Source organism: Erinaceus europaeus, chromosome 1 (assembly GCF_950295315.1).
Source record: "Erinaceus europaeus chromosome 1, mEriEur2.1, whole genome shotgun sequence".
NCBI classification, from domain to species: domain Eukaryota; kingdom Metazoa; phylum Chordata; class Mammalia; order Eulipotyphla; family Erinaceidae; genus Erinaceus; species Erinaceus europaeus.
In genome coordinates, this window is record NC_080162.1 from 35,646,562 (window position 1) to 36,223,277 (window position 576,716).

The following is a 576,716-nucleotide window of genomic DNA, read 5'->3' on the forward strand; positions in this document are numbered from 1 at the left end:
ATGAAGCAACAATGCTCATATGTTCAGTTCTTGGGGTCAGACTCCCTCATAGGTGGTGGAGGATATTAGCTGGTTTTTTATTTTTCCTCCAGGGTTATTGCTGGGCTCTGTGCCTGTACCATAAATCCACCACTCCTGGAGGCCATTTTTCCCCCCTTTTTGTTGCCCTTGTAGTTGTAGCCTAGTGGTTATTATTATTGCCATTGTTGATGTTGTTCATTGTTGGATAGGACAGAGAGAAATGGAGAGAGGAGGGGAAGACAGAGAGGGGGAGAGAAAGATAGACACCTGCAGACCTGCTTCACCGTCTGTGAAGCGACTCCCCTGCAGGCGGGGAGCCGGGGGCTCAAACCGGGATCCCTATGCCTATCCCTGCGCTTTGTGCCATATGCGCTTAAGCCACTACACCACCGCCCGACCCCCCCCCCAGCTGGTTATTTTTTAAACAATTATCTATCTTAGTTTTATACACACACACACACACACACACACGGGGAGAGAGAGACAGACAGACCAGAGCTCTGCTCAGCTCTGACTTTTGGGGATTGAACCTGGGACCTCAGAGCCTATGGGCATGAAAGTATTTTACATAACCATTAGGCTGTCTCTCCAGCCCAGGTTATTTTGTTTTCTCAGTGTCAAAAATGATCACAGTATATTTTTCCTGACACAGACTCTATTTCTATCTATCTATCTAAAAGAAAAGGTTTTTCAAGTCTTTGACTTCCAGAATTGATTTAAAACTTATCCTGACAGTGATTTCTTTTTTAATATTAATGTTGGTAGTTTTAAATTAAAGATCTAACCAAGTATAAAATTTAAAAGCAGAGAAAATCAGGTTAAAGAGGCTAGGTGGTAGTGCACCTGGTTGAGCACACATATTACAATGCACAAGGACTCAGGTTAAAGCTTCCACCTGCAAGGGGAAAGCTTTTCGAGTGGTAAAGCAGTGCTTCAGGTATCTGTCTCTCTCCCTCTCTATTATTCCAATCCCTCTAGATTTCTGGCTGTCTCTATCCAATAAATAAAGATTTTTAAAAAATTAAAAAAAAAAAGAAAAGAAAATTGGGTTAAAGAGATAATGTGACGGTTATGCAAAACTTTTGTGCCTGAGGCTCCAAAGTCCCAGGTTCAGTCTTCAGCACCACCATAAGCCAGGGCTGAGTAGTGCTCTGGAAAAAAATATATAAAAAAATGTTTTTTAAAGAAGTGGAGAAAATGACAGTTCCTGTCAAAGGATGAAGATGTTCATTTTGTTTCTAAAACAAGTCTGTTACCAAGGTCCAGGGTCTTGTGTCAGGAACGTATTGAAATTTCATCTCTCTGGTCTCATTTTCCCCTTCAAGTTCAAGTATATGACAAGGTGTTTTTAATGGTTATTCATTTTACTATAACAGCATAGAAATGAAATGGTCTGGCTGATATCACTTGGAAGCCAGCTGGATTGCCAAGTAAAAGTTAGAAATAGTGATTGTTTAAACTCAGCCAGAGACATTGACTTTCTATCTTTGTGGGAGCCTATGACTTTTAAATTAACTTGTACTCCCCTGCCTGGGCAATGCAGGAAGATGAGAAGCTGGTATATTGCTGAAACGATTTAAAGTGCTCTAATTATATTCCCTATCCCTTCCAATTGTAGGCAATTTGTCCAAAGAGGATACCATTAAAATAATTTACATAATACTTACTATAATGTAAGGCTGAAGAAACTTTCTATAGCCTCCTGCTTCTAGCTACTGAATTGTCTTATTTTACTGAGTGCAGGTAGGAGGTAGGTGGCCAAAACAAAAGGGGGCACTTTATTTATTTTTTTTTTATTTTTTATTTTACTAGTGATTTAATATTGTTTTACAAAATGCATGGGGCATTCTTCTTCTTCTTCTAGCGTTTGCCCTTCTTCCGTAGCCAGTCAACAGCGTCAGGTTGAGCCTGATGTAAAGTTTCGAGACCTCCTTTGAATCTGGAGAGGTGGCAGTCATTGACTATGTGGGTCATAGTCTGTCTGTAGCCGCAGGGGCAGTTCGGGTCATCTCTGGCTCCCCAGCGATGGAACATAGCAGCGCACCGGCCATGGCCTATTCGATAGCAATTGAGGAGGGCCCAATCATAACGTGCTAGGTCAAAGCCGGGTTGACGCTTGCAGGGGTCTGTGATGAGGTATTTGTTCTTTACCTCAGCTGACTGCCAGCTCTGTTTCCAAGAGACTGGAACAGAGAAGTTCAGTGTAGGCGTAGGGGGCCAGATTGGGTGACGAGACGTCAAGCGTTGAACAGGGTGGGCGAAGATATCCGCGTATATTGGCAGGTCCAGTCGAGCGTAGACGTGGGAAATGAACTTAGATGATGCTGCATCCCGACGAATATCTGGCGGGGCGATGTTGCTAAGAACTGGCAGCCATGGAACCGGGGTGGAACGGATGGTTCCAGAAATTATCCTCATGGAGGAATATAATTTGGAATCGACCAAGTGGACATGGGGGCTACGGAACCATACTGGGGCACAGTATTCTGCAGTGGAATAACATAATGCCAGAGATGATGCAGGGGCATTAATCCACTCCATTACCACCACCAGGATTCTGAATCTTCAGTCTTTCCACTACAAGCCACCACAGTTCCCCTAAGGTTGCAGACAGGAGCCAACCATCATACGTAAATTATTTGCCTATAAGGTGTCACCTTAGAACAAGGACTCATTGACAAAACTTTGTTGTTGGGGACAGCATAGAAGCAGCTTTGCTCAGCTTGGTTCTCTGGAATACCCCTGGCCTCTCTGTGGAGAAAGTATCTGAGATAATGTTCTGTGTCTCTAGAGAACATCGAAAGGAGCCTTTCTGGAAATGATTCTTACTTTAAAAAGATTTCAATTTTGACTGCAAACCAGCATTCAAGGAGCATTTGTGATATTAAAAGTCATTGTTTGGATTTCCTATGAGTTCTCTCTTAAAAAAATATTATTGTGGAAATAATGATTTATAATACAGTTGCTCTCCCATAAATATAATCTTACCTCCCTGCAGTAGGTGTCAGTACAACACTCCCAGCAAAAACTCAAGCCCTTCTCCACCATTGTGCACTGGGCCCACTTCACCCTTTCAGTCCCTCCCAATTTACCTCCCTCTACCCCCAAAGTCTTGGTTTTGCTCCAACAGACCACACTTAGTCCAAGCTTCACCCTGTTTCCCTTTTTCTTTCCTTGTTTCCTAAAATCTCTCTAAATTAGATCATCTGGTATTGATCCTTCTCCTGATTTACTTCACTTAACAGGATTCCTTCAAGTTCTATCCAAGATGTGGTAAAGGACATGGTTTCATGGTTGGGGGGGGGGGATTTGTTTCCTTTTTTAAAAAAATTTTTTTATATTTATTTTATTTACTTATTCCCTTTTGTTGCCCTTGTTGTTTTATTGTTGTAGTTATTATTGTTGTTGTCGTTGTTGGATAGGACAGAGAGAAATGGAGAGAGGAGGGGAAGACAGAGAGGAGGAGAGAAAGATAGACACCTGTAGACCTGCTTCACCGCCTGTGAAGCGACTCCCCTGCAGGTGAGGAGCTGGGGTTTGAACCGGGATCCTTATGCCAGTCCTTGTGCTTTGCGCCACCTGCGCTTAACCCGCTGCGCTACAGCCCAACTCCCCTATTTTTTTTATCTCTACACTTTGTCTCTCTCTGGACTCCAGGCTCAAAACGCCATTAAAAACACTCTTCAGACTAGATAGCATAATGGTTATGCAAAGAGATTCTCATGCCTGAGGCTCCAAATTCCCAGGCTTAATCCCACACCATAAGCAGTGCTCTGGTAAAATAAACAAACAATAACAACAAAAGCAATCACTTTGTTACTGAGAAATTAGTGGCGACTGTGAGATTCAGACCCAATTTATTTTATTTTATCTTATCTTTAACTTACTCCAGTGACTAGGGGATATCCCACTGGTCAATGCAGAGTGTGGGGAAATGGTTGAGTATGTGATTTTGTGGATTTAAATATCTAACACTCATATTCTGATTTGTCCTCATGTAACATCAATCAAGTATTGCAATGTCTCTATCCTTCATTTTCCTTATCTGTGCACACAAAAGCATATATATATATATATACATACATATATATATATATGTAATATGTATTTAATCCCCACAACAGACCATCATGAAGGTATCATTCTTATTCCTCCTTTTCACATAAAAACATTCATAATGTATTCAGCACACATTATGTAAAGGCTGAGAAAGTTTTTGCTATTTTTTTAAATGTTTTTTATTATCTTTAGGTATTTATTGGATAGAGACAGCCAGAAATTGAGAGAGAAAGGGGAGATAGACAGGGAGAAAGACAGACAGAAACACCTGCAGTCCTGCTTCACCATTCGAAAAGCTTTCTGCCTGCAGGTAGGAACTGGGGGCTTGAACCAGGGTCCTTATGCACTGTAACATGTGTGCTTAACCAGGTATGCCACAACCCAGCCCCTATTTTTTTTTAAACTCAAGTCTTTATCAACATTCCCACTTGCTTCTCTTGTAGGCAACCTTAACTCAACACATTTGAGATTGATATAGCCTCTACCTTCTTCTTCCAGACCTTCCTTCCTTTGAGGCTCCTAACTCAGAAAAGACATCATCTCTCAAAACCTCATCTTGGGTCCCACCTTCTCCCCCCACACCTATGTTCTCTCTGAGAATGGTCGGCCTCCTTTCTGTGATGCTCTCAACTCTATAAGTGTCTGCATTTGCTCCTTTGGTGGTTAAATTACTCTGCCTTTTCCAAGATACCTGGATGTCCTCACAAGAGATTCACTCTGTTCTTTATCATCATTTTCTGTGGGCTGAGTTCAGTTCCCTAAGAATATATGTTGAAGTTCTTTTTTTTTTAAATTTATTTATTTATTTTTCCTTTTTTTGCCCTTGTTGTCTTTTTATTGTTGTTGTAGTTATTATTGTTGTTGTTATTGACATTGTCATTAGATAGGACAGAGAGAAATGGAGAGATGAGGGGAAGACAGAGGGGGGAGAGAAAGATAGACACCTGCAGACCTGCTTCACTGCCTGTGAAGGGACTTCCCTGCAGGTTGGGAGCCAGGAGCTTAAACCGGGATCCTTACGCCAGTCCTTGCACTTTGCACCATGTGCGCTTAACCCACTGCGCTACTGCCTTACTCCTGTATGTTGAAATTCTGACCTCATTGTGAACACAACCTTCTTTGGAAATGAGTCACAATATAATCGAGTTAAAATGAGCTCATACTGGATTAGAACCTCCCCTAATCAAACAACTGAAGCAAAAGAATACATACACACAGACATTATGTGGCAATGAAAACAAGTCGAGAGATGCAACCAAGTACCAAGGCAGGCATGTGTTTGTTGTTGACAGCTGCTGGAAAGACTTAAGCAATCATTCTCTCAGGTCATACATTAGAAAAGGTAGCAACAACAAATGCTGGAGAGGTTGTGGGGTCAAAGGAAGCCTCCTGCACTGCTGGTGGGAATGTAAATTGGTCCAGCCTCTGTGGAGAGCAGTCTGGAGAACTATCAGAAGGTTAGAAATGTACCTACCCTATGGTCCTACAATTCCTCTCCTGATGGATATATCCTAAGGAACCAAACACACACATCCAAAAATATCTATGTGTACCTATGTTCATATCAGCACAATTTGTAATAGCCAAAACCTGGAAGCAACCCAGGTGTCCAATAACAGATGAGTAGCTGAGCAAATTGTGATACAGATACAGGTACACTGAAATACTACTCAGCTATTAAAAATGATGAATTCACCTTCCTCATTTCATCTTGGATGGAGATTGAAGGATCACATTAAGTGAGTTAAGCCAAAAAGAAAAGGATGAATAGGGATAATCCCACTCATAGACAGAAGTTGACAATAAGAACAGAAAGGAAAACACAAAGCAGAAGTTGGACTGTAGATGTGTGTTGCACCAAAGTAAAAGACTCTGCGGTTTGAGGGGGAGGGTTCAGGTCCTGGAACATGATGTCAGAGGAGGGACTGGGAGGTGCCAGACTGACTTCGTGGGTGGGAGACAGAGATGACCAGGGACTCATGGCTGAGCTGAGAACACAGTATCTCTTTATTGACGAGTGGAGATGTGGTTAAACAATCTAATCCCTTTTAATCACAACACAATTCTGTCCTGCATCTCTCTCCTCAGGCGGAAGAGTCAGGAACAGAGGAAATACGTATGATAGGGGGCAGGGAGAAGGAAAAAGCGTGAACCAGCGAGGACTAAACCAAATGTCCCAGAGGCAGGGGGAGCAAGGGCCAAACCAATATCCTGGAGGCAGGGGGGGTGCCCATCCAACAGTGGACATGCCAACAGAACACATCGCAAGCAACACAAGCGAACCCAATGTGATGATAAAACAGACAAAAACAGAAGGCTTCACAAGCAGAATCCAGAAGCATACCAACAGGGAGGGTGGTAGGTTGTTATGGGGAAAAATGAGAAATGTTACACATGCACAAACTATATTTTATTGTCAACTGTAACCCCCAATAGGGAGAGTCAGGCGGTAGCACAGTGGGTTAAGTGCACATGGCATGAAGTGTAAGGACCACTGCAAGGATTCTGGTTCAAGGCCCCACCTACCCACCTGCAGGTGTCTATCTTTCTCTCCACCTCTCTGTCTTCCCCTCCTTTCTCGATTTCTCTTTTGTATTCCCCTCCTCTCTTGATTTCTCTCTGTCCTATCCAACAACGACAGCAGTAACAAATAATGACAACAACAATAAACAACAAGGGCAACAAAAAGGAAAAAATAGCCTCCAGGAGCAGTGGATTCCTAGTTCAGGCACCAAGCCCCAGTGATAACCCTGGAGGCAAGAAAAAAAACAAAAAACAATTAAGAAAAAAAAAAATTTTTCATTCTCTGTTGTTTGACAAGAAAGGAAATGTGTGAAGGGAATGAAAAATGGAAGTATTCTCTCCCTGTCTCCAAGAAAGCACAGTGAGGTCAACAACTGGATTGCAGTCTTACAGCTTCCACATTGTGGAAGAACGCATTCTGTTGTTGAGTCACCAGGTCCATGGTGCTCTGTCACAGTTGCCACAGGAACACATATACTTTGCAAACACATCTGAACACAGAAGCCTAGAAGATCTTCTAAGTTCAGGTCTCCACAGGGTCCCACTGTCTCAGCCTGCTCTTTCTCCTGCTGCATGCTCAGCCCCCATACCTTACTTTTACCCCTGCAGTTCCACTGGTACTCTTATTCTGGGACAAAGGACAAGTGAGGTCATCAGATAGAGTGTGAAAGCTAGGAGGATTTTTAAAGACAATTTGTTTCAGAATTTCCTAGCTTATAAACAACAAAACATAACATCTTGGGAGTCGGGTGGTAGCACAGCGGGTTAAGCGCACATGGCGCAAAGTGCAAGGACTGGCGTAAGGATCCCAGTTTGAGCCCCCAGCTCCCCACCTGCAGGGGAGTCACTTCACAGGTGGTGAAGCAAGCTGGTCTGCAGGTGTCTGTCTTTCTCTCCCCCTCTCTGTCTTCCCCTCCTCTCTCCATTTCTCTCTGTCCTATCCAACAACAATGACATCAACAACAACAGTAACTACAATAACAAAACAACAAGGGCAACAAAAGAGAAAATAAATATTAAAAAATAAATTAAAAAAAAAAACATAACATCTTAGTTTCCCTTCCAGTTCTGTCCTCTCATACTTGCCTCCTCTCTGACACAGCCCAAAGTGGAGAGCTCCTGTGCTGGAGTCTAGAAATGACAAAGAGGAGAGAAGACACCTCCTCTGTGGCCTGCAATGACATGCCATGCCCTTTAGCCTAAGACAAAGAAACCTGCAGAATTTAGCAGCTGTTTGGTCTTTGGCTTATTTTAGGGTGACAGAACAAAAGCAAGGGGACTTCTCAAGGAAGTTGTTGTAGATGTAACAGCCCTCCCACAAAGAAAGAGATTGGGTCTCATTTATTGACATCAAAGTTGGTGATAAAGCCAACCTGCAGAAGAAGAAAAGGAATGCAAAGTCATAAGCATTATAAGCAATTTATCAAATGATTGAGCACATAAAGTTCATTGCTGGGTTAAGGGCCCAACATGCTAAAACATCTAGTTTCTATTGAATAATGTTATTTCATCTGTCGTGACCCCCTAAAATCTACATTAAGCTATGTTTACCCACAGCCCAATCCCTGCATCCAGCAGATTTACATCCTCAGATGTAAATTCACCTGGTTTAAGCTCTGCTGATACAAAAGAAGAGAGTAAACATTTAATTTTCCTAGAGCACTCATGAGGAATAGGGACAGGAGCAAGACAGCAGGGACCAGGATTTGATCTGCAATATATTTAAATCTGGGTTAACTTGGACTATGAAAACAAGATCCATTCAGCAAAGAATTGGATGGTAAATGAGTGTGTATACAGCAACAAGTAACCAAAATTTTGCTAGACAGAGGAGATAGTATAATGGTTATGAAAAACAAAAAACAAAAACAAACTTTATGCCTGCAATAGCCCACACCACTATAAGCCAGAGCTGAGCAGTCCACTGAAGGATGAAGAGAAGAGGAGGAGGGGGCTGGGAGGTGGTACACCTAGTTAAGTGTACCACTCAAGCCCCAAGCTTCTCACCTGCAAGGGGGATGCCTCACAAGTAGTGAAGCAGGTCTGAAGGTGTCTATCTTTATCTCTCCTTCCCTATCTCCCACTCCCAACTCTCAATTTCTCTCTGTCCTGTCCAATAAAATGGAAAAAATAAGGCCCAGCAATAATGCTGGAGACAAAACAAAAAGTAAAAGAGGAGGAAGAGGAGAAATTGATAATGAAAAGAAAATTCTCTAAAAATCACAGGATCTTAGGTCAAACCAGGCACCCACTTTGAGAAATAGAGTTCACATATGTGTGCACTATCAAGACACCATTTTATTTTCTATGCAATTTATTGTTATATCCGGCCTATTAATGAACTGGACCAGAGCAAGATGTCAATACAGAGGTGCATGGTACAGAATGAGTACTGTAGGAATGTAATCAAGCAACTCACTGTAGCTAAAGAAATGGAAAGAGGGGGGTGGGCTATGGTGCACTCAGTTGACTGCACACATTAATTACCATGGTGAAGAACCCAGATACAAGTCCCCACCTGCAGGGAGGATGCTTCATGACAGGTCTGCAGGTGTCTTTCTTTCTCTCTACCTATCTTCCTCTCCCCTCTCAATTTCTCTCTGTCCTATAGAAAAAAAAAAGTAGAAACAAAAGGAAAAAAGGAATAAGTGGACACCAGGAGCAGTGATTCATAGTGCCAGCACCAAGCCCCAGTGACAACCCTGGTGGCAATAAAAATTATTAATTAATTAATTAATAGTTAATAAGAAGAGAAAGAAAGAAAATAGAAAAGACTCAGACATAGGACCAGTTAACATCACTATTCCTATTCTAGGTCCTTCTGTGCATTTCACCTCATAAACCTCAGTTTATGCAAGAATTCCCTCCACTTTCAAGTGAAGAAAATGAGACTTAACTTGTCTAGGTTAGATATGTCTCAATGCCCAGTGACCCACTCCAGACCAATTCAATCTGAGTCTCTGAAAGTGACAACCAGGCACTGAAGTTTACTCTACCTTCCTAGAAGAATCATCTTAAACCATAGTGGAAATCCAGTAAGTTCAGACTCACAGCCAGAAGTGGGGACACTTGGATTAGGACACAAAGCAGCCCAATTCAGAGTACACAGTTGCCTTTCCATTTTATTTTATCTTAATTAGTTTACTTTTACTTAATGAAGAATTGGGTATCTAAGCATTGCTCTGGCTCTCACAGTGCCTTGCAGTGAGTCTTGGTTCTCAGGCTTACAAAGCATACACTCAACCCACTGGGCAATCCACCCCAGATGGTCTTTCCTTTCTCCCATTGACTTTCTTTTTCTTTTTTTTTTTTCTCCCATTTCTAAAGGGAGAAGTCAACAGCAGTTTAATAGGCTCACCATTCTCCTTCGCCAGCTATGGAAAACAGAGTAATCAAGTCCAAAACAACAAGTATCTATACCATTAACTCTGAGGCATATGTCTCAGCCAAATTAATGCATGCTTTTCTAATTTGGACCCTCTGCTTCTATTCCTATTGAGCATCAGCAGCTAGAAGCAGGGTGGGGGTATCACTCTCCTATTTTGAGCGGTTTGTTCAAGCTGTTTAGAACATACACATTTAAGATTTTCTCATTCTTTTTTTTAAAGTTTTTTAAATTTATTTATTTTCCCTTTTGTTGCCCTTTTTTTTTATTGTTGTAGTTATTATTGTTGTTGTTGCTGATGCCATTGTTAGGACAGAGAGAAATGGAAAGAGAAGGGGAAGACAGACATGGGGAGAGAAAGATAGACACCTGCAGACCTGCTTCACCACTTGTGAAGCGACTCCCCTGCAGGTGGGGAGCCGGGGGCTCAAACTGGGATCCTTATGCTGGTCCTTACGCTTTGCACCACCTGCGCTTAACCCGCTGCACTACTGCCCTACTCCCAGATTTTCTCATTCTATGTAAAGTATAACTAGAAGTGTCTATTAAACATGTGTGCTGATATAAGCCTAAATAAGAATTATGCATGCTGAGGGCCAGGCAGTGGTGCACCTGGTTAAGTGCTCATATTACAGTGTGCGAGGACCCAGATTCAAGCCCCTGGTTCCTACCTGCAGGGGGAAAGCTTCACAAGTGGTGAAGTAGGGCTACAGGTGTCTCTTCCCTCTCTACCTCTCCCTCCCCTCTCAATTTCTCTGTCTCTATCTGATAGTAAAAATAAATATAGTTAAAATACTTAAAAATAAGAGAGAGGTGAATGCTGTTTAAAACTTTTTTATAAGAATCCCCCTTAGCCAGACCCCTCTCCCCCTTTAAACAGTTTGTGACTACCAAGCAACCCTTCCTACCTACTGCCCACTTAAGATATCCATCTCACTGCTCCAGCCTGCACATCCATCCTCCCCACCAGGCCCAGCCAGATCACACTCAATTACTTTATTCAACCCCTCTTATCTAAAGGGGGCAAAGTCCATCTGAGCTGTGCTTTTTGCCCCCTTAAGAGACTCGGAGTTCCCACAGACCTACTTGCAGTACCAGCAGCAGCAGCAGCAGAAGTGGCAGTGAGGCAAGGTCCCCAGGCCTCCTGTGGCCAGTGGCAAATCCTCCTGAACTGGAGGTCAGTGGTGCTTCCTCCTCCAGGAACTGTGGGTCACTTTGTTGCTGCCACTGGGCTCGCAACTTTATCCTCTCCTCCTGGGCTATTATTGAAGTCATCAGAGTAGGTCAGGATGACTTAAATTCAACCTTTAACCACATCAGTGACTCTGAGTTCCCAGGGAGGGAGTGGCAGAAAATAAGTGTCAGTGTCTCCCTGTGCATCCAGAGGTCTGTCTGCTGTGTCTCTGACCTCTGGGACTTAGAGCTCAATCAGGGGAAAGTGAAACCTATACCCGCATCTATGGGGAAGAACAGGTTTTAAGGTTTTTTGGTTTCTGTTTGTTTGTTTGTTTGTTTGTTTTTCTTTGTTTTTACCAGAGCACTGCTGAGCTCTCATTTATGGTAGTGCAGGGGATTGAACCTGGGGCTTTGGAGCCTTAGGCACAAGAGTCTCTTTGCATAACCATTGTGATATCTATCCTCACCCAGGAAGAACAGGTTTTATTCCTTTGCTTTTACTCTCCAAATCTATGCCCACTGATGTCTTTTTTCAGCAGGTACTTTAGTGATTCTTTCTTATGTCCTCTATTCTTTGAAGTAAAATAACTGGGAAATGACTCCAAAAAAAGAATGACTTTATTAAGAAAGAAAGAACACAGAAAAAAAAAACACTACCTTTTACTTTCCAGGGTACTAAAAATCTTTATCTCAACCATGTCTCAAGGCTCTAGGGTTTATAGACATTTTCCACCAAAATCTCTTTTAAGCTGAGATGAATCTGCCTTTTTGACTTCAGGATTAAAGTAGGAGGGAGGAAAGATTGGTGAAAGATTACCCAAAGTCAGCTCTGTACCAGCCCTGGGGGTCTTTACATTAGAATTCTGGGAGGAAAAGGAGTGTGGGGACAAGTTAGGCTTCTACTGTATTTATTCTTAGAATTACAATGTAATGAACATGCTTAAAGCAAAGTCTGAGACTCATAAACGCTGGTCATTTTAACATACAAACTCATTTAAAATAGGACAGCTTCCAGTGGAAAGGATGAGATGTAGAACTCCGGTGGTGGGAAATGTATGGGATTTTACCCCTCTTATCCTATGGTTTTGTCGATATTTTCTAAATAAATTAAATTAAAAAAGCAGTGAGCCATTCTTTAGCAATAAAATGGAAGGCAGACTTTCATGTCATATTATTTATTCCTAGCTCCATAAGATGCTACTGAAAATATTCAGTTTAGTAGTTTATTGTCTTAGTTCAATTTAAATGAAAAGCTGAATATTTAAAAGAGTAATCAGTGCAAAGGAAAAGTTTTTTTTTTTTTTTATTGTTGATGCCATCCTTGTTAGATAGGACAGAGAGAAATGGAGAGAGGAGGGGAAGACAGAGAGGGGGAGAGAAAGATAGACACCTGCAGACCTGCTTCACCACTTGTGAAGCGACTCCCCTGCAGGTGGGGAGCCAGGGGCTCAAGCCAGGATCCTTATGCTGGTCCTTGCACTCATACCAGGTGCACTTAACCCACTGCGCTACTGCCATTATAAAATGTTTTTATAAATATTTCCTGGGGATACAGAGAAACTGAATAATTTCCAAATATATAACTTTGTGCTTATTTAAAAATGCTCATTATTACTTCATGCTAGTCTATTCAAAACATGGTTAATGGGTATGAGTTTGGAGTGGTGGTACAGTGGACAAAGCCTTGGACTTTCAAGCATGAAGTCCAAAGATCAACTCCCGCATCACATGTGCCAGAGTGATGCTCTGTATCTCTCTCTTCACCACTCTCTCATTGACAAATAATCAAATCTTAAACACACACACACACACACATTAAGTTAGCACTACTGATTCAGAATGTATAGCTCAGTAACTAAACTAAGGTGAATGTTTATAGGAAAAGATACAATTTGAGCATTCCAGATGCTACCGATGATAACACTAAGAATGAAAGACAGTGCATTGACCTCAGACATCTGGGGAAACATAGGGAGTACTAATTAAATCTTTTATTCTTACATTTACTTTATTATTATTATTACTATTTTCATTAACAAGATGTTCCCACAATGCTGAATGGTACCAATGTAGCCCAGAATAAACCTAGTGGGCATGTTTTTAAGGTCATGTCCACAAAAAATGAGAAACCATATTCTAAAAGTACATTTCCTTTTATTTATTTTTTAATTCATCAAAGATTCTACATTTTCTTTTTCTTTCTTTTTCTTTTTTCTTTCTTTCTTTCTTTCTTTTTTTATTTTTTTTACCAGAGCACTGCTCAGCCCTGGTTTATGGTGATGCATATGATTGAATCTGGGACTTTGGAGCCTCATGCATGAGAGTTTCTTTGCATAACCACTATGCTATCTACCCCCACCCTTATGTCCTTTAAGTTAACTAAGATTAACATTTTAAATGTCCACATTTAAAAATAACATAGCAAGAAGTCAGTTTCCCATCAGACAACTCTCCTCAGTTAGGCTGTATCACATCACTTCACCTATCATGTCTGAGCCAAGTTTTAACTGCAATAGCTTGAGGTCCCCTTTCTGCACTGTTCCTTTCTGTTGTTTTGAGTGGGAAATTCCTAGTGTTCATGTCCTGAGGAATGCAATGATACCTTATTACCACAAGGTGGCAGCACCCTGCTCAATATAAATTTATTAATACAGAAATGGGATTGTTTATGAGAAAAAAGTTAGTGAATTGCACCAAAATAAAGGACTCGTGGGTGGAAGGCTTGGGGGTTCATAACCTGGTGCACAATGGTGGAGAAGGACTTAGGTGGGAGGTACAATGTTTTACAGAAAACAGAAATTTGTACATACACAATTACCAACAACTATAATTATTTTTGCCAATCTTCCCAGAAAAAATATATTTGATGGGAAGGAGAGTAGGAACTATAATTATCTAGACTCAATTCCTCACCTTGGATGTTGAGGAGTAAACAAATCACTTTAAGTTGTCAGTAAGTTTGTAGAGTGGTAAAGGTATCATGAGTGCTTCTAAGAAAGGAGTGATTTTGTTTGGAACTATCCATATCACTAAAGATCCCTGCAAACTTCAGGCATTTGCTGAATTCATTTTCAGGGTTGATAGTCAAGGCAACTTGTTAAATGATGAACATGTTCATCTTTTTTAGGGAAAACAAGTGGCATGGAAGGATTTTATTTGTCAAAAAAACTGATGAGTAGGGCTAACTGAGATTGAAAAACCATTAAACCCATGGCATTTTTGTTTTATTTATTTAAATATATTTTATTTGTTTTATTTTAATGAGAGGATACACAGAGAAAGATACAGAGAGAGACCATAGCACTGATTAGCTCTGGCTTATGATGATTTGGGGGTATTGAACCTGGGGATTTAGAGAGTTAGCCATGAAAATATGTTTGCATAATCATTATGTATATTCCCCACGTATTCATGATATTTTTAAAAAGAACCTCCAGGCCAGGCTGTGGCACAGAGTATACCCATTACCATGCTCAAGGACCCAGGTTCAAGCCTCTGATCCTTACCTGTATGACAGGATAAAAGGCTGGATATTTGACATCACCCTAAAATAAAAAAATAAAAGTATTGCAAAACAATTGGTAAACTGCAGAAAATCTTAATATTTCTTGAAATAAAAGTTTAGGCGAGCTTGGGAAAAAAAAAAGCAAATGTTTCTCTTTCTTTCTCCCTTTCTTCCTCTCCCCTCTCTCTCAATTTCTCTCTGTCCTATCAAATAAAATAGAAAAAATAAGTTGCCTGTGAAAGCAGTAAATTGCTAGTGCTGACACTGCACCCCAGCAGTAACCCTGATAAAAAAAAAAATACTATGTGCACTTAACCCTGTGCTCCACCGCCTGGCTACCTAGTAAAAAAGTAAACAAATAAAGCCAACATCTGTAACCAGACATCTTAGGACATCTCAAAGGGGACAGAACTGTTTCTATTACTTTAACCAGCATCTTAGCCCAGTCTGCCCCTCTCTACCACCACTGATACATGAGAGTGCCTGCTGCCTTGTATGCAGCCCATTAACAAAGAACTTATCCCACTCTTTCCAGGGTTATCGCTGGGGCTCAGTGTCTGCACTACAAATCTATTGCTCCTGTGTTGGTATGTTTCTAAATTCTGCTTCTAAGACCCCTTCTGTTTCATTGGTTTAATCCCCCCTGCTTAACACTGTATTCTATTTACATAAACCACTGTTAACTAAGCACCACCCTGCCTCCAGGGCATTGGTTTAATCCCACTGGTTCATACTCTCTTTTTGCTCCACCCCCTCTCCTTGTCACACCCTGATTTCCACCAATCTCTTTTTGCTCCACCCTCTCTACATCACATCCTGTTTCCACCCTACTTGGCTAGTATATATACAGCTGCTCTGCCACCAGAATCATCAGAAGCACGTCACCAGGACTTCTGTCTCTAACAGACTCTGGAGAGAGCCTATAAGCTGATCTACACTGGCAGCCCCAGGATATATAAGAACAAGATTGTCATTAGAGATAGCTTAGATTGCGCTGTGTTCCACATGAATAAAGACTGAACTGTGTACCACTCAGCCATGAGTCCCTGGTAGTCTCTGTCTCCCGCCCGCGAAGCTAGCCCGGCACTCCTGGAGGCCTTCCCTCCCCCCTTTAATTGGTTAGGACAGAGAGAAATTGAGAGAGGAGGGCGGGGGGGGGGGAGACACATACAGAACTGCTTCACCGCTTGTGAGGCCTGCAGATGGGGGCTCGGGGTTCGAACTGGGATCCTTGAGCAGGCCTTTGCTCTTCCTCTTATGTGTACTTATCCTGGTACACTACCACCTGACTCCCTCCCCAGTTTTTCTTATGCAGATAGCAGGGCTGCTTTCTTTCTACTCCTGGAAGCCATGCAGCAGATTTTTCAGCCAGAGTGATGGAAATATCTGGAGAGTCACTCACTGGTGGATACTGAAGGTGAACTCAGGCTGGGAACAATATCTCATGCCTTTGTTGCTTCTGCCTAAATGGTCGTCCAACTTGCTGTCTCTGTGTCCTGCTGAGAAGTACATCTTGGGTGACAGTGGGGCTTAAGAGAGTAAAGCTCTTACTGCTACTTCTGGGATGCATTGGATCGACCTTCTCGGTGGTGCATCCCGTGAGTACCCATTCATTGGGGAAACTGACGATCCTTCCTAGCCGACTGAATCCACATGGATCCCAGTCACTTTCAAAGCCAGCAACAAGCAGCTCCTGACAGCTTTCAACCTGACGCTGTTGACTGGCTACGGAAGAAGGGCAAACGCTAGAAGAAGAAGACTGCTACTTCTACTGGACATGATCAAAGGACTGATTGCTCCTATGGAATGAGATAAACCAGAAAGAGAAGAATGAGTATGGGATGATCTCACTCATAGGCAGAACTTAAGAAGCAAGAACAGAAAGGGGAAACACAAAGTAAAACTTAGACTGGTGGTATATTGCAATAAAGCAGAGAACGCTGGGAAGGCAGGCAGGTAAAGGGTTGTGGGGATTGGATTGGGGGTGGGGGGGATGCTTTCAGTCCTAGTACAGAATGATGGACCTGATTTGGGAGTGAGAATGTTTTGCAAACGCCTACCTTGGTGAGATAAGAAATCATACCTGTGTGCCAACAAGTGTACTGTAAATTATTAACCTCCCAATAAAAAAATTAAGAAATAAAAAGAAAGAGATTGGCTGGGCTTCAGTCCTTTATCCTAGCAGAGCTGCAGTTGGGAGCAGATGAGACAAAAGCCAGCACGTACACATTCTGGTGTGTCCTTCACTGTCATAGGCACACAACCTGAGTGGAAAGGCTGGAAGAAAGGTAACCTAGATTCATTCCCCTTATTCCTCCTCTCTTTGCCAGCCTCCAAGGAAACAGCACCCAGAAGTCGGTGTAGAGTTGTCCTAGTATCACGGAGAACAATGTACTATGTCGTGATATAGTGAAGGAGGGCAGGGTGGCTAAGGTCCTCACTGCTCACAGAGTCCTCAGGATCACTGAAGCGGTGAGACTGAAATTCATATCAACATTGGCATCTTAAACCGGATTGTTTCATGAAATATGAAACCCCTTCTCAACCTAGCCAAAATAAATGTATAAAGAACAATGATCATTAAAGGCTTTCTTTCCTTCTTTCCACCCTTCCTTCCTTTTCTTTTTCTTCTTTCTTTCTTTCTTTCTTTCTTTCTTTCTGTTTTCACATTAGTAGTTTAAAAAGAGTGGAACATGAATATCCAAAGAAGTCTCAACTTCTTGGGCTGGGCAGTGGCATACCCAGTTAAGTGCAAAAACCCACATAGGATCCAGGCCTGAGCCCCTGGCTCCCCACCTGTAGGGCAAACTAGATCAAGTTTTCTCTGTCCTAGCCAATAAAAAGGAAAAACTGGCAGCTAGGAGCAGTGGATTCATGATGCGGGCACTAGGCCCCAGCAATAATGCTAGAGGCAAAGAAAGAAAGAAAGAAAAAAAGGAAAAAGGAAAATTCTCAACTCCTCCTCATTTACCTGGGCCATAAATGTCTCATTGAATGACTTAATCTTGTGTCAAAACATTAATCAAGTGCTACTAAGGCCTAGAGAAAATAAGTATAGATAAGCAGAACTTTGCCAAGGTTCAAAGCACAGAGGAGTTGATCCAGACTTAGTCTAAACCGTGATGCAAACATGCAGACTTTTAAAGTCCTCCCAATAGATTTCTCAAACGGATTCAACATTAAAATGCAAACTTTGAATCCAACTTTGACCTTATCCTCAGAGTTGTTCTAAGCTGGCACTGAGAATGAACTTGACATAAGACAACCCAGTGAGATGAAAAGATACTGTTTTATTAAAATAAGTTCTATACAATATGGAGCCCTTCAGAAAGCATGAAGCTCCCACAGCGTGCTGAAGTCTCTAGCTCTGATAGCAGTCTGGACAAAGGCCATTGTGGAAAATGACTCAATGTGCAAACATTTAAGAAAAGATTATTTTTCAGCAAGAGAGGAAGCAGAAGGAGACATCCCCACAATGAAACTTCTCCTAGTGGTGTGGTGCTCCCATATGATGTTCCAGGGGCTCAAACCAGTGTCACACAGTGTGGCAAAGTAGGGACCTTCCCAAGTGAGCACTCTCCCTGCCTCCAAGTGTTTTATTATTTATTTATTTATTACTTTATTATTTTATTTTACCAAAACACTGCTCAGCTCTGGCTTATGGTGGTATGGGGGATTGAACCTAGGACCTTGGAGCCTCAGGCATGAGTCTGTTTCCATAAACTTTATGCTATCTCCCCCACCTGTGTTATTTTAACAAAGTCTATATAGAATTCCTATGTGCTCATTTCTCCACGTTGATGAGTGTAACTTTCCTTCTGACTTGAGAAGGGCCTGTCATACAGGAATTTCATCTTTCCTGCTTTTAAGGCAAAGGATAAAGGCCAGAGTATTGTTTTCTTGCATTTGGTGTTTTTAAGTGTATTTAAGTGAATATAGTCAAGATGCCAGAGTGGTCTGGGGAAAAGCTTTATGAGTGGTGTCTCTCTCTCCCTCCCTCCCTCCCTCCCCTTCTTCTCTCAATTTCTGTCTCACTACAATAATAAATATTAAAAATAAGATAAAGTTAAAAGATGCCAGAGTGTTTCATCTTGAGACTGCATATTTTAAACTCAAATTCAATAGATCTGGGGGTATGTTTCCCAATTTGAGAAGCAAGGTATATAATTACACTTGCTTAGTATAATCTAAAATTAAATGGTCAACATTAGTTGTAAATATCATTGGAGTCAGGACAATTCTATTCCTATCCCTTTTTAAATTCTACACATATTTCCCCCCACTTTAAAAAAAAATATCTACTTATTTATTCACTTTTGCATCCCTTGTTTTATTACTGTAGTTATTGTCGTCGGTGTTGGATAGGACAGAGAGAAATGCAGAGGAAGGGGAGAGAAAGATAGACACCTGCAGACCCGCTTCACCACGTGTGAAGCGACTCACCCGCAGGTGGGGAGCCATGGCTTGAACAGGGATCCTTATGCTTGTCCTTGCACTTTGCACCACGTGCGCTTGACAGGTTGCAGCTACCGCCCCACTCCCCCTGCCACCATACTTTTATAATAGCTAATTTATTCAATACAAATTATTGAATATGGGGCTATTTAAATCTTTTTATTTTTATTTACTTATTTATTTTTTGCTTCCAGGGTTATTGCTGGGGCTCAGTGCCTGTACCACAAATCCACTGCTCCTGGAGGCCACTTTTTTCCCCTTTTTGTTGCCCTTGTTGTTGTAGCCTTGTTGTGGTTAGTTATTATTGTTGATGATGTCGTCTGCTGTTGGACAGGACAGAGAGAAATGGAGAGAATGGAAAACAGAGAGGGAGGGAGAGAGAAAGACACCTGCAGACCTGCTTCACGCCTGTGAAGCGACTCCCCTGCGGGTGGGGAGCCGGGGACTCGAACTGGGATCCTTAAGCTGGTCCTTGCACCTTGCGTCACGTGTGCTTAGCCTGCTGCGCTACCGCCTGACCCCCTATTTATATTTTATCTTTTGGAAGAATCTGAAGATTTTTAGACATCAATGATTCATTACTTTGCTGAGCATTATTTTATGCTGAGTGTGCTGTTTCACAAAGTTAAAGTAACTCAAACAAGGGGGTTCTTAGACTCACTGACACTAATTTCTTGTGTAGTGTCAGTAAACAGGAACCTAGACCAGTGTCTGTCCTATAAATCCTTAGTGGCTAAGAAGAACCACCAACCACAGTTAGTTTTTCCTAACGGATCCTAAGCTGCCACCACTCCCATACTTCTGTGTCTCTTCCCCTGCACCAATTCATACAGCCCCCCACCAAACATTTCTGGATGATGGTGGTGCTGGGGATTGAACCTGGGAACCTTGGAGCCTCAGGCATGAAAGGCTTTTTGCAGAACCATTATGCTATAGCTCCAGCTCCCCCACCAAACATTTCTATTCTGTTGATGCCTAGATCATTTGAATCTTGCTTTAAAAAAAAAGACTATTAAACATTTTCATATACCTCAGTTTATCTTTTAAAAAAGAGTAGGGAGTCGGGCTGTAGCGCAGCGGGTTAAGCGCACATGGCGCAAAGCGCAAGGAAGGGCCTAAGGGTACTGGTTGGAGCCCTGGCTCGCCATCTACAGGGAAGTCGCTTCACAAGCGGTGAAGCAGGTCTGCAGGTGTCTATTTTTCTCTCCCCCTCTCTGTCTTCCCTCTCCTCTCTCCATTTCTCTCTGTCCTATCCAACAACAGTGACAACAATCATAACTACAACAATAAAACAAGAAGGACAACAAAAGGGAATAAAATATTTTATTTTAAGAATTAAAAGAGTAGCATTCAATAACAAAAATATGTCCTATAGCGTTTGACTATTCTGAACACTCGTTTCTCTGTTAGCAGATTACAGCATGCTTTGCGTTGTAATCTCTCATTCTTTTTAGGTTACAATACAGATCTTTCCATGTGATGAGAAAACACTTAACACATCTAGTAGTCTGAAGAGGTTCCAGCGCCACCTCCTGGTTGATAAAATAACAACACCCAAATTACCATTTTCAGCAAGTTTCATTTTCAAAGTATCCCCAAACTGCAGGCTCAGTAGTAGAGTGCGTGTCTTCCATGTGCGAGGCCCTAGGTTTGATTCCTGGCACCACACCAAGAACAAAGATAAAATTCCATAGCAGGTGGAAGGGAATTTAAAGAGAAAAACAGCAGACTTTGTAAATGTTTTGTATTAGTAGCCACCCACAATTGCCAACCCCTTAACCAGTTGGCTCATTGCAAAGGATAAGTCCTTTCCAATTCTGACACCGTCTTCCCAGACAATAATACCTGCAAGATAGCTATCAGGCTCAGGGAAATACTAGTAAAGTCATCAGCCCTTTGGAATATACCTAAAATAGACTTAACATGAAGACCCCCAAATCTCATCTGCTAGGTTCTTGTTTACCAAACAACTTTTTCTGCTCTGTATTTTAATGCTTTCCAGCCATCAAGTTGCAGATGCTACCATGAAGCCAACCTGACTTCCCTGGGCAGACAACTTCAGCAATGTATCCTGGTACTCCACCTCCACAGAGTCCTACCCCACTAGGGAAAGGTAGAAACAGGTATAGATCGACCTACCAACAACCATGTCCAGTGGAAAAGCAATTACAGAAGCCAGACCTTCCACCTTAAGCACCCCATAAAGATCTTTGGTCCATACTCCCAGAAGGATAAATAGGTTATGGAGGGGAGGGGATATGGAACTCTGGTGGTGGGAATTGTGTGGAATTGTACCCCTCTTATACTACAATCTTGTCAACCACTATTAAATCACTAGTAAAAATAAATAAATAAAATAAACAGAATTTCTAGCTACTTTAATTTGATTAAATTTCTGTTTCTCCTATAACCACCCAATGTCACTTGGAGTAAAAAAAAAAAAAAAGTCTCAAAAGATGGGCTGTAATGCTTCTCAGAGGCATCTGTTAATGTCACACATGTGGTTTACTACTAAGAAAGGATGTGGGTTGCCACAAAGTTAGTTAAGCAGTAAGGTACAGTATCTAATAGCTGTGAGGTACCAAATTCAATCCCAGTGCTGCCAGTGGTCTCTCTCTCATGAAGTAAATAAACCTTTTTCCTAAAAGAAATCATTTAATACATAATTTTCTCTTCTATAGTTCTTTGAAATTACCAAGGAGAAAAATGACAACCTCCAAAAGAGATCTGCATGTATAAAAAGTTAAGCAAGTCACACTAGAAAAATTCAGTTATTTTTTTCCTTTTGTTTAATTGATCACAAGATAAGAAAATTCCAAATTCACAAAAACTGACATTTCTTGTTTTATTACATATAAAACCAAGCATACATTACATCAAATAACAAACATATTCAGGCCATTTTTAATGGTGCTTTACACATATACATAAATAAATAATACTACTTCTCTGAAATATAGTACCACCAAGAGGTTTATATATATTTTTTAAATGTTAACTACTCAAGTAAATGAGAAGAGAGGAAATGGACAGTATTTATATCATATAAGGAGGGCTTTCTCCTGTCTTTCTGGAAACTAACTTAATAGGCCTAAGAGCCACTATAACTATCTTTTTTTATAGTTAGTAGTTGTAAAACCAGAGGTGGTATTCTCTCATCTTTCCTCACAGACCTTTAGCTCAACTCCATACAATAAAACCTCACTGAGTTTACTCATTAACTAGCTGAGAAGTCTAAACTTACATCATTATAGTTAATACTGGTATATTTTTTGTGTGTATTTTTTGTACTTTTTCCCAGGAATCTCTTGAGTCTGAGACTGAAGTAGTTCTTACATTCTCTTTATGTTTTGGTTACTCTCTTACATTAAATTACTTTAATTGATTTCAATAAACATGTATGTAAACAACTCCTCAGAAATGAGAGGCACTTCTTATAAATACTGACTCATAGCAACTAGCAAGACATGCAATGCTTATACTTGAGATGGATGAGCTCATGAGTCAGTTTTCTAACAGTATCTATTGAATACAACAAGACTCCTGTCTACAGCCATCAGTGCATCAAAATGTATCAGATATGTTATCATAAATTTAGATTGTGCTTATGTTGTGTAATAAACCTATGCCACTTATTAGGAGCGTTGATCCAATCATGTAACTTTGGTTAAAAGAAACCATCAACCTGAGAAGGAAAAGTCTCCATTTCAGGCATTTAAATCTAGCTAGCATATAGCATATAGCATTCTGACTAGTCCCCCAACTTAGGCAATCAATCTCCATTGAAAGAGCTAGAACAAATGAGTTGTTCCTCTTAAATAATAGCAGCATCAGATGGGTCTTCACTCAGACAGGAACCAAGCAAGGAAAGTAAACTTGATTCACCCTCACCCTTCAATGTCTGCAGAATATCCAGACAGATGCGTTCCCGGGTAAGGTAGCAACTCAGCCTAGCCCTGGATGTTAATGTCAAGAGCATATCTTTGTATACAGCATGCATACAGAGATTTGGTAGCCCCCCCAAAAAGCCATAAAGAGCTGTATAAAAAAATCAAGCAGAGAAAGAATCACAAGGTATATCAGTGTATGAAAGAGAAATTATCTACACTTACATAGCAGGCAAAGGCCAAGCGGGGTGCCAAGATCCCAGAAAGGAAAATAGCAGTTTTATTTTTCAAAATACAATACATACACTGTATACACATGCTAAGAATAAGCAAGAGCTATGAAGCAATGCACATAGTGTGTTTGTATAAAGGGTATAAATCTTAGTGTTAGAGCATGTTCTCTCCAATAGATTGATGCCAGAAAGAAATTAAGATAAACCTGTAAATATCTGGTAATTAAGTCCTGGAAGAAAAAAGGCTACCATGAAAATATTTATATGTTGTTTAATATTATTAAAATTGCATTTTAAAACTAAATATTAATATTTAATTTTGTCTCCTTTTAGCTATAAATATATATCTTGTCCTTGTGCTATTAACAAGTGTCTTGGATGACACTGAATAAAGACTGTGAGAAGTTTGCAGGTTATTCTACATTTCAAATGAAATGTGCCATTTTTTTTATTTCACCCAATGATGAAAAAATTTTACATGCCAAAATTAAATAGAGTAATTGTTTATAGGGATAAAATCAGCTATAGGCAATAAAACATAATCAATATCAAATAGTAGTCAACTTAAGGCTCTAAAGGTATTCACCAACATCAGTAGAAACCTCATGACACAACTACAGGAACAATTAGATGTTACTTGACCAATAAATAATTAAATAAGCATTTAGCAAAAGATACTAAGAATATATTTAGTAACTGTTTCACATTCTCCTCTTCACCAAATCCTAAATGTATCCTTTCCTCATCCCAGCAAGATTATCAAATCTTGCTTTTGCAATCAGAAACATCACTATTTTGACTACAGATATCAAGATTCATGTCCCAAATTCATAACTGTGACAAAGTGGCTATGTTTCTATCCTATTAGGGGGCCGTGATTTGCAAGCTATACAAGGAGACTTCCTGTGGCATCTCTTCAGAAAAGCATGCATAAAGCAGAAATTCTAGGGTAGTAAAGATTTCATTCTTGGCCCCTATCAAATAGCAACAATTACACTTACATCTACTGACATTTCTATGGGGCAGCCTGCACATTATTTTATGCTCATTTTAGAGAATACAAAAATGGATTTCATCACAACCTCTAAATTTAAGATGCCTTTTTTTCATACTTTGTCAGGAAAAATGTAAGCAAGCAAGCACTACATTTTATTATCTCTGGAGAGCAAGCTGCTCAGTAACAAATGACTATTCAAAATAAATATTTCCTAACTTGAGGGAAAAAAAAAACTGAGGCTTTTCCCCAAGGATGAGATGGACAGAACTTTTGCTTAAATAGTTTTCATTAAGGGAGGAGTGGCAGTGATGAGGTTCTAGATAGCCCTGGCTAAGTAGACACATTTAGGACTTTTTATTGTTTAAAACAATGTACTATCTTATTAGATAACTTCTATGTAGTGAAAATAGGGAGATAGCACTTCTGTTCTGCATATGCTGTTTCTGAAGTTTTACTTTGGATCAAGGGAGATGAAATTTTTCTTCTTCCTGTGGCACAGGTTCTGATTAATTTTTATCTAAAACCTCTCATTTGCTTAAGCCTATCAATACAAAGAAAGACTTATTGAAAGACTATTGTTTAAAGGTAACCTTAAATGTCAAGTGATTGTAAAATACCTCTAAACTCACCATATGGTAACTTTTAAAGAGCTCTAAAATCTAGGCATTGACAGGTATTTATGAAGCATTATCATTTCAGGTATTATTTGAATTTGTATGTGCTTTGCTTTACTCCATTTGTTTTAAGTTTCTTCTCATTGGAGAGGGTGGAATGGACACAGTTATTTGTATTTCCCTTTTTTTTCGTATTTGAATATGCTTGTGTTCTGGAGGCCTTACAGGAGTCAGTAGGGTCCAAGATCATGGCTGATGGCCTGGGAATTCGAATGTTACCGTTGCTTTCAATCTTGCTGTCACTGCTGGGCATATCCCAGTGCTGCAGCCTGGTGCTCTTACTTGATTTCTTTCTCTTATCATCTGTCCTCATCTCAAAGGGTACTTTCTGAGCACATAATTTGCTACTGCTCAGCATGTGGACAGATTTGGAAGAAGTCTCAAAGGTGTAATAGGATGGATGCAATTCCTCTTGGTGAAAGACTTTCTTTCGTGAAGACCCTGACTTTGAGAGAACTTCCTGGTGAGACTTAGACAGAGTACTAGTCAGGAGCTTGCTTCTCCCAGGACTTTTCAGAGGTGCTGAAGTCCCAGGAGCTGTAGAGGGTCTGGATTTGATCCCTTTTGCTCTCTCACCCTGTACAGTTTGTGCTTGCAGCCACTCCAGCTGCAAGAGTCTATCAACATATTTACCCACAGCCCCACCTATTCGAGATGCTCCAGGTCCAGGTCTACTCTCAGTGTTCAGAAACCCAACCATATTAGAGATGTTCCAGGAGTTTAAAGGGGGTGGGAGAAAATCAGGGTACTGGTATTCTGGTCTTGACTGGGCCTGATCTGCATGCAGGTCGAAGCACAATGGATCGATTTCTTCAGCCCGAAGAATCAGCTCTGGAGGTGTGAGGGGAGAGGGAACAATGGGCACCCTTTCAGAATCAGAGAGATCACTGGCACTGTCCTGGTCAGTATCTTCTTTAATAATTTTCATTGACTGGAATTCAAGAAATAGCTTATTTCCTGAAGTTCCCTGGCACTGGAAACTGAACAGACCCTTTCCAGGTTTTCCTTGAGGGGAAATGACTTCCTTAAGTTCACCCTCCATTGGTAGAGAGGCACCTTCCAGGCTGCTTTTCAAGTGGGAACACATCCGGGGAACTTGGGATTTATTCTGCCCTTTTCCTGAAAAATTCTTTGAATGTTGTGCTTTATTCCAAGATGGGCCTACATTCATATTTCTGTGGAAATAAAAACTACAGTTCTTAGTACAGAAAACAAAAATATGGTCTGGTTGTGATCAAACAAATAAAGGACATCATCCAACAGTACATTTAAGCTGTTACTAGATATTAGAAAACACATAGGGACCAGGAGGTGGCACACCTGGTTAAGCGCACACACTATATATAGTGTACAAGAACCTGGGTTCAAACTCCTAGTCCCCACCTGCAGGGGGAAAGCTTCAGGAGTGATGAAGTAGAGCTATAGGTGTTGCTCTGTCACTCTCCCTTTCCCTTCTTCTTCTAGCGTTTGCCCTTCTTCCGTAGCCAGCCAACAGCGTCAGGTTGAGCCTGATGTTGACCCTTTCCCTATCTCCTATCAATTCCTCTCTATCTCTATCTAATAATAAATACATAAATAAAGGAAAAACAACAAACTTAGAAAAAATGATATTTGTGATAGTAAAATAGAAGAATCTGTCAAATGAAACTCTAAGGGCAGGGGAGATAGCATAATGGGTATACAAAAGACTTTCATGCCTGAAGGTATGTATGACGTTTGAGGTTTAATCCTCCTCATGATTACCACCACAAGCCACAGCTGTACAGTGTTCTAGTTAAAAACAAATAAGCAAACAAAAATTCCATCTCAACTTAAGAAGCATTGTATGATTCAATTCAGGTGCCAAAAGAGAATGTGTGAATTTTATTTTATATCAATCATTAGTATTTAAGAAAAATATTTAAGTGCTTATATTTTTAGAACAATTCTATGTAGTTTAAAAAACTGAAGAAAAATCTGTCATAGACTTCTTGATCTGTTCTACTAATAATGTACAGTAGTTAATAACATTAAAAAGTAAAACTCACAGTGTTTTAAATATGCCTATTTAAAATAAAATGTAAATGTGATGTGGAATGCAAAGTTTCATGGAATTAAATCACTAATTGGTAGTGATTCCAAATCAATTAAAATATTTTATGTAAAAATATAGCATAGGAGCTGGGTGGTGGTGCATCTGGTTGAGCACACACATTACAGTGAGCAAGGACCAGGCCTGGGTTCAAGCCGCTAGTCCCCATCTGCAGGGGGAAAGCTTCATTAGTGGTGAAGCAGGGCTGCAGGTGTCTCTCTCTCTCTCTCCCCTTCCCTCTTGATTTCTCGCTGTTTCTATCTAATAAATAAAGATAATAAAATAGTTTTAAAAAACTTTAAAAATATAAAAATATAGCATATACAGCCTATACCTTAAACCAAAAGTATATCAAGGTGTTTTCAAATAGGAAACACACTCAGGAAAATTGTTTTAAGATGACAGATATGAAATCATATGGTATCTTTTAATACAGTATAAGTGAAAAAAGAACAGAGTAATGCTTCCTATGAATAAAAATTATAAATATGTGTATTACAGACATAGCAACTTATTCTCTTTTTTAAATTCAAATCTGATAAACCATTTTTTTAAATGTTTATTTTAATTTATTATTGGGTATAAAAAAGAATTGAGAGGGGAAAGGGAGACAGAAAGGGAGAAAGACAGAGAGATACCTTCAGCCCTGATTCATCACTTGTGAAGTTTTCCATGTACAGGTGGGGACCAGGGGCTTGAATCTGAGTCCTTGTGCATTATAATGTGAGCATTTAACCAGGTGCACCATTTCCTGGACTCCCAAACTGATTCTTTCTCCAGGACTTTATCCTGCGACAGATTCTCACAATAGAGCTAAAAATATTTTCAATTTATTTACCAATAATATAACATTTTTTATAATACACACTAATTCAAATATCTTTATTTGTTGCTCTAACTGAAATGAATAGGGTAGCCATTATTGCATCTACATTAATTACAAAGAGTAAAAATGAAAAGCTGGGCTGGGGAAATAAGCATGACTGTACAAAAAGACTTCCATACCTGAGACACTGAAGGTCCTAGGTACAACCTCCAGCCAGAGCGAAGCAATGCTCTGGTAAACATAGATAAACAAATAAATAAATAAATAAATAAGACTTTAGAAGGAAAGACTCAGTGAAATCTTAGTTACCCAATCAAAATGAAGTTATAAGGCTGATAAATATTTAACTTTTCCCCAGGATTGAATCATATACTATGTTTATTCAGTGAAGATTCAATTTATAAGTCAATTTAATTCTGATTTTTCTTTTTAATTGTTTACTTTATTATTAATTATTTCATCCGTGATTTAATATTGATTTTCAAAATTCTAAGATAATAGGGATATAAATCCAAAGCACATAAAATTTTACTAACACTAATAATATCCCTCAGTAATAGAAGTCAAGATGGAGAGTAAAATAAATGAATGACAAACATGGCTTCTGGAAATCTTAAGAGTTTTGCTTGTCCATAGGTTTTTTTTTAATTTCTTTATTGGGGGATTAATGTTTTACATTTGACAGTAAATACAATAGTTTGTACATGCATAATATTTCTCAGTTTTCCATCTAACAATACAACCCCCACTAGGTCCTCTATCATCCTTTTTTTTTGTCTAGTAGTTTTAATCACACTAATCAGTTTCTTGAAAATGTGATACTTCTTAATCAATCATAATAGAAGTTAAATCACTGCCAAAAGTATAATATTCAATACATACTGGATAAATGAAAGAAAAAAGGATGAAGGAATTGCTGTTATTTAGAATTTATAACAATGCAAAACCTTTTTTTAAAGATTTTTCTCTTATATTTATATATTTATTTATTTTCCCTTTTGTTGCCCTTGTTGTTTTTCATTGTTATTGTAGTTATTATTGATGTCATTGTTGTTGAAAAGGACAGAGAGAAATGGAGAGAGGAGGAGAAGACAGAGAGGGGATGAGAAAGACAGATACCTGCAGACCTTCTTAACCACCTGTGAAGTGACTCCCCTGCAGTTGGGGAGCCCGGGGTTTGAACCGGGATTGTTACTTGGGTCCTTGCGCTTTGTGCCACAAGTGCTTAACCCGCTGGGCTACCACCCCACGCCCTGCAAAAACTTTTATTCGCTGATAGCAGGGTGCAACGATAAAAGTTATCATCAGCATTGTTTTTATAGGAAGGGAAACAAAGACGGAAAGACAATAAAGGGAGTTATTAAGTTGCAGACTCTGCAAATAGTGCTGGAATTATTATTTCTGTAATTGGGTAGCTAGTAATATTAAAAACCACTCCGAAAAAAAAAAAACCACTCAGCTCCCATATTTTCCTCTAAATGAAAAATACACATGTAATCTCTCATTCATAGACATACTGTTTTTCAAACTGAGACAGTATGACTTGTGTAGGACAAAAACATGCAACAAAACTACTTACCTGCTTTTCTTATGAGATTCACTCACCCTACTCCCTTTCTTGAAAAACTCACATGACTGGTCATCATCTAGGGTTTGAGGGACTGTCTAAAAAAACAAGCATGAGTTATAAATAAGAGGAAGAAACAGGGAAAAAAATACAGAACACATCTAAGTAAATTTGTCTTCAAATTTTACATCACCTTTTCTATAGTGCTTGAAATATTCTTGCTCAAGCTGTAGGAAGATGATGACAGCTGAGGATGTGCCTTCTTTGTTCCTCTTATATTTGGAAAGCACTCCTTACCACCGGAACTAGAAACAACAAAACTCTATCTGTAGTACTGACTGTAAATTGTCCTATCAACAATATTGAATTTTCATTTGTTTTAAGATATTTTTATGGTGTTGAAATATTGGGGGCAATATTACCTATGTTTACAATTTAACCTATTATAGTTGATTTCATAGTACACATTAAGAGCACAGTTCCACTATAATAAATATTGTGAATGCATTCCTCATTTCTTTTCATCTCTCCCTCCCCTCCCCCACCACTGTTGCAACTCTGAATTCTATTCTGTATGTCAATGTATGTATATGAGCACCGTGCAGTAACTAAAAACACAAGTCATTCATGCTTTGATTGAGCTGCCTTTAATCAGCCGCTGGTGCCTGGGAAACATTTTTGTAGCCAGAATCTCAAATTTGGAGCTCTGTTCTGTTGCCAGCCAGAACCTCCACGCTTGTTTTCTGCATTTGGGGGACCTTACAGACATTCAGCTGTCCCTTTGCTTGGTAACTTTGCCCAGGAAACTGCTGCCTGTGGTGTAAAGCTTGTGAGCTGAAATGAAGTGAAAAAGATAGAAATGCATTTTTAAAAAAAATTTTAAGCCATGCTTTAGATTCATTCATGCTTTTGAATGATTCATGCCTCCCCCCAAAGTACACCTGACCTACACTTTCTAGGTTTTTGATCCTAGAAAATAGGAAAATTGGAAGGAAAGGATTGTTTATTTTGCAGTTAGAATAAGTGCATGAAAATATGAACATTTTTGCCATCTGGAAATAAGTAGCAACCTCTGAAATTTCTTTTTTAAATTATTTTTAACTTTTTTATTATCTATATTTATTTATTGGATAGAAACAGCCAGAAATTGAGAGGGAAGGGGTAGAGGGAAGGGTAACAGAGAGGGGTAGAGATAGAGAGACACCTACAGTCCTGCTTTACTACTCCTGAAGTTTTCCCCCTGCAGGTAGGGACCAGGGGCTCCAACCCGGGTCCTTGCACACTGTAACATGTGTACCACCACCCAGTCCCACAACCTCTGAAATTTCTGAGAATAAAAAATTATTTTTTCTTATTTTGGTGGCATCTAGAAAAAGAAAACAGACGTAAGAATATTCAACATGATCTCCTGGTAACTCTGTTCTGAGTGTTACCCTCATATTGGTTATTATACAAAACCTTGTCAGCTCTGCACTGTTATTTCCAGTCCGTGATCACTTAGTGAGTGGAGTTCGATTACTGTTGGATTTGTGTGAAGAGAAGCTTGGTATAGAAGAGTAGGAAAAATGAATAGGGTACATATCTTTAGAGGGCAAAAGATTTGATGTGAAACTGTGCTGACTTAGGCTAAAGAACTGCTGTTCACTGACTTATTACAGTGCCATGATTTGAAAGTAAATACTGTGTTCTTCCATAGTGACCCTCTACGTCCTTAACATAGTAAAAGATATGCGACTATACACGGCTTTTATAATTTTTTTCTTGAAATGTCACTGTATTATTTTTCACAGTAATTATCCTGGCCTTTTTAGTAAGTTTAAATACAATGGTAATGAAAATCACAGATGTTGTCTCACAATGATTAAACTGGAAAACACTGGCGTGGTTCATTTTACATGCAGATGTTGTTGCTTCACCAACACTCAGTTTAAACAGTAAGAAGAACCCCTCTAAAGCATGGCTTAAATTAAAAAAAAAAATGCATTTCCATCTTTTTCACTTCATTTCAGCTCACAAGCTTTACAGCACAGGCAGCAGTTTCCTGGGCAAAGTTACCAAGCAAAGGGACAGCTGAATGTCTGTAAGGTCCCCCAAATGCAGAAAACAAGCGTGGAGGTTCTGGCTGGCAACGGAACAGAGCTCCAAATTTGAGGTTCTGGCTACAAAAATGTTTCCCAGGCACCAGCGGCTGATTAAAGGCAGATGCATAATTCATCACAGGGCATTAGCTCTTGTTCCCCATCTTCCTCTTAGGCTTTGTGCCCAGACAGACAGAAGCAGCACCTCCCCCTCCCCACCCTCCAGGGAATTGGCTGCTCCTTTGGGCGGCAAAGCATTGTGGGTGACGTGTGGACATGACGCTTCTCCTCGGTGCAGTCAGGCTCCCATGGTCTGGCAGAGGGTCCAGGCTGCATTACTTATGTCCAGACAGGTGGTTAAGCACAGGGGCTTAAATTAACGTGGGGACAAGCTCCTGGGAAGGACAGCCTTGCCCTACACCCTCAGCCCTCAGCGACCCCATTTATCCCCAAACCCAGGGGGTAGTATCATGCATTTTCCTGGTACAGCGTTCCAACGGACACAGGGACGGTATTCATAGGCACATCTGCCTGGCAGACGCAGACAGAAATTGATCAGACCTGTTTCGAGATCGCTGAGGACACGTGACGAGGCCGCCAGCCTTCTTCCCCAGGGCCGGGCGCGAAGGTCTGGCTGGCGAGCTGCTGCAGGGGCTCGGGGACTGAGGCGCCGCTCGGCCAGGTTCCCCGCCAAGCTCTGCGGACGGCAGCCGCGCACCGGCGGCGTCACGAGGGGCGGGGCGCAGGCTGGCCGGGAAGTTGCATCCGAACGAGTTGCAGCCATGTAAGTAACGTTGCGGACCAGGAAGGTGGGAGGGGCCGCTCGGCGAACGCAGCCTTCCCGTCAGAAGCTCTCAGGAAGCGAATAGGAGGCGTCACCCTGCGCTTCGCGTCTTAGGGGAGCCCTCAGAGCTTCCAGGAAAGAAAGCTAGTATTTCTGCGTTGAGGGTCTTTTCTCTCCTCCCGGGTGCAAGAAGCGGGGCGAGGACTCTAGCGAGGTGGCATCCCGGGAAAGGACGCTGCAGGCCTAAGGGTTGTCTGCGGGCTGCAGTTGCAGCGGATTTACGGTGCCATCTAAGCGCCTTGTGGGGCACAGAGGCCGCCCCCAGGCTCCACTGCCCACCGCTTGTGGCCATCGGGGCCATGTCCAAAGGCTCAGGTAGGGCTACCACAGGCTCCTCTGCGGGAACCCGGAAGCCCGCCCCCCGGAGTGTCAGCTGTCTTTCGGACTTGGACCAGAGGGTGATCTCCGAGCTGAGACCCTGCAGGCCCCCCGAGAGGGCGGGGTGTGCTCCGCCACCAACACCGGCTCCATTAGGATGCGACCCCTGCTTACGTCCCATCATCCAGCGGCGCGCTCGCTCGCTGCCCAGCTCGCCGGAACGCCGCCAGAAGTCCCAGGGCGCGTCCGCTGCTGCGTGCCGGGCAGGCTGCAGCCGGCAGCATCGTGTGCGCTTCGCCGACGCGCTGGGCCTGGAGCTGGCGCAGGTCAAGGTGTTCAACGTGGGCGATGACCCATCTGTGCCGCTGCACGTGCTGTCTCGACTTTCTATCAACTCGGACCTGTGCTGCAGTACCCAGGACCTGGAATTCACCCTGCAGTGCCTGGTGCCCGACTTCGCACCGCCCATCGAGGCCGCCGACTTTGGAGAGCGCTTGGAGCGGCAGCAGGTATGCCTGGAGCGCGTCACCTGTTCAGACCTGGGCATCAGCGGCACTGTGCGCGTGCGCAATGTGGCCTTCGAGAAGCAGGTGGCTGTGCGCTACACGTTCTCTGGCTGGCGCACTGCGCAGGAAACAGTGGCACGGTGGCGTGGGCCTGCGGACGCTGGGGGGACCGAGGACGTCTTTGCCTTTGGCTTCCCGGTGCCGCCATTCCTGCTTGCTCTCGGCTCACGCGTGCAATTCGCGCTGCGCTACCGCGTGGCCGGCACCGAATTCTGGGACAACCACGATGGCAGCAACTACAGCCTCACTTGCCGCAATCACCCGCTGCATATGCCCCGTGGAGAGTGCGAAGAGAGCTGGATCCACTTCATCTGAGCCCTGGTTGGCCTGCTTGTACCTAAACCACCATGGCTGCAGCCATCACCCTGCTGGGCTCAGCCCTCTGCTCTGCTCCATGCACTCCAACACCCCAGCCTAAGTCTTGTGACCTCATTTCCCGCTGCCAGGTCCTCTGGCAGTGGCCCATCCTGTCTTCTACTTGAAATGTCTATGTCATGTGGTCTGAAAAGTAGCCTTAGAAAGTCAGTTGTGTTTTGTGCTTTGGGGTAGGGGGTAGGGTGAAGAGGTTCCTTGGGATTGTGGACCCCCTTTTGAGTCCCATATAGGACTTTCGTGGTATGTCCTGCATCCTCCTGGTTGGAAGGCCAGTGACTTTTGCATGTATCCTGAATAGGTCTGTATAAACATAGCTGTTATTTATTATCATTGTGATGTTGGGACTTTAACCCCCTTAGTGGATGCCTTCTCAGGAACCTTTAATAAGCTTAAAAAAGTCACATATCACATGTATTTGTGCCCATTGCAAACAGAATGCACATTATGACCCCAAACAAATCCCCGTGGCGGCATTCCTGCCCTGGGACAAGGAAAACCTGAGAACACATATGCTTGCCAGCAGACTTCTGCTAATGGGAAACTATTAATAGGCAAGAAATATATGCCTCATCACTCATCACATAACCATTCCTGGGAATTCAGGCTGCTTTGGCTGGGATGTGTGTCTCCTACATCAACAACTGGGAAATGAAATGGCTGAAAGTGTTTAAGCAAGCAAAACAACCCCCTTCCAGTCTCCTCACTTCAGTGTGCCTCTCTTGTATGTGCTTGGCAATTATGTATCTACATGCTACAAAGCCATTCTGTTTAGATTTGAAACTACCTGACCCTTTTCAGAAATTCTGCCTTAAGTGGTTTTAATTTTCAGGCAACTCTAAGAATTCAGGCAACAATAACCTTTGCCATTACCTTTTTGATGACTAAGGTGATTTTTGATGTCTTCTTAATTGTCAGAAGATTCCAGGAGTCATCTTCCAGAAGTCATTACCAAGTGGTGCCAGAAGATGTTTCCAGCAGTAGCAAGAGTACTAGAGGAGATATAATTCACAGATATTTATACCTTTTAATTGTTTTGTATTGTATTTGTATGTATCCAGTTTTATCAACTGTCTGCCAACTTCTATTCTCAGTGCCTTCAGATACAAGAGTTCTTAACAGTGTTTGAACTTGATTGCGAACTTTACAATGGCATGTGCTTTTTAATTATATTTTTATGTATTTATTATTTGATAGAATCATAGATAAATTAATTGGGGAGGAAGGAGTAGAGAGGGAAAGAGAGAGTTACCTGCAGCCTTGCTTCACTACTTGTGAAGCTTTCCCCTTCAGGCGAGGACCAGGGGCTTGAACCTGGATCCTTTCACAACTATAATGTGTGCACTAACCAGCTATGCCACTGCCTGGCCCCAAACATGTGCTTTGCTTTATCTCTACCCCCCAAATAAACATTTTGGGGGGAGCTGGGTGGTAAAGCAGCGGGTTAAGTGAACGTGGTGTGAAGCCCAAGGACTGGGTAAGGATCCCCCCACATCCCCTCTTTCCACCTGTAGGGGGGTTGCTTCACAAGCAGTGAAGCAGGTCTGCAGGTGTCTACCTTTCTCCCCCCCTCTTTCTTCTCATCCTCTCTCAATTTCTCTCTGTCCTGTCCAACAGCAACAACAACAATAACAATAATGGCAACATCAAGGGCAACAAAATGGGGAATAAATGGCGTTCAGGAGCAGTGGATTCCTAGTGCAGGCACTGAACCCATAATAACCCTGGAGGCATTTTTTTTCCCCTTCAGAGTGCTGCAATGACTTAGAGATCTCATCAAGTGGACAATGAATGTTTTTCAGGGGAAAGGTGGTGATGCTGAGTGGTATTCTTTCTGATGGGTGTTAGCGCTGAGTTGTGAGAACCAGGCCATCATAAAATTTAGTTTGTAATACTGGTTTAGGAATTAGCAGACCCCAATAGGCTCTAAAATTTTAATGCATATTTATATTTTTAACCAATATTTAAAAGATGTGTTTTGCTGTATAACTATTTTAAAACAATTTTAACTTATGTGTTTTTAAAATGCTACAATAGCTAGGATCATTACCTTCTGATATAGAAAGATTGAATTTCAATGTTAAATACTGTGATAAAATTGAACAGCCTCTGGCCATTAGCACTGTGCACTACATTGACATGCAAGAGAGAGAGAAGCCTGGTTGCATTTTCTGCTGTTGAACAAAGTGTCCTAATTAGGTCAGCAAGCCTGTGGGGACCTTAGCTTCTATGCCCTTGGGGCCACCCAGAGTATAAGACAATTGTTCAGAGTATTCTGTTGTAAGAATGGGAGCTACCAGATATATTGTAAAGTAAAGGCATGTAGAGAATTCAGGTGAAAGTCACTTGCCAAAAAAGTTCATGGAATTCAAAGTTAATGTTGTATCTTCTATATTAAGAGAACCTCAACGTGCCTTGTTAAAAAAGATCAGCATTTTGAAATTTAAAGCGCAAATATACCTGCCTAGCTGGTGAATAGAACTTACAAACTTTCAGTCACTTAAATATGGTTATATTGCTTAGTTACTAAGATTTTATATTAGACTGTGCAATTGTTGTTTCCTCATGTATACTGCCTGTCAATTAAATTGATTTCACTCAAGCCTGACTATTAAACTATATATGCATAAATTCATTAGCTCCAGTGTTTTTTAATTACTACATCTAGACTTTGGAAAGCTCTTCTTTAAATCATCTCACACCTAAATCTATCTAAAACACTTTCAAATTTATTACCCTGTCCCTAAAATTGTGTAATTGTAGCTCAACGTCAGGGCTACACCTATGAGATACTGAAATACCCAAGCCCCAAACTCTACTTTGACCATAACCCAAGTCCTTGCACATAATAGAAAGAAACTAACATTTATTGTGTCCTCTCCTAGTTTCTTTTTATTTTTTAAACTGATTTTTAATTTTTATCTTTATTTATTGGATAGAGACAGTAAGAAATTGGGTGTGAAAAGAGTAATAGGGAGACAGAGATACACCTGTAGCACTGCTTCACCACTTGTGAAGCTTTCCCCTTGCAGGTGGGGACTGGGGGCTCAAACCAGGGTCCTTGTGCACTGTAACGTGCGTTCAACCAGGTGCACTACCCCCTGGCCCCTCTTTCCTAGTTTCTTATCCACAGTGTTGGATGCATTAAATATTTATATATTTGATTTCATATATCATATTTGATTGAATATTTGATTTCATATATCATATTTCATTGATTTTCTTAAAAAAGAATGAAGATGAAAAATTTAAACTTTTCTAAAATTTCTTTATTCCTCTTTTTTTTTTTTTGACTCCAGGGTTATTGCTGGGGTTCTGTGCCTGCACTATGAATCTACCACTCCTGGTAGCCATTTTTTGCTTTTTATTTTGTTTGTTTTTTATCTATTGATTCAATAGGACAGAGAGAAAATGAGAGGGGAGGGAGACAGAGAGGGAGTGAGAAAGAAACCTGCATAACTGCTTCGCTGTTTGTGAAGTGTCACTGCTGCAGGTGGGAAGTGGGGGTTCAACCCTGGATCCTTGTGCAGACCCTTGTGCATAGTACTATATGCCCCTAATCTGGTGCGCTGCTGCCTAGGCCTGGTAATTTTCAAATTCAGCATTCAAATATACACTAAGTCCCACATTCTCTGTCATGTCATAGGAATGTTCTCAGTAAGTGCTTGTTAAATTTAATTGAAAACTCAATTTTGATTAAGAGTGATAAGTTTACTCATCTAGTCATTTAAAATCCTATTTTACAGCCAGCAAGATAGCTACCTGGGATGCCTGCTTTGCCATGTGTGCTTCAGGGAAGCTTGGATGCTGTGGTGTCTTTCCCTCTCTCCTGTCTATCTGAAGTCAGCTTGCAGCAGTGAAATCCAATTATGACAAAATGATATTAAAAATCACTTCAAGATTAAAATGGATGATAGGTATCTTCCTCAATGTGCTAGTTTTCTGATGTTGACTAATCATGTTTTCTGAACATATGAAAAAAAGAGGGGGCTCTAACATTTTCTTCTCTTTAGAAATCAGCAAGGCAACAATTCACTACCTTTAATGGTTGAAATGCCTATTGGCTTTGTCCACTTCTGAATTGTTCACATATTATATACCCAGAGCATTTATTGCTTTAATCCTTTAAACCAACTTTCAGTGGAATCGTGCTAAACCCATGTTAGGAAAAATTTCTGCTCATTAACAAGTCTAGATGACTTCAACCTGCTGTTCCCTGGGCACAGTCCCTCACATCACTTGCTTTTAGGAACACACTTGGCTGAACATGGTTGGGCAAATCTGGCTGAACAGATTAAAGACAGGGCAAGATAAGATGGGTGATGCGTGGCCAGCCAGGGAGGCTGGCATGGGAGGCCAGAAATTGGCAGGGCAGTAGGCCAGGGCAGGTTAAGTGTCAGAGGAAGGGCCTGAAAATAGGGGAGGTTCACAGCCAAATGTCACCTCCAAAGTGCAGGGGGATAACCAGTAGCCCTGGTAGAGATTGGGGTCATTAATGGACTTGGTGGAGAGCCTGGAGGGGGCAAGGGCTGCAGCTAGAGGTGGGGGCGTGGCTTAACAGTCAAGGGGCGTATCCAGACGCTAGTGGGCGTGGTCTCTGTGGGGCGGGGCGGGGCGAGGCTGGGGCTTGGTGGTCATTCCAGTTGGCCTGGCGTGGCTTCTCCTGGCCTCTCCGAGAAAGTGGGAATCCCGAGTCACCATAGTTTTGGCTCGTGTTGTCCCCGCATGTGTGTGCAATCCCATCCAACCCTCGCTGGCGGTAGTGGGGTACCCGGGACAGCTGCCGTCCAGCGGCCAGGCCGGTAGGTGCATCAGAAGCTTCGGCCCACGGGAGAGCGGGACCTCAGGCGCCTGTTCTCTGGGGGTTCCCATCACCAGACATCGCGCCTTGGGGTCTGGGCATTTCTGGCAGCAGGGAAGCCAAGCAGCCAGCTGTAGGACTCCTGGTCTGGCTCATGGTGGGGCCGCTGAGAATTCACTTACCTGGGGCCGGGCCTCCTGAGGAGCCCACTACTGCGACCCTGCTCGGGCTGCGTGAGACGCCGGCAGAGCAGATGGGGTGCGAGGGGCGGGGCCTAGTTCTCCTGTGGCGATGATTGGATGCGGTGGCGCCGCACGTGCTGTTGATTGGGTAAGGGCTCCCAGCCCACAGCTCGAAGCTCAGTCAGGGTAGTTGAGGCGCGGAGGAGCCAGCCCTGGAGGCTGCGGTCAGGACTTCAGAGCTCTACAGGGATCCGCCTCTGGTGGACAACGTGGAGTTGGGCAGGTTTCCTTGTCGGGAGAGGGGGCGGTGGAGGGTGCGAGGTTTGTGTTTCTGGTGGGATTCCCAGGACTCGAAGGTGTGGCGGGAGTGAGCCAGCCGCTAACGGTTGAGCGAAGCCATTAGGCCCGTAGGGGTGGGGGTGGGGCAAGCTACTGAGGTGCGGACTCCTGGCCTCGCGCGATTTCAGGGCCTGAGGCAGGTCCGAGTGCGACCAGGCCAGGCGGTGTCGGAGAAACCGCGGGTCTGGAGGGGCCTGTGACGGTCATGCGGACACAGAGTCCAGCGTAGCAACGCAACTCCAGTTGCCGCTGTCATGGCGGCCAGAGCATCTGGAACAAGTTAGGCGGCCCCAGCCTGGCCCCAGGTGTCCGTCCATCTTCGGGAACCAGGTCACCATCCACCCCTCGGCACCGCACCAGCCCAGCCGGTCCCGGTGCTCTCAGCCCCCAGCCAGCCTGGCATCCACTGGAGCCACTGCCGGCCTCCGGCCTTTCCTCAGCCCCCACCCACTTCCTGCCGCCCATTGGGTCCGCTGCTCTGACGCTGGCCTACACTCAAGAGCCCAGTATGCTGCGCGATGTCCCCCTCCCTTTTTTTTTTTTAAAAAAAAATACAAATGTGTTTATTGCATTAAATAAAGGTGTGGTATGCTTATTCTAAATATGAAGGTGGGGTTATAGGGAGGACACCTAGGTCACACCGAGTGAACTCTTTAAAGCCTATATTTCCTTTTTTTTTTTTTTGAATTAGTGATTTAATAATGATTGTCAAGATTGTGGGATAACAGGAGTACAATTCCACACAAACCCCACCACCAGAGCTCCGTACCCCACCCCCTCCATTGGAAGCGTCCCTATTTCTTACCCCCTGGGAGTATGGATGGTCATTATGGGATGCAGAAGGTGGAAGGCCTGGCTATCATAATTGCTTCTCCACTGGATATGGGCGTTGGCAGGTTGGATCCATGCTCCCAGCCTGTTTCTTCCTTTCCCTAGGGGGCGGGGCTCTGGGGAGGCGGGGTTCCAGGACACATTGGTGAAAAGCATTAGAATATAAAGCGGAACAAATTGTTTAATAATCAGGAACCTAAAGGTAAGAATAGAGCAGATGAGGTTTTGGGTCTTCGTGTTAGAAGAAGCCAAGAATTCTAATTTAGGTATATTCGGTGGGTGCGATTCCCTTTTTGAGTTTTGTTAGTTTTGGCCCTGACAGGAAATGATAGACTTTGTTGTTGTGTGTGTTGTCCCCTCCCCTCGCCCCCCTCCCCCATTTGCTTCTCATTTGATTAGAAATGTTTGGGTGCCACAGAGAACACTGCATTGACCCCTTGCCTCTTTGTTTTGCATTCAGCGTTGAGGACAAAGGAAATGTTAAGCTGTTTGCTTTTAACTTTTTTAAATTTTGCTTTAAAATTTAAAATTTTGTTTTGATTTTTTTTTTCTATAATTTTTATTTATTGGATAGAGACAGCCAGAAATCAAGAGTGAAGGGGAAATTGAGAGACAAGAGAGACACCTGCAGCCCTTGCTTCACGACTTGCAAAGCTTTCCTTCTGCAGGTGGGGACTAGGGTCTTTAACCTGGGTCCTTGTGCACTGTAATGTGTGCATTCAACCAGGAGCACCACCACTATTGTAAATCCTTAGATGGTGGAAAGAAAATTCTATCATTTTTTATTTCCTGAAGGAATTACCTTATCTTTCAGCTGTAAATGTTTTACTTGTTTTGATATTATCACTTATACTACATTTTTGGCTTTTTTGCAATCAGTATTTCATTCAGCCTTGGGAGGAAAGTGAAAGTCACTAGATTGCTAGATATTTTCTTTTCTTTTTTTTAATATTTATTTATTCCCTTTTGTTGCCCTTGTTGTTTTTTTATTGTTGTAGTTATTATTGTTGTCATCGTTGTTGGATAGGATAAAGAGAAATGGAGGGAGGAGAGGAAGACAGAGAAGAAGAGAGAAAGATAGACACCTGCAGACCTGCTTCACCACCTGTGAAGCGACTCCCCTGCAGGTGGGGAGCCGGGGACTGGAACCAGGATCCTTACACCGGTCCTTGTGCTTTGTGTCATGTGCACTTAACCTGCTGCACTACTGCCTGGCTCCCTATTGCTAGGTATTTTCTTAAAAAAACAAACAAAACAAAAAAGTACTTGTGCAGAAGGGAATTGGGAAGGAAATTATTTATCAGCTTTATGTGAATTTTGACCTTACATTTCCTCTCTCTACTTTGTAAATTATTTTAGTTGCCTTGAGAGAAAAGCATAATGTGATTAAACAGGGTACACCAATACTTGCTGGCCTTAAGTCCATATGGATGCACCTTCAGATATGATTTAAGTGTTTATACTCTTCATAATTAGGTTTTCAATTCGTTAAATAAAATATGCTATGCAAGTTTCATAGATATGCCCTTACTGCCCAAACAGAAAAATATGTGGAAAACTGTTTTATGAGTTAAAAAATATTAAATGTGACTGAATGAATAAACACACATGTACACAAAATGTTGCTTTATTTTAGTTCTTCTAAAAGGTATGCAGTGTTTTCTCACTATGATTTAATTACTTTTCCATAATAGCTAATGTTATTGGGCACACCTTTTCATGTATTTATTTGCATCCAATTATCTTTTTTCCTGGAGTTTCACAGGGGACCACCACATGATCACAGAGGCACAGGTCTAACTTAAGCTACTTCAAATCAAACAACATCCAGGAAAACTTGAACCTGGAAGTAGCAAGGACAGATCCAAGTAACAAGTGAAACTGGCTTATACACAGGGCTGGCAAACTAGTCCCCTTGATACAAACAAAAAGCACATAGTAGGATGGCTCATAAAATTGTTTGTAAAAGACAACTGTGCTGTAAGACAAACATGCAGAAACAATTTTACAGGCCAAAGGAAGACTTTTAAAAGGTAGAACAGCTATCTCTGTAGCAAACAAAATAGACTTCAAGCTAAAAATGGTGACAAGAGACAGGGCCAATCATTATATAATAACAGTGAGAGCCAGTAAATCAACAAAACCTAACTCTCACCAACATTTAAGAAGCAGCCTGTAGGTAAAACAGTTCATAAAATGTAGAACTCATGATCTTTAGTTTGATCCCCACATGTGCTAGAGTCAAGCTCTAAAGTTCTCTAACAAATTAATCTTTGTCTTTTAAGTAAAAAAAGGACTAAAATAAAACAATATTTTGTTTGTGTGTATTCATTTTTCAAATTTTAGTAAAATATGCTAATTAGTCTCTAGGTCATTTAGTCTTATATTTTCTTTAGAAAACTACTGATAATAAAGGTTGTTTATGGAGCCATGTAGTGATACATCTGTTGAGTGCATACATTACATTGTGCATGGGCACAAGTTCAAACCCCCAGTCCCTAAGGGGCTGGAGTGTGGGGGTGTGGGTTCATGAGCTGTGAGCAGTACTCCAGGTGTATGTATATGTCTTTTTTCCTCTCTCTTCCCCTCTCCTGTCTTTATTGAAAATTAAAAAAATGAAAGGGGACAGAATGACCACAGGTAGCAGTAAAGTTGCTGTGCAGTCAGTGATATAATCCAAGATATAACCCTGTTTGGGGAAATTTTTTTTTCTTTCTGTAGCTTGGCTTATCATTCTTTTTCTAATGTCTTTTGAGCAAGAGCTCTTAATTTTAATATGGTACATCTTATCTTTTCCTCTAAGGTTAGTGCTTTTTTATAATCTGTTTAGTAAATCCTTACCACCTTGGTCATCAAGATGTTCTAGGAGTTTCATGATTCAACTTCTCACATTTTGAATTGAAATTCACTTAGAAATAATAAACAGATGTCTATCTGCAGACCTGTTTCACTGCCTGTGAAGCTACTACCCTGCAGGTGGGGAGTTTAATCCCTGGCACTAAACCGCCTTTTATAGACTATTCCAAGTCTATAAGCACAAGCAAGCAAGCCAGGAAGTACAGAAGCAAAACTCAAAGCTGTTAGCTCTTGTAGTTACAACCACAGGAGATTTTGAAACCCACTACCATAAATAACAATAACATTTTCAGTTAGAGCAGGTACATTGTTCAGGGGATTGAATATTTCACTCTGTATGACAAGAGTAGTCTGTCCTAGTTCTCACCTAACTTGTCTTTATCCACTCCAATTCTCTGTCTTCTACTTATCCACTGGTCTAATAACTTCTAATCTTATTTCCACTCTATTTTTGGTTATTTTTGTCCACTACACTGGTATTTATATTCCTTTGATATGTAACTTCATTGGCACTTAAATTTTTAATTATTTTATTATTTGTAAAAAGGAAACATTGACAAAACCATAACAAGAGGGGCACAACTCCACACAATTCCCACTACCAGAACTCTGTATCCCATGCCCTCCCCTGATAGCTTTCCATATTTTTTTTAAAGGAGACATTAACAAAACCATAGGACAAGAGGGGTACAACTCCATACAGTTCCCACCACCAGATCTCCGTATCCCATCCCCTCCCCTGATAGCTTTCCTATTCTTTATCCCTCTGGGAGTATGGACCCAGGGTCATTATGGGGTACAGAAGATGAAAGATCTGGCTTCTGTAATTGCTTCCCCACTGAACATGGGCGTTGACTGGTTGATCCATACTCCCAGCCTGCCTCTCTCTTTCCCTAGTAGGGCAGGGCTCTGGGGAAGTGGAGCTCCCAGGACACATTGGTGGAGTTGTATGTCCTGGGAAGTCTGGTTGGCATTATGCTAGCATCTGGAACCTGGTGGCTGAAAAGAGAGTTAACATACAAAGCCAAACAAATTGTTGACTAATCATGAACCTAGAGGCTGGAATTGTTCATGCAGATGAAGTGTTGGGGGGGGGGTCCTCCATTTTGGAGATAGCTAGTAGGCATATTTTAGTTATATTCCAAAGGGCCTGTGGCAATACTAGTTTTTTTTTTCTTCCCTGAGCCTGAAATCTGATATGTAGGTGGATCCAAATTATTGTCTGGGGAGGTGATGTCATGGCTGGAAAAAGGACCAGAAATCTGCATCAGGGAAGAGAGTAGCTCCCTAATATGTAAAAGGGGCATAAATCTTGTTGAATGTAAACCCCATCGATTTGATTTGGTCTGGGGCCCATTTTCAGTTTTGGAGCCTATGACCACAGAATGTGAGCTCATTATCTACAAGGATGCAGAAGTCACATAGGCTCCTTCGGAGCATGGAACATTCTCAACCCTTGTTGATCCAAGTTGATGGCAAGTTCCAATGGGGGCCCCACAAAGGGACCTATTTTGTTGATCTTGATAGAGATGACATGTAAAAATGCATAGAGGGATATATTTTAGGTCTAGGCCCATCATGTCTGTTTGGGAATCTCAGGACTCCCCAACTAGGGCCCCAGCTGATGGGGTGGCCTGATAGTGACTAAAGAATCATCATTAAAGTATTTCCGTCTCTTTCCCTTATTCAGCTTTTGCAGTCCTTGCTTTGCTAAGGTTAGCTTTGGAGTGAGTGAGAGGACCGTAATAGGAAATAGATGAGGAGGGTTTCTAAGTCTAAGTAGACACAATTTCATTATGTACTTTATACTGAATCACTGCAGACTATTCTGTACTTTTGCTTTCAGGTATATATTTTGCCCTAATTTATGGGTACATGTGAACATATGCCCTATCTCATGGGACCTGGTCTATGTCTAGGTTTTGAGACTTTGTTAGGAAGTGAAACATCTGGAATGGAATTAGAAAATACTATGAAAGTAAAAGTCTCACCTGAGTAAGGATGCTGAAGGGTTGTCATTCCACACCTGAAGTCTCTGGACAGTCTGAAGGTCTGTGCATGCTGAGGTGTTACTCAATTCGTTGATTAGGTTGTGATTGGCGATGCAATATTATTTGGTATGAATTGAGAGAAGCATGCAGGAAAGTGTGCCCCACCCTAGAGGTTCCATAACTAGGGGAAATATAGGCTCTATAGTTAAAATGTGAGGTTCGAGCTGTCTTAGGGTTCAAGAAGACAATAGATAGTTATTGTTGTAATCACATTATTTAGTAATTGGTTTAACGTTGAAAAATCCCTTTGTTAGGATTTGCTGTATCATGCCCAACATCACCATAATTTATGTCCTTTGACATTATTTGTATATAACTATACCACCGATTGCTTCTGTTCTCCCTTGTCTAGGATTTTGAGAGAGTCAACATATCAAAGACTCAGCCTATGTATTAAAAAGACTCAGCCTATGCTTTAAAAAGTTTGAGACATACAATCAATGTTTCCCCTCTCATATTAGTTAAATAGGGATGTATATGACTACAGATTAATAGGAGTGTACATAAACATCATTCGCACCACCGTTAGACTGAGTCCCATCCCACCCCACCCTCCACTGCCCCACCACCTGGGACCAAATATCCACCCTCACCCCAGGGTTTTTACTTTGGTGCCCTACCCCAATTTCAGTCAAATCCTGCTTTTAGTTTCCCTTTCTGTTCTTTCTCAACTTCTGTTGATGAGTGAGATCATCCCATACTCATCTTTATCTTTGACTTAGCTCACTTAACATAATTCCTTCTACCACCATCCAAGATGAGTTAGAGATGGGTTCACTGATATTCATAGCTGCATAGTATTCCATTGTGTATATATACCACAGCTTTCTCAGCCACTCATCTGTTGTTGGACACCTGGGTTGTTTCCAGGTTTTAGCTATTACAAATTGTGCTGCTATGAACTTAGGTGTACACATAGCTTTTTGGTTGGGTGTTATGGAGTCCTTGGGGTATATCCCCAAGGGAGGAATTATTGGGTCATATGGAAGGTCCATGTCTAGCCTTGTGAGAGTTCTCCAGCCTGCTCTCCACAGAGATTGTACCAATTTACATTCCTACCAGCAGTGTAAAAGTGTTTCTCTGTCCCCACAACCTCTCCAGCATTTGTTGCTGCTGTCCTTTTTGATGTATGCCATTCTCACATGGGTGAGGTTGTATTTCAGTATTGTCTTTATTTGCATTTCTCTGACAATCAGTGACCTGGGGTAATTTTTCATGTGTTTGTTAGCCTTTTTGGTCTCTTCTGTAGTGAATGTTCTGTTCATATCCTCTGCCCATTTTCGGATGGGGTCATTTGCTTGTTTGTTGCTAAGTTTGCTGAGCTCTTTGTATATTTTGGTGATTAGCCTCTTGTCTGATATACGGGATGTGAAGATTTTCTCCCATTCTGTGAGGGGTCTCCTTGTTTGTGTGATAGTTTTTTGTCTGTGCAGAAGCATTTCAATTTGATGTAGTCCCATTGATTTGTTTCTGTTTTATTCTTCCTTGCAATTGGGTTTGTATCATCAAAGCTGTCCTTGAGGTTTAGGTGGGAAAGTGTTCCACCAATGTTTTCCTCTAAGTATTTGATACTTTGTGGTCTAACATCCATGTCCTTGATCCTTTTGGATTTGATTTTTATTTCTGGTGAGTTTCACAAGGTGGTTCAGTTTTATTCTTCTTCATGTTTTGACCCAGTTTTTCCAGCACCATTTATTGAACAGAGTCTCCTTCCTCCATTTAATACTTTGGGCCCCCTTATCAAAGATTAAATGTTCATAGGTGTGGGGGTTTAGTTCTGGGCTTTCAATTTTGTTCCACTGGTCTGTATGCCTTTATTTAATTTAAGGTGTCAGAGATGATAATGGCTGTTCCTGCCTTTTTTTGTAGTCCATTAGGCTGTGTGATAGTTTTCCATCCTTTCACTTTAAGCCTGTGTTTGTCTTGTTGGGTCAGCAAGCAGCATATGGTTGTGTTGTGTTTTCTGATCCATCCTCCCACTGTGTGCCTTTTAATGGGGTAATTTAAGCCATTGACATTATTGATATTATGGATTGAATGTATTATAGTGCCATTATTCAACAGTTTTTTATTTGCTCTGATATATGGCAAGTATTATAGTGATCTTCTTGTTTATAAGAGATCTTTTAGAACCTCTTTCCGGGCGGTATTGGTTATGGTAGCCTCTTTTAACTGTTGTCTGTCTGAGAAGGTTTTGATCCCTCCCCCTAGTTTGATAGCCCTTTCCTCCATAGTTGTCTTCATTTCTGTGATTATTAGGTTTATTATTGCTTGCATGCTTTTCTTATCTATGGTTACTTCTGACTTATTTGGAGTTTCTTCTGGGCTCCTGTCTTGATTCATTGTGGTAGCAGTTTTATTTGCTCTTGATTTAACAATTTTTTTTTATTGATGTGGTTTTTATTTTTCTGTTCTGTCATTCTTCAGTTGTTGTGTTTTGACTACAAGCCATGCTATACTAAAGACCTTTATGACAAGTGCAGTCATTAACCTCAAAAATTACAATAATAGTAACTGAAGCAAGGATTGATGCAGTTCAATCAATACTTTTCAGTCAAACATCACCTCTAGTCCAAGAAAAAATAGCAATGAAGCAAAAGAAAAAGAAAGAGACAGGAAAAAAGGGAAAGCAAAAATAGACAATTATGCAAACCTACTGTCCACTATTATTTCTAGGGATAGAAAGGGGGGAAAGGGAAGTAGAGTAGACACACACACATAGAGTCCACTTTGAGTCAGATTTCTTCCCCACAGTAATTCACAAGTGAGTATCAGTGAATTCAGAAAAAAAAAAGGAGGTAGGAAGAAAAGAAGAAAAAAGGAAGAGTAGTGAAAGGAAAGTTTTTTTTTTTTTTTAAATTTAGCTAGGAGGCAGGAAAAAGGAGAGTGGAGAAAAGAGGTAGGGAGAAACAAGTTCCTCTCACAATGGACAGGACACCTAGTCACCTAGCAATGGAAAAGACAACAAAGGTTAATTTTGGTCAACCTAAAAAAGGTGGATGGAAAAGGGACACATGTATATAATAATAGTAGTAATAAAATAAAATAGAATAGAAAACCCCTAATTTTTATTTTTTTTAAATGAAAGGCAAAGATTCTGCTTTCTCACAGTGGAAAAGTATACTTAACTGTTCTTTCTTTCCTTTCATTGTTTGTTTCTATTTTCTCATATTCCTTCTTCTTTAATACTATACTTGTACATTCTTCTCTTCTTAAATGTTATTACTGTCTTGAATGTCATTTATACATTAACTGATTATTTTTCTCCTTGTTACCAAAGTTGAAACAAGTATAGCAGTTCTATTGAAGGAGAACCATGTCTTTATTTTTTCACTAACTAGATTTGTAGTCTTTGGCCAGGACTTTTGACATTTTATGTAATGTATAAAGTGGAAGAATTTGAATACTCTTCAGAATTCCTTCCAGAAAATTCATTGGCCAGATTCAAATAAATAATAGTAATTACAAGTACAAAAAGCATCCAGCGAAAAACTTAGATTGTCATATATGTTGCCTTTGGGATAACCAGCAGTACTTACTTCTATACCAAGATTTTAAAGCTGTAAACATATTGATCAGATTGTAAGATAACAGAAAGTATGTTTTCTTTTATAGGTGTTTGTTTTGTTCTACGGGTTTAAAACTAAGTCAAAATGCCAGTAAGACCAGATCTCCAGGTATGTAGCCCTAAAGATATTAGGTGCCTTATAAGGAAAGACAAAGCTTCTTTATTATTATTATTACTATTATTTATTTTCCCTTTTGTTGCCCTTGTTGTTGTAGTTATTGTTGTTGATGTCATCATTGTTGGATAGGACAGAGAGAAAAGGAGAGAGGAGGGGAAGACAGAGAGGGGGGAGAAAAAGACAGACACCTGCAGACCTGCTTCAACACCTGTGGAGTGACTCCTTTTCAGGTGGTGAGCCGGGGACTCGAACTGGGATCCTTATGACAGTCCTTGCACTTTGCGTCATGTGTGCTTAACCTGCTGTGCTACTGACTCCCGACAAAGCTACTTCTAAGATAATACAAGTGTTAAATCCTTTTATTTTTTTCAAAAAAAAATTTCAGAGGTATTATTAACAAAGTAAAGAAGATGTGAACCATACCTTTAAAAGACAGCAATGGAACTGAATAATGTTTAATTTATTCTTGGGTATTTTTATGTTAAGTTTTAAAAATATTTCCAGATTTTTATACTTATATCTAAATTAGTTAAATAGAATGTAAATATATATTATTATAAAATAAGATTAAAATTATAAGATTTTGATTAAAATAATATCTTTTAATACATCTATTATGTTGGCAAGTCATCATTATGTTCTGGTGATCTGATTACAGTATGAAAATTACTTTGGGGGGGCTGGATGGATAGTGGCACACCTGGTTGAGCACAAATGTTACATTGCACAAGGTCCTAGATTCAAGTTCTTAGTCCCCACCTGCAGGGGGAAAATTTCAAGAGTGATGAAGCAGTGATACAGGTATATTTCTGTCTCTCTTTCCATCTCTGTCTCTGCCTTCCTCTCAATTTCTGGCTACCTCTGTCCAATAATAAATAAAAAGATAATAATTGTAAATGAAAGAAAATTACTTATGTTGTGGGATAAGATTTCATAAGGCTGTAAATACATAACATTATGAATTTATGTTTTCATACATATACATGTATGCACACACTGAAAATTCACAAAATTGTTTTCTTCACTGTCATTTTATTGTAGCGTGGATGAAAAAAGAACATCTCTGCTATTGATGAACTAGACAATGTGAATGAGAACCTGCTTTTATTACAGGTTATTTCTCTTAAAAATATAGCTTTCAAGAACCTATCCACAACACTGAGGATTTTTATGTATGTCTTTCTGTGTATAGTAGTAATGCTTAATTTTTATTAGTTAGCTACCTTTCTCTTTCCTTCCTCCCCTTCCTCCCTTGCCTAGGGCTTCACCATTCCAAATGTAAAGTAGTGCACTATCCAAGCAAGCTATTCTACCTGCCCTGCTCCCTTACCTTCTAGTGTTATCTCTGGGGCTTGGTGCCAGTACTACAAATCTATTCTTCTGGTGCCTTTTTTTCCCTTTATTTCTTCTATTTTATTCAGTTAAGAGAAAGAAATTGAGAGAGTAGGGGTAGATAAAGAGGGAGAGAAAGATACCTGCAGATCTACTTCACTGCTCATGAAGAGTCCCAGCTTCAGGTGTGGAGCAGGGGCTCCAAGCTCAGTCCTTGTGCAGGTCCTTGGCAGTAGTATATTGTGTGATTAACCAGGTATAACACTGCCTGTCCCACCTGCTCTGGTTGCTAATGAAATAAATAAACCTCTTTAAGAAGTTGAATTATAAGCATGAAACTACAACCTTGGAAACATAATTTAAAAAAATATTGTTAACATATTTTTAAATATTTCCTTTTTTTCATTTCTGTACTTATTATTGTTGTTGTTATTGATGTTATAATTGGATAGGTCAGAGAAAAATGGAGAGATGGGGAGAGAAAGACAGATACCGGCAGACCTGCTTCACCACCGGTGAAGCAACTCCCCTGCAGGTGGGGAGCCAGGGCTCAAACCAGGATCCTTACTCTGATCCTTGTGCTTTGAGCCACATGCGCTTAACCCACTGTGCTACTACCTGACTCCTGGAAACATTTAATTTTAAGTCATTATTAATTATAAAAAAGGACACAGGACTTTGGTGTTAGGTGTAATGACTTACACCATGAATTGCTGTGAAATCATCTCTGATATTTCAATTTTGTAAACAACTGTTATTTCACTCATACAAATTATAAAACGTTGTATCAAAAATGTGATAAGTGAGGGCCAGGCGGTAAGTAGTGCACCGTGTTAAGCGTACATATTGTGAAGGAACCAGCACAAGGATCCCGGTTCAAGGCCCCAGCTCCCCACCTTGCAAGAGGGGTTGTTTCACAAGTGGTGAAACAGGTCTACAGGTGTCTTTCTCTCTCCCTCTCTATCTCTCCCTCCTCTCTCAATTTCTCTCTGTCTTATCTAACAACAATAACAACAACAATGGAAAAAATATGGCAGACAGAAGCAGTGGATTTGTAGTGTAGGCACCCAGCCCTAGTGATAATACTGGAGTAAACAAACAAAAAAAAAAGTGATAAGCTAGGCTTTAATTGATATTGTCAGTTATGACAAAGTTGATTTTACTTTTTAAAATTATCTTTACTTCCTTTTATTTTGGGGTAAAGACAGACACTGAGAGGCTGAGAGGAAAGGTAAGAAATAGGGAGGTCAAGAGAGAAACTTGCAGTGTTGCTTCACTGCTTGTGAAGCTTCCTCTCTGCAGTTGGGACCATGGTCTTAAACCTACATTTTCTTTTTTTTTTTTATTTTTTATTTAAGAAAGGATTAATGAACAGAAACATAAGGTAGGAGGGGTACAACTCCACACAATTCCCACCACCCAATCTCCATAACCCACCCCCTCCCATGATAGCTTTCCCATTCTCTATCCCTCTGGGAGCATGGACCCAGGGTCGTTGAAGGTTGCAGAAGGTAGAAGGTCTGGCTTCTGTAATTGCTTCCCCGCTGAACATGGGCGTTGACTGGTCGGTCCATACTCCCAGTCTGCCTCTCTCTTTCCCTAGTAAGGTGTGTCTCTGGGGAAGCTGAGCTCCAGGACACATTGGTGGGGTCTTCAATCCAGGGAAGCCTGGCCAGCATCCTGGTGGCATCTGGAACCTGGTGATTGAAAAGAGAGTTAACATATGAAGCCAAACAATTTGTTGAGCAGTCATGGATCCCAAGCTTGGAATAGTGGAGAGGAAGTGTTAGGGAGGTACTCACTGCAAACTCTAGTGTACTACTGCTTTCAGGTATATATTTTGCAGTAGTTTATGGATACGTGTGCACATAAGCTCTCTCTCATAGAAACTGGTGTATATCTAGGTTATGGGACTTTGTTAGAAAGTGAACTACCTGAGATGAAATTAGAGTGTACTATAAAAGGAAAGGTCTCACCCGAGTAATGAAGCTGAAGGGTTGTCATTCCACATGTGAAGTCTCTGGACACAGTCTGAGGTGAAGCATGTTGAGGTGGCAATCGTTGCGTTGGTTAGGTTGTGATTGGCAGATGCAATATTATTTGGTTTGGATTGGGAGATGCATATGGGAAAGTGGGCCCTATCCAAGGTTTCCAGGACTGGGGGAAGTAGAGGCTTTATAGTGGAGATGTGAGGTTCCTGCTGTCTTAGGGTTCAAAAAGACAATCGATAGTTAATGTTATCATCACATTATTTGGTAATTGGGTTAACTTTGAAAAGTCCTTTTGTTATGGTTTGCTGTACAGTATCCAGTATCTTGTATATAGCTGTGCTATTGGATGCTTCTAATCTACTTGGTCTAGGCTTTTGAGAGAGTCCGCATATCAAATACACAGTCTATATATTACAAGGATTCAGTTTGTGTTTTGAGAAACTTTGAGACATACAATTGATTTTCCCCCTCTCATATTAATTTACTGATTTATATGTCTACATTTTGCTAGGAGTATACATAAACACCATTCCCACCACCATAGGACTGTGACCCATCCCTCCCGCCCACTCCCACCCCCCACTGGCCCAGGAAGCTGCATGTCTACCCCTCACCACAGGGTTTTTACTTTGGTGCCCTACTTACAATTTGGTCAGGTCCTGCTTTTAGTTTCCCTTTCAGATCTTCTTACTCAACTTCTGTTGATGAGTGGGATCATCCCATACTCATCTTTATCTTTCTGACTTAGTTCACTTAACATAATTCCTTCTAGCTCTGTCCAAGATGGGTCAGAGAAGGTGGGTTCATTGTTTTTGATAGCTGCATAGTATTCCATTGTGTATATATACCACAGCTTTCTCAGCCACTCATCTGTTGTTGGGCACCTGGGTTGCTTCCAGGTTTTAGCTATTATGAATTGTGCTGCTATGAACATAGGAGTACACACCTCTTTTTGGTTGGGTGTTATGGAGTCCTTGGGGTATAACCCCAGGAGAGGAATTACTGGGTCATATGGAAGGTCCATGTCTAGCCTTCTCAGAGTTTTCCAGACTGCTCTCCACAGAGGCTGTACCAATTTACATTCAAACCTACATTTTCAACCACAACATGTATACTCTATCAGATGTACCACTTCCCAATCTCTGATTTTATATTTTTAATATTTATTCATTGGATAGAGATAGCCAGAAATCGAGAGGGAAAGGGGCAAAAAGAGAAGGCAAGAGAGAACTGCAGCCCTGCTTCACCACTCACAAAGCTTTCCCCTTGCAGGTGGGGACTGGGGACTTGAACCTGGGTCCTTGTGTATTGCAGCACGTGCACTCAACCAGGTGTGCCACCGCCTGGTCCCTGATTTTATTTTTTATTTACAGGTTTCTATTGAATTCAACAAAGTGACTTACCAGTAAAATACAAGAATTGAGAATTCAGTAGTTTTATTCTATGTAGAATTTCACTATAAAAGAATGTCTTGGGACCCAGTGGTGGTGCACCTGGTTGAGCACACATGTTACAGCACTCAAGGACCCAAGTTTGAGCCCCTGGTCTCCACCTGCAGAGGGAAAGCTTTGCAAGTGGTGAAGCAGGGATGCAGGTGTCTCTCTTTCTCTCTCCCTCTCTATCTCCCCATCCTCTAGGTTTCTGGCTGTCTCTGTCCAATAAATAAAGACAATAAAATAAAAAAAGAATGTCTTACCCAATTACTGCAATTTGATAGTAGGCAAGTTTTAATAAATTAATTGTTATTTTACAACTCTTGAAAATGTTTATATGAAGACAGTTCTTAAGTTATGTGATTGTACAGAGTGGTTAACTTTTGTTTCTATTTAATATATGTACCTTTATATTCTCTAGCACTTAGAAAAATGCATTGATGATGCTTTAAGAAAAAATGATTTCAAGCCTTTGAAAACTCTTTTGCACATTGACATTTGTGAAGATGTGAACATTAAATGCAGCAAACAGTTTTTATACAAATTGGATGATCTTATATGCAGGGTAAATATTCATCATTTGCTGAATGATATTTAAAACTATTAGAGTCCTACATTTTAGGAAAAGTACATCTTTTGAGGACATGAGTAAAAGCAAGGCTTTGACACTTAGAATTATTTAGTAAGTACTGAATTGCACTATTTGCTTTTTTTTTTATTTTGAGGGGAATCCCAAATAATCTATTGAACTAATGATATATAACAATCTGTGCTCATGTAATGTTGTAGTACTAATTGTTATCCAAAATTAAGATAAAAATAGTTTACCTCTTTGAAGTTTAAATAATTTGATCTATTTTTGTTTTTGCCAGAGCACTGATCTGCTTTATGGTTTATGTTGGTACAGGGGGATTGAACCTAGGACTTTGGAGCCTCAGGCATGAGAATCTCTTTGCATGACCATTATGCTATCTATTACTGCTTAGTCTTTTTTTTAATACCTAACAGCATATTGTTTCTAATATAGATAGTATTTGCAGTTTGTAAAAATGAGCCAAATAAAAACCATTCAAAATTTTGTAGTTGCTTTATCATATACAAGTACTTTTTGTGTATGAGAAAAGGTGGCTGTTGATAGTCTCTAGTATCTGAGATTTGTTATTTATATAAAAGACTGAGTACAAATATGGAACTTTCTAGAACAGAAGATAACTGACTTATTCTTTTTTAAATATTTATTCGCTTTTGTTGCCCTTGTTTTATTGTTGTAGTTATTATCGTTGTTGATATTGATGTCGACATTGTTGGATAGGACAGAGAGAAATGGAGAGAGGAGTAGAAGACAGAGAAGGGGAGAGAAAGATAGACACTTGCAGACCTGCTTCACCGCCAGTGAAGTGACTCCACTGCAGGTGGGGAGCCGGGGGCTTGAACCGGGATCCTTACGCCGGTCCTTGCACTTTGCGCCACTGCGCTACTGCCCAGCTCCGATAACTGACTTATTCTATCGTAATGTGGAATTAGTTTATACAGAGCTACACTTATATCTTGCTATTAGCCCTTTGTTGCATGGGAAGGTTAGGGAAGTTACATTTTTCAAACTACTTTTTTATCCTTGCAATATGGAAGTTATGTCAATGGCTAATTTTGTGGATTGAAGAGAATTAGTAAAACTAGCACAATATCTACTCCATACCTTTTTAATAAAGGACTATTTGTGTCTACAGATATTAAATATACAATTTTTCTTTCAGGAGCTTATTAAGAAGGATGCTCACACTGTTTCAGCAATTTTGGTTTCTATTGGAAGATATGGCAAAAATATTACTATTTTAGGACAAGCTGGATTTCTCACTATGATAAAACAAGGTCTAGTCCAAAAGATAAGTATAAAATATATAACGTTTGTATTATGGAGATGTAATAAAAAGTGTGCTTTCTGATAAAGTGAATAATTTATCAAAAGATTTTTTTTCACATTATAAAGTAATATAAACCCTATACATTTTTTTATGGGGCATAGTGCCTTTGCTATTTCACCACTACTGGTGGACTATATGTTTTTTTGTTTGTTTTTCTTTTTACTAGATAGAGAATGAAAGATAGATAACACAGAACTGCCCCCCACCACCACTCATTTAAAATCTTCTTGGCATGGTGCTTTTCTGTATGGTGATGGGATGGAGCGGGCTGGGTGTTGAACCCTGGTTCTCACCTGGTAAAGTTTCCAATAAACAAGGTGAGCTCACTCTCACTGTCTAAAAAATATGTATATTTTTAAAGTTTTCAAAATATTTAAAGATTATTTTAGTGAGAGAATTGAAGTATAATTCTGGAATATATATTGCCAAGGATTGAGCTTAATACCTCACACATGCTAGTCCTGCACTTTATCACTGAGTTGCCTCCTCAGTCAGTTGCCAAAATACATTTTTATATTCTGTGGTAGATACTGCAAAGATATATCAGAAGGAAATTGCATACACAGCCTCCTTTATGGGAATTTAGGGACAACAGAATTCCTAAGATACTTATTTGTTCTCTCTGTAGCTCATCTTAGACACACTATGACTTTTTCTATATTTTTGATGGTCTCCCATCCAAGATAATTAATTTTTGTCAGTAAATTCATTTTGAGACTCTGCAAAATAACTCACTTTGATAGTGAATATCCTTTGACTTAGTTTTGGATCCAGTTTCACAGCATTGGTAGAGTTTCTGTGGTGTGTTGTTTTTCACTGTATCTGAAAAAAAACCAGAACAGTAGGGAAGATAACAAAACTTTTATTAATACATACCAGCCAACTAAAGCATTGCCTGGGATGTAGAGCATTTAAACATAATTGATGTTAAATATGCTTACTAACAATGTAAATGTATTGAGTTATTATTTAACATGTACTTGAGCTAGTAACTTGAAGGAGAAACTAAAGGTTTTCCTTTTTTTAATTTTAATTTATTTATCCCCTTTTGTTGCCCTTATTGTTTTATTGTTGTAGTTACTATTGTTGTTATTGATGTCATTGTCGTTGCATGGAACAGAGAAAAATGGAGAGAGAAGGGGAAGACCAAGAGGGGGAGAGAAAGATAGACACCTGCAGACCTGCTTCACTGCTTGTGAAGCAACTCCCCTGCAGGTGGGGAGCTGGGGGGGGTCAAACCGGGATCCTTATGCAGGTCCTTGCACTTTGCACCACGTGCACTTAGATTTTCTTTTTTAAAATTTCTTTATTGGGGGTTAATGGTTTTCAGTTGACAGTAAAATACAATAGTTTGTACATGTATAGCATTTCCACATAACAATACAATCCCCACTAGGTGGTCCTCTGTCATCATGTTCCAGGACCTGAAACTTTGTCCAGAAACTAAAGGTCTTCTAAGTGCAATTAGGATTAACTTCATTCATTCCCGACTAAACAATGGGAAAATTTAATAGCTACAAATGAAGATGCTTTTTTAAAAACACTTTATTATTTTAATATTTATTCCCTTTTGTTGACCTTGTTGTGTTATTGATGTCATTGTTGTTGGATAGGACAGAAACAGAGAGAGGAGGGGAAGACAGAGAGGGGGAGAGAAAGATAGACACCTGCAGACCTCCTTTACCACCTGTGAAAAGACTCCCCTACAGGTGGGGATCCGGGGGCTAGAACTGGGATCTTTAAGCTGTCCTTACACTTTGCGCCACCTGCACTACTGCCCGACTCCCATGAAGATGCTTTTTTTGTTTGTTTGTTTAAATTGCACCAGTATTATCACTGGGGCTTGATGCTAGCACTACAAATCCAGGGCTCCTGGAAGACATTTTGTTCCATTTTTTCTTTCTACTTTATTTTTTATTTAAAATTGATAGGGAAGGGAAGATAGGGAAAAAGAAAGATAGACACCTGCAGACCTCCTTCACCGCTCATGAAGCAAGCATCCTCCCTACAGGTGGAGAATGGTGGCTCAAACCCAGATCCTTGAGCATTATAATAATGTTCTTTTTTATTTTACTTCAATTTATTTATAAAAAGGAAACAGTGACAAACCTATAGGATAAGAAGGGTACAACTCCACATAATTCCCACTACCAAAACTCTGTATCCCATCCCCTCCCCAATATCTTTCCTATTCTTTAACCCTCTGGGAGTATGGACCCAAGGTCATTGTGGGATACAGAAGGTGGAAGGTCTGGCTTCTGTAATTGTTTCCTTGATGAACACAGGTATTGACAGATCGATCCATACTCCCAGCCTGTCTCTGTCTTTCCCTAGTGGGGTGGGGTTCTGGGGAATTAGAGCTCCAGGACACATTGGTGGGGTTGTCTGTCCAGGGAAGTCTGGTTGTTTTCATGGTATCATCTGGAACCTGGTGGCTGAAAAGAGAGTTAACATATAAAGTCAAACAAGTTGTTCATTAATCATAAAAATAAAAGCTGGAGTACAGCAAATGAAGAGTTGGGGGGTTCTCTGTTTTGTAGGTAGCTAGTAGGCATATTTTAGTTATATTCCAAAGGGCCTGTGGCTATACTAGATTTTTTTTTCTTTTCTTGGATCCACCTACACATCATATTTCAGGCTCAGGAAAAAAAGAAAAGATAATATTCTCTTAACCGAGTATACCACAACCCAGTCCCCTGAAGATGCTTTTAAAATCAGTAACTTATTTTGGTATAGTACTGGAATTATGTTTTTTTATCCCTAGACCTATGGTTTATACCAAGATAGGAACTAGGAATATAGCTTAATGGTAGAGTGCATGTTCTGTATATATGACACCCTGGGTTTGATGCCTGGCACCAAAATGAAAAGTATGTATAAATAAATACAATCTTAGGATTGAACTAAAATTAACTATTACATACATGTCTTTTTTTTACATGGTTTCCTGGTTTGAAAAGTCCAAGGAAATTATTCTAAGTCGAGGAAATTCAAAAGATGAAACTGTTTTAAACATGGTGGAAGACTTATTTGATCTTTTGATGGTAAAGATAACATTAACTGACTTTATAAAGCATGCATTCTATTTTCTCAGAGCCTAAAAAGTCATTAACAGACTTGTTAGTGATTTGGTTGGATTAGTCTATTCAGATAAAGTATTTATTCTCGTTACTATAACTAAGTGGTTAGTTAATAAGTTTGATAATTATGTGGTAAATTAATATGTAGTCTGCTATTTTAGTAACATAACTAATAATTCATAATAAAAGATCATAGATTATAAATATTCTTTTTCTTTTCAGATCATACATGACATCAGTGATGAAGGTATAATAAAGTTTTATTTGTCTTTTTATTAATGATTTAACAATGTTTTACAAAACTATAAGATTTCAGTGGGATTATTTCATAACTACACATAGTATGCATAAGTTACCATACCCTCCAAAGTTCTGTAACCATCATTCCATAACCACTAAACTCACACAGTCCTAGAGATAATTTGACTACTTTCTTTTTGCATGTTCATTTGCTTTTTGTCATATCTTCTCCATATGAATGAAACCATCTGTTAGCTGCCCTTCATTTTCTTATTTCATTTAGCATAATAGCCTCTAGATTAAAAAATTTATTTCTTATGGAACAATAATTTGTTATTAATGATTAAGATAAATTTTTAATTCTCATAGTAATGTCCTAGTACTAGGAATTCAGTTTAGGAAATCAACAGATTTTTGAGTTGTGTTAAATAGAAAATATTTTAGGCCTTTTTCGTCAAATACAAAATAAATGATTTTATATATGTAATTAAATACTGAGGAAGAAAACAAATTTCCAGGTCTAAGCAAGGTAGTTTTCCTGGATAGGAAACCTGTTTTGTTTCAACCTATTTTTTGTTATAAATCTGGCCTCCCACTGCATTAGAAGTTTCAGTGTTATGGTGTCTTTCCTATTCTCCTCTATCACTTTGTGTCTAGAGATCTGGAGGGAGTTAAAATTGAAGCAGTATAGCTCTGGTGAAAACAAGTTTCCAGGAATGTTTTCTCAATAAAATTCAAAATTATAAGTATTTTTTTAACTCAGGTCTGCTAAGGAGGAGAGTAGTATTCTTTATTAAGGGGGTGGTATAAGTTTTGGTGACCAGGCAGTGGTACATCTGGCTAAGCACATACACTACAGTATGCCAAGACCCAGGTTCAAGCCCCTAGTCCTCACCTGTAGGAGGAAAGCTTCACAAGTGGTGAAGCAGTGTTGCAGGTGTTTTTCTGTCCACCTTATCTCCCCTCCCCCTCTCAGTTTATAAATATTATTTTAAAAACAAGTTTCTGCAACATCTTCACTGATTCAAATCCAATTGCAAGGAAAGAAAGCAAAAGCAAAAATAGGTCAAAGGGACTAACTACATCAAACTGAAAAGCTTCTACATGGTAAAGAGAATTACCACAATAACAAAGAGACCCTCCATGGAGTGGGAGAAAATGTGTTATACATTGGACAGAGGACTGATAACCAAAATATACAAAGAACTCACAAAATTCAATAATATAAAGACAGACAACCCCATTGTAAACTAGGGGGTGAGATATGGGCAGAATTACCTCCAAAGAAAGAGAACCAAAGGGCCAAACAACATGAAAAAATGGTCAAAGTCATTGATGATCAGGGAAATGAAACAACAGTAAGATACACTGTACACCTGTGAGAATATTACACATTAGAAAAGATAGAAACACTGAGTGTTGGAGAGACTATAGATCAAAGGGACTGTCCTACATTGCTGGTGGTAATGTAAATTGATCTAACCTCTATGGTATACAGTCTGGAGATTTATCAGTACACTATAAATGGACCTACCTTATGACTTAGCAATCGTTCTCCTAGGGATTTATCCAGGGAAAACAAAAACACCTGTCTGAAAATGCCTGGACACACCAGTGTTCATAGTAGCACAGTTTGTAAAAGCTCAAACTTTTGGAAGCAACCCAGATGCCCAATGACAGATGCATGGCTAAGAAAGTTTGTGGTACATATATACAGTGGACTACTACTGTGCAGCTATTAGAAATGATGAAGCCATCTTCATTGCAATATCATGGTCAGAAAAGGCTTCATGTTGAATGACACAAGCCAGAGTGATATCACTTATAGGTGGAATGTAAGAATAAAGAGCAGTAAGGGAGGAAATAAGGTGACATTTGAACAGGGTGTGACATTGCACCAAAGGAAAAGACTATGGAGAAGGAGAAAAAGGGATAGGGTGAAGGGACATTGTGGTCATGGTATATGTCTTAGATACCAATCAAGGGGAGATGTGAGGCTGTGCCTATGTGCTAAAGACTATACTATAAACCACTAAATTAAAAAATAGACTAAAGGGGGTCATGTGATAGCACAGTGGGTTAAGCACAGGTGGTGCAAAGTGCAAGGACTGGCTTAAGGATCCAGTTCTAGCCCCCGGCTCCCCACCTGCAGGGGAGTCCCTTCACAGGCAGTGAAGCAGGTTTGCAGGTGTCTATCTTTCTCTCCCATTCTCTGTCTTCCCCTCCTCTCTCCGTTTCTCTCTGACCTATCCAACAATGACAACATCAATGACAATAACTATAACAACAATAAAAAACAAGGGAACAAAAGGGAAAAAATGAAATGAAAAATAATAACTGTCAATTGTAGCCTAAGTTGAAGCTCTTCAGCTCCACATTTAAATGGGCTTGGAATATGGGGATTTCCTTTGTACTTGCATGACGAAACATGGCCTGTAGTTGGAGCTTAGAAAAACATATCCTCTATACATTTGTGTGAGAATGGCATGCCACTTCTTACATTTTCAGTAAGATAGGAAATATGTAGAGTAATCTGATTTGACTTGTACTTCAGGTAACCTTACTTTCAACTGAATGACTTTCCTGAAGTAATGGGTTTCTCATATAAGGTCGTATTTTCTTTTTATTAGCAGCTACATTTCTAATTTTGGATTGAATTTATTAAAAAATATTACCAGGGGAGTCGGACGGTAGCACAGCGGGTTAAGCGCACATGGCACAAAGTGCAGGGACCAGCTTAAGGATCCTGGTTTGAGCCCCCGGCTCCCCACCTGCAAGGAGGTTGCTTCACAAGTGGTGAAGCAGGTCTGCAGGTCTGTCTTTCTCTCCCCCTATCTGCCTTCCCTTCCACTCTCTATTTCTCTGTCCTATCCAACAACAATGACATCAATAACAATAATAGTAACTGCAATAATAAAAAACAAGGGCAACAAAAGGGAATAAATAAATATTTAAAAAAGACTTTTAAAAATGTTGCCAGTTCACAATCTAAGCAAATTATCAATGCCATTTAGTATTTATTTTAGTAGTTGAAGGCAATTTTCAATCAGAAAATATTTCAATCTTGGTTTCAAATTTTAAAAGTAGTGATTATTTAGATTTAAATGAGATTGAGCATGTTGCTAGCCTTTAGGAAATTTTTTTAAGGTGTGGGTAAGTTAAGTGGGCCAGTTTTCACAATTAACAAAATACACCTTTCAAGTTTTGAATTATATTTAACAAAAAATAGTACTGTCTTATGTGCATGAAAGGAGAAAATAGATATGCACTTATTCATATGTTATAATTTCTAATGACATCTTTTTAAATATTTATTTTATTTATTTATTCCCTTTTGTTGCCCTTGTTGTTTTATTGTTGTAGTTATTATTGTTGTTGTCATTGTTGGATAGGACAGAGAGAAATGGAGAGAGGAGGGGAAGACAGAGGAGGAAAGATAGACACCTGCAGACCTGCTTCACCGCTTGTGAAGCGACTCCCCTGCAGGCGGGGAGCCGGGGTTCGAACCAGGATCCTTATGCCGATCCTTGTGCTTTGCGCCACCTGCGCTTAACCCACTGCGCTACAGCCCGACTCCCTCTAATGACAAATTTTAAATTAAATTATTTTCAGTGCTGCATAGCTAGTTTTAGTGGCAGAACCAGTATGAATTTTTTGTTCCTGCTACCCAGGCCAGTTGACTTTCTTACCTAGTATATCCTTTCTAGTCACTCAAAAGAATATATTACAATTTAAAAGACTCATTTATTAATAATTTAACACTTTTATTCAGGTAAAAGACAAGTGCTGGAAAAATTCATACCTCAACTATGTACCCTGGTAATTGATTCAAGAGTGAATATTTGTATTCAACAAGAGGTAAAGTGATTTATTAGATTTTTCTTCAAAATCTACAATGCAAAATTCACTAAAATTGGTGAGGAGTTTCTAACATTTTTTAATAAAATGTAAATATTGACAAGACCATAGGATGAGAGGGGTACAATTCCACACAATTCCCATCCCCAGAACTCCTATCCCTCCCTTGGTAGCTTTCCTGTTCTTTATCCCTCTGTGAGTATGGACCCAGGGTCTTTATGAGGTGCAGAAGATGGAAGGCCTGACTTCTGTAATTGCTTCCTTGCTGAACATGGGTGTTGATAGCTCGATTCATACTCCCAGCCAGTCTCTCTCTTTTCCTAGTGCAGCAGGGATCTGGGGAGGCAGGTCTCCAGGACACATTGATGGGGTCGTCTACCCAGGGAAGTCAGGTTGGCATCATGGTACATCTGGGACTTGGTGGCTGAAAAAGAGTTAGGATAAAAAGCAGAACACCTTGTTGACTAATCATGAACCTAAAGACAAGAGTATTGCAGATGAAGGTTTGGGGTCTTCGTCTTGGAAAAACCTAGTAGGTTTATTTTAGGTATATTCCAAGGGGTCCATAACTTTACTAGTTTTTGCCCAAGCCTGACATTTAATATGCAAGTGGACCCAAATTATTATCTGGGGAGATGGTGTCATAGTTGTCTTTAATAATTTTTGTTGTGGTATAGTTATATAGTATATTTTTGTTATCTCACCTCATCTGACATAATGACTTATTACCTAGATACTGAACATTCACAACCATATAGATTCATGTGTTGATAGAGCTCATATGAAATTATACCATCCAGATATTACAAGTTCTTAAATATTTAAATAGTAAGATGTTATGCATTAACATATGTAGGTGTATGCATATGTGTGACAATAAAAATCACTTGTCCGTAAAGTAAAATTACAGAATATAAGCGCTTTGAGAAGTCTAGGCATAATCTGCTTTTGATCTTTAATGGATTTCTTATTTTATATGCATTCTTCACCCATCTACATTTTCTGCATGAAGATAGAGTAAGGAAAAAATATTTCTAAGTTTCTTGGCTTAACATTATCAAATCAATGAATTTCTTTCTTTTTTTTTTTTTAGGCTCTGAAAAAAATGAATACTATATTGGATAAAATGCCTCAAGATAACAGAAAAATGTTCTCTAACCAAGAAATGTTAAATCTCATGTAATAATTTGTATTGTATTATTTTAGAGACAAGTAGAGAGAGAGTGAAAATGGTCATAGCATCAAAACTTCCTTTAGTGCAGTGGGGCCTGGGTTCAAACCCTAGTGGCATACATAGTAAAGCAATACACTATGTACTGAGTTGGATTAAGTGGTTCAAGTGAAGCATTTATAAAGTTTTTTATAAGGCAAAGATTGTTTACATTTGTAATTAAAACTGATGGACTATTTTAGATTTCTAATGTAATTATAAATGTATTTTTGCAAAAAGCCTGTTTTACTAGCCAATTATAGACTTTAATGAAGCTATTTCCCCAAACATAGGGAAATTCTGTTTAAGAAGTATTAGCCTAATGTATAATCTGCTGTTCTTATTGACAGGAGTAATATGGGCGAAAGAATTTTAGATGCTGGAGGTAATTATGTCTTTTCTAAATGTTCATATTTAAAAGTATTCAAACTCATTTATTTATGGTCCTATCAAAGAATATAAACATTGTGATTTAGCTCTTGCTTTAGCTATTATGTAGGGGAATTAAACTATTTATACTGAAGCAATTTAATAGGTGTCTGTAGGTCTGAAATAGTAATTTAGCATGATTCGAGTTTCAGATATATAAATGTTATGGATAAAAAATTTCTGATAGTTATGAATAATTTTTACTAGGAAAGTCTCAGTATTTCATAAGATCGGAAAGTGTTAATATTCTTGGGTTTGATAAAGTTTTTTTTAGATACTATTTTTATTAAAGGATTAGTTATTAAATTTCATTATTAAAAGATAAATCATTAAAATTAGTTTACTGTCAGTTTTTTCCCTACTTTCATGTGAGAAAATATTAATTAATGTGTTGATTTATACATAGAATAAATTTCTCTTTTTAAATTTCCAGTGTTGCCTCAGTAATTTTTTGATTGACATATGTTAATAAAAGAATACTAAAAATGTTTTAATAAAGAACTTTGGGTTTACTAAAAAATCATATAATACAAAAGGAAAAATATCTATAGATTATTGTATGAACTGTTTCGTTATTTCCAAATCTAATAATGAGTTGACTATCTTTTAATATTTATGATTTTCTTTTAAATGTTCTTTTCACTCCTAATTGGTAAATTTGTTATTTAGACTGTATTCATTCTTTTAATGAACTATGTATAAACCATGAGAAAATTACAAAAGAGAAAGTAAATTGAACTATAGTTTCATTTCTTTTACTTTGTTATGCCACCATATAAGATATAATTATTAGAGGCTTTCAGTTACAACAATTTCAAATAACGCATTACTTTTTTTTAAGATTATGACTTGCAAGTGGGTATTGTGGAAGCTTTATGTAGAATGACCACAGAAAAACAAAGACAAGAATTGGCATGTAATTGGTTTTCAATGGACTTTATTGCTGATGAATTTAAAAGCATTAAAGACTCTGAATTTGAAACAGTAAGTAGTCTAAAAGTAATAAATTAATCATTTTTAAAAAATGCTATGATTTTAAAAAATCTTTTTCTTTAATTAGGATTGCAGACTATTTCTCAACCTTATAAATGGCATGCTTGGACAAAAGAGAAGGTAAATTTCATGTAATACACAAACCTTTAATGATAAAGAAGTAGAAATTAAGGAAGCACATAATGTTGGACCTTTAAAAATTTAAATTTGTGGGGGTCAGGTGATAGTGCACATGGTGCAAAGCACAAGGACTGAGATAAGGATCCTGGTTCGAGCCCCTGACTCCCCACCTGCAGGGAGTTGCTTCACAAGTGGTGAAGCAGGTCTGCACGTGCCTTTTTCTCCCCCTCTCTGTCTTCACCTCCTCTCTCCATTTCTCTCTGTCCTATCCAACAACAACAATAACTACTACAACAATAAAACAAGGGCAGCAAAAGGGAAAAATTTAAATTTATTTACTATGCTGTAAACCATTATCCTCCACAATAAAAATAATAAAATAATTTAAATGTGTTTTCCTATTAAAGTATAAAATTGGTTAGGTATTTAAAATAATACTTTACTATAAAATCATTAGTAAATTTTCAGACTGGAATAATTCACTGGCAATATATTTTTTTATGCTTTATAGAGGAAGAAGGCATTTTTATTTAATACTAATTAATAGCTATACAAAATTGTATTACTACACTTCAGAATTGCATATACATCATTTTCGGGGTGTCTCTCTCCTTCTCTGGCAGGGTGGTCTCCAGGGGAAAGGTAACGGGCTGGTTCTTTCTTGCTCACGACAGGGGTGACATGAAGTAAAAGACACCAGGGGACTCTTAGCTAGCCTAGAATCTGAGTCCTAGAGTCCCAGAATCCTAGAGTCCGTTTATTAGCAAAGTGGACATGAGTTAAATAGAAAAGCAGTGAAGTTAATTATTGTTGAAATATGACAGAAATTACAGGTTTCTTAACAGTCAGCATGCCCCTAAGGTAGGGGGCTGGTATGACAGGAATTGATGAGATACAAGACAGTTATTCTCCATAACACAAGCAACTTAATTATCCAAAGGTATTTGAGAGAAGCATGTAGGGTAAGACAGAAAGAAGATGGATATCAAAAGGCCATATAGTTTGGAATTTCTTTTGTCTGGGGTCTGAGGTGTGTGATGAAGTGTGTGATAAGGTGTGTTCTTCTGTGATCAGAAGGTGACTTTGAATAAGTGAATCTGTGGCCATGTGGCCTGCAGTTAATGGAGGGAAGTATTGGAGTTACTGTGGGCCTGAGAGTCAAGAAGGAAAGAACCAAGTCTGAGTTTCCCCCCTTATGCTCACCTCGGTTGAGAGAGACTTACCAAGAGGTTATCTTCTCAGACCTCCATCCAAAGATGGGGGTGGTTCTCCCTAAGCTCTATCAGGCTTACACATGTTACCAACACATCATAATTTAGTGTTTGAGGAATAATAAAAATCTTAAATATAAATACAATTTGAGCTAATTTCAGAGACTGGGATGAAAATATAGCAAACATATAAGCTTTTATAATTAATATACTAAAAGGATTTTTTTTCTTGCTGGCTGGTGTTTTATGCCTGTGTGGTTCCACCTCTCCCAGTGGCTGTTTCTTCTTTTTTTCCTTTGAACCTTAAGATAGAAAGAGAGAGAGGGAGAGAGAGAGGAGTAATACCTTTGCACACCTACTGATTATGTATCTTACCTCCAGATGGTGCAAGGGGCTTGAACCTGGGGCAAAAGATGTGCAAAAGTTAGAAATATATGACTTGAACTATTATGTGACCCAGTAAGGATTTTTTCCTCCTGAGTGATATAAAATTTTATCACTTATAATGATAACAGAATAGTTACAGTACAGTATTTGGCAACTTACCTTTTTTAAATTTCTTTTAAAAATGTTTTCTATTTATGATGGGAAAGAGATATAAATTGAGAGGGGGAAGATAGAGAGGAGTGAGACAAGGCAAACACCTGCAGATGAGAAGCAAGGGCTTGAACCTGAGTCCTTCTGCACTGTAACATATGTGCTTAACCACCAGGTGTGCCATGCCTGGCCCCTATTAGCAACTTATCAATAGTTGTTTGGGACACTTTAAAATTGTTTCATAGTGGTTTGCAATATTATAGGATTACAGAGGTAATAGTTTCAGACCACACCCACCACCAAAGTTCTGTGCACTACCCATGCTCATCTCTTGCTCATCAAAATGTCTTAGAGACAGTTTTGTTACTTTTTTTTCCCCTTTACCAGAACACTCCTCAGCTTTAGCTTGTGTTGGGGGTGGGGGCTATTGAACCTGGGACTTTGGAGCCTTAGGCATGAGTGTCTTTGCATAACCATTATGCTATCTACCTCAGCTGGTTACTTTGTGTGTGTGCAAACTCATGAGTTTCTATGCTCTCTGTATATTCTACATAGTAGTAAAACCATCTTGTAGGTAACCATATTTTCTTAGTAGTCACTTCAGTAAGCATAATCACATCTACTTCCATCTATTTTATCCCAAGGGACACATATCACTTTTTAAATTGCAGATTAGTATTTCATTGAACACATGCCCCATACCTTTATTGAGTAGTCCAGTGATAGGCATGTAGGTTATTTTCACCCTGACTGTTGTGAATAGTGCATTCATTAACATAGGGATGCATATGTCCCGTCCCTTTGAATTAATTTTTACATGCTCTTTGGGTATATGCCAAGGAGTGGATCATAAGGTATTTCTATGTTTACTTGTTTAAGGGCTCTCAATAATGTTTTGTATAGGGCCTGCACCAATTTACATTACCATCAACAGTGTACCAGAGTTCCTTTTTCTCCACATTGTCAACAACACTTGTTATTTACTTTTATTGGGTAAATGAATTTACTTTTACTTGCAAAGGAAATGAAAGATGGAGTTGAGTTCATACTGGAGTAGGGCTCATACTAATTATATTTGTATAATGAAAGATGGAATAGGACTCATACTAATTATATGTGACTACAGAATCCATTCTGTCTCTGCTAATATTAGATTTATTATTTAATCTTATGTCTCAGTTTCTTTAGCTATAAAATAAGAATGGTACTAATATGTATCTCATATGTTTGTTGTGGAAATTAAATGTGATAATTATATACTAAGTGGTTTGTGACCACCAACAGTCAGCAAATTAAGCCAATATTTTTGACAATTTACTCTTTCCATCTAAGCTCTGTGAGACTTTTTATTGCATTGAGAATGTAAGCTAAATTAATTTCTGCTCATAGATGAAGTTAGTACATTTAGAACTAAATAGTACCCACAAAGTAATATGCCTTTCTCTACAAAAACAACTCTAGATTAAAACTCTTACTTGAAAAATAATATGATGTAGCTATAACATTACTTAAATTATAGTCAATGCCTGATTTTTTTTCATTTGTTTGTAGCATGATTTCTGTGGCTAATCAAGATTTTGCTGTAAAGACTTAATTCTTTGTTTTTATGCCAAACTTTTATTTCAGGGTGTTTACATTTCCTTGCATATCAGCATTTCTTGATAAACATGAGGTAAGCTTCAAGTTTAATTGAATAAATTTCAATGCAATAGTAAGTTACATATCATAAACTGAAATTAAAATTAGTCACAGTAAGAAACAAATAAAACTGACTTTGTGTTCATCTAAGGGACATTATATGAAAAGGACTATTTGTATTCATGGATAAATGAAATAGAAAGACTTCTTCAAATTTTCTTCCCTAATTCCATTATTAGGTTTGTTTTTTTTATCAGGTTGATTTATTATTCAGTACTATATTCAAACTATACTATGTCCCTACTACACTTTTTTATCATAAAAAATCTCTATCATGCATGTAATATGATTATAACTTAAAATTGTTGTTTTTTAAAGTATAGTAATAGACTAGATCTTTGTTTTACTAGCTGAAAATTCCATCAGATGAAAGACTTGAGGAATTTTGGATAGATTTTAATCTGGGAAGCCAGACTCTTTCATTCTACATTTCTGGAGATAATGATGTAAGTCATACTCCCTATATAACATGTTTTTATTATATTCAAATATCAAATGTTTTCTCTTTAAGAATTTATAATTTGTGTATTTATTTTTTCTTGTTCTTTATTATCTTTTTTAAAGACTTGTTTCTTTTGTGAAAGAGAGAACTACAGTCCTGTTATGGTATAATGTGAATTGAAGCCAGGACTTTATACATCTAAGTTTGTGCTCAACCTGCTGAGCACCTCCTTGACCACAGCTTGCTATTATTTTAATAGATTTAATGTTAGCTCTAGTAGTTATAATTACTGTAGTAACTTACCAAACTTAATAGAAACAAAGGTTAGTTTTGATATTTTATTACAACAGAAAAAATAATATAATTAGAAGATACTATAAATCCAGTGAATAGTCATATATTAAGTACTTGTTATATTCTAGTCATATATGTAGACACTAAGGTTTGTGTTAAAGTTTCTTCTGGTGAAGAGAGTGGATTAAAAATGGTCAAGATCAGAGATAGGAGACTTGTAATAATAATCCAAGTGAGAAAGCATGGTGGCCTGGTTATGTTAAGTGACAACGGAGATAAGTGAAAATGCCAGGAAATTTTCATAATAAGTATCAACTGAGTAACATGTGATTTATTTTTAATAAAAAGAGTAAGGCTTAGTAAAGTTTAGTTATTTGAATGCATGGAGTGATTTCACAGAAGGATAAGTACATAAGATTTGTATAGAAATGATGGTGGTGTCAGTTTTAAATGTATTGATGTGGACATGCCTTAGGTTTATTCAAATCAGATGACAGATAAGTTGTAGGTAATTGGCTTTTTTATTGATAATGATTGACAAAACTGTAGGATAGAGGGGTACAGTTCTACACAGCTCCCACCACCAGAGTTCCATATCCCATCCCTTTCATTGGAAGCTTTCCTATTCTTTATCCCTCTGGGAGCATGGCCCAGGCTCATTATGGGGTGCAGAAAGTGGAAGGTCTGGCTTCTGTAATTGCATCTCCACTGCACATCAGCATTGTCAGTGTAATCCATACTCCCAGTTTATCTCTATCTTTCCCTAGTGGAACAGGGCTCTGGAGAGGTGGGGTTCCAAGATTCTTTGGTGAGATCATCTAGGAAAGTCAGGTTGGTGTCATGGTAGCAACTGCAATTTGGTGACTGAAAAGCATTAAGATATAAATCATAACAAAATGTTTAATAATCAGGAACCGAAAGGTAAGAATAGAGCAGATGAGATTTTTGGTCTCCATTTTGGAAAAAGCTAGGAAGTCTATTTTAGGTATATTCCAAGAGGCCCATGACTTTACTAATTTTACCTGAGCTCGACTGCTAACATGCATGTGGGCTAAAGATTTTATCTGAGGAGATGGTGTTAGAGTTGGAAATCAGACTAGAAAGCTGTATCAGGGAAAAAGTAGCTCCCAAATATGGGAAGAGTATATAAATACCATCAACTGTAAAACTCTTTGATCTTATGTGGGGCCCATATTCAGTGCAGGAGCCTATATAACATCCGCATCCCTATAGGTTTGAGCTCACATTCTGTGGTCATGAATAGGAACATTCTAGGCTGCACTCATTTTAGGACTTCTTTGTCCAGTGGCAGAGTATGTTGACCCAGACTCCCTTTGGGGAGTGGGGCAATCCCTACCATTATTGTTCCACATTGAGGGCAGGGCCCTGTAGAGGCCCACAAGAGGATCCACTATGTTGTTCCTGATGGAGATGACCAGTGACAATGGAGAGAGGGATCTGTGAGAGGTCTAGGCCTATCATGTCTGTGTGGGAATCACAGGATTCCCTAACTAGGGCCCCAGATTATGGGGTGCCTGGTAGTGACCAAAGGAGCCATCATTAAAGTATGTCAGGATTTGCCCTTATCCAGCTTTTGTAGTTCATACTTTGTCTGACAAGGTTAGCCTTAATATAATTGAGGTCTCTACCTGAGGAAGATGGGTCCTGAAATTGGGGCAGCATGGAATGGTCTTACTCACGACCACAGAATGTGAGGTCAGATCTACAGGGATGCAGAGGTCACATAGGCCCCAGAGCTGAATATGGGCCCCAGATTAGATCAAATCAGTGGGGTTTATAGTCAACAGTATTTACACACCTTTCCCATATTATGGAGCTACTCTCTTCCCTGATCCAGCTTTCTGGTCATTTTTCCAGCCATGACATCATCTCCCCAGAGAATAACTAGGATCCATCTGCATATCAGATTTCAGGTTCAGGGGGAAAAAAACTAGTATACTCACAGGCCTTTTGGAATATAAGTGAAATAGGCCTACTAGCTATCTACAAAACAGAGACCAACTCTTCATCTACACTATTTCAGCCTTTAGGTTCATAATTAGTCAACAACTTGTTTGGCTTTCTATGTTAACTCTCTTTTAGCCACCAGGTTCCAGATACTACCATGATGCCAACCAGACTTCCCTGGACAGACAACCCTACCAATGTGTCCTGGGAGCTCCACTTCCCCAGAGCCCCACCCCACTAGGGAAAGACAGACAGTCTGGGAATATGGACAGACCTGTCAATGCCCATGTTCATCAGGGAAGCAATTACATAAGCCAGACCTTCCACCTTCTGCATTCCACAATGACCTTGGGTCCATAGTCCAGAGGGATAAAGAATAGGAAAGCTATTGGGGGAGGAGATGGGATACAGAGTTCTGATGGTGGGAACTGTATGGAGTTGTACCCCTCTTATCCTATGGTTTTGTCAATATTTCCTTTTTATAAATAAAAATGTGGAAAAAATAATTGAGGGAAGTGATGTAGAAAGTAGACAAGGAGGGAGAGTATCTAGGTGTAAATAGAAACTATTTGATTAAGTACTTTATGATGTCTTTTTTAGGTCTCTCTACTTGCTTGTTGCACTTGCTGAATCACTGTAAACTATTGTGGACTTTTACATTAAGATATATTTTCCCCTAACTTATGGATTGATACATGTGCACATGTGCTCTATCTCATTGGCCTTGGTCTATATCTAGGTTTTGTGGCTTTGCTAGGAAGTGCAACACCGGAAATAGAATTAAGAAGTTCTATGAGCTAAGAAAGGCCTCACTAGAGTAAGGGAGCTAAAGGGTTTACACGTGGCATCTCTGGAAACTATCCGACATGAAACATGTCTAGGTGGTACTGGTTGAATTAATTTGGTTGAGATTAGCAGACACTGTATCAAATGGTATGGACTGAGAGAAGCATGAAGAAAAAGGAGCCATGCCTCAGAGGTTCCAGGATTGGGAGAAATACGGGTTTAATAGAGAATGGGGAAGGTTTCTGCTGTGTTAGTTTTAGAAGACAGTAGATAGTGTTATAACCAAATTATTGGGGAATTTGGTTCATTTTGAGAATCCCGTTGTTAGGATTTGCTGTATTATACAAGACATCATCATGGTTTATGTTATTTAATACTATTTCCAAATAGGAGTATCTTATATACTGACAAGACCTGTTGCTTCTGGTGTCCTTGATCCAAGATTATAGGTGATTTAATATTGCAAAGAAAGTCATTATTAGAATGTGTTAACATTTTAAGCCTACCATTAAAATTCTATCAGGTTACCAATTTTATACATTAAGTGCTTGTACTGAAGGACTATATACTCCGAATTGGGATTCAGGCATCAAAAAGTTCAGATATTCAATGTATTTTCCCCCTCTCATATCGATTAAATAGTGATTTATAAGACTATTAAATTAATAGGAGTGTATATTAACATCATTCCTGCCACCAAAGGTCTGTGTCCCTCCTCCTACCCCTCCTGTAATGAAGCTGAACATATACCCTCCCCCCAGAGTTTTTTAATTTAGTGCAATACTCCAAACTCGGTCAATTTCTGCTTTGTGTTTCACTTTTCTATTTCTATTCTTTCTCTACTTCTGTTTATGAGTGGGATCATCCCATACTTGTCCTTCTCTTTCTGACTTTTCTCACTTAACATAATTCCTTCTAACTCCAACCAAGGTGGGTTAGAGAAGGTGGGTTTATTATTCTTAATAGGCGAGGAGTATTCCATTGTGTATATATGCTACAGCTTTCTCAGTTGTGGGCACCTGGGTTGTTTCCAGGTTATGGCTATTATGAATTGTGCTGCTAAGTTTGGTGAGCTCTTTATATGTTTCTTAGTCTCTTGTCTGATGTATGGCATGAAAAGATCTTTCCCATTCTGTGAGCGGTCTCTGTTTAGGCGATGGCTTCTTTTGCTGTACAGTATCTTTTCAATTTGATATAGTCCCATTGATTTGTTTTTCTTTTAGTCTTCCTTGTAATTGTGTTTGTATCATTAAAGATGCCTTTGATATTTAGATGGGAAAGTGTTCCACCAATATTTTCCTCTAACTATTTGATAGTTTCTCGTCTAACATCCAGGTCCTTGATCCATTTAGAGTTGACTTTTGTTTCTGGTGAGATAACATGGTTCAGTTTCATTCTTCTGCATGTTTTAACCCAGTTTTCCCAGCATCATTTATTGAAGAGACCCTCCTTCCTCCATATAATAGTTCGGGACCCTTATCAAAAAGTAGATATACATAGGTGTGGGGTTTTATTTCTGAGTACTGTTCACCTCTGACTTATGGTGGTGCAGGGGATTAAACCTGGGACTTCAGAGCCTCATGAGAGTCTCTTTGCATGACTATTATGATATCTCACCCGCTCTAGGCAATTGGATTTTGATCTGAAGATAACTGATATTTAGAAGCTACATGCAGACAATAGTAAATAAAACCATGGAATTTTATGAGTGCCTAGATGACTGAACTGTTGGGGGAAAAGTATACAGGATAAATAGAAGAGACTCTACCCTGAGTCAAAGAAAGATCTATTAGAGCATTATGTTATGGAAGTCAAAACAAGAAGGCGAAATTACTGAACACATGTTAAGTAAAATGAAAAGTGGTGATTCATGGAACAATTGACCTTAAATGAGGATAAATTTAGACATTTATAGAAAGTTGAAATACAGAGAAGGCAAGACATCAGGTTAAGAGTAAGACAGCATAGTAGTAGCTAAAGTGATATGTCAGTTAAGAATAATATTTTTTTAAAGTTGCTGCCAGAAGGTAATAGGTGTTTTTGACTATATATTAGTTAAAGATTAGAAAACAGGAATCCATAGGAGAATATCTACGTAATTATCTGTTCTTGAAGGAATTTAATCTGTTTCCTAAAAGGTTTTCTGGAAGTTTTTAAGGGTCTCACTTTAAAGAAATGATATATCATCTCAGTGTGACATTTTTTGTGAACATTTTGTTTGGTTTTACAAATTTTAATGGAAATGCTTAGGATAAATTTTTGATTATTCATTTGTTATGTCTTTTAATCTAAGTACAATTAATTAGTAGGAATTGTGAAACTAGTATGATTTCACAAAACATTACAAAAAACAATGCAGTATTTTGATCATCACTGAACATTATAGGATTTGAATAACAATTAAAATTGTATCCTAATAAATAATGAGTAGTTATTGCTTTACTTGGATACTATGAAATATAAAATTATTTAATATCATTTCAAGAGTAAACAAGTAGATTAAATGTGATATGTATAATATGTTATTGAGCAAGAAATATATTATAATTGTTGGCTTAATGATAGCAAAAAATCTTATTGTTTGAAAGCTTAATAAATGGTATTTAAAGACCTTTTAAATAGAACTAAACTATTTTTGTTGAAAACGTATTTTTAAATTTAAGGATCACCAGTGGGAAGCAGTCACTGTACCTGAGGAAATAGTACAACTATACAGCATTGAAGGTATCAAAACTTGTTTTTGTTAAATCTATTTTTATGTGAAGTAGATTTTGCATATTCTCTGGAAAATATGAATTAATGCAAAACACTTTTTTGTCAAGCTATTTTTTAGTTTGTGATTAATAGTGGTTTTAAAGATTGTAAAATTATAGGTATAGTTCTATGCTGCATTCACCACCAAAATTCTGTATCTCTGCACTCCCAGAAATAATCACTGTAGTTCTCCTAAAATCTTATTGACCAGCAGGCTGGTTTCTGGTGCATCTGGTTAAATATACATGTTACCATATTCAAGGACCCAGGTTGAATCTCCCCAACCCCCTCCTGCATGGGGGGCAAGCTTCATGAGTGGTGAAATAGTGCTGCAGGTGTCTTTCTCTCTTCTTCTCTCCCTCCCCCTCCTCTTTTAATTTCTATCTTATCAAATTACAAAAAAGGTCTTAAAGACCAATTTGTTTACTCCCTCACCCCCTCTTTTTTTTTTTGCAAGTTCATGTGGTTCAATTTTCTATATTCCACATGTGACTGAAATGCTCCAGTATTGTTTTCCATTTATTTGGTTATTTTGCTAAGCATAGTTACTACTAGTTCCATACATTTTTTTCCCAAAAGACACAATATAATATTTTTATTAATTTCAGGGTAGTATTTCATAGGGGTAGATATCCCATAACTTTTTTTTAATGTTTTTAACTTTATTTATTTGTTATTAGATAGAGACAGAGAGAAATTGAGATAGAAGGGGGAGATAGAGAGAAAGAGAGACAGAAAGACACCTGCAGACCTGCTTCTCCGCCTGTGAAGCGACTTCCTTGCAGGTGGGCAGCCGGGGCCTTGAACTGGGATCCTGACCAGTCCTTGCACTTTGTACCACGTGCGCTTAACCTGCTGCGCTTCCGCCTGACTCCCGTCCCATAACTTCTTTAGCTAGTCATCTGTCATTTGGCATTTGTTATTCACACTCTTTATTATTATGTATAATGTAGCTGTTAAACTAGTGCTTGCATATTCTTTGGATAAATGTCTAAGAATCATATTACTGGATCATAAAGTGTTTCCATTTTTATTTAAGGATTCTCCATACAGTTTTCTAAAGAGGCTGGACCAGTTTGTATTTCCACCAACAATGTAACAGAATCTTTACAGATCAACAAAAGAAAAAAAAAGCCCAATGAAAACATGGGCAAAAGAGCTGAATAGCCAGTTTTCTATCCAAAATAAATAATTCAGTGTTAAATGTATTTCTGTTGTTAAGAAATATATCTTTAGGATTTCTTGTCATCTTCAAAAATTAATATTACTGTTAAATAACTCACAGTAATATTACTGTTAAAGCCCCTGGTAAATGCATAAATGCTGTATTTATATTTTAGATACCTCCTATAGTAGTGTATGTTTTTAGTGACTGACATACTTCATTTAGCATGATATCCTGTTATTTCTAGCTCATCATGTATTCAAGTTGTAGTCTCCCTGCTTCCTTTTTAAAATTTGTTGTTATTTATTTATTTATTTATTGGATACTGCCATTCAGAACTCCAGAGGGAAGGGAGAAACAGAGGGAGAGAGGCAGAGAGACACCTGCAGCACTGCTTCACCACTTGTGAAATTCCCTCCTGCAGGGGCTTGAACTGGGGCCCTTGTGCATTGTAACCTGTGTGCTCAACCAAGTGCGCCACCACCTGGCCCCTTTACTGCTTTTTCTTATGTCCTTCTTGAACTATCTCATTCTTTTTATTGCCATTATTTTTGATGATGGTAAAAAAGCACCTAAGTCAGGCAGGGATGAGAATGCTTTGCATACACCTGTCATGGGAAATAAGAATTATAGCACATATTAACAATTGGACTGTAAACCATTAACACCCAAATAGTTTTTTAATGAAATCTATACTGGGGGGGTGGGTGCTGGTGCATATAGTATTGGGTTAAGCGCTTATAGTAGTACTAAGCGCAAGTACCTGCAGAAGGATGCCAGTTCTAGCCCCGGGCTCTCCATCTACAGGAGGATGGCTTCACAAGTGGTGAAGCAGGTCTGCAGGTGTCTTTCTACCCCCTTCTCTATATTCCTCTCACCTTTAAATTTCTCTCTGTCCTATCCAATAAAATAGAAAAAAGTGGTCATCAGGAGCAGTGGATTCATAATGCTAGCACCAAGCCCCAGCAATAACCCTGGAGGCAAAAAAAGAAAATAAAAAGAAATCTGTACTGACTGCTTCTTCTCCTTTCATTTCCCCTTTTCCCTATTTTTTTTTTTAGGGCTTCACCATTCTGGGTTAATCTTTTTAGATAGGTATATAGAGATATAGATAGAGTGGGGGAAAGCTCAACACCACAGAACCCACGCTTCCTCCAATACAATGATGGCCAAGCTCAAACCTGTGTTGCACATGTGACAAAAACAGATGCATTATCTAAGTGAACTATTTCACAGGCTTCTCATTTCTGTTTTCAATACTCTGTTTTCACATCCCTCTCCAGTGAAATTTCAGATATCAAGATATTGGTCTCCCAATACTAATATTGGTACTTATTTTCAGTTCTTATACTGACCCTTAACTCTCATTTGACACTAACCATACGTACAGTTTTGGAACATTTCCTGACTCCTCAACTAAACTGTACTTTTGTAATGGTATTTTTATCTTAAAATTTAAAATTAATTAATTTTATCTTAAAAATTAAGTGATATATATATTTATATATATGGAAGAAATAGTCTTGAGGGGGAATTGTGGATTGGCAAATAGCATATTTGTGTAGATGTGAATGTGAGTAATAAACTATTATACTTAAGATATTTTCAGAAATATTTAAAACTCATATCTGAGACCAGACTCTATTATACTCTCAGCAGTAACACCTTCCTATCTTGATTAATGGTATTGTAATGTTCCAGATTGATCAACTACAGAAGTAGTCTTGATTGTTTCCTCTTATTCTACAATCATTTATCTCTGCCTATTATCATATTTTATATTATCTTTTTATTTCATATAATTCCTGTTGTTGATTACTGCTATCATTTATCAGTGAAATTCTGATTTTTCACCTTGTTTAATGTAGTTACATGTAATTGGATAGAAAAGTTATTTTTCTTAGTAAGTGCATAGCTTAAAATTATCACAATGTATATTATTTAAAAATACTTATATATTTTATTTATTTACTTGATAGAGACAGAAACCCAGAGGGAAAGGGAAGATAGAGAGACCTGAAACACTACTACACTATTTGAGAAGCTTTCCCATTCAGGTTGGGAACAGGGACTTGAACCTGGGTCCTTGCCCATTGTAATGTGCACTCAACCAGATGTGCCACCAGTGATCCCCAGTAATTATTATTAATATCTGATGTTTTTAAAAATATCTAATGCTTTCTAATTTTATAAGGAAATTTTTATTTTTAAATTAAGTTTATATATCTGTATGTAATAAATAGTCTTGAGGGGAACTTGTAGATTGATAACATATCTTTGTTGTCAGGAAAGTGTGCCAACCCACAGGGACAAGAGTTCTTGTGCTTGACACACTCTTATATCTTGCACTGCATATCTCTTCATAAGGCTGTTCAATTTTATCTTTTAATATCCTTGATAATAAAGTAGTTATCTAGTCTATATGCAGCAGGCAGTATTTGGTTTTTTTCATGAATGATGCTCATTGATACTTTTAAAACATGGCTTTGGAAGTTCGAGAGATAGTTCTAATGAAATATAATTTTTACAATTGTAGACTGAAGGAATCAGGGTACAGCATTGTAGATTAGACCCTTTTACACATAATTTATATAAGTTAATAACTGTTAATAATCTTTTAAAGTTCTTTGAAAGGCTTTGAAAAGAAAATCCTTCATGTAAGGATTGTGTATCAGATTACCATAGGAATATCTAGGTCATCTCTGGCCATACTACCTTAAACACACCTGATCTCATCAAATCTCTTAAACTAAGCAGAGTCAAGCCTTGCTAGTAATTGGATGGGGGAAATATCTAAGCTAATATAAAATTCAAATATGTTTATCTATATAAGTACTTGAATTTTATGACATGCCAGAAGAGCATATTTTCCAGTATCTCAGTAATATTGCTAACTAAAAATACAAATGCTAATATATCAATAATATAAGCAGTCAGGAAATATCAGAAACTTCAACAAAATAAATTATTTTTTTATTTATTTAATTTATTTGATAGAGATAGAAAAGGAAAGGGAAGGAAGGATTAAGGAGTGAGAAAGACACTTGCAGCTCTGTTCCCTACTTCTGGTGTGACCAGTGGCTTTAACCAGGGTCCTTAGGCATGTTAATATGTGCTCTGTACTGAATGTACCACTGCCCTGATGCAAAATAAATTCTTATGTAGGCAGATGTGATACATTAGGACAGTAGTTCATACCAACATGTACAAATGTATTCATTAAAATAATAGATTTGAGATAAATCTAATATGTTACGTTGCTACAATAAGTAGAAAAAATGTAGTTAGTATAAATGTATAGAACCTAGTAGTAAAAAATGTCAAGTGCATATCAGAAGATGTAACAATCAGCAGAAATATTCATAAAGATTGTGATTATCTAATCTTCATCAAAGTCTGAAACATTATCTTCAATATTATCTCAATTTACATCTCTAAAGTCTAAAAACTTTGTTAATATTGAAACGTATTTTCTCTTTGTTCTTTCAAAAAATAAAAAATCCTTGGCAGTTAGGTACTGTTTCACCACTATTTTCAAGCTAGTAGTAATTCTTAGTACCATCAAAAAATATTACTGTGGATGTCTCAGCAGCATATACATGTAAAAATTATATATGTATACACACATATATATTCATTTTTCCTCTTTCAAATTAAGAAAATGGTTTTCTCAGACGTGTTCTAAGAATATTCATTAAGAACTTGTTAGTATCTAACAATATATTTGAGATCTTAGTCCAAGAGATTATTCTACTACCCTATGATTTATAGATCAGTAAATGAATACTGAAACATTAATTAACTTTGCATAGGTCGTTATCACCAGACCTGATTAAATGGTTAACTTTAAAAAAAAATTTAGACTTTTTAAAGTTCATTCTGATTTAATCACCTGCATTTTTTCATGTATAGTATTATAGAGTAGTATAGAAATGACTGTAAACTAATCATTTTGAATTATTTGTATGCAGTGAGAGAATCAAAGAAGCTCCTGACTATAATTCTGAAGAATGTAGTAACAATTAACAAAAGAGCGGGGAAAAAGTTGCTATTATATTTTGATGCATCATTAGAAATCACAAATGTTACTCAAAAAATTTTTGGTACAAGTAAACATAGGGTAAGTGTTTAAATTATCTAAGTTTTCAGTTACTTGTGGCTGCTGCTTTCATAGATTTTCTTTTCTAGAACTCATAACGTAGCAGATTTTTTTTTTCTTTGTCATCAGGATTATTGCTGGGACTTAGTGCTTATAAACCTTCACCTTCCAGTAACTATTTTTTAAAGAAAGTAAAAGGCAAGGGAAAGATGAAGAGAGAGAGAGAGAGAGAGAGAGAGAGAGAGAGAGAGAGAGAGGCAAAGAGAGACACCTGTGTCACTTCTCCAAAGCTTATAAAGCTTTCTCTTCTGCAGGTAGTGATCAGGGGCTTGAATCTGTGTCATTATATATATTAATGTGTGTGTTCTCTTGCATGTAGAATTTTAGGTCTTTACATTTATTCTGTGGGATAGCTACCATATTTATTAGCCATACTATTTGAGATACCTATTAGAGTGGATCTCAAGTAACAAAATTGTTAGTAACTCTCAGAACATTATGCCTGTCAGGTGTTTGGAAAAGTGAAATAAAACTTTAAGATGGTAGATAGTGTTAGAATTACAGAATGATATCTTAGATAAATAAGCACCATAAGAAAATGAGGTATATGAGTTGGTGTAAGAGTTAAATTTGAAGGAAAGGCTATAGAGATGGGGTTTGAAATGTTCTTTGAATCTAATGATTGAACTTTAGGTAAGAACACATCCCATGATTGTGGATATTTGAGATGCATATTTATATGCAAATTACAGATGAGACTGATAATATATTTAGGGGAGCTGTTATCTTGACACACTTGGGTAGTAAATATTTTAGTATATGTGCACTGCTCTAACAGAAAAGTCATAGACTAGGTGACAAGCATTTTACATTGCCTGGAGTCTAGGAAATCAAAGATAAAGGTGCTGATTGATATCTGGTGAGACCTCTGTTCAGTCTTTTTACATGGTAGATGGAGTAAGGGGGTTTCTTTTACAAGGGCACTAATCTGATCTCAAGACCTAATTACCTCTTAAAGTCATCACCTGGTAATCAGTCTCACTTAAAAATTGGAGTGGGGAGGCACATCAAGCTATAGCATGGTGAAATACTTTTAAGTTTATAGAATGGCAGTTGGTAGTAAAATTAAAGAAGACTGTGGTTACTACAGAATCATTGAATTGTTCTAAGAAGGGTATTTATACATGTAAAATAATGATTTGAGATAACCTGGTAAGATTTTAAAATTTTTTTAAATATCTATTTATTTATTGGATACAGCCAGAAATTGAGAGGGAAGGGGGTGGTAGAGATGAGAGAGTGAACCTCTCTTGAGAGTCACTTGCAACACTGTTTCACCACTTGCAAAGCTTTCCCCCTGCAGGTGGGAACTGGGGGCTCGAACCTGGGTCCTTGAGCATTGCGATGTGTGCTCAACCAGGTTTGCCACCACCCAGCCCCCTGGTAAGATTTCTGATGCTTATATTTATTCTTCTAAGAACTGTGGCAGTAATTACTACTATCACTCCTAGTTTATAGATATTGAAATGAAGCATAAGAGCAAATAACATTTCCACACTCAGAATTAAACATATAAACAATTAATTGGCATGAAAGTGCATTAAAATTATTTGCTCATTTTTTTGTTTGTTTTTAAGAGTTAACATGATATCAAGAGAGAACCACAGCATCACTTTGCCAGAAATCTAACTTAACAACCTTATACTTTCTAGTCCAACCCTTTAGCCACTGTATCACCTCCAGGACTGTTAGAGGTTTTCTTAGTAGAAAAAATAACTGGAATTTCTACTTCCAAATGTTTGGTGCACTAAATATTGTAACTTGGAAAATTTTTATTGAAACAGGTATAAAATATATTAAATGAAAATAAGTAGGATAAAATAATTTTACTTTGAATTAACTTAATTTTAGGAATTTACCAGAAAACAAGGTATTTCAGTTGCCAAAACATCTGTACATATACTTTTTGATGCAAGTGGATCACAGGTATGTCTCACTAGATTTTTATTACTAACTGAAGTTTAGCATTAAGTAATAATAGCACATTGAGGAATTGATGTTAAAGGGCAAATAATCTAAAACACATCTCAGTATAGATAATGTTCAAAAACTATATAATGTTAAACATTTTGAGTACTGCTATGCTGGAGTTAGATATTAATACTAGTTGTAGCAATTTCACAGATGAGACATTTATGTTCTTTCACCAGTGCCTCAGTTTGTTTTATTACTGATAACATTTTGAAAGGTAGACATTCTTTGTTAGGCTATTTTACAGGATTTTATATTATACACAAATAAAAGAGCTGACTTCCTAAGTGTAAGGTAAGTGAGAGTTTATTTTGAAAGCCTCATAAGTGTTGTTTACAGTTTGATTTTTTTCCCCACAATCTCCAACAGATTCTATTGCCAGAAAGCCAAATGTCACCAGTCAAAGGAGAACAGATTGGTTTAAAAGAAAAACCTAATCTTCAAAAGGAAATTGCTAAGCCTATGAAATACAGCAAAAATTGTAACCAAGAGGACAAAACAAATAGTCAACTTGAGGTAAATAAAATGTCAAAATTTTTTATTTTTGTACTATTGTTATTTTGCTATTTTTTATAAATACTGTAAAATATATATTAAATAATTGGTCTGTAAAATCTTTTTTGTTGTTGTTGTTATCATTGGGGCTAGACCATCCCAAGCAAACTTTTTCAGATAAAAGATAAACAGAGATAAAGATACTGCAGTACGGGGGTCCGGCGGTGGCGCAATGGGTTAAGCGCACGTGGCACAAAGCGCAGGGACCGGCATAAGGATCCCTGTTCGAGCCCCTGGCTCCCCACCTGCAGGGGAGTCGCTTCACGGGCGGTGAAGCAGGTCTGCAGGTGTCTATCTCTCCCCCTCGCTCTGTCTTCCCCTCCTCTCTCCATTTCTCTCTGTCCTATCCAACAACAAAACAACGTCAACAATGGCAATAATAACCGCAACGAGGCTGCAACAACTAGGGCAACAAAAAGGGGGAAAAATGGCCTCCAGGAGCGGTGGATTCATGGTGCAGGCACCGAGCCCAGCAATAACCCTGGAGGAAAAAAAAAAAAAAAAAGATACTGCAGTACTCAAGTTTTCTTTATCATAGTGGATGGCCAGGCTCAAACTTTGGTCATGCCTATGACAAAACAAGTACACTATCCAAGTGCTGACCATCAAGGACATTTCCTTATATGTTCCCCTTACCTTTACAAAGCAAATAAACAAAACAGTGCTTTAAGATATGCACAGGGTATTACTGGGATCATACAAAATATGATACACACTTACTTGCACAATCCAAAATAGAGATAAATAGGAAAATACAACTTTTATGTTAACATTTGTCCTTTATCTTTTCATTTGTCAGTAATGTAGAATACAAATTTACAAAGGAATATTCTGTTTTATTTGCCTAAGAAAGATACTAGGTTTTGCTCCCCTTCACCTCCTCTTTTTTGCTTCATTGAGGACTTTCTTCTAGGTCTCATTCCATAGAAACATACCTCAGCCTCCATCTCTTGCTGTGAGAGTTAATTATTAGAGTTAATTATTAGCAGCCCTCTCTTTATTAATGATTACCCCCCTTTTTTTTACTTACACGTTAGCACTGCCTTACTGCCATTGAAATAAAATGTATATTTGCCGTAAAATTCTAACCTTTGAGACCTTTTTATACCATTTCTCTTAACTTCCTTCATGCACAAAATTTGATCTTTTAAAATACACCATTTTTCTTTAAAGTTCTACTTCTACATCACCACTTACTATTCTAATTTTTCCTTTTATATAATTAAGTCCTTTCTTGAAGTGTGACCTCAGATTCTTTATCTTTTGCTTCAAATGTGCATCTACCTTCCTGCCTCCATAATGGTACCATTGATAACGGGGTGATGTTCTTAATTTCAGCCTCCTTCCTCTATCTGGAGCCAACGTGGCACTGATTGATCTTTCCTAGTATCTCTCAGTCATTTTCTTATTCTCCCTACCATTATTCATTTTAGCACACTAGTGTTAATATAGTAGTGTTAGTACAAGTCTCATAATTGGTTTTTTAAATGTTTTTTTATTTTTTTATATTTATTTATTCCCTTTTGTTGCCGTTGTTTTATTGTTGTAGTAATTATTACTGATGTCATTGTTGTTGGATAGGACAGAGAGAAATGGAGAGAGGAAGGGAAGACAGAGGGAGAGAGAAAGATAGACACCCGCAGACCTGCTTCACACCTTGTGAAGCGACTCCCTTGAAGGTGGGGAGTCAGGCTCTAACCAGGATCCTTAAGTGGGTCCTCGCACTTTGCGCCACCTGCGCTTAACCTGCTGTGCTATACCGCCTGACTCCCCTCTTAACTGGTTTTTGATGCTATTGCTTCATCCCATGAGTATATCCTCTGTTACCTCACTGATTTTTCTGAATACCAGTATCTTTTAGCATTCTGCTCAGAAAGCTTTGTGACCTGTATTTATCCCATTGCATCTAAATTTTGATTCAATTAGGAGATATTCTATAATTTAATCATGTTCTGTTTAAAAATATTATCAACTTGAGTAAGATTGGTTGCTTTGCTGTATCTGTGTCATGTTTATTCCTTACTCTATACATCCATTCATGTTATTTTTTTACCCTTAATTGGACCTTAATTACATTTGCAAGTCATATGTTTTTATTTCTCCATTGAATTTTTTTCTGATTATTACAGGGTTTTTTTTAGTGTTTGCTTGTTTGTTTTACTAATTTCTGATCTTCAGGCAGCTTTAACTCTCATAGGTTCCTATATAAAGTTTTTCATAATTATATTTCTCTTGATTTACCTTTATCTTTACATTCTCTATTAAATTTCACATCCTGTTTCTGTTAGACAGCTAGGTCTTAAGAGTTGTTTTCTTTGTTTCAGTGTCACAATGAAAGTTCTTATAAAAATGCAAATTCCTAGATCTCTATACTCCACCTCAAGCCAGTTGAATCATTAACTCTGGGAAGTATCTTGAGCACACTGAAGTTTAAAAAACATTGCTGTTTTTTAGTATCTATTTCATTTTTATTAAGTATTAACTATTTCAAACATAATGGAGTAAGTAACTTTTCAGGTTTCATTCATTATATCACTAGGAAATATAATTTATTTCAGAATAATCAACCAACTGCTTCAGCAACTAATTTTCTGCTTAATCTTAGAATTTCTTTTGCCCCTCTTCCTCTTTGCCTATCCTCACAGTAGTGAATATGTAACTATTCACAATTCATCAAAATATACTTTTCCTGTAAGGAGAAAGTTTTTATAAATAGCTCTCCTGTTTGTTATCATGTACTCCTTTATATGGATGCCCTCAAAAACTCTTAAACCTTACAATCCCAGTCTCTGCAAATTCGCTACTATTGTTCTTGTTGATGACTTATGAATAAAGTTTGAAAATCAGAATTTCTGTCAAATTGCAGTCACTTTGGTCTTCATAGGATAATAGTATGCTTTTTTTTAGATGTGTGAAACTTTTGAACTTCTTTGCTTTATGAAAGAATCCAATAGCCAGTTTGCATAAGCATCTAAAATCATACATGTGAACTTGGTACAGAACTGTGAGCCTAAAGTATACAACTAATCAGGTATTTTTTAGGTAGTATATAAAGGTACTGTGTTTCATCTGTCTGGAATTCTGTAAATATTCTTTTAAAAATGTTAAGTATTTATTTTTGAAAGGGATGCAGAGAGAGACACAGAGAGAAACACCAGAGCACTACTCAGCTCTGGCTTATGGTGGTATGGGGGATTGAACCTGGGACTTTGGAGCCTCAGGCATGAGAGTCTTTTTTTGCATAATGCTATCTACCCCGCCCTGTAAATATTCTTTAGTATAAAATCTTTTACTTGTTTTGGCTACCTTTTCAATAGCAAACATTAGGATAAAGTCCTTCAAGTCAGTCCATCAGGAATTTTTGAATATCATGCTCATAAAATTCCAGGTATCTTCTGTATGTGGTCTATATAAATAGTTCTGAATAATATTGTAGGATACTTAATTTTAAGAGAATGTATGTTTATTCTGGTTGTTTCTCATGGTTTAAGATAATCACTCCTAGCAAAAGAAAAATGTCTGAAGCATCAATGATTGTTCCTGGTGCAGATAGATACACTGTGAGAAGTCCAATACTTTTAGTCAACACATGTAAGTTTTATAGTCCTTATAAAATATTTCTAATAAATACTATATTTTAAAACAGACATTTTAAAACTTATGGGAATTTTGGATATAATTTACCTGGAGGATAAATTGTGGATATAGAAGCTGATAATAAGTCTTATAATTGGTAGAAAGGTATAGTGGGTACTCGTGTAAATATTATTCAAATAAAATAAAAATAATTTAAAATATTAATATCTAGCATTTATAATTTGCTGTACTTTAAGCAGAAAGCAGCATATGACAGTATTTAAAAGATGAAATATTTAGTCTGCTTGAGCTTATTTTCTCATTCTTAGGAATGTACTTTGTTGAGATAATCCTCTAAGTGTAGAGTTAATTTTCTTACTGTAGAATGGGGTAAAGTTTTACATCATCATGTTACTTAAAGGATTAAATAAAAGTCATTCACATGAAATCTTGTGAAACGATTATATGTGCTGTACACATACTAAGAACTAAGTGAAAATAAAACTTTGTACTGTATACTGGTTGCTATAGTTATCTTAAATCTTTATGATGGTTTAATAATTATTGTTCCAAAAATTTAGTTGCATAAAGGGTAATTGCCTAATGTCCCACAGGCTTCTATAACTTAAAAGTCCAAAGTGAATTCCTTTTTCTACCCTCCCTGCCAGTTTGTCCTGCATTTTGTATATGGTAAACAATATCCATATCTGCTGCTGATCTAGAGTAGAAACCTAGAACTCCTCTAAAAAAAAATAATGAAAATATGGACATTTGAAAACACAACAAATTCAGCATTCCTTTGTTCTTTTTAGCAACACCACGAAGAAGAAGAATTAAGCCACCACTGCCAATGATGAGTTCTGCAGACAAACCTGATGTTTCTAAAACATTGGAAAATGCAGTGGATAATGCCATGTCAGTCAGATCTAGACCATCTAAAGGAACAAATCAAGGCAATAATATAGACAAAGTAACTTTGCTTTGAAAACATTTTTTAAAAATTTATCTAGTTTTAGAAATGTACATTTGAGCTAACTTCTTTTGCAAGTAGTGTGAGTACCTTAAACATTTCTTATTTTAAAGCTATCATTTATTCTTGGAAGTAATTCCTTCTGGCATATGATTCACCCACTCTTCTAACAAAATCTAGGTCTTATCTAGTCACTGTAGTGTTTTTTTGTTTGTTTGTTTTTAACATTGGGGTTAATGCTCGGTTTTGGTGTCAGCATGATGAATCCACTGTTCCTGGCAGTCATTTTTTTTTTCCTTTTTTCTTTCTTTTGCTGATAGAACAGAGAGAAATTGAGAGGGGAGGGGGACTTGGGAGGGGAAGAGAGAGAGATGCCTGCCTCACTGCTTCATTGCTTGTGAAGCTCCTTCACACCTGCAGGTTGGACCAGAAGCTTGAACCCAGGTCCTCACACATGACAATGTATATGATCAACTGGGTGTGCCACCTGGCACTGTAATCCTTACTTACACATTTGGTAGAAGAAATAGAGTAGCTGTGATCCTTTACTTTATTACACAAATCATTTTCTCTTTTGGAGAAGTTTCTGGTAAAGAAATGTAAGATGACAATGGATTTTGCCTTCAAGTATCTAAAAGTTTAACATAAGATTTAAAAAATAAGACCGTGTGTCTCAAAGGTACATATAGGATGCCATAGGAATCCAGTGAAAGGAAAGATGTTCAACTCTAGAGCTGGGTGGGAGATAATAAAGGTTAGGATGTATTCTTTATAAAGAGTTGAGTTTTAAAATGCCAGTAAAGACAAGTCAGATGAACATTAAAAGGGAAAGGTATTCATTCATTACAGGTAAGTGGTGAGACAGCAGGGAATGGATAAAAGAAAATTACTTGTTTTGATTAATAGTATGTAACCAGAGTTACTTGTAAGTTTATAATGAGGAAACCCTGATAGGCTTTGCATTCTCTGAAATGTGAGGATGGTGAGTTTTTTTTTACTTTAATTAATTTATTTATAAAATGTAAACACTGACAAGACCATAGGATAAAAGGGGTACATCTCCCACCACCAGAGCTCCATATCGAGGATGGTGAGTTTCTTATAGAAATATATTGAAAGAGACTTGGGCATGGCATTACTAAGGATTTGGTATAGCTACTGAGAGGTATTAGAGAGTACAAAGAATATATACAAAGTTTTAGGCAATGTTGAAGGCCTAATTTAAACTTAAGATTGAAATCTTTCATGACATTAGCTCAGAGATGTGTATTTTCCTGAAAAATTAGTGACCTTAGTGTTATAGTAAAAATGGATGAAGGGTATATTTAAAAAAAATGGCTGTGATAGATAAGGAATACAAGAGTTATATATTTCAGAAAAATAGTCAAAATCATGGTTGAAATTATGATATTATACATTATTTCTTAATGGGGAATATTATTAACATTGGGTTCTAAGTGACCTAGTTTAAATTGTTTTACGATGATGAAAGTCCAAGGCCTGCATTTACCTGCGCTTGGGAGAAGCCTTCTATCATTGAGACAACCAAAACCACATATGCCTATTTTCATACTTTTCCTCTCCTAATGAAGAGAACCACTGACTAGATTAACAAGGGAAGGCAGCTGAAAGAGTAAACTCATCTTAGACTAGAGGGTATATTTTTTCCTGATAGTAAAGGCATATTATTTGAGCTGGTTAAATGTATGTATGACTAAATAAAGTGGAATATTTCTTGCATAGAAGTTACCTACACAGTAGCCATAACTTTCCAAAACCATATAATGTTCCTAACTTCTTTTTTAAAAATTTTTAAATATTTATTCCCTTTTGTTGTCCTTGTTTTTTATTGTTGTAGTTATTATTGATGTCGTTGTTGTTGGATAGGACTGAGAGAAATGGAGAAAGGAGGGGAAGACAGAGAGGGGAGAGAGAAAGATAGACACCTGTAGACCTGCTTCACCACTTAGAAGCGATTCCCCTACAGATGGGGAGCCGGGGGCTCAAACCGGGATCCTTACACCGGTCCTTGCGCTTTGCGCCTCCTGCACTTAACCCGCTGCACTACCAACGGACTTCCCACTATGCAACTTTTAATAGCAAAGCAAATGAGTTTTAAAAATTGAAACTGTAGTAAGTTTTAATAGTTGTCATGGGGGCCAGGTGGCTGTATGTCAGGTATAGCATATGTGTTACAGTGCTGCAGGACATGGGTTTAAGCTCTTCATCTCCACCTGCATGGGGGAAGCTTAATGAGCAGTGAAGCAGTGCTACATCTTTCTCTTTTTATCCTTCCCTCCTTCTCTGTCTCTTCCTCCCTCCTCCTCTTGATTTCTCTATATCTATGCAATAAATATTAATTTTAAGTTGCTGACATAATTCCTTAATCCAAGTTCATTTTAGTGTGTCTCTTGTATTTCTAGCATATCAGAACTGCTCATATTGTAGAAACGGCTGAAAATAAGGATTCTGAATTTTCAAAACAAAGTTTTAGTAAGTAAATCTTGGTCTTAATTTCAAAATTATTTTTAGTATTATTTTAAAGCTATTTCTTTTTACTTTCCTATATCCCGCTGATATTCATTGATCTGAAAAAAATGTTTTATAATGAATATATTGAACTTTGTAGAAGGAAATTAGAGTTTTTAAGGAAAAGAATACAGTTTCAGTTCCAATAATTTTGCATCTGAGGTGGAAGATATGACTAATCAATACTTCTATATCTAGGTGAACATTGATTGAATTCTATAACAATTTACTTTACCCTGCCAATTGTAAAAAAATGAAGATATCACAATTTTTGTTTATTTAGATGAACTCCAAAATATTGTTTCTGAGTCCCAGGCCAAAGGAAAAACATATAAACCTGAGTAAGTATGAGAACATCACTCATTTATTATTTAATTTTTGTATGAATGAACAGATTTGAAGGAAAATTTCTTTATAGGCAAGGACTTATCTCATATGAAAGAAAGACTGTCTACAGTGTCATGCTGGCCATATACAGTGCAAGGTGTTGAACCCTAGGCCTAACACATACCAGTCTTTTGATCTGCCATAAGTCACCTAGCTGGTCACAGCTTTTATATTCTTATAGAACTGATTATGGTATCAGTCTTCTCAGGTATCATAATAGCCTAATAGGAAATAGTCTGTTTTTTATATCAGCCATAATTATTTTCAGATTGATAAATTTAAAATTATATTTTTTAAATAATAAGTTTGAATTGAAAATTTAATCTAGTAGAATAATAGGGCATATAACATATGGAAGATAGGTTTAGGTACTTGAAAATTAAAGCAATGTAGTCTACTTTTAATGGAATTAGTCTAATAAATCAATATTTTATTTCATTATGGCATAGAAATATTTTGTATTTGGCTATTAGTAAATTACTATAATAAATATTGACTGAAAAAAGTCAAGATTTATTTGAAAATTATAGGCAGATGTTTTATAAGATATAAACGCATTCATTTTCCAGACTACCTGCTGTTTCAGAAGGCATCCGTGGAAGTAAAATGCACTCCAAGTGGTCATGTTGGACACCTGTAACAAATATTAATCTCTGTAATAAAGGAGCAAATACTTCAACTGGAGATACTTTTAATGATGGTGAAACATATTTCTCTCCATATACAAAAATAGCCTATGGGGCTGGTTGGGGGTGCACCTGGTTGAGTAAGTGCCCATGTTATAAAAGTAGCCCAGGGAAATCACTATTTTCTGAAATGTGTAAGAATTACATTTATTTTTAATGAAAAATATTTTCAGTTTATTAATTTAATAAGGATTAGTCATTTTTCCTTTTAGATGTTATCAACAAAAAATTTACAAGACAGAAATCATCTTCTTCAATATCTGATAATTCTGAAGAAATAGAGAAAGCACAATGTACAAAAGAAATAATGAAGCCTAACCAAACAGATAAAGCAGAAGTTGAAGTTTACAATAGAAGCATTCAGCAACAACTAGATCATCCTAAACATTTGGAGCAGAAAGATACTGGAGATACCAAACAGAGTGATTGGCATATTGAATCTGAAACTACTTTTAAGTCAGTTCTCCTAAATAATACAGTTGAAGAATCTTTGATCTATAGGAAGAAATTCATATTGTCAAAAGATGTGAATACTGCTGTTTATGATAAAAGTCCTTCTAGAAAAAATAAAAAAAATCCTAGAAAATCAAGGAAAGGATTAACATCTGAGATTCATTCCTGGAATTTGAAACAAACAAAAAAGGTGAGCTTTCAGTGTACTTTTTCCTACATACTCTTAATATAGCTACTTAATCATTTAAGTGAAAAAAATTGATCAATTGTAAACAAACTTTTGTTAAACTTTTATTTGGAATTCAAGCTTATACTTCCAGGTTTGTGCTTTCTAGGCTCCTCACTTAACCTCTTCCTAGTCCCAATCCTAACAGAACATCTATACCTGCTGACACAAGCAGACATGCTGATAGTCTATAGAGTGAAGAAATTCTGCCTTCTCTGTCTTATAAAACTGTGTTTCATGATGCTTACTTTTCTTTTTACTAAAAGGTTATGTTGTGGAGTTGTTTTTTTTTAACTAAAATGTAATATGTATTATTAAACATATGTTTATACTTCCATGACCTAGTGGGGTTTTATAAATGATAGTAACATTCCTTGGATTGTTGTGTTAAGATTTGACAAGAAAGGAGATCACATAGAGTGAAAAAGACTACCTTTTCTGCAATGCCTGTCACTCCCCACTGGAGCCTCCACTTTGCTTTTAGATGTAGAACATCACCAGGATAGTGTTAGCCAGTTTGCACCATACTTTGAGACCAACAGCTTACTTTCATAATAGTTGCCATACATTTTTTTTTGTTGTTGTTGTTACATCTCTTAAGGTGTAGATTAAGAACATTTTAAGTAAATTTTTAAATCAATTTTTAAAATTATTTTTAATGACAGATACACAAAATGAAAGATATAAATAGAGGGCAACCAGAGCACTGCTCAGCTCTGTTTTTTGGTGGTGCTGGTGCTGGGGATTGAACTTGGGAATTTGGAGCCTTAGGCATGAGAGTCTTTTTTAAATTTTTTTTTAATATTTATTTTTTTTATTTATTCCCTTTTGTTGCCCTTGTTCTTTTATTGTTGTAGTTATTATTGTTGTTGTCGTTGTTGGATAGGACAGAGAGAAATGGAGAGAGGGAGGGGAAGACAGGAGGAGAGAAAGACACCTGCAGACCTGCTTCACCGCCTGTGAAGCGACTCCCCTGCAGGTGGGGAGCTGGGGTTCGAACCGGGATCCTTATGCCAGTCCTTGTGCTTTGCGCCACCTGCGCTTAGCCCGCTGCACTACAGCCCGACTCCCTAAAAAATTTTATTTATAAAAATGAAACACTGGAGCTGGGTGTTGGTGCACCTGGTTGAACACACATGTTACAGTGGTCAAGGACCCAGGTTCAAGCCCCCGGCCCCCACTTGTAGGGGGAATGTTTTACAGGTAGTGAAGCAGAGCTGCAGGTGCCTCTCTCCTTCTCTATCACCCCCTTCCCTCTTAATTTCTGGCTGTCTACCCAATAAATAAAGATAATAAAATTTTTTTTTAATGAAACAGTGACAGAAACTATAGGAAAAGAGCAGTACAACTCCACACATTTCCCACCATCAGAACTCTGTATCCCATCCCCTCCCCTAATAGTTTTCCTATTCTTTATCCTTCTGGGAGTATGGACCAAGAGACATTATGAGGTGCAGAAGGTGGAAGGTCTGGATTCTGTAATTGCTTCCCCGCTGAACATGGATGTTGCCAGGCTGATCCATACTCCCAGCCTGTCTCTCTTTCCCTAGTGGGGTGGGGCTCTGGAGAAGCAGAGCTCCAGGAAACATTGGTGGGGTTGTCTGTCTAGGGAAGTCTGGTTGGCATCATGCTAGCATCTGGAACCTGGTGGCTGAAAAGAGAGTTAACATAGAAAGCCAAAAAAGTTGTTGACTATGAACCTAAAGGCTGAAATAGTGCAGGTGAAGAGTTGGTGGGGTCTCTGTTTTATAGATAGCTAGTAGGCCTATTTTAGCTATATTCCAAAGGGCCTGTGGCTGTACTACTGTTCTTTTTTTTATTTTCCCTGAGCCTACAATCTGATATGCAGGTGGATCCAAGTTATTTTCTGGGGAGATGATATTATGCTGGAAAAAGGACCAGAAAGCTGGAGCAGGAAAGAGAGTAGCTCCCAAATATGGGAAAGATGTATAAATACTGTTGACTATAAACCCCATTGATTTGATCTGATCTGGGGTCTATATTCAGCTTAGGAGCCTATATGACCTTTGCATCCCTGTATATCTGAGCTCATATTCTGTGGTGATGAGTAGAAACAGTCCAAGCTGCCCCAATTTCAGGACCAGTCTTCCTCACGTGGAGGATAGAGTATGTTGTCTAGACTCCCTTTGGAGGATAGGACATTGTCTACCATTGTTGATCCACATTGAGAGCAAGGTCCTATGGGGCCCACAAAACGTGTTTTTTGTTGCCCACAAAGCTTCTATTGTGTTGTTCCTGATAAAGATGACCAGTAACAATAGTGCGAGGGATTTATTAGAGGTCTAGGCCCATCATGTCTGTTTGGGAATCTCAGGACTCCCTGAGTAGGGCCCCAGCTGGAGTGGCCTGATAGTAACTAAAGTGTCATTATCATTAAAATAAGGCATGAGAGTCTTTTGCATAACAATTATGATGTCTTCACAGACCTTTGATGACAGGAATGGTACTAATATGTACTCCTATTAACTTATAGTCTTATAAATCACTCTGCAGTCAATGTGAGGGAAAATGTAGACTGAAAATAATTTAAAACAATACTTCCTAATCAGGATACACTTCCACTTCTGATAGTGCAATCTGTATTTTACTACCCCTAAAGAAGATCCAGGCTTTATAGGTTTTCATTTATAATTACTTTCTTCCACAGAAATCATTGGGTAGCTAATGACTAGGTAGCTGAAGTTCTAGAATCAGTGAGAAATATTTGAATATTGGATTATCTCATGCACAGATAAATATTTAATAAATTATTTGGAAATTATATATAACTATATAATGTCTTTTTAAAATTTTATTAATTCATTTATTAATGAGACAGACAGGAGGAGAGAAAGAACCAGATATCACATATGCTGCCAGGGATTGAATTTAGGAACTCATGCTTAAGAATCCAATGTTTTATCCACTGCACCACCTCCCAGACCACTGGTTAGATATTGTTACAAATTTGTCTTGACCACTTTTATTTTTTGCTAGGCTGTAACTCACTTTTTGTCTAACATGACTTTTTTTCCCCTTTTCTCCCATTTTTTGACACTTCACTAAATTGACGGTTAAGCAAAATTTCCTCATGAATCCAAAATAATTTATGATATCATTATACTTCATATGTTAAATATTACTTAACAAGCTAATTCACATTAAGTGACAACAACATTACTAATTCACTAAAATTCATCATTGTGCTACACATGAGACTTTCTCCTGTATTTTAAGATACTGTATACAAATAACTTTCAATCACATACACTAAATTATTTTTAAAAAACTATTTACCTCCATGGTGATTGCTAGGGCTCCGTGCCTCCATAACTACTCCACCACACCAGAAACCTTTTTTTTCTTTTGTTAAAGGGTGAGATAGATACTTGCAGCAGCATTACACTGTACATGAAGGTTCCCTCTGTAGATGGGGGTCAGAAGGTTTGACCCTGATCCTGGCACTCAGTAACATATGCATTCTAACAGGTGCACCACCACCTAATCCCTATACTTTTTCTTTAACCATATCTTTTTTTAGTCATTTTATTCTTGATTCTTAGTACATTATTCATTTCTTTTTTTTAAATTTTTTTAATATTTATTTTATTTATTTATTCCCTTTTATTGCCCTTGTTGTTTTATTGTTGTAGTTATTATTGTTGTTGTTGTTGGATAGGACAGAGAGAAATGGAGAGAGGGAGGGGAAGACAGAGAGGAGGAGAGAAAGATAGACACCTGCAGACCTGCTTCACCGCCTGTGAAGCGACTCCCCTGCAGGTGGGGAGCCGGGGTTCGAACCGGAATCCTTATGCCGGTCCTTGCGCTTTGCGCCACCTGCGCTTAACCCGCTGCGCTACAGCCCGACTCCCTACATTATTCATTTCTTCTAGCTAGTTTTTATTGCTGATTCCATTAGGACTAGGAAAGAAAAGTTCTTTTTGACTGAGTATAATTCTATCCTTTTACTCTTATTTTAAGCTCTTTCTTCCTTTCTTTGACAAATTATAAGATAATACAGGTATAATTACATTACATTCCTACCAGCAGAGTTTTATGCCCTCACCCCCCTCTAGCAGAAACTACCATAGTTCTACCAAGATCATAGGTATGGGTTGACTATATATCTGTCATATCTATCTACCATTTTTATTCACTTCTATGGCTCTGCCTTCACTTTCTAAGTCACACCACCTATTACTACTTCAAACTGTTCCTTTTTCCTCTTCCCTCTTAGATAAGGAAAAAGTTCGTGATTCCTATTGGTGTTTCCAGATTCTCTTCCCTTTCAGTGATGGTATAAAAACAAAATTCCTGGTTACAACATTCTGGGTCACAATGGAATTAGGGTTCAGATCCCTCTGGTTGTCTTTCCCCAAAAACTTCCCCCACTGGGAGTATAGACCAAGTTCTTTTTGGGGTGCAGAAGAAAGAGTTTAGCTTCTGTAATTGCTTCTTTGCTGCACATGGATAATGGCCAGTTGAGCCATACCCCCAGCCTGTCTCTGTCCCTAGTAGGATTGGGCTCTGGAGAGGTGAAATTCTGGGACATGTCGGTAATGTTGGTGATCTGCCTTAGGGAGGTGAGGATGGAATCATAGTAACATTACTATAACTACCCTGGTGGGTAGTCACCCCTTTTGCCCAATAGCACAGAAATAGCCATCTCGTCTATGCTCTTTTTTAAATCAAGTTATTTTCAGAGATTCTCTTCAGTCTTAGTATTGTCACTGCCCATATCATTACAGAGGATTCTCTGTGTTCCATATGATATTCTTGTCTTTCTGCTCATTAGATTAATCCAGGGAAAAAAGAACCTCTCTAGTTCAATAGTAGAGATTTCACAGATTGCTCCTATTGTACCATTAGCTCTTAAATCATACACTGTTTCAGAAGAAGGTTGTTTTTGCAAGTGAACCCTTTCATTATTTTGGTAATCTCAAGAAGTAATAGCAAGTAACAAATCATTATTTTTATGCTATATTTTACCATAATTTTAAAAATTCATATTTCTGATACCAAGAACAAAATAAAACTAAAATCAAGAGAGCTAATATATTCAATAGTATAACTGGAATTCTAACTATATTGCCTAAATAATTTAGGTGACATTCTTTATTCATCAAGAAAAAAATCAAGAGCTTTTTAAAACACATTATTATTTACAGTTCTCCTATATTCCTTTATTCCCACTTCTGTTTCTCTTATCCTTAAAGTCCTATAGGGGGGCACCCAGTAGAATACAAACTTCCCCATGCTATAGTAACTGGGTTCAAGCACTGCCCTTCCAGGTGGGAACATCATACAGAGGGGAAGCTTCACAAGCAGTTGGGTGGTGGTGTGGTATCTCTTTTTTGCTTCCCCTGACATCTGAAAAGGAGATATACAAAAGTTTACTGGAATCGGTAGGATTGTGCAATTTATAAGTTATAGTATATATATATATATATATATATATATATATAAACATTTGTTAAAAGTTATGCACTGATATCGATAGATCCAAAAGACAGACATAAAAAATGCTCAAAAGTCATTGATAATCAAAGAAATATAAATAAAGATGAGATATCATTTATACCTGTGAGACTGTCATACCACTAGGGATACAGAACAAATATTGGAGAAGAAAAACAATCATTCCACACTGCTGATGGGAATGAACATTGGTTTAAAAATAGTTTGGAGTTTCCTTGGAATACTAAACATAACCTATGGCCAAGCAATTTCTCTCCTGTGGATTTATCCAAAGGGGAGAAAGTTGTCCAAAGAAATCTATGTACATGTGGTCCAGGAGATGGCATAGTGGATAAAGCATTGGACTCTCAAGCATGAGGTCCTGAGTTCAATCCCTGGCAGCACATGTACCAGAGTGATGTTTGGTTCTTTCTTTCTCCTTCTATATTTCTCATTAAAAATAAATAAAATCTTTTTTTTTAAAAAAAAGAAATCTATGTAAACCTATTTTCAGTGGCATGATTTTGTTGCCCAGACTGGAAGCATTCCAGATGCCCAGTGCCATATGAGTGGCTAAGAAAGTAGTGGTTGATACAGACAATCCAGAAACTTGATAGGCATTGCCATGGAGTAGCAGCTACCATATTGTTACTCTCACAACTAGTTATGGCAATGAAAAATAAACTGAAACTTCATCAAATCATAACTGGGAATTGTGAAAAAAAACTCAGTCACAAGTGGGTGCACCTGTGAGTTGCTCATAGGTGGAAAAGGGAAGCAGGAGAGATTCTCAGGACAGAAGTCATTCCTGCTGGCATCCTGCTGGCAGCTTTTGTTGTCTTGGTAGTTATGCAGAGGAGTACTTGTTAGACTATAAGGTGGTAGAGAATTTCTGGGTTATTAACATGTGATCTTGGGGGAATCAGGCTATTGAACTGCTCTCAGGGATTTACCAATATACTGCCTAAAATTTGGCTAAGAACTAAAGTGATAAACCTCCCAGGTTGCTTCAGTGGGCTTAAAATAAATCCAGTTTATTCCTTGAACACTCAAAAGAAATGGTTCTCCAACAGTATTAACTTCCAGAAGCAGTACAAACTAAAACATGAAAGCAAGGCCCATTTTGTCATGACAAGCAATAAATCAGTCCAGGCCATGCAGTAGAATCTCTTCTCCACATCCCATCCCACTAGAAAAGGACATACCCAATGACCAAGCAATTTCTCTCCTGTGAATTTATTGAAAGGAGAAGAAAATACCTATTTAAAGAGATCTATGTATACATATATTCAGCAGCATAATTTTTAATTGTCCAATTTCCCAAAATATATAAACACTATAGACACAGTGCCACCAACTAGCTCAGTGACAGAAATCATGGTAAATGTACAAGCTCAGAAACCAAACAGTGATGACCAAACTTACAAATTATCAAAGACAAAGATCTTGGAATGATAAGACAGAATTCAGAAAACTCATGATAAAGGCAATTCAAGAAATCAAACATTCAGACACAAATTCAAGAACTGAGATCTTTTCACCAAGGAATTACAAAGCACTGGGGGGGGGGGGTAAACAATCAGATATGGGGTATGAAGAACATTTTTCTTTTTTCACTTTAAGTGTGGGGGGCGGTTATTGCTTTAAAATGGGCACATCAGTATCCCATTACCCTTTTTATTTCCAACCCCTCTCTCCTTAGAGTCTCTCTTCAGACTTTGGCACGGCACTTTCTGCCAAGTCAGTATTTGGTTGTATTTTCATTTTCAGGTTTGTTAAGTTCCATACTTTGAATGTAGTTAAGGCTTGAAAGATTGTGGGGAAATGATATAATTAATCCTTAAATGGTTGATAAAATTTACCAATGAGTTTGCTGAGCCTTGTGCTTTCCATTTTGACACTCATTATTTTATAATTTCATTAATTAGAATATTTCTCAACAAGTTTTGATAAATGTTTTTCTACTTAGGGTAGCAAATTTGTAGGTATAGAGTCTTTGTGATATTCCTTTATAATTATTCTAATTTCTTTGTGATCTATAGTAATCCCTCATTTCTGATAGTAGTTTTTGTCCTCTTTTGTTTAGTTAATCTGACTGGAGGTTTGGCATTTGATGGTTTTAAAGAGCCAGTTTTTAGTTTGCTTCAGTTTTTTGTTTTTCCATTGATAATGCTTATATCTCTGCAGAATACTCTGCACAGTTTTGTTAAGAGCTTTATCCTGAATTGTTCTAATACTCTGCACAGTTTTGTTAAGAGCTTTATCCTGAATTGTTCTAATGCCTAATATCCAAATAAAACAGTAGCCAAATTTGTTCCCTTTCTTTTTAAATTTTTATTATATTTATTTATTTATTGGATAGAGACAGCCAGAAATCGAGAGGGAAGCGGTGATAAAGAAGGGAGAGAGAGAGAGCGAGAGAGAGAGAGAGAGAAAGGGAAGACCTGCCACACTGCTTCACCACTTGGAAAGCTTTTACCCTGCAGATGGGGACAGGGGGCTTACACCTGAGTACTTGATCATTGCAACATGTGCACTCAACCAGCACACCATCACCCGGCCCTGCTCTCTTTATTTCTTTGTAGTTATACATAAAGAATTCTTTAAAGGTCCTGGGGTTAGGCCTTGGGTTAAGTGCACATAGTACCAAGCACAAGAAGCCATGCAAGGATTCTGGTTTGAGCCCTTAAGCGATGAAGCAGATCTGCAGGTGTCTTTCCCCCATCTCCCCTTCCTCTCTCAATTTGTTTATGTCCTATCCAATAATAATAATAAAAAAGACGTCTAGGAACAGTGGACTTGTAGTGCTGCCACCAAGCCACTGTGATATAACCCTGAAAGCAAAAACAAACAAAAAAAAGCATCTTTTTAGTCTTCGCTTTCAAATTATGTTTTATCACGGAAATGATTTACAATACAGTTGTAATCACATGGCTATAGTTTCTCATCCTTCTGTGATAGATGTCTCCATATCAATCCTTTGCCAACTTCATTTATCTTTGAAAGTAAACTGATAGAATTCTTAAGTAATATACAAATCATTTCAGAGGGAAGAGCCTACAGGTAAAGGACTTACTGATGCAACAGAATCCTTGATAAACCAGATTAATAAGAGATACAAACCAGTGGATGATACAAAGTCTACAAGAAAATTAAAGGAGGCTTTGATTGATGGGTATGTTCTCAAATTTTAGATGTATTTCTAACAGATACACTTTTAAAAGATCAGTTTTAACTCTGCTAAAGTACTTATTTCTATGTAAATATTAGCTTTTAAGTTATATATGAAGCAAACTAAATCTTAGTCATTGTAATATCAAATTTCATTTCATAGCTTATCTAAAATGCCACATTGGTATAGCATACCATTTCAGAAATCTTTAGAACACAACAACCCTGGGTCCGTACTCCCAGAGGGATAGAGAATGGGAAAGCTATCAGGGAATGGAATGGGATATGGAGATTGGGTGGTGGGAATTGTGTGGAGTAGTACCCCTCCTATCCTATAGTTTTGTCAATGTCTCCTTTCTTAAATAAATTAAAATAATAATAAAAAGAACACAAGACATTTTAGGATTTTATTATTGAGCATAGTGTGTGTCAGTGGTAAAACCAGTAGAGTCACCAAGAACAAGGACCCAGGTGCAAGCCCTTAGTTCCCACATGCAGCAGGGAAGCTTCAAAAGTGGGGAGGGGCAAATACAAAGGAAGAGAGACAGAGACCTGCAGCACTGCTTCAAGTAGCTGTGCTACTTGTGCAGCTTCCCCTGCTGCAGGAGGGAACCTGGGGCTTAAACCTGGGTCCATGAGCATGGTAATGTATGTGTTCACTGGTTGCTTGACTGCCTGGCCCTGCCTGTTCTTCCATCATTTCTCTCTGTCTCTTATCATAATAAAGGAAAAGGGAGGGGAAAGGCCACCAGGATTGATAAAGTCATTGTGTAGGTTCTGAGACCCAGTGATAAACCTGGTGGTAAGAAAAAAAAATTAAAATATATTGCTTAATAAAATACAAAATAGTAAGTAGATGTCTTTGTAATTTTTAAAAAAATATTTAATTATGGTAGTGAGAGAAATAGGGAAAGAGATGGAGAAGTAGGGGAGGGAGGGAGAGAGAGAGACCTGCACTCTTCAATTCTTTTGTCCCCTTGTGGGGACCTGGTGTTTGAACTGAGGTCCTTGTGCATGGCAACCTGTGTGCTTAAGGAGTTGCACCCCATCTGGCCCTCATTTTTGTAATTTTTTAAGATTAAGGTTTTTTTTGTTGTTTAAAACATCACTTTATGAGTTTCAGGTTGTTAAGTCACTTTAAAATTTATTTTGACTTTATCTGGCATGAAGATGACTTCTCTTCAAGACATTCATTTTCCATTGATCATTACCATTTGCTAGTGATCCAACTTTGAATAAATAGTTTTAACTGCTGTTTACTACCAGTGTATTTACAAAAAAAATCCTAGTGTTATGTTTCAGTATATTTATATACTGAATATTTAGTGACACAACTATATTTTAAATGACATTTATGAAAAATGTTCTGATAATTACATTAAATTTTGATCAACCTTTTTTATAGTGATTTTCCAAACAAACCTGATCTGCAACTCAGTAAGGTACGTTTCATTTATTTAACCTATAGCAGTTTCACCAAATTCTGATATTTAACTGTTAACATTAATTTAGAATAGTATTAAGATGGTGTTAGCCTTGCTGAATAAATAACTGACAGATTTAGTGTCAAAATAGCTCCATAACATCTGTTTTTGTGTATGTGTGTGCCTTGTTGTTACAACTATGAATAATACTCTTAGATTTGATAACAGTTTGGTAATCTTCATCTCCTTTTTTTTTTTCTAATCCCATGTTTCCTAATAAAAGGTCCTTATGTCTTTTATTGAAAATATTTATCATTAGTTGTTTGGTTTTTTTTTTTTTTTTTTTTTTTGCCTCCAGGGTTATCTCTGAGATTCGGTGCTTACACTACGAATCCACTGCTCCTAGAGGCCATTTTTTCCATTTTTGTTGCCCTTGTTATTTTTATTGTTGCCATTTCTGTTGTTGTTGCTGGATAGAACAGAGAGAAATCCAGAAAGGGAGAGAAAGATAAGACACTTGCAGACCTGCTTCACCACTTATGAGGTGTGGGGAGCCAAGGTTCAAACTCAAATCCTTGCCAGGTCTTTGTGCTTTGCAAAATGTACGCTTAACCCACTGTGCAACCGCCTGCCCCCTATTAGTAAGTCTTAAAATATCATTTATCATTAATTTATTCATTTTTATTATATTCTATCTTTACTTAATTACTAGTTATCATCAACATTCATTTTATTCTACAATTTTCAGTTTGGAGTTTCACCTATAATGCCAGTTTAATTTTTTCAAATCACTTTATTGGTGGTAATGGTTTACAAGACAGCCATAAGACATAAGAAAAGTTTATATTTCCCAGTGGTAGCTGTCTAGGTAACTACTCCCATCACCAAATATAGACACCCTCATCCTCTCAAGTCTTCTTTCTGCTCCTTTAGAGTTTGTAGCTCTGCTGCACTAAACTATAGCTAGTCTGTTTTACCCTGTGTTTAAAAAAAATTTATTGGGGGCCAGGCAGTGGTACACCTAGTTAAATGCTCACATTACTGTGTGCAAAGACCCATGTTCAAGTCCCTGGTCCCCACCTACAAGGGGAAAGCTTTACGAGTGGTGAAGCAGGGTTGCAGGTGTCTCTCTGTCTCTTTCCTTCTATCTTCCCCTCCCCTCTCAATTTCTCTGTCTCTATCCAATAATAAATAAATAAAAATATTTCAAAAAAATATTGCCATCAGTGTTGCTGCTGTGGCTTAGTGCCTGTACTGTGAATTCACTGTTCCCAGTGGTTTCCTCCCCCCCAAACACACTTATTTTTTCTTATTAGGTAGGATAGAAAAAAATTAAGAGGGGAGGAAGACATAAACAGAGACCAGCTGACCAGCTTCAGAGCTCTTGAAGCTGTTCCTCAGCAGGTGGGGCATGGGCACTCCAATCCAGATCCTTTCACAAGTTAACATATGCTCTTAACTGGATGTGCCTCTACCTGGACCCCTTTTCCTTTAAATTACATCTATAGTTAAATCCATTTATAATGTTCTGATGAACAGCTTTTTTAAAAAAAATATTTTTAAACCACATAGCTTCCAATTGTGTGACACCTTTTTTTGTTCAAAATCCCTTTTTGGCCCATGTTGCTTACTGAGTTAATAGAAGATTTAAGCTACCTCTTATTTCCATTAAATGTCTTATTTCTTAATATTAGATTTACAAATATACCTTGTTGAGCTGAAACATAACTTGAGATTCACTGAAGTGTATTTCCTTAGTCCTCTTTTATCTTTGCTCTTTGGAAAGAACTTAAAACCATGTCAACTTTCTCATCATGGTTTCTCTTTGTCAAAACTTCACTTCTTTTTGCAATCATGCTTAAGAGTCTACATAAAAATAAGTTTTAAGAAAATGTTTTACAAGACTATATTTACTCAGAGCTACATTTTATTGTCTCCTTTTTATTGAAGTATATATTACTACACCCCTCCGTCTAACCTTCATTTCATTTATTGGACAGAGGGGAGATAAGGAACAAGTAGCACTGCTTTACTGCTTGTGAAGCTTTCCCCTTGCATGTGGGGACTAAAGCTTGAACTTGGGTCCTTGAGCACTGTAACATGTGCACTCAACCAGGTGTGCCACCACCCAGCTCCCTCCACTATAGTTCACTGTGCCTCCTGCCCCTTATCCCTTTAGCAACTCCAGATCTGACAGTAGAGATCAAGAGGCATTCAGAATTTTCATAATTTATTTATTTTCCTGTAGTTATAGTCTCCCTTTGCCTTCTAGATTTAATTGTTTTGTTTAGAATCATTTACCATGTATTACACTATACATTTACTCTTTTTTGTAGCCCTTTAACACCTTGATATCTTCTGTATACTGATTTCCATGCAATAGATAAATTAACCAAATGTATTTAAACACTGGTAAAACATTATATTGGAAATTAAAGCATAGATAAGTTAGCAGAATATTAATTGTGGGGTAAATGTTTTAGAATAATGCCAATAATTCATATAAAATACCCAAAAGAAGTAATAAAATTTAAAACACAACAAATGGATATATTTTTTGATATTTCTAAGTTAGTGAATATTCAACTTTTCATAATGTCACTAAATAAATGCTGACTAGAAATTATCTACTTGGAACCATCTTATGTGTATTTTTCCCTAAAAAATACTCCTCATCTGATACAATTTTGACTCATGAGATTTTATATTAACCTTAACCTCTCCCACGTTTATTAAAGTTTATTTAGGTTATTGAAGCAAATGAGAAGCCATGAGAAGTAGCATGTATATTTTGTGATACTAGCATAGAAGAAATTCAGTATGGCAGTTGGTGTATTGCACCAAAGTAAAAGATTCTAGGGTGGGGAGAAGGGTTCAGGTTCTGGGACATGATGGCAGAGGACAACCTAGAAGAGATTGAATTGTTATGTGGAAAACAAATGTTTACATGTACAAACTACTGTATTTCACTGTCAACTGTAAACCATTAATCCCCCCAATAAATAAAATAATAAATACAAAAAATTAAGTCTGTAAAATACTAGTGAGGTCATTTATCTATACACAGTATTGTCAGTAAACATTAAAGTTATAAGGATCTATTTTATTTACCATGTGTTTGATTATACTAGTAATCAGTTCAATTACATTGAATTATATTTTGAAAATACTGATATTCATTACTTTTATTGAATTTACATTAGAGAAAACATTACAAATGTAACTTTATATTAGTGGAAGCAAGTTGGGTTTTATGTGATTATCTTTTGTATTTAGGGAAAGGTTCAGAAAAAAAGTTACAGGCAGCTGAAAACTACTTTGGTTAATGTTACCTCAGAATGCCCACTGTAAGTAACTTTTATAAATATTAGTTCTATCACTATTTGAAGAAATAAATTTGTAGTATAATGAGTATTTATCTTCATTTTTACAGAGATGATGTTTATAATTTTAATGTGAATGGAGCTGATGAGCCTGTTATAAAACTTGGAGTAAGTTAGTAATCAATAGTGATTTTATATTTACCATGCCGTTTTTAGTTTGTTTTATTTCCATACTTTAAAATACTGTAAAGATGGGGCCGGGTGGTGACACACCTGGTTGAGCGCATGTATTACAATGCACAAGGACCCGGGTTTGAGCCCCCGGTCCCCACATGCAGGGGGAAGCTTTACGAGTGGTGAAGCAGGGTTGCAGGTTTCTCTCTCTCTTTCTCTCTCTCTCTGTTTATCACCCACATCCCTCTTGATTTCTGGCTGTCTCTATCCAATAAATAAAGATAATAAAACATTTTTAAAATACTGTAAAATATTTGTAAAATGAAATTTTTTAAGTAGCCAATCTGCATACATTTAATTTACTTTCAAATAATTTTTATTGATATACAGAGGAATGAATAACAGAGGCATGTAAGGATCCAAGCTACTTTCTTAAAAATTACTTACTTCATTGATGAAACAAATTTAAGATAATTCCTCTATATTTTATAGTTTTAGCTTTCTTAAGTAGTAATTTTGCTGTCTAAACTTATGATTACATGGAGTGAGAGAAGCTATTTCATTTTGTTTGCCTAACATTGACACTCACTTTTTAAATGTTTATTATTCACCATATAGATTCAGGAATTTCAAGCTACAGAAGCCTCCATGGATAATTCAGTTAAATTGTAGGTATATTTATAATTAGATGGGGGAAATTAAAATACTCCCTTCGTAGCTGATTTTCTCCCTTCGTAGCTGATTTTTTTTTTAAGAATATGAATCTAAAAGCTACTGACAGGATCCTTTCTTTCTTTCTTTTTAAATAATTCTATTACTTCAGGGTTTACTTCTTAAATATGTAGATCCCGAGAACTTTTCATACTAGTTTAGTTTGTCTTAGATGAAGGGACTTAATAGTCACTTATGGGAGTCTGGTTGTAGTGCAGCAGGTTAAGCGCAGGTGGAGCAAAGCGCAAGGACCTGCGTAAGAATCCCAGTTTGAGCCCCCAGCTCTCCACCTGCAGGGGAGTCGCTTCACAGGTGGTGAAGCAGGTCTGCAGGTGTCTTTCTTTCTCTCCCCCTCTCTGTCTTCCCCTCCTTTCTCTATTTTTCTATGACAACATCATTAACAACAACAATAAAAATAAGGCCAACAAAAGGGAAAATAAACACAAATATTTAAAAAATCATTTACTTTGGTTGTGCTAATTCATAATTAACTGATATAAGAGGGACTGACAACAGAATTACAGTAAGATATAAAACTAATGTTTAAATTTTAGGTTAAGTTCAAGGAGTCAAGATGAAATTGAACCTTCTGTCAAAACAAAAGATAAAAGAGTAAGTTATATTATCCCAATGTCTATTAAAAAATTTTGATAATTTCTAATACCAAAGATTGACAGAACTGGAAAATGAATATCTGTATTTTTTCTGTGATATTGTTTGTTTTCCAGCTATGATTTTTCTTATGGTGTTTAAGTGCTTTGTAATATCTAGTAGAATGTATAGTAACTTTTATTTCTTTGAAGTTAAATTATTTACTTAAAGATACAAGCTGATTTTTTAAAAACTTAACACAAAATGCTAATAACAAAATACAAATCCCTGATCTGGAATTTGAATGACTGTCTTGAATAGTTTATTACCAGGAGATTAGTATGATTTTATAATTTTACAATAAAGTTTTATGTGTTTTTATTTTTTTGTTAAAATTACTTTGAATGACATATAGTAAGGCATACTAATAGGATTTTTTTTATAGATTATAGCAAATGATAAAAAGAAAAATCTCTTTAGTGATAATGACACAGAATATAAGTATGATGACAGCAAGACTGATGTTAGCTGGCTAAGAGAACCAAAATCAAAACCACAGCTAATAGACTATAGCAGAAATAAAAAGAAGAAACATAATACTAGGAAATCAAGTAAGAGTTTACAAAATGCTTCTTTGGCTGTTTATTGCATTTTTGTATATATATAACATTTACAACTGCATGCCTTTATGTATAGTGAATAAAAGGAAGTACAATAGAATGTTACAGTTACTGGGGTCTTTATTTTGTTTTTAATAATGCAGTCTATGTACACAAAATAAGACTGTTTATTATCTTTCATTCACTATTATTTCTCTACTCATGACCCATAATTCTTCAGGTATTTAACTAATTAGGTAATATTTCTTAATAGCTTAACATCAATACAAACAGCTGAAAATTTAGTTTAATTCATATTTATATTAAGAGCATCAGATAAAATAACTAGTCTAGTGCAAGTCTGAGGCCTTTGGCTCTTGTAAAATATGAATGGAATTTGAGGGATAGTTTTAAGCAATATAAACAAGAAAGAAAGGTATAAATACCAGATGACTTTACTTACAAAAACTCTGGCAGGAGGGGAGGGAAGAACAACTTAATTTGGTTTGGGGAGTGTTGTGCAGATACTTATGACAGGGAGATAAATTGTGCTCATGTGATAACTATCTTGTACATCATTATTATATATATATATATATATATATATATGTGTGTGTGTGTATATATATAATAACTAGTAGTGACAGGTATGTGAAAGAATAGGATGGTTTATATGGAAAGAAACTTTGCCATGGGTTTAGAAATTATCTAATTAAAATTTTAAAAACAGATGAAAGAATGGCAGTGCACTTGGTTGAGCGCACATGCATCCAGCTTCAATCCCCTAGTCCCCACCTGCATGTGGGAGGAGTGTTACAGGTGTCCACCCCCCACCCCAATCTATTTCTGTCTCTAGTCAATAAATGAAAAAAACAGACATAAATCATATTCATGAGAAAGGAAAGATTATATCTAAGAGACAAATATGAAATAACAGTGAACTCAGGTAAGATAATATTAGAATATATTTTAGACTTGTGGGAAAAGGGTGAAATATCTTACTGGATGTAGCCATAGAGTCTGCACTTTGGAGCAGTGTAAAAGCCAAATTAAAATGTACGATTCAATTGTTTTCATGGAGCTTACATGGTGAGGAGTTGTAGGAAGACAGATTCTGGAGAGGCATATAAGAGTAAAATAGTATAATCAGTAACTACTTTCAATATTGAATTCTTCTGTAAACATGAGCTGGTTTGTTAGCAGGTGTAGAGGGTTGTTCTTCCAAAACTTTATTTCTTCCTTGGCTTTGATAATCCCTTTTCTTTTTCTTTAGAGACTATCTAGAAAAGATAAAGTTGTGGAGTAACAGAAATCATATAATAGATTGTCACTTCTGACCGGACACTATTTTATAAAGCTCATTACTCTGTTTCAAGATACATATCTGAAATAAAAGACTTTGAAAGAGCAAGAGAATAAACAGATTTCAGATAGTGATTACCTTTAGACAGAAGAAATGGAGGACTGTATATAAGAGTACACATAGAGTCACTGAATGTTAAATTTATAATATTTTTAAAACATACAAATTTATCTATTTAAATATTTAATGTCTGTTTTATTGATTTTCAGAATCATACTCAGAAAAAGGACAACCAACATCTAAAATGGTAAAAGTAGGATATTGAGTATTCCTTCAAAATTAGATTTTCTCATGTAGAAGTATTAATTTGCCAAGTTAGTCCAGCCTTTTCACAATAACTTACTTTCTGCCTGTTTGAATTATGTTGACCAATTTTAAGTATAGTTTGTTCCTATACCTGATCTGTCTCCCTGCCTCTAAAATGGTAGATATCAGGTGTCTCAAAACTTTAATGAGGATAAAGGTGATATATTTAAAATATCAAAATGTAAAGATAAAATACAAATCATTTAAAAAATACTGTACCTTGAGAAGTAGCTAACCAGATAGGAAATGCTTAGGCCCAAATGCCACTGGAGGAAGCTCTGCTGCTATAGAATCTAAATGAATTAGCATCCCAGAAACAGTGAAATCTGGCATGTCTGAAATCTCTACTCTTCAAATGTATATATGAATTTTCATTCCTACATATATTTTTTTGATGGGATGGGTGGTGTCACACCTGGTTGAGCACATATGTTACAGTGCACAAGGATCCAGGTTCGAATCCCTGGTCTTCATCTCCAGGGGGGGAAACTTCACAAGTGGTGAAGCAGTGCTGCAGGTGTACTCTCCCTCTCTATCACTCCTTCCTTCTCAATTTCTGGCTGTCTCTTATCAAATAAATAAAGTTAACAAGAAGAAATCAAAAATATTTTTTGAGTGCAGTGCCAATTTTAGTTTATCAAATATTAATCTAATAATAATCTTTTTTTTTCCTAAAGACACCCAACAAAAATATCACCAAAAAGGTAGATGAGACAGTTCCAGAGTGGAGAACCAGACTTCCACGAAGAACAACAAAGACAAAAAAAAATTATAAAGATCTCTCAAATTCAGAATCAGAGGATGAACAAGAATTTCCCCATTCAGTCAAAGAGAAATTGCTAGTAAAGGCAAGTAGTTACCATTTGAGATTAATGATTCTAAAAATGTATTAAATATGTTGAATGTATCTTGTCACTTTTCAAGATTTAACTTGTGAGAAAAATAATTCAAAGAATGGATCCTTAGGCAATATAATGCTAATCATTTTAATAAGTAGCATTAGTGTTGCAAGGTAAATGTCAACTTCAATAGAATTAACTACAAAAACCTTTGAATCAGAAGTATTGGATCTTTCTCTTAAATGCAAACTAAAGGTCTGGGGTTCCTCTCATACATTGCCTCAAATGTGCCTAGTCAGAACTCTTCTGCTATCTCTAGCCACCTGTGTTTGAAAGCTTCAAGGAAAAAGAAAAATCTCTAAAGGAGGACTCAGTCAAATGATGTAAGATGAATAGCAATATGCTGGATCTGTTTATCTCTGGGACAGTGCAGTATCTTAACAAAAATGTCTCTGGAATATTTTAACTTATACATCACATTCATTATAAAAGTTATTGGAACATGGAATGTTTCAGCTTATTTTTGTATGTGTATTACTAACCCCCTAAAAATTTTATTAGATAATCATTACAGAGGTATAGTTCCACACCGTGCTTACTACCAAAATTCTGTCATCCCCAAACCTCCCCCCAGTAATAACCACCATGGTTCTCATATTTGACTTGAGTCCTCCTTTGGAGATTTTTCTTTTTATTTTGAGTTTGGATTATAATTCCAAAGCACTGTGTACTTTTCTCTGTGTGTTCACTCCAGTGTTAATGACCATTATTTATTTGACTGGCCCCCCCAAAGCTCTATAAGATATGGAACTGTTTCTAATTGCATAAGAACACTTGCATTGTTTGGCATGCCTAAATTGCTCAAATTATATTTTCTTAAGGAACAATGACATAATATTTAAAAATTAATAAAATATTTTTCATGGTCTGAAGGTGCAATTAATTTTGATGAGAGAAATACATGTCTTTGGAAAAGTATGTGGTTGACAGAAGTGAAGAAAGTCTACATTAAATACTTTTACTTTGTTAACATGGATATTGAAGCATAAAACCCCAAAATATAGATAAAAAATATTTTCAAAAAAGACTTCAAGGAAGGAAACTATAGTATTAACATAGTGCCAGGTATTAAATATTTTATCTTAGTAAAATCTGTACCAAGGAAAAGGACTCTGGGGAAGTGGGTATGTGTATTGTAGGGATGGATGTCCTGGTACATAATGATGGAAAAGGATCTAAGCTGGGAGTTGAGAGTGTTTTGCAGATACCTATCATTGGCGAGATGGGAAATTGTACCCATATGTCAACAACTGTACTGTAAACCATTAACCCCCCTATTAAAAAATTTCATAACATATGACTAAATACTAATTACTGCAATTCAAATTTACAAATGAGAAAATTGAGACAGAGATGAATTCATTTGTCCAATGTTACACAGCAAGGAAGTGGTAAGACAAAAATTTGAATCTAAAGAGTGGTACAAAAGGTCTCTAAGGAGTATGCCATGCATACTTAAAATATTTTTTTTAATTTTATTTCCCCCCTTTTGTTGCCCTTGTTATCATTGTCATTATTATTGTTGTTATTGCTACTGTTGTTGTTGGATAGGACAGAGAGAAATCGAGAGAGGAGGGGAAGACAGAGAGGGGGAAGAGAAAGATAGACACCTGCAGACCTGCTTCACTGCCTATGAAGCGAACCCCCTGCAGGTGCGGAGCCAGGGGTTCAAACCGGGATGATTATGCCAGCCTTTGTGCTTCACGCCAGCCATGTGTGCTTAACTCTCTGCACCACCGCCGGCTCCCGATAATTTAAAATCTTCAAGCTCCTTTTCCCCCTGTTTGCATGGGGAAATAATAGCTTAATAAAATCCTGGAAGACTTTATTAAAGAGAGTACCCAAACAACACTTTGGCACATACACACTGCCAGAGACCAAACTCAAGACCTCATGGTTGAGAAAGTCTGCTTTATCTACTTGGCAGCTTACAGGATCTCAATAACTTCTTATTTTAATTCACTATATGAATAATCAGTCTTCTCAAACAACCTGTCTTTTCTTGTCTAAAAAAAACAAAGGTTACTGGGGAGGTTGTTCCATGGGTACACCAAAGGCCTTGAAAGTGTCAGGCTACAAGTTTCAATTCCCTGGACTGCATGTGCAATCAAAAGAAGTGTGCACTCTCTTTCTCATGAAGCTAATAATCTTAAAATTTTTTTCAACTAAAAGTTTCCTTATAGTCATTTGAAACATAAAAATATCCTTCTAAACTTATTTCTTCATTTACCCAGTATACACTAAGAATTTTAACAGTTAAATAACTGACTTCCAAATAAGACCAAAGATTTGTATTAGCAATCTTCCTCCAGAACAGGTCAGGTGTTCAGGAAGTATAGAAACTTTTATGATTTCCCCAAACTACTTATCAACTTCTTTGAAACTTCATTTTATGACTTCTACTCATATTGAGTCCCTTGTATGTAGTAATAGAAGACTTAATATTTCAGAATGACTTAAAAGTTGTCAATATATCTAGGAGGAGAGTATCCATTCCAGGAGCAACACTATGGAGCTGCCAAAGAAACAGAATACCTTATCTATTGAAACACAAAAGGAAGTATCAAAAGAATGGAAAAACACAACATTAGTAAAAGATACTTTAAGAGATAACAGCCTTGACTTATCTCCTATATCTTTATCTGGGAGTCCATCGTCTATAGAAGTAATGAGAAGTCAGTATCAATGTTATTAAATTTCTATGATAACTATGTTAACTTGTATTTTAAAGGTAATTTTGAAAAGTACTTTTTACTCTAAGTAGTAAAAACGCTTAGTTAATTCTGGGCATGGCTACATAGCAAAATGGTTATGCAAAGAGAACCTGAGGCTCCAAAGTCCCAGGTTCAATCCTCTGCACCACCATAAACCAGAGCTAATAGTATTCTGGTAAAAGAAAAAACTAATTAATGCTAGTGACTTGACTTTTGCTAAGTAAACTTGGAAGCAATATTACTATGTCTAAAGTTTATGTTAAGAAGTTAAAGACAAAATGCTTTAATATGGGAAATATTTTTGTGTATAATTATACACTTAAAGTGAAAGTTTAAATGTTTAACCTTAGTTTATATTTTAGCTCAAAATACAAGTAATGAGAATTTTTTTTACATTTCATTAAGAAATATCTCTAAGGAATATCATAGTCATTCTGTGGACCCAGCGTTGATTGTTTTCATAAACAATTAAAAATAATTGACAAGAAATATTCATACTCTTTAGAACCCTAGTATATCCTTTTCTAGTAAAATAGTTGAGCCTATACACTTTCACTTCCTTTCAAGAATATAACAATTCTTAGTGTCCATAGTTTCAGTTAAAACCCAAATTTAAATAAATTAGCACATGCCTCTTCTAAGGTAATTATTATTTGAATGTTTTCCTAATGCTCAAGATCACTGCACTGTCATTTCAGATGAACATGTATTTAAGAGATAGGTGCACGTATCCCAATTTGATAACTGAGTTTTTATTTAGCTTTATCCTAGTCATAATATTTTCAACTCCAGGAACTGGATCAGATTTCTCAAGCTATTTCAGCCAGCTGTGACCTCAGTACATTATTCTTGTATGATTTGAATATATTAAAGATAATACTTAAGTTAATATAGTGTAGCTCATTATATTGTGTTAGAAATTTTTGAGTTAATAATGGCTGAAACAAAATTTAACTTTAATATTTTTCAAAGTCTTATAAAATAATTTATATATTAAGTAAAACTTAGATTTGAGGACTTGGTAAATCTATTAGAACTTAGAGTAATAATGCTACTTCCATAGCAGACTTGACTGATAACAATTGCCATCTTTGTTTTTCATGGAACAACATAGGTATAGAAAAAGTAACAGAAATGAATTTTACTGAGGATTATGACCATAGAACAAAATCTTTATCACCTTGTCAAAAAACATCATCATGTGAATCCTTAAATAATAAATACGGAGTTGATGATCCAATAAAGTCACCCCAAAACACTGAGAAAAATGTACTTTGTACAAGAGAAAACTCACCAATGCTACAGGCATTGTCTTTGGTAAGAATATGCATCGTTTTTTCATTATCAAATAGATCAAATAAATTATTTACCTTTGAACTTAGTCAAATCCACATTACATACAGCCAGAAAGATAGCACATGATGGAATTTACATGTAAGAAATCCCAGTTTCTGTCCCAAGTATCACCATTTGCCAGACTTTAAGCAATTGTCTGGGGGGAAAATTACTGCAAATACTTGCCTATTTAAAAATTTTGGTTAAATGGGAATCATGAGAGGAGGAGCCTACTGTAAGTGCAATAGCTTCAATGAATCTAATCGGCCAAGAAACAGCACTACAAAAGAAAGAATGTAGTGGTTATGAGTCTTAATAAGAGTGGTATTAGGAATGACAACTACTTAATTGTCCCAGCATCATCACTCTTATTCCCCCAGTATATTCATTTCAGATTTCACTAAATCCAAACATCTGTAGCCTTTAGTTATCACATAAAAAGCAGATAATGTTATTAAAAACAGTATGACTAAAGGGTTTACTTTACTTTTGTCATTTTGAAGAGAGGGAGACACCTGAAGCACCCCAAGGCATGAAAATCATACAAAGTGAAAGGTAAACAGCATAGTCATTGAACTTTAATTAAACTGAGATGGTTCTTAATTAGATTAATGCCATGCTTATATACACATATCATTTCACTGTTACAGGTCACTTTTTCATTCAAATGAAGAGATAGATACCATAGCACCTCTCATGTGGTGCTGGGTCCTAAGCCTAGGTCAAGCGTATACCACTTATATATACCATTTTCAGTGAGCTACCTCTCCATCCCATCTATTTTTGTAATATTTTAAGGTATGTAGGGGGGTTTGAGCAAAAAGTAAAATTTTTAAGTTAATAAGGGCTTAAATAGTGAAAACACAGTAAACTACTGACTTACATATCTATAATTAGACTTTGTTTAAAGTACAGTAGTTTGTACATGTGTAATATTTCTCAGTTTTCCACATAACAGTTTGACCTCCTCTGCCATCATGTTCTAGGACCTGAAACACCCCCCCCCCGTGCGCGCGCACATACACACACACACACACACACCACCCCAGAGTCTCTTACTTTGGTGCAATACCCAGTCCAAGTTCTGCTTTGTGTTTTCTTATTTTTCAACTTTTTATATTATTATTAGTGATGTAATAATAGTTGACAAGATTATGAAATAAGAGGTGTACAGTTCATACAGGTCCCACCACCAGAGTGCCATATCCCATCCCTTCCACTAAGAGGTTCCCTAGTCTTTATCCCTCTGGAAGTATGGACCAAAGATCTTTATGGGGTATAGAAGGTCGGAAATCTGGCTTCTATAATTGCTTTACTGCTGGATATGGACATTGATAGGTCGATCCATACCCCCAGCCTGTTTCTACCTTTCCCTAGTGGGGTAGGGCTGTGGGGCTCCAGGACTCATTGGTGAGATCATCTGCCCAGGGAAGGTAAGTTGGAATCATAGTAGTATTTTTCAACTTCTGTCTAGAGATCATCTAATACTTATTCTATTTTTGGCTTATCTCACTTAACATGATTCCTTTAAGTTTCATCCAAGATGAGGTGAAGAAAGTCAAAACACCATTTTAATAGCTAAGTAGTACTTCAATACACACACACACACACAACTTTCTGTCATTCATCTGTTGTTGGAAACCTGGATTGCTTCCAGGTTTTGGCTATTACAAATTATGCTCCTATGAACCTAAGTATACACAAATCTTTTTGGATGGGTGTGTGGGTTCTTTAGGCTATATCCTCAGGAAAGGGTTTTAGGGAAGGCCCATTTCTAGCGTGAGCATTCTCCAGACTGCTCTCCACAGTGGTTGGACCAATTTTCATTCCCACAAGCAGTGCAGGAGGGTTGCTTTGTCCCCACAACCTCTCCGGCATTTGTTGCTGGTACCTTCTCTGATGTACACTTCACAGGAGTGAAGTGATATCTCATTATTATCTTTATTTGCATTTCTCTGACAATCAATGACTTGAAGCATTTTTTCATGTGTTTGTTGGCTTGTCAGGTCTCTTCTGTGGTGAATATTCTGTTCATATCCTGTCCACATTCTTGGGTGGGATCATTTGTTTTCCTGTTTCTGAGTTTGGTGAGCTCTTTCTTTATTAGCCTGTCCTTAAGGAATCTCTTTGTTTGGGTGGTGGTTTCTTTTGTTTTGCAGAAGCTTTTTAATTTGGTGTAGTCCCATTGGCTTATTTTGTTTGTCTCATTTGTAATTGGATTTGTATAACTAAAGATGTCTTTAAAATTTAGATGGAAAAAGAGTTCTGCCAGTATTTTCCTCTTAAGTATTTGATAGTTTATGGCCTAACATCCAAGTCCTTAATCTGGCTCAAATTCCAGGTTCAATCCCCTAGTAAAAAATAAGAAAATAAAAAAATAAATCAAGTCCTTGGTCCATTTAGAATTTACTTTTGTGTTTGGTGAAATATAGTGGTTCAGTTTCATTCTTTCACATGCTTCAGCCCAATTTTCCCAACACCATTTGTTAAAGAGACTCTCCTTCTCCCATTCCCAACTATAACAAAAAATTCAATGATCTAAAAATACAGAATTTTACAGGTTGTAGAGAACTGGGGTTTGATTTTAATCAAATGGATAGACATATACAGACTAAGTGGAGAATAAACAGTGACCTTAGGAAGGAAGGAAACTGAAAATAAATATACATTTGCATGAATTAGGAAAAAGACAAATTTGAGTGAAATATGAGATGGAGAATATGTGACTTAAAAACAAGAGTTTAGGGGCCAGGCAGTGGCGAACCTAGTTAAAGCACACACATTGCAGTGCACAAGGACCCAGCTTCAAGCCCCTGGTCCCTATATGCAGGGGAAAACTTTCACTAGTGGTAAAGCATGGCTGCAGGTGTCTATCTCTTAGTCTACCTCCCCTATCCCTCTCAATTTCTGTCTCTATCCAATGATAAGTAAATATATTTTTGAAAACAACATTAAAAATTTTTAGACTTTGTCTTATGTCTCCTTGAGTTCTGACTCAAAATCCCAATAAAGGATTTGATAAACAGTAATAAGAAAAAAGCTTTTGCTATAATTTAAGATTGAGGTTAATATAAGAGATTAGATTAATGCATAATAATGTTAAAGCTGAGAAGACTGTAGCAACAATAATCTAACAAAAATTAACATTTTCAATTTGCTAATGAACCTAAGTAAATACAGTAATTTTTTCTACTTTCTTACTTTAGGAAAATTCCTTACAATCTTCATCATCCATGTCTAGTGAAGGAGAAGAGAGAGTATGGTGTGGTATGCTCCGTGAAACTACTCATGTGTCAGGTGTGTACGCTACAGTCTTTTTAAGGTATTGAGATACTAATGTGAAATAATCTCATCTGAGAGAATTATGTCTATTAAATAATATTGAAGTTAGTTAATGTAAAAGTAAAAAGTAAACTGGATAATTAAATGTATATCTGTGTAGTATTCTATTATGTATATACATAAATTTCTTAATTATTAACCTGTCATTGGGCATCTGTGTAGTTTCCAATTTTGAGCTGCTAAAATGCACCAAATTAAGGAATTGGAGAGAGGTGGGTGGAAGTGGTATACAGACAGCAACCACAAAGAAATGAATGACTTACTCTATGTGTCAACAACTATCCTGAAAGCCATTATTTCCCCAATAAAGTGATTCGAAAAAAATTAACGTACAGTTGGCTAAGCAGTGGAGATAACTGAAATCAACATTTTTTAGTATAAAAAGCAAGATAATACTGGGTGTTTTGCTCAATATTGTAGCACTGTTATTTTTAACTATTCCTAAGGTCCATCACATCTTAATCGTAAACGAATGTACACAGAAGACAATCAAAGTGGTTCTGAAGTAGAATTGGAAGAGGAAGAAAGAGTAAACTTGCTTCCCAAAAGATTGTCTAAAACTGAAGATGCAGGTCTTCATGCTTACAAAAGTAGGTTGATCAAATCTGTCAAAATGAATTTTTCCCATTTTTGTGACTAGTAGTGAGTTACAAGATTGTAAGATTACAGAGTATAGTTCTAAATCACATCCACCATCAAAATTCTCTTGACTTCCCAAAGATAAAAACCATTGTGTTCACAGATTTTTATGAACAGTTTGCTTCTGTTTTGTTTTTCTTTTGCAAGTTCATAACTATTCATTCTCTGGATGTCACATATGAGTGAGAGCACCTAGTAGTTGTCTTATATCTTACTTCACTAAGCATGATCAACCTCCATTTCCAACCATTTTACCCCAAAGGACACAATATCATCTTTCTTGATTACAGAGTAGTATCTCATGGAGTTTATTTCCCATAACTTCTTTATCCAGTAACCTGTCAGTGGGTATTTTGGCTATTTTCATTCTTTGAATATTGTGAATAATGAATGCATCTATGAACATTAGAGTGCATTAGTTTGAAAGTGAGGAAGGATGCTTAAAACAAACTTTACGTCAGTACTGATATATTAAGGTTATTTTATCATCATAAATCTCATCATCTGGTAACACTGAGATTACTAACATGGAAGCAAATAAAAATCTGTTTTAAAATGATCTAAAATTAACCCATTTTGACATTAACACTTTTGCCATAATGCCCATACATAATCATTTTTGTTAATAAGAATATTTTAACTAAAAAATTTAAGAAGTCTGCATTTGATTTCATAATCAGATTATACTATTAGCCTCATAACAAGTAATGATAAAGTTGTAGTAATAACTTTTAACTTGAATTTGTTTTTTTAGTGTCTGAAAATATATCTACATTATCAAAAAAAAACATATGTACTCCTGAGGAAAAACAACAAAGTCAGATTTTTCAACTAGGAGAGAGAAATGAAAACTTCAGTACTAAATTCCAGAGGAGAATTGATGTGAGTTTTCATTTGTTTAATTCTAATTTATGGGACCAGGAAGATAGCTTAATGAGTAGAGTGCATGCCTTCCCCAACACAGGGAATCTGGTTCTGCACTGTCTATCTTGTATCTGAATGAAAAATCAGCCTGTGGGAGTATGGATCGACCTGTCAACGCCCATGTTCAGTGGGGAAGCAATTACAGAAGCCAGACCTTCAACTTTCTGCATCCCACAATGATCTTGGGTCCATACTCCCAGAGGGTTAAAGAATAGAAAAGCTATCAGTTGAGGGGATGGTATATGGAGGTCTGGTGGTGGGAACTGTGTGAAGCTGTACCCTTCTTATCCTATGGTTTTGTCAATGTTTCCTTTTTATAAATAAAAAATTTAAAAAAAATCAGCCTGGATACAGGATGGATCTTTAATAAGATTTTTATTCAATAATACAATAATATGAACATTGTATTAGATTTGACAGCTATTTTAATCCATCTACAACAAAGCACCCACTCATAAACCCAACTCTCATATCCTGATATAAAATAAGTGAAAAACTTTATTACCCGTAGTCTTTCCTTTTCTGTTGGTTCTTTGTCAATTTGTTGAACAGTTTTCATGCTTCTTCCTTTACACTTATTTTTATGAGAAATAAAGACAAGAGCAATAGCACTTATAGGGCAGTGCCATTGTGCATACACAAATGCTTTGAGGCATTTCCCTGGGGTGACTGTTACTAAAAGGAGTATAATACAGTTTAAAGGATGAACATCTGTAGTCAAAGCAATCTCAATTTACTGTTTACTTTTCCTTATGCCAGTATTTAAGAGAGTACCTTTATTTTCATGCTAACTGTATAGAAAAACACTTTTTTTTAATCATCTGCTGTATTTCTTGGCTTTATATTCTATTGAAGAGGAAAACAGAAAACTTAAGATTCTTTTTTTATTTGCATTATGAGAGTTAGTCTAAACAGAGATACTTTGGCTAATTTTTAGCACTTTTTTATAATATTGCAAATTATAGTGTAATTATGAAAAATATTTTCTATGGTTAAAAATGAGTGTTTTGGGAGTCAGGCAGTAGGGTAGCGAATTAAGCACATATGGCGCAAAACGCAAGGACTGGCATAAGGATCCCAGTTCGAGCCCCCGGCTTCCCACCTGCAGGGAAGTTGCTTCACAAGCAATGAAGCAGGTCTGCAGGTGTCTATCTTTCTTTTCCCCTCTCTATCTTCCCCTCCTCTCTCCATTTCTCTCTTTCCTATCCAACAACAACGACATCAATAACAACAAGAATAATAATTACAACAGCAAAACAAGGGCAACAAAATGGAATAAATAAATAAATATTAAAAGAATCTAAAGAAAAATATGAGCTGCAATGCCTACTGTGCATGGCATCAGCCAAGTGATCAGGTCAACATCAACAGCAACCTTGATCTAAGTTTAGAATAACACAAGATGTGGTCTGGGAGGTGGCGCAGTGGGTAAAGCATTGGACTCTCAGGCATGAGGTCCTGAGTTCAATCCCCAGCAGCACATGTACCAGAGTGATGTCTGGTTCTTTCATTTTCTCCTCCTATCTTTCTCATAAATAAATAAATAAATTCTTTAAATAAAAAAAAAGAATAGCAAAAAAAAAAGAATCTAAAGAAAAATGAGTATTTTGGAAAATGAGTATTTTGGGTGTTAGTTGGTATTTCATCTGGCTGAGGGTACATATTAATATGTGCAAGGACTGGGGTCTAGGCTACTGCCCCCCACCTGTGCGGGGAGCACTTCATGAGTAGCAAAGTAGGCATCTTTTCTATCTAATAAAAAAGAAGGAAAAATGGCTCCCTGGAGCAATAGATTTGTCAGGCAGGCACTGTGCCCCAGTGATACCCTGGTGGCAGTTAAGCCCTTGGTCCACACCTAACAAGGGCAAAGCTTCCTGAGTGGTGAAGCAGATCCCCTCTTTTTATTCTATCAGATTACATAAAAAATATTTTCATAAATAAGAATGTGTATGTTTCAGGTACGTCAGAAAATATTGGACTATTTTAGTAAGCAGTCTTGGAAAACAGCTCATCAACATCTGAAAAAAATGAATCATCAGATTCAGGATTATAGGTCTGTAGTAAAATTTTTTTATGAAAACTAGAATTATACATATTCTAAGTGCTTTTTAAGTTTTTAAATCTCACTTTTTTCATTGATAGGATGAAAAGACTTGATAAATTCCAATATGTCATCCTGGAGGAACTGGAGAAACTTGAAAAAGATACACAGTCTTTAAAAGATTTAGAGAAAGAATTTGTGGTTTGTAATTTTAAAGTTTAATTTAAAAAAATTCAAAAGTGGTACACTCAGGAAAATTCCATTAATTATCTTCCTTTAGAGCTACCATACAGGAAATAAGCTAAGTTCACTTTCAGTCATTTTAAAATCTCAAAGATTGTGTGACATCTGAAATCTTAGCAGATAGTCAATAAGTTGTTTAATCACATTCTGTATAGAAAACTAAGTTTTGCATTTTAAAATTTAGGATGTTTGGGGAAGGATACTTCACAAGTTCACAGCCTATCAGAAAAGTGAACATCAGCGGTGAGTAAGACTAGAAAAAAGTTACATGTTAATTATAACTATATGTACTATAGTGATTTGGCTTGAATGGTAAAGTACAGAGGCAATTAACTCACCTTTCTTGTTAGACTTCGCGTTTTGAAAGCTTCTTTGGACCAAAATGTTTTCCCCAACACTGATTATGAAGAAACTATTTGCACATCTGAGGTATGAATTTTATATGTTTATAATCTGATATTTTCTGATCTTACTTATGTAAAAGTTTCATGGGAACATGTATTTATTTTTAGATGAATTTGCTAAAAGAAGACATGAAAATGCTGCAAGACAAACTTCTTAAGGAAATGGTCAGTCAAATACTTTAGACTTAAAATTGAAAAAAAATTGCTTTGTTATTGCTTAATGGGGAGTTTTTAGCCTAAAGAATTTTAGTTCTTAAAATGTGATAACTAAACTTTTATTCCATTGGGTATCTAAAAAGTCACGATGTGTTTTTATGTGCAAAAATGTTGCTACTTTTACAACAAGCTAGTAATTTAAAAATTAACTGGAAGAATGCATTATTTGTCCTGTATCTAAGCACTGCAGGCAGCAGTCTTCTGAAACATCTCTTTCAGGACAACTACTCAGAAATTATGTCTACAAAATTTGTTGACTTTTCAACGGTCTATCAGAACAGCAGCTATATCCTGGGGAAAAGTATGCCAGGAAGGGTTGAAAAGACACTGCTTTTGTGAACATGGCATTGGTCTTTGCTCAAATGTGATAAACTTGTGCTGGAAGATGATTTATGCATAAATAACTTAAAGATAGTAAGCATTTAATGTATACTTCAGGATTAACCATTATATATAATATAATACTCCCTAAATTTTAATAGGAACTCGATATGCTGAAATAGAGGATCAGGCTACCGTAGTTATGCTAGTATATCTTAAAGAAAATTTGCTTGACCCTTGTATCTAGATTATATATAGATTTAATATTTGAAGGAAGAAAGAAACTATAAAGTTTATTGATTTGGAATCTAAAAGACAGTAGTAAGTCGGGGCCAGGTGGTAGGTAGTGCAGTGGGTTAAGTGCACATGGCACAAGGACCCCCACTCTATTCAAGTCCCCCACCTGCAGGGGGGGTCAATTCACAAGTGGTGAAGCAGGTTTGCAGATGTCTGTCGTTCTCCCCATCTTACCAAACAACAACAAGGGCAACAAAAATGGGGGAAATGGTCTTCAGGAGCAGTTAATTCCTAGTGCAAGCATGGAGCCCAGCAATAACCCTGGAGGCAGAAAAAAAAAAAAAAGAAAGTCTTGCCTTAATTATGTAAAATAGCAGTTCTGTAGACAGCCTAAGAACTTGGGTAGAATGAACACTGATATACTTTAATTATCTTCATAAAAGTTATTACTTTAAATCTTTTTTTTCTTCACCATAGCAAGAAGAGGATCTTCTAACTGTACGAAGAGGATTGATGTCATTGTTCATGACTCAGGAAAGAAATTTGTGTGCTATATAGCTGTTAGAATGTATTTTACCCAGTTGTTTTTATATATAACTTAAATGTGGCAGTATTCGGAATCTGAGAATTAAAAATGATAAATTATGACCTAGTTTCAAGTCTCAAAGATTTCCTCTATATTACACTTTTTGTCTTCACAGAGGAAATTTTAGAAAAGCAAATAGTAAAAGGAATTGATTTACTTACATTATTACATTGTTATCTATACTCTTTTATGTATTTTAAATGAAGTTTAGTCTAAAGTATTAACTTTCACTACCAGTGCAGGTTTTTTTTTTCTTGGTTTTGAACAATAAGACATACAGGCTAAATCTGGCCTGCTCCCTGGTTTTTCAAATAAAGTTTTATTGAAACACAAGCATGGACATATGTTTATAGATTTCTTTTTTTGCTGCAGGAGAGTGAAGCAAACTGTAATAACAGTGCAGAATATATTTTAGCCATAAAAATGTAACCTTGGGAAAAAAATGTGTGATCTTAAATGTTTTTCTGTAACTGTTAGAATACATGCATGAAACGGAGAGTGAAATGCTTTGGTGTCTCTCCCTCTCTTACTGATTAGACTGGAGATAATATAGATCCCAGGATAGTGGCCCTAGTTTCAGTTCCTAGAACTGAATTTTTTTTTTTTTTTTTTTTGCTGGAGAGTATGTTTTCAGTTATGGTTTCATTGTATTAGAATAGCCTAAAATAGTTATTACATTGTATAAACATTTTAATCCTAGGTAGTAGTCTTAGGTCATTTTGTCATAATTGAAGCTTCACTGCATTGGTCATACTTTTTTTGACACAGAGAGAAAGACACTGAAGCTTCCTTTAGGCTCAAACCTGGGTTACATGAAAAGTATATTTTAATAAAATTCAAATAAATGCTATGTTACTAGGATAAATACTACTAGTTATGTTTTAGAGGTCATTATTTGAACACTGAAGGAAACAAATATTTTTCTCCAGCTAGACTTTTAAATCACCTTAAATTTGGATATAATTTGATTCTCTAGCCTTTTAAAGTATATCCAGATAAAAGAGTGAAGTTTATTAAGAGCATAGAACAGAATGCAATTAAAAGTTCTTTGAAAAGATCAAGAAAATTCATAAATTGTTATAATAAAATGATACCACAATTTATAAAATCATGTATATGGGGAGTTGGGTGGTAGCGCAGTGAGTTAGGCACAGGTGGTGCAAAGCACGAGGACCAGCCTAAGGATCCTGGTTCTAGCCCCCGGCTCCTCACCTGCAGGGGAGTTGCTTCACAGGCTGTGAATCAGGTCTGCAGGTGTCTATCTTTCTCTCTCTCTCTGTCTTCACCTCCTCTCTCCATTTCTCTGTCCTATCTAACAATGACAACATCAATAACAACAATAATAACTACAACAACAATAAAAAGACAACAAGGGCAACAAGAGAAAATAAATAAAAAAATAAAAATAAGTCATGAACATGGGGGTTGGGTGGAAATGCACATAGTACAAAATGCAAGGCCCTGTGCAAGGATCCGGCTTTGAGTCCTCAGCTCCCCACCTGACAGGTTGCTTCACAAGCAGCGAAGCAGATCATCAGGTGTCTATCTTTCTCCCTCTCTATGTTACCATCCCCTCTCAGTTTCTCTGTTTTATCAAAACATTTTTTAAAAAATTAAAAAAATGGTTGTAGGGGCAGTGGATTCATAGTGCAGACACAGCCCAAGCAATAACTCTGGAGGCATATACATATATATGTATATATATATATATATTCAAGAACATTACTACTGATCTTCCATAGATAAGAGAATTCTAGAAACAACTACATGCCAATTGTAAAGAATATATTAAATTGCTATCAAAGCCAGGTAAAGACATCATAAACATATTAAAGACTAATATTCCTTATGAATGTAAATTAAAAACAATGATTGAAATACTATGCAATTAAAATCAGTATATTAAAAGCATGCTAGGTTCTCCTCTCCCTGGTCAACTAGGAACATGTAAGGAGACCACCTGGGACGGCAACAAGACAGGACTAGAATGACCAAAAAACCACCAAATGACCAAGAAACCACCAAATCACCGGTAAGAGCAAACATGTGGCTCATGGACAAAGAGGAGTCTAAGGAGAGATAACCAGGGCAAAAGCCCTTATCTACTCTGGAGCAGCTGGTAACAGTCTGGCAGTTTACCTGTTGAGGCACCACCTCCAGTCTGTTTTACTAACAAAAAGACTGCTGAAGGGAGGAGAGGACTCCCCTAAGGCTTACCAATTACATCACTATTGCACCCTCAGAGGCTGGAACAACAGCCAGAAGGCCCTGTGCTGACATTGGGAAGAGAACTGGCCAGAAACTGAGGAGAAGATCTATATCTTGGTGATCTAGAGGTGGAGCTGTATAATGAGAATCTATCCACACTGTTCTCCTGATGAATTGGGGAGACATGGTATATAACTACCACAGAACCCACAGAGTTTAAATGGGACTTGTTTGGAAACTCGCAGGGCCAAGTACTTTCAGCTTCGCTCTGACTGCTGCAAGAGCAGCTGAATTGAGCCCAGTGCTTTGGATCCTCAGAGTGTGGAAATCTCTGCATAACCACTGTGTTATCTCTACCTCTACCCTGATTTCTTTCTTAGTCAGGAGTGAGTGATTAAGCTAAGAAGCCTACTTATAGTTAAAAAGCCCTCAGGCTCCCGTAGCCTATAGGGAAGAAAAAGAACAAAAGAGGTTTTATCAGCCACTGTGCTTCAACTCAGAGATTGAGATAATATTGAAACAACTGTTAATTTTCACAACTGTGAAGTCTTTAAGTACTTTACACTATAGGTGAGCTATCTGCTGGTCCTTTTCAATCTAGTAAATTATATTGAAATATTACATGTTTTTACTTCATTCACACTGTAACAAGCCTCCTTTTCTGGCCACTTTTAGTTCTGGAAATAATGGACAATCAAGATACCTAGCCCTATACAGGCAGTAGGACTTATACCAAAAATTAAAAATTGTTCAATATCTTCATATTGACACTAATAAATAACATTGTTGGGGAGTCTTCTTTGAGAAACTACTATTTAGAGATCTGAAAGATAAGAGTTCCCAGAAAAGGGAAATTATAAAAACAAAGACTTTAGGAATAAATTTGTCTGGCTGAGTGGTGGTGCAGATGGTAGAGTGTACGTATTGCCATGTACTAGGACCCAGATTCATGAGGGAGGGGCTTCATGAGTGGTGGGGGAATGATGAAGGTATATCTTTTTCTCCCATTTTATCATAAAAGAATAATAAGAAAGTGACCACCCAGGATGATGAAATATTTTTTTTATTTATAAAAAGGAAAAACTGACTAGATCCATAAGATAAGAAGGGGTATAACTCCACACAGTTCCCACCACCAGAACTCCATATTCCATTCCCCTTCTGATATCCTATTCTTTAACCTTCTGGGAGTATGGACCCAAGGTCACTGTGGGATGCAGAAGGTGGAAGGTCTGCCTTCTGTAATTGCTTCCCTGCTAAACATGGGCATTGACAGGTGGATCCATACTCCCAGCTTGCCTCACTCTTTCTCTAGTGGGGCAGGGTTTTGGGGAATCGGAGCTCTAGGACACATTGGTGGGTTGTCTGTCCAGGGAAGTCTGTTTGGCATCATGCCAGCATCTGGAACCTGGTGGCTGAAAAAGAGTTAACATACAAAGCCAAACAAATTTATATGGTTTGATTAATAGAACTTTAATGTATAATCTAAATATCTTCCACCATTTAATAAGATATTTTTGTTTTGATGTTTCCTTTTGCTAAATAGAAGCTTTTAGTGTGATACAGTCCCATTGATTTTTTTTTTCCTTTTTATCTTTCTTGCTGTTGAGTCTCAAGTCTCCAAAGACACTTTTGAAGCAGACATTGTGGAAAATTCTGCTATTTTTTTTTCTGTATTTCTATGTTTTCTGGTTTATTATCCAAGCTTTTGTTTTCCACTTTGAGTTTTGTGCAATACGACACGTGGTGGTCCTATGTCTTAAGTCAATATTCCCAGCAACATTTACTGAAAAAGACTCTTCTCCATTTAATATTTTGGGTTCCCTGGGCATAAAACTGTCCATAGATGTGAGGGCATACTTCTGGGCTCCCAGTTCTATTCCATTAATCTGGGTATCTGTTTTGTTTTAGTACAAGCAGCTTTGATTATTATAGCCCTGTAAAATTTTAGAAGGCAAAAAGTGTTATGCCTTTATTCTCTGCCCCTTTTTAAATTAATAAGAGTCTGGAAAAGAAGCAATACAGTTATAAGTGTTGTGCATAGTGTTCCCATGTGATGCTGAGGGCTCAAACCCAGTTATTTTAATTTTTTAATTTTCTTTTATATTTTTATATTACAGAACTACATGTCAACAGGGGTTTGAATCCACACCATTCCCACCACCAGAGTTTTGAATATTCATTTTCCCCACTGCAATTTACTACAGTTCCCCTAAAGTCAAACCCAGGTATTTGTACATGATAAAAGTGGTATAGTACATAGACTACCAATCTTTGTACCAATGAGCATTGCTACTTATACAACTCTACCACTCCTAGGTCTCTATCTCTCTCTCTCTCTGTGTGTGTGTGTGTGTGTGTGTGTGTGTTTATAGGGTGAGAGACAGAGAAAAGTAAAGGGATATAGAAAGAGGCCAGACGCAGCACCATTCTATCACCCATGAAAGCTCTCTATGATGAGTCAGCTTTCACTCCCAAATAATTTTTTTTAAGATAGGGACAGAGAGAAGAGAGATAACAAGGTAAAGAGAGTAAACGTGACCACAGCACTAAAGCTTCCTTTATTGATTGCAGTGGTGGCTGGGCTCAACTATGGGTCACACACATGGAAAGCAGCACACTATCCAATCAAGCTATTTTGCCAATCACTAAATAATTTATTTTGAATGGTTAGTCTGAGGTTCATTTTTTAAAAAAAACATACCAAGTTCCAAAATCTACTGAAATATTCTAAAACCTAGAGGAAAATAATTCACTTTTTAAAGCATAGGTATGTTAAATAAGATTTGTATGTTGTGCTAACATGAATCTCTGATATAATCTCAGATTATGCTGCGATAACAATGATTTTAAGTAAAAGGAAGTTGGAGTAGTGAGTTCTTCATACTAACGAAATACTTGCCTTTTGTATCAGTATGACCTTTTATTATACACCTAGCTAGGTATACATTTTATACAAGCCAAATGAATTTATAAGGAGTGCTGAAATCTGAAACATTTGGGGTTAAAAATTGTAAGCTTATTTAGAAAGAATTTAGTTGAGTTCTGTGTGACTCATTTTAACACTTCCTATCTGTATATGTATTTATAGATAAGGAGTTGACCAACTTTCTTTTTTTAAATTTTTAAAAAATATTTATTTTCCCTTTTGTTGCCCTTGTTTTATTGTTGTAGTTATTGTTGTTATTGATGTCATTGTAGTTGGATAGGACAGAGAGAAATGGAGAGAGGAGGGGAAGACAGAGACGAGGAGTGAAAGATAGACACCTACAGACCTGCTTCACCACCTGTGAAGCGACTTCTCTGCAGGTGGGGAGCCGGGGGCTCGAACCAGAATCCTTATGCCAGTCCTTGTGCTTTGTGCCACGTGTGCTTAACCCGCTGCGCTACCGCCCGACTCCCCTGACCAACTTTCTTAAAAGTCTTACAGTAAATGTTTTAAGTCTTATGGGCTAAAAGATAAATTTGAGGCTACCATATAAACATTTGCATACACATGCCAAATATAAACTATTAAAAATGTGATATGTGCTCTATAGGTGCTCCACTACCACCCAGGCCCTATGAAATACGAAAGAGTCATCTTTACCTTGCAGGCATCAAGAGGCAGGAAAGGATCGACTTGGTCTGTGGGCTGTAGTGTGCAGTGCCTCTAGTTCAGAAGAAAAAAAATCAAAAGATCAGATCTCTGTTTTTTATTGCAAAAATGTGTTCTTCAAGTATCTAATAGAAACTGACAAATCAAATTTACATTATCAGACTAGTGATCTTGTAATACAGCTAAATGTCCTCAATATTTTTCTATTTCAAACATGTAAAAATCATTCTAGTTAATGAACTACATTTCTTACCTGTATTGCAATTTAACACCATTATTAGGGTAGGTTTACCAAGTCAAATTGAGGTGGAAAGTGGTAACTGCTTCAGAAGACAAGGAAAAGGACATGGGGAAAGTTGCAGTATTAGTATAACCAGGCAGAAACAAATACTCAGTAGACATTACTGCAGAAAACTAATTCCACCAGATCCGGTTATCATGAATTTCAAAAGATTTTGAGTGGGTAGGAGACAGTAGTTTTCCCGTAGCACTTAATTCCACGTTGCACTGGCAGTCTAGTCACAAATTCTACCATCTCTGAACTCAGACTCAAGAATGATGCTCCACAGTTCAAATAGGTCATTCTTGAGACACTCATCACCACCATTTATAAACAACCCAGGCAGTTGTAGATAATACATGCCTATTTCTCATTTTGAACATTTTTATTCATTTTAGCTAAAGAGAGATATTAAAAGGAGAGGGAAGATAGAGGAAAAGAGAGACACTGCTTCAGCGCTTATGAAGCTTGCTCCCTGCAGGTTGGGACCAGAGTCTTGACCTGGGCCCTTACACACAATAATGTGTGTGCTTAACAGGGTGCACCACGACCTGGATCCTTCATGCTTATTTCTAAAGTCCCTTAACATATCTACATAAAATCTGAAATAAGTGGGTTGGTGAAAATGTTTATGTTGATACCATGCTACATTGCCATGTGAGTGGTATAGCTTCTAGCCAGGCCCCCATTACATTGAAGGAAGAGACAGTAAAAGAGACCACAGCATTCAATGCTTCCTTGCACACTAAGCAAATCAATGAGTGAAGAGAAAATAAAGATGTTGAAAAAAAAAAAAAAACCTGGAGTGTTAGTCCTATACCAAGTAGTTGTATAGGTGATTTGTAGAGATAGCTGGGTAGTGAGTATCAGTCCGTTAGGGCATTTACATTTACTACAATATTTCCAGAATGTGTATTTTCTAAAAAAGACAACTTACTACATTTAGAAAGTAATGTGATCTGGGAGGTGAACAGTTTACAAAGTGTTGGACTCAACCGTTAAATTCTGATTTGATCCCCAGTGTCACATATGTCAGAGTGGTGTTCTAGTTATATCTCTCTCCCTTTCTCATTAATAAATCTTTAAGGGAATGTGATTATGGTTATATAGCAGGTTTTCAACTTTTAAGATTAACATGTAAACTTCAGATTTTTCTACCAAATTGTCAAGATTGTTTTAAATTTTCTTGTTCACACTAAGATTAGCTTTTATTAAACTTAAAGTTGTCTGTTACTCTATAAACAGAAAATATAACTGGTAGCTTTCCAATTTTATGTATTTACTGCCTCCAGGCTTATTGTGGGGGTGCAGTGCCAATACTATGAACCGAACACTCCTGGTGGCCACTTTTTCATTTTTATTTTCATTTTGTGGTAGGAGAGAAATTGAGAGGGTAAGGGGGAAATAGAAAAACACCTACAGACCTGCTTCACCACTTGTGAAGCATTCCAGCTGTGGGGACTCGGGAGTTTAGAACCCGGGCCCTTGTGTGGGTCCTTGCACATGCTACCATGTATGCTTAACCAAGTACTTCACCATTTGGCCCAATAGCTTTTCAGATGTTCATACCAATATTCTTGTCCTACTATGATCCAGAGTTAGTATTTCATTTTATAAACTTAAGGAAAACATGACATTATTTTTAATGAAGTGTTTTAAAATAATTTTTTTCATTGCCACCAGGGATCATTATCACTGGGGATTGGTCAAGCACTGTGAACTACTGCTTCCACAGGCCATTTTTTCCTTTTTATTTATTACTTTATTTGACAGGACAGAGAGAAATTGAGAGGGGAGGAGGGTGATAGGGGGACAGACAGAAAGACATCTGCAGACCTGCTTCATTGTTCATGGAGCATCTCCCCTTGCAGGTGGGGACCAAAGGCTTGAACCTATGTCCTTGTGCATGGTGATATGTGTGCTTAACTGGGTGTGCCATCACCCAGCCCCCTAAAATACATTGCTTATTCAATTTTATTCTTTATTAACACGAGAGGAAAGAACCAAAGTATGGCTGGTACATTGGCACATGTGAACTCGGGACCCATCCTTTTAAATCCACTGCTCACAATCACTACTCTCCCCATCCCCAGCCACCAGTTTGATCTTAAATATGCTCAGTTACTTATTTACATCTTATATGTTTCTTTCATATGAAAAGTTTCAAAACTGGGTAAATGGGTATTTGAAACACTTAGGTCAGATTTTTTTTTTCCTGTCATAGTAGAACTTTACCACTGAGAGAACTTTTTCAGAGACACTTTCCTCAGTGTAGTGGAGACTGGCAGGTCAAACTCAGGTTGTGCATAAGCAAAGCAGTTGCCTTCCTAAGTGAGCTATCTTAATGGAAATATCCCTGAAAGTTTTATCTGCATAATTAATATTTTGAATTTCTGGGCCTGAGTTTGGCTATTGAGCTGTGGATATAGAGCTAAAAACTTTCAGTCCAGTATATACAAATGTTGTTTGGATTTGTAATTACCATTTGTTTCCACAAGGTGGACCTCTTGATGTTAGCTTTATGTTAGCTCTAATATCTGATTACTGTAAAAAATGGCGACTAATCCCTAACACTGCAAAAACGGTATCATCTGTTTTCCATCTACACCATGCCTCCTCGGCCTCGCGTGAGCTTAATGTGCAGCTTGACGATACGAGAATCCGGCATGAAGCCCAGCCGGTCTATCTTGGTGTTACTCTTGATCGCACTCTGTCATTTCACGAACATCTCATAAAAACTACAGCAAAGGTGGGCGCGAGGAATAACATCATTGCAAGACTGGCCAGCTCCTCATGGGGCGTGAGCGCTTCCATACTATGATCATCATCTCTGGCATTATGCTATTCCACTGCAGAATACTGTGCCCCAGTATGGTTCCATAGCCCCCATGTCCACTTGGTCGATTCCAAATTATATTCCTCCATGAGGATCATTTCTGGAACCATCCATTCCACCCCGGTTCCATGGCTGCCAGTTCTTAGCAATATCACCCCGCCAGATATTCATCGGGATGCGGCATCATCTAAGTTCATTTCCCACGTCTACGCTCGACCGGACCTGCCAATATACTCCGATATCTTCGCCCACCCTGTTCAACGCTTGACGTCTCGTCATCCAATCTGGTCTCCTACGCCTACACTGAACTTCTCTGTTCCAGACTCTTGGAAACAGAGCTGGCAGTCAGCTGAGGTAAAGAACAAACACCTCATCACAGACCCCTGCAAGCGTCAACCCGGCTTTGACCTAGCACGTTATGATTGGGCCCTCCTCAATCGCTACCGAACAGGCCATGGCCAGTGCGCTGCTATGTTCCATCGCTGGGGAGCCAGAGACGATCCGAACTGCCCCTGTGGCTACAGACAGACTATGACCCACATAGTCAACGACTGCCACCTCTCCAGATTCAAAGGAGGTCTCGAAACTTTACATCAGGCTCAACCTGACGCTGTTGACTGGCTACGGAAGAAGGGCAAACGCTCGAAGAAGAAGTCCATTTCAACTGCAGAAATTGCAGAATTTTCAAGTCCCTTGACAGTTTATTTTTTATATTTATTTTCTCTTTTGTTGCCCTTGTTTTTCATTGTTGTTGTAGTTATTGTTGTTGATGTCATCGTTGTTAGATAGGACAGAGAGAAGATGGAGAGAGGAGGGGAAGACAGAGTGGGGAGAGAAAGATAGACACTTGCAGACCTACTTCACTGCCTGTGAAGCGACTTCCCTGCAGGTGAGGAGCTGGGGGCTCAAACCGGGATCCTTACTCAGGTCCTTGCGCTTTGCGCCGTGTGTGCTTAACCCGCTGCGCTACCACCCAACTCCCTTCCCTTGACATCTTTAAATGTGTTTTTTGTTGTTGTTGTTGTTGTTGTTGCCACCAAGATTATTTGGGGAGAGGGAATTCAGTGCCTGCTTGTAGACTCCACTGCTCCAAGCACTTTCTTTTTAATAGGTCAGAGAAAAATAAGAGACTGAGGAAAGACATTTGCAGCACTGCACCACCACACATAAGTGTCCCCACAGCAAGTGGAGATATGGGGCTTGAGCCTCAGTCCTGGAGCATGATAATGTGTGTTTTGATATGTGTGTCACCACCTTTCCCCATAAATGTTCGTGTGTGTGTGTGTGTGTGTGTGTGTGTGTGTGTGTGTACAATGTGCTGGTTGGCTTAAAACTTACTAGGTACTTCTAGAAGTGACTTAATTTTCTCACAAAATTACCAATGAATGTTTTTGTTTGTTTGTTTGTTTTTGTTTTTTAATCTCTGAGCCTTCACCTCTCTTCACCTCTCAGAGAGGACATTTGCACTACTCTAGCCTTTAGGTTCATGATTAGCAAACAACTTGTTTGGCTTTATATGTTAACTCTCTTTTCAGCCACCAGGTTCCAGATGCTAGCTTGAAGCCAACCAGACTTCCCTGGACAGACGACCCACCAATGTGTCCTGGAACTCCACTTCCCCAGAACCCTGCCCCACTAAATAAAGACAGAGGCAGGCTGGGAGTATAAATCAACTTGTCAATGCTCATATTTAGCGTGGAAGCAATTACAGAAGGCAGACCTTCCACCTTCTGCATCCCACAATGACCTTGGTTCCATACTCCCAGAGGGTTAAAGAACAGGAAAGCTATCAATGGAGGGGATAGGTTACAGAGTTCTGGTGGTGGGAATTGTGTGGAGTTGTACCCCTCTTATCCAATGGTTTTGTCAATGTTTCCTTTTTATAAATAAATTTAAAAAATACAAAAAAAATCACTTCATATAATAATAATAATAACAGAACTTAGCTCATTTCAGAAGCACACTGAAGCTCAGGGAAGTAAAGTTATTTCTTCTATCAGGAGCGTCACCAGGGGCCTCTCCAGGATTTTACCCTCATTATAAAGGAGCAATGATATAAACTGCCTGCCCCACTTTTGGAAGGGAGGCTGGGTGGGCCTACTGTGCCACTCGAAGACTTGTTCTGAAATGTGCAGTTGCTGACAGAGACTTGGAGGTTATGCAGGCCCCTGTGCTAAATAAGGATATGGGCCCCAGGTGAAATTGATGTGGTAAACAGTTAATTGTACTTACATATTTTCTTCAAGTTTGGGACCTACTCTCCACTCTATTCCAGCTTTTTAGTACTATCCTGAACTCTGACACCATCTTCCCAAACAACGTTTCTAGTCCACCGCTATTTCAACTATCAAGCTAAAGCAATGGTTACTAAAGACATGGGCTCCTAGGGACATACCTAATAGACGTCGTAGCTTCTTTCTACCTTAAAGTCCATATTCTCATTTGATCTACTTCTACTTTTTGGATTATGATTATTAAAATTTTTGTCCTGTTTTATATCTTACCATCTTTCAGACACCAAGCTGCAGATGCTACTATGATTCCATCTTGACCTCCCTGGGCAGATGTCCTCACCATTGTGTACTGAAACCTCACCTCTCCAGAGCTCTACCCAACTAGGGAAAGATAGAAACAGGATGCCTGGTATGAATTGACCTGCCAAAGCCCAGGTCCAGCAAAAAAGCAATTATAGAAGTCAGAGCTCCCACCTTCTACATCCCATAAAGAATTTTCATACTCCCAGAGGAGTGAAGGATAGAAGAAGAAGGCAAAAGGACTCTGAATCCCAACTACACCTGAAGTATATAGCCCCTAGGAATCTTGTTGTTGTTGTTTTTTTGGTCCTTGTTGTTTTATTGTTGTAGTTATTCTTGTTTTCCTTGTCATTGTTAGATAGGACAGCGAGAAATGGAGAGAGGAGGGGAAGACAGAGGGGGGAGAGAAAGACACCTGCAGATCTGCTTCACTGCTTGTGAAGTGACGCCCCTGCAAGTGGGGAGCTGGGGGCTCGAACAGCGATCATTATGCTGGTCCTTGCACTTTGCACCACGTGCGCTTAACCCACTGTGCTACTGCCCAACTCCCATAATCTTGTTTTTATACCATCATGGGAAAGGAAGAGAATCTGGAAAATACGAGAGGGAGCCAGGCACTGTCTACTTTATCAGAGAAAAGGGGAAAAGAGACACTTGGAAAGGTGAAGGTGTGACTTAGAAAGGAAATAAAGTGCAAAGCACAAGGACCAGCAAAAGGATCCCAGTTCAAGCCCCCACTCCCCACCTGCAGGGGGTTCCCTTCACAGGTGGTAAAGCAGGTCTGCAGGTGTCTATCTTTCTCTCCCCCTCTTTGTCTTCCCCTCCTCTCTCCATTTCTCTTTGTCCTATCCAACAACAAGGACACCAAAACAATAATGACATCTATAACAACAACAATAATAACTACAACAAAAAGCATCAAGGGCAACAAAAGGGAATAAATATTTAAAAAAAAAGAAAGGAAATAAAGGCAGGAACATAGAAAAAAAGGGCATATATATATATATATATATATATATATATATATATATGTATATATAGTAACAGATAGTTAACCAGTATAAACTCTGGTGGTAGGACTATTATGAAATTATACCCCCATTATAATTTTGTAAATATTAAATCTCTAATAAAATTAAATAATAGAAAATGATGTGATTTTAATACAGCAGCAAAAAAGTGGTAGAGATGGAATTTTTATACCATAACAGGTATTTTTTTCTTTTCTCTTTTTTTTTTTAATTAGTAATTTACAAAATTACAAAATAACAGGGGCACAATTCTCCACTGTTCCTACCAGAGTTTTGTGTCCCCATTCCCTCCTTTGGACACTGCAGTGGTTATCTCAAGATCACAGATATGTTTTGATTATTATTTCTATGACTACATTTTTTTTGCCCATGTTTTTCTATGCTTCTGTCTTCTCTTCCACTTTAAGCCATACCTACACTTATTGCTTCTTTTAATGCCCTTCCATTTTTTCCTTTTCTCTCTCTGGGTTCTGATGGGAGTTGGAGTTCAGAGCCCTCTGGTCATCTTCCCCTAACATTTTTCCCCTTTGGGGAGCATGGACCAAAAATCTTTTGGCGCGCAGAAGGTGGGAGTTCTAGCTTCCATAGCAGGTATTCTTATGGTCAATTCTAATTTCATTACTCATATATTTTCAGGAGTCTAGGACAAGATCTTTTGTAAAAAGTATTAACACAAGGGTGAATAAGTTTTCATAGGTGCCTGACCCACAAACATCTCAGAAGTAGAACAGAAAGGCCATGGAAAGCAAAGTGGTTATTTGTCATGTAAGAAATTACAGGGCAGGGGTGGGGGGGTTGTCAAGATGGCAGCTTGGAAACAACAGCAGGTGTGAACGTTGCAAGCAAGTTGCTATTAACTTGGGAATCTCAAGTGAGGCCACCAGGTTCCAGATGATACCATGATGCCAACCTGACTTCCCTGGGAAGACGACCTCATCATGTGTCCTGGAGCCCTGCTTCCCCACATACCTACCCCACTAGGGAAAGAGAGATATAGGCTGAGAGTATGGATCGACCTGCCAATGTCCATGTTCAGTGGGGAAGCAATTACAGAAGCCAGAACTTCTACCTTCTACACCCCATAATGACCCTGGATCCATACTCCCCGAGGGATAAAGAATAAGGAAGCTATCAAAGCAAGGGATTGGACATGGAGTTCTGAGGGTGGGCATTTTTTGGAAATGTACCCCTCTTATCCTATACTCTTGTCAGTATTTCCACTTTATAAATAAAAATTTAAAAAAATTACAAGGGAACTCTTGGTTTTTCCAGGTCCCTTGCAGCCATTATTGGAGGCTTTGAATGTTTTGGGTAACTGGACCAGTACTGTATCTCCTTTAGAAATTACAACCATGTTATAAAAGAGAAAGATGATCTTCCTCTAGAGAAAATAAGTATAAGCATATTGACAAATAGTGCGGAGCTGGGCTTTGAGTGATGTTTCAAGTCACTGTGCTCCTGGCTTCACTGCTTAACCTAGAAGGGTGGAGGGGGCTCACTTGTTATAAGGACAGGACACTTATTCAAATGCTAAGTAAATATACATTTCAGGCAATGTCTATTTTTTGTGAGAACACTGAATCCTAAACACTAGCCCCACTAGTCTATCAGGAAATAAGGAACACCTATTTCTATTGAACATTTATCATCTTTGTGTCCAGACTGCCTTACCTTTGTGCAGAGGTAAAATTTCTTTTTAAGTTTGACTCCATCTAAGTATTTGTCTCTTATAAAAAAGCCTTTAAGATCATTTTCATGGGATAGCTCACCAGATAGCATACCTGCCTTCCCAGATCAATTCCTGGCACTATGTGAGAATAGCTATGGAACCAGTGGAAGCTTTGGTGCTGTGATGGTTCTACTTCTCCCTCTCTTTTTCTACATATGTATGAAAAAGCAGTTAGGAGTGGTGTGATCATGCATGCATGGGTTCCAGCTCTGAAAAGAGAAAAATTGCAAATATGGTCTTTATAAAACTCTTAAAGGATGTGGATAGATGGTGGCACACTTGGTTGAGCACACTCATTACAGTGCACAAAGACCCAAGTTCAAGCCCCGGGCCCCTAGCTGTAGGGGGAATACTTCACAAGAGGTGAAACTATGCTACAGGTCTCTCTCTCTTTCTCCCTCTCTCCCTCTCACTATTTCCCCTCCCCTCTCAAATTCCCTCTTTTTGTATCCAAAATAAATAAATATCTCTTTAAAAAATAAAGAAGTCTTAAAAGACCTAGCCTAGTTTCATCTTGATGGGATATTTTCAACAAGCTATTGTTTTTAGGTTAACTTCCTAATGATATTTAAATTAACTTTAACAAGGGTAATTTGACTTTCCAAGGCACAAAGCACATATAGGAACAATTTCCAAAAGACACAATAGTATGGATTCTTTCAGGTATTTGGAATCAGATGGCTCTAAAACAAAACAAAACAAAACAAAACAAAACAAAACAAAACAAAACAAAACAAAAAACATGTCTTGCTCCAGAGATCCCTGTCTCTCATCTCAATCCCCCAAAGATGCTAAAGCCAGGATGATTTCCTGCAATGAGTAGTCATTTAATTAAAGAACAAAATTAACAGGAATCAAAATGTTGCAGCTGTATTTTTTGTTAGACATTATATATAAAAAAAGAAAAAGTATAATACAGAAAATCATTTTGTGTAACACTAACTTAAAGAGTCTTCAAAGTAACTGTGATCAGAGTCAAAGTATCTTTCAGACATAATACTGAATGCCACTGCGCAGAATGTCCCTCATGTCAGAGGCCTTGGAGCAGTGGGCCTGCACATGCGTGTCATCCATCCTCCACGATGCTGCACATCTGTAAAACGAGGTCAAAAGGCAAACCACAGTTTCTTCTGGGAGAGTTTCTGCAGGCCTTCGGGGTCCCCACCATTCACAGACCACAGTGAATTGTGTCCGCTGATTTCTCCTCACAGGTTAAGTGCATCCAAGATTTCACGTGCGTGTGTGTGTGTGTGTGTGTGTGTGTGTGTGTCCCTGGCCTCTCACAAACACAGCAGGTGGTCTTGAGCTGAACTTCAGGAAAGTTCCCTGATGAATGTTCAATGTTGGTATCAAAAATTAAACACAAATTCTTCTCAGAAGAAAATCTCTATGGCCTGTGAAATCTAGAAAGGTAAAAAAGAAGGGGGAAACAATGAGCACATGTGAGATTAATAAGCAAAGGGAGCTAAATGCTTTTCCACTCCACCATCAGCAAGCACATGTGTCACCTGTATTTATAACACAGATGGGTGATCCCTTCAACTCAGTGTAAAAAGTCTCAACTAAAGGAGGCACAGCCAGTATATTCTCACTGGAATATAGCTTCAGAAAGACAGGAACCTCCTTTATATCATTCATAATCGCATTGTCAGCCCCTAGAGCTGTACCTGGGCTGTTGTAAAAGTCATGACGCACTTCTGCATAGAAAAATACTCCATCGGAGCTCCAGTGGCACAGTCAGTGAGCATGCGGTACTTAATACAGAAAAGTACTCCATAACTTTTCTGACAACCCTGTAGTAAGTACCCAAATATTTGCTCTTGGAGCTTTGGGGGATCATGAGTTCATGATATGAAAATGAGTTCAAGGGCCTGGTGGTGACTTAGCAGTAGAATGCACACATTACCATAAACAAGGGCCCGGCATCAGGTTCCCAGCTCCACTTGCAAGGAGATAGTTTCACAAACTATGGAGAAGTAATGCAGGTTTCTCTTCTCTCTCTGTTTCTCTCTCTCATATAAATAATAAATAGAAAGGTCACTGGAAACTAAGCGGTACGGTTGAGTATAATTTCACAGCAATCTTGTATATTTCAGAATATTAGAAAGAAAAAGGGAACTAAATATATAAGAAAATTACTTTCATTGAATTGAAACTAATCTCTTTAATGTGTATTGGCTGCCTAAAAAGCCCAATGACCATTTAATACTGTTCTACATCATCACCTTCCACAAAGGCCCTATCAAAAATCAGGGGAGCAAATGGCCTTTTAAATTGAGGTGCACTCTGCCTAGATAGGCAGATCTATAGATGCAGTGCCCTGTAGAAAATACTGAATGTATAGTTCTTTGTGGCATTTCTTTTTTTTTAAAGCAAATATCATACTTTAAGTATGAAATGAATACAGATGGAAATCTGACCTTGTCAAATGCTTGCTGGATGCATGTACCTCCATTTCATTACTTTTGTATTCATTTAGTTCTTTCCGAATTGCTGCCTGAAATTTCAAAACAACAGGACATTGGTCTTTAGAACATTAAAAGCTTAAAAAGGAAATCAGTACCATAGTTATAGATCAACAAAAACTTCAGACAATGTCATTTTGTATTTTTTTAATTTAATTTAATTTTTTTACATTTATTTATTTATTTTCCCTTTTGTTGCCCCTGTTGTTTATCATTGTTGTTGTTATTGCTGTCATTATTGGATAGGACAGAGAGAAATGGAGAGAGGAGGGGAAGACAGAGAATGGGAGAGAAAGATAGACACCTGCAGACCTGCTTCACCATTTGTGAAGCGACTCCCCTGCAGGTGGGGAGCCGGGGGCTCGAACCGGGATCCTTATAATGGCCCTGTGCTTTGCGCCACCTGAGGTTAACCCACTGAGCTACACTCTACTCCCGATTTTGTAACATTTTTTAAAAACAACTCTTTGTTCAACATTTAAGTATTATCCATCTTAAGTTGTTCCACCAAAGGAGAACAGAGCTGGAATTTCTTTGCTGTGCTGTATAGTAAGAAGATACTCTCTCCCCATGTTTCACTCCAAGCAGTGGTGTACGGATGGCCTCACACACATGCCAACAGCACTGGGAAGCAGGAGCACTTAACTAAAGAGTTAAACTTGGCTTCCAGTGAACTTCTTTTGCATCTGGCAATCAGGGAAGTCATTCTACATCAGCTTTAATTTATGTTTTTTTTTTTTTTTTACTTTTGCCATTTAAAAAGTGGTACTGTCATTATATGGGGAAGGTACATCTTAATTTTTTCCCACCTTGGGGACTCTCATCTGACCCATCTCCTGCCTTCTAAGGCCCACTTCCATGATTCACATCTATTTCAGATAAACTCTCAGAGACATAAAACCCTCAGACATGGGTTTAAAGGCAGGACTGGCTATTAATCAAGAATTCCAGATAACAGAGCTGGTTCAAGCTTCAACATAACACATGAGAGTGCCATGGGATGTAGGGAAGCTCCCATGCCATAGTGTCTCTCACCATCTCTGAAAAAAGTCAGCCTGGAGAGGTGAAATCACACGTGTAAGGATCTGGTGATTCTCCACCCTGCCTCCCCCCACCAAAAAAAAGTAAAGCTAAATTCCAGCAAAGTACTTTCCTCTTACTCAGCAGGTCTACTGCTAAAGATACCTTCTACACATACACCTTCTTCTCACTTCTGTCTGCATTCCTCCGAGCACAGTGACCACAGTAACCAAGGAGTTAGTTCACCCACAAATCTGCACTTCTCCAAGTTGATGTAATACCTGTGTGCACTTATTTACAAACCCAGACATGTGTGCTCAGCATATAAAGAAAAACAAGGAAAACTTCTAAACCAGTAGGCCCATTGGCCAAATGTCTTGTTTTCCACTCAAACAGTTCTGAAAAAATGACTAACGGTAGAAAGATAGAACAGGAAAAACCTAAAGAGACACTCCTAGGTCTAAATCCTGCCAGTCAATAACATTTGGTCATGGATAAGAACTACTGTTTCTTTGAACCTCTTGAAGCCATGTGTTCAGGTAAGTATAGCCTTCAGTAAGATAATGGCACAATAGCACAGGGGGCTTTTAGTGGATTAAATGCAGTATTACCTGGTAGACTGGGTTCAACAGAGGACAGAACAACTGTTTGGCAAATGTTAATGGTCCATACTTCACCCCTACACCTTTGTAGTCAACCAAGTCTCTTCTTGCCCTTCTGACCTTTCAGACTACTCAGGAGATTCCCAGAAATACTCTAAATGGAACCAGTCCACACCAAAATCCTAAACTGCTTCTGTGTCTATTACTGAGACTGAGGGAGAAGCTCATCCAGTGAAGTCCACACCTTGTCATGCAAGGACTTGGGTTTTAGTCCTAGGAACACATTATAGCACCAGGGGAAGCTCCACAAATGGTGGGGTGGTGGTGCAGTATTTCTTCTCTCTATCTCTGCCTCTCTTCCCCACTTTAGTTAATATAAAAAGAATGTACAAGTTGGCCTGGGAACAGTAGAATGACATATGTGTGAGGCTCTAGTGCAGCAAAATAAACAAGTATCAATACAATGCCTCTTGGATTTATTCCATCCCTCTTTGTCCATGCTTAAATCTATAGCACCTAGTCTCTTCTATGCTAGCTATGTCTACCTTTGACTCATCTCCCAGAGTAGATCCCCAACTTCTACATTTTTGACATTTGTGAGTGAATAATTCTGTTATGGAGACTCTTCTACACACTGTTTAGTAGCATTCCTGGTCTTCATCCACTAGACACTGTAGCATTTCCTACTTGTGACAACCAACAATGTCTCCACCTCCAGACATTACCAATGTCTAATGGGCAAAACTTTCCACTAACTGAAAACCACGGCTCCACACTAATTCTGGCTTATCTTTGTGAAAACAGCTTCTGGTCTAGTCACCACCCTAATTTAAATAGTTGATTGTACTTGATTTTTAAAAACAAACTCATTGGCATGACATGATTTACACTTTTTTTCTTTTTTACCAGAGCACTGTTCAGCTCTGGCTTATGGTGGTGCGGGGGACTGAACCTGGGACTCTGGAGCCTCAGTCTGAGAGTCTGCCTGCATAGCCATTATGCTATCTACCCTCCGCCCAATTTACACCTTTTCTTTTTATATGAGCCCATACCCCAGTTGGCAGACAGGTCTATGCTGTACCTTATCTGCTGCTGACAGTCTTGTCCAGGGTTTGTCTGCTCGTCTGTCATAGTCCTGTGCTTTTGCCACTTCCACATAATCGCTGAATCGGATCAGGATTTTTCTGTCTCTTAGTTCATCAACTGTGGGTCTCTGATTAAGCTGAAATAAAATAAAAGATCGGTGTTAAGTATCACATGCCAAACTAGCCATCTGAACTGACCAGTCCGCACAATTCTATAAATAAATATAAAACTCTATAGCTGTGAAATAGAGCTGAAGGCAAACAATCTCTGATGTGTCGAGCTCCTGTGATATTTTAATTACAATCCCTTCCCAAAATACAATTCACCAGAAGGATATGGCCTTCTGTTTATCTGAGAAGCTTAGTAATGTCCTATTCACAGTGCAACCTCAAAGAAACATTGATAATTTTACTTATAATATTCAGGCAGCAGTAACTTCTTCCCTGCTATAAGTAGATAAGAATTTTTATTTTTTATATTTGAAAATGTTAAATGCTAACTACTACTAGTACTCAAGTCAAGCACTGCTATATTAATTTCAAAAAGGCTAAGATTTTACTTACTATTATTATTCTTAAGCATAGTGGAGCAAAGTAAAGAACACTTGAATTTGAGATGAACAGGACTTTAACAGTAACCAAAGTTTATGTATTTGTCACTTACACAGGTCATAGTGACTTCAACTACTTGAGTCCTGGAATCTCAGATCTTTGAATCTAATAAAAACGCCTGCAATGAGGGGAGTCTAGGTGAATTGAAGATGACCAAAATGTGTTAAAAAAAACAAACTGAATCACTGATGCCCAGGCCTGTCTTTCTTAGGCATTGTGTAAAGATCTCACCTAGATGGAGCAAACATCCAGGCAATATCTCATTCAGAAAGACGTGAAATATGCCTAGGTTGGAGTACCACACCAAAATGATCCAATGCTGTTGAGGCATCTTTTTTTTTTTTTTTTTCCAAAGCACTGACCAGCTCTGGCTTATGGTGGTACAGGGCAGTGGACCTGAAACTTTGGAGCCTCAGGCATGAGAGTCTCCTAGCATAACCATTATGATATCTACTATAGATGCCAGAATTAGACTCTGGGGTATGGGCCAAAGACACCACTTTTCATATGTGTGCTGCAAATGCACTGTGTTTAGTAGATGATAGCCCACATCATCCCAGAGTCAACCCTCTTAGTGATACAAGAGCATTTCCCCATCCACCTCTCCCCCTTTAATATTCAGGAAATAAGCACTCAATGGTAGTACCTTTCTTGTTAACCTTTGCTTGATTTCTCTTCTTTCTTCCTGCTCTGTCTGATCATTCCTTTCTATGAAAGAGAAAAAGAAAAAAGAAAAGAAACAGATTGAGATGATCTTCTTTGTACTCAGGTTTCCACTTTTCTGGCTGAAGGTAGAGACAGAAGGATGCCCTATAGATGATCCTTGTGTTTCCACAGTTTGTCCCCACCTTGACAGTCAATGCTCATACAGAACATGGTCTCACAGTTACACAGACATGCTTGCCCTAAAGGAAGCTTGACTAGCCTTCCAGCTTAGTTTTCCTTGAGTGAGAAATAAATATTGCTGCTATGCAATTATTTGCTGACAAAAAAAAAAGGGAAAGTGGATGGCTCACATCAGACTACTTCTGTCCTCTTCTGAAGAACCACTTTTCATATTTATAACTAGGAGCATAGGTGGCAAACAGGTTTAGTAGAATATACACATGTACTGTGTGCCTGGTATCTGTATCTGTATGTGAATAAACTGCTTACTCTTTTTCCTTTTCCCTTTAGTAGGTAGACATACGTTAAAGCAACCAACATAAGGAACACACTTTCCAGACAATGTATGCTTATTTGGCATTTATCTTTTCATGTGTCTCTCAAATCAAAATATACCATGAACCCAGCTGACATACCACTGCAGAATTAAAAATACTAAGGTGACAGAAGCCTAAGTCCCTCACCAAAACTGACTCTGTTTGGTTGTGACTATTAACAGTCAAGCTTCACTTACACCTATACTTGGGAGCTAAAAATAGAACTGAATGCTGCAATGTAGTAGAAACCATATGTCTTGCTTTGGGATACAAGACAATGAATGTCCTATTTCTGGCATTCCCAGTAGCTAAATAAAGATCCAAGTTCCTGACCTGAACAGAGTTACATTTCTGGGAATGAGACTTTATGTCAGAACACCTAGAAACACCATCAGATTTAAGAAAGGGAAACCCTCCTTACTTGCAGTTAATATAATTTCACTTTATCTGCCATTTCAAACGTGTCCATTTGTGGGGTTTTATTGATGGTAGTTTTAACATACTAGTTATTGTAATTTTTAGTTTTTTTTTTCCAGGAAGATTCATCTTGCATTTGGTATTTTTGTCTGTTTAATCTTTTTATTTTAAATGGAGGGAAAAATTTAACAAGACTGTTATTGCTAGAGGGGGGATAGCCTCACTTCTCCTGAAAAGAAGGTGTCACTATACTTTACCTGCCACCAAACTGTTCTCTCCCTTTACCATAAGGTCCTGGGACATTTTAGGAAAGGAAATGGAACAATTTTATTTTCTTGGTTGATAATCCATATTATAAGTAGTTTCACGCTCTAAACAGAAAACTGATGATGCAGTTAGAAAAGAAAATGGTGAGGCTGGCAAGATAGCTCATTTGGATACTATCTCTGCTTTGTCATACACACAACTCAGGTTTGAATCCTGGAAGAAACCTTAGTGCTATCTTTCCCTCCCTCCCTCATGCCTATCTCTTTCTATCTATCTGATAAAGTTGGAGTAGAGAAATGAAGCTCCAGGGACAACAACAACATGAAAAATGTGGAATTATCACACCTAAGTCAAATCATGAGCAATGTAAGAGATGATATGAAACTAACTCTTTAGATATCTTAAAAACAGGCCAGGGAAAAATCCCAAGTGTAGTTTCCATATGAGAAAAACTGAAACAAAATCAGATTTCTTTTTAAAATCGTGACCATCAGCATCATTACAAGGTCATATTTAGTGCTATCACATATAATGGGACCAACTCTTGTACCCATGAATGGACAGTTGTTTTCTTCACATTGCAATTCGTCATGCACTCCCCACTTGAGGGAGAACAAATGTAACAGAGTGATGATATTCTGAGAACTGCTTACAAAGGAAAAATTAACATAGTGTCAAGGGCCCATGGATGTCTGGAAATTGTGAGGATGTGGTTGAGCTTGGCAGGGCTTGACCTGAGGAGTACATCTATCCTGTCAGTCTCTCTCTCTACCAAGAGGCTGAGCAAGGAGGGACAGGAGTAACCCCAAAGGTTTGCCCCTGTCTTATCAGATTCCTGATACTATGGCCATTAGATAAAAAGAAAGAGAGAGATGTCGGGAAATTGTGAGGAGTCTCACAAAGCACCCTGCATTTTTTTGCCTCCAGGAGCCTGGCATTCCTTAAAACACTAAGCCAGCTCCCCCTGCTCCACCCTGTTTTCCTGATACTATGGCCTATCTATATAATCATTTTTTTGCCTGAAAGATCCCCACCCATTCCATTCCTTCGATCTATCTTCTTTCTACCCTCAAGACCCTCCCTACCTGCAGGGAATTATTATTAATCCTACCAGTTACAAGCCTCGCAAGAGTTGCTAAGGAAGTTTCTACCTTTCCAGCCCCCTTTTTCCTTTCTCTGTCCCTTGTCCCTTTCCTAGCCATTTCCATTTCCAACTTGACACTTCTAGGTCTGCCCTTTAAAAGCCTTGGCTCTCTGATCAATAAAGGAATTGCATTGCCTCGCCGCCACGTGTTTGGTTCTTGAGTTGTCTCCCACGCATCGCTGAGTGAGTAGCAGCCTAGGCTGGCTCCGGTCGAGTTCTCTCCAACCCAGAGAATAGGCAACCCCAAGCTAGCCCTGCACATGACTATGATGTTCTACACTGAACCATATATGGGGGCCCTATTTTTTATCTCTGCAGAACAAAACCAATAGCCATGACAATGTAGCAGTGAAATCCTCAGGCCCTCCCACTCAGGACATCTAACAAGGTTCCGGGTTATGGACAAGCTGACTGTGGACCAGTGGTTAAAGCCAAGAGTTCATGGGCCTGGGGGGGGGGTATGTGCAATGGCCATGGCAGAGGAAATCTAGCTTTTCTTTTTGGCACGTGGATGGGGGAACTAGTCGATTCTGGCTATCACCTTACTTTGTCATTTCTAGTTACCAGGCACCTGTTCTGTTCAGCTTCAGCCTTGACTTGCAAAAATGAGCAGTTAAAAGCACTTTGGTGGAGGAGGACCTAGCATCACAGCAGCAGGGAAGAGGTCACCATTTCCCCTTCCTATAGTGGGGGACCACTGGTGCCCAGTGTTGGGGGCAAAACTTCTCTGCCTATTAAACAGATGATTCCAAGAGTGACTACCCCACCCACACCCCATACTCTCAAATCAAGGTCTACTATCTTCCAGGGCACCTGTGACTTAATGCTTTATAAAAAAGTGACAAGGGGGTTGGGTGGTAGTGCAGTGGATTGAGTGCATGTGGCACAAAACGCAAGGACTGGTGGAAAGATCCTGGTTTGAACCCAGCTCCCCACCTGCAGGGGAGTCGCTTCTCAGGAGATGAAGGTCTGCAGGAGTCTATCTTTCTCTCCCCCTCTGTCTTCCCCATATCTCTCTGCATTTCTCTCTGTCCTATCCGACAACAATGAGATCAACAGCAACAATAATAATAACCACAACAATGGTAAAAAAAAGTGACTTAAATTCTAAATATTAAAATAGCTGGTAGCTAAAGTGGGATGGCTTCTCTATTTACTTCCTTGGTTAAACATGTTATCCATGAAAAGCTTTTCTTTAAATCCTCAAATGTGGCTTTATTCCTTAAATACAGAATAGCAGTCACCAGATCTCAGGTTGGAAAATTAAATGAAGAAGGCTTAATCTGATGGGTATTTTTAACAGTTACACCATAGTAATGTTGCACCAGGCAGTGTAATGACGGGTGTAGAGGGGAACAACAAGAGAAAATCCACTTCTGATTTGGCCCCCAGACCATGTGCTGCATAAGGTCTTAACCCCCAACATGGGAGCCCAGGGAGTGTGGAGCAGGAGGGGAGAGTTGTAGAGCACAAGAAACATTGTACTGGTACATGCAGGGGAAATGTTGTCCTTGGAGGTGTCTGTTTAGCTGTCTGGAGGTACAACAAGCCAGGGCCATGTCCTGGGCAGGATCTGTGACACTGGCTAGACTTGTTCTGTGGTCGCTAGCAGCCTCCTCCTCTCCAAACTTGCCAGAGAACCCTTCTGAAAACCCAGAGCAAGAGAACGATACTGATGTACAGAGTGACAAATTAAATAGCCCTGAAAATAGGAACTCTTTAATTGTGCTCCAAGTTTTTTTTTTTTTTCCTGCTTTTGTTTTACAGAGGGCTATTTCCCAGTGTATCAGTTTTCCTGAAGAGGCTTGTCTGCAGTTGTTCCCTTTAAGCTGCTTAGAGTTAAGGGATAGGAGAGCTCAGCTGGGCTGGCAGAGAAGTGCCCAGGCTAGAGGGATCCATAAAGGCACCTGCCTGCAAGAGGACTTCCCACTGCATCGCACTGTAGTGCACTGCACCACACGGAAACCTCAGCACACTGCACAAACACGTGGGGAGTCTCAGGGGGACCAGCTACTCACGCTTCAAGATATTTCTTCTCTCCAGTTCCTCCACTGCAGGTCTTTGGCTCAGCCGCCTGCGGAAAAACACCAGAATTACATTTTGCACCATGGTGGCTCTCTGCAGGTTCCCAACTGAGTCTTTGAGGTCAGAGGTGCTTGGTCCCCCAGATGATTGCCTCTCAAAAAACTGGAGGCTGGCAGGAACCTCTGCTGGCTCCTTTGGCTGGTGAATCTGAGTCACGACCCCAGGCAGGAGCCAAGTGGCCTCTGTCAAGGAGCTACGTGGGCAGTCCTGGCCCCAGCTCTGCACATGGGGGGCTCCATCCCTTGTGGATCCCTTGCAAAGCCTGGCTGGACTACACTCCCAGGCAGGGTGTTCAAGCAGCACAGAGAAGTACTCTAGAGATTAGGTTTCCTGCCCGTTGGCATGTGAGAAGGGTGGGCAACAACACTCTCTTCAGGCTTCTGTCCAGAGGTCTCTAAGACCCTCTTGGTGCTGCTGACAGTCAGGAGGGACAGCTCCAGCAGTTGCCTGCTCCTGGCTCCAGCAGAGAGAATCAAGCCGCTCTGCTCAGCAGAATAGCAGAGGGAGTGCCCAGGAGCTCCCGCCTCTTCTTGTCATCACAGAGCCATAGGGGGGAGGGACTTAAACATGGGGATCTCCTCCAGGGGGAGGAGCCTCACCCCCACACTTCCCTCCCCCCATCAACAAGCAGCCCAGACCCAGCATCTGTAGAAGATGAAGAAAAAATTATTTCCTTTCAAATGCTTTCTCATTCAGACAGTATGAGGATGCAGCCAAAAGGAAAAAAAAAACAATAAATAAATAAAAAAGGCTTGTCAGGAGAGAGGCATAATAAGCCAAAATTCATGCCAAGTTCTAATTACTTTTGTAAGTCGAATAATATTCTCCTTTGGGTCCCAGCCAGAAACCTTCCCACTTCCTCATTTTTTGGCCACTGCAGGGAGGCAACAAGGGCTGAGCCTTTGAATGCATAGAATTTGGGTTCATAATACTTTGCCCCAGTGAGGATGCTACTTCCAGAAATCTACTCTTCTATTTATAATCCCTGTCCCAGCACAAAAGCAGAGGGCGGACTGGGGCTCAGCCACTCCTCCTACCATACCCTAAATGACAGTGTGCAGTTTGGTTCCCTTCCAGGGCTTTGTGTGTTCTGTGGCTCTGTGGGTGGTTGCTTCAATATCTTGTCTTGATGTCTGGCGAGACTTGAACCTGCTTCTGTTAACTCCTGGCTGGGGCCCAGGGCCAGGGGCCTCTGATCCTCCCAAGTGACAGACAAAGAGCTTCACTCTTTGTTCATCACTGGCTGGGGCTGGCGAAAACACCCCACTGCCACTAACCCCTCACACAGTACATTAGGCATTTTTCAGATCAAGCTCTGTTCTTAGTCTTGGGAATACAGGGTGAATAAGATAAGTTGTCCTTGGGAAGATCACAGTCTACAGAGGAACAAGCAGTACACAAACCAACAAGATCATTCCAGCAAGTAATTGGTGCCACCAAGGCGGGGGTGGGGTGGGGGGGAGTTGGAAGGGGAGGGAGAGTGAGAGACTATCAACACAGGGGGTGGAGGCAGGCATGGCAGGGCAGGGCTACTAGACCCATTTTTGCTGAGAGCTGCCTGGAGAGAAGGGTCAGGGTGGAAAGATCACACCTACCTCTCCTACCCACTATGTCTCTCAAGTTTCAGGCTTGAAGAGTCAGAGAGAGAGGGGGATGGAATGACACTTTTGGCAGAGTTGTGGGAAACTCACAAGTGGCAGAGGGAAGTAGTGCATGCAAGTGTCCGGAGATGGGGGCTAAGTGAAGCAAGAGAGTTCTCCATGAAGTCAGGCTTGTCTAGGTGGAGGGAGGGTTGCAGATAGTTGTAGAGCTGGAGCCCTGGAGAAGGAGGCTGGAAAAAATCCTGGAGCTAAACCTTGCAGGGTCCTGGTGGCAGATACCTCTCTTTGTATGTTTACTCCCTCTGTGCTTCTGGGAATGGGGGCCAGTGTGGTTCTGCAGTCAGCTCTGCAGTATGTGGGGTCTGTCCTAGAGGGCCCAGCTCCTTATGGTCTGTTTATAAAAGCATCCCCTCTAAGGTGCCCAGGGAGTCCGTGCCCAGGAAGGGCGTATGGCTGAGGTTAATGCAGGCTCTTATGCTAAATAGAAAGATATAGGCCCTGGGTCAGGTAGATGGAGATAAATAATTTTATTTATAGAATTTTTTTCAAGATTGGGATCTACTCTCTGTCCTAATCTGACTTTCTTTCCCTTTTCTCTACTGTGACACCATTTTCTCAGACAATATCTTTATTCAACTTCATATTAGCTATCAGACTCAAGCAAAAACTACTGTAGTCATGGGTCCTTAGAAACATGCCTAAACAGACTGGGAGTATGGACCGACCAGTCAACGCCCATGTTCAGCGGGGAAGCAATTATAGAAGCCAGACCTTCTACCTTCTGCAACCCTCAATGACCCTGGGTCCATGTTCCCAGAGGGATAGAGAATGGGAAAGCTATCAGGGGAGGGGGTGGGTGAATCATGGAGATTGGGTGGTGGGAATTGTGTGGAGTTGTACCCCTCCTACCCTATGGTTTTGTTAATTAATCCTTTCTTAAATAAAAAAAAAAAAAGAAAGAAACATGCCTAAAATGGCCTTCCTAGCTTTCTTCTATCCTAAGATCCCTAATCTCACCTGCTCTGTTCCTACTTTTTACTTCCTGTTCATTAACCAGTTTTAACTTTTTAAATAAATATTTTATTCATTTATTATTGGAGACAGAGAGAAATTGAGAGGGTCGGGAGAGAGATAGAGAGTGAGAGAGACAAAAAGACATCTGCAGCCCTGCTTTGCCACTCATGAAGCTTTCCCCCTGCAGGTGGGGTCAGAGGCTTGAACCTGGCTCCTTGCACATGGTAATGTGTGTGCTTAACCATGTGTGCCACCACCCGACCCCTAACAATTTTATCTTTTTAAAATTTTTTATTATTTTTATTTATTGGATAGAGACAGCTAGAAATTGGGAGGGTAGAGGGAGATAGAGACAGGAAGGGAAACATTTGCAGCACTGCTTCACCGCTTCCCTCCTACAGGTGCGGACCAGGGACTTGAACCCAGGTCCTAGTGCATTGTAACATGTGCACTTAACCAGGTGCACCACCACCTGGCCCCTCATTAACTATTTGTCTCACTTTATATCCTGCCACCTTCCAGACACCAAGTTGCAGATGTTTTCATGATTCCATTCTGACTTCACTGGAAAGATGACTCCACCAATGTGTCTTGGAACTTCACCTCTCTAGAATTCTGCTCGACTACGGAAAGACAGAAAAAGTCTGGGGGGCATGGATTGGCCTGCCAATGTCCACATCCAGTGGAGAAACAATTACAGAAGCCAGAGCTCAGAACTCCTACCTTCTGTACTCCCAAAACAAGTTTTATCCATTCTTCCAGTGGGGGAGAAGTGATGAGGAAAGAGGGTAAGAAATCTCTGAACTCCAGCACCATCAGGACCCAGAAAGAAAGGAAGAAAAATGGAAGGGCATTTGGATGTAGTAATAGGGTTATGTGTGGCTTGGAGGGGAAGAGAGAACTGGACCTGGAAGAAAAAGGGAACAATTATATACAGAGGTGGAAAGATAGTTGTAGAGATGACCGTTAACCCTTGTCTGCAGCCTTAGGAGAACTTCATGGCTTTCAATGGAAGGGTTGGGGATTCAGAACTCTGGTGGTAGGAATGGTGTGGAATTATTCCCCTGATGACATGTAATTTTTAAAATCAGTATTAAATCACTAATAAAATTTTTAAAATTGTGGGAGTTGGGAAGTAGCGCAGTGGGTTAAGCGCACGTGGGGTGAAGCCCAAGGATCAGCATAAGGATTCCAGTTCGAGCCCCTGGCTCCCCACCTGCAGGGGAGTCACTTCACAGGCAGTGAAGCAGGTCTGCAGGTGTCCATCTTTCTCTCCCCCCTCTGTCTTCCCCTCCTCTCGCCACTTCTCTCTGTCTTATCTAATAACAATGACATCAATAACAACAACAATAATAACTACTACAACAATAAAAAACAACAAGGGCAACAAAAGGGAAAATAAATAAATATAAAAAAATTTAAAAAACTAAAATGTTATGGTGTCGCAAGAGACTGGTGGCACCACCCACTGCAGGACTTCAGTGAGTCCCTAGCTCCCGGGTGCTCAGCTGCTGAGCTACAGGCCTTGAGCAGGAGGAGCACCCCCCCTGGGTGCACAAAGCCCTGTGGGTCATGGCGTACACACAGTCATATGAAGCTCGATGCTGTCATTTATTCCTTTTCTGGCTATCCACATTCCCATTTCTCAATCAAAAGGTAGGAAAAACTGTCATAGGAGTCATAAACTCAATCAGCATCCTCACTGCAGTGAGAATCTAACTCACTTCCAGCACCTAGCTATGTGCTGCTTTTAAGGTTTCTGAGAGGCAGGCATCATCAACATCCACTATACAGATATGGAGACTGAGGCTTTGAGAAGCCAAGTACCTAGCTCATGCAGCCTCAGTGTAACTGGAAGCTGATTCAGAATCTCAGGTCTTGAGGCTGGAGGTTGCCTCCACAGCTTTCTTGCCCCTTGCTCAACCCTTCCCATGCCGCATCCATTGCTAGGCAGACTTGCTAGAGTGACAGTGTACCCTTCCCTAGACCAAGGCTCTCATGAAAAAGCTCACGAGAAACCTGTAAAATAACCTTTGTGATGTCCATACCCCATGCTCCTCCAATTCACATGGAAAAACGAACACTTTCTTCTTTTGAGCTCAGAGCACAGGGGTTAATAGTGGTGACAGACTTTGCCCTGTCACCCTCACTGTGTGACTCTGGTGGGGATGAACCTATGGAGAAGCAGTAGTGTAGAGGCAACTCCTAACACACACATACACACACACACACACACACACACACACACACACACACACACACACACACGGAGAAGCAGTAGTGTAGAGGCAACTCCTAACACACACATACACACACACACACACACACACACACACACACACACACTGTCTGGTAGTTTATAATGGCTATATCTCCGGCTACCCAGTGCAGTGCACTGACCTGCCTTCACAAAGCCTCTCTAGTGGGAACAATCATTCATTCTATGTTAGCGACTGGCATTTGTTGCAATGGTAACATTGCATTGACCAGGCATGTTTCAGCACATCTGTGCATTTATTTATTTATTTATTATTACCTTTATTTATTTATTTATTGAATAGAGATGCCACAAATGGAAAGGAAGGGGGAAATAGAAAGGGAAAGAAACAGAGAGACACTTTCAGCACTCCTTCACCACTCATAAAACTTTCCCCCTGCAGGTGGGGACAGGGGCTTGAACCCGAGTCCTTGAGCATTATAACGTGCACTCAACCAGGTGTGCCACCGCCTGACCCTCAGAGTTATTTTTTGATCAGACAAATTTCTCTTTATTTTTAAAACTTTAAAACATTTACAAGTTAGAGTCAAATGTATTTAGAAATGTATTTAATCCTATTAGAATGACCAATATATAGAATATTTGGTTTCCTCCTAAACTCAGTGCACAGATGATATCTGTGAGTGACCCAACAAAAAAGAGCAGATCTGTATTTCGACTTGAATAGAAAACTGTTTATGAAAGTGTTTTGGTGTCTCAAAAGCACTTTGGTGGTGATATTTTACAGATTCTCATGTGCCTTGGCTCCAGTCAGGTGTAGGCCCTGTTTCTCTGTGCACCATTGCCTGAAGTAACAGGTTCTTATCTCCCCAATGGGTCTATAACACACCCATGTCACTGGATAGCTGGGATCACTCAGTGCAATGGTGGCCACTATGGGAATCATTCTCAACATATAATTACTCTTCACAGGATGACCACAGTAGCTGGGCCAAGAATGGAGACCACAGATAGGAGAGGCGGGAGGAATAACAGTAGCTTGGAGAGGATCCAAGGTCAGGAGAAGTTCCCCAAGATTTGCCCTGGCCAACCAGCTTTGACCTACCCATGCACACAGTCTATAATGAGGTTGAAATAAATTCCCTCAGTTCCCCTCTCCTTATGGTGCAAGGCTGTGATGTAAGGCTTTTTTCTAACAGTGCAGCCTGCCTTCCCAGAGAAGGCAGCTAGAGGCTGACAATTTCCCCACCCACAGGGGAACCATGCTATTTTGGGATCCCCTTCTGGGAACACCAATTCTACACCACTGCCAGCACTGAGTCACCTGGAAGGGGATTCCCCAATGGGGCGGAGACTTCAATACATTCATAGTGAGCCTGGGATCCTGTCCCTGCACTCAGGTCTGGGCTAGAAGCAGGAGAAGGGAGGTCAAGAGCTGGTCTTCAGGCATTGAAGGGTTGGGATTCTTCACTCTGAGAACAGCAACAGCAGCTCCCAACCTTTGGCCCATTGTTCTCACAGTTATGCTGTATGTACAGATAATTAGCCCATAGCAGCGCCTCCTATTAGGGCTAGTGCTATTCCTCATCCCTGAGGGAATCCTGGTTATGACATCTCATGATCCACAAAGCCTGGTCTATTATACTTGCTTATTTATCTGTGTCTGTCTCAGAGGCTTAGGCTAGCCATCATTCAATTACTCACTGTGGAATCCTGGACAATCCCTGGGCTCTTCTTGCTCCCCACTCCCAGTTTCCCAAGTTTCTAAGTCTACTGCCTACAAAGGCTGACACCTCAGACTTTCACCTGCCTATCCCCATGCCCAAATCACTTTGACCCACTTCACCAGCTGTCCCCTGGACAGTGGAAACAGCCTCACTGCCCTGGACGCCATATTGGCTGATAGCAGCAGGTGGCCTTTCTGAAAAGTAAGCCCCACCCATACCCAAAGTGAGCTTAGCCCTGGCTGCCCACCCAACTCAGAACAGAGTTCAAGTCTGGAGAAGTTGAACCCATGGAGACCCTGTTCCCAAACTCTGTGCACTGTGACCCCACATGCCTTGGGCTTGGCACCTTCCTTCTCACTCAGGGATTTCAACCCCACTGGACCTTACTCCTTCCTTTTCAAAAAAATCCTGCCCACTGACTTCAACCACAATTCTTACACATTAGTGGAAAGTCCTATCAGGGAGTCAGGCGGTAGCACAGTGGGTTAAGCGCACGTAGTGCAAAGCACCAAGGGCTGGCCTAGGGATCCCGGTTCCAGTCCCTGGCTTCTCACCTGCAGGGGAGTCGCTTCATAGGCGGTGAAGCAGGTCTGCAGGTGTCTTTCTCTCCTCCTCTCTATCTTCCCCCTCTCTCTCCATTTCTTTCTGTCCTATCTAACAATAACAACAACAATAATAACTATAACAATAAAAAACAAGGGCAACAAAAGGGAAAATAAATAAATAAATATAAAAAAATACTAAAAGGGGCGGGGTGGTGGCACACCTGGTTGAGTGCACATGGTTCAGTGCACAAGGACCCAGGTTCGAGCCCCTGGTCCTCACCTCCTTCTCCTCCTTCTCCTCCTCCTCCTCACCTTGTAAGAGGTGAAGCAATGTTGCAGGTGTCTCTTACTCTCTCCTTCTCTATCACCCTCTTCCCTCTCGATTTCTGACTATCTATACAGTAAATAAAAAATAAAGATAACAAAAAAAAATAAAAAAAAAACCCAAAAAATATTTAAAAGAAGAAAGTCCTATCTGTGATGAGAAGAAGCAAAAAGGTTTTCTGCTTGTTCGTTTTAGTACAGACAAAGATAGAACACAGCCCTGAAATTTTTTTCCTTCAGTGTGGGAGGGCTGGTATCAAACCTAGGTCAAGTTTATGGCAAAGCTGCACATGAGTAAGCTCTTCTGCTAGTCTGAGAGTGAGTTTCAATAACATCATTCACAGTCAATACATGAAGGCTCAAATACAAGTGCACCAGGCACTGGAAAGCCTTGGATGCTAATACCTGCAGAGTAATTACCCCAACAAACATCAACAACAAACAGAAGCCAGGTCCTGCTTACTTACTCACACATCCACAACGACACAGCCACTGGGGTGAGGGACAAGAAAAATGGTCACTGCTAAGTTCTGAACCAAGTAAGGTTCATTTTTTCATTTACAGGGTGTTTGCATCCTGGAACTCCCAGGACTTTTTAACACTGACTAAACCCACAGCACACCTAATTGGAGTGATCAAACACAGATCAGGGACCCTCATGAGTGTTCCAGGGACATTCATGTAAAGGGGACTTGGCAGAAGGGGGAGAGGCACAAGTTTGCTGCTCAGAAAGTGTTCTCAACAAAATACAAAGGGAAGGGAGGAGAGAAAAGCTCAAGGTCACATTTCCATGTGATGACATGAACTCACTGGTCCCTACTTCACCCCATCACAGAGCCACTGTCCCTCAGCAGAAAGTTCTGAACATGGGGGTGCAGGGTTACCTGAGCCTCCCAGCAAGTCCTTCATTTCTCTCCTGCTGGTTCTGATAATGTTCACTGGATACAACCTTGCTTCTATCATTGAGGATGACCTCACTTTCATGGTCTGATAAGATTAGCCAGCACTCAGGGGCATTCTGGAAAGCAATGATTACTGACCCTGCTCAAAGCAGCCCTGCCCTATGCACTGTTTTCCACTAAGCTGTGCACCTGCCAGGACTGAGTCCTTTATGTCCCAACCTGGAAACCAGGTATACGTGTTTCTGCAATTAGATTACACTTTGTGCATGTTGATTGAGTGATTTAATACGGAAACAAAAAGAAAACGAGATTTCTATGAACATTGAGCTGAATGCACTAGAGTTAATAAAGGCATAATGCTAAAAATACTACTACCAGGCTGGTGTGGGAGAGAAAGGATAAGAGATGGGGAATTCGAGACTCAGAGAATTCTGCACTTAGATCTCAACTAAGTGCTCTGAATTTTCCTACCTCTTTTAAAAAAAAAACCGACACCAGGACTTGCAGAATGTGCTTAATGCTATATCTATGCAAGGAAAAAAAAGATTCTAATTATAGTCCTTTTCTCAACATAATGCCCTTGATTCTGCCTCAAAAGGTGGCCAAATAAGCACACATCTGTGTCATTTTAAGCATGAAAAGTCATGTTTTCCTTCCTTTAATGACTTTCTGATTAATCAAGCTAGTGTTGTTTTGAGGAGTGAGTTCCCTACATCCCTCAGGAGCTGTTGAGTACCACTGCCTGCAGATGTGGGCTCGGCCTCACTTCATGTAGAGTGGGGCTGTGTATTCAGTCTCTCCTAGCAGCTCAGCAGACATACTTCACAGGCTGGGATGGGGCTTCACAGGCTGGGATGGGCCTTTGACCTGTCTGGGTTCAATCAGTCCATGACTCCTTCCAGGCAACCTCTAAATCCACTTGACCATCTGCTCCCCTGGGCTTGAGACTTGGGTTGTCTTGATACCAAGGCAGAGATGATATTGTGCATTTTCTTAGAGAACATGCTGTTCTTCTTTGTTATAGATTTCAGAGTAACTGAGGAAAACAAAGCAGTTCATCGTATCTTGCCACAGAAGATCCAAAGGTCACACACACACACACACACACACACACACACACACACACACACAGACACACACACACAGACACACACACAACACACACACACACACACACACACATTCGCCTTCCTTACATATCATGAGATCAAACCCTCCAGATGCAGCTTTCTTTTCTGCCATCAGGGTTATTGCTGGGGTTCAGTGCCTACACAACAAATCCAGCATTCCCGGTGCCACTTTTTCCTCCCTCCCCCCCTCTTGCCTGATAGAAACTGAGAGGAGAAAGATACATAGAGAGGGAGACATCTGCAGCAATGCTTCACTACTTATGAAGCTATCCCCTGCAGGTTGGGAACCTGGGGTTTAAATCCTGGTCCATGCACACTGTAACATGTGTACTCAGCCATATATGCCACTGCCTTGCCCCTAAAGACCCAGATTTTTATGCTCTATAACTTAGTTTGGTACAACTTTTCCTCATTTGGAAATGTTGTTTTCAGGTCTGATTAAATAGCTCACTTGGATAGTGTGCTGCTTTGACAAGTACATGGCCTAGGTTCAAGCCCAGTCCCTACCACACCAAAGTAATTCTCAGTGCTGTTTTCTGTTATCCTCTCTTTATATTTGTCTTTATCTAAGCATTAAAAGAAAAAAGTAAGAATAAAGAAAATGCTGTTTTCTGTTACTTCACCATTTAATAAGCAGAAGGTGCAAGTTCTGCTATGCTGCTGTGCTGGAACTATGCCATCCTTACCCCTGCCTCAGGGCTGGTGGGACTAAAAGCACCCTTTCTCCAGGGTCGAGGCCACACGTCTGCTCTCCATAATGTCTCACAGGACCTATCCACACTCCTACCTCATGAGTCCCTCTGGCACTTTTGTAACAAACCTGTGAAATTTTCCTAACAACTCCTGCATGCCTCTTGACCTCATATGACACTACCTAGCACCACACCATAGCGGTACAGCAGGCAGGTGATGCCAAGTCAAAGGTCTAGGATGGTCCATTTGGATTTAAAAGCCATGTCCACAGTTTACGCTAAGATGTTGAGACAAAGAGACTCTGAAGGGTTCCAAGAACATTCCAAAGACTCCCTAGAGGTTGGAAAAACAAGCTGAGTCAACTTGCTTCATTTAAGGAAGAAATCTAAGGAATTGCTAAACACACAGTTTGTATTCCAGGAATATCATAAGCCAAGGAGTGTCCTACCTAGAGTCAGGGCCTTCTCCCCTGCTAAGGGCTGTCCTGAGAACACAGGGCTAAGTTTTGTAGGCCATGCCCTTAACCCACAATATCCTGGCCCTTTCCCAGTCTTAAAACTGTCCCACTTATGCCAGGTAGGAGTTGGCATGAGGCTCCTGAACCAGTCAGAGATGTGAGCATCACTCCTTGGACATACGAACATTTGATTATTAAGGGGGGAATGGAGAAACAGTACTATCTAAGTACTTCTATGATCAGTGATTGGACACATTAGTGGTAAAGAGGATACAGATGAAGGGAGTGATGAAGATAATGGCAAAGAAGATGAAGATAGAGATGTGTGATTAAGATGTTGCTGCAGACAAAGAGATGGTGACTAAGACACTCATGAATGTAATGAAGAAGATGAAGCAGATGGTCAAAGATGATGGAGATGGTGATGAAGATAAAGATGATGGGAGGGGGTCCAGTGGTAGTGCACCTAGTTGAGGACACATTACAAAGTGCAAGGATACATGTTCAAGCCCCTAGTACCTACCTGCAGGGGTAAAGATAAAGATGATGATAGTGAGAAAGATGCTTAAAGGAATAGGAAAAAGATGTACCAGAGACATCAATGAAGCTGCTGAGGGTGAAACCAATGCTTGGAGATATTTATGACAATCTTGCACACACAGTACCTTCTCAATCCTATAGCAATGACTGAAAAATTAAGAAGTTCCCACTTGGTCAGGTGCTGTCCTAGAGGTTATGGGGAGGGGGGATCTTTTTGGTGAATAATGGGAATGGTCTAAAATTCACTGTGGTGATGGACATAGTTATTGAAATACACACAAAAAAAATACTGAGTGAGGAAAGGAGTAGATAGCATAATGGTTATGCAAAGAGACTCTCATGCCTGAAGCTCCAAAATCCCAGGTTCAGTTCCCCATAGCACCATGAGCCAGAGATGAACAGTGCTCTATTCCTGCTTGTTGGTTCCTGTTTATTAAATATTTTTCCTGCCTCCCAACCATCAAGTTGCAGATGCTTCTATGATTCCATCCTGACTTTCCTGGGCAGATAATCTCATCAATGTGCATCACCTCTCCAGAGCCCTACCCTACTAGGGAAAGATTGAAACATGCTGTGGGGGTGCGGGGATAATACACTGAACATTTCAAATTCTAAAAAAGAAAAGAAAAGAAACAGACAGGAGGTATGGATCAACCTGTCAATGTCCATGCCCGACAGAGAAGCAATTGCAAAAGCCAAAACTCCCACCTTCTGTAGCCCATAAAGAAAGTTGGTCCAGAAGCCCAGAAGGGAAATAATGTTAGGGAAGATAACCAGAGAGCTCTGAACTCCAATTCCATCAGGACCCAGATAGAGAAGAGAAAAAAAGAAAGGACATTAGGAAGTAGTAAAAAGTGCAGGTGTGACTTTGAAAGGAAGAGATGTCAGGACCTCGGGAGGGGGGGAGTTAAATATATATAAATATTTATTTATTCCCGTTTGTTGCCCTTATTGTCTTGTTGTTACTGATGTTGTTGTTGGACAGGACAGAAAGAAATGGAGAGAGGAGGGGAAGTGACTATGAAGTGACTCCCCTACAGGCGGGGAGCCGGGGGCTCGAACCAGAATCCTGATGCCAGTCCTTGCACTTTGCGGCCATATGCACTTAAACTGATGCGCTACCACCCGACTCCCAGTATAAATAATTATATGAAAATAATAACCAACTCATATCTGTGACCTTGGGAGAACTACTGCAATTTCCAATGGAGAGAATGTGGACACAGAACTCTTGTAGTGGGGATGGTGTTGAATTACACCGATTATATCATAATTTTGTAAATCAATATTAAGCCACTAATATAATAAAAAAGAAGGGAAAACTAAAAAAAAAAGCCATATAGAAGAAACTGTGGCTAACATCATAAACAATGCTAAAAATCTGAAAGATTTTCTACTAAAATATCTAAGTGGTCAATGATATCCATTCTCACTACTGCTCAGTCTAGTTCTAGAAGTCTTTTCTAGTACAATCAATGCAAGTAAAAGACATTTAAAAAATTTAGTGTGTGACTCAAGTTCATGCGTGGCCCTCCCAATTCACTGAAGTGAGTTTTGGTACTGTGGTCTTCTTCTGCCTTTCTTCTTTTTTTTTTTTTTTAATTTTTTATATTTATTTATTTATTTATTTATTCCCTTTTGTTGTCCTTGTTGTTTTATTGTTGTAGTTATTATTGATGTCATCGTTGTTGGATAGGACAGAAAGAAATTGAGAGAGGAGGGGAAGACAGAGGGGGAGTGAAAGACAGACACCTGCAGACCTGCTTCACCACCTGTGAAGCGACTCCCCTGCAGGTGGGGAGCCACAAACCGGGATCCTTCCATCCTTCCATCCTTCCTCCGGTCCTTGTGCTTTGCGCCACCTGCGCTTAACCCGCTGCGCTACCGCCCGACTCCCTTCTTCTGCCTTTCTATCTCTATCTAAAGAAGAAAAGAAAGGGAATCCACACTGTAAAGAAAGAAATTTAAGCTATCACTATATGAAGATGCTATAGTAAAACACCCAGAAAACCTTAGATTCCATCAACAACTACTAGGAACAGTAAATCCAATAGAGTGGCAAGATATAAAGTAAATATTCATCAATTGGTGACATTTCTAAACACAAACAAGTCAGAGAAGATAAAGAAAATACCAAAAAATAAAATACCTTGAAGCAAATCTAACAAAAGTGAAGGATTTTTATAGTGAAAAATTATAGGCTATTGTTAATAAGGAGATGAGAAGTTCTACATATGTGTCAGCAACTATGCCATAAGCCAAACACAATAAAAAATTTAAAAAGAAATAAGACACATGAAAATAGAAGGATGTCTTTCTTGTGTCCATAATCAGAAGAGTATTATTAAAATGGTCCATCCTACCTAAAATAATTTATAGATTCAGTGCAATCCTTATCAAAATCCCAATTACATTAAAAGAAATAAAATTCATGTGGAAACACAAAAGACCATGAATAGTCAAAGCAATTCTGAAATACAGGGGGAAAAATAAAGGTATCATTATCCTCTATTTCAAATTACAGTAGAAAGCAATAGTAATTAACAAGGTGTGGTACTGGAACAGAAATAGAGATCCTGGAAATAAACCCACACATACATGGGTGTCTAGTATATAACTAAGGAATCAAAAGCATTTGTAAACCTACACAGCTGGTGGGGATATAACTTGGTCCAACATCTGTGGAGAGCAGACTGGAGAACCCTCACAAGGCTAGAAATAGAACTCCTATATGACCCAGTAATCTCTCTCCTAAGGATATATCCTAAGGACTTCATACCCAACCAAAAAGATATGTGTACATATATTTTCATAGCAGTACAATTTATAATAGCTAAAACCTGGAAGCAACCCAGGTACCCAACAACAGATGAATGGCTGAAAAAGCTGTAGTATATATATACAATGGATTACTACACAGCTATGAAGAACAATGAACCCACCTCCTCTGACCCATCTTGGATGGAGCTAGAAAGAATTATGTTAAGTGAGATGAGATAAGTCAGAAAGATAAAGATAAGTATGGGACGAGCCCACTCATAAACAAAAGTTAAGAAAGAAGAACAGAAAGGGAAACTCAAAGCAGAATCTGACTGAGTTTGGAGTATGGCACCAAAGTAAATATTTCTAGGTGGAGGGTGAGGGTAGATGGTCAGCTTCATGGGGTGGGGGCTCTGGTGGTGGGAATGGTGTTAATATACACTTCTATTAACTTACAGTCTCACAAACCACTAATTAATATGAGGGGAAAATGGATCGAATATCTCAAACTTTTTGATGTGTAGACCATAGTTCTAAGAATATGTTCCTTTAATGTAAGCAATTAAAACTTCAAAGTGGTAATAAAATTTAATTTTAACAGTGGGCTCAAATTGTTAGTACACTTCTAATAATGACTTGTTCTTTGAAATACTAAATCTCCTAAAAACTTAGATCAGGGAGAACAGGAGCAACTGTAGGCATTATTTTATAAGAACAGATATGTGCAAATAGCATAAAAAGACATAAATTATGGTGAGATCTTGTATGCTACAGCAAATCCTAACAAAGGGATTTTCTTTTTTTTTTTTATTTAAGAAAGGAGACATTAACAAAATCATAGGACAAGAGGGGTACAACTCCACACAATTCCCACCACCCAATCTCTATATCCCGTCCCCTCCCCACTAGCTTTCCCATTCTCTATCCCTCTGGGAGCATGGACCCAGGGTCATTGTGGGTTGCAGATGGTGGAAGATCTGGCTTCTGTAATTGCTTCCCCGCTGAACATGGGTGTTGACTGGTCGATCCATACTCCTAGTCTGCCTCTCTCTTTCCCTAGTAGGGTGGGTCTCTGGGGAAGTGGAGCTCCAGGACTCACTGGTGGGGTCTTCAGTCCAGGGAAGCCTGGCCGGCATTCTGATGGCATCTGAAACCTGGGGGCTGAGGTCTCTGGACACAGTTTAAAGTGAAGCATGCTGGGGTGGCACTCGTTGTGTTGATTAGGTTGCGATCAGCGGATGCAATATTATTTGATAAGAATTGGGAGAAGCATACAGGAAAGTGGGCCCTACCCTAGGGTCCCAGGACTGGGGGAAGTTTAGGCTCTATAGTGGAAATGTGAGGTTCCTGCTGTCTTAGGGTTCAAGAAGACAATGGACAGTTATTGTTAACATCACATTATTTGGCAATTGGGTTAACTTTGAAAAGTTCCTTTGTTAGATATACAATCTATTTACAAAGGGATTTTCAACGTTAACCCAGTTGCCAAGTGATTTTGTTACAGCAGTAACTATCTATTGCCTTCTTAAACACTTAGACAGCAGTAACCTTCCCCTTTCTCTATAAATCCCATATTTCTCTTAGCCTGGAACCTATAGGGTGAGGTTCACTTTCCTGCATGCTTCTCTCAATTTATACCATCTGACACTGCATCTGTTGATCCCAACTAGGCAATGTAAACAATACCACCTCGGCATGTTTCACTTTGGTCCGTGTCTAGATGTGTCGGGTGTGGAATGTCAACCCTTCAGCTTCATTAATCTGCCACCAGGTTCCAGATGCTACCATGATGCCAACCTGACTTTCCTGAACAGACAACCCCTCCACTATGTCCTGGAGCCCCACCTCCTGAGATCCCTGCCCCACTAAGGAAAGAGAGAGACAGCTTGGGAGTATGGATCCACCTGCCAATGTCCACGTTCATCGGAGAAGCAACTACAGAAGCCAGACCTTTCACCTTCTGTACCCCATAATGATCCTAGGTCTCTACTCCCAAATGGATAAAGAACAGGGAAGTTTTCAAGGGAGGGGATGTGATATGGAGTTCTGGTGATGGGAACTGTGTGGAAACATACCCCTCTTATCCTATGATCTTGCCAATATTTCCATTTTATAAATAAAAATTTAAAAAGGCCTCTTTCATAAATGCTGTTGGAAAAACTGGACAGTCACATGTAGAAAAGTGAAACTTGTCCTTAATCTAATTCCATACACAAAAAATGCATTGAAGACTTGAATATAGACCTGAAACTATAAAGCAGGTATAAAAAACATGGGTGAAACACTTCAGGACCTTAATCAAAGATGTAACTGTAGACACAAACTCATTGGCAAAGGGAACTAAAGCAAGAGCAAACAAATAGAATTATAACAGATTTAAAAATATCAAAAGAAACATCTACAATGAGAAAATGGCAACTCAGCAACTGAGAGAAAATATGTGTACATTACACATCTGACAAGGACTGACATAAGAATGTTTAAAAATTATACAGATCAGCAACAACAAAAAAAACAAGTCACACATTAAAAAGTGAGTAAACAATTGAACAGGTAGTTCTCTAAAGAATGCATACAAATGTTCTATGGACCTATGGAAAAAATGCTCTGTATCACTTATTTGAGCAAATTAAAACCATGTATCAGCTCATACTGGTAGGAATGACATATCAAAATGTTTGGAAATGTAAATTTGGCAAGGATATGGAAAAAAATTAACTCTAGTACTGCTAGTGGGACAGAAAACTGGTATAGACCCTATGCAAAATAGTACAGAGTGTCTTTTTTATTGCCAAACATTTATACTTTTTCATTTTTAAAGATTTTTATTTGTTAATAGTATGATTAAAGATTATAAGATTACATACAATGTGTAGTTCATGCCACGCCTACCACCAAAGTTCTGTTTTCCCACCCTTCCACCTCCCAAACATAATCGTCATAGTTCTTACAAGCCTTAGAAATAGTTTGCTTGCTTCTGTTTTATTTTTTATTCAGGTTTATGTGCTTCCAATTTCTAGATTCCACATATGAATGAAACCATCTGGTAGTTGTCTTTCTTAGTATGGGGAGTTTTTTTTTTTTAACAACAAAATGGAAATACCTTCTAATTCAGCAATACCACTCTTGGGCATATATCCAAAGGGAACAAAAACACTAATTCAAAAGGACATATGAATACATGTGTTCATAGTTGCTCTATTTATAACAGCTAATATATGGAAGCAACTGAAAAGGAATGATGACTCAATAAGAAGTTATGGAATATACATTCCATAGAATAATAATCAGCAATGAAGAAAGATGATACTGTATTATTCTGACTGAAGTGTATGGAGGAGTAGGTGACTATGCTAAATGAAGTAAGCAAATAATTCAGAGACAATTTCTGACATATAGATGGCTAAAGCAAACAATCTTGCAAAAAAAAAAAAAATAGCACCTGTCTCTTGGATTCTGTGAGATCCATGGTGGTTATCAGAGAAATGGGGGGGGGGGCACTGGAACTTTGCTGGTGGATGCAGTGAGCTGTATACACTCATATATAGGAGTGAAACCATACCTGAAAATCTCTGAAATCTTATAAATAAACCTGTGTTAGACCACTAATTAAAAGTATTGAAAGAAAAAGTGCTATATGATATAGAAACTACTTCTCAGTATGCAGTAAAACTAATAAAAGATACTTTATTCCAGTGTGCTCCCCTTCTCTGGCACAGTTTGGGGCTATTTTATGCTTTTGAAGTCACACAGGCTTGCTGTTCTCTCTAAGAGATGAGTTTCATTGTTATGATCCAGTTTGCAGAGGAGGAGAAAGGGAGGCAGGTGACCAGGGTCACACCACTGGAAATGGCAGGGTTGGAGGGGGCCCAGGCAAAGTGCCCAGAGCTCAGGTTTCTAGTCCTTATTTTCTCAATGCCGCCTTAGATGGAGACTGGAGTCCAGAGTTCACATCACCTTTTCAGGTACAACCTCCTTCTCTGCCAAGGGAGAGAGGTTTTGCCAGTGCTACTCAAGATATTGGAAGTGACAGCCTTTGCCCACCAATCTAGATGCAGAGCCATCATTTCCCCTACATTAACTCAGCAGTTAAAACCAGCTTTCAAATCTCAGCATAGACTAGAACCAACATCTTATAAAACCAATCCATAACTGGTTTTCTACTGCAGTGGCAAATGAAGCTCCCCAGGCCAAATGCAGTCCACAACTTGTTTCTAAATGGGCTTGTGCATTTTTTTGTTATGTAAACAGGCTCTCAATGTTCAAACGACATACTGCACCCACAAAGTTGATGCTCTCAAACTTGACATCACAGTGGCTCAGGGGCATCCACCCTCTCTAGCTCCAACCCACACAATTCCTGCCAGTTCCAGGCACCTGGGGGAACACTCGGCATGTATTCTGATGAGCTATGGTCACCACCAGTCATCCTCACCCAAGAACAGTTGTTCACTTGCCCTCTGAAAATTTCTCCTGATGCTTGTGAGCAGCCCTGTTGTCTGGGGATCCTCCAAGGAGATTCTGGGCACCCAGACCCAGGTCCTAAAACTTTAAAATGATTCTCTGTCAAGCTGGCAGGAGTAATATCCAAATCTGGACAGCCCCCCACCTCCCAGGAAAGAATCAGGATCCAAAATTACCACTGCTCTATGTGGGCCTACAGGCTCATATTCCCCACAATAACACTTCTGAATCTGTTGGTGATACATCAAAGTGGCAAGTATCTGAAGAGATTACAAGTATCGAAGAGTCAATAACATAAAGGAAGGCATTCCTTCAATATACATTAATTCTATTGAACTAGATTTTTATAGAGGCAGAGAGAGGGGATTGGAGAGGGATAGAGACCAACCACAGTAGCAAATCTTTCTTTGATGTGGTGGGGGCTGGAATTGAACCCAGGTTATGTACATGGCAAAGTACTCCACTATTCAAATGAACAACCTTGCCAGCTCTGAACTAAATTTTGACGGAATCGTGTCTTCTCCATAGCCCCAAGTGTAGATTTGAATTTTGATCTTCACTTTCATCCATCCATTTACTTAAAATACCTATTTATCTACCCATCTACCCATATCTCTATTTTTCCATCTACCTACCCAACCACCAAATGACTCGTCTGCTCATCCATCCTTTCACCTGCCCATCTCTCCACTGAGTTACCTATCCATCTAACTTCCACCCCCATCTATCCCTCCAGTTTACCACTTATAGGATAATTAGCTAAGAATTTACACTGTACCAGACAGGGCTGCCTCATGACAAGTACGGGGTGCTGTAACTTGGGTATTACCCTGGAGGGCTCTAGTGGCATAAGTTAATATTTCTGAGCATTGAGTTTAAAAAATTATTATCTTTATTTATTTACTGGATAGAGACAGCCCAATATCAAAAAGGGGGAAGTAGAGAGGGAGAGAAACAGAGACAGCTGTAGCACTGTTTCACTACTCACAAAGCTTTCCCCCTGCAGGTGGGGAATGGGGGCATGAACTCAAGTCCTTGCACATAGTAACATGTGCACTCAACCAAATGTGCCACCACCCAGCCCCTCTGAGCACTGATTTTCTCACATGCAAACTGGAGATTGGGAGAGTGATATCTTAGAAATTAATGCTACATACTGCAAAATATATACCTGAAAGCAGAAGTACACTAGAGTTTGCAGTGAGTATCCCCCTAACACTTCCTCTCCACTATTCTAAGCTTTGGGTTCATGATTGCTCAACAATTTGTTTGGCTTTGTATGTTAACTCTCTTTTCAGTCACCAGGTTCCAGATGTCATCAGGATGCCGGCCAGGCTTCCCTGGACTGAAGACCCCACCAATGTGTCCTGGAGCTCCACTTCCCCAGAGACCCACCCTACTAGGGAAAGAGAGAGGCAGACTGGGAGTATGGATCGATCAGTCAATGCCCATGTTCAGCGGGGAAGCAATTACAGAAGCCAGACCTTCCACCTTCTACAACCCACAATGACCCTGGGTCCATGCTCCCAGAGGGATAGAGAGTGGGAAAGCTATCAGGGGAGGGGGTGGGATATGGAGACTGGGTGGTGGGAATTGTGTGGAGTTGTACCCCTCCTACCCTATGGTTTTGTTAACTTATCCTTCTTAAAAAATAAATAAATAAATAAATAAAATAAAAAGAAATTAATGCTACAATGTCACAGGATCCTAAGCAGATGCGGACTGTACTGAATCAATGGTGACCAGGGAAGACAGGACATCTAAAACTACAGGGAATGTTTGTGTATCTGTTATGCCTTCACTCCTTAAATACATGACCCTGTAGGTTAATAATCACAGACCTAATCACCTATTTTGCACATTACACTGTAAAACGGGAAGCCTGTTAGAACTTCCCCGGCACAATAGCAATCTTTTCACTGATGATGCCCAGTCATTAGTTTTTTGTCCCTGAGTCATCCTGGATATAATGAGCATTTTACTAGTCCACTCATTAGCTCATCTCCTTTAGTTTCTAAAGACCCGTTTGGGAATTATCCCACTGGAGTTTCAATGGCTGAGCATAAAAATGTACTTTCCAAAAGGAAGCCCAGTCCAACCCTCTGCGGTTACTCACTGTGCAATACAAGCAGAATATTTGGTGCTTTTTTTGTGGAACACTGTTCATGAGTAGGGTACCTTCCTTCTCTAACCTGAGACTAACTCACTACATCAGGAACCCAGGTTTCTATCTGGGTCTATGTGAGGTTCCACCTACCAAGTCAAAATCAGGATGAAGATCTGGGTCTTTTTCTGCCATCCTGTTTCATCTAAACTAACACTAAGTGTACCCAATCTAAAATCCCCAATTCTTCAGTCATGCCCAATAAGTTAAGCCCTGCAGGTTCCCAGAACAAAAAGGGTGGAACTTAAGAACCCCCTTATTTTCTTTTAGTGCCGCCCTATTTCTGGGAGGGGGACAGGACTTATTGAACATGCTCTACCCCTGGAGGTCAGTGAACAACAACCTAGAGGCTAGGCGGTGACGCACCTGCTTGAGCACACATAATACAATGTTTAAGGACCCAGGTTTGGGTTCAAACCCCTGGTTACCACCTATAAGGGGAAAGCTCCATGAGTTATCAAGCAATGATGCAGGTGTTTTCCTCCTCCACAGTTTCCTCTAGATTTCCTTCTGTCTCTACCCAACAAATTATATAGGAAATAATTTAAGAAAAAGAAAAAAATCTTTTACTCAATCTCTATAAGTTGGAGTTGGAGGGAAGATACTGGTAGGAAACAAAGCAATGACAGAAGGAAATGACACAGCCTATAAAACACCAGGATGTCCATTTCTGGCTTGCTGGTAACTGAGACTCAAATAGTTCACAGGCACCAGGGCAGGCTCCTCCCCACTTCCTACCTGTTCATCTCTGTCCAAGGACTGAACTACCACTGGATGTACCAAGGACATCAAGCAACAGCCAGTATCAGGACACCTCAGTGAGAGGGATGGAGAATTCCAGCAGAGACAAACTCTGAAGGGGTGGATGCGAGTGTCTGTTACTCAAAGGAGTTGAAGGCAGAAGGTGTTGTCAAGCAGTGAGTGATATGTAGAGAATAGGATGGGGTCACATAGAAGGAGTGAGATTATGTCATGAGGGTGGGGAGGAAGGTCCCTCTCGCAGATAACAACTGAGCTGAGCTGAGACCAGAGTGACCAGAAGATGCTGTGAGTGGCTCATGGGTGTGAGTAGTCACTCTCCCCTCACGTTAGCCTTTTCCCCAGAAGCCTTGTAGCTTTCTTGAAGCTGTTCTCTGCCCATGACATCCTTCAGCTTCTCCCCAGGGAGTCAGACATCTATCAGTGGATAGTGATCATATTCCACATCACTCACCTTGATACCTACACAATTCTGTCTTCCTCCTGAGTTCCTCTCTGCATTCCAGATCCCCACTTCTATTGCTGACCTGTGTGCCTGGTTTTCACATATTTTATGTTGTGCCATGATTAACACACCTCTGAAAATGCCTTTTCATTTTTGCACCCCAACACCTGCACACTGCAGGAAGCTAAGGTTCTGTAACTGGGGGGGTTGGGGTGAGGTGTGTGTATTTAATGCTGCAGGTAAAGCAGACTAGTTCTCTTGAGTCTCATCTTGCCCTGAAGGTCATTTAAAATTGACCTTATATACAACAGCCATCGACAAGCCATGGGACACAAGACAAGTATTGCAATAATTTTTAAGGCTAGTGGTGATAACTGTTTTCATAAGAGAACCATTTAGTGTTCCTGGGGCCTTTGGGGTTGAACTCACATGCATTCATTCTCAGGAGCCTATAAGGCAGGGGTTGGAGGGATACAGATCTGTAGATTCACAGAGCGGCATGTGTCACAGGACACAGAACAAAGGATCCAGGGTTGCCGATGCAATAGGTAAGCCTAATGGGTAAGTTTGACACAAACTTCCTAATATTTCACATACCAGGAACTGGACCATAGCATATGTGACACCAGCTTCCTACATTAGGGGCCAGCTCAGGAACCAATGACATAGCACTCACTGGTGAGGCTATGAGTTACAGGTGAGGCCGTGCCCTGACTCATTCCTCTCACAGATATCAAGAGGTGGGTGGGGGGCTGTGAGATTAAAATAGCACCCACAGCCACAATATGGCCCTGGTGGGCCCTGAACCCTAGAAGGTGCACAGGCAACGATCAGGTGGTTAGGCAGCAACCACACACTGGGGGCTTCTGGTCCACATCACCAACAAAGGTGCTCCCAGAATCCTACATGGGAGAATGGAAGGTACTGACCTCCTTTGGACACACAGTTGACCAGACGCAGGTCAGCCTGACTTGGGGGAGCCTTCCTACACAGGGCATGATCCTGAGCCCACCAGAATGGGTAAATACCACCACTTCATTAATCTCTGGCTCTATTGCTTCAATTCTAAGGGGCAGGATGGGACTCATCCCCATATCCTGGGTCTCCTAGCTATAGTGTCTGGGATTACCTGTTCCCAACATGGTTTTCTACTTCTTAAGTGGTCCATCCACCAACTCCCAGATGTCCTCCCATGGTCCCATCAAAGCTGTACCTGCTGACAGGAAAGCACTATGTACATCCCACTCACCCCCCATTTCTACCAGGACTCAAAATAAGCCACCACAGTGTTCTTTCCTATCTCAGTTCTTTAATGAAAACTCTCAGAAGTATAATGTTCTGCTAAAAGAGAAAATTGTCAGCCTGGCTTACTGCTCAATTATTTTTGAGTCACAAGGCTGGCCATCATGAGCTGAGCATAAAATCACCACTTTGGTAGGGGTGAATGTTATTATTTAGTTCACTATTACTTTCATTAATATTTGAAGAAATATTTTAAATTTATTTTATTAGTAATTTTTAAATTAGTATTTGAAAAAATGTCTAGAATTTTATTGTCATTTTTATTGGTGATGAAATGTTGTGGATTTTTTTTTAGTTTATAAACAAAAGCCATTTTTTTTGTTGTGGATTTTTGTCTATAGTTATTGGTGAGGAAAAACTCTTTTCTACTTACTTGCTTAGAAATGCTGCCTTTTGTGATTATGTTAAGTGTAATGAATAAGGGAGTGAAAACATCTCCTGGAAGGTTTCATCCACAAGTGGAATATAAAAAATTAAAATGAAATTACAAAAAAAATGTTCATAACTGTCAAGCTGATGCTTAAATTCTATAAAATAATGGTTACAGGAGAAAAAGGAGAGGGGTAGGGTTGAAGTGTTGTTTGGTGTAATGGTACTGGAACTTTGGTGGTAAGTTATATTTATTGAGAGAGAAAAAATGAGATGTGAAGCTATATTCCTAAAATATTACACTACTATAAACCAGTGATAAATCAAATTTCAAAAACAACAACAACAACCCTCCTTGCATAGGAAAACAATGTTGCTCCCTCCCTCCTGACCCAACAGACCCTCCAGTCTGTTGACATCCCACTGGAATTCTTCATTCTTCAATTCAGATACTATTTATTTCAGTGCTTTTATTTTTCCTTCTCCACCCCCTTTCTCCTTTTTTCAATTCTGAAAATGTTGGCTATTTAAATTATCTATAAAACGAAAAGGGAACATTGCCATATATGAAAGTGAAAGCTGAGTTGTAGTTTTATTTTCAAGTAGATCTAGAGGTAAATTACATGTCTGGTGGTGGGAAAGAAAAGAAAATCTGGTAACTGTCCTTTCCTTAGATCCCAGCATCTATTAAAAATATACATGTGGGGGCTGGGCAGTAGCACAGCAGATTAAGCACATATGGCACAAAGCGCAAGGGCCAGCTTAAGGATCCTGGTTAGAACTTCCAGCTCCCCACCTGCAGGGGATTCACTTCACAGGTGGTGAAGCAGGTTGACAGGTGTCTATCTTTCTCTTCCCTCTCTGTCTCCCCCTCCTCTCTTGATTTCTCTCTGTCCTACCCGACAATAACAACTACAACAAGCACAACAAGGTCAACAAAATGGGAAAGGAGGCCTCCAGGAGCAGTGGATTCACAGTGCAGGCACCAAGCCCCAGCAATAACCCTGGAGGCAAATATATATATATATATGACCCAAATCTTATATTTTAGCTCTCTATTTATTAGACATCTGTATACCTTGCTATCTTTCAGCCATCAGGTCCCAGATGCTACCATGACCACATCCTGACCTCCCTACACAGATGACCACATGGAAGTATCCAGAATCCTCATCTCTCCAGAGCCCTACCCTACGGGGAAAATATTCTGGACAGAACAGGCCTGTTTTAGGAATATGGGTCGACCAGGCAACTGCCCATATGTCAGCAGGCAGCAGTTACAGAAGCATGACACTCCATCCTTCAACATCCCAGAAGGAATTTTGGGTCCATTCTCCTAAAGGGGGAAATGTTGAGGGACAGGAGGTACCTGGAGGGTACCACCCAGAATATGGGAGTGGTGACAGGTGTGGCTTGGAAAGGTGGAGGTGGGGCTTGGGTCTTAAAAAGTTTGGCCTATGGGCTTCTCTCAGTCTCTCTGTCCAGGTTATCATGTGAGTATTAGTTTGGCTTCTCTCTCTCTGTCTAACTCTCTCTCTTTCTCTCTCTCACTCTCTTGCTCTCTCATGTCCTAATATGTGAATGTTCTCGATTTTCTGGAATAAAATTTAAAATTCCTGAAAAAAAATACATGTGGATACTGGGCAGTAGTATGGAAAAACCTCTTTCATGGGACAGATAGCAAGATCTCATATGTGCTATGAGTGTCTTCATAGAAACATGTCTTTTCTTTTTTTCCAGTTTCAGAGTTCAAATCTAGAAATGGCCTTTAAATTGTGTATAGGAAAACATACGTCATAAGGATAAAAGCAAGATTGAAGAGACTGAGGCAAAGAGCACATAACAGGTCAAACACAAATACTGATAAATACCCCAAATATACAACACAGTGGCCACAAGTAGTAGCTGCACTCTTAACTGCTCTAAACTTGTTGGTGGCCAAAGCAACAAGGAACACAATTATAAAATGTACATTCTCTTTAAGATACCAGCACATCAGCTGTTGCCTCGAAGATCCTGAAGACCCAGAAGACAGTTTCCATGGATCTCAAGGGCACCACTGGTGGTGATGACAGTTGGGAGAGATTCTAATAAATAGGTCAGGTCATACAGAACAGGCTCTAGGAATCTGTTTTTATAGAGTGTCCTGTTGATTCAGATATAGAACCAAAGAATGGATGGATAGACCAGACGATCAACCACTCTGCCCAGCTGTGTGCTCCTGCCATTTGCTGCTGTTTTCAGTATAGGCCAGGAGCATTCAGAGATCTGAGCCAGTTCTCCTCATCTGAGAAACAGCACTCACCCTCAAGTGTGTCATCTTGTACAGTCTCAAGAAATACTACCCACAAAGTATTCACAAGAAACTGCTACACAGAAGATACTGAATAGAGTATTTGCAATAACCATTAATAATAACCACTCTGCCACCCCCCCACCAAGGCAATCTTGGATGATGCCCGGTGACTGAATTTAAGTCACTCTGGATGCACTGGGCTTCCACCAGCACATACATATTAGGAGGAGAGACACTAGCAACCAGTCATCAATGGCCATGCCTAACTAGGCAATCCTAACCCCTTCCAATGAAGCCTTTACACTCTGCAAAGGAATGTTGTTGTTTTTTTTTTTCATAATTAAATGTCATCTTTTTCTGCTAAGCTCACAAATAGTATGGCTTCTGTATTTTCAGAACTCCATGTCACAGACACTGCACCAAGTCCCAGCTTCGGCAGAAAGAAGGAAATAGAGCTAATGCCAAGGGATCAGTCACCAGGTGATAAAGTTTTGTAGTCTCCATCTCTGTCCTTAAAAACATTGAGCATCCCCAGAGTCCTGTAGGACATGGGGAGAGAGCACAGGGTGCAAGCAGCAGCGTACAGTTCTTATTTTTATCTCAGAACTTGTGTTTTTGTGGAATCCTGAGTGGTAGCAGCCTGTTCTGGGCACAGTGGAACAAAGTGTGCAAATGTACAAAGGACCCACTGGAGGATCATTTAGCACTGCTGGTACTAACATGCTAAGTACCGATTCCTAATAAGTAGACAGTACTGAGCATTAATCAGACCTCCATGGGGGGTTAATAGAAGGTTTGGGCTTTGCTCAGACAGTACCTGTCCAGCTCCTAGTTATCCAGGCAAATTATACAACAGTCCCAAATCAGACCAAATAAGAACAATCTTTTCATTACCACCAAGTATGTCAACAATCCAACCCAACCTGCCAGCTCCCTTTAGGCCTCCAGGTACTGTTCATATGGCGGAATTCACTCATTCCTCACAGGAGAGCTCTGCCCCCCTGTAACAGCCTAGCCCTGCCACCACTAGCAGCAGTGGCACTGCCTCCTGCTGGGAATTTGCTTTGTGCATTTTAACAAGGAGGAAACTGGAACCTTCCACCTGACTCCAAGAGGAGGGAGGTACCATTTTGCAAATGGGAAGGAATTTCAGGGTGCCTGTTCCCTATGCTCAATGTCACAGGGCTGTAGTTTCGGTTTTATGCCTGACTACCTCTCTCCAAGCCTCAAGCTTGACTGGCCAAGAGCTGCTTCCTCAAAAGTCTCCTTCAAAACTCCTCCACATGATGGGGTCATTCTACATTACATTCCGCTGCCCCTGCCTGATATAGGCAAGGTGGACATTATACCCAGATGTCTAGTGTGGTGGGTAGAAGCCTGGAAGCACCCAGCAGAAGTTAAACCAGATTAAGAAATGGCAAATATGGGACTTAGATTAGGCAGCCCACAAAGCTTCCCCACGGTTCAGATCTGGAAGCTAAGGGAAGCCTCTATAAACTATACCTTCCCTAACCCCAGATGTGTGCCCTGGGATGACTAACTTAAATTTATGAAGGCTCAGTTGTCTCATCTGTGAAATAGGGAAGATAATACTACCGCTCTATCAGGTTCTCACAAGGGTTACATTATAAGAGGAAAAGATGGCTTCACTGCATTGAAAACTCACAGGTGCCCAGTGTACCCATTGCCTCTGTCTAAATGGAGGGACACACAGGACTGAAGCCCTCCAAGTAGGAGCTGAAGGTCTCTAACTCCCCACCAAATCACTGACCACCTGCGGCAGAGGGAATGGGCTCTCACATAGAAAGTGTCATCAGGGAGCTTTAATTCTCTAAGGGTGACCTCAGCTTGAGGGGTCCCAGAGCCAACACACAGGTGTGTATCATTGAAGTCAGGGAACAATGCTCTTTTCATTAAAAAAAAAATCCCCAAGTGTGCCCAAAAGGAAAAAAGAAAAACAGTAAAACCCCCAGCTGCACTTCAGGATACAGAGATGGCATGTTGCCATGGCAACTGAAGGCTAAATTATTCAGCAAGTGAGAGCAAAAGAAACTCCAGATGAGGCCAAACAAAGACAAAGGAGCCAATTAAACCATTTCTGTAGGGAAAATAAGCGGGCCAGCCAGAAGACTCTGTCTGACCCCTGGGATGTAATTTTTCAACTGCTGTTCTGTGTCCAATGCTGGATTTCTTTCTGTTTTTTTTTAATGTGGTGACAAATAACCAAACAGCTACTATGTTCTGGTCCAATATTTAAAATTAGTTACATATTCAGTGAGTAATGGGAGAATTCTAATCTAGGGCTATGTTTTGGTGCCTCTTAATTACGGAGCCTTTGAATTCTAGGGGTGAGCTTCTTGCTCACACCTCTCCTCTCACCGGAGCTCCCAACTTCTCTCAACCCGAGCACATGATATGTCGGTTGTAGTTTTTTTTTTTACTGTTTATTTATTTATTTATTTATTTTTCCTTTTGTTGCCTTTGTTGTTTTATTGTTGTAGTTATTATTGTTGTTGGATAGGACAGAGAGAAATGGAGAGAGGAGGGGAAGACGGAGATGGGAAGAGAAAGATAGACACCTGCAGACCTGCTTCACCGCCTGTGAAGTGACTCCCCTGCAGGTGGGGAGCCTAGGGCTCGAACCAGGACTCTTCTGTGGGTCCTTGCCCTTTGCGCCATGTGGTGTGCTTAACCTGCTGCCCTACCAACCGACTCCCTTGGTTGTAGTTTTTAACGACATACACTATATTGATTACTGCCATTTCTTTAACAAGTAAAAATTAGTTTATCAAACAGAAAATAATTACCAGTTGGCATGGTTAGGATACAACTGTGAAAATTTGATATTAAGTAAATACTCAGTAGAGAAGGATGTGTTGAGCAAGTATAAATTGTAAGAACCACGTTTCTTAAAAGTCACAGACTTTTGTCCTGGGGGTCACTGCTTGTATTTGTAAATAAAGTTTTATTTTTTTCCCTCCCCTTCCCTTTCAATTAAGTTTTATTGGTATAAGGTCACACTCATTCAGTGTGCAGATGGTAAAGTCATATAGTGACAGTTGTCCTTCTAAGTCCTCAATATCAAAACTAGCCACCACCTTGCCCTTCATAGAAAATGTCTAGCAGTGCCTGAAGTATGACTGACTATCTGAGGAACTTAATAATGTAAGATTTTTAAAGAAGATACACATATGGACAGTAGACATATGGAAAAATGCTCTATTTACCATTGGAGAAATACAAATTAAAATCACATTGAGATCCTACTTCACACCTGCAAGAATGGCCTACATTCCACCCCATCACCTGGGACCCTAGTCAGGGAGTCCTGGGATTCCCACACAGACACCATGAGCCTAGACCTCAAATAGATCCCTCTCTTCATTATCATTCGTCATCTCCATCAGAAACAACATAATGGACCCCTTTGGGGGCCCCCATAGGAACTTGCCCTTAATGTGGAACAACAGTAGTAGAGAATATTCTATCCTCTGAAGGGCGGTTGGACAACATACTCTATCTACCACCTGAAGAAGATGGGTCCTGAAATTGGTGCAACTCGGAATATTCCTACTCATGACCACAGAATACAAGTTTGGACCTACAGGGATGTAATGGTTACACAGGTTGAATATGGGGCCCAGATCAAATCGATGGGGGTTACAGTCAACAATATTTATACACTTTTCCCATATTAGGGAGCTACTCTCTTCCCTGATTGAGCTTTCTAGCCCTTTTTCCAGCCATGACATTATCTCCGCAGACAATAACTTGGGTCCACCTGCATGTCAGGCTCAGGAAAAAACTAGTAAAGTCATAGGCCCTTTGCAATATACCTAAAATAGACCTACTAGCTATTTCCAAAACAGAGACCTCAAATCTTCATCTGCAATATTCCAGCCTTTAGGTTCATGATTAGTCAACAATTTATATGGCTTTATGTGTTAATTTTTTAGCCACCAGGTCCCAGACGATACCATGATGCCAACCAGACTTCCCTGGGCAGACAACCCCACCAATGTGTCCTCAAGCTCTGCTTCTCTAGAGCTCTGCCCCACTAGGGAAAGAGAGAGAGGCTAGGAGTATGGATCAACTTGCCAATGCCCACATTCAGTGAGGAAGCAATTACAAAAGCCAGACCTCCCACCTTCTGCACCACATAATGACCCTGGGTCCAAACTCCCAGGGGGTTACAGAATAGGAAAGCTATCAAGGGAGGGAATGGGAGAGAGAGCTCTGGCGGTGGGAATTGTACCCCTCTTATCCTATGGTCTTGTTAGTGTTTCCATTTTATAAATAAATATATTATAAATAAATAAATAAAAGAATGGCCTATATCAATAGGAAATGATAAGTGCTGGTAAGAATGTGGAGAAAAAGAAACTCTTGTTACACTACTGGTGTGAATGCAAACCAGTGCAGCCCCTATTGAAAATAGTCCGAGAGTCCTTACATAAATAAAAATGAAAATACCTTATGATCCAGCAGTTATCACTTAAACATATAACAGCAGGACACAAAACATTAGTTCAGAAAAACATACACACCACTGTCTATATAACTGCATTGTTAATAATTGCCAAGAAGTGGAAGCAAGCTAAATGTCCATCGTGATAAAGAAATTCTGGGATATATATATATCCAATGAAATACCACTCTGCCATTAAAAACATGATATTGCAGTTTTGGGGGACAAATATATAAAACTAGAGGTTCGCAAATGATAGCTAGATTATGCTTAGTGAAGCAAACAAGTAGTTAAAGTACAGCCAGTGGATGTCTTCTTTAGCATAAGGAATATAGATGTGTTAAGGTATGTACGTACACACACACACACACACACACACATACAGACACACACAGTAGCCAAACTGTCTTTAAAATATTGTGAGATCTATGCAGATTATTGAAGGACACAGAACTCTGGCAGTGTGTGTGGTGTAGAAGTATATTTTTGTAATGTAATATTGTAAACAATTATTAATTTTTTTTAAGCCCAGAAGAAAAAGAGGATGACAGTAAAAGCTCCAGTAATGAGAGAAAGGAAGGAAAGAAAAAGGTAGGGAGGAGGAAGGAAGGTAACTAGGCAGGTAGAAAGAGAGGGAGGAAGTAAGGGAGGGAGGGAGAGGCTCAGGTGCCAAGGAGGTGGCTCAGTGGCACAGCATTTATGCTGAGTGTATGAGACCCTGAGCTTGATCTCTGGCACAGTATAAAAATGAGAGTATAAAAAACTGAGAGAGCAATGGCAGTAATGTAAAAAAATAAGGTGAAAATTGGACTGCTATGGTGTATTGCACCAAAGCAAAGTACTCTGGGCAAAGAGGAAGAGGAACGGGGTAGAGGGCCACTTGGGTTTTGGTGCATGATGATGGAAAAACACCTATGTGGGGGGAAAGAATGTCTTGCAGACACCTATCATGGGGAGATAAGAGGTTGTATCTGTGTCAACAACTGTCCTGTAAACCATTAACTCCGTCAATAGAGTGAAGAAAGATGAGAAAGAAAAAATGAGAATACCGGGGGCTGGGCAGTAACACACTGGGTTAAGCACAAGGACCAGTGTAAGGATACCAGTTCGAGCCCCTGGTTCCCCACCTACAGGGGGGTCACTTCACAGGAGATGAAGCATGTCTGCAGGTGTCTTCCCCCTCCTTTGTCTTTCTCTCCTCTCTCAATTTCTCTCTGTCCTAACCAACAACAGCAATAATGACAACAACATGGTAACAACAACACAACAACAACATGGAGAAAATGGCCTCTAGAAGCAGTGGATTCACAGTGCAGGCATCAAGCCCCAGGAGGCAAAAAAAAAAAAAAAGAATACCATAAACGATGGAGCTCTGTGTATTGGTCTTTCTCAGTAAAAAAGATATAGGAAAGACTTAGCACTTCAAGAGAAAGCAGGAACACAACGGGAAAGGAGCCCTGAGGAGGGAAAGTGGGCAGTCCATGAATTTGGTGGAGGATTAGAAGCCACAACTGGCACAGTGGTTCCTGCAACTATTAAGATGAAGACAGAACTGTGGCTGAGGTACACACAGAAGAAAACCAAAGGGTGGTGAACAGTGAAAATAAGGCTCATTCTCACTAGAAAGGAGACAGAAAAGCAAACCTCTTGGGGCTGCACAACCCACTAATGGGATGGTGACAGTGACCAGACAGTGGGCCCGGATAGGTGTAGGTGGGAATCAACACTGAACTGAAGCCTCACCTGGCTGGTGCTGAGAATACTAGGGCCCCAGGATGCCCACCCCCTCCAGGGAGAGACCTCTGGGAAATTCTCCAGGGGAAAACTGGGGGGTAGTGGAGAAGGAACTGTATATTTTAGTGTTGGTGCAAAAGCAACCATTTAGAATATAAAACCGAATCATCAACCACTGACAGTTGAGTACTGCACTCGAGTTATGGAATGACATCACAGAAGATGAGTTATCACAACCATTTGGAACATTGCAGGCTAGTCTCCAAAATATGGCTGAGTGATGCAAAACACAGCATACTAAAGGAGAAGGCAGGCATTATGTGTCTGTGTCTTTCATGTTTACACATGCAGAGAACTAAATTCTATGGTAGGGCAGATGGTGGTAACCTCTGGGGAGAAGTGGACGGCTGGGTCTGGGAGGTACATTGTGCATATCAATGGAGACGTTCTGTTCTCTAGGTTGGTTATTAAAATGTGGGGAGGGTTCTGTAAGTCATCACACCTAAAATATCTCAACGAATGTAAAAGCAACCAGCAAAGAGGTCACACTTTGTTAAGTGCATGATCCAGGTTCAAGCATGGGCCACCCTCACTGGAGAACTCTTTGGTCTCTGTCCCTGTCCTCCATCTGTCTCCATCTGAAAAGGTCAGTCTGGAGTGGTGAATCCCTGGCAACAACAAAGTAAGCAAATAAAAGCTTACATATGACAGAATGAGGCAAAGTCATTAAGTTCTAGCTAGAGACTTTCAAGGAGTTTTGAATTCTCTCTTTTGAAATGATATATATACTGTCCCCAGAGCTCAACTCTCTGTTGATTCAGTGCTGGGGATAGAACCCAGGTCCTCATGCAAGCAAGAACGTGCTATACGACTGAACCACCTCCATGATCCTTCTCTTAAAAAGAGGAGCAGCTTGCCTTAGTGCAATCCTACATGCACTTGCACGTGTATCTGGAACAAGTGAAAAACACTGAAAGTAACTGTGAAGATCTGGGACCGAGGTGACTTTCGCTTTTTTTTTTTTTCAACTTCAAAATGAATGTATTTGGAGATGAGTTTGAGTGTCACATTTATCTTCAGTTTTCCCATCAATAAGATATGGCAATAATCTCTACCTGACAGCTCACAAAGGAAATGAGTTCCAGTGCTGAGGTTATGAGATGTTATAAAATGGCAATCTCTGGATATCTTAACACTGAGTTTTCTCCTGAAGACCATCTTCCTATAGCCAAGTACCAAAGACCTCTTTTCTTGATTCCTAAATCAATTTCTAGTCAGCCTCTGATATTTGTGGTCTCAGATTCTGACAGTGACTCTGTTGCCTGTCTTCACAAACATCCCTTGAACAGATACTTCCCTACCCCCAGAGGTTCTGTTTCTCTGTTCTGGAGCATTCAAGGAACTTTTACCACCAATAGGTGTGTGTGTGTGTGTGTGTGTGTGTGTGTGTGTGTGTGTGTGTGTGTGTGTGTGTGTGTGTGTGCATGTGTGCGTGCGTGCGTGTGTGTGTAATGCAGCTGAGGAAGATGCTTTCTCCTGCTTGTGCTCTCACCTGTGTCTATTAACCCTGACTCTCCCTGTATCTCCCTGTATCTGTATCCCTGTATGTGTTTCCTTGTCATGGTTCAACTTTTCTCTGTAGATGCAGTGACCCTGACCCTGACTGTGGGACAAGCAGGCCTGACCACCTAGCACAGTTCTTTCCAAAGAACTGAAAGCTACTTCAGGGATGGACACTTGACTGGTTGCCTCAACCAAGGTCATTAATTTGAAGATGGCACATACTTATTCATTTGGCCCTGGTGATGGGTTCAGGAATGAATATGTGATGCAGACATGATCAATTAGTCCCTTCTATGTCCCTAAGTCAAGATGGCTGGTTCAGGAATAGGCACCTGACTCAAGGTAAACCAAAAAGGTTTGATTCTAGGGCTTTTCTCAGTTGGAAGACTTTCTCTTTCTGCTACTCCTGATATAAGTTTGCAGATTTCTGGCCAAGATGAAAAATGAGATGGCCAGCAAAAGAAATCACACCATGAAAAGCAGATCCAGGATAGTGAAAGAGATCAACTTCTGTCAGTGTTGTATGTAACCATCCCTGCAGCCCCATCTCAGTCCTAGTGCAGGGAGCATCTATATGATTCACATGGTACTCCACTGCCTTACAAACTGTCTGGGGCATTGCAGTTATGCCCCAAATAGCTGAATGAATAAGTAGACAAACCTGGTCTGTGTACTAGTGAAGAGAAAGGGGCAGATGTTTGCAGAGGAATGGAGGTGGCAGACAGAGGAGCAAGTGAGACCATCTCATCAAGTCTGCAGCAGGGGGACAGCAGGTTTTAGTAATGATATCTTTTCCCATGGCTTCTTATTTGAATTCAAGAACTCATTTAAAAAAGGAGAGGAACAAATTCTCTATTTAAAAACAAAAGCTACATAACCCACATAGAGCCTGAGTATCAGACTCCTGACTTAGTAGCTCTCATGGAGTAGGTCAAAGCAATTTTGATGGAAAAGAAAATAAATTTATCAGTCACACAGAGCTTTGACAATCTAGAAGTTTCCATCATTCTCTTCTAGGTCGGAAAGCTGATTCATTGGCAGAGTACAGAGTTTTCATATGCAAAGCCTTGCATAAAGCAGCAGATCAGCCAGTGTTTGCTATCTCTCTGAGTAAAAAGAAGAAAAATTAAATTTCTCTGAATGCTGAGATGGGAAGAAACAAGCCCACCTGACTGGAAGCTCTGATTCCCTCTCTTAAAAAAATTTTTTTTTTCTTAGTTCCTTCTCTTTCTCTGGCATGATTCTCTTGATGAGCCCAGGTTACATGCTCAGCAGACTGTGGTAAGTTTGGTGGCAGGAGATGCCAGTAACTACTGGGATGTGCAGGTGCTGGGCCCAAGGCTTAGCCACTTATGTTCTTATAAGGCAACCTAGAGAGTTGCCATTGCTTGGAAGCCACTATACTCCCACAATCCAATCCCCACTCACTGCCAAAGTGTCCTGTGTCAGGGAGCATGATCCATCCCAACAAACCATGTTGTCCTGTCTCAATACATGCTGGACCTTAGCCAGAGGATCTCAGTGATCCTCTAGGAGATCTGGTGGGAGAGGGGGTTGTCATAAAGTAATAGGTGCCAACTCACTGTTCTAGGTCACATCTGTACATAGATGGGATTGATCTGCATGCACACTATCCTTCCAACACACACAGACACACACAGCTGGCTGATGCCATGTATTGGCAGTTGCCAGGCTGGCACAACCTGTAGTAACTGAGGAACCCTGGAGGAGGAACCCTGGAGGAACCCTGGAGGAGGTGAGGTTTCAGACTGCTACAAGGACAAAACTTCTGCTGGAGTCTACATGCCACCACTTACTTGGAGAGTTTCATTTCAATCTGTTGCCGGATTTCCTGCCTCTCTTCATCTGTTCTCCTGGGGAAAATATTCCTGTCTTCCAGCTCTTGCTTGCTGGGCCGATTCCTCAGTTTCACCGCCAAGAGCTCCTTCTTGCATTTCCTTGGCAAAGTCCCTGAGAGAGCCATGGAAAAGAGAGAAGGGGTGACAAGAAAGAAGTTAATGAGGAACCCATTCAAAGAAGTCACCACCTACTAGGGGACAGAGGCAGGACCAGAGTGAGGGCAGGACTTATTAGCTGGCAGTGCCTCCAGCAGGAACCATGGGCAGCACAGGTAGAGAGATGTCACTAAGGTCCCCAATACATGGGCAATAAGCTCTTTGGGTGGGGGCCCATCACAAATCCCCAGGCCACCAGAGAAAGCTTCACTTGCAGTCCCAGGGTGATTATTAATGAACACTTACTTTCTTACCAAACTGCTTAAGTTTAGACCATGACTTACATGGTTAACATTTACAGCAATACTCCCACATTCCAGGAGTTAGGTGGGCCTTTTAGTTGCTAAAGGGCCCTCCTCAGGGTCTCCTCTGCCCCCTGCCCTCTTCTATCTGCTCTGTCTAGGGCTCTCTTCTTCCTCCAATGCTGGTTTGAACTCCCCCTTCAAAGAGCTCTAAATGAAACACCAATTTCTCATGCACACCAGCAACTGTTTCCTCTCTAAGCTCTTTCTTGCCCTGTTTTTTCTTTGCCACCAGAGTTTTTACTGGGGACTTCCTACCTGCACCACTCTATCACCCCAGAGCAGTGGACCTTGTTCATTCTTTCTCTCTCTCTCTATTTCTCTTTCTCCCTTTCTTTTTCTTAGATGTAGGGTTAGAGACAGAGAGGGACAGTGAGAGAAGAGACACCATAACACTGTTCTAGAACTTGTGAAGTTTCCCTTTTGCATAGTGCTCCCAGGTGGTGACCTGGGGCTTGAATTTGAGTCACCATGCATGCTAAGGTATGCACTCTCCTGGGATACCAGACCATATAGCTTGTTCTTTAATTATCTGCCTCATTCATGGACTTTAAATCAAGGATAGTTCTTGTCCAGGGCCCTAGAAGGGCCCACAGCTAACACAGAGGGTTATCAATAATACTATTTAGGGGAAATAGGTAGGATGATCCAGAGCCCAGCAGGATGAGAAGGAACTGGTATTCTACAAAAGCCAGTAAGGGAGGGGAACTGAGATGGGGGGGGGGGGGAGGATTTCCTGACACATACATCTCTCAAGAACACAAAATTTATGATTATTTCTGAGAAGAAATGGTCTTGACTGCCTTCAGGGCAACCAAGGGAATCATTCATCAGTACTCCAAGAAAGGGCATATCTGCTTCATCTAGCTCCCTGGGTATCAGAGCGCATACCTACCTCTGGCAACTTCACATGTTAGCTATTGGCTAATAACTGCAAAATCTGCCCCAGGTTGCAGGTTTGAAGGGTATGCTTTATACCAGGGCCTGGATTAATTCCTGGGGTGCGGGGTGAGGGGGTGGGTGCCAATTATCACCTACACTCAGCACTCCCACTACTACAGATGGAGGCAAACATTACTGAGGTAAAATAAGTCCCCAGAGAAATTTAACTCAGGAGATCTCTCACTCAGAATGTATACCTTACCAGGTATGAGGCCCCAGGTTTGAGCCCTAGCACCACCAGGGAGGACCTCAGTACTGGGGGAAGCGCTACAGCCAATGGAGTGATGTGGCCTTCTTTCCCTCTCATCTCTCTCCCTCTGTGTCTGCAATAAAAAGAAAAATTGCCCTGGGAGCAGTGCGATCATGCATAAGTGAGAACCTGGTGCCACAAAAAAAAAAAAAAAAAAATTAAAGATCATTTTAAGTGAGGGAGATGGGAACATGAATAAATCACTACATGAGCAAGTTAAGTCTCATCAACTTATTCATTCAACCTCTGTAGGAACAAATGACTACACAATAGGGACACTATCAAACATACAGGTGTAACAGGACATCTTAGCAGAACCCTGAGGTAAAGTACAGTACAAAGCACTGGATTCAGTTGAGGCATGTGTTTCTAATATGAACTAGCTTGCTGTTTTACAAATGGAATGACACCTCCAAAAATCCTTTCAGCAAGGACTCCAGCCTGAATTTGTTTTAATGGCTTTATAGATGGCTGAGGTCTTCTGTTACAAAATCACAAAAAGCCTAAAGGAGTCACATACATCTTTTAGTTGGTATTTACTGCATGTTCTTCTGGGGATTGAAAACTCAAGTTTTCAAAAAGACCTTTGGTGATGAGAGTGGTGGAGAAAAAAAAAACTATACTGTAAAGCTCTAAAGTAAAAAAAAAAAAAAAATATATATATGTATTTATATGAAAACTCAAGTAGTATTCATACATTGGAGAAGTGCCAAAGGTCTTGGGACAAATCCTATGTAAATATCCAGGGTCTAAATGTATGGCCAGAAATGGTGGTCTTTTTTTTTTTTTTTCAGAAAACTATAATATTCTGAACCATATAACTATGATAAATATGGTTTAATCTTTTTAGTTTTTGACAGTTTTTAAACTGACTTCAAATGTTTGTCATTATATACTTTTAGTATTAGTTCTTGACAGAAAGATCCTTTCATCAGAAATTCCTGGATAAAAATGAGAATTCATTCCACATGAAAACTCTATACTAAGAGCAAGGTTGTCTTTTTTTTTTTTTTTTTTTTTTTTACCAGAGCACTATTCAGCTCTCTGGCTTATGGTGTTACCAGGGATCGAGCCCAGGACATCGGAACATCAGAACATCGAAATTTAGAAAACTGGAAAACAGACAAACCAAAAAAAAAAAAAAGTTGGTTGCATAAACCTCTGTGGGCGCATATGAACACACAGTAGGTTCACTATAAAACATGGCATCAGATGTTACCAGGTTTTGCTACTAAAATGTCAATAAAGGAAACTTCCAGGTGAATGCATTAAAATACAGATTTTACATGAACTTAAGTGATATTTACACTAATGATAGACTGAATCTACACATGGGTATGTCCAAGGTAGCTGACATTCAACAGGGTGTACAATTGAGAAATGGATGCTAGGAAGCCCTTGTGTTCTGTCTGAGTGTAGGAAGCAAGCAACCCTTCCTCCCAGATGCCCCCAGGAACACTTGTTCTCCCATCCCCCAATCCAGAATCCCACTTTGAGAAGACTGTCTCCCAAAGCAATTGGGACAAGCACATTAAAATACTGTCCACAAAAAGGATATCTACTCAGCTTTATAACTGATAGTAAGAAATCAAGTAAAATCTTAATCTCCAACAAGAAGACTCTTGTAAATCTGTGGCACACCTGTGCCTGGTGAACATTGCATGCCTTGAAATCTGGTATATGTACTACCAAAAGCCAAATGCTATTTGTGATTTATCACTACGAAGCTTGTAGAAAACATATGCATATGTGACCGTCAATTTTGTAAGCACACATTCTACAAATCAGTAGAGAAATGCCAGGAATTGATCATTTTACCTATTTTTTTATTAGTTATATTTTATAGCAAATCTTCTTTTAGTAAAAATCATAATTTAAAATGTGAAAGATTCATAAATCTGAAGAGAAATCCAGACTATAATAAAAGTAAACACTGTCAGTGACAGCTAAAGCAGTGGGGAAAAGAAATTCCCCTCCATGAAAGCAACAAAATAAAGTGGACAAGAGAGAAAACCCACATCACAGAGCTCACGAGCCTTGTCATGAGTATATCCAGGTTCTAGCCCGACCCCCATATGGGAGTGCCATGTCACTGGGCAAAACTCTGGTGCTATGGTGTGCTTCTCCATCTCGCTTTGTCTCCCTCACTTTCTTTCTGAAAGAAAAAGCACTCTAGCAGCAATGCAACCACACATGTGTGTAAGGTCCTGGCTCCACAAAAAGTGAAAAAAATAAAAATAAAAAAGATAAACATGGTCATGCTTGACCTTCTCAGAACTCTTACTGAGAGGGTTATAACAACACAGGGAATCTTTATTCAAGGAAAATGATTGAATCCAGGTGATTATGTGTGACTGTCCAGTTTTCTAGAAGTCTGAGGCTGGCTGATCTCCACACTCTGAAAGCAGCAATAAATGAAATTCAGTCACAAATCACCATGCTATTTGTCTTGTCTCCTGGTTTCTTTTCCTTTTTTTTTTTTTTCCTATCTCCTGGTTTCTGAAGTCCGTACTTGGAAGCTGTCTGTTGATCTGACTCAAGGTGACACAGGATTAAATGTCTTTGTAGATATAATATTTTCTGTCTAAGTGTAAGACTTTGGTGCTGCTCACTACCCTATAAAGGTATTTATTGGCAATGCCAAGGTAAATTCAATAAACAGACTCAAAATTAAGTTACTTGAAGGTGGGACTATTGCTACCAAATCCAGTTCAACTCTGAGAAACGTTAGGGTGCTGTTTCTTTACACAGTAGACAAACTGGGTTTAAGAAGATAAGATGAGAACTCCACCTGCTCCCCAGGCACCGTAATGACCTATGGTGGCTGATCTCTGGCTCCACTGCCATGCAGAAGGCAGTCATCTATGACCTACACAGACACCTGAAGGTGCCCCTGGGCCCATCCCATATATGCCTACACCTCTCAGGTGAAGAGGTTATATGCCTTGAGAAAAGGATGCCATGGGGAATTGTAGGCCACACTCTCTTCTAATGAAAGTCACTTCACTTTCTTTTCATAGTTTCATGCAAGCCTGAGATCTTCATCCCAGGGTTCTTCCTCACAGCCAACTATGTGGTTCCTCATCATACCTTCCCTTAGAAATGTGATGCAGGGAAACAATTACAGAAGTCAGAACTTCTACCTTCTGCAACCCACAACGACCCTGGGTCCATACACCCAGAAAGATAATGGGGAAGCTATCAGGGGAGGGGATGGGATATGGAGACCGGGTTGTGGGAATTGTGTGGAGCTGTACCCCTCTTATCCTATGGTTCTGTTAATGTCTCCTTTCTTAAATAAAAAAAAAAAAAAGAAAGAAATGTGATGCATCCCAAAATTACTCATCAAAGCCAAACGTAAGTACTGCCTTATCTCCTCTGTCTCGTAATACTATGGCCACTCACAAATGGCTAGAAACTTTCTCTGTAGCCACAGCTTTTTGCAATTCCAGGTCTGTATGTACAGATTCCTGTATCATGTCTCTACGTGGTCCCTACTTGGCCATTTTCTTGTTGTCTTATAGCTAAGTTAAATGACAGAGCTGACCCATACCTTAACCCTAGCATGCTCACACTAAACCCCGACACTCATCAAATGTTCAGTTGCTTGTGGTACTATCTATAGAGCATACCTTAGTCCAAAGAACAGAACATGAGCACCTTGACCTTACTGAGCTATCCAGGGAAGGGAGGAGCATGTGAAAAGTCCACCTAAGAACAACATGGAACAGAATATATGCTTCCATTAGCACATGGTCAACATACTCAATAATTACTTATCTTCACTACACTCAGTACCTGAACTGGAAAACATATTGCCTCAATCTGGTAAGCTTACCCACTGGGAAGATACTGTCATATTCCTCTTCCCCACCATCCCACACATTACAAAGTAAGCAAGGTTCTGCTGAGTTACATAGTTCTAGACAGAATAAGTAAACCACCCAATACAGACATGTCTAGAAAGGGTTTCTGAAGCAGCATCTGAGCTGAAATATAAAAGGTGGATTCCCATCTGGAACAAATGATGCCTGAGGTTTAGATTTATTTCATAAAATCGATACACTGTGAAACCTTGTCTCAGCCTCAAAAGGAAAAAGGAAAACATCAGTCGCTGCCTCTGACCAGCATGGAGGGACATGGGTTGCATTCCCATTCCCACTCAAAAAGAAAACTATACAGAGCATTTGTTTACAGGTCAGTGGAAAGGACAGTGATTCTTGAAAGAGAGGAATCAAAGAGTGAGTGCTATGATTCCCAGCGAGATATTTTCCTTTTAAAATAAAGTGAGAATTGTGATGTCTGGAGTGATTCTAGGCGGTGGACTGCAGAGAAGAACTACGGAGAACTTGGAAAATTCTCTGCATAAAAGAGATAAAGACTGAAAAAAAAAGAGATAAAGACTGGAGGCCAAGAAGACACCAAGGGGAACAAAAAGAGTTTACTAAAAAGAAAGTTTAGAAAGAATAAACTAATAGAGAGACATGTCACATAAACATAACACAGATGTCTATGGACATTAAGTGAGATAAAGGAAGAGAGGGAGATGTACCAATAATATTAAAGTGACAAATCAGAGGAGTGACACCTGTGCCCAAGTTTACACAAACTACCAAAATTTGCCCAAGAGGAAATATATAATAAGGGTAGGTCTATAACTAGTAACAAAACAGAATTGCTATATAACATCTCATCCCTGTATTAAAAAATCCCTTACAACCAAATGAGTACATTGATAAATTCCACTGAACATGCTAAGGAATTAGAGATAACAATTCTATACAAATAATTTCAGAAAATTGAGAGGAGAGTACATAAAAACTCAAGTCAGTGAAACTAGAACATATTGTGATGTTGAAATCAGAAAAGATATTTAAAGAAGACCATAATATTCCTTTCACGAACACTCAGATAAAAAAAAAAAAGGAAAGAGGGGGGTTAAGCGCACGCAAGGACCGGCGGAAGGATCCAGGTTCGGATCCGGGTTCGAGCCTCCAGCTCCCCACCTGCAGGGGAGTCGCTTCACAGATGGTGAAGCAGGTCTGCAGGTGTCTATTTTTCTCTCCCCCTCTCTGTCTTCTCCTGCTCTCTTCATTTCTCTGTCTTATCCAACAACAACGGCAACAATAATAGTAACAACAATACCGATAACAAGGGCATCAAAGGGGAAAAATGGCCTATAGGAGCAGTGGATTCATAGTGCAGGCACTGAGCCCCAGCAATAACCCTGGAGGCAAAAAACAAACAAACAAAAAAACTGGAAAGAATACACCAGTTTCCAGTGGAGGGGATGGGACACAGAACTCTGTTGGTGGGAACTATATGGAATTATACCCTGTTATCTTAAAATCTTATTAATCATTATTAAATCACTAGTAAAAAACTAAAAAATAAAATTAACAGGGGCCAGGCAGTGGTGCACCTGGTTAAGTGCACACATTACAGTGCACAAGAACCCAGGATCAAGCCCCTGATCCCCACCTGCAGGGGGAAAGCTTCATGACTGGAGGCAGAGCTGCAGGTGTCTCTATCTCTCTCCTTCTCTATCCCTCCACTCTAAACTTATCTGTCTCTAATAAATAAATATTAAAAAATTTAGCAAACCAAAATCAACTTTCACAAAAATGCTAATTAATATACCTCGACCAACTAGAGTTTATTGCAAGAGTAGTCTACCTTTTGAAAAGCAATGGTGTAATCCACCAATTAACAACCTAAGATAAAAATAAAGCCAGGTGATGATTTCAGTAGACTGACTACCCTTTACCCTTTGGACCACTGGTCCTGACTGGCACCACTGAAAGTAATTTACTGGGCTCCACCCTGCACTCCTAGGGGTCTACCAGTGAATTAAGGAGGGGGAAATGAAACTTAAGGAGATGTGAACCACATGAGTCATAGCCTAAAGCTAGATAACAGCCTTTTTGCTCAGAGAAACACAGTCAGTTCTCAAATAACATCATTTCAGATGTCTTTCCATTATACATTGATGAAGGAAAGAGAAAAAGAAAAACATTGAGCAAAACAATACTTCTTATGTGTCATTTCACTTAAAGCTGATTTTTCCAAGAATGTACTGAACACTTTAAGCAGGGCCTTAACTGCATCCCCACCCCCACCCCACCCCAGCTAACAACACAATGCATATGGATTACAAACAACTTCATCCCAATAGCGGTCCCTACTGAGAGAAAAAGATGCCCTTTCCCAGACAGTCTTATTTCAAGGAGAAACCACTCTTAAATATCTACTTTCAGACATACTTTTATATGACTAACAACTCAAAGACTTCCACTTAAGCACTATGCATTACAAAACTGGGGTTGTACTATGTCATACTACTCACTGCATCCTGCAACATGATGATTCCAAATCAGTTAGGATGAAGTGATCTAGTTCCTTCCCTCCAGGGCATGTCCCCAGCCCTTCAGTATAGATGTCAAGGAATTTCATCCCCTACTGACCTACCCCAGCAAAAGTAAACACAGCCTGGTCACTCCTGGTTCTTTTTACCAAAGGCATTGGATCTATCCTCATTCCTGCATTTCCCTCCCCCATACAAAAGATTCCTGTCAGTTTGATTCCTGGGGAAAAAAAGGGGGAGAAATTCTGGAAGAAGCTATTGCTCATTTTAGGCTTTGAAAGCTTCCCCTTTCACTATTCCAGCCCCTACCATTGGCTCACTCCTGCTTCCAAGACTACTGTACAGTCTCAGGTAGTTGCTTAAGGAAAAAAAGAAAGAAAAAAAAAAGAAAGAGGGAAGAAAGAAAGAAAGATAAAAAGAAAGAGAGAAATGCAAATGTGTATAAATAGGAACACATGGCTGTGAAGACTGGAGTTAAAAATAAGCTCGCCTTGAGAAATCTTTTTCTCAATTAGCCAGCACACTGGAATTTATCCTAGGATGTAATTACAAAGATGCACACCGGCATGGCTATGAGATGAGGATCTTTCTGTCACTAATACTGCCATTCCCCATTACACCAGCAAACCTGGAGGCCTGGCAGACTCAGACTGCATGAGTTACTGTGCATGAGCTTTGGCATCTGAATGAAGGAGAAGCAAGAGGGGCAGGTGCCACCGAGAGAAGGATGGCAAAGATTCCCCCTCCTGCCTCAGCCTGGCCCATATCCCTGTCTGAGAAGAGACTTGGAGCCCTACTTGGCACAGAATGATGTTATGGGGGCATTTCTAATCCACTGCAAATTTTCTTTTTAAGTGTTATACTTGCTAATTCTATTTGCATTTGGTTTCCTTATATAGTCTGTTACTCTTAGATTCTCCATCTGTTCACTCATGATGATTGCCTTGTCTTTGTAAGACCCTGAACAAACTGACATTAACTACAAGTCTATTTTGGTTTGAGACACAATCCTTTTTGCCAGCAGATGGTTTTCTCTCAAGGTGTGGTGCTTCTGGAGTCTCATCATGAATGTCACTACATTCATGGTAATGCCCTTACTGTCTGGGCTGGATAGACCCTCACACCTGTTGTATCTCCTGGAATTGTACTGGCACAGATGCATCTCAGCCCTCAGTCAAATGAATCTCCACATACATTTCTGGGCACCACCATTATACAGTTCCCTTTATTTCCAATGCCCTCTTCTACATTAGCAGAGAGAATTGCAACATCCACTTCCCCACCAAAGGGAGACCACCACTCTGCTTGAAGACATCAGCCCTACATCCAGCAAAGAAGGATGCCCCAGGTGGACAGTGAAGTGTGATGTTCAGTTCTGGTGTCCCTCACTCTTTCAGGACTGAGCCCTGCACTTCATTTCAGGTCAGTGTCTTTATTGGTGGACTATGTTGTGCTCAGTTTCACAGTAGTTGTGGTGGGAGGATACTAGCCATTGCTCCATCAAGGCCAGAAAGTAATGTGACATAAACACTGACCCCACCTCTCAGCTTGGAGGGCAAGGATTCTCTCCCACCTAGTCCCTCCACTTGCTACATGCCTGACATACAGTGTTTGACTAATATTTTCTAAATGAGTACATGTGCGTGTGACAGGTGGCAGAGTGGGAAGAGGAGGATGGGAGAGGAGGGTATTGTTGTGACCGGAGCGTCTGGAGATGGTTAGGACATTAACTGAAAGCTGGTCCCAATGTATACAAGCAAGTTTTCTAGTCCAGGAGACAATGGTGACTTAGACTCTGATGTTAGGAGACAATGAAGTCTCTACGGGTCCCCAACAGTGGGCAAAGATAAGCCTAGGGCTCTAGCCTCTGACAGCTCTTGGAGCCTGTCCACATATAGGGAAAAGCTGTGAATACAGCACATGGGAATGAGCCTGGACAGCAGAGCTGGTGGAGGTGAGAGACCTTTCCTAACCACATTAGGGGCCAGAGGAGCCCAAGTTTTGGCAGTCAGTGAATAGAGGAAGCCAGGGAGGGGGAGAAGCTCCCCAGGCTGTCAGCCTCTGCTGTGGGGTGTAGTGGAAGGAAGCCACATTCCTCTCACCAAAAGGTTTGCAAATCTCTGCAGTCAGCTCACCGTGATCATAACCCGTTGCTTCCAGGAAACTATATCATGGATCTATTTGGCTTTCAAAATCATCCCAACCTACCTCAATATTTCTAACTCAGGTTCTTCTCCCAAAAGTCATCAAGCTCAGTATGTCCTAAGAAACTTCCAATCACCTGGAAGGAGAATGCCAAGGAAGGCATGTTCCAACAGCATTCTCCAGGGAAGGCTATGTCCTTGGGCCTCTATTTCACATGTGAATTTTAGTAAATAATCCTGTTGGTGTCTATATTCCTTCTTGACCAGAGTTCTATGGAAAGGAGTTGCTGTCTGTTACAAAGAGGAAAGTAAGCTTCTAGCTTTGTAGTGGAATCTGGGGGAGAAGTTGGTATGGCAGCCTGTTCCCATTTACTGGAGTCCAATTTGCAGTCCAGACCTGCCTGTATGGATGAACCATGGAGTCTAAGCAGCTATGTAAATCCCTGGGTCGGGCTTTGTCAACTGTGAAAGGGGGTCACGAAATCCACCCAGGTCACTTCTGCATCTCCTCCATGGCTTGTTAAGGGCCTGTGCTATACAGGGTGCTGTCTTGGGAATGATATGTAAAAGGGCCCCAATACCCAGTCCAAAGAAACTAGGACTCTGGAACAAAGCAAAAACTCTGAAACCTGGCCCTTTCCCAGACAATGCAGCCCGCTCAGCCAGTGCAGACAAAATAAAGATGGCTTTCAAAGTAGGACTGTGTGACAGAACATTTGTGGTCCTATCATTGCAGAGACCTTAATTCAGAGGGCCAGGAGTGCAGCTTGAGACTAGGAGCTGCTGATGCTAGAGTTCCTTCTCCTATGTGGGGCCTCTGTGATAGGCAGATGATAGACTCTAAGGATAGGTTGGGGGACTGGGAAATATTAGGAATCCAGACCCTTGCTGACTGAGAACTTGAGGATGTGTATTCTGATGGGCTAGTTGCTGAGATCCATATGCAGCAGAATAGACCCAGTACACCTGTCCCTGTATAGAAAGAACACACACACACACACACACACACACACCTACACCAATCCTTGGTAGGCAGGTCTAAATACCATATCATGTACACTGTCCCAACTAAGAAGACTTATTTTTTATTAACTTTTTAAATATTTATTTTTTCACTTATTCCGTTTTGTGGCCCTTGTTGTTTTATTGTTGTAGTTATTATTGTTTTCATCGTTGTTGGATAGGACAGAGAAAAATGGAGAGAGGAGGGGGAAGACAGAGGGGAAGAGAAAGATACACACTTGCAGACCTGCTTCACAGCTTGTGAAGCGACTCCCCTGCAGGTGGGGAGCCAGGGCTTGAACTGGGATCCTTAAGACAATCCTTGCATTTTGTGCCACCCTGCACTTAACCCGCTGAGCTACAGCCTGACTCCCAACTAAGAAGACTTTATCAGGCTCTATGAGACTGCTATCCAAACCAGTTCAGTTATTCTGCTTACAGTAAGGGCTTGAACAAGTACAGGACTCACTGCTTTCCTCAAGGGGTTGCAGGGGTAGTCAAGCCTTCAGGCTCTGAAATCATCCAGAAACAGGTTAATGACCTTTCTTAAGAAAACAGGTTTCAGAGTACTGAAGCCCTAGGCTATGCATCCAACTAAGAGTGGACCACACCAGAATGGCACTGAGAGCCTAGAATCTGACCAAAATCACACTGGAGCCAAAGATGGGCACCTGGCCTCTGGGTTTGCACTTTGACTGCTTTTAAAATCAGAGTTATTTGTCATGATAAATAACTCTCTCTCTGGCCATGCCCAGGTCCCATGGTGGGTTCCTTAACAACTCACCTAAGTGTCTTGGATTTAGCTGAGTCTCACTCTTGCTGCCATTAGGGTCATTGGTGTACTGGTTAAGGTTCTCTAGAGAAACAGTCAATAAAGGGATAGCTATCACACAAACACACAGACGCAGACACACACACACACACACACACACACACACACACACACACGAGTATCTGTGTGTGTTGAGAAGCTCACAGTAAAATCAGTTCACATGAATGTGGAGCTGGCAGGCAAGATTAGGTCGGGCAGGGCCATGGCTGCAGTAAGAAGAACTGTCTTTTGTACTAGATCTTTTAATATATGGAATGAGACACATGTTGGCTTGTGTATGTGTAGTAATCTCCTATACCAATTAGCAGCATACAACAAGCACTAACCAGATACCAGTCACATCAACTAGCCTTATGAAGAACACAAGATTAGTGCTGAGGTTACATGGCTCAGTTTGTTAGCCCAGAGGACACAGAGAGACATCCCTTTGGAAATCAAACTTCTAACTAAAACCCAAGGACCCAGGGCTTTGAAGCAATTCCTATACCATCCCACTTTTTGAGATGCCATTGACTTGAGACCTGCTGTCAAGGAAGCAGAAAGGGAAGCCTGTTCTTTTCTTATGCCTTCTAATGTTTCTTCCTCAATCCTGAATTCCCCTCACTGAAGGGTGCTGTTTTTCCCCACCAGTGCAGAGCCTGGCTCTTGTAAGAGCCCAGAAAATCTATTGATGAATAGTGGGAGACACTCCAAGTACACAAAGTTCAAGTGCATCATTTTTTTTTTGGGGGGGGAGAGAGTAATAATAGCCCAGTTAGTCCTCACTGAATGCTACGGGCAATTTCCTGGAAATTGCAACATTAATAGAGATGGCATATAGAAAGCAGGCTCCCAAATAATGTCCTTTTGTTAAACACATGACTGGGATTTCTTTTATTTTTTCCCATAACATTAAAACAACATTGAGTAAGAGCACATTATTCAAAGACCTGTGTACCTGCTCCATTGAGTTGCCAGTAATGGACACTAAGAGTTCAGCAAAGTGTGGAGTGAGAGTGTAAAGAAAAGGGAGTGATGCTGAGTGGATTACCACTGTGTTTCACTCACAGGTCTTTAGCTAAATGCTTGGCAAGAGCTACTCAGACCCTGTGAAGCTCTGGCCTATGGCCACATGGCCCAGAGGGAGGATGTCTCTCCAGAGTATCCTGAATCCCAGTGCCATCTAGTGTCTGTAAGAGAAATGACCAGTTTCCCGGAACTTTCCAGCCCCCCAAGCCCCAGAATCCCAGCTTTAGTAGAGACCATTCTGTGAAGGCACCCGTGATGAGGACAGAAATGTATCACCTCAACATAGAAAATTTATCTTCAATGAAGGACCTTTCAGCACACCCTTCACCTCACTGAAAAATGCAATTACTAGAACAGAAAACATTTTAGCTCTTGCTTTCACAAAGGTGTATATGCAGGGGGTGGAGGAGGGGGTGGGGGAGAGATTCTCCCAGAAGAACCTAGCATACTCTCTCCTATATAGATACTCCTTCCATTAACCTTATCCAATGACACACCCACCCCACATGCCTAGAATTTCACAAGTGATTCCCCAGAACCCAGCCCCACTAGGGAAAGAGAGGGGCAGGCTGGGAGTATGCATCAATCTGTCAATGCCCATGTTCAGTGGGGAAGTAATTACAGAAGCCAGACCTTCCACCTTCTCCATCTGACTTTATACTATTTTACACTGAGGATGAACTTTGAACCATGTGCATCAGAATAACCTTATCCTCCAAACCAAATGGCTACTCTATTTATAATACAAGCAAGTATTCTTGAGAGTGTAGGGAAAAGGAAACTCTTGTGGCACAGCTAGTGGGAATGTAAATTGGTGCTGTTACTATAGAAATCAGCATAGAGATTCATAAAAGGCTAACAATAGAAACATGATACAATCCGGCTATTCTAATTCTGGGTAGGCATCCAAAGGATACTGAACCTTAATTCAAAAAAAGATATATGCACCACTAAGCTCAATGCAGAAGTATTAACAGTAGCAAAGACTTAGAAACAGCATGTGTTCCCATTGACAGATGACTGGATAAAGATGTGGGGTATATTCAGAGTGAATACTACTCAGCTATAAATACTATTCAGCTACAAATGAGTAGTATTTCATTCAGATGGAGTTTTGCCACGAGACACATCCATAGATAGAACTAGAGAGATTATTCTAAGTGAAGTAGATCAGAGAAAGCCTAGTAACATGCGACGTCACTCACATATGGAAGATAAAACAAAGTGGGAATGACCTCTTAAAATTCCTGTCATTATGTGCTTATGATAAAACAGCTAAGACATGTTCATAAAACTTCAAACAGTACATACAGATAGAAATGTACATAACTGTTTTAAACTCCAATAGTCTTTTTTGTCCTAAACAGTCCGTTTAGGCATGGTCCTCTCCCCCACCCTCATGAAAGAAGAGCTGATGATAGGAAATGTGATTTGTTCCTCCAAGGGTAGTTTCTAATTAAGCAATACAGAAATGGTGTCCACACATACACCAGGCACCTGAATACTATGGGTTTCTTCTATAATTACATTCACAAAGTTGTCCATAATGGGGAAGTTTACATGGTGTCTACATGTCTGGAATTCTCTCAGACACCTCTTCCTTGTACAGGTGTGTATACCTCATACTTGGGAGAGATACTCTCAAATCATGTGTGCTGAACTCTTGCTCCACCTTCTGTGTAAAACATACCTTCTGGACCAAGTGGTGGCACACCTGGTTGAGTGCACATGTTACAATGTGCAAGGACATGGGCCCAAGCCCTGGTCCTCACCTGCATAAGGAGAGGCTTCATGAGTGGTGAAGCAGTGCTTCAGATGTCTCTCTTCCAATCTCTATCTCCCTCTTCCCTTTCAATTTGTCTCTATCCTAAATGAAATAAAATAAATAATAAAACACACCTGCCACATAGACCACAGTGGTATCTAAAGTGGCTCTGTCTTTACATGAGAATTTTCCATCACCATTTGCCCTATATGCTTGGAAAATATTGTTCCTTTCTAAATCTGTCTAGAAAATAAAAATCTTACTGTAAGAAGGTTTCTCAGTGAGCAAGTCCTGCATCCATGAGGCCTAAGGTCCAACCTCCAATGGAGCATAAACCAGAGTGATTCTCTGGTCTCTTGTACAATAAATATTTTAAAAATACAGTCTAGAGCGGGGGAGACAGCATAATAGTTATGCAAAGAGACTCATGCCTGAGGCTCCAAAGTCCCAGGTTCAGTCCCCTGCACCACCATAAGCCAGAGCTGGGCAGTGCTCTGGTTAAAAAAAAAAAAAAATCTAGTACCTGTTATCTTTTGTTAGATATGTGGAGATAAACTGAATACATGTGACAAATGTCTTCTAAGTCATTATTTCCTTCATTAAAGTGATTTAAAAGTATACAGTAAATATAATCCTTATGATTTAAAAGTATACAGTAAATAGAATCCTTAAAGTCACTCTTCTTGAAATAGGCGTAAACAGGATCATTATCAAGAAGAATTATCTGGAAGGAATGAACTTGTGTTGCTTTCAGAAGTGTCTCAATTTTCTCATCATCATCTAGAACCTGAGACAGACATTAAAGAAGTTGGGCAACAGGTATGATTTCTGCAGAGATTCTAGTTTACAAAGGGAAGGTCTCAGAGGAGACCCCAACTTATCAAGAGAGGAAAATAAGGGTGAAGGAAATAATGGTGCCTGAGACTCTGAGGTAACGAGTTTAATCTCTCACACCACCATAAGCCACAGCTTAGCAGTGCTGTAAAAAAAAAAAAAAAAAAAAAAAAAAAAGAATGTCATGGGTCTTCTGGAACATACCTACAATAGACTTCCTAGCTACTTCCCACATAAAGACCGCCTAGTTTCATTTGTTCTACTTTTGGGTTCCTGTTTAGTAAACAATTTGTTCTGCTTTGTATCTTACTGACTTTCAGCCACCAAGTTGCAGACACTACTATGATGCTATCCTGACTTCCCTGGGCAGATGATCTCACCAATATGCCCCAGCACCTCACCTCTCCAGAGCCCTATCCCACTCGGGAAACACAGAAATAGGATGGGGGAACATGGATTTACCTGCCAACATCTATGTCCAGCAGAGAAGCAATTACAGAAGCCAGACCTTCCATCTTTTGCACCTCATAAAGAATTCTGGCCCATACTCCCAGAGGGATAAAGAATAGGGAAGCTTCCAATGGAGGTGTGTGTATGGGGGGGGGGGGAACAGAACTCTGGTGTGTATAATTATACCTATGTTATCATAGAATCTTGGTAATCATTATTTAATCACTAATCAAACACATAAAGAGGAAAATACATATACACTGTTAACTTGTATTTTTACTTTTTTAAAGTGAGTTCTGAGATTTTTAAAATTATTTTACTTATTTATTTCCTTTTGTTGCCCTTGTTGTTTTATTGTTGTAGTTATTATTGTTGTCATTGTTGTTGGATAGGACAGAGAGAAATGAAGAGAGGAGGGGGAAGACAGAGAGGGGGAGAGAAAGACAGACACCTGCAGACCTGCTTCACCACTTGTGAAGTGACTCCCCTGCAGGTGGGGAGCCAGGGCTCGAACCGGGATCCTTACACTTATCCTTGTGCTTTGTTCCATGTGCACTTAACCCGCTGCGCTACAGCCCGACTCCCGTACTTTTACTTTTTGCATTTCTGTTTTAAGTTGAAATAAGATGTTTAAGCCTTGTGTGTATATAATTTTAATATATCAAATTTTAATCAGTATATTTTATTATTAATTAATGAGAGACTGAGGGGGAGAATGAAAAAAAACAGAACATCACTCTGCTGGGTATCAGAATCAGTACCTTGTCCTGGTGCTAATAAGCAATTTTTATTAAACACACACACACACACACACACACACACACACACACACACACACACACACACACACAGTTGGTCCTGATCATATGGTGCGAGAAAATTTCTATTTTCATCTATTTAGTCTTTTTTCTTATAAGTACAGGATAGAATATGGTTGTATCTGGGTGCTTCTTTTATTTTTTTATATTTATTTATTATTCCCTTTTGTTGCCCTTGTTTTATTGTTGTAGTTGTTTTTGTCATCGTTGTTGGATAGGACAGAGAGAAATGGAGAGAGGAGGGAAAGACAGAGAGGGGGAGAGAAAGATGGACACCTGCAGACCTGCTTCACTGCTTGTGAAGGGACTCCCCTTCATGTGGGGAGCCTGGGACTCGAACCGAGATCCTTAAGCCTTGCACTTTGTGCCACGTGCGCTTAACCTGCTGCACTATCGCCCTACTCCCAGGGAGCTTATTTCCAGTAAAGAACAAAAACAAGATCGTTCTCCGGCACTGTCCGTCACCTCACACATACCTTGGGTCATGTCCTGGAGTTTGCATACTCTGTTAACATGAGATGTGACCCTCACTTAAGTAAATGGTCCCTTACTGACAATCATGCAAGTATTTCCAGTTTCCCTGTCATGATCCTGTCATGTCATAGTGAACATCCATGTGTATCAAAGCTTCTAACTATAGGCAGATCCTCCTGTGGAGACACCTATCAACATTTGAGACATTTTGAGGCCATAGTCGGGATAGGTCACTGCCCACTACACACCAAATGTGTGGAGGCCTGAAGGCCACTAAATAGTTCAGTTCACAGGACCTTCTGAATTCCAACCCAGCCATACTTTTCTGTCCCAGATGCTAACAGAAATTGAAGATATCAATGAAGTCAAAAGGTGGCTCTTTGAAGAGATAAATGACAGATAAAATAATTTAAAAAGCCAAGGTGAGGGGCCGAGTGGTAGCACAGTGGGTTAAGCGCACATGGTGCAATGAGCAAGGACTGGCTTAAAGATCCCGGTTCCAGCCCCCAGCTCACCACCTGCGGGGGTTGAGGGAGTCACTTTACAAGCACTGAAGCAGGTCTTCAGGTATCCATCTTTCTCTCCCCCTCTGTCTTCCCCTCCCCTCTCAATTTTTCTCTGTCCTATCCATCAATAACAACAAGGGCAACAAAAATGGGAAAAAGCATGGCCTTCAGGAGCAGTGGATTCGTAGTGCAGGAACTAAGCCCCAGCAATAACCCTGGAGAAATAATAATAATGATAATAATAATAATAATAATAAGCCAAGGTGAAAAAAAACACTCAGAAATGAAAAAGGCAATACCAACACCAATGCTGCAGAAATCCAAAAGATCATAAGACTATGAACAACTATATGCAAACAAATTGGACTTAGAATCACACAGCTCTCCAAGACCAAACCAGGAGGAAATAGATAACTTGAACAGGTCAACAACTAATCCAAAAAACCTTCCTCACCTACTACCTATTTCACTTCCCTCAATCACACCAAGGCTAACCTTGTCAGACAAAGTAAGGACTACAAAAGCTGGATAAGGACAAGAGACTTTAATGATGGCCAGCACACTTTAATGATGGCTCTTTGGTCACTACAAGGCCACCCCATCACCTGGAGCCCTAGTCAGGGAGTCCTGGGATTCCCACACAGACATGATGGAACTACACCTCTAACAGATCCCTCTCTCCACTGTCACTGGTCATCTCCATCAGGAACAACATAATGTACACCTTTGTGGGCCCCTATAGGACCTTGCCCTCAATGTGGATCAGCAATGGTAGGGACTGTTCCATTCTCTGAAGGGAGGTTGGACAACATACTCTACCTACTACTCCAGGAAAATGGGTCCTGAAATTAGTGCAGCCTGGAATATTATTAGCCATGACCACAGAATGCCAGCTCAGACCTACAGGGATACAGAGATTACATAGGCTCCTGTGCTGACTATGGGCTCCAGATCAAATTGGTGGGGTTTACAGTTACCAATATTTACTTTTCCCATATCCAGCTTTCTAGTCCCTTTTTCACTATGACACCATCTCCCCAGGCAAGGACTTGGATCCACCTGCATATTAGCTCAGACTCAGGCAAAAACTAGTATATATACAGTGGAATACTACTTAGCTATTAAAAATGGGGATTTCGGGAGTCAGGCGATAGCACAGCAGGTTAAGTGCACATGGTACGAAGCACAAGGACCAGCAGCCTAAGGATCCCGGTTCGAGCCCCCAGTTCCCCACCTGCAGGGGAGTCGCTTCACAGGTGGTGAAGCAGGCTTGTAAGTGTCTATATTTCTCTCCTCCTCTCTATCTTCCCCTCCTCTCTCCATTTCTCTCTGTCCTATCTAACAATGACGACATCAATAACAACAACAGTAATAACTACAACAACAATAAAAAACAATAGGGCAACAAAAGGGAAAACAAATTTAAAAAAAAGAAAAGAAAAAATAGTAAAAAGTAAAAGGGAGGGATTTCATCATTTTCACTCCATCTCGGATGGAGTTTGAAGAAATCATGTTAAGTGAAATAAGTCAGAAACAGAAAGATGAATATGGGATGATCACTCACAGGCAGAAGTTGAAAAACAAGATCAGAAGATAAAACACTTAAGCAGAACCTGGACTGGAGTTGGTGTATTACACCAAAGTAAAAGATTCTGGGGTGGGTAGAGGTGAAGAGTATAGGTCCTGGAAAAGGATGAAAGAGGACCTAGTGGGGGTTGTATTGTTATGTGGAAAACTGAGAAATATCATGATGTACAAACTATTGTATTTACTGGTGACTGTAAAACATTAATCCCTCAATAAAGAAAAAAATAGTTTAAAAATTTTTCAGAAGTGCAACAGACTAGCACACTTTAATGATGGCCTCTTTGGTCACTACCAGGCCATCCCATCATTCAGGGCCCTAAGCAGGGATTCCCACATAGATATGATGGGCCTTGGTCTCTATCAGGTCCCTCTCTCCACTGTCACTGGTCATCTCCATCAGTAACAACATCATAAACTCTCTTTTGGGCCTCTACAGGACCTTGCCATCAATGTAGAATAACAATGTAGAAATTACTCCACTGTCTGAAGGGAGGCTGAGTCAATATAGGCTGCCACTCAAAGAATACTGGTCTTGAAATGAGTACATCCTAGAATGTTCCTAGCTATGATCATGAAATATGAACTCTGACAGGGATGTAGAGGTCACACAGGCTCCTGTGCTAAATACAAACAGAATGGGCCCTAAGTTAGATTGACAGGGTTTACAGTTAACAGTATTTATATAGTTTTCCATTATTTGGGAACTACTCTCTGACCTGATCCAGCTTTCTAGTCCTATTTCCAACTCTGACACCATCTCCCCAGACAATACTTTTAGCCCACGTGCATGTTAGCTGTCAAGACTCAGGCAAAAACTAGTAAAGTCATGGGCCCGTTGGAATATACTTAAAGTAGACTTCCAAGCTTCTTCCAACATGAAGACCCCAAATCTCATCTGCTATATTCTTGCCTTTAGGTTCTTCACTACTAAACAATTTGTTGTGCTTTATATCTTATTCCTTTTAGCCACCAAGTTGCAGATGCTACCATGATGCCAACCTAGCCTCCCCGGACAAATGACCTCACTAATGTGTCCTGGAACCCTATCTCTCAGAGCCCTACCCCACTAGGGAAAGATAGAAATAAGCTGGGGGTCTGGATCAACCTGTCAACACCCATGTCCAGTGGAGAAGCAATTACAGAAGCCAGACCTTCCACCTTCTACACTCCATAAAGATCCTTGGTCCACACTCCCAGACGGATAAAGAATAGAGAACCTTCCAGTGGAGGGGGTGGGATATGGAACTCTGGTGGTAAGAACTGTATGTAATTGTAACCCTCTTATCCAAAAATATTGTCAACTGTTATTAAATCACAAATAAATAACAACAACAACAACAATAACAACCTCACAATCTGATGGTGAGATCAAGCAACAGAATTAGGCATAACAGGATGATAGAAGCATAGTATCAGGAATTTAAAACAACTGTGAAAATATCCTAAGCACTCTAGTGTTTAAAGTAGACAGCATCCAAGAACAGATGGGCAATGTGAGAAGTGGAAATCCTAAGAAGAACTACAGATAGAAATGCTAGAGAGAAAAAACTAACAGAAATGAAGAAAGCCTTTAAACGAACTTATTTGTAAACTGAACACAGCTGAAGAAAAGAGTCTCTCAGCTGGAAGACAATAGAAACTTGAGTTGAAAGCAAAGAGGAAAAGCAGAAGGGAATACCCAAGAACCAAGGAACAAGTGTGATAAATGAAACAGAAAGGTAAGAGAGCTGACAGAAAAAGAGGAGAATGTGAAAGACGTAGGTGAGCCAATAATAATTGAGACTACTCCTTGTCCCTGAACAGCCACCTACAGATCTAGGAAGCTTGGAGCACTGTATATAGGAAATATCATATTTAAAAGATAGAAAACAATCAAAAGATGAAGATCCTATAAGGATGAAAATTTTTTCCACTATTCATCTACTCAGAAGGCCAATGAGAGTGTTATGTGAAAAATTTAGAGAGAAAAAGAATACCTAACAAGAATTCTGAATTTACCTTTTGAATGTAAAAGATACTTTCAGACATAAAAGTTAAATTTGTTGGGAGTCGGAGTCGGGCGGTGGCGCAGTGGGTTAAGTGCACGTGGCGCAAAGCACAAGGACCGGCATAAGAATCCCAGTTCGAGCCCCTGGCTCCCCACCTACAGGGGAGTCACTTCACAGGAGGTGAAGCAGGTCTGCAGGTGTCTATCTTTCTCTGCCCCTCTCTGTCTTCCCCTCCTCTCTCCACTTCTCTCTGTGCTATCCACCAACAACGACATCAATAACCACAACAATGTTACACAACAAGGGCAACAAAAGGGAAAATAAATAAATAAATATTAAAAAATTAAAACAAAAAGTTTAATTTGTTGTAGTCGACTTAGCTCACATGAGCTGTTGACAGAAGGAGACTGATAAATATCAGAAACTTGGTTCAACAAGAAGAAATGGAAAGCATGGAAGACGGAACATGTGAAGATAACAACAACAACAACAACAAAAATGCTTTTATTTTTCTTAACTGATTCAACAGATTAACTATTTTATATATAAACATTGTATTTATTCATTTATATGCTCATTTATTTTGGATAGAAACAGAGAGAAGTTGAAAGGAATGGGAAGAGAGAGACACCTGCAGCATGGTTTCAAAGCTTGTAAAAATGCCCCCTTTCAGGTGGGGACCAGGGGCTTGAAGCCAGGTCCTTGTGAACTATAATGTCTGTGTTCTATCAGGTACACACAGCCGGATCTCTGACAGTTTATTCAAAAATACGATAGACTCTTGAACGAAAGTGTTTAAACTACATGGGTTTACTATTTATACAGAGTTTTTCTATGGGAGTTATAGATCCAACCAGAGATGCCAATTGGCTAAATCTGTGGATTCAGAGCTGTATATGGAGGATATACTATAAACTATATTCTGATTGTTATCTGTATGTGGGTAATACATACTGTGTCCTACTATTATTCAAGGGCTAGCAGTAATACTAACAATGTAATCAGTCATATACCCTGTGTGTAGGCCTGCTTATATATTAAGTGAAATTAATGTCAGAAATGGTAAAAGGGTAGGTGGGAGAAATTAGAACGTTGTTTTAAAAAATACACTAGCAGTGACTTCAGGGAGGGAGGTGGGTGTGGCAATTGAGTAGCAGCAACAAAAAAGATCATATCCAGGAAGAACTAGATAAAGCAATAAAAAAAAAAAAAAAACAGAATCAGACATTTCCACTGGAAGGTTTAAAAAAAAATCACTGAGCTACAGGTGGGTGCAGAAGCACATGGTAAGGGACACAGGGGAAACTTACAATCTAAAAACAGTTTTAACCAGTAGCTGGCAGCTGGCAGTGGGCACACCGTGGAATATACAGGCTTTACCCTGAGAAGGTGAGAAAAACCTGGTCAGAAGTTAAAATTGTGAAGCCCGCTGCTAGAGGCCAGAGTACTGTTTTAAACAAAATAGCAAGAATTTATGCTGTCTACACAAGGTAATGTGGAAGATTTTCTACCCCTCCCCCACACACAACATATAAAAAACAAAGCCATGGGGCCACCTGTTGGCTGAACAGCAGAAACTATGCTTAATCAAGCATGGAAAAAATACAACTGTTCAAACTCAGAAAGATTTGGGAAAAATGTCTGAGTTTTATCTCAGAAAGCTTACTATGAAGGCAAGTCAGGGCTTTAATCATAACAGACAGAAATTCAGGATCTGGTTTAAGCACACAGTGCAAGGACTGGATCTCAGTTCGAACCCCCGGTTCTCCACCTGCAGGGGGTTCATTCCACAGGTAGTGAAGCAGGTCTGCCGGCATCTGTCTTTCTCTCTCCCTCTCTGCCTTCCCTCCTCTCTCAATTTCTCTCTGTCCTATCCAACAACAACAAAAGCAATGACAACAACAAGGGCAACAAAATCGGAAAAATGGCCTCCAGGAGTATCGGATTTGTAGTGCAGGCACCCAGCCCCAGCAATAACCCTGGAGGCAAACACACACACACACACACACACACACACACACACACACACACACACACACACCTGAACAGAGCTATAAGATATGAAGGACATTTTAGATAGAATCACGGCTTATGTAAAATGCCTAGTAAGTAGAATAAATTAGCTTGAGGAGATATTATCAGGGCTGGAAGATAAAACCACCACACTCTGAGTGCAAAGTTGTTGAAGAGGAAAGACTCATGAAACATGAAGCAGTTCGATGTGAAACAGAAGACTGCATCTGTAAAAAGGAATGTGAGAGTAATTGGGATATATGAGTATGGCAATAATGTAAGAGAAGCACAGGACATATAAAAATGATTCATAGCAAAAATTTCCACACCTGGGCAATCTTAAGACACCCAGAAAGCTGCATGAACAACCAAATTCTTGAATCCAAAATGGCCCACACATCATAGTAAAACTATATAAAATCAAGGATAAGGAAAAAAAAATTGCAGGCCACTAGGTAAAGAATCTGGCATACAGAGGGACTTTCATCAGATTTGTCATCAAAGACTCTAGAAGCAAGAAGGAAGTGGAATGACATATTCAAAGTATTAAAAGATTAGAATTGTGGGGCTGGATGGCAGCACACCTGGTTGAGCACCCATTAACAATGCTCAAGGACCCAGGCTCAAGCACCAGTCCCTACTGTCAGGGAGAAGCTTTAGAAATGGCGAATTAGTGTTGCAGGTGTCTGTCAGTCTCTCTCTCTCTCTCTATCTCTTTAACTCCCCCTTCCTCTCAATTTCTGGGTATCTCTATCCAATAAGTACATAAGGATAATAATTTTTTTAAAGATTAGAATTATCAGCCATGAATACTCTATCCTGACAAATAATATTTCAAGTATAAAAAATAAAACATTCCCAAACATACAGAAACTAAGGAATTCACCATCAACAACCCTTCCTTGCAAGAATTACTGAAAGGTGTCCTATATGAGAAGAAGAAAAGGAACTCCAACTCTAAATGAGATAATCAGTGATGGAATAGAACTGGGAACACAAATAACAGCAACAGAAGCAGCAAATACATAAGGAAAGGGAAAGCAAAATGGACAGTGAAAAATGGAGTGAAAGGACGAATGTTGATGAACCAAGGCCAACTATCAAAGACCTGGACTCCAGAAACTCTACAAGTCCAATCTTTGCCTCAGCTTGGATGGAGCCAGAAGGAAAAGTGTTGGGTGGGATAAGCCAGGAAGAGAGAGATGAACATTGGGTGACTCCACATGCAGGGGGGAATTCAGGAGACAGGGTCGGATAGGGAGAGACAGGCTAAAAACTTGGATTGAGGGTGGTGTACTAGAACAGATCAAGGGGCTCTGGAAAAGGAATGAAATAGGGGACTTTTGGAGGGGATAGTGGATTGGGGTCCTAGGATAGGGGTGGGAATCTTTTGTAGATACTCATCCATCACACAAAGCAGGCAAGTTGTGCCCAGGTATAGACAACTCTGCTGTAAACCATTAACTTTCTGATAAAATGGAAAAAATAGAGTATAAAAATAAAAATTCTCCAGTTGAAAAAATAAAAACTTGGATTTGATATAAATATATACTATAAAACCTAAGGCAACACCGAAAAGTAAATGTATAACCATATGCTAAGATGGAGAGAAAAACTACTAAAATATAATGGGAATATGCAAATATCATCATTCGCTATGCATTATCTAGAAGCAAGGAGTTTGAAATATAATATGCCATTTATATTAGCACACCCACATAAACTATGTATGAATTTGGCAAAATATATAAGACCTCTTTGAAGAAAAGTATAAAACTCTCTGAACAATAAGGAGACTGTTCATGAATAATAGTAAGGCTCAATATTGTGAGGATATCAGTTTTTTTAACTTACATTCCATATAAACCAATCTAAATTTTAAGAAGTTATTTTAAAGTTTACATGGAAAATCAAAAGACAAATAATAGCCAAGACAATATTTAAAAAGACAATAAAAGGTAAAAGACTTGGCCAGGTGGTGGGGCACCTGGTTGAGTGCACACATTACGATGCACAAGGACCTGGGTTTGAGCGCCAGTGCCCACTTGCAGAGGGAAAGCTTTGCAAGTGGTAAAACAGGGCTGCAGGTGTCTCTCTGTCCCTCTCCCTCTCTATAAGCCCCTTCCCTCTCAATTTCTGGCTTCCTTCATCCAAAAAAATAAATAAAGATAATTAAAAAATTAAAAATGAAATATTTGATAAAATACTTTATTTTAAAAAAAAGGTAAGTAGTTTAGGAAGAGGTACAGTGAATAAAAATTAAACTCATAAGTTGGAAAGCCCAAATTTGATTTCTGACATCACATGTGCTACAACGATACTATAGTTCTCTTTTCCATTAATAAATAATAAATCTTTATAAAGGCATTAAGGCAGACACTTACAACTACACAATTATTTTATATTGTGAAACAAAATAGATAACCCAGGAAATAGATCAAGTGATGTTTGGCAATAAGTAGATCAAAGATTTAGCAAATGTTACTAAAATAACACGTGTAACAGTGACTCTAGAAAATAAACTACCAGATTAAAAACCTCACAAAGAAGGTACACAGCCAGCAAGCAAGCATCTGAAAAGATTCTTCATGTTGTATCTTTTTAAAAAATTAATATGACTACAAATTAATAGGAGTGTACATAAAATTGTACATGTTGTATGTCTTAAGTAAAATGCCAACTAAAACAGAGAAATCATTATTAGAATGTCCAAATTTCAGAATACTGAAAACATACAATTCTGGAAAGGGTATGAAGCAACAACACTCCCATTCATTTCTGATAGAAGTAGTGCAGACACTTCGAAGACAGTTTTTACAAAATTAAACATACTATTCCCATGGGATCTATTAATTACACTCCTAGGTGGTTTGGCATAGAGATTGAAAACATGTTCAAACAAAAGCTTGCATACACGTGTGTGTGTGTGTGTGTGTGTGTGTGTGTGTGTGTGTGTGTGTGTGTGTGTGTGCGTGTGTGTGTGTGTGATGTGCATTATACAGGTGTTTTTAACAGTTTTAACTATAATTTTCAAAACTTGGAAGCAACCGAGGTGCCTTAAGCAGGCGAATGTACAAACTAATACATCCCAGAGATAGAATGCTATTCAGCAATAAAATAAGAGGAGCTCACAGAAAAGACAAAAGAAACATAAATTCATATTACTATATCACAGTGACACAAAGTAGAAAAACTGAGAATGTATAGAAGCGCTGCAAATATGCAGAGGGATTGAGTATGTACAGGAGTTTGACTGTGCAGGTGATTATGCAAAAGGTCCAGTAAGTGAATACAAAGAACTGAGATGAGGAAGGTCAGACTGAACTTCACTAAGTAAACAGTATCTAAGTAGAGCACAAGGCCAGAAAAGTAAAAATGCCCTACATGGAAAGTAGAATGTGCCCAACTACATCTATAGCGGCAAATACTGTCATATTTTGCTTTTGTATTTTTTTGCTTGCTTGCAACAGCTGCTTAGCCCAACCCTTAAGGCAAGGAGAACTGCAATCAGGAGCTGGGTTCTTTCAGAGACATCCAACCCCAGTCTCCTGGTGTTAATAAAATTTCTCTTTGTTCACTCTGTCAGCTGGGTCTGAGTCTTGAACCCACACCAACAGAAGCCAATTTGTCAAGACTACACACTGTATGATTCTAAGTTTATGGCACATTGTAAAGGCAAACAACGGAGATAGTCAAAAGATCAGGGGTAGAAGGTGAGGGATCATGATAAGCACAGAACACAGTATTGGCAGAGAAATGTCTTTTCAAGCTTCACTCAGAGTGAATGTGATGTGAAAGTGAAAGGTCTACAGTGACAGATATGTGTCACAATGCATTTGTCCAGATCCACAGAGCATAAATGTAACCATGGCAAATTAATGTGAACTGTGGACCTGAGGTCCACTGCAGCTTCTTCCAACAGATTCACCAACTGTAACAAATATACCACCTGGGGCGGGGGTGGGAGGGTGCCTATAATGAGAGAGCCTGTGTAGGTATAAGAAAAGGATAGATAGGAAATTTCAGTACCTTCTGAACTTAACTTGGCAGTGAATCCAAAACTTCTCTGAAAAAAAAAAACTTATATAAGAGACTTGCGAATGCTTCCAAAACCCTGTTCTTACCGTTGCTTGGTGTGTATAGCCGTGATGAGGGACTGAACACTCACCCTGCCAGCATGGCATCCAGCAAAACCCCTTCTGCTCCTTTCCATGCTGAACAAGATACCACATTTGCCTGGCACAGAAACCCAACCATCAGATTCAGACAAAAAGATCTTTCTTGCTACAACTTCATTAGCAGGATGACCTTCCAGCTGATTCCTGAAATGGGTCTGCTTTCGATGGACCTCAGCCATCTCCAGAAATTAATTCTAGCAGAAATACCATCTGATGTTCATTATCAGGGAAAACAGGTTTGACATGTTTGACAACAAATTTCCTTGGTGTGTTCATGTGGGACAGAGACAATGTCTGCAAAGGCTTTGTCAGCAATATCCAATGGACATATCACTAACATTTGCATTATTATGATTAATACTTGACTCAAAGTATTCTGGTAATTTAAAAAAAATTATCTTTATTTATTGGATACAGATAGTCAGCAATGGAGAAGGAAGAGGGAGGGAGACAGAGAGACACCTGCAGCTTCACCATTTGCAAAGCTTTCCCACTGCAGTTGGGGACTGGGGGCTTGAACCTGGGACCTTGTGTACTATAATGTATGTGCTTAATCAAGTGTGCCACCACCTGGCCTCCTCCTGGTACTTTTCTATTTCAACATCATCACTAAAAGTAATGTGCCAACATCACGAACCAAGTTTGAATTATAGAGAATTAAAGAATCACTGAATTTTACTGCCACTGTCTGCTAGTTGGAACAGAATAGGTCCACCAGCATTTCCCATTATGAGTATTCTCCTCCCTAAAGTTGGCATTTTACTTGTTGCCTTTTACTGCAACCAATATTGAGCCTTTATTTTTGAGTACTTTAAAAGATATTTTATTTTACTTATTTTTGATAGAGACAGAACTATCAAGAGGAGAGAGATCCCTGCAGTCCTGCTTTACCACTCAAGAAGCTTCCCTCATGCAGGTGGGGACTAGGGGCTTGAACCCAAGTCCTTGGATTATAACATGTGCACTCTACTGAATGTACTACTGCCTGACCCCACTCTTTTCAAATATTTTATCTCAAATTCCTGACTCTTGGGAAGTGATGGACACATAAGAAATTGCCCTAAGAACAAAGAACTTAAATGTGAGCTTGCTTTCAGGGACTACAGTTTTCAGACTCTGGAAATAACCTCCAAGAACTCATTTGTAGAGTCTGAAGATAAGTTTTGTGTGCAGTAGGTCAGACCTCAAATGGTTATTTTTAGGGTTGAAGCTGAGACCTTCACCAGGAGTCACAAACTAGTGACCACAAATGGCCTAGGAGGCAACTTCACAAACACAGATGGTGCAGGAGCTCCCTGGTACAGTTGATACCAAGACTTGGATGCATTATGGACAACAAAGTTTCTGAAATGAATCCTGCCATCCCTGTACCTACTAAACTATAGGAAAACACCAGGAAGATAATCAGGTGGGGGTATAGTCATGGAAGAACTAAGGTAGAGTGAGGGTGCCTAACAGGCTAGACAGAGTATCACTTGTTTATGCAGGGCATGCCTCCTGAAAGCAGCTGCATTTTAAACACAGTGCTGCCACATAGTTTTCTTAGGGAGCTTATAGTTGGTAAGTTCCAGAGAATAAAGGCAACCAGCCAGACCAGAGATGACAGGGATAGCTTTATAAATCTTTTGACAGTGTTTCACACTGAGAGTTCTCTACAGGCAGGGATAGATGATACAGAGAAGAGGAGAAATGGCTGTGACAAGAAGACTCCCACAAGGGGCCAAGTTCTAGGCAGGAGAGGACAAACTGACCCAGCAGAGAGAAGTAGCTATAGCTGGTGATAGCTCCAAGGAAAAGTCAGAGAATATATATCCCTCAAGGTTTCAGATGAAAAGTCAAGAGCAGCAAGAAGGCTACAGATGTGCCAGTTAAAGAATGAGGATTGGTGTGGCATTTAGAAGTCAAGATCAAAAGCCTGGATCTGAAATCATAGGGCCAGTGGCACCTATAAGTTCCCAAAAGAACTTTCCAAGTCAATAGAGACACACTGGAAGCTCAGGGAACACAGACTGAGAAATAAGTAGGACCCTTGTTAGCTCAGACAACATTTAGAGTAGCTGAGAGCCAGGCATTGATGGGATTCAGTGTCCACACAGGGCTGGCACTGTCCTCATGTGGACAACAGACACATCAATTAGATCATCAATAATAACCAAAAAAAAAAAAAACCCAAAAACTGGTAGACTAATGAAAGACACGTGAGTCAATGATGAGAATTATCATCAAACTGCCTCTGCTTCCAAGCCATGAATTAAAGTCACCTCCCAGCAGCCTGATGAAGTTGTGTGTGAAAGTACTATATGGAGGCCCCTTCTTAGCTTAGTTGATCCACCATTATTGGGATCTGACAAGGACAATGGTTTCTGAGGATTTGCAAAGACAGTTCCTGAGTAAGGGTGTAAATGAATTAATTCAGCTAAGCCTCAGATAGACACTTACCTACAGTCAGGTGTTGGGACTCTGGAGCCAGCAGCCAGGGTTCCAAAACCAGTCTTGTGCTTACTAGCTATGTGGTCTGGGCCCAGTCTCTTAGTCCTTTTATACCTCACTTTCCCCATCTGTACAGTGAGGATAGTAATGATGCCACTGCCTTGATGAGCTGCTGAAAGGATGCTTCCTAGAACCATACAAGACTGAAGTTCAGGATACAAGACACAGCTGATGAAAGTAGGATGGTTGAAAGTACAATCAAGGTCTATGATGAAGTAATTCCTTTTCCCTTTCAACCATTTAAGATATTATGTTCCAGGGTTGGCAGGGCAGTTAATCTGGACAGTGTGCCTGCCAAGCTATGCACATGACCCAAGTTGAACACATTGTGGGATGCTTCAGTGCTGTGGGTATCTTTTCCTCTCTCCATCTTTGTATATTTGAAAAAGTTAGCCTGGGGTGGGGGTATGGATCGACTTGCTAATGTCCATGTTCAGCAGAGAAACAATTATAGAAGCCAGACTTTTCATCTTCTGAAGCCCAAAAAGAATTTTAGTCCATACTCCCAGAGGGATAAAGAATAGGAAAACTTCTGATGGGATGGGACACCTAGCTCTAGTGGTGAGAAATGTGTGGAATTGTACCTCTGTTATCTTACAATCTTGTTAGTATTTATTAAATCACTAATAAATTAAAAACTTTTAGAAAAGTTGGCTTGAGGGGAGGCAAAAGTGTACCTGGTTAAGTAAATACATTGCAGTACATAAGGACCAGGATTCAAGACCCTGGTCTCCACTTGCAAGGGGAAACTTCATAAGTGGTGATGCAGGTCAGCAGGTATCTCTCTGTCTCTTTCCCTCTCTATCTTCTGCTCACTTCTCAATTTCTCTGTCTTTATCAAATAAAGAAAAAAAAAAGCTTGGCCTGGAGCAGTTCCATTAAAATGAGGACAAAAATAAAAACAAAAAGATTATATATTGGGAATGCATAAGATCACACAGGCATGGAACATGAGATCATATAACAATGAGGGACACACTCTAAGTTAGTGCCCTGTGTAATGACCCTGAGCAGTGGATGGAGAAGTTTTTGGCTGTAACATCTGGGGGCAAGTAATTTCTACTGGCATTGGGTCATGGAAACCAGGATACAGCTGAACACTCGACGTCCAGGACTGCCCTGCAGAGTCATCCTGTCCCAATGGCACAGGTACTAAGGTGAAGCAACTGCTGCCCACTGAATTGCTCTCAGCTGTGTTCTGTTGACACTCACAGGTTACAGGAGGTATTGGGGGACTAAAGGAAGGTGTTCAAGGCTGAGTAGGTTCAAGATACTGCATGCTTCAGCCTTCTCTGGATGGTGTTTAATGACCTGCTCTGAGTTTTTGTTACAAAGAGGAATTCAACTATCAAAATTAGTGCCTTCCAAAAAACATGGGGTAACAGCTTCCCTCCTCCACATATGTACAACCAGTACTGACTCAATGCTAGAGTTGAAAAGGCTTTGGGGCATTCAAGTGATGAAAAGAGAGTAAGAGCAATTGTCACTCTTGGCCCTTCCCTTGGCCATGGTGCCCTCTGCCTATACCCTTTAGTGGCAAACTTAGACCAGGGTCAATGCCAACCCCTTCCCCACTTTCTACATAGCACCCCAGGGAGACATGACCAGATGGGTTGGTCCCCATGCCTTATCACAGAGCTCTGCTGTAATATGTATCCAGGAAGAAAACAAATCCCCTGTCTCCACCTCCCCAGGCTAAAATCAAAACTATGTCACCCTTAATCCTCTGAGCAGCAGGGAACTATGCACAGTCTGCATGAGAGAAGCACAGAGCAATTACTACAAAAGCACACTGCAAGTACAAACGTGGAGTTGGGCTTCCAGGGCTCTGGGAATGCAGAGTCTCAAACTGTCCCCATTGTCACATAAAAGTCGTTTTTGTAGTAGCTACTGGAACCAATGCCTCTCTCTCCAGATTTCACTGTCTTTCCCTGATCCTACCAGCAGTATACATTTGCCCCAACAAGATGTTTTTACCATGTATTGACTAGTGGTGAAACATTCTGATTCTGGAATGGGCCAAATGTATGCTTTCAGCTACACATGAAAACCACTACACAATCATCAGAATAAAGGAGGTCCCCTGGGTTGTCTCTTGGACTGCAGCTCAGTCATTTAAAAAACTATGCCTGTATCATCTCCCTAAGACAGTAACTTAGGTCCACCAGCATATCAGATGTCAGGCTCAGGAAAAAACTAGTATAGTGATGGGCCCTTTGAAATATAACTAAAATAGGCCTACTAGCTATCTCCAAAACAGAGGTTCTAAATCTTCATCTGTAATATTTCAGCCTCTAGGTTCATGATTAGTCAACAATTTGTTTGGCTTTATATGTTAACTCTTTTTTTCAGCCACCAGGTTCCAGATGCTAACATGATGCCAACTGGACTTCCCTGGGCAGATGACCCCACCAATGTGTCCTGGAGCCCTGCTTCCCCAGAGCCCCGCCCTACCAGGGAAAGAGAGACAGGCTGGGAGTATGGATCAACCTGTCAGTGCCCATGTTCAGTGGGGAAGCAGTTACAGAAGCCAGACCTTCCACCTTCTGCATCCCACAATGACCTTGGGTCCATACTCCCAGAGGGATAAAGAACAGAAAAGCTATCAGGGGAAGGGATGGAATACAGAGTTCTGATGGTGGGAATTGTGTGCAGTTGTACCCCTCTTATCCTATGGTTTTTGTCAGTGTTTCATTTTTATAAATAAAATAAATAAAAAAAGAATAGAAAATCTATCAGGGGAGGGGATGGGATATGGAGTTCTGGTGGTGGGAATTGTGTTGAGTTGTACCCCTCTTATCCTATGGTTTTTGCCAGTGTTTCTTTTTTATATAAGAAATTGGTTTTTTTTTTAACTAAAAAAAATGCTTGTACTTATAGAGGTGTTCCCTTCCTATAGTCACCAGTGTACTCTCCCAGCCCAATCCCTCTCTGTTCTAGTGACAGAAGTATTTTTTTTTAATTTTATAAAAAGGAAACATTGACAAAAACCACAGGATAAGAGGTAATTTTTAAAGTTATTATTATTAAATATAGCACTGCTAAACTCTGGCTTCCAGTAGTGCCGGGGATTGAACCTGGGACCTTTTGTGCCTCAGGCATCAGCGTCTTTTTTACATAACCATGATGCTATCTTTCCATCCCAGGACATAAGTACCGATTGAGCATGGTTCCATGCCACCTTGTGACATCACCCCCCCGCCCCCCAGTGAAGAACCCTGCCTGCCACCTTCTCCTCACCAGAGATGATGGAGTCATTCAGTGCCTCTTCATCCTGATACAAAAGCAGGTCATCTTTGAGTTCAGAATTCATGATCAAGTTCTCCTTGTTCTCCTCAGACTCTTTCCGCTTGTTTTCTGAGGCTCCATCAATGCTCCAGGCCTCCTCTCTGTCCTTGCCCCGTTCCATGCTGGGGGTTCTTGACAAACGGACATCCACACGCTTCTTCGGGGACCCTTTGCTTTCCCTCCCTTGAAAACTAAATAGAAAGATAAGAGTTGGTGATACATTGTCTGCTTCACCTGGAAACCCAACACAATCAATCTAAGGCTTATCATGAATAATGCTAAGGCAGCCCCCAAGTGTGAGTGCTTTACATATAGAAAGAGAAATGCCTGAAGACATATATGCTTGACATCCAAAGCTAGTGACCATTTAGCAAGTGCAATCTGGAATAGAACAGACAGGACTGCCTGGAAGCTGATGCAGTGGAAAGTGTTTGAACTCTCAAGCTGAGGGTCCATTGCATGTGCCAGAGTGATGCTCCTATTCTCTCTCACTCACTAATAAACCTTTTAAAAAGGAATAGTACAGACATTTAAGTAATAAATCACTCAGACTCAGATTTCCAAAATTAAGAAGGGTATCTCATTTGCCTAATATCCCACCAAAATACCCACAGGCTCAATCTTTGCTTTGGACAACCCATTTCTCATCCACAATCTACAAGTCACACAGAATCAAGAATGAGAGGGGAAGTGTTAGGAACAGGCTCACATGTAATGAAATGGGAAGACTCTGGGGTCCCCGGGCAGTGGAATAGCTACTGTTCCCGTAGCTATGCTTGTTGTTTGCTGGACTCTCCCTTATGATGCTTCCCCCTGACCCCAGGCCCCAATTGTATACACTCTTCCTGTAAGGTGACAACCAAGACTATCAGCAAAGCCTATGAAAAGTGACAATGCTCAATTCTGCCTAAAAATTGAGAATTTCAAGGTGGTGACAGAGCAGCACATCCAGCTGGGGCCTTTGACCACGTGGGGATTTCAGCTCACCTGTCTTGGCGGTGCTTGGTGGCCAGTGCTCTGTGCAGCTCCTCAATGACACGACTGGGCGGCAGTGGCCGGTGGACAGTAGTGAGATGTGGGGACCCTGTGGGTGTGGCTAGCTGTCCTCGGAGTGGAGGGTCAGTGTTCTTTGTGCCAGAGCCTTGGAAAAGCGCAGTTTGGCCTGAGGGGGTGGCAGGAAGCAAGGTGAATATGAGTTTCTCAAGTAGAGAGAAGGACCTCACAGGGAGACACCCCGATAGGTGACCTATGAGCCATTGTTTGCACAGATGCACACCAGGCCCCCTGCTACAAAGCTGATATAGGAGCACTCTATCCTCTATCACCTGTGGAACTTTAACACCAGCAAGGACTCTGCAAGGTGCCAGGCTCAGAAAACCACCTTTCCTGTGTCTCTGATACACATGAATTCCTAAAATTGTGAGTTTTGGGGGGAAACCCAGAAGAATTCCCTAAGCTCTACAGCTATCACTCAATCTACATGACTTCCAAGACCCCCCTCTTCCTCCCACCACAGCCTACTCATGTCTGCCTCCATGCCTCAACCCTCTGACTCCCAAGGGTGGGCTGGGGAGAGGGGAGAGTGGTTTCCAAAAGGCAAACCTGATCACAGTTTTCCTGTGTTCCTTAAAGCACAATCTAGGTTCACAACAACCTCCTCCCCACCTCCCAGAGTTCACCTCCTCCACCACCCTTATCATACTTTCTCCTCTCCAGCATGGGAGGAACTTCGCCCTGCCTGAGGCACTGTACCTTCTCAATTCTTAGCCTTAGCACACGCTGTTACCCCCACCTGAACTGCTTGTCTCTTGTCTATCCCAGCGTCTACAAGAGATTGCCTATAAATCCCCTCACTTGCTCAGAGCTACAGCTATTCATTTAGTGTCCTGGCACTAAATGCATGGATAACCACAGCAGTTTACATACAGTGAATGTGATGATTCAAAGCAGAAATGCTCAGACCCAATGATGCAGCAAGCCCCCCTGCCCTTCCTCCTGAAAGACTTCCCAGCAAGTGCTTTGACAGAAAGTCTGGATGTCATCATTATACAAATCTGGCCTCCAGCCTTAATATTCCCTAAGCAAGACCCTGAAGTTCTCATAATCTCAGTTCTCATAATCTGTAGAATGGGTTCACTAACCATGGGGAGCCCTGAAGGAGGGGTGGGGTCTCGTACCCTCAGATTCTTTTCCCAAATGTGTCACAGAAAATGAAGGTCATGGCTACACTTGTACAAGCTAGTGAACTCCCTTTTGAACCACCACAACAAAAAGATCTACCTGCCATTCCCTAAAAGCCAGATATAATATTTCAAAAAGTTTATTAGAAATGCATTACCAATTTAAGCCCAGTGTTAGAATCTAATCAGTTTACTAATTTGAAACCTTAAGTGCTTAGATTGAAGGAATATATACTCAGAGCTGAAGACTATGCATTTAAAAGCTCGAGACATTCAATCCATGTTTCCCCTCTCATATTGATTAAATAATGATTTATAAGACTATAAGTTAATAGGAGTCTATATTAACACTGTTCCCGCCACCAAACGTCTGTGTCCCTCCCCCACACCCCTACAGTGGAACTGAAAATCTACTCTCCCCATCCCCCCAGAATTTGGACTTTGGTGCAATACTTCAAACTCAGTCAAATTTTGCATGCTGTTCTTTCTCAACTTCTGTTTATGAGTGGGATCATCCCATACTCCTTTTTCTCTTTCTGCCTTATCTCACTTAACATAATTCCTTCTAGCTCAAGCCTAGAGTTGAAGAAGACAGATTCATTATTCTTAATAGCTGAGTAATAGTCCATTGTATATATATAGACCACAGCTTTTTCAGCCCTTCATCTGTTGTTGGCACCTGGGTTGCTTCCAGGTATTGGTTATTGTGAATTGTGCTGCTATGGACACAGGACTACACATATCTTTTTGGATGGGTGTGTTTGACTCCTTAGGATATATCTCTAAGGAGAGAAATTACTGGGTCATAAGTAATGTCCATTTTTAGCCTTGTGAGGGTTCTCCAGACTGCTCTCCACAGGGGTCGGACCAATTTACATTCCCATAAGCAATGCAGGAGGGTTCCTTTGTCCCCACAATCTCTCCACCATTTGTTGTTGCTGTTGTCTACAAATAACTATATCCTATATACTGACAGGACTGCTTGTTTCTGGTCTTCCTGGTCTAAGATTATAGGTGATTTAATCTAAGTAAACTCCAAATGGATCAAGGACCTGGATGTTATTTTCCGTCCAAATCTCAAGGGCATCTTTGATGATACAGATAGCGTGAGGTAGTATCTCATTGTTGTCTTGAATTCCTTTGGCATTCAGTGATGTGGAACAATTTTTCATATGTCTGTTGGCCTTCTTTTATCTCTTTTATAGTGAATATCCTGTTTATATCCTCTCCCCATTTTTGAGTGGGTCATTTGCTTTTTTGTTGCTGAGTTTGGTGAGCTCTTTAATATGTTTTGGTTATTTGTTTCTTGTCTGATGTATGGCATGTAAAGATCTTCTCCCATTCTGTAAGGGGTCTCTTTCTTTGGGTGATGTTATCTTTTGCTGTGCAGAAGCTTTTGAATTTGATGTAGTCTGATTGGTTTATTTTTGTTTAAGTCTTCCTTGCCATTGGGTCTGTATCATCAAAGATGCCCTTGAGATTTGGATGGAAAAGAGTTCCTTCCACCAATATTTTTCTCTAAGTATTTGATAGTTTCTGGTCTAACATCCAAGTCCTTGATCAATTTGGAGTTTACTTGCATTAAATCACCTATAATCTTAGACCAGGGAGATCAGAAACAACCAGTCCTGTCAGTATATACAATATAGTTATTTGTAATAGTATTAAATGTCATAAATCATGGTAAGGTCTTATATGGTACAGGAAGTCCTAATCTTGGATTTTCAAAGTAAACTAAGTTTCCAAATAACTTGATCATGATAATACTTATCTATTGCCTTCTTAAAGTCTAACAAAGCAAGGAACCTTCCTCATTCTCAGTAAAGCCTGTATTTCTCCCAGTCCGGGAACCTCAGGGGCTTTGCTTGTTTTCCTTCATGCTTCTCTTAACCCATACCATTTGACACTGCATCCACTGATCTCTACCAAATTAATGCAACCAGTGCCACCTTAACATGTTTCACTTTGGACTGTGTCTAGAGATGCCAAGCCTGACATGTCAACCCTCCAGCTCCAATACTCTGGTGAGGCATTTCCTAGCTCATAGGACTTCTTAGTCCCATTTTGGGTGGCACACATCCTAACAAAGTTCAGCACCTAAATATAGACAAGGGCCTAAAGGGTAGGACACATGTGCACAGGTACCCATAAGTTAGGGGAAAATATATACCTTAAAGCAAAAATGCACCATAGTCTGCAGTGACTCAGTAAGTGCAGCAAGCAAGTGGAAAAATCTAAAAAAACACACCATAATGTATTTTTTTTTTTTGGTCTAAATATCCTCCTCCAGACTGTTCTCCACAGAGGTTGGACCAATTGACATTCCCACCAGCAGCGCAGGAGGGTTCCTTTGACCCTGGAGAACTCTCAGAAGGCTAGAAATGGACCTACCCTATGACCCTGCAATTCCCCTCCTGGGGATATATCCTAAGGAACCCAACACATCGATCCAAAAAGATCTGTGTACACATATGTTCTTGGCAGCACAATTTGTAATAGCCAAAACCTGGAAGCAACCCAGGTGTCCAACAACAGATGAGTGGCTGAGCAAGTTGTGGTATATATACACAATGGAATACTACTCAGCTGTAAAAAGTGGTGACTTCATCGTTTTCAGCCAATCTTGGATGGACCTTGAAAAAATCATGTTGAGTGAAATAAGTCAGAAACAGAAGGATGAATACGGGATGATCTCACTCTCAGGCCGAAGTTGAAAAACAAGATTAGAAAAGAAAACACAAGTCGAACCTGAAATGGAATTGGAGTATTACACCAAAGTAAAAGACTCTGGGATGGGTGGGTGGGTGGGGAGAATACAGGTCCATGAAAAATGATGAATGAAATAGTGGGGGTTGTATTGTTAAATGGGAATCTGGGGAATGTTATGCATGTACAAACTATTGTATTTACTGTTGAATGTAAAGCATTAATTCCCCAATAAAGAAATAAATTATTAAAAAATATATATATCCTCCTCACCTACTGCCTATTTCACCTTACTCAATCACTCTAAGTCCAACCTTCTTAGATAAAGATGGACTACAAGATGGTAAAAGCAAGACACCAGCACACTTTAATGATGGCCCTTTTGGTCACTGTCACGCCACCCCATCATCTGGGACCCTAAGCAGGAAATCCTGGGATTCCCACATAGATATGATGGGCCTAGACTTCTAATAGATCCCTCTTTCCACTGTCACTGGTCATCTCCATCAGGAACAATATCATAAACCCTTTTGTGGACCTCTATAGGACCTTGCCTTCAATGTAGAACAACAATGGGAGGGACTTCCCCACTATTTGAAGGGAGGCTGATGAATATACTCTGCCACTCAAGGAAGACTGGTCCTGAAATGAGCGCAGCTAGAATGTTCCCAGCTGTAACCATGGAATGTGAGCTCAGACTGACAGGGATTCAGAGGTTATGCAGTCCCCTGTGCTAAATATGAGTAGACATGGGTCTTAGGTCAGATCAACAGGGTTTATTATTTTTTTAAAAAAAGAAAACCAGAGAAACTTCCAGTGGAAGGGATGGGGTATGGAACTCTAGTGGTAGGAGTTGTATGGAATTGTACCCCTCTTATCCCATGATCAATCATTATTGAATTGTCAATGATTATTAAATCACTAATAAAAAAATAAAGCCAGATATAAGATCTTTCCTAGACTCACTTGGAACATAGATGGTGCCCCTGTACAACCAGTAGCCATAGTTTCACTAAACACGAATTTCCCCTGACTCCCCTGTGGGATACTTGATCAGAGTGCTGAGCAAACCTGCCCTGAGAATCTCTTAATACTTCCATTTCTCAGGTGGGGAAACTGAGGTTCAGAAATCAACTCAAAGATAAGCCTCCAGCAAATGGAATGGGACTGACACTTGACAGCCTGACCCTGGTGGAGTTGCTGAAACTGAGAAGTTTCCACAGGGCAGAGTCTACTGTCCCCCAGCTGAACAGGGTCAAGGGAAACTCTGGGCAAGTGAAATTTGAGTAAAGGAGCTTGTACATCTCACATCAAAGGGAAGAGCGGGGTTTGTAGTAAACAGAGGAATACTAAGCTATATGAGAGAAAGAAAGCAAGAGATCAATCTGGGGGTGGGGGAAAGGGGAAGGTAGGGGAATTGGAAGGAAAGGAGAATGGAGAGGGGGGAAGGGGAAGGAAAAGAGAGAGGAAAAGGGGAGAGGTCAGGAAAGGGGATGTACAGCACTGCTCCCCCACCCATGGAGCATGTCCTGGTGTTCCCATGCACTGCCGGAGCTCCAATCAGGTAGGTGTTCTCCTGGCCCCTTAAAACTATTTCAGTATGTTTCAAATGTTTAGCAAGATTTAAAAAATAAAAGCAAACATTGGGGCAGGGGAAATGATCTCATGCTTTAGGCTCTAGGCTTGAACTCTGGTGCTACATAAAAACAAGAAAGAGAAAAATAGTATATCATAAATGGCAGAGTAATGCCCTGCCCTTCTACCAACAACCTCTCTCATGTAAAAAAAAAAGTATCAAATAGTGTGCAACCCAGCAAAGCAAGTATATGGGTTGGAATAAAGTTCAGGTGGGCTTAGAAACACTACTACCTCCCACACCTTGGCAACCAGGGGTCCTGACTCAGATGAGAAGGTACTCAATGGGAGTCGGTGATAGCGCAGCAGGTTAAGTGCACATGGTGCAAAGCTCAAGGACTGGCTTAAGGATCCCCCCTCCCCACCTGCAGGGGAAGTCCCTTCACAAGCAGTGAAGCAGGTCTGCAGGTCTGCAGGTGTCTGTCTTTCTCTCCCCCTTGTCTTCCCCTACTCTCTCCATTTCTCTCTGTTCTAACAGTGACAACATCAATAACAACAATAACTACAACAACAATAAAAAACAACAAGGGCAACAAAAGGGAAAATAAATAAATATTAAACCATTTTTTTTAAAAGAAGGTACTCAATGGCCCAAGAAAGAGCTCACTTGGATAGTGTGCTGTTTTCCCATGTTCACAACCCAGGGTTGAGCCTGGGCCCCAATGCGTTGAAAGAAGCTTTGGTGTTATGGTTCTTTTCAGTCTTTCTGCATCTCTGTATCTACCTTTTAAAAAATGATAGGGCTAGGTAGTGGCACACCCAGTAGAATTCACAAGGCATTACCATGCACAAGGACCCAGGTTCTAGGTGCCCCTAACCACAGGTGGAAGCTTCACAAGTGGTGAAGCAGTGCCACAGGTGTCTCTCTTTCTTCCAATCTCTCTCTCCTTTCTCAATTTCTCAATTTCTCTGTCACTAATAAAAATAAACAAAGAAAAGGGGGGGCAGTCACTGGGAATGGTGGATTCATCTTGTAAGCACTGAGCCCCAGAGATAAACCTAGAGGCAGAAAAAAATAAATAAAAATTTAAAAAAGAAGGCACTCTGTGGAGCCCTTGCTGTGCCCCCAAAAGGGGCCTTTCTCCTCTACTACCACCTAGTGTTCATATGTGGAAGCACATCGCCCCAACTGGGGGAATAAAATAAATAGAACCTAGAAAACGGAAGGCCCCCAAAGTGGTCTCAGTTGTGAGAGATCCACCTCAAATTCAACGTTCAAAGTCACTTTCCTGAGTCATAATCCAGTCCTTACCTAATAGGTGAAGGAACAGGAGATGGTCCAAAGTTGTAGAGTTAAGTGGTAAGTCACAGGACCCAGGATTTAGGATGTGAAACTAGAAGAATCACAGTGAGATGAGATCATGTATTCCAGGTCTGATCTTTCAGAAGCACAAAGGAGCCACAAAATATTAGGGCTGAGGTAGAGAGGGCCCAGAACAAATTCCATTTTAGCAAAATGAAATGTGGTGTGTGGTGCCTAAGCAAATGAATTTCTAGTGTGTGTGTCTCTCTCTCTCTTTCTCTCTCTCTCTCTCTCTCCCTTTTGGCAGGGGGTGTAGAGGACCTCAATGGATAGAGATAGGTGTTGTACCAAAGCAGAGGACTCTGGGGAAGGAGAGCAGGTAAGGGGCTGGAGGGGGGCTTTGGGATCCTGGCATATGATGGTAGAAAAAGACCCAAATTGGGGTTGAGAATACTTTGCAGGGATTTAGCATGGTGATATGAGGATTTGTATCCATGTATCAACAACTATAATCTCTGTTTTCTTTCTCATAATAAAATAAAGGAAAATTAAAAAAATAAAATAGAAAGGCAAGACACTTGTCCAAAGTTCCTATGATGGGGTTTATCTTCGTTCCTTGCGTTAAGTTCAGGGGAAGACAACTTGGGGCCCTTGCAAACATATCATACCATTTTTTTCTCTTTTTTTTATCCCACCACCAAAAGACTGTGTCCCATCCCACCCCCCACCTCCCGGCACCCCATGAAGCTGAACATCCACCCTTACCCTCCACACAGGGTTTTTACTTTGGTGCCCTACTACAATTTAGTCAGACCATTTTCTTTTTTAACATTGTGCTATTCTTAAAAATTTTTTAAATATTTATTTATTCCCTTTTATTGCCCTTCTTGTTTTATTGTTGTAGTTATTATTGTTGTTGTTATTGATGTCATTGTTGTTGGATAGGACAGAGAGAAATAGAGAGGAGGGGAAGACAAAGAGGGGGAGAGAAAGATAGACACCTGCAGACCTGATTCACTGCCTGTGAAGGGACTCCCCTGCAGGTGGAGAGCCGGGGGCTCGATCCAGGATCCTTCCGCCGGTCCTTGTGCTTCGCACAACCTGCACTTAACCCGCTGTGCTAGCTCCCAACTCCCATCACACCATTTTCTTTAGGGTGCCAAGGGTCTACTCCTACAACCACAAGAAGAACAACACCCCTCTTGCATCCATTCTCCTCTCCCAGACCTGCCCAGAACTCCATTCACAAAGCAAATGATAAGAACCTGCCCAACATGAGAGCCCAATTAGGGGAGGTTAGAGGCCTGGATAAATGGATAGATGACAGGAAGGAGAGAAGTAGGGAAGGTGGAAAGATGAGTGAAGTCATTTGGACTCACCTGTGACATTTTTCATGATTTTGGATCCTGCCTTGGGTGGTGGGGTGGGCAACAGTGGGGGGCTGGGGAGTTGACCCATGGCTCTCTCTTGGGGTCTAGAAGGACTTTCCAGGGAGTCAGACCCAGCTAAGGCTTGAGAGGGCTTGTCCATGGTGGGAGAAAGGCTGCCAGAGTCATCATCTTCACCTCTGGATGCTGACGGCAGCTTGGCTGGTTCAAAATCAAAACAGATAGTCAAAAACCATGGTTTCACAGCCTAAGCAGTTAAGAGAGGGACAGCAGGAGTACTTTGATAGGTGGGGTTCCCATCATGGACACAGCACAGAGGGGTCACTGCACAAACAGACCCGACTTCTCATGAGTTCACCACCACCACTACCAGCAGCAGCAGAGGGAGGAGGGGAAGGGGAGAGAAGGATGAAAGGATGGAAAGAGGGAAATAACATCAGAAGCATGGGTGACTCCAGCCAGGAAAAGCCAAAGTTCCCTCCTCACTTGGGGTGGTGGCGGATGGTGGCCAATACCAGTCATACCCAGGGCCTCTGCCCTTATTCCGTGATCTTGATTACAAAACAGCTGTGCCTTGATTTGTCCATGCATGACATTGGACTGACAGAGTCCTCATAGTACTATTTCCAATTTTAAACAAGAGGAGGCAGTGAGAAAATTTTCACCAGAAAATTGGAGACCCTCAAATTCAACTGCTATTGAATGCATAGTCTGGTTTTCAGTACCCATCCCACCCTAATCTGGCCTACACCACTGGTGACAAAGAGCCAGGTGTGACTTGGAGGAAGGGTCTACACTCTTGCCACTGCTAGTTTAGGCTCCTTCCAGAGCAGTTTTCTTCCTCACTGAGCCATCTTCAACCTTTCTACCTTCTGTTTTCTCCTGATCCCTCAACCTTCTCTCCTTTCTCACTTCTGTGTAGTCAGTTCAAGATCCAGTGTCCATAATTATAATACCTATCTAATCCCTGTCCTCTCCAGGTTTTATTCCTGCTTCCCTTCCACTTAACTAGGTAAAGCCCCCATCTCTGGATGGCGTCTTCCTCTGGTAGTTCCTTGCTCTGCCATGAGAAGCAGAGGAAATCAGCAGGGGAAATCAGGATACAGAGGCTTGATCACTGCAAGAAGTTCAGGACTACCAACCTCCCGAGTCCTCTGTACCACTCTCCCTCCATCCAGTCCTTGCTCTGCCCTGAACGGTTGAAAGCTTTCCTGACTCCAGTTCTTTACCCACCTCTGCCTTGTTCCCAGGCATCCTGGCCTCCAGCTTTACAAGGAAAATGGTGGCTGACAGACACAGATTAATCTCTAATATCCAGCATGAACCCAAATCTACAGTCCCTCTCTGGGTTGTGCTCTTACAGTCACTAGAGGAGGGCAATCATAACATTCCCTTGTTTAGCTTGAAAACGTCTATCCCACTAGGGAAAGACAGAAGCAGGATGGGGGTATGGAATGACCTGCCAATGTCAATGTCCAGCAGAAAAGCAATTACAGAAGCCAGACTTTCCACCTTCTGCTCCCCATAAAGATCTTTGGTCCATACTTCTAGAGAGATAATGAATAGGGAAACTCCCAATGGAGGGGGAGGGGGTGTGGAACTCTGGTGGTGAGAACTGTATCCCTCATACCACAATTTTTTCAATCATTATTAGATGAGTAATAAAATTTTTAAAAAAAGAAAGCAGGCATAAGTCATGTTATAGGTGCTGTCCATGGTGCTGCTTACTTAAGGCAAGATGTTGCCCTTACAGTTTTCAATGAAACTTCAGAAGCAAACATTAATGTCTCTGGTCCTCACTAGCTGTCATTTCTGGAACATGGACAAGTCTTACTTTCATTCTAGGTCAGGGGTTTTCAACCTTAGCACTGCTGACATTTGGGGCAGAAATGTTTTGCTGTGAAGAGGGGTGTCCTATTGCAGGATTTCTGGCTTCTGTCCACCAGACATTAGTAACTCCCCACTTGTGACAACTCCAAGTGTTATAGAGTCTGTGTATTGATAAATTCTAAAGGCAAGAGCTGGCTCCTGTCACCATGGAAACATGGACAGAACATGGCCTTCTTACAGACCAAGGAATTTAGAACAAGTGATAGAGAACTGAGTCTGTCTTCTGCAGTAAGTGGAAAGGAAGGAAGGCATCCTCATAGAGTTTGTCAGTTGGGAGGACAGCCCTTTGAGGCAAAGACATTTCTGTGAGTTTGCATTTTGCAAGGTCAGTGTAGATAATAAGGGGCCACAGAAATGACAGTTTATCCATAAGGAAATTCTCCCTGAATGAGTGCTGTCCTTAGTGCTGCTTAAGGCAAGATGATGCTTTTAGAGCTTTCAGTGAAACTTCAGAAGCAAACATAAATGTACCCCATTAACTGTCACCCCCCCATCCACCTATTCCACAGATGTTCTTGAAAAACTATCAAGCCAAGTATTCTTCCAGGAGCTACAGGCATGGTAGCAACTAAAGCAAATCCATACCCTTAACTAGCTTCACATCCACCAACACCTAGTCATCCAGTCAGACTGGATACAATGCTCAATGCTCAGTCACTCTCTAGTTCTCCCGAATTTGTAGCTTCTGCTTGTAGCTAAGTCACACATTAAGTCCTGTGTTCTCTACTTCTAGAACACTTCTCAAAAACAGCCATGTGTCCCTGAGGGTCAGCTGCCATGCCTTCTGCCTGGACCCTAGCACAGTCTCCTGGGGGTCTCCCAAATCCTTCCCTTCCTACCTTCCAGGCCCAAATCCTTTCTCCAAACTAGGGTGGGGAAACTCTTTTAAATACTTTGGTTTTACATGTAACAGAGGTTCTGTTGTACAGAAAACTCAAAATGCCTGGCCAATTCAAACCACAAGAGCTTCCCTGGGTGTGCTCTAGAATAGACGTGCATCACCTCTCAGCCCACATGCCTCCCAGCAGAACTTTCTGAGATGGTAGAAAAGTCTCCTCTTTACCATTAGAGTAGCCACTAATGACATGTGAGCAATAATCAGATGACAAATGGCCAGTATAGTCAGGCAGCTGATGTTTGCATTTTATTTCATTTATATTAATTTATATAGCTTGGCTGTCCAAGCTATATAAATTAATTTATATTAATTTTTTAATTAATATAATTAATTAAAATTAATTATATTAATTAATTGCTTTGATTTTCTTCAAGTGAGTCACAGCCTACAGCTTCTCAGTCAGAGAAATCACATGGCTTGCCTCCAAGAATGCCACAGAGTTTTCCCTCCTATTGCTCCATGTGATAGGAGGGTCTCATACTCTCCACTGAGAACTCTAGGACCTACAGCACCAGCGACTCTCACCAGAATCTTCTCCCCATGGAGTTCTCATAGAACCCTCCCCTATTTATCACCCATGAGTCTCTGTCTCATTGTTATCAGTGTGCCTGAGGGTCCACCTGAACAGGCAAGTATCTAAGCCTCCATTATCCCCAAATCACATGCAAGTATGCAGCACCACTGTGTTTTGGAATATTTTCGAAACTGAAATTTTAACCCATAAAGTCTTGTGATATTTCGAAATGAAAAAGAAAATATATTATAGTTTTAGAATCCTGTAACCCAATATTAATCACAGATTAAAAAATGGAAAATAAATAAATAAAGGAGACAACATCAGCTTTGTGTGTTTCATACCTTTGGAATCCCTCTCTTGGGGACTTGCCTGTCTTGCCTGACCAGCAGAGGTCGCTTTTTACCAGCTGAACACCAACAAAGTATGCTAGATTTGAAAACTACAACACAGGGCTCAGGTCTGCAAGTGGGGGAACTGACTCTCAATCTCACACACACCTTCTTAATGAAGCAATGGTGTGATTTACAAAATGCTTAACATATGCCTGCCTGACTCTCACTGACTTTCTCCAGCAGGCATTGACAGTCTTTATGTCCAGGCTCAGACACTAAAGAGTTTAGGTTCTGCAAGACAAGTGGCAAAGCCAAAGCTCATATGTGGGTACTCATGTAACACAAGCTCTGCCTGCCCTTGAGCCTGGGTAGTGCCACCCTTCTGATGTGCAAGCACTGTCTCCAGAGGCACTCTGAGTGACAGAAGCCTGAACAGAGTGACAACAGCAGTCATCAGTTCCATCCCACACCCCAGTGACATAGGCATATCCTCACTCTCAGCTTGGATATCTGGTCATGGGTGAGATGGCAGGTTGATTCCTAAAATGAGGCTCCGCTGTTCACAGTTCGGCAACTGCCAACAGCCAAATGGCAGGTGTGGGTGGGACCAGGATAGGTCCCAGACAACAGTGACTAAAATTCCCCCAGCTGGGTGCAGGCAGTGGTCATCTCAGCTGGATTCCTAGACAAATAGTGTCAGTACAAAGTGACCCCTAGCATTCCCCTTACCAACACCCTTCTAGACCTCAGAAAACACTTAGAATCTTTCACAAGTAAAGGCTTATATCCTGCTTGCCTCAAATAGGAGTTGTAGATTATCATGGCCTAAGAGCTGAGGGGATGGGGTTGTTCAGAGGTATAGATACTGCATGCATGAGGTCATAAGTGTGATTCCCCAGTATCACATATATTTGAGAGATACTCTGCCCTTGGGGTCCCTTTGTATGTGTCTCTTTTATCTTTTTTAAAATCACTCCTGGAGATCAAATCCTAGTTCTGCCAACTTAAATGTTCTATGTCCTTGGGCAATTGCTTTATCCTCTCCATGCCTTTGCTTTATTATCTCAGAAAGTATGTCCACAAAGATAAAACAGTGAACATAACACACATTCACAAAATACCATTTTCCCTGCCTATTTTCACAGAGGCTCCATGCCTGCATGACTCCATCACTCTCTGTGGACTATCTTTTAAGAGGGGCAGGGATGGAGAAGTACAGAAAGGAGTAAAGACACCCCAGCACTTCATCACTCATGAACCTTTCCCTTTGCACGGTGTTCCCAAGCAGTGATTGGGAGAGTTGAACCCAGGTTCTTGTGCATGGTAAGGTGTGTGCTCTAATAGGTGACTATCACCCAGTCTCAGTGCCACTCTTTTTAATGAGCTCATTCACAGGAATGCCCGGCTCAGTCCCTGCTCAACAATAGCAACACTGAATGTCCAATTTCATTGAATGCTAAATCAATAAATCCTCCTAGGTTTGGGGAGGGGGCAGCACTATACAGATGAAAGCAGGAGAGATAAAACCACTCATAGCTCCAAAGCCCAGAGCCAAACCAAATGATCAAATCAAAACTGAGGGTCAAGGAAAATGGTCAGAACGTTGGACAGCAATCTCATCCTGAGACCTCTGTGGGCTTGGGATAACCTCCCCTTGCCACAGAAACTCTGGGTTTGTGGGCTGGTGAGATAGCATAATGGTTATGCAAACAACTTTCAGGCCTGGGGTTCCAAGGTGCTAGATTCAATCCCCCGTATCACCATAAACTAGAACTAAGCAATGTGCGAGAGAGAGAGAGGAAGAGAGAGAGAACATACAAAATAAAAGAAAAAAAGAGAAATGAAATGAAATGAAATTTGGGGCTTGTAGAAACAGCAGTATTGTTCACACTTTGTCAAAGAAGTTTATCTTCTGGGAGCCAGCAAAATGCAAGGACAGCAATGAGCACTGAATCATGAGTTCTCAGGTCTTAGGGGCAGATGACTGCCCATGTGGACAATCCATTCTGGGGCCAGGACATTTTCATGAATGTGATCAAGGTCAGGAAGAGAAGCAGGACCAGGTTCAGCACTTGAAGGACACTTGCTGCTGCCCAGAGCCCAGTGTGCTCTGGGAGGAGAAAAACTAATAGAGAACAGTTGTCTATTAGGATCTTCTCTTCCACAGAGGGCCTGGGCCCATGTATAGGCAGCTCCCTTGAGTTGAAAATATACTAGAGTGAGAGACAGCATAATGGTTACACAAAAAGACTTTTATGGCTTAAGCTCCAAAGTCCCAGGTTCAATCCCCAGCACCATCATAAGCCAGAGGTAGGCAGCTACTTGGTCTCAAGTAGCTGTCTCTGTCTTTGTCTCTCTCTCTCCCTCCCTCCCTAATTCCCCCATACATAGTCTCCCCCCTCTTCTTCATGTTCTCTGTATCTTTCTCATTAAAATGAAATGAAAAAAAATATTTAAAAAAATAAAATATCGACTTAGCATCTGGTCTCCTCCAAACTTCGCACTTGCCCAGGATTATACTGAACACAGGCATATGTACTAATTATTCACTATGTAATATGAAGTTCAAAGGAGGTCACCCAGGAGTGGTTTGGATTCAAGCCTTCACCTGCATGAGAGACAACACAAATGCACACAGCATGGGACCAGACAAGCCTGCTAAGTGAAATGCCTAAAGGGACAGTCTCTACTGGTTCCCAGTGACTCCAGCTGCATGGGAATGTTAGCTTGTGGTAGGAAGCAAACTCTGATGGTTGAAAAGAAGCTAACTTCCCTGTGGATCTCTGTGAATGCTACCAGATTTTAAATACTAGGTTGCAATGTTTGAGCTATAAACCTAGCATCTCTTCACTAAATTGTAATCTCTTCCATTACTGAAGAGGATTTGCTCAAGGCCAGACTTTTTGATAGAAACCTGGTTCCTCAGTGGTAGTCAGTTGTTCTAATGTAGAACACAGAGATTCCAGGCTATCCCAGACCAAAATTCAGGCAATCCCACATGCACTGTTAGAGGAAGGGCCAGGGAACAGCTGCAGGCAGCCCAGCACTCTGCTTCAGTGCATCATTCTCTGAGAGCTGCTTTTCCATCATCATCATCATGATAACAAAAATAAAGACAATGGTGGCAACCACAAGTAGCAAATGCATCTTCTGAACACCCAATGTGTTAGGGCAGAGCTAAATGATTTCTGGAGACTATCCCCATTTACTGTGAGCAACCTGAAGAAACCAGGGCAGTGACTTACTGTTGACAATACAGGTGCAAAGAAACTGACTGAACTGTCCATGGCCACACAACTTAGTGAGGCACTCAACATCTTAAAGCCTGCACTTGTGTGGTATCAAAGAAATCAACTTCAATTTCCTAATTGTTTACTCCTTAGGTGATTAACATCATCTGCATGCCTATGTTTCTTTCTGAAAAAAAGAGACAATGGTAATGCTATCTCCAAAGAGTGCTTCCAGGGTTCAATAAGCTAACATAGGTACAATGCTTAGCTCAACAACACAAGTGGCCACAGGTGTCAGCCGTTGTTGCCATCAGTACTGTGACGCACTGTGCTGGGTGCACCTCCTTAAGATTAAAGAATGACTGGGTCTCTCTCTCTCTCTCTCTCTCTCTCTCTCATCACCAGGGCTGTTGTTGGGGCTTGGTGCCAGCACTATGAATCCACTGCTCCTGGCAGCCATTTTTTTTTCTATTTTATTTGAGAGGATAGATAGAAACTAAGAGGAGAAAGAAAGATAGATGAGAGAGAAAGAAAGAAAGAAAGAAAGAAAGAAAGAAAGAAAGATCTTCTCTAGCATTCATTACAAGTGGCAAGAATGTTATCTCATAGGATGAGGTACATGCTTGTTATGTAGGCAGCTGGAGTTAGAGGTTCAGCACCACATGGACTGCCACTGGTCCTATGGTCTCTCCCTACACCCTACCATATATAAGAACATAGGTTTCCAGCTCAGAAGTGAGGCCTCCAGAAGACATTAATTAAAATTTGACTAATAGGTCAGCAAAGGGAGGGGGCAATTCCAAGCACCCACAGCACTGTTGCTGGGTTCACGCTTTCTTTCCTCTTTATCTGTGGGAAGTTGGAATTGGGAGTTCTCCCTTTCCTACAACTGGCACCTGCCTCTGGTCTAAACAGTTAAAAGGACCACAATAACAACAACCATGTCACCACTGCTACCAACAGTAATTATTTGATGTGACCAACTCTGTGCTCAACTCCTGCCACCTCCCAATAGCCCTAAGAGAGTGCTCATTGCTTCACTAAACAGCAAAGTGAGGCTCTGAGCAGGGCACCAAGCACACCTGATAGGGAGAGCCCTGCAGATGATGAGTAACAGTCTGCATCTTTCCCAGCCCCACCTGCTCTGGAGCTTCCTTACAGCCACTGTGACCTCCGCCTTAAATCTCCAGGAACAAAGTCCCTCTTTCTCTATCCTGCCTTCACCTTGGGGTCAGCTCAGATGCTTCCACAGGGTCAAGTTTCTAGTGGGCAGTTGGAAAATCCCAGGAGGAAAATCTATGGGCAGGCCACCTGTGTATTCCAGTCTAGGCCAGGATGGACTCAAGAAGAAATGGGAAATATCTTGGCAAACACTTAAATTTGACCGCATGGGGAGGGTAGCAGGGCTGAGATCTGGGGACAACTTTTCATAGTTGGCAACTCAGGTGTCCCCAGTCAATACCTGTATCATCCACATGGGTGTCCAAAGACAGTGGCTCCTGTGGGGAAGGCAAGTCTGTCCCAGCGGCCAAAGGGCTTCCTGGCTGATCTTCTTCTGAAGAAAGTGTCTCCTGCTGGGCAGTGGGTGGCTCACTCTGGGCTGCACTGGATCCTCCATCAGGGTTGCAAGCTTTGCTCTCTGCATCTGCAAAGAGATTAATCTGTCAGTTCAGCCTCCTCCCTTCCAACATGCTCTTACATTAGTAGAAGTGCCATTCAGGTCCAGAAGATCATTCTACCTCCTTCTACCAAAACCTTAAGAGTTCCCTACAGTTCCTGCCCTAAGCTGCACAACATGTTCCAGCCACTGTTCTGTACCCACACTGCCTATGCACATTCTCGCCAACACTAGAGGCTGAACACTTTCTTCTTAGTCCATCTTTCCCCTCTGACTTGCTTGGGCCCATAGTACATGAGCAGGTTTGATGAAGCAGAGGCTTCAAAAACCACTTGCACATTCCTATCCTGTGCATGTGGCACTATCCTGTGCATGTGTTCCTCTCCTGGAAGACATGCCCAGTCAGCCTATTGAGGTTCGAAGCAGGAGGGCAGGGCCCAGTTGCCAAGACCAACTCAGAGAGCATACAACAAGGCAGTTGGCTGTAAGCCCCTGAAGTGCCGAGCTATTTGTAATGGAACATAATGAGACTACAAGGTACCAATTCAACTCTGCAGCCATCATTCTACCAGCAGTTCCTATTGCACACCTTTACCCCTAGAACCCACCATGCCAAGCTTGGAAGGCAGGAACAACAAGCAATTCTTGTCCCTGGGGAGATACATGCTGTCATGCAGATGACCACACTTGGCATTGTGTACCCAGGAATGGGGGCAGTCAAGGATCGAGGAGGCCTGGAACACAGAGTTCAGAGGTCTAGACAGGGAACCTTCCCAGAAAAAGTAACATCAGGCTCCTCATAGAGTGCGAGGGAGGCCTGGAATTTCCCTCCTTAAGCTTCAGAGGTTGATGACTATGAGGGTCCTATCCTGTAGATAAAAGGCTAAGCTCAGGGCCATAATTGGCTCAGGTGCCACCAGCCCTAGGAGGCAGGTCCAAGCTAAAAGACTAGGTCTGTGGATAACCCTTATGAAACAGCTCACAGTTCTTGGAGTGCCCACATGGTCTCTGGATTCCCACAGCTGGGTCCCTGAGGGTAGCATGTCGTAACTTGACTAGCAATGTCCACAGAGCTGGGAGGCAGCAGGTAGCCTGGCTTGGGAGAACTGCCTCTCATTACTACATGAAGAAGAGGAAGAAAATTTTCTTTCCTAGTCAGGGCCCTAATTGCTGTTTTACTTCCCAAAGCTCTCTGCCAGATGGAATATACAGGACCTCTTGTACTTTTACACCAGTTGTCTCTGGGATTCAACTCCCTCACCTATAAAGCTAGATAGCTTCTTCTCAGCATTAGTGAGGATTAAGGCAGGGTTTGCACAGGTGCCTGGTCCACAATAAACACCGTGTGCGTGCTTGCAGGTATTGGCGAGGGGATGAGGGCTTTAATGAGGATGACTTCTGGGTCTGTGTCCATGCAATGGCAACAGGCTCAGGACAGATGGTTCTCCCTGAGCAGGGTCCTCACTGTGCCCAGGTCTCCAAACCAGAGTGTGGACTTCCAAGGGACCCAGGTTTATAATCATCATGAACTACATTTCCTCTGTTGTAATCCTATCCTCTTAGGGGAAGGGCAGTCAGTAAGCATGCCAGAAGTCTGGTGAAATGGGGCCTGGAAGGTGTCATCTATGTAAGCATGTCATCTGACTGAGGGATCCAGACTGGGGTCTAAGCCAGGAGAGGCAGCCATTTCCTATCAAAAGCAGACAGCCATTATCCTAAATTCAGGGTTCTCTGCCATTTGGCCCACACTGCAGTTTTGTATTGTCACCAGAGTCATCACTGAGACTCAGTGCCTGTGCAAGGAATCCACTTCTTCTGATGGCCATTTTCCCCTCTTCCTCTCTCTCTCTCTCTCTCTCTCTCTCTCTCTCTCTCTCTCCTAGTTGGGAATGGGAAAGAGAAAGAGGCACTTGCAGCATTGTCCTACCACTCCTGAAGCTTTCCCCTTGAATGTGGAGACCAGGGGCTTGAACCAGGACCTTGAACATAGTAACTTGTGTGTGCTCCACTGGCTGATCCCCACCACCCCAATCTTTGAATTTTGCAAAACTCGTGTTTCAAAACCAATCTTAGTTAAAGGGTCATGTAAGAGAGGTCCTGGGTTGGGATATAGTAAAAATGTTATGCAACAGACTTTCATACCTGAGACTCTGAGGTCCCAGGTTTAATCTCCCCTCCACCATAAGCCAGAGTTGAGCAGTGTTCTGGTAAAGAAAGTAGGTCCCAGTTTGATACCATGACTTATAAAGAGACCCCACAAAAGCCAAGAAAAATGTATTCATGGGACAAACTTGATAGCAAACTTTAATCTAAAGTTTGTTGGCCTCTCTCTCTCTTTGGTCTTTGGTGACAGAAAGTTACCAACTGTGCCAATAATGACAGCAAGTACAGGTGACAGCCAGCATCACATCTGCACTTCACAACACCTGGGATACTGAGACAACTGCTACCTTAGGTGCACTCATCTGTGCACTGAAATCTCCATAAACATCAGGAAAGTCAGAAAACTGGATTGGGAAAGCCTAGAGGTTTCTAGTCTTTAGCCAGTTCCACACACAGTCCTGGAACCCCCCACTGCTTTTGCAGTACTGTAGCTCTTGTAGGGCTTTTCTGGGCTGTGCTCGGAGCTCTAGCTCATAATTTTGTTCAATGAAAAGTTACAGTGCTAAAAATAGACCAGTTGCTAAGAAACGCCAGTTGGGGCGGGGGCAGCTGTGGGTGGCTGGTACCCTGCTCCTTATTATACAGACCCCCTCCCTCCTGCATGTTCTCCTGGGGTGCCTTCCCTGCCCCAGGCTGAAGAGCGGGAAACATTCTGAGTAGGGTCCATATCAAATAAAGTGCCACATGCACCCATGTGCACACAATGGAGTGTATGCACACACCAAACATGTGCAACTTACATGCAAATACACACAGTGAAAATGCACATGCTCACACCCAGCAAGCACACAGTGAAAGTATATGCACACATGAGCACGTGTACACACTGCCCCCAAGCATTCCTGCCACAAAGGACAAGACAGGATTATTTGTCACTGCCCAATTCCCCTGACAAAATAGTCCATGTCTCTCAGTTCAGTGAACACAGCACCAGGGTAACAGCTATCCAAAGATAAAATATGATATTCCATCAGTGACTTCAGGAAATGCCAAGTGGATGTGAAGCATAAAAGAAAGCAGGGCCACTCAGAAATGAACACACACACACATACACACCTGGTATCAGAAATCCCAGTAGCTCCTGTTCCTACTAATGACACTTGAGCTGGAGGACTGCTATTAGTACTAGTTTCAAATGAGAGCAGTCAAAGCATATAATGCAGAAGCCAGGTAAAGGGGGCTTTGCCTCTTTTTTAAAAAAAAAGATTTTAACTTTTCCCTTTTGTTGCCCTTGTTGTCTTTTTATTGTTGTTGTAGTTATTATTGTTGTTATTGATATCGTTGTTGTTAGATAGGACAGAGAGAAATGGAGAGAGGAGGGGAAGACAGAGAGAAGGAGAGAAAGATAGACACCTGCAGACCTGCTTCACCACCTGTGAAGCAACTCCCCTGCAGGTGGGGAGCCAGGGGCTCGAACCAGGATCCTTATGGCAGTCCTTGTGCTTTGCACCACGTGTGCCTAACCTGCTGCGCTACCGTCTAACTCCCGGGGCTTTGCCTCTTAAGGGTGAAAACATGGTCTGCCCTGCAGGTTGTCAGACTCCAGGGCATTAAGAACAGAGAGAGATAATGGGGTCAGAGTGGCCCTTATAGTGCCACTTACAGTGTCAACACCTCCTGGAGTGGGTGAACGTCACCCTGTGTCCAGACACAGGCTGTCTCCAAGATGATGCCAACCGGACTTTCCAGGGAAGATGACCCCACCACTGTGTCCTGGAACCCTGAATCCCCAGAGCCCTGCCTCACTAGGGAAAGAAAGAGAATAGGCTGGGAGTATGAATGGACCTGCCCATGCCCATGTTCAGTGGGGAAGCAATTACAGAAGCCAGACCTTCCACCTTCTGCACTCCATAATGACCTTGGGTCCATACTCCCAGAGGGATAAAAAATAGGAAAGCTATCAGGGGAGGGGATGAAATATAGAGTTCTGTTGGTGGGAATTGTGTGGAGTTGTGCTCTTCTTATCCTATGGTTTTTGTCAGTGCTACCTTTTTATAAATAAAACATTTAAAAAAAGACAGGGAAAGAAAAAGAAAACTTAAAACTTAGGTAGGGAAGATGACATAGTGCTTATGCAAAACGACTTCTAATCCTGAGGCTCCAAAGTGCTGCGTTCATAAACCAGAACTAAACAGTGGTTTTTCTCTCTTTCATTAAAATAAAAAAATATATATATATTTAAGAAAAACAAAACAAAAATAAAAGTAAATTAAAATAATTAATGAGCACCTTCTATAGTCAAAGAAAAGGCTGGGTTCTAGACCCTCTTTATTTCTTTTAATTTTTATGAGTGATTTAATAATGATTAACAGATAAAAGGGGTACAATTCCATACAGTTCCCACCACCAAAATTCTATGTCCCATCCCCTCCATTAGAAACTTCCCTACTGGGGCCAGGTGGTGGCACAGCTGGTTAAGTGCACACATTACAGTACTCAAGGACCCTGGTTCAAACCACTGGTTCCTACTTGCAGTGGGAAAGCTTCACAAGCGGTGAAGCAGGGCTGTAAGTGTCTCTCTTGTCTCTCTCCCTTTCTATCAGCCCCTATCCTCTTGATTTCTGGCTGTCCAATAAATAAATAAAGATAACTTAATTAAAATTAAAAAAGAAAGAAAAATGAAAAAAGAAACTTCCCTATTATTTATCCCTCTGGGAGTATGGACCAAAATTCCTTATGGGATGCAGAAGGTGGAAGGTCTAGACCTTTCTTCTATCTGGTCCACACTCACTAAGAGAGAAGTGAACAACAACAAGGGCAACATAAGGGGGGGGAAATGGCCTCCAGGAGAAGTGGATTCATGGTGCAGGCACTGAGCTCCAGCAATAACCCTGAAGGGAGGGAGAGAGAGAGAGAGAGAGAAGAGAAGTGATCTAATGTAGATGGCAAACTACTCACTGGGCACCAACTCCAGCCTAGTGCTTGCTCTAGAGCCCATGCTGAGAAGAAGTTTTCCATTTTTAAGTAGCTGGGGGAGTGGGGGGAGAGAAACACAGGTGGCTGGGCAGTAGTGTGTCTGGTAGAATACATACATTACCTTGCACAAGGACATAGGTTCAAGTCCCACCTGTAAGGGGAAGTTTCATGAGCAATGAGGTATAATACTGGAGGTGTCTCTCTCACTCTATCTCTTTCTCCCCCTTCCCTCACAACTTCTCTCTGTCTCTATCAAAAAGAAAAAAAAAAGGAGGGGAGGCTGATGGCCTCAGGGAGCTGTGCATTTGTCATGCAGGCACCGATTCATAATGATAATCCTGGTGGCAATAAACAAACTAAAATAAAAAAGAAATTAAAGAAAGAAAAACAAATGCACATGACACACAAAAATTAGACGAAATTTAGGTATCCATAAATAAGGTTTTAGTGGGCTATAGCCACTCCTTTTCACAATGCCTCTGGCTGCTTGTTCTTCACAGGAAAAAGGAAAATGTGTGACCTCCCATGACCCGCCCCCCAATAGTTGTTTTCTCGTTCGCAGAACAGGCAGACTGAACTCATTCTAAAGTGGATCTGCAAGCAGGCAGTAATGCCGCATCTCCACCTGACATCACAGTCACACATTCATTCTGCTGGGCTGTGAGATATTTTTCTCTGAGTCTATATTCATAGTTCACAAGACAAAACTTTACAAAGATTAAGGTGTATGAAAGGCCCAACTATGATTTTCCTAGAAGTTCCTCCTTTACTGCTTAATTTCTAAGATCCCATTAGGTTTGTTGACAGCATACTCAAAATGCCAGTTTGGGTTTATATTTTTCTTTCATCCAAACTAAAATTATTTCTGTCTCTGTGATGACACTCCTCAATCTGAGCCAGAAAAGATTGTTAAATGTAAACACCACAGGACTCGACACCCAACTTTCCTGAAGGTGCAAATTTAAGTATAAGTACTAAATAAGCATATTCTCACATACGTCTTTCAAGTCAAATATGCCATTCTTAGAGTCTAGAGAAATGACACTATGACACTAATGTGACCTCAGAGGTTATGAGGTCCTGAGTTCAAGCACCGATATCACGTGTGTCATGGTGATGCTCTGGTTCTCTATCACTAAAAAAATAGCTAAACCTTTAAAAACTAATAAAGAAATGCCACTAAAGTTTCCATTCACATGAATCTGAGTTGGCTACAGTAGCCAGTTGATGAATCTGATGTACTGACCTCATGGTAATTAGACAAGACTAGAAAGTAGTCATATCTTGCAGCTGAAAAAGGCAGTGTGGATGCCCACACATTCACATACCTGCAAGGAGTTGGTTCCTTATGGCCAAGTTCCTTCAATCAGGAGGTGAGATCTTGGCCCAGAGAGCCTTTCAAGTGGTCTGAGCACTCCCTCCCTAAGTCTTAGGGGGCCTTTCTCACTGGAGTTTAGTCTCAGAGAGTCCCTCACCCCATTCTGAGCAGTAGTCTTGGATGATCCATTCACCGTTCTAAAGTCTGTGAACTAGAAAGCAGGAAGGATCCCTGTCAGAGCCCAAGTCTTGTGCCCCATGCCTTCAGGAAAAGATGTTACGGGAACTCAAGAATTTTATCACTTAGTTTGCTACAATGGCGCTGGTGTTTCTTCAAGAGGAGGCATCAAAGGCAGATGCACCCCAGGCCAAGTTAGAACAGTAATGCTGCCATCTGACATGACATGGGGAAGTCTCTTCCTGGCTTTTCCTTTTTTCACTCACAGACTGTGGGTGACCCCAGCCCATCCCCAGACCTGTCCCAGCAAGGAGAAAGAATGAAGGTGATAGTGCACCAAAACATAACTTCTAGCAGTAGTGGGTAGGAGCAGAAAGGAAAATATCCCCAAATTAAGGAGTAAAAAATAAGTATGAAAATCCAAAAGCCATTGTCACCACCTCAGAGGACTCAGCTAGCCAGAGGATTAACCCACACCCAGTTGAGTATGAAGCACCCAGAGAAGATGAAGAGGTAACCCCACTTGTGGGGTTCTTAGAGGTTGCTGGGTTTAAGCCCAGTATCCTAGCCTGAGGAATTTCTGTATCCCTGGAGGCTTCTTTGGGTCCAGCTACTCCATATGGACACAGCTCTCCTCTGCTTTCCATCCTGCCCTTCACTAGGCTTCTAGGAGAGCACTGTGGGATATGGCACTGTGCATCCATCCCCAGGTGTAGTTCTGGGCCCTGACCAGGATGGCAGGGTTGTGGCGGGGTTGGGGGGCAGGGGGAATGGGACAAGGACACACAATGACTTACCCTGCTCGATCATCTCTAGCAGCCCCTTCTTGATGAGCTCTTCCCGGCCCTGCCTGCCAGTCATCTTCTTCTCCAGCGCTGCACAACACAAACATAGGTGGGTCATGGCAATTCCTGGCCTTCAGTTCATAGGGGATGGCAGGAGGCAGCAGGCAGCCAGGGGGTTGGGGCCTGACCAATGCAGGAATGGGTGTCTATTCAGAGACTCACTCTTTCTTACCAGATGATCTGCTGGATACATACACATAGAGTGTATCCAAAGGAAGTATATTGCATAGATTTTTTTTTAAGGCAGTAACTTCTGTGGTTTATCTGAAAAGCAAAATCTAAGATGTCAGCCAGCCTTCTCTAAACTAGCACTTGCTACCTACCCCAACTCCTTTTCACCTTGTTCCTTAACTCTCCAGCCCAGGTAAATATTAGTCAGTCACTCTCTCTGTCCCAAATGTCCTGAGTTCTTTCCTATGGCTGTCATCTCTGTCCCCCCAAAATACTCTGACTACTTTTTTTTTTTTTTGCTTCCAGGGTTATTGCTAGGCCTTGGTTCTGGCACTAGAAACCCACTGCTCCTGGTGGCCATTTTTTGTCTTATTGGATAGGACAGAGATAAACTGAGAGGGAATGGGAAGACAGAGAGGGAGAGAGAAAGACAGACACCTGCACACCTGCTTCACCACATATGAAGTGACCCCCTTGCAAGTGGGGAGCCAGAAGCTTGAACTGGGATCCTTCGCAGATCATCGTACTTCGTACTAACCCAGGGTGCCACCATCTGATCCCCACCACTCTGTATGTTGGTTCAGGGACTGGTATTTTGTGCAATATTCAACCAGCGTTTCCATCAACAACCACCTGTTCCTTGCATCCAATGGCCTCACCAGACTCTAGCTCCTTCCACCACCTCTCACCTGCCTATCCTTGTCCTTCCCTCCCCTCTCCACATCCCAGGATAAAATCCACTCCTCCAGCCGTGCTTTGTGTGATCTTTATTTTTTTCTTTTTTGTTAGATGACATTAACATTTATTTATTTATTTATTTATTTATTTATTTATTGCCTCCAGGATTATTGCTGAGGCTCAGTGCCTGCACTATGAATCTACTGCTCTTGGAAGCCATTTTTCCTATTTTGTTGTCCTCGTTGTTACTCTTGTTGTTGTTGTCACTGCTGTTTTGCCATTGCTATTGTTATTGGATAGGACAGAGAGAAATGGAGAGAGGAGGGGAAGACAGAGAGGGGGAGAGAAAGACAGACACCTGCAGATCTGCTTCACCACCTGTGAAGCAACGCCCCTGCAGGTGGGGAGCCAGGGGCTCAAACTGGGATCCTAATGCTGCTCCTAGCACTTTATGCCATGTGAGCTCAACTCGCTACACTACTGTCCAGGCCGCTGGTATGATCTTTCCATCTCTCTCCTAGGAGATTCAGGGATTCATTCTGCCTGACAATCTCCTTTCCTCTATCTGTCCAGAAAATGATTTGCATATAGCAGAACTTAATCTCCAAATGTAAAGTCACATGATCCTTGGGACCTTTTGCTTGACAGATGAAGACAAAATATCAGCTGTTATTACTGGCTCATACAAGGACCTATTCCATGTGGCTACAGCACAGACAAAACAGCTGAAACACCTCTCATAAGCTGAAATACTAGCTATTGGACTTATGAATCCACTTAAAAATATTTACTGAGAACCTAGTGACTATGTTCTAAAGGCAGGGTCATAACCATGAGCAAGACTAGCAGGGCTTTTTCCTAGGACCACCATACCTACGCAGAAACAGACACTTATCTACAAATAGGTACATGGAATAAAGCAGTTCTACATGGTGTTGGGGGCCAGGGTCTGGAGTCCCGTGCTGGCCTGGACCATCAGGGGCCTTCCTTGACCTGTTCACAATGAGAGTTGAGAAGAAATTGTAAAAGCTCAAATACATTGGGGGAGAAGACATTTTTAGGCAAAGAGAAAGTATTTTCAGTCTGTGTTGCAACCTAAAATTCAATTTCCAGGGACCAGAAGTGTGGTTAAAACTGAAAACTAGAGCTCCAGCTTTGGGAAATGTGAGTGAAAAGGGGGCTGCCCAATCTAAGAAACATGACTGAGCAGGAGGAGGGGGGAGATCTGAAGAACTGGGAGATGCATTGCCTATCTAGCAGTGGGGGAGCTCTAGGCTAGACTAGACACAGGATTTTGTCTACTGTGGCCTATGATCTAATGGAATAAAACTTTTTTTAACTAATCATTAGGGCTTTGATAGGGGTTTCTTATCCTAGCTTTTCTCCAGTTAGGTGGTAAAAAGCAGAAAGAAAGCCAAAGAGAGAAGAAAGTTGGACAACACAGTACTCGTTCACTACTCAGTCAGCTTCCCCTTTGCATGGAAGCTCTCAAATGGTGGCTGGGGTCTCAAATCTAAGAGATCATGCATTATAAAGTTTGTGTCCTACTGCATGAGCAGTCTTCTGGACTCTGGTCCAGTGACTTTAAGAGGGAACTTTTAAAAAATTATTTTTCCATACTGGATGGAGCCTCACACATGCATGATTCCACTATTCCTAATGGCTTTTTTCCATTTACTTTTACATAAAGAGCATGGGGTGTATATCATCTAATCCTTGTTTGCACAGACCACTGTCTATTTCATTTCTTTCTTAGGTCAATGTGTTTGTACTCCCCTACATTTTAGCCAGTTATGTTGTGAATCAAAGATCTGATATGTTCAAACAAATAACATCTCATCCCTGGAGAGAAGAAGGTTTTTTAGAAGAAATCAATGAAATGCACTCTTGGGCCCCAGATTCCAAGTGTTTGATAATGGGCTCATAGTTAAGTGAACCTGCTCATAGGGAAGTAACAGGAACTAAAGGTACTCACCTTGAGACCGTTAATAGTCTGCATAGTCCCTACAGAATCCTGAAAACTTATAAATCATTTTTCTGCAAGGCAGTACTAAGGGAAGAGGGGATGGAGGAGCTGACTCAAAGCAGCTAGCTCAATCTTCTAATTTCACAAGAGGAGCGTCTGAAGTAGGCAAATAAGAGCAATGGGCTTGCCAGCATGAGGGCCTAGGGTTGAATTTTAGCACCATGTATGTTGGAGTGGTGTTGTGGTATCTCTCTAAATAAATAAATATATCTTAGAAAATTAGAGAATTCCTTGCTCAGTTCTCTGCTTTTCACAGATGATAAGGTGTGCAGTCCCCTGCAGTGTCTTTGCAAGAGCTGCTCCTGCTGCTGATTTTCCCTGCCTTTCTCAAAGGGCTGTTACTATCCATATCATGTCCTAGGGTGGAACTTCTCACCCCCCAAAAAATAACTTTGTATGAAAGTTAATTCTGTAATACATATAAAAAGGTGAATGAAGCACCCAAGGCTCTTAGCATCCTTGGTGGCTTTCTGTCTGATCCTCTCCCTCTGAGCATTGGGGTCTAAGTTGGGAAGAAAATGGTGATTCCTAGGACCTCTGGAGGAACAGGCTAAGTTGAATACTCAGTAAGGGAGTCTTAGGACCCAGGACCACCACATAGAAAAGTCCCTCCTATACCAGACAGGCTTAGTGGTGAGACCCCTGGGCTAAGTGCTTCTTTCACAGAGTTTGCAGTCAAGGTACTGACCTCCTTCTTCTTTACCACAGAGTCCTGTTCCATGTGTCAAACCTCAGGGACCAATGGATCAACATAGCCCCAAGACCCAAACATCCCTAAGTGTCCCTAAGGTGGTCTGAACACTAGCAGTCTGCTGCTTCTAAGTATGCAGCTGTTAGGTGTTCTGTCACTAAGAGTTTTGTGGCTGCTGTATAATGGTCATCACATGTACCCTGTGTAGTCCATTCCTGTGGTGTTTATTCCCTACATGGATTTCAAGATAGCCAGCTTCTCATGGAACAGGACATGCTACAGAAGGCAAATGAGGGAAGCTTCCAGATCCTTTGGGATGGTATGGGGGCAAAAGGACTCAGGAAGCACTTCAGAATAGGAGCATCTGGCTCTGTCTTCAGTGAGATGAGACAGCTTAGCATGTCTAGGCTAAAGTGGGACCCTTGACATTCCCAATCAATTTAGAGGGTTCCCTATGATAGATGGACCCAGGTTGTAATCAGGCCAACTAAACCTGAGTCTAAGTAGGGTCCAGGTCCTGGGGTCTGAATGGGGTGTGTGTTACACACGTTTTACTGAGACCTTGCCCTGTCAGGCAGGAAGGATCTAGAAACATGAGAGGAGTGGTGTGACCCCAGGAATGGGAGGGCTCCTGGCCAGCAGAGGCCACTGAGCAGAGAACTCAACTCCAGAAGGAGTTGGGAAGATGTCAGACACAGGAAAACATGTTAGCAATGACACCCAGACCAACCTTCCCCTGTCCCAGATGCTCACCAGAAGTTGTCTGCTTCAACTTCTCACTTTTCTTTTTCCTCCATTTCCAGGGTTTGAAGATCCTGCCCAGAGTGGCCAGTTTGCTGTTCCGCCTCACGGGAGGAGTGCGGATCCCTGAGACCAGATAATCCGGACGCACCGGGGGAGTTTGGTCCATCTCATCTGTAAAATGAAAAACACAAGAAGTCTCAAGTGAGCACCAGGCCCACCTGACATCCTGGATGGGGCTGGGAGGTAAGGTGTATGCATGTGCGTGTGTGCATGTGTGTGTGCGTGTGTGTTTTCACGGCAATCCTTTGATGCCTGGGGCTCACTCTGACTAGGGTGTCTTCCAAGCAGCACCAGCCAGCTCTACCATTGTCTCTGGGCTCGACTACCCTCCTATAGGGCCTTTCCCAGCCTAATTACTGGAAATCCTTGCACACTCTCCTCCCCAACAGCAATTTGAAAAGTGCCCTGGGAACATTCCTCACCCCAGAACCCTTACTTATTTTATGCCCTCTCCACTGATCCTTGCCTGCCATCTTCAGCCATTCAGTTAAATCTGACTCTTCCAGAAGTCCCTACCTTCTTCTGTCCTGGGGGTCAGCCATGCCTTGGATCCTGGACTCCCTTTGCTGACAAAGAGATACTGTGATGGTCCCTGGCCATGCCCGCTCCTGCTTAGCTGTCAGCTATCTGCCTCAACCCCAGAACAGAGACAGTTATGCCTCTCAGGACAAACCATAGAGCACTAAGACCAGAATGAACTGAGGAAATAGCTCCTCTTCCCGACAGAGATTTAGGCCATTTATGTGCACTCTGTGAGATGCAGACAGATGGGAGACTGAGCAAGCTAGGGGCACTGCCACCAGTCAGCTCAGAGCCAGGGTAGCAACCCATGTGCCTTTGACAGGGCACAAGCTCCATCTTCATCCTCCCCCCTCACACCCTGTGCACACTCCGAGGGAACCAGGCTGATCTGTGTGCAGAGGGGATGCCTCCCTCTCCCTCCTGAGGTCAATCACCAAGTCAGATTCAGCATACAAACCTGGAGCACAATGGCAGCACACAGCAGGGCTGCAATGAGTAAGCATACATGCAGAGTGTGCAAGAGATCATCTGTGACCCGAAGAAACAGGGAACAAAGGCTGTCGAGGGACCCAGGAGAGTGAGAGACATGGGTTTCCTGGCAGGCTGTTCTGCAGTGCTTGATATAGGGATAAGTTAGGATAAAAAACAAAATGTAACTAACACAAAGGGGATGAGAAGCCTGTGAGAGAAGACTGAGACCTCCCACCAGCTCATACTGGGGCCCATCAGTGGCACAGTTTAGACCATATTCCACAGCCATCAGGAGGAAGGGTGAGACAAATGCCCTATTTGCTCCCAGCCCTATCCTCCCCAGCCCCCCACTCCAGTACAGGTAAGAACGTAACCTCCAGAGTGACAAGGACCTGAGTGGCTGCTTCCCAGTATTATAGGGTGGGAGAGTGGTTAGCAGCTTGGGCAACAGCTCCAGCCATGCTGCAGGCATTTGAACCCTGACATGAGCCAGAACATGGAGGCACACACACAGTCACAGTCACCCTCACACCAGAAGTAACTTGCCCAGTTGCTGCCCATGACAGGGGGTGAGTCAACTTCATGTGAGCCCCCAGAGGCTCTAGAAAAGCCTATAGGACCATCTGTCAAAGCCCAGGGCCATTAGATCTCAATTTTACCATCAATAAACAGCAGACCACAGTCATTCCTTTTGTTTTTGTCTTTTTCTTATTTTTCAATTTTTTTTCTTCATTTATTTATTGGATTGAGACAGCCAGAAATTGAGAGGAGTAGGGGAGATAGAGAGGGAGAGAGACAGAGAGACACCTGCTGACCTGCTTCACCACTTGCAAAGCTTTCCCCCTGCAGGTGGGGACCGGGGGCTTGAACCCGGGTCCTTGTGCACTGTAACATGTGCACTCAACCAGGTGCACCACCAACCGGCCCCCACCACGGTCATTCCTAATGCCCAAAGTTGAGATAAAGACTCAGTGAGAAGTTGGAAACATTGATAAACATAGCACACAGTTTACTGACAGTGACAATCATGTGAATAGACCATCTCCCTTTCTAGACTCACTGGCCACTCTGCAGACTGCACTACAGGGCTGGCTTCTAGTAGATGTTTCATGACACTAATTCATGTAACTATATGATAGACATTATGGGAAGAAAGGCAGTTACCATAGGCTCTCGGTCAGGCAAACTGGGTGTCCCCTCGTTCTTACCTGAACAGTGAAGCTCTGAGGTGGAGGCTGTCTTTGTGGCCATCTCACAGAGAAACAATTTTGGATGCCTAACTACAGAGACCCCTTCTTGCTCTAAGCTGCTTCTGGGCTTACAAATACATTTATCATTCCAGAAACAAGTGGCTGGGATACAAGAAGCAGAAACCAGGCCATCCGTAAGCCCCTGTCCCTTTTCTCTCTAACCCTCCCCTCTTTCTCTTATTTGTTGTGTATAAAGGCTAGGTCCACAGTGATCCATGCATTTACTTTACTGCAGGTGAGTCCAGAACTGTTTGTTAGTTTAAAATAGAGAACCAATGGTAGAGAGGGAGAAGGAGAAGGGGGATGAAGGGGGAGAGAGGTCAGAGAGAAAGAAAAAGACACATACACCAGAGCACTGAAGTTTCCTTCAATGCTGTGGGGGCTGGGCTCAAACCTGGGTCATGCTGGCAAAGTAGCATACTATCAAGGTGAGCTATTTTGCTAGTCCTCTTTGATAATTTCACCTTGCAAGCTCAAAGGCCCCTGAAGATCAAGGCCCTGAAATCAGTGATGCTGTGCATTGCTTGCAGCCGTCACCTCAATGCCTGGTGCCCAGAATGGCCAGGAGAAGCAGGTGAGATATGACGGATGGAACCAAGGAAGCCAGAGCATTCCATCCCAGTTCCCTCTTGTCACCATCTCCCATCTTCAAACACCAGGTTGTAAGGAGCAAGCAGGTCCTTCTTGTCCCAGAGGAAATTTATTCTGGGTTATTATCCGCTCCTTTCCTTCCTCCGCCCACAGGCACCAGATGGAAGCAGAACTGCCCGTACTGTACTTGTGGCCCAAGGAAAGCCTCATGCAGGAGGCAGTGTTAGCACCTTGGAAAAACACTTGGCGGGTCTCCCCAAGCCTCTGGGCTCCTCTGGAGATAGAGCAGAAGTTCTTAAAGGTGAGCTTAGACACAGAGGAATATGCCACAACTTTGTTTTTTTCCTGTGTAGATTGTTAGTTACAGAGAGACAAACATCAACATGATAAAAGGAGCCCCTGAGAAGTCTAGGGAAAGGAGAAGGCTGGGCAGCATCCATCCAGGGGGTAGGCCAGTGCCCACAAGAGACACCAAGCAAGGTGCCCAAGGAGGTCACACATGGGACTCTGGGCTTCCTCACATCCAGGGCACAGAGCACTTGGAATAAACTACAAATCAAACCAAAATCTCATTGCATTTGTCACCTATATCACTGACTCTGGTCCAGGCTCCCATGCCACCACCCAAGATGCATGATGGTACATTCCCATGTGGGGTAAGTCACAGGAACCACTGGGGGGAGCTGCTAGGGATGCAGATGCTGGGACCTGTCTGGGGCTGCTCTGTCACTAATGCTGACAGCTACTGTGTTGATTCCATCCTCCTTCTCATGCCTTTTTTATTCTATAGCTGCTGTGATTTTCACTCCAAATCCAGAAAGTTCAGGGGATAGCTGTGTCATCTGTGAACGAATTGTTCCTCAGGTGCCCAAGAACATAGAACAAGCATGTTGCTGTGTGTATGGGAGTCCAAATGAGCAAGAGTGTGGGTGACAGTCCTCCTGGACACCACTTGTACAGAGGGATGAGTGTGGGCTGACACACCTACATGGGTTCCACCTGAATGAAGAGGCATATATGTACTCTCCATGGAGAGTACACCTCCATGGGGGTACACTTACTTAGGGTGTACAGGGACCTGTGAATGCACATCATGAGTGAAAAGAAGCACAGTGCCTGCTTCTCTCTCCCTGAAACACTCTCAGAGCCTTCCCATGGGGTTGTGAGAAGCCTCCATTCCTCTTTGGGGAGAGTTTCAGGAGGTGCATACACCTCAGCAGGTCCCCTCTAGCCTTTGAATAGCACAGCAGTATTAGCAGTGACAAGTTCCAGGCTGCCTCTGCTGCTGTGTAAGGCATTAGCAGTTAATTAGTGAAAACATTTCCCACATCTGCATGAGGAAGTGCAAGGTGCAGCTCCAGCACACACACACATACACACACACATACACACACACACACAAACACACACACATACACACGCGAAGAAATGGCACTATTATCAGAGATTTGAAGTCTCAAACCTGGTCAGTGCCAGGGCTATCTCTTACCACTGAGCAGCTGACCCCATATTGATACTGGGCTTGACTGCCATCTCACCTTCTACCTACTGACTTGTCTCCAGTATCTTCCACTTCATGAGGTCATCTCCCCCATAGCATGAAGGAGAAAAAACCCTGTCTCCTGGTGTGTGTGTGTGTGTGGGGGGGGGAATCAGATCAGGTGCCACACGTCACATGGCTGGTCTCATAGCGAAGAGAAGCACCAGCTCTGTATATGACAATGTTGGAAAACAAACTTCTGCTTATTTCATTCATTCACTTACTCACTTGTAAACTCATTCCTCAAGCATCACTAAGGCCCACCATGTGCCAGAGCTGCTGTGAGTTTGAGATAGAGCAGTAAACACAATTGACATTCTGTCTCCCACTGCCTGGAGCTCCCCTACTATTAAGAGGCAGAAAAGGAACGAGGAAAGAATAACATATGGTCAGCTAGGAGGGAGGCAAACAATAACTTGGAATATGTTCCAATAGAATGTGACCTTTCTTGGGTGAATCCTTTCTTTTCCTGTCCAAAAGAATTCATGTGGTACTACATAGTGGCCGACTTCTATAAGCAAAACACTAGGGCCTGCAAGAGAGCTCCCTTGGGAAGATGACTGCTTTTCCATGTACATGACCTAGGTTAGAGTCCAGACCCCGAAACACTGGGGGGAAATTTGAGTTCTGTAGTATCTTCTCCTGTATCTCTGAATAAGTTGGTTTGGAACAATGAAGCCTCAGTGATAAGCAGAAGAGGATGGGGGTGTGTGAAGACAAGAAGAAAGGAAGAAGAAACCACCATGGCAGCTTGTCAGCAGAAGAAAGAGACCACCTGGCTCCCTTTTCCTCTATTCTAATGAACTTGATGACTATAGAGAAAAACAAGGTGCATGACATCAGAGGAAGAAACAAGAGGAAGAATTACTGTAGAGGAAGCAATTCATCCTGATTGGAGCTAGGGGTTATTTGAATTAAGTTTTGAAGGATGACTATGAGTAGAATAAAAGATCCAAATCCACAGAGGCATAGCAGTACATAATATTCAGGGGAGAGGGTTATGATAGAGAAACAAGATCTGGGGACCCCAGTCTCTGAGATTCAGAGCCTCGGTTAACGTCCACATATGAAATTAGGATACACACAGAGATAACAACTTTCTACTGTGCCAACTAATGGCCAGCATGCATGCATGTGCACGTGTGCACACACAGAGATGCAAAACTAATAGCTATTACCATCATTATAGTAGGAAGAACTTGGTTTATATGAATTTATAAGCAAAAAGAAAAATGCAGTTATCCTCAGCGTTGCCTATGTGCCAGCTAAAGTTTGTGTGTTTAAATCTCAGTACCCTTAGGTTGAAGCCCTTAGCTTAGGTGTTGGAGTCCATGACTTCTGGAATGAAGCACTGAAGCTGAGACTGGGTCATTCAAGAAGGACTATGTCTGGCGGTAATAGGAACTTGGATGGCATTGAATCACTGGGGGTCTTAGTGTGAGATCATCATCATCATCATCAGGAAAAGACCACACAGAATACTGATGCATGGCAGGTTATAGTGGGGCAAACTGAAAGCAGGGAGGCCCCATAGGAAGGGACAGGTAGAGAAGTATAGTGGGGCCAGCAGAGAAAGGGAGGTAGGGGGCCAAAAGCAGTGCTAAGGCAAAGCCATTATCAAAGAGGGGTGAGAAACCAGTGTGGGTATTAGCACATATGGAGGAAATAAGACAAACGAGGTTTGACTTGTCATCTGATGGCTACCAGTTACCAGTTCTGTCTTGAACAGTAGAATCAGCTCGTTTCAGTCCTATCCAGACCCTTGAAGTCAGGTCACTCTATCTCCCACATTACAGTAAAGAAAATGGAGGCACAGAGATGTGAACTAATGTATCCAGATCACATGGATAAAAAGAACACATCAGGGCATCTGCTCCTAAAGCCCCTTATGAGATCCCCCCGACACACACACACACACACACACACACACACACACACACACACACACACACACACACGAAGAAATGGCATTATTATCAGAAATGTGAAATTTGGGAGGAGAAATGGGCTATGACTGAGAGACTCACTAGTGCAATGAAAACTAAAATCATAGAGAAGTGTACAGAGTCCAAGGACCTGTGGTGATTTTCCAGGGTGCAAGACAAGTGGCTTCACAGTCACATTCCAAGAAAATGCTGGGTGTTTCAGTGGACTAGCCAGGATGAAAGTGAACCTCCAAAACAAGCAAAAAAAAAACCAAAAAGCTTAAATAGATTTTATGTCTCCCAGATGTAAAAGTGTTCTTGGTTTGAGCTTCTTTTAAGTAACAACTAAAGTGCAGAGTATTTTGGATATTCTCATCAAATGAACAGAAACCAGGCCATCCCAGAGCACTTTCCAAGGGAGACCAATGGAGAGACACTGCCTCATCACAGTTTCCTTAAAGGATGAAGGAAATTCATCCTCGGGGGAGCAGGGGTATCAAGATAAGCAAGAAAAAGGGTAGATTTCTTTTAGGGGAAAAGGACTATCAAAGGCTCATGGCTCTATTCCTAGAAATTCTGCAGGCTTTCTCCTATAGCTCTGCTTTCATGTCCATCACAACTGTGATCTGCTATAACCTCTGCAATGGGAAAACTATTGCCTTCCAGTTAAGAGGAAACAGGGATCTCAGCATTAGGCATATGGTCTAAAATGAATGATAGTGAAAGTGGATGAAATTGAGAATGACAGATGGATCATGTAAGTGAAATAAAATATAGGCCAATGGTTTGGGGGGGTGGCTTAGATAGCTTCTAACTTGAATGTGTATGAGGTCCTGGGTTTAAACTTGACCACCATATAAAAGAGAAGAAATTGTGGCCCAGGAGGTGAAACAGTAGATTAAGCATTAGAGTCTCAAACATGAGGTCCCAAGTTCAATTTCAGTCATTGCATATGCCAGAATAATGCTCTCATTTTCTCTCTCTCTCTCTTTTTCTATCCCCCTGTCTCTTTATCTCTATCTCTGCCTCCTATTTAGTAAACAAATCTTTAAAAAGAAGAAAATAAGGGGCATCATAAGTGACAGAACAATGACCTGCTCTTTCCTAAAATTTTTAAAATATAAGTTATAAACTAGTTAAATTAAAAAAAAAACCTGTAGGTCAATGGTTAATTAGCAATGACCTATAGTCACTTTTGTGCCTCCATTGCTGGAAATTTCTTAGTGACCTCCAGGTCTCCTGCTGGGAAATCACTTCTCTGCTAGCCAGCTAAGCAACCCAGAGTACACCAGCTTCTCCTTACTGTCCTTGTTCTTGAGTTCAGGTGCCAAGACAGACATGACAAGAAAACACAAGAGTCTCACTAAGCTGCAGAATGAGGAACGGGTCCCCACTGAAGCCCAAATATCAAGGATCAGTGTGGAATGTGTAATTGCAGGAAAACAGTTCTGAATGGCCAACAGGAGGCCACCAGAGTCTTGTGTGTTCCCATAGGCCACCCCCAAAAGGCAGAACTATGTTTCAGTTGTGCTTAACCTTGAAGAAGTGGATGTTTAGGATAGGGTACTGGTCCATGAAGTGGCATCAGGTGTTGGAGGCTGGGCTTTGATTTCAAGTCCCATCATCTGGATATGATCCATGTCCCATGGACCCTTATAAATGGAGATGGAGGCAGTTGAGAAAACACTGCCTTTGCAAAAAGCCTTCTCTAAAGGGTTCCATCACATATTATCAGAGCAGAGAAGTTCTGCAGTCACCAAGCCCAGTCAGCTGTTTTCCTTAACAGATGGATCAGACAATCCCTATTTACACCTTGCAGCCCAGACAGCAAGAACCACACAAAAGCTGTCAAATGGAGTTTGAGCAATAAACCTGAGGTTAAGCAATTTGAATGCATGCCTGCTAAGTAGTGTTAATTACAATTTTTTTTTGGCATATAGAAGTCTCTTCCCCATTATATGGACTCCAAAGATAATAAAATCCTTTCTGTTTTTACGGAGTTTAGAGCTCAAAATTTCTCCAGTCTATAAGCATCAACCATTTGAGACACTCCCCCACACACACATATACACAGCAATGATGCTGAAATTAAGATAGAGGTGTGCCACTTATACTTTTGACACCAATGGAAAAATCAAGACACTATTAAAGTGGTTTCTTTTTTTCACCCTATTTATTGTGGAAAAACCAGCACATCTAACTAGAAAGTACATCTGCTTCATATCAACCCCATAATTCTGCCAATGGCCATGGTGCCTGCCAGACATATGGCCAGTCCTCTAAGAGAAATCATTTCCAATCTGTAAATCAAGTTGGTCTTAGAATGCTACATGGATTCTGGAATCAGGAATTACAACATGAAGATGATAGGGCTAGAGGGAAAGGCAGAACCAGGAAAATAAACTTTTCTTTCCTCATTGTCACTGTTCATTTTTGTCTTTGGACTTAGTAGGATAGCCCTGTATGTGCACATGACCAGAGTATAAAAATGCTTTTACAATAAATCCAAAGATTTTGCAAAGACAAACAACTACTTTTAGGGAAATTCTTCTAAAGATTGTATGTTCTAGACAGGAAGAAGATGGCTGTTTCAAAAATAATAACTAGCCAAAGCAACAGGAGACCTCAGCTTTGTCACATCTGGACAAATGACACTGCCTAGCACCTCCAAAGTCAAAGTGCCAACCCTGAGTTTCTAAACCTAAAGTGTTAGATGAATTTTTGTAATTACTATTATTTATAAATGTCAAAGTTTAAAGAAAAACAAATGTCAATTTTAAAAATATGCATACTTTAACATTTTCCTGAGGAAATAAATATATTTAGAATGTTGGAAAGATTTGGAGAAAACAGATTTGTAATTTGAAAATGTGTCCCACACTCATTTCCTTAGTTTGGGCAAGGGCAAGAGTCTGCTTGCCCAAAAGGGACAGAGTAAGGATCTTAGTCTTTGTAGGCCATACAAACTCTGTGGCAAAGACTCAAATCTATGGTATATAAATTAACGGTCATGACTATATCTTATAAATTTTTATTTACAAAAACTGGTAGTAGGACTAAGAGAAAGTGCACTCAGTATAGCACTAGCCTTACCATGTTCAAAGGTCTGGGTTCAAGCTCCAGCACTACAAAGATGCCAGGGCACCCAGGTACTCCCCACAGATGGTGGAGTGGTGATAGCTATGGTGGGTCTCCTCTGCTAATCTTTCTCTTTCTTTGAAATAAAAACAATGAAAAAGCCATCCAAGGGGTAGCAGAACTGTAGATGTTAGATGTCCAGTCACCACTAAATAGATAAATAAATAAACAAACAAACAAAATTACTAAAGTGAGGGCCAGTGAAGTAGCTCACGTGGATAGTGCAGTGCTTTGCCAAGTGCATGACTCAAGTTCGAGTTTGGCCCTTAGCATATTGAAGGAAGCTTCAGTACTGTGATGTCTCTCTCTCTCAATCTCTCTCTGCCTATCTCTTTCTAGCAAGTACTTTTACTTTTATTTGCTTTGTAATTTATTAATGACTTAATACTGGTTAACAAAATTATCAGATTCTGCCTCTCTATACATATACATACATATGTAAATATTTAAAGTACTGCTGAACACTCCAAGAAGAAAGAGGGAGAGGGGCCCACAAAATAGCTGTCCAGGTAGGGCTTGTGTCTTGCCATGCATGCAGCCCTAGTCTGAAGCCTGGCACCACATAGGAGGAAGTTCTAGTGTCTCTCTTCTCCATCTCCCCATCTCTCTATTTGAATGAGGTACATTGCCCATTGTTCATGAGTGTGGCTTTGGGTCAAGCAGGAAAAGGGGAAATTTTCTGACTCCTACCCTCAAGCCCTCACATTCACTTTACCTCTGATCTCAGATCAGGCCAGGCTAGAATCTCTCTCACACACACAACCTGCTTTCCTGGCATTCACTACTCCATTGCCACCCCTCCATCCCCTTACACAAACAGGGCATCATTTTCCTGGCTAATTTCAGAGCAACTTCCAGGATGCAATGCAAAATACAAATGTGACCTCTGACTCTTAGCTTCTCTTTCCTAAGCTTTTCTCATGCCTCCTCAGACCTCCTATATTGGTGTTCTTTCTGCTTCTTGCCCATAAAGCTCTTTCTGAGACTGCCTCCTTGCCAGTCCCTACAGAGGCAATACATTCCCCCTGATAAACTCTTTCTCATTCTGTACAACCTCACCCTCCACGCACACTTACTGGTGGCCTGTACCTTTAAGTACAATTTTTTCTTACTTATTTTTAGTGATTTAATATTGATTTACAAGATTTTAAGACAACAGGGGTATTCTCACCTTTCCCACGACCAGAGTGTTGTATCCTCTTAATTGTATTCCCTTAATTGGAAACTACATTAGTTCTCCCAAGGTCACAGATAAGGGTTGACTATTATTTATATTTATTTTTGTCCTTTTTATTTTTGGTACCCATTTATTCTTTGAACTGAGGTCCTTGCTCATGGTAATGAGTTCACTCTACTGGCTGCACCACTGCTAGGCCCTATTTTAAAATTTTATTTCAGACTGTATTACATTTGTTCTGCTTAGTGAAATAAGTAGAGGGTGGTGAAGGACAATTATCACACTGTTTCTCTCATATGTGGAACATAGATAGCTAATGTGAATGAACTTGAACAAAAATGACAAAAACAAAAAGGTAACTGTCTCTCAGAATTTCTGAGAACTATGCAGGGGGAAGTAATGTCACAGGACTTTTGGTCGAAGGTGTGGTGAGTTATACCAGATATGGGGGAGATATTACAACCCTGGATTTTTATCATTTCATAAAACACCATTAAGTCAATAATAATAATGATAATAATATATTTAAGTTACATCTATTTCTTTTTTAAATTCTTTATTATCTTTATTTACTTATTGGATAGAGACTGTCAGAAATTGAGGGGGGAGGGGGAGATAGAGAGGGAGAGAGACAGAGAGACACCTGCAACGCTGCTTCACCACTTGTAAGGCTTTTCCCCTGCAGGTGGGGGGATCTGATGCTCGAACCTGAGTCCTTGTGCACTGTAACATGTGCATTCAACCAGGATGTGCCACAGCTCCAGCCCCAGGTACATCTATTTCTTCAGTTAAAGCCAATTTAAAAAACATACATATGCAAGGAAAGTCTGTCAAGTCATGAAGCTAGTGATTAAACCATAAAGTCAGCCCTAAGTGGAGGTAGTTTCTGGAAGTGAAGATATATAGAGGTTCTGGGCAAAAAACACAGTTTTCTGAGGCATTGCAAAAAGCCAACACTATGACTGAGTCCTTCATTTTTGAGAGAATGGAGATTCCTTTCTCAAAGCAAAGCACTGAATATGAATTTTTAAAAAATCAGATTCTTCTTCACTTGGTTAAACACTTTTAAGAGAAATAGTCTCTTGAGTCAAATTTTCAAGGCAGTTATAAACACAATCCTTTTCAAAGATCCGGGAAGAAATGTACAGAAACAAAACCACAGAGCTGTGCCCTCAGAGCAAAGAAGCAGAGACTGTGTACAGACCAGGCTCCAGGTGTAAAGTGGGGCTTTGACATGAGAACCAAAATGTTTTACAGCTATGGTCTTCATGGTTATGAATGTGCTCCTTCTGGCTGTCTATCTCATTAGAAACTGCTGCATTGGTCTTCACATGGTGCCTGCACAGGTAAGCAGGGGATAGTTCTCCTTCATTTTTGAAGACCACTCAGCATATGATGGTACCTGTTCTCTGAGATCATCATGTGATGATCTCATGCCTCCCAGGGAACCAGGGAACAGTGTTGCAGAAACTCTGATCAATAGGAGCACAGAGCCCTGCTTTCAAGGTATTTAAAATCTTATCTGAAAAGTTGTAGAGAATCTTGAACTTCAGAGCCTGACTCCAGGCCCTCGTGCTGGCCCCCTTGCCCTGGACATCAGACCTCAATCTATGGCCTCTCCAGATCTCTCCAGCAGCCTCAACTGTGGCCTGTGAGAACATTAACATTGATCACACCCAGGATGAAACTCAACAGGGAAACTGGTCACTAAAGCACATGCTTCCACTAATCAGACTCATTTTCCCCAAACTGAAGCTCAGTTTGACTCAATCATTTCTTGGAGATAGGGGGAGGTGGGCTATTGCTGCATTCTTATAGCTAAAACCTCACTAGCAAAAACCTAACAGAATCTGGCAAACTAGAAATACACTAGGAGAAGAAAAAATAATAAAAGGCAGGAAATTCCCTTACAAGATCAACCATAAACTAGAGAAAGTAAATTTTTCCTCTGTGGTTGCCTGTGAGCTGACAGTCCCAAGAGAAGACCCATTATTAATTGCTTTTAATTCAGTGTTTCCAGGGGCTACAAACTAATTTATTTTAAAAATCCCTCATGCAACTGTATACTTTGACACTTTAAATTTTCACTGCACCTGATGGGCTCTATCCAAACGAGAGGCTCTCATATGATTCTGGCCACAGGGGGAAGGTGAAAAGGCTTCTGGTGACAACAGGAAGCTCTGCAGTAAGCCACCCCAAAATGCCCATGAGCGGGTGCTCAACATAAACAGAAATACCACTGAAATGTGTCCACGTCCTTTTGCAAATACAAAGACATGCACAATGCTAATGTATATTTTCCTCAAGGTTTAATTGGTTGTTTTAGCTTAAGCCATTTGAAAATGTCAGTATTTGGCTGTGACCCACACTAATGTCAGTTTTCATATAGATCAATATAATACAACTGAAAACCAGACCTCATCCTATAATTACATATAAACAGGCTAGAAAAATGATTGGAACTCAGGAGGAAGAGGAGACAGACTTTATACCATCAATAGAGGTCATATCAAAATGTGAGTTGTGTGCTCTCCATCATGTTCTAGTGCTTTCTCCCACTTCCAGAGAGATGCACAGAGGGGTCACCCTGACAGATGGTTCAGGCAGGTGGACTGACTGACTAGGGTTAAGTTCCTGCTGGAGCTCCTCCACAAACCAGTACCTGCAGTCTCCTCCTCTTCAATTTTTTTCGTACCATAGATTTGAACTGCACACATTATCTACAATGATCTCAATAAAACTGACAATTCAAACAGCCATATATTTTTTTCTTCACCTAGGTTATCATTGATGTTGTTGTCTACACAACTCCATTGTCCCCAGTGGCTTTTTTGTTTTTAAACCAAAGCACTGGTCAACTCTGATATATAGTGATGCTGGGTACTGAACCTGGGACCACAGTGCCTCAAGATTAAAAAAACTTTTTGTTTAACCATTTTGCCATCATATTATCTCCCCAGTCTTATTATTATTTTTTGACAGAAAGTCAGAGATGGAGAGAGACAGAGAAGAGAGACATCAGCAGCACTGCTCCACCACTTGTGAAGCTTCACCCCTGTAAGTGGGGACTGTAGGCCTGAATACAAGTCTTCATGCATGGCATCATATATGCTGAACTGAGGCAGGAAACGCCCTTTGAGGCATGAAACGCTCCCAGAGGCAAGATAATGCCCACAGAGGCAGGAAATGCCCTTTCGCCTGATAGGCCCTGCCCTTTGAAGCAGGAAACGCCCCCTCAGATCTCCCCTTGGCTGATTCTTGCTGTTCTCCTACTTGTTCCTCCATGTCTTGTGTCAGTTCTTTTGAAAACACCTGCATGATATAGGTTTCTATTCACCCCACACTCCTGATACTATGGCCATTAGTTAAAAAGAAAGGGGGAGATGTTGGGCAGTACACCAGCTCCCCTGCTTAACACTGTGGTCTATTTACATAATCACTGTTTTACCTGAGACCCACCCTGCCTGCAGGGCACTGGTTTAATCCCTGCTGGTTCATACTCTCCTTTCGCCCTGCCCTCTCTCCTAGTCACACCCTATTTTTACACCCTACCACTTCCTTCCTAGAGAGTATAAATGCAGATGAATAAAGCCAGCATTGTATTTCACTGTTTCCCAGCTCAGCCATGAGTCCTTGGTCGTCTGTCTCCCGCCTGCAAAGCTAGCCCGGCAAGAAAATACTTAAGATATATGCAACATATTGGCTGGCTTATATAACCAACCAAACACTATATACTTTTAATTAAAAGTTCCTAGATTTTTTTTTTTAATGATGGGCACAAACATCACTCAGTTGAAGAACCTGAACTTACACTTTATATGAGGGGGTACAAATGGCCAATATGCAAACAGAAAGAACTCAACCTCATTCCTTTTCCAGGAAGTATCAATCAGCCACAATGCCTATGTTCATATATACACATCATAATAGCAAGTATTTTAATATTTTATTTTTTTTGTTTGGAATAGAATTTGAGAAGGGGGGGAGACATAGAGGGGGTGGGGAGAAAGGGAAAGAGAGATGAAGGCTGAGCTGTAGCATTGCTTCACAGCCTCTGAAGTTTACCCTTGTTGCAAGAGGGGGCCAGGAGCTTGAGCCTGAGTCCTCGTGCACTGTAATGTGTTTGTACATCACGACCTGGTCCATAGCTTAAAAAAAATCTAAAATAGCTGAGAGAATTAAAGATGAAACTCTACAGCCATGAGAATATTCTCCTAGGTGTGTAGTACTGGGTGCAGATTGGTTCCCTTATTTTGGAAAACTGTATGTTTAAAGGCTGAACATAATGCGGGCCATCGGATAGACCAGGAAAGAAAAAAGAAACAAAAATGAGTATGAGGCTAGTCTTAGGAGCACCATTCCTAACAGCTAACAAATGTTATCAACAGTAAAATGAATACATGGTGATCCAGCCTCCTGATGGATGAAACACTATGCAGCAAAGAGAATGAATGAGGTGCCAGAGCATGCAACAGGGATCATTCCCAGAAGCATGATGAACAAAAGAAGCCAGACACAAAATATGCATATCACTCAGTTCCAGTTGTTAAAGCTACAAACCAAGCACAAGGATGTTACAGTGTCTAAAGTCCTAACAGTGTTTTTAAGGATAATATTGGGAGGGTTAGGGGGCTTTTACACTGATGACAGCCATTTCCTCAACTGATGATAGAAGGCCCAGGTATGCTCACTTAGCCATTTGGCAAACTTAGAGGCTTTGCAGTTTTATGTGATTGCTACATATCAGTAAATGCTCCTGAAACTGATTTATGCCAAAGACCTATCTTGTCATCATCTATCTCAGAGAGAAAGACAGAGATATGACCAAGCAGATCTAGGAATGCATTTAAACATTAAAATGTAAACAGAAAAACCAAGCCAACAGGAATGATTGAAACTTCTCTTCCCCAGCCCCTCCATGAATGTAAGCAGATGTCCAAGATAGCAGTTAGTCCTAGAGCTGTTGAGAAGAGAATTTCATTTCCCAGCATTCATCACAATTCAAATGGGAATTCATACTCTAGAACTAAGGGTGAGAAAAGGAAAGAATATTTCTTTGTTCTCTCCCAAGCTTTCCTTTAAGCTATTTTACCATCATTTTCTATCTCAGTGGAAAGTTTTGTTTTGAAAACAGAAATAAGGAACTACAAGGATGAAAATGATAACATTTTGGTTTGAAATCCAAAGTAAATACATTTTCTAATTTAACTATAAATGATTATGGGGAAAAGTCATCATTGATATTCTATGTCTTATAATTACCAACAGCAGTAAAAGTTCAATTAGCTGGCTTGGAGCTGAGAAACAAAAGCTAATTAAATATAGCATATATTTGCTTCTTAGATTTAATCAAAGGATACACCTTGATTATGGGTTTTCACAAATATAAATAAATCAGAAAATGACCTGAAAGAAATTACATCCTTGGAGAGTAGGGTGGCAGCACAATGGGTTAACCGCAGGTGGTGCAAAGTGCAAGGACTGGCTTAAGGATCCTGGTTCAAGCCCCAGCTCCCCACCTACAGGGGAGTCACTTCACAGGTGATGAAGCAGGTCTGCAGGTGTCTATCTTTCTCTCCCCCTCTCTGTCTTCCCCTCCTCTCTCCATTTCTCTCTCTCCTATCCAACAACAACGATGACAACAATAGTAACTATAACAATAAAACAATAAGGGCAACTAAAATGAATAAATAAATATTAAAAAAAGAAATTACATCCTTGATGTGACTAATATGTACTGCAAAGATCTTATTTGATCAGAGCAATGGTAGGCTATGAATCAGTAATACAATGATGTAGCCTTCCTTTCCCCATTCTCAAGGAGTACCACATCATCTGATGAAGCAAAGAAATGCCCACAAAGCAATAGAACTCCCTGCAGTGTTCTTCAGAGAGGGACCCAAGAGGAAAAGAAGCACATTGTGGGACAATTAACAGATCTAGAAATGTATCTCAAAGCTATAGGCCCTGGTACAAGTCTTCCTGCTCAGGGCTGGGTATAATTACTTTGTAGAAGGAAGGAAGCATTTAGAAGCATTGGAGGTACTACAGGTCTCTCTCTCTCTCCATATACATCCTCTATTAAAAAGAAGTAAGAGAAGGAGAGTAAAGGGTAGGGGATAGGAAGGAAGGAAGGGAGGAGAAAGGAAAGGGAGAGAAGGGGAGGGAAGGAAAGGGGAAGGAAGAAGAGGGGAGGGGATGAGAGGGGAGGAGAAGAGAGAGAAGGGGAGGAGTGAAAAAAAATATGGTCACTAGGAACAGTGGAGTAATGGAGGTAGAGCCCCAGTGTCAGGGTCTCTGGTGGGGTGATCTCCAGGGGAAAGGTAACGGACCAGTTCTTTCTTGCTCGCACAACAGATGACATGAAGTAAAGACACCGGGGAGACTGCTGCGTGCTCAGATCTCATTTATTAGCAGGTGGACATGAGTTAAATAGAAAACCAAACAAGGGGAATTATTGAAATATGTCATAAATTACAGGTCTCTTAAAGGTCAGCTTGTCCTTATGGTAGGGGGCTGGTATGACAGGAATTGATGAGATACAAGACAGTTATTCTCCATGACGCAAGCAACTTAGTTATCCAAAGGTATTTGAGAGAAGCATAGGGGTTAAACCAGTAGGGTGAGACAGAGAGAAGATGGGTATCAAAAGGCCATATAGTTTGGAATTTCTCTTGTCTGGGGTCTGAGGTGTATGATGGAGTGTGTGATAAGGTATGTTCTCCCCTGTGATCAGAAGGTAAGGTGACTGAGTAAGTGAATCTTAAAGTAGGCGGCCATGTGGCCTGCAGTTAATGTGGAGAAGTACTGGGGTTTCTGTGGGCCTGAGAGTCAAGAAGGAAAGAACTAAGTCTGAGCCTCTCCCCTTTGCTCACCTCGGTTGAGAGAGACTAACCAAGAGGCTATCTTCTCAGACCTCCATCCAAGGATGGGGGAGTTCTCCCTAAGCTCTATCAAGCTTACACATAGTCCCAACACCCCAGAAATAGCCCTGGCTTAAAAAAAAATCAATGGGATAGCATGCAAGACTCAGCAATGAGTCTTGATATAGTAGGATCCTAATTCTTCTTCTTCTAGCGTTTGCCGTAGGATCCTAATCAGTATTAGGAAATGATCATTCTAGAGGTTACTGAACACTAACACTAAGAAAAAGGCCAGTGTGGGCGGAGGGTAGAGAGCATAATGGTTATGCAAATGACTTCTCATGCTGAGGCTCCAAAAGTCCCAGGTTCAATCCCCCCCACCCCAACACCATAAACCAGAGCTGAACAGTGCTCTGGTAACAAAACAAAACAAAAAAACAAAACAAAACAACAAAGCCAGTGTAAATAGAAAGGCATAATTGTAAAAGTCTAGAAAGAAAACAAAACTAATCCAGAAATAAAATGAACTTGTTAGACAAAAAAGAAGCAATAAAAATGGACTGTTCAAACTGCATACAAATTTTAAAGCTTTTCATTCAAAATCCATTACAAAATCAAATGTTAAACTCTAACTATGTTCATAATAAATGACAAAGGGGAAAATCCTTAACATACAAAGATCTCTTTAAAAGGGCTCTGTAGAACTAGGTGGAGATGGGGGGGTGTTTTGAGGTACCCAGTGCACAGAGGTGAAGAGGGACTTTGGTGGGTGGTAGGAGTGGTGAGCAGACAGCTATCATGAAGAGATAAGAAACTGTACCCACGTTTAAACAACTGTTCTATAAACCATTATTTCCCCCAATAAAATAAAAAGCAGAAAATAATGTAAATTACAAAACAAGTAAGAAAGAAAATTACAAGAAAAACAAAAGCCAACCCTTCCATTACTCCCAACTGAAAAGTTTACAGAACAGAGTTAGGGAGATAACTCACTATGTAGGGCATGTGCCTTGCCATATGTTCTGCCTAGGTTTGAGTCCTTTTGCTATTGTCTGTCTCTTGCAGTCCGCACACACACACACACTCACTCACTCAACAATCTGGGACAGTGAAATCAAACAGATGTAAGGATATGGCTCTGGAATGATGGATGATAGATAGATAGATGATAGATAGATAGATAGATAGATAGATAGATAGATAGATAGATAGATAGATGGATGGATATGTCTAGACAAGAGGAGAACACTGATAGATGTTAAGAGATACCACCTTCCTGAGAACTCAGCAGTTTGGCAATTTGCATTAAGAGCTTTTCATAGTGCCAATAATATAGTTCACCTGGATAGTGTGCTGCTTTACCATGTACATGACTCAGGACAGAGCCCAGCCCCCATGGCATTGAAGGAAGCTTTGGTGCTGTGGTCTCCCTCTCTCTGACTATCTGAACAGAGTAGAGTAGAAAGAACATACTTGTTTTCCTCAAGAAATAATCAGAGATATATACAAATGTTCATGTACAACAAGTCATTCTATGCAGGTCAACAGTCAGAGGAATGCTGGAAAATGTGTAGGAAACATGCAATATTGAGGAAAGGTAGGACTGAATTGTAAGCATCCATAAGTGATGTGTTTGAAAAATATTTAATGATACTAAAACTTCCTAAGACAAAATGATCTATTTAAAATCAGAATATGTAATTAAGTCTACAATATGGTATCAGTTATTATAAACTTATGTGCATATATGTGTGCATTAAAAAGAATGAGTGGGATGCAAATATTTGCAGTGATTAACTCTGGGTGATAAGACTTGCAGGTGATTTTAATTTTATTTATAAACACAGTAAGTCTTCACTTAACATTATCAATGTTAAGTAGAAATTGTGAATTTTAAGGGGGAAAAAAAGAGTGAAACCTGATCACTGAGTACCTTCTTTACATTTAATACATAACAAAACCATGAAAAAAATGCCATTACTGCAGGGCAAGCTAGATTTTTATTCAATGCCCCCCACACACACTAGTTTCCCAGGAAGGTGGAACATCTGTGTGCAGGAGCTAATGGTGGGAAGGGACAGCAGGTAATGAATGGGAAGGCTATGCTGTTGGTGGGAGGGATGTCTTGCTAAACAGGTAAACCAGTAAAGGTGAAAGCTCACCCAGTGGCACTTGAACCCTGAACCAATGAATACATGAATGGGAATTAGAAAGTCATTGTTAACCTGGTCTAAAGTCTCTCCTGAGAGGGTATTTCCAGGAGCAACAAAAGAATTGAAAAATCATAGAAAAGACAAGCTGGAGACCCATGAAGACATTAGAAGGTGAAGGTGTCTGCCTAATGTTGCAGGTCAGTAAATTCAGGCTGAACTTGATTTTAATACATCTCTTAAAAAACAACTAAAGTCCAAAAGTTATCCCGGTCACAATCTAAGGTGGATCAATACTATTTCAAGTCTCATATCCTCCTCGCTCCTGAGGGGTCCACTTAGACTCCAGGAATATTTGGTTTGAAGCAAAACAACAAATAATATAACTATTACCATTATTATTTCTATTAGTGATGTTAAAAGGTATTATCCCAGTACTTCATTTATATATTAAATGAGGAGTGAGAGAAAGAACCATAGCATCACTGTGGCGTATTTGATGCTGGGGCTTGAACTCAGGACTTATGCTCACAGGTCAGACACTATCTGCTATGTCATCTCCTGGGCTGGCCCATATTTTTAAACCATTTTATGCTGACCACAGCATTTCTTGTCCACATTGACATCCACCCAGGGAAAGGTAAACATAATAAGATCTCCAACATTAAAGGAGATCCACTTAGTGTATTTTTTGCAGACCTTGTTCCCTTATTGCCATGGAGTACCACAGAGACTTAATCACCATAGCATGCTTCCCTTTTCCTCTTGATCTTTACCCTGACCTCACCTCCCTTTCATGAAGGTAACTACCAAACAAAACATAAGCTCAGGAGTTTTGAAAAAGTTCCATGGCAATTTTGGGTCATTCTGGCCTTTGGGTGACATAGAGAATATTTGAACTAGAAAAAAAATTAGAATGTAATTTTCTAGAATGCCTCTCCTAATCAAAGCAAACAAAACTGTTAAATATATTCTGCCAAAAAGCTTTTGAAGAACTGCAACACATCAGGGGACCTGCCTAGCAATAGAAATGATTAGGTAGGGGGCCAAGTGATGGCAGATCTGGTTAACCACACACATTATAGAGCACAAGGACATGGGTTCATGCCCCTGGTCCCACCTGCAGGAGGAAAGCTTCACAAGTGGTGATGCAGGGCTACAGGTGTCTCTCTGTTGCTCTCCCTCTTTAACTCCCCCTCCCTTCTCAATTTCTCTCTGTCTCTATCCAATAACAAAAATTTAAAAGTAAATATCAAAAAAGAAGTAAAAAAGAAATGATTGGTTAGCAGACTGATAAGTGAGAGATAAAATTAGAAATAAGTTACCAAAGGTTTGGGGAAGATAATATAATGGTTATGCAAGCAGAATCTCATGCCTGAGGCTCTGAGGTCCCAGGTTCCATCCCCAGCATCACTAAAAGCTGGAGATGAGCAGTGCTCTGGTAAAGAAAGAAAGAAAGATGGATGAAGAAAGGAAGAAAAAAAGGAAGGAAGAGCTAGAAAGAGAGAGACCAAATCAAGCAAGTGTATGTCCATATAAAATTCAAAGGGGGGAAAGTAAGGTGCCTGGCACCCCTACATGGCACCTTGACTGAAGACATGTAGAACAGAGGGCATTAGAATCCCATGAACATTAATTATATTACCCCTACAATGTAGTATGGACCAAAGAATATAGACTGGAAAGCCAGGGACCGGGTCCAGGTCTTGCTTGTCACTGCCATCTGTAACATTTTAAGACATCCACTGTACATTTCTTTTTTTTATATTTATTTAATTTATTTTTCCCTTTTGTTGCCCTTGTTGTTTTATTGTTGTAGTTATTATTGTTGTTGGATAGGACAGAGAGAAATGGAGAGAGGGAGGGGAAGACAGAGAGGAGGAGAGAAAGATAGACACCTGCAGACCTGCTTCACCGCCTGTGAAGCGACTCCCCTGCAGGTGGGGAGCCGGGGTTCGAACCGGGATCCTTATGCCGGTCCTTGTGCTTTGTGCCACCTGCGCTTAGCCCGCTGCACTACAGCCCGACTCCCCCACTGTACATTTCTAAGGATGTGATTTCTATGAGTGAAACTTGATTAAACATGTTCATTGAACTGGGTTTTTCTGTGAATCACAAATAAGATAATTTGTGTAAGAAGATTTTAAACTCCAAAGTACTTAAATATTTATTTACTCAATAATACATTCATTTAACAAATACCAAAAGGTCTTTGACACACATGCTAAACACCAGGAGCTCAGCAGGGCACAGAGTAGACTCTATGCACAGGAGCTAAAGGCACCAGCAAAAAGAAAAAAAAAAAATATATATATATATATAAGCAAGCTAGGAAAGAAGCAAACAGGCATTTGAGAGAGAGAGAGAGAGAGATCAAAAAGTAGAGGGCTTTCAAGTGAGGTGACTGAGAAATGCTCTTCTCAGGAGATAAGATTTGAGACAGGAGAAAAAGAAACAGCCAGTCATAAGATGCAGAAAGGAATGGGAAAGAGTTTGACTTGGTTGGTTGCATAATAAAACTTGAAAGCCTTGTGCTTCTAGATCATTGCTAGTGTTCATCTGCTGACATGGAGTTGGGACAATATTTTTCAGCTCACTAGGGTCCAGGTCCTTGAATCAAGCCAATCCTTAAAGGCCTCCATTAACCATATAGCTCAAGATCAACTGCATACTAAGGCAAACCTGGAACCCTGCTCTCACTACAAGGGCAGATATGTGGCTGTCACCATTCATTCCTGAAACAGCCACGCACATGCCCTGGATTTGTAAAAGTAGTTTATTCTGTAGGTTACTGCCTCCAAGAAAGAAAGGACAGTGTAAGACTAGTCAGAGGGTCTCTCACCACATTAAGAATAATAGGAGGAAGAACGTGGGGGAAGAATTGTCCTTGAACCAGAATCATCCCAGGATGGACACGGAATGCTATTTCTGATAATTTTACAGAAGAGTCCTTTCATTACGGACTACTTACTCAGCCAAACAATCAAATCTGTTCTCAAGATTGCTGCAGAAATTCAACTGGGAAATTATTTTAAATACTATCAAGAGAGTTTCTAAGTTAACCCATCATAAAACAAGTGATCCAAATCAGTACTTTTCCCAATGAGCTAGCAACAGTCACTCGGATAACTTAATAGGAAAAAAAATCTCATTAACAATAACAAAGCCAAAACATTAAGCACACAGAATTAAAAGTTGTAAGAAACTACTGAACTCCACAGAATAATTTAATTCTCAAATTTTAATGGATAATTGTGTATTGATATTTTCCAAACAACAAAGAAGTGTTCCAGATTCTTAAATGAATGACTCAACTTGGTAAAGAAGTTAACTTTCCAAACAACACAGTGGGAAAAAGGAGAAGAAGGAGGAGGAGAAGAAGAAGAAGGAAAAGAAGAAGGAGAAGGAAAAGAAGAAGGAGGAGGAGAAGGAGAGGAAGGTGAAGAAGAAGGAGGAAGAGGAGGAGGAGGATAAAGAAGGAGAAGGAGGAGGAGGAGGAGGAGAAGGAGAGGAAGAGGAAGAGGAAGAGGAAGAGGAAGAAGAAGAAGAAGAAGAAGAAGAAGAAGAAGAAGAAGAAGAAGAAGAAGAAAAAGAAAAAAGCTATCAAGGGAGGGGATGGGATACTGAGTTCTGGTGGTGGGAATTGTGTTGAGTTGTACCCCTCTTATCCTATGGTTTTTGTCAGTGTTTCCTTATTCCCCCCTTTTTTGTTGCTCTTGTTTTTTATCATTGTTGTGGTTATTATTGTTGTTGTTGTTGCTGTCATTGGATAGGACAGAGAGAAATGGAGAAAGGAGGGGAAGACAGAGAGGGGGAGAGAAAGATAGACACCTGCAGACCTGCTTCACCACCTGTGAAGCGACTCCCCTGCAGGTGGGGAGCCGGGGGCTCGAACCAGGATCCCTACACCAGTCTTTGTGCTTTGCACCACGTGCGCTTAACCCGCTGTGCTACTACCCAACACCCAGTGTTTCCTTCTTATAAATAAATAAAAAGTAAAAACAAAAAAAACCTATAATCTTAAAAAAGAAGTAGAAGATGAAGGAGAAGGAGGAGGAGGAGAAGAAGAAAAAGGAGCTAACTTTCCAAAATGACTTTACCATTCTCATATTTTAGTCAAATATTATACTATAACATGATAAAAATCAGATATTTATATAATATATTCTTATAGAGTACATGCAGAATGGTCAAAAATTTTTTAAGAAAAATGTAGTGAGGGGGTCTTATATTGACATATTTAACCAGTATAATGTAACACATGTATAGTATATTAAAAATAATGGAGGTTGGGCATTAAAATATATAATAAAATGGCATTAAAAGTAGACTGAAGGGGGCTGGGTGGTGGTACACACAGTTAAGCGCACACATTATCATGTGCAAGGATTCAGGTTTGAGCCCCTGCCCTCCACCTGCAGGAGGACACTTTACAAGCAGTGAAGCAGATTCACAGGTGTCTATCTTTCTCCTTCTCTATCACCATCTCTCTTCTCAATTTCAGTCCTATAAAATAACTAAAAAAAAAAAAGATATCCTATGCTCATGGATTGGAAAAATTAATGTCACCAAAATGAATATTCAACCCAGAGCTATATACAAATTTAATGAGATACCCATCAAAGTCCCACCAGGTTTCTTCAAGAGAATAGAACAAAAATTACAGTCATTTATCTGGAACCAGAAAACACCTAGAATTGCCAAAACAATCTTGAGGAAAAGAAACAGAAATGGAGGCATATGACCACTGGTTGCTTTCATAAGGAACAGCTTCTTGTGGGCCCTCTCAGGACCTTGGCTCTACCATAAAACAATGACAGTAGGGATAACCCCAGTCTCTGAAGGGAGGCTGGGGGTATCTTACCCTGCCACTTGAAAAAAACTGGTCCTGAAATGAGTGCATCCTGCAATGTTCCTCAGATGTGACCATGAGCTACAAGCTCTGACCAGTAGGGACTTAGAGGTTACACAGGCTCTGGCATTAAATATAAATATACATTTACATATGGGCCCTAGAGTAGGTGGATGGAGGTAAATAGTTAATTTTAGCTGCAAAAATAATTTTTTTATAAATAATTTTATAAGAATGAGAACTACTCCAACTTTCTAGCCCTTTTCTCCACTCTGACACCATTCTTTCAGACAATATTCTCATCCAACCTCAGGCTAGCTATCAAACTTAAGCAAAACTACCATAGTTGTATGCCCCCAGGAACATGCCTAAAATAGTTCTTCTAGTTTTCTTCTACCCTAAAATCCCTAATCTCATCTGCTCTGATCCTACTTCTTGGTTCCTGTTCATTAACTATCTTGTCTCAACTTAGGTCATGCAACCTTCCAGACACCAGGCTGCAGATGCTACCATGACTCCACCACGACTTCTCTGGGCAAATGACCTCACCAATGTGTCCTGGACCCTCAAATCTCCAGAGCACTGGTCCACTAGAGAAAGATAGAAACAGGCTGGGGGTATGGATAGACCTGTCAATGTCCATGCTCAGTGGAGAAGCAGCTACAGAAGCCAGAACTCCTACCTTTTGCACCCCATAAACAACCTTGATCCATACACCCAGTGGGGGAGGAGTGATAGGATGAAGATAAGTGGACACTGCATTCAAGCTCCATCAGCATTTAGAGAGAAGGAAAAGAAGAGAGACATATGGAAGTAGTTATGATGTCATGAATTTCTTAGATGGAAAGAGAGGATAGAATCAGAAAAAGAAGGGACAACTATTTATAATTGTGGACAGATAGTTGTAGAGAAGATGGTTGGCCCATGTCTAAAACTTTAGGGGAACTGTGGTGATTGCAGTGGGGAGAGTGAAGATTCAGAACTCTGGTAGGGGGAATGGTGTATATTCAAACCCCTGTCGACATGCAATTCTGTAATATAAAAATATATTTAAAAAGAAAATAAATGGAGACATCACACTCCCAAACCTCAAACAATATTATAAGGCCTTCATAATCAAAACAGCCTAGTACTGGAACAAAAATAGGTACACAGACCAGTGGAACAGAATTGAAAACCCAGAACTTAACCCCCACACCTACGGACATCTAGTTTTTGATAAAGGGGCCCAAGGTACTAAATGGAGGGAAGAGGCTCTCTTCAATAAATGGTGCTGGGGACACTGGGTTGAAACATGCAGAAGAATGAAACTGAACCACTTTATCTCACCAGAGAAAAAAGTCAACTCCAAATGAGTCAAAGACCTGGATGTTAGACCAGAAACTATCAAATACTTAGAGAAAACCATTGGTGGAACATTTTACCCCCTAAACTGCAGGGACAATTTTGATGATACAAACTCAATTGCAAGGAAGACTAAAACAACAACAACAAAAAAATCATTGGTACTACATCAAATTGAAAAGCTTCTGTACAGCAAAAGAAACTATCACCCAAATAAAGAGACCCCTCACAGAATGGGAGATCTTCACATGCCAAACATCTGACAAGAAGCTAATAACCAAAATATACAAAGTGCTCAGCAAACTTAGCAACAAAAAAGCAAATGACCCTATCCAAAAATGGGCAGAGGACATGAACAGAATATTACTACAGAAGAGATCCAAAAGGCTAAAAAAACATATGAAAAACTGCTCCAGGTCACTGATTGTCAGAGAAATGCAAATAAGGCCAACATTGAAATACCACCTCACCCCTGTGAGAATGGCATACATCAAAAAAGACAGCAGCAACAAGTGCTGGAGGGGCTGTGGGTGTTGGTATGCTTCTAAAAACCCCTTCTGTTTCATTAGTTTAATCCCCCCTGCTTAACACTGTATTCTATTTACATAACCTCTGTTAACAAGCACCACCCTCCCTCCAGGGCATTGGTGGTTTAGTAGTAGAATTCTCACCTGCTCCGCCCCCTCTCCTTGTCATACCCTGATTTTCACCAGTCACTTTTCTCTCCACCCTCTCTGCGTCACATCCTGTTCCCATCCTACTGGGCTAGTATATTTATAAGGACAAGATTGTTTGTAGTTTTTAGTTTAGTTTAGCTTAGCTTGGTATAGATTGCACTGCGTCCTGCATGAATAAAGAGATACTGCGTACAACCCAGCCATGAGTCCCGGGTCGTCTGTTACCCACCTGTGAAGTCAGCCCGGCGAAAACAACTTATGGCACCTACAACGTGGGACTGGACCTGCGCAACTCCCAGATAAGTGAAGACTTTGCCTACCTATGCACTATGGTCTTCTATTCTGCTTACGAAGAGGTTTGCCAAAGCCTCTACTGTTTCATCATGAAACAGTTACTCTGTCTCTGGAACATTTTGCTCTGGGCCACACTTTGGTTCCCTGACAGGGAACTTTGGTTTCTTGTGACCCTAATCATAGAGCTTGGGAGACGCACGGAGATTTCTCCTTGGACTTTCTGGATTCCCTCTCCCATGTTTCCCTAGGAAAAGGACTACATTTTGCTACCAGCCACAATTTGGTTCTTTATGACCGTGATCGTAGACCTTGGGATATGCATGGGGATTTCCACTGGGACTTTCTGGACTTCTTCTTGCATGTTTCCCATGGAGAAGGACTACTCTAATTTGAGGAGCATTCTCCAGTACCCTGGCAGTCCCCAAGAATGGAGACACGTGTTTAGTTCTACTCTCCTGATTGGATTCTTTCTTCGATGGGAAGACGCTTTTAAAAGTAGATGCCTGAAGCAGGAACAGTCAGAAGCACCCTAAATGGAATTTTGAAGAGCTTTTTGGACTAGGACGCCCTCCGGGGACTCTTGATGCTACATGGTGAGATCTGTTTCATAAGAGAGTGATTTGAATGACTGAATTTTTGTTTGACATTGACTTAAAAAAAAATGCTGGGCGCAGCCATGATTTCTAGAGACTTCCAGAAACAATCCAAAAAAAAATTTTTTTCCCTCCTTTGATTTCTTTTTTACGTCTTGGCATAAATCTGAAACGTTTAATCCTGAAACAGTATGAGTTATGGGTGGGGCAGATAGTGCAATGATTACGTTAATTATTCTTATGCCTGAGGCTTCTCACCGTGGTTCTTCTGTTTACCTTTCCACATTTTATTGAGTTTAAACTGTTTAAACAACCTTAAAATCATACTAGAAAGGACTTCCAATTATAATGGAGTTATCAATTATAGTAAACTTCTATTCTGCTACAAGTTTTGTTTGACAAGTAAGTGAATTTCAGCTGTCAAGTCTTCACATGAAAAAGCATCTATTCAAATGGAATTCCTGGAAATCCATTTGGACCCCCGTTCTCTGACATCGCCCACAAGATGGAATTACTACAACACACCCCTGGAAACCAATGATGTGACCTGGCATGACCTGAAGAAACAAACAGATTCACAGACTCCAAAGCTCACTCTCTACAGAAAAGCAGAATTCTGGTGGCCGACATTCCCCATCGAGACAGACGTGCAGCGTTTCATTCACTGGCATTTTCTTCCACGGTCATCTACTTTGGACTGACACCTCCATCGGACTTACTGGTACACGCTGCTGTGTTTCTCAACGACTAACTTCAGCCAATTGCCTTGAGACTTTATAGACCATGTCCCCTCGCCTGCAGGCTCTGTTCCCAGAGACAGAAAACTCCCCTCCTTATTAGGTTATGCCCACAGAGGCAGGAAACGCCCTTTGAGGCAAGAGATGCCCCCAGAGGCATGAAGCGCTCCCAGAGGCAAGAAATGCCCTTTCACCTGCTAGGCCTTGCCCTTTGAGGCAAGAAACGTTCCCCTTGGCATCACACTGGTTATTGCTGCTCGCCTATTTTGTTTTCCATGTCTTATGCCAGTTCTTTTGAAAATGCCTGTACGATATAGGTTTCTGTTCACCCCACAATCCTGATACTATGGCCATTAGTTAAAAAGAAAGGGGGAATTGTTGGTATGCTTCTAAAAACCCCTTCTGTTTCATTAGTTTAATCCCCCCTGCTTAACACTGTATTCTATTTACATAACCTGTTAACAAGCACCACCCTCCCTCCAGGGCATTGGTGGTTTAGTGGTAGAATTCTCACCTGCTCCGCCCCCTCTCCTTGTCATACCCTGATTTTCACCAGTTACTTTTCTTTCCATCCTCTCTGTGTCGCATCCTGTTCCCACCCTACTGAGCTAGTATATTTATAAGGACAAGATTGTTTGTAGTTTTTAGTTTAGTTTTTTAGTTTAGCTTAGCTTGGTATAGATTGCGCTGCATCCTGCATGAATAAAGAGATACTGCATACAACCCAGCCATGAGTCCTGGGTCGTCTGTTACCCACCCGTGAAGCCAGCCCATCGAAAACAACATGTGGGGACAGAGGAACCCTTCTGTACTGCTGATGGGAATGTACATTGGTCCAACCTCTGTGGAGAGCAGTCTGGAGAACTCTCACAAAGCTAGAAATACACCTTCCATATGACCCAGTAATCTCTCTCCTAGGGATATATTGTAAGGATTCCATAAAAACCAACCAAATAAAAAAAAATATGTGTACACCCATGTTCACAGCAGCACAATTCTTAATAGCTAAAACATGGAAGCAACCCAGGTGCTCTGCAACAGATGAATGGCTGAGAAAGTTGTGGTATATATACACAATGGAATACTATGCAGCTATTAAGAACAACAAACCAACCTTCTCTAACCCATCTTGGATGGAGCTAGAAGGAATTATGTTAAGTGAGCTAAGTCAGAAAGACAAAGATGAGTATGGGATAATCCCACTCTTAAACAGAAGTTGGGAAAGAAGAACAGAAAGGGAAACTCAAAGCAGAATCTGACTGATTTTGAAGTAGGGCACCAAAGTAAAAATCTCTGGGTGGAGGGTGAGGGTAGATGTTCAGTCTCACTGGGGAGTAGGCGGATGGGGGAAATGGGACACAGATTTTTGGTGGTGGAAATGGTATTAATATACACTCCTATTAACTTAGAATATCACAAATTACTATTAAATTTATAAGAAAGGGGTAAAATGTATAGAATGTCAAACTTTTCGTTGCATAGACCATAGCTCTGAGTATATGTTCCTTCAATGTAAGCACTTTAAACTTCAAATTAGTAATCCAATTGAACTTTAATAGTGGGCTCAAATTGTTACTACATTTCTAATAATGACTTATTCTTTGAAATATTAAATCTCCTAAAAGCTTATACCAGGGAGAACAAAAGCAACTGGTGATATTCCTTTATAAGATACAGCTATAAGTAAATAGCATAAAAGGACATAAATTATGGTGAGGTCTTGTATGCTACAGCAAATCCTAACAATGGGATTTTCAAATTAACCCAATTGCCAAATGATTTGGTGACAGCTATAACTATTGCTACCTTAAACCCTAAGACAGCAAGAACCTTCCCCTTTCTCTATATAGCCCATATTTCTCCTAGTCCTGAAACCTCTAGGGTGGGGTTCACTTTCCTGCATGCTTCTCCAAATTCATACCAACTGATACTGCATCTGCTGATCCCAATCTAATAAATGCAACCAGTACCACCTTGGCATGTTTCATCTCAGACTGCATCCAGAGATCTCAGGTCTGGAATGTGAAACCACCAGCTTCATTACTCTGGTGAGACTTTTCCTAGCTCAGAGGACTCCTTAATTTCATTGGGTGGTACACTTAACAAACCTCAAAACCTAGATATAGAGTAGGGTCCATGAGATGGGGCATAAGCACATATATCCAGAAGCTGGGGAAAAAAATATACCTTAAAGCAAAAGTACACAGTAGTTTGCAGTGAGTCAATAAATGTAGCAAGCAAGCAGAAAGACCTAAAAAGTACCTAATGAAATAGTTTCTACTTATACCTAGATACCCTCCTCACCTACTTTCTATTGCATGTCCCTCAGTCACTTCAAAGCTAATATTGTCAGACAAAGTATGGACTACAAAAACTGAATAAGGGCAAGAGACTGGCATACTTTAATGATGACTGGTTAGTCACTATGAGGCCACTCCATCACCTGGGGCCCTAGTCAGGGAGTCCTGGGATTCCCACACAGACATGAGGGGCCTAGACCTCTAACAGATCCCTCTCACCATTTCTACTGGTCATCTCCATGTGGAACAACATAATGGACCCCTCTGTGGGCCCCTATCAAACTTGGCCCTCAATATGAATCAACAATGGTAGGGAATGTTCCATTCTGTGAAGGGAGGTTGGACAGCATACTCTGCCTACCACCTGAAAATGATGGGTCCTGAAACTGGCATGGCTTGGAATATTCCTAGTTGTAACCATGGAATGTGAGCTCAGACCTACACGGAACCAGAGGTTACATAGGCTCCTGGGCTGACAATGGGCCCCAGATCAGATTGATAGGGTTTACAGTTAATATTTACATACTTTTCCCATATTTGGGGGATACTCTTTTCCCTGATCCAGATTTCTGGTCCTTTTTCCAACTATGACACCATCCTCCCAGACAATAGCTTAGGCCACCTGCATATCAGATGTCAAGCTCAGGCAAAAACTAGTAAAGTCATGGGCCCCTTGGAATGTACCTCAAATAGACCTACTAGCTTTTTCCAAAATGGAGACCCCAAATCTCCATCCACAGTATTCTTGCCTTCAGGTTCATGATTAGTCAATAATTTGCTCTGCTTTCTATCTTAACTTGTTAAAAATTTATTATAACATAATGAATTATTATTTATTAATAACATATTAATAATATGCATATAAATTAATAATATATTATATGACTATATTAGTTTGGGTTGTCTGGCTGGTGAGTTTTTTAAAATTTATTTATAGAAAGGAAACACTGAGAAAACCATAGGATAAGAGTGGTACATCTCCACACAATTCCCACTACCAGAACTCCGTATCCCAGCCCCTCTCTTGATAGCTTTCCTATTCTTTAACACTCTGGGAGTATGGACCCAAGGTCAGTGTCTCTTTTTCAGCCACCAGGTTTCAGATGCTAAAGTGATGCCAACCAGACTTCCCAGGGCAGATGATCCCACCATGTCTCCAGGAGACCCACCTCCCCAGATCCCTGTGCCATTATGGAAAGAGAGAGGCAGGTTGAAAGTATGGATCTACCTGTCAATGTCCATGTTCAGCAAGGAAACAACTACAGAAGCCAGACCTTATAATTTCTTCAGTCCATAATGACCCTGGGTCCATGCTCCCAGAGGCTTAAAGAATAGGAAAGTTATCAGGAGACAGAATGGGATACAGAGTTCTGGTGGTGGGAATTGTATGGGATTGTACCCCTCTTATATTATGGTTTTGTCATTTTATAAATAAAAACTTAAAAAAAGAAGAAGAAAAATGGCCACCGGGAGTGGCTGACTTGTAGTACCAGCATTAAGCAAGCCTTAGGGATAAGCCTGGTAGAGGTAAAAATAAATTTTAAAAAAGCTAGACTGAAGTAAATGAAAGTAAGATAATAATTCATAAGTATAACTTAGTGTCAATATAAGAAGTAGATATATTATAAAGCTTATATGTTAGAGGATAGGGACATGGCTCAGAGGTCAGACTCAGCATCTACATGGGGCCCTGGGTTCAAACCTCAACATCACATATGCTAGAACTATGCCCTGGTTCTCTGTCTTGTAAAATTAAATAATTCAAGGGATCAGGTGGTGGTGCACCTGCTTAAGCTCACATGTTACAATGTGTAAGGACCCAGGTTCAATCCCCTGGTCTCTACCTGCAGGAGGAAAGATTTGTGAGTGGTGAAGGAGGAAAGATTTGTGAGTGGTGAAGCAGGGCTGCAGGTATCTCTCTGCCTATATTTCTATACTCCAACTTCTCAATTTCTGGCTATCTCTATCTAATAAATAAAGGTAATAAAAGAGATAATTAATTTTAATTCATATTAGAAACAAAAATGGACTGTTCCAGGGATAAAGCGGAATTTCTGACCTGACTCAAAAGGTCAGTACATCACAGCTCACACAAAAACGTATTTGCTGCATGTGGCACGAAGTGCAAGGACTGGCATAAAGATCCTGGTTCAAGCCCCCGGCTCCCCACCTGCAAGGGGAGTCGCTTCACAAGTGGTGAAGCAGGTCTGCAGGTGTCTATCTATCTCTCCCGCTCTCTGTCTTCCCCTCCTCTCTCCATTTCTCTCTGTCCTATCCAACAACAATGACATCAATAACTACAATAAAACAAGGGCAACAAAAGGGAATAAACAAATATTTAAAAATAGTTGAAAAAAATGTATTTGCCATGAATGGAAGTTGAATGCAAAGAAAACGAACATAGGAAAGAGCCATATCAAAATGAGCAGCTACTACTTGGATAAAACACTGGCCTCTCAGGCATGAGATCTGAGTTCAAACACTGGCATCATGTGTGCCAGAGCAATGGTCTAGTTTCCTCCCTCTCTCATTAATGAAAAATAAATATTTTAAATGAGAAATTGCTAGTGTTATGTAGGGGGAAAGAAGGGTTCAAAACTAAATATATTTATCTACATTTTATTTTAAATACATGGCATACTTGTATACATATATATATATATATATATATATATATATATATATATATATACAAACACATATATACTTAGCTTTCATTCACTCAGTAAATTGACATTGTTTATCTTCTTAGGCACAGATACTAGAGGGAATGAACAAGACAGAAAATGGATTTACTTGGCTGGAATTTATAATCTAGTGAGATTATACATATACAAATACACACATGCACTCAAGAAAATGTTAATATTTAAAGGAAGTTAGGTTAAGGATTATTTTCTTTCACACAGTTATGCAAAAATAGTTCTATTAAACACATGTATTATTGTAATAATTGGAAATAAGACTTGGGTTCAAATTATTACCATTTCCTACCCAGGTGATAATCTTTCCTGCACTCCAGAAGGTACAAGTACCTCACCTAAGTAAGGCTATCTGTCTTCTGGGCTGGCTGTGCATCATCAAACGTTTCCTCTGAACATAATTTTCTTTGTTAAAAAGCAAGAATGGGAGAGGAGGGGGAAAATGATGAGACAATGATCCACCTACTAGATTTGAAAAATGACCTTTCAAAAGACTTGATTTAAAATAAATGCATGACTCAGGAGCAAGTGATCCCCAAATGACTCAACATTCTCACAGAAATACCTTCAAACTGTCCCTGGCTTTAGATAATTCAACACACACACACACACACACACACACACACCTGAATTACAGACAAGAAAATGGAATTGTGTCAGTAAATCTCAGGACCTCTTCAAAGTGGACATATTTATGGTGCTTATCTACATGAAGAATAGCAAGATCAACACAAATACACCTCAAAATCTAAATAGATGGGGAGGGGGAAGAGACAAGAGCCAGTCAAATAAGAACCTCTCTGAAATTTATTCTTCTAACAATGACCAAACACTGAAGGCTCCCCTTCTTCTGCTTCTGAGGAGGGAGTGTAGACTGAACTGCCATGAAACCTGCAGGCAAACATGCCCAAGTCTAGTCTCATCCAAGCTGCCTGAGTCACACTGAGCTAGCCACTAGCTGGATGTGGATGAACTTTCCTTCTGTTGGATCTGTCAATTTAGGATCCTCAATGGGTCAAGCTAATCACCGTATCAACTTTTCATTCCACATCACCTTTGCTGAATCTCATAGAATAAGGCACATGCCTAGCACTATTCTATGGTTGCAGTGTGGCCAGCATGAGTCATATGCTTCCCCCCCACCCCCTTTTGCAGGGAGACAGAAAAAAGGGAGGGGGGGTTAACAGATCTCTGCTAGGGATTAAAAAAAAAAAAGCACAGTAAGTAAATCCAAAGGTTTATGAAGGAGTGAGGGGCCATCAGGGAACAGCTCAGAGAAGAAATATTTCTCACCTGGACAGTAAAACTTGGAACTAGAGTTTTCTGGACTGAGAAAAGAATAGAATGAAGGATGACTGAATGAAACATAACAACAGAAAGGAGGCATAGCTATGGAATAGGCCCCATTTCAGATCATGCTCCTGATAAGCTAGGGGAAAAAAATCACCTGAAAACTCAAAAAAATATAGCCAGTATCTCTCCAGAAAGTCATTATACCACAGGTGAGTACAGATGTGTGGGTGGAAAAGGGGTTAGGAAGAAATTCTCTTAACTCAAAAGCTATACTTGGTTCTGAACTAGATGTGAAATAGCCGAGCACATTACCTGGAGGGAAAGAATATTAAGGATAACACTCTGGTTCCTCATCAGAGATCATTTCTCCCAGACCACTGACTGTGGATCCAATGCTTGGATCTAGATTTCTCTACTGGACAATAGAGGGAGAGAATTTGGGGTCTACCCCCAATCTGTCACTTCCTATTGTGTGACCAAAATATTTTCCTTTCTGAGTCACTGTTTTCTCTCATCTCTTATCTCTTTCTTGTCTTATCTTCCTTCTTATCTCTGTCTTCTATATAACAAGTGGGTGATTAAGTGAAAAATCCGCACATAGTTAAGAAGTCCTCAAGGTCTGTGCTGAAGCCAAATTCCCCACATCATAACAAGAAGTACCAGTTGCCTTGTTCACCCAGGGACTGAGGTGAAGCTATAAAAACAAACAAACAAACAAACAAAAAAAAACTTGTTAAAATTTACAACTGGGTACTCTGAAGTAACTCACTTAGACACAAGTCAATCCAGGTAAATGTAATCAGTTTATTGAAAACAGGTGATGGGGAACCCTTCAAGACTCAAGAAATTGTTTTCAATGTACAAGGGCAACATCTTTTTGTTCCAATTAGGGAAGAGATAAATAACATCGAAAATAAGAGAATCATACAGAAGATCAATGAAACTAAATGTTGGTTCTTCAAAAGGGTAAAAAAAAAATTGTGAAACCCTTGGCCAGACTCACTTTGAGAGAGAGATTCAAATGAATAGGGCTCTAAATGAAAGAAGAGATAGCACAATAGAGGTCACAAAAATCTAAGGTATCATACAAGGCTTCTATGAATAACGATATGCCACCAAGTTAGGGAATCTGGAAGAACTGAAAGAGTTCCTAAAAATATACAAGTTTCCAAAACTGAACAAAGAAGAACTAGAAAATGTGAACAGACCAATCACAGCTAAAGAAAATGAAACAGTTGTCAACAAAAAAAGTCCTGGACCAGATGGTTTTACAAATGAATTCTACAAAAACTTCAAGGAAGAGTTAATACCTCTACTTTTGAAGCTCTTTAAAAAAAAATTGAAGACACAGGAATATTCCTTTCCACCATCTATAAAGTCAACATCACCTTGATACCAGAAGCAGACAGGGACACAATTAAAAAAAATAACTATAGACCAATATCACTGATGAACACAGATGCTAAAATATTGAACACAATTCTACCCAAGGGGCTGAGTGGCTCACCTGGCTGAGCACACACATTACAATGCACAAGGATCTGAGTTCAAGCCCCCGCTCCCCACCTGCAGGGGGAAAGATTTGCAAGTGGTGAAGCAGGGCTGCAAGTGTCTCTCTCCCCCTTTTCTTTTAAATTTATTTATTTAAAAAAGGAGACATTAGCAAAACCGTAGGATAGGAAGGGTACAACTCCATACAATTCCCACCAATAGATCTCTATATCCCATCCCCTCCCCTGACAGCTTTCCCATTCTTTATCCCTCTGGAAGTATGGAACCAAGGTCATTATGGGTTGCAGAAGGTGGAAGGTCCGGCTTCTGTAATTGCTTCCCCGCTAAACATGGGCATTGACTGGTTGATCCATATTCCCAGTTCTGTCTCTCTCTTTCCCTTGTAGGGTGGGGTTCTGGGGAAGCGGAGCTCCAGGACACATTAATGGGGTTGTCTATCCAGGGAAGTCTGGTTGGCATCATGCTGGCATCTGGAACCTGGTGGCTGTCTCTCTCCCTTTCTATCACCCCTTTCCCTCTTGATTTCTGGCCATCTCTATCCAATAAATAAACAAAGATAATAAAAAGAGTTAAAAAATTCTAGCCAATTGGATATAGCAGCATATATATACATATATATATTATGTATATCACAACCAAGTGGGCTCTATCCCAAGGATGCAAGGCTGATTTAATATACGTAAATCTATAAATGTGATTCACCACATCAATAAAAAAACAAAAACCAAATGACTTCTCAATAGATGCAGAGAAAGCCTTTGACAAAATACAACATCCCTTCAAGATCAAAACACTACAAAAAATGGGAATAGATGGAAAATCCCTTAACCTAGTGGAGTCCATATACAGCAAACTTACAGCCAACATCATACTCAATGGTGAGAAACTGGAAGCATTCCCACTTTAATCAAGTACTAAATAAGGCTGCCCACTATTGCCATTACTATTCAACACAGTGCTAGAAGTTCTTGCCATAGCAATCAGGCAAGAACCAGGAATTAAAGGGATACAAGTTAGAAGAGAAATCAAATTGTGACTATTTGCAAATGATATGATAGCATACATAGAAAAACCTAGCGAATCCACCAGGAAACTGCAATATACTAATGTGTTAGACTACAAAATTAACATAGAAAAATCAGTGGCATTCCTTTATGCGAACATTAAGAAGATGAAGAAAGCCAGAAATCAGTACCACTTACTATTCCAGCAAAAACAATAAGATATCTAGGAATAAACCTAACAAAAGAACTGAAAAACTCATATACTGAGAACTGTGAGCTTTAGTCAAGGAAACAGGAAAAAAAAATACAAAGAAGTAGAAAAATACTCCATGTTCATAGATTGGAAGAATTAACATTATATGAATGTGCTACTTGGAGCCACATACAAATTTAAAGCAATACTCATCAAGGTTCCAGACAATTTTTTAAAAGGGGATAGACGAAAGGCTAGAAAAGTTTATCTGGAACCAGAGAACACCTAGAATTGCCAAAACAATTTTGAGAAAAAAGAACAGAACTGGAGGCATCATGCTCCCAGGCTTCAAACTATATTATAGGGGCATTATAATCAAACTGCCTGGTACTGAAACAAAAACAGACACAATGAGCAGTGGAATAGAATCAATAGCCTAGATGTATACCCCCACATTTATGGTTATTTAATTTTTGACAAGGGTCCAAACTATTAAATGGAGAAATGAGAGTCTCTTCAACAAACGTTGTTGGAAAAATTGGGTTGAAATGTGCAGAAGTATGAAATTTAACCAATACACTTCACCACACACAAAAGTAAACTCCAAATAGATTGAGGACCTGGATGTTAGACCAGAAAATATCAAATCCTTAGAGAAAAATATTGGCAGGACTCTTTTCCATCTTAATTTTATAGGCATCTTCAATGATATAAATCCACTTGCAAAGAAGACAAAATTAAAAATAAACCCATGGGACTACATCAAATTAAAAATCTTCTGTACAACAGCAAAAGAAACCACCACCCAAGCAAAGAGACACCTTAGATAACGGAAGATCTTTATTTGCCATACATCAGACAAAAGACTATTACCCAAATATTTAAAGAGCTCACCAAACTCAGCAACAAAAAAACAAATGACCCCATCCAAAAATGGGGAGAGAATATAAATAGAATATTCAGCAAAGAAGAGATCCCAAAGGCCAATAAAAATATGATAAAATGTTCCAAGTCATTAACTATCAGAGATATATAAATTAAGACAACAATGAGATACCACTTCACCCCCTATGAGAATTTCATACATCAGAAACAACAGCAAGAACAAATGCTGGAGAGGTTGGCAGGGCAAAGAACCCCCTCTGTAGGGCTGGTAAAGTCAGCCTAACCCCTCTGGAGAGCAGTCTGGCAAACCCTCACAAGACTAGAAATGGACCTACCTTATGACCAAGAAATTCCCCTCCTGGGGATATGTCCTAAGGAGTCAAGCACACACATCCAAAAAGATATGTGTATAAATATGTTCACAGCAGCACAATTTGTAATAGCCAAAACTTGAAAGCAACCTAAGTGGCCAACAATAGTCAAGTGGCTAAGTATATATACACAATGGAATGCTACTCAGCTATTAAGAATGATAAGTTCACCTTCTTCACCTCATCTTGAATGGAGCTAGAAGGAATCATGTTAAGTGAGATAAGCCAGGAAGAGAGGGTGAATATGAGATGATCTCACTCATCGACAGAAGCTGAGAAATAAGAACAGAAAGGGAAAACATAATGTAGTACTTGGACTGGGTTTGGTATATTGCAAAGTAAAGGATTCCAGAGGAGAAGGGGACTTTCAGGTTCACTGTGTGTGGGACAGTCCTTGGGTGGTGGGAGCTGTATTAAGCTGTTTTTTTCCAGTCTTATATATTCAATTAATTAATTGATTGATTACAATTCAAATTCAAAAATTAATTCAGTAATTAATTAAATAAGACGGGAAAATACACTGAATATTTAAAGTTCGATCACTGCCTACATTTTAATCTGAATATATATATTTCTTTAATCTAAGTGTTTAATGTATCAAATTTGTAAACGGACTGAATTCAGAACTTTGGGCATTAACAGTTTAAGCAGTTTAACATATAAGTTCTTTTTTCTTTGTAAAAAATGATAATAATAATAGAAGAATAATTCATGATCTGGCCTGACTGTTCATTGACAAGAATGTGAGGAAACATCTCCCTTACATTATTATTATTAATTATTATTATTATATTTTAACAGAGCACTGCTCAACTCTGGTTTATGGTGGTGTGGGGGATTGAACCTGGGGCTTTAGAGTCTCAAGGATCCTTTACTTTTTAGCTATAAACTAATATAGACTGTTTTTGTTCTGAGAAGTGATTTGGCAGTATCAGGTAAAAATCAGAAATTTACACTTTAAATGATAAAATGTCTCATGTTTATTTCCAGACAATGCCTTGGGAGTAGTTAACAAGATGATGAGGAGGAAGTATATATAAAAAGAGATCAGTAATCAGTCTGATGTCATTGATAACATGATGAAGACATGATGGACACCTGGCAGTTCATTATTTCAGGCTCTATATTTTTTATAGGTATTTGATTTTTTTATACTTCTTAGGAAAAATGTCCAAGTCAGGTGAGAAATAGTTTCAATGCCTAGCTCACATAATAAAATATGGACAATAAATTGCATTGCATTTTTGTTTTCCTGACTTCATTTAGTCAAAATATGCTGCATGGCAGCCTGAAGGCTGAGTTCTCGACACAAACCCCCATGTGAGGCTGGGAGGTAATGATTTTATTTTCTATACAGATGTGAAACTGGAGGTCCTGAGAGATAAATGGGCGGCAGAACCAAGGAGAACAGACATATATCTAATAAAGTGATCATTGACGACTGGTCGTCCCTTTACCTGGCAGCTATGCCCTAAATGCTACCTGTCTGTCAGCTCTGGAGATATCTGTCACTATAAGATCCTATATGGTATACAATGGGAAAAATCAGGGCAGGCATAGATGGACTATACCTATAGTACAATGGCAACTCTTCTTTTGAATAGATTTTGTTTGAACAGTTTTAGGCTTACATTAAGCAGAACTTCTATGTACCTTTCTCCTCTTGATACTATTATTTACATATTATATGGAATCTTTGTTACAGTTGATAAACCAGCACTGATATGTTATTAATAACATTAAGCAAAGTCCATGATTTATATTCGGGTTCTACCTGGATCTTGCACATTTTATTGGTTTAGATACATAAAAATATTATGTGTTTATCATTATAGAATTCTAGAATATCTTCACAGCCCTAAATCTTCCCTTACTCCACCCGCTGGAAACCACTTATGTTACTGTCACTACAGCTTTGCCTTTTCTACGATGTCATAGTCTTGAAGTCAAGTAGTATGTATCTTCTTCAAACTGGGCTCTTGGTAATGTGCCTGAATTTTCCTCCATGTTTTCTTGTATCTTGACAGATTATTTCATTGCCTCAAATAATGGCTTTTTTTTTTTAAAATCTTCGAATGGCATTCCATTGTTTGGATATTTCAATTTGTCTACTTGTCTGCTTACTTCAGAACATCTTGGTTACTTTCTATTTTTGGCACACATTCTTTTAAAAATATATATGTTTTTAGTATGATTAGGTTTCAAATGTGAATCTCATTGATCTTAGACTAGCATGTCAATACTCCCCAGGCCCTGAGCCCAAATAGTGGGGTTTTGTTGCTCCCCCTTCTCTTACCTGGCTTCATTTTTTACCCTGCCCTGTTCAAGCCCCCAGCTCCCCACCTGCAGGGGAGTCACTTCATGGGCAGTGAAGCAGGTCTGCTGGTATCTATCTTTCTCTCTCCCTCTCTGTCTTCCCCTCCTCTCTCCATTTCTCTCTGTCCTATCTAACCACAACAACATAAATAACAACAATAATAACTGCAACAACAATAAAAAACAACAAGGGCAACCAAAGGGAAAATAAATAAAAATTTTAAAAAAACATGACCTGCTTTTCCCCCCCTTTATTCCTTTTAATAGTCTGTACTCCTTTTTAGCTCATGCATTGCCTATAACATGAGTAATAGCTATCAACTGTGTCCTTGTGAGTGACTGACAACCACAACCACTCCCAAAAATCTAGGGAAGCTGGGGGACTAACCAGTGGTCCCTGGCTAAACTGTGGTTTAGGCAGCCTAGAGTCAAGTATCTTGACTTCCAAGATCCCTCTCTACCATTTGGTATTGATTAGGGGCCCATGTACATAGTATGGAGCGAAGAAATCTTAGTCACCATAGAAATAAATGTCTTGTTTCTATTTACATATGACATGGATCTGTGAAGCATTTGAATTCAGTCTTTCAGAAGTCATTAATAAAATATGACAAGATCACAAAGAAGTAGATGAGGGGACTGCCCATCAGGATATGGTTATGGGGACATGTACATGCCTACGTTTTTATCAGAGGCTCTGGAGGAGGGCTACTGGTCTCCTGTCCAAGCCTAGGGTAGTTTATCCATCCTCTGAGTCCTGATTTCACAATATATTAAGGGGCAATATCAGCCTGATAGGTTCCTAGTGAGTATTGAAGAGATAAGCACACATAGTACTATGTGCAAGGACTGACACAAGGATCTGGGTTCAAGTCCAACACCCCACTTGCAGGCATGATGCTTCAAAAGTGGTGAAACAGGTCTGTAGATCTCTCTCTCTCTCTCTCTGTATTTATCTTCCTCTCCTCTCTCAAGTTTTCTCTATCCCTTCAAATAAAATGAAAAGGAGGAGGAGGAGGAAGAGGAGGAGGAGAAAAAAATTAACTGGCCTTCAAGAGCTCTCCAAAGCAGCTTAAGTATCCAGAAGGGACACTTTGAGTGCCTTCAACCCCAAGTGTCAAAGTCTGGATCCTCTTCAAAGGCCACTGGCTGGCATACTTCATGGGCAGCTGCCTGGGTGGCCTGGCATAGCAGAAATGATGAGGGGACCTCTTAGTATTCACCAAGCCACTTCAGGTTTCTTCTCAACACGATTGGCCAGAATACAAACACCCCACATCTGAAGGCTTAAATTCTGTTTAGGTCTGAAGAGCATCCAAAAGATGCAAGGAAGCAAAAGAATAAATTTCCCAAGGACAAACTCTATCGAGCTTGGTCATTTGGAGAGAATTAGCAGGTTCTATCCTCCAGATGAGTTAGCCATATATAATCAAAGGGATGTTGAGTTTTCACCTTCTCTCTCTCTCTCTCTCTCTCTCTCTCTTTCTCTTTCATTTCATTGTTGCTGCTCCTCAGAGGCACTTATCAAAGTCTTGAAAAAGACTGGCTGACCATTGTCTGGTGCTAATTGAGGTTATGTCTGCATTTACAGGCAGCCTCACTGGGCCATTTGTGTAATTTATATCTGACTATTGTGGTTCCAATACTTAGGGATCCACAGTGACCTCTACTTTGACCTCCATTTATTTTTGTTTTGTGTTAGAAGCAAAGCATTTCTGCCTACATATGACTTTCCAAATAATTGGGAATACTGTTTGCTCTCTTCCCAAATAAATGTTCGTCTAAGGATTTACAGTTGATGGCTATAGAATGTATGAATCTGTTAAGTGAATTTGTTCATTTAACCTTCCACACAGCAAAGCAGGAGAAACACCCCCTAGAATGTGGGAACTTAATTACTTGCTCCACTTTAAGATAGAAATTGAGTTCAAGAGGTGAAGTGAAAAATGCCTGACCCAAAAATGATCTACCAATAAGATATTCATGTGAAAATGTACACAAACTGTTAGGTTAAAAACACAGGAGACAAGATAAAAGGTATGACTCCAGCTTTGTTTACAGACTCTACATTTACACATCTATGAAAAAGGAAACTACAGTCAAGAGCTCAGCCAAGATGTTACTATGTTCACCTTTGAGTGGTGGGATTTTGTGTGATGTTATTTTAGCTTCACATACCTCTATCCTCCAGGTGAGCTGAGGGCATCAGTTGTGTGTATATGTGGCAGGGGTATGGAGTGGGGAAGGTAAGAAGAGATCACTGCTCAGTTTGCTGAGGTTTGTTGGATCTCAGCCTAGTACCTCTTGATTCTGGGCACAGCACAGATGATGCCCCACAGTGAAGGGCACTAAACTGCTTCATCCTTTGAGGACACTCTGTGTCCCCACACTGCCTTTTTGGATTCATGGTGTTTCTTATAGTCTGGGTACAGGTATGGTCAATGTAGTGAGGCAAAAAGGCATATTTTCCTGCCCCTCCCAACCATGCCCCTGAAGCATCACTCTGCCCTCTGTTTCATCAAATGTGGGCTGGTCTGGAATTTATGCTGCTCAGATCATGTGGAAAAGAATGAAGAACCTGATTAGAACATAAGACTCAGATGCTGTGTGCATCTCCGTCTGATCTGAAACCCTGCCTCTATTGTATGAATAAGTCCAGGATGCAGAACATAAAACTGAATCAACACTCATGGGCCCTTTAGAATATAACTAAAATAGGCCTACTATCTACAAAACAGAGACCCCCCCCCCCCCAATTCTTCATCTGAACTAGTCCAGCCTCTAGGTTCATGATTAGTCAACAATTTGTTTGGATTTATTTGTTTAACTCTTTTTTCAGCCACCAGGTTCCAGATGATAACATGATGCCATTCTGACTTCCCTGGGCAGAGAGGACCCCACCAATATGTCCTAGAGCCCTGCTTCCCCCACAGCCCCGCCCCACTAGGAAAAAAGGGGGGGCTGGGGGTATGGATCGACCTGTCAATGCTCATGTTCAGTGGGGAAGCAATTACAGAAGCCAGACTTTCCACCTTCTGCACCCCATAATGACCCTGGGTCCATACTCCCAGAGGGTTAAAGAATAGGAAAGCTATCAAGGGAGGGGATGGGATAGGGAGTTCTGGTGGAAGGAATTGTGTGAAGTTATACCCCTCTTATCCTATTATCCTACGGTTTTTGTCAGTGTTTCCTTTTTGTAAATAAAAATTTAAAAAAAACTGAATCAAGTCATTGCAGTTATGCCATCTGAGGCCTTAGACACATGAGGAAGACACTAAATCAGTCAGCTTAATACTCAACCTGCAGTTGAATACAGATTCATGAACAATGACAACCACCACTGGAAGAACCACCCAGCTGAGCCCAGCTTTGACTGTCAACACACAGAATCTGCTAAATAACTGATTGTTGTCTAAGGTTTTTATATCCTGGGACAATATGTTAACAAAACTAGCTAACATGAGATACCATCCCGAATCTCAGGAACAGTGATGTCACAGATAGTCACTGACACTCTAACTACTTGTTAAAATGCTGCTTGTTTTCCCTTACTGATGAGGCCAAGGGAACATCACATAGAGTTCAGCAAGTTCACCAATAGGCATAAAGTCAAACAGCACCATCTGACTGACCTAAAATCCTAAGACTTTGCTCCTTGGGTTGGAGCAGTGGCTCATTGATAGATCTCCTGTCTTATAGGCTTGAGAGCCTGAGTTCCATCCTCAATACCACATGACAAATAACAAAGCAAACTCCATGGGTGGTGAAGCAATGCTCTTCACTCATTCTCTCATTATATTTTACTCTGCCACTAATAAATCAATAAAAACAAAAGGAGAGCCAAGTAATAGCAAGCCTAATAAAGTATACATAGTACTAAGCATGAAGACCTGGGTTCAAGACCCTGGTCAGCAACTGCAAGATGAAGTTTCATGAGTGATGAAGCAGATCCCCCCCATACACACACACACACACACACACACACACACACACACACACACACACACATACACACTTCATTAGTTTCTCTCTGCCATTATAAAAGAAGAAAGGAAGAAAGAAAGAAAGAAAGAAAGAAAGAAAGAAAGAAAGGAAGGAAGAAAGAAAGAAAGAAAGGAGGGGGGGAGGATGGAGGGAGGGAGACAGACAGAAAGAAGGTGGGAGGGAGAAAATATGGCCACTGGGAGCTACAGAATCTTTATATGGCACCAAGCAAACAAAGTAAAATAAAAAATTAAAAAGAAACATTCCTAAGAGGGGGAATTTCTCAAAGCAATTCCAAGCTTAACAAACAGCAGGGTTTAGGGCTGGTCATGCGCAGGAACTAAGCATACTGGTACCCAAGAATTATAATTCTGAGGACCAAGTACTTCTTGGTCAACAATGAGCTAGATGTCATGACACATCTCATATTTGATTCTCAAAAAACCCTGAGTCAACTACTATAGAACTGGACCAAGGTCACACAGGTGGTGATGAAGCCTAATGACCCTACTCAATTCTACAACTAAATCAAATAAGAACACACCATGCCACACACATGACACATCTGCTAAACAAAAACATGTTTGCAGTAGCAAACAAGTTAATACAATACAAGTATGACTCCTTTTCCCTGAGCACGTACTCTGAATGGAAAAGTTCTGAGAGTTTTGTGAGATCTGGGAGGTGGCACAGTAGATAAAGCATTGAACTCTAAAGTGTGAGGTTCTAAATTCAATCCAGGGCATCAGATGTTCCAGAGTGGTTCTCTGGTATTTGTTCTCTCTCTCTTCTGGTATTTGTTCTCTGGTATTTGTTCTCTCTCTCTTTCTCTCTTTGGTATTTGTTCTCTCTCTCTCTCTCTCTTTCCCTCCCTCCCTCCCCCCACCCCTTTCTCCTTCTCCTCTCATTAAATACATTTTTTAAAAAAGTTTGCTGATGAATTTAACCTTCACATGCTATAAACATGACTATGTAACACATAGAGATACAGGTTTGGAGATCACTAAATTGTGCTAGATTAAAAGAATGGAGTTGAGATTAACTGGAGTCCCTTGATCCTAACAACTCTTACAAGAGAACCACATATAGATTGGAGGCTGAGACCAGGAACTAAGTAGCTAGCTCTGGGTCATTCCTCTGAAAATCATTTTCCTCACCTGGAATATGAGGTAAAATGGCAACTGCCTCAATGAGTAGTTTGGAGATTCCAGGGTTAATTTATGGAGTATGCAAAGAATGATACAGAGCATGTTGTCTCAACGCATTGGTGGTTGTTATCAGCTGCATCCATCACTGTCTGCCTTCCTCCTAGAGGTCACAAGATCCACAATGCTCACACCAAACCTCTAGTCCAGGCTTATGGCAAGGGACAGTCCAAATCATCACTGGGCAATTGGCCAGGAGCTATTTATAACTTGATGCTAACTCAGAGTGAGCACAAACAAGGACTCCTCCAGAGCTGAACCACAGGTGACCTGGGTTTTCACCCAATTCTGTTTATTGTGATTCCAGTCCACTGGCCCTATCTGGCAAATGCTCCAAGGCCTTTGTTCTTCAGAGGGACTTTCACACTGCTCCTTGCTTGCTGAGAGCTTTGCTAAGGATTTTTGTGAGATTTCTGCCTACAAGTTCAATGAAGCCGACCCCTTTAAAAGAACTTCCTTCCTTCCTTCGACAGTGCAACAAAAAAATGCTGTTGGCTACAATGCAGCTTTGCTCAGAACTCTAACAGGAAAATGAAAATCAAGTTCAATGCCTTAGTTCTCATTTCCTCTTAAAACAATACCATAGAAGGAGATGCTTTGACTAAAAGATCAAATGCAAATCACAGGGGTATGCTAGGTCAGGGGTTAACTAAGCACCCCTCACAGTAGAAAAGAATTGGTGTTTAGAGTTAGAAATTCTGACTGGCTGGGGGGCAGGAGGGGAGGGAAGGGACTTGGACTTTGGGTGAGAAGCAAGAATGTAAATTTCCAGGTTAGTGACCATCATGAATTTAGCAGCAACAGTGATCTTCTCCAGAAAACGAGAGTTAGACAGAAAGTTCTATAAGCACCTTCCCAGATTTAAATTCAGTAATCCTTAAATGACACAAATCCTGCTAAAGCAATCAGAGATTTAAAAGACACAGCAGGGCTGGAGAGACAGTATGATGGTTATGCAAAAGGCTTTCATGCCCCAGGCTCTGAGGTCCCAGGTAAGATCCTCCGCACCACCATAAGCCAAAGATAATCAATGCTATGGCCCATCTCTATCTCTATCTTTTATCAAATATAAATAAAATATTTTTTAAAAAGAAGAACATTACTTAAAAAAAAGACATAGTAGAATGCTAGGTGATAGCTCACATGTAGGTACGGTACATGCATTACCCAGAGTTTGGCTTTAGGCACAAATCATGGCACCACACAGAAACACTGGCACAGATTGAGCTTTATGGATGTTTAAGTGGCACTGTGCTATCTCTCTATCTCTTTCTTTTTCTCAATCTCTATGGTAAAGAATAAAAAAAAAAGTGCACAAGGAGATCACGGAAAAGTAGGTTCATCCCAAGATACCACAAACCAAAAAATAGTAATGAAGTCAAAATATAAATTCTTAAAAAAGAGTAACTAGAGAAAAGCCTAGAAGAAGAACAGCGATGGTAAGAGCAGGTTTTTTTCTGTTTGCTTGTTTTTTGTTTAAATATTTTCACTTATTTATTATTGGATAGATAAAGAGAGAAAATTAGAGGGTATGAAACAGAGAGACAAACAGCCCTGCTTCACCACTCGTGAAGCTTTCCCCCTGCAGGTGGGGATCAGGGGCCCGAATCTGGAGTCTTTGGAACCTTGTGCACTGTACTGTGTGTTCTTAACCAGGGTTGCCACCACCCAGCCCCCTGTTTGTGAGAACAATGTAAATAACATGGTTTAGTTACAAGAATAAGCAGATGTCAGTGAGAAAAGATAGGCAGTCCAAGCAGAGACCTCAGATGATATAAGAACTCAATATATTTGTAAAAAAAAAAAAAGACAATGGAAGTCAAATAAAAGTATGATTACTCAATGAATGGAGTTGGGATACTGGTGGCAATCTGAAATAAAAGTAAGTTACATATGTCCTTCACTTTTTATATCAAAATGATTTCCAGAATTATCAAGGACTTAAATATAAAAAAAATGAAAGCATACAAGAGTAAAAATAATTTTTGGATTAGAAAAGGCCTTCCTCTAACTATGTCACAAATCCCAGGAGTCATAAGACAGACACAGTTTTGATGAACTTACTTAGGTAGAAGTGAAAATTTTAGTATGACAAAAATCACCCCTGAGTAAAGTCAAAAGACAAGCATCAAACTATCAAACTGAGAAAAAAAATATATTTGCAGCTTATATTTCGGAGAAACAGCTAAACTTATTACTGTGTGAGGAAATAGAATGGAGAAAAAAAGCATGGAGCAAAGTGAAAGTCATCCCTCTTGGCAATGGGGGGGGGGGTCCCAACAGGAAAGACAAGTTTCTACCAGGTCACACATGGGCCATATGGAAACTGCAAATGTGACTCATGCTTCCTTCACAGGAATGAATCCTGTTGTCTTACAGTTGACATCCAATCTGATTTTTCCTCCTACCTCCTGAACACAGAACTCTGAAATATCCACAGGGAAGGCCCATATTTCCTGACAGTATCCAATCCAGAGCTGGTCTTGCCTTTTTTTATTCTAGCAACATCCACTTCATGCCCTGCACCCTATAAAAAACGATCTGACCTCCATGACTGGGGTCCCAACAAAACTCCTGGGTGGTAAACGTTACACACCAGACTTGATTTGACTCCAGAATTATTATTGGTGATATTTGGTTGCTTGGCTTTGGTGATATGACCGGCAGCAAATAACTTGGGAAACATTAATAATCAGTTATAAGAGCGTAAGTAATACTTCTAGACTACAAAAGGTAAGGGTCTCTAGGGATGACAAATTGAAGATAGTTCCCTTGCCTGGGAACCCAGAATCTAAAATTGTGTAACATGAGGCTTCAGTGACCTAGAAAAGATTTATTAACAGAGCAAGAAAGAGAGTGAAGATATTCCTGTTTGAACCTGGAATATGAAGTCATTTCTGACTGGGTATAGAGTTTCTGTATGATACCTCAGGTCTCCTCCATGTCTATGTTGTACCTTGGGGAGGGATGTGGGAAACAATGCTGAAGTCCCAAGATTCAGAAGCAGGAGGTAGGTGCATAGATATATTTTAGATAAAGTCAGTGAAAGAGCTAGACAGAAGGACAGCACAGACAGTGATAGTTGTCATTTGGGAAAAGGCCTGGATTTTTTTTTCTCCAAGCCATTTTTATTTTATTTTATTTTTTAATTTCTTTATTGGGGGATTAATGGTTTACAGTTCATAGTAAAATACAATAGTTTGCACATAGATAACATTTCCACATAGCAACAGTACCCCTACTAGGTCCTCCTCTACCATCATGTTTCAGGAACTAAACCCTCCCCCCAACCCCAGAGTCTTACTTTGGTGCAATATAACAACTACAGTCAAAGTTCTGATTAGAGTTTTCCACTCTGATCTTGTTTTTCAACTTCTCTCTATGAGTGAGATGATCCCATATTCATCCTTTTGTTTCTGACTTATCTCACTTAACATGATGTCTTTGAGCTCCATACAAGGTGGGGTAAAGAAGGTGGATTCACCATGAACCTGAGACTTTGAAGCCTTAGGAATAAGAATTTCTTTGCATAACCACTATGTCATCTAACTCTGTTCACATTTCTCAGTTTTCCATATAACAATTCAACCCCCTGTAGGTCCTCCTCTGCCATCATGTTCCAAGACCCTCTCCCCGACCCCAGAGTCATTTACTTTGCAATACACCAGACCCAGTCCAAGTTCTGCTTTGTGTTCAGCTTTTTCTTTTTTTTTTTTTGTAATTGGATTTGCTTCATTGAGGATGCCTTTAAATTTAGATGGAAAAGAGTTCTGCCAATATTTTCTTCTAAGTATTTGATAGTTTCTGGTCTAACATCCAAGGGGTGTTGAAATCCCCAACTATTACCGTGTTGCTCTTAATATATTGCTGTAGCTCTTTCAGTAGATGTTTGATGCATTTAAATGGTCTTTCATTAGGTGCATAAATGTTAATAATCATTAAAAACTCTTGATTGACTAATCCTCTGAGCCTTAAGTAATGTCCATCCCTATCTTTTAAAATTTTATTTATTTTAAGGTCTATCATGTCAGATTGAAAATAGCTATTCCTGCCCTTTTTGTGGTCCACTGGCTTGTATGGTAGTTTTTCATCCTTTCACTTTGAGCCTGTGTTTGTCTTGTTGAGTTAGGTGGGATTCCTGCAGACAACATATGGTTGGGTTGTGTTTTCTGATCCATCTTATTGCTCTGTGCCTTTTAATAGATGAATTCAGGCCACTAACATTTATTGATAGTATATATTGAAGATATTTAAATGTCATTATTCTAAAATTTTAGAGTGTTCTGCTATATGGCATATTTATGATGATGTGATTGTTTATGAGAACTTTCAGAACTTCTTTCAGGGCAGGCTTGGTGATAGTTGACTTCCTCAAAAATTGCTTGCCTGGAAAGGTTTTTATGCCTCCATATAGTTGGAATGACAGTCTAGCGGGATACAGTAGTCTTGGTGGAAAACACTTCTCATTGAGAGCTCAATATATATCTTGCCATTCTCTTCTGGCCTTTAGTGTTTGTGTGGATATATCTGCTACTAATATTATAGGTTTTCCTCTGTAAGTGACTATTTTTCTCTTGCAACCTTCAGGATCCTTTCTTTATCCTTAATCCTTTTCATTCTAAATATGATGTGTCTTGATGTCTTTAATTCTGGGTTAATTCTGTTTGGGATCCTCTGGGCTTCTTGAACCTTTATGTCTTTTATGTTGTCTAGACTGGATAAGTTCTTAGTTATTGTGTCCTGTAGGATGCTTTCTTCCCTTCCCTCTCTTTCCTTTGGCAAGCCAATAATGTGTATGTTATTTCTTTTGAAGGCATCCCACATGTCTCTGTTGTTGTTTTCAGTATCTCTTAATCTCTTTTTTGAGATTTCTTTCTTAGTTTTCTCTAATTTGTCCTCAATCTTGCTAATTCTGTTTTCTGCCTCATTTATTATATTCTCTCTCTCCTCTGTTGTTTTCTGTAGCTCAGCTATTTTGTTACCCTGTTCTGATACTGCATTAACTTGTTCAGCTAGCTGTGCTCTTAGCTCAGCTAATTCAGCTTTCACCTCTCTAAGTACCTCGAGATAGTTGGTGTTTTCTTTCAGAGTCTCATTTGCTTCACCATTTCTGATGACTTTACTTTCAAACTCTTTCCTCACCCTTATGACTAATTCCTCAATTAGTGTTTGGATGCTGACCCACTTTGTGTTTCTACCTTTGGGAAGCTTTTAGCTGGGCTTTTGCCATGGTTCACTTCTCGAATGTTTCTTCTTGCTTTAACCATTGTAAATAGGGTGTTATGAGGTCCTCTGTGTACGTTTCAATCTACTGATCACTCTTGCCTGGATTGACTTGTGTCTAAGTAAGGTACTTAAAGAGTTCACATTTGTGGAAATTAACAGTTGTTTCAATGTTATCTCAATACATGAGGTGATGTGCAGTGGCTATTAAAGCCTCATTTGTTCTTTATCTTCCCTGTAGGCTATGGCAGCCAGCAGGCTTTTTAACTAGAGGTAGATTTTTTAGCTTAATTACTCACTTCTAACCTAGAGATCAAACAGGGTGGGGAAGAGACAGCACAGCAGGTATGCAAAGAGACTGCCATGCCCCAAGGGTCCAAAGCCCTGGGCCCAATTCAGCTTCTCTGACAGCAGTCAGAACCAAGAAGGGCAGAAGTCCTTGGCCCTGTGAGTTTCTAAGCAAATCTTTGTACTCCATGGGTTCTGAGGCAAGTATTCAACATGACTCCAAATTCATTAGGAGAACAATGTGGGAAAGTTGCCATTTATACAGTCCTACTTTCAGATGACTGGGACTGTATGTCTTTACCTGAGTTGCCCAATCAGGTCTCTGCCCCAGATGTCAGCATAGGGTCTCCCTGCTGCTGCTCCAGCCTCTGAGGGACAGTAGTAATGGAGACTCAGGGTTGCATTTGGTGAGCCTTAGCAACAGATCCTCTCCTCCCATCAGCAGTTTATTTGTTAAAAAATAAATAAATAAAAACTCAGACCAGAGGTTGTGCCTAAATTGGCAAACCATGGGACTGTGACTCCTGAGTAGGTACCTACGAGATTTCAGCCCCAAGAATATCTCCTTAGGCCTCTCTCTGTCCACAAGCCACACGTGTTTGCACTCACCCATGACTTGGTAGGTTCCCAAAGTATTCTGAGTCTTGTCTTGTTGTGTTCTCAGGTGATCTTTGTTATTCTTTGTTGACCAAGGAGAGGAGAGAGGAACAGCTGCTGCTACTCTATAGCCCCACCTCCAGAAGTCTTTCAAGGCCTGGGTTATTATGTATTGCAAGGAGAAGAGCTTATCTGCTCAGGGCAGGCACCTGTCATGGTTCTGAGGTTTACTTTGTCACCATGAGTTCAGAGGAGTAGGGATAAGCATAGTGGGGGAGTTTGCTTGGTTTTTTATCTCACAAGTGGACTGTCCCCAGAGAATTTTAAGCAAGATGGGTAGATGGAGAGGAGCTGGAAATATAGTCATTATGATATGTGAGGTTTAAAACCATTATTCCAATTAACCAGCAGAAAACCAACTAGATGGTGCTACCAGAGGAATCAGGGCTGAATCAGAAAGTACCTCTATCTTTTCAGACATGAGAGAGAGTTTGTAGGACATGGGTACTGTACAGGTACAGAATGAGGAGGGAGTGATGGAAACAGGGTGACTCCCAGGTTCCTGACTTTACAGTCAAGTGGAAAGAGCTTCATACTCTGGAAACTCTGAAAGGATGAAAAACTGCACCTTTGGGATGCCTCAGTTTCCCCGTTTCAAGTAAGGTTTGACTGTTGGTTTTCCAGCTTGCTTCACAAGGCAAGCTTGGTATTCAAATCAATCTATAAAGCATCCTAGAATCCAAACTAATCAGCTGAAAGGGCACAGGAAATTGACCACTAAGTCAGGTCAAACTGCTCAAATCAAAGAGGATCTTGGGAATGCTGCCACACATCTTTGACAGGTCCTCAGACATGTGGGGACAGGGGTGAGGCAGAGGAAGGACTCAATTTCTCCAGCTCCTGTTGACTTTGGCCCACTCACCATTTGACAAACCATCCTTCTTCTATAGGGTTTGTCCTCTCCCCACATGGCCATGGAGATACTTGCCCATGTATTTGGTCTTCTGGGCACTGCAGAGTCCTTAGGAACAGACATTCTACTTGGGAGAGCAACCCTTGAGGTATCCCTGCCATAGGCAGCAAAGAGAGCAGGTCCCTGCAAGGATTTAATGCCATTGCTCTCAGTCCTTGCAAACTTATAAAACAATTCTTTTGGCACCAAGATGAGCTCACACACTGCAGAAAAGTTGGCTCTAAAGATGTGCATTTAAAAATACCCATGGGATGGTGTGGGTATATATAGAGAGAAAGAAGCCAGGCACCTCAGCCCACACAGAATGCAAATATGTGCCTTGAAGAAAGCTATGTTGTATCTTAAATAAAGGCCTGAGATATGAGCACCACCAAATAATAGACATTAGTGAACAGAACAATCATGACGTCACCCAGCCCAAGCGTCAAATAACAATGGTTCCTTTCCCAAGATGCTCTGCTTGCTTCCTGGTCCTAATCCAAGTATCTCCAATAATGGAATTTCCCCCAGTCTCACAGTTTGAGAATAGACTTTCGTCATCATTTATTTATTCATCATTTATTACCCCCACTATGTGCCAAAAATTAATAAAGTAGTTTAAAAATGCCTATAGCAGTTTATATAAAAATTAATGATAAAATTAAGTAAAAGCCAGAGAGAAAACAATGCATGATTTCAGGTTCAAACTATCACTACCCCTGGACCTCTTCTCCCCACTGCCTTGAAGTAAACTTAGGTAGTATGATTTCTCTCTTTCTCCTCCAACCACCCTCTCTTTCTCTCTCTCTCTCTAAATATATATAACAGAAAGAAAAAAAATAGAAAGTACACAATTCCATGATTTAAATACACAAAACACATACTATATAAAGGTCTGTGTATGTTGAAGGTTTTAAAAGAAGTTGAATGCTGAGCATCCTAACAACACTAATGAAGAGAGAAAGATGATTAAAGATGACAGTTTTAGAATCCAAAAATGTAAAGTAAATCAAGCTTCTCTGGTATTATGAACAAAATTTCCTGTGCTGTCTCATGAAGCAGATGTTTGGAATATGTCCTCAGTGTTGGCCAATCAGGAGCAGGCAGGAGCTCACTTGTTCCAAATAACCACAAAGCTTCCATTTCACCCATTCCCCATTTTTCACTCTTCTGCAAAGCTGAGACTCTTTGCATCACTCTGATGACTTTTGTCATTCATGCACAATCAGCTCCTTAATAAATTTTGTTTTAAAGCAACTCACTTTGGGCACTGAAATACATTTATCTGTTGAATAAACTTTACACCTCTGCTCTCAAAAGAAAGTCAGAATTAATTTCCAGAAATGTTGAGTGGTCACAAAATAAATACAATGAAAACAAGCTGATGTAATTATATTCTGGCAGACATTGTATGCTTCTCAGACTCAGTGCCTGAGGCTTTTCTTGGCTTAATAGAGAAAGAAATTAGCCAGCATTTCATGTCAAAGACATACAAGTCATAAACTAAAACTCTCTTTTTGACATACACAGTAAGGAAACTTGATGAATTCAGAGAATAGCCATCTGACCTCAGGGCTCTATGATAGTCAACCTCTCATCTGAATTATTAGGCTGTAGAAAAAGTCATGACATATTTTTGCATAAGACAATGGATTCCAATAAGATAATTTAGGAATAGAGGTACCACTTTAAGTGGGGTGTCTTTTCTGACAACCCTATCTATATAGGACTAGGGAGACAGCATAATGGTTATATAAAATGACTCCGATGTCTGAAGTTCTGTGTTCCAAGGTTCAATCCCAAGCACCACCATAAGTCAGAGATGCACAGTGCTCTGGAAAAAACAATATAAAAATAATGGTTTGGGGAGTGTTGGAAGAGGGTCTTGGGTGTCGACTCATTTAGAAAGCATTTGAGGGGCTGGGCGGTAGTGTACCAGGTTAAGCTCACATACTATGAAGCACAAGGATTGGTGCAAGGATTCTGGTTTGAGCCTCTGGCTCCCCATCTACAGGGGGGTTAGCTCTGCAAATGGTGAAGCAGATCTGCTTTCTCTTTCTCTCCCCCTCTCTATCTTTCCCTCCTCTCTCAACTTCTCTCTGTCTGATCCAACAATAGCAGCAACAGCAACAGCAATGGAAGAAATGGCCGCAAAGAGCAGTGGATTTGTATTGCAGGAATTGAGCTCCAGCGATAACCCTGGAGGAAATAAAATAAAATAAAATAAAATAAAATAAAAAAAGCATTTGTATCTGTTGGAAGTCAATTCAGAAGCTGCTCTTGATACCAGCCCACTCCTCATTTTTACCCAAAAGTTGAAGTGTTAGAATGTTTTTCTCCACATTAAAGAAAGTATTTGCTTGAACCAGAAGTGAAAATTTAAAGTAGGTCTTACTCTACTTTGTGGAATGTAAAACAAGCTGGGGAATCTTTTCTGAATCTGCAGGGGAGGCACTCACACTCTGGGAAATGAGACCTTAACATTAGCTTTGGGAAATTTTACTTTCAGTAAATTCATAGGTCTGAATTAATCTGATAATGCAAATAGGACTTACTCATACCTGGCAAATATTTTCCAGCTTTCCTCTTATTAGCTCACTAGTCTTTTCTTTAATTCTAGTCTACTCTGAATTTTAAAATCTATTACAAAACAGTGTCATCATTTTCACCACCACCACCACCACTGCAGTGGCTCACATTTACATAGCAATTATCATGTGCCAGGCACTGCCACTGTTCCAAAACATGAGTGTAACTAACACATTCAATCATCCTAGAAACTATGAGACAGGCACTATCATTACTCTCATTTAGCAGAGAAGGAGGCTGAGGTGCTGAAGATAGAATTCAGTTGACTAAATTCAACTGGTTAAAAGGAGTTCACAGGTGGTGAAGCAGGCCTGCAAGTGTCTATCTTTCCCCCTCTCTGTCTTCCCCTTCTTTCTCCATTTCTCTCTGTCCTATCCAATAATGATGATAACAATAATAATAAATACAACAATAAAACAACAAGGACAACAAAAGGGAATAAATAAAGAAATATATATAAAAAATAAAGGTAGGAATGGGGACTGCACATGAGCAGTTGGGCTGCACATCTGTGCTCCTGACCACTATTCTCATTCCTTCTCAGCTCTGCTTAGTAACCTAGCCTATGCCATGTCCTATAAATTCAGAAGGAAAATACTGACATAGGAAAAACAGGTACAGAGTACAAACTACACCCCATGCAATGTGTATAATGTTGTCCTTTATACCTCAATTCAACATCTGTTCATACCTGCTTGCTTATCTTCTTTCACCCAGCTGGGAGCTATTGATGGCCTTCTGGTCTAAACATGGCTCGACTCATGTGATGTGCAAATTCTAGCTGGAGCAAAGGACCATGGCTTAGAATAAGAGAATTTGAGTATGGTGTACCACAGTAAGCTGGGTGTCAGAAAAAGCTGGCATTTAACCTGAGATTTGAAGTATAATCACATGGCCAAGTGACATCATAGGACAATGGTTCTTGGCAAAGGAGAAGGTGGAACAACCAAGGGAAAAAACTGAACAAGTTCAAGGACATGAGAAAAGGTGGGGCGTCTTTATCTCTTGACCCAGTCACTGGCAGAATAGCCCTTTGAGGTGAGCACTTCACCATCATCAGCTCACAGAGGAAAATAAGAAGTAGTCGTGGGACAAAAAAGAGTAGGGCTGGGGTTCAAAGCCAAGTGGTCTGAGATTCTGAACCAATGGGATCCCAAACCACCACTCCTCAGGAACAGAAGGTGAGATCAGACATGCAAGTAGAGCCTAGAGATAAGGGTTGGGTTTTATCCAAGCGTGATGGGACACAGGGACAGAGATGCTCTGATTTGCACATGCGCACACGCACACACATGCCTCTGCTGGTTGTGGGAAGAGTAGGGACACAGAGGATAAGGATGGAAGAGGAAGATATCCTAACTCAGGAGATTGTGTGGGGGCACAGGAGGCAAGGGACAGTGAGTTGGAGTAGGAGAGTGGAAGAGAAGATGGAACAAAGGTGGAGGTGGTGGGTTAGATCTCAAAAAACTTGGATCCTGGACATGGGAGGGTGGGAGACTCAGAGACGGAACAAAGAGCATAAAGGACAGTCCAACAAAGACATGGGGGCCAGATATTGACCCTAAGCTGAGCTCTGTAGCCTTCACTAGAGCCATTCACCTTCAGTACAGATTTTTTCACCCTTTCCAATCCATTAATTCTCTGTTTTTAAAGCATGCCTCAAATGTCTGGGAAGGCCTGGGACTCACTTGACAAATGTCAGTAGATCCTGAATAATTAGGACTGTAACACAGGGAGGGATCAGAACTCCTATAGATATTGTACCAGCAAAAATGACCCAATAAGGACCTCAAAGGTACCAAATCCTTTTACATCAAAAGCAGCCTGATCTTACTGGCATGCTATCAGCCACTGAGCAAACTACACAAAGCATGGGGAGCTGCCATACCCAGGCACAGAACATATGCCACCTGTCCCTGTCTCCAGGCCACCCACAGACAGGAGCCTCTGCAGGGGTCTCGAAGCACAAAGGCCAGCTCAGCCAGGATACCTTGACACCAAATCTACTCTTGGACTTGACCAGTAAGTGTAAACAGCTTTCTACTAATTCCTTCAGAAGCAGACAAACATCACTTGTGGCTTAGGAAGCATTTGGGGAAGCCTGTGATGAGAGAGACAGAGACAGAGAGAGATATGTCAATAAACAGACAAAAAAGAATGAACAGAGAAAGATGAGTCAGATTAACTTAAAAATACAAACTCCAGTAAGAATTGCCTGAGAATCAAACCCAATTGCAAGGAAGACTAAAGCAGAAACAAACCAATGGGACTACATCAAACTGAAAAGCTTCTGCACATCCAAAGAAACTATTAAACAAACAAAGAGACCCCTCACAGAATGGGAGAAGATCTTCACATGCCATACATCAGACAAGAAACTAATCACCAAAATATATAAAGAGCTCAGCAAACTTAGCACCAAAAAAGGAAATGACCCCATCGAAAAATGGGCAGAGGATACGAACAAAACATTCACTACAGAGGAGATCCAAAAGGCTAACAAACATATGAAAAACTGCTCTAGGTCACTGATTGTCAGAGAAATGCAAATTAAGAAAACACTAAGATACCACCTCACTCCTGTAAGAATGGCATACATCAAAAAGGACAGCAGCAACAAATGCTGGAGAGGTTGTGGGGACAGAGGAACCCTTTTACATTGCTGGTGGGAATGTAAATTGGTACAGCCTCTGTGGAGAGCAGTCTGGAAAACTCTCAGAAGTCTAGACATGGACCTTCCATATGATCCAGTAATTCCTCTCCTGGGGTTATACCCCAAGGACTCCATAACACCCAACCAAAAAGAGGTGTGTACTCCTATGTTCATAGCAGCACAATTCATAATAGCTAAAACCTGAAAGCAACCCACGTGCCCAACAACAGATGCGTGGCTGAGAAAGCTGTGGTATATATACACAATGGAATACTATGCAGCTATCAAGAACAATGAACCCACCTTCGCTGACCCATCTTGGACAGAGCTAGAAGGAATTATGTTAAGTGAGCTAAGTCAGAAAGATAAAGATGAGTATGGGATGATCCCACTCATCAACAGAAGTTGAGAAAGAAGATCTGAAAGGGAAACTAAAAGCCGGACCTGACCAAATTGTAAGTAGGGCACCAAAGTAAAAACCTTGTGGTGAGGGGTAGACATGCAGCTTCCTGGGCCAGTGGGGGGTGGGAGTGGGTGGGAGGGATGGGTCACAGTCTTTTGGTGGTGGGAATGGTGTTTATGTACACTCCTAGTAAAATGTAGTCATATAAATCACTAGTTAATTAATATGAGAGGGGGAAAATTAATTGTATGTCTAGAAGTTTTTCAAAACACAAACTGAATGTTTTCAATATATAGGCTATGTAATTGATATGCAGACTCTCTCAAAAGCCTAGACCAAGTAGATCAGAAGCAACCAATAGCACAGCTATATACAAGATACTGGACAGCAGGAACCTCACATCTCCACTATAGAGCCCCTACTTCCCCCAGTCCTGGAACCCTTGGATAGGGCCCACTTTCCTGTATGCCTCTCCCAATCCATATCAAATAATACTGCATCTGCCGATCACAACCTAACCAACGCAACGATGGCCACCTCAACATACTTCACTTCAGACTGTGTCCAGAGACTTCACATGTGGAATGACAACCCTTCAGCTTCATTACTCCGGTGAGACTGAGACCTTTCCTTTCATAGTATACTCTAATTCCATCTCAGGTGGTTCACTTTCTAACAAAGTCCCAAAACCTAAATATACACCAGTTTCTGTGAGAGAGAGCATATATTCACACGTATCCGTAAACTATTGCAAAATATATACCTGAAACCAGAAGTACACTAGAGTTTGCAGTGAGTACCCCCCAACACTTCCTCTCCACTATTTCAAGCTTTGGGTCCATGATTGCTCAACAATTTGTTTGGCTTCATATGTTAACTCTCTTTTCAGACATCAGGTTCCAGATGTCATCAGGATGTCGGCCAGGCTTCCCTGGACTGAAAACCCCACCAATGTGTCCTGGAGCTCTGCTTCCCCAGAGACCCACCCTACTAGGGAAAGAGAGAGGCAGACTGGGAGTATGGACCGACCAGTCAATGCCCATGTTCAGCGGGGAAGCAATTACAGAAGCCAGACCTTCTACCTTCTGCAACCCACAATGACCCTGGGTCCATGCTCCCAGAGGGATAGAGAATGGAAAAGCTATCAGGGGAGGGGGTGGGATATGGAGATTGGGTTGTAGGAATTGTGTGGAGTTGTACCCCTCCTACCCTATGGTTTTGTTAATTAATCCTTTCTTAAATTAAAAAAAAATTGCCTGAGAGAAAAGGAGTGCCCAGAGGGAACTGAAAACTATGCCTGCTTCCTCTCTGCAAGTCCATGAAGGACAGATTGCACGCTTATTTCCAAGATTTTCATTCTCCACATATGTTTCATAATGACTGGTCACAGCTCTTCTCATGTTTTTATGAATCTCAGCTTGCCAAAGCCCTTTAGCAAATGTGTCTTAAAATTAACCCAACTTTAGCAGAGACAGGTTAGGCCTTAAACTCCCTTCCTCCATATACTATCTATTGTCTATCCAGCTCAGCATCTCCGAATGCCAGACAGAAAGAGTAATACATGGTTTTAGGAAGGCTTGGGAGGTAGTATAGTGGATACAACACTGGATTCTCAAGCATGGGATTCTCTCTCTCTCTCTCTCTCTCTCTCTCTCTCTCTCTTCCTCTCTTTAATTAATAACTCTTTTTAAAAGTTAAATAAGGTGACTTTAAGGATCTAAAGGCCTTGGCACCACACAAGAGGCGATGAATGAAGCTCTAGTGCTATGGTATCTCCCCATCTCCTCTGTCTCTGTCTCTATCTTAATGATAAAAAGGACCTAGAGTGGTGTGGAATAAATAAAAATAGATTTGGAGTAAAAGAAAATCTTCCATAAATTACCCTGCAGGTGGCAGATAGTCAATAGACCATGTTTGGGAAAGAACACATCAGTGCAGGTGCAACTCTGGTTCAGCTTCAGCCTCCTCTGTTCACTGAGTTTCAACTCTGACCTCTCTACAATCTCTAGCAGCCAACTAATCTCCAAGTGGAAATGTGGATATCTACGATGCCTCAAACACAGTGTAATGAGCTCAACTTCCTTCTTTTGCTCACCTGTGCACTCAGGGCTTCCCCTCCCAGTCATGAAGGGAACCTCACACTCAGAATTCTCAAGATCAAACTTTCAACCCTTGTTGCTCCCCTTTGCCTGCAGCTCCATCTTCTACCTGTACCAGTGTCTGGATCTGCCACTATGGTAGCAATCATCACCTCTTATCTTGGCTGTAGCAATGGATACTAAATGGATCTTCCTACTTCTTCATGTGTCTTTTCCACATGGCAGCCCCAGGGCTTTCTTAAAGTTCTATATGGGCTCAATCAAAGCCAACCTCAGAGTCCTGGCAGTTCTTATTCTGTTACTTCCTTGTCTCTATCCTGCTACCACTGATGCCATGTTGTTTTTGGAACCGCTAGTAGTTCAATCTTTCTATTCTTGGAAACCCCAGGGACTTACACATAGGATCTTGGCACCAGCAGCTCCTTTATTCTGAAGGCTCCCCCTAACTCTCCAAATTCCACATGGTTTATTTCTTTACTACCTTCAAAAGTCTCAACTCAAATGGCAACTTCTCCCAACATCGACCCTTGCACGTATTATATGCAGTCCTTTACTACCTGACACTTATTTTTTTAATTTATAAAATGGAAATACTGACAAGACCATAGGATAAGAAGGGTATAATTGTATCCAATTTCTACCACCAAAACTCTGTATCCCATCCCCTCCCTTGAAAGCTTTTCTATTCTTTACCCCTCTGGGAGTGTGGACCCAGGATCATTATGGGGTGCAGAAGGTGGAAGAGCTGGCTGCTATAATTGCTTCCCTGCTGAACATGGGCATTGACAGGTTAATCCATACTCCCAGCCTCTCTCCTTCTTTCTCTAGTGGGGCAGGGATCTGGGGAGGCAGAGCTCCTGGACACATGTTGGAGTCTTCCTCTGCCCAGGGAAGTCAGGCTAGCATCATACTACCTCACTTCCCCATGCACTTCCCAAGTAATTGTTTATTACCATATGCAGAATGACAAAAACTACTGTCTGTCCCCACCAGGATAAAGTTCAAGGCCAGTAACTGCCTACTTTACTTACTGCACCCCAACAGCCAGGCAGGGGTTGAAAGCTGTTAGTTCAGTTCAATTAGAGAACTGATTTCTACCCAATCTATTCCTTGTAGGATCTGGGCAGTGCATTTTATAAACCAAAACTGAATGGTAGGACTTTATCATTGTTCAGCTATTACTGTTGGTTCAGACCCCCAAGCAGCTATGCTGTAACTATGACTCTTGAGTATGCTTTCCACACTGTTAATGCTTTATCAATTTTTATTACCTGTCTAGTTGTTCTAGAAAATGCTGACTCAGCAATCAATATACCTTATACAGTTTTGGAATATGCAGGAAAAGGAACAAAACAATATAATGAACTGCATATTGTGTAGAATCACAATTCATTCCCTGCTATTTTTCTTCTCCACCTAGAAAACTACCTCATAGGATTTATGAGGAAAACTCCCTCATAAATTTCATAGGAGATATTATGGGCCAGCAGATACTCTCTACAGCAGTCCAGAGAACAAATGTTGTGCTCAACTCTACAGAAAGTAGGCATAGACGGGCAGAGGGTAGATAGCATAGTGGTTATGCAAACAGACTCTCATGCCTGAGGCTCCGAAGTCCCAGGTTCAATCACCCGCACCATCATAAGCCAGAGCTGAACGGTGCTCTGGTTAAAAATAATAATAATAATAATAATAATAATAATAAAAAGTAGGCATAGAAATATAGAATTTATATTGGAGGCTCTGATGTCCCAGCTTCAATCCCCAGGACTACCATAAGCTGAGCAGTGCTGAGGTTAAAAAAATAAAGTCTAAGTCTTGCGGCTAGGTAATGGCGCATCTTGCGTTACGAAGTTCAAGGGTCTGGGTTCAAGCCCCTAGTTCCTACCTGCAGGGAGGATTCTTCAAAAGCAGCAAATCAGAGCTATCAGTGTCCCTCTTTCTTCCTCTAGTTCCCCTTCCCTTCTCTATTTCTCTCTGTTTTATCTAATAAAAATAAATAAATAAGTGTACATTGGGTGTGGTTATGTTCCAATAATGGTTATAAAACCAGGCTGTAGTCCACAAATACTGATAAAAACAGTAACTTGCATAAGATTCAGTTTTTTTTTTTGAGCAGGTCTAAATTTGAATCATTTTGGACACTCAGCTGAGGAGAATAGCCAGGAGATACCATAGCCCACAGGATAAGAGAAAGAATGGTGAGGGGTCACTGTGTCCAGAAGCTCATATGAGTCCTAAAGCCTTTCTTATCTGTTTCCACAAAAAATTTGAGACCTAGGACTCATTCCCTAAAGAGGCTGAACAGGCAGGATCCTATCCAGCAGATGCTAAAAGACTCCCCATCTGTATGAGCACAGACTTTGAGGCAATGTGGGTGGAGACTGGGATTAAGGACAAGTCCCTGAAACTCCTAAACTTTTTTGCTGTAAAATGGTGATAAGATCTGTGTTCCAGACCCCAATGAGGAGGAAAGTGAGGTGCAGTATGTAGCCACATAGGCTTATCAACAACCCTCCCGCAGTAAAAACATAACAAAGAAATGTTTTATTGCCAAGGGCCAAGTGGAACAATTCTAAACACCTGCTGTGCTATTTTGCTGAGCAAGAAATCATGCAGGGGGAAAAAAAAAAAAAAAAAGGAAAGGGCTGTGGAGACAACATTAGTGGTTCTGCAAAAGACTTTCATGCCTGAGGCTCTAAAGTCCTAGGTTCAAACCCTAGTACCATCATAAACCCGGTCTGAGCAGAGCTTTGGTCTCTCCCTCTCACCCCCCCCCCCCCGACATTTTTCTCTTTGTAACTCTCTGATCTGTGTGTGTGTGTACATATGACATTAAAAAAAAGGATGTAAGAATCAAGGATAGGAGGAAGCAAGGACAGAGGAAAAAGAGAACTTCCAAGCTGTCCTGATGGCTATGGTTTAGAATCATGTCTTGTGGACCATGGCAAGTTGGTCAACTATACATGCATGTGATATTTATTTATTCATTCATTCATTCATTCATTCATTCATTCATTCATTCATTAATTCATTCATTCATTCATTTTACCAGAGCACTGCTCAGCCCTGGCTTATTATGGTGCAAGGGATTGAACCTGGGACTTTGGAGCCTCAGGCAAGAGAATCCTTTGCATAACCATTATGCTAGCTACTCTTGCCCTGATCTATATTTTTAAAATATGTGCCCAAAAATCTGAATTCTAGGTATACTCAGCCATTATTACTAATGAAAAGTTTTCATCTAAACTTTACTTTCTTTCCCAATCAAGCTTGTTTCAAGTCCAAATGGCAAAACCACAGAAATTGCAGCAATATGCTTCTTTGTTGTTGTCAGGGTGTTTCTTACACTGGATCTCTCTGCAGGTATCTTCCAACCCCTAAATATTCACTGGCCGTCCATTGGGATTCTATCAGTGATCTCTGGAACTCTTGCCACAGGGACAAAAATCAAAGGATAGAGTTGATTTTCCAAGTATCTTCTGAAGCTAAGCTTGTATTAATACCTTAACTTTTGCCTGAGTTAGTAGCCATGTGTTTCTGCCCCACAAAACACAGATTGCAGTACACAGTAACCTCTACAAATAGATGGGATTCATCTGTGACATGTCACATTATGTCAAGATGAAATGAAGAAAGGAGCTAAAAATAGCTACAAGAGCTGTTCTTGGAGAGCTCTGGACTCATCAGTTCCAGGACTAGAGAGAAATTGCCTCCGGCCACCTCCTCAGCTCCTTGGAGGTCTTGACAAGAGAAACTGCTCTGTCCATCTGTCCTGTGTTCTCATACCCGTACCTATGGTACAAAGTCCAAAGATCCAGGAAAGGAAAGAGTGATCAGGTTGCTCCGGAGGGTGATATTTTATAGCTTAAAAATAGCCTGTCCTATATGTACATAATATGAACAGTCACCCCACAAGACAAGCTATTATATTATGCAACAAAGTTGTGTTTTAAAATTCTGTAAGTCACAGGTTGTAGGTTGATAATAGACTCAGGTCTCAACAGCTTGACAACCAAAGAGTTAATGTCCCCTAGAAATACATAAATGAAAAAAAAAAAAAAATTTCTATCTGGTTCATGTAGACAGAGAATTTCAAACTGTCGACTTTCCACTGGTTATGGCTCAGGGAGAGAAGATAATTTATGGTAAAGAAACAGTGCATTTGCAGAAGGGCTTCTTATTTTAGCATGCCTGGTAAAAAGTTGTGAGATTCAACAGCAGCAAATTTGCAAAAAGACTTATGAACAATGTTTGTTTTTGCTTCAGCGTCGCAGTTAGGTGACAGTGAAATGATGGCTTCAGAACAGTAATCCTGCTTCTTCTCCTAATCAAGCACTATATCCTTGATGATTTCTGAATGAACTTCATGCATCTTTTTTTAATAGTCTGTTATTCTTAGATTGTGTAAGTAGTTAGCATCATCTGCATAATTTTTTAATTCATCCTGGCAGATTAAGATGCCAAGGCACTCCACAGAAAGGCTGCAAAATTGTCATCTTCCCTCCACCACCACTCTGTCTTCCCTGCCCCCACCACACACATACCCAGCAAGAAGACAGCATTTCAGGGTAGGGGGCCTGGCATTTTGACAATCTTCCTCTCCTGAAATCTTTGGGATCTAGAGTCACTTTTAGTTTAGCAACAGACAGGGCCCCACTGCGTAGTAATTTTGCTTTCCAGAACTTTACATGCCATCCATATTAACACTCAGAATTAGTTTTCCCCATCTTCCTCTTTGGCTCCAATTCCAGGCACTGAGCCTCTCTTGCAAACTGTTTTTCAGAACCCAAACTTCACAAAGGATACAAAATACAAAAATCACACAACGGCAAAGCTATCCTTCTTCCACTCCTCAACACCTAAGATAGGATTCTGTGATGAAGATTTTGCAAGAGCAAAGATTCTTGAGAGAGCAAATGTTTATTCTTGACATTAAATGCACATTGAAACCTCCCCTATGTTGACTTTACAAAACCTGGCTTTAGAATAGGACACTGTGCTGTCAAAATGCACATCAGAGGCAATCTATTCTTTCCTGGAAATTATCTTGCAAGTTGGAGATGAAAAGGCATCCAGGTGGAATTGTTATTTTTAGCCCTGAAGTAATAGGTTAAAATAACATTACTGTAGAAACAAAAGACCTCTTCCTGTGCTCCAAGGCAGAAGCCCAAGTCTGCCAGCTGATCAGACCTGACCCACCAAGCACAGAACCCTTTTGTGGGGCTCTCCCTCACCCCATACATGTCCACTTGACTCATTTTTTAAGTCATTCCCCTTTTAGTTGGCTCTGCCACTGAAGCCATTTGTAAAGACTCTGTCTTTAAGAGAATAGCCCCCCAAACACGATTGGCCCCCCTCACCTGCCCTACCCATACCAGAGTCTGAGAGAATTCTACTTACTGTATGGTCCAAGAATGATTCTGAATTAAGGTCCTCATCCTCCTGGGAAGCCCTGTATCCCCTTCAGATTCCTGAATCCTTTCTCCCCCTGAACCTCCCTGAAGGCAGTGATTGGCACAGAGCCCCCGCAACCTCGGGACTAGCTTAGTTCCTGGAGAAAACCTCCAACCCAGAGCTGCACTGCAATTGTCAGGAAGCTCCTGTCTGCCTTTGGGGCTGAACACCATTATTATCTGTAAACATTTTTAAATATAGATGTGGTAGCAGTGCAGAGTGGGGGCAGGGACTGAGGCCACCCAGGGGTAGAAGAAGAATCTCAGGGGGACAAACGACCCTTGCAGGTCTTAGCCACCCCCCCACTCTGCTTAATAACCACTGCCTGCTTCTGTACCCACAGATTTATCACCCAGAACTGTCAGAATACTGCCCAGCCTAGCGCCCTGGCAGAAACTGCCAGACCTGAAGTTTTATATGACATAGTCTAAATCCACTCTGCAGCAGCCTCTCCCTGGTTCAGGAAGGGTCTGTTCACTGCAGGGGTCTTCTCCCTTCTCTGCTCTCATAGTCACAAGATATTTGCTTCAGTCATATGGGAGATGGAGGAGGGTTCCCAGATCCATGCCCTATGGGACAAAAGGGATTCTAACCCCAAACTTGAAGCAAAAGATACCAAAGGTAGAGACTTCACTGCAATCCTATTCCACACCCAGGATATGCAGCAGAGTTGGGAAGATCAGTACTGTGGGCCTCAAGGACTACTCCAGACAGCACTCCAATCTCTCTCCAATAGACACCAGAAGCACCCTATCTGAACTGTAGCAGCCTGAGTGTTCCCAGACATTACAGATGTTGCCAGAGGTGGAGAGAACCACCCCTGGTTGAGATTCTCTATTCTGGAGAAAGTCATCCATGAATTAAGCCCCAACACTTTATAACTGGTGGAGACAAACTATGGAGTAAGGCTGACTCCCAGCTGTGTTTCAATTTATTCAGTTGTACAACATGGACGCCCCTTCCAGGCTGGCTAAGAGGAGCTAAGTCAGGTATACAGAATGCTCTTCACATAGCAAAGGCTGCAATCCAAGAGCCAAGGAGGAGGGGGGAGAAGGGGAAGAGAGAGAAGTGTGAAAGGAGAAAGCAGGGGAGGGGGGTGCTAGGGAGTAGAAAGTAATCCCAAGAACAATTCTTGGGGCAACAACATGAATTCTGAAAATTTTCAGAAGTTATTCTACACTGGTGTTTCTCTATTCCCAGTAGCCAATGAGAGGTGGCCTCTGAATTTTAGGAGAGACCCTGCCTTGTGTTGTCCCAACCTGGGGTTTGAAAGAGGGAATACCAGGTGGCTCTGAGCAGTCAGTTAGTCACTGGATCTCACAGTCACCTCTTGAAACTAGCCAGGTGAGTCCTGGTTCATGCTTCTTTCAGCATTAAATCTGGGCATATGAATTTTTTTCAGGATGTCCAAGAATTCAACTCAGTTCTGACACTACCTAGAAATATGATCAGACTCCAGAGGTTAAGGGTTCATTCTCCCAAACTCAGATATCTACTATTACTTATACTCTTAAGCAACCAATTAAAGACTGGAGATTCCCCTAACCCCCTTCTTGAATGTGACTCATATGTTAAATCAGCTCTTGAAACCTGGGGGATCCACATGCTACTGAATCAGAGGTCCAATGCTCACTGTTTGGAAGGCCAATTAACCAAGAGAAAAGCGATGGAATGAGAAAAAAAGATTTATCCAGATGCTAGCAATCCTTAGCATATGGCAGGCTCAGGTCTAGGCAAACCATATTACTCTCAGATTGGCATTCAAGGTTCAGAAAGGGCAATGAGTCATTGGGAGAAAAGGGGTCCTGCCATGTGGCCATCTGGTTAATATAGAAGGTTCTGCCCAATTGGAAGAGATGCTGTTAGATGGCTAGCCTGCTGGAAGGGGTCCTGTTGGAACAAGCTACACTAATCAGGAGAGAGTAGCCATCTCCACTACCATAATAATGCAAAACCAAGGGTACTTGCTGAACACAAGACTGACCACTTCCTTAAGGTCCCAGTGGTAAATTAGAACTAGATAAAACTAACAGAATACAAAACAGTACTTTAAATGACTGCTGTGCAACCCCAAGTCCCATTATACCATCATCATAATGAAATGTTCATACCAGTTGGGAGGGATCCCAGCATGCACTTGATACCATGATGGTTCCAAAATAGATATATGGGGCCCACCACCCTGCTTTATCTATTGGTCAGGAGTGAGTGATTAAGCTAAAAAGCCTACTTATATTTAAAAATCCCTCAGGCTACCTACAGGGAAGAAAAAGAACAAAAGAGACTTTAAAGCCACTGTACTTCTACTCACAGATTGAGATAGCATTGAAACAACTGTTAATTTCCACAACTGTGAACTCTTTAAGTACCTTACTTAGACAAGTCAATCCAGGCAAGAGTAATCAGTAGATTGAAAATTACAGAGAGGACCTCATAACATCCTGTTTACAATGGTTAAACCAAGAAAAGCACTGGAGAAATGAACCAGGACAAAAGCCCAGATAAACTAAGAAAGAAGTAAGAGATCTCAAAAAGAGATTAACAGATACTGAAAACAACAACAGAGACGTGGGATGACTTCAAAAGAAATAATATATACATTGTGGCTTACCAGAGGAGGAAAGAAATGTAGGGGAAGAAAGCATTCTTCAGGAAATAATAGATGAGAACTTCTCTAGTCTAGCTAACATAAAAGACTTAAAGGTTCAAGAAGCCCAGAGGGTACCAAACAGAATTAACCCAGACTTAAAGATACCAAGAGACATCATATTTAGAATGAAAGGGAATAAGGGTAAAGAAAGGATCCTGAAGGCTTCAAGAGAAAAATAGTCACCTACAGAGGAAAACCCAAAATATTAGCAGCACATACATCCACACAAACACTAAAGGCCAGAAGGGAATGACAAGATATCTATCGAGTGCTCAATGAGAAAGGTTTTCAACCAAGACTACTATATCCCACTAGACTATCATTCAGAATAGATGGAGGCAAAAAAAAACTTCTTAGACAAGCAACAGTTGAAAGAATCAACTATCACCAAGCCTGCCCTGAAAGAAGTTCTGAGAGGTCTCCTATAAACAATCAGATCATCATAAATATTGTATATATCAGAAGTCTCTAAAAATCTACAATAATGGAATTAAAATACCTTCAATGTGTCCTGAAGCCCCTCCTCCCCAGAGCCCCAAACCAAAGTATATAAAGAGTTCACCAAACTCAACAACAAGAAAATAAATTACTCCATCCAAAAATGAGGAGAGGACATGGACAGAATATAACCATAGAAAAAATCCAAAAGGCTGAGAAACATATGAAAAAATTCTCCAAGTCACTGATTGTCAGAGAAATGCAAATAAAGACAACAATGTGATAACACTTCATTCTTGTGAGAATGTCATACATCTGAAAAGGTAGCAGCAGCAAACGCTGCAGAGGTTGTGGGGACAAAGAAACCCTCCTGCACTGCTGGTTGGAATGTAAACTAGTATTACCTCTGTGGAAAGCAGGCTGGCAAACTCTCAGAAGGTTAGAAATGGACCGACACTATGACCCTGCAATCCTCTCCTGGGGATATATCCTAAAGAACTAAACATAATCATGCAAAAAGATTTGTATATACCTATGTTCAGAGCAGCACTATTTGTAATAGCCAAACCCTGGAAGCAACCAGGTTTCCAACAACAGATGAGTGGCTGAGCCAGTTGTGTTATACATACACAATGGACTACTACTACCTATTAAAATGGTGATTTTACTGTTTTCAGCCCTTCCTGGATGGAACTTGAAGAAATCATGTTAAGTGAAATAAGTCAGAAACAGAAGGATGAATATGGGATGATCTCACTCAAAGGCATAAGTTGAAAAACAAGATCAGAAGAGAAAACACTAAGCAGAACTTGGACTGATGTTGGTGTATTGCACTAAAGTCAAAGATTCTAGGGTGGATGGGGGGCAGAGTTCAGGTCCTAGAACATGATGGCAAAGGACCTAGTGAAGGCTGTATTGTTATGTGGAAAACTGGTAAGTGTTATGTACAAACTATTGTACTTACTGTTGACTGTAAAAAATTAATCCCCTAATAAAGAAAAAAATGTTTAAGAAAAAAGTACTTAATCAAATAGCTTCTATTTAGACCTAGATACCCTCCTCACCTACTTCCTATTTCACTTCCCTCAATCACTCCAAGGCTAAGTTTGTCAGATAAAAGTAAGGACTACAAAAACTGGATAAAGGAAAGAGACCAGCACACTTTAATGATGGCTATTTTGATTTCTAACAGGCCACTTCATCATCTGGAGCCCTAGTCAAGTAATTCTGGGATTCTCACATAGATATGATTGGCCTAGACCTCTCTTCACTACCACTGGTCATCTCCATCAGGAACAACATAATGGAACCTCTTACGGGCCTCTACAGGACCTTGCCCCAATGTGGGTCAACATTGGTAGAGTCTGCCCCATTCTCCAAATGGAGGTTGGGTCAACATACTCTGTCACTCAAGGAAGACTGGTTCTGCAATAAGTGCAGCCTAGAATGTTCCCAGCTATGACCACAGAATGTAAGCTCAGACCTACAAGGATGCAGAGGTTACACAGGCTCCTATGCTGAATATGGGTCCCAAAATCAAATCAATGGGGTTTACAGTTAACAATATTTATAAACTTTTCCCATATTTAGAAGCTACACTCTTCCTTGATAAAGTTTTCTAGTCCTAAGTCCAACTCTGACACCCAGACAATACATTCATCCCACCTGCATGTTAGCTGTGGGGAGCAGGCAAAAACTAGTAAAGTCACAGGCCCCTTAGAATATACCTAAAATAGACCTACTAGCTTTTTCCAAAATGTAGACCCCAAATCTCATCTGCAATATTCTTGCCTTTAGGTTCCTGATTATTAAACAATTTGTTCTTCTTTATATATTAATGCTTTTTCAGTCACCAAGCTGCAGATGCTACTAGGACGTCAACCTGACTTCCTTAGGCAGACAACCTCACCAATGTCCCCTGGAACCTCACCTCTCCAAAGCCCTGTCCTACTAGGGAAAGACAGAAATAATCTGGGAGTATGGTCAACCTATGAACACCTATGTCCAGCAGAGAAGCAATTACAAAAACCAGACCTTACACCTTCTGTACCCCATAATGATCCTGGGTTCACGTACCCAAAGGGATAAAGAACAGGAAAGCTTCAAATAGAAGGGATGAAATATGGAAATCTGGTGGTAAGAATCATGTAGAATTGTACCTCTCTTATCCTATGGTATTGTCAATCATTATTAAACAAAAACAATTTAAAAAAGGGGTCAGGTAGTGGTGAACCTGGTTAGGAGTTCATAGTACTATGCACATAGTACATAGTTCCTGGTAATGCTATAAGTAAAGAATAGCACACCCCACCTTGCATCACCTCCATAAAACCAAGACCTCTGCACTCAGGAAGTGGACCTATCTGACAAAACTGTAGGTTCATTTCAGTCAGTGAGTAAGCAGAAGAGGTTAACAACTTCAGAGGAAGAGCAGTATCTAAAAGACTAACACAAACCCAAACAGGTTCATCTAGTTCCTTGCTTACTAGTTCCTTCTCTGTGTGCTGGGGCCCTCATGTCCAAAGCCACAGCATAGCAGATTCAGCTTTATGATCAGCTTACCTCAAGCCCATGCCACTTGTGTTTCAAAGTCTCTTCCTTTAAGGTATAGAACCCATAGACTTGTCAGCCCTGATGTCTGTCCAATGTCACCTGGTTCTGGTCACCCTGTCCTGGGACCACTGGTGTCAGCCAGCTTTGGTCTCCTCCTCTACTGTCTAGAAGCTTCAAGACCCAGACTAATCCCTAGGACACAAGTCCTCAATGTTCTCCATAATGATTTCATCTCCAATAAATATGATCACACCAACAAGGACATAAGTAGTTCATCAAATCTGACCTCTAACTGCAAATATGACACTCCCCAGTCTCAGCTCTACCCATTCCTCCCATCATCTCACCTAAAAGGTCTTCCATTTCCTATGACTCCTCTTCAGCTCTTAGGCATCCACCAGTCCCTTCGATCCCTTCGTGGGGCCCCCTGCTCAGCATCAGAGGTCCAATAGCATCTCCTGATCACCCCCCCCCCCAATTTTGCTTCTGCCATCTCTTTTTTTCCACTTCTGCTCCTAAACAGTGAGCTGCAAAGCTGCTGGAGAAAAATTACAATGGCATGCACATGCCAAACTCATTATATTTGGTTTCAGCTGGGCATTCAGTATTTTCATGTTCTCAAATCCTCTTTCCCAACTGATTCTTTATACTATTTTTCCCATCCTCATGGGGATACAGTGGAGAAAGCACTTTTGGGTATTGCTAGTATATTATAAATCAGCACAGCTGCCAGGATGGCAATTTATTTTTCAAGAGACAAGAACATTTAACTTCTTAAATTCATGTCCATCCTATAGAAGGATTCTATGTATAGAGACTACTATACAGTGAACCTTACTGTTATTTATTATCTGCATTTATTACTATTAACTAAGAGAGATTAACTGCTCTGTTAGCAATCACACTAAAAATTCTAGAGCACTGACAATATCCAACACAAGAGGATCCATTAAGTAAATTTTCCTAAAGTATGTACTCTATTGCAAGATTGCTTATGTTGGTGATTTGGAAATGAAACTTCAATTTAGCCTACTTGAAATAAATCCTTTAATTTGATTACAAAGTAAAGCAAAGCAAACTAGGTGCAAAATAAGCATTTCATACTGTTAAGGAGAGGCAGAACAGTATACAGTGCATATTTAAGGGCTGAACATGTCAATGCAGGGAAACAGAACCCTTCATCCATATTATGTGGCTAGAGAAAGGTTATTTATTCTGATGTACTGGTGGCAAAAAGTTTCACCAAGAAGGTGGGATCCAGTTCCTGGATCAATCAGTGCCAGTTCAGTCCATCTAGATTCAACCCACTGGGTTCCAGCTAAGTTCCCTGCTGTTGGATACAGCCTTAGCCCTCACCTAGTCTGAGTCTGTGCAGGGTTCGGTTTGCTTCATGTTCAGCTTTCACCTGGCTTATCCCATGCCAGTTTCAGCTTACCAGGTCCTGGCTAGGCCCCCTGCCTTTGTGGTTGCCATGAGCTTCCAATGAGGGCCCTGCTACCTACTACCTCAACACCTTTGCAGAGAAATAGGAAGGTAATATATTTCATCTGCTATGTTTGACCAATATATCATCTTGAAGAAAACCTCAAATTCAACAGAGCTGCATAAACTTCTTCACAAAGACCTTAAACTATGGATCTGCCTGGCTAGCGTGGGGGTGCCTCTTCCTGGGTGCGTACTCTCTGGGTTGGAGAGAAGTCAACCAGAGACAGCCTGGGCTGCTACTTACTCAGCAATGCGGGAGATAGATGACTCAGGAACCAAGCTCATGGTGGGCTAGGCAATGCAATGTCTTCATTGATCAGAGAGCAACGCTTTTAAAGGCCAGACCCGGATGTGACAAGTTGGAAACAGAAATGGCTAAGAAATGGGTGGACAAATGTTGGTATGCTTCTAAAAACCCCTTCTGTTTCATTAGTTTAATCCCCCCTGCTTAACACTATTCTATTTACATAACCACTTCATTCTATTTACATAACCGCTGTTAACAAGCACCAACCTCCCTCCAGGGCATTGGTGGTTCAGTGGTAGAATTCTTGCCTGCTCCGCCCCCTCTCCTTGTCACACCCTGATTTTCACCAGTCACTTTTCTCTCCACCCTCTCTGCGTCGCATCCTGTTCCCACCCTACTGGGCTAGTATATTTATAAGGACAAGATTGTAGTTTTTAGTTTAGTTTAGCTTAGCTCGGCTTAGATTATGCTGCGTCCTGCATGAATAAAGAGAAACTGCGTACAGCTCAACAGATGAGTCCCTGGTCATCTGTTACCCGCCTGTGAAGCCAGCCCATCAAAAACAATAGACAAAGACAAAAGGGCGCTGGGAAGGTAGAAACTTCCTTAGCAACTGTTGCGAGGGTTTTAACTGGTGGGATTAATGATACACTGGAGGCAAGGAGGGTCTTGAAAGATAGATCAAAGGAATAGAATGGGTGGGGATCTTTCAGGCAAAACAATGATTATGTAGATAGGCCATAGTATCAGGAATGCAAGGTGGAGCAGGGGGAGCTGGCTTAACAATTTCCCAACATGGACCTAGATGTGCTCACCAAATTGAGAAGAATTATGGAGGAGGCCTATAACAAATTCAGAGGACTAATGAGGGAATTTCTAGATAAACATAATAATCAGAGGAATGAAGAATACAGTAACAGAATTAATACTACAGCAGAGGACACTAAAGGTCAAAGTGGAGAATGAGAAGATAAGGTAGAAGAAGTCAATGTCGGGAGTCGGGCGGTGGCACAGTGGGTTAAGTGCACGTGGCGCAAAGCGCAGGGACCGGCGTAAGGATCCCGGTTCGAGCCACCGGCTCCCCACCTGCAGGGGAGTCGCTTCACGGGCGGTGAAGCAGGTCTGCAGGTGTCTATCTTTCTCTCCCCTCTCTCTGTCTTCCCCTCCTCTCTCCATTTCTCTCTGTCCTATACAACAACAAAAGCAACGTCAACAATGGCAATAATAACCGCAACGAGGCTGCAACAACTAGGGCAACAAAAAGGGGGAAAATTGGCCTCCAGCAGCGGTGGATTCATGGTACAGGCACTGAGCCCAGCAATAACCCTGGAGGAAAAAAAAAAAAAGAAGTCAATGTCCCCAAAACAACAACAAAGAGGAAGAAAAACACTAAAACAAATGAAAATAATACATGAGAGTTAAGGGATAGCATCAAGAGGAACAACACTTGTGTCTTAGTGATACGAAAAAGAAAAAGAGAAACAGAACTCACATTTGAAGATATTTTTTCTCTCTTTTTTTTTTAACATTATTAGTGATTTATTAATAGCTTACAGAATTGTGAGATTATATGGGGATATTTCCACACTATACCCACCATCAAAGTCCTATCCTCCCCCCCACAATAATCACAGTTCTCACAAAGTCTTAAGAGATAGTTTAGTTACTAATTTTTTTCCTCGAGTTTATGTACTTCAATTCTCTGTACTCCACACATGAGTAAGAGCATCTGGTAGTCTTCCACCTTCTTACATCACTAAGCAAAATTACCTCCAGTTCCACCTATTTTAACTGAGAATGTCCCCAAGTTAAAGAAATGGATGGACCCCCAGACCAAGGAAACTCCAAAAGCTCCAAGAAAATATGAGTCCAAACCTTCAGAAAAGTAACAGCTAAAGGAATTCATCAGTATTAGACCAGACCTCCAAGAGAAACGAAAGGACTCAAATGAAATGAAAATATAGAATGATTTCACCCATAGGAAGAGAAAAAACTAAATCTGGAAAGTAAAAAGACTCTAAAAAGACTATGAGTGTAGACCACAGAACTCAGATTAACAAAGGGATGCTGGGGGTGTTTTTAGCAGAGGAGGTAGTCCAGTGGATTTTGATAGAGGGCTAGCAGTCATCTGTTGGGGGAGGGTAGTGGTAGGGAAATGCATTTTGAGGCAGTGAGGACTGTGCTTAGGAAAAATATAAATCTGGTAAGTCATGGTTCCTTCAAAAGCTATTAAAAGAAACATGGATGTGGAAAAAAAAAAAAAAAGATGAGACCCAGGGAGTTTCTTTGTGACTAATGGGATGCACTAGGTTGACAGAAGACATCAAGTGCTTCTAGTAAGGGATAGAGATAAGACCTGACTTGAACAAAGGTCAATACTGAGATATGTATAATACACGCACAGCCTTTGACCTTTTGTTTAGTCCTCAATAGAATCCAGATCGAGAGAACGAGAGAAAGAGGTTTGAAGACTGAGTCTGAAGCCTGAGATAGAAGGTCAGGCTGTGATCTAATGAGTCAGCCTTAGTGATCTAGATAAATTACTAAAGAAAGTACTGCGAAGGCTATAAACAGAAGAGAAGCTGGGGGCAGCAGAACTGTAAGCAGTAATCTGACTGTTTGAGCTAATTCTGGAGCAAGAATCATTCTGTTTGATGCAAAGATAGCTATGGGATGGGCTGCTGAAGGTAAGAATGATATTTTAAATGTCTCTCAGACTTTAAAGTTATCCTCTATCTATTCTCCTTTTGTGGATTTTACTTCCTTGCTCCCATGCTATGAGGAGACTTATTGCTTCTCTCATTCATGGGCTTTCTACTTATCTACCAACCCTTATGCTCATAGTCCACTATATAATGTATACCCTTAATAAATAAGTATCTACAACTAAGTAGGAAGCTTTTTACTGAGTGTTTAGACAAGGGAGAAGATTCACATGAAAACAAACACTTGTCAGTAATATATGCAAAAGAGCAACATTTGGAAGTTTCAGCAAACAGCCTATAATAGTGGCATTCTGCTGTTGGTATATTTACTAGAAAATAAAATAGAATCCCTATACATAATATGTCCATTAAAAGTGAGACATAACGGGGGCCAGGTGGTAGCGCAGCGGGTTAAGCGTACATGGCACAAAGTGTAAGGATCCTGGTTCAAGCCCCCGGTTCCCCACCTGCAGGGGAGGTTGCCTCACAAGCAGTGAAGCAGGTCTGCACATGTCTATCTTTCTCTTCCCCTCTCTGTCTTCCCCTCCTCTCGCCATTTCTCTCTACTCTATCCAACAACGAAGATAGCAATAACAACAATAGCAAAAATACACAACAAGGGCAACAAAAGAGAAAAAAAATGGCCTCCAGGAACAGTGTATTCATAATGCAGGCACTGAGCCCCAGCAATAACCCTGGAGGCAATATGTATATTTAAAGTGAGACATAACAAAATAAAATAGAAGGTTCTTTGTTGAGCATTCTCAAGCATAATATGGATCTTTATAGGTACCAACCCCTCAATTTCTTTCTCTGTTGCACATAGGAAGAAACTTAAGCCCAGAGATATTCAGGACCTATCTAGATAAACAGCAAGAGTGGAAGAGCTGGTCAATTATGACAGTCCAATGTCTTGGGACCCAAGGTGAGGCTCAGCCCCCCAAACACACACAGACTAAATCTGGTACTATGGTAATCATGCTATTAAAAGTATATAACTGGGGGCTGGGTGGTGGCGCAGATGGTTAAGCACACATGGCATGAAGCACAAGGACTGGCTTAAGAATCCTGGTTGGAGCCTCTGGCTCCGCACCTGCAGGGGGGGTCGCTTCACAGGCAGTGAAGCAGGTCTACAGGTGTCTATCTTTTTTCCCCCTCTTCTTCTCCCCCTCCTCTCTTGATCTCTCTGTGTCCTATCCAACAACAATGAAAGCAATAACAACAACAATAAACAACAAGGGCAACAAAAGGGGGAAAATAACCTCCAGGAGCAGTGGATTTGTAGTGCAGGCACTGAGGCAGCAATAACCTTGGAGGCAAAAAAAAAAGTATATAACCTTGCCCATATTGAGCCTATGGATTGACTGTCATTTTTACAGAACAACTTTATAAAGGGAGGATGAACTAGGGGATTTTCAGTTTCTCTGGTGTTTGAATAAATGAAGAAGTCATCTCTTTTGCCACATGTTGGCTACTTGAAGGTATAATGCTGAGTGATATAGGCTAGAAAGAGAAGGACAAATACTGGATAATCTCACTCACAAGTGGAATTTAAGAAGCAAGGACAGTAACGGATATTATAAGGTGAAACTTGGACTGGGTGTGGCATATTGCCCCAAAGCAAAGGACTCTGGAGAAAAAGGGAAGGGATGAAATGGAGGGGTGGTGAGGTCCTGATGCATGATAGTGGAAAAAGACTAGGTTGGGAGAGAGAGTCTTGCATAGGCAAGATGAGAGGCATAGGCAGATGAGAGGTTGTACCTATGTGTCAACAACTGCCCTGTAAATCATTAAAACCCCACCTCTAATTAAATGGGGGGGTTGTTCACATGAGTATAAAGGTACTTACTGACATCAATGTGTTCTTTTGTCCTGTGACCTCAAAGTCCTATACTAGTGTTCACCTTTCCCAAACACATAACAAGGTACTCAAGCATGCTTGAGCCAGGCTTAGCAAATCCCTCTCCTTCTTTGGTTAACTGAACAGTGCCTCCTCCCCAACACAATTCAGGTCTAGCTAGCACTTCAAAATGGGACCGAATTTAGAACTAGGGGCTTTGCATGTGTACTTAGTTAAGATGTGATGATCCTGGATTACAGAAGGTCCTACATCCAATCACTATGCCTTTTCTAACAGGAGAAGCACAGAGAGAGAGAGGGAGGGATGGGAGGGGTAGCCCCTAAGTCAAAGCACACCAGCCACTGAAAGGGAGGGAGGGGTCTCTTCTAGAATAGCTGGGGCAAGCACAGCTCTATGACACCTTAATTTCGGACCTCTGGTCTCCAGGACTGTGAGACTGTCAATTAATTTCGGACCTCTGGTCTCCAGGACTGTGAGACTGTCAATTGCTACTGTTTTAAATCCTCAGTTTGTGCGTATATGTCATGTCAAACTTAAAAAAAAAAAAAAGTAATCAGTTACTCCCTGTCACCCTACCCATCCATTCTAGCACTGGGTTACATGAAGTTTACTACTTGAATCAGCTTGGGTCACTCCAGATTTCTGTACTCCTCACCTCATTCTAGGACCAACTCCCAGTATCTTCTGCCTGCACATCTGCAAAAGAATGTCCTTGGCTCTCTCCATATAACCGGGGCTCTGAATGAAAAGGAGCCTCAAAAACATCTGAAGCTGTCTCCCTAAAACACAAACAAGTCTTGTAAACCAAAAATGAATGTAAAATATTCTAGTGTGGCCATAAAGCAAATGAAATATAAGTCTTGCTAAAATGGCAAAATGAGGAACCTGGGAGGTGGTGCAGTGGATAAAGCACTGGACCCTCGAGTTCAATCTCTAGCATACCTAATGCAGTCATAAGGAAGGAATCTACTTTGTCACATGCTCAGTGCAGGTTCAAGTTCAGCCTTCAGTGCTCTAGAGGAAGCTTTGTTGCTATGGGGTCTTCCCCTTTCTCACTCTGCCTCTTCCCAAAAGAAAAACTTGCCCCAGAGCAGTGAAACCCCAACAATAAAAACAACCAAGCAAACAACAACAAAAACAGAAAAATCGACAAAGCTAAGAGTTGGACCTCAGAAATATTAACAAGGTTTATAAAACTTTAGCTAAACTGGTGAAGAAAAAAAAAGAGAAATACTCAAATTATAAAAAAAAGAAATTTAATGGCAGTCGTCATTAGCAATTTCATCAACAATAATGGTAAGACAGTATTATGAACAACTGCGTGCCAATAAATCAAATAAGTGATGAATTCTAAGGAAATAACAAATTACCAATTATAATGGTAACTGCACAATTTCCTGAGGATATAAAAAAAGCATTGAAATAAGTGTAAATTTCAAATTTGTGAGTTACATGGCATTTGAGGTCCATCTTAAGCTGTTTTGTAGCAAATAAACTTTTAAAAATTATAACAAGATATCATTTTACACCTGCTTGAATGAAAAAATTAAAACGAGAGACAAAACAAACTTCAGAGAGTGTCAAGTAACTACAACTCACACCACTTAGAACTACTTGGAATTTCTTATATTGGTAACTATATATCTATTCTATATACTAGCAATTTCACTTCTTATAATTTGTTTAAGAGAAATATATATATATACATATCCACAAAAAGGCTTTCCAAATAATATCTATACACAGGTTTATATACAAAAGCTAAAACTAGAAAAGAAGATACAAAGAATATCAACAGAAAAAATAAATTCTGTGATAATCATATAATGGAGCACTGTTCAGCAATAAAAAGGAATAAGACAATTACAAAAACACACAAAGGTATCCCTAGTCTCTGCCTACAAAGGGGGAGCTTCACAATCAGTAGAGCAGTGCTGCGGTGTCTCTTCTCTTTTACCCTCTCTCCTTCTCTCTCTCTCTCTCTCTCTCTCTCTCTGGATCTCATCCTGTCTGATGGGGGAGGGGGAGAAAAAATTCTGAAGCAATGTAACTTTTGCATATTTTGTTTAAAAAGGTGATTTTAACATGTTCTTCTATCCCCCCTTGTTCCTTAAGAGTGGTACGAAGATACAGAAGCTCAATCACATTCAAGTTTAATTTGTTTTAGGCAAGAAATTCTTGTAGATGGCAATGTGTATTCCAGTTGCATATCAAGAGGCACATTATGTCGACTGTCCTACTTTTAAAGAGGTAAAATGAGATCAGTTGGTTCAAGCTTTATCTCCCTAATTCATCCACTGTAAAAGTACCCATTGATGTATACCTAATACTAAAGCTCATTTATGATAATTGCCTAGACCTGTTATTTCACTAGGGTTATCAAATAACTTTTAAATTCTAGCTTTTCTTTTGCATTTATTAATTAGAATTTTTCTATTAAGGAAAGCTTTCCACCAACTCTTTAGTCATCCCCAAAATATAAGTTTAATATGAAGGTAGAAATACTTGATTATTTACTCTTATTTAGTGACTTCCAGAATAATAAGCTGGTATCCTGACAACATATAATGGTGCCCAATTACTTTCTAAATTATCATGCTAAAGGCTTGGATGTTTATAATTTTGATGCATTTTAATCAACTCCAGTCATTCAGTTTGATATGAAAATATCTCATTTTAACCAGCAAAAAATCATTTAGTTGAATCTCTGTATATATCTGACATAACTGCATTAATTCTTGAAATATTTCTTGCTTTCTGGCATCCCAGTGCAGAAATCCACCATTTCTCCAAGAAATCCTGCTTTCTTTTAATGGGCAGTGGTATTTGACAAGCAAAATCTGACAGTAGGAGGTATTTATTGCCATGAAGTTGCTGATGCTTCCAGGTCTTTTTAAGTAGACTAATTATGGACCAGGTATTTTAAAGATAAGCAATATTAGGGATTTATAGTGCTATTTTTAAATGTAAGACTATATGATTTCAGTTTACATGCAAATGTACATGTTTCATAGTAACATTTATTCACAGCCATGTCCAAGTGTACAGTGATGCCCTTGTCTCCAACACAGCATGCTGGAATTTACAGCCAGGTGGACAAGCCATCTGTGCCCTCTCCAAGTACAGCTGCTGGTAATGGCCACCAGCAGGTGCCAGAATGGAACCTTTCTAAGCTTTGCTTTTCTTATCAACACTCCCAATCTTATAAACAATGTAGTTCATCAACTCTATCTCTACCCAAATCTAGTAAACTTGGGTATAGTGGGGCTTAATAAGGGTTCAAACACTTTTCATAGACTTTTCAGCATCACCGGACATGACTCAGGCTGTCCCCACCCACATGGTTAACAATTCAGGAAGTGATTTTAATTTTTCTTTCATTTTATTATTTTTTTTCTTGGTCTGTTTTTTCCCTTTATTGGGAAGATTAGTGGTTTACAGTCAACAGTAAATACAATAGTTTGTACAAGTGTAACATTTCTCAGTTTGCCACATAACCAACCCCCCACATAGTTCCTCCTCTGCCACCATGTTCAAGAACCTGATACCCTACCCCACAACCCTAGAGTCCTTTATTTTGGTGCAATACACAATGTTTATTATTTTTAATGCCAACAGGATTATTGCTAGGGCTCAGTGCCTGCACAACTAATTCACCACTCCTGGCAGCCATTATTTTCCTTCTTATTTTTCTCTTCCTTTCTTTTATTAAATAGGACAGAGAGAAACTGAGAAATGATGGGGAGACAAAGAGACAGAGAGAGAGAGAAAGAGAAAGAGAGAGAGAGAGAGCTACAGAATTGTTGAACCTGGGTCCTTGTACATGGTAAACTGTGTGCTCAACCAGGTGTGCCACTGTCTGACCCACAATTTTAGTAAGCCTAAAAAGTATTAAGGTACAATATCTCTTTTCTGTCATTATAAGAATCTTGATTCCTGACATTAACATATTACTGATTTATTTTCTCCAAAATATTTCTATTAATTTTTAAGTAACAATATCAATGTTAGTTAAAAATATAACTAATGAATGTAGTTTATTGTTATATATATATATGTACATATATATATCCCTTTCTCAATAGGGATGTATAGTCAAAACACTACATCTTTTTGTTTAAATGTTTCAGTTTTATAATAATAAATACAACAGAGAAACATGGCATTTTTTCCTTTATTATATTAGCAAATATATATGATATTGGATTTTGAAGTTATGTGAAGAAATTACTTTCTCCAAGATTAAACCACTGACTGTGCATATAATTCAGTTAAATTATTGCAGCTGTTTCAAATTTTCCCTTTTGGATTTACTCTTTGAATATGTAAATAGTATGTTTCAAAACTCAAATGTTATATAATGAAGTATATTTCCTCCCCTATAAGCAACTATTTTTCTTAGTTTTTTTTTCTATTCAGATTTGCAACATTTCTTTTAGACAATATAAACATACACACACACACACACACACACATACACACACACACACTCCCCTTCCTTTTGGAGGGCTGGGTAATGGCGGCCTGGTTGAGGGCATATGTTAAGATGCACAAATGCCCTTTCTTAAGGTCCCAGTACCCACCAGCAGGGGGGAAGCTTCACTAGCACTGAAGTAGTAGTACAGGAGTCGCTTTCTTTATCCCTAACTTCCCTTCCCATCTCAACTTCTATCTGCCTTATCAAATCAAAATTAATTTTAAAAATCTACAAAAAGCAGTTATCATAAACATGACTTTATATCTTGATTTCCCCCACCCCCACTTAGTGATATACCCTAGAGACTGGCCCATAGAAAACATGCACACTTCTAATATTCAGTACTGCATAATGTGCTTCCACCTCTGCTTATCCAGCCAATCCACTATCTGTGAATGTGGGTTGTCTCTCTCTGACATCTTGCTATACAGAATGATGTCTATACAAATAGCTCTAGAACATGTGCTATCTTATTTTTTGCTAAGATTATTTGGCATAGATTCCTAGAAGTGATATTATTGGTTCAAAGGGGTAACTACATATGTAATTTCACCAAATATAATCAACTTAGAGCCAATGGGTAGCTCATCAGGTATGGTGCGTACTATGCCATGATGTAGCCCAAGTTCAAAAGCCTGGAACCATTTGGAATGCCACAACAAAGACAGAGCTCTAGTGGGGTGATATCTTTCTGTTTTTTTTCTTTGTCTTTCTGAGTGAAGAGGTCACTCATGGATCCATGAAATTTCTCATGCCTTGACAATATATGGATATTCTTTTTATTTTTATTACAAAACAACATCATTGATGGACTTACTCATAGATATTTTCTTCAGAGGCCCAGCTTGGAGAGGCCCTGCTTGCAGTGGCTTAAACACAGGGAAATATTAATCTTTTTTTTTTTACCAGAACACTGCTCAGCTCTGGTTATATATATTTTAAAGACTTATTTTATGAAAGAAGCCAGAGAACTGCTTTACTCCAGCATATGCAGTGCCAGAGATCAAATTCAGAGTTGAGCATGCAACTTCTGCACTCTGCCCAGTGCATACCTCTTGAGGTCACACGGCTAGATTTTTTTTTTTTTTGGCTTTTGTGATCTCTTGGATATAAACAGTATTTCTTTTTAAGTTTTACTGAACAAGGCAACATACTAATAGCATTTTTCTTTAATGTGACAGTTACTTTCAGTTGAATTAAAAATATTAATTTTTCCCAGACACATGGAAGTAGTAATAGGTGTAGGAGTGAACTAGAAAGGAAGTAAGGTGGTCGGGCAATAGCGCAGCAGGTTAAGCGCACATGGCGCGAAGCGCAAGGATCTCTGTAAGGATCCCAATTTGAGCCCCTGGCTCCCCACCTGCAGGGGGGTTGCTTCAAAAGCGGTGAAGCAGGTCTGCGGGTGTCTATCTCTTCTCCTCTCTGTCTCCTCTCCTTTCTCGAATTCTCTCTGTCCTATCCAACGGCATCAACGGCAACAATAACAATAATGACAACAATAAGGACAACAAAACGGGAAAAAATAGTCTCCAGGAGTAGTGGACTTGTAGTGCAGGCACTGAGCCCAGGCAATAACCTTGGAGGAAAAAAAGAGATGGGAATAAAGGCAGGACCATTGGAAAAAATGGTGAAAATATATATTGCATAAACATTAATAGTTATAGATTGATAGTTACAGAATCAGCCCATATAGGTAACCTCAGAAGAACAGAATGACTGCATTTTTCAATGGAAGGGAGAGGACACAGAACTCTGGTGGTGGAAATTTTATGGAATTATGGAATTATACCCTTATTATTTCATATATATATACATATATATATATTTCTACCAGAGCACTGCTGACCTCTGGCTATGGTGGTGCAGGAGATTGGACCTGGGACTTCTGAGCCTCAGACATGAAAGTCTCTTTGTATAAACATTATGCTATCTACCCATGCCCACAATTTTTTTTTAACATGTTTTAGTCTTTATTTACTTATTAGGTAGAGAGAAATTGAGAGGGGAGGGGGAGATGCCCACAATTTTGTAAATAAATATTAAATCACTAATAAAAATGAAAATAAGTAAATAAATAAATAATATTAATCTTTCCCCAAATAGGAGCAACTGACTTAATGCAATAAGGCAGAGAACAGCTGTATAGACTTTTTTTGGAGCACTAGAATTTAGTATCTGCAACTTCCAAGACAGCACAGAAGGTAAGGCATTAGATTTTCAAGCGTAAGGTCCCAAGCTCAAGTCTTGGCATCATACATGTGAGAGTAATGCTCTGGCTCTCCCCCACCTTTTACTCTCAAAAACAAACAAACAAACAAACAAACAAAATAAGTAAGAAAATATTTTTTAAAAGAAGTCAGCATCTTGCGGCCAGGCAGTGGTACACCTAGTGAGCACACACGCTACCATGCTAAGAATCCGGATTTGGACTCCTGCTCCCTACTTTCAGTGGAGAAGCTTCACAAGTGGTGAAGCAGGTCTGTAGGTGTGTGTCTTTCTCCTTCCCTCTCTATCTCTTTCTCCACATCAAATTAAAAAAAGAAAAAAAGGAAAATGGCTTCCAGGAGTGGTGGATTCATAGTACTAGTACCGAGTCCCAGTAATAACCATGGTGACAATATAAAATTAGAATAAAAAATTAAAAAGAATTTATAATCTTTATTTCTGCAACTCTCTAAGTGTCAAATATATGCATATATATGCAAATTCTTTATTAATTTTAGATACAAATGCAAAAAAATTATGTAGATCCATTCAGAATTTCCTGATTTGGTTTTGAATTGATGGTTCTGCTGGTGGTTAATTATTTCTTGTTTTCTGTGTTTCAAAGCAAAAATACAGATTTTCTATGAATCCAGTTTTTGAAAATAAGATTAAAAAATAACTACATTTTGCATTATGATTAATTATCCTGTACCCAAAACATTAGTATTTCATTCTTTATAGCTTGATTTCTTATCTCATTTATCAAAAGAAAGCCCTTCCCTTTACACCTACTTCTATATCCATAAAAACAAGATATGTGTGTAGATTTAATTATTCATCTATATTTTGACAGATGTGCCAAAGTTACTTTTTGACCTTCAGGGAGAAGAGAAAGAAACATACAGAAAATATAACTTGACTTTCAACACTGAAAAAGCTGGAAACCTACAAATTAGCAAGTGTGCAATAATACATCTAAAATAACACAAGTGAGTCAAATAAAAGCTAATTTGTGAAAGCATTTTCTCACCACAGTCAAAGTTGGAAAACCACATGTGAGGATTTTGTTTCTTACTTTTAACATGTGCAGGTAAATATTGATGGTGCTTAGGGACAATTTGTCTTATGTGGAAGGTGGTCCAATTTCTCAGTGATTCTATCATACTACAGCTGAATATTACAGGAGTTAGTAACCAGTCTTCAAACTAATTAATTAGTACTGGCATAAGAGTTCATTATGTGTATGTGCATTTACTATAAGAGATCTAGAAAGGAGGGAGAGAGAGAAATGCACACATACACCAAAACCCTGCTTAGCTCAGTCATGAAGTATTGTTGGGGATTGAACCCATGTCCATTGGCACTCTAAAAGGGTTAATTTATCTCCCTCACACCACCTGAGTTCTTAACAGGAATAATTATTTTAAACTGTAATCCTAATAGGATAATGCTTTTCAATGGGTTGAGGTACAGAAGAAATTCTTTAAACTCAAATAAAAATGAATAGAAACTCAAAAAAACCCAAATGTCTGCTATATAACTATAATACCTATCTCATGCTACTCATATCCTAATTTATGAAATATTTAATATAGTTAGAGAATGAGCTCCTACTCTGTTAGCCCTCTACTGAATTCACTTCATTCATGAATGTGACTGTAAAAAAGAGCATACTACAGTGAATGCTTTAAAAATAGCTTCATATTGAATATTTCAATTTCTTTAACTGCCTAGATTTTAGTTCTGAGTATGTATTCCTTTAGTCCAAGCATTTAATGTTTCTTATTTGTAAACTGACTGAACTATGAAACTGGGCTTAAATTGTTAAATAATTTCTAAAAATATATTTTAAGTATTAAATTACCTGCAACCTTAGACCAGAATCATTTGACCCTGTTAATATCTAAGATATTATTATTAGTTGACATCATTAAATGAGATAAAGCATGGTGAGGTCAAGTCTAGCAAGGTAAATCCTAACCATGGAATTTTCAAAGAAAAACAAGCTCCCAACTAACTTGGGTATAATAGTAATTGTCTATTGCCTTTTTAAACTTTAAACCATAAGGAACCTTCTCCATTCTGTTTAAAATTCTTATTTCTCCCAGTCCCTTCTGGGACTTTGCTTGTATTTCTTAAAGCTTCTCTTCTTGATGTCTTACCCTGTTATACTGCCTCTACTGACCTCAGCTCAATCACCTAACCCATGAATGTCACCATACCGTGTTATGCTTTGAATTGTATCCAGAGAAAGGAAGCCTGAGAGGTCAACCTTCCAACTGCAATAATCTGATGAGACCTTTTCCTACCACTTGGGACTACCCAGTTCCATTTCAGATGTCCACTCTCCAGCAATGTTACAAATCCTAGATATAAGCATTGGATTAGAAGACTGGGTACATATATATATATATATATATATATATATATATATATATATATATATATATGTATCTCCATAATTTAGGGGAAACTATATACCTAAGAGTAAAAATGCCTAATAGTCCACTAAATACTTTAACAGCTGAGAGACTACCAAGTTCATCAGATAGCGAAGGGACTACAAAAACTGGAAAAGGGCAAGACTGGTTTATTTCAGGGTGGCCTCTTTGCTCACTACCAGGCCATCCCATTATCTGGTGTATCCTCTGGTTCTCCTTTAGACATGAAGGACCTAAATCTCTAACAGAACCCCCTCTCTCAACCATTACTGGTCACTTCCATCGGGAATGCCACAATAAACCCTTTTAAGAGCCTCACTAGGACCTTGCCCTCACTGCGAAGTTTCAATGGTAGGAACTGCCCCACTTCCCAAAAGAAGTCTGGGCCAACATATTCTGCCACTCCAGGAAGACTGGTCCTAAAATGAGTGCAGCACAGAATGTTCCCAGCTGTGACCATGGACTGTGAGCTCACGACTGACAGGGACTCGGGGGTTATACTGACTCCAGCACCGAATGTGAATATATGTGGGCCCTGAGTCAGACTGATGTGGTAAATAATTAACTATATATTTTATTCAAGTTTGGAAGCTACTCTTTGCCCTAATCCAGCTTTCTAACCCTATTATCAACTATTACTACATCTTCCCAGACAATATTTTTAGCCCACCTTCATATTAACTATCAAGTTCAGGCAAAAAAATCACTAAAATCATCAGCCCCAAGGAACACACCTAAAATGGGCTTTCTAGCTTCTTACCACCCTAAAATAACTATTCTCACCTGCTCTACTCCTACTTTCTGGTTCCTATTTATTAAACATTTTATCCTGCCTCATAACCTACTGACTTTCAGACACCAATTTGCAGATGCTACTATGGTTCCATCCTGAACTCCACAGGCAGATGAATTCACCAATGTGTCCCAGAACTTCACCTCTCTAGAGCCCAACCCCACTAGGGAGAGGTAGAAACAGGCTGTAGTTATAGATCAACCTGCCAAAGCCCATGTTCATCAGAGAATCAATTACAGAAGCCAGACCTCCTACCTTCTGCATCCCAAAGAGAATCTTGGTCAATACTCTCAGAGGGGGAGAAATGTTAGGGGAAGATGACTAAAGGGATCTGAAACCCAATTTCATCAGGACCCAAAGAGAAAAGAGGAAAAAATGAAAGACATTCAGAAGTAGTAATAGGTGTAGCCATGACTTAAACTGGCAGAGAAGGCAGGATCATATGGGAAAAAAGGTAAATACATATATATTGATAGGTATATAGTTAAAGAAATCAGTCAACCCATATCTGTGACCTTGGGAGAATCACTTCAGTTTCCAGTGGAGGGAATGGGGACACAGAACTCTGGTAATGAAAACATTGTGGAATTACACCCCTGTTATATTATAATTTTATACATCAATAATAAAAATAAAATTATCTTAATAAAAATACACTTCTACACCTTGGCTTGAATCTTCATAACCATCAAGCATGAAGTAGAATTATCTCTAATTATTACCTAATATTTAATATAATATCAATAATACCTAGTATATTTTCTTAAGAACATTTTCACAGATAATTTGCATTTCAATATGCTGACCATTAAATTTTACTCTCACTCAGTTTTACTTAGAGAATATGAAACGAGTAGCCAGGGAGGTGGTACAGAGGGTAGACAGAATTGAATGCAAGATATCCTGAGTTTGACCCCAGAGCCAGAGTGATATGCATGTTCTCTCTCCCTCCCTCTTCTTTCTCTCATAAAATGAATGATTTAAAAATATGATAGGAGTCGGGCTGTAGCGCAGCGGGTTAAGCGCAGGTGGCGCTAAGCACAAGGACTGGCATAAGGATCTCGGTTCGAACCCCGGCTCCCCACCTGCAGGGGAGTCGCTTCACAAGCGGTGAAGCAGGTCTGCAGGTGTCTGTCTTTCTCTCCTCCTCTCTGTCTTCCCCTCCTCTCTCCATTTCTCTCTGTCCTATCCAACAACGACAACAACAATAATAACTACAACAATAAAACAACAAGGGCAACAAAAAGGAATAAATAAAATATAAAAAAAATAAAAAAAAAATATGAGATCAAATCAGCATAAAAACTCAGAAATGGACAGGACTACTATACAATTATTCAGCTCAGGTGTGGCATAGGGAATCATTTCATTCTTTTATCATTCTCACATGCCTCAACATTGCTAAGATAGAGCAAGGGAAACAGGCTGCAACACCCACACTTCATTTCTCATCATTTCAACACAGCTGTTTCCAAACAGAGGAACACAAGCTCTCCCTCACACTAACAAGTTTGCTGGAGGAGGCACTTCTAACTCATCCATATACCTCCCCCAACTCTAGTGAGAGGTGCTGCCTGTGCTATTTTCAAGTGGTTTCTCCAACAGTGAGCTTCTCTCTCTTACTCATCCCCACGGTGAATCATATCAGCCAAATCCATCATTTTATAAATCCAAATGAGTCCTCTTTAATTAGTGCCAAAGGGACAAGACAGTGATGAATGTTAGTGAGTCAAGGAAAGGACAAGCCCTGAGCTTGGTACCAAGGTCAGTGTGAGCCTGTTACTAGGAAGAAAAACAAATAGTATCATCTACTCTAAAAGACCATCTTTCCACTAGTTCCTTACATACACCCCCTGCCACCAACATCCCATTTCTGGGAGAGTGAGATCAAGTCATCCTTTTCTTTATTAAGAATCACTAAGAAGGGGGGTGGTGATGGCACACCTGATTACAATGCACAAGGACCGGGCTTCACGTCCCCTGTCCCCACCTGCAGCAGGGAAGCTTCACCAGTGGTGAAGGAGTCTCTCTCCCTATCCCTCCTTCCCTCTTGATTTATGGCTGTTTCTATGCAACCAGTAAATAAAGATTTAAAAAAAAAACAATCACTAAGAAAGTAAAGTGGGCCTAACACCATACACCAAAGTCAAATCAAAATGAATCAAAGACTTGGGTATTAGACCAGAAACTCTAAAATTTTTTTAAAATATTTATTTTATTTATTTATTCCCTTTTGTTGCCCTTGTTGTTTTATTGTTGTAGTTATTATTGTTGTTGTCATTGTTGGATAGGACAGAGAGAAATGGAGAGAGGAGGGGAAGACAGAGAGGAGGAGAGAAAGATAGACACCTGCAGACCTGCTTCACCGCCTGTGAAGCGACTCCCCTGCAGGTGGGGAGCCGGGGTTCGAACCGGGATCCTTATGCCGGTCCTTGTGCTTTGCGCCACCTGCGCTTAACCCGCTGCACTACAGCCCGAATCCCGAAACTCTAAAATTTATAGAAGAAAATATCGGTGAAACTTTGCATGATCTCCACCTCAAAGATTAATTTGGAGACTGAACCCCATAGGCATGGGAAATGAAATCAAGAGTAAATAAGTAGGACTACATGAAACCAAAATGCTTCTACACAACCAAAGCAAATTACACACAGATAAACAGGCAATTCAGTAAATGGGAGAAGATGTTTTCATATCACACAACCAACAAACAACTGATATGAATCATCTATACAGAACTGGTACAGATCTGCAAAAGAAGTAAAACTAACCCAGTCAAAAGTGAACCAAAAACTAAACAGTTTTCCAAATAAGAGACACACACATAGCCCACAGACATATGAAGACATGTTCAACTTCACTTTTCATTAGAGAAATGTAAATTAAAACTACACTGAGGTTCTACCTCATACCTGTGAGCATGGCTTACATCAACAACTCAAGAAATAACAGATGTTGGCAGGGTTGTAGAGAAAAAAAGGAACTCTGCTACACTGCTGGTGGGAATATAAGCTGATGCAGCCCCTTTGGAAGACTCAATGAAAAATCCTTTAACAAACAAAAATGGAATTAATTACCTTATGATCCAGCAAAACAACTCTTCAGCATTTATCCAGTGGACATTCAAACACTCGTTAGAAGGAACATATGCACCCCTATGTACATAGCTGATTATTCACAATAGCCAAAGAGTGGAAGCAGCCTAAATGCCCATCAGCAGATGATTGGCTAAAGAAGTACAGGATATATATTCCATGGAATACTACTCTGCAATCAAAAAATATATATTGTTTCCTTTGGGAAAAAAATTGATGAAACTGTAGGTGACTATTCTTAGCAAATATGTAAAGAGATGAAAGACAACTACCAGATTCATACTTGGAATCTAGAGAATTGATACATGCGAACTATTTTTTTCACATTTTCTTTATTTTTTAAATTCTTTTTTAAAAGTTTTTATTTATAAAATGGGACCACTGACAAGACCATAGGATAAGAGGGGTTCAGTTCCACACAATTCTACCACCAGAACTCCATATCCCATTCCCTCACCTGATGGCTTCCTATTCTTTAACCCTCTGGGAGAATGTCCTTGTGCTTTGCGCCACATGAGCTTAACCCACTTCGCTACCACCCAACTCCTAGCAAACTCTTTTTAAGACTTGTCAGAACTATTGTGGTTATCTTTGGGAGATGGGAGGGTGTGGACATAGAAGTTTGGTGGTGGTGTGGTGTGCAAAATACATTGTAACATTAAAATACTACAACCCACTATTAATCACAAATTTAAAATGTGAAAAAAGTCACTAAGAAATTTTGAAGAAGAACTTCCTGGGAAACACTGAAATGGCTTTATTTCCCCTCCAACCTTATAGTCCCTGGGGTTCAAGAAGAAAAATCAGCCTGTTAGAGCTCCCACTTGCATGCCAGAGGCACCAGAATCTTCAGATCAGTCACAGGACCATATGCCAGAGCTCGCATTCTTTCTCTTGGGGTCAAGATTGGATATCTGGGACCACATGGGAACACAGTGAATTAGAGAAAGTTCCAATGAAATGAAAGTTCCAATGAATGATGTCACCACATGTCAATTTCTCCTTCTCTTTCAGTAAATAAATAAACAAACATATTGTTTGACCTCATCCAGGCCAATAAGACACTTTCCTAGAGTTTTGTTTTGTCTCATTTTTAACTAGTAGGTAGGGGAAAATCACATTGGGTGGCTGAGTCTGGAGTTGATGATTTCCACAAAGAGCCTGCCTGGTATAGGGGGTGCTCCCTCGGGTCATGAGATGAACAGGAAGCAAATACTAGTAAGACAATGAGGGCCTCAGGATCCATGGGGTTGGATGTCAATCTCCCCCTAGGCTAATTTGATTTGTCAGTTAAAATCAATATTTTTAGTGGTAAAAACTGCATGGCTAGGCTTATATTATTTTATATTTCTTTGCTTTAGTTTTTATTTTATCTTATTTTTCTTATATTTGATATGACAGAGAGAAATTGAGAGAGAAGGGGGAAATGAGAAGAGAAAAAGACAGATACCTACAGCACTGCTTCAGGGCTCATGAAGTTTACCCCTACAAACTGAACCTGGATCCCTGAGCATGGTTACATGTGTGTTCAGCCAAGTGTACTACTACCCAGCTGAGGTTGGGTTTCTTGATAACAAATAAAGCCATGTGTAATTGAAAGAACCTGATGGATAAAGTGAAGGACCTTCAGAAGAGAAGGCACCTAGTCTACTCAATTCATATATTGCTTAAAAGAATGTGTTTCAATATCAGTAGTCTATATTTCTTTTTCGAGAACTTAACTATAGTTTTTAGGACTGAGATTTTAACCACAAGTAAATCAAAAATGTCTAACTATTGTTATAAGAATTCTTTCTTGGCAGCACTTGAGGAAGAACCAGAGAGCCGCTTTCACCCCTGCACATCTGCATAATCCCCATCTCTGTACAAGGAGAAGACAGATCAAGGACGATGAACAATATAGGAGGTCCAAGACAAGAAATAAATAGGAATACCAAAGCTGACCACCTGGGACCACAACAAGACAGGTGTATAATGACTTCAGGAACCACCAAATCATCTGTGAGTGCAAACATGTGTGGCTTGTGGACATAGAGGAGCTTAGGGAGAGATTAAGTGGATGGTAACAGTCCAGCAGTTTACCAGTGGAGACACCACCTCCAGTCTGTTTCACCAACAAGGGGACAGCTGAAGGGAGGAGAGGACTCGCCTGAGATTCACCAAATGGAACTCTGAGTCCCTATTGCTATTGCCCTAAGAATCTGGAACAGCAGCAGGGAGGCCCTGGACTGACACCAGGGTGCAGAGATCTCACCAGGAAACTCAGGAGAAGACCTATACCTTGGTGGTCTAGCAGTGGGGCAGTGAAACTCTCTTTGAATAACCACTAGATTATGTCGGGCTGGTTTCACGAGTGGAGACAGATGACCAGGGACTCATGACTGGGTTGTACGCAGTATCTCTTTATTCATGCAGAACGCAGCACAATCTAAACCAAGCTAAACTAAACTAAACTAAACTAAAAACTAACCTAAACTAAAAACACAATCCTATATATACTCGCCAAGTAGGGCGGAAACAGGATGTGACGCAGAGAGGGTGGATCGAAAAGTGACTGGTGCATATCAGGGTGTACTACAAGAGGGGGCAGAGCAAATCATGAACCAGTGGGATTAAACCAATGCCATGCAGGCATGCTGGTGCTTAGTTATGTAAATAGAATACTGTTAAGCAGGGGGGATTAAACCAAATGAAACGGAAGGGGTTTTTAGAAGCAGAATTAGAAGCATACCAACAGGATTATTTCTGACAGATCCTGCTTTATCATTTGGTCAGGAGACAGTGATTAAGCTAAGAAGCCCACTTATAGTTTAAAAGCCCTCCGGCTCCATAGCCTACAGGGAAGAAAAAGAAAAAAAGAGAATTTTAAGCCACTGAGCTCCAACTCAGGGTTTAATATAATATTGAAACAACTGTTAACTTTCATAACTGTGAACCCTTTAATTACCTTACTTATATACAAGTCAATATATGCAAGAGTGATCAGTAATTTAAAAAGTACTGAGAGAGGGACCTCATAACATACTATATAAAATGGTTAAACCAACAAGAAGAAATATCAGAGAAATGGACAAGAGTCCAGCTAAAAGCCCCCCAAAGGTTGAAGCACAAAATAATGAGGTCAACATCCAAACACTAGTTAATGAAATAATCACAGGAGTGGCTAAAGAGTTTGAAAAAATTATCATCAGAAATGCAGAAACAACAAATGAGACTCTGGAAGAAAACACTGATTATCTCCAGATTATTAGAGAGCTGAAAGCTGAAATAGCTGAGCTAAGAACACAACTAGCTGAACAAGCTAAAACAGTATCAGAACATGGTAACAAAATAGACGAACTCCAGAAAACAGCAGAGAGGAGAGAGAATAGAATAAATGAGGCTGAAGACAGAATTAGCAAGATCAAGGACTAATTAGAGACAAATAAAAAAGAAGTAAGAAATCTCAAAAAGAGATTAAGAGATACTGAAAACAACAACTGAGACCTATGGTATGACTTCAAAAGAAATAATATATGCATTATTGGCTTACCAGAGGAAGAAGGAGAGGGAAGGGAAGAAAGCATTCTTCATGACATAATAGCTGAGAATTTCTCTTGTCTAGACAACATCAAAGACATAAAGGTCCAAGAAGCCCAGCCCAAACAGAATTAACCCAGACTGAAAGACACCAAGACACATCATATGTAGAGTGGAAAGAAAAAAAGTATGAAGAAAGGATTCTGAAGGCTGCAAGAGAAAAATAGTCACCTACAGAGGAAAACCCATAAGATTAGTAGCAGATTTTTCCACACAAACATTACAGGCCAGAAGAGAATGGCAAGATATCTATGGAGTGCTCAATGAGAAAGGCTTTCAACCTAAGCTACTGTATCCTGCTAGACTGTCATTCAGACTAGATGAAAACATAAAAACCTTCTCAGACAAGCAACAGCTGAAAATATCAACTATCACCAAGCCTGCCCTGAAAGAAGTTATGAAAGGTCTCCTATAAACAGTCAGACCACCATAAATAGGCCATATATCAGAACACTCTAAAACTCTACAAGAATGGCGCTAAAATATCTTCAATATTTAATATTAATAAATGCCAATGGCCTGAAATCACCTAATAAAATGCACAGAGTAGGAAGATGGATCAGAAAACACAACCCAACAATATTCTGTCTACAGGAAACCCACCTAACTTAATAAGAGAAACACAGACTCAAAGTGAAAGAATGGAAAACTATCATACAAGCCAATGGTCCACAAAAAATGGCAGGAACATCAATTCTCATATCAGAGATGATAGACTTTAAAATAAATAAAATTCAAAAAGATAGGGATGGACACTACTTAATGCTCAGTGGATCAGTCAATCAAGAGGACTTAACAATTATTAACATCTATGCACCCAATGAGAAGATATCTAAATACATCAAACATCTACTGAAAGAGCTACAGCAATATATTAATAGCAACACAGTCATAGTAGAGGACTTCAACACCCCATTCTCTCAATTTAAGAGATCATCCAGGCAGAAAACCAATAAACACATGAGGGAACTAAGTGAGTAGATAGATAAACTAGAACTATTGGACATTTTCAGAGTCATTCATCCCAAAAAACTGGAATACACATTTTACTCAAGTCCACATGGGTCATTCTCAAGGACAGACCACATGTTAGGCCACAAAGACAGCATCAGCAAATTCAGTAGCATTGAAATGATCTCAAGCATCTTCTCAGACCACAGTGGAATTAAACTAACACTTAGTAATCAACAAAAGATTAGTAATAGTCCCAAAAATGTGGAAGCTCAACAGTACACTAAACAACTACTGGGTCATAGAGGAAATAAAGGAAGAAATCAAAATGTTTTGAGAGTTCAATGAAAATGAAGACACAAGCTTATCAAAATATTTGAGACACAGCTAAGGCAGTGTCATAGCCATACAAGCACAGGTTAGGAAAAAAGAAAAAAGGACAAATAAACAGCCTGATTGACATCTTAAAGGCAAGGAAGAAGAAGGAGGAGGAGGAGGAGGAGGAGGAGGAGGAGGAGGAGGAGGAGGAGGAGGAGAAGGAGGAGAATGAGAAGGAGAAGGAGAAGGAGAAGGAGAAGGAGAAGGAGAAGGAGAAGAAGAAGAAGAAGAAGAGGAAGAGGAAGAGGAAGAGGAAGAAGAAGAGAACCCTAAAGCAATCAGAAGGACAGAAATCAGTAAAGTTAGGGCAGAAATAAATAACATTGAAAATAGGAAAACTGGGAGTCAGGCAGTAGTGAAGTGGCTTAAGCGCATGTGATGCAAAGCGCAAGGACCAGCATAAGGATCCTGCTTCGAGCCCCTGGCTCCCCACCTGCAGGGGAGTCACTTCACAGGCGGTGAAGCAGGTATACAGGTGTCTATCTTTCTCTCATCCTCTCTGTCCTCCCCTCCTCTCTCCATTTCTCTCTATCCTATCCAACAACAACAACATTAATAACAATAACTACAACAATAAAACAACAAGGGCAACAAAATGGAATAAATAATTTTTTGAAAAAACTATGTTTAAAAAAAAGAAAATAAGAAAACCATACTGTTGGTATGCTTCTAAATTCAGCTTATAAGACTTTCTGTTTTAATCATCACATTAAGTTCACTTGTATTAATTAAGATGTAGTCTATTTACATAATCACTGTTTTACCTGGGTCCCGCCCTGGCTGCAGGGTATTGGTTTAATCCCCACTGGTTAGATGGAAGCTTTCTATGTTCTGTTCATGCTCTTTTTTTTTGCTCTGCCCCCCTCTCCTAGTCATTTACTTTCCCTTACCACTTCCAGTGAAGAGATGCATAAAAGGCGATGTATCTGATTAATAAACAAGATAATGCTTCCCAGCTCAGCCATGAGTCTGGTCATCTGTCTCCTGCCTGTGAGGCTAGACCGGCCTATGGCGCCTGAACAGGGACTGGCATATGGTGCCCAACCAATGTGGGACCTAACCTGCCCATCCCCCAGATAAGTATTCTTGGCTACCTATCCACTATGGGCTGCCTTTTTACTTAAGAGGTTTCCCAAAGCCTCTACTCTTTCGTCATGAGACAGTTTCTCTGTCTCTGGAACATTTTGCTCTGGGCCACACTTTGGTTCCTGACCAGGAACTTTGGTTCCTTATGACTGTGATTGTAGAGCTTGGAAGATGCACAGAGATTTCCCCTGGGACTTTCTGGACTCCCTCTCGCATGTTTCCCATGGAGAAGGACTACTCTAACTTGAAGAGCATTCTCCAGTACCCTGGAAGTCCCCAAGAATGGAGAAACATGGTTAGTTCTACTCTCCTGATTCGATTCTTTCTTCAATGGGAAGACGTTTTTAAAACTGGTTGCCTGCAGCAATTCTGCAGGAACAGTCAAAACCATCCTAGCTGCAATTTTGATGCGCTTTTTGGGCTAGGACGCCCTCCAAGGACTCATGATGCTACATGGTGAGATCTGGATAATCTGGTTCAAGGTGAAAGAAGCAAAAACTGCCTACTGCTTTTCTCTCAATTCCCCCCTCATTGTTCTCTCTGAATATCTTAAGTTTGCTGTCTGCTTTCAGTTGCATTTCGTAAGAGAGTGATTTGAATGACTGAATTTTTGTATGACATTGACTTAAAAAAATGCTGGATGCAGCCATGATTTCTAGAGACATCCAGAAACAATCCAAAAATTGTTTGTTTTTTTTCTCTTTTGATTTTTTTACATCTTGGCATAAATGTGAAATGTTTAATCCTGAAAACTGTATGAATATGGGTGGGGTAGATAGCAATGGTTATGTTAATGATTCTCATGCTTGAGACTTCTAACCATGGTCCTTCTGTTTACCTTTCCACATTTTATTGAGTTTAAACTGTTGAAACAACCTTAAAATCATACTAGAAAGGACTTCTAATTATAATGGAGTTATCAATTATAGTAAACTTTTTTTTTATATTTATTTATTCCATTTGTTGCCCTTTTTATTATTGTAGTTATTATTATTGTTATTGATGTCATCATTGTTGGATAGGACAGAGAGAAATGGAGAGAGGAGGAGAAGACAGAAGGGGAGAGAAAGACAGAAACCTGAAGACCTGCTTCACCATTTGTGAAGCGACTCCCCTGCAGGTGGGGAGCCAGGGGCTCAAACCGGGATCCTTACATGGGTCCTTGAGCTTTGCGCCACCCGCACTTAACCCGCTATGCTACCTCCTGACTCCCATAGTAAACTTCTAATCTGCTACAAGTTTTGCTTCACAAGTAAGTGAATTACAGCTGTCAAGTCTTCACATGAAAAAGCATCTGCTCAAATGAAATCCCAGGAAATCCATTTGGACCCCTGTTCTCTGACATCGCCCACATGATGGCATGACTACAGCAACCCCCCCCCCCCCGGAAACCAATGATATGACCTGGCACGATCTGAAGAAACAGATTCACAGACTCCAAAGCTTACTCTCTACAGAAAAGTGTAATTCCGGTGGCTGACCTTCCCCATCGAGACAGACGTGCAGCATTTCATCCCCTGGCATTTCATGTGTGGTCATCTGCTTGGAACTGACACTTCTATCGAACTTACTGGCACACCTCTTGGACACTTTACAGAACTTTACAGCAGTTTCCCTTTACGCTGCTGGGTTTCTCAAAGTCCATGGACTTTGCAGCCAGCCTTGGGGACTCTATAGGCCACGCCCCCTTGACTGTAGGCTCTGTCCAGAGAGGCAGGAACCCCCCCTGCTTACTAGGTCCTGCCCACAGAGGCAAGAGATGCCCCCAGAGGAAAAAAATGCTCCCAGAGACAAGAAATGCCATTTTGCCTGATAGGCCATGTCCTTTGAGGCAGGAAATGCCCCCTCAGGCCTCCCCTTGGCATCACACTGGTTCTTGCTGCTCTCTTACTTGTTCATCCATGTATTCTGCCAGTTCTTTTGAAAATGCCTGTATGATATAGGTTTCTGTTCACCCCACACTCCTGATACTATGGCCATTAGTTAAAAAGAAAGGGGGAAGTGTTGGTATGCTTCTAAATTCTGCTTATAAGACCTTCTGTTTTGATCATCACATTAGGTTCACTTGTATTACTTAAGATGTAGTCTATTTACATAATCACTGTTTTACCTGGCTCCTGCCCTGGCTGCAGGGTACTGGTTTAATCCCCACTGGTTAGACGGAAGCTTTCTATGTTCTGTTCATGCTCTTTTTTTTTTGCTCCGTCCCCTCTCCTAGTCATTTACTTTCCCTTACCACTTGCAGTGAAGAGATGCATAAAAGGCAATGTATCTGATTAATAACGAGATACTGCTTCCCAGGTGAGTCATGAGTCCCTGATTGTCCCCCTACTGCCTGTGAAGCTAGCCCAGCCCGGAAACTGGCGCCCGAACAGGGACTGGCACCATACAAAAGATAAACGAAAGTAAATTAGATTCTTCGAAAGAGTGAGCAAAATGGACAAACCTTTAGCCAGACTCACAAAACAAAAAGGGGAGAAGTCCCAAATAAATGGAAGAGGAGATATCACAACAGACACAACAGAAATTAAACATGTCATATGAGACTTCTATGAACAACTCTATGCCACCTAGCTAGAGAACCTGGAAGAAACAGATGATTTCCTAGATAACTACCAACTTCCAAAATTAAGTAAAGTGGAACTAGATAACATGAACAGGCCCATCACAGCTAATGAAATTGAAACAGGTATCAAAAACCTTCCCAAAAACAAAAGTCCTGGACCAAATGGTTTTACAAATGAATTTTACAAAACCTTCAAAGAAGAACTAATACCTCTACTTTTAAAAGTCTTCCAGAAGACTGAAGACACAGGAATACTCCCTTGAAGCTTCTATGAAGCCAACATCACTTTGATACCAAAAGCAGACAGGGATACAACCAAAAAAGAAAACTACAGATCAATATCTCTGATGAACATAGATGCTAAAATATTGAACAAAATTCTAGCTAACCAGATACAGCAGTATATTAAAAAGATTGTTCATCATAACCAAGTGGGGTTTATCCCAGGCATGCAAGGTTGGTTTAATATATGTAAATCAATCAACATGATCCACCACATCAATAAAAGCAAGGCCAAAAAGCACATGATCATATCAATAGATGCAGAGAAAGCCTTTGACAAAATACAACATTCCTTTATGATCAAAACACTACAAAAATGGGAATAAATGGAATATTCCTCAAGATAGTGGTGTCTATATATAGCAAATCTACACCAACATCATATTCAATGGTGAAAAACTGGAAGCATTTCCCCTCAGATCAAGTACTAGAGATGGTTGCCCACTATCACCATTACTATTCAAAATAGTGAAGGAAGTTCTTGCCATAGCAATCAGGCAGGAGCAAGGAATTAAAGGGATACAAACTGGAAAAGAAGAAGTCAGACTCTCCCTATTTGCAGATGACATGAGAGTATACATAGAAAAACCTAAAGAATCCAGAAAGAAGCTTTTAGAAATTATCAGGCAATACAGTAAGGTGTCACACTACAAAATAACATTCAAAAGTCAGTGGCATTTCTCTATGCAAACACTAAGTTAGAAGAAATTGAAATCCAGAAATCAATTCCGTTTACTATAGCAACAAAAATACTAAAATATCTAGGAATAAAGCTAACCAAAGAAGTGAAAGACGTGTATACTGAAAATTATGAATCACTACTCAAGGAAATTGAAAAAGACACAAAGAAATGGAAAGATATTCCATGTTCATGGGTTGGAAGAATTAACATCATCAAAATGAATATACTACCCAGAGCCATCTACAAATTTAATGCTATCCCCATCAAGATCCCAATAACATTTTTTAGGAGAATAGAACAAATGCTACAAATGTTTATCTGGAACCAGAAAAGACCTAGAATTACCAAAACAATCTTGAGAAGAAAGAACAGAACTGGAGGCATCACACTACCCAATCTCAAATAGGGTCTCTGTCATCAAAACTGCTTGGTACTGGAACATGAATAGACATACTGTCCAGAGGAATAGAATTGAAAGCCCAGAAGTAAGCCTCCACACCTATGGACATCTAATCTTTGACAAAGGGGCCCAGACTATTAAATGGAGAAAGCAGAGTCTCTTCAACAAATGGTATTGGAAAAAAATGGGTTGAAACATGAAGAAGAATGAAACTGAACCACTATATTTCACCAAACACAAAAATAAATTCCAAGTGGATCATGAACTTGAATGTTAGACCACAAACTATCAGATACTTAGAGAAAAATATTGGCACAACTCTTTTATGCATAAATTTTAAAGACGTCTTCAATGAAATGAATCCAATTACAAAGAAGACTTAGGCAAGCATAAACCTATGGGATTACATCAAATTAAAAAGCTTCTGCACAGCAAAAGAAACCACTACCCAAACAAAGAGATCTCTCACAGAATGGGAGAAGATCTTTACATGCCATATATCAGACAAGAGGCTAATAACCAAAATATATAAAGATCTTGCCAAACTTAATAACAAGAAAACAAATAACCCCATCCAAAAATAGGGGGAGGACATAGAATATTCACCAGAAGAGTTCCAAAAGGCTGAGAAACAAATGAAAAAATGCTCCAAGTCTTTGATTGTCAGAGAAATGCAAATGAAGACAACAATGAGATACCACTTCACTTCTGTGAGAATGTCATATATCAGAAAAGGTAACAGCAGCAAATGCCGGAGAGGTTGTAGGAACAAACGAACCCTCCTGCACTGCTGGTGTGAATGTAAATTAGTCCAACCTCTTGGAGAACAGTCTGGAGAACTCTCAGAAGGCTAGAAATGGGCCTACTCTGTGATCCTGGAATTCCTTTCCTGGGGATATATCCTAAGGAACCCAACACACCCATCCAAAAGGATCTATGTAAACATATGTTCTTGGCAGCACAATTTGTAATAGCCAAAACCTGGAAGCAACCCAAGTGTACAACAACAGATGAGTGGCTGAGCAAGTTGTGGAATATATATATGTACACACACATACACACACACACACACACACACACACACACACACACACACATACACACACAATGGAATACTACTCAGCTATAAAAAAATGGTGACATCACCCGTTTTCGGCCGCTATTGGATGGACCTTGAAAAATTCATGTTAAGTGAAATAAGTCAGAAACAGAAGGATGAATATGGGATAATCTCACTCTCAGGCCAAAGTTGAAAAACAAGATCTGAAAAGAAAACACAAGTAGAACTTGAACTGGAATTGGTGTATTGCACCAAAGTAAAAGACTCTGGTTTGGGGTTGGGGAGGAGGGCGGGATACAGGTCCAAGAAGGATGACAGAGGACCTACTGGGGGTTGTATTGTTCTATGGAAAACTGAGAAATGTTATGCATGTACAAACTATTGTACTTACTGTCAAATGTAAAACATTAACTCCCCAATAAAGAAATTAAAAAAAAAGAATTTGATGGTGTTTTAACTGTAATCACCAGTGAGTGACTGGAAAGTTTGAATGCTGTAAGGAAATAGAAAAATTAAATAATCTAATTCCCACAGTTCACAAATGACAAAATGTCATGCATCTCACTGACAGTCCCAAGCACACAGTGCTGGGATGGGAACACAGCTTTGGGATTCTGATTTTTATCACATTTAGGAAACCAGGTCAGGCAGTGGAGTGTGGGGAGATAGCTTCCTACAGGGCGTGCATGCTTCTACACAGAGAATGTGGTAGTAACATCAGCCCTCATCTAAGTGTGGGACGCTACTAGGTCACTTGGACTGTGTATTGCTGTGCCATGTATGCAACCCAGGTTCACACCAGGCCCCACCACATTGAAGGAAGCTCCAGTGCTGTCCCCTCCCTACCTACCTCCTTCTGTCTGTTTCTATTTAAAATCAAAATTAAGCTTAAAGAGATTTGGATCTAACACAGCCTCTCAGCCTGGACTTCAGATATAGAAACACAGTGGGGGTTTTCTGGAAAATCAGAAGCATAAAGATTTGGAACAGCTCAACAGTAAGTTCTCAATTAAAATCATACAAAGTAGGCTGGAGAGATAACATAGTGGTTATATTAAAAGAAAAAGGGGGGAGCTTGGTGGTGGCACACCTGGTTGGGGTTCACATGTTACAATGCACAAGGACCCAGGTTCAAGTCTCCAGTCCCCACCTGTAGGGGGAAAGCTTTCCAATGATGAAGCAGTGCTGCAGGAGTCTCTTTGTCTCTCTTCCTCTCTATCATCCCTTTCCTCTCAATTTCTGTCTGTCTCTATCCAATAAATAAATAAATATTTTAAAAAAGACTTTCATGCCTGAGGCTCCAAAGATCCCAGGTTCAATTCCCAGCACTGCCATAAGCCAGAGCTGAACAGAGCTCTGATAAATAAATCCATTTATAGATTCTAGAAACTGTGGTTTTTTGGGGGCCAGGTGGTGGCATATCTGGTTGGACACACATGCTGCTATGTGTAAGGACACAGATTTGAGCCCCTGGTCCCTACCTGCAAAGGGAAAACTTTGCAAGTGGTGAAGCAGTGTTGCAGGTGTCTCTGTTTCTCTCCCTTCTCTACCACTCTCTTCCCCCTAAATTTTCTGGCTATCTCTCTATCCAATAACTAAACAAAGATTAAAATGAGAAAGAAAAAAAGAAAGGAAGAAAGAGAAGTTAAAAAGAAAGAAAAGACTGTGGCTTTGAGCAAAATGTGATATGGAACCAGCTTGACCAGGCCACTTGATAGAACAAGAGTTAAACTCCTATGGCACACTTCTGGTCACAACAACATCACCAAATTTCTAAATAAAGACCCCAACCCTTTTAATATGATAAATTATTTTCATTGACTCAACTCCAGACTATGTAATCTAGCTAACAATCACAGGAGGCCAGAGCCCACCCAAGTAGCTCAGGGCATGAAATGGGAACCAATCCTTGGCAGGTCACCATGCCTTTGCAGAACTACAGCATACACACACCCACACTCACTCAGAGTGGGACAGCTAGACATACCAAAGAATCTCTCATACATACCACTGAGGTGTAGGGGAAAACTAGAGACCCTGTGGAGAACCCACACAGACATGGAGACATTAGAACAATTCCACACAGCCAGCAGTAACTGCTAGAACTGTTTTCTTTTCCCTCAGTGTTATAACAAAATTATTAGAATGAAATATCACTATTTGAACACCCATTTACTGCTATGTGTGTGTGTGTGTGTATGTGTGTGTGTGTGTGTGTGTGTGTGTGTGTGTGATATAAGCAATAATTAATTGTGAATAAATAAAATATTTCTGGATGGTTAACTGTGCTCAGAAGAAAATATAGCAGGATGAGGAAGCCAGTGGTGGGGCAGACAGAACTGGAGCTGCTAAGACATGAATGATAAGGAGCCCATGATTCTAAGAGTTCCAAGACAAGAGAAGATTGTTTCAAGAGGAGTCTTCTCTTTTTTCTTCCCTCTCTCCTGAAACTACTATAGAACTTGTGCTGGCTCAGCAAACATTGAGCACCTGGGATCTTGGCACAGGGAGGTTACCTTAACCATACTTAAAAAGAGCCACCAGAATGACCTACTAGAGAAGCTGTGACAGGCAGGAAGGGCAAGTGATTTGAAGGAAGGTACAGACACAGTGACAGTACCAGGAATGTGGGAATGCTCAGAAAAGCTTCCCTGGGTGTATATGTGGGTGTCCTGGGCTGTGATCTGCTTTGGCAACACAGTACAAACTGCCCTACAGCCCATATAATTGCATATGCCATACTGTTGCATGGGGCAAGCTGTTACCCATTCATGCAACACCCAGCAAAGTCTACTAAATACCCTATTAAAGCCCACTAACATCTGACTGTGGGGTTTATTCCAGGTTAAATCCCAGATTTCACCTGGGGGAAAAAACAGATATAGTCCTACCCTTTTAGGGGAGAGAGAGAGAGAGAGGCAGGCAGAGAGAGAGAGGTTGGAGAAGGGCAAAGACTAGGAAAAGAGAAGATAGCATTGCAACTAGACAACTGATGTTGTAGCCATCATTCATTTCATTTCACTTCATTCTTGTCATAACAGAAATTGATTCAGTGACTCAGGATATGGCTCAGTGGCTAGAACTATCTCTTGCATCATGTGTGCCAGTGCAATGGTCTGCTTGCTTGTTTTCTCTCTCATCAATTGATGAAATAAAAATATTTTAAAAAAATAATTCAAAATCACTTTCACATCCAGACATAGCACACATATGCTTCTCCAGATTTATTGCACACTTACATCTCGTTTTAACTACAAAATAATCTGTAGTGATTGATTAACTGATAGGCAGCATTCTCTCTCCATCGGATGGCCAGCTTCATTAAGAAGGTATCGTGCCTTATTTACTTCTCAGCAGTCAAAGGCCCCAGTTTTTTCTCTGTACATAGTAGGCATTTGGTGAACTCTGACTTGCTGAAGGAATCATACCACCACCTAGACCATAAGTTCCCCACTGTGTGTAAGACTTCAGCTGTCATGAAATAAATTATTATAGGGTAGACAGGTGGATGGAAGGATTGCTATGGAATACTCTGGGAGAATGGATATCAAGGAAGAAGAGGCAATCTGTGCCCTGAGCCCTGAGTTGGATCCACTACTACTTCTCCTTCTTCTTTCTTCTTTCTTCTTTCTTCTTTTCACTATTTGTGAAGCTTTCCTCCCCCCCCCCCCCCCGCCTACCCCCAGCACATAGGACCTGGGGACTTGGTCCTTGCACATTGTATCATGTGAGCTTAACCAGGTTCACCTACCCCTAGATACACTTTTTCCTAGAGTACATTTGGAAATGTTCTCTAACAAACTTGGAGCATAACACCAGGTGGGATTCAATACCTGCCGAATGGTTGCCCTCACAGTTCTCCAAACTGTGACTATGGAAGACTTAATAGGAAAGTTTTCCACACCCCTCCTCCCGTTCATTGGAAAGCAAGTATTTTTAGACAAAAGTAGGGGAATTGCGTCAGCAGCTTCTGTGCATCTGCCCTGAACGCTCCCAGCAATCAGCCAATCAGTCACATCGCTCCCTTCTAGCTTCTTGCTGCTCCATCAGGCGTGTGCCCAAGTTGGCCAGCACTGCCAAGGAAGATGAATTCTCCCTGGGGTTTTATTTAGATGCATTTTAACATGCACTGTTTGCTTTCTAATTTGAGAATCTAATTATTCCATGAAGATCAGGGAAAAATGTTTGTTTTCTTCTTGAAGTAAGGACACAGTTTTGTGCAGAACTATTTAAAAAGGGGGGGAGAAGAGGTTAAACTGTAACAAAACTGAGAAAAAACATATTAAATCAAAAATGCTTAAAATTAGAAAAGCAGATCATTCTATGTATGTACTGAATTCCCCCCAAAGCTTCCCAGTGAAAGGTGACCCAAACTTAAACTATTGTGTAAAGTAAATAGACAACACCATCAGGGGGGAAATTTAGTTAGTTCTTACACAGAGAAAAATGGCAAGAAAGATGCCACTACTTTTTTTTTACAGAAATATATTTTATCTTTATTCTCAGACAATATCTAATATATTTTATTAGTGATTTAATAATGATCAATAAAATTATGGGCAAAGAGCGATACAGTTACATATAATTCCCACCACCAGAGTTCTGTATCACATCCCTTCCACTGGAAACTTCCCTATTCTTTATCCCTCTGGGAGTATGGACCAAAGAGAAAGCTCAGCCAGTTAATGCACAGTGTGTAGGGTACAGGATACTGTTTCTCCCCAGCCTTAACTTCCAACTTTCAGGGGTATAATTAAATTATTTAAAGCTCTTTAGTTCAATTCCATAGCTCTTTCCACAAAGACCACAACTTGTGAACCAGCTGGTGCCATGTGTCCACATGCTTCCAACCTTCATCCCCTTGACTGCAGAATCATCTTTCTATAAATTTATCCTAAAGAAAATACCAATAATGTACACAAAAGGACATGTAGCCTGAAGTGTATCACAAAAGAGTATACTATACAAGAAACTTAAAAAAAAAAGCTTCAAGCCAGCCTAAGATGTGTGAAGTCAAATGAAATTAGCCAATAGTTTAGAAAGTTCATATTCTAGAGTATTATGAAACTGCTATAGATTATAATTTCAAGTATACAGAAACATACAGAAACTTATAGTATATTAATTTAATTAAGATCTATATGCTGAATAATCCCAATGTAATAAAATATTTTACATAGAAGGCTAAAATTTAACATTAAAGAGTATCCACAGAGGTGGTGGTGCACTTGGTTGGGTGCACATGTTGCAATGCACAGGACCCGGGTTTCAGCCCCCCAGTCTCCACCTGCAGGGAGAAAGCTTTGTGAGTGGTAAAGCAGTGTTGCAGTTGTCTGTCTCCCTGTATCTGCTTTCCCTCCTGATTTCTGACTGTGTCTATCCAAGAAATTTAATAAAGATAATAAGAAATGAAAAGAGTATCCACAGACAAGCCAGATATCTCAGCCTCCTAGAACAGCAACTTGTATGCAGGAAGGGAAACCCAGAGGTGCTGGGTTTAATCGTTTATGCTACCTTATAACAGAGCTGAGAAGTTCTCTGGTAATTTCTCTCTCTCCTCTATCTATCTATCTATCTATCTATCTATCTATCTATCTACTCAACCAGGTATACAACCTCCTGGCCCCTTCTCTCCTCTCTTTCATCTTCTCTCTTTCTCATGATAACTAACTTTAAAAAAAAGCCATAAGTGTGTGGGTGTGAGTAATTTGCAGATGGTTTTATTTTCTTTATTTTCTTCTCAGTTTTTTTTGTCCAGATTTTAAATAATGAAAGTAATTTTGTTATAATCAGAAAAAAAATGGTACAAAATGAAGAAAGTACACAAACAAGTAAAATCAAGGTAATCATTTTAAAAAATAACTAAAAAGCCACCACCACCCCCCAGTCCACAAAACCAGAGAAAGAAGGAACTAGGTAGCATGACTGACCAGGTTGATATCCCCTTCTGTTTAATTTAGACACTTCATTTCCAGAGTGCAGTTGTCCATATTCCAGCCCATACCAATCACAAAAGGACAAAATCACCCAGAGGTCCAGGCAGTGTGTGACAAAGGCAGTATGTGACATTCTCCAGAAAGCTAAAACAGTCATCAATCATCTGTTCAGCTTTCTGAAGTAGCTTCTAAAGACAGGGACCCAATTTTCAGGAGAGGAATGGGGCTCCACAAAATTTAATTGACTTTAACCAGACTAACAGAAGAGTAATTAATGAAACAGGATCAGGGCATCATTGCTGCATAATTTATTGGTACTGAAAGAAACAACTGGAAACTACCAGGTCAAAATTAAATCATTCCCTCAAGGCTGTGACTCATCCTTGACAAAGATAATTACTTAATACATATATATGTATACACATTACTACATTCCTGCCATCTACATCTCTATCAATCTATACCATAGATGTGTATTTATATATAGCTAGCTCTCACCTAGTGACCTACTTGTTTAGTGACCACTGGGAGTTTAGCCCTCTGAGTCAACAGGAGAGCTTTGGTCACGGGAAAATAGCAGCAACACAGTGGCTCATATTCAAGCATCTCATCTCATACCACTTCCCTCAGTTTCAGTCTCATTCCTGTAGTCAGTAGGTGTACAGTGTACTAACATATATTATATACTATGTTATTATATATTATATATATAATAAACTGATTCATATCACCTTTTCTACTGGAAAACTTTGCCTACAGTGCAAAACAGCTCAAGATCCATTTAGCACTAACCCTAAAGGTCAGGTAACTTGATGGTCTCAAAGTCCTGATTTATTATTATTATTTATTATTATTCCAAAATTCACCTCTCCTATTTTTCAAGAAATATATGTGTCCATCCTACCCATCTACCTAAATAAATATTCTCTAAAATAAATAAATTAGTGGGTTAATTTAAACATTCCTCTGGTCTCTTCACACAAAAACTGGTGAAACAGTGTTTGGCTTTGTGCAATACTGGATAGTGGGCTGTAGTTTGGACTTAGGATGGCAGCAAAGAGAGGGAGAGGGTTCAAGTTGAGAGATTCAAGTCATCTAAAGACCAAGATATGTCTGATTCCTTCTTGGGATTTTATGTGACCAGAGAACCATCTCCTGACTATAACCAGGGCAATAGTGTGAGGAATAACAGACAGACATGCAGAACCTCCTCAAAGTACACCATTCTCTACAAACTGTCATCAATAAAACTGGAAGATTATAGGGGAAAATTCCTCCACTCCATGTGTGTCTGTTTCTTCTTTAACTATCCTTCCAGCTAGCCATTCTACTACCACTGTCCAAACACCCATCTGTCTATCCATACCCCACCCAATTACATACCCACCCATCCATCATCTGACTGATCATCCCACATCTGGCCATCCATCCATCCATCTGATCATTCATCTGTCCATCCACTCATCCAGATAAGAGTAGCCCATCGATAAAGATGTTAACTACCATAATGGAACCATCACTAACTAAATTTCTATCAATTTCTCCATTGGAAATACACTCAACAATAATATATAAGGCAGTTGTACAAAAAGAACAATTTATCATTGTCTAGGCACAAGGATGGACAAATGTGCCCAAACAATTATTTCCCCATATTATTTGTTTGAACATATTTTGTGTATTTGCTTTCATTCTTTCATGTCTATTGATATGCAGGTTTATCTGCAAGTCCCTCAAGTTGAGCACAATGATTAGAATGGGGACAAAGGAATCAATGATGCTGTGGTCCTTAAAAAGTGAACTTTGGAAGGACAGGCAGTGATATACTTAACAGAGAACATACATTATCGCACGCTAGTTCACAATCCCCACCTGCAGGAATAAACTTTGCAAATGATGGAGCAATACCACAGGTGTTTCCTCTTTCTTGCTCCCTCTCTCTCACCATTTCCTATCATTTTCTGTCAAGAGAGAAAGTAAGAAGAAAAGAAAAGAAAAGAAAAGAGAAAGAAAGAAAGGAGAGAAACAAAAGAGAGAAAGAAAGGATGGAAGAAAGAAGGAAAAGATTTACAAGAAGTGAACTTGGGCTGACTTGGCTTAATAGAAGCCTTTTAAAATACCAGATCCTGGATTCAAACCTTGGGATCACAGGAGAACCCCAAGGATAATACTGTGGGAGCTCCATCAGTGGTGGATGTAATTTCTCTTCTCTCTGTGTATCTCTCTTCTTTTATTCTTCTCTCTATAATAATGAGTAAAAAAAATTGAAAAAGGAAAAGACAAAATAATCACTTCCCAATAAAGATGAGTTTTAAGGGAAAGACTAATCCATGAACCTTTTACCAGCAGTAAACTTGGAACAAATGGGAGCAAACATCAGAGATAGTGGAAGACACCCTTTGGTGCTTAGATCAGAATAGACTTCCTAGCTTCTTCAAACATGGAGACCCCAATCTCATCTGTTATACACTTACCTTTAGGTTCCTGATTATTAAATAATTTGTTCTGCTTTATATCTTAATGCTTTTCAGCCACCAAGGTGAAGATGCTACCATGATGCCAACCTGATTTCCCTGGGCAGATGACCTCACCAATGTGTCCTGGAACCCCACCTCCCCAGAGCCCTGCACCATCAGGAAAAGACAGAAACAGGCTGGGAGTATGGATCAACCTAGCAACACCCATGTTCAGTGGAGAAGCAATTACAGAAGTCAGACCTCTCGCTTGCTGATCCCCCTAAAGACCTTTGGTCCATACTCCCAAAGGGATAAATAATGGGGAACCTTCCAATGGAGGGGATGGAATATGGAACTCTGGTGATGGGAATTGTATGGAATTATACCCCTCTTATCCCACAATATTGTCAATCATTATTAAATCATTTTTAAAAAAAAAGAAAGGAAAGAAGGAAGATCACTTCGGGGTATGACCAGAGATCTAGTCACCTGCCCACCTATGGAGTCTCTAGCCTACAACAGAAATACCAAATGATCCACAGGAAAAAGAAATCAGACAGAAATGGCCCTGAACACAGTGGGCAGAAGCTGAAGAGGACCGGGAGGTCCCAGTCCCAGCAGTCTCCTTCTCTGACATGGAGCAGACAGCCCCCTATTAGACCCAACACGTCAAACATGACCCCCACCCTGTAAGGCTAGGGAAACCAGAGAGGATGGTGAAGCCTCTGGAGGCAGGCTTAACAGGCTAATTTGAGTCATGGTGAATTCCTTACCTGGATTCATTTAAAACTGACTGTCATGTAGACTTGAGGGTTGTGCTTGTGAGAAGAGTGTCTAAGGGCCATCAAGGGCTTTCACTGATGTCCTCGGTAGTCAACATTTTTACTATGATGTAATAGAATATGGAAATACAGACATTGTGACCAACAAACTAAGTACAAGCTAACACTCAGGTATCTGCTTCCAATTAATCATCTTCACTCTCTGGTTTTCATCATCATGTTAATAATCGTCGCTCATAACACAGGTAATGGCACTGTTCATCAAGCACTGACAGGGTGTAAGGAACCGTGCCAGGGCCCCACACTACTTACTCATTTTGTAAATAGCCCCAAGTATATATCTTGGACTCCATTTGGGATTTGGGGGACCCAAGGCTCATAGAAACACATAACTCAGTCCAGAGTCACAGAGATACTGAGTGATTTTGAAGTGTCTGCCCTGCTTCACCCACTCCTCACTTGTTCTCCACCATACTACCCATGGGGTGCTGAAGACCACAAGCTAGCTATATCAATCACCACTTCAGCTCAAATCCAGATCAAGTCTGCGGGGAGTTCTCAGTTTCCTGATAAGAGTATCAGCCCTATCAGGTGACTAGGGGGAATAAATGAGTTGTAATCTGCAAGGGGCCCAGTATTAAAGGCAGATATGGAAGTCCCTATTCACACCACTAAGCAATTCAGGGACAGGTTTATGACCTTCAGACTCATAAATTAAAAGGAGCAGAAGTAATAACCAGTGATGTTCCCCTCTTCTGGGGAAGATGCTATTCAAAGTTAAAGTCATACAAAAAGAGGGATAATTTGCACCATTATACCCACAAAGGTGAGAAGAGGATTCGACATGGTCTAACAGTGACTGATGTGTAAGAAGCAGAGCACCTAACACTTTTCAAGGAAAATTAATTGAAATATCTCTTAGGAACACATGTGGAAACTGTACAACATAAAAAAAAGAGTCACTGTGATATTGTGACTTATAAGAAGGAACATACATTTAGTCTTCATCTTTTTGTGGTACAGAAGCCCTAAAGCCTTTGAATTTTCCTGAGGGGAAAGTGAGTATGGTATCTCTTACTGTGTCACTGAGGTGACTTTTGGGATGTCCACTAGGCCTTCAAAGGATGCACACTGGTAGATAGCAGAGTCAACTACAGAGGGCTGGACTTTCATTCCTATCATCTGAAACTCCAGGGAGGGGAGAGAGAATGGAGATTGAATCAAGCACCACTAGTCAGTGAGTTAATCCATCATACCTGTGTAATGTAGTCTTCATAAAGACCTCAAAGGAGGACCAGGGAGATAGCATAATGGTTATGTAAAATACTTTCATGCCTGAGGCTCTAAGGTCCCAGGTTCTCTCCCTAGCACTACCTTAAGCCAGAGTTAAGGAGTGCTACCGTAAAACAAAACAAAACAAAACAAAACAGGTAGGTGTGCTCAGTAGAGTAGTGTTCTCAGTAGAGGACATTTCTTACCATATGTGATGATCTAGGTTCAAGCATCTGAACTCCACTTAGGGAAAGGTGAGTTGGGGAGGGAAGCTTCAAGAGTACTGTACCAAATTAACATACAAAAGTCAGTGGCATTCCTCTATGCAAACACTAAGTTGGAAGAAGAATCCAGAAATCAATTCCTTTTACTTTAGCAACAAAAACAATAAAATATCTAGGAATAAACCTAACCAAAGAAGTGAAAGACTTGTATACTGAAAATTATGAGTTGCTATTCAAGGAAATAGAAAAAGACACAAAGAAGTGGAAAGTTATTCCATGTTCATGGGTTGGAAGAATTAATATCATCAAAATGAATATACTACATAGAGCCATATACAAATTTAATGCTATCCCCATGAAGGTCCCATGAATTTTTTTTTTTTTAGGAGAATAAAACAAATGTTTATCTGGAACCAGAAAAAAACAAGAATTGCCAAAACTACCTTTAGAAGAAAGAACAGAACTGGAGGCATCACACTCCCAGGTTTCAAATGGTATTATAGGGCCACTGTAATCAAAACTGCTTGGTACTGGAACATGAATAGACATACTGACCAGTGGAATAGAACTGAGAGCCCACAACACCTATGGACATCTAATCTTTGACAAAGGTGCCAAGACTATTAAATGGGGAAATAAGAGTCTCTTCAAAAAATGGTGTTAGAAAAATTGGATTGAAACATGAAGAAGAATGAAACGGAACCACTATATTTCACCAAACATAAAAATAAATTCCAAATGGATCAAGGACTTGGATGTTAGACCAGAAACTATCAGATATTTACAGGAAAATATTGGCAGAACTCTTTTCCACATAAATTTTAGAGACATCTTCAATGAGATGAATTCAATTGCAAGAAGACTAAGGCAAGTATAAACCTTGATGTCATACATCAGAAAAGATAGCAGCAACAAATGCTGGAGAGGTTGTGGGGACAAATGAACCCTGCTGCACTGCTGGTACAAATGTAAATTGGTCCAATCCTGTGGAGAGCAGTCTGGAGAACTCTCAGAAGGCTAGAAAAGTACCTACTCTATAACCCTGCAATTCTTCTCCTGGGGATATATTCTAAGGAACCAAACACACCCATCCAAAAAGATTTATGTATATCTATGTTCATAGCAGCACAATTTTTAATAGCCAAAACCTGGAAGCAACCCAAGTGTACAACAACAGATGAGTGGATGAGCAAGTTGTGGTATATATACACAATGGAATACTACTCAGCTATTAAAAGTGATAAATTTACCTTCTTTACCTTATCTTAGATGGAACTTAAATCATGTTAAGTGAGATCAGCTAGAAAGAGAAGGAAGAATATTAGATAATCTCACTCATAGAAGTTGAAAAATAAAAACAGAAGGGAAAAGATAAAAGATAACTTGGAATGAATTTGGTGTATTGCATCAAAGTAAAAGACTCTAGGATTGGGAGGAGGGTTCAGGTCTTGGAACATGATGGCAGAGGAGGACCTAGTGGGAGACTGAAATTGTTACATGGAAAACTGAGAAATGTTACACATGTACAAACAATTGTATTTTTATTGTTGACTATAAAACATTAATCTCCCAGTAAAGAAGTTAAAAAAATTACCTGAGATGTAAAAACAAATAAAAATATATAGAGTGCTGTGCCAGTGCTGCGCTCTCCCCCCACCACCACCACAGTTCTGTGTATAAAAGAAAAAGAATGGGAGAGGGAAAGGCTGCTGTGAGTGTGATACAAGAACTGAGTTCCAGAAATAACCCTGGAAAGAAAGAGAAAAAAAGAAAGAAAGAAAGAAAGAAAGAAGGAATGAAAGACAGTGAGGAAAGAGAAAGAAGAAGGAAATAAAAAAAAAGAAGAAAGAATGAAAGGAAGAAAGAGATAGGGAAAGAATGAGAGAGGAAGACATCTTGGAAAGTTTCCAGGCTGAGAGATTTTGGGGAGGCTGGTGTACCCAGACAGAGAATGGAAGATCTTTGTCCTTTTTAACAATTTTTTCTTTATGCATCTCTTCCATCCCAATGTTCGTTTCATAATAAACTATAATATAATAAGTACAATAAATTTATAATTCCATAAGCCACTTAGCAAGTGAACTGAACCCAAGGTGGGATGGAAGGAACTTCTGATTTATACTTATTGAGTCAGAAGTACAGGTGACAACCTGGCCTTAAAGTTGGTATTTGAAGTACAAGGAGAAGATGATGGGAACCCCCAGTTTGTAACCAGTCAACTTTTAATAGAAGCACATAGAATCATCTAGACTTGAGATTGACCTCTGAAGTGGTGGTAGACACTCCTGTAGCACTGAGTTCTTAACCTATGGAAACTGATGCTATCTCCAGACAGATAGTATCAAAACCGAGTTCAGGAGGACTACTGGTGTTGGACCTGGTTGAGTGCGCATGCTACAATTCACAAGGACCGGGGTTCAAGCTCCTGGCAGAGGGAAAGCTCCACAAGTGGTGAAGTAGTACTGCAGGTATCTCTCTGCCTCTGTATCTCTCCACCCCCTCTCAATTCTGTCTTTTCTGAAACAGATAAATAAATAAATAAATAAATTCAATTGTAGGCTACGCAACTGGGGTTTATGGAATTGTTGGTAGCTGGGGGGAGGGGGGAAGGGCACACACTGCTGTAGGTATCAAGACCTTGCAGATAGAATTGAGCAAGGATACTCTGCTTATCAAGTCCCCATTACAAGCAGCTGAGGCAGTCACCCAGGAGGCAGCTGTGCGGAGACTCCTACAGTCTGTCAATAACTTAGTGGAGCTCTGTGTATGCCTGCTCTGTGCATGCAGTAAGATGTTATCCATGCAGACCTCCTCACCCTTCTGCAGCATATAAATAAAACAAAGTGAACCAAATGCAGTGCAGACTAAAGTATGTATGGATCTTTTACTCAAAATGGAATTGTAGATCTTTTTTCCCAGATACTTCTCAATGATTAATGGATGTTTCACAATAACTTTAATTTTATAATTAGGATATATATAACAAAATATTTTTATTTTCATGCTCATTAAAATGAAAACTTTTTTATTTTTATGAAATAAAGAGATACAGAGGGAAATATGGGGAGAAAGAGAGAGAAGAAGGAAGGGAAAGAGGGAGGGAGTGAGGGAGGGAGGAAAGAGGGATCAGAGCACTGCTCAGCTCTTGCTTAAGGTAGTGTTGGGAACTGAACCTGGGGCATAAAAGTCCTCCTCATAACCATTAGGCTATCTCTCTGCACAATCCAGATGTTTTATTAAGCAAAAACATAACAAAAAACAAAGAAGACAGTTTTGCTGCATGCCCATTTCAGCCAAAGCCAATACCCATAATTCCAAAAAAGGGTTCTAGCATGGGAACCAAGATGCCACCTGTTACAGATTAGGGGCAAAAGAAGTCACTGTATTGCTTGCCACTAGCTACAGTTAGCTAAATTAATTTTGTTATGTTATTTGAATCAAAGCTAAATGAAATGCCTATTTTATTTTTTTTATATTTATTTACTCTCTTTTGTTGCCCTTGTTGTTTTATTGTTGTAGATATTAATTCTGTTAGTGAGGTCATCATTGTTGGATAGGACAGAGAGAAATGGAGAGAGGAGGGGAAGACAGAGAGGGGGAGAGAAAGACAGACACCTGCAGACCTTTTTCACCACCTGTGAAGCGACTCCCCTACAGGTGGGGAGCCAGGGGCTCGAACCGGGATCCTTAAGCCGGTCCTTGTGCTTTGCGCCAACTGCGCTTTAACCCGCTGCGCTACCGCCTGACTCCCGAAATGCCTATTTTAGCTCCAGGACTACATAAGCCCCATTTTAAGCAACTGATTGTTACCTGTGGCTTAGCACTAGATATCGTGAAGTGATCAGTACATGACATTTCCCACCCTTGAAGAAAGCTGTTGGAAAGAACTCCTTTGGAATGAAACTTCTGTATCATTCTCAGAGAAAAGGCACCTTATTTTCTTTACTGGGACAGAGAGCTAATGCTTTAGACTCTGTGGGCCAATCAAAGTTGAGTATCTTGTGAAAATGGCCACAGACAACACAGAGGCAAGTAAGCACAGCTATGTTCCAATAAAACTTTATTTACAAACACAGAAGACATGCTTACAGGCCTGGACTTGCTGCTACCTGATCTACTAGTACATATTACTATTAATAGCCAGCACCCTTACCTAGTACTCTGGGCTGGTATCATCTTCACTGTTCCACCTGGTTTTCTATTTCATCTGCACTACCATCCAGTCAGATTAGTACTATTACTGCTCATTGTACAAAGGAGGAAACTGGGTCAGACAGATGAAGGAAGCCACTCATTGGAGGGCCAGGCCAGCTTGATCCAGAGGTTGCAGTACTTTAGTCACACAATGAGTCCCTCGTGGGTATGAAATAAAAGCTCACTCTCAATTTCTGGACTCTAAGCATTAAAAGATTATTCTGTATTTCAAACCCTCACTGGGCTCCATAAAATTTGAATCCACTGTCTTTCACAGGCAAGACAATAAGAACAAAAAGGTTGAAATGAGTAGCAGTGGAATAATATGAACCTTATATTTAAACCAAGCAAAGAAACAATATAAAAATCACTTCCCAGTAACATTTTTAATGGAAAATCCAAAGTGATAATTAATTTATGAACCTGTTAACCTATTACAAAGTATTTGGTTATGTAAGAGCCTCCCTTCTCTACCTTATGAATAACTGACTGTATTATCCATTAACCTTGAACTCGTACATACTCCAGGAACCTGAGGCTAAAGTCTGTGGTGGTGGTGGTGGTGGTGGTGGTAGTGATGGTAATAAATTGTGAGCATGAGTGACTCATTAAATTATGTAGATTATTAGCAGCTCCCAAGAATACCTCTTAACCATGACTTCCAGAGTCTGTCTATAACATGGAAACCCAGACCATAGAAACAGGCCAACAAGGGACCAGTCAAGTGGCACACTGGGTTAATCACACACAGTACGAAGAGTAAGGATGCTGGTTTGAGCACCTGGCTCCCCATCTGCAAGGGGGTCACTTTACAAGTGGTGAAGCAGGTCTGTGGTGTCTCTTTCCTTCTTGATTCCTCCCTGCTCTCTTGATTTCTCTCTGTCCTATTCAATAAAGTGGGAAAAAAACTGGCCTCTAGGAGCATTGGATTCGTGGCACTGAACTGAGCTCCATTGATAACCCTTGAGGCAAAAAAAAAAAAAAAAAAAAGGAAAAGAAAAAGGCCTACTTTCCTGAGAGAAGTCTGAACCCATGTGTCATAAGTTCTTCCAGAAGATGCCAATAGATGTCTCCTACTCCCTCAATCATTCCCATCACCCTCAAAGGACACTTCACTTTGAAAAACCTACAGGGACTTTCAAGTAGGCAGACACTTAGGACCAATGGAGAAGAGGACAAACTCCTGGAGTAGCCCCAGATAGGCATGAGTTTGAATGGAGAGAAAGTGTAATGGAAAAAAAAGGAAATGGGCATTTCCCCTGCAGGTGGGGACTGGGGGCTAGAACCCGGGTCCTTGAGCACTGTAATAGGTGTGCTCAACCAGGTGTGCCACCACCTGGCCCCCTTTTTATGTTTTAAAGAGCTCGCACAAAATCACAAGAATGAATCTCCGACCACATCTATTCTGCTCTACTCTCTGGTATGGAAAAGCAGCAGATCTGTGAAGGGCCCCCTCCCTGTTTGACAGCAGTCTGAAGGCTCAAGGTCCATTTGGGAATCCCTTTGGAACAGACAGGTAGTTCACAGATTCATGGGACCTATCTCCAAAAAGATCAAAGAGGAGGATAAGAAGTCAAGAAGTGGGAGTCGGGCAGTGGCGCAGTGGGTTAAGCGCATGTGGCGCAAAGTGCAGGGACCGGCGTAAGGATCCCGGTTCGAGCCTCCGGCTCCCCACCTGCAGGGGAGTCGCTTCACGGGCGGTGAAGCAGGTCTGCAGGTGTCTATCTTTCTCTCCCCCTCTCTCTCTGTCTTCCCCTCCTCTCTCCATTTCTCTCTGTCCTATCCAACAACAAAGCAATGTCAACAATGGCAATAATAACTGCAACGAGGCTGCAACAACTAGGGCAGCAAAAAGGGGAAAAATGGCCTCCAGGAGTGGTGGATTCATGGTGCAGGCACCGAGCCCAGCAATAACCCTGGAGGAGAAAAAAAAAAAAAAGAAGTCAAGAAGTAAACATGGGGACTCATTAAGTCTTTTGGGGTGAATGATAATACACACAGACACACATGAGAATGGGGAAATGGGTGATGAGAAGCATCACAGCTGACTCTTTAGGGATTAATAGTAAGAACCCAATAATATGAGCTGGAGAAATGGAACGCCGATCTCAAACAGTGTGTTCATTCTTTTAGGGATCTAGTGCTAGAGCTATGACATATCTGGTATGACAGTCAAAAACACCAGTGACAACTAGACCTAGCATTTCCATAGACATCCCTGCATCAGGAATGGTAAGTGCTTTGTTCAGAAATTACTCCTACAGGATGGTAGTACTGCTACTTTTACTTCACAGAAAGGAAACTGAGACAAACATTGGTCAGTGAACTCTTCCCCAGACCACCCAGCTATTAAACAGTAAAGCTGTATTAGAACCTAGACAAGAACCCCACCACGAACACCTAACTACTGCACTGCACCGCCTTTGAGGGTTTTGGGAGCTGTAACACAGCCAGCATATGTGTAGTTACAGGACTGACTTATTCAACATTTTCTAAGAACCAATTTCTTTTTTTTTTCATAGTTTCTGTCCTGAAATTATCACAACAAAACTGTGAATTAAGAAGCATTATCAATAAAAACTGTAACAAAGAGAACTCTGGAAACATAAAGCCAGAGAAGCTAAATAACTTGTTCCAGATAACAAAGCTATTTGAAAACATATTTTGCTGCCCCAGGTGCTGGTCAGTGAAAAAATTACATTCTTCCAAGAGCTTACAGTAGAAGTGAGGGGAGAAAGAGAGGGAAACAGCAAACAAATTATCTTTGGAAGTATAGGTAAGTGCAAAAATACAACTGGAAGAAAAAGAGCGTGTTATTAGAGCAGAATACTCAAGATTTGAGAGAGCGTAAGAGAAGGGGATGTGAGGACTTACTCAGAACACAAGGCACAGATGCATTATGAAGATGGAGGAGGGAGCTGATGATATGAAAGTCACAACAAAAATGAAAGACCCTTTTCAAAACAAAGGCTGGAGCTTGCCTAGGAAGCTCACCCCTTCTCTCCCCTGCCATTGCAGCCCCTACCTTTTCTTTGGGAGTTACCCCTACCACATTAGCAGGCCCTAGATTTGGATGAAGTTGACCTAAGGAGCATTGGATAATTCAGTTTTACTCTCTATCCTCACTCTCTGTTCAGTGATTGGCCAGGATGAGACACATGACTCATGCAAAGCTGAATCAGTGTCAGTCCCATGCCGCTTATTCATTTTTCTGGGGAACCTCCTTTTTGCAAAAATTGCTAAGCTATCTGGAGCTTTTAAGTTTGGAAGTGCCATGAGTTACCATTTAAAGACAGGTGCCAGAATAGGAACCTAACACAAAAGCAGAGAAAGAATAGGAGTGAATGAGAATCTCTAGGGGTCAGGTGGTGGCACACTTGGCTGAGTGTACATGTTATTTAGGCACAAGAATCCAGCTTCTAGCTCCTGTTCTCCATCTGCATGGGGAAAGCTTTATGTGGTAAAGCAGAGCTGTCAGTGTCTCTTCTGCTCTCTATCTCCCCTTTCCCTCTCAATTTGTTTCTATCCTGTAAATGATAAAAAAAAAAAAAAAAACATTTTAAAAATTATAAAGAGAACCTCCATGGCACAGTTTGAATGCTAAGCTCCCGCCATGCTTGAAACCCAATTCTCTGCCCAGTGTAAACCAGTTTGAACTTGAGTTGTTTGCCTCAGACAACAGGGACCTGACTTAACCAGACTGGGGGTGGGGCTAAGGAAGGGAAGTGCTAGGAACCAGATTCTCAGAAGCAATTGTAGCTATAGTCATAGGTCACAGCAGCCAAAGTGAGAAATCCTTAAATCTGGGAGCTGGGAGATAGCTCAGATGGTAGACTACAGCAAGGCCCCACATTCTAGCTCTTGGCCACCATATGGGAACACCATGCAAATGAGAAACTTTACAAGCAGTGGAGTGGTGCTATGATAGCCCTCCTCTCTCTATCTCTCACTCTTTATCCAGAGAATAGAAAAAGTCCACAGAAGTGGTCAAATTGCACAGACACAGTCCCTGCAGCAAAAAGAAAGAAAGAAAGAAAGAAAGAAAGAAAGAAAGAAAGAAAGAAAGAAAGAAAGAAAAGAAAAGGAAAAGGAAAAGAAAAGAAAAGAAAAGAAGTCTGTCTACATCCAGGAGAGAAGGAGAAGGAAAGAGAGGAGACCTGAGATTCAAATGAAAGGGGTCCTAGCAAAGGTAGGAGGCATATAGCCTCTTCTGTAAGAGGGACAGGAGTTTGAGTTGAGCTGTGTCTCCCTCATTCTCAAAGTTATATGCTGAAGTTCTAACCATCAGAACCTCAGAATGTGACCTGATTCAGAGAGTAGGTCTTTACAGAAGTGGTTAAGTTAAAATGAGGCCATTCTGACAGGTCCTAACTCACCCAGCTGTACACAGAAGCGGATGTCATAGCAGGTTGATTTGTGAAGAGACCCAGGGAGACTACAGTGGCCTGCAAGCCAGCGGGAGGTCTGAGACAGCTCCTCCCTCAGGATCATCTGCAGGAATCAGCCCTGCTGGCACCTTGCCCTCAGACCTCCAGCCTCCAGAACTGTCATAGTATCTATGTTTATGTTTAGGCCACAGGGTGTGTGATGCTTTGTCACTGCAGCTTCAGAAATCCACCAAGCTCCCCAAGGGGAGGGAGACAGAGGAAAGACACCCCCTTTGGGCAGCCAAGTCTTGCTTAGACATGAGGTGTGGGTTCTGTGCTCAGTGAGGACCAGAGACACAGGACTGGGAGGCACAGGGAGTCTCCCAGCCCTGGGCTGTGGTCACATCAGAGATAGGTGGGGACATCATCACCTCCTGTTTGTTGGGCATCAGCACCAGCCACATGGTGCTAGCATCACGTTAGGAGACAAAAAAAAAAAAAATCAGAAGTCTCACCTGTCTTTCTCTTATCACACTAAATATCACAAAAAAATGAATAAAGTCTAGTAAATTTGACTCTGGCCTTGATTTAGGTCAGTCTAAGTTGTCCAACAAAAAACATGGGATGGGAGGTGTTACTCTGAGGAAAGCTGAGGGAGTGAGGTATCTCTGTGCTACATTTTACAACTTAGACTGGTGTTTCAGGTTACTTCACCTGGCTAGAGAAATGGCTTGAGCTGGCACAGTACAGGACTTGCACGCTTGAGGCTGTTTGTTTCATGCTTGGTAACCATGTAGTAGAGTGACACTCTACTTTCTCTCTCTCTCTCTCTCTCTCTCTCTCACACACACACACACACACACACACCTCTATCTCATATGAAATAGACAAATCTTTTTCCCATTTGAAGATTCTGATTTTTCTCTTCTTTATTACTGATTTAATATTGATTTTAAAAACTGTAAGATAATAGCTGTGTAATTCCATATAGTTCCTACCACCAGAGTTCTATGTCCCATGCCCACCACTGAAAATTGCAATTCTCCCAAGGTCACTGTTATGGGCTGATTCTATAGATATCTTATCTATATCTATATATATATATTTCCCCCATTTTTTAATGTTTCTGCCTTCACTTTCTTTCTAGTTCACCCCTAAACCTACTACTACATCCAAATGTCTTTCCTTCTTTCCTCTTCTCTCTCAGATAAGCGAAACTATGTCTGTCTTCCTCTGGTGTTTTCCTGATTTGTTTTCCTTTCAATAATGGTATAAAAACAAGATTTCTGTGACAAATGTTTTGAGTCCTGGTGGAATGGGGGCACAGAATCCTCTAGTTTGCTTACCCTGGGAGTGTGGACAAAAATTCCTTTTGGGATACAGAAGGTGGGAGTTCTGGAGTGGCAGGCGGTAGAGCAATGGGTTGAGCACACATAGTGTGAAGCGCAAGGACTGGCGTAAGGATCCTGGTTTGAGCCCCCGGCTCTCCACCTGCGGGGGGGGGGGGTCGCTTCAAAAGCGGTGAAGCAGGTCTGCAGGTATCTTTCTGTCTCTCCCCCCTTCTGTCTTCTCCTCTATTTCTCTCTGTCCTATCCTACAACACCAATAACAATAACAATAATAACAACAAGGGCAGGAAAAATGGCCTCTAGAAGCAGTGGATTCGTAGTACAGGCAGCAAGCCCCAGCAATAACCCTGGAGGAAAAAAAAAAAAGAAGAAGAAGGTGGGCGTTCTGGTTTCTGTAATTGCTTCTCCATTGGACATGAACATTTGCAGGTGGATCCATACATACTCCAGCCAAAAGAGATAAATCTTAAAAGTAAAATAATTTCACAATTAAAAGTTTAGAAAATATAAAACCCTTGATTTCCTCCTTCTGCTTAGAAGTCCCAATTTATTTTGTTTTCATTTATTTCTGTTTAGTTATTTATTTTAATTTATCATCATCATCACAGCACTGTTCAGCTTTGGCTTATAGTGGTACCAGGAATTAAATATGGATAAATCAAATTAATTAAAGCTATGAAAGTCTTCTGCATGACCACTATACTTTCTCCTCGGTCCCTCTTGTCTATCTTATAACATATCTTCCTAGTCCCCCCAAAAGTATGGTTCTTCTGGCCCATCTGAATATGAGTTGTGAGGAACCTTTCAGAACACTCACTACAGGTAGGTTTGGAGGCCCAGTAGGAGTAGGAGAAAAGTAATCAATCATCTTGCCTTTCTTTGTGGGTTTATTCATTTGGTCACCCTGGGAAGGAACAGGGGGTGTTTTCTCCCAGGGAAAAGGGCCTGCTCAGGGCCGAACTGCAGAGAGCACAGGGTCCCATTCACCCACATAAGCAGCCACTGCTCTGAGCAAGCCTTGCTCTCTGGGAAATGCCCAGTTTTAGCTTCCAGCCATCACCCACTCTTCAACAGAGCCCCCTGGCCTGCCTCAATGGTGGCCCTTGTACAGAGGAAGCACAAAGCTGCCTTTACTGAGGGAACCAAGGGGAGAGGGCTGCAGCTGAGCAGAGGATGTCTCAGCCTGTGACTGGGCCCATTCTTTTTAGCACCAAGGGCTTCTGCCAACCACACATGGTTCCCAACTCCTAAGAGCTTCTTTCCCTGGCAAGTGGGGAATTTAAATAAATCTGGGAGGAGGTAGGGGAAGAAAAGCAGTCTGCAGATCATAGTATTCTAAAGTGGTCACATGAACTGGAAACTTTTAAGCAGAATCCCTAAGAGGTAGGAACCTTATTGTCACCGAAGGCATTCAACTATCAACTTGTCACTGAATGGAGTAATGCTAATGAATGGACTGAGGGAAACAAGTGACAGAGGAGTAGATGCACGATAAACAGATAGAAAGATAAGTAGATAGAGGCAAAACATGAATGGATAGATGAATGGAGGGTTGTAAATAGAGAAATAGATGATAAATTATTTATAAATAAAAATGCAAATCATAAGTAAACAACAGATGCATAGGTGATATATGATAAAAATGAAAGATAGTACATAAATGATGGTATAGCATAGCTACACAAATATGAATGACAGGAAGCTCAGAGGTAGTACCAGTGGAACACACATATCACCACGTGCAAGGACTCAAGCTCAATTCCCTGTTCGCTGTAGAAAGGAAACCTCGTGAGCAGTGAAGCAGGGCTGCAGGTCTCTCTCTCTCTCTCTCTCTCTCTCTCTCTCTCTCTCTCTCTCTGCCTATCTGATCTCTGGAAAACCCAGTGGACTTATCCACTTATCCTTTCAATATATGCTCAGAACAAAGTCATTTCTCAGCACCACTGACTTGCCCACCATCTGTGTTAGATTTCCCCCCAAAAGCAGAGGGACAGAGAAGCATGCAATAAATGTGGAAGGTGACCCCACAAGTAGTCCCCAAGTTTACCATTGTGGCCAGTGGGGTTATGATATGGAAAGACTCTGAAATGGCCCATCTGCCATGTGACACTGAGGCATCCCCTTGGTCACCAGGGAAGGATCTGTCCCAAGCACAAACTCCCCTGTTGTTCTGGCTGAACTCCCACTGCAGTTAAATGTTTTAAGGTACCCGGCTCCTGTGAGGGGGCCCTGACAAGGCTGTGGTGGTAGATACTGAACAAATAACTGGGAGACCAAGAGGAAGCAGATATGTAACATTTGCCAGTTCCCACAGAATATATGCCCCTTTTGTTAGGGTTTGCTGTACAGTACCCAGTATCTTGTATATAGCTGTGCTATTGGTTGCTTCTGATCTACTTGGTCTAGGCTTTTGAGAGAGTCTGCATATCAATTACACAGCCTATATATTAAAAAGACTTAGTCTGTGTTTTAAAAAACTTCGAGACATACAATTAATTTTCCCCCTCTCATATTAATTAACTAGTGATTTATATGACTACATTTTACTAGGAGTGTACATAAACACCATTCCCACCACCAAAAGACTGTGACCCATCCCTCCCACCCACTCCCACCCCCCACTGGCCCAGGAAGCTGCATGTCTACCCCTCACCACGGGGTTTTTACTTTGGTGCCCTACTTACAATTTGGTCAGGTCCTGCTTTTAGTTTCCCTTTCAGATCTTCTTTCTCAACTTCTGTTGATGAGTGGGATCATCCCATACTCATCTTTATCTTTCTGACTTAGCTCACTTAACATAATTCCTTCTAGCTCTGTCCACGATGGGTCAGAGAAGGTGGGTTCATCGTTCTTGATAGCTGCATAGTATTCCATTGTGTATATATACCACAGCTTTCTCAGCCACACATCTGTTGTTGGGCACCTGGGTTGCTTCCAGGTTTTAGCTATTATGAATTGTGCTGCTATGAACATAGGAGTACACACCTCTTTTTGGTTGGGTGTTATGGAGTCCTTGGGGTATAACCCCAGGAGAGGAATTACTGGATCATATGGAAGGTCCATGTCTAGCCTTCTGAGAGTTTTCCAGACTGCACTCCACAGAGGCTGTACCAATTTACCTAACAAAAGGACTTTTCAAAGTTAACCCAATCACCAAATAATGTGATGATAACATTAACTATCGATTGTCTTTTTGAACCCTAAGACAGCAGGAACCTCACATCTCCACTATAGAGCCTCTACTTCCCCCAGTCCTGGAACCCTTGGATAGGGCCCACTTTCCCGTATGCCTCTCCCAATCCATATCAAATAATATTGCATCTGCAGATCACAACCTAATCAACACAACAAGTGCCACCTCAACATGCTTCACTTTAGACTGTGTCCAGACACTTCACGTGTGGAATGACAACCCTTCAGCTTCATTACTCAGGTGAGACCTTTCCTTTCATAGTATACTCTAATTCCATCTCAGGTGTTTCACTTTCTAACAAAGTCCTAAAACCTAAATATACACCAGTTTCTGTGAGAGAGAGCATATGTTCACACGTATCCATAAACTACTGCAAAATATATACCTGAAAGCAGAAGTACACTAGAGTTTGCAGTGAGTACCCCCCTAACACTTCCTCTCCACTATTCCAAGCTTTGGGTCCAAGATTGCTCAACAATTTGTTTGGCTTTGTATGTTAACTCTCTTTTCAGTCACCAGGTTCCAGATGTCATCAGGATGCCAGCCAGGCTTCCCTGGACTGAAGACCCCACCAATGTGTCCTGGAGCTCTGCTTCCCCAGAGACCCACCCTACTAGGGAAAGAGAGAGGCAGACTGGGAGTATGGACCGACCAGTCAACGCCCATGTTCAGCGGAGAAGCAATTACAGAAGCCAGACCTTCCACCTTCTACAACCCACAATGACCCTGGGTCCATGCTCCCAGAGGGATAGAGAATGGGAAAGCTATCAGGGGAGGGGGTGGGATATGGAGATTGGGTGGTGGGAATTGTGTGGAGTTGTACTCCTCCTACCCAATGGTTTTGTTAATTTATCCTTTCTTAAATAAATAATAAAAAAAATTTTAAAAAAGAATATATGCCCCAACCCTGGTCAAGCTATCAGGATATCCACCAGCTCCAACACTTTTTAAAACAAATCCCTGGGCTCTTCTGGGAGGGAACCATCTGGTTCTACACCCACTGGTCACCTGTATGGGGGTCAATCTGAAGCTATAACTAAGGATGCAGACAAAGGGCATCCAAGAAAGTGTACCAGGCACCAGAGACAAATGATGTGAAGAGTTACTAAGACACCAGGACTTGTGACTGCAGGACCTTCTGCTCCTGCCATATATACCCTCTTGCAGATCCCGCTGTCACAGACTATGTCCTCCTGCCTCATGGTCCCTGCATAAGCCCTTTCCTCTGCCTGCCAAGAGTCATGCTGTCACCACCCCACCCAGCTTCCGCTGTCTCATTCCTCTTTCTCTCGCATATCCCCTACTCTAAGATATGAGAAAAAGGGAAAGCAAGGCATAGATATAGGATAGGGGTGGAAATGGAGGACTGAGAGCCTGCTTCCTTTTCTAAAAAAGTAAATATAAAAACTTCAACTTGAATGGAAATTCAAGAAATCATGTTGATTGATCTTAGAAGAAGAAAGGACAAATTTAGGCTAACCGCACTCAGAGATGGAACTTAAGAAATAACGATGGGGGGGGGGTGCAGTGGTGTACCTGATTAAGCACAAAAACCCAGGTTCAAGCCCCTGGTTCCCCACCTGCAGGAGGAAAGCATCACAAGTGGTGAAGCAGGGCTGCAGGTGTCTCTCTGTCTCTTTCCCTCTATATCCCCTCTCCCCTTTCAATTTCTCTCTGCCCTATCCAATAATAATTGACTTAAAAAATAAAAGAAATTTTAAAAAGGAAAATACAGGGTAAACTTTAATTAGATAAGTAAGGTCTGTTGTACAAATGAAGGACTATAAAGGAGGGAGGGGGAAGGAGTGAGTGAGTGAGTGAGTGAGTGAGTGAGTGAGTGAGTGAAAAAGGGTTTGGGGATCCAGTATCCTACAGTGGAGGAATTGAATGAGCTGCTGGAGGATCTGATTTGCTGACAGCTATCATGTGGAGATGGAAAACTGCACACCCACGACAACAGTCATGTTGAGCAACATGTCCCCAATAAAGTGATTAAAATAAACAGATAAAATAAAAGGGAAGAGTAGGACTGTGGAGATATCTCACTGACTGAGCACAGAACTTGCACACTTCAGACTCCAGTACCATCCTACTCCAGAGTTGAGTAGTACTTTGGCCTCTCTCTCTCATTAAAATAAATAAATAAATTTTTTTAAAGAGCATATATCATACATAAGAATTTTCTGAAACCATATCGAAGAATTTCCTGGTGATTGTTTTGGGGAAGAAAGACTGGGGGTATAGGTAGAGATCTGGCCTGCCCTATCTATAGACAACCAAACTCTGCTGAACCCACGGACGGGTACTTTTCCCTGTGATTGTAGGCACATACTGAGACACTACTGCAGTTCCCAATTTACAGAGGAGGAGACTGAGATCAGAAGAGGAGGAACAGACATCTGGTAAGTAACAGAACAGAACACAGCCTGAGCTGGGTCCTCTGGCCCCACTCTTTCCCATCTGTCATCAAAGATTTTTCAACATGTGCATGTGCCATTTTTCCAGATTCTAAACACCTGCTTAATTAAAAAAAGAAGAAGAAGAACATGGTCCTCCACCTCCTATAAAAAGCTCTTGTTTTCCCTTCCGGGCTGGGGGTGGGAGTAAGAATTATTTTTGAAGGCTTCATCTCACATAGAACCATTGTTCTGAGAGTTTGCCAAAGATTTCTTTCTTTCTTTTTCTTTTCCTTTCTCTCTCTCTCTCTCTCTCTCTCTCTCTCTTTTTTTTTTTTTTTTTGTTGAAGCTGCTGCAAAATTAGAAACAATGCAAAGACTGTCCTCTATATAAATTTACCAGTGGGGATTACAGATCATCAGCCCAAGCACTCTCCTGAAACAGTATAAGCTCAGACTTCTCTAGGTGCTCCTACAGGGTTTGGAGAAGGGCTATACAGTGCAATCAGAACCCAAATGAGGACCCAAGATATCTTTGACCCTACTCGTCTTCCCTCTCCAGTGTGTGACTGAAGGCTCAAGAAACACCCACGGTGTCTTCATGTGCAGCGATATGGTGACATCTGAGATTTCTAAGTAAGTGGGAGAATCACCCTGTCCATCAGACTCAGGGTAGGAGCAGAGTGTGTGTGTGGTCTGGGGCTGGGGGGGGGACCTTCTCAGCTGACTGACCACCCAGCTCAGATCTGGAGAAGGGGCCTTACTTTCCACTCAGGAGAGCTAACATATCTATAGGGCATGTGCTGGCACAGTGTATAGCTAGTGACCTGGCATTTACCTATAGGTCTGGATCAGATCATCTGATTCCCCATAATTATACCAGGAGGCAGGAACATTCTTCCTCCCAGACTACAGAAAGGGAAAACCAGGCACTGCCTGGCAGGACTTTCAAAGATCAGCCAGATGCAACTGACAAGGCCAGGACTAAAGCCTAATCAGCATGAGGGCTTCCGAGCATCCAGGTAGCACCTGTAAAAGGTCTGACCAAGGCTGTTATCTGGTTCTCCTTCTGCTGCTTGTGACCTTTAACAAAGGTGGGGAAAAGTTACAGGAATGCATACACATACACATATGCACAAGAACAATGACTCATTCCCCCTATGACTTTTGGCAAAAAAAAAAAAAAAAAAAAACATGGAAAGCTAAAAGACTATCGTTGCCTGAAGGACAGACAGCAAGTTGACCTTAAAAGAGCTGCTGTGGGAGTCAGGTGGTAGCACAGTGGGTTAAGCGCATGAGGCACAAAGCGCAAGGATCAGTGTAAGTATCCTAGTTCGAGCCCCCAGCTCACTACCTGCAGAGAGGTCTCTTCACAAGTGGTGAAGCAGGTCTGCAGGTGTCTATCTTTCTCTCCCCCTCTCTGTCTTCCCCTCCTCTCTCCATTTCTCTCTGTCCTATCCAACAACAACAGCAACAATAATAACTACAACAATAAAACAACAAGAACAAGGGAATAAATAAATAAATACTTAAAAAAAAAAAAAAGAGCTGTTGTCAGTGCCAGGGGCTATGCCTTTCCAGTGAGGCCTCTTCTCTAGGGAAAGGGAGGATGGAGAGAGAGGGATGAGGAGACAATGGAGGGTAGGGGGATATGAACTTAAAACCTTCAGTAGTTCTGTAAAGGAGGACTGGCTCTGTCCTCCAAGGGCCCTTCCTGCCTCTAAGTTTAGCAGTGTAAATGTCACCCAGCTCTCTGACTCTGGGACAGAGTACAAGAACTCAGTGCCACCTGATGTTTCTCTATTTACTTGTACCAAGACCCAGATACCTGGAGGTGGTCATGAGAAATACGCCAAGGGTGTCTGGACTCTTGACAATCAATTTGGGAGTCTGTGAAGATTGCTCACAGATATCACTGGGGGAGGAAGCAAAGACCCCTCCTGGGGCCAAATAAATGTTTAAACTTGACAAGGGAGAGAAACAGGTGACACAGGATGTGTGCCCCAACCACACTCCCAAGCCCCAAGGTAGGGGTCACAGGGACTGTCCCTGAGAATGACTTGCACTGCCAAGAGGGGCCGTTGCCTACCCCTGAAATGAGGCCTGACACTTATGGGAGAAAGTAGGGGTCTGCCCCCAAGGCAGATCACATTTGTGAATGTCCAGGCCCCTCACCTACCCTCACCCGCACAGGGGCCTGCAAAGCTGAGGGGAGGCAGGCATGGAAATCTAGTGCCCTGAGAACTGAATCTCTCCACACACACATGCATACAAATAAAGCATATCCTCTTCTCCAAGCTTTCCTCTGTGACTGTAGGTACAAATAAGCACTCCCCCCCACACACACACCCCAAAAAGACCTTGCACCAGTGCTACTATCCCTAGCCCCTTCAAGTTTCCAGTCTTGTACACACAACCCTATATCCTCCCACCCCTTGGCCTTTGCAATGTGCATTCTCTCTGCCTAGCACACCCTTTCCTTCACTGAGGTTGGCTTACAGACTCACTTTCAGCTCTCAACTCAAATGGCACCTTCCCTCAGCTCTCTCCTGCTGTCAGTCCCAGAGCAGCCTCCACCAAGAGACTGGGTCATTCCCCCTTAGAAAGCTTTGTGGAGGGACAGAGTCTTTGCTCTCTGATAGCTGTCCCTGACATCATGCCTGGAGGGGACTTAGGAGAGAGACAAGAAAGAGGACGAGAAGGAAGAATCTCGCTATAGGGCATGGGTGACCCCTGACACTCATGGGCAGAAACTATTTAATAACTACCTCCAACCAGCCTGGCTACTCAATGTCACCCCCAAGAAACATCAGCTGACAGAACCAACCTCAACCTCACAGTCTCCTGGCCCAAAAGTCCACCCTGTGAGACTACCCAGGATCTACCCAGGGTCAGGAAAGGAAGCAGAAAAAAAAAACAGGCCAGGTCAGAATTCATCTTTTCCTAAGAGGGTGCAGCTGTTATCTGCTAATATCTTCCTGGAATGAATTGTTACTAGTTAATTAAAAAACTGCAAGGGAACTAATTATTAACAGATCTTTAGGCTCATTTTTAGCAAGCATATAGTTGACGAGCTATGCTCTGAGTCACTGCTTTTTAGCCTGTTCTCATTTGCTCCAGATCTCTCAACAGGATGAGACTTTCCTACCAGAAGTCATCACATTGTGTCATTCATTTGGTGAATGGGGATAAGAGAGGCAACCAGGTATCTTCATTTATCAAGATAAGCCAGTGTATATTGTGCATCTGCTATGAGCAATGCTCTGTCCTAAACAAAGTACAAAGAGAAACACAAAACTGTAAAGACAAAGGGCAAAGACTGGACAGAAAGTAGAATGAGTTAGAAAACCATTAGGGGAAAATGACACATATTAAAACACCAGTGCTGATTGTAATGGAGATATTATGGGAAAGAGAAGTTGCTTTAGATTCCCATGGGAAGTCAAGGAGGAAAGAAACCATGTCAGCAGGGTTAAGCTCATGTCAATACAATACTCAGCAACACTCTGTTAGATCCATGTCATTAAAGGACTCTGTATCTCACCCTTCACACTTCCAGAGAGAGAGAGAGAGAGAGAGATAGCAAATGATCCCTAAATCTTCTGCTACTTCCTACTTTCCATTAAAGCAAAACCAGCTACTTGCAAGGATTAGGGCAAAGAAACAAAAATGAAGTACAAGAAACCATAAACTACACCTTCACACACAGAGATGTTGGTCTGCTTCTAAATTCTGCTTCTAAGACCCCTTCTGTTGCACTGCTTAATCGCTGTGGTCTATTTACATAATTACTGTGTTACCTGGGAACTGCCCTGCCTGCAGGGCATTGGTTTAATCCCCACTGGTTCATACTCCCTTTTTGCTCAACCCCCTCTCCTAGACACACCCTGATTTCCACCAGTCTCTTTTCGCTCCACCCTCTCTATGTCACATCCTGTTTCCACCCTACTTGGCGAGTATATATACAGCTGCTCTTCTGTTTGAACACACTTGGGATTGCCTTCTGGCTCCAAGAGTCCCAGAGTCTCTCTCCTGCCCACCTGCAAAGCTAGTTCGGCAGAAATATGCACATAGACTCCATCCTGAGCACAAAGCTGACCTAAAAAACTTGGGGTCAACTTAGCTTAGTTATAGCCTTCAGTCCCAGAGGGGGTTTGTGACTTACTCAACCTTCCATCTTGGATTTGACTTGCTTCTGTCCTACAACCTTCACATCTTGGCCTCTCCAGCTCAGCTCCCTAGCCAGGAAGTCAGTCAGAGGGCTGAATAAGAGTCGGCACTACTCAACAGGATGCCAAGAATCAGTCTTAGGGTCATGCAGAGGGAAGGCGGGAGAGCCTAACAGGGATAACTGATTCTACACAGTAGTGGTGACCCTCAGGTCAGCAAGGTCTCCTCTTTCAGCACTAGTGGGGCATGTGGGCATTTGGGAGCCCCAAAGTCGCACAAAATCAAAGCTTCCCACTGACTGCCATAGACAAATATATAAGATTTCTAACACTCTTCTGTGGATGCTTGTCTGTAATGAGAGAAGGCTGATATCAACTCTAAGTTCCTGGGTTTTCCCTGTGCTCTAATCACTTTGCTAAATACTATAGGAATCAACTCATTAAATCCTCACCACCACCTTTTTAGGTGGCTTCAGTTATAAGTAGTCTTCATTTTACAGACCTTTCAAAGTCACACAGATTTAAGCTGACTCGCACCAAAGAGGCCACCCACCTGCAGTCCCCCTCCTCAACTACTAAACTCCAATGTCAAGGTCCAGCCATGTTGGAGACACAGAAAATTCAGACAAGAATATGATCATGTCCCTCATCTCCATGAGTTCACTTTCTGGGATGATAAACAAGCCAGCTGCATGGGTACCTCTGGTCCCAGTTCTCTATTCCTACAGTACTGAAAGCTTTCCAGATAAAGGGGGCAGAGGACACTTTACTCCCTCAGGCCTAAAAGAGTCCTGAATGCAAGCCAACAGAATCAGGCAGAAGTGAAGCCTTTTTTTTTTAATATTTATTTTATTTATTTATTCCCTTTTGTTGCCCTTGTTTTATTGTTATAGTTATTATTGTTGTTGTCATTGTTGGATAGGACAGAGAGAAATGGAGAGAGGAGGGGAAGACAGAGAGGAGGAGAGAAAGATAGACACCTGCAGACCTGCTTCACTGCTTGTGAAGCGACTCCCCTGCAGGTGGGGAGCCGGGGTTCGAACCGGGATCCTTATGCCGGTCCTTGTGCTTTGCGCCACCTGCGCTTAACCTGCTGCGCTACAGCCTGACTCCCAGAAGTGAAACCTTTGAACCATGTATGTTTCTATTATAGTCAGGAGACACACAAGATGGGTCCAAAGAGCATGAGTTGAACATAGAGAAGAAGCACTCCCTAGATCTACATTATATGAGGAAACCTTTCAGCCTTCTGACATGTAGGGGCAATGTTAACTCCTATAGACCACTAGGGCTGAGGAAGGGCAGCATTTGCAGCCTGAGATGTCTGGTAGAGAATGATGTGGGCAGGACACAGCAAAGAACATGCTGGAGGGGCCTGCCATTTATTATACAAGGGTATGCCCCTAGCCAGACCATGAGCTTCTAGGATGGATGATGCCTCTTTTTTTAACGTTTGTCTGTTTATTTATTTATTTGAAAGATAGGAGAAGAGAGAGAAAGAACAAGACATCAGTCTGGTACATGTGTTGCCAGGGATCGATCTCAAGACCTCATGCTAAAGAGTCTAGTGCCTTATCTACTGCACCACCTCCCGGACCACACAACAACGCCTCTTTCTATTACATGTCCATATAACAGTCATGGAAAGAAGATCACTTCATTGAAAGCTACTGCACCTTTGGGAATTTTGATACATGGGTTTCTAATGCTTAATGTAAAGACCATCACTTCATTAGTATTTTTGTCCCATCTTCTCTTTTATGTAAATGATTTAAAAGAAAGGCCATATTCTCATCTTTCACTAAAAAAGCCTGTCTCCCAACTCATGGGGGAGTTAATAGGAAAATAAAGAAGGTGAGTACAGCCCTGTAGATCACAGCAGAGGCCTGCCCCAGCCAGGCACTGGGGCAGGCCTGATGCTGGCATGTATTCAGAGCTTTACACAAAAGTCCTCACAGACAAATGTGCCAAGGTCAGCAACAACTTGGCTCAAGTGACTTAGACTTTATATTGTCTCAAACAATGTTTTCCTGCCAAAGGGAAGCAGAAAGATTGGGGGCACAGAGGATGGTAAGGGCAGAAAGTGGGAAGGACAGACAGGTGGGCAGGGTAAGTGGGTAAGTGTGGCAAACACCAGAATTGAGACCTCTCCATATTTCTGGGGCCATGGGTGTGTCTGCACCCTTCTAGACTCTGGCTATTTCAGGTTCACAGGAAGATTAAATATAAGTATAATCACCTCCTGTTGACACAGAAGTGACAACAATCACTCTTTCACTCTACTCACTGATCATTAATAAGACTGACAGCTCTGGGAAGGACAGTCTTAATTCCTGGGTAAATATTAAAGGTAGTTTGTATGAATATCGTGTCCATGCTTAGATCACACAGCTTAATTCATCCACCATTTCATTTTCCAGTAAAGAAATGTCATGAGGAGGGCCAGCAGGTAGCTCACATGGTCCAGCAATACATGTCGTTATGCACAAGGACTGAGGTTTGAGTAATGGGCCACCACATAGTCCTACCTGCAGGTGGAAGTTTCATGAGTGGTTTCATGAGTGCTGTGGTATCTCTCTCTGTCTCTTATCCTCATATCTGAGGGAAAAAAAATGGTTACCGGGAAGAATAGAGTTGCACAGGCACCACAAGCCCCACCAACAGTCCAGGTGGCCATAAGGAAAAGAAAGAGGGGAAGGAAAATAAAGAGAAAGAAATGTATGCCCTGAGTGACTAAGGAGGTAGCTCAACAGGTAGAATGCAGGACTTGCCTGTATCCCTAACACCACATATTCTGGTTGGTGCCATATTCTTTTTCTTTCTTCCTTTCTTTCTTTATTTTCCCTTTTGTTGCCCTTTTTTTTTCATTGTTTTTATAGTTATTGATGTCATCTGATAGGACAGAGGGAAATGGAGAGAGGAGGGGACAACAGAGAGGGGGAGAAAAAGATAGACACCTGCAGACCTGCTTCACTGTCTGTGAAGCGACTACCCCGCAGGTGGGGAGCATGGGGCTCAAACCCAGATCCTTATGCTGGTCCTTGTGCTTTGTGCCATGTGCGCTTAACCCACTACAATATGGCCTGACTCCCTGGTGCCTTATTCTAGACCCCCCACACCCCAAATAAATGCATGATAATCTTAAAAAAAGAAACATTCCCCAATGCCTCATGTAATAATTGTATCTATCTCTAAAGATACAGATGATATAGATAGGAATTGTTACAGGTATAGGTGTACATATAGAATGGGTTGGGGAGGGGCCGGGCAGTGGTGCACCTGGTTAAGCGCACACATTATAATGTGCAAGAACCCAGGTTCAAGCCCCTGGTCCAAACTTGCAGGGGGAAAGCTTCACAAGTGGTGAAGCAGGGCTTCAGGTGTCTCTCTGTCTCTCATCCTCTCTATCCCTCCCTTCCCTCTCAATTTCTGTCTCTAGCCAATAAATAAAATTAAAAAATAAAAGAAAAATAGAATGGGTGGGGAGATACTATAGCAATAGCATACCAAAGGTGTATGCTGAAGGTCCCAGGTTCTGGGTTCTATCCTCAGCACCACCATATGCCAGAGCTGGACAGTGCTTGGGTGTCTGTAAACTCTCGAAAGAAAGAAAGAAAGAAAGAAAGAAAGAAAGAAAGAAAGAAAGAAAGAAAGAAAGAAAGAAAGGAAGACTATGAAGCAGCTGTAGTCCCCACACTCTCATCTGGATCATGGGTTTTATGTTTAAGTTTCACGAAGACTGTGATCTCCTGTACATGGCCTTGCTAGGGAGGAGCTCAATGCACCTATCTAAAACAAATAAACAAAATCCCACATTTCCACCCATGCTGCTACTAGAGGTAGTTATGAGACAACTTTTAGGGAAAGGAGGTTTCAGTGCCATAGCAGAAGGAGACCCCTTAACCTGTTCACCACCTTCTTCCTGCATGGAATGTGCACTTATTGCTGCAGGTGCAGGCAGCAAATGACCAGACCAAGTATGTAAGTGCAGAACTTCCTATATGCATGGTCTGTACTTCTAGTGAAAGAAAATCCTCTTTTTGCATGGAGAAATTATATAATTAAACTAGTTTAAATTAATTAGTTTAAATTAATTTAATACAAGTAAAAGAAAACACTCTTTTTTAGCCAGTGCCATTTAGTGAAGTCAACCCTAAGTGACAAACATATCAATATGACAGGAAACCCACAATTTACTAGAAACTTAACTTCCCAGCATATCTTTTAAAAGTAGCTGGCCAGGGAGCTGGGCGGTAGCGCAGTGGGTTAAGCGCACATGGAGCAAAGTGCAGGGACTGGCTTAAGGATCAGGGTTTGAGCCCCAAGCTCCCCACCTTCAGGGGAGTCACTTCACAGACAGTGAAGCAGGTCTGCAGGTGTCTTTTTCTCCCCCTCTCTGTTTTCCCCTCCTCTCTTGATATCTCTCTGTCCTACCCAACAACAACAAGAGCAATAACAACAACTACAACAAAATGGAAAAAATGGCTGCCAGGAGCAGTGGATTTATAGTGCAGGCATGGAGACCCAGAAATAACCATGGAAGCAAAAAAAAAAAAAAGTAGCCGACCTACTCTCTGGGTCCCCACTCCTTCCTGCATGGTGATAACTGTGCAAACATCATACACCCCAATTCAACCCTGTAAATACTGTAGTTCATCACTGTGCCAGACAATGTGACAGTAACAAGGAGCATAATCCCCTCTCAAGTTCAATAATAAGACTCAAATCCTTAGATACACATTTGGTTATATGCAAACTTTTCCCTTTACTCTCCTTCCTGGTGGCATTTCACACTACCCATTAAATGATGCTCTGGTTTAGAACTGGTGAGGGGCCCAGAACATTCTCACCCTTCATACCTCACGGCCTGCAGTTGACACAGACGCTCTAAAGGCCCAATGATATAAGTTTATCTGTGTCCTTCAAGACAGGTGCCTGTACCAAAAGAACTCACTAAACACACTCATAAAAGTAAAACAATTTAAAACATACACACATTTAAATCCTATTTTAAGATCACTACTGCTCCACCCCATAATTATAGGACCTGCATCAAAGGGTGCCCCAGGAACCAAGCTGCTTATTCTCACTGTCTCTGTGTCCTATTAAGATGAAAAGGGGGTACGGAACAGATTTTTCCAAAGCATCTGATTACTTTTCTAGTGAATGTGCCATGCTTTCATAATCAGAAAACACTTAAGTATTTAAACTCCATGTTTTCTCAAAGCATTCAGCTTTTATTTTTAATAACCACTAAGAAGCTGACAAGGTAATTACTGCATAGTTCTGCAACTAATTAAGCCATGTAGACACTCTGTAAGGGGCCAGAGGGAGATCCCCAGAACTCAGGGTTCTGAGTAAGAGAGAGCATTCAAGGAATGAATCTAGGAAGAACCAGTAAGCCTGAAAAAGGGGCTTGCCTTTACCCCTCATCACACTCCACATAGGGCTAGGTCTGAAGCGTAGAGACTAAGAAGAGATCAGATCTACATTTTGTAAAACTTTTGTATTGGAGGGAAATAGACAAGAGGAAGAAACTACTCAGTGCAGTGTTAAGTCCATGGGGGGCGGGGAGTGATGTCGAAAGTGGTGGGTTCCAGATGCATCTCAGATGTACTTGGCTACCTCACAAGCACCACCAGTATCACCTAGTCCTTTGTTAGAAAGGCAATTGGGATTTTCTTTTAAATCAGAGAATTCCACAGCTCTTGTTTATGCTGGAAGCAGAGACTGAACTGGGATCTCCCTTGGAGCCTCAGGCATGAAATGTGCCATCTCCTCACTCCCTCAAAGCAGGCTCTTGAAACCCACCACAGACCTGCTAAGTGAGAAATTCTATAAGCACCTTTAACATGCTTTCCAGTCAGGCTGAGAATGACCATCTGTATCAGTCCTCCAGGGAAGATCTATCCCCAGGGAATATATACCTGGATTTTTTGTTTGTTTGTTTGTTTTTCATCAGTGGGCTGCTCAGTGCCTGTTTACAGTAGTGCCTGGGATTGAACCTGGGGCCCCAGAGTCTCAGGCATGAAAGTATTTTTGAATACTCATTATGCTACCCCCTGACCTTGGAGATATTTTTTGTTAGGAAAGAAAAATGGAAGGAAGGAGGGAGAAAGGGAGGGAGAGAAAGTGTGGGGAAAGGTACTCACTCTGATACATGTGGTAGCAAGGATTAAACTTGGAATCTCTTGTTTCTGAGTCCATTGCTCTATCCACCACACTACCTCCAGAGCCACCAGAAATTTTCTGATTGCCACAATTAGTGCTGGGTGGGAAGTAGTTTGTACTGTCATCTGGCATATAAATGACAGAGAAGGGGTACATCCCACAATTCCCAGGACAATAACAGTCCCTTCACAACAGAGAATGGGCCAGCCATAAATGCCCATGAGATAAGATATGTTAACCCTTCTGTCACAATTTTAAAATAGTTTTAAAGATTTATTTATTCTTATGTGAGAGAGATCAGAGCAAAATAAGTGTGTGATGCTGGGATTGAACCCAGAGCATCATACATGCAAATTCTTCATTGAACAGAATCTTTATAAAAAGCCATCCCAGGGGAGTCAGGCCAGGCGGCAGCACAGCGGGTCAAGCGCATGTGGCGCAAAGCACAGGGACCGGCATAAGGATCTAGGTTCCAGTCCCTGGGTCCCCACCTGCAGGGGCAGTGGGGCAGGTCTGCAGGTGTCTATCTTTCTCTCCCCCTTTCTGTCTTCCCCTCCTGTCTCCATTTCTCTCTGTCCTATCCAGCAACGACAACATCAATAACAACAACAATAACTACAATAGTAAAACAGAGACAACAAAAGGGAAAAGATAAATAAATAAATATATTTAAAGTCTAAAAAAAAGCCATCCCAAGTGACTCCTGGCCTAGTTTCAGGCTCTGGCGACATAAGAAAAGGGAGCTGAGGTCAAAGGAAGAAGACAGAAAAAGAAAAGAACAGCATTTCAAGAACCCCAAATGATGAGCTGGGAGTTATGTGAGCAGGGAGTCAAGAGATGTAGCAAAGCAAAACAAAAACCAGGGGAAGGGTATTTTCCTTGGAAGTGTGGTGTGCAGGGAAAAACAATGACAGGAAGAAATTCCCAGAACACTAGGGGAGGCCCCACATCTGACAGAAGCCCTTCCCTTGGCCTGAAAGTCCATGAAAGCAGAAAGCACAACTTTTCATGAGAGTAAATTCCTCAGAAGAAAAGTTTGTTATAATACTTTTATTTATTTATTTATTTATTTATTTATTTACTTATTTATGTATTGCCTCCAGGGTTATTGCTGGGGCTCAGGGACTGCACCATGAATCCACTGCTCCTGGAGGCTTTTTTTTCTCCCCTTTTTTTGCCCTTGTTGTAGCCTTGTTGTGGTTATTGTTGTTGATGTTGTTTGTTGTTGAATAGGACAGAGAGAAATCGAGAGAGGAGGGGAAGACAGAAAGGGGGAAGATAGACACCTGAAGACCTGTTTCACTGCCTGTGAAGCGACCCCCCTGCAGATGGGGAGCCAGGGGCTCGAACCAGGATCCTACGCCAGTCCTTGCGCTTTGTGCCAAGTGCGCTTAACCCACTGTGCTACTGCCTGACCCCCTACTTATTTATTTTTGATAAGATATCGAACCTTGCTGGTGGGTATGATGTTGGGATTTAGAAAGAGAAACCTTGTCAGGATACAGATGGAATCATTAATGGAGCAACGGTGTAGCAACAGTGGAAAGGGCTGGCCCCCAGAGAAAACGTATCATCTCTGCCATGGAGCTCATGGCCACAGACATAGCCACTGAGACATTTAATGCACTTATAATAAGACCACAAAAAGATACCCAAGCTCACCAGCAATCAGAGAGCCACAAATTAACACAACAAGACATTTGTCAATGTATCTGCTAAAGAAAGCCAGAGTAATGACCTCAAGTGTTACCAAGGTTGTAGATAAAGAGAACTCTTGGGGGCAGGTGGCGGTGCACCTGGTTCAGCACACACATTACAGTGGGCAAGGACCCAGGTTCAAACCCCTGGTCCCCACCTGTAGGGGGAAAGCTTTGTGATGGGGTAAAGCAGGGGTTAAGATGTCTCACTGTCTCTCTCTATATATATATATCTCCCCCTTCCTCTCAATTTCTCTTTATATATACCTAAAAAATAAATAAAAATATTTTTAAAAATGCAACTCTTACAGATTTAGTGTGAGGCAGGGAAGTGATGAGAGTCAGCTGGTACATATTCCAAGAGGATATATCATATAAGTTAAAAAGGTAGGTTGCTGTGTACCAGACATGTGATTAGCTGAGAAACCATAGAGAAAATTCACATTTTGAAGACAAGAAGACCTGCTTCACCACTTGTGAAGTGACCCCCCTGCAGATGGGGATCTGGGGGTTGGAACCGGGATCCTTATGCTGGTCCTTGTGCTTCACGCCATGTACGCTTAAACCACTGTGCCACCTATTGCCCAGCCCCCCGGAAGCCAGCCCTTTCTACTTTCTACTCATGCTACATTAATCAATTGTACTTTCTTACATGCAAATTTCCAAGAATATGAAAGATAAACATGTAGGAAAAGGTCTAGAGGTTCTCTGCTAAATTCACAACAGATAGCATCTGGAGTGCAAGAAGGGGGTGCACAGTTTACCTTTCCAATAATGCTCTGAGCTTTTGCTAAAAGATATTGCTAAAGATGTAGTTGAAGAGAAAGGTAAATGCAACCTTGGGCTGCTTTATAAAAACACAGAACCTACATGTAAGGAGGTGATTCTTAACTCTTGATTTTGTTCTCAGCTATTCCATGGCTAGAGCAGACTTCCATTTTCAGGAGTGGTTCTTTAGAGTAGGAGACACATGGAAGAATCCCAGAGGAGAGGAGAAGATGAAGAGCAGGAGTTTTTCAGTCAAATGAAGAAATGACTCACTTTGGTGCCATAATTAATGTAACACCAGGCACCCTGAAAGCTGTAAGTATAAAAAGGGTCCCAGTAGGTCTTCTGGGCAGCAGACCCTTTTGGACCACAAAGATTTTTCTAATACATCTACCAAAGATAAGCATGCACCATATCAGAAATGAGTAACAACCCCCACTCATCAGAAAATAAGATATGTGAATACATGCCAAGCACATCAAGCAGGCAAATTGTAGAAAATGCTCCCCTTTATGCATTCATCCTGCTTCAAGCTCCCAGGTTGCTTCCAACCTAAAGAACTGAATTCTTTCTGCCAGAACTCTTCTGCTTAACAAAACCCAGAGGGGGGAAAAAATGTGTGGTGCTTTTTCATAAGTTCTCCCACTCAGAAAAAAATAAAGACCAGAAACTTTTTGCCACCTGAATCTGCTCTGTGGGCTCATGTTGACCATTTGGTTGGTGTGCTTTATTTTACGATGTGTTAATTTATTTATAAGAAGTGGTGCAGGTACAGAAGTAGAGAGAACCAGAGCATCATGTGGCACATTCTGTGTGTTGAGGATCGATTGGAGACCTCAGACCTGCAAGTTTGATACTCTACCCACTCTGCCACCTCACAGACATTGTTGACAATTTAAGCTTGAGAACTCAGGCACTCACTTAACCAGAGGCACTCAGATCCTTCCACCTCTTTCCTAGTGAACCAACACCAACTCCTGCTAAGTCCTCTGCCCCAGCCCACAGAAACATCAACTCACAGACAGAAAGAAAGCTAAATCCTCCACAATTTCCTTTTTGAGTCTGCTTCCTTTTCCTGCCAGGAAGACAAAAGTAACTGGGAAGGATTCCTTCCTGAGGAACCACTTGACTTCCATAATTGGAACAATCATGGGTGTGCAGCTCCAACACAGAGAAAACCAATCCATCATCAAGTGCTAAAAGCTAAATCCTTGGATTTCTAATAAAAGGATTAATTAAAACCTTAGGGGTCTGCTTATGGCAGTTTCCACTTAAAACTCCCAGGAAATTAACTTGCCCTCCCAGACACAGAAAAGCCAGGGATTTCCCCCTTGCTGGTACCTTAGTTTGACCAAGTGACACAGTGTCAACAGTCTTAACAAAGAAATTCTACAAGACTTGCAAGGGTTTATTGTTTAAAATTATTCAATCTAGCCCCTGTTGTGCACAGAGCTGCCTTTAATGGGTCTTTCTGTGCAACTCAATAGTAAAGCTTCAGCTTAGTGAAGGAAAGCTCTCCACAAAGCAGGATTTGCCCCCAGCCTGAGGGGTGTTGTGTATGTGTGAGGGGAGGGTGATTATCTAGACTGTAATGCCCACCACTTAATGAGTGATCAAGTCTCCACTTCAGGCAGTTACATTTAGAGACTAACAGACTAAGTCCTCTATGGAAAGTAAGGACAACTTATTGTCAAAACTATGGGGGGGGGGGAGGCTGTACTCCTCCTCTAAGATATAGAATTAGGTCCTGTGGCTTGATACCAAAACACCAGCTTTGATTCTTTTTTTGAACCCTGCATTTCAGAAGCTCAGACTTCTCCCTGTGAAGTGAAAATTGCCTTCTGGTAGAGAAAGGTTTTAATGATCACTTTGCTTCCTGCGTCTCCATGGTGACACAGCCCACCCACCCACCCCCCTCCTGCTTTATTAGGCCTTTCTTCCTCTCTGGAAAGTAATCAGTTAAGCCATATAGACGCCTTTGTGGCTGGATTTATCACCTATACAACTGCCGCTCTCTTGGGGGGGGGGGGGCAAAGTCCACATCATTTAAGTGAAATCGGGCTCAGTCTTGGAGGACGCCCTCCACCCGCTGGCTCTGAGCTCCACCTTGCGCACGGACCAGGACGCAGGCGGCACCCAGGTGCTCCAGGCCCCGCCCGAGTCCAGAGCCCGGAAAGCCCCCTCTGAGAGCTGCGGGCCGGAGCACCGCCCCGCCCCGCCCCGCCCCTCAGGGACACCCCAGCCCGAGCCCCGGAGCCCTGGAACCGGGACCCCCCGGGTAGGGAGGGCTGTGCTCCCAACCGGCACCGGGCGGAGGTGGCCACAGGTCTGACTCCTCCAGCTGGTCAGAGTCCGGACAGGGGAAGCCGCTGGTCTGCAGGGAGGGCGGATGGGGAGCTCCGCCGGGGAGTCTCTTCCTCTCCGGACAAAGGGCTCCCGCCCCAGCCCTGCGCTCGGGGGGGCCCGGGGGCAACCGGGGGGAGCCGGGGCTGAGCGCCTTGCTGACCGCAGACCTCAGACCGCGCGGGGAACCTGGGACACGCGCCCGCCGCCCGCCCGGGTCGTGCACACGCCCCGCCGCCCCCGCCCCCGCCAGCCCGCGGTTACCTGGCTTCTCCCCGGCGCCCGCAGAGGCGGCGGCCGAGTCGGTGAGGACGCTGGGGTCACTCTGTGAGCGGCCCCGCGACACGAGGCAGCCGCTCTCGTCCTCGGACGCGGCCATGGGCCCGGTGGCGCGGGGCAAGTTGGAAGGAGCCGCGTGGAATCAGAGCATCCGAGGCGGCCAAGGTCACTGGCGAGGGGGCTGCAAAGGGCGCCTTTTAAAATTTAAAAAAAAAAAAAAAAAAAAAGGAAAATCCACGGCGTCAGGGTAAGGGAAGGAGCCGGAGGACCACGGAGGGTCTGCCTTCAGGGCGGCGAGACAATAGCCTCGCGGGCCGCAGCCAGATGCATCCCAGCAAGCGCGGCCTCGCTTTGTTATTTATTCGTGTTTATTCCCATTCTTCAGTCTATGTTCCAAAAAAAAAAAAAGTTGAACCAGGAAATAAAAACTTTTTTCTTGTCAGTGTTTATTGCGTGCTTGGGGTAGAGGGTGATGTCCGGCAATTTCTGGGGGTGATCCCTCCCCCCTCCCCACCCCCCACCCCCCCCGGAAAAAATAAAAGGGAAATGGAAGAATCTTTGCTCTGGCAATTGCTTTAATCTGAAAGCCGTTCTTGGAGCATCTGTTGGAAAACATTAGGATTCTCCCATCATGCCGTGCGGGAGGAGCATGACGTCACAAGAGAGGGGCGCTAGGATGAGCGAGGTGATGGGAGGGGTCTGAATACCTGGACCCACCTAGCGCAGTAGCCTGAGCTGGCGCAGAGACTGGATGCTGAGTGAGGGGCCGCACCCACACCCCTGCCCAGCTCTTAGAAACTAGAAAGGTCCCATGGCAGGCAGGCTGTGGTGCCCTCCCAAGCAGGAGGGGAGGACCCAGAAGGCAACTCCCAGGGAGGCAGGGCCCCCATCTCCCCAGCAGCTTCATGCCCTCCCCCTTTTGGGGATGTGGAGGCCAGTGGGTCTTACCGCCGGGGGGGGGGTTCCACTATGGGGGGAGCAGAGCTGGGGTATGTTATACCCACCCATCACACCCCACCACCTCCTCCAGGCTCATAGTCCCTGCTTGGGAGGAGAGCCACCTGGTGTCTTCCAGGGAGACTTTGAGGAAGTGGAGGGGGACATGCTAGAAAGGTGACACCCCTGAGGACTGCCACTTTCAGAGGTGTCCTCGAAATGTGCTAATGAGCAATTTCCACTATTCTGGGGGCCTGGAAGTGGGTGAGTATGAGTACAGCAGACAGCTCCAAATCTTCAGCTACAGCTCTGAGCACAAATGGTAGCCAATATAGAAAAGCCCAGAAACTGGGAGTGGCACTGTGTCACAAGGTGGTCTAGGAAGCTGCCCAGAGGAAAGACATTTCATCAGAGACCTAGAAGGGAGGGGCACACACAGTAGAGGGGGTGTCCAAGGGCTTCCTGTGCACAGATACCTGCAGAGCAACTCTGAGGGGTACAGTCATCCCAGGGGCATTTCCCCTGCAGACCAGAAACTCAAGTGGGAACTGTCCTGGGATCCCCAACTGGTGACAGCAGAGCAGGAGTTGGACCTCCCTGGAGATGCTCCTTCCTTCTTGTAGAGGCCAGTAAAGCAAGAGGCAAGTGGGGCATTCAGGTAGTGCCAGACGGAATCCAAATGCAGGACCAGGGGCAGAGACAGGAGTGGGAAGATGGAGGTGGGTATTCTGAATTCTTAGCAGCAGTCCTCCTGAGAAGGTTTTCACAGACTCCTTCACTCTCTCACATCCATTCATTCACTAGTTCATTCATTCACTCTGTGACTCATTCACTAACACACACACTTTCACTCAAGATTCATTCACTTCTTCATTCGCTCATATTCATTAGCTCTCTCACTTGTTTACTTATTGGTTTATTCTACTCATTCATTCACCAACTTATCATTCATTCATTCATTCATTCACTCACTCACTCATTTACTCACTCACTCACTGAGCTATTTGTTCATAGAGTGGGCCCCTTAATTGAAATAATCCAGAATCTAGATGTGCAGGCAACATGTTAAGGATTAGGGACCCAATAGTGAACAAATATAGAAACACCCCCAAAGGCCTTCCAGGTTGGGCAGACCCATAGATGCCTCCCCAAATTTAGTTACAATTGGCAATTACTGCCATATGCAAAGAAAAACATGGTAGGTTATTTTACTAGTTGCTTTCCATCCATATAAAATGCTGGATGGCGGCACTGCACTCTGGGCTGAGTGCTTTACTGGGAGCATCATTTCTTCTCCTAGGATACCATAGGAGGTGTGAGTGACTGCTATATCTACCTGAAAGATGATGCTGACCCAGGGATATGAACCTATCTAGGTAGCAAGTCAGGACATGGAAGGACTGGATACAGCCTATTCTCTAATCCAGGGTTTCATCAGGCAATAGGTCCCCTTGATACCCTACCCCCACTTATTTCTGGCATCACTGCCTGTTTTCAGAAACCAGACTCCATCAACCTATTAGTATCCTCTCACAGCTGGAAGAGAAAGTTTCAGCTGACCCAGCTAGCAACAGACACACAAAAAAGAACTGGAAAGTGGGAGTATGTGGCACTCTGTAGAGGCTTGGGGGATAGGTGGAGAAGGAAGATTACACTAGTAATGGCAAATTATCTGCCACCTAAGATTCAGTTTCAGTCAGTCCACTGCTGTCCCCTAAAGAAAGGGTCACAGTGTGGATGGGTCCTGCCATCTGAGTCCACCCTAGGCTCCCACACTTGGAAGTTCAGATGCCAGGCTCCAATCAGACATGGTGTCTTACTGTAACTAGGAGGAACAGCCTATGGAAGCCAATACAGTGGCCATTCATCCACTCCCCCTAAGTTGTATGGGCTGGGTTGAAAAGCAAAGACAAGGGCAAGCTCTGATGTTTGTTCCTGAAGCACATGTGGAGTCGGGAAGCAGGAAAGAGGAGTGACCGAGTTCCGTTTCTTAAAATAAACAGACATTAGCAGAACTCTGAGATGTGTGGGTAGGTAGGTATGTGCTGGGCATCATATTTCCATCTGACTTTGAAATATTCCATAACAAAACTGTATTTTTAAAAATCAGTCTACAGGAAATAAAGTCACCCGGAGAAGTGTCTGCAGGGGGACAGCCTTCCAACTTCATCCTGTGGCCCCCTACCAACATCAGGACCTGTGGAAGAATAAAGTTCTGGCCCACAAGGTGTGCAAAAGGAAGCTACCGCAGGAGGCCCCAGCTCAAGGGTCCTCAAGAGCTCTTTGGGAATGTCAACAATTGTCCCTCTTCATTAAGATCTCCTGTTAGGGTAGATTGTTCTGGAAACATACTCCGGAAAACCACGGGAACCAACATGACTATAACGATCCAAAATACAGAAATAGTTCAAATATCCACCAACTGGAAAATGGATAAATTAAAAATGTCAATGTAGCATTATTCCGTCCTAAAAAGGAATTATATTATGACACCTGCTACAACACAGATGAATCTTAAAAATACTACACCAAGTGAAAGAAGCCAGTTACAAAAGACCACACATTCTGTGAGTGCATTTATAGGACATACCCCTGGAAAGGGGAGGCTAACTAGTAGTTGTTAGAATTGAGGAGTGATGGCTATAGTACACAGCTTCTTTGTGCGGTCATGGAAATGTTTTATAGTCAGATTTTGGTGATTTCACAACTCTGTAACTTAAACTAAAAACCACTGATTTTTTTATACACTAAGCTGATGAGTTTTATGGTATGTAAATTACTGCAATAAAGCTAAGGGGGAATAAAAGAAACAAGGCAGACACATAATGGCACCTAGACTGAGTCTTAGATTTGCAAGATGCTAGATTCTATTTTTTGCCTCTGCTGAGCACAACCACACTAAAATCTCTCTTGGTCTCCATCTAGCTTCATTCCAGCACCTTCACGGTGATCCTATAGTTCTCAATGAGATGATAAAGCCATTTCCTGCTTCCTAGAAGCGCATTAACACCAAGAGCAGAAAAGCAACAGGAGGGTTTTCCTCTGCCCTCAACAGTCAGGAGGACATCATGGACGAGGTAACCCTGAGAACAGCAGAGCCTGCACACACATGTAGAGGTACCTGTTGCATTAGGGTGAGAAGCAATAGTCACTAATGCTCAACCTCACCTAAATGGGCCTCCAGAGTTAGCCTCCTCCTCCTCCTCACACCAGAGTACTGCTAAACTCTGGCTTATGGTGGTTCGGGGGATTGAACCTGGGACTTTGGAGCCTCAGGCTTGAGAGTCTCTTTGCAAAACCATTATGCTAACTACCCCTACCCTTAGCCATCTTCTTATACAAAATACAGATTAGTCATGTGACCATCAGATACTTATTCAAACATCTATTTTAAACAAAACATATAATTTTCCAAGAATACCAAATGAAACAAGGTATGAGACTGACATGGTCTTGATAAGCTTATGGCCTCAAAGAAGATAGGACTAACAACTAAACAATCAGTGCAATGCTACTAAAGAACCCGGGACACAAGGTGCTATATACTAGGCAGGAGACTGGTCTTGGAAAAGGATCCCCTTTCTGAAACTGAAGACCTATTGGGTATTAACCAGATAGTGCAGGAGAGATTCCTCAGGCAGATGGCAGGGTCCCTGGAACAGAATGTGTGTCTAAAGTCCCTGAAAGGGGAGGACTGGGCCAGGGCCTGAGATAGGCTGGAGGGACAGAGACCAACCAAGCAGTGTTTTAGGGTTTCATGATGAGTCTGAATTTTGTTCCAACACAGTAGAAAGGCTGCTCAAGGCAGAGTGAGTCTCCCAAGGGTCCCTGTGACTGCTGAAGGGGAAAGATCAGCAGGGAAGAGGAAGGAAGATGAGCCAGGAAGCTGGCCATCATCCAGGGGTGGGGGCACTGAGCAAGGGGATGCCTGCCTGCCTTCCAGATCTTCTACCCAGCTTGGGATGGGTGTGGTAAAGGGGAAAGGAAATAAAGTCTTGGGCAAATTCTTAGGCAGACACCTGAAGAGAAACAAGAAGGAAAAACTTCAAGGAAAGAAATTGGAGACCATGTGACTGATTTTGGAATAAAGCTTTCAGTTTTTCAACATTATGTTATCAGGGACCTTTATTTGTGGAGATAGATTTCCACTAGTGCCTATGTTAAGAGTTTTGTCAAGAATTTATGTGGCATTTTGTGAGTCTGTTGCTTTTTTCTGCATTTATTGAGATGGATATTATCTTTCATTCGGTGTATGATACTGATTTATCAAAACCGAACTGTCTTTGTATCTCTAAAAAAAAAAAAGAAGAAAGAAAACACATGGTCCTGTTGTCCTTTTACTGGATTATTGAACTCAATTTGAAAATATTTTGTTGAGGAATTTTTGCCTCTATTTTCATTGGGGATGCTGCCTTTGTTTACATTAATGTTTTCTCCTCCTTCCTCTTCTTCTTCATCTTTTTATAGTGACAAAGTGACCACCACAAAGGAATGTAAATTGGCCCAACGACTATGGAAAACAGTCTAGAGAACTCTCAGAACACTAGAAATGGACTTGCCCTATGATCTGCAATTCCTCTCCTGAGAATATATCCTAAGGAATTACACTCATCCAAAGAAATCTGCGTATACCTATATTCATAGCAGCATGATTTGTAATAATCTAAACTTGGAAGCTACCTAGGTGTTCAGTAACAGATGAGTGGCTAAAAAAGTTGTGGCATATATACAGAATAGACTACTACTCTATTAGTAGACTACTACAGCTATTAAAGATGATGAATTTACCTTCTTCACCTCATCTTGGATGAAGCTTGAAGGAACCACATTAAATGAGATAAGCCAGAAAATGAAGGATGAATATGGGATGATCTCACTCATGTACAGAAGTTAAGAAATGAGAGCAGAAGGGGAAAACACAAAGTAGAACTGGTTTTGGTGTATTGCATCAAAGTAAAAGACTCTGGTTGAGGGGTGCAGTGGGCAGGGATGCTTTCAGGTCCTGATACATGACGATAGAGAAAAGCATAGGTTGGGGGTGAAAGTGTTTTGCAGAAAACTGAGAAATTTTACACATGTATCAACAATTGTATATACTGTAAACCATTAATCCTAATTTTAAAAAACTGGAGAGAATATAATTGCTCAATAAATCACTCATAAAAAATGGGGGGGGGGGGCAAGGCAAGATGGAGGCAGCTGCTGGCTTGAGCTCCAACAAGCTGCAGCTTGTAATCTAGCATTCACTGGATAAGGTAGGAAACTGGGATGTCAGCAGGAGGGTGGATTAGGGGTCCTACCTGTGACACCAAGGAGAGGTCCTATAGCTCACTCTTGGGTTAGAAAACAGTGGAAAAAGGAAATATTTTGATTATTTCTGAAGCTCACCCCACCCCCACGCCAGAAACAGACCCCAGGGGCCGGACAGCTGCTCCTAGCAGGCTTCCTGCTGAACTATTTTCTTTACCAAGATTCCTGGCTCATCATGGGTATCATTCCAATCCTTTTCCTTTTTTGATTTCCTTCTCTCTTTTTTCTCTAAGTGGCTGGAGCTCTATTTGAGTGACAAAATATCTGACTAATCAGAGCCTCACCCTTGCCTCCTGGGAAGGGTTCCTGGAGGTTTTTTTTTTTTTTTTGGCTGTCTTTGCTCAGACTGCCTGAGCCAATATGTAGCTGTCCAAGCTACAGATTGATTGACTGCTAGGGCTTTTAATCATTTCTATTTTATCAATATATATATAATATATATATATATATATATCCCTTTTCCCCATCCTTCTTAAGGTTGACCAGAATTAACCATTATTGTTTTTTCCATTGCTAGGTGACTGAGTGACCTATCTACTGTGAGAGGAACTTGTTTCACTCTAACTCTTCCCTCCACTCACCTGTCCTTTTTCCCTAATCCTAGATAATTAAAAAAAAACAAAACCTCTTTCCTTTCACTGCACTTTTTTTTTCTTGTTCCTGACTTCTTTTCTTCCTTCCCCCTTCCTTTGCTTTCTGAATTCACTGATACTCATTTTTGAATTATTTTGGGGAAGAAATCAGATTTAGAGTGGATTCTGTGTGTGTCTCTCTTCTCTACTACCCTTTCTCCTCTTGCTATCCTTAGTTAGAATATTTAGTGGACAGTATATTTGCATAATTGTCTATTCTTTTTTTTTTTCTTTTCCTCCTGGATTATTGCTGGACTCGGTGCCTGCACCATGAATCCACCGCTCCTGGAGGCCATTTTTTGCCCCTTTTGTTTCCCTTGTTGTTGTAGCCTCGTTGTGGTCATTATTATTATTGTTGTTGGTGTTGGTGTTGTTCGTTGTTGGATAGGACAGAGAGAAATGGAGAGAGGAGGGGAAGACAGAGAGGGGGAGAGAAAGATAGACACCTGCAGACCTGCTTCACCGCCTGTGAAGCGACTCCCCTGCAGGTGGGGAGACGGGGGCTCGAACCGGGATCCTTACGCAGGTTCTTGCGCTTTGCGCCACATGCGCTTAACCCACTGCACCACCGCCCGACGCCCATAATTGTCTATTCTTGCTTTCCCTTTTCTCCTTTCTCTTTCTTTTTCATTTGGATTAGGTTGCTATTTTTTCTTGGGCTGGAGGTGTTCTTTGGATAAATGGAATTGGTTGAACTGCATCAATTCTTGCTTCATTTACTATTGTAATTTCTGAGGTTGGTGACTGCATTTGTCATAAAGGTATGTAGTATAGTGTGGTTTGTATTCAAAGCACAACGGAAGAATGACAGAACAGAAAGATAAAAAAACACATCAATAAAAAATGGTTAAATCAAGAGCAAATAAAACTGCTACCACACTGAATCAAAACAAGAGCCCAGAAGAAATGCCAAATCAGTCAGAAGTAACCATAAATTTAAAAAGTATGTAAGTAAACCTAATAGTCACAGAAATGAAGACAACTACGGTGGACAGGGCTATCAGAATTAGGGAAACAACAGATAAGACCCTCAAGGAAAATACTAGCTACTTCAAGTTAATTAGAGAAATGAAAGCTGAAGTAGCTGACCTAAAAGGTCAATTTGCAGAACAAGCTAATACTATAACAGAACTGAAGAAAGAAGGAGAGGGAAGGGAAAGTAGGCTAACAAAAGCAAAACACAGAATTAGCCAGACAAAGGATGATCCAGAGAAAACTAAGAAAGTGGTAAAAGAGCTCAAAAAGAGATTCAGAGACACTGAAAACAACAGAAACATATGGGATGATCTCAAAAGAAGTAACATTCCTATAATTGGCCTAACAGAGGAAGAAAGAGAGGAAGGGGAAGTAAATTTCCTAGAGGAAATAATAGAAGAAAGCCTCCCAGACCCAAACAACAAAAAGGACACTAAGATTCAAGAGGCCCAGAGAGTCCCAAACAGAATCAACCAAGACCTGAAGACACCAAGATACACCATAGTTACAATGAAAAGAAGTAAGGATGAAGAAAGGATCCTAAAGGCTGAAAGAGAAAGACAAAAAGTCACATACAAGGGAAAACCCATAAGATTATCAGCAGACTTCTCCACTCAAGCACTAAAAGCCAGAAGAGAATGGCAAAATATCTATCAAACCCTGAATGAAAAAGGGTTTCAACAAAGGATAATATATCCTGCTAGACTTTCATTCAAACTAGATGGAGCCATCAAAACCTTCTCAGACAGACAACAGTTGAAGCAATCACCACCAAGCCTGCCCTTTAAAAGGTTCTAAAAGACCTCTTATGAAAAAAGAACATCACTGTAATACTTGCCAGATATCAGAGCAAATAAAAAAATTGTTGAACAATGGCACTACAATACATTAAATCCATAATATTAATAAATGTCAATGGCTTAAACTTGTCCATTGAAAGGCACACAATGGGAAGATGGATCAGAAAACACAACCAAACCATATGCTGCTTGCAAGAATTCCCACCTGACCCAACAAGACTAACACAGACTTAAAGTATTTCAGACACACTAATGGACCACCAAAAAAGGCAGGAATAGCCATTCTAATCTCAGACACCATAGACTTTAAATTAAATAAAGTAATAAAAGATAGGAAAGGCCAACATAACGAATAAAGGATCAATCAACCAAGAAGATTTAACAATTAACATCTGTGCACCCAATGAGGGACCATCTAAATACATCAAACACCTACTGAACTACAAAAATACATCAATAGCAATACAATAATAGTGGGAGACTTCAACCCCACACTCACACTTAGGCAGATAAACAAAGCAGAGAAGCAACAAAGAAATAAGAGAATTAAAGAGATGGACAAACTAGACCTCTTGGACATTTTCAAAATTCTTCACCCAAAAAAACTGGAATACACATTCTTTTCAAATCCACACAGTACATACTCAAGGACAGACCACATGTTAGGCCACAAAGACAGCATCAACAAATTCAAGAGCATTGAAATCATCCCAAGTATCTTCTCAGACCAGAGTGGAGTAAAGCTAACATTTAACAACAAACAAAAAATTACTAAAAGTTACAGAATTAGGAAACTAAACAACATACTGCTTAAGAACTGCTGGGTCAGAGAGAAACTCAAGCAAGAAATTCAAATATTCCTGGAAACATGAAAATGAAGACACACTATCAAAATATTTGAGACACAGCTAAAATAGTACTGAGAGGGAAACTCATAGCCATACAATTACATACTAAAGAACAAGAAAAAGCTCAAATAAATGACCTTACTGAACACCTCAAGAACTTAGCGGAAGAGGAACTAAGGGAACCTAAAGCAACCAGAAGGATAAAAAAAATCACTAAAATTAGAGCAGAATAAACAACAACGAAAATAAGAGAACCATACAAAAGATCAATGAAGCCAAATGTTGCTCTTTGAAAAGTTAAACAAGAATGACAAACGCCTAGCCAAACTCACTAAAGAAAAAAAAGTGAGAAGACTCAAGTAAATAGAACTGTAAACAATAGAGGAGATATCACAACTGACTCCACAAAAATCATGCAAAACTTCTATTAAGAACTATATGCCAGCAAGCTAGAAAATCTGGAAAAAATGGAAGAATTCCTAGAAACATATGCCCTTCCAAAACTGAACCAAGAAGAACTCCAAAACCTAAATGCACCAATCACAGACAAAGAAATCAAAACAGTTATTAAGAATCTTCCCAAAAACAAAAGTCCTGGACCAGATGGTTTCACAAAAGAATTCTACCAAACCTTCAGGAAACAGCCAATACCTATACTTCTAAAGCTCTTCCACAAGATCAAAGAAACAGGAACACTTCCTTCCACCTTCTGTAAAGCAAAATCACCCTGACACCAAAAGCAGATAGGGACACAAAAAAAGGACAATTGCGGCCAGGTGGTGGCGCACCTGATTGAGTGCACATGATACAGTGCACAAGGACCTAGATTTGAGGCCCTAGTCCCCACCTGCAGGGGGAAAGCTTTGCAAGTGTTGAAGCAGTGTTGCAGGTGTCTCTCTGTCTCTCGCCCTCTCTATCCCTCCCATCCCTCTCGATTTCTGTCTCTATCTAATAAATAATTTAAAAAAATAATTTAAAGGACAACTACAGACAAATATCTCGACGAACATAGGTGCCAAAATATTAAACAAGATCCTGGCCAACTGGATGCAGCAGTATATCAAAAAGATTGTTCATCACCACCAAATGGGATTTATCCCAGGAATGCAAGGCTGGCTCAACATATGTAAATCAATTATTGTCATTCACCACATCAATAAAAGAAAAACAAAAACTACATGATTATCTCAATAGGTGGAGAGAAAGTCTTTGACAAAATCCAACACCCATTAATACTCAAAACACTACAAAAAATGGGATTAGTTGATAAATTCCTCAAGATACTGGAGTCCATATATAGCAAACATACAGCCAACATCATACTCAGTGGACAGAAGCTGAAAGCATTCCCCCTCAGACTGGGGACTAGACAGGGCTGTCCATTATCACCATTACTCTTCAACATAGTATTGGAAGTTCTTGCCATAGCAATCAGGCAAGAGAAAGAAATCAAAGGAATACAGATTGGAAGGGAAGAAGTCAAGCTCTCACTATTTGCAGATGATATGATAGTATACATAGAAAAACCTAAAAAATCCAGCAGAAAACTACTAGAATTTATTAGGCAATATAGCAAGGTGTCAGGATACAAAATCAATGTACAAAAATTAGTGGCATTTCTCTATGCAAACACTATATATGAAGAAGACATCCAGAAATCACTCTAATTCACTGTTGGAGCAACATAAATCAGTGGCATTTCTTTATGTAAACACTAAATATGAGGAGGAAGACATCCAGAAATCACTCCATTCACTGTTGCAGCAAAAACAATAAAATACCTAGGAATAAAGCTGACCAAAGAAGTGAAAGACTTGTATACTGAAAACTATGAGTCACTATTCAAGGAAATAGAAAATGATACCAGAAATGAAAAGACATCCAATGCTCATGGATTGGAAGAATAAATATCATCAAAATTATATTATCCCCAGAGCCATAAACAAAGGTAACACAATACCCATCAAAATTCCACCAAGCTTCTTTAAGAGAAAACAACAAAAACTACAATCATTTATCTGGAACCAGAAAACACCTAGAATTTCCAAAACCATCTTGAGGAAAAGAAACAGAAATGGAGGCATCACACTCCCAGACCTCAAACTATATTATAAAGCCATCATCATCAAAACAGCATGGTACTGGAGCAAAAATAGACACACAGACCAGTGGAACAGAATTGAAAGCCCAGAACTAAACCCTCACACCTATGGACATGTAATCTTTGATAAGGGGGCCCAAAGTATTAAATGGAGGAAGGAGTCTCTCTTCAATAAATAGTGCTGGGAAAACTGGGTTGAAACATGCAGAAGAATGAAACTGAACCACCTTATCTCACCAGAAACAAAAATCAACTCCAAATGGATTAAAGACCTGGATGTTAGACCAGAAACAACCAAATACTTTGAAAACATTGGTGGAATACTTTCCCACCTAAACCTCAAAGACATCTTTGATGAAACAAACCCAATTGGAAGGAAGACTAAAGCAGAAATTAACAAATGGGACTATATCAAATTGAAAAGCTTCTGCACAGCCAAAGAAACTATCACACAAAGGAGGAGACCCCTCACAGAATAGGAGAAGATCTTCACATGCCATACATCAGACAAGAAACTAATCACCAAAATATACAAAGAGTTCAGAAAACTTAGCTACAAAAAAGCAAATGACCCTATCCAAAAATGGGCAGAGGATATGTGTTGGGTAGTATGCCAGCTCCCCCCAGCTTCTGTCTCTAATCCTGCTTAACTAAGCACCCGCATGCCTGTATGGCATTGGTTTGATCCCACTCAAAGCTGCGGTCTATTTACATAAATCACTAAGTAAGCACCACCCTCCCTCCAGGGCATTGGTGGTTCTGTGGTAGAATTCTCGCCTGCTCCGCCCCCTCTCCTTGTCACACCCTGATTTTCCACCACTATCTTTTCGCTCCACCCTCTCTATGTCACATGCTGTTTCCACCCTACTTGGCAAGTATAAATACAGCTTGTCTTCTGATTAAACACACTTGGAAATTGCTTTCCGGCTCCGAGAGTTCTGGAGTGTATCTCCTGCGAAGTTAGTGCAGCACGAGTTCCTGATCCCTCTCCCATGCAGAAGCCTAGATCGGCTCCAGTTGAGTTCTCTCCAACCCAGAGAGCACTTGCTCAGGAAGAAACACCCTCAGGCTATCCCGGCAGATATGAACAAAATATTTACTACAGACAAGATCCTAAAGGCTAGCAAACATGTGAAAAATAGCTCCATGTCGCTGATTGTCAGAGAAATACAAATAAAGACAACATTGAGATACCACCTCACCCCTGTGAGAATGGTATACATCAAAAAGGACAGCAGCAACAAATGCTGGAGAGGCTGTGGGGACAGAAGAACCCTTCTGCACTGCTCGTGGGAATGTAAATTGGTACAATCTCTGTGAAGAGCAGTCTAGAGAACTCACAAGGCTAGCCATGGACCTTCCATATGACACAGTAATTCCTCTCCTGGGGATATACCCCAAGGACTCCATAACATCCAACCAAAAAGATATTTGTACACCTATGTTCATAGCAGCACAATTCATAATAGCTAAAACCTGGAAGCAATCCAGGTGCCCAACAACAGATGAGTGGCTGAGAAAGCTGTGGTATATATACACAATGGAGTACTATGTAGCTATTAAGAACCGTGAACCCACCTTCTCTGACCAATCTTGGATGGAGCTGGAAGGAATCATGTTAAGTGAGCTAAGTCAGAAAGATAAAGATGAGTATGGGATGATCCCACTCATCAACAGAAGTTGAGAAAGAAGATCTGAAAGGAAAACTAAAAGCAGGATTTGACTGAATTTATAGTAGGGCACCAAAGTAAGAACCCTGGGATGAGGGTGAGAGTAAATGTTCAGCTTCATGAGGCAGGAGGGGAGGGGAGGGGGGGTGAGATGGAACACAGTCTTTTGGTGTTGGGAATGGTGTTTATGTACACTCTTATTAATTTGTCATCATATAAATCAGTATTTAAGTAATATGAGAAGGGGAAAACTAATTAAAGGTCTCAAACTTTTTCAAGCACAGATTGAGTCTTTTTAATACATAGGCTGAGTTTTTGATATGTTGACTCCCTTAAAAGCTTAGTCCAGGGAGAACAGAAGCAACCAGTGGTAGAGCTATATACAAATAATGCCAAAGGACATAAAATATGGTGATAGTGTGTATAATACAGCAAATCCTAACAAAGCGATTTTTCAAAGTTAACCCAATTGCCAAATAATTTAATTATAGCAATAACTATCTATTGCCTTCTTGAACCCTAAGACAGCAGGAACCTCCTGCTTCCACTAATGAGACTATATTTCCCCCAGGCCTGAAACCTCTGGGGTGGGGCTCACTTTCCTGCATGCTTCTCTCAAATCACCAAATTATATTGCGTCTACTAAGCCAAACCTACTCAACGCAACGAGTACCACCTCAACATGCTTCACTTCAGACTGTGCCCAGAGATGTCAGGCCAACACTTCACCCTCATTACTCGGGTGAGACCTCTCCTTTCATGGGATTCTCTAGTTCCATTCCAGGAGGTTCATTTCCTAACAATATTCCAAAACCTAGATATAGACCAGGTCCCATGAGATAGAGCATATGTTCACATGTATCCATAAATTAGGGCAAAATATATACCTGAAAGCAAAAATACGCAATAGTCTGTAGTGAGTCAGTATCAAAGTCATAATGAAATAGTGTCTACTTAGACTTAGATACCCTCCTCACCTACTTCCTATTACAGTTCTCTCACTCACTCCAAATCTAAACTTAGCAAAGCAAGGACTACAAAAGTTGAATAAGGGCAAGAGACTGGCATACTTTAATGATGACTCTTTAGTCACTATCAGGCCATTTCGTCAGCTGGGACACTAGTTGGGGAGTCCTGAGATTACCAAACAGACATGATGGGCCTAGACCTCAAATAAACCCTTCTCTCCATTGACACCAGTCATGTCTATCAGGAACAACAAAATAGATCCCTTTGTGGGTCCACATAGGATCTTGCCCTCAACCTGGATCAACAATGGTAGAGAATGTTCCATCTTCTGAAGGGAGGATGAACAACATATTCTATGCTACACCTGAGGAAGATGGGTCCTTATATTGAGGCATCATGGGATGTTCCTACTCATGACCACAAAATGTAAGCTCAAATCTAGAGGGATGCATAGGTCACATAGGCTCCTTAGCTAATTATGGGCCCCAGAGCACATCAAATCAATGGGGTTTACAGTCAACAATATTTATACCCTTTCCCATATTAGGGAGTTACTCTCTTCCCTGTCCACCTTTCTGGGTCTTTTTCCAGCCATGACATCATGTCCCCAGGCAATAATTTAGATCCACTGGCATTTCAGATTTCAGGCTCAGGGGCAAAAATAAAAAGGAAAAAAAAAAAAAAAAAAACTAGTATAGCCACAGGCCCTTTGGAATTTAACTAAAATATGCCTACTAGCTATCTACAAAATGGAGGACCCCCCCAACTCTTCATCTGCACTATTTCAGCCCTTAGGTCCATGACTGGTCAACAATTTGTTTGGCTTTGTGTGTTAACTCTCTTTTCAGCCACCAGGTTCCAGATGCTAGCATGATGCCAACCAGACTTCCCTGGACAGACAACTCCACCAATGTGTCCTGGAGCTCTGCTTCCCCAGAGCTCTTCCCCACTAGGGAAAGAGACAGACAGGCTGGGAGTATGGATCGACCTGTCAACACCCACGTTCAGCGGGGAAGCAATAACAGAAGCCAGACCTTCAACCTTCTGCATCCCACAAAATGACCTTGGGCCCATACTCCCAGAGAGTTAAAGAATAGGAAAGCTAGGGAGCCAGGTGGTAGCGCAGCGGGTTAAGCGCACGTGGCACAAAGCACAAGGACCTTTGTAAGGATCCTTGTTTGAGCCCCTGGCTCCCCACCTGCAGGGGAGTCCCTTCACAGGCGGTGAAGCAGGTCTGTAGGTGTCTATCTTTCTCTCCCCTCTCTGTCTTCCCCTCCTCTCTCCATTTCTCTCTGTCCTATCCAACGATGACAACAATAACAATAACAATAATAACTACAACGATAAAAAACAAGGGCAACAAAGGGAAAATAAATATTTAAAAAATAACAATTAAAAAAAAAATAGGAAAGCTATCAGGGGAGGGGATAGGATACAGAGTTCTGGTAGTGGGAATTGTGCGAAGCTGTACCCCTCTTATCCTATGGTTTTGTCAATGTTTCCTTTTTATAAATAAAAAAATTTTTTAAAAAAGGGGGGGGCAGGAAGTGGCACACCTGGCTAAGCATACATACTACCATGAGTAAGGACCCAAGTTCAAGCCCCCACTCTCCACCTGCAAGGGAGATGCTTCGGGAGCAGTGAAATAGGTCTGCAGGTGTCTTTCTCTCTCCCCTTCTATCTTCCTCTCCCTTCTCAACTTCTCTTTGTCCTATTAAAAAAAAAAAATGACCACCAGTAGTTGTAGATTTGTAACGCTGTACATCAAGCCCAGCGATAATTCTGGTTGTAATTAAAAAGAAAAGAAACAAAAAAAGGAGAAGGAAAAAAGAAAGATAAAAGAGAAGAGACCACTATAGTACCAAAGCTTCCTTCAATGTGGTGGAGGTCTGGCTTGAACCTAGATCCTGCACATAACTAAGAAACACACTATCCAAATGAGCTATTTCTCTAGCTTTTTTCCTGGCTTTTAGAATTATGGACATGGAAGTGTTTTCTCCTCATGTTTCCGTTGGTAAATTCTGAGGAAGTGAAAAGAACTGGTATTAGTTGTTTTTTTGTGTCATTCAGTAAAACAACATTATCCTGAACAATGAACAATGAACAAAGAAGGAGGAGGAAAGAAAGAGGAGGAGGAGGAAGAAGAGGAAGAATTGTTGTTGCTGCTGTTGTTGTTATTCTGAGACCACACTCCTGTGTGTCTTCCCAGTAGGGAGATAGCAGCTGCAGCACCACCATCAGTCCCCACCCCTTTCTGCCACAAGTAGGTCCATAAGGAGGGTCACTGCACCCTCTGTTGGTCATGCCTGAAATTGCATCCAACTTGGTTTACCCAAAGCATCCCCTGACCTCAGCATCACACTTAGAAGCAACTTGGCTTTTTTGCCCATTGACCAACTCCTTAGTTGGGTGTAACCTTATAGCTATACCCAAAAGCTACTCTTAACAATAATACAATGCTAGCTGTAATTCCTTTCTAGACATCCTCAACTCCTCTAAAGCAAGACCCCCATTGCTCTACCCTGAAAGTCACAGGGTGGCCAGAACTGTCCTAAAAAGCATGCTTTGGGTGCCCTCACAGTTCCTAGACATGCCCTAACCCTGCTCACCGTAGTGCCTACTCTCAGAATGTCTAGAGAGTCCTTTTGAGAAGGGCCTGGAGACCTAGGCATAAGTGGAGAATCCATTTGTTTTTTCTGTGTGACTCTGGAGTCATATGCTATCATCCCTAGTCCACTGTGCTAGTGAAAGAAGGGAGTGTCCCCTTGCTGGGTGGCCTTCTTACATGCTAGCTCTTACAAAAATGATGTCCTCTGGTTCAAGACACTGCCTTTCAATATTGTATGTGTTCCCTGTTCAGCCAGGTGTCTGCAGGAAGGCACATCAGACAGTGATGGCTGTGGAGAGAAGGGAGAGTAGAACCCACAATCAGGGTAGATGGATGGGAACACCCCCTACAAGAAAACAGTCCAGCCAGTTCCTGCTGGCATATTCCAGGGGTGTACCATCAGCACACAGCTTTAAAAACAAAAGATGTAAATTTACTTCTTTTTTTTTTTTTGCCTCCAGGGTTATCACTGGGGCTCAGTGCTAGCACTACAAATCCACTGTTCCTGGTGTTTTCTTCTCTTTCTCCTCCTCCTCCTCCTCCTCCTCCTCCTCTTCCTCCTCTTCCTCCTCTTCCTCCTCTTCCTCCTCCTCCTCCTCCTTCTTCTCCTTCTTTTTCATTTTATTGGATAGGATAGAGAATTGTGAGAAGAAGGGGACATAGAGAAAGAGAAAGATACCTGCAGACCTGCTTCACTACTTGTCAAGTGTCGTTCCCCCCCCCCGTGCAGGTGGAAAGTGGGGGTTTGAACCTGGATCCTTGTGCAGCTCCTTGTGCTTAGTACTATGTGCACTTAACCAGGTGGACCACTGCTCAGCCCCCTAAATTTATTTATTTATTAAAAGATAGAAAGCCAAAGCAACACTCTGGTATATGTGATGCCAAAGATAAAACTCCGGACCTTTCACTGAAGTATGATGATCCACCAGCACATAGATTAATATCAGGTGACATTTCTCCCATCCTGGTAAATCCAATATGTCGCATGTCTCCCCTAAATAAAGAGCTGTATGTAGCTAACTGAGAGTTCAGTCTCGGGACTGCATAAGCCAGAATGATGCTCTTGACTCTCCTCTGCCTCTCTTATAAAGTAAGCCTTTCACCAACAGTCTTCATTACCCAAACATGTCCTCCTTCCTCCAAGTCAACATGTACATTTTAATTCATTGACTGGGTTTATACTTTAAAGCAACATGATTCTTTTCTCTGAGGAGACACAAGAGCAGGCTTAGTGACTTTCCAGACAAAGATTTATGTCATCAAACCCCTGTTACAAAAATGGCAAAGTATTTTACAGTGTAACTATTCAAATACAGCCCCAAGACTGATCTATAAATTACAAACAAAAAAAAAAATCCATTCTACTAGGTTTATAGGTAGTACTTTAAAAATACATCTTCAGTTCTGTAGCCAGAATGATAATTCCAAGAATTCACTTGTACAAACCTATAACGGATGATGGATATTCTGTATTTTCACATAAATTGATCTCTCTGTGCCTGCCATTCATGAGAGCTGCTGTGTGTGTGTGGGGGGGAGGGATACCTCTTTGGGGAGGGTGATTATTAAGCAATTAAATTCTGGTGCCTTCATTTCTTCCACTTCAGAATACTAATTATAATAATGGAGTTCCTGAGAGTCTTTAAGACTAACACCATTCATTTCTGCAATCAGCAGGGGATACTTCAACCCAGTGACTTGGGAGTCTAAAAAGAGACTGCTCTTGATATTTTACACTGCAGATGTTGGTACCCCTGATGTTCTTGGTTCTTTTTAATAACTGCACAGGACACCCATGTGTCCATTACTACTTTGGAATAAAAGGGAAACCTGGGGCATTATGAGGACAGGTCTGGGGTAGGGCACAGAACTTTGGTGATAAATGTGGTATAGAACTATGCCCTGTAATCTTATAATCTTGTAAACCACTATTAATCAAAACAATTTTAATGGCTTTAATAAAATCAAGAAAACACACACCTCAAACCAGGTCTATTAGTGGGGAATGAGGTACAAGAACAGAAAACACAAATAGAATAAGTTTAAACCAGCCAGGAGGAGAAGCCTACTTTTATCAGAAAGGTCTTCTTCAGAGACCACACAGGTCCATAGGTTAGAAAGACAAAAAGACACACATGGCACAAAGTGCAAGGACTGGCATAAGGATCCAGGTTCAATCCCCCAGCTCCCCACCCGCGGGGGGGGGGGTTCACTTCACAGGCAGTAAAGCAGGTATGCAGGTGTATATCTTTCTCTCTCCCTCTATCTTCTCCTCCTCTCTCCATTTCTCTCTTTCCTATTCAACAACAATATCAACAACAACAACAATAATAACCACAACAATGATAAAACAACAAAGACAACAAAAATAGGAATAAAATAGCCTCCAGGAGCAATGGATTCGTGGTGCAGGCACTGAGCCTCAAACATAACTCTGGAGGCAAAAAAAAAAAAAAGAAAAGAAAAAAGAAAAAAAGGGGCAGAGCCAACATGGTGATTTTGGAGCCACAGCTTCAGTGAGCTCCAAGAGGCAGCAGCTTGCAACCTGGGACTCTCTAGATAGGGTAGGATACTGGGCTGTCTATAGGAGGGTGAACATGGGCTGGTCAGAGTGACACCAAAATACAGTCCCATAACTCACTCTTGAGCTGACAGTTGGGAGCCATGGGGACAAAGGAAAATCCATTGATCATTTCTGAGCTCAAACCCCCCACCCCAGAACAAGCCCCAAGCAGCACTTAGCAGGCTCCCTGCTGAGCTATTTTCTTTACCAAGATTCCTGGCTCACCAGGGGTGTCTTTCCAAACCTCTTCCTTTAACTCCTCTTTATTTTAAGTGGCTGGAGCTCTATCTGAGTGACAAAACATCTGACCAATCAGAGCCTTCTCCCTGCCTGGGAAAGACTACCTGGAGGGTTTTTTTTTGTTTGTTTGTTTTTGGATACTTCTTACAATTGGCTGTCTTTGCTCACGCTGCCTGCAGCCAATCAGAGCAGTCCAAGCTTCAGACAGACTGTTAGGGGTTTTCTACACTATTTTATTTTATTACTACTATTATTATATACATGTGTCGTGTCCCTTTTCCATACACCTTTCTCAGGTTGACCAAAATTAACCACTGTCGATTTTTCCATTGCTAGGTGACTGAGTTTCCTAAGCATTGTGAGAGGAACTTGTTTCTCTCTACCTCTTCTCACCACTCTCCTTTTTCCATCCTCCTAGTTAACTAAAAAAAAAAAAACTCTTTCCTTTCTGCTCTTCCTTTTCCTTCTTTCTTTCTTTAATTTTTTTCTTCCTTCCTCCTTCCTTTGTTTTCTGAATTAACTGATACTCACTTGTGAATTATTTTGGGGAAGAAATCTGACTCAGAGTAGACTCTATGTGTGTATGTCTCTTCTACTTCCCTTTCTCCCCTTTCTATCCCTAGAATTTATAGTGGACAGTAGATTTGCATAATTATCTATTCTTGTGTTCCCTTTTTTCCTGTCTCTTTCTTTTTCTTTTGTTTCGTTGCTATTTTTTTTTTTCTTAGACTGGAGGTGTTGTTTGGCTAAATGGTATTGGTTGAACTGCATCAATCCTTGCTTCATTTACTATTGTAATTTCTGAGGTTGGTGACTGCATTTGTCATAAAGGTATGTAGTATAGCATGGCTTGTACTCAAAACACAACAACTGAAGAACAACAGAACATAAAAAAAAACACAACAATAAAAAATGGTTAAATCAAGAGAAAATAAAACTGCTACCACACTGAATCAAAACAAGAGCCCAGAAGAAACTCTAAATCAGTCAGAAGTAACTATAGAAAAGAAAAGCATGCAAGCAATAATAAACATAATAATCACAGAAATAAAGACAACTATGGAGGAAAGGGCTATCAGAATTAGGGAAACAACAAATGAGACCCTCAAAGATACCTTGAGGTAATTAGAGAAATGAAAGCTGAAATAGTTGAACTAAAAGTCCAACTAGCATAACAAGCTAATACTATAACTGAACTGAAGAAAGAAGAAGAGGGAAGGGAAAGCAGATTAACAGGAGCAGAAAAAAGAATTAGCCAGACAGAGAAAGAGGTAGAGAAAACTAACAAAGAGGTAAAAGAGCTCAAAAAGAGATTCAGAGACACTGAAAACAACAACAGAGACATATGGGATGATCTCAAAAGAAGTAACATTCCTATAATTGGCCTAACAGAGGAAGAAAGAGAGGAAGGGGAAGTACATTTTCTAGAGGAAATAATAGAAGAAAGCCTCCCAGACCCAAACAACAAAAAGGACATTAAGATTCAAGAGGCCCAGAGAGTCCCAAACAGAATCAACCAAGACCTGAAGACACCAAGACACATCATAGTTACAATGAAAAGAAGTAAGGATGAAGAAAGGATCCTAAAGGCTGAAAGAGAAAGACAAAAAGTCACATACAAGGGAAAACCCATAAGATTATCAGCAGACTTCTCCACTCATAGAAGAGAATGGCAAAATATCTATCAAACCCTGAATGAAAAAGGTTTTCAACAAAGAATAATATATCCTGCTAGACTTTCATTCAAACTAGATGGAGCCATCAAAACCTTCTCAGACAGACAACAGTTAAAGGAAGCAATCGTCACCAAGCCTGGCCTGAAACAGGTTTTAAAAGACCTCTTATAAACAACAGCATCATTGTAATACTTGCCGTATATCAGAGCAAATAATCGTTGAACAATGGCACAATACATTAAATCCATAATATTAATAAATGTCAATAGATTAAATTCACCCATTAAGAGGCACAGAGTGGGAGGATGGATCAAAAATACAAACCAACCATATGCTGCTTGCAAGAATTCCCACCTGACCCAACAAGACTAACACAGACTTAAAGTGAAAGGATGGAAAACTATCATACAGGCTAATGGAACACAAAAAAAGGCAGGAGCAGCCATTCTAATCACTAACACCATAGACTTTAAATTAAGTAAAGTAATAAAAGATAGGCAAGGCCAACATAATGAATAGAGGATCAATAAACCAAGAAGATTTAACAATTATTAACATCTGTGCACCCAATGAGGGACCATCTAAATACATCAAACACCTACTGAAAGAACTACAAAAATACATCAATAGTAATACAATAATAGTGGGAGACTTCAACACCCCACACTCACACTTAGGCAGATCAACAAAGCAGAGAAGCAACAAAGAAACAAGAATTGAGAGTCGGGAGGTAGCGTAGCGAGTTAAGCACATGTGGTGCAAAGCCTGAGGACCAGCTAGGATCCCAGTTCCAGCCTCAGGCTCCCCACCTGCAGGAGAGTGGCTTCACAGGTGGTGAAGCAGGTCTGCAGGTGTCTCTCTGTCTCTCTTCCTCTCTATCTCCCCCTTCTCTCTCAATTTCTCTCTGTCTCTATCCAATATCACCACTCATGAAGCTTTCCCCCTGCCAGTGGGAACCAGGGTCCTTGTGCACTGTAATGTGTGCACTTAACCAGGTGTGCCAGTGCCTGCCCCCCAGCTCTGTCTTTCTATCTCCTTTCCCTCAGTTTCCCTTGGCCTGATTAAATGAAAATAAATAAAATAAAAATAAACCCTTGCCTAACAGTAAAATCCATATACTTACTAACTGGATCTATGTGCTCTATGAGAAGGAGGCTTTAATGCTAGAGTTCCTCAAAGCGGAACAGAGTTGCCTCCCATTATATTCATGAGATGACCCCTGTTTCAGGGTGATGGTAAGATCACACCTACAACTGGTTAACTCGTTCACCCTCAGACTGTTAATCTTCAGGATTCCTGCCCCTGAAGGCTTCCAGACAGGGGATCAGTCAGAATCCAGTAACCTAAAGACAGGGAGATGATCCAGGATGATCGGCTACAGTTCAATGTAATCACAGGAGCCAAGCTGTTTATTTAGACACAACGGGGGAAAATTAGAGGAAGAAACAAGAGATGAGTAAAAGTGGGGAGAGGAGGACTAAATGACCCTATGAATAGCCAACAAGAAATTAGAAACCTAAACCCCAGGGAATTGTAAGGGCCAATAACCTGAAGGAAGGAAACAGATTGCCAGACTACCTGATAGAGCCTCTGGGGCCCACAGCATTGGACCAGTTGAGCCTATTGTGTGCCTGCTCCGCAGGAAGAAAGAAATAAAGGAAGGAAGGAAGGAAGGAAGGAAGGAAGGAAGGAAGGAAGGAAGGAAGGAAGGGAGAGAGAGAGAGAGGAAGGGAGAAAGAAAAGGAACGGGAGGAAGGAAGAAAGGAAGGAAGGAAGGAAGGAAGGAAGGAAGGAAGGAAGGGAGAGAGGGAGAAAGGGAGGGAGGGAGGGAGGGAGGAAGGAAGGAAAAGGAAGGGAAAAACAGAACATGCACCAGACCTGTGCCCAGGGAAAGGTGTGTGAAAAGAATGGGGCACTACTCTAGGTTGCCAAGTTTATGGTTATCTAAATCAGAAGCCATAGAAAATACACCCACATGCCCTCTAGTGTAATTCTGCTAAGTATCCCAGGCCACCAGTTCTTCTCCAGGGATGAAGGAATAAGGCTAGGGGGCAAAGGTGGGGTTAGAGGCCCCATGCACAAGGTCACGCAGGGAGCTATGGTGGAGCAAGGAATCAGTCCTCCACCTGCCTGGATTGCAAGCACACTTCTGTACCTCTGCAAGACCCTCTCGCTCTATCTAGACCATCTTTGGAAGAGACAAGTGTTCACATCTGAGATCAACGCAAGATTAAAACAAAGGGAATACACTGCAGAGGAAGCCACATGGCATTCCACCTGCAGGCACAGAAACCAACTGCAGGGCAGACCACATCCTGCCTGTGGTCTCCTTCTTGGTACAGCCAGGAAATTAAGCCCCAAGTTAAGCAGGAAAAACTATTACAGTATTGGTCTGCTGTTAAAAATGCTTTACTAAGCAAAAGGCAAAACTGTAAGGTTTATGAGAGAGTGCAAGGATTTCATGTGTGAGGCCCTGGGTTCAAGCCTAGTACTATATGGAGGCATGATAACTGGCCCCAGGAGGCTCCATAGAAGATGAAGCTGTGCTGTGCTCTCTTCTCTCAGTCTGCTTCTCTTTCTTCTCTTTTTCCTCTTACTTCAAAGTGTACAGAATTAAAAAATGGAAAAAGAGAATCCACTCATCAGAGGTACTGCACATCTATAGGGCCTTGAGTTCACACCCCAGGGTTGCTTGAAAGATTAATTAACTGACAAAGGTTTATAGAAATGAAGCAAGACAGGAAAAAGACTGAATCCAGTGCTTACCAAAGTAAGCTGCCTGAGTTCAAACTCAACTCCCCTAACCATAAGATCTAGGGAAAATACTCCAACAGCCTTAGTTTCCTTCACCTTTTAAATGGGGCCATAGCTCCCACACAAACATACAGAAGAAGGAGCAGGTGGGAGGACAGAACTAGGCCAGTGCTTGGCACCAGCTGATGTGAGAATCACTGCTCTACCGACAGGAGAATGGCCTTTCTGTGATCTCCATACAAAGTCAGCACAAAGGATCATTTAAAATATTCTTCAGTCATGTTACCATATGGAAAGACTGGGGTTCAAGTTTCTGGTCTCCATCTGCAAGGAGGAGGCTTCACAAGTGGTGAGCAGTACTGCAGGCCTCTCTCTCTCTCACTCTCTCTCTCTCTCTCTCTCTCTCTCTTTCTCTCTTCTCTCTCTCGCCTCTCAACTTCAATCTCTATTATTAAGAAAGAAAAAATGGGGAAGCCACTACGAGCAGTGGATTTATTGTGCAGGCACTGAGCCTCTGGCAGCAATTTAGAAATTGTATTATGTTTTAAAAACCAAATTTTTATTTTTATTATATATTTGACAAAGACAGAGATTGAGAAGTGTGGGGGAGACAACAAGAAAGAGAGACGCCTGCAGCACTACTTTACTGCTTATGAAGCTTTCCAGTTGCAGGTGGGGACTGGGAGCTTGCATTATAACAAGGGTACTCAACCAGGTGTGCCACAACCTGGCCATATTTATACATTTTAATGAGAGAGAGAGAGAGAGAGAGAGAGAGGAAGAAAGTAGGAGGAGAGAGAGAAGAAGAAAAAGGAGTAGGGAAAGAGAAAGAAGGAGGAGAAAAAGAGAAAGAGAGAGAGAGGCCAAGAGCAGAACACTGTTCTGCTCTGATTTATGGTAGTGCTAGGGACTGAACCTGGAACCTCAGAGTCTCAGGCATGTAAGTCTTTTGCAGATTCATTATATCTCCCCAGCCCTAAGAAAAATATATTATGTAAGGCTAAGGTCCTAGGTTTGATCCCCAATGGTGCATAATAAATAAATAAGGCATAGGAGATAACACCAAACTTTCATGCTGAAGTCTCAGAGGTTCTAGGCTCAATCCAGGCCCCACCATAAGCCAGAGTTGACAAGGGTTCAGGTTTTTCCCTTCTCTCGTGAAAATATATTTAAAAAAAAAAAGGTTTAAAAATACATTTACATTTATACCCATGACCATAATTTTCTAAGTTTTCTGACTTTAACTAATGAGAGGATTATCTCCTCTTATCTTTATAATTCAAATTCAAGAGGCTAAAACTTGAAACTAACTTTTTAACTTCATTATTGAGGGATTAATGGTTTACAGTCAACAATAAAATACAGTAGTTTGTACATTTCTCAGTTTTCCACATAACAATTCAGCTCCCACGAGGTCCTCCTCTGCCATCATGTTCCAGGACCTGAACCCACCCCCCTCACCCAGAGTCTTTTACTTTGATACACCAACTCCAGTCCAACTTGAAACTAATTTACCAAGATTTTTTTTCATGAATTGTAAAAAAAAGAACAAATAGCAAAGTCATGTAAATAAAAACAATAACAGAAATTTGCAGCAAGCTTATAATTAAGGAGATTTAGTTAGAGATGATGTTTTATTATTACAGATGATTTGGATGCTCACAGATGAGATGAATCCTCAGACTTACACTGGGAACCCAATCTGAGACAGGACCTGACTTTGGTTCTGACCTTCTGGGTAAGAGGCTGTGAGCCTCCCGCCCTGAATAGCAGCCATCACCCAGATAGTGGGAGAAGACCCACTTTCAGGAGACTGGCTGCAGATGGAGAGAATTCCAGTGGCAGGTCAGAGAGAAAGGAAATGCAAGGACACTTCCACTAGTGCTGAGAAGGTGACCACCAAGGATGCCCACCAGGAAACTTAGACACCATATATGGGGCCAGTAATAGGGCTCAGGAAGGAAAGCACAACTCATTTCAAGTCCCCCCACCCCAGGAAGGAGATTAACAGTTTACAGTGAATACACTTTTTGATACATGAGTAAAAGTTTTCAATTTTCTGCAAGACACTCTAAATGGAACAAGGACCTGGATGTTAGACCAGAAACTATCAAATGCTTAGAGGAAAATATTGGCAGCACTCTTCTCCATCTAAGTTTTATAGGCATCTCCAGTGACTCAAGTCCAATTGCAAGGAAAGACAAAAAACAAAAATAAACCAATAGGACTATATCGTTTCAGGTTTTGCATGTGTAAATGGCTCAATACCTCCCAATATGGTGAAGTGTCTAGGCATTCTGAAATAGGATGTTCTTTGAAGAAAACACAGCGACCTTTGAAATAGAAACATGTGGGGCCGGGTGGTGGCACACCTGGTTGAGTGCACATGTTACAGTGCACAAAGACCCAGGTTCGAGCCCCTGCCCCCCCCCCCCCCGCAGGGGGAAAGCTTCACAAGTGGTTAAGCAGAGCTGTAGGTGTCTCTCTGTCTCCCTCTTAATTTCTGGAGGTCTCTGTGAAATAAATAAAGATTAAAAAAAATTAAAACAAAAACAAGTAGAAACGTGTGTGAAGGGGCTTCAGGTTTCCTTCCTGCAATCTGAGAGGAGAAAATCGCTGACTGTAGGAGTAGGGCAGGGGACTGCTATATGATGCATTTTATTTTTAAGTTTTGGATTTTTTTTTTCCCACCAGGGTTATAACTGCACAACTCCAACACCTCTATTGTCATTTTTATTTAGTTAGAGAGAGAGAGAGAGAGAAACAAAGGGGGAAAGACAGTGAGATAGGAAGAGGTAGCACAGGACCACTTCATAGCTTGCAAACCCCATCCCCCTGCAGGTACCTTCATGTGGTGGCCTGAGAATCAGTCCTGGTTCGGGGTACATGTAGACGTGTGAATTCTAACTGAATGAATCACCTGTTGCAGCCCCCCCACCCCACTAAATCTTCTTTTAGAAGAGAAGGTAGAGGGCTGTGGAGACTGTATAATGGTTATGCAAAAATATTTTCATGCCTGAGGTTCCAGGTTCAATCTCCAGCACGATCATAAGCCAGAGCTGAACAGTTCTCAGATATATATATATATATATATATATATATATATATATCATTGAAATAAATAAGTTACACACACACACACACACACACACGTATTTTTAAGGAAAGAAGTCCAAGGCTTTACGTCAGAACAAATACCACCTCAGCAAGTCAGGTGGTGGCTTTGTCTATGCAATAAAAAGAGAAAACGGTGACAGCCTGCAACTCTGCCATCAGTAACACTGCAGAACCAACAAGGCCTCTATTGAGTGCTATGGACTCAGCTACATATCATGCACACAAGTGAGCTAGCAGCTGCTGCAGCACTGGGATGATTATCTTTAGTGGGGAAGGTAGATGGGTAATAGGAGAGAACCGACGGCTACTGTACAGGGGTCTCCTACTCCAACCTAGGCTTGGGGATGCAACAGGAAGACTCAGTCAAGACTACAGCAAAGGCCCCAGAGTGCCACCAGCAAAGGGAGAAGACACACAGGATAAAGTTCCAAGAAAATCAGCCACCTGCTTCCATAATCCTCTCCCTGACTCACTCAACACTTCCAGCAAGGAGCTGAGACAAAACATGTGAAATGTGTCCCAGTATTATTGGATTCTCAGGCAAAGAGAAAGGACACACTGAGACAATTAGACAAGAAACTTTATTTAATGCCGGAATTAGCAGGTTTGTACCCCCAAAAACTGAGCCCCAAGGACTATAGCATTTGGTTTTTTATATAATTATTAACTTCCTTAGAGTAACTCATAGCAACAAGCTTGACAGGTTATATATTCACTTTTCTATATAAAGAGAGTACAATTTGTCTAGGTTATCAGCAGACTCTTGGGCAGAAGGAGCAAATTCTAAGGCTGCTGACCAAGGCTATTTTGAATACAGCATTAGAAAGCCCTGTTTGTGCTGAAAGGAGGGGGAAGACTGCAGCCAACTGCATTTCTTTTCTTCAACTCAGAAGTAAATCTTGGGGCCAGGTGGTGGCACATCTGATTGGGCACACATGTTATCATGCACAAAGACCAGGGTTCAAGCCTCCAGTCCCCACCTGCAGGGGGAAAGCTTCAGAAATGGTGAAGCAAGGCTGCAGGTATCTTTCTTTCTGTCTCCCTCTCTTTCCCCCTTCCCTCTCAATTTCTGACTGTCTCTATTCAATAAATAAAGAAAATGGAAAATAACTTTTTTTTTTAAAAAGTTAGCCTTTAGCTTCTCTGTTTTACCAGGCATACTCATTAGAGACCTGGGCCCAGGGTATGTTGTTGAAGGCTGTCCTATGATCCTCCCTACTTCACATGGACCACTTTTCTAGACCCCCATATAGCCGCTTTCACCAGTCAGAGAAGGAGAGAAGCCAGCGCAGTGTTCAGATGCCAGCTGAAAGCCAAGCTGAGGGGCAGTCTTCTCAAGAGCAGACAAGCCTCTGTGCTTAACCTCATCTACGTGCGTTATATGTATGAGGAGGGCTGTATGGGAACTGGACTCTGTGCTTAACCTCATCTACGTGCGTTATATGTACGAGGAGGGCTGTATGGGAACTGGACAAAAAGATCATTTCATATCATCAAGGCAAGAGGAAAGATTAAAAAACAAGAAATAAAAATAATATTTTGCAGCTGTGGGAATAGTTCAGTTGGGAGAGTACCAAAACTTATGTCCGAGGCTCCTAGTTCAGTCACATATGCCAGTGGTGCTCTAGCTTCTCCCTCTCTCTCTCTCTCCTACATGTGAAATTCTCTTTATGTAACAAATATTTAAAAAAAAAAAAAAAAATAGGGCTGGGAAGACAGCATAATGGTTATGCAAACAGACTATCATGCCTGAGGATCTAAGGTCCCAGGTTCAATCCCCAGCATCACCATAAGCCAGAGCTGAGCAGTGCTCTAGTCTCTCTAGCTCTCTGTATGTTTCTCTCATTAAAATAAATAAATTTAAAAAATTGTAAAATAAATAAACAATATTTGAGTACCAATATAAAGTCAATACATTTCATGGTAAAAAAAAAGAAGAAAACAAAACAAAGAAATTTAATTAATATGTGATATATACACAGACACATGCATACATGTGTGTAAATCAGGAAAAAATGTACATAGCCACAACAATTTATGTAACTTCTCAAGGTCTTTGCGATAACTGTAACTGTTTTTCCAGGACTCCAGTAGTCTCTTGGCCCTCAGCAAGTAGCTCAGTTCTTTCCCTTGGGAGCTGACCTAAACCTTCATTCCCTGAGGGTCTGAATCATTAAGACTTGTCTGTATAGGCAAATAGCTTCCACTGTTCTCAGTCTCAGGGTGTGGGATCCTTAGAGTGGCCTGAATGAGTCTCTATATCACAGTTTGGATCTCTTGCCTCCACTGCGGAGCAGTAAGGGTGGCCCCAGCCAACACCGTAACTCCTCTTTATTCTGAGGCATTAGGAGCTCAAAGGGATTTCACTTCCAGTCTTAACTCCCAGCCCAGTGGAATCACTGGTGGACACATTCTCCATTTGGAAATAGACCTTTAGTTATTAATTTACTATATGTGGGTATAGGTCTGGCATAAATGGAATTTCACTGTTCCAAGCAAGGTGACAGGAAAGACACTGCAGCACCTCCCAAGTGGTAGTGCTAGGACTCAAACCTGGGCTACATGTATCACAGTGCAGACACTATACCTGGTGAACTATTACCTAGCACTAAGACACTGAGGCCAAAAGAGCATACAATTACTTTTTTTTTTTTTTTTTACCCTGCAGGGTTATCACTGGGGCTCTCCTGTACTATGTTTACTACTCCTGTGGCCATTTTTCCGAATTTTTATTTTTTTGGCAAGGACAGAGAAAAAGTGGGAGGGGAGGGGAAGATAGAGAGGAAGAAAGAAAGACACCTGCAGACCTGTTTCATCGATTCACTGCAGGTAGGGAGCCAGGGGTTTGAACCCAGATCCCTGCACGGGTCCTTAAACATCATACTATGTGCACTTAACCTGGTATACTGCTGCATGGCCATCATACAATTACTTCTTAAGAATAATTTTATTTATTTTAGACTGCAACAGAGAAATGGAGGAAGGTAGAGAGGGAGAGAGACACCTGTAGCACTGTTTCACCACTTGTGAATCTGTATAAGCAAATAGCTATACCCCCCCCCCTCGTTATCCCTTTTAGGTATGGGTCAGGGGCTTCAATATAGGTCTTTGTGTGTTACAGCAACTGTGCTCAACCAGGTATGCCACCACCCAGCACCTAAATATGAATTTTACAGGGTTCAGGAGATAGCATAATGGTTATGCAGAAAGGAATGCCCAAGGGGGACAGGTGACAATGCACCTACTTGAGCATACACATTGCCATGCACAAAGGCTTGGGCTCAAGTCCAGGTCCCCACTTGCAGGGAGGGGGGGAGTTTCATGAGCAGTGAAGTGGTATTGCAGGTATTCCTTTCTCTCTCCCTCTTTACTCCTCCCTCAACTTCTCTGTCCTATCAAGTAAAAGGAGAAAAGAGGGGGAGAAGATGGCCACTAAGACAGGTGGATTCATCAGGCACATATCAATCCCTAGCAGTAACCCTGGTTACAAAAAAAAAAAAAAAGAAGACATAACTGAGGCTCCATGGTCCCAAGTTCAAACCTCTGCAGCACCGTAAGCCAGAACTGAGCAGTGCTCTGACAAAAATAAAAATAATTAATCAATAAAAACAAAGAGCTGGTGAAATAGCCCACTTGGATAGTGTACTACTTTGCCATGTACACAAATTAGATTTAGGTCTAGCACCCACAGCACTGAAGGAGGCTTGGGTGCTGTGATCTCTTTCATTCTCTGCTTTTTTAAAAAATATATTTTTATTTATAAAAAGGAAACATTGACAAAACCGTAGGATAAGAGGGGTACAACTTCACACAATTCCCACCATCAGAACTCTGTATCCCATCCCCTCCCCTGATAGCTTTCCTATTCTTTAACCCTCTGGAGTATGGACCCAAGATCATTGTGGGATGCAGAAGGTGGAAGGTCTGGATTCTGTAATTGCTTCCCTGTTAAACATGGGCATTGACAGGTTGATCCATACTCCCAGCCTACCTCTCTCTTTCCCTAGTGGGGAAGGGGTCTGGGGAAGTGGAGCTCCAGGACACACTGGTGAGGTTGTCTATTCAGGGAAGTCTGGTTGGCATCATGCTAGCATCTGAAACCTGGTGGTTGACAAGAGAGTTAACATACAAAGCCAAACAAATTGTTGACTAATCATGGACCTAAGGGCTGGAATAGTGCAGATGAAGAGTTGGGGGTGGCGGTCCTTAATATATACCTGAAAGCAAAAATACGCAATAGTCTGTAGTGAGTCAGTATCAAGGTCATAATGAAATAGTGTCTACTTAGACTTAGATACCCTTCTCACCTACTTCCTATTATAGTTCTCTCATACACTCCAAAGCTAACCTTAGCAAAGCAAGGACTGCAAAAGCTGAATAAAGGCAAGAGACTGGCATACTTTAATGATGACTCTTCAGTCACTATCAGGCCATTCCATTAGCTGGGGCCATAATCGGGGAGTCCTGAGATTCTCAAACAGACCTGATGGCCCTAGACCTCAAATAATCCCTCTCTCCACTGTTACCAGTCATTTCTATGAGGAACAACAAAATAGACCCCTTTGTGGGCCCCCATAGGACTTGCCTTCAACTTGGATCAACAACAACAGAGAATGTTCCATCCTCCGCAGGGAGGATGGACAGCATACTCTATGCTACACCTGAGGAAGATGGGTCGACATTGGGGAAGCTCGGAATGTTCCTACTCATGACCACAGAATGTAAGCTCAGATCTACAGGGATGCAGAGGTCACATAGGCTCCTAAGCTGACTATGGGCCCCAGATCACATCAAATTGATGGGGTTTACAGTCAACAATATTTATACCCCTTCCCCATATTAGGGAGCTACTCTCTTCCCTAATCCAGCTTTCTGGTCTTTTTTTTTTTAATGTTTTTTTTAATATTTATTTATTTTCCCTTTTGTTGCCCTTGTTGTTTTTTATTGTTGTTGTAGTATTTATTGTTGTTGGATAGGATAAAGAGAAATGGAGAGAGCAGGGAAAGACAGAGAGGGGGAGAGAAAGATAGACACCTGCAGACCTGCTTCACCTCCTGTGAACGACTCCCCTGCAGGTGGGGAGCAGGGAGCTCGAACTGGGATCCATATGCTGGTCCTTGTGCTTTGCGCCACATGCGCTTAACCCGCTGTGCTACCACCTGATGCGCCGCCCCGTCATGATCGCCAGGGATCCTGACAGGGTCATCTCCTCTGGACCTGCATTCAGACTTCAAGGAAGCTGGGCAGGAGGACGAGAATGGGTCGATGCATTCTCCTCCCGTTATTGCTACAAATAATTATACTGTCACAACTGATTAATAGTGCTTTGGCAATGCCTGGTGGGAATGGAGAATCAGAAGCACCCCCTCTCCCTTACACAGGGGCATATTTGAAAGTTACATTATGAAAGTGGGGAAGGTGGGTCAACATAGACGGATAAAAGAAGTCATGTTATTACCTGCCCCTCAAAGAAAGAATGCAGAGATTGAGGCCTCCCTGGTACAAGTTGACTTATTGAAACAAAGAAAGATTAATAGTTAAACTGTACCAGACCTAGATGAGCAGTGGTCCATGACTAGGCAAAGATCTGTATGCCCCCCATAGAAGATTAATGATAGAAAAAGCCCTCAGCAAAAGTCAAAAACAATTCTGGATATGACCTCCCCTGAGAACAGGGTGATACTAAGTATTGTACCATTCTTTACAGTTATAGGGGAGTAACATGTAGCCTACCAAAGCCACAAGACTAAGCTGGTTGTTTAGGCAACCTAAATGTAACCTAAGAAAAGTATAAAAGCTAATACAGTTTCACTATTAAAATGAGTCCAGATTCACCCTCCAACAGAGTGTGGTGTCTATCTGTTCTCCCTCGCGCCGACTCCTGACCCACCGGGGAAGGTTGCCTTCGAGACCCCTGACCCTCCTGCTGCTCATCCACTGTGGTGGTCCACGGCAACCTGACTCCCCTTTCTGGTCCTTTTTCCAGCCATGACATCATCTTCCCAGACAATAACTTGGATCCACTGGCATATCAGATTTCAGGTTCAGGGGCAAAAAAAAAAAAAAAAAAGGAAATAAAAAAAACTAGTATAGCCACAGGCCCTTTGGAATTTAACTAAAATATGCCTACTAGCTATCTACATTCTCTGCTTTTATCTCTATCTAAATTAATCAGTGAATGAATGCAGGCATAAGTAAATGAATGCAATTAAATTAAATAATATACTAATGACAGAGAGATAACCAGAACATCACCCTGGCACATGCGGTGTTGAGGCTTGAACTCAGGACCTCATGACTGTAAATCCATTATACTCCTTCCCAAGCTGCAGAACATACACTTATGAGGAAAGGAAGCACAATATTGCTACCAGGTCTAAGGGGAAAGCATTGGATCGACCTTCCCGTGGTGCATCCCGTGAGTACCCATTCATTGGGGAAACTGACGATCCTTCCTAGCCGACTGAATCCACATGGATCCCAGTCACTTTCAAAGCCATTAACTGGCTACGGAAGAAGGGCAAACGCTAGAAGAAAAAGGGGAAAGCAAGTAGGTCCATGCCCAGGTCTAACCCCTGTTTTTGGAACCATGAGTTCTGGCTGTGGGAGAAATAGCACCACACACCAGATGCTGATTCAGAGCACAGGAAGCCACCTGGAGAACCCCACCTCCGCTTGAAGAAAGAGGCTGACTGGTTGCCACAAAATGGGTCATTCTATCCATTTGCTCATGAGAATTCCCATCTGCTGCAGGAATCCTTGATGAGCAAGCAACTGTGACACAATATCTTCACATTTTCTGCCTATTTGGTCTATTTACATACCTCTCTGCAAATAGCTTTCTTGCCAATCTTCTAATCACATTCCTTCCAAGTCCAGAACCATCAGGCTGAACTGTTGGCCACAGCCCCATCAATCAGTAATAATTACACATTGGTCCATTTACCCTTCCCAGCAAAGTATCCAAGTGAATACATGGCCTAGAATTTTCTATCCACTGTTTTCCCTCCACTGCCTGCTATCTTTCTGATAAACCATATCATCTGACTGTGGGGAATTCAACCTATGATCACCCAGGAGGACTGGGAGAGAAGGCCTTGTAACTGACTCATGCCTTTAGAGTCTGCTCTGACTTGCTTACCATTTCCATTTGATGATGGAATGTAAACCCAACTTTATGGCTTAATGGGTCAGTAACACCAAGTTCTTAACAGGCAGCTCAGTAGCCACAAGGTGGTACAGTGAATTAAAGCATGAGGTCCCGAGATTGATCCCTAACACTGCATATGCCAGAGTGATGCTTTGTTCTCTCTCTCCTCCTATCTCTCATAAATAAGTAAAGGCAACACAGCTCTCACTGATGGGTCAGAGTCAAGCTTCTACTCATGTACAGAGAAAGAGAGAGAAACCAGGGCACACTGCTCAGCTCTGCCTTGTGGTAGTACTGGAAATTAAACCTGGACCTCAGAGCCTCAGACAAAGAAGTCTTTTGCATAACTATTATGCTGTCTCTCCATCCCCACCCATTCTGATTTATTGCCATCAGGATTATCAATAGGACTTGGGGCCTACACAACCTCATTACTTCTAGCAGTCATCTTTTTTGTTATTATTTTGTAAGGATGAGGGATAGAGAAGGAGAGATATGGAAAGGAGGGAGAGATAGACAGTGATATCTTCAGCACTGCTCGGCCACTTGTGAAGATCCCCCCTGCAGTTAGGGAGCAGGAGCTTAAACTCGGGCCCTCAAGCATGAAATTGTGTGCACTTTAACAAGTAAGTTACAAGCAAGAACTATAATAGTCATGGACACATAGGAACATGCCTAAAATAGACTTCCTACCTTCCTTCCACCCTAAGATCCCTATTCTCATTTTCTCTACTCCTACTTTTTGATTCCTGCTCATTAACCATTTTCCCCCACTTTATATTTTGCTACCTTTCAGCCACCAAGTTGTAGATGCTACTATGATTCTATACTGACTTCTCTAGGTAGACGACCTCACCAATGTGTCCCAGAACTTCACCTCTTCAGAGCTCTACCCAATTAGGGAAAGATAGAAACAGGCTAGGGGTATGGATCAACCTGCCAATGCCCATGTCCAGTGGAGAAGCAATTACACAAGCCAGAACTCCCACCTTCTTCACCGAAAAAATAATTTTGATTCATATTCCCAATGGAGGAGAACTGATAAGGGTAAGATGACCAGAGGGTTCTAAACTCCAACATCAGAACCCAAAGAAAGAAGAAATACTGAGGGAAATTTGGTTGTCCTAATAGGTATATGTATGACTTGGAAAGAAAGAGAAGATAGACCTTTAAAAAAAAATGGGCAATTATATACAAATGTAGACAGATAATTGTAGAAATAGTAGTTAACGTATCTGTAATCTTAGGAGAACTGTTGTAGCTTACAATGGAGGAATTGGGGAATCAGGACTCTGGCGGCGGAAGGAACAGTGTGGAGTTATACCCCTGTTGTCTTGTAACTTTGTAAATTAATATTAAATCATTAATAAAAATAAATTTTAAAAAAAAGTGAGTTACTGCCCAACCCTCAATGAAGTTGGTTGTTTTTTTTTCGTTTGTTTGTTTTTTCCTTTCATAGAGACAGAGAGAGTAAAGGAAACCATAGCACCAAAGTGGTTGAGGTCAGTTTCAAAACAGGGTCATACACATGAAAAGCAGCACACTATCCCAGTGAGCTACTTTGTCAGTCCTCAATAAATGTGCTTATTTCTTACTAGAGCACTGTTCAGCTTTAGCTTATGGTGGTGCTGGGGATTGAATCTGGAAGCTTGGAATCTCAGGCATGAGAGGTTTTGTCTGTTGTTTTGGTTTGTTTTTTTGCATAATCATTTCGCTATTTTACCTACCTGAAATTAACTTTTTGAAAAGAACTAACAACTCATACATAGAAAGATGGCAAAATACAGAAGAAGGCAGCTCACAGAAATCCAAATAGTCAGCTGATACAAGGAAAATACTTTTAACCAAAGCAACAAAATTCCACTTTTGTAGGAAGTGGCACATGTGGGGTTCAGGTCCCCCACCTACTGGGGGAAGTTTCATGAGCAGAGAAGAGGTGCTGAAGGTATCCTTCTCTCTTCTTATCACCCCCTTCCTTCTCACTTACTCTCTCGCTCTACCCAAGATAAAATATTAAAAGAAGAAAGTATCAGGATACTTCAAGATATCTGGAAAAAAGAGGGACTTCAGACTACTTTTATTAAGAATGGCATGGTCTGGGAGGTGGCAAAGTGATAAAGCTCTGGACTCTCAAGCATGAGGTCCTGAGTTTGATCCCCAGCAGCACATGTACCAGAGTGATGTCTGGTTCTTTCTCTCTCCTCCTATCTTTCTCATTAATAAATAAATAAAATCTTTAAAAAAAAGAAAGAAAGAAAAAGAAGAATGGCAAAGACAGCCTGGGGAATTTTTTCATCATACCAACATAAATTGTAACAATCAATCACATGGGCCCTGGTGAGGAGTACTGATGTCAATCAGGAGGGCTTAGAGGATGTTCCCATATGAGTCCGGGTCCGGGAATACCCTCTGGCCACAGCAGCAGCAAAGGCCAAACCACAACATTCTAAAGCAAGCACAAGGAATCTATTAACCCAGAGAAAACTCCAAGACACACTGTGTCATGAAAACAATAAGCTTCTGAACTAGACATGCTGCAGAAGATGCCATTTCTTACAAAACCCTATAGGCAGCCAAGACCTCATGTACCATCTGGTGGAAGAAACAGAATGGCAATGGGGCCACTGGTGAGGAAAAAGGGAGGAGAGAAATGGGACAGTGTTCAAAGGAGAGCTGGCCCTGATCCAGAATGTTTTCATTTCTAATGGGAAACTGTATTCATGAAATTCTAGTGTAATTCTTCTTGTTTTCTTCCTTTAAGGACAATTATTTGCTTTCTGCACTGGAGAATACAGTATCCATTCATTCATTTTTTTTTTACTTTTTTATTAGTGATTTAATAATGATTGACAAGATTGTAGGAGAAGAGGGGTGCTGGGAAATTGTGCCGATGCAGTCACATCTGCCATGTTGTCCCCTCAGGCTACTGCTAGTTCCCGCGAGAGTTGGGACATTCTCGGAGTGCCTGTTCAGCCATGTTGTGCCCTCAGGGCATTGTCTATATCCCAGCAATATTTGGAGTGCTTTGGTTACTCCTCCCCCCTCCCATTCTCATGAGAGTTATTATCCTATCCTGGAGTGCTATGGTTACTCCTCCCCCTTCCCATTCTCACGAAAGCTGCTCCTATAAAAGCCTTTCTTCTTCCGCACCTCGTTCTCTTGCCAGCGCTTCACTCCGGTGTTCAGACGCAGGAAAGGTTACTGCGTGAGGCGGCCATTTTCCCTACCTCCACCTCCACGTGGCCCAACCTGCTTCTCTAGCACCCAACTCTGAGGTGCCAGCGCAAATAAAGATTTGTGTTTCCTCTTCGCTCTGGACTTCCTCTCTCTCTTCTCCGTTGCCCGCGCACAACGACATCTGGCACCCACAGAGGGGTACAATTCCATACAATTCCCACCACCAGAGTTCCATATCCCACTCCCTTCTATTAAAAACTTCCCGGTTCTTTATCCTACTGGTATTATGGACTAAAGATCTTTTTTTTTTTTCCTCCAGGGTTATTGCTGGGCTCGGTGCCTGCACCATGAATCCACCGCTCCTGGAGGCCATTTTTCCCCCTTTTTGTTGCCCTAGTTGTTGCAGCCTCGTTGCGGTTATTATTGCCACTGTTGACGTTGCTTTGTTGTTGGATAGGACAGAGAGAAATGGAGAGAGGAGGGGAAGACAGAGAGAGGGGGAGAGAAAGATAGACACCTGCAGACCTGCTTCACCGCCCGTGAAGCGACTCCCCTGCAGGTGGGGAGCTGGGGCTCGAACCGGGATCCTTACGCCGGTCCCTGTGCTTTGCGCCAAGTACACTTAACCCACTGCGCCACCGCCCGACCCCTGGACTAAAGATCTTTATGGGGTGCAGAAGGTGGAAGGTTTGGCTTCTGTAATTGCTTTCCTGCTGAACATGGGTGTTGATAGGTTGATCCATACCCTGAGCCCATTTCTAACTTCCCCTAGTGAGATAAGGCACTAGGGAAGTGAAGTTTCAGGATACATTGATGAGGATGAGGATGTCTGCCCAGGGAGGTCAGGTTGGTGTCACGGTTGCATCTGCAACTTGGTGGCTGGGAAGGTGCCTGCTTTGCAATGTTCACAACCCAAGATTGAGCCATGCACCAATGGGGATTTCCCAATGGAGAATCTTTGATGCTATGGTATCTCTTCTTCTCTACCTTTGTCTTTCTACCTATAACACAGTTTCACTGCTCCTGAAGCTTCCCTCCTGCAGGTAGGGACTATGGGTTTGAACTTGGCATTTGCACATATAACCCGTGTGCTCAACTGGATGCACAACCACCAGGCCCTTTGCAGATTCTCTTGTGGATCATGATTAAGATAAGGGAGGTAGAATAGAGAATGGTTTTGACATCTTTATCTCTGCAAACAACTTGAAAGCAAGTTATTTTCTAGGAATGAAGCTAGTTCAATGTCTTTTAGAATTCTACAGTAGACCATTATCACTTCTAAATGCCATAGATATTTGGATCACATGGGGCTTAAGAATGATGGAATCTCCAGTTCCTCCAATTCTATGAGAATGGAAATTTTTATAATTTTACCCAACTCACTATATTTTTTAAGATACAGATTTTGATGGATTCTGTAACTAATTCTGAATTCATTTTTATTGGCAGCTCATTCTTTTTCTTTCATTCTACAAATATTTACTGAAAGCCTATTACAGATCAGAAAAATCTGTTTTAAAGACTTAAAATCACTCACTTCCTTTGAAATAGCCAAGTTCATCAACAATACCAGTACTTATGAGGGAAGACAGTGTTTGGTGAGAAAAAAATGTCCTATATAGTTAGGCAGATGAAAGGAGGAAGGGGGTCTTCAGCTGATCGAAATTCACCACCACAACTTCCAGGACCTTGAAATTTGCCTCACATATGTCACTAAAACAAGGCTGAGGTGAGAGGATAATTCTAGAAGCAGTGGGTTTTGCAGATCAGATGAGCACAGGCATGGGATTCCTGAACTGGTGTGGGACAGGTGGAAACACGTGGTCCTCTTCTGCTAACACCCCTTAACTTTCTCCTGATGGGGGGGGTCTCTCAGCTCTGGCTATCGAGAGGCAGCCAGCTCAATCCCTGGCCTGAGAGCTTTGGCCAGCTTACTATTTCTTACCATGGTAGTGGGTTCAAGGGCAGCAGTGTGGTCCCGCAGGAATCTGGGACAGGCAAAGAGAGAAACTAGGGTGACAGGTATGGCTGTCTGCCTTTGGACTTCAAGGGTCCTGAACTTCTTTTTATTATTATTTTTTAATAATGTTAAAATGTTAATGGGATTAATGTTTTACACTTGAAATTAAATACAGTAGTTTGTACATGTATAACATAATAATAAAACCCCCACTGGGTCCTCTGCCATCAAGTTCCAGGGTCCTGAATTTCTATGTATTATTTTGTTTGTTTGTTTCCATTCTAACATCCAGGTCTTTGATCCATTTTGAGTTGCTTTTTTGTGCATGGGAGTGTGGCAGTCCTATGTCATTCTTCATGTCTCCACCCAATTTTCCCAGCACCATTTGTTGAAAAGACTTTCCTTTCTCTATTTAGTATAGTGGGCCCCTCATCATAAATTAACTGTCCATAGGCATGAAGGCTTATTTCCAGGTTCTCCACTCCATTCTATTGACCTATGTGTCTATGTTTGTTTCAATGTCATACGGGCATCATTAGTATAACCCTGTAGTAGAACTGGAAGTCAGAAAGCCTGATGTTTCCATTCTTGTCCTTTTTCTCAAGAGTTTTTTGGTCATTCTGAGTATTTTCTGGTTCCAGATAAATTTTGTAGCATTTGTTATATTTCTTCAAAGAAATTCAGTGGAACTTTGATACAGATTGCACTGACTCTGTGTATAGCTTTGGATAGGGAAGTCATTTTAACAATGCTAATTTTTTTAATCCATGAGCATGGAATTAACAAATGCACCTTTTAATTCCAAAGGCCTAATCATTTGTTACCACAAAAACCTGAAGTACATCTGGTTACTATTAAGATTTCAAAAGACATGGGCAGTTTGGACCCCATGTGGATCTTTAGAGTTACTGCTCCAGGGAGCTTAGCCCAACCTTAACTCTTACCCAGACTCTGAGCCAGGGAATAAGGCATGCTTCCAACTGCCACCAACCACCCCTAAAGCCACAATGTTTAATGAGCATCAGCTGGGACATGCCATGATATCATCACTCATGCCTTTCCTTTAAAAAAAAGGGGGGGGGGATTAAGCCTCATTTGGTGCAGAAATATCCCAATACAAGTAAGTGCTTCCAAATCAGACTTCAAAGCCTGGAAGAATGATTGGCTAATTTGTTCCTAAATTAAAGCAGCTCTGGTCAGAGAAATAGCACATTATCATGCCAAGGGTGGGAAGGGAAAGGAAAGGGTGAGGGAAAGGGAAAAGGGTTGTTGTGCAGACACTGAGCCCTAGCACTAACCCTGGGGCCAAAAAAAAAAAAAGTAAATAAAAACTAAAAGGAAAGAAAGGGGCTTACTTAGGAGAGGACACAGCTGTAACACATAGGACCTATAAGTGAAAGGCCCCAGATCCCCAGATTTTGACCCATGACACCATGGATAGTGTCCTGGTATAAAATTTAAAAAAATAAAAAATAAAAAAAAAAGCCACTCAATGCAATGCAAGCTACAAGAAATAGCCATACAAAGTTAGGTACACAGTCCAACTTGACCATTGTTCCCTGCTCCAAAACAAAATTCGTTTGCTCTGGGATCCTATCTGAAACACAGCACCACACTACCTCAGCCACCCCACTCCCACTCCTAACCCACACTGACTACCTGTAAGTACCAGCACCATTCCTCTCCACAATCCATATGGTCACAAATGGGAAGCTCCAAGCTCAAACAAGCCTTCATCTTTCTCCTGGAAGCAGCAGGCATATCCTCTCCTGCCAGATGCCAATCACCACCACCACAGGGCAGCTAAGAGATCTCTCTCAGATGCATCAGGCCATGCAGATCCAACGCCTACAGATGTTGAAGACCTTGACAGCACTTGTGAAGCCCCCACAGCTTACCAAGGATTCCAGGTGCCTTCCCACATTACCATGTATACTTCTGTCCTCTGCCCTGGCTCAGTGACCCCCAATTCCACCAGGTTAGTCCCCAGCAATGTAACTCAGGCATTGCTTTTCCTCCTAGAGGAATGTTCTCACTCACATGGCTCCCTACTTCTCCCCTCTCAAGCCTTATACTTTTTCCTATCTTTTCACTTGCTTCCAAGTCCAAGTTTTCCTCATCCCATACTCTAAAAAAAAAAAAAAAAAAATTTATTCTAAAAAAAAGCCCTCTAAGGACCAGAAATGGATGCTCACCCTGCTCTCTCTCCAGCATCTGGATCAGTGGCTGAACCCTACTCATGATTGATAAGTATCTGCTGACCCACTAACTACAAAGTCAGCTCTCTGCTCTGCAAAAATGGGTTAGCAGTGGTTGGCAATGACAGCTTTCAAGGTCTAGACAGAAGCCACAGAACTATTTTAAAACTACCTGAAAACTGATGTGACTGGCAAAGCAGAAGTTGCACAATGCCCACTGGCAGATCATATATTTGAGACAGCTCAGAATTCACCACTGGCTTGACAAAGGTTAGAATTTAAAAGGTCCTTTCTCTAAATCCAAACCTAAGTGTGTACCGCTTTCAACTCAGTAACCTTGTGTTATTGCCTGGGGAGTTTTTGTTGTTGTTGTTGTTTTGTTTTGTTTTATCTTTATTTATTGATAGAGCCAGAAATCAAGGAAGGGGTATATAGAGAGGGAGCAAGACACCTGCAGCCCTGCTTCACCACTTGTGAAGCTTTCCCCCTGCAGATGTGGAACAGGGGCTCAAACCACAGTCCTTGGGCATTGTAACATGGATGGTCAACCAAATGCATTACCACCCGGCCCTCGGAGTGTTTTCTAAGGAGAATACCTGTAGACCTGTGCCCTGATGTTGTGCAGGTTATGGAGTGAAGGAGTTTGTCTCCCTTAGAGGATGAGCACCCTAGGGAAACCTGTTGGCTTCTGACTCAACTTGCTATCTCCACTTACCACCAGAACTTACCACCAGGTCTAAGGGGCTATTCTTGCTATCTCCAGAATTTACCAATCTCAGGTCTAAGGGGCTATTCAGGAGAGACTCAGCAACAGGGGTACCCCCTCTTTGATGCTGAGGCCACAGTGGAAAAGTTCTAAAGCTTCAGGCTTCTCACCCACAGGGCACCACAAAGGGTCTGGCACAAAGCAAGCTGTCAAATAAGTCCACTGTTTGAACCCCAATGATCCTCCCTTTTGAACGCTTTGGCCTCCTGCATCTCAGTTTTCCAACTTGGCCCAACTCTGTGGGTTCATTCCTGTGTGGTGGGGAGAAGGGGGCCTAGGAGGTGAGGGGAGTTGTCCTGAACACTGCAGGATGTTGAACAGCTTTCACTGTTTCCTCCCAATAGATGCCAGTAGCAACTCCCATTTCCAACATCACTGTAAAAAGCAAAATTGAAATGGGGGAGGGCATCATCTCCTGCTAAAAGTCACAGGTAATGAATGACCACCTAAACCATCTTGGGGGGCACTGAGTGGAAATATAGAGCCCTGGCTATCTGGAGGGGCAGGCCTGGTGGGGTGCTTAGAAACTTGGTGATAAATAGCCCAGCCTCTTAATTCTCATCCTCACCCCCCAGCTTCTCTGGGGGGTAGGAGGGGTCACAATTTTCTAGCTTCCTGGACTCCCTGTTCTCCTGAGAACCTGCTCCTTTGAAAACCTGCTTGGAAACCTGGTGTCTGCCCAGGGGAATGAGGGAAGGCTGTCCTAAGGCTATTCCCACCCCACCCCCTCAAAACTGCTATTCTTCCTGGGAGTTCAATGCACCCTGTGGCATTCTAACTGATGGGGAGGTTGCTCACTTAATCCCAACTACTATTACCCCAAGAATTAAAGACTGGCTCGCCCCATTTTACAAAAGTAGAAACGAGGGCACAGGGAACTCAAATGCCCTGCACACTGGGTCGTGCTGACAGTTTGCACAGGGGGTTTCCAAAGCCCTTAAAGAGGACTCTGAGGTCAGTGAACAAGACCACCGCACATGCAGCCCATGTTTGGTCACAGAGTGGCCCACTTTGGCCAGAGACAACAGGAGCTGGGAGGTGTTTCATTCCCTCCAGTGAGGAATGCTGCTGGCATCCTCACTCCCTGCAGAGGCGGGACTGCAGGCGGGGAGCTCCAGGAGGGGCCTCCCCATGTTCCTCCCCGCCTCGTGCCCCAGCGCGCGCTTACCTTGCGCCCGGTCTCGGGCAGCAGTGGCTTCGTCCTGTTCCCCAAAGGCACGCAGCAGCGAACTCACACGCCCGGGCCAGCGGGCCGCCCTGCCGAGTCGACCCCGCATTCTGCGGAAGGCTGCGGAGCTGCGGGGAGCTGCGGCGAGCTGTGGGGTTGCGTCCTGGGGAGCCCCAGCGCAGCGCAGAGCCCCGGGAGACAAAGGGGCGGGACTAGGGCGGGGCCGCCACGTGAGGCCCTCCCCTCTGCCGGGCGGGGCCCGGAGGGACTGTGCCTTGACCTTGATCTCCCCTGACCAGACCAAGTCCTTAAGGGCGAGGTGGTGGGGACCTCCAAGCTCAGGACCTTGGCTCTGCAGAAGCCCTGGAAACGCTAAAGGACAGGGGTCCGGATGGTGGTGGTGGAGGTGTTGTAATTACATTGTAGAGGCTGCCAAGTGAGCCGCCTGGACCCTAGGCCAGTACTGAGCTCAGTCCCCTAGTTCTCCACGCACAGTGAGCATGAGGGAGTGTGAAAGCAGAGTACTGTGACCTACCCAGGACTGAGTCTCTGGGTGAAAGCCACCTTGGTTATGAGATGCATAAACTATGGCTGGGGTGGGTGGGTGAGATTCTAGTACCTTACTTTCTGTTGCATAAATACAATAAAACGTACTTATTTAGTTTAATGAGATGTGGGGCAGGCACCCTGTGATCATCAAGCGGCACCAGAACTGAAACTGAGCCAGGTCTGCTCCAGGTCCCTCCAGGTGCTTCTCTAATCTCCGCCCCTCCCACTTCAGTCTTGAGAGGATTCCTAGCCTGTGCTGACTTTGGAGTGTTTGTCCCAGGCAGGGTCTCTGGCCTGAGGCCACAGAACGCCTTGCAGTCTCTCAGCTCCGAAGTCATCTGGAGAGGTAACCCTAGACTGTTGGACTCCTGTAACAGCATCTGTGCTCAGGACCTCAGCGTCAGGACCCTGGGCATCCTCAGCAACTCCATGAGCAGGAACATCTCAGAAGCCAGGGAAGCCAAAGGGCTAGAACAAGTCATGGCCACGTGGCTTCTGAATGTGATGCAAGGACCTGGGGGCAACTGACTTTCTGCCTACCTTCCTCCTCCCTTGGACCATTCTGCTGCTTCCAGCCTGTCCTTCTGGACACCCTCACTCCTTATCTTCACAGCATCATTATAAGAATAGTCAATGAACACTAGGTGGTACAAGTGCAAGGTATATATTTACTTTTCTTTTTTTTTTCATTCTCAGTAAAACACTATTTATTTATTTATGTAAAATAAAATTGGGGCGGGGTGGTGGTGGTGCAATTGGTAAACAATAAAGTTACCATGCTCAAGGATTTGAGTCCCAGCTTCTGGTCCCCAGCAGCAGGTGTAGATTATGAGTGGTGAAGCAATGCAGCTGGTGTCTCTCTTTCTTTAGCTCTCTCTCTCCCTCTTGCTCCTCCAATATCTCTCTGTCTCTATCCTAATAATAAAATTAAATTGAAAATAAAAAAGAAGAAAAATTATTGAAGGATAAAATTATAGACTTTATTGAAGAAAACCAGAAATAGATTTCTCCCTCACTAAATATGAAACAAACATCATCTATCTATCAAAGACCCCAGAAAAGTGTTTTGGCTTTGTTTGGGTTTCCTCTGACAAAGATCCATAATATCCTGAGTGATTCTGATATTGGCTCTTGCTGCCTAAGAAGAAAGAAGAGAAGGATGGAAGAGTGGAGTGTGGATTTGGGAATCAGGCTTCTTCTCCCTATTCCAGAAGTGGGGACTCTTTTTTTATAACATCATTCTTAGGCTATATACAACTGGAAGCTTAAAAAACAAGCACTTAATGTTGCTTTGGGGAAAAAAAATCCAAGATTTACTGGATTCTGAGACCCACCTGCAGTTGCCAGGTTCAGACTAACATTCCCCCGGGCTGCATGTTCCCCACCCCTGTGGCTAGACTTGTTCTGAAACCATACAAGTCAATGGTTATATTGGAGTACTTGCTAAACACAAAGTGATGTAAGCAAAAATATCTGGACCCCTTCCCCCCAAAATCAAACCACATGCTTCCTCTTTTGAATGGTGTTATACTGTATATATTTGTTTATTTTAATCAGAGCACACTGTTTAAACTCTGGCTTTTGGTGGTACTAGAGAATGTATCTGGGGCATTGGAGCTTCAAGCATGAAAGCTTTTTTGCATAGCTACTATGGTATCTCCTCCATAGCACATAGTAACCTTAACTTGCTTTGCTAAGACCCTAGAATTCTGTGTAGATAACACATAACATTTGTCCCACCCTATGTTAGAAGTGTTCCACTGCTTTAAAAAAATATTATCTTTATTTTTATTTTTTATAAGGTTAGAGCATCTGGTTTTGGTTTTTATTTTAATTTATAAAAAGGAAGCATTGACAAAACCATAGGATAAGAGGAGTACAACTCTACACATTTCCCACCACCAGAACTCTGTATCCCATCCCCTCTCCTAATATCATTCCTATTCTTTATCTCTCTGGGAATATGGACCCAAGGTCATTGTGGGATGCAGAAAGTAGAAGGCCTGGATTCTGTAATTGCTTCCCTGCTGAACATGGGCATTGACAGGTCAATCCATACTCCCAGCCTGTCTCTCTCTTTCCCTAGAGGGGAAGGGGTCTGGGGAAGTGGGGCTCCAGGACACATTGGTGGGGTCGTCTGCCCAGGGAAGTCCAGTTGGCATCATGCTAGCATCTGGAACCTGCTGGCTGAAAAAAGAGTTAACATTTAAAGCCAAACAAGTTGTTGACTAATCATGAACCTAAAGGCTGGGGTAGTGTAGTTGAGGAGTTGGAGGGTCTCTGTTCTGTAGATAGCTAGTAGGAATATTTTAGTTATATTTAGGAATATTTTAGTTTAGCCTGTGGCTAAACTAGTTTTTGTTGTTGTTGTTGTTGTTGTTGTTGTTGCCTGAGCCTGAAATCTGATATGCAGGTGGATCCAAGTTATTGTCTGGGAAGATAATGTCATGGCTGGAAAAAGGACCAGAAAGCTGGATCAGGGAAGAGAGTAGCTCCCGAATATGAGAAAGGTATATAAATATTGTTGACTGTAAACCCTATCGATTTGATGTGATCTAGGGCCCATATTCAGCTTAGGAGGCTATATGACCTCTACATCCCTGTTTACCAAAACAATGTTAACCTCTGGCTTACAGTGGCACTATGACTTGAACCTGAGTCTCGGGTATGAAAGGTTCTGTAGCTGCTGTGCTGTCTCCCTGACACCTGGGAGTTTAGGGGACAGACTTTGGTCCCAATAACTATCACATTCAATGAGTATTTGCTTTACAGTCTCCCTCTGCAGTAACATACTTTCCAGTTTCCTCTGGGCAGGCAGCAATGACACCCAGTCACTCTTCACTAGGAAGGCTCTCACCCAAGTGATTCTCTGTTCGGGGAGAGAGGAAGTCACCAGACTGGTTCTTCTGGGCTCATGTTCCACATTTCTGCCCAGAGCAGAGTCCTTATAGACAGTTAAGTTCTTTGCCCCTTTGGGAAGTTCCTTGAGGCTGAGAACCTCAGGGCTTTCTCTGTTGGTATGCTTCTAAATTCTGCTTCTAAGACCCCTTCTATTGCATTGCTTGACGTTGTAGTCTATTTAATCCCCACTGGTTTAGACTTTCTATGTTCTGTTCGCCCTCTTTTTTTTTGCTCCGCCCCCTCTCCTAGTCATTTCCTTTCCCTTACCACTTCCGGTGAAGAGATACATAAAAGGCGATGTATCTGATCAATAAACGAGATACTGCTTCTCAGCTCTGCCATGAGTCCCTGGTCGTCTCTCTAATGCCCGTGAAGCTAGCCCAGCCCAGCAAATGGCGCCTGAACAGGGACTGGCATTTCTCCCATTCCCACTGGCTCTACTCCACAAGCAACAATGGCAGCTGGCAAGCACCATACCTCTGGCTTCAATATGCCCTCTCTCTCCCTTCTACCACCTATATAGCTTGCACCCACTTCCAGAAGGGTGCAGGAGACAAACTTGGTTGTGCATTAAAAGGTAGCTTACAAGGAAGAGTGAGTTTCTTTCAGTGCACTGGGTCATTTTTGAGCTCCAACATCACACCAATGATGGCTCTGGAGGAAGCTCTGGTACTGTGGTATCTCTGTCTGTCTCTCTATTTGAATGAAAATGTAGTCTGGAGTTGTGAAATTGCATGTTTGCCAGGTTTTGGTTCTGAAAATTAAAAAAAAGGCACAAGGAATTTTATAAAACATCCTTGTATAAATGTAGTTATAGGTGTAACCGATATTATTATTTTTATTTTATTTTAATGAAAGGAAGATATACAGAGAAAGATAGACAGACCAGAGCACTGCTCAGCTCTGCTTATGGCGGCACAGGAGTTGAAGCTGGTACTTTGGAGGCTCAGACATGAAATCCCTTTGCATAACCATTAAGCTGTCTCCCTGGCCCAAGGAAAAGTATTTGAGGAGACATTGCTCCAAAGATACACAAATGCCAACCAGCTCATGAAAAAGTAATCCACATAACTAGTCATTAGGACATGCAAATCAAAATTGGAATATGCAGATCAAAACTATAGTGCTTCACATCCATTAAAATGTTCACCGTGAAAAGAAAGATTAGTGGGGGCCAGGGGTGGCAGACCTGATTGAGCACACATGTTACAATGTGCAAGGACCTGGGTTCAAGTCCCTTCCCACTTGCAGAAGGAAAGCTTCACAAGTGGTGAAGGAGTACTGTAGGTGTGTCTGTCTCTCTGCCTCTCTAACTCCCCCTTCCTCTCAACTTTTAGCTATAAATAAATAAAGGTAATTAAAATTTTTAAATAAGAGATAACAAGCATGGATGCTGATGTGGAGGAGAAATTGGAACTTTGTACACTGTTGATGGAAAAGTAAAAGGGTATACAGTTCCTATGGAAAACCACATACAGACGCCTCAAAAAATTCATACTAGAATTATATGATCCAGAAATCCCACCATCACAGTTTGAGTTATATACATCCAATAGAATTGAAAGTAAAGATCAAAGAAGCGGTTGTTGTTGTTGTTGTTGTTAGCAGAACTTCACTGTTCCAGGCTGACTTCTGAATGAAAGAGACAGAGCCAGTGAAATAGCTCTTTGAGTATCCTGCTGTTTTGCCAGGCTAGAGTCAAGCCCCCAGCTCACTGAGGGACACTTCAGAATTGTTTCTCTCTTCAATATGGTGAAGACCAACCTCGAACCTGGTGATTCACTATCCAAGTGAGCCATTTTGCTAGTCTCCAGCTATTATCTTTTAAGCACATACTGAGCCTGTCAAGTACTCTTGGGAAGTTTCTTTCTTTGCAGGAGCACTGGATTACCTCTATAGGAAAAACCAAACGTTCAGATGGGATGTGATTTTCCAGGAATCTGGGGCCCTCTGCTGGCCACTGGGAAGCAGAGCTTTCCAGAATCACATTCTTTTCTTCTTCTTCTCCTTCTCCTTCTCCTTCTCCTTCTCCTTCTCCTTCTTCTTCTTCTTCTTCTTCTTCTCCTCCTCCTCCTCCTCTTCCTCCTTCTCCTCCTCCTCCTTCTTCTTTTTCTTTTCTTCTTCTCCTCCTCCTCCTCCTTCTCTTTCTCTTCCTTCTCCTCCTTCTCCTTTTCTTTGACATTTTTATTAATTTATTTCTAAAATAAAAATTATTGGGGGGCTGGCAGCAGCACAGCAGATTAAGCACATATGATTCAAAGCACAAGAATCCCAGTTTGAGTCCCTGGCTCCCCACCTGCAGGGGGTCGCTTCACATGTGGTGAAGCAGGTCTGCAGATGTCTATCTTTCTCTCCCCTTCTCTTTTTTCCCCTTCTCTCTCGATTTCTCTCTGTCTTATACAACAACAACAATGATAAACAACAAGGGCAAATAAAGGGAAAAATAGCCTTAAGGAACAGTGGATTCATAGTGCTGGCACCCAGCCCTAGAGATAATTCTGGAGGAATAAAATAAAACAAATAAAATAAAATAAAAAGACCATAGGATAAGAGAGGTACAATTCCACACAATTTCTACCACCAGAGTTCTGTATCCCATCCTCTCCCTTGAAAGCTTTCCTGTTCTTTATCCCTCTGGGAGTATGGACCCAGGGTCATTATGAGGTGCAGAAGGTGGAAGTCTGGCTTCCGTAATTACTTCTCCCATGGGCATTGACAGGTTAATACATACCCTCAGCCTGTTTCTGTCTTTCCCTAGCAAAATTAGGCTCTGGAGAGGTCGGGTTCCAGGGTACATTGGTGAGGTCCTCATCTGGGGAAGTCAGGTTGGCATAATGGCAGCATCTTCAACTTGGTTTCTGAAAGAACATTAAGATATAAAACAGAACAAATTGTTTAATAGTCAGGAACATAAAGGCAAGAATATAGCAAATGAGTTTTGGGGGTCTCCATTTTGGAAAAAGCTAGTAGGTCTATTTTAGGTATATTCCAAGGGGCCCATGACTTTACTAATTTTTGCCTGAGCCTGATAGCTAACATGCAGATGGATCAAAGGTATTCTCTGGGAAGATGGTATCAGAGTTGGAAATAGGACAAGAAAGCTAGATCAGGGAAAAGAGTAGCTCCCAAATATGGGAAAGTTATATAAGTATCATTTTATGGTGTCTTTTTGTTTTTCCTATGTCTTTCTACTTGCTTGCTATTTTGGATCACTTCAAACTATTGTCCACTTTTTGCTTTAAGGTGTACTTTTCCCCTACCTTATTGGGTACATGTGCACATGTGTTCTATCTCATGGGCCCTAATCTATATCTGGGTTCTGTGGCTTTGTCAAGAGGTTCGCCAGCCGATTTGGATTAAGGAGTCCTATGAGCTAGGAATGGTCTCATCAGAGTGTTCAAACTGAAGGATTGACATTCTATGCCTGGTGTCTCTGGACACAATCTGAAGTGAAACATTCAAGGTGGTACTGGGCCTTAGGTGTCCTTCAGGGCACTGAACATTGTAGGGGCCATGGAAGTGCTGGCAGGAGATTATAGTGGCATCATGAAGGTTTTGAGATTTCTTAAAAATATTCCATTTAGGCACTCTAGTCAACACTTGTCCATAATTTTTCCATATGTAATCAGAATTTCCTCCTTTACATTGTTTACTATATTAATGTGTGTGTAAGCTTCCTGAATGACTCTTCAAAAACATTGTGGGATATCAGCCAACAATCACAAACTGATCATCAGAATGTTGAGTGGTGTAGCTGCCTTAGAAAACAGACTAGTGGTTTCTCAAAAACTAAACCAGCAACTAGACATGAGTCCTGAGAAAAATATGTAATGGTTGTTCACAGTAGCATTCATAATAACAGACAAAAGATGGAAAGAACCCAAACCAGTCAACTGATGAACGGACAAATAAAAAGCTTATGTGGTCGCTTGGGCTGAGTGCAGTTTGCCTGTATAGGAGTTCTGTTTGATAATGAAAAGGAGTGCTTTATTGATACCTGCTACAGTATGGATGAACTGTGAAAATACTGCAGAGTGAAAGAAGTCAGTCACATAATAAACAGAGTGTATTTGAACAAGATGTTCAAACCAGAAACAGAAAGTACATTGAAGGTTGCTGGGGGTAATTGCAGAGGAGGGTGGGGAGTGACCACTAGTGAATGTGTGGCTTTTTGTGCAGTGATAGAAGTGTCAGGCTAGGAGTATGGATCGACCTGTCAAAGCCCATGTTCAGTGGGAAAGCAATTATAGAAGTCAGCCCTTCAGCCTTCTGCATCCCACAATGATCTTGGGTCCATACTCCCAGAGGGTTAAAGAATAGGAAAACTATCAGGGGATGAGATGGGATACGGAGTTCTGGTGGTGGGAATTGTGTGAAATTGTACCCCTCTAATCCTATGGTTTTGTCAATGTTTCCTTTTTATAAATAAAAAATTAAAAACAAAACAAAACAAAAACAACAAAAAATGTTATGGAATTGGGTGGTGGGGATAGTTGTAAAGCCTTTGTGAATACATAAAAAGTTGATGATGTGTACACTTAAAACTGGTTAGTTTACAATATGTAAATTATGATTCTATTTTTAAAAAGCATGGAAATCCACAGTCACCTAGTTGAGTGCCTACCATATGCCAGATGTTTGGAAGTAATGAGTGAACTCTGCCCCCAGCATTGATGAGTTGATGAGAGGTGGGAAAACAATCCCATTGTTCATCAAGTACTCTGAGCTGAGAAAACTATAATGGTGGTCCCCTTGACTTCCATTTGTATGGGGAGGAAGACTGAGGAGAGAATCCCATTCTGATCCTTCAGAACCCAGTATCATGAACATCTATGTACCTTATACTGGTACAGCAAGATAAAGGCTCTCACTGGAATGCATCCACCCATCCATTTCTCCACCTCCATTCATCATTCATTCATCTAGCTCCCTAATGATTCATCAGTCTACCTATCCATGCATCCATGCATCCATCCATCCACCCATCTCTTATTCCCTCTATTCATTCATCTTCCCATCTATCTGTCAGTCCTCACACCAGGTCATAACCCTCCCATCCTTTATTCCACACAGTCATTCACTACCTTTCTCTGTCTCTGTCCCTCTCTTGTTACCTTTGAGTCTCTATCAGCTTTACTCTCTCATTCTCTTTTACTTATCTTTATATATCTCTCTATCCAGTTTTCCCTACCCCTTTCTCACTCACACTCAGTATTTCTCTCTCCCCTGCAGTTGATGTGGTCTGGAACGTCTGTGTAACCCCATCTCCTCTCCTCACACACATAGAGGTGCCAAGTCTCGTCTCTCTTCTTCTGGTCATTCCACATACTTTTTAAAAAAAAAGATTTTATTTATTTATTAATGAGAAAGATAGGAGGAGAGAGAGAAAGAACCAGACATCACTCTGGTACATGTGCTGCCAGGGATTGAACTCAGGACCTCATGCTTGAGAGTCTGACGCTTTTTCCACTGCACCACCTCCTAGACCACACTCCACATACTTCTTTCTCTGCTTTCTTTACAAGAAGATGTCAAAGCATTGATGATAGTGTATGATCTTTCTAGACATTCCCAAATCTTAGAATTCCATTATTTCCATCCAGGATCCCACACACACTGTTCCACTGCCTGGAATACCATGACTCTCGCATGACTTCTTTCTTCCTAACCCTTCTGATGGCCCCTCCTCAGAAAGCCTTCTCAATGTCCCTGGGAGGTTCCTACCAGGAATGGAGCTCTTTATGTCTCCAGAGCTTAGAGCTGCCAAGTTTCTCCCTTCCTATCACCTCTGGGGATTACTGCTTCAGACCCCTCTGTCCCAAAAGTGCAGAGGCCAGTTCATGGTAAGCCCAGGGAGGTGGGGAGCAACCACCCCATCCTCATACCCACTGCTGGTGTCATCAGAGGCTGAATCAGCAATTCGAGAAGAAATTTCTCTTACAAATGGAACAGTGACAAGAGCAAAAAGGAAGGGACTGATTTTTTAATTTTTCTAATTATTAACAAGAGAAAGGGGGTGCCTTAGCATCATTCTGGCATATTTGATGCCAGGAATTGAACTTGGGACCTTGTAACTGCAAGTCAATTACTCTAGCCACTGTGCAACTGTCTAGGCCATAGAGGTGCTGTTTCAATGGCACCAGAGCAACAGATGTAACTGGGAAAATTGAAATGGGGGCTTGCTTGTATAAAGAACTCTTCAGGATGGCCCACCAGGTGCAGGTGAGGGAAAAGCCTATTACCATTTTCCTTGATCAGATTGAGCCTGGCAGGCTTTGACTCCCCTGCATCTAGACACAGAACAGGGATCCCACAATGCCCAGAATCTTCAGAGAAGTGTGGGCAGCAGGCATACTCTTAGTGACTTGGAGCTCCATGCCTCTGTGTCTGTGGTCTTTGAAAGGAGCACATTCCCACCTGAAGTACCCTTCTACCTTATTACACTTCAGATCTGTGTCCCTGTCACACACACCCCTGCATTGCTGATTCACCTGCTTTCACCCTGAGACACACAGCTCAAGAAAGATAGCTTCTGCTCCTTGTCCCTACTGAATCTCCAAACCTGAAAATTCCTTGCATACAAGTGTTTGATACTTGTTAAGTAAGTGCTGAAAGTGAAGTGTTCTGACAAAGCACCAATCCAAATGAAAGAGGCACAGAGATGTGGCCCAGGGACAGACAGAGTTATATGACAAGCACAGTTGGGCATAGGGTGGTAGACAAAGAGGTGGAAACCCTGGAGAATTCCCCCAAACTTGGTGAGATGACAAGAGAGGACCCACTTTGCTATATGTGTGACCTAGCTTTGAATCCAATCCCTACCACATTGGGGGAAGCTTTGTTGTGTTTGTTCTCTCTCTCTTTCTCTCCCTGTCTGTCTCTCTCTCCTCTCTCTCTGTCTCTCTCATTCTTTTTCGCAGGACAGAGTTGATAGGCCTGAGCTCAGTTAGAGGTCAGGGACTTGAATATAAAAGTTGCTGGTGTTCCAAAATCTGTGAGACCAAATGCCCTGCAGAAAAATTTTCTGCTACACAGGGAGGAGTAGTTCCCATGGCCAGAGATATGCTTGTTTCAGGGAGCTTATTCTGCATTCCTGGCCTGGCTCTGAGTGCCTCTGTGATGAGGCCCCTAGCTGAGACCTGCCTATCACAAAAGGTCACACCATGGAGTAAGCCCTGCTTGCAAGTGACTCTGCTCTCCTTAAGTGCATAACTCTCACTTTTAGTGCAGATAAAATTTGAAATACTTGTCTTTTCTAACAAGGATTGTGGCCATGGTCTTAAAAGATGGGTCCCTCTGGTGGTTTCAAGGAAAAATGCAACAGAATCTCATTTCTACTAATGACTCAACATTTAAGGAGAGGGAGACCCTCCTGAAGGGGTTAAAGGCCAAGTTGAGTGGACCTGTAGTTGAAGATGTGGGAAGGAAGTAAGGACAGAATTACCTAGATATCTTGTTTCTGTTTTACAGTCACAAGAAAGCTATTCTATCCTTATGCACTAATATAAGAGCAATTATACATTCCTGAGGCTGTGATACTGGGCAGCTGGGACAGTTTTCAGATAGGAGCCACAGGCAGCTTTATGACTAGAGACCTCAGTCCACAGGGTATGAAATTTTGCTCTGCACTTTATCCTGTTGTAAGTATTTAACATCACTTTCTCATGATCTAAAACAACATAGCTGCAGGGTTGGCCCATGCTCTTTCTAGTGGCTACTAAACAGATTGCAGTCAAGTTTCTCAATTCTCCAAAGAAAGTGGGGGTGACCTGTGGATTCTGGGATATAAATTCAGCTGTACAAGAAATATATTTACTCTATAAACACATTCTGATCTTATATACTCACCCCAAATATAGCCATGTTTGTTTTTAATATAAAATGCTACCATGTTCTCTTGCCATCTGAGCAGGAAGTCCTGAGAGCTAAATTTTCAATATGTTATTTGTTTATTTTTATTTTTAAAATATTTTTAATTTATTATTAGATAGAGACAGAGAGAAATTGAGAAGGGACAGGGAGACAAAGAGGGAGAGAGACAGAGAGCCACTGGCAGCCCTACTTCACCACTCACAAAGTTTTTCCCCTCCAGATGGGGACCAGGGACTTGACCCCTGGTCCCTGTGCACTGTAATGTGAGCGCTTAGTCAAGTGAGTCTTGATTAAGACTCCCAAATTTTATTTATAAAATTACTCAGTCATATATATATATATATATATATATTATATATATATATATATCTCCCTTTACAGAATTCAGCTAGTATTACTTCTTTTTTTTTTTTACTAACAACCACTCAAAGATTTCTTCCTTTAGCATGTATACTTTCATTTGCCATGCTTCTCCTTACATTAGTTAAAATCTATCTTACAGAGGGGTTACCGGAAGATGGCGGACTGAGAAGCTGCTAGTGGCTTGAGGTCTGACCACATCTTCTGGAAACGGTAGGATTTTCTGCCTTTAGTAGGCCAGTCAATAAGGGGTCCTAGCGGTGACACCAAGGAAGTGACTATAACTTAATTTGGGTTAAGAAATAGAGTAGAAAAAAAGGGGGAAAAAATTCTTTCCTTTTAATTATTAAGCACACCTCCCCCGCCCCACAACCAGTCCCTGGGGACCAGCTCCTAGCAGGCTCCCCTGCTGAGCTTCTGTCTTTACCAAATTCCTGTCCCACCAGGGAGTATCATTCATTCTAAGTCTATACCCTTCTGAAACCTCTGGCCTTTTTTCTTTCTAAATAGCCAAACCCCCCCAGCTCACCCCGCATAGCTAATTAAATAATTAAAAATAAATAAATAAATAACTATTTCATTTCACCTCTCTTTTATGACTGTTCTTTTTCTTATCTGTTTCTTTTTTCTCTCTCTCTTTCTCTTTTTTTTCTTTTTCTCATTCTTGTCATCCTTTCTTCCTTAATCCTACAGATTCCAAAGCCACAGGCCCCAGCCCCCATAGCACCAAACAGTGTGCTTTTTTGAATTCACTGATACACATTTGGGAATTATTTGGGGGAAGAATTCTGACTCAGTGTGGACTCTCACTGCGAGTGTCTCTGATCAACTTCCCTTCCTCTTTTAGCCACCCCTAGAATATACAGTGGATAGTAGATTTGCATAACTGTCTATTTCAGCTATCCTTGTCTAGTCCTGAGGTTTTTTTTTTCTCATTCTTAACAATCAGCTGCCTCTGATCATGAGGTTTGAGGTAATCTGGGACAGCGTTTTTTTTTTCACCTTGCTCTATTTTATTATTAATATTATATAAAGGCATATATCTTCCCCCCCTTTAGGTTGATCAGAATTAACTCTTAGGGTATCTTTCATTGCTAGGGTAGTGGGCATCTTATCTATTGTGGGAAGAACTTCTCTCATTACTCATATCTCCTCTACAGACTCTCCCCTCCCTTATACTCCTAGCTAATTAAAAAAATCAAATTAAATTAAATTAAAAATAAAGTAATAAAAAAAACTTTCCTTTCACTGCTCTTTAATTACAGCTCTTTTTCTTATCTTTTTCCTTTTCTCTCACTTGTCTCTTTTTTCTTTTTCTTTTTTTTATCTTGTCATACACTTCTTCCTTCCTTCTTCTTTGCCTTTCTGAATTTGTGAATTATTTGGGGGAAGAAATCTGACTCAGAGTGGACTCTCTATGTGTGTATCTCTGCTCTAGTTCCATTTCCCCTTTTGTTACCCCTAGAATATACAGTGGATAGTAGATTTGCATAACTGTCTATTCTTGCTATCCCTTCTTTCTTTTCTCTTTCTTCTTCACTGGGATTTGGTTACTATTTTTTCACGGACTGGAGAAATTTTTTGGCTAACTGGTAATGATTAAACTGCTTCAATACTTGCTTCAGTTGCTACTGTAATTCCTGAGGTTGGTGAGTGCAATTGTCATAAAGGTACTTAGTACAGTGTTACTTGTGCTCAAGACACAACAACTGAGGAACAACAGAGCATAAAAAAAGAAACACATAAATAAAAAAAATGGGTAGATCAAAAACAAAACTGCTACTCCAATGAATGAAGACAAGAGCCCAGAAGAAACTACAAATCAGCCAGAAGTAATCATAGATAAGAAAAGTATGCAAGCAAAAATAAACTTATTAATCACAGAAATGAAAACAACATTGGAGGAAAGGAATGGCAGTATTAGGGAAACAACAGTTGAGACCCCCAAGGAAAATACTGATTATCTTGAGGCAATTAGAGAACTGAAAGCTGAAATAGCTGTAATGAAGAAAGAAGCTGAGGCAAGGGAAAGCAGACTAACAGAAGCAGAAAACAGAATTAGTCAGACAGAGGATGAGTTAGAGAAAACTAAGAAAGAGGTGAAAGACCTTAAGAAGAGATTGAGAGACACTGAAAACAACAACAGAGACATATGGGATGATCTCAAAAGAAGTAACATTCGTATAATTGGCCTGCCAGAGGAAGAAACAGAGGAAGGGGAAGCAAACATTCTAGAGGAAATAATACAAGAAAACTTCCCAGACCTGAATAACAGAAAGGATATCAAGATTCAAGAGGCCCAGAGAGTACTAAACAGAATCAACCCAGACCTGAAGACACCAAGACACATCATAGTCACAATGAGAAGAAGTAAGGATAAAGAAAGGATCCTAAAGGCTGCAAGAGAGAAACAAAAAGTCACATACAAGGGAAAACCCACAAGATTATCTGCAGATTTCCCTACTCAAACTCTAAATGCCAGAAGAGAATGGCAAGATATCTATCGAGCCCTGAATGAAAAAGGGTTTCAACCAAGGATAATATATCCTGCTAGACTTTCATTCAAACTAGATGGAGGGATCAAAACCTTCTTAGACAAACAACAGTTAAAGGAGGCAACCATCACCAAACCGGTCCGGAAAGAGGTTCTAAAAGACTTCTTATAAACAAGAACATCACTATAATACTGGCAATATATCAGAGCAAACAACAACAAAAAATTTTTTGAACAATGGCACTACAATACATTAAATCCATAATATCAATAAATGTCAATGGCTTAAACTCACCCATCAAAAGGCACAGAGTTGGGGGGTGGATCACAAAACATAATCCAACCCTATGCTGCTTGCAAGAATCCCATCTGTCACAACAAGATAAACAAAGACTTAAAGTGAAAGGATGGAAAACTATCATACAGGCTAACGGACCACAAAAAAGGGCAGGAACAGCAATTCTCATCTCAGACACAATAGATTTTAAATTAAATAAAGTAATAAAAGATAGGCAAGGACATTACATAATGATTAGAGGATCAATCAGCCAAGAAGACTTAACAATCATTAACATCTATGCACCCAATGAGGGACCATCTAAATACGTCAAGCACTTACTGAAAGAATTTCAAAAATACATCAATAGTAATACAATAATAGTGGGAGACTTCAATACCCCACTCTCACACTTTGACAGATCAACAAAGCAGAGAACCAACAAAGATACAAGAGAATTGAATGAAGAGATCTACAGACTAGACCTCTTGGACATTTTCAGAGTCCTTCACCCCAAAAAACTGGAATACACCTTCTTTTCAAATCCACATAACACATACTCAAGGATAGACCACATGTTAGGCCACAAAGACAGCATCAATAAATTCAAGAGCATTGAAATCATCCCAAGTAACTTCTCAGACAACAGTGGAGTAAAACTAACATTTAACAACAAACAGACAATTATTAAAAGTCACAGAATTTGGAAACTAAACAACATACTCCTTAAGAACCACTGGTTCAGAGACTCATTCAAGCAGGAAATTCAAATGTTCCTGGAAACAAATAAAAATGAAGACACAACCTATCAAAATATTTGGGACACAGCTAAAGCAGTACTGAAAGGGAAACTTATACAATCACATATTAAACACCAAGAAGAAGCTCAAATGAACGACCTTACTGCACACCTCAAGGACTTAGAGGAAGAGGAACAAAGGAACCCTAAAGCATCCAGAAGGACAGAAATCACTAAAGTTAGAGGAGAAATAAACAACATCGAAAACAAAAGAACTATACAAAAGATCAATGAAGCCAAATGTTGGTTCTTTGAAAGATTAAACAAAATTGACAAACCCCTAGCCAGACTCACCAAACAAAAAAGAGAGAAGACTCAAATTAATATAATTGTAAACGATGGAGGAGATATCACAACTGACACCACAGAAATACAGAGAATCCTGTGAAACTTCTATAAAGAACTATATGCCGCCAAGCTGGAGAATCTGGAAGAAATGGAACAATTCCTAGAAGCATATGCCCTTCCAAAACTGAACCAAGAAGAACTACAAAATCTAAATGCACCAATCACAGACAAAGAAATTGAAACCGTTATTAAGAACCTCCCCAACAACAAAATCCTGGACCAGATGGCTTCACAAATGAATTCTACAAAACTTTCAGGAAACAGATAATACCCATACTTCTTAAGCTTTTCCATAAGATTGAAGAAACAGGAATACTCCCTTCCGCCTTCTATGAAGCCAACATCACCCTGATACCAAAAGTTGATAGGGACAGAACAAAAAAGGAAAACTACAGACCAATATCTCTGATGAACATAGATGCCAAAATATTAAACAAGATCTTGGCCAACCATATACAGCAACATATCAAAAAGATTGTTCATCATGACCAAGTGGGATTCACCCCAGGAATGCAAGGCTGGTTCAACATCCATAAGTCAATCAATGTCATTCACCACATCAATAAAAGCAATGCCAAAAACCACATGAATATTTCAACAGATGCAGAGAAAGGCTTTGACAAAATCCAACACCCATTCATGCTGAAAACTCTACAAAAAAATGGGAATAGATGGGAAATTCCTCAAGATAGTGGAGTCTATATATAGCAAACCTACAGCCAACATCATACTCAATGGACAGAAGCTGAAAGCATTCCCCCTCAGATTGGGGACTAGACAGGGCTGTCCACTGTCACCGTTACTCTTCAACATAGTATTGGAAGTTCTTGCCATAGCAATCAGGCATGAGAAAGGAATCAAAGGAATACAGATTGGAAGGGAAGAAGTCAAGCTCTCACTATTTGCAGATGATATGATAGTATACATAGAAAAACCTAAAGAATCCAGCAGAAAACTACTCGAAGTTATTAAGCAAAATAGCAAGGTATCAGGCTACAAAATCAATGTACAAAAATCAGTGGCATTTCTTTATGCAAACACTAAATCTGAAGAAGACATCCAGAAATCACTCCCATTTACTGTTTCAGCAAAATAAATCAAATACCTAGGAATAAAGTTGACCAAAGAAGTGAAAGACTTATATACTGAAAACTATGAGTTGCTACTCAAGGAAATAGAAACTAATACCAAGAAATGGAAAGATATCCCATAAGCATGGATTGGAAGAATAAATATCATCAAAATGAATATTCTCCCCAGAGCCATATATAAATTTAATGCGATGCCCATCAAAGTTCCACCAAGCTTCTTTAAGAGAATAGAACAAACACTACAATCATTTATCTGGAACATGAAAACACCTAGAATTGCCAAGACCATCTTAAGGAAAAGAAACAGAAATGGAGGCATCACACTCCCAGACCTTAAACTATATTATAAAGCCATCATCATCAAAACAGCATGGTACTGGAACAAAAATAGGCACACAGACCAGTGGAACAGAATTCAAAGCCCAGAAATAAATCCCCACACCTATGGGTATCTAATCTTTGATAAGGGGGCCCAAAGGATTAAATGGGAAAAGGAGGCTCTTTTCAATAAATGGTGCAGGGAAAACTGGGTTGTAACATGCAGAAGAATGAAATTGAACCACTTTATCTCATCAGAAACAAAAATCAACTCCAAATGGATCAAAGACCTAGATGTCAGACCAGAAACAATCAAATACTTAGAGGAAAACACTGGTAAAACAGTTTCCCATCTACACCTCAAGGACTTCTTTGATGAATCAAACCCAATTGCAAGGAAGACTAAAGCAGAAACAAACCAATGGAACTACATCAAATTGAAAAGCTTCTGCACATCCAAAGAAACTATTAAACAAACAAAGAGACCCCTCACAGAATGGGAGAAGATCTTCACATGCCATACATCACACAAGAAACTAATCACTAAAATATATAAAGAGCTCAGCAAACTTAGCACCAAAAAAGCAAATGACCCCATCCAAAAATGGGCAGAAGATATGAACAAAACACTCACTACAGAGGAGATCCAAAAGGCTAACAAACATATGAAAAACTGCTCTAGGTCACTGATTGTCAGAGAAATGCAAATTAAGACAACACTAAGATACCACCTCACTCCTGAAAGAATGGCATACATCAAAAAGGACAGCAGCAACAAATGCTGGAGAGGATGTGGGGACAGAGGAACCCTTTTACATTGCTGGTGGGAATGTAAATTGGTACAGCCTCTGTGGAGAGCAGTCTGGAAAACTCTCACAAGGCTAGACATGGACCTTCCATATGATCCAGTAATTCCTCTCCTGGGGTTATACCCCAAGGACTCTATAACAGCCAACCAAAAAGAGGTGTGTACTCCTATGTTCATAGCAGCACAATTAATAATAGCTAAAACCTGGAAGCAACCCAGGTGCCCAACAGCAGATGCGTGGCTGAGAAAGCTGTGGTATATATACACAATGGAATACTATGCAGCTATCAAGAACAATGAACCCACCTTCTCTGACCCATCTTGGACAGAGCTAGAAGGAATTATGTTAAGTGAGCTAAGTCAGAAAGATAAAGATGAGTATGGGATGATCCCACTCATTAACAGTAGTTGACAAAGAAGATCTGAAAGGGAAACTAAAAGCAGGACCTGACCAAATTGTAAGTAGGGCACCAAAGTAAAAACCCTGTGGTGAGGGGTAGACATGCAGCTTCCTGGGACAGTGGGGGGTGGGAGTGGGTGGGAGGGATGGGTCACAGTCTTTTGGTGGTGGGAATGGTGTTTATGTACACTCCTAGTAAAATGTAGTCATATAAATCACTAGTTAATTAATATGAGAGGGGGAAAATTAATTGTATGTCTTGAAGTTTTTCAAAACACAAACTGAATGTTTTCAAAATATAGGCTGTGTAACTGATATGCAGACTCTCTCAAAAGCCTAGACCAAGTAGATCAGAAGCAACCAATAGCACAGCTATATACAAGATACTGGGTACTGTACAGCAAACACTAACAAAAGGACTTTTCAAAGTTAACCCAATCAGCAAATAATGTGATGATAACATTAACTATCGATTGTCTTTTTGAACCCTAAGACAGCAGGAACCTCACATCTCCACTATAGAGCCTCTACTTCCCCCAGTCCTGGAACCATTGGATAGGGCCCACTTTCCCGTATGCCTCTCCCAATCCATATCAAATAATATTGCATCTGCCGATCACAACCTAACCAACACAACGATTGCCACCTCAACATACTTCACTTCAGTCTGTGTCCAGAGACTTCACGTGTGGAATGACAACCCTTCAACTTCATTACTCAGTCACCAGGTTCCAGATGTCATCAGGATGCCGGCCAGGCTTCCGTAGACTGAAGACCCTACCAATGTGTCCTAGAGCTCCACTTCCCCAGAGACCCACCGTACTAGGGAAAGAGGGAGGCAGACTGGGAGTATGTACCGACCAGTCAATGCCCATGTTCAGCGGGGAAGCAATTACAGAAGGGAGACCTTCTACCTTCTGCAACCCACAATGACCCTGGGTCCATGCTCCCAGAGGGATAGAGAATGGGAAAGATATCAGGGAAGCGGTGGGAAATGGAGATTGGGTGGTGGGAATTGTGTGGAATTGTACCCCTCCTACCCTATGGTTTTGTTAATTAATCCTTTCTTAAATAAAAAATAAAAAAAATCTATCTTGCAAAATTGCATGTCACATTTTATCCACTTTGTAGCAATTTTTTTTCTAGTTTATTTTCTTCACATATTGGAAATTGTTGCTCTTTTTCTTATAATGCATAGTTTCTTGACTGACTGCTATTTAGTCAATTTTTGTACTATTTGCATTTGAGTGAGCAGTTTTTCTGGGTCATAGTAAGAATAATCTAAGGCACAGTTGGTGGACGGTGAGGGGTAGGGATACAGCTTACCTAGTAAAGTATTTGCTTTGCTTGTGTGACGACTGAGGATTGAGACTTGGCACAATTAATATTGTGAAAGGTACCAGGGGAGCTCAATGGATGGTAGATTTTGCTGTGGTGCTTCTACTATTCTTCCCTTCCCCAACCCAGTAAATTAAAAAGAAAGAGAAGGAAAGAGGAAAATTAACAGGAAGAGGAAGAGAAAGTAAAAAAGTAAGAAAGAAAGAAAGAAGGAAAAAAAGGGAATTGTGTCCATGAGACAGCTCAGTGGTATTCTGTATCCAAGAGGCCTTGAATTCACTCTGTTTTTTATTGTTGTTCTCTCTCTTTTCTCCTCCTCCTCCTTCTTCTCCTCCTTTAAGCTATTTTTTTATTTGTTTTATTTTAATGAGAGAGAAATATAGAAAGAAACGAATAGTGAGACCAGAGCAGTGCTCAGCTCAGACTTATGATGCTGTCTGGGATTCTATCCAAAACCCTAGAGCATCAGGCTTGATTTTTTTCCTCCTGGGTTATCGATGGGGCTCAGTACCTGCACTATGAATCCACTGCCTCTGGAGGCCATTTTTTCCCTTTTATTGCCCTGGTTGTTGTTTTATTGTTGCTATTGCCGTTGTTGGATAGAACAGAGAATAATCAAGAGAGGAAGAGAGAAAGATAGACACCTGCAGATCTGCTTCACCGCCTGTGAAGAGACATCCCCCTGCAGGTGGGGAGAGGGGGAGCAGGGGCTGGAACCAGGATCTTGAGCTTTGAGCCTTGTGTGCTTAACCAGCTGGGATACCGTCCCACCCCACCCCCCAGGCTTGAAAATCTTTTGTATTATGACTGTGTTGCTTCCACCCCCCACCCGACCCCCATGAATTTAAAAAAAATGTGGGGGAGTGGGGAAGAGGAGAAGAGGTAAAGACAAAGAGGTTTATCATAGGGTTCTTTGTATTTAAGGACTCTTATTGCTATGGTTTAGATCTGGTACTAAATGACCTGCATCTTTCTGAAAGGCAACTACTAGACAGTTATGCTCAAATGTGCAATATAAGGCATTGAAACACATGAATTTTTTTTTACAAAAAATAAAGCGGCTAAACTTCCGCTAACACTTTGTGAAAACTATGATGCTTATCCACAGTGGGGGAGAAGAGGGTACAGGAAAGGGGTAACAGAACTCTAGTGGTGAGTGCACTGTGTAACTTTACACCTGTCATCTTATGATCTTGTAAACCATTAATAAATACATTTCCAGGGCCTGACGGTGGCATACCTGTTGGAGTGCACATATTACAGTGTGCAAGGATCTGGGTTCAAGTCCTCAGTCTGCACCTGCAGAAGGAAAGCTTCATGAGTGGTAAAGCATGTCTACAGGTGTCTCTTTTCCTCTGTCTCCCCCCTTCCTTATCCATATCTGACTTTGTCTATCAAATAAATAAAAATAAAAAATAAAATAATTGTCCGGCCTTTCTCTAGGAACCAGAGAAGACTCCATGCAGGATTGCCAGAAAGTTTTTTTTAACTTAATTTATTTAGAATAGAGACAGAGAGAAATTGAGAGAGAAGTGGGAGGGAGAGAAGGAGAGAGAAAGATATCTGTAGTCCTGCTTCATCACTTGTGAAGCTCCTCCCTGCCCTCTGTAGATAGGCACTGGGAGGAGGGGGTGGAATCCAGGTCCTTTCACATTGTTGCTCAGAGCGGTATGCCATGACCTGGACCCACCAGAAATAGTTTAATAGGCTCACTTCAATGTAAATTTCAAATAAATGTACATTTTTATTTCAGTACAAGAATGTCCCAAATATCATGTGGGATATTTTGAGCTATTGCAGATCAAATCTCCAAGGACCATCTCTTGCTTGACCCCAACTTGAGGTAGAGCTGGGTGGATGAGCCCTGAATTCTCTTGTGTATGTGCTGGTTCACAGATCCCTTTCTGTTGTTTGTTAGGATTATTGTGAGCTGTGGATTTAGGAAGGTGCTCTATCTCCCTGAGGATGGACTTCAATGGCAACCCCAACTCTGGGATCAAGACAAATGAAGAAGCAAAGAAGTTGGGCTGTGAGGGTCTATAGGTATACAGCTGAGTGGAGGATCTCCCCAGTTTCTAGTCTCTCTGAAGTCCTGATGTGTATAAGCAAGAGGAACTGATACCCAACACCATCCTGCCCCAGCACTTCAGCCAGACTATGCACCATACTTAACAATTAATGGCAGCTTCAGACAATCCTGTTGGTCTTGAAGAAGGTTTGCAACCCCTGTACCAGGTGTCCTACTACCAAGGAATGAGGAAGAAACAACATTATGTGATGGCAAATTCAACATTAAGTCTGTTTTTGTCATGATTGTGCTACTCCCATTAGAGTGTTGTGGGGGTAGACTCACCAGCTGAGCTATTTACCCTTAGTCTGATGTCCACCCACATAACTGAGTGCAGAATATCAAAGAGGTGTTGGCACACTCATACTCCTCCAGCCCTAATCACAAGAGTGACAAAGTTGACACAACCTCAGTGTCACCAAAGGATGACTGAGTAAGAAAAATGTGGAATTTGCATGCACTAGCATTTTTCTAAAGAAAGATGTATTTGGATTTATTTGACATTTAAATAGGCTATAGAGGAAGAAAGCAACAAAATAGTTCAACGGTGAAGACATCAGAGAAATAAGTCGACCACTAAGGAAACTTCATTATATGATGTCATTTTTGTGAGGCAGCTAGATTTGTCAAACTCTCAAAATCAGGCAGTGGACATTCCCAGGACCTGGAAGGAGGAAAGGGGAGATGTTCAGTGAGTGCAGAGTTTTAGTATGGGAGGATGAAGGAGTTCAAGAGGCATTTATATACCAGCTGTGCACAGAAGTACATTTGCTGCATACTTAGAAAGGATGTGAGATGGCAAATGTTATGTGATTTTATTTATTACATAAAAAATGAATACCTTCACTCATTTTCTCTAAAGTATTTCTGCTATTCTCATACCTCAGGGCATGAATTACTACTATAGTATGTAATAGTAGGTCGCATGTCTACTTCACAGAAATGCCTAGATCCTAATCTTCAGTAGTTGTGGCTGTCACAAAGGAGGGCAAAGGTTGTGGATGAGTTCAAAGTAGTTATTCATCCCACACTGGATTATCTCTGTTGGGGTAACACAATCACATGGATCCTCAATATTGGAGAAAGACTGAAGAGCAGGTAGAATGATGAATAAGACAAAAATAATCTTTGTGATAGAGTGAATTGTATCCCTCAAATTCATGAATTGATCAGTCACTTATAATGTGACTCTATCTTCAGAGATGGTCTTTTGACAGTCAGGAAGGCAAAATTATATCACAGGTAGAGTCAGTCTCATAGAACTATGGTTATAGCAAAAGAGGAAGGAGAACAAAATGCTCACAACTACTGATTACCTGGGAAATGAAAAGTAAGACAGCAATTACATATCACTTTCACAGTTAGTGTTAACCATTAAACACACACACACACACACACACACACACACACACACACACACACACACACACAAGGAGAGAGAGAGAGAAGAGAAAGGAACACTCTTACACTGTTGATGGAAATGTAAATTGATCCAGCCCTTGTAGAAAAAAACAGTTGGAAGAGTCCTCAAAACCTTAAAAATGAACCTATGATATGACCTAGCAATTTCTCTCCTCGGAATTTATCTAAAGAATACAAGACCACTCATCTAAAGGAATCTATATACACACTTGTGTTTATGGCAGCACTATTAATAACCACACCCCTGTGACTCTTGAGGCTTAAAAACCACATGAATTCTTGCCACATAGTCAATTATGATCTTAATAAATTAATCATAATCTGTGAAAAGCAGAAAACAATGATAACTTAGGAATTTAGAAATTTAGTATTTTCCCCAGGGTTTCAAGAATGCTTTCACTAGTGCCTGTGCTCAGAACTTGGTGTTGATAGGAAGACCATGGCTTGAAGGACATTGAACAGGTAAATGTGCTCCCACTCAGTTCAGATCCAAATCACATTCTTTTTCTTCCTTCCTTCCTTCCTTCCTTCCTTCCTTCCTTCCTTCCTTCCTTCCTTTCTTCTTTCTTTCTTTCTTTCTTTCTTTCTTTCTTTCTTTCTTTCTTTCTTTCTTTCTTTTTTACATAGAGGTAGGCAGAGACAGAATGAGAGTGTGAAAGACCACAGCACTGAAGCTTTCTGAAGTGTGATAAAGGACAGAGTCAAGCCTGGGTCATGTAAAAAGCAGCTCATTACCTAAGTGAGTTATTTCATTGTCCCTGAGATCACATTCTGTCCTTTCTCCTTCTTGTCCTTTCATTCTTCCTGTCTATGCCTAGTGACTTTTGTTGCTGCGATTTCTTTTTTATTTATTTATTTATTTATTGGTTACTGCAATTTCTATGATATACAGATGAGTGGTTAAGAACATTATGGTATATACACACAGTGAAATAATATACAACTGTAATAAATGATGAAATATCTTTTACTACACTATAAATGGAACTAGAGGAAATCATGTTGTGTGAAATAAGCCTGAAGGACAAGTACAAAAATCAGATGATCTCACTCACAGAAGGGACAAAGCAAAGGATAATACAAGCTGGAACCTCAAGGGACTGTGGTCTATTGCAGTAGATCTGGGGACTTAGAAGGGGAAGGGAAGAGTACTAAGGGGGAACTGGGGATCTAAGTCCCTATGATGGAGTGGAAAGGTAGTTTGGTGAAGGGTGAGGTCTACTGAGGCTTATTTGGGGGAAATGTGGAAATTTGTCCTTGTGACAACAAAAATCCTGTAAGTCAATAATCCCTTGATAAAATGATAATGAAGTTGAAAAAGGAGTCATGAGCTAGGCAACTCCTGCAGCTCTAGAAAGAGCAGGAAATGAATTCTTTCCTAGACATGCCAGAAGAAATGCAATCTGAGTTTGATGTCTGGATTTTAACCACTAGAGATCCAAGTTATGCTATAGAAATGTAAGGTCACAGTACACATGCCTGCTGGTGCTCACGTGGATGGCCTCGCAACAGAGGCAAGCCACTGACTTCCCCATCACCGATTCAAGAGATACACATGATGCAGAAGGGAACACCAGGAGAAATTCAGGTATGAACTTCCAATTTTATTCAGAAAAAGACAAGGCTTATATAGCAAAGTTGAACAAAGAACATTTATCACATATGTCAGTAACCATAGCTTTCCAAAAGGTCAGTACCCCTATGGAGGGGAGGGCTAGGGAATGACGAGAATTGATGAGATATCAAAAGGTCAAGGCAATTAGTTACCATGAAGCAAGAGATGTTAATCATCTAAAAGTATTAAGAAAAACATGGTGGTTAAATCAGCAGAGTGAGATAAAGCAGAGAAGGGAAGGGCATTGATGTAAGGCATGGTGATCAAAGAGCGGAGAAATAAGTGTGTGGAGGTCTCATTGTTAAGTTACTGGCAAGGCAGGATGATGAAGTGTAGTTTGTATGTGATCAAAGATGGTTAACTTATAGTGAACTTTCAAGCAGGCAACCATTTGGTTTGTAGCAGGGGAAGGAGTTAAGTGTTAGAGGTTGCAGGCCTCTGTGAAGCCTGGGAGACTGACAAGGGGGAACAGAGTCAGGAAAGCATTTCCATCCAAGCTCTATCCCCAAAAGGGAGAGACTGACAGGTGGGGAGTATTTTCAGACCTCCATCTCAAGGATGGGGGAGTTCCCCTATGCTCTACCATGCTTTCATATAATCCCACACATGCCAAGACTGAATGAAGGGCTGGGCAGTGATGCATCTGGCTGAGCACACATTACAGTGCACAAAGACCTAGGTTTCAGGTTTGAGCCACTGGTTTCTACCCATAGGGGAAAGCTTCACAAGTGGTAAAGCAAGGCTGCAGGTGTCTCTCTCTTTCTCTCTTCCACTTCCTCTCAATTCCTGACTATCTCTATCCAATAAGTAAATAAAAATAATTAAAAAAACTGAATGAAAAGTCTGGAGATAGAGAGAGAAGTCAAAGCCTAGTATGTGTGATACTCCTGATTCCTGGTCAGTTTTTTATTTGAAATACAGAGACAGAGAAACACATACATATATAGATATCAAAGCACTACATCTTCCTCCAAGATCTTAGCATTCCTTTGTGTTTTCAAGGTCCAACCTGGGTCACCTAGTATGGCAAGGCACACAGCACAATCAGGTGTGCTCTATCTTCAGCTTCAAAGTCTGGATCTTCAAAACCCTAACATCTGTGGTCTTATAGATTCCTCCATATTCTCTTAAACTTTTTAGAACTTTGCATGTTAATAAGTGTCGGGCTGCGCCTTGGAGAAGAGAGAGGAGAGATCCAGAGCAGAGGGGGAACACAAATCTTTATTCACATGGGCACCTCAGGGTTGGGTGAGAGTGCAGCGGTTTGGGCCACGTAGAGCTAGCCAAAAATTGCCGTCCCCTGCTATGCGCACCACCCTTCTGTCACTGAGGTAAAAAACAGGCAAGGGGGGTGCGGAAGTAGGAAGGCTTTTTATAGGGCAACAGCCAGGAGTGATGAGTTGGGACAGGACTGGTTGGGAAAGGCACTTGAGAATACCATATTAACTCTAGTGGGAAGTGGCAGAGCCTGAGGGCAAACATTGCATCTGCATAATTCCCCAGCAAATAAGCCCAGTTATTTTTGGAGCTTTTTTATAATGGCCCCTAATTGTTTTAGATCCTAGAAATCTTTTTTAAAATTTTTATTACCTTTCTTTACTTATTGGATAGAGACTACCAGAAACTTAGAGGGAATGGGGAGATAGAGAGGGAGAAAAACAGACATCTGAAGCCCTGTTTCACTGCTCACAAAGTCATTCTCATTCTGCAGGTGTAGACAGGGGCTCGAACCTAGATCCTTGTGCATTATAAAATGTGCTCTCAACCAGTTGTGCCACCACCCAGTCCTTTAATTATTTTTTATTACCTTTGTTTATTTACTGTATAGAGACAGCCAGAAATCAAGAGGGGGAAGGTGAGATAGGGAGAGAGAAAGAAAGATGCCGAGATCGTTTATTGTCTATGTCCCTGGGCATACAGTGATAGAAACTGTCCACAGACTCAGCATTTAGCTGTATCATGGACTTTAGTAATATTATAATGCTTCTATTTGTTTTGTTTTCAAAATTAACGTCGTAGTTGTGCTTCAGATATAGTAGTAGATTAAATTAATATCTGTGGGAATGCCATTCAAAGGTTCTTTATAGCCATTGCAACTGATATCTCATAGTTATCCTTTGTGTTTGTAGAATTGGGGATCCATATTCCCTAACTGTAAAAAAGTAACTGGAACACATCCACCATCCTTTGGCTGGATGACCATGTCTAGAGGAATCTGCATGCCTTCTGCCATTTGGAAGATATTTCCATTCACTGTGAAGTGCATACGCACTATCCATCCAGCACACGGCACATACGATTTTTTTTAGTAATACCAATCCTTCAACTTGGCAATCAGTTTTTATTCAAGAAAAAGTTTGTCCCTATTTATTGAGCTTCTGCCCCTCATCCAACTCTTGCTTTTGACTCCTCTTTCACTTGACCAACATTCCACTCATCACCACCAGTAGAAGCTTTGTTGTGATTCCTTGTGGAGTGATACAGGAGCTCTTTATCTCACACATTTGAAGCAATGCTATTAGGTACACACATACTTAATATTGTCATTATCTTTTCAGTGGCTTGATCGTTTTATTATGGTGAGAAGATCCTCCCTATTTCTAGCAAGGTAAGTTACAGTCTGCTCTGTCTGGTCATTAATATCAGCAAATCCAAGCCACTTTTTATATTTTCCTTTTTTAAAGATCTATTTATTTTTAAGATTTATTTATGAGAGAGAGAAGAGGTGAGAGAAAGTAAGACCATCACTATAACACATGTGATGCTGAGGCTCAAACTCAGGACCTATACTTGAGAGTCTAACCCCATTTACATTAAGCCACCTCCCAGACCTCTACAGACATCTTCCTTCCTCCCTCCCTCCCTCCCTTCCTTCCTTCCTTCCTTCCTTCCTTTCTTCCTTCCTTCCTTCCTTCTTTCTTTCTCTCTTTTGTTCCAACTGGTTGAGAGTATATTTTATAATGCACAAGGATCTAGGTTTGAGCCTCTGTCTACACCTGAAGAATGAGATATCAGTTACTATGGCTATAAAGAACCTTTGAATGGCATTCCCACAGATATTAATTAAATCTACTACTGTATCTGAAGCACCACTACAAGGTCAATTTTGAAAACAAAACAAGTAGAAGCATTATAATGTTACTCAAGACCATGGTACAGCTAAATCCTGGAAAAAGGAGTGATGTAAGGACCTGAGTTTGAGGCCCTGGCTCCCCACCTGCAGGGGAATCACTTCACAGGCAGTGAAGCAGGTCTGCAGGTGTCTATCTTTCTCTCCCCCTCTCTATCTTTCCCTCCTCTCTCCATTTCTCTCTGTCCTATACAACAACAACGACAACAATAAAGCAACAAGGGCAATAAAAGGGAATAAATGAATAAATATTTTAAAAAAAGAAATTGCAGCAACAAAAGTCACTAGGCGTAGACAAGAAGAATGACAGGCGAAGAAGGAGAAAGGACAGAATGTGATCTTGGGGACAATGAAATAACTCACTTAGGCAGTGAGCTGCTATTCCATGTGCATGATGCAGGCTTGACTCTGGCCTTTATCACACTTCAGGAAACTTCAGTGCTGTGGTCTTTCACACTCTCATTCTGTCTCTACCTACCTCTATCTTAAAAAAAAAAAATTCTGTGGGGAGCGGAGCCAAGATGGTGACTTGGAAACAACAGCTGCTGTGAGCTCCAAACAGAAGCAGCTTACAACCTGGGATTCTCTGGATGGGGTAGGATTCTGGGCTGTCCATAGGAGGGTGAGCAAGGGTTGGTCAGGGTGACACTAAAATAGAGTCCTGTAACTCACTCTTGAGGTGGCAGAGGCCAAAAGGGTAAAGAAAGGAAAATCTTTGTGACTTGATTTTTTCTGAACTTACCCCTCCTGCCTCAACCCCAGAAACAGCCCCCAGGGGCTGGGAAGACATCCAAAAATGGGCAGAGGATATGAACAGAACATTCACTATAGAAGAGATCCAAAAGGTTAACAAACACATGAAAAATTGCTCCAGGTCACTGATTGTCAGATAAATGCAAATAAAGACAACATTGAGATACCACCTCACCCCTATGAGAATGGCATACATCAAAAAGGACAGCAGCAACAGATGCTGGAGAAAAATGTGAAGAGAAAGGAACCCTTCTGCACTGCTGGTGGGGATGTAAATTGGTCCAACCTTTGTGGAGAGCAGTCTGAAGAACACTCACAAAGCTAGAAACAGACCTTCCATATGACCCAGTAATTCCTCTCCTAGGGATGTACTCCCAGGACACCATAACACCCAACCAAAAATATGTGTATGCCTATGTTCATAGAAGTACAATTCATAATAGCTAAAACCTGGAAGCAACCAGATGCCCAACAGCAAATGAGTGGCTGAGAAAGCTGTGGTATATATACAAAATGGAATACTATGTAGCTATTAAGAACAATGAACCCACTTTCTCTGATCCATCTTGGATGGAGCTAGAAGGAATTATTTTAAGTGAGCTAAGTCAGAAAGATAAAGATGAGTATGGGATGATCCCACTCATAAACAGAAGTTGAGAAAGAAAAACAGAGAGGGAAACTCAAAGCAGGATTTGACTGAATGTGTAGTAGGGCACCAAAGTAAAAACCCTGGGTTAAGGGTAAAGGTGTGTATTCTGCTGCATGGGGTGGGGTGCGTGTGTGTGTGTGTGTGTGTGTATGTGTGTGTAGGGGGATGGGACACAGCCTTTTAGCAGTGGGAATGGTGTTTATGTACACTCCTATTAACTTGTAATCATATAAATCACTATTTAATTAATATGAAAAGGAAAAATTGATCAAATGTCTCAAACTTTTTAATACACAGGCTGAGTCTTTGATATGTTGACTTTCTTAAAAGCTTAGACCAGGGAGAACAGAAGCAACCAGTGGCACAGCTATATACAAATGATATCAAAGGATATAAATTACAGTGACATTGTGTATGATACAACAAATCCTAATGAAGGGATTTTTCAAAGTTAACTCAATTGTCAAATAATTTGATTATAGCAGTTACTATCTATTGCCTTCTGAAACCCTAAGACAGCAGGAAACTTCAGCTTCCTCTACAGAGCCCCCAATCCTGGAACCTCTAGAGTGGGGCTCACTTTCCTGCATTCTTCTCTCAATTCATACCAAATGATACCACATCTGCTGATCCTAACCTAATCAACGCAACAAGTACCACCTCAGTATGCTTCACTTCAGACTGTGTCCAGAGACATCAGGCATGAAATGTCAACCCTTTAGCCTCATTACTCAGGTGAGACCTTTCCTTTCGTAGGATTCTCTAATTCCATTCCAGGAGGTTCACTTCCTAACAATGTCCCAAAACCTAGATATAGACCAGTTCCCATGAGATAGAGTGTATGTTTATATGTATCCATAAATTAGGGCAAAATATATACCTGAAATAAAAAAATACACAATAGTCTATAGTAAGTATAAAGTTCATAATGAAATAGTGTCTACTTAGACTTAGATACCCTCCTCACCTATTTCCTACTATTTACCTCACTCACTCCCAGCTATCCTTATCAAAGCAAGGACTGCAAAAGCTGAATAATGGCAAGAAACTGGCATACTTTAAAGATGACTCTTTAGTCACTATCAGGCCACCCCATAGGCTGAGGCCCTATTCAGGGAGTCCTGAGATTCCCAAACAGACATGATGGGCCTAGACCTCAAATAAATCCCTCTCTCCATTGTTTCTGGTCACCTATATCAGGATCAACAAAGCAGACCCCTTTCTGGACCTCCATAAGACCTTGCCTTCAACTTGGATCAACAATAAAGTGTTCCAACCTATGAAGGGAAGCTGGACAACATATTCTATGCTACACCTGAGGAAGATGGGTCGATACTGGGGCAGCTTGGAATGTTCCTACTCATGATCACAGAATGTGGGCTCAGATCTACAGGGATGTAGAGGTCACATAGGCTCCTAAGCTGAATGTGGACCCCAGATCAGATCAAATCGATGGGGTTTATAGTCAACAGTATTTATACACCTTTCCCATAATTGGGAGCTACTCTCTTCCCTGATCTAGCTTTCTGGTCCTTTTTCCAGCCATGACATCATCTCCTCAGACAATAACTAGGATCCACCTGCATATCAGATTTCAGGCTTGGAGGAAAAAGAAAACCAAAGAACTAGTATAGCCACAGGCCCTTTGGAATATAACTAAAATAAGACTACTAGCTGTCTACAGAATGGGAACCCACCCCCCACTCTTCATCTGCAGTACTCCAGCCTTTAGGTTCATGATTAGTCAACAACTTGTTTGGCTTTGTATGTTAACTCTCTTTTCTGCAACCAGGTTCCAGATGCTAGCATGATGCCAGCCAGACTTCCCTGGAGAGACAACCCCACCAATATGTCCTGGAGCCCCGATTCCCCATAACTCCTCCCCACTATGGAAAGAGAGAGGCAGGCTGGGAGTATGGATTGACCTGTCAATGTCCATGTTCAGGGGGAAGCAATTACAGAAGCCAGACCTTCCACCTTCTGCATCCCACAATGATCGTGGGTCCATACTCCCAGAGGGTTAAAAAATAGGAAAACTGTCAAGGGAGGGAATGGAATACAGAGTTCTGGTGGTGTTAATTGTGTGGAGTTGTACCCTCTTAACCTATGGATTTTTCAGTGTTTCTTTTTTATAAATAATTAAAAAAAGAAAAATAATATGATTTAGATATGAACTGAGTGGGAACACATTCACCTTTTCAATGTCTTTCAAGCAAGGTCTTTCTATCAGCACCAGGTTCTGAGTATAGGCACTGGTGAAAGCATTCTTGAAGCCCTGGGGAAAATACTATATATTTTCCTATGTTATCATTGTTTTCTGCTTTTCACAGATTATGATTACTTTATTAAGATGATAATTGACTATGTGGCAAGAATTCAGGTGGTTTATAAGCTTCAAGGGTCTGCAGGGAGTGTGGTTATTAATCCAAGCATTTGCTTTCACTCTGTTCAAGGTGTGGGTCCTTTTAGGTTGAGTCTTGTACAATTATTCTGATGACCACTAAAGGGAAACACAAAAGCTGTTGAACACCAGGAACCTCTCTGCCATTTTCTGAGAGTTTATATACAGGGCCGTGTCCTGCTAGGATTTTGCTCAGTCACAGGGATCTGTCAGAAGATGTATCTGTGTGCTAACATACATCTAGGCATCTAACAGTGAGTGCAGAAAGATGCTTTTGCTGTTGTTGTTGTTGTTCTTTGGGCACCACCTACTTCCCATCAATGCAACCACCATGAAAATTCTCCAGGCTTTCTGATGCTGGGGATGAGGTTTGCGGCTGGTTGGTGACTGTGTCTGATGTGTGTCTAATGAAGGTGAGTCACGGAGGGCCCAGGATGGCTGGAGTTGGGCCAGCATGCTGCACAGTGTCAGAGGTTACTGAGCAGTGCTCTGAGGGGTGCAGAATTTGCAGAAGGTGGAGCTCCAGGGGTGAAGACCTTTACGTACCTCTTAGGGCAGGATCTGGGGTGTATGTGCAGGGCGGCAGGCGGTAATAGTGTGTCCCCATCACTGCGGATGCATATTGTAGGTTGCTGGGACACAGCAAGGATTTTGCTGGGTCAATGCCACTGATGTCTCTGATTGAGGAGGGGACACACCATGAGAATGCAGATGGCAACAATCCACAAGGATTGGATAGCATGTTTGTGCCCTTCCTGTGGTTCCCAAAGACAGAGACAACATTCAAAATGATATTTCCCTCCTGTGTTTTACTGGAAGGTGGCCTGCTGATCCTGCTGTGTATGCAAATGCCTCCAAAGACAGCAGTGCCCAGCAAGGACAGAAAGGAGAGTGCCCTCAGGAATGCTGACCTTGCCACCTTCCCTCAGGGATCTTTGGTTTCTCCCGGAGGGAGTCAACAGGGTTTCACCCTTTATTTCCAATACTAAGGTGTTTGTTGGGCTACAACAACAGTGTTCCTGTAAATATTTTGTTCCTAGTTAGCAAAGATCCATGTTTTGTCCATTGACCTTACACAGTCAGCACAGGGTCAGACACCCCAATGGTAAGCACCTCTCAGACTCTGTACCCTGATACAGGGCCCAGGATGGAGACTAGACAAGGGGAGGAGGTGTGTGTACCAGTTACAAGAACTAGTACATGAACTTATTACAAGGCATGAAGGGACCAGCAGCATTTTTCTCAGCCTGTGGAGACTGCTGTGGTTTTTATAAAAGCATTTAAACAGCGCTTTTTCTGGTATAGAATCCTTTAGAAATTATTTACAGGTGAAACCAGATGACATTTGGGATTTGTTTTGAGAAAACTGGAGGCATATAACAAAATTTGGTCAATGTCGGGCATTTGTAGAGGTTGGGAGAGGGCATGGGAAATTCATTTTACCGTTTTCTACTCTTGCAAGGACCAACCTGTTTCAGAATACACTGGAATCTACACCCTGGTGCTGACTTAGAAAGGCGAATTCTGAGGCAGTAAGTCTCCCTCTAGTGGCAATCCTGGAAACTGCAGCCAAGGAAGAGATGCTCCAGGAAAATGGAGATTCACAGCAGGGGACAATCTCCCTTCATCTTTCCAAACTTCCAATGAAGCTTCCATTATGAACTACCTAAGGGTTCCAAATTCACAGTCATAATATGTATTATTTATTTATTTAATTTTATTTTTTGAGAGATATGCATGTGGGAATAATTGTGAAAGCATGGTAAGAACATAGGGGAACTCCCATCAAAAAGATGGAGGTCTGAAAAGATACCCTACCTGTCAGTCTCTCCCTTTCAGGGGTCTAGCATAGAGGAGAAAAGCTTTCCTGACTCAGTTTCCCCTTGTCAGCCTCCCAACCATCACAAGAACCTACACCCCCTAACACTTAACTCATTTCCTTGTTATAAACCAAATGGTTTGTCTGCTCAAAAGTTCACCTGCTGTGATCACACATACTCAATATATTACCATACTGCCTTGACCAAAAGGCTTTTCATTCTATTTCCTTAACCCCCTCCTCCACTTTGATCTAACTCCTCTATCTTATCTCTCCACCTTCAAGACTCCTCTCTGTCTGCTTTTCCCTTGCCATTAATCATTTAAGAACTCCCCTCTACCACTATAAATTCCTTAAGAACCTTCACCATGAGGGTTCTGAACTTCAAAAACCATCATTATTGCCACATGTGAAAAATGTCCTTTGTTCCCTTCTGCTACTTAAATCCTGCCTTCTCTATAATAAACAGATTGTTTGCAACCAAATGGTCTCCTGGTCTTTTTCTGTTGTTGGCCACTAGAGTTAACACAAGAGGCCAGTATGGCTTATCTCTGCTGAAAGGCCCCTCACTCGAGTACCAGCAGGTGCAGAGAGAGAGAGAGAGAGAGAGACAGACAGACAGACAGACAGACAGAGAGAAACACCAGAGCACTGCTCAGCTCTGGCTTATGGTGGTATGAAGATTGAACCTGGGACTTTGGGGCCTGAGGCATGAGAATCTCTTAGCATAACCATCATGCTGTCTTCCCCACCCCAGGAATGATATGTATATGTATATGTATATGTATATGTATATGTATATGTATATGTATATATTTCTAATTATTATTTATTTATTTATTATTGGATAGAGACAGAGAGAATTTGTGAGGGAATAGAGATATAGAGAAGGAGAGAGACAGTGAGACACCTGCAGCTCTACTTCACTGTGAAGCTTTCCCCCTGCAGGTGGGGACCATGGGCTTGAACCCAGATTCTTACACACTATAATGTGTGCACTTAACCAGGTGCACCACCACCTGGCCCCTGCAAGATATTTTTAAAGTAGAATATAATTCTGAAAGTATTCGGATATTTACTGTGAGCAGTGTGCTAAGTTTTTTTAAAAAAAAATTTATTATCTTTATTTATTTGATATAGATAGCCAAAAATTGAGAGGAGTGGAGAGACAGAGAGACATCTGCAGCAAGGCTTTACCACTCGTTAAGCTTTCCCTCTGCAGATGGGGACCAGGGTCTTGAACCTGGGTCCTTGAGCATTATAACATGTGCACTCAACCAGGTGCGCCACCACCCAGCAGTTCTAGTGTGCCAAGTTTATTCCCCAACTTCACTGATAGACAGGGCCAAGACTCTGAGGTTGGGGAGTGACACTTGGTGGACCCATCATCATCAAATATAGGAAAGTGCCATTTCCCCCAGAACAATCAGATTGCTTTTATCTATGGTTATAAATGCTCATTTGCAGAGCCATGGGACAGAGGGGGGAGTATTTGGAGTGCAAAAGATGTAGATAACTTCCTGAGACACTTTTTTATTTTGCATCCTCTTTTCTCAGTAAAAACAAATAAATAAATGAAAAGAATAGGAGCTGGACGATAGCTGACTTGGTAGAGTTCACACTTTAATGTATTTGAGAACCAGAGTTTAAGCCCCTGGCACTCCAGTAATGCTGGAGTAGTAGTATGGAGTCTTCCTTCCTTGATATCTCTCTCTCTCTCTCTCTCTCTCGTTGTATCTCTCAGGAGGAAAGTTTCAAGAGTGATGAAGCTACGCTGCAGAAATCTCTCTCTCTCTCTCTCTCTCCGTTTCACCCTTCCCTCTCAATTTCTCTCTGACCTATAAATAAAAGAGTAACAACAACAATAAAAACACAGTTTTAACAGCTTAATGCCAAAGTCCATGCTTGCAGTGCAAATCAAAGAGATTTTCAGGGCCCATAATTTTATACTATTTTATTTTAATTAATTAGTTAATTAATTAATATTTACCAGTGCACTGCTCTGCTCAGGCTCATAGTGGTGCTGGAGATTGAACCTAGGACTTTGAAGCTTCAGACATGTATGTCTTTTGTATAACCATTAATCTCTTTTTAAAAAGTTTGTTTATCTTTATTTATTGGATAAAGATAGCCAGAAATTGAGAGGAGAGCGGGAGGTGGAAAGGGAAAGAAACATAGAGACACTTGTAGCACTGCTTAACTACTTGTGAAGCTTTTCCCCCTGTAGCCCCCCTTGGGGACTGGGGCTTGAACCTGAGTCCCTGCACATTATAACATGTGTGCTCAACCAAGTGCATCACAATCCAGACCCCTATAACCATTAATCTAGCTTCTTTGACACCCCCTTTTTTTGGTTGGGGAAAGGTGCACTAGTGTTATCTCTTAGGTTCTGTGTCTGCATAACAACTCCACTACTCCTAGTGACCATTTTTTCACTTTATTTATATATACAAAAACAAAAGGTGAAACCAAAAAAGAGAGGAAGAAAGACAGAGAGAAAAGAGAGCAGAGAGGCACCTGCAGCATTGTTCCACTGCTTCCGAATCTTCCCTCCTGCAGGTGAGGATGGGATCCTCATGCATAGTAATGTGTGTTCTCTACAGGGTATGCCTCTATCTGCTCCCTTATATTCTTTATAAAAAATATATTTATTTTACTTATATATGCAAAAGAGTTTCACATGCTATACACACACATACATGGAGTTGGAGGAAAGAGAGAGAGAGAGACCAGAGCACCACTCTGGTACATGCAGTACTAGGGATTCAACTGGAGATTTCAGACATCGCTCTAGGAGTTGAACTGTTTTGCTAACTGCAAAATAATATAATTTTAACTTTGTGTCTTTCCGCTGCATGTTTTCAAAAGTGGTCTGTGAAACTGAGAAATTTCTTTTCTTTTTCATGTTTTAATTAGTGATTTAACAGTCTTGTACAAACTTGTAAGAGTTCAGGGATATCCTCTGACTCTTACACATGGTGTGTGCAAGTCCCCAGACCTCTCCCTAAATTGTATGCTCCCCTGCCTCCTAGAGTCACCACACTTCTCTCATCATATCTCTAATAGACGAAGGCCAAAAGACAGTTTGCTTACAAGAAATTTCTTCTCTTTGATATAAATTTGGTTTGGGCTCAGGAAACTTGAGTAAGAAAACATTCTATAGAAGTTATTAGGGCTTCCCTGTGTGACTTCTAGAAAATATGGACATTCATTCCTTTTGGAAATTTTTCTCTTAAATTGCAGACCGCCAACTTGGCTTCCCCTAATCTCACCAATGAGTCCTGAGGAAAGATAGAAACAGGCTGGGAATATGTATTGAGCTGTCAGATCCCATTTCCAGTGGAGAAGCAATCACAGAAGCCAGATCTTCCAACTTCTGCACCCTATAAAGATCTCTGGTTCATACTCCCAGAGGGATAAAGAATAGGGAACTTTCCAATGAAGGAGATGGGATACGAAACGCTGGTGGTGGGAAATATATGGAATAGTACCCCATTTTCCCAATCATTATTAAATCACTAATAAAAAAATTGCAGCTCCTAAGAAATGGTTTTGTTCGCATACTTTTACACTCTTAATAATGTTGAAGATTCTATAGAGTTCTAGTTTATGCAAAGCATCTAGATACAGATGTACCTTATATGATGGCAAAGCTTATATTTAAAAATATATATTAGAGAAAAAATAGCAGCCATGTTACATTACTGTTACAAAGCAGCCACTTTGAACAGCAGTGTGGTATCAGCTTTTATAGGTAAACGTATATGGATCACAGATTGGTGATACCACTCCTGGGTGTTTACCCAAGAGAAGTAAAGACATACACACATACTCTCTCTCTCTCTCTTTCTCTCTTTCTCTCTCAAGCACATGCATGTGAACACATACAATGTAGGTACTTACTCATTTAAAAAAATTGTTATATTTATTTATTTATTAGACAGTTATTGGATAGAGACAGCCAGAAATCAAGAGGGGAGGGTGTGATAGAGAGGGGGCGAGGGAGACAGAGAGATACCAGCAGGACTGCTTCCCCACTCACAAAGCTTCCTCCCTGAAGTTGGGGACCAGGGGTTTGGACCTAGGTCCTTGCACCTTGTAATTAGTGTGTTCAACCAGGTGCACAACCACCCAGCCCCCAGTGTTTATTCATCTGCAACCTTATTTTTAATAGTGATTACTGTAAAGAAATCCAAATCTCTCAACGTATGGTGTATATGTCAGCAAATTATTGCATGGTCAAACCTAAATAACAGCAGATAAAATATAACAGTTATAGCAACATGAATGAGTATCAAAAACATCCTATCTCTAATAGACAGACACACTCTAACATTTGAGAATTGAACCAAAGTCCAGAGTTTAAAAAATCAGCTAAGAGGCCAGGGAATGATGCACTTAGTTACGTGCAAATGCTACTATGCAGAAGGACTGGGGGTTCAAGCCTCCAGCTCCCATCCGCAAGAAGGAAAGCTTCGCGAGTAGTGAAACGGAGCTGCAAGCATCTCTCTCTCTCTCTCTCTCTCTCTCTCTCTCTCTCTCTCTCCTCCAGGGTTATTGCAGGAGCTTGGTGCATGCACTAAGAATCCACTGACTCCTATAGGCCATTTTTTCCCCTTTGTTGCCTTTGTTGTTTATCGTTGTTGTCGTTATTGTATTGTAGTTACTGCTGCTGTTGTTGTTGTTGGATAGGTCAGAGAGAAATTAAGAGAGAAGAGGAAGACAGAGAGGGGGAGAGAAAGATAGACACAGGCAGACCTGCTTCACCGCTTTTGAAGCGTCCCCTCTACAGGTGGGGGAGCCGGGGGCTGGAACCAGGATCTTTGCTCTGGTCATTGCACTCTGCGCCAAGTGCGCTTAACCCGCTGCGCCACTACCAGACCTACACGTGTCTCTTTCTCCCTGTCCTCCCTCCTCTCCCCCTACCCTCCCCTCCCCCCACCCTCTCCCTGCTTCCCTCTCACTCTGTCTCTGTCCTATCAGGTAAAATGAATAAAAAGTTAAAAAAAACACTCAAATGCAGGGGCTGGGCAGCAGCATATTGGGTTAAGAGCACATGGCACAGAGTGCAACGACCTGAGCAAAGATCCTGGTTCTAACCCCCAGCTCCCCCCACCTGTGGCGGGGACGCTTCACAAGCGGTGAAGCAGGTCCGCAGGTGCCTATCTTTCTCTCCTCTTCTCTCTCTTTCTCTTCTCTCTTGATTTCTCTCTGTCCTATCCAACAACAACAACAGCTGTAACTACAACAGTACAATAACGACAACAACAACAAATGGAAAAAATGGCTGCCACAGTAGTTGATTTGTAGGGCAGGCACCAAGTACCAGCGAAAACTCTGGAGGCAAAAAAAAAAAAAAAAAAGCTAAAATGCAAGAATTTCCAGAAGAATAAATGCAAATGGTTCTCAATTTTCTGAAAACATTTATCCTTCCAGTATAAGATATTTGAATTGAATCACACCAAGAAATTGTCTCCTAACAAAGGGAAAAACAATGCCTTGTTGTTAACGACAAAGAGAATCAGGCAGCCTCTGCATCATTGTATATAACTCTTTCAGTTAAGGACATATGTGAGTGCTCATGGGTTCTGAACATACTATACCCGCCTGTAGAAACAGGCCCATTTGTAGTAATGCATGAAACTGTCTTGACCACATTTCTGATCAGCTGGTACTGTAGTCAAAATAAAACTGTGACACCACAGACACCTTCAAAGAACTTTTACTCAGTTTGATATCATCTAGATACTTGGGGGCAAAGGAGTCCCTTTTCAATTCATTTACTGAACCTCAGATCTCTCCATCTTACTCCATTGTCCCCATTAAAATTTTTTTAAATATTTATTTTCCCTTTGATTGCCCTTGTTGTTTTTCATTGTTGTTGTAGTTATTATCTCGAACTGGGATCCTTAGGCACCACATGCACTTAACCTGCTGTGCTACCGCCTGGCTCCCCATTGTCCCCATTCTAAGATCAAAGATAGCTCTTGTATTTGTCACTTTGGCCTATTGCTAATGTGGATTTACATAAAATAAATCTGAATAAATAAGTTTTAAGAAATTTAAAAAAGAGAGAAACAGGCAGCCTCCAAATTGCTGGTGGAAAAGCAAAGCACCAATAGAGGCCATTCTGATCATTGTCTGGACAATTGCGTCTGGATTTCTTTTTCTTTTTTGACTTATAGATCTTACTTATAGGATTTTCATCAAAGAAGCAGAGGAAAAATATGAAAATAAGCATACAAAACAAATATGTCAAGGGCCAGGTGACAGTGTGCCTGGTTCAGCATATACATTACAGTGAGCATGCAAGGACCTGGTTTCAAGCCCCTGGTCCCTACCTGCAGGGGAAAAGCTTCACAAGTGGTGAAGCAGGACTGCAGATATCTCTGTCTCTTTCCCTATTTCTCCCCTCTCCTCTCAATTTCTCTGTCTCTGTACAATAATAAATAAATAAACAAGATCAGAAAAGAAAACACAAGTAGAACCTGAACTGGAATTGGCGTATTGCACCAAAGTAAAAGACTCTGGGGAGGGTTGGGGGGAGCAGAATACAGGTTCAAGCAGGATGACAGAGGACCTAGTGGGGGTTGTATTGTTCTATGGAAAACTGAGAAATGTTATGCATGTATAAACTATTGTATTTACTGTCAAATATAAAACATTAATTCCTCAATAAAGAAATTTAAAAATATATATATTTTAAAAAATGTCAGAAGTCAGCATACATATGTTAATATTATTAAGAGCCAAGATTTTCAATGTAAAAGAAAAAATTTAAATCAAAGTGACTACTCGTTATCTTCATGTGAATGGAAAACATCAGCATCAAATCAAGCTTTTTAGTTTCTTTTTTAATGCTTTTTAACTTCTAAAAAATTTTACAAGATAAGCTCAGTAGTATTTGAAAATGAGCCCTTCTCGTATGTAGATTATATTCCTTAAGTGCTATATATTATAATGCTGAAAAAGTGGATGCGTAACAGGTAAGAATAAAACATTATCTTTGCTATCCCCTATGGACTTTTTTTTTCCCAGAGTAATCAAATAGGTGATAGAAAAATCTCCTATAAAGAAAAATACCAGCTAATGAATTCAGGGGGGGGGAGGACAGATATTTTAAAATTATCATTTTGGTCCCTTGATAACCAGTGGAGCGAGGCAGCAGGTTCTCACAGGCACTGACAACAGGAAATAAAATATTGGTGGGGCCAGCCTGCTGTCAATCAGACAGATAATGTGTGAGCCAGCTGTTTAGATTTACCAGCCAGAAACTATAGACTTTGCCACATGGTTTAAGCCTATGTAGGAAAGAGTTTTATATTATACATTAAATATGAATCCAATGCAATTTATGATCGAGGTATCAACTTATATAAACCTATGTGTGCAGAGGAAAGCTTAAATCACAACACAAAGAAGTCATCAGTCAACTTGAATGTGACTCACCCCAACAACTGAATGTCAGAGTTCATGTTGGAGTGGGATGAGGTCTGTGCAGAGTAGGGTGGTGGTGGTGGTGGTGTACTTTGGAAAAGAACCCCCAACTTAAATGCAAATCGTCCTAAAGAGCAAAAAGAGGCTCAACTTTGTTTGCAACATAAGGTCTGCCAATTAATATTGGTATGCCATGTTTCTCTTGTCAGTTTGCCTCACATCCAAGGGTTTAATGACCTTCTGTTGGCAACACTGTGAAATAGTTGTTCTCCTTAAGAAAAACAGTAGGATGTCCACAAAGGGAAATTTGACATTTACAAAAAAAAAAAAAAAAGAATAAATGTTTTATTTCCCTTTTAACCCAGCAATCCTACTTCTAAGGACTTACTCCAAAAAGTTCATGGATGAAAATATGAAAGGCATATGCATGAGGTTAACCACTGTCATCTTTGCAGAGTTTTATTTTTCAGCATTAAACATCTGGAAATAATTCAGATGTCTGCTGAGAGGAGACAAGTTGAATATACTCTAGTATATCCACACTCTGGAGTACTATTCCTCTGAAAAAGAAAAAAAAGAAAAGAAATAAGTATTCTTTCTTTCTTTCTTTCTTTCTTTCTTTCCTTCTTTCTATTCCAGAGCACTCTATAGCTCTGGCTCATGTGGGGCATTAAGTCTGTGACTTCAGAGCCTCAGGTATGAATTTTTTTTACATAAACATATGCTACCCCCACCCCAAATTTTTATATACTGTTACAGGGTGGTTCCAGTTTATGAATGATATGCTACCACTTATCTAAGAAAAGGTAGAGGTACAAATCTATCATCTACCTATCTATCTAGATTATCTATATATCTATCATTGATTTATACATGCTTAGATTTTTTTTAAAAAAGGAAAGAAAACCACAAATTTTAAGGTTATGCATTTTTCTGTAGAAAGAGAGGGGGACCAAGGTACAGGATAGGAACTAGATTTCCCATAATAAGTCTTATCCTTTTTGTGGCTCTGAAATCATGCACATATTTTAATATAATCATACAAAATTAGAAATTAGCAAGTGCTAATAAAATGATGTATATCAATGTATATAAACATACATAATTACTTTAGAAAGATCAAGACTCTAAAAATTTCAAGCCAAGTAGAATAGCATAGCTAATACTAACACACACACACACACACACACACACACACACACACATACACACACACACTACTACAGAGAGGAGCAATTTTGGTTGACTTTAAATTACAGCTATTACTCCCCTATTTAGTTATACCAAAAGAAAAAAAAATCTTGGGAGAAATTTGAAACTTATTATAGTAATCCTAATTTTTCTGCGAATGTTTTTTTTATTCTGAAAATGTTTCTGTAGATATTTTAGGAGAAAGTAAGTGACCACTTTGGTATTTGTGATGGACGAAGATTCTAGGAAAAAGAGGATACAGACTAAGTTCAATGTGGTCAGTAAAACTCCTATCAGTCTGGATTTGATTTGATGTGAAGGTGTCAACATGAATTAAACACATTTTCCATTCGAATATGCATAGTTCCTTGAGTTGTCACTGATGAAGCACAGGAAATAGAAACAATGAGCAGTAGTGATGGACACTACAACACACGTGCTGCGGGCTTGACTTCATTTTCTTCTAAAATGAATCGGAACTCCTTGGAGAAATAACTCATTCTAAATCTTGTGCAAGAAATGGTCCCCAATGATCCTAAAATAATTACATTTCAAAGCATGCTAAGGTTGTATTCAAAGGGCTCAGGTGCCAACTTGAATAAGCTCTATCCCAAAATGGACTAATTTTAGCATCAATAAGAATAATAACTGCAGTGAACCGAAATACACAAACAATGCTTAAATCAGTCAACTTTTAACCTTATAAACAAAACCTAACTGGCCATGTTTTCATCCTCTTTTCTTAAAGATTGATCTTATTTATTCCATAGGTAAGAAAGAAAGTAATATGGGGGGGAGGGAGAAAGACACACACACACACACACACACACACACACAGAGAGAGAGAGAGAGAGAGAGAGAGAGAGAGAGAGAGAGGTAAAAGTCTTGATTAGTACAAGTTTGAGAGAAGCCAAAGCACCGTTCTGGTAAATGTGGGCTGGGGATCAAGCCAGGAGCATTAGGCATGAAAGTTCTGCACTCTACCAGTTTTACTGTTTGCTCATATTTACAACATTCTAGGGATCTGAATTGATATTTTTAAAATAAATTAAGAAAAACTGAGAAGAGATCAAGCATCTTCCCACCATATATGGATATATATATATATATATATATATATATATATATATATATATATCAACTGTGCCTCAGAATAACCATGAGGTTGGTAAGTGAGACATAGCCTTATAAAGTATTTCATCTCCAGGTGATAAATAAAGGAGAGATCACTGAGTTAGAACAATTTTGTGTTATATCACCTGATTTTAGGTTTAGGCCATAACCATACATGGCTCCAAACATTGTAAACGAGAATCAGACATCATGTGCTCCCGAAGGTTGGAGAGAGCTACACCTCTGAAATCCTTTTGCTCCTTACCTCCCCACAAAAAAGGATCAAACTTGTATTAACCAAGACTTTGGTCTAGATACAAAATTACAGGAAATACAGAAACACAGAGGGCAGTAATGTGTTGAAAGGACATGGATGCAATCAGCAAAATTCAGATTGCAGGTAACTTCCCAGACAAATGACTTGATTTTGTTAATAGTTCACAGGTTATGAATTGCAGAAAAACAGACTGGAGAAATAACTAATTGCTACAAAAGTATTTTTCTGATTTGAAAGAACAGCTGTTCAACACACACACACACACACACACACACACACACACACACGACCATCAGATAATGTAACCAGTGACTGTCCCCTCAAAGATGTTCATGTCTTTATTCCTAGAAGCTTGTGTGTGTCAGGTTACTCAGCAAAGGAGAATTAAGGCTTAAAGTAGAATATCCTGGTTAGTCAGCAAACTAACTAGTCTTCACAGTGATTTTTAAAGTAGAAAAGAATCAGTGTCAGAGAGGCAGGATTTGAGAAAGATGGCAGTGGTCACTGCTAGCTTTGACCAGGCAGGGAGAAGGGCACAGAACCAGAGAATGACAAAGTCCTAGAAGCTGAGGAAGGGAGGGGAATGAATTCTCCTCTAAAAACCCTGCGAGGAACCAGTTCTCCTGAAATTTTAGTAGCAGCTCAGGGAGATCTCTTTAAACTTCTGAACTTCAGACCCTGGAGATACGCTTGTGGGATTTGTTATAGCAGCCACAGGAAACCAGCCCATGTGTCACAGTTTTCACCTCAGAGACCACATCTGAATGTGCGGTGAACAGGGGTCCTTAAAGATCACAAGACTTCCTCCTGTCCTGGGTGAAGACATTTACAATAGTGTAGCTTTCTGTGCAAATGGGACAGATCTGGAGGAGGCACACCTGGTAGAGCACACACATTACTATGTGCAAGGACCATAGTTCAAGCTCCCAGTCCACACCTATGGGGGAAAGCTTCACAAGTGCTGGGGCAGTGCTGCAGATATTTTTTTTTCTGTCTTCCTCTCTCTGTCCCTTTCTACTTCTCTCTGTCTCTATCTGAAAAAGAAAGAAAGGAAGGAAGGAAGGAAGGGAGGAAGGAAGGGAAAAGAGCAAAAATGGTCACCAGGAACAGTGGAGTCTTCACGTAGGCACTGAGCTACAGCAATAAGACCAGTAGCAAAATAAATAAATGAATGAATAAACAAATAAATAAACTATTTCAATATACCATTTAAAAAACAATTAAAATACACCATCATACATCAGTCCCTTCCACCCTTGCTTTCAAACTCCACCTTCTTCCCTCTGATAACCTCAGTTCTGTTGTGTGTGTCCACTGATTTATCATTGCATTCCTATTTTTTTCGGTTCATTGGTTTTTCTAGCCCTACATTTCACAGTCAGGTGAAATAATCCCAATATATGTCTTATTCTCTCCAACTTAGTTTGCTTCATATAATCTGTATGAGTTTCTTTATCTTTGTTGACAATGGCAAAATGTCATATTTAACGATTATTAATCACAGTGAGAGACAGAGACAGACAGACAGACACACACACACACACACACAGAGAATGAATCAGAGTTCTACTTTGGTACACTGGGGACTGAATTCAAGATCTCATGTTTGAGAGTCCAACCCCCTATGTATTGTGCCACCTTCCAGGCTTCTCATGCTTTGTTTTTTTCATAACTTAAAAAGTGTACCATTGTATAAATTAAACACATCTCCACTTATTGCTGGGCACTTTGGTTGTCTCAGTAGCTAAACATTACTGAAAATAATACAGTAATAAACATAGGGGTTCATATAACCATTTGAGTTAGAGACTTCATAGTCACTGAGTAGATATCCAAAGGTGGTATAGTTAGCTCATGTGGTGGTTCTGAGATCATCCAAAGTTTGATAGTTAAAAATGTCTTCATCACTTCACAGGCACATGGGGCAGGAGTCAACTATCATAGCTGGATGCTCTGCTCAGGGTTTCACAAGGCTGCCATTAGGATGGTGCTGGGCTGTATTCTCTACTAGAGACTCATCTGAAGAAGAACCACTCCCCAGATTACTTATGCACTCCTTGGCAGAATTACTGATAGAAAGTTTTTGTTTTTTGATGGTCCACAACCTCAAAGCCCCCAGGATCCTATGTTCTCCGCTAGGTTCCATAGGTTCCATAGGAAGTTCACAACAGACTGTTTCTTTCAAGGCCAGCAGAGGGCTCCCTCTCCTTCTTCTTCTTCTAGCGTTTGCCAGGCTCCCTCTCCAATTTGCTGAGACAAGCCCCTGACTGAATGTAATCTATGGAGGTTTCACAGTCTGTAATTCCAAAGGAAGAGAGCTCATGGGACCATAGTAGAACTCTGTCACAGTGACTGCTTGGAGATCTCTGTTCAACAGAGGGAGGTGGGGTACAGGGAAGGGGTAGGTATGTGAGCTGCTAATTTGTGCACACTGGTTTGGGAAAGCACTTCTCACCCCAGGTCCCATAAGAGAATGGACACGGTTGCATTTGAAAAATACAAATTACCAGTTAACACAGGAATACTGAAATTATCAGTAGAATAAGGGGAGCAGTTTTGAACATCAACAGATATATTTAAAAGCCATTCCCCAGAAGGTAAGGGAACAGAATTTTGATGGTGAATGCAGTGTGGAACTATACCCTGTAATCTTAGGATCTTCTATGCTGCTATTAGTCAGACATTTTAAAGGTGGCTTGGAAAATAAATAAAAGACATCCCCCAACCTACATGCATTAAAAAAAATTATTTCGGGGTTCAGTGCTGGCACTATGAGTCCACTGCTCCTGGTGGCCTTTTTTCCCCTTCCATTTTACTAGATAGAACAGAGAGAAACTGAAAGAGAACAGGTAGAGAGAGAGGGAGAGAGAAAGATAGACACCAACAGACCTGATTCACCACTTTTGAAGTGTCCTCCCTGCAGGTGGAGAACTGGGGTTTGAACCGGGATCCTTGTGCAGGTCCTTGTGCTTCAAACAATGTGTGCTTAAGTGGGAGCCCCACTGCCCCTTAACCCCATGCACTTTGTAACACCAGGATTGCACTATTGTCTCCTAGAGGAGCAAACCACTGCTTGTCCTCCTGAGGTGGGCACTTAGCCGCGGAGGTACTGGGGCTCAAAAGAGATGGCACCAAGGATGGTGAAGTGGAGGAGGGAAGGACAAGGATAGAGATCACAGAGTCCATGCACATGAGACACAGTTGTGCTCAGACCCATTGCTTTTCTTTTCTTGTATGGGCAAAGAGCCCTCCAGAGAGCACTGTTTCCGTGAGTAAAAACACTCAGCCACATCCCCATCCCAGGACTCCCCAGTCCTACTGGAATGGATTTGACAAACCCACCGGGAACAGCATGGAAGTGAGAGGTGGGGGTGGGATGTGAGTGAGTGAGTAGGGAGCACTTTAGAACCATTTTCACTTCGTTCTACGTTTTTACAGACTTTCTTCCCTCCTTTTACATTTTGCACTCTTTCAGCGGTGTTTCTTTTCATAAGAAAAGTGGTTGCTAGATGAATGGATGAACAGATGGATAGATTATTTTATTTTACTTTAAGAGCTGGAGCGTGAAAGAGGTGTCAGGTGTGCGTCTGGACTTTATGTAAGTCCACAGTGAGGCCAAGTGCCAGCAGCACAGGCGCCCTAACTCGCTGATTCCTGCTTCAGACTCACAGGAGCTATGGGTGCGGGCTCTACAGCCTCACTGGGTCCATTGTTTCACTGCCTTCCCCTCCTTGCACCCCTCTCTCCAAATCTGTCATGCTGTTCTCATTTACCAGCGACTGAGGACTTCTGAAACCCTCTTGGAAAGGAGAGGGGAGGCTGAAGGATATATAACAAAGGCATTTTGATTAGTTATGAGCTCGCAATTAAGCAGGAGCTCTTCAGAGCCAGAACTATGGGGGGTTGGGGTGGGGCTCACACGCCCACTCTTCTCCCTCAGCCAGTCATGTGAGGCCACTCTTGCTGGGAGAGAAGACAGAGGCCAGAGGTTAATTAATTTGTGTGCATTCTGAGCCTCTGTGTGGTGAAGTATCAGACTGCTTGGTAGTTAGAGATGAGCCTGGAGACATGAGTGTCCTCTGACCTTGGAGACAACCAGGTGCCTGCTGGGAGGTGGTGAGCCTGTCTTGAGGGCAAGAAGAGGACTGATTAGTGATGGCTGACAAAGCAGGAAAGGGGAAGGCAGGTGGTTACTTTAGCAGATCTGCTCTCCTGGGGCATACACAGTCTTGCCTCTTAGGGTCAGAGAAAGGTAACAGTGTAGCCTGGGGCAAAAAACAGTGAAATCAGAATGAAAACAACAATAAGGGAAGTAGGTGGTGACTCACTTGGTAGAGCACACACAGTAACAATCATGAGTTTCCAGGTTCAAACCCCCAGCCCTGGGGGGTCGGGCACAGCGGGTTAAGCTCAGGAAGCTCAAGGACCAGTGTAAGGATCCCAGTTCAAGCCGGTGGCTCTCCACCTGCAGGGGAGTCACTTCACAGACGGTGACATAGGTCTGTAGGTGTCTGTCTTTCTCTCACCCTGTCTTCCCCTCCCCCTCTGTCTTCCCCTCCTCTCTCCATTTCTCTCTGTTCTATCCAACAACAAAGACATCAATAACAACAACAATAATAACTACGGCAACAAGGGCAACAAGGGGGGGGAGTTAAAAGTTAAAACAAAACAAAAAAAACCTCAGGCCCATCTTTAGGAGGGGAAGCTCTTCAAGCCAGGTAAGGAGGGGACAAAACGGGCATAGTTTTGCCCTTGTGGAGCTTGCAGACTTGTAGGGAAGACATAAACAGTCACATATCACACAGATTAAGAGAAATCAAAGAGATAGAGATAGAGATAGAGAGAGAGAGAGAGAGATCTTTTTTGAGAATATCCAACAAAGCAAAGACCTAAGGTTTCCTTCACTGAAGGATCCTTGATCCAAAATGAGGAAAAATAAACAAATACACAAAAAAGGGCTCTGAGCTTGGTTCAATTGCATGTAGCAATGGTTTCTCTATCACTTTTTCCCTTTCTTCCTTCCTTCCTTTCTCTCTCTCTCTCTCTCTCTCTCTTTCTTTCTTCCTCTCTCTTTCCCTTCCTTTTTTCTCTTTCTTTCTTTTTTTCTTTCCTTTCTCTCTTACATAGAACCAGGGCCTCACCCATGCATGTTTTCACCACTCTAGGTTCATGTTCATTGCCTTGGCACCTCCCTTGTGGTGCTGGGCCTCAGATCTGGACCATGCACATGGCAATGCAGGTGGCTAACCCAGTAAATTATCCCTCCGGTGCAAATGTTCCCATTTTTGGCCAGGTACATTCCATTCTGTGCTAACTCATGATCTGTATAACCCTTTATATGTTGGTGAATTATTTTCAGTGTGGAACAATTATGAGCAAAGCTTCTCTCAACATTCTTGTGCAGGACTTTGTAATGTTTGTGCTTAATCCTGTGGACCACCACCTGCCCCCCCCCCACCCCGGGCAGGGCTTAGCATAGGCATGCATTTTATCTGTTGCTTAAAATGAGAACATTAAAGACTTTCCCTCTAATGTTGGTTTGCTCTGTTTCTTCTTTTAGTTCTATCAGGTTATGCTTTATGTACTTGGGAGAATATTTCTAGTCATTCTAGTCATTCAGATATACAAGTATTGACTTTTTCTTGATGAAGTGACTTCATCTATTTACTTATTTTGGTGCATTGGGATTTCATGCATGTGTCATTAGCTACTTCAAATCAACATTTTCAGAGGAGCGAGAAAAAGACACACAAACACACACAGAGATAAGCAAAGCATGGAAGCTTCCACCAGTGCCATTGTGGTGTGCTGGGGATTCAAACCTGTGCCATATATATGACATACCAGGGGCCTCACTAGATAAGGTATTTTCCCGGCCCTAAATTATTTCTGTAACATTTCCCATTTCCCTCTTTTCTCTGGTACTATTTCTGCTCTCTGGTATATACTGTTTCATTTAATATAGTTACCCAAGCTCTGCTTTTATTAGTATTGCTGAGGTCTATCCTTTGTCTTCCCTTTTTTTTTTCCTTCTGTCACCAGGGTTATTGCTGGGGTTCAGTGTTGACACTATGAATCCACTGCTCCCTACAACCTTTTTTTTCTTTCTATTTTTTTATTAGATAGGATAGAGGAGGGGAGGGAGAGAGAGAGGGGAGGGAGGGAGAGAGAGAGAGAGAGAGAGAGACCTGCAGACCTGCTTCACTGCTCATGAAGCACCACCCCAGAAGTTGTGGAGCAGGGGCTCGAACCTGGGTTCTTCTACATGGTAATGTGTGTGTTTAACCAGGTGCACTGAAATGAAAAATCTATAGGCTCCTGGTGGGCGCCCACTTCTACATTCTAGCATCAGAGTGGATGGCTCTGATGGTAGCCAGCATACTCTCACTTTTATTGTCTATAGATAGACATTGTTTCTAACCAACCAGTGTGTGCTGCGCCCAGTTTGAAACTGATAAATGCCGGGTATTGTGGGACAAGTGTTTGCAGGTCTTGTAGGAATAGGCCTGTAACCCCTTAACGTAAAATAAACGTAACTCCTTGCCCTCCATGTGGCCTCAGGCTTGTTCTTTGGTTACTTTTGAGCTATGTTAAGGAATTTTTTATTATAGCACTACAGCCCAAACCCCACTCCCACCCCACTTTGCCATTCTTCTACCTTTAATATATCTAGTTTCTGTATGTTTAGTGGATTTAAAAAATAACATTAAATATGCTATTTTTCCCCTAGAGAAAGATAGAAATAGGCTGCGAGTATGGACTGACTTGTCAACATCCATGTGGAGAAGCAATTACAGAAGCCAGACCTTCTACCTTCTGTACCCCAAAAAGAATTTTGGTCCATACATATAGAGGAATAAAGAATAGGGAAGCTTCCAATGGAAGAGATGGGGCATGGAACTCTGGTGGTGGGATCTGTATGGAATTGTACCCCTGTTATGTTACAGTCTTGCCAATCATTACTAAATCACTAATACAATATTAAAAAAACTCTTTATGTTGAATTTTTATAAGTTTGACTATGATGTATTTGGGTGTATGTGTCCTGATCTGTGCTGAGTTTTTTGGTTCTGTGGTTTGTTGTGTTTTGCTAATTCTGAAGAGATACTTGCAGAAAAGTTTCCACATATTTCTCTCTCCTCTTTTTTGAGCTCCATTTACAGCTATTTTATCACCTATAATACTGTTTTGGAGGTTAGATGCACTGTCCTAATTTCCCTTGGTCATTTATTCCCTCTGTATTCCAGTCTGGAAACTTTCTGTTGACCTGTTTTCCACATCTCTGGAAACCCCCTCACCCACCCACTCACAGTACCAGGCAATTTTGACTTCTTATTAAATGGGTGGGCAGGGACTGGGAATGAGACCCTCAACTCCTGGAAATAAAGAAGCAAATAAATGCAGGGCTGATTTTTGCTGGTGAGCTTTAAGCAGAAACGGTGACACTGTGGGCAAAGGTTTTGTTTTTATTTGCAGACAACTGTCTTATGGGAGGGAAGTGAGCGCACTGCCCTCTGGTGGACACTTCAAAGGCAGCAGTTCCATTTTGGTCAGCTTTTGGGGAGGTAGACTTCCGGGCGTCCTGCAAAGTAGGGTCTTTGGCTTCAGGGATCACTACTGAGTTTCTTGCGTCTCTGAATTATTTCAGTTTCATCTTTCCAAGCCCAGGAACATTTATACTGTAACTTCCATAGCCAGATATGTCTGCAATGAGCACAGTGAGGGGCGTTTTACTCTCCTAATGGATGATTCACGGGTCACAGAGCTGTTCTTTGACTTCATGTGGTTCCAGCTCACAGGATGTGAGACCCTTGGGGGTGGGATAACCTCAAGCCTGAGTGGCCTGGCTTGGAAGCTGGGAGGGGTTAGGTGTGCATGCAGCGGCTGCCCACTCCTTTGTACTTCCTGATCCACCCCCATTCCTGTTCTGCCCTAATGTACATGCTACTGTGACTCACTAAAACCCTCACAGAAACAAAAGGTGAGGGAAATGGGGTGATTTGGTGAGAGATGAGCTCACTTTCATTTAGGGGGCTACTGTGTGGGGCAGTGCTTCTCATAGGCTGTCCAGGCAATCCTGCTGGGTGGACACTTACTCTTGTTAAACACAGGACAACTGGATGAGTTCACAGCCTGTTGCTGCTTCTGCAACATCAGACCGCCATCTTCCTGACCTCAGGCTATATCATAGTGAAGTCAGAGGCTGTGTTGGTCATTGCTCTTATCTCACATGCCAGTGCTGAGATACCCTGCAAGTCCACCTTCATCCCCAGACAGATAACTAGTCAAAATATTTTTTGGAATATTTTCTTGCAGTCACACCTGAGAATAGCAAGGAATAAAGCTAACCTGTTCACTGAGTGTGTCCTTGGGGTGTTGGTTTAGAGGTCATGGGCCTCAGTGACCTGTTCTAAATAGTTCTTGCAACCTGAATTTGTGCCCCAGAACTGTGCAGCCAAGATGGCCACAGGGGGGAATGGAAGACAGGGGACCAATGCCATGTCAGGATGATATTCATAAAATAATAGTTGTGAAACAGACATTGTCTTTCTCCTGAAATACTTCTCTTCTGTTCTGCTGATATGATAAAACATGCCTCTACTGCAGACTTACACTGACCAGGCCCTCCCTGGGGAGTTGAGTGTAACAAGGGTATCAATGTTTAATGCCTGTTGAAAGACATGGTGGGGGGGGGGGCTCTAAATGGAGCTATCTGTGATAACAGCAGTTTTCATAGCAGTGATAACAGATGTAAGTAGAGTTTATACTGAAGTTTTCCAGGGACCATGGAGTCACAGTAGTGTGTATGTGTGTATGTGTGGGGGTGGGTGGGAAGGGCTGTATACAGAAGTCACAGAAGAGCCATTTAAAAACAAGGAGATATGCAGCCAACAATTGCAATATCACAGAACATTTGACACTGCTGTGACCACAACACTTTTCATCCTAGGCACTATGAGGGTGAGTGACTATGTGTCTGAAGGCTGCCAGTGGCATCATAGTGAAGCTTCACCAATTTTCCCATCAATGTCCTCTTGAGTGGAACAAATAGAAACCATCCTCTTCCCTGTGGAGTTCTGGATGAGAGAGTGAAAACATTCAATTGCCTTCATTTCCCCCCCTTGAGCTTTAAAATTAATGGAAATTTCATGGTTTACTCCCTAATATGAGCAAACTCTTTTAGTATAAAATAGTGGTATGCTTTTATCTTCAAAGCTGCAATTTAGATGATGCACTGGGTTTTTCTTGAGGTTTTTTTTATCAACCTGATGCTCAGAGACAAATCCAATACAACCCAAGATGTACATGTGTACTTGAGTAGATAGTTTCATGTCATGCCTATTTTTTTTCAGTAGTTATTTTTTAAAAAATAAAGAAGAGGCAGAGAGAGTGAAAGCAACCATTGTAGGGAAGCTTCCTTCAGTGTGGGGTCAGGTTTGTAATGGGTGGTGCACATGGCAAAGCACTAGCCCAGCGAACTATTTCACTGGCCTGCTTCTTTTATTTCTTTTTCTTCTCTCTTTTTTTTTCTTTCTTAGAGACAAAGAAGGAGAGAGAAAGAGAGAGAGAGAGAGAGAGAGAGAGAATGAGAATGTCACAACATTGAAACTTGCTTCAGTGATGTGGGGGCTGGGCTCGAACCTGAGTTGCTCATATGGCAAAGCAGTGCATTATCCAAGTAAGCCATTTCACCAACCTCAGTGGTAACCTGCTAACACTTTTGTTTTTATGTTGAAAGAAAAATCTGCTTTATTGAATTGTTCTGTCATAATGAAAAGCCTTTGTCAGCCTCTAAAACTTGAGATTCACTTTATCTAAAATAATAATTTTTATGAGAGAATGAAGGGAGAGAGAGAGAGAGCGAGACAGAGACAGAGATTCTGCTACTTTTGGTGCTTGGGATTGAGCATGGGACTCTCCAATCAAGAACCACTGATACCATATCCACTACCACTGCACCATATCCCAGGCCACTTAAATTTAGAGACTCTTACATGAATAGTTCAGTGTGGGATTCCTCTGACATGTTTAAATATCTTTGCAAAATCTTGTCTTCTGAAGATATTTTTCCTTTTTTTTCATAACTGAGGCCTCCCCATTCTGGATAACATTAAGACATCTATTTATCTATCTAATAGTGTTATATATAAAATATATAACATGCTGATATATTATTAATAATCACTGATATGTAACTAATTATTAATATATCAATGATATAGAATATATTAACAGATCATATATAAGAGATATATATCTGAAAAAACTATATATAACAGGAACAGAGAGAAAAATTGAGAGAGGGAAAGACATCACAGCACCAAAGCTTCTTCCTTTTTAGTGGCAGCTGGACTTCACTCACACACATGGCAGAGCAAACACACTATCCAGGTTGAGCTATGTTGTCAGCACTAAAAGCTATCTTTTTTTTTTTTTGCTTGAGTTTTAGAAATGATGGAGCTGACCAAATCCTACCACATTAACTGAGAAAAAAACTTGAACCTGAGTACTTGAGCACTGTAACATGTGCGCTCAACCAGATGCACCACCACCAGCCCCCTCACTTCATTTTTTTTGCTATCTTTGCCATCTGTTTGTACATTTTGTTTTGTTGCTTTACAGTATATATCTCTATAATCGATGTGAAGCCTGTCTTAAAGCAGTAGTGACTTGCCTTTTTTGATGGAGCATTGGGCACTGTGCTCAATGCATCACACTCATTCTATCAGACCCTTAGAACAACACACTCAGGTGGAAGTTATTACCCATGGGTGATGGTGGTGGTCAGCATACTAAAGATTTTATGTGATCCACTGGCAACTGCATTAACTTTTAGGTAGGAAAGGTAAAAATTATTGTAGGGAAAGTCCATTAATTCATTTATTCACATAAAACAAAACAACATGACAGATAAGAGGAGAGAGAGGCAAAGAGCCAGCACAAATCTCCAACATCTCAAACAAAAATCAGGACATTTTGTGATACAGATATTAAGAAAAATAAAGGATATTGTGAAAATTGCATGCCAAGGAACTTGAAGATTTTGGTAAAGTGCTAAAATTTAAAAATAACCAAATATTAAGTACAAGAGGTGAGGTTTGCTTGTACTTCTTTTTCATTCTCCTGCTTTATTAAGAAAAAAATATGTATGGGTGTTCAGAGTTTTATTTCCTGTTACAGGCATATACCCTTTTCAATAAATGATGGTACTTTCATAAATTCCTGAATAAAGGAGTACTAATTTTCATGAAGAAGAGGACCTCCACCCAGGAGGCCCTGAGGAGGTGGGTGGCCCTCTGACGGCAGGGTGGCAGTGTCATGTCCCTTCCATACACACTCTCAGGGGCCCCTCTAGATTCCCAGATAGAAGAGCGTGGCCCCTCATTTGCCTGCCTGAGATCCAGTCTCATTAAGCTCAACATGAGATGGGAGCCTAATAGAGTGGGTGCTGTTTCCACATGACCCTGAAGACACCACATTTCACACTGGGACCTCACATAACCTAGAGGTTGCCTGGACACAAAGGAAAAGTTCAGGCTCCATTCTGGGTGTCTGTAACTGATTGTATTTAAGCTTGGGGGTGGTAGGACTTAGCTGATCATCCCCACACTTTGATCTCAATAATCTCAGAAAACTGAGTTTAGCTCTGGCTGTACAGCATCATCTACATATAAACGCAGACCAGTTCCCTCGCAAGAACTATGCAGTTACATTGTCCAGGTGTGGGGCCAGAGCACAGAGATTGCAAGACCACCCTGGGTAGCTTTCAGGTGTGGATAGGGCTAAGAAATCTGGGTTTCTTATGTCAGAGGTCATGTCCATTAAAGCTTTACAACTGGGGTAACCCATCCTACTGGCACTTAGGGCTTCCGAGAACGAGGGATTTCAGACTGAAATCAGAGCATCTTGGGTTGACTGGGATAGCTGGTCCCCCTCTTGCCAACGAAGCAGAACATGGGTCAGAGTCAAAGGATCCAGTATGAGTAGCTTGGCCCTATTTGCCCAAGACTTGCCCAATTTTAGTAATAAAGTCTCACATGACAGGAAACTCTCTAGTCCTTGGTGAACCAGCTCCAAAGTTGGCAGGAGAGAAGGAAGAAAGCAACAATAACAATAATAGCAATAAAAAATAATTGAGAACAAGAGAAGATTGCAGGATAGATTGCTTTCCTTTTCTACACAGAGTGTCTTAGGAAAGGACTGATTCTTCTGGGTAGTGTCTACTATCTAACTTTGTGTCTGAATCACAGGAAAGAGATGGAAGATTTTCAAAACCCTTGGTATCTGGATCTAGCCTGAACTCTATGCTAATTTCTCACATGATCAGTGTCCTGGATGGACTTAAAACAACGATAAGTTGTTCTATTCACAGTTTGGAGCCTAGATCTGTGAGTAAGGTGTCACTTGGGCTGTGCTCCCTGTGAGACCCTGGTCTCCCTCCCAGCTGCTGCTGGTGGCCAGCAATCCTTGGTGTCCTGGTTTGCAGTTGTATCCATCTGTCTCTATCTCTGCCATCACATGGTCTTCTCCCCTTGTGAGTGTGAGTCTCTTTTTTTTTTTTAATTTTTTATTTAAGAAAGGATTAATGAACAAAAACATAAGGTAGGAGGGGTACAACTCCAGACAATTCTCACCACCCAATCTCCATTTCCCACCCCCTCCCATGATAGCGTTCCCATTCTCTAGCCCTCTGGGAGCATGGACCCAGGGTCGTTGAGGGTTGTAGAAGGTAGAAGGTCTGGCTTCTGTAATTGCTTCCCCGCTGAACATGGGCGTTGACTGGTCGGTCCATACTCCCAGTCTGCCTCTCTCTTTCCCTAGTAAGGTGTGTCTCTGGGGAAGCTGAGCTCCAGGACAAATTGGTGGGGTCTTCAATCCAGGGAAGCCTGGCCAGCATCCTGGTGGCATCTGGAACCTGGTGATTGAAAAGAGAGCTAACATACGAAGCCAAACAATTTGTTGAGCAATCATGGATCCCAAGCTTGGAATAGTGGAGAGGAAGTGTTAGGGAGGTTCTCACAGAAAACTCTAGTGTACTTCTGCTTTCAGGTATATATTTTGCAGTAGTTTATGGATACATGTGCACATAAGCTCTCTCTCACATAAACTGGTGTATATCTAGGTTATGGGACTTTGTTAGAAAGTGAACTACATGAGATGAAATTAGAGTGTACTATAAAAGGAAAGGTCTCACCCGAGTAATGAAGCTGAAGGGTTGTCATTCCACACGTGAAGTCTCTGGACACAGTCTGAGGTGAAGCATGTTGAGGTGGCAATCATTGCGTTGGTTAGGTTGTGATCGGCGGATGCAATATTATTTGGTTTGGATTGGGAGATGCATATGGGAAAGTGGGCCCTATCCAAGGGTTCCAGGACTGGGGGAAGTAGGGGCTCTATAGTGGAGATGTGAGGTTCCTGCTGTCTTAGGGTTCAAAAAGACAATCGATAGTTACTGTTATCATCACATTATTTGGTAATTGGGTTAACTTTGAAAAGTCCCTTTGTTATGGTTTGCTGTACAGTATCCAGTATCTTGTATATAGCTGTGCTATTGGATGCTTCTAATCTACTTGGTCTAGGCTTTTGAGAGAGTCTGCATATCAAATACACAGCCTATATATTAAAAAGATTCAGTTTGTGTTTTGAGAAACTTTGAGACATACAATTGATTTTCTCCCTCTCATATTAATTAACTACGGATTTATATGTCTACATTTTGCTAGGAGTGTACATAAACACCATTCCCACCACCAAAAGACTGTGACCCATCCCTCCCGCCCACTCCCAACCCCCACTGGCCCAGGAAGCTGCATGTCTACCCCTCACCACTGGGTTTTTACTTTGGTGCCCTACTTACAATTTGATCAGGTCCTGCTTTTAGTTTCCCTTTCAGATCTTCTTTGTCAACTTCTGTTGATGAGTGGGATCATCCCATACTCATCTTTATCTTTCTGACTTAGTTCACTTAACATAATTCCTTCTAGCTCTGTCCAAGATGGGTCAGAGAAGGTGGGTTCATTGTTCTTGATAGCTGCATAGTATTCCATTGTGTATATATACCACAGCTTTCTCAGCCACGCATCTGTTGTTGGGCATCTGGGTTGCTTCCAGGTTTTAGCTATTATGAATTGTGCTGCTATGAACATAGGAGTACACACCTCTTTTTGGTTGGGTGTTATGGAGTCCTTGGGGTATAACCCCAGGAGAGGAATTACTGGATCATATGGAAGGCCCATGTCTAGCCTTCTGAGAGTTTTCCAGACTGCTCTCCACAGAGGCTGTACCAATTTACATTCCCACCAGCAATGTAAAAGGGTTCCTCTGTCCCCACATCCTCTCCAGCATTTGTTGCTGCTGTGCTTTTTGATGTATGCCATTCTTACAGGAGTGAGGTGGTATCTTAGTGTTGTCTTAATTTGCATTTCTCTGACAATCAGTGACCTAGAGCAGTTTTTCATATGTTTGTTAGCCTTTTGGATCTCCTCTGAGGTGAATGTTTTGTTCATATCCTCTGCCCATTTTTGGATGGGGTCATTTGCTTTTTTGGTGCTAAGTTTGCTGAGCTCTTTATATATTTTGGTGATTAATTTCTTGTCTGATGTCTGGCATGTGAAGATCTTCTCCCATTCTGTGAGGGGTCTCTCTGTTTGTTTAATAGTTTCTTTGGATGTGCAGAAGCTTTTCAATTTGATGTAGTCCCATTGGTTTGTTTCTGCTTTAGTCTTCCTTGCAATTGGGTTTGATTCATCAAAGATGTCTTTGAGGTGTACATGGGAAAGTGTTTTACCAATGTTTTCCTCTAAGTATTTGATTCTTTCTGGTCTGACATCTAGGTCTTTGATCCATTTGGAGTTTGATTTTTGTTTCTGGTGAGATAAAGTGGTTCAATTTCATTCTTCTGCATGTTTCAACCCAGTTTTCCCAGCACCATTTATTGAAGAGAGCCTCCTTTTTCCATTTAATCCTTTGGGCCCCTTTATCAAAGATTAGATGCCCATAGGTGTTGGGATTTACTTCTGGGTTTTCAATTCTGTTCCACTGGTCTGTGTGCCTATTTTTGTTCCAGTACCATGCTGTTTTGATGATGATGGCTTTATAATATAGTTTAAGGTCTGGGAGTGTGATGCCTCCATTTCTGTTTCTTTTCCTTAAGATGGTTTTGGCAATTCTAGGTGTTTTCATGTTCCAGATAAATGATTGTAGTGTTTGTTCTATTCTCTTAAAGAAGCTTGGTGGAACTTTGATGGGTATTGCATTAAATTTGTATATGGCTCTGGGGAGAATATTCATTTTGATGATATATATTCTTCCAATCCATGAGCATGGGATATCTTTCCATTTCTTGGTATCAGTTTCTATTTCCTTGAGTAGCGACTCATAGTTTTCAGCATACAAGTCTTTCACTTCTTTGGTCAACTTTATTCCTAGGTATTTGATTTATTTTGCTGAAACAGTAAATGGGAGTGATTTCTGGATGTCTTCTTCTTCAGATTTAGTGTTTGCATAAAGAAATGCCACTGATTTTTGTACATTGATTTTGTAGCCTGATACCTTGCTATATTGCCTAATAACTTCCAGTAATTTTCTACTGGATTCATTAGGGCTTTCTATGTATACTATCATATCATCTGCAAATAGTGAGAGCTTGACTTCTTCCCTTCCAATCTGTATTCCTTTGATTTCTTTCTCATGCCTGATTGCTATGGCAAGAACTTCCAATACTATGTTGAAGAATAACAGTGACAGTGGACAGCCATGTCTAGTCCCCAATCTGAGGGGGAATGCTTTCAGCTTCTGTCCATTGAGTATGATGTTGGCTGTAGGTTTGCTATATATAGACTCCACTATCTTGAGGTATTTCCTATCTATTTCCATTTTTTGTAGAGTTTTGAGCATGAACGGGTGTTGGATTTTGTCAAAGGCTTTCTCTGCATCTATTGAGATAATCATGTGGTTTTTGGCTTTGCTTTTATTAATGTGGTGAATGACATTGATTGACTTACAGATGTTGAACCAGCCTTGCATTCCTGGGATGAATCCCACTTGGTCATGATGAACAATCTTTTTGATGTGTTGCTGTATCCGGTTGGCCCAGATCTTGTTTAATATTTTGGCATCTATGTTCATCAGAGATATTGGTCTGTAGTTTTCCTTTTTTGTTCTGTCCCTATCAGCTTTTGGTATCAGAGTGATGTTGGCTTCATAAAAGGTGGAAGGGAGTATTCCTGTTTCTTCAATCTTATGGAATAGCTTAAGAAGTATGGGTATTAACTGTTTCCTGAAAGTTTTGTAGAATTCGTTTGTGAAGCCATCTGGTCCAGGACTTTTGTTGTTGGGGACATTCTTAATAACGGTTTCAATTTCTTTGTCTGTTATTGGTGTATTTAGATTTTGTAGTTCTTTTTGATTCAGTTTTGGAAGTGCATAGGTTTCTAGGAATTGTTCCATTTCTTCCAGATTCTCTAGCTTGGTGGCATATAGTTCTTTATAGAAGTTTCGCAGGATTCTCTGTATTTCTGTGGTGTCAGTTGTGATATCTCCTGCATCGTTTACAATTCTATTAATTTGAGTCTTCTCTCTTTTTTGTTTGGTGAGTCTGGCTAGGGGGTTGTCAATTTTGTTTAATCTTTCAAAGAACCAACATTTGGCTTCATTGATCTTTTGTATGGTTCTTTTATTTTCGATGTTGTTTATTTCTCCTCGAACTTTAGTGATTTCTGTCCTTCTGGTTGCTTTAGGGTTCCTTTGTTCCTCTTCCTCTAAGTCCTTGAGGTGTGCAGTAAGGTCGTTCATTTGAGCTTCTTCTTGGTGTTTAATATGTGATTGTATGGCTATAAGTTTCCCTCTCAGTACTGCTTTCGCTGTGTCCCAAATATTTTGATAGGTTGTGTCTTCATTTTCATTAGTTTCCAGGAACATTTGAATTTCCTGTTTGAGTGAGTCTCTGACCCAGTGGTTCTTAAGGAGCATGTTGTTCAGTTTCCAAATTCTATGTCTTTTAATAATTTTCCGTTTGTTGTTAAAAGTTAGTTTTACTCCACTGTGGAGTATATCCTTGAGTATGTGTTATGTGGATTTGAAAAGAAGGTGCATTCCAGTTTTTGGGGGTGGAGGAGTCTGAAAATGTCCAAGAGGTCTAGTCTGTCGATCTCTTCATTCAATTCTCTTGTATCTTTATTGGTTCTCTGCTTTGTTGATCTGTCTAAGTGTGAGAGTGGGGTATTGAAGTCTCCCACTATTATTGTATTACTATTGATGAATTTTGAAATTCTTTCAGTAGATGCTTAATGTATTTAGATGGTCCCTCGTTGGGTACATAGATGTTATTAATTGTTAAGTCTTCTTGGCTGATTGATCCTCTAATCATTATGTAATGTCCTTGCCTATCTTTTATTACTTTATTTAATTTAAAATCTATCATGTCTGAGATGAGAATGGCTGTTCCTGCCCTTTTTTGTGGTTCATTAGCCTGTATGATAGTTTTCCATCCTTTCACTTTAAGTCTGTGTTTATCTTGTGACAGATGGGATTCTTGCAAGCAGCATATGGTTAGGTTATGTTTTCTGATCCATCCCCCCACCCTGTGCCTTTTGATGGGTGAGTTTAAGCCATTGACATTTATTGATATTATGGATTTAATGTATTGTAGTGCAATTGTTCTAAAAACAAAAATGTTTGCTCTGATATATTTCCAGTATTATAGTGATGTTCTTGTTTATAAGAGGTCTTTTAGTACCTCTTTCAGGGCCGGCTTGGTGATGGTTGCCTCCTTTAACTGTTGTTTATCTAAGAAGGTTTTGATCCCTCCATCTAGTTTGAATGAAAGTCTAGCAGGATATATTATCCTTGGTTGAAACCCTTTTTCATTCAGGGATCGATAGATATCTTGCCATTCTCGTCTGGCTTTTAGAGTTTGAGTGGAGAAGTCTGCAGATAATCTTATGGGTTTTCCCTTGTATGTGACTTTTTGTTTCTCTCTTGCAGCCTTTAGGATCCTTTCTTTATCCTTACTTCTTCTCATTGTGACTATGATGTGTCTTGGTGTCTTCAGGTCTGGGTTGATTCTGTTTAGTACTCTCTGGGCCTCTTGAATCTTGATATCCTTTCTGTTATTCAGGTCTGGGAAGTTTTCTTGTATTATTTCCTCTAGAATGTTTGCTTCCCCTTCCTCTGTTTCTTCCTCTGGCAGGCCAATTATACGAATGTTACTTCTTTTGAGATCATCCCATATGTCTCTGTTGTTGTTTTCAGTGTCTCTCAATCTCTTTTTAAGCTCTTTCACCTCTTTCTTAGTTTTCTCTAACTCATCCTCTGTCTGACTAATTCTGTTTTCTGCTTCTGTTAGTCTGCTTTCCCTTGCCTCAGCTTCTTTCTTCATTACAGCTATTTCAGCTTTCAGTTCTCTAATTGCCTCAAGATAATCAGTATTTTCCTTGGGGGTCTCAACTGTTGTTTCCCTAGTACTGCCATTCCTTTCCTCCAATGTTGTTTTCATTTCTGTGATTAATAAGTTTATTATTGCTTGCATACTTTTCTTATCTATGGTTACTTCTGGCTGATTTGTAGTTTCTTCTGGGCTCTTGTCTTCATTCATTGGAGTAGCAGTTTTATTTGTTTTTGATCTACCCATTTTTTTATTTATGTGTTTTTTTTATGCTCTGTTGTTCCTCAGTTGTTGTGTCTTGAGTGCAAGTAACACTGTACTAAATACCTTTATGACAATTGCACTCACCAACCTCCGGAATTACAGTATCAACTGACGTAAGTATTGAAGTAGTTTAATAGTTACCAGTTAGCCAAACAATTTCTCCAGTCCATGAAAAAATAGTAACCAATTCCCAGTGAAGAAAGAGAAAAGAAAGAGAGGATAGCAAGAATAGACAGTTATGCAAATCTACTATCCACTGTATATTCTAGGGGTAACAAGAGGGGAAAGGGAACTAGAGCAGAGATACACACATAGAGAGTCCACTCTGAGTCAGATTTCTTCCCCAAAATAAGTCACAAATTCAGAAAGGCAAAGAAGAAGGAAGAAGTGTATGACAAGATTAAAAAAAATAGAGAGAGAGAGAGAGACAAGAGAGAGAAAAGAGAGAAAATAAGAAAAAGAGTTGTAATTAAAGAGCAGTGCAAGGAAATTCCCAAATGTGTATCAGTGAATTCAAAAAAGCACCCTGTTTGGTGGTGTGGGGTATCCTGCTAGGAGCTGGTCCCCAGGGACTGCTTATGGGGGGGGGGGAAGGACGTATGCTTGAAAATTAAAAGGAAGAAAAAAGAATTTTTCCCCTACTCTAATTCTTAACCCAAATTAAGTTATAGTCACCTCCTTGGTGTCACCACTAGGACCCCTTATTGGCTGGCCTGCTAAAGGCAGAAAATCCTACTGTTTCCAGGAGATGTGTTCGGAGCTCAGTGGCTAGCAGCTTCTCAGTCCGCCATCTTCTGGGAAACTCCCCCCTCCAGACTTTTTTAAAGGATTTCTCGAAAATGAAAACTAGCTCTAAGTCCTTTGATCCAATGAGAGCTATACTTAAGAAGTCTTTGGATCCACCCTCAGGGTCGCGGTGGTCCCTGGAGACTCCCAAGAAAAAGCCCCCGAGCTATAGTGCTCCCTCCGGGTCCTCTGCCGGCCGCCCAGCAACGCTTTGCAACCGGCGGAGGAGCCGCCTTCCCGGGCGGAGGACAATGCCTGGCGCACCCACCTTGCCCGCCGCCGCCTGGGAAGTCTGGAGCAGCCTGCCTGTTAGTCCGTGCCACCTTTACTCTAATTCTTAACCCAAATTAAATTATAGTCATCTCCTTGGTGTCACCACTAGGACCCCTTATTGACTGGCCTGCTAAAGGCAGAAAATCCTACCGTTTCCAGAAGATGTGATCAGAGCTCACGCTGCTAGCAGCTTCTCAGTCTGCCATCTTCCTGGAACTCGTGAGTCTCTTTTAATTAGAAGGGTATTAGTGTTGAATTCATGGCCTCCTAGTATGTCCTTGCACTCATTGGATTGCAAATCACAAAGATCCTATTTTTCATGAGGCCACAATCATAGGGCCATATCTTTTGAGGGACACAGTTTAGCTTATAGAAGGCTGCAATTAGTCCACTCACAAAACCCCAAGGCAAGTGCTTTGTGTATCCTGGGTACTGACCAGGCCACATCAAGGCACTGTAGATCTCTGCAGTATTTATGTGGAACTGAAATCATGTGGTGTCTCTCTGGGGGCATTTAGAGACTGGACAAGGAAACAAGCATAGACATATTGATAGAGAAAGAAGAAATGTATTAAGAGCATGTGTACCGGGGAGTCGGGCTGTAGTGCAGCAGGTTAAGCTCACATGGCGCAAAGCACAAGGACCGACATAAGGATCCCGGTTCGAACCCCAGCTCCCCACCTGCAGGGGAGTCGCTTCATAGGCAGTGAAGCAGGTCTACAGGTGTCTATCTTTCTCTCCTCCTCTCTGTCTTCCCCTCCTCTCTCCATTTCTCCATTTCTCTCTATCCTATCCAACGACAACAACAATAATAACTACAACAATAAAACAACAAGGGCATCAAAAGGGAATAAACAAATAAAATAAATATAAAAATAAATAAATAAATAAAATAATAAAAAGAACATGTGTACCTTTTGTGCAAATGGGAGGGACCCAGCAAAGCTGAATGACTCACTGTGATATCTCAGTTGCCTTTTATAGTAGCTTTGCTAACTTGCAAGAGGACTTTGAGAAGAGGGGAAATGTCAGTTAGAGAGAATACCAAAAGTGGGCACAAAAAAGCAAGGGCATACAGATTTAACCTCTGTTTTGTTTATTCAAGAAGTGAGGGGGTTAGATCTTCCAGGGAGGTGCCTTTAAGGAGAAGTTTACATGTAAAATATATTTCAAACAACCGTACCTTGTCTTGATCTCTCCCATAAAATCAATCTTTTACCAGAGACATATATTGGGGGTGGTACATTTTTGTTCCCTGATTGTACAAAGCTTTCCTACTTTGGACAGAAGAACCTGTCCTGGTTTTGAGAGGTCAGAAGCCAAAGATTAGACCTGCGCTTTTATTTTTCTTTTAATATTTATTTATTTATGAGAGAGAGCAAGGCAGAAAGAGAGAACCAGAGTATCATCCTGGTATATGTGATTCTAAGGATTGAATTCTCATGCTTGAGAGTCCAAGATTTAATCTATGCACCACTTTCTGGGCTATGGTGCCATCTTTTTTGGGTGTTTTTGTTTCCACTAAAAGTCTGAGAATACCCACACCTATGGACAGCTAAATTAAAATTTTTTTTAATTATATTTATTTATTTTCCCTTTTGTTGCCCTTGTTGTTTTTATTGTTGTTGTTGATGTTATTGTTGGATATGACAGAGAGAAGTGGAGAGAGGAGGGGAAGACAGAGGGGGAGAGAAAGACAGACACTTGCAGACCTGCTTCACCGCCTGTGAAGTGACTCCCCTGTAGGTGGGGAGCTGGGAGCTAGAACTGGGACCCTTACTCCAGTCCTTGAGCTTTGCGCCACATGCATTTAATTGCTGTGCTACCGCCCGACTCCCGGACATCTAATTTTTAACAAAGGTGCCCAGACTATTAAATAAGGAAAGGGGAGTTTTCAACAAATGGTGTTGAAAAAAAATGGGTTGAAATATGCAGAAGAATGAAACTGAACCACTATATTTCACCTAACACAAAGGTAAATTCCAAATGGATCAAGGACTCAGATGTTAGACCAGAAACTATCAAATACTTAAGGGAAAATATTGGCAGAACTCTTTTTTGTATAAATTTTAATGACATCTTCAGTGAAACAAATTCAGTTACAAAGAAGATTAAGGCAAGAATAAACAAATTAAATTTGACTACATCAAATTGAAAAGCTTCTGCACAGCAAAAGAAACCAATACCCAAACATAAAGACCGCTCACAGAATGGGAGAAGATCTTTACATGCCATACATCAGACAAGAGGCAAATAACCAAAAAATATATAAATAGCTCGCTAAACTCAACAACAAGAAAACAAATGACCCCATCCAAAAATGGGGCATAAACAGAATATTCACAACAGAAGAGATCTAAAAGGCTGAGAAACATGAAAAAGTGCTCTAAATCATTAATTGTCAGAGAAATGCAAATAAAGACAACAGTGAAATACCATGTCACTTCTGTGAGAAAAGATAGCAGCAACAAATGCTGGAAGGTTGTGGGGATAAAGGAACCCTCCTGCACTGCTGGTGGGAATGTAAATTAGTCCAATCTCTGTGAAGAGCAGTCTGGAGAACTCTCAGAAGGCTAGAAATGGACCTACCATATGACCCTGCAATTCCTCTCCTGGCGATATAGCCTAAGGAAACAAACACATCCATCCAAAAAGATTTATGTATACCTCTGTTCATAGCAGCACAATTTATAATAGCCAAAACCTGGAAGCAACCCAGGTGTCCAACAACAGATGAGTGGTATCCAACAACAGTGAGCAAGTTGTGGTCCATATACACAATGGAATACTACTCAGCTATTAAAATGGTGATTTCACCATTTTCAGCTCATCTTGGATGGATCTTTAAGAAAGCATGTTAAGTGAAATAAGCCAGGAACAGAAAGATGAATATGGGATGATCTCACTCACATGCAGAAGTTGAAAAAACAAGATCAGAAAAGAACACACTAAGCAGAACTTGGACTGGAGTTGGTGTATTGCACCAAAGTAAAAGACTCTAGGGTGGGTGGTAGTTAGAGTTCAGGTCCTGGGGCAGGATGGCTGTTGGGGTTGTATTGTTAAGTGGAAAACTGGGAAATGTTATGCATGTACAAACTATTGTATTTACTGATAATTGTAAAATATTAATCCCCCAACAAAGAGATAAGAAGTCTGAGAATATTCCTCACATAGACATTATGCACCTTAAAAATTTATAGCAAAGCATACACACAATAGAACCTACCATCTTCTTAAAAATGTTTATTTTATTAGTGATTTAATATTGATTTACAAAGTTATGGGATAACAGGGGTATAATTCCATACCTTTCCCACCACCAGTGTTCTGTGTTCCCATTCCCTTCACTGGAAACTTCAGTAGTTCTCCCAAGTAGTATCTCACCAGTATGGGTTGAGATATATATATATATATATATATACACATTTTTTCTATGGTCCTGCCTTCTCTTACTTTCTAAGTCACACCTACACCCATTACTAGTTCTGAATGTCCATCTTATTTTTTCCCTCTCTCTTCACTCTCCTGGTCCTAATGGAATTAGAGCTATCATCTTAACCATTTCAAGTGTATTGCTTAAAGACATTCAGTACATTTGCATTGTCATGAAATTACCATTATTATCATCATCACCTCCAGAATTTGTCACCATCCTAAAGTGAGACTCCATCCCTATTAAACACTCCCTGTGCTGGAAAGGTATCTAACTCAGTAGGGCACTCATCTTTCCACACATGAACCAAAGATTCTAGCCCTGCTATTACACAAGGAAATCTCTGGTTCTGTGGTCTTTCTATGTATTCTCTCTCTTTCTTTCTGCACTGAAAGCACAAAGGTCCACAGGACTCCTAAGTTCTGTTTCAGGTGGCATACCTCCTGGCAGAGTTATAGAACCTAGATACAGATCAAGGCACATGAAATAGGACACACTTTATATACCTTAAAGTAAAAATGTGCAATAATCTACAGTGACTCAATAAGTGAGCAAGCAAGTAGAAAGACAAAAAAGGCAACATAAAGTACTTAATCAAATATTTTCTGGTTAGACCTAGGTATCATCCTCACCTACTTCCTATTTCTCTTCCCTCAATCACTCTAATCCTAACCCTGTCAGATAAAGGAATACAAAAGCTGGATATGGTCAAAAGATTGCCATACTTTAATAATGGTCCTTTTGGCCACTACCAGGTCACCCCATCATTTGGGGTCCTAGTCAGGGAATCCTGTGATTCCCACATAAATATGATAGCCCTAAATATCTAACAGATCCCTGTCTTTACCATCACTGATCATTTCCATCAGGAACAACATCATAAACCCTCTTGTGGGCCTCTACAGAACCTTGCCCTCAATGTAGAGCAATGGTAGAAGCTGCCCCACTCTCTGAAGGGAGGCTGGGTCAACATACTCTGCCATTGGAAGACTGGTCTTGAAATGAGTGCAGCCTAGAATATTCCTAGATATGATCATGGAATGTGAGTTCAAACCAACAGGGATGCAGAGGTTGTACAGGCTCCTTTGCTAAGTATGGATAGACATGGGTCCAAGGTCAAATCAATGGGGTTTACTGTTAGTGGTATTTGTATACTTTTCCCATATTTGGGAGCTACACTCTCTTCCTTGATCCAGCTTTCTAGTCCTATTACCAACTCTGACATCATCTTCCTAGACAATATTTTCAGCTCACCAGCATGTTAGGTATTGGGCTCAGGCAAACAGTAAAGTCATGGGCCCCTTGGACCATACCTAAAGCAGACTTACTAGCTTCTTCCAACATGAAGACTCCAGATATAATCTACTATATTCGTACCTTTAATTCATTCTGTTTTATATCTTAGTGCTTTTCAGCCACCAAGTTGCAGATGCCACCATGATGCCAACCTGACTTCCCTGGCAGATGACTTCACCAATGAGTCCTGGAACCCTAACTCCCCAGAGCCTTATCCCACTAGGGAAAGATAGAAACAGGCTGGTGGTATGGATTGACCAGTTAATTCCCATGTCCAGTAGATAAGCAATTATAGAAGCCAGACCTCCCACCCTCAGTACTCCATAAAAATCTTTGATCCCACAAGGACGGGCATAAGGATCCCGGTTCGAACCCCGGCTCCCCACCTGCAGGGGAGTCGCTTCACAGGCGGTGAAGCAGGTCTGCAGGTGTCTGTCTTTCTCTCCTCCTCTCTGTCTTCCCCTCTTCTCCATTTCTCTCTGTCCTATCCAACAACGACAACAACAATAATAACTACAACAATAAAACAACAAGGGCAACAAAAGGGAATAAATAAACTAAATAAATTTAAAAAAAAATTAAAAAAAAATTCTTTGGTCCGTACTCTGAGGGATAAAGAATAGGCAAGCTTCCAATGGAGGGGATGGGATATGAAAGTCCAGTGGTGGGAATTGTGTGCAAGTGTAGTCCTGTTATCCCACAATCTTGTCAATCATTACATCACACACACACACGCATGCACACACCCACTAGTGTCAGGTCTTGGCTTTGCAAAACATACAAGCAAACAAGTGAAAACACTTTACATTCTCTCTCTCTCTCCTTATCTCTATTCCCCCCTTCCTCCCATCCTTAGGTAATCACCCTTCTACTTTCTATTTATGTGAGTATGACTCCTCTGGGGTCATCCTATAAGTGGAATAATATAATTTTTATCTTTCTTTGACATATTTCTTTCAGTTAATAATGTTTCTAAGGCTGCAGCTTCTAATAGAAACAAATTCTATGGTTTCATATAGTTCCAGCAAGTGGACCTGGATGTCTAGAAGTTAGGGGCCAGGGAAAAGCAGGTTCAACTCAGCATAGGGCACACACCACTGGCCATGGCCTAGAGACTGAGTATCCTGTGAACCACCCCTGCCTGACCCATTTCCTGTCCTCCCTTGTACTCACCCTCATGGAAAGTCCCTTTTCCTCCAGCTCTGTAATTTATGAGCCATTGTGAGCCCAAGAAGCCCTCTTTGAAATGAAACGAGTGTGTGAATAAACCCATAACAATGGGATTTGATTAAAATACAACTCCCTCCATTATGGAGAGCCCTCCAGGTGCCTCAGGAGAGAATTTGCACCCACCCACTCCATCCCACACCCTCTACAGAGGTGAAGGTTTATTACTCTCATTTGATAGAGACTATTATGGCCCCAAAAGGCTAATTAATTTTCAGAAGGTCACACTGCTGGGTTGAGATGAATCATTGCAGCCATATCTGGGGTGGAAAGACATGGCGTCATCCTGCTTTGGCTTGTAAATTGTCCCTACCCGCCCCCATCCACTTGCCAACTGAGATCTCCTGCTCATGGCTCTTGGGGTGCAGGGAAGAGGAGGCACTGTATCTAATCCCTTGGGAGAGATGGTTCTGATGGTAGAAATGCTGATGGGAGAAGCTAGTCAATGGCTTTTCCAACAAGGGGAAGGTGGTGGTGGCATTCCTGGTTATGGCTGGCAGAACAAGTAGAACTACAAGAAACTCACATCCTCTGGGGTATTTGCAATGTTATTAAGTTAATGATCTTGCCATGGGGAAGTTATTCTAGAATAATCAATTGGACAAAAGATAATCACAATTGTCCTGTAAGAGAAGGCAGGGATATCTGAGTTAGAGGAAAGATGCCATTCCTCTGGCTTTGAAGGTGAGGAAGGGCCAGGAGCTACTAAATGAAGTTTCTAAAATCCAGGAGAGGCCAAAAATGATGTGTCCCCAGTAGCTCTCAAAGGAAACATAGCCCTGCTACTTTTCTGACTTCAGCCTAATGAGGCTTATGAAAGAGACCCCGTATCCCAAGACTATGAGACAACTCATTCATGTTGTTTTAAGCAGCTAGGTTTGTGATTTGCTACAGCATGAATAACAAGCAGATGTGCTAGTACATGAGATATTCAGGGGGTAAATCAGGATAGTCAGGGTGTCCTGGGACAAATCTGGAACCCCAGGGGCCCTGGCATAGTTGGGACTGATTTAGAAATGCAATCAGGGCCCTCCTGGTCCTCCTGGGCTGCTGAACTTATGATACTGGAGCGACAGTGATAATGTCCACAGCACAGTAGCTCTCTTGAGTACATGGCTGTATTTGCAGATCTGCCTTCTCTTTCTCCTGAACATCTACATTAATTTTGACAGCTGGAAGTCAGAATCAGATTTTTTCCACCTGGGCCATCTGTTCCATGAAGAAGGGCAACATTTTCTGGAGGGCATGTGCCACAAGAAGGTTAGCTGTGAGTTTCTTTGCTCTGAGAATATTATATAACTTGATTTGCAAACTTCTCTGTTTCATTTTCACTTGTCATGAGAACTCTTTAGTTTTCCATGTTTCCCATCAGTACTATCAAGTGTTTTTTCAAACTAGAGTTCTCAGATATTCCTGGACAACTTGGAGAGCTGTTTCCTGAGAGCTCAGTTAGCTCAGGTTTGAGAATAGCAGGGGTCTTCCGGTGGCTTCAATAAATCAGAGGCTTGCTTTGCAACTATTTCCCCCACATCTTCCTGGAGCTACCAGAGTAGGCGGCTTAGTGCCTGCGAGAACAGGAACATTCATACAAAGGCAAATCTTAACTGACATTCTGGAAAACAAAAATATCCACACGTGTACATGAGCACAGGTTCACATTTGCTATAAGTGTTACTGATATCCAGGGCATGCAACAGACAGCTGACAAATAATAAGTTGCAGTATTCTATTGTACATTTCATATAACTATAGTTTCAGTATGGCTTGCTATTTCTGGCAAAATCCATGATCAGCTTGAAAAATCCTATTGCCAACAATCAGGTTGCAGTAGCAAGCTGTGAATGAATATTTGATAGATATTTGATTCAACAAGGAGTCTGGCTCAGATCATTGACAAACAATTATAGCTGTACCAGGATGGTGGTTGATATTTTCTTTTATGTTAACTAGGAATATGAAAGTGAAATATGTCAAAACTTCACTCATCCAACAATGAGGTGAGCAACTTCCTCTCTGAGTTTGATGATAGTATTCAAAGACTGAAAGACTGTTTCCTCACTGCTTTTGTACAACTCACAATGTAACAGTGACAGAGTTGACATATGTTTGTGCTTAATTTGCATTATTAACATTTTTCTGACACTTTCTTAAGTCTGCATAATCAACAAAACAATATAAGGAGGACTGATTCCTATAGTGTAAATACTCCCACCAAAGACAATGTCAAGCCACAAATAAGACATCACTGAAAACAGAGCAGTAGGAAGAGATGTGTGTCTCAGCATAGTGCTGCTACCCTTTGGGTACAGTAGGCATGACATCAAGAACACAGATCACTGGAAAGTGTAGTGAAATTATTAGAAGGTGGTGACTTCAAGTAATTATTATTATACATCTTACAATAATTCTGAACATCTTACTTTTTAATGTTGTTTAGAATTTTGTGAAACTTCTGCAAGTTTAGCCATTGGCTTTGATGAGCCAGGCATCTGTACAAAACTAGAGGAGGGGGGAGTTGGGTGGTAGGTGCAAGGACCGCCTTAAGGATCCCGGTTTGAACCCTCAGCTCCCCACCTGCAGGGGAGTCGCTTCACAGGCGGTGAAGCAGGTCTGCAGGTGTCTGTCTTTCTCTCTCCCTCTCTTGTCTTCCCCTCTTCTCTCCATTTCTCTCTGTCCTATCCAACAATGATGACATCAATAACAACAACAATAATAACCACCACAACAACAAAAAACGATAAAGGCAACAAAACGGAAAAAAAAAAACCAAAAACTAGAGGAGGTAGCACAAACGTAGCTTGACCTAAGAAAACTTCCCTTTTTGAAACAGGTTGTATTCCCTGAAAAGACATCTAAAGGCTATAACAGTGAGATGATACCATCATCTGTTTTAATGAAAAGATTATTATCCAAATCTTTAATAAAATTGAACTTTCTAAAGTGTAGTAATAGTGTGTAATGGGTGATATTATCTTAGGTTTTGGCATAAGGGACTACCAAAGTAAACACTAAAGTAAACCAACCACAATATAAGATCATTTTCACACCTGTAAGAGGGGCTGCTAATAAACAGAAAATATGATTTGACAAGGATGTAGAAAAATTGGAATTTCTGTGTATTAGTGACAGGAATGTGAAGTGGCATAACTTTTCATATGCTGGGATAGCCTGTGGGTGCTTCTTCCCTAGCACGTGCTCTCTGGGTTGGAGAGAACTCAACTGGAACCAACCTAGGCTACTGCATGGGAGAGGGATCAGGAACTCTTGTCGGGCTAGCATCGCAGGAGAGAGACTCTGGGACTCGCGGAGCCAGAAGGCAATCCAATGTGTGTTTAATCAGTAAAGAAGATTCTTTTATACATCCCAAGAAAGAAGTGGTAGGGTGTGACTAGGAGAGGGGGCAGAGCGAAAAAAGAATGCAAACCAGTGGGATTAAATGGTGGAAAACAGGGTGTGACTAGGGGAGGGGGCAGAGCGAAAAGACAGTGCGAACCAGTGGGATTAAACCAGTGCCCTGCAGACAGGGTGGGTCTCAGGTGAAACAGTGATTATGTAAATAGACCACAGCATTAAGCAATGGAACAGGGGGGAGCTGGCATACTGCCCAACAATTATGGAAAACAATATGGTGCTTCCTTAGAATCTTAAACATAGAATTATCATGTGATCCAACAATTCAGCCTCTGCCCCTGCGGCTACAGACAGACTATGACCCACATAGTCAATGACTGCCACCTCTCCAGATTCAAAGGAGGTCTCGAAACTTTACATCAGGCTCAACCTGACGCTGTTGACTGGCTACAGAAGAAGGGCAAACGCTAGAAGAAGAAGAAGCCTCTGGGTGGATTGCATACAAACCTATACACATAATAACAGTTTTCACAACAGAAAAAAAGTAAAAGCCACTCAAGTGTCCATTGTTAGATAAACAGATAGACAAAAATATGTGTATATATGCAACACAGTAAAGAAGGAATTTCTGACATATGCTACAACATGGGAAAACCTTGAGGGCATTCTATCAAGTAAAGTAAATCTATCACAACAGACCAGATAATGTATAGCTCAACTTACATAATTTTTTTTAGTGTAGTCAAATTCATAGTGATAGAAAGTAGAGGGAGTTGGGCTGTAGCGCAGCGGGTTAAGCGCAGGTGGTGCAAAGCACAAGGACCGGCATAAGGATCCCGGTTCGAACCCCGGCTCCCCACCTGCAGGGAGTCGCTTCACAGGCGGTGAAGCAGGTCTGCAGGTGTCTATCTTTCTCTCCTCCTCTCTGTCTTCCCCTCCTCTCTCCATTTCTCTCTGTCCTATCCAACAACAACAACAATAAAACAACAAGGGCAACAAAAGGGAATAAATAAATAAAATAAATATTAAAAAAAAAAAGAAAAAGAAAGTAGAATGGTAGGTACCAGGAAATAGAAGGAGTGCTAGAAGGATGAAAAATCTCTGTTTAACAGATAGATATACTCTCAACTAGGAAGGTGAAAATTCCAGAGATGAATAGCAGTGCTGATTGTACAACAATGTGAATGCCACTGATCTACACACTGAAAATTGTACATTTTCTGTTGAGTATGTTTTACTACTAAAAATTAAATTAAATCCAAAGCTAATAGCTAGAAGGAAATAACAGCAATGAGAGTAGAGGATCCCTTTAACATTTAAATCCCAAGCTAGCACTGTGCTAAATTTTTGACCCCTTAATTTCTACTCTAAAGTGCATAGTTATTCTCCAACAAAAAATTAGATAGCTAAAAAATCTAAAGATTCTTTAATACTATTTTAACATTTTTATGTATTAGTTAATAACAGGGAGAGAGAGGAAGGAGAGAGAAGAAAGAAAACAGCATTACTCTGGCTTATGTGATGTCAGAGATAGAACTTGGTGCCTCAGTCTTGAAAGTACAATACTTTATTCACTGTGATGAGTCCCATGCTACTATTTATTTATTTATTTATTTATTTTTCCTCCAAGATTATCTCTGGGGCTTGGTGCTGGCACTACAAATCCATTGCTCCTGGCAGCCATTTTTTCCCCATTTTTCTTTTTTCTTTTTTTTATTGGATAGGACAGAGAGAAATTGAGACAGGAGGGGGAGATAGAAAGGGGAGAGAAAGACACCTGCAGACCTACCACTGCTCATGAAGTATCCCTCCTGCAAGTGGAGAGCAGGGACTTGAAACCCAATCCTTACAGGTGCTTGTACTTAGTATTATGTGCACTTAACCGGGTGTGCCACCATCTTCCCCCCTGTATTTTTTTTTTAATTTTTAAATATTTATTTATTTCTCCTTTTGTTGCCGTTGTTGTTTTTTATTGTTGTAGTTATTATTGTTGTTGTTAGATAGGACAGAGAGAAATGGAGAGAGGAGGGGAAGACAGAGGGGGAGAAAAAGACACCTGCAGACCTGCTTCACTGCCTGAGAAGCGACTCCCCTGCAGGTGGGGAGCCGGGGGCTCGAACCAGGATCCTTATTCTGGTCCTTGCACTTCGCATCAAGTGCGCTTAACCCGCTGCGCTACCGCCGACTCCCCCACCTTGTAATTTTTAAAATAATAGAAATAAAGGGAGGAAAACTAAAAATAAATAGAAAGACATATTAGTTCTCAAACTAGTTTTTCTTTTTTCTTTAAAGATCAAGAAGTTGTTAACATTGAGCTAAATGTGTTGAGAGAGGAGAGAGAGAGAGGGAGAGGGAGAGAGAGAATATAAATTATCAGACCAGAAATGGCAAAAGAGACAAAGTATGGTGTTTTGGATTAAAAAAAATTAAGATGGTAGACTTTATGATGAGTTTCTTATATAAAACACAATGACCAAATCCAAAGGGACATAAGGGAACTTTGGCAAGTAGTAGAAATGTCTGCAATCTTGATTGTTATTTTATCATGGGTGTTTATATATGTCCAAAAGCAAATTATGAACATAAAATATTTTCAGTACAACTGGACTTCAATCACAGCTCAATAAAGCTGTTAAGAAGAGATAATACCATGCACATTACAGACATTAAAAGATCATAAAGGAATATGGAAAACAAATTTATGTCAACAGATCTGACTAATTAGATAAAATGAATTCATTTTTGATAGACAAAGGTATCAAAGCAAACTTAAAAGGAAGTATAATATAGTTATATACTAATTAGGAAATTGAATTTATTGCAGAAAGTAATCTTACAAAGTTATTATAACATGACAGTGTGTGTTTGAAAATTCTAAGGAAACAAAGAAAGCTCTAATTAAAAAATTTGTGTGTTGTTAAGTGAGATAAGTCAGAAACAGAAGGATGAATATGGGATGATCTCACTCATAGACAGAAGTTGAAAAACAAAATCAGAAGGGAAAACACTAAACAGAACTTGGACTGGAGCTTGTATATTGCACCAAAGTAGAAGACTCTGGGATGGAGGGAGGGTTTAGGTCCTGGAATATGATGGCAGAGGAGGACCTAGTGGGGGTTGAATTATTATGTGGAAAACTGGGAAATGTTTTGCATGAGCAAACTATTGTATTTTACTGTTGAGTATAAACCATTAATCCCCCAATAAAGGAATTTTAATAAATAAATAAATAGATTTGTGATAGTTTTGGTAACTAAGGAACGTGTCATAGTTGCTTTTTTTTTTTTTTTAAATTGTGTGGGTTTCACCACTCTGTGATGATTTTTTTTAGATAGATAGGCAAAGAGAGATAGAAAAACGACACGGCATCATCAAAGCTTCATCAACTCAGTGGGTTCTAGGTTCAAATATGGGTTGTGTGCATGACAAAGCAAGTACACTACCCAAGTAAACTATTTTGCTGGCCCCATAGATGCTAATTCTTACTAAAATAACTTGCTGAATTTTTGACCTGTATTTTCTTGAGTAGTATAGAAAACCAATAGCATTTCTCTGTAATAACAAACAATTGGGAGAAGAAAAACATAAAACACTTTAATAGCATCAAAACTGTGAAATACTTACATGATTAACAACATGGATTCAAGTTCATTACACTGAGAACTACTAAATCCTCATGAGAGAAATTAAAAGAAATCTCAATAAAGAGAGAGATGTACTGTATCCACAGATGGGAAAACTTAGCATTTACCTATAGATTCAAAGCAATCCCAGTCAAAATCTCAGCAGGTTTTTCTTTGTAAACTTAACAAACTGACTCTAAAATCTATATGTTGATATTGAAGAGCACAGAAGCATCAACCAAATCTGAAACAGAAAACAAATTTCATGGGTGTATACTGCCTGTCCTCACAAATATTTTTTTTATAAAGCAGTAATCAATCAAGACAGTGGAATCTTGCAAGGAGATAGACAAATAGATAAATGGAATGGAAGAGCAAGTTCCCAAACAGATCCTTACCCATACATCAAGTGATTTTTAATAAGGTACACAGGGAATTCCATGGGAGAGGACAATCTTTTCAAAACTAGGAGCTGGAAAAACTGAAAATCCATATGGAGGCAAAAAAAATTTTTTTCCTTGACTTTTAGCTATATATTTAACTCTAATTTGATCAGAGACCTCCAAATAAAAGCCAATACTAGCAAATATTTAAAGGACAAAAAATGTTTACTACAAAATTATGAATCATAAATTTAAAAGTTGGCACCTTTTTTTTTTTAACATTGATGAGGTCTAACTTAAGTGTTTAAGAAAAGTAAGAATGTAAGTCAACAAAAAGCAAGCAGGGGAATCTTCACCTCAGCTTGATTCATAAAAGCCTGCACTGTAAACAACTCTGCCTCTCTCCAGATGAAGAGGCAGTCACATTCCATACAATAGAAAGTTTCTCAGCAGTAATATTCTGAACCAATTACAAATACACTCAAGTCCTGAAAGAGCCTGCAGCACATTTTATTGGGTGAAAAAAGTCAGCTACCATTTTTATGAAAATCAGGAAAATGTAAAATTTTCATAGTGATGAAAGGAGCAAGAAAGGAAGATTTGAAGGGGTGGGGGTGTGAGGAGGCTTATTTTATGAGTGGTCTAGAGAAGAGACAGGTATGTTTATTTGTCAAAACTCCCCAATGAACCTTAAGTCCTATCTTAGGGATGAGGGAGAAAGCTGGAGTTCCAGGCAAAAATCCATGAAGACATGGGCAAAACATAAATTCTACATGGATAGAAAGTGACCCTGGCCAGCACATTGTAACAAAACAACATTGAATTTAATGATATTCTTTCAGGACCTGTATCTTGAGTCCAAGGTCATATGGTTAGTGAGGGACAAAACAGACTGGGGAACAAGCAATCTGTGACAAATGGCTGTGGTCTTAGTGACTGGGGATAATACAGTGCCGCCAAGTCAACAGAAGCCATCTTCAAACTCTTTGAAACCTAGAACATTCACATCAGCATTACTCCAAACCCATAACCAAATGAGATGTCCATCAACTGTCTGATGGGTACGTCAGGTTTATCTTGCAATGCAGTATTATTAAGCAGCAATGAAAACCCTGTAGGAACATGAGTAGCTCTCACAAACATGATGTTAAGAGACTAAAAAGTGTATGTTCTGTATGGTTTCTTCTCAAAAGCTTCGAAAGGGCTGGAGATACAGTTAACAAACCAGGGCTAGTGCCTTGCCATACACATGCCCCAGATTTGAGCTCTAGTATCGTATGGGAAGATAGGGCACTGGAGGAAACCCTAGTATTCGCATTCTCTGTTTTTCTCTTTCAGAAGGCAACTGGGATTGGTGTACGTACAGGATCTTGGCTCTGGAGAAAAAACAAAGCTTCAAAAATGGTGGGAGCAGTTGAAAAAAGTGGGAACCTTTGGGGTGAAGAAAGCCTTTGGCTAAGAACACAGGGAATCATGGGCCTGGTGAAGCTCCGTCTGCCAAATTAGGGCAGCAGGTGTGTAGGCATTGAAGCATTCACCCACTGGGCACTAAGATTTCTGCTCTGAGCTGTAAGGTTCTATGGCAGCAATGGGAAGGAGAGCAAAGATGGTCACACTGTAGTCCCTGAAATTTAGCAGCATGTTACCCAATATGTCAAAAAGGACTTCATTACTACGATTTGGGCTATAGACTCTTAAATTAGGCATCAAGGGAGGTTAGCCTGGATTTCCTGGGTGTACAGGCCCAGTGGAATCCCTTGAACCCTAAAAGCAGAGAATGTTTGCCAGAGTCAGGCAAAGGCAGAAGTCCACAGAACTCTACGCGTGCACTTTTCTATGGTCCTCCTCACAGGTGATCACAAATAGCAGCTTCCAATACACTGTCACTTCACAGAGTAGAGTGAGAGATGGGATGCAGGTCTCTCTCTCTCTCTCTCTCTCTCTCTCTCTCTCTCTCACACACACACACACACACACACACACACACACACACACACACACACACACACACACAGCATTTCCTTCTCTCTCTCTTTCTCTCTCTCTACTCTGTGATTAAGCCATCTCCCTATACCCTGGGGAATGTCAATTTTTCTCAAACTTTTGCAAAGTGCTCTGTGATTCCTGGAGAATTTTGGGGATGGTACCTTCATCTTCCTTTGGGGGTACTTCCTCCTTCAGGTACACCCCTCTGGGGAAGACACAGACACTTTGGTCTTCAATCCTGCTTTACCTAAACAACTGCAAAATAAATTGTCTTGAAGTCAACATATGGTAACTTAAAAAGCTATTAACTCCATTTAAGAAAAAAATAAGTAATTTTTTTTTTGTTGAGTTACAAAGAACAATGGAGTGTGGCTGGGTCATTAATGGGAAGCAGATGGGCAGCCTCTCTGTGGCTGGTCGGCTTTGCAGGCTCATCCATCTTCTCTCTCTCTGCCTGCCTGGTACCCAGGCTCTGTCTGGAGCTATAGGTGGAGCCCCATCACCTACTTTGGTTTCCCACTAATCACAGAACAGCTGCTGTGCTGTGCCTGCCCTGGGTCCCCAGGGCCTACAGGGACATCCATCACTGTCTCATATAGCAATGTTACAAAGGCCTCCCTGCTCTCTCCACTCCAGCTGCTCCAGACTCTGGGGTGGGTGGGAGGTGGGAGGTAAAGGGTTGGGGGATTGAGGGCAGGGTTATATTTGAGACCCCTCCCAGTGGTGTGTGGGGTGATTAGGATAGGCCACAGCCTCAAGCTGACCTTTTGCATTTTGGGTATTGTGGGGGCTTTCCTTTCTCTCTGAGCATCTCAGATGACTTGTCTCTCTAAGGCTCCTCACTCTAAAAGAAAAGGGTGAAAACTTGCACTGGAGTGGCCTCTCTGCTCTCCTTTTCCATTCATCTTGTCCCCCCAAAGGGACAAGATGGCCTCATGAGAGATGGGGATGGGACAGAGGACCCCAACTTGTTTTAATGTTCTATTATCACTGTCTCGGAAGTCTCAGTGCTCAGTAGAATTTATGGAATCAGTGATGGTATCTCTAAACTTTGGCTCCCCCTTCTATAATGTCCTGAAGATTTTTAAAAATGTTATTAGTGATTTAATATTGATTTACAAAATTGTAAGATAACAGGGGTGTAATTTTATCCAGTTCCCACTACCAGAGTTCTGTGTCTCTACCTCCTGCATGTGAAACTGCAGAAGTCCTCCCAAGGTCACAGATATGGGCTGATTCTATAACTATCTATCTATATATATGTATATCCCCCCCCCCCCATTTTCAACTGTCCTACCTTCACTCTCATTCTTTTTTTTTTACATTTTATTAGTGATTTAAATAGTGATTGACAAAGTGGTGGGATAAGAAGGGTACAGTTGCACATTATTCCCACCGCCAGAGTTTCATACCCACTTCTCCATTAGTAGCTTTCCTATTCTTTATCCCTCTAGGAGTATGGACCAAAGATCTTTATGGAGTGCAAGAGGTGGGAGATTTGGCTTTGTAATTGCTTGTCTGCTGGCCCTGGGCACTGACAGGTCGATTCATTCTCCCAGCCTGTTTCTATATTTCCCAAGTGGGGTAGGGCTCTGGAAAAGTGGGATTCCAGGACTCATTATTGAGGTCATCTTCCCAGGGAAGTCAGGCTGGCATCATGGTAGCAACTTTAACTTGGTGGCTGAAAAGATTTTGTCCCAACTTTGAAGTAAACAGATCATGCCTGTGAGCAGTTACCTCCAAATATGGCCACTGGGTGGCATCTGGGAGCACATAGCTGTTCTTAAAGCCATTTTCCCCTGGATTAGGGACAAAGGGGAGGAATTTTAGGGGAAACTAAAGGAAGAAAGCTCAGGGTGGAACTCCTTGTGGACTAATTTCCACTAGAACTCAAGTAATAGAAAGAAGGTATTTTTTAAAAAAAATTAAATTATCTTTATTTATTTACTGGATAGAGATAGCTAGAAATTGAGATCAGGAAGGGAGATAAAGAGGGAGGGAGACAGAGAGACACTTACAGATCTGCTTCACCACTCCCAAAGCTTTCCCCCTGTAGGTGGGGGCCGGGGGCTCTAACCCAGGTCCTTGGGCACTGTTACATGTGCATTCAACCAGGTATGCCACCACCTGACCCCAGAAAGAAGGTTTCTTTGACATATGGTCTTTCTTAGTAGTGTTAGTTCCCTGTTGTCAATTAAAGCACTATTGCTATGAAACTGTGTGTGTGTGTGTGTCTCAGTTTGTATCCACAGCCATTCCAGTATCTGTTTTTGTGTCTTAAGCACGTTCATATTTATATAAAATGGGTATCACTAAGCAGTAAATGTAGCTCAGGTTACCCAGACAGAGACATCCATGCTTACTGGATATTTTCAAGGTGAGAGGGGAAGAATTAGGGGGTGGAGACAAATGATAACAAATAAAGAAGAGACATACAAAGTGTTAATGCTTTAAAAAAATAGTAATAGGGGCTGACAGGACACCATAGCACCAAGGCTAGCATTCTTGGCATTTAATCTTTATAATGACCTTTTCAAGAGTCATTATCATCATTCCAGTGTTTCAGATGAGAAGCTGGAGTGATTTGTCTGAGGACACACACTACAATAGTAAATACAATAAAGGCAATAAGGAGTCCTGGGACTTGAACCTGGGGGTCTTCATAGAGTCTCCCAGGTTCTCCTGGTCTCCACCAAATAGCAAAGGCCAGTTGTGAGGTCAGACTGGGAACAGTGACCCTTGCCAGAGCATTTGCTGAGACTATGAATGGAAGACCACACTCTGTGGCAAGACCGAGGGTAAAGGGTGCCAAGGAAAAGGAATAGGAAATGGACTCTTCATTTTCCAACTGAGAGCTGGAGCTGTGAGGAGAATGGAACTTCTTGCACATGGCTCTGCTGACCCACAGCAAAGCCACTGGAGGTAAGGGGAAGACAACAAGCTTGCCCAGGAAGCCTGGGGAGCAGAGAGCAGAAACTCAGACTCTGAGGACTCTGAACTGGAACTATTTCCCCTTGGTCTTCTATCTGTCAAAGCAGGTCCAAGTATGGTATCCCAGTTATAGATAGAGAAATTGATTTCACATTTTGATGGGAAGAATAGCAGAATCACATTTCACAGGGGGCCAGGATGGAAGGTGAGGCACCAGAGTGGGCTAGAAACTTTTGTCTGAAGGTCCTCATGTAATCTCCTTGGGACACTTTTTCTCATCTGTGACATGAGAATAAAGGGAGATAATTTGCGAGAGTTGGGTTATCTCTCCTTCACACTCACCTCTGCTCTTGTCCCTTTTCTTACTGACCACTCATGTTCCAAAGAGCCAAACTCTGCAAGTGATGGGCAGGGGAGATGGAACCAGAGCTGGATCATGAGGAGACAGTGTCATAGTGGTTAAGCACACACCTGGACTTTGGGAAAGAGGTCCCCTCTTTTGATATTTCCTGTAGCACCTCAACTGTTTCTGGGACCCTGGAACCTGTCCCTATCTCTCCTTCCCCTGCTCCTGACCAAGTAAAGATACTCACTGCTATTATTTGGTTCCTCAGATCCACTTTGACACCCCCTCAGCCCCCATCTAGCACTCCTCTCTCTCTGTAATTTTTTAATATTACAGTAAGTTGTCTCATGACATTTACTAAATTTTTCATCACCAGGGCTTCAGTGCTCCTGCAACTTTCAGACAGAGAGAAAGGCAGAGACAGAGACAGAGTGAGAAAGACCGTAATGTGGAAACTTCCCCCTCGTGTTAGAATACTTCCCCCTGGTGTGCTGGGAACTTGAACCTGATCCGTCCATATGGCAATGCACAAACCCTGCCAGGTCAGCTATCTCACTGGTGATTATTACCTTTTTAAAATTTTCACTGAAAAATATGGAACGCTTCACAAATTTGCATGTTATCCTTGTGCAGGGGCCATGCTAATCTTCTCTGTATTGTTCCATTTTTAGTGATTATTATCTTTTTAAAAAGCATTAATATGGGTCAGGTAGTGGTGCACCTGGTTGAGTGCACATGTTACAGTACACAAGGACCTGGGTTCAAGCTCCCATCTCCCACCTGCAGGAAGAGAGCTTCATGAGTTAAGAAGCAATGATGCAGGTGTCTCTCTGCTCCCTCTCTGCATCTCCCTCTTTATGTCTGGCTGTCTCTATCTAAAAATAAATAAAGATAATACAAAAGATTAAAAAGTGGGGGTGGAACCAAAATGGCAACTTGCAAGCAGCAGCTGGCCTGAGCTCCAACAAACAGCAGCTTGTGACCTGGGATTCTCTGGATAGGGTAGGATACTGGGCTGTTGGCAGGAGGGTGAATAAGGGGTCCTCAGGGTGACATCAAGGAGGAGTCCTATAACTCACTCTTGAGTTAGAATATGGAGGCCAGGGGGACAAAGAAAGGAAATCTATTTATTATTTCTGAATTCTCCCCCCCCACCCCAGAACCATCACCCAGGGGCTGGACAGCCACTCCCAGCAGGCTTCCTGCTGAGCTTTTTTTTTTTTTTTTTTTAATAAGATTCCTGGCTCACCGGGGTATCATTCCAAGCCTTTTCCTTTTTTGTTTTCCTTCTCTCTCTTTTTTAAGTGGCTGGAGCTCTATCTGAGTGATAAAATATCTGACCAATTAGAGCCTCATCCTTGCCTGGGAAAGACTACCTGGAGGTTTTTTTTTTTTTTTTTTTTTTGGATACTTCTTACAATTGGCTGTCTTTGCTCAGGCTTCCTGCAGCCAATCTGGAGTAGTCCAAGCTGCAGACTGACTGTTAGGGTTTTTTACTCTATTTTATTATTACTATTATTATATGTGCACCCCCCTCCCTTCTTCAGGTTGATCAAAAATAACTGATGTTGTTTTTTCCATTGGTAGGTGAGGAACTTGTTTCTCTCTACCTCTTCTCTCCACTCTCCTTTTTTCCTCTTCCTAGCTAATTAAAAGAAAAAAAAAAAAAAAACTCTTTCCTTTCACTGACAAACACAGACCTAAAGTGAAAGGATGGAAAACTATCATACAGGCTAATGGACCACAAAAAATGGGCAGGAACAGCCATTCTTATCTCTGACACCATAGACTTTAAATTAAATAAAATAATAAAAGATAGGCAAGGCCATTACATAATGATTAGAGGATCAATCAGCCAAGAAGATTTAACACTTATTAACATCATTGCACCCAGTGAGGGACCATCTGAATACATCAAACACCTACTGAAAGAACTACAAAAATACATCAATAGTAATACAATAATAGTGGGAGACTTTAACACCCCACTCTCACACTTAGACCAGTGAAGCAGAGAATCAAGAGAAACAAGAGAACTAAATGAAGAGAAGGACAGACTAGACCTCCTGGACATTTTCAGAGTTCTTCACCCCAAAAAACTGGAATACAAATTCTTTTCAAATCCACACAGCACATCCACAAGAACAGACCACATGTTAGGCCACAAAGACAGCATCAACAAATTCAAGGACATTGAAATCATCCCAAGTACCTTCTCAGACCACAGTGGAGTAAAGCTAACATTCAACAACAAACAGAAAATTACTAAAAGACACAGAATTTGGAAACTCTACAACATACTGCTTAAGAACCTCTGGGTCAGAAAGACACTCAAGCAAGGAATTCAAATGTTCCTGGAAACAAATGAAAATGAAGACACAAGCTATCAAAATTTTTTGGGACACAGCTAAAGCAGTACTGAGAGGGAAACTCATAGCCATACAACCACATATTAGAGAACAATAAAAAGCTCAAATAAACGACCTTACTGCACACCTTAAGGACTTAGAGGAAGAGGAACAAAGGAAACCTAAAACAACAAGAAGGACAGAAGTCACTAAAATTAGAGCAGAAATAAACAACATAGAAAATAAGAGAACCATATGAGAAGCCAAATGTTGGTTCTTTGAAAATTTATACATGATTGACTAACCCCTAGCCAGACTCACTGAAAAAAAAAAAAGTGAGAAGACTCAAATAAATAGAATTTTAAATGATAGAGGAGATATCACACAGAAATCCAGAAAATCATGAGAGACTTCTACAAAGAACTATATGCCACCAAGCTAGGGAATCTGGAAAAAATGGAAGAATTTCTAGAAACATATGCCCTTCCAAAACTGAACCAAGATGAACTACAAAACCTAAGTCGACCAATCACAGACAAAGAAATTGAAACAGTTATTAAGAATCTTCCCAACAACGAAAGTCCTGGACCAGATGGCTTCACAAACTATTTCTACAAAACCTTCAGGAAACAGTTAATACCTATACTTCTAAAGCTTTCCACAAGATCAAAGAAACAGGAACACTCCCTTCCACCTTCTATGAAGCCAACATCACCCTGATACCAAAAGCAGATAGGGACACAACAGAAAAAGGACAACTACAGACTAATATCTCTGATGAACATATATGCCAAAATATTAAACAAGATCTGGGCCAACTGGATACAACAGTATATCAAAAAGATTGTTCATCACGACCCAGTGTGATTTATCCCAGGAATGCAAGGATGCTTCAACATACAATGTAAGTCAATCAATGCCATTCACCACATCAATAAAAGCAAAACCAAAAACCACATGATTATCTCAATAGATGCAGAGAAAGCCTTTGACAAAATCCAACACCCATCCATGCTCAAAACACTACAGAAAATGGGAGTAGATAGAAAATTTCTCAAGATAGTGGAGTCCATATATAGCAAACACACAGCCAACATCATAATCAATGGACAGAAGCGAAAATGTTCCCCCTCAGATCGGGGACTACACAGGGCTGACCACTATCACCATTACTCTTCAACATAGTACTGGAAGTTCTTGCCATAGCTACCAGGCAACAGAAAGAAATCAAAGGAATACAGATTGGAAGGGAAGAGGTCAAGCTCACTATTTGACTATTTGCAGATGATATGATAGTATACATAGAAAAACCTAAAGAATCCAGCAGAAAACTACTTTAAGTTATTAGACAATATAGCAAGGTGTCAGGCTACAAAATCACTGTATAAAAATCAGTGGCATTTCATTATGCAAACACTAAAACTGAAGAAGACATCCAGAAATCACTCCCATTTACTGTCGTAGCAAAATTAATAAAATACCTAGGAATAAAGCTGACCAAAGAAGTGAAAGACTTGTGTACTGAAAACTATGAGTAATTATTCAAGGAAATAGAAAGTGATGCCAAGAAATGGAAAGGCATCTCATGCTCATGGATTGGAAGAATAAATACCATCAAAATGAATATTCTCCCAAGAGCCATATACGAATTTAACACGATATCCATCAAAGTTCCACCATCTTTAAGAGAATAGAACAAAAACTACAATGATTTATCTGGACCCAGAAAACACCTAGAATGGCCAAAACACCTATCTTCATAGCAGCACCATTCGTAATAGCTAAAACGTGGAAGCAACCTAGGTGCCCAACAATAGATAAGTGGCTGAGAAAGTTGTGGTATATATACAATGGAATACTATGCACCTATTAAGAACAATAAACTCACCTTTTCTGACCCATCTTGGATGGAGCTAGAAGGAATTATGGTAAGTGAGCTAAGTTAGAAAGATAAAGATGAGTATAGGATGATCCCACTCATCAACAGAAGTTGAGAAAGAAGAACAGAGAGGGAAACTAAAAGTAGGATTTGACTAAATTTGGAGTAAGGCACCAAAGTAAAAACCCTGGGTTGAGGATGAGGGTAGATGTTGGGCTTCACTGGGGGGGAGGAGGAGGGAGGGAGGAGGAGGAGAATGGGACAAAGTCTTTTGTTGGTGGGAATAGTGTTTATGTACACTCCTATTAATTTGTAGTCATATAAATATCACTAATTAATATGAGATGGGAAAAATTGATTTAATGTCTCAAACTTTTTAATTCACAGACTGAGTCCTTTTAATACATAGGCATATCCTTTGATATGTTGACTTTCTTAAAAGCTTAGACCAGGAAGAACAGAAGCAACCGGTGGCACAGCTATATACAAATAACGTCAAAGGACATAAATTATGGTGAGGTTGTGTATGATACAGAAAATCCTTAAAAAGGTACATTCAAAGTTAACCCATTTGCCAAATAATGTGATTATAGCAATAACTATCTATTGTCTTCTTAAACAGAGATAGCAGGAATCTCCCACTTCCTCTATGGAGCCTATATTTTCCCAGTCCTGGAACCTTTAGGATAGGGCTAACTTTCCTCCATGCTTCTCTTAATTTATACCAAATGATATTGCACCTGCCAATCCCAACCTAATCAACACAATGAATACCACCTCAGCATGTTTCACTTCAGACTGGGTCCAGAGCCATTAGGCATGGAATGTCAACCCTTCCACTTCATTACTCAGGTGAGACCTTTCCTTTCATAGTATTTGCTAATTCCATTCCAGGTGGTTCACTTCCTAACAAAGTCCCAAAACCTAGATATAGACCAGGTCCCATGAGATAGGGCGTAAGTTCACACATATCCATAAATTAGGGCAAAATATATACTGAAAGCAAAAATACACGAGAGTCTGTAGTGAGTCAGTGTCAAGTTCATAATGAAATAGTGTCTACTTAGACTTAGATACCCTCCTCACCTACTTCCTATTACAGTTCTCTCACTCACTCCAAAGCTAACCTTAGCAAAGCCAGGACTGCAAAAGTTGAATAAGGGCAAGAGACTGGCCTACTTTAAGGATGACTCTTTAGTTACTATCAGGCCATCCCATCATTTGGGATCCTATTCGGGGAGTCCTGAGATTCCCAAACAGACATGATGGGCCTAGACCTCGAATAAATCCCTCTCTCCATTGTTACCAGTCATCTCTATCAGGAACAACAAAATAGACCCCTTTGTGGGCCCCTATAGGTCCTTGCCCTCAACTTGGATCAATAATGGTAGAGAACGTTCCATCCTCTGAAGGGAGGATGGACAACATACTCTATGCTCCACCTGGGGAAGATGGGTTGATATTGAGGCAGCATGGAATGTTCCTACTCATGACCACAGAATGTGAGCTCAGATCTTCAGGGATGCAGAGGTCACATAGGCTCCTAAGCTGAATATGGGCCCCTGATCAGATCAAATTGATAGGGTTTACAGTCAAGATATACCCCTTTCCCATATTTGGGAGCTACTCTCTCTCCTGATCCAGCTTTCTGGTCCTTTTTCTTGCCATGACATTATCTCCCCAGACAATAACTTGGATCCACCTACATATCAGATTTCAGGCTCAGGAGAAAAAAGAAAAATAAAAAACAAACAAACAAAAAAACTAGTATAGCCATAGGCTCTTTGGAATATAACTAAAATATGCCTACTAGTTATCTATAAAATGGAAGACCCTCCCAACTCTTCATCTGCACTATTCCAGCCTTTAGGTCTATGATTGGTCAACAATTTGTTTGGCCTTGTATGTTAACTCTCTTTTCAGCCACTAGGTTCCAGATGCTAGCATGATTCTGACCAGACTTCCCTGGACAGACAACCCCACCAATGTGTCCTGGAGCTCCAATTCCCCAGAGCCCTTCCCCACTAGGGAAAGAGAGAGACAGCCTGCGATTATGGATTGACCTGTCAATGCCCATGTTCAGCGAGGAAGCAATTACAGAAGCCAGACCTTCAACCTTCTGCATCCCACAATGACCTTGGGTCCATACTCCCAGAGGGTTAAAGAATAGGAAAGCTATCAGGGGAGGGGATGGGATACAGAGTTCTGGTGGTGTTAATTGTGTGGAGTTGTACTCCTCTTATCCTATGGTTTATTCAATGTTTCCTTTTAATAAATAAAAAAATTTAAAAAATTTAAAAAGATTAAAAATGCTCTGTGCTGCTCTTCTTTGTTTAGTTATTCTCTGCCACACATTCACCATCACTCATGACCTTTGAGCAGGGAGGCCTCTGAGGGGGTCACAGTCATACCCCAAGCGCCAGGACTGCACCTGCACAAAGTAGGTACTAAAAAATGAATCTTTTGAAGTGTTCTTTGGCTGTAATGACTTTACCTTCCCTGCCTTCATAGGTAGAAGAAATAGTATATAATTGCACCCATCACTCCCTGATCATGGGATGTTATTGGAAGGTAAGCAAAAGTTTGAAACAGTGCCTGGCTCAGTTTGTAAAGGGGAACCAATTTGCTCCCCATGGTGGGATAAACCCAAGACCTGGAGAACTAGGCAAGCAGCTGGCTGTTGGTGGGTGGGGTGGTGATCTCCAATGTTCCATAAGTGCTGGCAACACTGATCCATCCTCCCAAACACTTCCATTCACTGTACCCAAGTTTGCACCCTGTTTTTTCTTTTAATGAGTATCCTACTTCAACTCACCTGGACTGGGAGAGGAGGCAGGCTGTGTGACTAAGAGACTGATTTGCAGGTCTGTGGTAATAGCATAGACTATTTTAAACATACATGAGGCATGGTTAGTTAAGTGCAAAGTGCTAAGGCTCTCAGTGGGGCCTCTGTGTTGCCTCTCACTGATGTATTTTGGTGTTAATGCAAAGGTTGGTTCAGAGATGTGAGGGTGGGGGCCAGCCTGGTGTTTGGTTTTCAATATTAGATGCAGTCCAAGTGGAAATTTGGGGTCTCAGGATACTGCTGGGTGTAGGGAGATAGTTTTTTGGTTTTTTTTTTTTCAACCCATGGCTCTGTATCTATTATCTCAGGAACTGAGGCCAGGACAGACCCCAGTATGTTCTGATCGTCTCATATACCAATCCTGGGGGGGCTATAGTTGATCCTCTTCCCTGTTTCCACTCCAGAAGAGGATGAAGCCATGCATACAGTCACCTGTTTCAAGAACGTATACCTCATGCTGAAGCCTCCCCCCACCCTATGCCCATATGCAATTGGTTTATGTTCTTTTACTTCTCCTGGGCCTGGGGTGACTGTAGCTGCTTTTATTCAGTTCCTAGTGCCAGGCCCTTGCTTCCAGACCAGCACCATGTGTCAGTGGAACTTCAAGCTAAATGGTAAATCATATCTGTGTTGCTGAGCAGCCTTCAGAAAAAAGTCCAAGAATGAGATTCCAGAACTTGCTGCCTGGGTTCAGATTTGGATTCTGTTGCCTGTTGTTGCCTAGTGTCCCTGTTACAATGGCTTCCCCTCTTTGTATCTTAGCATCCTCCTTTGTAAAGCAGGGTGAAAATGTTGACCTACTCTATGTCTGTGAGGTCATGGGAAAAAGAAGCTTGCAGGGGGAGGGATGTGGGAATAGGGATGATCTAATACATATGGACAGGGGGTGGGGGAGTAGAGTACCTGGTTAAATGCACACGTTACCAAGCACAAGGACCCAGGTTCAAACCTCTGGTCCACACCTACAGGGGGTTGGAGGAAAGCTTTGCTTGTGAAAGCGGTGCTTCAGGTGTTTCTCTGTCTCTCTTTGCCCTTCCCCTCTCAACTTATCTCTATCCTATACAATTAATAATAATAATAGATAAAGAATATGGAACTTTCCAATGGAGGGACGGGATATGGCACTCTGGTGGTGGGAATTGTACCCCTTTTATCTCACAGTCTTGTCGACCATTTTTAAAATCACTAATAATAATTTAAAAAAAGAAGTTGAAAAGTAAGAAAACACAAAGCAGAACTTGGACTGGGCTTGGTGTATTGCACCAAAGTAAAAGACTCTGGAGTTGGGGGAGGGTTTGGGTCCTGGAACATGATGGCAGAGGAGGACCTAGAAGGGGTTAAATTATTATGTGGGAAAATGAGAATTGTTACACAGGCACAAACTATTATATTTTACTGTTGACTATAAGCCATTGCTCCCCCAATAAAGAAAAATAAATAAATAAATAAATAAATAAAATTTCAAAAAATAATATTTAAAAAGATTTTAAAAAGATATTGGTACAGCTGATCTTGGATGGACATAGAAAAATTCATATTAAGTGAAATAAGTCAGAAACAGAAGGATGAATATGGGATGATCTCACTTTCAGGCAGAACTTGAAAAACAAGATCAGAAAAGAAAAAAAAGTAGAACCTGAACTGGAATCGGCATTTTACACCAAAGTAAAAGACTCTGGGATGGTTGTGGCGGGGAGAATACAGGTCTAAAAAGGATGACAGAGGACCTAGTGAGAGTGGTATTGTTATATGGAAAACTGGGAAATGCTATTGCATGTAGAAACTATTGTATTACTGTCAAATGTAAAACATTAATTCCCCAATAAAGAAATTTAAAAAAAAAGATATTGTACAAGGGCATTGGCGGTGTAGTGCCCAGGACAGATGCGACACACACACCCTGCATTCATGGGAAAATGGGAGGGGTGTTAGAATCTGGAGATAGCTGTGGTGACTTAGGGGTACAAACAGCCCTCAGAACCTGAAGTGGTTACACAGGGTTTGTGTGGGTACATAATAAAATAAGCACCTCACCCTCCATTTTACTGACCTCTTGCTGGGATTCCCTTCACTGAACACAAGGGGGAGACAGCATTCATGGAAAGGTATGGGATGGTGAGGCTAGGAAGTCAGAATGAAAAAGCTGCATGCATGAGGGTGAAAATATGAGCAGGTGGGTGTTTGGAAAGAAAGCCACAGTCCATAGCAGGGTCAGGAAGGCAAGAAGATGACAGTAAATTTTCTAGAACCTTCTCCCTAAACCAGTCAACTTCCTACACTCCAGCCTTGGGCAGTCCAATGCCCAGCATGTCTCTCCTCTCAGAGCAAAGACTGGTGAGAAAGTCGTAGTTACTTAGCTCATCTACCATAAACTGGAGGAAAAACTATTCAGTGCACATGTTCTGATGAAAAACACTTTTTTTTTTTTTTGCTTATTTTAGAAAAACTTGCTTAGGAGAGGGAGAGAAAGGGAGGGAGGGAAAGAGGGAGAGAGAGAGAGAGAGAGAGAAAGAGAGAGAGAGAGAGAGAACAAGAACCAGAGCAGCACTCTGGCATAGGTGATACAAGGATGGAACTCAGGACCTCATGCTTATAACTTTGACACAATTATGACTACAGCATATAGAGGCTAAGAGTAAGTGTTTGGAGCTCATTGCATGATTCAAATCCTTGGCAAACTGCTCACTTTCTCTGAACCTTGATTTTCTAAACAGTGAAATGGGAATAATATAATACTGCCTTCAGTTTGTTTTGAACATCCAGTGATTTTATAGACTGAGTCTGAACATGGATGGAGAGAGAGAGAGATGGAGATGGTAGGGCCAGTTGTGATTACTAACTGTGTTAGTAAATATCTTTGGGGTTCCCCATGGTGTGACTAAGACTGGGTTACTATCACTGTGATCCACAAACTTTATAAATTGTTATTCCATATAATCAACTAATTAAACTAATAAATTGAGCACTGCTCAAATATGGTGCTGGGGATTGAAAGTTTTTTTTTTTTTTTTTGTGATAACCACTATGCTATCTCCATAGCCCTCAGACAATGACTTTAATTGGATTACATTTGGGATTCTCCCTGGGATAATTCCCTGGGATGATACTGACTAGTAATCAGGGAAGAACTACCAGGCAATTGTATTTCAGTCATTATAAGGACCTTGACAGATCAACAGGCTATGAACTTCCACCAGTGAGGTAGGTCTACTGCTCCCTTGTACCCAGAGCAGACACCCAGGAAAGTCTCAGGTTCTTCCTTCACTGGCTCATGTTTCTAGTTTCCAGAGTTTCTGAAGAAAGGGGACCATGGGAGTAAGGCTGTTGGGTTTCCAGTGAGATGGCCCTCCTACTCATGATCCCAGAGCTGGACTTGAGTGATGATCATGTCACTCAGAGAGAGAAAGAGAGATACTGAGAGGAAGATCTCACCTCACTCCATTTTTTTTCTGTAGGTACCACCCAAGGCATCTTTGATAAATTAACATGCCTCAGGAGATCCTGAGTCACTTGAATTTATCAAAGTGAAGACAATACAAGTTTACTCATATGGCTGATACTGGAAAATATCAGGTCCACGGGGTGCATGTCGCAGCCCTTTGGACCCCTCACAAAACCAGAATCCATAACACTTGGATAGTGGGAAATGAGTGCTGACCCGGGGGAGTGGGGATGAAGTCTGAGGCACCCAATCAGTCTGACAAAGGGGAGGGGTGCATATATATCCCCTTGGTACAGATGCTTCTGTCACATCATGTCCCTCATCAAAAGTACAGAAAGAATAGTAACTGGGGTTCAGAAAAGAAAGGAATGGATATGATTGCCCACAACATACAAGGGAGAAACTGAGTCTGACTTTCTGATGTCCCTGGGTGAACACTGCCCTTGACACAGGATCACATGCTAAGTTAGCACACCCTTTTCCCTTTTTTATTTTATTTTATTATTTTATTTTATTTTATTTTATTTTATTTTATTTTATTTTTCTTTCCTCTGGCTGCAAGTACTCTGAAATCCCAGAGAAAGTTCTAGAGGAAATACTGCTCTCTGACCAGAGGGGGTGCTGTTGCCTAACAAATAAACCTCTCAAGGCAGTTTGTGAAAAACATTTTTGTAGTCTACAGTCTCTTAAGTTTCTGTTAGCAGACAATTCTAGAAAAGGTCTGAGTCTCTTGGTCTTTCTTCTGCTGGTCCCTACTTTCCCAGGGAAGGCCTCTCCATTCTCAGGTTAGAGAGAGGGCAAGAGAATGATCATTGTTGCGGAAACTGATCTGCTACAACATATTACCTACCAGGTGCTGTTACAGAGTGTTGCAATGGAGCCTGACCCTGTGCTAAGTGCTTCACAAACATTTCCTTTAATCTTCCAATGGCCCGAGTGAGGTAGATGTGATTGCCCCCACATTACACAATCTATGAACAGCTCATTACCTGTCCAAGTGATAGGCATTAGTCAGTGAAAAGTCGGCATTTGAACCTACGTGGCCCTGACAAATGTCTTTTACTCTGCCATTCTATTATGGAGGTGAGGGTGTTGGGGGTGGGGTGGAGATGCAGAAGCTGCACAGCTGTAGGGTGGTTAACTCCAGCCTGGCATTTCTACTCACCAACTACATGTATTTTAAGGAGTCTGTGTACCTGCAAGTCTGGGTGCTGATTTGGCCTGCACAACTCACTGGCCTGTGAGTCTCTGAGTGTCTGAATTGTCCCGGAGGGGTTTGGCAATGGAGACTCCTTGGAGAACTTTCCACTAAACCATCAGTTCTGGCCAGATGTTCCTAGTTTTCAAAGCCACATTTTTTTATGACCTCAGTGGGACCCTTTCCCCATTTTTCAGGATGGGAAGTACATGAATGAAAAATTCAGCTGAGGCTGCCTGTTTCCCATTGTAATACTCAGAGGGGGCTAGGGCCCCAGCTTCAGCTGAGCCAGCAATAAGCAGCGTTCAAATCCATCAGTCAGGGAGGGGGAGATAGGAGGCGAAAGATGTGTTTTCTTTTCACATTTACACACTAAAATGAGAGAGAGAGAAATGGAAAATGGACAAGGCAGACATTAGCAGGATTCCTCCCACGCCCGGCTTGATGGAAAAGCATACATCAATTCAATGTTCATGAAAACGAACTTTTTTTTTCCCCCAACGCAGACTGCTCTGCCAGCTAATTGAGTCCATTTCTGGGGGCCACTTTGAGCTTTTGTAAATAAAAGCAGTGAGGACCACTTGCAGAAATGAGTGCTGTTAAGCAGAACTTGCTAATTTGATGCCAACTGGAATTAATTGGGCATACAGAAATCCTGGGAGGCTTAAGATGATTCTCCGGATGAAGTTTTCCTAAATGACTTGACATCTGTCCAGTGGGGCTCTCTGGACCCCAAATAGAGCTGGTCAGAGAGTCTTAGGTCACATCTGGCATCATGAGAAAGGTACAAAATGGAGACTGGGAGGCTCTTATACCAGGGCTGCTTAGGTTCCTGAAGCAAGGGAGTAGGGGCTCCAGCAGGGTGCTGCAAGGCTCTGCTCAGCATAGTTGAAATGTACACAAAAAACACATCTGTTCTGGATCCCTTCCCTACAATTCATCAGCTTTCCTTGATGCTTCTTCTTATTGAAGCTGCAGAGCCAACAGCATGGGGAATATTGTGCACTATGACCTCCTTCTCTGTTCTCTGTGGGTCCCCACCCTCTGCTCCCCTTCACCCCCACCACCCAACCTAGACCCAACAGAACTGTTTGGGAGTCATTCCCATGGAGCTGCTGACTCCAAGAGAGGCGGTTACTGCCAGACTCCAAGCCAATAAAAGGCTTCTCCTTTCACTGGAGTTTGGGGGAGAGGTGAGGACTGTACAATATACGATAGTATTTTATGCACCGTAATATAGGGATTCTCAAGTGGAGAAAGGGAGTTTTGTCCTCCAGAAGAGACATTTGGCAGTATATGGAGACATTGTTATTTGTAACAACTGGAGGGGGTGCTTCTGGTAATTAGGGGCAGAGATCTGTGATGCTGATAAGCATCCTCTAATGTATAGAGCACCCCCATAGCAGAGAATGATCCAATCCCAAAGTCAATAGCACCAAAGCCAATAAATCCTGCCATAATCTGTTCTCTACTGAGGGTCATGTGTGTTACTCCAAATCATTTACCATCAACAAACATTGCTGCAAAAGCTAACTATACACCTCAATTATTCTGCCACAGGTAAATAGAACTGGTAGTGTGTGTGGTGTGGTGCCACTGAGGCCAAGACAAAGACAGCACACCTTGATATTATAAGGCATTTCTAGAAGATGGCACCAGATGGCAGCATCTTTAGAACAGAAAACACATCTCTCAACAGGCTGGAGCTGGTTTGGTCCTTTCTGCTATAGGGACAATGGAAAAGGGAACCAGGGAACAGGGAGACCTAAACTATCTGCTTTCCAAGGGCAGGCACTCACCTCACCCCAGGGCCCTGAGGATCCAGTGACCTCTGCTAGCTGCCCAGCTCCTAGTCCTGCTGCCCCTCTGCCTCCTTCCTGGCCCTGCTGGTAGCATGTGCTACAGTCATCTGACCTCACTTTCTTTCTCTCTCTCTCACTCTCTCTCTCCATATCTATCTATCCAAAATGTATCTTTTTTTCTTTTTTAGTTATTTAATATTGATTTACAAAACTACATGTCAACAGGGGTATAAATCTACACCATGCCCAATACCAGAGTTCTGAATCCCAGGTCCTTCCATTATAAATCATCATGGCTCTCCCAAGGTTGCAGACATGGGTTAACTGTCATCTCTACAACTATCTGCCTATATTTGTACATAACTGCCCTCTTTTTATTCCAGGTTCAGTCCTCTCTTCTCCTCCAAAGTACACGTAACCCTATTACTACATACAAATATCTCTCCCTTTTTTGTCCTCTCTCTGGAACCTAATGGAGCTGGAGTTCAGAACCCTCTTATCTTCTTCCTCCTACCACTTCTCCCCCACTGGGAGTATGGATCAAAATTGTTTTGGGAATGCAGAAAGTAGGAGTTCTGGCATCTATAATTGATTCTCCTCAGTCATATCCCCAGCCTGTTTCTATCTTTTCTTAATGGGGTAGGGTTCTGGAGAAGTGAGGTGACCTCACTTTCTCTACACCTGCCTTCAAGGCTCAGTTCAGTCCACAATGCCCATATCTCATGATTTGGCACAGAATCCTTAGGATATAGGCTGTCCCCTCATTTGGCTTTCACCAATCTTGTCATTTTTGTATTTGTTGGTGTGATTCTTCTGCTGATAGGTATCTCCCTTTGTAGAAGGTGCTCTTCATGAGAGTGACAATGGAGTATTCTTTTCTGGTATGATGTCCCCAGAGCCTTGTCCACTGTCTGGCTTAGAGAAAGTACCCAAACCCACCTTGGCATCCTCTACTATTAGTACAATGGCTGCCTTCCTCAACAGTTGATCGTTATGTTCCAGCCCAGCATCTTTTGATGGACCACTCTGTTGTCTTCTTTCCCCAATTCAGTAACATCGTTGAGTTTCTACATTGTTGTGGGGTGCCCATGAGCAGTAATTTTCTTTCTTCTGCACAGTTCTATGCCCAGTGGATGCATGGTGTGTGGTCTATGACTGAAGTTACAATAGATAGAAGAATGAGTGGAATAGTGGATCAATGAGTGAATGAGTGAACCAATATGAAAGGGGAGCTAGGATCAGACAGGTGGTCTAGACATTACATTGGTACTCTGTACCTCTGCAGCCCTGTGTAATCATGCCCCTGCAGGTGATCAATATCAACCCCTGATGTAAATAAGGAAACTGAAGCCTGAGAGGGTTTTAGTTTGTCCTTTGGGTAATAAGTCCATAAATGTTGGAGTTTTGTCTGTTAGTTTAGTCTTGCATCTAAGGCCTTCTTACTCCACATTCAACTACCTTTTGAAACTTTTTTTTTTCTTTGTAAACCAAAGGGTGAATCTTAACATCCTTTGGAGGAATCCAGAGCTAATTGCCTCTGTGCAAATGCATTACATCTTGTATGAGGTAAAGTCATAAATTCATTCCTTCCTTCTCCAGATGAGTGTTTATTCCAACTCAGCCTGAGCAGAACTGTGTCCTCGGGAGAGAAAGAAGATCCAAATGTCTTCATGCCAAGAGTAATCATCATTTCCTATGAAATTTGAAAAACGCTCAACTTTGGAGTGTCATTCCATCATCTGGCATCATCGATCATATGTTGCTTATCTTGTTCCCCAGGCAGCCCCGGGGCTCATGTCAGTGATGGGAATGCATCTGGGCCCATAAACAGGGACTGAGGGGGCGCTTTGTAACTCTGAGCAGCTTTGTTGGTAGTGTTGTTTTGGAAGTAGTTGATTTGTTTTGTATTTCAGATTCAGTTGACATTTTAAATCTTAACTATTCCAGAGGACAAATGACAAGTTTGTGTTTGGGCTTTGTTTGTTCAAAAAATGAGGAAGAGAGAGAGAACAAGAGAGGAATAATATCAGATATTAAGCTGAGCAAGCGTTGGAGGCAGTGTTTGAGGAGTGTTAAAAGCTGGAATATGGGAGTGAGCTTAGTCCCTCTGGTACATGGCTGGAAGAAACCTTTACTTAGTGCTTAGTTTTAAGAACCTTGATAATAAAACACTTGAGCCTGACAACTGTGTTATCTACAGCCAACTTTTTAATTTCACTTTGCCAGGTTATTCATTCTTGAAATGTGTGTTCTTTACACCCAGGGGAATATTTTCTATTTTCCAAACTTGAAGAAAGCTGTTTGAATAGAAAAACAGGGATCTTTGAGCCAGGCCATCAATAGCTTTTTAAATTAAAGAAGCAGAAGCAGGAGGCATGGGGATAAGAGAGGTCTCCCAAGGCTACCTGTGGATTTGCTGGGGCTTTATGGCTTCCTGGGGATTGCTGGAGATGCTCACATACTCTCCTTCCACATCAATTTATTATTTTCAATAATGCACATCAATGAAGAATTTATGCATTCCTCCATATGCTCTTCTGACAATTAATTTATTCTGTGTGAATTGAATAGCACAGTGTTCATTATAGGCAGCTATACTATCTAGGGTGGTGAAATGATTACACTGGGACCTGGTCTTCACCAGTCTGGCTGGTCCTCCCAGGGATGCCACTTCATCCTGCCTCTCATCCCAAGGAGATTACACAAGGGTTTTGTTCCATCAACTTTTCATTTGCAGAAAGGCCCAGAGGAGAAAGAAGCGTGAGGCTGCCGATGCTTTCTTATGCCTCAGTCCCCAATGTCCCCATCCCCATACAAATCAGTCCCATCCTTCTCACCTCCACTTTCTGCCTTTCCCTTTGATTGCCCCATGATGCAGACACTGTTTAATACTAATAAGGGGAGAAACCCCTTCTCTGAATTGCCTTCTGCTCTCTAATTGGAGATCCTAGTGTTGGCATGTGCAGGCATGTCCCCTCACTGCGTTATTGAGTGTTCATTCACCTGTAGTGAGCACTCAACAGCTTGCCAGTGAGATTTGTTCCTAACATGGATCTCAGAGAAGTGAAGCTACTGTCCAGAGATCACACAGCCAAGCAGGTATAAAACCAGTACTTGAATGCAGGCTCATTAGTGCTCTCACTCACTCTCTTCTAAGTCACCTCTCAGAAAGCTCCTTGATAGGAAAGAGATAGGGAGGAAAAGTATATAAAAAGAGAGAGAGATATCAACTCCCATGCCTAATCCAGCAGCTTCATTGATCACTTGGGAGAGTCAAAATTTCCTTATGTGGTTTCCAGGCTTCTAATGAGTTTGCTCTGTGGACATCTTACCCACCTTTCTAGGGGCTCAGAGCACTCAGCTTCTGCTGTCCCAATATTGCCATTCACTGTACTCTTTCCTAGTCAGGAAATGGTCCAACTGCTTCCTTCTTCATTGAATCCAAATGGCTTCTCCAGTCTTCAGTCTTTCTCCATCCTTATCCCCATACCAGGCAACCAGGCATACCTTATCTGGGGTTCTGACTCTTCTTGTATCTCTCTCTTTAGCTGGATGGTTTTCTCTCTTCCTCCTCCATCCCCGGCAGCCATTTTGTTCTTTTTAGACAAAAAGAGATAGAGGAGACAGATACAGAGAGAGAAAAGAAGGCATCATAGCACTATTCTACCACTAGAGGAGCTTCCTTCTGCATGTACTCAAACTTGTGTTCTCATGCCTGGCAATGTGTGCACTCTACTGAGTGAGTCACTTCCTGGTCCTCCTTGTTTTCTTATCATGTTTCTCTTAGCACCAAGCTGTTAACTCTCAATGTTTAGTGAGGATCTCCACTCCCAAGTAGGAGGTCAACAAATCTGGTCTTCTAAATGAAAAGGCAAGCACACTCTGTTTGTTTCTGTATTGTTTGAACCTGCAGAAACAGATAAGTGTACTGGTCATCCAATTTTTAATGGCATTGTCATCCTTCATTATTTATTTCTTGGGCCTCCCAGAAAGTTCTATAAAATCCCCTGGATTTTCTAGCCCCTTGTAGAGACAAAAGGAAAAGATTTTTTTTCATACTTTTCAACAAAACATTAATAATAATAATAATGAGAAATACTGATATTAATTCACCTAATACTACAATTCTATTAGGTCGATACTACTTTTATCTCCAATATGAGGACTTGAAAGCACAGAGAGGTTAAGTGACTTATTTATTGGAAGTCACAGAAAGAGCTAGGATGCTGCCATTTGCTTTACACATGATTTTTTGATTTCACAACTCATATACTGTTTGATATCCTGAAAGACCTAGAAAGAAGATTGATAAGGAGTGATCATTCCAATTTTTTACCTAAAGAAGTGTCTTTGACCAGGGTCACAGAGTTTGGTTGGAGGCAGAGCTTGACAGTCTGCTTTTTTTTTTTTTTTTTTTTTAACCCTCATTGTACCACCCAGATCTCTTAGAAGGAATCTCATAGTGGAGTATTGTCACAAGGAATGTACACTCCATCTCAGCTTTCCAAATGCAATATCCCTCACCTAAAGCGAGCCTCCTCCATCTGCATGATGCTTCAGCAATTTCATCTGGAAAGTATGGCTGGCCTTAGACTATTTTAAACAATTTTTAAAAACCTCCAGTATACCATTCAAAGTACACCAGACCCCCATTCAGTAAAATGTTGTTGTCCAACTTGCTGGAAGGCATTAATGGGAAAAGCACAGTAAATAACAACCAGAAGATCCTCAAGGGTTAACAAAAGTCTGACTGTGGAATACAGCATTCCAAGTCAAGTGTGTTCAAATGGATAACCACAATGCCCTGGGCTTCTTTGTCCAGTCCCCTTAAAAGTAAACTCTTAATTGGACTTTTAAAATATGATGCTTATGCATTGTTTGACTCCTGTTTATATCTCCTCAGATAGACTTTAATTGAGTCCATTACTTTCATTATAAGTATTATTATTTTCATTACTACATGTTTTAAAATTAATAACATGGTGTTGGGATCCATGCATTGGAATTGGCTTCATTTCCTCCAGTGTCAGAGTTCAAGGTTCAATTGATGGTCCTTTGGGAAATGTTTCAGCACAAGCAGAACAACATTTTTATGAAGAGCAGACAAAAACCAAGTGATCAGAATGGGTGGGCAATTGGGAGTTTTTTTAAGTTTGTGTTAATAGCCCACATCCTCAAGTCAATAGTGCATTCAGGTAAAGAACCCAAGAAGGAGGTGATAAAGACCAAATAGGGAAATATTTTTTGAATTTGTCCTCATCCAACTAACCTTCTCTGTAACTACAAACTTTGATAATTATTAAGACAGAAAGTGATCTGGAGATGGAGTGAGTGGGGACCCAGTCTCTTCCTATGTCTTGAGCAGAACTTGAGTTCAAGTCATATACTCAGGTTTTATGGGATTCTCTTTTTCTAGTGCCTCTCCATGCTATTTCATGCTAAAGCTTACCTGGTGAGCACATAAGCTCCTCATTCCATTATCTTCTGTTTCATATCTCTTCTTTCTTGAATGTTAAGAGAAAAGGGATTTTTGGTAAAGGCCTTTTGTTATTCCTTTGCTTTTGTGATCTTTGTAGGTGGCTCTTGTCTTCTGGACTCAGAATTCTGTCATTTCCAACATTTGGCAGAGACACAAAAAGCAAATAAATCAATATTGCCATGGAGACTATCATTTCTGAGCCAGACTTAATTATGAATTATTAAGAATGGTTCAGTTGAATTAAAAGAATTAGGAGAGCTCCTCTGTTTAATGCAGGCTCCAGTGATGCGTGTTAAGAAGCAACTAGGTTCATTACCAAAAGTTAGATTCATTAGGTTATATAATTTGCAAGTTTCTATTCTTAATTTCTTTTAGCCAATTCCAATTATTTTCTTGAAATAGCATAATTAGTGGCAGGGAAAAAACACATTAACATGACATGAAAATAACACACTTTTCTTTCCATTTGGTTACAGAAACCTTTTGGATGTATTTTTGGCTCATAGATAATAGTACTTTTATGTACATAAACTTAGGTCATGGAGGTATCTCTCCACATTCATATACACAACCCACCTACTTTCTGGCAAGTTTCTCAGCAACAGGTATTCTGGACAAGCAGATTCATCTTGGGTTTTGGAAAAAATCTGAGCTTTGCATTTGCTGTTTGGTACCTGATTAAAATTCTCACAGAATGTCTTGGAGCCTTTTTTAAAATTTTTCACCCTTTTTGCCTTTCATGAGAAAGTAATTGAAACTCAAAGGGAGCCTCCTAGCTCTAATCTTTGAAAACATCCCCAGTTTTCATGTGGTGCTGAAATTTTAAGGAGGGGGTGGCATTTGTTTGTGAAGAGGAAAGAATGTAGAGATTTTCGGAAATGGTTTTGAATTAAGTTTCTAATATGCAATTTTATAACCTGAATGTGTTCTAAATGGTTCTGTGGCTTTCTGTATTTCTTATTATCTTGCATGAGTAAGCACTTAGCTCAGGTAAGACACTGTTATTACAAAGCATAGAGAAAAATCTGACAATTAGCCAGTTGATTTTAGCTATATAAACAACTGAACTGGAATGCTATAGTCAAGAAGGGAAAATTGTAGGAAGGAAAAGAGGAAGCATGGAGGGAGGGAGAAAAAAGGAAAGGAAAGAAGAATAGTAAAACAGTTGAAGGGAAGGAGACAAAGGGGAAAAGAGAGGGTGGAAATCATGAAAAAGGAAGAATGGGAAACAAAACCTACCCTATGAGCTCTACTGTTTTTCTGGAGTTAGAAAGAAAGATACAGTCTTATCTTCATCAGCATTTCTCTTCATATGGAGTGAGCACATTCAAAATGGTGTGCCTGATCTCCAGAGCTTTTCCCATTCCACACATCAAGGTTCTGGATTATGGACCAATGGGTAATTTGATGCATGGGTTGTATCTATTATCCTGAATTTTTTTTTTTATGTGGAGGAAAAAACTAAACACAAGTTCTTACACATATGGTATACTACCAAACTAATTCCTTATTCCAGCTAATTCAATTTATTTTAAATGGGTGGGATAGACTGAAAGACAGAATACAAAGGACCATTCCATCATTCATGGAGGTCCACTTGCTGTGTCTTTGTTGCTTGCACATGGTGCCAGCAGCTGAACCCAGAACCTTGTGCATGCAAGACAGGTTCTATTCTGCTGAGCAACCTCCATGGTACCTATATGGGAACTTATACACGCTGAAGGAATTGTCCTTTTCAACAGCTTTTTCCCTGCTTCTGAGAATGACTTAGCCATGAACCATTTCCCATGGAATGAAGTGTAACATTGAAGACTACCCTGGAATTCTAAGCCTTAATACTACCCCACTTAACCACATATGTGGAGTCATTTCCACACAGGAAAACATGGGAAGTTTCTAGATTAACTCCAAAGATGTCAAGAATGTGAAGTAAGAAACTCTAAGGTGGTCTTTTAACCGAACCCAGAGGAAGAAGAGAGTATTTTCTATAAACCTTATCTTCTAATATCATGCCATTCTTAATTCCAGGATGTGTAAAACTTTCCTAACTATAAGAGGAGGAAAGGATCTGGTTGAAAATATAACTAACCAAAGGAAAGCCTATTTTCTGTTCAGAATGTAGTAGGTCTGAAACCTATATGTTATAAACCAACTTTACTTCAATAAATTTCCCAGTGTTGTCTTCCCACATTAAGCAATTTGAATGGCATTTCCTCTCTTTCAAACTAGGCTTTGGGTCAGCTCTCTATGGCTCTGTAACTTGCTTGAACCTCTGCTTTGTTAGTTACACTGACAGCTGCACAGCACTCCATGCCTAAAGTTGAAAAGCTCATAATCCATCTTGTTTTCCAAAGTAGAGAAACTTGGAAAAATGTTATTTACAATTACACAAATGCCCATTATGCCATGGTTCACTACAATATGCTAAGTATGGAGAGACATAGAGACATGATTGAATGTAACCATTTGGTCCACTGAATAGATTTTTAAAATCTACTGTACCTCACTTCTTTTCTTCTTCTTTTTTTTATATTAGTGATGTAATAATGATGGACAAGACTGTGGAATAAGAGGGTACAATTGCATACTATTCCCACCACCAAAATTTCACATCCCACCCCCTCTATTGGAAGCTTCCCTATCCTATTCCTCTGGGAGTATGAACCTAAAACCTTTATGGGGTGCAGAAGGTAGAAGGTCTGGATTCTGTAATTGTTTTTCCTCTGGACATGGGAGATGTCAATCCATATCCCCAGCCTGTTCCAGCTTTCTAGAACTGTTCCCAACTCTGACACCATCTTCCCAGATGAGACTTTCGGCCCACCTGCATGTTAGCTATAGGGCTCAGGCAAAAATTAGTAAAGTCATGGACCCCTTGGAATATACTTAAAATAGACTTACTAGCTTCCTCCAAAATGAAGACCCAACATATCATCTACTACATTCTTACCTTTAGATTCCTGATTATTAAACAAGTTGTTCTGCTTTATATCTTAATGCTTTCTAGCTACCAAGTTGCAGATGCCACTGTGATGCCAACCTGACTTCCCTGGGCAGACAACCTCACCAAAGGACTTTACTTCTTACAAAAAAGATATGGGTCATTGGGACAGAAGCAGGGGTGGACAAGAGAAATTTCTGTAGTGAGAGATGGAGCTCTGGTCACAGCCCCCCACCCCCAGCTTTATAGATACACAACTGAGAAACAAGCATGGAGTAGAATTAAAGGCATACAAGTTGATTATTGAGATCATTAAATTATTTCACCAATTAAACCAACATATTCATCTCTTTCCATGTTTATCAGAAAATTAGTGTGTGTGTCTGTGTGTCTGAGAATACCTAAAATCTGCTCTATTAACAAGTCTCAAATTGTGACACCCACCATTTTAAACTTTAGTCACCAAGTTGACTTGTAATAGGGAAGACATTTCCTGGAGTCGTCCCTTTGACTCTTAAGGCTACAGGGACTAGGCCGATAGGGCACAGGAGCTTCAGGGAGACAGAGCTGCTATGACCATCAGGTAGTCAAATGTTTCTGCAGCAGTGGCTTCCTGCTTTCTTTGATTTAGTGCTAGCTATTTTTCATTTACCAAAGACAGAACCACAGTCTTTTCAACATTAATTACAGTCATGCAAACATATGTGAGCTGAGAAAGAAGGTAGAGGTGGAAGTAATTTAACACAATGAAGAGGAAAAGGAAGGCTATTTTATCTTTTGGGTATTATAAGCTCCAGCATTCAGGAGAAAAGTAGTTAGCGTGGGAATATTTCACTCCCCCACCTTTAGGAAATTTTTTTACATCCATTTACATCTTATCAGCAGTAGGATCAGAGTCCAAGAATTTTGAGCTCTGGGGTCACCAAATGACCAACACGCTTGCATTCTTAGCCTTTTTGCCTTCCGGACAAGGATGCAAATGTTCTCTGGGAGACTTGGCTGCCCAAATCCAGGCAAAGGGCCATGCTTCCATCTAGTAAGCTGGACTGGCCCTCACTCCCCACAAATCTCTCCCAAGTAGGGAATAAGCCAAACCCAATTCCCAGGTGGGTCTTCCCACCCACAGCTTTGCAGAGAGTTCTGCTCAGAGGTTATGACCAGGAGCTTAAATGTCAACACCCTCTGATGAGAAAGTTTCAGAAAATACATGTGAAAGAAACTGCTCTCCAGGAAGAAAGAACATCTTTTCAGATTTTGTGAGCATCATGGAAACCAAAGTTCAATGATATCATTAGCATTAACAATAACAACAATAATAATATCTAGCATTTATTAAGTATTTACATTACACACTTTATAATTCTCACAACAAAGTTGTCAGATTAGTAGTATTATTCCCATTGGCAAATGTGTACCTTGAATTTAAGAAATAAAATGAAGGGGTTGGTGGTTGTGCACATGGTAGAACACACAGGTTAACATGTTTGAGGACCCTGGCTCAAGCTCCCACTCTTTACATACAGGGAAGAAGCTTTACAAGTGATTAAGCAGATCTGTAAGCCTCTCTCTCTCTCTCTCTCCCTCTCTCTCTTTCTTCCTTTCTTTCTCTTCCATTTCTCTCCATCATTCTTTCTATCTATCTGCATTATAAAAAGGATGGAAAATGGAGGAGGGGAGGAATGGCCATCTATAGCAGGCATAGAGTACCATCAACAATGGTGGCCAAGAAAAAGTTGAACATAGTCCCCAAATCCCATACCAAATAACTGTAGAGCTAGGATTTTGGATTCAGATTAATCTTAACTCCAGACTCATGAGCTACTTCTTTGATGAAAAGGTTCCACCTCTAAATTCACCTTCTGATCCATTTCTAGTGGCATTTCTGAAGAGCCTATGCAACAGATAAGAAACCAGCATTGGTCTAGACTATTTCCAGCCTTTGATGTAAAAGAGGCATGTGATGTAACATTTTTCTTCTGCTGATTATTAGCATATTTCATTCGGCTGCAGCAAGGATGTTGGAGACATCTGAGGTCTCAAAGATGGAAAAGCTGAAGCCAAAATTCTCTCTCAGATATTGAGACACAGACACAAGCCTACTTGGACCATGAAAGACAAGAGTATCATTTTCAAAACATTTCTTTTCTTTTGAGTCTGACTTGAAAATCCTTTCCAACCTCCCAAACTGCCTTGCCTTGATAGAAACTTTGATTAGAAAATAATTGCCTTTGGAGTTCAAGAGTTTTACCCTAGAAACTTGGTGGAGAAGTTTGAATTAGGTCAAAGGCACTGTATTTATAGGCCATTGACTTTTAAGAACACACTTAAATGGCAAGACTTTGCAAAGCATATTGGTAAAGAAGGTAACTAGATTCTCTTACTTCCATATATCAAATATTTCACTACTGCTTCATGTTGACTGGAAGTACTTTTAATGTGATTAGAGAGGTGTAGCTCATTGGGCAGGGTGCATCCTTTGCAATACACATGGCCCAGAATAAGTCCTGACATTACAAGGAGATATCATGGCACTGGGAGAAGCTTCCTTTCTTACTCTTTTTCTAGCAGACTTAAAAAATTAGTTCAGAAGCAGTGAAACTAATATACACAAGTCCCTGATAACACACACACACACACACACACACACAGACAAAGAGAAAGAGATAGATAAATAGGGAGAGAGAGAGAGAGAGAGAGAGAGAGAGAGAGAGAGAGAATAGAGAATATCCCTCTCTGTGATGGATAGTTTCAGAACATGAGAGAATATGCTTTGCTAATTAGGCTACTTTCCACTCTGTGCTACCTGAACTCTTCTAGCTGCTGTTTATCACGACATGGCTAACTAAAGACTGAGCCAGATGGCTTTATTTCTTCCCTGGGAGGACAGAGTAGAGACTATTTAAGGGAAATCCATATACTAAAATGGATATATGTATATATATATATATATAAATATATATATACCTTTACTTGAAATAAATTCAACAAGTACAAATGAAATTCCCTTTGTTCTCTTTCAGTGATAGGAAACTCATGAAAAGGTTGATGATGAAACTATAGTAGAGTTGTAGGTGCCCCACAAGGACCCTGGTACTTGCTGATGAGGACAACTTCCCCTTCACTGGGACATTGCATTTTTGAGTATTGAAGGAATGAATGAACATATTCAATAGCTGTCTCATAGTCTAAGCCTCCCACTGTTGGGGATAAGAGGGTGAAAAGCAAACTTTGAGGAATTTTCAAGCACACAGAGTTCCCCATGAATTTGACTGTGACTAATTCACCCATATTCCCCTCTTTGATGAGCTCCTTCCTTGACCATTCATGACTCCAAATTGTTGTCTCCTCAAAGAGAACACTCATTATAAAAATTTTTAACACAAGTTCTATTCCCAGGAGCTGTATTCAAAGAGAATCTGAGATTTGATACAGTCATCCACTTATTACACCTCTGTCCTTCCTTCCTGGAGAACTTGGTGTGTGCTATGGGCATCAGAAAATGAATGAACCCATTTATCTTAAATATTACTGCTGAATCTCTGTCCTCACTCATGTAGTGACGGTAATCAAGCAAAGTACTGGCAAAGAATAGAGGTCAAAGGTCCTAGCTTAAGGCCACACAGGAAACAGGTGACTGAGCCTGGCTGAGTAACCAGTTGGGGAGAAGATGGAATCTTCAAGGCAATCTTTCACATAGGCTTGCCCTAGGAAGTTGGCACAAAATTATTTCTCTTTTAAAAAAATATTATTGATTTGTGAGACTATACATTTACAAAGTATAGTTCTACACTATATCTACCACCAAATGTCTGTGTCCCCACCATGCCAATGATAACCATTATAGTTATCACAAAGCCCAAGGAGAGTTTGGCACTTCTGTTTGTTTGTTTCAAGTTCATGTGTTCTAATTCTCTAGACTCCATATACAAATCAAACCATCAGGTAGTTGTTTTTCTCCTTATTTATTTCAGTAAACATAATTGCCTCCAGGTCCATCCATTATTGTCTTGAAAGTCTGACATCTCTGGACACAGTCTGAAGCGAAGCATACCGAGGTAGTATTCCTTGCATTGATTAGGGTGGGATCAAAAAGACACCTACAGCACTGATTCATTCCTTGTGAATCTCCCCCCATTGCAGGTAGAGACTAGGGGCTTGACATGGTATTTACACATGGTAATGAGTGCACTCACCCAGATGCACCACTATCAAGCCCCATCTCCATAACTTTTCCAAAAAGGTTTCATAAGTTTGAATTCCCACCAATAGTGTAAAAGAGTTTATTTTTCTCCTCATCCTTGCAAAGCTTGTCATTTCCCATTTTGCTAGGCCATGCTCACAGGTGTGAGGTGGAATATCAGTGTAATTTTAATTTGCACATCTCTGATGAATAGTGGGGCATTTTTTTCATATGTATGTGGGTCATCTGTATCTCTTCTTTGGAAAATTATCTGTTTAGACCTTTTCCCTTATTTTATTAATTTTTTAATTTATTTATAAAAAGGAAACACTGACAAAACCATAGGATAAGAGGGGTACAACACTACACAATTCCCACCACAAGAACTCCATATCCCATCCCCTCCCTTGATAGATTTCTTATTCTTTAATCCTCTGGGAATATAACCAATATGCTATCTACCACCCATATTTTCATGTTTATTGAAGGGGTCTTCATACTGTTTCTTATTTATTTATTTATTCATTTATTCTTTTATTTTACAGGACAGTTAGAAGTTGAGAGGTGGTGGGAAACATAGAGGGACCTGGTGGGTGGGGGTAAATAACATTATGATTATGCAAAAGAAACTCATACCTGAGACTCTGAAGTTCCAGGTTCACTCCCCTGCACCACCATAAGCCAGAACTGATCAGTGCTGTGATTAAAAAAAGGAAAGGAAACAAAAAGAAGAGAAAAGAAAAGAAAAGAAAAGAAAAGAAAAGGAATATATGTCATTTACTATGGGAGTATGGACACAGGTCATTATGGGATGCAGAAGGTGGAAGGTCTGGCTTCTGTAATTGCTTCCTTGTTGAACATGGGCATTGACTGGTTGTCAGTCCTTTACCCTCATTACTCGGGTGAGACCTTTCTTTTCATAGGATTCTCTAATTCCATTCCAGGTGGTTCACTTCCCAACAAAGTCTCAAAACCTAGATATAAGCCAATTCCCATGAGATAGTGTTGGTATGCATGAGACCCCTTCTGTTTCATTTGGTTTAAATCTCCCCTGCTTAACACTATTCTATTTACATAACCACTTCATTCTATTTACATAACCACTGTTAACAAGTTCCATCCTCGCTCCAGGGCATTTGTGGTTCAGTGATAGGATTCTCGCCTGCTCTGCCCCTTCTTTGTCACACTCTGATTTTCACCAGTCACTTTTCTCTCCACCCTCTCTATGTCACATCCTGTTTCCACCCTACTTGGCAAGTATATATAAAGACAGCATTGTGAGTTTTACAGTACTGTACTTTGAGTTTAACTCAGCTTGGCTTAGATAGTGCTGCGTCCTGCATGAATAAAGAGATACTGCCTACAGCTCAACCATGAGTCCCTGGTCGTCTGTTACCCGCCTGTGAAGCCAGCCCGGCGAAAACAACATAGCCCGCAAAAAACAACAAGATAGGGCATATGTTCACATGTATCCATAAATTAGAGCAAATTATATACCTAAAAGCAAAAGTACACAATAGTCTACAGTGAGTCAGTATCAAGTTCATAATGAAACAGTATCTACTTAGACTTAGATACCCTCCTCACCTATTTCCTATTATACTTTCCTCACTCCCAAGCTATCCTTATCAAAGCACGAACTGTAAAAGCTGAATAAGGGCAAGAGACTGGCATACTTTAAGGATGACTCTTTAGTTGCTATCAGGCCACCCCATAAACTGGGGCCCTATTCAGGGAGTGCTGAGATTCCTAAACAGACATGATTGGCCTATACCTCAAATAAATCCATCTCTCCATTGTTACCAGTCATCTATATCAGGAACAACAAAACAGACCCCTTTGTTTGCCCCCATAGGAACTTGCCCTTAATTTGGATCAACAATGGTAGAGAATGTTCCATCCTCTGAAGGGAGGATGGACAACATACTCTATGCTCCACCTGAGGAAGATGGGTCCTGATATTGGTGCAGCTTGGAATGTTCCTACTGGTGACCACAGCATGTGAGGTTGTATCTACAGTGATGCAGAGGTCACATAGGCTCCTCAGATGAATATGGGCCCCAGATCACAACAAGTCAATGGGGTTTACAGTCAACAATATTTATATACCTTTCCCATATTTGGGAGCTATTCTCTTTCCTGATCCAGCTTTCTGGTCCTTTTTCCAGCCATGGCATCATCTCCCCAGACAATAACTAGGATCCACCTGCATATCAGATTTTGGGCCCAGGGGAAAAAAAAGAAAACTAATATAGCCACAGGACCTTTGGAATATAACTAAAATATGCCTACTAGCTATCTACAGAATGGAGACCCCCCTACTCTTCATCTTCACTACTCCAGCCTTTAGGTTCATGATTAGTCAACAGCTTGTTTGGCTTTATATGTTAACTCTCTTTTCAGCCACCAGGTTCTAGATGCTAGCATGATGCTAACCAGATTTCCCTGGACAGACAATACCACCAATGTGTCCTGGAACTCTGATTCCCCAGAACCCTGCCCCACTAAAGAAAAAGAGAGGCAGGCTGGGAGTCTGGATCAACCTGTCAACACCTATGTTCACCAGGGAAACAATTACAGAAGCTGGACCTTCCACCTTCTGCATCCCACAATGACCTTGTGTCCATACTCCCAGAGGATTAAAGAATAAGAAATCTATCAAGGGAGGGGATGGGATATGGAGTTCTTGTGGTGGGAATTGTGTAGTGTTGTACCCCTCTTATCCTATGGTTTTGTCAGTGTTTCCTTTTTATAAATAAATTAAAAAATTAATAAAATAAGGGAAAAGGTCTAAACAGATAATTTTCCAAAGAAGAGATACAGATGACCCACATAAATATGAAAAAATGCCCCACTATTCATCAGAGATGTGCAAATTAAAATTACACTGATATTCCACCTCACACCTGTGAGCATGGCCTAGCAAAATGGGAAATGACAAGCTTTGCAAGGATGAGGAGAAAAATAAACTCTTTTACACTATTGGTGGGAATTCAAACTTATGAAACCTTTTTGGAAAAGTTATGGAGATGGGGCTTGACAGTGGTGCATCTGGGTGAGTGCACTCATTACCATGTGTAAATACCATGTCAAGCCCCTAGTCTCTACCTGCAATGGGGGGAGATTCACAAGGAATGAATCAGTGCTGCAGCTGTTTCTCTTTCCCTATTTTTTTTTATACCAGAGAATAACTCAGCCCTGGGTTATAGTGGTTTCAGGATTGAACCTGGATTTTGGAGCCTCAGGCATGAAAGTCTCTTTGCATAACCAATATGCTATCTACCCCCATAGTAAATGACATATATTCCTTTTCTTTTCTTTTCTTTTCTTTTCTTTTCTTTTCTTTTCTTTTCTTTTCTTTTCTTTTCTTTTCTCTTCTTTTTTTTCCTTTCATTTTCTTTTTTAACCAAAGCACTGATCAGTTCTGGCTTATGGTGGTGCAGGGGAGTGAACCTGGAACTTCAGAGTCTCAGGTATGAGTTTCTTTTGCATAATTGTAATGTTATTTACCCCCACCCTCCAGGTCCCTCTATGTTTCCCACCACCTCTCAACTTCTGACTGTCCTATCAAATAAAAAAATGAATGAATAAATAAAATAAATAAATAAATAAATAAGAAATAGTATGAAGACCCCTTAAATAAACATGCCAATACCTTATAATTAAGCAATACCATTCTTGATATTTATCTAAAGAATACTGAAACTCTAACTGAAGTAGACCGATGTGTTGGGGATTATGCCAGCTCCCCTGTGCTCCATTGCTTGATACTGTGGTCTATTTATGGTATGTCAGTCTGAAGTGAAGCATACCGAGGTGGTACTCGTTGCATTTACTAGGGTGGGATCAAAACGATTGTTCATCACAACCAAGTGGGACTTATTGCAGGAATGCAAGGCTGCTTCAACATACAATGTAAGTCAATCAATGCCAGTCACCACATCAATAAAAGCAAAACCAAAAACCACATGATTATCTCAGTAGATGCAGAGAAAGCCTTTGACAAAATCCAACATCCATTCATTCACCCATTCAAAACACTACAAAAAAATGGGAATATATGGGAAATTCCTCAAGATAGTGGAGTCCATATATAGCAGACCTACAGCCAACATCATACACAATGGACAGAAGCTGAAAGCGTTACCCCTCAGATCAGGGACTAGATAGGGCTGTCCATTATCAACATTTCTCTTCACCATAGTATTGGAAGTTCTTGCCATAGCAATCAGACAAGAGAAAGAAATCAAAGTAACACAGATTGTAAGGGAAGAAGTCAAGCTCTCACTATTTGCAGATGATATGGTAGTATACATAGAAAAACCCTCTTTTATTAATTTTGAAAAATTTTGTTAAGATGTATGACTTCTTTATAGATGTGTGATGTGAACCACTTGTCAGATGTGTGAGGTGAAAATACCTTCTCCAGATTGTTGGGTTGCTTGTTTATCCTTGTGTAGTTTGCTTTTTATGATGCATACCACTTTTAAATGTGAAATTCAACAGGGGCAAGAAACTGAACAGATTACCTGGAAATCCTGATGGCCCCACTTCTGATTAAGACTGCACTCCCATATGCCCTGTAATCATTCCAGGAAGAGTTATCCTCTGACAATGAGGTTGTTCTCCAACTCCTTATCACCAGCATCCTTATGTCTCCCCTCACAGTCCCATGTGTCAGGCAGTTAATTATCTATAAATCAACATTTTAATCCTCTGGTTATGGTAATTATTTGAGAATGAATGATCACTACCAAATATTCCCTCTTTTCCAAGCTGTCCTTGGTTGAGATGTAAGTGGAAGCTGAGAATGGTCCAAAGGATCTTTCCATAGCGATGGAGATGCTCTACATCAGATCTGGCTAGAATGGAACCACTGTGTCTATTGAGCACTTGCAATCTGACTGGTATGACTGAGGACTGAATTTTAAATTATTTAGTTAATTTGAATGTAAGTAGTCACCCACAATCAGTGGGTGATAATATTTCATGATAACACTCATGGTTAGAGAGGCTTCATGGTCAGACCACCTGAACTGGAATACCAAACGAGTGACTCCACTGTGACTTAAGTACTTCACTCACAACTTGAACATGGCATGTCCTGACCTAGCTATGGAAAGTTATGCAGAGAATGCCTACCAAATACTGAGCACAGGGGTGAATAGTGCAATAAACTCCACAGCTATTAGACTGGCTCACAAAAATCACTGGTTTGGAGAAGCCCGGTGGAGATCGATGTGCATGCAGGGCACAAGCTGTTCTGGGGGCACAAAAGGTGCTGGATGTTCAAATCATCACAGTAGTCTCCAAGGAAAACAATTTCTCAAAAGGATACCTTGCACATTTGCTCTGTAATCCTCACTTTAGGTCAGAAATGCAGGCATCATTTCCCTCATTTATAGGAAAGAAACTGGGCTCTAAGATGTGTACCAATGGTGGCAAGGAGGAAAAAGAGACAATCTGGGAGCAGACCTCCCCTCAGGGGACCCACTGTCCCTCTCCCTGGGTCATACTAATTTGTGTCCAGGACAAAGTTTCAAATCATTCTTTCCATTCCCCTTGTGGTCACAAACTTTCCTCAACAATGATCCAAGCAAGACCAGTCAAAAAAGCACACGTGCATCCTGACAGAATTATCAACACTAGATAAAAAGAAAACTCCTAGAGCCACATTGTACCACTGCAGATTAAAAAATAAGCCTGCCTTTGATCTATATAGTCAAGAGTTTTTAGTTCTGAATGCCTGCAGCCCTTTAGATGGGAGATGCCCTCCCTGACTCCCCTGAAGCACGACCCCCTCCCCTAAATGGCCCCAGGCTGAAGCTGCCTAGACTTATTTTTTTTTTAACTTTTTAAAAAATGCCTAGGCTTCTTGAGTTTAACTTTTCCCAAATTTCATCTAATTGTCTTCATCTTATATTTGAGTTTTCACTTTAGAAGTTCTGAAGAAAACATGTTTCTGCATATGGTCTTTGGGATGACATTTTTGTGGTCTATAAAATCTGGATTTAATATGTTGGCTAAACTGGCTCCAAAGGCTTTTTCTTCCTTTATTTCTCTCATTTTTTTTAAGTTATAATTTGCAACTTTATTTCTAAAAGGGTTCAGTCTATTAAATTGACATAACATTATCCTTAGCTCTGAATTTAATTTCTGACATGTATTTGTTAATAGGATTTAGAAACACAGTTAGATGTAGAAAATATTTGGTAAAACTTTCTCTGTATGTGTGTCTGACTTTTTAAATCATGTAACTTTCAAGACAAATGCTTGAAAGCAAAGTTGTGGTTTTGTTTCTCTCTCTCTCTTTCTCTCTCTCTCCTCTCTCTTTTTCTTCTTCTTCTTCTTCTTCTTCGCTGTCATCATCATCATCATCGTTGTCTTCTTTTTCTTCTTTCAGTCCCTATAACCTTCCCCTGAGATCAAACATCTCATGTTAGGATAACTCACAGGAAAACTGATAAAAAGAATAATTGGCACATATTACCAAGAAATTTCCAGAGATGATTCTGATGGAACTGGTGAAATCACAAGAGCCAAATGAAGGGGGATCCAAGAGACAAACTATTTAGATGATTTCATATGACACATAAACATATAACTTCTCAGATGCTGGCACTAATGGCAAAAAAGTCACATCTGCATAAAGATGGCAATTAAAGCCCACTGCAGAATAGAGAAACAAGGGCTTTCTATGTGTCCCCTTGAACATGATGAAGACTAATAAGTCACTTTTTCAAGGTTGTATGTAAACATCCATACATAGGAGAGAGAAGATATAGAGAGGGAGCCTTCTAAAATATATAAGTGAGTTGGTGCATTTGGCATTCAAATGTTTTAGAGATGAGATGGAAGGAAGAATAATTCAGCAGCATTTCTTTGGTAACCTTTTCCATGAGGGAAATAAGAACCACTCTCTTCCCTTTTATGGCACTTGTGTCCCACTTGTATTTAGTGAGGTAATTAATTCATCTTTAACATTCCTTGACTTGTAAATCTGCTTTGAAGGTTAGGCAAGTGAAAGAGTCCCTGGGGCTTTCAAAAAACTATTATTAAAGTTAGAGGAAAGATAGATTGACCATGTTTGCATCTGAGAAGCAGAAGGTCTCTTGAAAGGCAAAGAAAATCACTGCTTCTGTTACCCTGTGATATAAAGGTCTCACTGGGACTAAAAATAGTGTCACTGCATACACATGCAAATACATACACAGATATATAAGAACACAGCACATATGTGTGTGCCCATTTCTGGATAAGCTATTCCAAACAATATTTGGAGTTACCTTTTTAAAAATAAAATGTGTATTTTGAAAATGCTTAAGATAGTCATCATTAATTTCTCAGTTCTGTGAAATCTACCTTTCATTCCAATCTAACTGTTCCATTATTCTGCACCAGCAGAAGGCATCATAAAGACTGAAACTAAATTTTTTTTTTTTTACTTTTAAGCCCAGATGACTAGCACAAGACCTGTAACATAGTGGCATAGAGAAGCAATTACAGAAGCCAGACCTTCTACCTTCTGCAACCCACAATGACCCTGGGTCCATGCTCCCAGAGGGATGGAAAATGAGAAAGCTATCAGGGGAGGGGGTGGGATATGGAGATTGGGTGGTGGGAATTGTGTGGAGTTGTACCCCTCTTACCCTATGGTTTTGTTAATTAATCCTTTCTTAAATAAATAAAAAAATCTTAAATAATAAAGTCTTTTTGCATAACCAAAAAAAAAAAAAAAGAAAAAGAAAAAGAAAAGAGGGAGGAAGAAAAGAGCTAAGGGATGGAGGGAAGGAGAAAAGAAGAAGTGGTGCAAAATTCTCCCAGAAATTAAATACCTTTGAAATCACTATTGAAGAACAGTACTGAGTGAGTACTATTGACTATCCTTTCATACTAAACACTTGAGGCAGATGGCATGTGTTTCCTCTCAGTGCTCACCTCCATGCATCTGTTAACTTGGAACAACTGCAGCTTTCTCTATATGATGAATGAATGCTGTGAGGTTTGAGAGTTAATATCCCTGGAATAAGCCCTCAACTAACCATGGAAAGAGACTCAAGGACTAGATACCACACCATGTTCCTCTCTGGAGTGAAGATCTCAACGAGTGTTCTGACCTCCCAGAGTAACTTGGGGAGGTAGGGTGGTGGTGATGGTAGTAAAGACATTTTGCCATGTTGTGACTTGCTTGCTAATGCATAGGCTATTGTCTTCTCTCTGTCTCATTCTCCATCCTCTCTCTGTGTTTCCTGATATAACTTTCTAAATAAACTACTTTATTTAAATTACTAGTTTTCAGATCATCTTCTAGCAACATTTGACCTGAAACTCAACAGGGAAACACAACATAGACTCAACATGAGGCCCAGCAGGAAACTCAGCATGAGATCCAACATAGAACCCACATGAGATCAAACATAGCGCCACCAGGAAACTCAATATAGATGGAGTACAAGACTTAACAGAAAACTCAACATGGTACATACAGCTTAGAATCACAGGACCCAACAAAGATGCATACTTGAGAGCAACTCAACATGAAATCCTACATGAGACCCAATATGGTACCCAGTGTAAGCCCAGCTGATATCCAGCCATGGCTACCCAGTCTACTCTAAACAGTTTGTCATAGAAAATGATCAGGAACACTATACTTTTGCATGGGTTTATGGCAGTTTACATTAATCTTCTAGGACCTATTCTGTTTTTGCAAGAACCAGATAGGTGAGTTACTTAAAAATACAATGGAGGGCTGAGAAGATAGCACAATGGTTATGCAAAAGAATCCTGTCTGAGGGTCTGAGTTGTCTGGTTTAATCCCCAGCACCACCATAACCAAGAGTTGAGCATGCTTTGGTCTCTGTCTCTCTTTGTCTTTGTATCTCTTTCTCATTAAAAAAATAAAGTAAATAAAATTAAGAAGGAGGAGGAGAGGAATAAGAATAAAGAGAAGGAGGAGGAGGAGGTGGAAGAGGAAGAGGAGGAGGAAGAGGAGAAAGAGGAAGAGGAGGAGATACAATGGGGATCCTTCTCCTAGGATTCTTTAGCTCTTTAAGACTGGTGTTGATCATTCCCACCTATCCCATAAACTCCCATTCTTGGGTATGGAAGACAGGAGGGCTCAGATGTCAAAGTTAGCACATGAGATTCTCTACTGAGATGACTGTGACATTCCATAACATGGGTCCAATATGGGATTGCACTAACTGTCCAATATACATCAGTGCTAAACACATATTCAGGAATCCATGGCCTCAGATGACCCACAGTAAGTCAGAGTTTGGTCAGGGACTCATATTCTTTCCTCACTCAGAAAGATCCTCTGATGAAGCTTCTGTAGTTCCTGGGCATCAACTTGGGTAAAGCAAAATAACGGAAGCGTTTTCCAATGCAGCACTGACTGTTACCACAAGCAGAACAATTGACAGAGTAATAAACTGGTTGTGCAGCAGGTGCCTAGACTGAGAGAGTAAATGAAAACCTTCTGTTTTCAGTGTGTCTGGTTGTGCCCACTGCCCCAGGGATATATCTCTGTAAGTCTGCTGCCTGATTCTGGATGGGATTCTATGCCTTCTGGTGGCCTGAAATTTATCCAGCAAATTTGGAACATGGAGTGAATTTACACAGGACTTGGAAAATTGGAGGAAAAGAGAATCTAGCCAAAAGGGGCCAGGGGGAAAGCATATGAGGAGGAGAGCACAAATGGGAAGGGAGTGGGTGCCATTGACTTCAGGGGTTCCTAGGAAATTTTTAAATTTTAATTTATTTATAAAATGGAAATATTGACAACACCATAGGATAAGAGGGGTACAATTCCATGAAATTCCCACCACCAGAACTCCATTTCCTGTCCCCTTTCTTGAAAGTTTTCCTATTCTTTATCCTTCTGGAGGCATGGACCCAGGATCATTATGGGGTGCAGAAGGTCTGGTTTGTGTAATTTCTCCTCTGCTGAACGTGGGTATTGGCATGTTGCTCCATCCAGCCTGTCTCTCTTTCCCTAGTGGAGCAGGGGCTTTGGGGAGGAGGGACTCCAGGACACATTGGTGAGGTCATCTGCCCAGGGAAGTCAGGTTGGCATCATGGTAGCATCTGGAACTTGTTGGTTGAAAAAGCATTAAGATATTAGGAAGGACAAATTGTTAAATAATCAGGAACATAAAGGCAAGAATATAGCAGGCGAGATTTGGGGTCTCCATTTTGGAGAAAGCTAGCAGGTCTATTTTAGGTATATTCCAAGGGGCCCGTGACTATACCAGTTTTTACCTAAGTTGTGAACAATGGGAAGTATAGAGTCACCTCATGCTGGGGAAAAAACCGTGGGATAATCACATAGACCTTTGCAGGTTCTTAAACCTGATACATGTCTCCCTGCATCAAAGACATTTTTTTTTGTGGGTGGGGTGATTATCTATAAAGAGGAAAGAAAACCAATTTTAAGTTTGATTACCAAAGGAATCTTCAAATTGCTCTCTAGCTACAGAGCTACTCTTTCCCAGAGCACCTAATTTCCAGGTGGGCTGTTCAGTGCCAGTGCAGGGCAGGCAGTGATGCGTTTGGTGCCATAGTGGTTCTTAGAATACCAGCTCAGGGGACACTACATTAGACCAAGCCTATTATTTAGATAAACCAAGCATCTTTACAATACTGGTTCTTAGACCACCACCCTCCACTGTCTAGGACATTTTTTATAGGAATTTATTTTCATTTTTACTGCCTCTAGGATTACTGCTGGGGTTTGGAGCTAGCACAACACCACTAATCCACTGATTCAGGCAGACATTATTTCCTCCCACCCCGTTTTCTGTTTTATTAGATAGGATAGAGAGAAATTGAGAGGGGAGGGTGAGGAGAGAGAAAGAGAGACACTTACAGACCTGCCTCACTGCTTATCAGCATCCTCCCTGTAGGCAGGGAGCTGGCTTTTGTACCTGGGTCCTGTGTGCTTAAGCCAGTGTACCCTACCTGGCCCCAGTTTTCAGAATCTTATAGGAGATAAAAATCAGTGAAAATAGTGCCTCGGGGTAATGGATTTTTTTCCCTTTTTCCCCACTATGGAATTTCTTCCTCTACTTCCCAACCCCATACTCACGTGGTAAGTATAGCTAGAGACACTTCCACCCCCACTACCTTCCTTTCCCACTCCCTCCTCTTTGAAAGCTGAGAGTGATTTCTTTTTTCCAGGCAAGCTACTCAGGAAACTTCACATTTGCCATTATTAAAAGAAATGGAAATACACAGATGCTTCATTTTTGTTTAATTGTTTTACAATCTGGCTCAACGAAATTGCCCAAGCTGCCTGACACAGGCCTCAGCCAACAAAAACTATTCCACCTGAAGTCAGGCCTGTTCTGCAGCAGTGGGAGAGATGGGTTCAGGGCTGGATGTCTACTGTTTCCCTGACACCACCCCTCACACTTTCCCCCCACATTTATATGTCGTTATATGTCAGAAGAGATTACAGCTCTCCACAGTTGAACTAAGCTGTTCTTTTTTGGTTTAAAGCTCAAATTACTGACCCCTTGTCTGTTTCATTAAGATATTGTTGCAGATAATGATTTGAAAGGGGGAGAACTTCCAATTTTCCTGTGTAGCTGATTTTGGATGAGGTCCTTTCTAAGATCCTAGGGAACCAGTGTGTTTCTTATACTGTGACTGACTTGAGTGGTTTGCTACAGAGTCTTGCCTCTGCTCTTATGGACAAAGAGAAAGCCCTGCCTTAGAAATACATTTATCATTTCTGTGAAAATATTCAAGAAACAAGAGGAATCAACTCACTGAGGGTGAGACCAAAACCCATCACACCATCTCCCTGGAAAATGGAGTCACCCCAGTCATGAGGCCTTGAAGTCAGAATGACTGGTTCTGCCTAGTATTCCAAAGAAGAGTGATTAGTCCCTTCATAGACTGTCAGGGGAATTTCTCTCAGTCTCATGTCTCAGGATGTCTGCTCTCTGGGGATCTATGCTTCCATGGTGAGGCTTAATTTATAACCACTTCAACTTTCTTCCAATTCCCAGATCCAAGAAAGGCATTCTGGACATAATAAATATTATTAACATTATTATATATCCCTAGACATACACTGAAGCTCCATTTTCACACTAATAAAGTTAGGGCATGAAAATCTGATTACAAGAGGGAGCAAATGAGATGTGTTTCATGAGGTGAGTCTGTGATGGTCCATTTCAGCCAGGAATAATTGCATCTTCTGGTGCATCATCAAATAGTTTACCAAAATGTATTCATTTACACAGATGGCAGGAGGCAGGCATAATTGCTTTTATTTCTCCAATTAAGACACTGGAGAACCTGATGCAGGCCTCCTAGGAGCTTGCACACTGTTGACTTTTGCTTCCTTTTTGGTGCCAGTGTTTTAAGAGGCAGATGGAACAAGGAAGGTATAGAGGAACACACACAACACTTACACTGAAATTTCTATGCCATATAACTTTTCTCTGGGGCTGTGGAGTAGTTTCCTACTCCCTGACCTCTTTAGGGGTTTTCTACTCCACAGAGAAAGTGACTCCCATTCCTCCCTTATATTTTACTTCTTTGAGCCACCCTTAATTTTATGTATAAGTATACAGGAACTGGGTGGTGGCACACCCAGTTAAACACACATGTTATTATGCACAAGGATCCAGATTCAAGCCCCTGGTCTCCACCTGTAGGGTCCGGGGAGCTTCAGGAGTGGTGAAGTAGTGCTTCAGGCAACTCTCCCTTTCCCTCTGTATCTCCCCCTCCTCTATCAATTTTCCTCTGTCCTATCAAACAAAAGAAAGAGAAATATATAAATGTACATTTTTTTCTTTGGTCAGCATTGGGGTTTCACTATTTTGGGCAACAAATGAATGTTTCTTTCATTGCCAATGTACTTCCATGTGATGCACCTGGGACTAGAACCTGGGTTGCACACTTAATAAAACATGTAAGTATGCCCTCCTCTCCTTTATTTGAGCCTTTTATGATCCCTTTTAGCCCCTCACTGGTCTCCTGCTGATCCCCAACTCTGCACTTTGTCTGACCCTTTTCTCTGTTGGGCTCTCCACCAGTGACCTATAGCAGTCAGCAGAGCTAATGCTCAGTTGGAAGCTGTCAATAGGAGTTGAACTGTGGAAACTAGAAAAGTTGGCTTCTGTAGGCCCAAGGCTACCTGCATTCAGAGACGAAGATGCTGCAGCCTGCCCACTGCTCATCACTGATCCATATTTTAGTAGAGTTTGCCCAAGGTTAGGGTTTTAACTTCCATTGCAAAAATAAATTGCTTGTTTGGTTGCCTCAACTAGAGCCCAAAGACAGTAACTAATGAACCCTCAGCAGGAATAATCATCCCTGCGGCAAAGAAGGAATGAATCTCAGACCCCCAGCTTCCCTTCTTAGCAGATCTATCCTCATAATGTTTGCAAGCTGAGCTTCCCCCTCCCTTGTGTTCCAGTGTTTTCGTTTGTTTGTTATGATCTACAAGGTATGGCTAGAAAAATGGTGATGATTTAAAGCTACAGAACAACATTTCAAAGCCTTGGGCCAGAATAATTCTGTGCAGTGGGGGTGAGGGTCTTGTGAATTTTCACCCACGATGCCAGAGGAACACCCCCTCTCCTAGTTGTGATAACTAAACATGTTTCAGACATTGCTAAGTGTCTCCAGGGCTGAGGGTAAGGGCAAAATTACCCCATATGAGACCCCCTGTGATTGAGACAGCAGCAAATGGCAAAGAATTAAACCTTCAAATTAATTTGGGCTGTTCACTTAGAGTTGATAAATATCCGCATATAGCAGAGCACATTCATTGTACCTCCGTTTGCATTTTCATTCTCAGGCCCAATTATCTATTTAATTAAATCCTTCTGTCTTCATCAGACTCCTTGGTGACACAAAGGTATTGATGAGGCTCTAACAACCTGGAGGTGAGAGATGAATCCTTGTGATGGTGTCGTTTTCGACGGGTTATGTTGTTTTCTCCGGGCTGGCTTCACGGGCGGGTAACAGACGACCAGGGACTCATAGTTGAGCTGTAGGCAGTATCTCTTTATTCATGCAGGACGCAGCACAATCTAAGATGAGCTAAGCTAAACTCAAGGTAAAGTACTCTAAAACTCACAATGCTGTCTTTATATATACTTGCCAAGTAGGGTGGAAACAGGGTGTGACATAGAGAGGGTAGAGAGAAAAGTGACTGGTGACAATCAGAGTGTGACAAGGAGAGGATCAGGGTGTGACAAGGAGGGGGGGTGGAGCAAAAACATATCATGAAACAGTGGGGATTGAACCAATGCCCTGGAGGGAGGTGCTTGTTAACAGCGGTTATATAAATAGAATGAAGTGGTTATGTAAATAGAATAGTGTTAAGCAGGGGGGATTTAAACCAAATGAAACAGAAGGGGTCTCATACATACCAACAATTCCCCCTTTCTTTTTAACTAATGGCCATTGTGGGGTGAACAGAAACGTATATCGTACAGGCATTTTCAAAAGAACTGGCATAAGACATGGAAAACAAAATAGGCGAACAGCAATAACCAGTGTGATGCCAAGGGGAGCTTTTCTTGCCTCAAAGGGCAAGGCCTAGCAGGCGAAAGGGCATTTCTTGCCTCTGGGAACGCTTCATGCCTCTGGGGGCATCTCTTGCCTCAAAGGGCGTTTCCTGCCTCTGTGGGCATCTCTTGCCTCTTGGGGCGCTTCATGCCTCTGTGGGCATAACCTAATAAGGAGGGGGAGTTTTCTGCCTCTGGGACAGAGCCTGCAGGCGAGGGAACATGGTCTATAAAGTCTCAAGGCAATTGGCTGAAGTTAGTCTTTGAGAAACACAGCAGCGTGTACCAGTAAGTCCGATGGAGGTGTCAGTCCAAAGTAGCTGACCACAGAAGAAAATGTCAGAGGATGAAATGTTGTACATCTGTCTCGATGGGGAATGTCGGCCACCTGAATTCTGCTTTTCTGTAGAGAGTGATCTTTGGAGTCTGTGAATCTGTTTCTTCAGGTCGTGCCAGGTCTCATCATTGGTTTCCGGGGGCGATGTCAGAGAACAGGATCCAAATGGATTTCCAGGAATTCTATTTGAGTAGATGCTTTTTCATGTGAAGACTTTGACAGCTGAAATTCACTTACTTGTCAAACAAAACTTGTAGCAGATTAGAAGTTTACTATAATTGATAACTCCATTATAATTGGAAGTCCTTTCTAGTATGATTTTAAGGTTGTTTAAACAGTTTAAACTCAATAAAATGTGGAAAGGTAAACAGAAGAACCACGGTTAAAAGCCTCAGGCATGAGAATAATTAACATAATCATTGCACTATCTGCCCCACCCATAACTCATACAGTTTTCAGGATTAAACGTTTCAGATTCATGTCAAGACGTAAAAGAGAAATCAAAGGAGGAAATAAACAACTTTTTGCATTGTTTCTGGATGTCTCTAGAAATCATGGCTGTGTCCAGCATTTTTTTTTTTTTAAGTCAATGTCAAACAAAAATTCAGTCATTCAAATCATTCTCTTATGAAACGCAACTTGAACCAGATTATCAAGATCTCACCATGTAGGATTAAGAATCCCCGGAGGGCGACCTAGTCCAAAAAGGTCCTCGAAATTCCATTTAGGGTGTTTCTGACTGTTCCTGCTGGATTGCTTCAGGCACCCATTTTTAAAAGCGTCTTCCCATCGAAGAAAGAATCCAATCAGGAGAGTAGAACTAACCATGTGTCTCCATACTTGGGAACTGCCAGGGTACTCGAGAATGTTCTTCAAATTAGAGTAGTCCTTCTCCATGGGAAACATGCGAGAAGAAGTCCAGAAAGTCCCAGGGGAAATCCCCATGCATGTCCCAAGGTCTACGATCACGGTCATAAAGAACGAAATTATGGCCTGGAGCGAAATGTAGTCCTTTTCCTCGGGAAACATGAGAGAGGGAATCCAGAAAGTCCAAGGAGAAATCTCCGTGCATCTCCCAAGCTCTATGATCCTGGTCATAAGAAACCAAAGTTCCCGGTGAGGGAACCGAAGTGTGGCCCAGAGTAAAATGTTCCAGAGACAGAGAAACTGTCTCATAATGAAACAGCAGAGGCTTTGGCAAACCTCTTCGTAAGTAAAAGAGAAGACCATAGTGCATAGGTAGGCAAAGTCTTCACTTATCTGGGAGTTGCGCAGGTCTGGTCCCACGTTGTGGCGCCATATGTTGTTTTCGACGGGTTAGGTTGTTTTCGCTGGGCTGGCTTCACGGGCGGGTAACAGACGACCAGGGACTCATAGTTGAGCTGTAGGCAGTATCTCTTTATTCATGCAGGACGCAGCACAATCTAAGATGAGCTAAGCTAAACTCAAGGTAAAGTACTCTAAAACTCACAATGCTGTCTTTATATATACTTGCCAAGTAGGGTGGAAACAGGGTGTGACATAGAGAGGGTGGAGAGAAAAGTGACTGGTGACAATCAGAGTGTGACAAGGAGAGGATCAGGGTGAGACAAGGAGGGGGGGTGGAGCAAAAACATATCATGAAACAGTGGGGATTGAACCAATGCCCTGGAGGGAGGTGCTTGTTAACAGCGGTTATATAAATAGAATGAAGTGGTTATGTAAATAGAATAGTGTTAAGCAGGGGGGATTTAAACCAAATGAAACAGAAGGAGTCTCATGCATACCAACATGATGGGACTTGTGAAGGCTGAAGGCAACCCCTCCCACCACACACACACTTGCCAATAGTTATTTCATGACTGCAGAAATGGAAGGCTCAGTAGATCCTTTGGCCCAAATCTGAGCAAGTGCATCCAGGTTTGGTTCTGTTCAAGAGAACATGAGAGCTGAGGTGAGAGGAATGCCACACTCAACCAACAGCTCATACCTACCACCAGTTAGATCTCTGTGCCCTGCACCTGGTGACATCACGACCCTATTTGGTCTATCCCATGTGACTTGACCGGGATCTTAGAGTATTTATACAAAAACACCTGAGGCAAAAGTGGGGAGAGGGCGTGGACAGAATATTCACCACAGAAGAGATACAAAAGGCCAAGAAACACATGAAAAAATCCTCCAAGTCTTTGATTGTCAGAGAAATGCAAATAAAGACAACAGTGAGATACCACTTCACTCCTGTGAGAATGTCACACGTCAGAAAAGGTAGCAGCAGCAAGTACTGAAGAGGTTGTGGGGTCCAAGGAACCCTCCTGCACTGCTGGTGGGAATGTAAATTGGTCCAACCTCTATGGTGAACAGTCTGAAAAACTCTCAGAAGGCTAGAAATGGACCTACCCTATGATCCTGCAATTCCTCTCCTGGGGATACATCCTAAGGAACCCAACACATCCATTCAAAAAGATCTGTGTGCATGTATGTTATTAGCAGCACAATTTGTAATAGCCCAAACCTGGAAGCAACCCAGGTGTCCACCAACAACAGATGAGTAGCTGAGCAAGTTGTGGTATATATACACAATGGAATACTACTCAGCTATAAAAATGGTGACTTCACTGTTTTCAGCCGATCTTAGATGGACCTTGAAAAATTCATGTTAAGTGAAATAAGTCAGAAACAGAAGGATGAATATGGGATGATCTCACTCTGAGGCAGAAGTTGAAAAACAAGATCAGGAAACACTAAGTAGAACCTGAACTGGAATTGGTGTATTGCACCAAAGTAAACAACTCTGAAATGGGTGGAGGGGAGAATACAAGTCCAAAAAGGATGACAGAGGACCTAGTGGGGGTGGTATTGTTATATGGAAAACTGGGAAATGTTATGCATGCACAAACTACTCTATTTATTGTCGAATGTAGAACATTATTTCCCCAATAAAGAAATTAAAAAAAAAACACCTGAGAAATGGAATATTGCAGCACATAGAAGGTTTTCTATTCTCCCTTGTCTGGACCTCATCCATTGCAGACAGACCCTGGAAGGATACCACACTCTGCAGATGGCATTTCCTGTTTAATTAGTAAGAAGTCTGTTTAAGACTACTTAATGGTCTATTAGTAAGTGAGGTGTCACATTGCAGCAGGGAGCCCATCATCTGCCGCAATTGACATGTCACAGAGGGGTGACTGCAGAAACATTGCCCAACATAGATCTCCATAGCTGGATTTGAAAGTGATGTTTATGCATTAGATTGACTGGCTTGGTTTAGAGAAAGGAAATGGAGAGCTTAGATTTATATTTATTTAAGTAATTCAATGCTTAGCAAAATGGGTTTGCATTGAGTCCTTTGAAAGAAAGGAACCAAACCCAGTTAATTTCTAATCTGTTGTGTTTAAGGACAAGGATATTTCTCTCTGTTTATTGGCAGAATAATTTTAAAATGTACTCATTTCATTCCTGAGCTTTGCAAGTAGAATAATGTGATTTAAAACTATGTTCTAAAGTGTTTTTTTTTTCTGTAGTGGAATAATTGGTTTGCAGTAATAAATCACTCTTTTCTGATAAACAAGAGACAAGCTAAAGTTCAGTTGTTAGAAGAATTCTTTGATGGGAGAAATTAAACTTTGCATTTTGCTGCTCTATTTCCTAGAAACAACTTGGAAATACTCCTCATTTGTCCACCTACTGTGTTGATTTCTTGGATCCCACTCATTCTTTTTAGGGGAAAAAAAGCCAAATAATTGTTGCCGGTGTCTTTCATTTTATAGTGACTGTCTTATAAGAAGCCCTTTGCTCAAATAAAATAGTAAAAGATAATAAAATGCACTTGGGCATAGGGTCTCAAATATGTGTCCATCAGACTTTTTTATAGGGCTTTATCAAAAATCTACATAGTGAGACATTACCCTGAGAGTTTCTAATTCAGTGAAGTTGGGATGGAACCTGAGAATGTGCCATGCCTACCAAGTTCCCTGGTGGTGTTGCTGCTAGCTTCTGATTGGGAGAATGACCCTTTAAGCATTGTGATCAAGATTTCAGGTAGCAGTTCTTGCAGCTCTCCTGTTCATAATCCTTCAGCACTCACCTTGACACCTGATGATAGTAACAGTACCCTGGATTCTCCTGTAGTAGCACAGGAAGGAGAAGAACAGAGAACCACGTGGAAGCAGCTCTTAGTTTTAGACAGGGCCGATGTTAAGGGATGCATATCTTAAGGCCTCTTATCCATTAGATGGGGTCATTCTGAGAACTAGTCCACACCAGGTCTGTACCTCCTCAGTGGTTCTAACTTGGCACTGGCCACCCTTGAATTGTCTGTTACCACTCTGTGGTGGGCCAAGTGCTGAAGTTGAAATGAGAGTTCAGAAACTCGTAATGCAATTTGATACACCAATTTTACGACTATTGGAGTGAATAATAAAAAAAACATGGGCCTGTATTTTGTATGCCTTTGTGCCTGTTTCTATTGTATTTTACAAAAATGCTGGCCATCCATGGTTTGAAAAGACAAACAAAATCTTGGCTGAAGGAAGTTTTAAAAGCCCCCTCTTGGGGAATTTCTGAGCCATCACAATGAGAGTTTGAGCCTACTGCCTAGAGCCAGGACCTGATTCTAGATGGATATACTATAGGCCTCTTCTCCTTCCCCACCTTCTGGCCTGCTCAGTTCCTGGTGTTCCCAGGGATTCCATTCCAAATGGGGTGCCAGTTTTCTAGTCCAGCATCTGTTCTTAGACTGATATGATTCCTTGAAACTCTTTTAAGATGTGTCTTTATCTCTCTTTAAAAACATTTCATTTTAAAAAAGATTTATTTATTATGAGAAGGAAAGAGAGAGATAGGGAGAGAGAGAGAGAGAGAGAGAGAGAGAGAGAGAGAGAGAGAGAAGGAGGAAGAGAACCACAGTACTACTCAACTTTGGTAAATGGTGATGCTGGGATTGAACTTGTAGCCTCTGGAATCTTAGGTCTATAGCCTGGTGCTATATTAAATTCCCAGTCCTATTTTTAATTTTAAGACTAAAAGTATCCTGAAATATTTTTAAGTTAGGGGATTCTACATAAACCTTTAGATCTCTAGCTTCTCATTGAAAATAAGAGTACACAGGTCTAGGGTGACAGCATAACGGTCCCCAGATAAATCCCTAGCACCACCAAAAGCTAGAACTGATTAGTGTACGGATTAAAAATAGATATGAACCCAGGTCATGGCACACCTGGTTAAACATACATATTACAATGCACAAGGACCTGAGTTCGAGGCCCTGGTCCCCAAGTGCAGGGGGGAAGCTTTGTAAGTGGTGAAGCAATACTGCATGTGTCTATCTTTCTCTCTCCCTCTCTATTTCTTCCTTCCACCTCAGTCTCTCTGTTTCTAACCAATAAATCCATCCATACATAACATATTCAAATAAATACATAAAGAAATATTATACATAATATATAAACATATATATTATAAATAAATAAGTGGACATAGTACTGTGGAGTCTGCCTTTCCACATGGCAGCTGCTGTAGCCGAGCCTCTGTAGGAGGAAACTATGATTTTGCACATGTTTTACCATCCCTTTTTGTTCCCCCAACATCACATTGACTTTTAATTATCACTTAGTTGCAGGGTATTTTCTCAAAGCAGATAAATATTCCTCTTTAGCACAGTCTTCATCAAAAAATGAGAACAGAGAAATCAAGAGTGCTGCATATTCTGAGTAAAATATTGGAGAAAATATATTTCCATGAAGAGCATCACTATTCATTCCACTCAAAAAGAAACATTACCTCCAGCTTTGTACTCCTTGGGAGTTTGGGTTGTTAATCCCATAGTCTAAACCTAACATTTCATCTTCTACTAACAAGAGGTTATAAGGTCAAATAGGCAGTTGGCAGTTTTTAAAAAATTTGTTTTATTTATAAAATAAAAAAAAATATCAACAAAACCATAGGATAAGAGGGGTAAAATTCCACACATTTCTCACCGCCAGAGTTCCATATCCCATCCTCTCCACTGGAAGTTTTCCTATTCTTTTCCTCTTTGGGAGCACGAATCCAGGATCACTATGGGTGCAGGTGGTATGTCTGGCTTCTGTAATTGCTTCTCTGCTGAACATGGGTGTTGGCAGGTCAATCCATACTTCCAGCTTGTCTCTCCCTTTCCTTAGTGGGTCTGGGCTCTGGAGAGATTGGGTTCCGGGGTACACTGGCGAGGTTCTCTGCCCAGGGAAGTCAGGTTGGCAACATGGTAGGATCTGGAACTTGGTTTCTGAAAAACATTAAGATATAAAAAAGAACAAATTGTTTAATAGTCTGGAAACTAAAGGGAAGAATATAGCAGATGAGATTTGGGGTTTCCAATATGGAGAAAGCTAGTAGGCTTATTTTAGGTATATTCAAAGGGGCCCATGACTTTACTAATTTTTGCCTGAGCCTGTCAGCTAACATGTAGGTGGGCCAAGGGCATTATCTGGGGAGATGACTTTTTTTATTGATTCAATTATGAATGACAAGTCCGTTGACTAATAAGGCTACAATTCCACACAATTCCCACCAACAGAGTTCTGCATTTCATTCCCTCCATCAGAAGCTTTCCTATTCTTTACCCCTCTGGGATGTATTTTCTTTATAAAAGATTTATTTATTTATTTATTAGAGAGAGAGAGAGAGGAAGGAGGGGAAGGGAGGGGAGGAGAGGAGAAGAGAGGAGAGGAGAGGAGAGGAGAGGAGAGGAACCTGGGTATCATTCTGGCACATGTGATGCTGGGGATTGAATTAGTAACCTCATGCTTAAGGGTCCAACACTTTTGCCCAATGCTCTATTTCCACTTCTGGTATTTTTAGAAGCATCACTGGTACTGACTACAACCAATTTCGGGTGAAATTAGGAAGTGTGTGTAGTGTGTGGTAGAGAAACTCTTATCAGAGGATAGAACAGACAAAAGTCTTCTTGTGTTCTTTCCCTCTTATTATCTGGGTCTCTCATTGGGGTTCCCAATAACCTTCTAGAGCTTGGTCTCCTCTATTATATATAGAAGAAAAGTATCCTGACTTGTATTTAGCTGAGTGAGTTATATTTACATTTTACATATAAACATTTTTTATTGCAAACTCTCCAAATGTTGGTAAGAAGCATCTACTTTCATATATCTACTTCTGTCCCCTCCACCCCCCCACCTTCCTTTCTTCTTTCTTTCCTAGAGTACTGTTCAGCTATGGTTTATGGTGATGCTAGGGATTGAACCTGGGGCCTTGGAGCCTCAATCATGCAAAAGTTATCTTTTATGCAAAAGTTATCTTTTGCATAACTATTATGCTATCTTCCTAATCCCTATTTCTACTTTCATCCGTTTGCCACTTTAAGGGATTATCATCCATCTAGACACATTGTGCATAGCACAATTACATTCACTTCAGATTTCTCTGTGTAGAAGTCTGCTTGGACTTTTCACTCACTCTCTGTGTTCTCTACATTTTCTGTTATAAAAATACAACTTTAAGCCAACACAGAGGAGCAGTTCTTCCCTTGCTCTTCCCTTGGAACATCACAGTTCTGATACTATAACTATCTTCCTTTTTCCAACCAGAAGGGGTACTTGGATATTCGGTTCTTGAGATTTTTATCCAAGTTATCTCCTGTGTGTTTCACCATGTTTAAGCATTCTTTGTAGGGTGGGGGTGGGGGTTGGGGTGTGTGTGGCAATGGAAGGGAATTGTTTCCTGGTTATTGGCACTCCTGTAGGCCCTGTTAAAGGTAGTTAAGGTGTTTTCATGCTTATTTGCTTATTTGTTGACTCAGCTATTACTATCTGTGTTTTTGAACATCTCCATGCACGCAACACTTTTCCTTCTTAGGCAATTTTTCCTTTAAATAAATGATTGAGAGAAAGAGGACTTCCAGGATCAAAGAACATGAGCTTTGGAAATAACACAAATCAGTCTCCAGACTGGGGATTTGTCTTACATTATAGAATCTTATCTCAGAGCAGACTCCTTGCACTTATCACTAGCTTGTCATTCCTCTAGCAACTCATTCAAAAAGATCTAACCCTCCCTTAAAGACTAAACATATCACTGCACAGATTTTTAAAAATATTCCAAGGCTTTCAGTTCCCAAATTCTACAGGTTCAAGAGAATAAGCCCCACAGATCTGGAATGAAGGTGCACTTCTCTAGAAGCTCCCCAACTTTCTTATTGCCATAACTGTGCCCCTGCCTTTCTCCAATGCAAGGTGGGCTTTGAAATCAAAACACCAAAAATAGAAACCTTTTTTCATTCGTGCATTTCCAATTTTCTTTTTTTTCTTTTTATTTATTTATTTTCCCTTTTGTTGCCCTTTTGTATTGTTGTAGTTATTATTGTTGTTATGGATGGCGTCATTGTTAGGACAGAGAGAAATGGAGAGAGGAGGGGAAGACAGAGAGAGGGAGAGAAAGATAGACACCTGCAGATCTGCTTCACCGCCTGTGAAACCACTCCCCTGCAGGTGGGGAGCAGGAGCAAACCGGTATCCTTAGCTGGTCCTTGTGCTTCCTACCATGTGCGCTTCCTACCACGTGTCAATGTCAGCTTTAGCCCACTGCTACCACCCGACTCCCTGCGTTTCCAATTTTCAGTGACACCAGCTATCACTACCAAATTAACATTAAAACCACAGAAGACTACAGAACCCCAACTCATTCTTCAGTAAAAGCCTGGAAATTACATTTTATACAATTAAGAAGGTAACATTTTAAATATAATTCTATCAATTCAGCTAAATGCTCTCAAACTATAAGATCTTCTCTCTCTCTCTGAAACAAAGGAATACATCTTTCTAATCAATATAATTACATTTTTAAATGAAATTTTAAGAGTACCCTTTCCATGAGGCATGTCAATTGTTTCCAAATGCTTGATTAGGTTGTTAATCTCCTTTCCCTCCTTGCAATGCACTTTGAGAGGCTACTTCATATCAAGTTCACATTAATGAAACAATTAAGATAATTTAAGATAATATATCATTTCAAAAATATATGATTCCGGATCTTTGAAAGCGTAAAAGACCCAAGGATCTCATTACAGAAATGGAACATCAAAATAGAATTATGTCTTATATTGTTTGAAGGACTCAGATATTTTTTCTTTTTTGATGTTTCTTGCCATAATGAGAGTTATTTAAAGTAGTTGCAGCTTTTATTTCTTCCCTCAAGATTTTTTGAACTTCTAAGTACCTGAATAACCTCCAAAAGGAGTTTGTAAATTAAATAAGAAAATCTTGCTAAGATAAAATACTTCACCAAATGTTACTGTGATTCGAGGACATAGGAGATAGTGACTTGGGAGATAACTAACCCCCAAATCTGGAGACATGAAAACTTGAATATCTTTCAGAAAAAAATTATTTTTTAATTTTATGGTTTGCATTTATATTTTATTTTAAAAGGATGTCTAAATATTAAAGGAATAAAAGAAAATACTGTCATAAAATTATCTGCCTGAGAAATAGGGATGGACTATATGGTATGTATGGGAGAGAAAAGTGGTTAATATCAGTAGTGGAGGGATGGGCCAGATATGACAGTTATATTCCAAAATCAGGTTCGCTCATACAATTTGCAGGGTCCCTGACTGAACAACTATCAAGAATGTCAATGTCAGCTTCCTAGAATTAAAATTAGTATGGTTTCTCTGCACTTACAGGTGACCCACACTTATAGGTGAAGCTGGCCCCTGGCTAGATTTATTTCCAACCCCCCAACCATGAAGGCATGGCTGGTTTCCTTATGTTTTCCTTTTTTCCCCTTCCATTTCAAATTTCAGCCCTAATATAATCAGTCATTGCCATGGTTAGTCATTACTGCAATTTGTGCCCCCATGAAATGAAAATTCCTGTACGTATGGAGTCCTCCTGGGGTTTACAAAAATAAGTGTTTTGTCAGTGCCTAGGCCAAGAGAAGGGACTGTAGTGTCCCTGGTCTGGTGCCCAGTTTCTATAACTTTTGCCATTGTCCTTACTCAGATGCACTCCCGACCTCCAGTGTTTAATAAAGTAAAGAGCCACTGGCCTTGAAGACTCAAGCACACAGCTGCTCTGTCAAGGACTTCAGATTTTTCCTGAGATCTCTGTTGACATCTTCTTTGCCAACTAGCTGTTTTTACGGCAGGAGTGGAGCATGTCTGCAGGGGCCATGTTTTTGGCACAATGCTATGGGTGTGCTTTCCCATCCTTCCCTCTGGTCTTACAGTGACATTTATACAATAGGTAAAGACTCCAGAAAACTACTAATGACATGTTTCCAGTTCCTTCAGAATTTAGGACTCTTCTGAATGCAAAGAACGGTCTAGCCAACACCTGCAGGTCCAAATAGGAGACAAATACTTGGAGATAGCTCTAAATGCTACATGCTGAAGCTACAGCTGGCATCAACACCCTCTTTCCCCCTTCCAGTTTCTCAAACACACATCCAGCCCCCTTGCTGTTATCCACACTGTTTCCTCTGCCTGAAACACTTCTCTCTGTTCTCTCCTACACTCAGTGTCACCCACTTGTCTCATGTCTGGCTCCCTTGTGAACTGTTGGTTCCTTGACAGCAGGGACCTAAATGTCAATGTCCTCTGGCACCTGTAACTGTCAGGGACATGTAGAGTTTCTTCATAAGCATGTGAAGGAGGGAATGAATGAGTGTGTGAGTAATCAACATATGAGTGAGGTAGCAGGTGAGTAATTGCATGACAGTGTGAGTTGAGTGAGTGAATAGGTAAGTGAATGAATGAGTTAGTGATGTAAGTAAATGAGGGAGTAAGTGAGTAAGTTTTCAAGTCAGACACATCTATTTACTATTTGAAGACTAAGCTACTTCATGCCAGGACTTCCATGTTTACTGATAATTCTGGGCAAGAAGCAGCAGAGAAGGTAGACAGAAAACAAGTGAAGAATGTTTGGCATTTCTTCACAATTTGATTTCTTTCAATTTCAAAGGATTTCGAAGAAGAAAAAAAGAGGACCTGGAGCATTCACCTTACAATGCCAAGACAGGGGAGAAGGGAAGTTCCTACTGCAAGGATACTGGTGAGTTTTGGAAAAGTATTGCTGAAGTGGATGCGTATGTAACAAGAGCACTTTTTCTGGCCCCAGACACGTGCACTTGCCATACACCAGGAAGCACTCAGTGAGCACAACTGGTGCAGTGAAGGGCACACTAGTCTGAACAGAGGTCTACCATCTTTTCCATTTCTGAGCTTCAGCTATAAATTGCTGATGACATCATGCTGACAGCCTTTCCCTCAACATCTGTGTAGTTATAGCCCTAGTAGCAGCATTCCAGGTGCCATACTGGACCACAATCAAGTCTTAACCTTTCTGGTACTGGTCCACACTCAGTGTTTTTCAGCCTCAACAAGGGATTACTTGAAGGTTCAAAGCAAATCTAGTTTCCTCTGTCATGAGCCTGACATGTGCCATGTCCAAGGTTAAGTATCCGTTAGGGTGTGCTGAGCATCTACTATCTGCCTAGACCCCATCCTCATGGAATAGCTGCTTCACAAGAGATTTTTTTTTTTGCCCTGGCTATCAAAATTTTAAAGAAAATTTGATAGTCTTGTTCTACCAATTATTTAAGAATTTACTCATGAAATATCACACAGTACCTTAACATCCTTATGATTATGTCCTTATGATTTTATTTTGATGTGCCACTGCTTAATTCAGGACACAATGGCTTTGCACATTTTGTTCAGGTGACCGGAATTTGACTGAGGGAAATTTTTGTCCCTGGATAACTCAAAAATTCAAAAACTTGATGCTCTGTGTCTGTCTTTAGGGGGTCATAAGGAGAAGAGTGAGGGTATATAGGGAATCAAAGGGAAAAAGAATTGTAGGTTCTGAAGGATAAAAGCAAATCCAAGATGGTGGAGGAGGACTTAGGTGAGGGGTTAGAATATTATGCGGAGGGGAGTCGGGCTGTAGCACAGCGGGTTAAGTGCAGGTGGCGCAAAGCACAAGGACCGGCATAAGGATCCCGGTTCGAACCCCGGCTCCCCACCTGCAGGGGAGTCGCTTCACAGGCGGTGAAGCAGGTCTGCATGTGTCTATCTTTCTTTCCTCCTCTCTGTCTTCCCCTCCTCTCTCCATTTCTATCTGTCCTATCCAACAACGACAACAACAATAATAACTACAACAATAAAAACAACAAGGGCAACAGAAGGGAATAAATAAATAAAATAAAAATTTTAAAAAAAGGAGAATGTTATGTGGAAAATTGAGAAGTGTTACATATGTACCAATTACTGTGTTTTACTATGGACTATAAACCATTAATCCTCCTCATAAAGAAAAGAAAAAGAAAAAGAAAAAAAGAAAGAAAAGAAAAGAAAAAAGAAGATCCAGTAAAAAAGAAGACTCAGTAATAAGAAGACCAGCCAGAAAGATGCTATCTTTGGTCATGGAGTAGTTCTTGACCATGTAAAGGAGACAGTGTGATTCCAATACTGGGGACTCTGAACATGTCTCCACAATGGGAATTTGGTCAGGCCTGGTGTGCATGCACCTCATTCCCTCTCCACTATTCCTCAGGCTAAAAAAAATTGTATGGATAATATAATCTTAAAATGTCAAAGTGAGAAAGAAAAAAAAATCTATTTCTGCCTTTTTTCATTTGACCTGTCAGCCAAAGCAACTAATAGGAATTATAAAACAATATAATGATTTAATAATCAGATCCAGGACACATGCGGTCTTCATTATTACAGTGATTACTTTTCAGTGACATGAGAAAAAAAACATGAATCTTAAAGTAATTTTGAATAATTTAATTAAGGTTAGCCTCCCCTAAAGAGCTGTGGTTTTACTAGGGAGGGATTTATGAGAACTCCTGATAATATAGTAATAGGTATTCAGTGCAGTTCTGGGAGACTGTGCACTTTTTAATAGGCACCAGGGTGGCACATTGTAATTTTTTGTTGTTGTTTTGAGAAAGAGAAATGCCACAGAATCCCCAAATGTGTTAATTTTATTAAAATCCAGCTGTGGCCAAGCAGGTCAAAACTCATAAGCTTTTCCCATTATCCCTCCATGTGGAGGGGTTTATCATTCTTTCACATTTCAGCAGCATTGGGGTCATTGGACCATCTATTCATTCCTAGGTTCCATGAAGCTAAATTAGTTTAATTTAGCTGTAGCTTAAATTAGAAAACGTGACCCATTCTCTCCAGAAAAGATAGAGGAAGTGAGAAAAAAAAAATCATTCCCTCTCATTTTACCCCCTACCATCTATTCTCCCTCCAGTGGAGTAGGAGAAATTTTTCTAAATCATCTAGGCTATTAATGGTGGGATACACTCAAGGGGAAGGGCCCTTCCTGCCTGGGCCCCTGCCACTTGCTCAGCCTCCCACTCCTTCAATCTCTGTCCAAACCTTGGAGCAGCTGGCAGCCCAGCTGCCACATCTGCAGTGATCAGGTGCCTCGTCCAAGGTCATCTGACTTTCGGGAAATCTAAGGACAAAGGCTGCCCTCCCCACCTCCACCCCCAGACCCACAAGCCAGCAGGCAAAGGCCCCTGGAGGCCCCTATCTCCTCAAGGTCACTAAGTTTATGGCTGCAAAGCTCAGCCAAAAGCAGAGGTCTTCCTGGCCAGGCACACCCTGCCAAGTCACAGAGACTTTACTGTATATATTCCAGACAGGCTAGGAAGAAATTCAGGTTTTTCCACCCTGACAAAGTACTGTGGATTATTTGCAAGATGTCTGGGAAATTCCAGAAGTCGGTTTTAAAAAGAGGCCCATTTGGCCGCCTGTTTTTTTGTGAATAATCCCTCATTCAGGTATGGAAAAGGATGTCTCAGCTGAATTTTCCAGAACACATGATTAATTCCTGGGATGGAAAGAACCAGATAATGTGACTGTAGACCCCAAGTTGTGTTAACCATCTGTTGTCCTTCAAGTGATGCCCAGGTCTCCAAAGAGTGAGTTTCAGGTATCCCACTCACCTGCCCAATCACCATATGCAGAACCTGGTGCAGTTGGCATTATCAGAGCCTTGGTATCTGTTTTATATTACTCTCACTCTAATTCTTCTCAACTTGGTAAGCCCTCCGCCTTCTCTCCTCCCTATAATGTGCCTTAGCCTTTCCATGTAAACTCTGAGATCAAATCAAAATTCCAATTCACGGACGTAAATTGCCCGTGTGATCTGAGTAAGTGGGATAAGGCCTCTGGCTGGTTATTTTTCCTGGATTCTTAGACAGGGCTTATTTACGTGCTGGAGGGCCTCGGTTGCATAATTGGGCTGTTCCTCTTGGATGAGTCTATACATTGCTTCTGTGTTAAGGGAAAATAAAAAAGAACCATGAGAGAAAATTGGTGCCTGGATTAAACGTATTTGCTGACTCTACAGAGAAACAATTTATAAAGATAAAGAAGGGCATATGTGAAATATACATGCTTAAGACTTACTGAAATTGAGACCCTTTCTTCCCAAATAATTTAGACTAGAAGTGAGGGTAATATATGCTGGGTATTTAAGAAGATAGCTATGGTAAATCATGTTAAACATATAATTACAGTGTCACTCCAAGAGTTTTGTAATGGAGATATAATTATTCCATTCCTAAAATGTTTTGTTCTTTTTATGAAATAATTCCTATTCAAAACATTTTAAAGAGGGTGAGTTCAAATATGAATAAAACACACACCTATGAACTCTCGAATGAAATTTGACAGCTGTTAATATATCTTCATGTGGCTCCAAATATTTTTCTTCACTAAAGAAATGGAATTTAGGGTTTAAGAAAATTACATGCTCCTTATTGTTTTCTAATCTTTCACTCAGATACAAAGAGATAGCCTGTGCTTTAAATGTAAATATTTTCCTCACCAAATAACTATAGTTAATTTATTTGGAATATATATTTATTTTTATTTTATTTTATTTGTTTCTTTTTATTTTAACCAGAATACTGATCAGCTCTGGCTCATGGTGGTTCAGGGGACTGAACCTGGAACTTCAGAACCTCAGGCATGAAGGCCTCTTTTCATAACCATTATGCTATCTACCCCACCCTTTAATATGTATTTATACACTTGTATATCACAAGTAATATGGAGCAATAGTTTTCCCTCTAAATAGCCTACTAATAAACATTTTTTATTTGGGGGTTGGGTCTATTCTAGCTCCTTGGTAGAGCACATACATTGTATGCTTTCTCATACTAAAACAAACAAACAAACACACAATCTGTAAAAACATCTTTGTCTTACTTAGCTGCATGGTCTCCCTTGCAACATCTGGGCTCTACAGATACAGTGAGAAAGCAGACAGAGACAATAGGCACACAAATGGCCCCAAGGGAGTGTCAATTAAACTTTATTTATAAAGATAGGTGGGTGGTACTTTGCTAATTTCTGTTATATAGCGTTAAGTGGTCTGTGTGTTTATATATGTACATAAACTGAAGTTTATCAATTATTACTACTAAATAGAAGTATATCCTAAGCAACATTTCATTTCATTTAGCTAGTCTTTTATTGATGGACATTCAGATTTCCAATAATGTATTTTTAAAGACCCTCAACAGAGTCAGACAGTCTAGATGCATTTAACATAATCTAGTTTGAGTTGAGTTACTCCATGAACACTTTAATTGCTCACTATGAATTCAAATTTTGAAGGATGTGGCAACATGACTGGCTTGTCTTTTAATATGGATATTTGCATAGTGCCTGTCAAATTTGGGCAAGAGCCAAAACTTCCTCCTTCAATTGTCCAGGCAATGCTCTCAACCTCCTTTTTTTCCTTTGTCTTAAAGTCTTGGAAGAGTGCTTGTCCCAGGCAGAGAATGAGCATCGTGCATTCAGATCCTAAAGGAGGCCTGGCCGGCCACCAGGAAGCATAAGTCATAGCCTGCCTCATCTGAGTACCACTCATCTGAGTGAGGGCATAGTTATTGGGCGATTGTTGCTAGATCTTGACTCTTCAAAAGAAGTTGTGTATATGGACTGAGACATGAATCTTCTCAATGACCTTTCCTTTTTCCCACTCAACTTTTATTTTAAAATAGATTTACTTACTTTATGGGGGTGGGAGGTGGGAAAGCACATGGGAGCATTACTCCACTGTGCTTTGACATATGTGATCTAACCTAGGACCCCATGCACTGAAGTCCTATATTAATCTCAAATTCAAGTCCGACTTTCTACCCACTGAATCATCTCCCAAGCTGTGAACATTTTCCATTTTATAGTGCAACATGTGAGGGAAGAAAGGAGTGGAAAGAAGGAAAACAGCAAGGAAGATGGGAGAAGAACAAATAGAAGGAATGAGGGAAGTTGAGAGGAGAGGGAAAGAAGGAGAGAAGGAAGAAAGGAGAGAGATCACTTTGGCATGCCATGGAACTGATCTAGCCCCAGTTTTCAGTCTTTAAAAGAGAATAAGGATGGGAGTTTTTGAATTGAAAGTATAGCAAAACCTTATAGTTCTAGGGAACTCAGAAACCTTAGCGTCTACCCTTGTGTCTACCTCTGCCCACCTGGCCAATTTTGCAGCCTCATAAACTGAGTCTGGAATCCCATGTCTGTGAAGTGGGGGCCAAGGATCCTCATAGTGTTGACCTATTTACAAAGATGGGGGTGTTCTGGGAAAAGCAGAAAGCAAGATGTTATAATCATTACCCTACAAAACCTCTGAAACGTAATATAAGAAGCAGCTCTTCCAACAAAGCCCCATCTGCTCTGTTTTAGGGTGTGTGCTCCTTAGCTCCTGCCATGACATATGCTGATATGATCCGGATTCCTTTGCTAATTCCACTGGGCCTTATCCCTGGAGCCTGTTGATTGTATGATCTGTTATGGATTCAAGACAGACACTCCTTAGTTAGCTTTCTTGCAGATGTTTATTAGAGCAAATCCTGCCCTTTCCCCAACCTCCAATAAATTATTTTCTCTCTGTTCTCCAGCCCCACTCCTCAATTTGGAGCAAATATTTTGTGCAATAATTTCCCATCATTTCTCTTTATTTATTCTTAATTTTATTTGGGCCGTGTCCACCTATATAGCCCAGGTAACTTCCCAGTGTTTTGTGAGCACCATTTCAGATATTCCAAGATTCCCCAATACAAATGCCACCCCTACCTTCTAATAAAATGCCAAACTTCTCAACAGATCTTAGCGGGTGTTTTCCTGTGGGCTGTATAGTTGTCCTGAGGGATTACTGAAGAAGTTGGGGCTACCTACGAATGATCACATGTAGAGAAATCCTGGAACACCCCACTTTATTCCAACCTGAATAGAGCAACTTCTTGTAAGGATCGAGAACATATGATTAAACCTCAGAATTAGCCCACTTTCAGAAAGTCCAGTTGGAGTCACCACTAGTAAAGTTACAAATGAATATTAGAAAACCAGAGAACTTAAACATGTCACAGCCTCAAGAACAAACTAAAACCTTCTTTTCCTTCCTACCACTGCAAAGTTTTCCTCTTCAGCTTCAATATGGATGTGCCTGCCCTTCTTGGGCTCCTCTATAAGCTGCCTCCTGGAATCTATCTAGACTAACTAGACAACCCAAGACAAAAAACAAACACAGAGCAGAAATGAACTTGATTTTCATTCCAGTGGCTAAAAGGAACCCAGGAGATATAAGTTCCCAAAATAAGGACTTGACTTTGGATGTGTACAGAGAGGAAAGGAATAAGGATGCATAAGAAAAGAGGGAGCATACAAATTGACTTTTTATTTACTTTTAAAATATTTATTTATTTATTCCCTTTTGTTGCCCTTGTTGGTTTTTTATTGTTGTCATCATTGCTGGATAGGACAGAGAAAAATGGAGAGAGGAGAGAAAGTCAGAGAGGGGGAGAAAAATATAGACACTTGCAGACCTGCTTCACCACTTGTGAAGTGACTTCCCTGCAGGTGGGGAGTCGGGGGCTCGAACTGGGATCCTTATGCCAGTCCTTGTGCTTTGTGCCACCTGCACTACAGCCTGACTCCCTATTTTCTTATTTTCTTGAACTCTGCTGCTTCCGTCTTACATGAGGTCACCTTCTTTTAAAAAAATATTTAGGGAGTCGGGCTGTAGCGCAGCGGGTTAAGCGCAGGTGGCGCAAAGCACAAGGACCGGCAAAAGGATCCCGGTTCGAACCCCGGCTCCCCACCTGCAGGGGAGTGGCTTCACAGGTGGTGAAGCAGGTCTGCAGGTGTCTGTCTTTCTCTCTCCCTCTCTGTCTTCCCCTCCTCTCTCCATTTCTCTCTGTCCTATCCAACAACGACAACAACAATAATAACTATAACAATAAAAACAACAAGGGCAACAGAAGGGAATAAATAAATAAAATAAATATTAAAATATATATATATTTATTTGTTTAGTTATTTTAATGGGTTCACCTCCAAGGTAGAGTTAGTTGATGCTGAAGAACTTGATTCAATCATCAGGCAGAGCGAAGATTTTTTTTTTTCATCCTCTCTGCCATGTCTGCTATGTTATAGCAAAGGAACAAAGACAGTGACAGACCTCAGAATGAGTTCCACTCAGCAGGTGACACTGCATTCAGGAAATGCAAGGCTAAGAACTGCTAGGTGAGAGTCTATGTGTGACATGGCTGATGACCATGGATATGCCCCTTATTATATCTCTGATGTCTTCAGTTTCCCCGTCTATGAGGCAAGAATCTGAATAGTATCCACTTCAAAGGATAATTGGAAGTTACCTCCTAACTCAGTAATGGAAGAATCAGGGAAGCTGAACATTTTCCCTGGGAGTGCCTGCTGTGTTGAGAGCTGCTGTTGCTATTAAAATCCAAAGTCCCATAACCTAGACATACACCAGTTTCTGTGAGAGAGAGCGTATGTGCACACGTATCCATAAACTACTGCAAAATATATACCTGAAAGCAGGATTACACTAGAGTTTGCAGTGAGTACCTCCCTAACACTTCCTCTCCACTATTCCAAACTTGGAATCCATGATTGCTCAACAAATTGTTTGGCTTTGTATGTTAACTCTCTTTTCAATCACCAGGTTCCAGATGCCACCAGGATGCTGGCTAGGCTTCCCTGGATTGAAGACACCACCAATGTGTCCTGGAGCTCAGCTTCCCCAGAGACACACCTTACTAGGGAAAGAGAGAGGCAGACTGGGAGTATGGACCGACCAGTCAACGCCCATGTTCAGCGGGGAAGCAATTACAGAAGCCAGACCCTCTACCTTCTGCAACCCTCAACGACCCTGGGTCCATGCTCCCAGAGGGCTAGAGAATGGGAAGGCTATCATGGGAGAGGGTGGGTTATGGGGATTGGGTGGTGGGAATTGTGTGGAGTTGTACCCCTCCTACCTTATGCTTTTGTTCACTAATCCTTTCTTAAATAAAAAATTTAAAAAAAAAAATAAATAAATAAAATCCAGAGTCATGTCAGTTTCCTAGGCAAGTAGAGATATGGCTGAACTCTGTCTATAGACAAGCAAATATCCAGTTACCCAAAGAGTCATAGATACCCAAAGACTGACACACACCTAGAACAAGGCTGGTAATGTGTGGATATTTTTTGAGTGGAACTTGAAGGAGGTAAGTGCATTGTTGGAGGGGTTCCATGGACAGACTTTTTTCCTGCTCCTAGGAGCACATGCTGAACTGAGATGAGCTGGTAGACTTGGGGATGAACTCCACTACAACCACAATTAATGTGATGTTAGGAATATGTGTACACAGAGAGAAACATGCACTTGAAACTTACTTCTAAAACTCCAGTGTTATCTTGTATATTTTCACCCAGGAGCTTTCCTTGACTCTTCACCACCTGCCACATGGAGCCAGACAGCCCACAGTAGGACCTACTGTATCCTTATATAGAGCCTGCTGCTGATGTGTTCCATAGAGGTAGATAGGAGGATGGATATGTGGCCTTCTTCTGTTGGCATTTAAAACTCTCATCCTCTACCCAAGCTGTTAGCAACAGGGACTCACTCAATGGAGCCTGCTACCCTGGTCTTATAAGAATATCTCCCACCTATGTACCTTAACCCTACTCTTCTGCACTGGACCAAACTGGTGTTAAGTATTTCTCTGTCCTCTGAAGTCTATGAGCAGTGATGTCCAGTTTCTTGATTTGGACTGGATTACTGTCTGTGTGTGCACAATCCTGAGTCCTCATACACAGGGAGTGGACCTCAGGGAGACTGATGGTAGGCCTATGATAGCTTCCATCTCAGGCAAGGCAAAGAGTCTTGAACCTCTTCTTTGGAATCCCTTCCAGAATTCCCCTATCTCTCTGGGCATCTTTACTTAAGGGCTCTGTAAGTGGAACTTTAAAAATTTACTATATATATATATATATATATATATATATATATATATGTATATATAGTCATATATATCTATCTTTTTCATGTCTCTTCTTTATGACTGTAATTGTTTCTTCTCATTGCTCCCATTAGTTCACCAATTCCCTGATGGTTTGTCAATATCTTGACTCTTTTGGACATACATAAGGGTAAAACCATCTTTAGAAGATCTGGAGGTTCACAGGGTCATACAATGGGATAAATACCTTTCAAAAAATAATAAAACCAGCAAAAGCCTCATAGAGCATCTGAGGAAACAATGAGACCAGTTGGCTCTGCAAATGACTTCATGGTTGACCTTGGACTTAGCTCTGCCATTTCTCAGCCTCTGAAACCTTCTGTAGAGTATTTGATGGAAAAAGAATAGACAGTCTTGGAAACCTTCAGACAAGAGGCGCCATCTAAATCCTGTGTGACTTTTATTCTTCAGTGTTTAATTGCACCTCCTTCGGGAATCATATGGCCAATTTATGAAATACAACCATAGCAATAAATTTCTTGTAAGAATTTACTGCCAGATTAATAGTTTTGTAGTGCAGCCATTATTGTTTTAATAAGTAAAAAAAGACAGTTGAAAAGGCTCCACACACAATATATGTATATTCCAGGGTGAGCTCATAAAGTCAGCCAGCCAGTTGGCTATGTCAGACAGGGAGTCCAGCATTCAGGACTAAGGGTGGTTAGACCATGTCAGCTCACAGGGGATAAGGGGTTGGAACAGTTGACTTGAGTACTCCCTATCTACCCCACCACCTCCTGGAATATTTCCTAACACAAGGGTCTCAGGAGTGGCTTTAAGGAAGAATATCCAGACAGAAGAAATGAAGAAATTTGTTCTGCATGTAAATCTAGCTTATGGTC

The 576,716-nt window shown here is 40.8% G+C and overlaps 4 protein-coding genes and 1 non-coding gene across 13 annotated transcripts; 2 read left to right on the forward strand and 3 right to left on the reverse strand.

The window, feature by feature from the left end:
* Window positions 1-21,901: 21,901 nt before the first annotated feature.
* On the reverse strand, window positions 21,902-32,289 carry FAM217B (family with sequence similarity 217 member B). 3 transcript variants are annotated; one of them, XM_060180543.1, is made up of 4 exons: window positions 32,019-32,289; window positions 29,573-29,684; window positions 29,392-29,477; window positions 21,902-25,746 (listed from the first exon to the last, which is right to left on the reverse strand). In XM_060180543.1, the coding sequence occupies exon 4, from the start codon at window positions 25,613-25,615 to the stop codon at window positions 24,944-24,946; it is 672 nt and encodes a 223-aa protein (XP_060036526.1). In that variant the 5' UTR covers window positions 25,616-25,746; window positions 29,392-29,477; window positions 29,573-29,684; window positions 32,019-32,289; the 3' UTR covers window positions 21,902-24,943. The 3 variants fall into 3 exon arrangements, with proteins under 3 accessions (XP_060036526.1, XP_007529297.1, XP_060036456.1); XM_007529235.3 differs by having other exon boundaries at window positions 21,902-26,090; XM_060180473.1 differs by lacking the exons at window positions 29,392-29,477; window positions 29,573-29,684; window positions 32,019-32,289 and adding an exon at window positions 27,625-28,681 and having other exon boundaries at window positions 21,902-26,090.
* A 30-nt stretch (window positions 32,290-32,319) lies between these two features.
* On the forward strand, window positions 32,320-36,188 carry PPP1R3D (protein phosphatase 1 regulatory subunit 3D). Its single transcript, XM_007529227.3, has one exon. It carries the CDS (start codon window positions 32,601-32,603, stop codon window positions 33,498-33,500), a length of 900 nt encoding a protein of 299 aa, XP_007529289.1. The 5' UTR covers window positions 32,320-32,600; the 3' UTR covers window positions 33,501-36,188.
* Window positions 36,189-38,205: 2,017 nt separating this feature from the next.
* On the forward strand, window positions 38,206-122,631 carry SYCP2 (synaptonemal complex protein 2). 2 transcript variants are annotated; one of them, XM_060180752.1, is made up of 43 exons: window positions 38,206-38,359; window positions 48,233-48,294; window positions 53,481-53,624; window positions 54,814-54,942; window positions 57,921-58,025; window positions 58,284-58,308; window positions 62,074-62,159; window positions 63,253-63,338; window positions 63,720-63,754; window positions 64,640-64,782; window positions 64,859-64,911; window positions 68,286-68,331; window positions 68,708-68,803; window positions 74,511-74,571; window positions 79,738-79,886; window positions 81,777-81,851; window positions 82,266-82,412; window positions 85,943-86,042; window positions 86,840-86,997; window positions 89,421-89,490; window positions 89,810-89,867; window positions 90,483-90,613; window positions 90,812-91,242; window positions 99,783-99,910; window positions 101,312-101,348; window positions 104,607-104,677; window positions 104,764-104,821; window positions 105,446-105,495; window positions 106,087-106,150; window positions 106,575-106,740; window positions 108,301-108,338; window positions 109,075-109,245; window positions 111,776-111,971; window positions 113,125-113,327; window positions 116,552-116,642; window positions 117,134-117,277; window positions 118,081-118,208; window positions 120,209-120,303; window positions 120,393-120,492; window positions 120,719-120,777; window positions 120,885-120,963; window positions 121,047-121,103; window positions 122,190-122,631. In XM_060180752.1, the coding sequence occupies exons 2-43, from the start codon at window positions 48,271-48,273 to the stop codon at window positions 122,268-122,270; spliced, it is 4,368 nt and encodes a 1,455-aa protein (XP_060036735.1). In that variant the 5' UTR covers window positions 38,206-38,359; window positions 48,233-48,270; the 3' UTR covers window positions 122,271-122,631. The 2 variants fall into 2 exon arrangements, with proteins under 2 accessions (XP_060036735.1, XP_060036792.1); XM_060180809.1 differs by lacking the exon at window positions 38,206-38,359 and adding an exon at window positions 38,712-38,800.
* Window positions 122,632-128,087: 5,456 nt separating this feature from the next.
* On the reverse strand, window positions 128,088-433,005 carry PHACTR3 (phosphatase and actin regulator 3). Of its 6 annotated transcripts, XR_009547169.1 has the most exons (14): window positions 389,230-389,727; window positions 245,514-245,675; window positions 241,147-241,224; window positions 233,620-233,802; window positions 225,282-225,491; window positions 217,126-217,300; window positions 216,091-216,329; window positions 182,706-182,859; window positions 147,347-147,402; window positions 142,945-143,006; window positions 141,683-141,823; window positions 138,935-139,011; window positions 137,458-137,917; window positions 128,088-128,158 (listed from the first exon to the last, which is right to left on the reverse strand). XR_009547169.1 is itself a non-coding variant. In XM_060180936.1 (13 exons), exons 1-13 carry the CDS (start codon window positions 432,969-432,971, stop codon window positions 137,902-137,904), a joined length of 1,662 nt encoding a protein of 553 aa, XP_060036919.1. In that variant the 5' UTR covers window positions 432,972-433,005; the 3' UTR covers window positions 137,359-137,901. The 6 variants fall into 6 exon arrangements, 4 of the variants coding, with proteins under 4 accessions (XP_060036919.1, XP_016046363.1, XP_060036974.1 ...); XM_060180936.1 differs by lacking the exons at window positions 128,088-128,158; window positions 389,230-389,727 and adding an exon at window positions 432,863-433,005 and having other exon boundaries at window positions 137,359-137,917; XM_016190877.2 differs by lacking the exon at window positions 128,088-128,158 and having other exon boundaries at window positions 137,359-137,917.
* An 82,159-nt stretch (window positions 433,006-515,164) lies between these two features.
* Window positions 515,165-515,268, reverse strand: LOC132542716 (U6 spliceosomal RNA). The gene has a single exon (XR_009553690.1). It is a non-coding gene; the product is annotated as a U6 spliceosomal RNA (small nuclear RNA).
* Window positions 515,269-576,716: the final 61,448 nt, after the last annotated feature.

Bases quoted from the DNA above. Each gene is read 5' to 3' on its own strand.
- FAM217B (XM_007529235.3), bottom strand. From the start codon at position 26,086: ATGAATGTAGGCCCATCTTGGAATAAAGCACAACATTCAAAGAATTTT.
- PPP1R3D (XM_007529227.3), top strand. From the start codon at position 32,601: ATGTCCAAAGGCTCAGGTAGGGCTACCACAGGCTCCTCTGCGGGAACC.
- SYCP2 (XM_060180752.1), top strand. From the start codon at position 48,271: ATGCCAGTAAGACCAGATCTCCAG. The intron at 58,309-62,073 runs GTATAATAAAGT...ACTTTTATTCAG, and splicing joins ACATGACATCAGTGATGAAG to GTAAAAGACAAGTGCTGGAA. The intron at 101,349-104,606 runs GTACGTTTCATT...TTTTGTATTTAG, and splicing joins CTGATCTGCAACTCAGTAAG to GGAAAGGTTCAGAAAAAAAG.
- PHACTR3 (XM_016190877.2), bottom strand. From the start codon at position 389,344: ATGGCCGCGTCCGAGGACGAGAGCGGCTGCCTCGTGTCGCGGGGCCGC. The intron at 241,225-245,513 runs GTGAGCATCTGG...TGTGTTGTGCAG, and splicing joins GTTGAAGCAGACAACTTCTG to CGCTGGAGAAGAAGATGACT. The intron at 139,012-141,682 runs GTACAGCATAGA...TTGAAATTTCAG, and splicing joins GACTGTCAGCAGCAGATAAG to GCAGCAATTCGGAAAGAACT.